The sequence below is a fragment of the Raphanus sativus genome, chromosome 2 (genome assembly GCF_000801105.2).
Source record: "Raphanus sativus cultivar WK10039 chromosome 2, ASM80110v3, whole genome shotgun sequence".
Lineage (NCBI taxonomy): Eukaryota > Viridiplantae > Streptophyta > Magnoliopsida > Brassicales > Brassicaceae > Raphanus > Raphanus sativus.
In genome coordinates this window covers 33,324,011-33,847,675 of record NC_079512.1, presented here as the reverse complement: position 1 = coordinate 33,847,675, position 523,665 = coordinate 33,324,011, and the positions used below count along the sequence as shown (strand labels likewise).

At 36.3% G+C, this 523,665-nt stretch overlaps 114 protein-coding genes, 8 long non-coding RNA genes, 3 other non-coding genes and 2 pseudogenes across 172 annotated transcripts; 62 read left to right on the top strand and 65 right to left on the bottom strand.

Moving 5' to 3' along the window:
* Nucleotides 1-8,219: 8,219 nt before the first annotated feature.
* On the top strand, nt 8,220-10,121 carry LOC108826846 (adhesin AWP1-like). Its single transcript, XM_018600198.2, has 2 exons — nt 8,220-8,510; nt 8,658-10,121. The coding sequence occupies exons 1-2, from the start codon at nt 8,415-8,417 to the stop codon at nt 9,933-9,935; spliced, it is 1,374 nt and encodes a 457-aa protein (XP_018455700.1). The 5' UTR covers nt 8,220-8,414; the 3' UTR covers nt 9,936-10,121.
* A 35-nt stretch (nt 10,122-10,156) lies between these two features.
* On the bottom strand, nt 10,157-13,987 carry LOC108842916 (uncharacterized). The gene is made up of 10 exons (XM_018615969.2): nt 13,768-13,987; nt 13,311-13,465; nt 13,001-13,128; nt 12,850-12,894; nt 12,704-12,757; nt 12,139-12,243; nt 11,827-12,030; nt 11,617-11,702; nt 10,669-11,501; nt 10,157-10,582 (listed from the first exon to the last, which is right to left on the bottom strand). Exons 2-10 carry the CDS (start codon nt 13,453-13,455, stop codon nt 10,401-10,403), a joined length of 1,782 nt encoding a protein of 593 aa, XP_018471471.2. The 5' UTR covers nt 13,456-13,465; nt 13,768-13,987; the 3' UTR covers nt 10,157-10,400.
* Nucleotides 13,988-15,288: 1,301 nt separating this feature from the next.
* On the bottom strand, nt 15,289-17,171 carry LOC108840927 (probable prolyl 4-hydroxylase 12). Its single transcript, XM_018613728.2, has 7 exons — nt 17,098-17,171; nt 16,729-16,836; nt 16,507-16,564; nt 16,373-16,426; nt 16,108-16,165; nt 15,778-15,950; nt 15,289-15,686 (listed from the first exon to the last, which is right to left on the bottom strand). Exons 1-7 carry the CDS (start codon nt 17,169-17,171, stop codon nt 15,342-15,344), a joined length of 870 nt encoding a protein of 289 aa, XP_018469230.2. The 3' UTR covers nt 15,289-15,341.
* Nucleotides 17,172-17,528: 357 nt separating this feature from the next.
* On the top strand, nt 17,529-19,001 carry LOC108840563 (actin-depolymerizing factor). The gene is made up of 3 exons (XM_018613401.2): nt 17,529-17,667; nt 18,024-18,280; nt 18,708-19,001. The coding sequence occupies exons 1-3, from the start codon at nt 17,665-17,667 to the stop codon at nt 18,856-18,858; spliced, it is 411 nt and encodes a 136-aa protein (XP_018468903.1). The 5' UTR covers nt 17,529-17,664; the 3' UTR covers nt 18,859-19,001.
* A 1,398-nt stretch (nt 19,002-20,399) lies between these two features.
* On the top strand, nt 20,400-20,481 carry TRNAS-UGA (transfer RNA serine (anticodon UGA)). Its single transcript has one exon. It is a non-coding gene; the product is annotated as a tRNA-Ser (tRNA).
* Nucleotides 20,482-20,921: 440 nt separating this feature from the next.
* On the bottom strand, nt 20,922-22,023 carry LOC108834863 (transcription factor LAF1-like). The gene is made up of 3 exons (XM_018608181.2): nt 21,862-22,023; nt 21,636-21,765; nt 20,922-21,553 (listed from the first exon to the last, which is right to left on the bottom strand). The coding sequence occupies exons 1-3, from the start codon at nt 22,016-22,018 to the stop codon at nt 21,001-21,003; spliced, it is 840 nt and encodes a 279-aa protein (XP_018463683.2). The 5' UTR covers nt 22,019-22,023; the 3' UTR covers nt 20,922-21,000.
* Nucleotides 22,024-23,374: 1,351 nt separating this feature from the next.
* On the bottom strand, nt 23,375-25,577 carry LOC108834861 (pre-mRNA cleavage factor Im 25 kDa subunit 2). Its single transcript, XM_018608179.2, has 7 exons — nt 25,320-25,577; nt 24,875-24,920; nt 24,609-24,702; nt 24,447-24,520; nt 24,069-24,155; nt 23,859-23,969; nt 23,375-23,768 (listed from the first exon to the last, which is right to left on the bottom strand). Exons 1-7 carry the CDS (start codon nt 25,436-25,438, stop codon nt 23,697-23,699), a joined length of 603 nt encoding a protein of 200 aa, XP_018463681.1. The 5' UTR covers nt 25,439-25,577; the 3' UTR covers nt 23,375-23,696.
* A 1,439-nt stretch (nt 25,578-27,016) lies between these two features.
* On the top strand, nt 27,017-27,089 carry TRNAK-CUU (transfer RNA lysine (anticodon CUU)). Its single transcript has one exon. It is a non-coding gene; the product is annotated as a tRNA-Lys (tRNA).
* Nucleotides 27,090-27,629: 540 nt separating this feature from the next.
* Nucleotides 27,630-41,142, top strand: LOC108829206 (nudix hydrolase 10). 4 transcript variants are annotated; one of them, XM_018602872.2, is made up of 9 exons: nt 27,630-27,935; nt 28,034-28,099; nt 28,230-28,367; nt 39,850-39,927; nt 40,013-40,063; nt 40,139-40,173; nt 40,291-40,399; nt 40,480-40,625; nt 40,785-41,142. In XM_018602872.2, the coding sequence occupies exons 1-9, from the start codon at nt 27,759-27,761 to the stop codon at nt 40,852-40,854; spliced, it is 870 nt and encodes a 289-aa protein (XP_018458374.2). In that variant the 5' UTR covers nt 27,630-27,758; the 3' UTR covers nt 40,855-41,142. The 4 variants fall into 4 exon arrangements, with proteins under 4 accessions (XP_018458374.2, XP_056859182.1, XP_018458386.2 ...); XM_057003202.1 differs by having other exon boundaries at nt 27,636-27,935; nt 39,865-39,927; XM_018602884.2 differs by having other exon boundaries at nt 27,636-27,935; nt 39,865-39,927; nt 40,480-41,142.
* A 6,256-nt stretch (nt 41,143-47,398) lies between these two features.
* Nucleotides 47,399-47,997, top strand: LOC108839493 (uncharacterized). Its single transcript, XM_018612249.2, has one exon. The coding sequence runs from the start codon at nt 47,519-47,521 to the stop codon at nt 47,861-47,863; it is 345 nt and encodes a 114-aa protein (XP_018467751.2). The 5' UTR covers nt 47,399-47,518; the 3' UTR covers nt 47,864-47,997.
* A 2,142-nt stretch (nt 47,998-50,139) lies between these two features.
* LOC108838146 (MADS-box protein AGL71-like) lies at nt 50,140-53,183 on the top strand. Of its 2 annotated transcripts, XM_056993560.1 has the most exons (8): nt 50,140-50,454; nt 50,557-50,610; nt 50,707-50,892; nt 52,087-52,233; nt 52,330-52,429; nt 52,596-52,637; nt 52,714-52,764; nt 52,900-53,183. In XM_056993560.1, exons 3-8 carry the CDS (start codon nt 50,711-50,713, stop codon nt 53,035-53,037), a joined length of 660 nt encoding a protein of 219 aa, XP_056849540.1. In that variant the 5' UTR covers nt 50,140-50,454; nt 50,557-50,610; nt 50,707-50,710; the 3' UTR covers nt 53,038-53,183. The 2 variants fall into 2 exon arrangements, with proteins under 2 accessions (XP_056849540.1, XP_056849541.1); XM_056993561.1 differs by having other exon boundaries at nt 50,140-50,610.
* Nucleotides 53,184-54,932: 1,749 nt separating this feature from the next.
* On the bottom strand, nt 54,933-56,996 carry LOC108839494 (diaminopimelate epimerase, chloroplastic-like). Its single transcript, XM_057004341.1, has 5 exons — nt 56,934-56,996; nt 56,594-56,827; nt 55,356-55,484; nt 55,145-55,243; nt 54,933-55,061 (listed from the first exon to the last, which is right to left on the bottom strand). Exons 1-5 carry the CDS (start codon nt 56,994-56,996, stop codon nt 54,933-54,935), a joined length of 654 nt encoding a protein of 217 aa, XP_056860321.1.
* A 9,663-nt stretch (nt 56,997-66,659) lies between these two features.
* LOC108841768 (gibberellin 20 oxidase 1) lies at nt 66,660-68,295 on the top strand. The gene is made up of 3 exons (XM_018614530.2): nt 66,660-67,293; nt 67,518-67,839; nt 67,919-68,295. The coding sequence occupies exons 1-3, from the start codon at nt 66,743-66,745 to the stop codon at nt 68,186-68,188; spliced, it is 1,143 nt and encodes a 380-aa protein (XP_018470032.2). The 5' UTR covers nt 66,660-66,742; the 3' UTR covers nt 68,189-68,295.
* An 8,150-nt stretch (nt 68,296-76,445) lies between these two features.
* Nucleotides 76,446-78,260, bottom strand: LOC108840576 (transcription factor bHLH126). Its single transcript, XM_018613413.2, is given in 5 exon segments — nt 76,446-76,805; nt 77,222-77,328; nt 77,397-77,512; nt 77,515-77,755; nt 77,890-78,260. Coding segments are annotated over 4 exon segments (627 nt in total). The 5' UTR covers nt 78,091-78,260; the 3' UTR covers nt 76,446-76,805; nt 77,222-77,259.
* Nucleotides 78,261-83,719: 5,459 nt separating this feature from the next.
* On the bottom strand, nt 83,720-86,061 carry LOC108840251 (uncharacterized). The gene is made up of 3 exons (XR_001947845.2): nt 85,411-86,061; nt 84,725-85,129; nt 83,720-84,315 (listed from the first exon to the last, which is right to left on the bottom strand). It is a non-coding gene; the product is annotated as an uncharacterized LOC108840251 (long non-coding RNA).
* Nucleotides 86,062-89,255: 3,194 nt separating this feature from the next.
* LOC108843379 (protein trichome birefringence-like 18) lies at nt 89,256-92,372 on the bottom strand. Its single transcript, XM_018616570.2, has 4 exons — nt 92,214-92,372; nt 91,264-92,001; nt 90,466-90,740; nt 89,256-90,322 (listed from the first exon to the last, which is right to left on the bottom strand). Exons 2-4 carry the CDS (start codon nt 91,784-91,786, stop codon nt 89,510-89,512), a joined length of 1,611 nt encoding a protein of 536 aa, XP_018472072.2. The 5' UTR covers nt 91,787-92,001; nt 92,214-92,372; the 3' UTR covers nt 89,256-89,509.
* Nucleotides 92,373-97,188: 4,816 nt separating this feature from the next.
* On the top strand, nt 97,189-100,105 carry LOC108838019 (peptidyl-prolyl cis-trans isomerase FKBP53). Its single transcript, XM_057003201.1, has 11 exons — nt 97,189-97,313; nt 97,383-97,456; nt 97,538-97,788; nt 97,883-98,037; nt 98,252-98,507; nt 98,613-98,714; nt 98,835-99,057; nt 99,369-99,456; nt 99,556-99,597; nt 99,687-99,735; nt 99,829-100,105. The coding sequence occupies exons 1-11, from the start codon at nt 97,301-97,303 to the stop codon at nt 99,908-99,910; spliced, it is 1,335 nt and encodes a 444-aa protein (XP_056859181.1). The 5' UTR covers nt 97,189-97,300; the 3' UTR covers nt 99,911-100,105.
* Nucleotides 100,106-100,546: 441 nt separating this feature from the next.
* LOC108819689 (AT-hook motif nuclear-localized protein 3) lies at nt 100,547-102,721 on the bottom strand. Its single transcript, XM_018592742.2, has 5 exons — nt 101,924-102,721; nt 101,696-101,790; nt 101,472-101,603; nt 101,200-101,361; nt 100,547-101,130 (listed from the first exon to the last, which is right to left on the bottom strand). The coding sequence occupies exons 1-5, from the start codon at nt 102,345-102,347 to the stop codon at nt 100,735-100,737; spliced, it is 1,209 nt and encodes a 402-aa protein (XP_018448244.2). The 5' UTR covers nt 102,348-102,721; the 3' UTR covers nt 100,547-100,734.
* Nucleotides 102,722-103,610: 889 nt separating this feature from the next.
* On the top strand, nt 103,611-105,018 carry LOC108826133 (uncharacterized protein C227.17c). 2 transcript variants are annotated; one of them, XM_018599510.2, is made up of 4 exons: nt 103,614-103,770; nt 104,051-104,101; nt 104,329-104,447; nt 104,774-105,018. In XM_018599510.2, exons 1-4 carry the CDS (start codon nt 103,686-103,688, stop codon nt 104,894-104,896), a joined length of 378 nt encoding a protein of 125 aa, XP_018455012.1. In that variant the 5' UTR covers nt 103,614-103,685; the 3' UTR covers nt 104,897-105,018. The 2 variants fall into 2 exon arrangements, with proteins under 2 accessions (XP_018455020.1, XP_018455012.1); XM_018599518.2 differs by lacking the exon at nt 104,051-104,101 and having other exon boundaries at nt 103,611-103,770.
* Nucleotides 105,019-105,162: 144 nt separating this feature from the next.
* Nucleotides 105,163-106,788, bottom strand: LOC108826123 (protein SRG1). The gene is made up of 4 exons (XM_018599502.2): nt 106,503-106,788; nt 106,186-106,433; nt 105,680-106,007; nt 105,163-105,596 (listed from the first exon to the last, which is right to left on the bottom strand). The coding sequence occupies exons 1-4, from the start codon at nt 106,749-106,751 to the stop codon at nt 105,354-105,356; spliced, it is 1,068 nt and encodes a 355-aa protein (XP_018455004.1). The 5' UTR covers nt 106,752-106,788; the 3' UTR covers nt 105,163-105,353.
* A 1,158-nt stretch (nt 106,789-107,946) lies between these two features.
* On the top strand, nt 107,947-109,971 carry LOC108840135 (probable UMP-CMP kinase 2). Of its 2 annotated transcripts, none has more exons than XM_018612961.2 (9): nt 107,947-108,198; nt 108,284-108,337; nt 108,440-108,497; nt 108,739-108,856; nt 108,962-109,118; nt 109,187-109,267; nt 109,345-109,452; nt 109,580-109,648; nt 109,750-109,971. In XM_018612961.2, exons 1-9 carry the CDS (start codon nt 108,130-108,132, stop codon nt 109,807-109,809), a joined length of 774 nt encoding a protein of 257 aa, XP_018468463.1. In that variant the 5' UTR covers nt 107,947-108,129; the 3' UTR covers nt 109,810-109,971. The 2 variants fall into 2 exon arrangements, with proteins under 2 accessions (XP_018468463.1, XP_056859180.1); XM_057003200.1 differs by having other exon boundaries at nt 107,960-108,198; nt 108,272-108,337.
* A 19-nt stretch (nt 109,972-109,990) lies between these two features.
* LOC108843655 (pentatricopeptide repeat-containing protein At4g25270, chloroplastic) lies at nt 109,991-112,372 on the top strand. The gene is made up of 2 exons (XM_018616896.2): nt 109,991-111,596; nt 112,234-112,372. The coding sequence occupies exon 1, from the start codon at nt 110,007-110,009 to the stop codon at nt 111,582-111,584; it is 1,578 nt and encodes a 525-aa protein (XP_018472398.2). The 5' UTR covers nt 109,991-110,006; the 3' UTR covers nt 111,585-111,596; nt 112,234-112,372.
* On the top strand, nt 111,609-112,997 carry LOC108830187 (pectinesterase inhibitor 7). Its single transcript, XM_018603791.2, has one exon. It carries the CDS (start codon nt 112,176-112,178, stop codon nt 112,779-112,781), a length of 606 nt encoding a protein of 201 aa, XP_018459293.1. The 5' UTR covers nt 111,609-112,175; the 3' UTR covers nt 112,782-112,997.
* A 1,049-nt stretch (nt 112,998-114,046) lies between these two features.
* On the bottom strand, nt 114,047-114,727 carry LOC108841334 (pectinesterase inhibitor 4-like). The gene has a single exon (XM_018614101.2). The coding sequence runs from the start codon at nt 114,703-114,705 to the stop codon at nt 114,130-114,132; it is 576 nt and encodes a 191-aa protein (XP_018469603.2). The 5' UTR covers nt 114,706-114,727; the 3' UTR covers nt 114,047-114,129.
* Nucleotides 114,728-120,577: 5,850 nt separating this feature from the next.
* On the bottom strand, nt 120,578-121,352 carry LOC108841514 (pectinesterase inhibitor 4-like). The gene has a single exon (XM_018614275.2). It carries the CDS (start codon nt 121,295-121,297, stop codon nt 120,698-120,700), a length of 600 nt encoding a protein of 199 aa, XP_018469777.2. The 5' UTR covers nt 121,298-121,352; the 3' UTR covers nt 120,578-120,697.
* A 1,451-nt stretch (nt 121,353-122,803) lies between these two features.
* Nucleotides 122,804-126,013, bottom strand: LOC108817934 (monocopper oxidase-like protein SKS1). The gene is made up of 9 exons (XM_018590764.2): nt 125,712-126,013; nt 125,291-125,400; nt 124,913-125,183; nt 124,691-124,826; nt 124,229-124,595; nt 123,782-124,147; nt 123,625-123,703; nt 123,332-123,531; nt 122,804-123,229 (listed from the first exon to the last, which is right to left on the bottom strand). Exons 1-9 carry the CDS (start codon nt 125,868-125,870, stop codon nt 123,133-123,135), a joined length of 1,785 nt encoding a protein of 594 aa, XP_018446266.2. The 5' UTR covers nt 125,871-126,013; the 3' UTR covers nt 122,804-123,132.
* A 2,522-nt stretch (nt 126,014-128,535) lies between these two features.
* LOC108840987 (uncharacterized) lies at nt 128,536-129,106 on the top strand. Its single transcript, XM_018613780.2, has one exon. It carries the CDS (start codon nt 128,638-128,640, stop codon nt 128,812-128,814), a length of 177 nt encoding a protein of 58 aa, XP_018469282.2. The 5' UTR covers nt 128,536-128,637; the 3' UTR covers nt 128,815-129,106.
* Nucleotides 129,081-130,844, bottom strand: LOC108840893 (putative glycerol-3-phosphate transporter 2). Its single transcript, XM_018613700.2, has 2 exons — nt 129,883-130,844; nt 129,081-129,695 (listed from the first exon to the last, which is right to left on the bottom strand). The coding sequence occupies exons 1-2, from the start codon at nt 130,814-130,816 to the stop codon at nt 129,112-129,114; spliced, it is 1,518 nt and encodes a 505-aa protein (XP_018469202.2). The 5' UTR covers nt 130,817-130,844; the 3' UTR covers nt 129,081-129,111.
* Nucleotides 130,845-131,807: 963 nt separating this feature from the next.
* LOC108843259 (GLABROUS1 enhancer-binding protein-like) lies at nt 131,808-133,942 on the bottom strand. The gene is made up of 2 exons (XM_018616408.2): nt 132,673-133,942; nt 131,808-132,098 (listed from the first exon to the last, which is right to left on the bottom strand). Exon 1 carries the CDS (start codon nt 133,806-133,808, stop codon nt 132,675-132,677), a length of 1,134 nt encoding a protein of 377 aa, XP_018471910.2. The 5' UTR covers nt 133,809-133,942; the 3' UTR covers nt 131,808-132,098; nt 132,673-132,674.
* Nucleotides 133,943-135,537: 1,595 nt separating this feature from the next.
* Nucleotides 135,538-136,526, bottom strand: LOC108839712 (23.6 kDa heat shock protein, mitochondrial). The gene is made up of 2 exons (XM_018612489.2): nt 136,193-136,526; nt 135,538-136,095 (listed from the first exon to the last, which is right to left on the bottom strand). Exons 1-2 carry the CDS (start codon nt 136,395-136,397, stop codon nt 135,656-135,658), a joined length of 645 nt encoding a protein of 214 aa, XP_018467991.1. The 5' UTR covers nt 136,398-136,526; the 3' UTR covers nt 135,538-135,655.
* Nucleotides 136,527-136,726: 200 nt separating this feature from the next.
* Nucleotides 136,727-140,554, top strand: LOC108839491 (QWRF motif-containing protein 7). Its single transcript, XM_018612245.2, has 5 exons — nt 136,727-139,694; nt 139,784-140,020; nt 140,090-140,179; nt 140,281-140,388; nt 140,480-140,554. The coding sequence occupies exons 1-5, from the start codon at nt 139,041-139,043 to the stop codon at nt 140,552-140,554; spliced, it is 1,164 nt and encodes a 387-aa protein (XP_018467747.1). The 5' UTR covers nt 136,727-139,040.
* Nucleotides 140,555-141,502: 948 nt separating this feature from the next.
* On the top strand, nt 141,503-143,957 carry LOC108829174 (uncharacterized). The gene is made up of 9 exons (XM_018602846.2): nt 141,503-141,661; nt 141,788-141,849; nt 141,949-142,012; nt 142,451-142,484; nt 142,651-142,883; nt 142,998-143,058; nt 143,143-143,237; nt 143,316-143,519; nt 143,602-143,957. Exons 1-9 carry the CDS (start codon nt 141,626-141,628, stop codon nt 143,761-143,763), a joined length of 951 nt encoding a protein of 316 aa, XP_018458348.1. The 5' UTR covers nt 141,503-141,625; the 3' UTR covers nt 143,764-143,957.
* A 2,950-nt stretch (nt 143,958-146,907) lies between these two features.
* Nucleotides 146,908-148,643, top strand: LOC108816746 (GATA transcription factor 5). Its single transcript, XM_018589317.2, has 3 exons — nt 146,908-147,065; nt 147,223-147,546; nt 147,651-148,643. Exons 2-3 carry the CDS (start codon nt 147,226-147,228, stop codon nt 148,347-148,349), a joined length of 1,020 nt encoding a protein of 339 aa, XP_018444819.1. The 5' UTR covers nt 146,908-147,065; nt 147,223-147,225; the 3' UTR covers nt 148,350-148,643.
* A 3,279-nt stretch (nt 148,644-151,922) lies between these two features.
* Nucleotides 151,923-154,359, bottom strand: LOC108827634 (uncharacterized). Its single transcript, XM_018601074.2, has 4 exons — nt 153,667-154,359; nt 152,934-153,177; nt 152,483-152,588; nt 151,923-152,403 (listed from the first exon to the last, which is right to left on the bottom strand). Exons 1-4 carry the CDS (start codon nt 154,092-154,094, stop codon nt 152,123-152,125), a joined length of 1,059 nt encoding a protein of 352 aa, XP_018456576.1. The 5' UTR covers nt 154,095-154,359; the 3' UTR covers nt 151,923-152,122.
* A 6,362-nt stretch (nt 154,360-160,721) lies between these two features.
* Nucleotides 160,722-162,964, top strand: LOC108829856 (uncharacterized). 2 transcript variants are annotated; one of them, XR_008942721.1, is made up of 7 exons: nt 160,722-160,952; nt 161,118-161,326; nt 161,427-161,539; nt 161,766-161,842; nt 162,014-162,079; nt 162,171-162,230; nt 162,318-162,964. It is a non-coding gene; the product is annotated as an uncharacterized LOC108829856 (long non-coding RNA). The 2 variants fall into 2 exon arrangements; XR_008942720.1 differs by having other exon boundaries at nt 160,722-161,326.
* Nucleotides 162,965-166,061: 3,097 nt separating this feature from the next.
* On the top strand, nt 166,062-170,555 carry LOC108840988 (U-box domain-containing protein 35). The gene is made up of 9 exons (XM_018613781.2): nt 166,062-166,268; nt 166,659-166,891; nt 166,987-167,230; nt 167,304-167,482; nt 167,709-168,127; nt 168,221-168,322; nt 168,410-168,838; nt 169,370-170,128; nt 170,239-170,555. Exons 2-9 carry the CDS (start codon nt 166,687-166,689, stop codon nt 170,419-170,421), a joined length of 2,520 nt encoding a protein of 839 aa, XP_018469283.1. The 5' UTR covers nt 166,062-166,268; nt 166,659-166,686; the 3' UTR covers nt 170,422-170,555.
* Nucleotides 170,556-170,654: 99 nt separating this feature from the next.
* Nucleotides 170,655-172,280, top strand: LOC108841458 (acid phosphatase 1). The gene is made up of 3 exons (XM_018614213.2): nt 170,655-171,392; nt 171,609-171,818; nt 171,964-172,280. The coding sequence occupies exons 1-3, from the start codon at nt 170,971-170,973 to the stop codon at nt 172,139-172,141; spliced, it is 810 nt and encodes a 269-aa protein (XP_018469715.1). The 5' UTR covers nt 170,655-170,970; the 3' UTR covers nt 172,142-172,280.
* Nucleotides 172,281-172,539: 259 nt separating this feature from the next.
* On the bottom strand, nt 172,540-173,734 carry LOC108841200 (oleosin Bn-III). The gene is made up of 2 exons (XM_018613978.2): nt 173,254-173,734; nt 172,540-172,995 (listed from the first exon to the last, which is right to left on the bottom strand). Exons 1-2 carry the CDS (start codon nt 173,655-173,657, stop codon nt 172,803-172,805), a joined length of 597 nt encoding a protein of 198 aa, XP_018469480.1. The 5' UTR covers nt 173,658-173,734; the 3' UTR covers nt 172,540-172,802.
* A 298-nt stretch (nt 173,735-174,032) lies between these two features.
* LOC108843308 (peptide methionine sulfoxide reductase) lies at nt 174,033-175,272 on the top strand. Its single transcript, XM_018616476.1, has 2 exons — nt 174,033-174,575; nt 174,845-175,272. Exons 1-2 carry the CDS (start codon nt 174,057-174,059, stop codon nt 175,094-175,096), a joined length of 771 nt encoding a protein of 256 aa, XP_018471978.1. The 5' UTR covers nt 174,033-174,056; the 3' UTR covers nt 175,097-175,272.
* Nucleotides 175,273-175,434: 162 nt separating this feature from the next.
* On the top strand, nt 175,435-178,141 carry LOC108843333 (metacaspase-2). The gene is made up of 5 exons (XM_018616512.2): nt 175,435-176,242; nt 176,775-177,105; nt 177,231-177,351; nt 177,486-177,740; nt 177,872-178,141. The coding sequence occupies exons 1-5, from the start codon at nt 175,669-175,671 to the stop codon at nt 177,929-177,931; spliced, it is 1,341 nt and encodes a 446-aa protein (XP_018472014.1). The 5' UTR covers nt 175,435-175,668; the 3' UTR covers nt 177,932-178,141.
* Nucleotides 178,142-178,410: 269 nt separating this feature from the next.
* Nucleotides 178,411-180,527, top strand: LOC108843599 (superoxide dismutase [Fe] 1, chloroplastic). 2 transcript variants are annotated; one of them, XM_018616827.2, is made up of 8 exons: nt 178,411-178,532; nt 178,774-178,852; nt 179,257-179,445; nt 179,514-179,685; nt 179,794-179,861; nt 179,953-179,979; nt 180,092-180,115; nt 180,202-180,527. In XM_018616827.2, the coding sequence occupies exons 2-8, from the start codon at nt 178,793-178,795 to the stop codon at nt 180,298-180,300; spliced, it is 639 nt and encodes a 212-aa protein (XP_018472329.1). In that variant the 5' UTR covers nt 178,411-178,532; nt 178,774-178,792; the 3' UTR covers nt 180,301-180,527. The 2 variants fall into 2 exon arrangements, with proteins under 2 accessions (XP_018472329.1, XP_018472330.1); XM_018616828.2 differs by lacking the exon at nt 178,411-178,532 and adding an exon at nt 178,556-178,604.
* A 2,350-nt stretch (nt 180,528-182,877) lies between these two features.
* LOC108842438 (chromophore lyase CRL, chloroplastic) lies at nt 182,878-184,854 on the top strand. Its single transcript, XM_018615351.2, has 9 exons — nt 182,878-183,233; nt 183,334-183,383; nt 183,543-183,603; nt 183,674-183,709; nt 183,803-183,853; nt 183,980-184,072; nt 184,195-184,299; nt 184,411-184,503; nt 184,592-184,854. The coding sequence occupies exons 1-9, from the start codon at nt 183,054-183,056 to the stop codon at nt 184,736-184,738; spliced, it is 816 nt and encodes a 271-aa protein (XP_018470853.1). The 5' UTR covers nt 182,878-183,053; the 3' UTR covers nt 184,739-184,854.
* A 60-nt stretch (nt 184,855-184,914) lies between these two features.
* On the bottom strand, nt 184,915-186,190 carry LOC108842437 (magnesium protoporphyrin IX methyltransferase, chloroplastic). The gene is made up of 2 exons (XM_018615350.2): nt 185,559-186,190; nt 184,915-185,479 (listed from the first exon to the last, which is right to left on the bottom strand). Exons 1-2 carry the CDS (start codon nt 186,114-186,116, stop codon nt 185,096-185,098), a joined length of 942 nt encoding a protein of 313 aa, XP_018470852.1. The 5' UTR covers nt 186,117-186,190; the 3' UTR covers nt 184,915-185,095.
* Nucleotides 186,191-186,264: 74 nt separating this feature from the next.
* Nucleotides 186,265-187,992, top strand: LOC130508038 (uncharacterized). Of its 2 annotated transcripts, XR_008942719.1 has the most exons (3): nt 186,353-186,717; nt 187,142-187,457; nt 187,787-187,992. It is a non-coding gene; the product is annotated as an uncharacterized LOC130508038 (long non-coding RNA). The 2 variants fall into 2 exon arrangements; XR_008942718.1 differs by lacking the exon at nt 187,787-187,992 and having other exon boundaries at nt 186,265-186,717; nt 187,142-187,630.
* On the bottom strand, nt 187,874-191,594 carry LOC108842436 (coiled-coil domain-containing protein SCD2). The gene is made up of 16 exons (XM_018615349.2): nt 190,719-191,594; nt 190,532-190,610; nt 190,406-190,447; nt 190,255-190,317; nt 190,130-190,179; nt 190,026-190,053; nt 189,840-189,914; nt 189,585-189,695; nt 189,433-189,493; nt 189,126-189,239; nt 188,942-189,060; nt 188,795-188,864; nt 188,676-188,717; nt 188,461-188,501; nt 188,252-188,378; nt 187,874-188,172 (listed from the first exon to the last, which is right to left on the bottom strand). Exons 1-16 carry the CDS (start codon nt 191,489-191,491, stop codon nt 188,045-188,047), a joined length of 1,923 nt encoding a protein of 640 aa, XP_018470851.2. The 5' UTR covers nt 191,492-191,594; the 3' UTR covers nt 187,874-188,044.
* A 1,073-nt stretch (nt 191,595-192,667) lies between these two features.
* On the bottom strand, nt 192,668-193,747 carry LOC108842435 (acyl carrier protein 4, chloroplastic). Its single transcript, XM_018615348.2, has 4 exons — nt 193,542-193,747; nt 193,332-193,418; nt 193,092-193,214; nt 192,668-193,010 (listed from the first exon to the last, which is right to left on the bottom strand). The coding sequence occupies exons 1-4, from the start codon at nt 193,608-193,610 to the stop codon at nt 192,879-192,881; spliced, it is 411 nt and encodes a 136-aa protein (XP_018470850.1). The 5' UTR covers nt 193,611-193,747; the 3' UTR covers nt 192,668-192,878.
* A 544-nt stretch (nt 193,748-194,291) lies between these two features.
* LOC108841544 (CASP-like protein 1F1) lies at nt 194,292-195,353 on the bottom strand. The gene is made up of 3 exons (XM_018614298.1): nt 195,175-195,353; nt 194,598-194,712; nt 194,292-194,507 (listed from the first exon to the last, which is right to left on the bottom strand). The coding sequence occupies exons 1-3, from the start codon at nt 195,351-195,353 to the stop codon at nt 194,292-194,294; spliced, it is 510 nt and encodes a 169-aa protein (XP_018469800.1).
* Nucleotides 195,354-203,157: 7,804 nt separating this feature from the next.
* Nucleotides 203,158-204,127, bottom strand: LOC108839614 (uncharacterized). Its single transcript, XM_018612367.2, has 2 exons — nt 204,035-204,127; nt 203,158-203,880 (listed from the first exon to the last, which is right to left on the bottom strand). Exon 2 carries the CDS (start codon nt 203,860-203,862, stop codon nt 203,311-203,313), a length of 552 nt encoding a protein of 183 aa, XP_018467869.1. The 5' UTR covers nt 203,863-203,880; nt 204,035-204,127; the 3' UTR covers nt 203,158-203,310.
* Nucleotides 204,128-205,256: 1,129 nt separating this feature from the next.
* On the bottom strand, nt 205,257-205,830 carry LOC130504912 (uncharacterized). Its single transcript, XR_008941481.1, has 2 exons — nt 205,725-205,830; nt 205,257-205,627 (listed from the first exon to the last, which is right to left on the bottom strand). It is a non-coding gene; the product is annotated as an uncharacterized LOC130504912 (long non-coding RNA).
* Nucleotides 205,831-207,973: 2,143 nt separating this feature from the next.
* LOC130500032 (uncharacterized) lies at nt 207,974-208,610 on the bottom strand. Its single transcript, XR_008938855.1, has 2 exons — nt 208,505-208,610; nt 207,974-208,407 (listed from the first exon to the last, which is right to left on the bottom strand). It is a non-coding gene; the product is annotated as an uncharacterized LOC130500032 (long non-coding RNA).
* Nucleotides 208,611-210,753: 2,143 nt separating this feature from the next.
* On the bottom strand, nt 210,754-212,900 carry LOC108840569 (uncharacterized). Of its 2 annotated transcripts, none has more exons than XR_008938261.1 (2): nt 212,462-212,900; nt 210,754-211,187 (listed from the first exon to the last, which is right to left on the bottom strand). It is a non-coding gene; the product is annotated as an uncharacterized LOC108840569 (long non-coding RNA). The 2 variants fall into 2 exon arrangements; XR_001947910.2 differs by lacking the exon at nt 212,462-212,900 and adding an exon at nt 211,285-211,390.
* Nucleotides 212,901-213,598: 698 nt separating this feature from the next.
* On the bottom strand, nt 213,599-215,623 carry LOC108839203 (uncharacterized). Its single transcript, XM_057003199.1, has 4 exons — nt 215,399-215,623; nt 214,905-215,045; nt 214,540-214,806; nt 213,599-214,387 (listed from the first exon to the last, which is right to left on the bottom strand). The coding sequence occupies exons 2-4, from the start codon at nt 215,022-215,024 to the stop codon at nt 213,818-213,820; spliced, it is 957 nt and encodes a 318-aa protein (XP_056859179.1). The 5' UTR covers nt 215,025-215,045; nt 215,399-215,623; the 3' UTR covers nt 213,599-213,817.
* Nucleotides 215,624-216,255: 632 nt separating this feature from the next.
* On the top strand, nt 216,256-216,716 carry LOC108840931 (mitochondrial import inner membrane translocase subunit TIM8-like). Its single transcript, XM_018613733.2, has 2 exons — nt 216,256-216,343; nt 216,435-216,716. The coding sequence occupies exons 1-2, from the start codon at nt 216,296-216,298 to the stop codon at nt 216,624-216,626; spliced, it is 240 nt and encodes a 79-aa protein (XP_018469235.2). The 5' UTR covers nt 216,256-216,295; the 3' UTR covers nt 216,627-216,716.
* Nucleotides 216,717-220,731: 4,015 nt separating this feature from the next.
* On the top strand, nt 220,732-223,740 carry LOC108840398 (bidirectional sugar transporter SWEET14). Its single transcript, XM_018613228.2, has 6 exons — nt 220,732-220,899; nt 221,128-221,164; nt 221,267-221,480; nt 221,570-221,731; nt 221,874-221,993; nt 223,268-223,740. Exons 1-6 carry the CDS (start codon nt 220,860-220,862, stop codon nt 223,514-223,516), a joined length of 822 nt encoding a protein of 273 aa, XP_018468730.2. The 5' UTR covers nt 220,732-220,859; the 3' UTR covers nt 223,517-223,740.
* A 684-nt stretch (nt 223,741-224,424) lies between these two features.
* On the top strand, nt 224,425-225,147 carry LOC130508698 (alpha-amylase 1). Its single transcript, XM_057004340.1, is given in 6 exon segments — nt 224,425-224,616; nt 224,618-224,656; nt 224,659-224,836; nt 224,889-224,938; nt 224,940-225,047; nt 225,130-225,147. Coding segments are annotated over 6 exon segments (585 nt in total).
* Nucleotides 225,148-225,480: 333 nt separating this feature from the next.
* Nucleotides 225,481-227,008, top strand: LOC108827812 (fructose-1,6-bisphosphatase, chloroplastic-like; annotated as a pseudogene).
* Nucleotides 227,009-229,274: 2,266 nt separating this feature from the next.
* On the top strand, nt 229,275-230,985 carry LOC108843524 (membrane-anchored ubiquitin-fold protein 3). Of its 2 annotated transcripts, none has more exons than XM_018616743.2 (4): nt 229,275-229,440; nt 229,560-229,779; nt 230,022-230,195; nt 230,705-230,985. In XM_018616743.2, exons 2-4 carry the CDS (start codon nt 229,650-229,652, stop codon nt 230,758-230,760), a joined length of 360 nt encoding a protein of 119 aa, XP_018472245.1. In that variant the 5' UTR covers nt 229,275-229,440; nt 229,560-229,649; the 3' UTR covers nt 230,761-230,985. The 2 variants fall into 2 exon arrangements, with proteins under 2 accessions (XP_018472245.1, XP_018472244.1); XM_018616742.2 differs by having other exon boundaries at nt 229,275-229,445.
* Nucleotides 230,986-232,698: 1,713 nt separating this feature from the next.
* Nucleotides 232,699-234,594, bottom strand: LOC108843523 (protein TAPETUM DETERMINANT 1). Of its 2 annotated transcripts, none has more exons than XM_057003198.1 (4): nt 234,454-234,594; nt 234,074-234,246; nt 233,872-233,967; nt 232,699-233,241 (listed from the first exon to the last, which is right to left on the bottom strand). In XM_057003198.1, the coding sequence occupies exons 2-4, from the start codon at nt 234,156-234,158 to the stop codon at nt 232,901-232,903; spliced, it is 522 nt and encodes a 173-aa protein (XP_056859178.1). In that variant the 5' UTR covers nt 234,159-234,246; nt 234,454-234,594; the 3' UTR covers nt 232,699-232,900. The 2 variants fall into 2 exon arrangements, with proteins under 2 accessions (XP_056859178.1, XP_018472243.2); XM_018616741.2 differs by having other exon boundaries at nt 232,699-233,238.
* A 2,075-nt stretch (nt 234,595-236,669) lies between these two features.
* On the bottom strand, nt 236,670-241,588 carry LOC108842642 (protein MICRORCHIDIA 7). Its single transcript, XM_018615621.2, has 19 exons — nt 240,985-241,588; nt 240,820-240,894; nt 240,703-240,737; nt 240,524-240,602; nt 240,342-240,434; nt 240,172-240,256; nt 239,945-240,020; nt 239,465-239,593; nt 239,138-239,236; nt 238,944-239,045; nt 238,567-238,728; nt 238,376-238,471; nt 238,258-238,309; nt 238,059-238,170; nt 237,907-237,971; nt 237,689-237,822; nt 237,533-237,589; nt 237,346-237,468; nt 236,670-237,071 (listed from the first exon to the last, which is right to left on the bottom strand). Exons 1-19 carry the CDS (start codon nt 241,430-241,432, stop codon nt 236,991-236,993), a joined length of 2,103 nt encoding a protein of 700 aa, XP_018471123.2. The 5' UTR covers nt 241,433-241,588; the 3' UTR covers nt 236,670-236,990.
* Nucleotides 241,589-242,988: 1,400 nt separating this feature from the next.
* Nucleotides 242,989-244,310, bottom strand: LOC108842644 (HVA22-like protein d). The gene is made up of 4 exons (XM_018615623.2): nt 244,055-244,310; nt 243,906-243,932; nt 243,508-243,826; nt 242,989-243,272 (listed from the first exon to the last, which is right to left on the bottom strand). Exons 1-4 carry the CDS (start codon nt 244,099-244,101, stop codon nt 243,246-243,248), a joined length of 420 nt encoding a protein of 139 aa, XP_018471125.2. The 5' UTR covers nt 244,102-244,310; the 3' UTR covers nt 242,989-243,245.
* Nucleotides 244,311-244,668: 358 nt separating this feature from the next.
* LOC108842643 (60S ribosomal protein L7a-2) lies at nt 244,669-246,691 on the bottom strand. Its single transcript, XM_018615622.2, has 7 exons — nt 246,574-246,691; nt 246,065-246,106; nt 245,763-245,964; nt 245,493-245,662; nt 245,272-245,400; nt 245,085-245,177; nt 244,669-244,990 (listed from the first exon to the last, which is right to left on the bottom strand). Exons 1-7 carry the CDS (start codon nt 246,574-246,576, stop codon nt 244,859-244,861), a joined length of 771 nt encoding a protein of 256 aa, XP_018471124.1. The 5' UTR covers nt 246,577-246,691; the 3' UTR covers nt 244,669-244,858.
* Nucleotides 246,692-246,805: 114 nt separating this feature from the next.
* LOC108839489 (protein SINE4) lies at nt 246,806-247,364 on the bottom strand. Its single transcript, XM_018612243.2, has one exon. The coding sequence runs from the start codon at nt 247,337-247,339 to the stop codon at nt 246,872-246,874; it is 468 nt and encodes a 155-aa protein (XP_018467745.1). The 5' UTR covers nt 247,340-247,364; the 3' UTR covers nt 246,806-246,871.
* Nucleotides 247,365-247,479: 115 nt separating this feature from the next.
* Nucleotides 247,480-250,069, bottom strand: LOC108822518 (SUMO-activating enzyme subunit 1A). 2 transcript variants are annotated; one of them, XM_018595624.2, is made up of 11 exons: nt 249,997-250,069; nt 249,816-249,911; nt 249,242-249,293; nt 248,961-249,156; nt 248,786-248,865; nt 248,573-248,689; nt 248,442-248,492; nt 248,281-248,347; nt 248,058-248,161; nt 247,872-247,976; nt 247,480-247,766 (listed from the first exon to the last, which is right to left on the bottom strand). In XM_018595624.2, exons 2-11 carry the CDS (start codon nt 249,896-249,898, stop codon nt 247,653-247,655), a joined length of 969 nt encoding a protein of 322 aa, XP_018451126.1. In that variant the 5' UTR covers nt 249,899-249,911; nt 249,997-250,069; the 3' UTR covers nt 247,480-247,652. The 2 variants fall into 2 exon arrangements, with proteins under 2 accessions (XP_018451126.1, XP_056859177.1); XM_057003197.1 differs by having other exon boundaries at nt 249,816-250,036.
* A 1,277-nt stretch (nt 250,070-251,346) lies between these two features.
* On the top strand, nt 251,347-252,487 carry LOC108840785 (thylakoid lumenal 17.9 kDa protein, chloroplastic). Its single transcript, XM_018613603.2, has 4 exons — nt 251,347-251,689; nt 251,766-251,880; nt 251,948-252,017; nt 252,105-252,487. Exons 1-4 carry the CDS (start codon nt 251,403-251,405, stop codon nt 252,362-252,364), a joined length of 732 nt encoding a protein of 243 aa, XP_018469105.2. The 5' UTR covers nt 251,347-251,402; the 3' UTR covers nt 252,365-252,487.
* Nucleotides 252,488-259,351: 6,864 nt separating this feature from the next.
* On the top strand, nt 259,352-260,412 carry LOC108841900 (protein transport protein Sec61 subunit gamma-1). The gene is made up of 3 exons (XM_018614684.2): nt 259,352-259,512; nt 259,740-259,858; nt 260,272-260,412. Exons 1-2 carry the CDS (start codon nt 259,419-259,421, stop codon nt 259,853-259,855), a joined length of 210 nt encoding a protein of 69 aa, XP_018470186.1. The 5' UTR covers nt 259,352-259,418; the 3' UTR covers nt 259,856-259,858; nt 260,272-260,412.
* A 655-nt stretch (nt 260,413-261,067) lies between these two features.
* On the top strand, nt 261,068-262,189 carry LOC108821823 (probable methyltransferase At1g27930). Its single transcript, XM_018594819.2, has one exon. It carries the CDS (start codon nt 261,191-261,193, stop codon nt 262,118-262,120), a length of 930 nt encoding a protein of 309 aa, XP_018450321.2. The 5' UTR covers nt 261,068-261,190; the 3' UTR covers nt 262,121-262,189.
* Nucleotides 262,190-262,405: 216 nt separating this feature from the next.
* On the bottom strand, nt 262,406-264,424 carry LOC108821812 (TITAN-like protein). The gene is made up of 5 exons (XM_018594809.2): nt 264,114-264,424; nt 263,811-263,937; nt 263,444-263,702; nt 262,872-263,356; nt 262,406-262,638 (listed from the first exon to the last, which is right to left on the bottom strand). Exons 1-5 carry the CDS (start codon nt 264,377-264,379, stop codon nt 262,615-262,617), a joined length of 1,161 nt encoding a protein of 386 aa, XP_018450311.2. The 5' UTR covers nt 264,380-264,424; the 3' UTR covers nt 262,406-262,614.
* Nucleotides 264,425-267,648: 3,224 nt separating this feature from the next.
* LOC108824626 (probable inactive purple acid phosphatase 24) lies at nt 267,649-270,679 on the top strand. The gene is made up of 11 exons (XM_018598044.2): nt 267,649-267,855; nt 268,060-268,151; nt 268,224-268,296; nt 268,394-268,513; nt 268,604-268,696; nt 268,805-268,934; nt 269,031-269,112; nt 269,190-269,322; nt 269,417-269,622; nt 269,699-270,134; nt 270,222-270,679. Exons 1-11 carry the CDS (start codon nt 267,676-267,678, stop codon nt 270,525-270,527), a joined length of 1,851 nt encoding a protein of 616 aa, XP_018453546.1. The 5' UTR covers nt 267,649-267,675; the 3' UTR covers nt 270,528-270,679.
* A 488-nt stretch (nt 270,680-271,167) lies between these two features.
* LOC108841902 (uncharacterized) lies at nt 271,168-278,544 on the top strand. Its single transcript, XM_018614687.2, has 27 exons — nt 271,168-271,333; nt 271,425-271,749; nt 271,822-271,943; nt 272,040-272,291; nt 272,382-272,642; nt 272,710-272,879; nt 272,962-273,083; nt 273,168-273,256; nt 273,392-273,509; nt 273,598-273,640; nt 273,912-274,063; nt 274,148-274,218; nt 274,303-274,461; nt 275,240-275,344; nt 275,561-275,659; nt 275,755-275,841; nt 276,089-276,164; nt 276,250-276,343; nt 276,422-276,491; nt 276,598-276,774; nt 276,992-277,114; nt 277,200-277,283; nt 277,368-277,552; nt 277,655-277,793; nt 277,883-277,942; nt 278,017-278,121; nt 278,217-278,544. The coding sequence occupies exons 1-27, from the start codon at nt 271,223-271,225 to the stop codon at nt 278,331-278,333; spliced, it is 3,516 nt and encodes a 1,171-aa protein (XP_018470189.1). The 5' UTR covers nt 271,168-271,222; the 3' UTR covers nt 278,334-278,544.
* A 133-nt stretch (nt 278,545-278,677) lies between these two features.
* Nucleotides 278,678-283,098, top strand: LOC108843146 (conserved oligomeric Golgi complex subunit 2). The gene is made up of 12 exons (XM_018616254.2): nt 278,678-279,186; nt 279,317-279,517; nt 279,931-280,267; nt 280,536-280,697; nt 280,868-280,967; nt 281,054-281,269; nt 281,355-281,460; nt 281,729-281,929; nt 282,114-282,218; nt 282,302-282,427; nt 282,558-282,692; nt 282,780-283,098. Exons 1-12 carry the CDS (start codon nt 278,713-278,715, stop codon nt 282,891-282,893), a joined length of 2,277 nt encoding a protein of 758 aa, XP_018471756.1. The 5' UTR covers nt 278,678-278,712; the 3' UTR covers nt 282,894-283,098.
* A 242-nt stretch (nt 283,099-283,340) lies between these two features.
* Nucleotides 283,341-286,428, top strand: LOC108843402 (argininosuccinate synthase, chloroplastic). The gene is made up of 10 exons (XM_018616595.2): nt 283,341-283,531; nt 283,679-283,737; nt 283,824-283,905; nt 284,043-284,193; nt 284,352-284,400; nt 284,516-284,698; nt 284,801-284,875; nt 285,263-285,448; nt 285,535-285,623; nt 285,718-286,428. Exons 1-10 carry the CDS (start codon nt 283,459-283,461, stop codon nt 286,268-286,270), a joined length of 1,500 nt encoding a protein of 499 aa, XP_018472097.2. The 5' UTR covers nt 283,341-283,458; the 3' UTR covers nt 286,271-286,428.
* A 187-nt stretch (nt 286,429-286,615) lies between these two features.
* LOC108843717 (26S proteasome non-ATPase regulatory subunit 6 homolog) lies at nt 286,616-289,248 on the top strand. The gene is made up of 8 exons (XM_018616977.2): nt 286,616-286,891; nt 287,001-287,115; nt 287,488-287,578; nt 287,665-287,810; nt 287,923-288,142; nt 288,310-288,418; nt 288,534-288,702; nt 288,843-289,248. Exons 1-8 carry the CDS (start codon nt 286,753-286,755, stop codon nt 289,015-289,017), a joined length of 1,164 nt encoding a protein of 387 aa, XP_018472479.1. The 5' UTR covers nt 286,616-286,752; the 3' UTR covers nt 289,018-289,248.
* An 810-nt stretch (nt 289,249-290,058) lies between these two features.
* On the bottom strand, nt 290,059-291,038 carry LOC108842387 (uncharacterized). The gene has a single exon (XM_018615285.2). The coding sequence runs from the start codon at nt 290,998-291,000 to the stop codon at nt 290,269-290,271; it is 732 nt and encodes a 243-aa protein (XP_018470787.1). The 5' UTR covers nt 291,001-291,038; the 3' UTR covers nt 290,059-290,268.
* An 89-nt stretch (nt 291,039-291,127) lies between these two features.
* On the bottom strand, nt 291,128-294,011 carry LOC108842386 (MA3 DOMAIN-CONTAINING TRANSLATION REGULATORY FACTOR 3). Its single transcript, XM_018615284.1, has 4 exons — nt 293,809-294,011; nt 293,383-293,613; nt 293,215-293,309; nt 291,128-293,098 (listed from the first exon to the last, which is right to left on the bottom strand). Exons 2-4 carry the CDS (start codon nt 293,597-293,599, stop codon nt 291,290-291,292), a joined length of 2,121 nt encoding a protein of 706 aa, XP_018470786.1. The 5' UTR covers nt 293,600-293,613; nt 293,809-294,011; the 3' UTR covers nt 291,128-291,289.
* Nucleotides 294,012-294,259: 248 nt separating this feature from the next.
* LOC108842741 (protein STICHEL-like 2) lies at nt 294,260-298,338 on the bottom strand. Of its 3 annotated transcripts, none has more exons than XM_018615751.2 (8): nt 297,898-298,338; nt 296,270-297,616; nt 295,980-296,199; nt 295,780-295,902; nt 295,448-295,642; nt 294,904-295,363; nt 294,778-294,826; nt 294,260-294,657 (listed from the first exon to the last, which is right to left on the bottom strand). In XM_018615751.2, exons 2-8 carry the CDS (start codon nt 297,521-297,523, stop codon nt 294,580-294,582), a joined length of 2,379 nt encoding a protein of 792 aa, XP_018471253.1. In that variant the 5' UTR covers nt 297,524-297,616; nt 297,898-298,338; the 3' UTR covers nt 294,260-294,579. The 3 variants fall into 3 exon arrangements, with proteins under 3 accessions (XP_018471253.1, XP_018471251.1, XP_018471249.1); XM_018615749.2 differs by having other exon boundaries at nt 295,717-295,902; nt 296,270-297,586; nt 297,898-298,335; XM_018615747.2 differs by having other exon boundaries at nt 295,717-295,902; nt 297,898-298,334.
* A 4,370-nt stretch (nt 298,339-302,708) lies between these two features.
* On the top strand, nt 302,709-304,672 carry LOC108842742 (probable pectate lyase 18). Its single transcript, XM_018615752.2, is given in 4 exon segments — nt 302,709-302,930; nt 303,152-303,818; nt 303,821-303,909; nt 304,004-304,672. Coding segments are annotated over 4 exon segments (1,227 nt in total). The 5' UTR covers nt 302,709-302,820; the 3' UTR covers nt 304,365-304,672.
* A 1,867-nt stretch (nt 304,673-306,539) lies between these two features.
* LOC108823496 (31 kDa ribonucleoprotein, chloroplastic) lies at nt 306,540-308,638 on the top strand. Its single transcript, XM_018596720.2, has 4 exons — nt 306,540-307,146; nt 307,618-307,719; nt 308,046-308,327; nt 308,426-308,638. Exons 1-4 carry the CDS (start codon nt 306,670-306,672, stop codon nt 308,483-308,485), a joined length of 921 nt encoding a protein of 306 aa, XP_018452222.1. The 5' UTR covers nt 306,540-306,669; the 3' UTR covers nt 308,486-308,638.
* A 4,509-nt stretch (nt 308,639-313,147) lies between these two features.
* On the top strand, nt 313,148-315,364 carry LOC108839676 (uncharacterized). The gene is made up of 5 exons (XM_018612442.2): nt 313,148-313,647; nt 314,177-314,213; nt 314,296-314,532; nt 314,624-314,671; nt 314,756-315,364. The coding sequence occupies exons 1-5, from the start codon at nt 313,346-313,348 to the stop codon at nt 315,230-315,232; spliced, it is 1,101 nt and encodes a 366-aa protein (XP_018467944.1). The 5' UTR covers nt 313,148-313,345; the 3' UTR covers nt 315,233-315,364.
* A 287-nt stretch (nt 315,365-315,651) lies between these two features.
* LOC108839678 (rhodanese-like domain-containing protein 11, chloroplastic) lies at nt 315,652-318,334 on the top strand. Its single transcript, XM_018612447.2, has 10 exons — nt 315,652-315,982; nt 316,117-316,212; nt 316,305-316,412; nt 316,722-316,818; nt 317,005-317,044; nt 317,122-317,196; nt 317,513-317,600; nt 317,700-317,767; nt 317,901-317,973; nt 318,071-318,334. Exons 1-10 carry the CDS (start codon nt 315,824-315,826, stop codon nt 318,152-318,154), a joined length of 888 nt encoding a protein of 295 aa, XP_018467949.1. The 5' UTR covers nt 315,652-315,823; the 3' UTR covers nt 318,155-318,334.
* Nucleotides 318,335-318,627: 293 nt separating this feature from the next.
* LOC108839674 (serine/threonine-protein kinase AFC2) lies at nt 318,628-321,736 on the top strand. 3 transcript variants are annotated; one of them, XM_018612439.2, is made up of 12 exons: nt 318,628-318,849; nt 319,238-319,424; nt 319,654-319,680; nt 319,764-319,917; nt 320,046-320,094; nt 320,198-320,312; nt 320,471-320,562; nt 320,647-320,797; nt 320,883-320,947; nt 321,024-321,121; nt 321,221-321,323; nt 321,421-321,736. In XM_018612439.2, the coding sequence occupies exons 1-12, from the start codon at nt 318,748-318,750 to the stop codon at nt 321,556-321,558; spliced, it is 1,281 nt and encodes a 426-aa protein (XP_018467941.1). In that variant the 5' UTR covers nt 318,628-318,747; the 3' UTR covers nt 321,559-321,736. The 3 variants fall into 3 exon arrangements, with proteins under 3 accessions (XP_018467941.1, XP_018467942.1, XP_056859176.1); XM_018612440.2 differs by lacking the exon at nt 319,238-319,424 and having other exon boundaries at nt 318,709-318,849; XM_057003196.1 differs by lacking the exons at nt 318,628-318,849; nt 319,238-319,424; nt 319,654-319,680; nt 320,046-320,094; nt 320,198-320,312.
* A 329-nt stretch (nt 321,737-322,065) lies between these two features.
* Nucleotides 322,066-323,549, top strand: LOC108839677 (manganese-dependent ADP-ribose/CDP-alcohol diphosphatase). 2 transcript variants are annotated; one of them, XM_018612446.2, is made up of 2 exons: nt 322,066-322,238; nt 322,500-323,549. In XM_018612446.2, exon 2 carries the CDS (start codon nt 322,511-322,513, stop codon nt 323,453-323,455), a length of 945 nt encoding a protein of 314 aa, XP_018467948.1. In that variant the 5' UTR covers nt 322,066-322,238; nt 322,500-322,510; the 3' UTR covers nt 323,456-323,549. The 2 variants fall into 2 exon arrangements, with proteins under 2 accessions (XP_018467948.1, XP_018467947.1); XM_018612445.2 differs by having other exon boundaries at nt 322,066-322,351.
* Nucleotides 323,550-324,208: 659 nt separating this feature from the next.
* LOC108839679 (high-affinity nitrate transporter 3.2) lies at nt 324,209-325,492 on the top strand. The gene is made up of 2 exons (XM_018612448.2): nt 324,209-324,442; nt 324,819-325,492. The coding sequence occupies exons 1-2, from the start codon at nt 324,301-324,303 to the stop codon at nt 325,301-325,303; spliced, it is 627 nt and encodes a 208-aa protein (XP_018467950.1). The 5' UTR covers nt 324,209-324,300; the 3' UTR covers nt 325,304-325,492.
* Nucleotides 325,493-326,721: 1,229 nt separating this feature from the next.
* On the top strand, nt 326,722-329,974 carry LOC108839673 (pachytene checkpoint protein 2 homolog). Its single transcript, XM_018612438.2, has 14 exons — nt 326,722-327,007; nt 327,103-327,166; nt 327,247-327,353; nt 327,453-327,520; nt 327,586-327,689; nt 327,788-327,892; nt 328,086-328,175; nt 328,276-328,351; nt 328,751-328,820; nt 328,902-328,972; nt 329,070-329,160; nt 329,308-329,435; nt 329,519-329,647; nt 329,742-329,974. The coding sequence occupies exons 1-14, from the start codon at nt 326,791-326,793 to the stop codon at nt 329,880-329,882; spliced, it is 1,461 nt and encodes a 486-aa protein (XP_018467940.1). The 5' UTR covers nt 326,722-326,790; the 3' UTR covers nt 329,883-329,974.
* A 204-nt stretch (nt 329,975-330,178) lies between these two features.
* LOC108839680 (uncharacterized) lies at nt 330,179-330,717 on the top strand. The gene has a single exon (XM_018612449.2). It carries the CDS (start codon nt 330,227-330,229, stop codon nt 330,638-330,640), a length of 414 nt encoding a protein of 137 aa, XP_018467951.2. The 5' UTR covers nt 330,179-330,226; the 3' UTR covers nt 330,641-330,717.
* A 286-nt stretch (nt 330,718-331,003) lies between these two features.
* LOC108839672 (protein NBR1 homolog) lies at nt 331,004-334,388 on the bottom strand. Its single transcript, XM_018612437.2, has 7 exons — nt 334,192-334,388; nt 332,920-333,803; nt 332,714-332,837; nt 332,378-332,632; nt 332,039-332,188; nt 331,371-331,940; nt 331,004-331,298 (listed from the first exon to the last, which is right to left on the bottom strand). The coding sequence occupies exons 1-7, from the start codon at nt 334,219-334,221 to the stop codon at nt 331,191-331,193; spliced, it is 2,121 nt and encodes a 706-aa protein (XP_018467939.2). The 5' UTR covers nt 334,222-334,388; the 3' UTR covers nt 331,004-331,190.
* Nucleotides 334,389-335,175: 787 nt separating this feature from the next.
* Nucleotides 335,176-341,668, bottom strand: LOC108839671 (protein MODIFIER OF SNC1 1). 7 transcript variants are annotated; one of them, XM_018612428.2, is made up of 10 exons: nt 341,406-341,668; nt 340,974-341,023; nt 340,573-340,656; nt 340,435-340,479; nt 339,988-340,336; nt 339,718-339,820; nt 339,335-339,382; nt 338,068-339,136; nt 337,757-337,994; nt 335,176-337,657 (listed from the first exon to the last, which is right to left on the bottom strand). In XM_018612428.2, the coding sequence occupies exons 2-10, from the start codon at nt 341,000-341,002 to the stop codon at nt 335,495-335,497; spliced, it is 4,128 nt and encodes a 1,375-aa protein (XP_018467930.2). In that variant the 5' UTR covers nt 341,003-341,023; nt 341,406-341,668; the 3' UTR covers nt 335,176-335,494. The 7 variants fall into 7 exon arrangements, with proteins under 7 accessions (XP_018467930.2, XP_018467934.2, XP_018467933.2 ...); XM_018612432.2 differs by having other exon boundaries at nt 337,757-337,985; XM_018612431.2 differs by having other exon boundaries at nt 340,573-340,653.
* Nucleotides 341,669-344,103: 2,435 nt separating this feature from the next.
* On the top strand, nt 344,104-347,598 carry LOC108841769 (tryptophan aminotransferase-related protein 2). 3 transcript variants are annotated; one of them, XM_057003195.1, is made up of 7 exons: nt 344,104-344,287; nt 344,372-344,536; nt 344,668-344,961; nt 346,160-346,466; nt 346,550-346,830; nt 346,912-347,204; nt 347,298-347,598. In XM_057003195.1, exons 3-7 carry the CDS (start codon nt 344,681-344,683, stop codon nt 347,492-347,494), a joined length of 1,359 nt encoding a protein of 452 aa, XP_056859175.1. In that variant the 5' UTR covers nt 344,104-344,287; nt 344,372-344,536; nt 344,668-344,680; the 3' UTR covers nt 347,495-347,598. The 3 variants fall into 3 exon arrangements, with proteins under 3 accessions (XP_056859175.1, XP_056859174.1, XP_056859173.1); XM_057003194.1 differs by having other exon boundaries at nt 344,613-344,961; XM_057003193.1 differs by having other exon boundaries at nt 344,105-344,287; nt 344,655-344,961.
* Nucleotides 347,599-351,354: 3,756 nt separating this feature from the next.
* LOC108841697 (zinc-finger homeodomain protein 2) lies at nt 351,355-352,422 on the top strand. The gene has a single exon (XM_018614458.2). It carries the CDS (start codon nt 351,616-351,618, stop codon nt 352,291-352,293), a length of 678 nt encoding a protein of 225 aa, XP_018469960.2. The 5' UTR covers nt 351,355-351,615; the 3' UTR covers nt 352,294-352,422.
* Nucleotides 352,423-360,478: 8,056 nt separating this feature from the next.
* Nucleotides 360,479-361,801, bottom strand: LOC108840686 (uncharacterized). The gene is made up of 2 exons (XM_018613512.2): nt 361,535-361,801; nt 360,479-361,069 (listed from the first exon to the last, which is right to left on the bottom strand). Exons 1-2 carry the CDS (start codon nt 361,718-361,720, stop codon nt 360,692-360,694), a joined length of 564 nt encoding a protein of 187 aa, XP_018469014.1. The 5' UTR covers nt 361,721-361,801; the 3' UTR covers nt 360,479-360,691.
* Nucleotides 361,802-362,371: 570 nt separating this feature from the next.
* LOC108818025 (protein S-acyltransferase 8) lies at nt 362,372-365,027 on the bottom strand. Its single transcript, XM_018590878.2, has 5 exons — nt 364,703-365,027; nt 364,196-364,381; nt 363,544-363,843; nt 363,184-363,417; nt 362,372-363,091 (listed from the first exon to the last, which is right to left on the bottom strand). Exons 1-5 carry the CDS (start codon nt 364,739-364,741, stop codon nt 362,588-362,590), a joined length of 1,263 nt encoding a protein of 420 aa, XP_018446380.2. The 5' UTR covers nt 364,742-365,027; the 3' UTR covers nt 362,372-362,587.
* A 1,888-nt stretch (nt 365,028-366,915) lies between these two features.
* Nucleotides 366,916-370,707, top strand: LOC108843444 (glucose-6-phosphate isomerase 1, chloroplastic). 2 transcript variants are annotated; one of them, XM_018616642.2, is made up of 14 exons: nt 366,916-367,523; nt 367,614-367,736; nt 368,074-368,172; nt 368,260-368,343; nt 368,495-368,638; nt 368,707-368,772; nt 368,887-368,955; nt 369,039-369,146; nt 369,404-369,456; nt 369,541-369,679; nt 369,768-369,924; nt 370,037-370,115; nt 370,197-370,263; nt 370,357-370,497. In XM_018616642.2, exons 1-14 carry the CDS (start codon nt 367,005-367,007, stop codon nt 370,393-370,395), a joined length of 1,746 nt encoding a protein of 581 aa, XP_018472144.2. In that variant the 5' UTR covers nt 366,916-367,004; the 3' UTR covers nt 370,396-370,497. The 2 variants fall into 2 exon arrangements, with proteins under 2 accessions (XP_018472144.2, XP_018472143.2); XM_018616641.2 differs by having other exon boundaries at nt 366,917-367,523; nt 370,405-370,707.
* A 784-nt stretch (nt 370,708-371,491) lies between these two features.
* On the top strand, nt 371,492-378,538 carry LOC108843154 (uncharacterized). The gene is made up of 21 exons (XM_018616268.2): nt 371,492-372,191; nt 372,364-372,536; nt 372,626-372,697; nt 372,839-372,973; nt 373,059-373,177; nt 373,265-373,567; nt 373,714-373,801; nt 373,904-374,009; nt 374,081-374,194; nt 374,458-374,621; nt 374,714-374,834; nt 375,156-375,380; nt 375,461-375,651; nt 376,173-376,340; nt 376,413-376,518; nt 376,829-376,966; nt 377,150-377,311; nt 377,405-377,605; nt 377,673-377,867; nt 377,948-378,019; nt 378,109-378,538. Exons 1-21 carry the CDS (start codon nt 371,754-371,756, stop codon nt 378,259-378,261), a joined length of 3,444 nt encoding a protein of 1,147 aa, XP_018471770.1. The 5' UTR covers nt 371,492-371,753; the 3' UTR covers nt 378,262-378,538.
* Nucleotides 378,539-378,714: 176 nt separating this feature from the next.
* Nucleotides 378,715-380,277, bottom strand: LOC108833590 (uncharacterized). The gene is made up of 6 exons (XM_018606996.2): nt 379,879-380,277; nt 379,710-379,800; nt 379,470-379,633; nt 379,359-379,386; nt 379,101-379,209; nt 378,715-378,983 (listed from the first exon to the last, which is right to left on the bottom strand). The coding sequence occupies exons 1-6, from the start codon at nt 380,113-380,115 to the stop codon at nt 378,902-378,904; spliced, it is 711 nt and encodes a 236-aa protein (XP_018462498.2). The 5' UTR covers nt 380,116-380,277; the 3' UTR covers nt 378,715-378,901.
* A 5,198-nt stretch (nt 380,278-385,475) lies between these two features.
* On the top strand, nt 385,476-391,994 carry LOC108842849 (rho GTPase-activating protein REN1). 4 transcript variants are annotated; one of them, XM_018615889.2, is made up of 23 exons: nt 385,479-385,824; nt 385,913-385,975; nt 386,196-386,232; nt 386,355-386,431; nt 386,888-386,958; nt 387,058-387,136; nt 387,454-387,598; nt 387,893-388,009; nt 388,089-388,166; nt 388,265-388,320; nt 388,400-388,469; nt 388,655-388,739; nt 388,930-389,173; nt 389,269-389,523; nt 389,633-389,929; nt 390,039-390,103; nt 390,285-390,345; nt 390,462-390,545; nt 390,651-390,764; nt 390,854-391,023; nt 391,137-391,200; nt 391,312-391,446; nt 391,539-391,994. In XM_018615889.2, exons 1-23 carry the CDS (start codon nt 385,708-385,710, stop codon nt 391,866-391,868), a joined length of 2,814 nt encoding a protein of 937 aa, XP_018471391.2. In that variant the 5' UTR covers nt 385,479-385,707; the 3' UTR covers nt 391,869-391,994. The 4 variants fall into 4 exon arrangements, with proteins under 4 accessions (XP_056859172.1, XP_018471391.2, XP_018471390.2 ...); XM_018615888.2 differs by having other exon boundaries at nt 391,294-391,446; XM_057003192.1 differs by lacking the exons at nt 391,137-391,200; nt 391,312-391,446; nt 391,539-391,994 and having other exon boundaries at nt 385,476-385,824; nt 390,840-391,023.
* A 97-nt stretch (nt 391,995-392,091) lies between these two features.
* On the bottom strand, nt 392,092-393,418 carry LOC108842850 (mitochondrial uncoupling protein 4). The gene has a single exon (XM_018615890.2). It carries the CDS (start codon nt 393,193-393,195, stop codon nt 392,242-392,244), a length of 954 nt encoding a protein of 317 aa, XP_018471392.1. The 5' UTR covers nt 393,196-393,418; the 3' UTR covers nt 392,092-392,241.
* Nucleotides 393,419-393,611: 193 nt separating this feature from the next.
* On the bottom strand, nt 393,612-393,693 carry TRNAS-GCU (transfer RNA serine (anticodon GCU)). The gene has a single exon. It is a non-coding gene; the product is annotated as a tRNA-Ser (tRNA).
* A 1,725-nt stretch (nt 393,694-395,418) lies between these two features.
* On the top strand, nt 395,419-400,499 carry LOC108842295 (ubiquitin carboxyl-terminal hydrolase 16). Its single transcript, XM_018615161.2, has 11 exons — nt 395,419-396,092; nt 396,166-397,471; nt 397,579-397,664; nt 397,738-397,823; nt 397,939-398,101; nt 398,201-398,324; nt 398,426-398,583; nt 398,905-398,989; nt 399,086-399,298; nt 399,572-399,633; nt 399,720-400,499. The coding sequence occupies exons 1-11, from the start codon at nt 395,803-395,805 to the stop codon at nt 400,219-400,221; spliced, it is 3,075 nt and encodes a 1,024-aa protein (XP_018470663.1). The 5' UTR covers nt 395,419-395,802; the 3' UTR covers nt 400,222-400,499.
* A 54-nt stretch (nt 400,500-400,553) lies between these two features.
* LOC108842297 (AP-4 complex subunit mu) lies at nt 400,554-403,600 on the bottom strand. 2 transcript variants are annotated; one of them, XM_018615162.2, is made up of 13 exons: nt 403,404-403,600; nt 403,052-403,146; nt 402,705-402,908; nt 402,495-402,611; nt 402,297-402,425; nt 402,063-402,189; nt 401,783-401,883; nt 401,608-401,712; nt 401,408-401,502; nt 401,204-401,291; nt 401,059-401,119; nt 400,905-400,978; nt 400,554-400,819 (listed from the first exon to the last, which is right to left on the bottom strand). In XM_018615162.2, exons 1-13 carry the CDS (start codon nt 403,462-403,464, stop codon nt 400,718-400,720), a joined length of 1,359 nt encoding a protein of 452 aa, XP_018470664.1. In that variant the 5' UTR covers nt 403,465-403,600; the 3' UTR covers nt 400,554-400,717. The 2 variants fall into 2 exon arrangements, with proteins under 2 accessions (XP_018470664.1, XP_018470665.1); XM_018615163.2 differs by having other exon boundaries at nt 400,554-400,816.
* A 1,049-nt stretch (nt 403,601-404,649) lies between these two features.
* On the top strand, nt 404,650-408,049 carry LOC108823877 (MADS-box protein AGL24). Of its 4 annotated transcripts, none has more exons than XM_018597183.2 (9): nt 404,650-404,845; nt 405,073-405,280; nt 406,126-406,207; nt 406,409-406,473; nt 407,048-407,147; nt 407,263-407,304; nt 407,393-407,434; nt 407,517-407,653; nt 407,756-408,049. In XM_018597183.2, exons 2-9 carry the CDS (start codon nt 405,099-405,101, stop codon nt 407,772-407,774), a joined length of 669 nt encoding a protein of 222 aa, XP_018452685.1. In that variant the 5' UTR covers nt 404,650-404,845; nt 405,073-405,098; the 3' UTR covers nt 407,775-408,049. The 4 variants fall into 4 exon arrangements, with proteins under 4 accessions (XP_018452685.1, XP_018452676.1, XP_018452695.1 ...); XM_018597174.2 differs by having other exon boundaries at nt 404,651-404,845; nt 405,066-405,280; XM_018597193.2 differs by having other exon boundaries at nt 404,651-404,845; nt 405,061-405,280.
* Nucleotides 408,050-408,298: 249 nt separating this feature from the next.
* Nucleotides 408,299-410,945, top strand: LOC108820996 (O-fucosyltransferase 31). Of its 2 annotated transcripts, none has more exons than XM_018594044.2 (8): nt 408,299-408,754; nt 408,856-408,918; nt 409,031-409,112; nt 409,201-409,271; nt 409,368-409,456; nt 409,536-409,739; nt 409,828-410,098; nt 410,178-410,945. In XM_018594044.2, exons 1-8 carry the CDS (start codon nt 408,617-408,619, stop codon nt 410,814-410,816), a joined length of 1,557 nt encoding a protein of 518 aa, XP_018449546.2. In that variant the 5' UTR covers nt 408,299-408,616; the 3' UTR covers nt 410,817-410,945. The 2 variants fall into 2 exon arrangements, with proteins under 2 accessions (XP_018449546.2, XP_018449552.2); XM_018594050.2 differs by having other exon boundaries at nt 408,615-408,754; nt 408,856-408,898.
* Nucleotides 410,946-411,396: 451 nt separating this feature from the next.
* LOC108843579 (NADPH--cytochrome P450 reductase 1) lies at nt 411,397-415,695 on the top strand. Its single transcript, XM_018616808.2, has 17 exons — nt 411,397-411,911; nt 412,066-412,125; nt 412,216-412,292; nt 412,367-412,424; nt 412,557-412,634; nt 412,719-412,755; nt 412,922-412,991; nt 413,121-413,312; nt 413,403-413,495; nt 413,685-413,910; nt 414,014-414,097; nt 414,184-414,335; nt 414,437-414,533; nt 414,634-414,861; nt 414,947-415,069; nt 415,164-415,277; nt 415,362-415,695. The coding sequence occupies exons 1-17, from the start codon at nt 411,597-411,599 to the stop codon at nt 415,440-415,442; spliced, it is 2,085 nt and encodes a 694-aa protein (XP_018472310.1). The 5' UTR covers nt 411,397-411,596; the 3' UTR covers nt 415,443-415,695.
* A 296-nt stretch (nt 415,696-415,991) lies between these two features.
* On the bottom strand, nt 415,992-420,053 carry LOC108825868 (NADPH--cytochrome P450 reductase 1). Of its 3 annotated transcripts, XM_018599227.2 has the most exons (18): nt 419,621-420,048; nt 419,420-419,479; nt 419,245-419,321; nt 419,098-419,155; nt 418,880-418,963; nt 418,755-418,791; nt 418,561-418,580; nt 418,372-418,412; nt 418,221-418,295; nt 418,039-418,131; nt 417,703-417,928; nt 417,512-417,595; nt 417,283-417,434; nt 417,097-417,193; nt 416,795-417,022; nt 416,584-416,706; nt 416,401-416,514; nt 415,992-416,279 (listed from the first exon to the last, which is right to left on the bottom strand). In XM_018599227.2, the coding sequence occupies exons 1-18, from the start codon at nt 419,924-419,926 to the stop codon at nt 416,199-416,201; spliced, it is 1,956 nt and encodes a 651-aa protein (XP_018454729.1). In that variant the 5' UTR covers nt 419,927-420,048; the 3' UTR covers nt 415,992-416,198. The 3 variants fall into 3 exon arrangements, 2 of the variants coding, with proteins under 2 accessions (XP_018454729.1, XP_018454736.1); XM_018599234.2 differs by having other exon boundaries at nt 418,221-418,413; nt 418,512-418,580; XR_008942717.1 differs by lacking the exons at nt 415,992-416,279; nt 416,401-416,514 and having other exon boundaries at nt 416,795-417,015; nt 418,221-418,413; nt 418,512-418,580; nt 419,621-420,053.
* Nucleotides 420,006-425,858, bottom strand: LOC130508697 (uncharacterized). Its single transcript, XM_057004339.1, has 2 exons — nt 424,314-425,858; nt 420,006-424,204 (listed from the first exon to the last, which is right to left on the bottom strand). Exons 1-2 carry the CDS (start codon nt 425,856-425,858, stop codon nt 420,122-420,124), a joined length of 5,628 nt encoding a protein of 1,875 aa, XP_056860319.1. The 3' UTR covers nt 420,006-420,121.
* A 179-nt stretch (nt 425,859-426,037) lies between these two features.
* Nucleotides 426,038-428,845, bottom strand: LOC108843577 (protein ECERIFERUM 2). The gene is made up of 2 exons (XM_057003190.1): nt 428,219-428,845; nt 426,038-427,003 (listed from the first exon to the last, which is right to left on the bottom strand). Exons 1-2 carry the CDS (start codon nt 428,657-428,659, stop codon nt 426,185-426,187), a joined length of 1,260 nt encoding a protein of 419 aa, XP_056859170.1. The 5' UTR covers nt 428,660-428,845; the 3' UTR covers nt 426,038-426,184.
* A 140-nt stretch (nt 428,846-428,985) lies between these two features.
* Nucleotides 428,986-431,188, bottom strand: LOC108843578 (protein SICKLE). The gene is made up of 3 exons (XM_018616807.2): nt 431,065-431,188; nt 430,575-430,899; nt 428,986-430,020 (listed from the first exon to the last, which is right to left on the bottom strand). The coding sequence occupies exons 2-3, from the start codon at nt 430,879-430,881 to the stop codon at nt 429,338-429,340; spliced, it is 990 nt and encodes a 329-aa protein (XP_018472309.2). The 5' UTR covers nt 430,882-430,899; nt 431,065-431,188; the 3' UTR covers nt 428,986-429,337.
* A 183-nt stretch (nt 431,189-431,371) lies between these two features.
* Nucleotides 431,372-434,814, top strand: LOC108841657 (geranylgeranyl transferase type-2 subunit alpha 1). The gene is made up of 9 exons (XM_018614419.2): nt 431,372-431,468; nt 431,583-431,735; nt 431,837-431,999; nt 432,342-432,502; nt 432,597-432,701; nt 432,842-433,576; nt 433,651-433,828; nt 434,004-434,175; nt 434,260-434,814. The coding sequence occupies exons 2-9, from the start codon at nt 431,620-431,622 to the stop codon at nt 434,643-434,645; spliced, it is 2,016 nt and encodes a 671-aa protein (XP_018469921.1). The 5' UTR covers nt 431,372-431,468; nt 431,583-431,619; the 3' UTR covers nt 434,646-434,814.
* Nucleotides 434,684-439,459, bottom strand: LOC108841656 (serine/threonine-protein kinase CTR1). Of its 2 annotated transcripts, none has more exons than XM_018614416.2 (13): nt 438,387-439,459; nt 438,004-438,302; nt 437,768-437,912; nt 437,499-437,614; nt 436,534-437,197; nt 436,360-436,428; nt 436,189-436,289; nt 436,015-436,099; nt 435,818-435,916; nt 435,660-435,728; nt 435,432-435,563; nt 435,152-435,346; nt 434,684-434,821 (listed from the first exon to the last, which is right to left on the bottom strand). In XM_018614416.2, exons 1-13 carry the CDS (start codon nt 439,260-439,262, stop codon nt 434,684-434,686), a joined length of 2,988 nt encoding a protein of 995 aa, XP_018469918.1. In that variant the 5' UTR covers nt 439,263-439,459. The 2 variants fall into 2 exon arrangements, with proteins under 2 accessions (XP_018469918.1, XP_018469919.1); XM_018614417.2 differs by lacking the exon at nt 434,684-434,821 and adding an exon at nt 434,889-435,074.
* A 1,481-nt stretch (nt 439,460-440,940) lies between these two features.
* On the bottom strand, nt 440,941-443,356 carry LOC108841659 (GATA transcription factor 25). 2 transcript variants are annotated; one of them, XM_018614422.2, is made up of 8 exons: nt 443,216-443,356; nt 442,774-443,091; nt 442,596-442,682; nt 442,371-442,507; nt 441,657-441,764; nt 441,456-441,561; nt 441,296-441,355; nt 440,941-441,212 (listed from the first exon to the last, which is right to left on the bottom strand). In XM_018614422.2, the coding sequence occupies exons 2-8, from the start codon at nt 443,083-443,085 to the stop codon at nt 441,099-441,101; spliced, it is 924 nt and encodes a 307-aa protein (XP_018469924.1). In that variant the 5' UTR covers nt 443,086-443,091; nt 443,216-443,356; the 3' UTR covers nt 440,941-441,098. The 2 variants fall into 2 exon arrangements, with proteins under 2 accessions (XP_018469924.1, XP_018469923.1); XM_018614421.2 differs by having other exon boundaries at nt 443,177-443,331.
* Nucleotides 443,357-443,750: 394 nt separating this feature from the next.
* On the bottom strand, nt 443,751-446,480 carry LOC108841658 (protein CLT2, chloroplastic). Its single transcript, XM_018614420.2, has 10 exons — nt 446,028-446,480; nt 445,797-445,942; nt 445,685-445,722; nt 445,465-445,580; nt 445,058-445,157; nt 444,916-444,951; nt 444,748-444,798; nt 444,403-444,526; nt 444,183-444,308; nt 443,751-444,090 (listed from the first exon to the last, which is right to left on the bottom strand). Exons 1-10 carry the CDS (start codon nt 446,426-446,428, stop codon nt 443,930-443,932), a joined length of 1,299 nt encoding a protein of 432 aa, XP_018469922.1. The 5' UTR covers nt 446,429-446,480; the 3' UTR covers nt 443,751-443,929.
* Nucleotides 446,481-446,585: 105 nt separating this feature from the next.
* LOC130508037 (uncharacterized) lies at nt 446,586-447,880 on the top strand. The gene is made up of 3 exons (XR_008942716.1): nt 446,586-447,069; nt 447,199-447,636; nt 447,739-447,880. It is a non-coding gene; the product is annotated as an uncharacterized LOC130508037 (long non-coding RNA).
* LOC108841655 (alpha-glucan water dikinase 2) lies at nt 447,108-454,269 on the bottom strand. Its single transcript, XM_018614415.2, has 32 exons — nt 454,069-454,269; nt 453,838-453,896; nt 453,657-453,766; nt 453,519-453,582; nt 453,349-453,440; nt 453,111-453,261; nt 452,685-452,999; nt 452,481-452,591; nt 452,305-452,403; nt 452,095-452,229; nt 451,906-451,994; nt 451,704-451,838; nt 451,452-451,614; nt 451,251-451,340; nt 450,926-451,111; nt 450,651-450,710; nt 450,513-450,557; nt 450,353-450,412; nt 450,109-450,261; nt 449,934-450,017; nt 449,665-449,841; nt 449,468-449,574; nt 449,155-449,368; nt 448,953-449,056; nt 448,748-448,877; nt 448,522-448,647; nt 448,318-448,428; nt 448,132-448,224; nt 447,874-448,047; nt 447,702-447,794; nt 447,503-447,618; nt 447,108-447,430 (listed from the first exon to the last, which is right to left on the bottom strand). The coding sequence occupies exons 2-32, from the start codon at nt 453,889-453,891 to the stop codon at nt 447,226-447,228; spliced, it is 3,846 nt and encodes a 1,281-aa protein (XP_018469917.1). The 5' UTR covers nt 453,892-453,896; nt 454,069-454,269; the 3' UTR covers nt 447,108-447,225.
* A 329-nt stretch (nt 454,270-454,598) lies between these two features.
* On the bottom strand, nt 454,599-456,223 carry LOC108841653 (transcription initiation factor IIA subunit 2). 3 transcript variants are annotated; one of them, XM_018614414.2, is made up of 4 exons: nt 456,074-456,223; nt 455,795-455,929; nt 455,648-455,698; nt 454,599-454,947 (listed from the first exon to the last, which is right to left on the bottom strand). In XM_018614414.2, exons 2-4 carry the CDS (start codon nt 455,921-455,923, stop codon nt 454,807-454,809), a joined length of 321 nt encoding a protein of 106 aa, XP_018469916.1. In that variant the 5' UTR covers nt 455,924-455,929; nt 456,074-456,223; the 3' UTR covers nt 454,599-454,806. The 3 variants fall into 3 exon arrangements, with proteins under 3 accessions (XP_018469916.1, XP_056859169.1, XP_056859168.1); XM_057003189.1 differs by having other exon boundaries at nt 455,795-455,955; nt 456,074-456,183; XM_057003188.1 differs by having other exon boundaries at nt 456,029-456,171.
* Nucleotides 456,224-456,783: 560 nt separating this feature from the next.
* LOC108843609 (uncharacterized) lies at nt 456,784-462,954 on the bottom strand. The gene is made up of 15 exons (XM_057003187.1): nt 462,684-462,954; nt 462,493-462,540; nt 459,895-461,523; nt 459,696-459,817; nt 459,552-459,611; nt 459,349-459,468; nt 459,119-459,238; nt 458,728-459,040; nt 458,478-458,636; nt 458,291-458,397; nt 458,122-458,212; nt 457,890-458,031; nt 457,629-457,785; nt 457,354-457,470; nt 456,784-457,250 (listed from the first exon to the last, which is right to left on the bottom strand). The coding sequence occupies exons 3-15, from the start codon at nt 460,066-460,068 to the stop codon at nt 456,866-456,868; spliced, it is 2,067 nt and encodes a 688-aa protein (XP_056859167.1). The 5' UTR covers nt 460,069-461,523; nt 462,493-462,540; nt 462,684-462,954; the 3' UTR covers nt 456,784-456,865.
* An 8,353-nt stretch (nt 462,955-471,307) lies between these two features.
* LOC108833121 (CBL-interacting serine/threonine-protein kinase 8) lies at nt 471,308-474,311 on the bottom strand. Its single transcript, XM_018606558.2, has 14 exons — nt 473,976-474,311; nt 473,832-473,894; nt 473,666-473,737; nt 473,479-473,586; nt 473,322-473,396; nt 473,180-473,233; nt 472,966-473,091; nt 472,670-472,759; nt 472,459-472,581; nt 472,248-472,364; nt 472,020-472,136; nt 471,869-471,925; nt 471,686-471,760; nt 471,308-471,582 (listed from the first exon to the last, which is right to left on the bottom strand). Exons 1-14 carry the CDS (start codon nt 474,132-474,134, stop codon nt 471,481-471,483), a joined length of 1,338 nt encoding a protein of 445 aa, XP_018462060.1. The 5' UTR covers nt 474,135-474,311; the 3' UTR covers nt 471,308-471,480.
* A 647-nt stretch (nt 474,312-474,958) lies between these two features.
* On the bottom strand, nt 474,959-477,357 carry LOC108833122 (uncharacterized). Of its 6 annotated transcripts, none has more exons than XR_001946645.2 (7): nt 476,794-477,356; nt 476,257-476,720; nt 476,086-476,165; nt 475,874-475,978; nt 475,624-475,743; nt 475,456-475,534; nt 474,959-475,353 (listed from the first exon to the last, which is right to left on the bottom strand). It is a non-coding gene; the product is annotated as an uncharacterized LOC108833122 (long non-coding RNA). The 6 variants fall into 6 exon arrangements; XR_001946643.2 differs by having other exon boundaries at nt 475,874-475,972; nt 476,794-477,354; XR_008942715.1 differs by having other exon boundaries at nt 476,086-476,151; nt 476,384-476,720; nt 476,794-477,354.
* Nucleotides 477,358-480,535: 3,178 nt separating this feature from the next.
* LOC108842735 (F-box protein FBX14) lies at nt 480,536-483,441 on the top strand. The gene is made up of 3 exons (XM_018615739.2): nt 480,536-481,317; nt 481,386-481,890; nt 482,464-483,441. Exons 1-3 carry the CDS (start codon nt 480,731-480,733, stop codon nt 483,235-483,237), a joined length of 1,866 nt encoding a protein of 621 aa, XP_018471241.2. The 5' UTR covers nt 480,536-480,730; the 3' UTR covers nt 483,238-483,441.
* Nucleotides 483,312-484,657, bottom strand: LOC108842736 (uncharacterized). Of its 2 annotated transcripts, none has more exons than XM_018615740.2 (5): nt 484,325-484,657; nt 484,097-484,195; nt 483,939-483,980; nt 483,731-483,860; nt 483,312-483,647 (listed from the first exon to the last, which is right to left on the bottom strand). In XM_018615740.2, exons 1-5 carry the CDS (start codon nt 484,547-484,549, stop codon nt 483,439-483,441), a joined length of 705 nt encoding a protein of 234 aa, XP_018471242.1. In that variant the 5' UTR covers nt 484,550-484,657; the 3' UTR covers nt 483,312-483,438. The 2 variants fall into 2 exon arrangements, with proteins under 2 accessions (XP_018471242.1, XP_018471244.1); XM_018615742.2 differs by having other exon boundaries at nt 483,485-483,661.
* A 311-nt stretch (nt 484,658-484,968) lies between these two features.
* On the top strand, nt 484,969-485,699 carry LOC108839885 (uncharacterized). Its single transcript, XM_018612666.2, has one exon. The coding sequence runs from the start codon at nt 485,026-485,028 to the stop codon at nt 485,551-485,553; it is 528 nt and encodes a 175-aa protein (XP_018468168.1). The 5' UTR covers nt 484,969-485,025; the 3' UTR covers nt 485,554-485,699.
* Nucleotides 485,700-485,831: 132 nt separating this feature from the next.
* Nucleotides 485,832-487,913, bottom strand: LOC108843720 (bark storage protein A). Its single transcript, XM_018616981.2, has 6 exons — nt 487,623-487,913; nt 487,368-487,435; nt 486,761-486,916; nt 486,464-486,676; nt 486,195-486,374; nt 485,832-486,090 (listed from the first exon to the last, which is right to left on the bottom strand). Exons 1-6 carry the CDS (start codon nt 487,897-487,899, stop codon nt 485,908-485,910), a joined length of 1,077 nt encoding a protein of 358 aa, XP_018472483.2. The 5' UTR covers nt 487,900-487,913; the 3' UTR covers nt 485,832-485,907.
* Nucleotides 487,914-488,531: 618 nt separating this feature from the next.
* On the bottom strand, nt 488,532-495,281 carry LOC108843721 (bark storage protein A). The gene is given in 8 exon segments (XM_057003185.1): nt 488,532-488,849; nt 488,933-489,112; nt 489,222-489,385; nt 489,388-489,436; nt 489,536-489,615; nt 489,618-489,690; nt 494,817-494,884; nt 495,018-495,281. Coding segments are annotated over 8 exon segments (1,026 nt in total). The 5' UTR covers nt 495,253-495,281; the 3' UTR covers nt 488,532-488,672.
* Nucleotides 495,282-499,919: 4,638 nt separating this feature from the next.
* LOC108817023 (uncharacterized protein At5g49945) lies at nt 499,920-502,677 on the top strand. The gene is made up of 4 exons (XM_018589611.2): nt 499,920-499,936; nt 500,247-501,281; nt 501,974-502,177; nt 502,262-502,677. Exons 2-4 carry the CDS (start codon nt 500,295-500,297, stop codon nt 502,490-502,492), a joined length of 1,422 nt encoding a protein of 473 aa, XP_018445113.2. The 5' UTR covers nt 499,920-499,936; nt 500,247-500,294; the 3' UTR covers nt 502,493-502,677.
* Nucleotides 502,678-502,795: 118 nt separating this feature from the next.
* LOC108828874 (protein WHAT'S THIS FACTOR 9, mitochondrial) lies at nt 502,796-504,422 on the top strand. Its single transcript, XM_018602546.2, has one exon. The coding sequence runs from the start codon at nt 502,845-502,847 to the stop codon at nt 503,985-503,987; it is 1,143 nt and encodes a 380-aa protein (XP_018458048.2). The 5' UTR covers nt 502,796-502,844; the 3' UTR covers nt 503,988-504,422.
* Nucleotides 504,423-504,438: 16 nt separating this feature from the next.
* LOC108828884 (protein DMP3) lies at nt 504,439-505,319 on the bottom strand. The gene has a single exon (XM_018602553.2). It carries the CDS (start codon nt 505,248-505,250, stop codon nt 504,588-504,590), a length of 663 nt encoding a protein of 220 aa, XP_018458055.2. The 5' UTR covers nt 505,251-505,319; the 3' UTR covers nt 504,439-504,587.
* Nucleotides 505,320-506,977: 1,658 nt separating this feature from the next.
* Nucleotides 506,978-509,898, bottom strand: LOC108843526 (MACPF domain-containing protein At4g24290). The gene is made up of 8 exons (XM_018616744.2): nt 509,726-509,898; nt 509,166-509,418; nt 508,836-509,074; nt 508,542-508,746; nt 508,366-508,434; nt 508,099-508,285; nt 507,845-508,011; nt 506,978-507,756 (listed from the first exon to the last, which is right to left on the bottom strand). Exons 2-8 carry the CDS (start codon nt 509,415-509,417, stop codon nt 507,055-507,057), a joined length of 1,821 nt encoding a protein of 606 aa, XP_018472246.2. The 5' UTR covers nt 509,418; nt 509,726-509,898; the 3' UTR covers nt 506,978-507,054.
* A 1,393-nt stretch (nt 509,899-511,291) lies between these two features.
* Nucleotides 511,292-513,420, bottom strand: LOC108840952 (heat shock 70 kDa protein 6, chloroplastic-like; annotated as a pseudogene).
* Nucleotides 513,421-514,550: 1,130 nt separating this feature from the next.
* Nucleotides 514,551-517,628, bottom strand: LOC108839487 (heat shock 70 kDa protein 6, chloroplastic-like). The gene is made up of 8 exons (XM_018612241.2): nt 516,868-517,628; nt 516,502-516,754; nt 516,316-516,395; nt 516,067-516,209; nt 515,898-515,984; nt 515,567-515,756; nt 515,083-515,481; nt 514,551-514,826 (listed from the first exon to the last, which is right to left on the bottom strand). The coding sequence occupies exons 1-8, from the start codon at nt 517,429-517,431 to the stop codon at nt 514,590-514,592; spliced, it is 1,953 nt and encodes a 650-aa protein (XP_018467743.2). The 5' UTR covers nt 517,432-517,628; the 3' UTR covers nt 514,551-514,589.
* A 139-nt stretch (nt 517,629-517,767) lies between these two features.
* On the bottom strand, nt 517,768-520,943 carry LOC108843358 (heat shock 70 kDa protein 6, chloroplastic). Its single transcript, XM_018616539.2, has 8 exons — nt 520,206-520,943; nt 519,839-520,091; nt 519,667-519,746; nt 519,417-519,559; nt 519,223-519,321; nt 518,920-519,109; nt 518,435-518,833; nt 517,768-518,313 (listed from the first exon to the last, which is right to left on the bottom strand). Exons 1-8 carry the CDS (start codon nt 520,779-520,781, stop codon nt 517,912-517,914), a joined length of 2,142 nt encoding a protein of 713 aa, XP_018472041.1. The 5' UTR covers nt 520,782-520,943; the 3' UTR covers nt 517,768-517,911.
* Nucleotides 520,944-523,665: the final 2,722 nt, after the last annotated feature.

Sequence of the window (523,665 nt, the reverse complement as noted above, 5' to 3'; positions counted from 1 at the left end):
GAATTAATTTGACTAAGCCATATTCAATACGTCGCTATTTCAGCTAACGACACGATTAAACGGGGTTAACTTCCGTTTACTGTTCCTGTTAAACCTAAGCTACATCGTTTTGAAATTAGAAAAATCCCTAAATTTCTATCTTCTCAAAATTGCAATCCCTAATTTCCCAAATCAAAAACCCAATTACTTCCGAGTTTCTGTTCAAGAGACCTTGCTTCACAATCAGCTGCTCTTGTTTCACGAGCCTCTGTCCACTTCTGTCACTCATTGATTCAGTATCTTTCTTCTTTCTTCGTCGATAAGGTAATTTATCCCTTGGGATCCCTTTGTCTCTCATCATTCTCGCCGAATTTGAATCAAGAGTTTGTATTTTTTATTGGGTTTTTGATTTGGGAAACTAGGGATTGCGATTTTGAGAAGATAGAAATTTAGGGGTTTTTCTAATTTCAAAACGACGTAGTTTAGGTTTAACGGGAACAGTAAACGGAAGTTACCCCGTTTAATCGTGTCGTTAGCCGAGATAACGACGTATTGAATATGGCTGAGTAAAATTAATTCGAGGTTTTAAACGGTTTGTTAAAATAAGTCTGTGTCTTAAATGGTCCAAGCAATAGTTCAGACTTTTTTTGAACCAAATTTAAAAGTTCAGAATTTAAAAGACAATTTTCCCATTTCATTTCATAATGGAATTTACTCCATAAATGAAGTAATTTATTTATTGTTTGTTCATTACTCTATTATTCTATTATGGAGTAAAATATAATTGAGTTGAAGTATATTTATTCCATTTTCTCCTTTATTTTGAAAAAAAATTGAATTTTATATTGGAAATGATCTAAGGCTAGCAAAAAAACTAAATTGAGCTAGAACGAAGAGCAATAAACAATGGGACAACTAAAATAACTAAACGAACAGTAAACAAGATATGTATAAATTATAATAAGAGACGAAAGGAAGCATGAAGCAAAGAGTTTCGATGAAGAAAACATCTAATAGATTTAAAAGGCTATGATATAATGAAAATTTCAACAAAATCGTCAACCGTTATTTCTTACAGACGTGAATTAGCATGTTAATATGCTTTACAGTTATATAACACATTATTTTAGGTTGTGGTTTTTATTTATTTAGATAACTTTTATGGAAACATGAATTGAATATCCAAATGCACATATTAGACGTACAATTGAAGTGTGGCACACACGTGTGTCTAAAAGTTTATCAAATCAGATCATATCATATACCAAGAGATTATGTTATCATCATAAGCATCTACACTACAATCAAGGCCTAAAAAGATAAAAACACAACAAAAGTGTTATATATCGTTGATTAAAACTTTAAAAGATGAAAAGTGCATTTTAGCAGGGAAGAAAAGATAAATCAAAGTGCTACTATTATAGTAATCATCATGGTTTCTCTCTCTGACACGGTAACCGAGGAAAATCGCCTTCTCAACCTCTGAAGCTCAGCTCCACCGCCCCCCGCCGTCCCGCCTCCGCTCTGCCGTACAGTCGTCCGCCGGAAATTCTTCGATATGAAATTTTCTTCCAGATCCTGCATCCCCGACTCCAATCAAAGCATCTGATGGATTTGAAAATACTTTTTACCAAGCCATTTGGAGTAGATCTATCCGAGTTTGCATCTGGAAAAATTGAAATTTATTTCAAATCAGTTAGAATCGAAGAAGCTCCTCTCCTCTAGTAGCTCTCTCTCTTCGCGTTGAACTTCCATCAATTTACCTCTGATTGAGGACTCAAGTGGTTCCAGCGCTCAAGATCCTTGTTAACGGAAATGGCGAATCGTTTCTCAAGGTCTGAAAAAGGAAAATGGGTTGAGGGATCCTCGAGGGCTCCTCAACGGTCTGATAACTCTGTAAGAAGATCCCCTGCTATTAGGGCGAATGCTCCTGCAAGAAGAGCTCCTATTCAAATCCCTCCAAATAACAATGCGGAGCTCATCGAAGACAACCAGCTCACTCTCTTAGGTCGGCTTACAAACCCTTCTGTCCAGAAACCCCAATGGGTACTGGATTGGCTCATCCAATTCTGGAACTCCGACTCAGCTATCACGGGGCGAATCCAAGGACCTGACCTCATTCAGGTGAGGTTTGAATCAGAAGAGGCGCTCCAATCTGTGTTGCGAAGGGCCCCTTTCCACTACAAGCGTTGGATGATAATCCTTCAGAAATGGGAGCCAATAGTCTCCACCTCCTTCCCCAAGCGGACCCCCTTTTGGATCAAAATCCATGGACTACCTCTCCACTACTGGACTGAGGAAACTCTCTATACCATAGGCAAGGCGCTAGGGCCAAGACTTGATGATGATATTCCCCACGGTAAAATCAGAATCAATATAGACTGCCTCAGTAACCTGGAGATGCAACTTCCTATCCAGTTACCATCAGGAGAAGAACTCAACGTGGACTTGGAGTACGAAAAGCTTGAAAAGCATTGTTTCTACTGCTTCTCCCTCTTCCATGAGGAAGATAATTGCCCAACTAAACCTGTCTCCCAGCGAGAACAAACGCAGGCCAGGGGGATAAGTCAACAAAACACTCTGAGAAGCCTTGAGGAACATCGACGTCGCCATGATCATCGCCGGCCAGCTTCTAACCTGTCTAGGTCCTCTGATTCCCTCTCAAGAGGATATCAAGCCCATGCTCAAAGGTCCACATCGATGAGACCATCCTCCCCTCTCAGGCGATCTAACCAAGCTCCTCCAAGAAATCAACAAAACTATGATCAGAGTTACTTAAGAAGAGAGAATGACAGCTACCAAAGACAGTCCTCTCAGCGTTCTTTCTCAGGTAACAGAAGTGACTACAGAGACCGCTCACCTCATCGGTACTCAAGAGATTCTCGTCCTTCCTATGACAGAGCTCCTAACTCTCAGTCATCTAGGACCCCACCACCGAATCCTCCCAGAGAGCACATGAACTTACCGGACATTCCGGAACGTGGTGAAGTAACTAGCAGATCTTTAGAACGAAGATCAGCTCTAGAGAGGATTGAAGTCCCTCTGCAGGAACCCCAACGCTCGGGAGGCCTCTCTAACTCTCTGTTGGCAAGACTTCAGGATGTTGAGGTTGTCTATGATCAAGATGACCTCCGTAACAAGCTAAATGAAGGAGGCTCAGGTAGTAAATCAGCTTCTACTCCTCAGGGAGATTCTGCTGGATCGGGGCAGAGGATCCATGCTTCCCTTCGTATAGGGTCTACATCGGGGTCCAAGTCTAAAGCAAAGAAGAAGCAAGCAACTACTTCCAGCAAAAAACCGGTGGCCAAAAAGGCTACTACCAAGGCTTCTGCAAAACGAAAGGAAACACCTGCAGCTGCGATGATGCCAGCCAAACGAGCTGCAAGGGCGAAAGTTAACAGAAGCCCACGTCAAAGTACGAGACTCTCTAAACAGATGACAGCACGAGCCACCGTACCAGCCCGCAAAAGGCTATGTGTAGAGAGGGAAGCGAATGAAGATTTACCTGGCTCTCAGGATCAGAATCCACCGGTTATGGTGCCTATTCCAGCTACGAGAAAGGGTCGAGCGGATTTTCGGGGTCTGCGAAACCCGATTCCTTAGCGCTCATAAGTTGGAACTGTCAAGGTTTGGGAGGTGACTTGACAGTTCCAAGGATCCGGGAGATGAAGAAAACAATCAACCCGGACATTCTTTTTCTTAGTGAAACGAAGAACCAAGATGATTTTGTGCTCTCAGAACTGCGATCTCTTGGTTATGCTCATCATCACACAGTACCACCTCTCGGCCTCAGTGGAGGCTTAGCTCTATTATGGAATGCAGAGACCTCGCTGGACATCCTGGAATCATCGCCTCACCTCATTGACGTCAAGATAAAGGTAAAATCTAAAGATTTCCATATCTCTTTTATTTATGGGATGCCACAGCAGGAGCATCGAGCAGCATTTTGGGACAAGATTTCTGTACTGGGTCAAGACAGGGATTCAGCTTGGCTATTATCAGGAGACTTCAATGAAATTCTGGATAACAGTGAAAAAATAGGCGGACCAGAACGGTGGGAAGGGTCCTTCATTCCGTTCAGAAGTTTCGTCTCCCAAAATGGATTATGGGATGTGAAGCATACTGGAAATTCTCTTTCTTGGAGAGGGCAAAGAGGAACCCACTACATCAGATCTAGACTGGATCGTTCTTTGGCAAACAGTGCATGGACTGACATGTTTCCCTCGGGAAGGTGCGACTACCTCCGGTTTGAAGGCTCTGATCACAGGCCGATAGTCACCTACCTGGATGCATCAAGAGTAAAGAGACGACGCCTATTCCGCTACGATAGATGTCTCAATGAAGACCCTGAAGCAAGGAAAGTTATTGAAGAGGCGTGGAGGAAGGATACCACAGAAAATGTGGACAGTAAAATCAAACGCTGCCGTAATGATTTGATCAAATGGTCAAAAGCCAAGAGGGAGAACAGTGCAAAGGCAATTTTGGAGCTACAAAAGAAGTTGGAGGCTAACCTTTCAGCTGATGTACCTTCATTAGAGATCATCCAGGAAATCTCAGTAGCACTGGCTAAAGCATATAAAGCGGAAGAGCTGTTTTGGAGACAGAGAAGTAGAATCATGTGGCTCCAAGGGGGGGATCGAAATAGCGCCTACTTCCATGCTGTTACAAAGGGCAGGAGATCTTTCAATCGGTTAACCACCATTGAAAATGAAGAAGGGAAATCAGTCCATGAAGAGGCAGAGATAGGTAAAGTCTTTGCAGACTACTACTCTAAACTCTTCTCCTCAAATGGAAATCAGGATATGCGGGTGGTTGAGGAAGCCATTAAGACACTGATCACCCCAGAAATGAACACTAGCCTGTCATCCATCCCCGAGAATCCAGAGATTTATGCTGCTGTTAGAAATATCCATCCAGACAAAGCCCCTGGACCGGATGGCTTCTCAGCAGGATTTTACCACTCCTTTTGGGATGTTATTGGTGAGGACATTTGCCGGGATATCCGAAATTTCTTTATTTCCGGGAAGATGGACACCGGAATAAATGAAACACATATTTGCCTTCTCCCGAAGATCACAGGTCCTAAGAGCCCCTCGGAATTTCGCCCCATAGCCCTTTGCAATGTCAGGTACAAGATAATTGCAAAGATTCTTACCCTCCGTTTGCAACGACTCCTGGAACACATTGTATCTCTCTCTCAGTCAGCGTTCATCCCGGGTCGAGCGATAACGGATAACATCCTTATAACTCATGAAACCCTCCACTATCTGAAAATCTCCGAAGCCACAACGAGATGCTCGATGGTAGTGAAAACGGATATGAGTAAGGCGTATGACAGGATCGAATGGGCATTTCTAGAGGAAGTTCTCCGCAAGCTGGGATTTGGGGATGTTTGGATAAACTGGGTGATGGAGTGCGTCACCACAGTATCTTATTCATACCTAATCAACGGAGCACCACATGGAAGCGTTCACCCGAACCGGGGCCTGAGACAAGGAGACCCCCTGTCCCCATACCTATTTATTTTGTGTACAGAAGTCCTCACTGGTCTGTGCATGGCGGAGCAATCCAAGGGACGTTTCAGAGGACTGCGAGTAGCTAGGAAGAGTCCTCTCATCAACCATTTGCTATTCGCTGATGATACCGTTTTCTTCAGTGATACAAGTGTAAGAAACTGTACCTCCCTGATGAGGATTCTAAAGAGATATGAAGACTGCTCAGGCCAATGCATCAACCTAGCAAAGTCTACGGTTATGTTCTCTGCAAAAACCCCGGAGATAATAAAAGACAGAGTAAAGGCAATCATTGGAATAGAGGAGGCTGGAGGTATGGGTAAGTACCTTGGTATCCCAGAAACCTTTGGCCGAAAGAAGACAGATGTGTTTACGGGCTTGGTTGACAAAATAAGGCAACGATCACATTCTTGGCCAACTAAGTTCCTCTCGGGTGCAGGAAAGCATGTTCTTCTCCAAACGGTGCTAGCAGCTCTCCCCAATTACTCTATGTCCAGCTTCAAGATCCCAAAATCTCTTTGTAAGCGAATACAGTCAATTCTGACTAGATTTTGGTGGGACAGTGCCCCCGATCAAAGGAAGATGGCTTGGGTATCATGGGACAGGATGGCAAGACCTAAGTGTGTTGGGGGTTTGGGTTTTAAAGAGCTAGAATCCTTCAATGATGCCCTGCTAGCCAAGTTGGGATGGAGGATCTTAAACAATCCTAATGCTCTCCTATCTCGAGTTCTGAAAGGAAAATATTTTTGGGAATGCTCCTTCCTAGAAAGTACTCCAAAGCAAGCATCTTCACATGGGTGGCATGGGATTATGGCAGGCAAGGAAGTCTTATTAAAAGGTTTGGGCTATCTGGTTGGTGATGGCGCTAGCATTAGCATCTGGTCGGATCCTTGGCTCTCTGCCTCTTCTCCGCTGAGCCCTTATGGACCACCCACCCTTGAAAACCAGTCTCTTAAGGTGCAAGATTTACTACAACCAGATACCAACGACTGGAATCTGGACATGGTGAGAGCCCATTTACCTCATTATGAGGAGTTGATACGTCAGATTATTCCTAGTTCCCTGAAGCCGCAAGATCGACTGGTTTGGTTGGGAGAACCCAATGGAACTTACTCAACTAAAACAGGGTACAAGATGATGAATCCCCACACTGCAGTACCAAATCCTCATGGTTTTGATTGGATGAAACATGTCTGGAAGCTGGATACCTCAAAGAAAATCCAACATTTCCTATGGAGAGCTCTTAATGATGCCCTCCCTGTAGCTGATTTGCTCTTGCATAGAGGAATGGAGGTTGAACCTGCGTGTAAAGTATGTGGTGAATTGGAGACGATCAACCATGTACTCTTCTCCTGCACATTTGCGAGATCAGTTTGGGAGTTAGCACCCATCCACCCTGTTATGCATCTAACGACTCCGCCAGCGTCGCTCCAGCTCCTTCTAACTATGGTGCCGAGAATCCTCAATCTGCCCCCTTCGGGTCTCACTTGTTCTCCCCTGTCCCCGTGGATCTTTTGGAACCTTTGGACAGCACGGAACATACGGTTGTTTGAGGATAAGTTATATACAGCAGAGGAGACAATCTCGAAAGCGGTGCGAGACGCAAAGGAGTGGGAAGCAGCCAAGATAAAGCCAATCTTGAAAGAAAAGAATAGATCGCTCCCTTTAGGACTTGTTGAGTCCTCTGTTCCGACTATTTCGGCTGATGGTGCTTGGAATTCTGTGTCTAAATATGCAGGTTATGGCTGGTTCTTACAAGATAAACAAGCAAAGGTGGAACTCCAAGGCGCGGCTTCTCGTCGTCACGTTGGCTCAGCACTGGCGGCAGAAGCGCTGGCTATTCGAGAGGCGCTCAAAGTTGCTTCAAGTGCAGGATACCCAAGTATCAAGATCTTATCGGACTCAAGTGTCCTAGTGTCTGCCCTGCGATCAGGGTCGGTAGTGAATGAGATAGCGGGGCTTCTTCATGAAATTAGTCACCTCATTTCTCTCTTCTCTTCCATATCTTTTGTTGTTGTTCCTAGATTATCAAACTCTAAAGCTGATGGTCTAGCCAAGAACGCTCTATCTCTTTTGACTTCTCTTGATGCTGTGTAATATGTTTGAAGTTTATTAATCAATCGCCTTTGACCAAAAAAAAAAAGTGCTACTATTATACTACAGAAAGCAAACAAAATAAAACTGCCTATTTATAGCAAAATAACCCATTGAATATATCATTCCATACAAGAACGTAGCAACTACTCGGAATTTTATGTAATTTGTGTAAGTCACGAGAATCTCGCAAACTGACAGAAGAACTCAGAGAGCGGCGCATTTATCTTAAAAAGACTCAAATAAGCTCACGAGTTTCTTGACGTCCACCATAACTAAGAGTAACCACCATCGGTGGTATTCCCCTGTAATTACTCTATTTAGTATTATGGTTACATATTAGCAAAAAAATAACCGAAAAGAAAGCCATTTGTCTGCATCACTATTTATGCGTTACTCTCCTTTCTAAAAGTATATTTTCCTCTTTATTTCCCAATTATTTATAGCAATGATTTAACTACTAAACATTACAATAATTGCGAATATTTTTTAAAAATATAAAGAAAAATAAATGGAAGCGCGTGGGTCCGGACCGTCAATTCTGCTGACGTGGCAATATCTCGTGGGAAATTGAATGCAAACTGTAAAAGATAACGACCAGTGAGAGAGAGAGAATGCTCATCCTCCATGTAATAAAAAGTTTTGCTTATTTATTCCCGTTCTTTGTCCGTTCGATTTCACATTTTAATTTCCAGATTTTTTTTTTGTTTCGTTTGATTTTCACCGGGAAAATCTCTAAACTCCTCTTTCCATTGCTGAGATCGAAAGTGGTGTTGAAGAGTTCGCAAAAAATCTTTATGTTCTTGTTTGCTTAATTCCACAACAAGTATGAGAAACGTGAATAACACCGTCGAGACGGTGAACGCTGCCGCTTCTGCCATCGTCTCCGCCGAGTCTCGAGTCCAACCTTCTTCAGCAGTACAGGTAACAACAGCACTACGATCTCTCCCCTCTTTCTTTCTGGTTAAGTGTAAAGTCTGTTCCTTTGGATCAAATATTGATGAAGTTATAACCTTTAGATTATGTTTTGTAGCTCTGATCAACAATCTTTTTTTTTCTTTTAATATACAGAAGAAAAAATGGGGAAGCTGGTGGAGTTTGTACTGGTGTTTCGGATCCCAAAAGAACAACAAACGGATCGGTCACGCGGTTCTCGTACCCGAACCTGTCGCATCCGGATCAGCTCCGGTGGCTCCAGTCCAAACCTCATCGAGCAACTCAGCATCAATATTCCTTCCTTTTATAACTCCTCCTTCCTCTCCAGCATCGTTTCTACAGTCAGGTCCTTCCTCTGTCTCCCACACTCCTCATAATAGTACCGGTCTACTTTCCTTTACCGGTCGCAACGAACCGGCTTCAGCCTTTGCTATTGGGCCTTACGCTAACGAAACTCAGCCCGTGACTCCACCCGTCGACTCCGCCGTCGCGACTGCGCCGTACACGCCGCCTCCGGAGTCAGGTCAGGTGTCTTCTTGCGCGACGCCTTCTTCCCCTGAGGTTCCTTTCGCTCAGTTGCTCACCTCTTCGCTGGAGCGAGCTAGGAGGAACGGCGGCGGTGGAGTGAGTCGGAAGTTTTCGGCCGGGCACTACGAGTTTCGGTCGCATCAAGTGTATCCAGGGAGTCCTGGCGGTGGTAATCTGATCTCTCCTGGCTCGGTGGTTTCGAACTCTGGTGCTTCTTCTCCTTACCTTCCTGGTAAGTGCTCCATCGTCGAGTTTCGTGTCGGGGAGCCTCCGAAGTTTCTGGGGTTTGAGCACTTCACGGCGCGAAAATGGGGGTCGAGGTTCGGTTCCGGGTCGATCACGCCTGCTGGTGGTCAAGGTTCGAGGTTGGGTTCGGGTGCTTTGACTCCTGACGGTGGTGGAAGTGGGGGAGGACTTGGGTCGAAGCTAGCTTCTGGTGCTGTGACGCCAAATGGTGGAGAGATGGTGGTGGTGGTGGGCAGTCTTTTGGATAGTCAGATCTCTGAGGTTGCGTCTTTAGCCAATTCTGATGATGACGTGTCGTCAGGTGGCGCCGTTGCTCATAGAGTGTCGTTTGAGTTGACTGGTGAAGACGTTGCGCGTTGCTTTGCAAGCAAGCTATACGGAGTGGGGTTAGATGATGGTTTATTGCATGAGAAAGGGAGTGAGGATACTAACAAATGGAGTGACTCTGTTTCTGGTAACGAACTGAGTCAGAAGTTAAAAACGTTTTCGTTAGGGTCGAGCAAAGAGTTCAAGTTTGATAACACGAAAGAAGAGATGATAGAGAAGACAGCTGAGTGGTGGGTGAATGAGAAGGTTGCAGGAAAAGGTGATAACAGTTGGAGTTTCTTTCCTGTGTTACGGTCTGGAGGATTCAGTTGACTAACTGAGTCTGGAGGATTAGCAGAAGGAAACAAACCAATCACCACTAACATTGGTAAGCAGGTCAGGTCAGTGATCTGGTAAAGATATTGGGTTCTAACAACAACCATACGTCTATATGTAGTTTTGCATTGTGGGAATCTATGTTGTACTGATATGATATATATAATAATATTCTTTGGATCATTTAACAAGCTTTGTTTTACTTTATTACATGAAAATCTGAGAACCTATTTCATTTCAAAATCTTAAATTTCAAGTTTAAATCCTCAGAATGGAATAAGGTCAACAAAATAACAAATCAATGTCTTTCTATCAAGAATGAGGACTCTCGAAATCAAGAAAAAATCTCACTAGAAGCAAGAAAAAAAAATGATCTCTCTCTCTCTCTCTCTCACTAATACTGCACTTTTGGTATTACCTAAAAAGAATGATACTCTCTGGTCCAGAATCAAGTTCGATTTTTCAAGGAATCTTCTGTTTTGGAACATACTTCACCTTCGTGCCCTTTTCTGGTTTCATCCTCTGCTTTGGTCTTGCGGCGGTTATAACACCATTTGTGGATTCGTGACTGTTGTTTCCTGGCATGTCTGTTTCCTGAGACAGAACCAACGTCACGTGTTCTGCAGAGATTGCCTCTTTCCATCCTGACAAGCCATATTCATTTGAGTAAACATCTTAACAACTATTGAAATTAACTGAAAAAGAAAAGAGAAGTTAAAAGAAGTTTTACTCTTCGCAAGAAACGCCTTTGCTTCTTGGTTGTTGAACTGCAAGCCTATGTGATGAGCGTTCTTAACTTCAGGTGCAGTTGAGCTTGAGTGCTTATTTTTCTCGTCTGTGTTTCCATTGGCTGTTGGCACTTTCCTTCCCTGACTGCTCACTGGTCTCGATACCTCTACAGTTGATTCCTCAGATGTGTGTTTCGCCTCAACAGCCTTTGTTCTTCCCTCCTCTTCGCTACATTTTGCTTGGTTATGTTCTCCGCCTAGACAGCTGTTCTGGATTGTTACACTTACCGATCCAATCAGAACTTCACTGTTCTTAGTTTGTTCCTGTTCAGCTACTACTCCGTCTGGTGATGCCGATTTGGGGTTATCAGTTTTCCGGCTCCAAACTTTAGTAGTATTGGCTCTTGCGTCTCTGTTAGTTCCATTCTTTCGCATGCCTCCAAGTTTTGGCGCACGATTACCGTGGAACCCATTCGCCATTCCATACTGCGATCTTTCCATTTCCCTACGGCCACTTCGCCTTTCGATGTTTTGGCCATTACCAACACCATGATCGTCAACCATTGGCGCTTGAGATTCACCGTTTCTCTCATTATCAGTTTCCAAAACTTGAGGTTCCTCGAGGGATGAAGAGTCCTCAGTTGGTATGGAGTCTGACCTCTGTGCATCGGAATCTGAAGCTACAGATAACGCGCTTGATGACTCAGCTGGAGATTGTTGTTGTTCTTCTGATGTGGTACTCTCGTCTTCCTTAACATCTTTTGTCTGGTCTTTTACTCTCTGTTCTTTCTGTCTTAGCTTCTTCCTCTTCTTCCTCTCCAACAGCTCAGCTTGTCTGCTCCAGACATAACACCAGTGAATAAGATATAACACTTGGGAACCAATTCTGAATTGGGAAACTTGATTTTAGTAATGCTATATGACTGGCATTGCAATTAATAACCACGCACCTTCTTTGAGCAGCTTCTTCCTCTTCAACCAGTAAGTTTTGGCATCTCAGGGCTTCCGCATCTTTGTCAGCAAGCCAAGCTTTAATCTGTAAATTAAGAAAACAAAAATAAACCACATGTAACGGATACGTGCAAAGAAGTGTTCTTGTAATAGACACTTTGCTTCGCCAACTAGAGAGGAACGGTGAAACATTGAGGGGAAAACGTTACCAATTGCTGTTCCAAAAGAAAGCTTGCGCAAGCAACGACATTTTTTGCCTCCAGTACATTTTTTCCATTTTCCCCGTCAAAAATGTACTTTTGCATTGATGCAGCCTCGTTACTCATGAAAGTTTTTTCGCTTGCATCATCGAGAATGCTAAAAAGTTGATTTGAAGAAATTGGAAACCTAAGTGGTCTACCCTGGATAATATCCTGGAGAGACATTAACATATGTATCAGCCATAAGGTTGAACATGGAGAAATTTTATCTAGAAAGATTAAAAAAAAAAGAAATCGTCAAGAGAGAGATGAACTTCATACCAAGAGGTTAGAACCAGCTCTTAGATAATATTGCGGGAGCGCAGTATATCCTGGGTTTTCAATCAGAGAAATTAGTCCTGACTCAACTGATTCTCCACGAACATTCTACACAAGAATCAAAACAAAGCATTTTAAGTTAGAGAAACTAGTCTCAAGTATGCAAAGCATTTTAATTAGTCACACAGATCCATGATGGAGAAATACAATGCTAGAGCATGTGAAACAAGAAATGAACATCATGATAAAAGTATGCATACTCAACAGCCCTGTGAGACTGTGCATACGAATTAGGTATGGTATATTCTCTATTTCTAACTAAAACGTATTAATTTGGAAACAAATCCCATTATGGTTTTCACCCTTGCAATAATGAAGTAAATAAGCAATACGCAATTCATAAGGAGCCAGAACCCTTGTAACCGATGAGACAAACAACAAGCAATTGGGAGACTGGGGAACATGAAATACTACACTCACAACAGATGCTCACTATACACCTAAAATGAGTGAAGATAACAATTTTTTTTGAGAAAAGAAGGGAAAGCATCAACGGGGATCATATTACCTCCAGCATCATGCTCTTTAATGAGAGAATCTCCTTTGCATCAACCACAGAGAGCTGAAATAATAAGAGAGAATGAACATGGTCACTACCTTAAGGGGAAAAAAATAAAAATAAAATAAGAGAAGACGTCTAGAAGGAAAACAAACCTTATCCCAAAAGGCCCCCAGCGCATCCCTCTCTTTGCCAGAATACTGGAAGTACCATTGCAAAAAAAAAAAAAACAAAGCAAACCTTTTCAGATGACTCCAGGAATGAAGGACTGAGAAGTTCAAATGACAAAAGAAAAAAAAAGGAAACCTTGTCAGGGGTTGTGGAACGGCGATGCATACGTTTATGCCTTCTAAAGTTGACAGGAGAGCAAAACTCCCTGTCGCACTTTTCACACTTGTGCAGTTGTATCTTCAAAGGAGTGAGCAACGGCCATCCTGTGAACGAAAAATACAACACCAAATTGATCTAATCTACTATTCCCCAAAGCCACACATGCTATCTATCTCAACTCAACCATCACTCTGATCTAGAAAACTCAACGGGCTAACATCCTAGAGAAGCCACTTGGAACAGAGACAATGTCAGATCCAATCACATAAGAGGGAGGCAATCTCACCTGGACGTTCTAAGGAATGGAGAAGTTGAAAGAGCTGGACAGGACTGTTTTCAGGTCTGTGGAAAGTTAGAAACGGATCTTTTCCAACAGCTCTTCTGATCAGCATATCCAGAGAATCATTCCCATCTTGTTTCACCACCTCCATCGATTTCGAACTGTACAATAAAGGATGCCATTAACAAACACACACACAAAGTTCCTATAATCACACCTATATACATCAATCGTTCATGCAAAGTTGAAACAGTGTTCTATTCGATTCAATTTATCACAACCACTGAGGCAGATGCCACCAAGCAAAATCGAAATCATAATCCAAAGACGGCGGAGAGAACTAAGACTTTTCGCTGTTTTGAAATCTCATCAATACACAGTTACGAATACAAGGAGCTGAATGAATTTTCAAAATCGATTTTGAGTGTCTATGAAAAGGTGAATGTAAGTCCCGATCACGTACCAGTAACACTGTGACAACAGATCGAAAGGAAGAAGAGGAGAAAAAAAAATCGAGAGCGATCCTGAGGGGATTCAAAAAGCTAGAGAACGGAGCGAAAACAGCTTTGGCACGGAAGGAAGAAAGTCGCCGAGAAAATCCGAGAAAGTGATGGGAACGCTAAAGAAAAATGAGAGAAAATTTTGGAATGTGGAGAGAGGCAAAGATGTGGGAGGAAATTATAAAAGGCGAGTACAACAATGGGGGTCCAATTCGTGAAATCCAGCAAATATTGATGGTTAAACACACAAAATTAAAAGAAATAACATGTTAATTAGGAACAATATCATTTTTTCCCCTATACTGTAATTTTTTTTTTGGTCCAGATTTTTATTTTTATTTTTTGAAAAAAAAAGGCTTAAGGTCCAATTTTTTTAAAAGACTATTTGAAATTTTCATTTACATTTGCTCAAATCTCATTGGTCCAGTGATGTGAGCAAACACCATTTCTTCTTTTATTATTAATCACTGAAGTTAAAATATTGCTTCTCCAAAAAAGTCTCTAATATTGATGAACAAAGCAAAAAAAAAAAAGGAATTTCCCTGCATACTAACTCAACTAGTTAATTTTGAGCTCTTTGAAAAAAAAAAAAAAATTTTTGAGCTCAATTGCTAACTTTCATAGTCTAATATTGATGAACAAATGTCCAACGGCTTGTCTCAAGCCACATATGTTATGCTTCTCTTGCATCAGATTTGGAATCCGTCATCTATAGTCCACGTTTAATTTTTTTTTTTTACGGAATATTGATTTGTATTTTAATCTGTTTGATAGACAGTATTTCAAATATACACCTGCTAATTAATTTGAAATTATTGAAATCATATACGGTAGAACCTCTATAAATTAATAATATTGGGACTTTAGAATTTTATTAATTTATAGAGATATTAATTTATAAAAATTTCATTTTTTAGATTTTTTTTCTTTCTATTTTTCTATTTTTTTATAAAATAGGAAAATATTTGATTTTACCATATATACATTATTTAAATTTTAGAAATTTTACTTTCATATGGTTTTATTGTATTATTTGGTGTATATTTTTATGTTTTATAGAACTGTTATGTGATTTTTTGATATATTTACTAAATACTATCAAAATATATTAAAATATTAAGAAAATAGATTTATTTTCATTATAACCAACAATATAATGTTTATTTTGTACTTATATAAAAAATATATATTGATAGATTATTAATTTATGATTTAATGGGATTATATATTAACATAGGAGTTTTAAAAAATTTATTATCTTATTATTTTATCGATTTGTATCATATTTTACACTAGCCCAAGTTGAGACTGACGAAATTTGTTATTTTATAGAGATTATTAATTTATTGAGTATTAATTTATAGAGGTTCTACTGTATATATTTCAAGATTAAACGTGGGAAAAATGTGTGTGTTTGAATGGAATATATATTTGAGACTTGAGAGCTTGACAACATTCAGTCTGTTAGAAATTGAAAAAAAAATGTTTCAACTAATGGCCCCATTATTTTTCAATATGATCAGAATGATATCAAGAATCAACAAGCGTTACAACTCTTTCTGCAGGTACCAAAGTAATCAGGAGAGCCAATCATATAAACAGGGTTCTTCTTGCATTCTCCAAGCTCAGCCCATTGCCCACAGTTCTCATCTTCATCACTGCATTCACCGCTCTCCTCATCATTTATTGCTTGTTTCTTGGCGTATATCAGTTTTGTCGCCACCAACAGTTCCCCTTTCAGCACAGGACATCTAAAATGAGTGCTTGTTGGATCCAAAGATACATTCAAGTGGCTTGTGAAGAACAGAACTGCGTTTCCTTTTACTGGTCTTAAAATGTTACCGGTCTGTGAGCAGTCTGACCAACTCTGTGTGCTTTTCACCTGGAGGGTAAAAAATGGATATATGGTTTTTGGATATTCGTTGTGTTGTGCCAAAAAGACTAGACAATCTACATTATTTGTTATTACCGACCTCTGAATATGGGAAGAGAAGCTCTCCACCTTGAGTTGTATTTGAGACGTAGAGAATGATAGTTGCCAACAGAGATTCATGCCATACTGAGCTAGAATCTTCTCCAAAATAATCCAACTTCTTGCCTGTCTTTTCCGACGTGTAACTTCTTACCTTGATCGGACTACTGTTTTCTGAAAGATATGCATCAAAAGAGACACATAAGCCGGCAGTTTTGGGCCAAGAAGAAGGCGATTACAAACATAACTCAAGAAAAGAGGCCTTTCCAAGAGCAATCAAAAGGTTTCCATAGATTGAAAACTAAGACAAGTAAAGGTTTGTACTTGGTACCTCTTGGTAGGAAAGTCCATGCAGAAATCTTTTCTTCAATTCCAGCAACTACTGAATCCTAGTTTACCCAAAAGTGTACCAATTTAATGACTTTGATGTTATATAACACCTGCGCTTTCTAAGTTGCTTGTCACACAAAACTACAATCATGTTTATCTTATAGTCTACATGAATAAAAGTGTACCAATATAGCATCTTTACCACATAGTGTATCAAGAAATAAACTAAGAACTGACCGGCACATCTAAAACGTACTAGAACTTACAAGTTGCGTCTTCCCATCAGCATCCCCTGACTTAACCTCTGAACTCTCCTTTCTCTACAGAAAAAGAAACAACCGTTAGAAAAGAACAAATGTATCAAATATATCTCAACAAACCGAAGGAAAGAAGAATTCACCAGAGATATCAGATGATCACACTCTTCCTCTGACAAGAATCTGCGGTAAAGAAAGACCCTGTGCATACCAAATAGTAGTAGAACACACATTAGTATCTCCTGAAGACTAACTTTCAGGCTACCTAAAAACTTCGACAAACAACAGCTAGAAACTTTTCCTATATGCAAAGATTGTGTATAACTTGATCTATGAAGCAGATATCCATGAAAAAAGTACCTCACCTTGGTTGCCATGAGAGTTGAAGAACACGTCTCGGGTCCACAGATTTAGATCCAACAACATAACTCGACTGTGTATAACTCTCATCTTTATCTCGGAGTTCCTTCCGACTACATAATTTTTTTTTTTGACTCAAACTACATAATTTTTTTAAAAAAGGGAAAAAAAGGAATCATAATATAAGGAACAAAGAGAAAACTTTGAGAGATACACGAACAGTATTAAAGCTAACCAAACTGAAATGTGATTAACGTTCTCGCAAGCCCCATTATTGCAAAGATCTATCTACATTCGGGTTCAGAGTGAAATGCAAGGATCTTTTTAAAAATCAAACAAGAGAAACCGACTCAATGAGGGATTTAGACACGTACCTTCCACCGAAGCAGAAAGGAGAAGAAGAAGACATGATCATCAGAATAAGGAAGATTTGGCTAAGGGAAGCCATTGCTCCAGTGGTACTGATAACATAGCATAAATGAATGGTCTGTTCATATAGGCATTAGATATATGCATTGTAAAAAGGTAGAGAAAAAATACAAAAGATAGAAATGAGCAAAAATGATGCAACATAGCGAATAAATTAGATAATGGATCTATATACGCATGCATGCGTATGAACGTATGCGCGGTGTATACAAATAGGTGCTAATAATAGAGTGTGCAGTGCTTTAAAAGAGGGGATGGTTAAGCTAATTTTCAGGTTTGAAAAAGGAAAACAATGTGCGCCCTTATCACAAATAAACAGATTAGCGACTAATATTAATGATAACAAATAAGAGCAGTTGTCCGAGTTTGTCTCGACCCTCCCTTCACAAGCCAATTAAGCATTATCCTCTTCTTTAGTTCTCCTACCAAGTTACATTCCCAGAGGACAATCAATATTCATACAAAACAAGTTCCTCTTCCTCAAGCTTTACCATAAAAACTAAACAAAAGCAATGGTTTGTCTCCTCTCTTCTCTTATTTTTGTAATAATTTTGTAGGATTATTGTTACTATACAATGGTATGTAGCAGGTAACAGATGTGATAGAACATCTGATTCTGAAAATATAGATGTCTATGTAGACCTTTAAAACCTCGAGTTTGGGTGCAATGATTGTCTAATCATTTTAGATGTCGATTTCTCCATGTTATTGACGTGTTTCTCATTATTTTGTATAAGATAAATTACACAAGCTTCCACATAAAAATGAAAAAAGAAACTAGCTAACTTCAGCATAAAAGAAAATACTTTTGTATTTGACCTGTGGAGATATAATATGGTTATGGATGTTAATGACATGATTGAATGAAAAGGCCAACGCGGCATCGGGGATGGCAGTGGAGGACAACTGCAAGCTGAAGTTTTTGGAGCTAAAGAAAAGAACCTATCGGTTCATAATATTCAGGATAGACGGGCAGCAAGTGGTGGTGGAAAAGTTAGGAAACCCCCAAGAGACTTACGATGATTTCACCGCTTCCCTCCCTGCCGACGAGTGCCGCTATGCGGTTTTCGATTTCGACTTTACCACCAATGAAAATTGCCAGAAGAGCAAAATCTTTTTCATCGCCTGGTACAACATTCTCTACTTTTCCTTAGTTGATGTTTTCATTCAATTTTACTATATATCATAAAGCCTTGATGAGTTAAAACGTTAGAACATATACATCAAGTAAGCCTTATTAAACGTTAGATATTTTCAACGTCATGTCATGTTAGTACTAACAATGACCGGATCTGAGATTAAGAGGACCATAAACAATTTAAAGTTAATCTTGATAAAAAATAGACAATTTGAAATTCATGATCTATATATATTAGCTTTATAAAATTTGGGAGTCAAAGCAAGTGTTTCATCCCACTTAGAGCCTGATAAGTGATAACAACCCTAAACCCTTTCTTATACTTAATATTCCCACGTACCAGACTTGATCTTGATTCAGTAGTTTTGAATGAAGTGTACTTATCTGTGTTTGGCTTTGTTGAATGATGCATGGTAGGTCACCGGATTCATCTAGAGTGAGGATGAAGATGGTGTACGCAAGCTCTAAGGATAGGTTCAAGAGAGAATTGGATGGGATTCAGGTGGAGTTGCAAGCCACTGATCCTAGCGAGATGAGTTTCGACATTATCAAAAGCCGAGCTCTCTAGATCTTTTCGTTGATTTGTCATCAAAGCATCTAATATATTCATCTTTCGTATTTCTGATATTCCCAAAAAAAAAAGTTGAAAGATTTTTCAGTGTTATGTAATTTCCTTGGTTTAAGAACTGATTTGTTCATCGTCGTTTTCCATTCATATCTATCTTATTAAAGTAGAAGTACTTTAAGCTTTTGTTTGGTAATAGGGATATAAATCCTTAAAAAATTAAATTTTGTCTGGTAACAAAGATAGTAGAGAATTTTGTCTTTTCCTTATTTAAATGATAGATTTAAGTATTTAATGTCTTTTCCTAATTTAAATAATAAATTTCTTTAATAGAATGAATCTTAACCAAAATAAATTTCTTTATAGATTTTTTGTTAACATTTAATATTTTTCAATATTTATTAGTAAAAATAATAAAATAAAAATCACACATCCAAATCAATTTATATATCATATAAATAAAATATAAAATATTTTATTTATAAATTGTTAGTATAACACTTTTATAATATAAGTCCAATTAGTTATAAATATTATATTTTTATATTATACACTGTAATATAATAGATGATTAAAATCACATAATATAATTATTTAAAGTAATAAATAAAAATTTTGTTTTAAAATGTTATACTAATGGTGGAAGCCCATTGGTCCAGTGGTTTGATCAATGGTTCAATTGTTTCTACATCCGGAGGTCTCGGATTCAAACCCCAGAAAATACCAAATTATGCAGATTATGGAGAAACAAGTTACAGAAGATTTTCAGCTTGGTGCATGGCGTACCATCGAACATGGATCTCATATGACGGCTCAGAGTGGTGCAGTCAGGCGTGTATTCTCACATGGTGGTAGGATTGTCGGCTGTAAAATCGTCTTTGTAATATTCGCATCGTTGTAATAGCATAATTAATCGATAATAATCGACTCAGACGTTAAAAAAAAATGTTATACTAACAATTATGTAATACATATTAATTTACACACACACACATATATATATATATATAGATATTATATCATTAGGATAAAAAAAAATTGAAGTGAAAGCAAATATTTATACGGCCACGGGTCAAACTATAGAAATAAACAACAATGGCGTAAGATTTTTTTTTAACAAATTTATTTTAATTTCAAATATGTTTATATATTTTATGTATTTATAAATTATTTTATTTGTTATTAAGAATGCTGAGATTTTGGAATTGGAAAAAATTATGACCCATCTCTATATTATTTTAATTAGAAATTTAAAATTTATATCAAAATATTTTTTAAACTTTTAATTTTTATTATAACTATAAATATTAATTTTCAATCTAAATTTATGTTTAGATATTACAAATATATCATTTATAAATAAAAACTAAAAACATAAAATAAATACCCGCCCGGTTGGGCGGGTCAAGATCTAGTGTTCACTTATCTTTGTAAATAATGTAATTACTCCATGTTGGGAGAAGTTGAACCCATGTCGTTGAGCATGTTTGTGTAACATCTCAAATAAAATTCCTAATAATGCTCTATATTCATTATTACGGTATGTCGATATGTCCGAGTGGTTAAGGAGACAGACTTGAAATCTGTTGGGCTTCTCCCGCGCAGGTTCGAACCCTGCTGTCGACGTTTTACTATCTCGTATAGTCGATGTATCTTCTTGTTTAAGAAGTTAGTTGTTCAACATAACGGTTCGGGCTTAACCCTTTTCTAAACGAGTTAGGCCTGAAACAAGATCCATTGTGCTACCTATAATCGCGGTTCTACTGTACGAGACCTACTTGTTAGTTGTAGAAGAAGAGACACGAAAAGCGGCGGGGGTTGGTTGCAGCTACTACAACACCCCCACGTGGCAAAATATAGTTTGTTTATCCAGTTTCAATAGCCTACCACCACGAGAGTACACCTCTTCCATTGATGATGCTGATAACTACACATTTCTACATTCCACGCGCGTATCTGTATTGCCATTCTTAGATCATAACTATATGAGCTACTAATTGTAGCTACAAACTTTGTGTTGTGGTTTCACTGATGATCTGATCAATAAAGTTCATGAATCTTGTAAATCTTTGAACATCTCACCATCAATTTTTTTTTTTCATTTACAAATTCGATTTACATTGGTTTAGACGTAACATAGTTACGTCATTCTTGATGAAAAAAGAAGAAACCAAAAGAGTTACAATCTGAGTCCTCTTTATTAATTTTTTGTTCCTGCTTCTTGCACTTAGAGCTAAAAACGACGTCGTCAAGAGTCCAGTTGCTGTTGTTCATCATCATTTCGTTGTAATGGAACTGATCAACATCACCTGGTTCCTGGTAATCTGAGATAGTTCCTTCAATACTTGGAGCTTGATTGTGTTTAGAGTCTGTCACATCAGAGGAAGAAAACCACTCGGAGAAGAAAAGCCTTGGAATCTCCTCAGGACCAGAAGAACATAGATAGTTGTTGTTGCTTTCTTGTGATGGAGATGAAGATGTCTTATCTGGAAGTCCCTGGAAGGAGATGACGTGATTTGGGACTAATGTTTGTGTGTTTCTTTCTCCACAAGAAACGCGTGATCCAGAAGAAGAGGAAATAGATGGTGCGTGTTGAGAGCTATGAGTCGTGAGCCATCTCTTTTTCAAATGAGAGTGCCAATAGTTCTTTATCTCGTTGTCTGTTCTTCCAGGTAAGTATTGCGCAATCTTTGACCACCTATTCCCACCCAAAAACTGTTATCTTTGGCATCTACTGGAACAATAGGGTTAGGGTTTCAGTTAGGGTTATGCTTACTTACTTGTTACCCAGGGAAGAGTGAAACGTCAAGATAATTTCTTCTTCTTCTGCACTAATCATATCCCTCTTTAACCCTGGTCTTAGGTAATTAATCCATCTTAGTCTGCAGCTCTTCCCATTCCTTTGTAACCCTTTTCGTATTAAATCCCATCAAAAATGCCTAAAGTAATTAAGGACTCGATCCCAAGAAGAACTAAGTATTAAAGAAGAAGATTAAAAAGAAATACCAGCTTTGATGGGAACAGTGGTCCAGCAAGAATGGCCATGAGAGAGGATGAATCTGCTTAGCTTCTCGTCTTCTTCAGGTGACCAGAACCCTTTCCTTTGTCTCTGCTTTAGCCTCTCTCCAGATTTCATTTTCGCCATTTCTCTGTTCTGAAACATGTGTGTGAATATTCTGATTTAGAGACCATATATATATCACCAAAACTCCACACATAAAGTCTACATAGTTTTAAGAAATGACCCCATGGGGCTGCTTTAGAATAAAAGACACGACCTGTATTATAGTTCCATAATTAATGACTTTTGTCCTCACTCCTTACTTATACAAATGCATTCAAAACGAAAACATGCTATATAATACGAAAGTCACACATATATATTCGAAACTTTATATGCATGTTTTTGTATTGTATGCATTTGTATAAGGAAAAGGAGGAGTGAGGACAAAAGTCATTGTATGTGAAGATGGTTAGGTGTAGCCAAAGTCTACTTAGATGAAACTAAACTATTGATACAGTGTTAATATTTATAGTTTTCAACTCAGAAAACAAATTAGCATATGTACCGTCGTATTTTGAAAATATTATTTGCTGAAGGAAGGAACAAAGTATTACGAATATACAGTAACATATTCATAGCCAAAAAGTCTACATACATATCAGCAATAATTCGAGAGAATATGACAGGCTTCTCCAGTTTGAATTACGTAAGGATTACTCAATGAAATTTTCTGTTAGAAACTTAATACGGATGAATTATCTATCTGATTCAATTCAATGATTGTGAAATAATGAAACAATGATTGTAGAGAATCTGTTTAGAGAAATGTCTTATAGGAAAGTATCAATAGCAAGTAGACAGATTGTATTTGCGAGACCAAGAACTTAGAAAGAATATTAAAGTTTATCTGCCAGAATATGTGTTTCTTTGTCTTCTCTTATATATTTTGAATATTAAGATGGCTAGATATTTTATTTTCGTAAATGTTTTTAGTAGAGTCAACATATCTCTTAGCAGAAGAAGAAAAAACATATTACATGTATACCGACAAGTGGAAGAGTAATAAGATTTAATTGAGGCATATTGTTACTCTTTAACATTTTTAATTCCTTATGTCCCGATCTAATTGAGCTGTCGTTAATTTTTAAAATAATCTGATTTTGTTTTCTAATTGTTGGCTCCATCGAGCTTGTGATTCTGTGAAAAATGCCTATTGGAAAACGATGAACAGAGAGTTTGAAAGGGAAACAAAAAAACAAAAGTGTATTCTTGTCTTGATTGACCACAATATAATTTGCCGTCAAACTAATCGCCAGTGACCACATGATCCACATCTAACGTCATCGTCATCAGAATCTAATGTTAAGCCACTCAATAAATTATTTATGAACGGTCTTAATTTTAGTTAGAGTAATCACTTAAGTTCGTTTATCTACAAAGCTTCGACCACCGAGGCCTTCTGGTATGGTAATAAGAACGAAATTTCGTTTATATATATTTTTCTTAAAATAGATATTTGATCCAATAAAAAAAGTTTCTTTTAACATGGCCTTATTTCTGTCATAGATACCAGAAGGGAAATATCATTTAACAATGAGTGAATACATGTTCCACGGTTAGACAAGACCACCGTTAGTCATATGATAGATAACGAATGCTTTTCGATAGAAACGAGATCCAATAATCTGTTTGTGCTGAAGAAACTTGAATGAACCGGGTTCTTCATAAACCGATCAAGTCTATAATGTAAAAAACCCAAACGCATCATCTCTGAAACCTGCCTTAGTAACGTATCACCAAACATGTTTCTTGTTCTTGAACACCAAGTAAAGTAGAATCACGAACTAATCATGTTGAAATGGAATCTGGATAGCTGTTGAGGAATGGTCGATATAACTGGTCCATATCTCTGTACCAGGAAGAGAATAATGCGGTTAAAAGACCCATTGTTAAAAGGTTGAATGGTGGTATCTGGAAATATATAAAACAAAAACAAGACCTGAACATTGTCATAGAGTTCAAACAAAGGGACGGCCAAGAGCTTCAAGTTTTTGGGCACTGCAAAGTACTCTTTCTCAGACAAGTGGACAACGAAGAGTCTCTTGCATTCCTGCCATTCCACCAAAAAAAGGAGATGTAAGCAAAAAAACACACTTAGGAGAAGAGTAAAAGAAGCTGCATTGCCTTTTTTTTGTTTACTAATAATAACCTTTGGTTTCGTGATGTGAGGAGGGCAGTAAGGGTACATCATGGTTTCAAAGTTTGGACGCCACCATGTCGCAACACATTCTCCTACCTGTTAAAAGGGCAAAAAGCCAGAGCCTACGGATCAGAGCGATAACATGTGTGGAGTCATTGTCGCAAAGTCTTGTTTTTTCATGTAATAAGCATGAAGGTTTGAAATTGCTTCTCGTTTCCTTCTATGAATCCCTCATTACTAGAACGCCAAAATGTAACAACCAATAGGTTTGAAATTGCTTCTCGTTTGCATATTAAGTGCGAGCACATGCCACACTGACCTACTTCATTCAAGGCATCTACATGTACATATCAAGTCAAAGAAATAGAGAGGAAACCAGGATAGTACCTTCCAGTCAGGTACAAGACCAGCGGAATTGCCTCCAAGCTTACTGGTCAGCTTTCTTTTCAAGCCTTCAACTTCTGCAAGACATAACATAATTTCACCCAAGCAAGAAAGAAAATCACAGCAGTGTACAAAGTAGAAATAAAGAGGTGGATGGCTGCATACCATTTTCTCCAGGCTTGAGGCGTCCACCTGGAAGTTTGCAGAAGGTGTTACCAATTTGCAGGAGAAGTATGTGAGGATGGTTGTGTTCTTGTACCTGAAAGGTTGAAAAGGTATCAATGAAAATTCCTAAGGTTGGAAGATATATAATAAATCTCAAAATCACATTCATGCCACCATATAAAAAAAAAAGTTGGATAACAAATATAGTAAACCGAAAACTGCAAAACATAAAGCTCACAACTCGAGAAGGAACAGATATCACATACCAGTAGAATGGCGTCAACGCTAGTCCTCATGCCCTCTTTCATATAGCTACAACAACACACCATCAATCAAACAAGAAAAGAGACATACTTCAGTCATCAGACAGCACAAAATGTCTTTGAGTGAAAAACACATAATAATCTGTCCTGGAGAGAAAAGCATGAGACTTTGGACAAAAACAAGTGTTTTTCTACAACATGTAGATTAACTATACCTCCCAGTTCTTCCACCAATACATTTTATCAAAGTAATAGTTTTTAGAAACCGATTACTTGAGAAAAAAAAACGGCCACATGAGTCAGTCATAACGCTATTCATCAGGAGATAAAATCGAAAGGATCCCCAAGGAAAATTCTCTGATTTTGGTTTCCCTCTAAAACAATTTTTCTTCTTTCACCAGTAGCTAAGGAAACAGAAGACAAGAGAGGAAAGAGAAAGAATTGTTACTTGATTTTCATACGAGCGAGTCGGTCGGCGACGGAGGTGTCCTTTTCCAGCTTCGGTTCTTTAGTACCGAAGCTGTAGTTCGAAAGCGGGTACGTGTTCACTATCTGTGACATAGCCATCTTTTATGTTTCTGTTCTGTCTCTCTCCCGGATCCGCTCAACCAAATAATGTCTGTATCGATCTAATTGATCAGCAGCGGCGGCGACGGCGATAGAGGATTTTAATCTCGACGGAGGATTTAATACGACGACACCGTCATGTGTCTCTGTGCTCGAAACCATATCTGGCCCTATAAGTATTCGGGCCTCGTTTGAACGGGCCCATTTAAAGCCTGGCCCAGAAGAGCCTCCCGAAAACGCTTCTACTGCTTTTCAAATGACACACTACGCTTGCATGCAGAAGAGGAATATTGCCAGATTATTAGTGGATCTAATACTGATTTTAATTTCCATAGAATGGAGATTAGCAAGCATAAGCTTATTCTTTTATAACATCTCTTACATATTGTTGAATCCTAAATGACATTAGTTCATTCCCTTTTGGTTTCTCAGGTTGGTTACTTTCTCAGCTTCATTCGTCAAGCGGGGCACGTTCTTGATAGTGTTTTCACTCGGATAGGTGCGTCAGACAGTTTTCGCAGAATCTATCCCCTCAATGATCATAGTGTAAATGTTAATTATTAGTCTCTAGGAGGGTTTCACATTTCATAGCCATGACCTGCTCTATAGTTTTCACTTTTCAGCTGTCGCGGTAGACTTTCTTGTGATTTTCCCTTTTGATAATAGATAAGCCAGCTTCTCTTTCTTTCATGTTGCAAAGATATATAAGGTCATAAATAAAAATAGAAAAATGTTTTCTTTGTTGTATTTTTTGTGCATTAAACTTTATATTAAACAAAATGTCCAACGGGTTTAAACGGTTACTGCCGGAGGTAAATTTGATGGCTAAAAACGAATTCTGTCGTAGTGTTTCAAAGTAATGATAAGTTCTTCCCGGTGTAAAAAAAATAAGAATAATCTTCAAAAAAAAAAAAGAATAGAAGAATAAGGATAAGTGATATAAAAAATATGAAGGAAAAAGAAATACGAAATAATTAAAAATGAAAATATGTTGTAGAAGAAAAAAAAAAGAAATATATAAGCAAAATTTATCCTCTCTTTGGGTTCAAAATGTATATATGTAACTAATGAGTTTTCAGCGGCTAATTGGATTCAGGGCGTGCTAGCTCTATGTGGTGTGCATGATGCACAAGCCAAGCCGGTATTGTTATGCTCCTCCAACGACAATTCCTTGCACCTCTATGACTTGCCATCGTAAGTCCTTCCCTTGATGTTTATTTCATGAATCATGAGTATATTTGTGTTCTGTCTTCAAAACTTAGTTGTTTGTTCTTATGCAAAGGTTTACCGAAAGAGGAAAAATCTTAGCGAAGCAAGAGATACTGTCGATCCAGATAAGTCCCGGGGGCTTATTCTGATCCTGAGTGTATTTTTTTATTCATTTTTGTAACATCTGCTGAGAATCTGTGTTAGTAGCATTGTTAAAATGCTTATGAGTTATGAATACAAGAGTTGCTTGAGAGTTGGTTGTAAATGTTTGTCAAATAATCGTTGATGTTGAGATGAATCATTGGTTTCTTCTATAAATAAATACAAGAATGAAGAAAATATAGTATAAATGTTCTACACAAACATCAAGCCCGTCTAGCTCAGTTGGTAGAGCGCAAGGCTCTTAACCTTGTGGTCGTGGGTTCGAGCCCCACGGTGGGCGTATTTATTTAATTTTTTGTGACCAACTATCGCTTTTCTGTTCACGGTGGTGCGAATCCAAGTCGCACTGCCCACATGTTCATGTCAATATCTTATTAACTGCTAATTTTTTTGTACGAAACTTATGTTATATAATACTTTTTCCTCACTGCCCACAGGTTCATGTCAGGAACATTTTAGCGTAGTCCCTCTGCACTCTACAAGGTTGGATTTATTTCACTAATCAGCTAATAAGTTGAAACACGTCGCATGCATGATGCCAATCAGCACTCTCTTAGTTACTTACTTCATTGCAATACAAATGTATTTTTGGTAACACCTCCTAATTAGTAATTACTAGCTAGTATTTCTAATCAGGGTGTGTTACGTGTGCTTATATTATTCTGTCGTCGGAGGTGACGTCTGGGACTGCGTCACTCCACCGAAGGGTCGAGTCAACTTAATGCGTGCGCCATTATGAAATTTATGACTATGATATATGACCGAACTCACCCCACTACGTGATATTTATATAAGTAGTGTCCTTATTTTGAAATCATTTGCCCCGTTGAAACCACACTCTCCTTTAATTGGTTTTTCTTCTCTTTGTTCTTCGTCTCCATTGCTTGACTACTTGAAGCAAAATCTTCGACGACTTGTAAATCCCAAAAGCTTTTACCGAATTTAGAGCATGTCTGACCTAGAGACTCCTATGGTTAATGGAGTAGTAGAACACAAGATCGGTGAGGAGGTACTTCCGTTTGTGGAGGATGAGTACGGGGGAGTGATCGTGGAGATGAAAACTCCTATGGATCCCAAGTGCTTCGTTGCAACGCTTAGATATTCGTTCACGCAGTGGCGGTCACAGGTTTGTGCTAGTGCGATCAGTCACACGCATCTCCCTCTACTAGAGTGATGATATGTTGGTTTTGATTAGGGAAAATTTAATTACTACAATTTTTTCAGGGTAAAAAAGGAGTCTGGTTAAATTTGCCTCTCTCACAAGTTAACCTCGTGGAACCTGCGGTTAAGGTGATGCCTATAAAACCTAATGCTGAGTCAGCTTGTTCAACACATATATTCATTTGCTAAACTAAGTTTGCGATGAAACTCTGTACGTCCTGAGATAACGTGTGGTATGTAATAATAATCCACCATGCAGGAAGGTTTCCGGTACCATCACGCTGAGCCAACTTACCTGATGCTAGTTTACTGGATTCCTGATTCTGAGAGTACTATTCCTTTGAATGCTTCTCATCGTGTTCGTGTTGGTGCTGTCGTCTTAAACCATAACAAAGAGGTACTTACTGGTTACTACTTACTAAGTTGTTCCAAAACCTAGGTGTTTTGCTATCACCCTAAGGTCGAATATCTAACCCATTTCATTTATAGTAAGTACTTGGTCAAGATTAGTTAGCATTAACATTTAGCTAGCTTTTGATCCGCGCGCCCGCGCGGTTATATATTTTTCATAGAATTTATAGTATATATATATATATATATTAAATAATATATTTATATTACATATTTGCATTGTTTTGAAAACTGTACCGAACCGGTCCGTCGAACCGGTCAGACCGTGACTTGCTCCTCAAACCGATTTTGAGTTATGTTAAAAATTGGACTTAAGTTAAATCGATAAATTTATGCGTCCGTTCTGATGTTTCTTTATTATTCATACCATATTTTTTAATTACAGTGTGATATATTTGTTAATTGGATGTGTATTGCATCAGTTAGATAGTAATATTTTTTATAAAAAAATCTAACTATGTATTAATATAAACTGTAAATATAATATGTTTTAAAAGAGATTGTATCAACTTAAAATTGTATATATTTTCTATATCAGTTAGATATTTTTTTTTATTGGATGTGTGTTGCATCAGTTAAATATATTTTTTTTATTTGGTGTGTGTTGCATCAAGTAGATAAGAAAAAAATGAGCCCAAAACAGAATCAATGCATTTCTTAAACCGTATGATTTAAATATATAATCAATATATGCATATGGACTAAGAGGTGTTTAATATTATAAAATACATGTTCGATAGTGTCATCCTTCAAGTAATTTTAAACTATACAAGTTTTTAATTTATTTTAAATTATATGATATAATCGACTTGTATTTCAAATTAATTATACTTGATTATAGGGAAAAAATTAAAAACATTAGTTTAGGAGTAGATCACGTTTTATTACAACAAACCCCTAAGATTTGATTGATAGAGCGTATATATGGAAATATTTTAAAAAATCAGTTATAATAAATGTTTAATAACCATTAATCATTGAAATTAATTATTAATTATTTATTTTAATTACAGTGGCATGAAATGGTAATTTTTGTGAAAGTGTTATGGATAAGTACTATTTGTAATTCAGCCTTAATGGTTTAGATTAGCTACCAGGCTAATAATATTTTAGGAATATGATACATTTGAAGTGACATTGGATCGTAATGACTAAGGGCCGTGCCACAGTATGGAAAAAGAAAAAGAAACCTTCGCTTATGGCAGCAAAATATTTTTTAAAAATTGAGGACATCATCTATTGCTTATCAAAAGCATAATTTTCTGAGAATTTGAATTACACGAAGAAAGCAATGTAGTAATTAGGATTTTGAAAGATGGGCTTATAATATATGAATTTAAGTGTGAAGCCCATTTAACTTAATATGGTATTAGAGCCCGATCCACGTAGTCTAACCCGATCCACATCGATTTGGCCCAAAATTGTCCCATCGATCTTTGTACGAGTATTCCAAAATTGACGTTCAGAGAGCCATCATTTCGAGGGGACATATTAGACACAAAGTGTCTCACATAAGAGATCTTTAATAATATATAAAGTGGATGTATCACTCCACTAATCACCAATTGGTTTTAAGTGAAGCTCATCTAGTTTAACATAGTATCAGAGCTCGATCCACGCAAGTCCAACCCGATCCATTATCGATCCAGCCAAAAATCGGTCTATTGATCCTTGCCTAAACATTCCGAGATTGACGCTCAAAGAGCTATCATTTCGAGGGGGCGTATTAAGGACAAAGGTCCATATCGAGTATTGGAAGAGATCCTCAGTAATATATAAGATAGATGAACCACTCCATTTATCACCAATTGATTTTAAGTGTGAAGTCCATCTAACTTCACAGAATTATCGTTATGAATGCTTTTTGAAATATTGAAAAATAAAGTTGATAAGAATGTATCTTTGTTAGATTATGGTATAAAACATTGAGTAGTTTAACTAACTTATCTTAAAATTTAGTTATAAATTTTAATAATAAATATTTGATTAATATTAAAAGAGAATCTTGCTGTATAATTAATATTTTATTTGTTAGTTTAGTTCTTTATAGTTTCTTCTCTTTTATAGTGTATATTATTATTTTTACTATATAAATTTTTCTTATTCGCTTAGGGCAACCAATAATGCTCGCATGGCTCTGTTAACTCATTCCAAATGATTTTGGGTTTTGAACACATGAAACTTAACCTGGTATTTCAAACGCGAACGAAATCAATCCAACTTGCATGATCTAACCGAAATTAATTGTATATGCAATTACTTTGATAGGGTTTTTTAGGAATATTACATATCAACAATGTTTAAATTTTGAGTAACATAAAAGAAATGTTTTTGAGAAAGGGTAAGATATAAGAATTAATTTTAACTAGATTTTCGATCCGCACACCCGTGCGGGTATATATTTTTATAGAATATGTTGTTTTCATGTCAATATTAGAGTTGGGCAAAAATTATGAATCTACAAAATCAAACTGATCTAAAAAGAAGTAAAAAACCCAAACCGAAATTGATTAAATATCAAAATTTTGATATTTAGAGAACTGAAACCGAATCCGATCCGAACCGAAGTATTTCAGATACCTGAATATATTCTAAATAGATATATATATATATATATATATATATATTACTTTTTTAGATTTAATATATATAAAAACATCAAAAGTATATATGGTACTTATAAGTTGGTTTAAGTAATTGAAAATATATATAAATAGTCAAATGTAAATATCTAAAATAGTTAAAGTGTACTCAAATCATCAAAAATACTTAACATAATTATTGATCTATATCCAAATACTTAAATCAAACCAATTTATATGTTAAGTTCAGGTATTCTGATATATGTTATTCAAATTTATAAATCAAACCTGAACAAACCCGCAAAGATCTGAATCGAATCCGGACCAAAATTTAGAAATATCCGAATGAGACTGAAATCTTTGACTCCGAAAATCCGAAACCCAAAAAAACTAAACCGAACCCAAATGGGTACCCAAACGCTCACCCCTAATTCACAATCTATTTTTTCCTTTAAAAACACATGAAACATATAATTACTATTTTATATGTACTATCATATAATTAATCACATATATTATATTTTCAATAATCACATATATTGAAAACATTTTAATAATGGTTATTGGAAAATATTTTAGTAAAATTAGTTTTAATAGATATAATATTTTCTCACGTATATTTTAAAGTTGACACAAATAAATAGTTTCTCATATTATAATAGATTTCCAATTTTTTTAATGACATAAATTTAGTTTATTTTTAACTAGATATTTTTAATGATAGTAATTTTTCTTCTAATATTGTTACATGTGTTAAAATATATAATGATTGAAAATATATATGCTTAGATGATAAAAAATAATTTTGAACAAAAACATATTTTAAAAATTATTTAATAGCAAAAATATGATTTTGAAATTTTTATTTTTCAAAATCCTAAAAAAGACTTGAAAAATAATTAATTTAATAATAATTTTCTTTTTCAAAAATCTCAATGAATATATAATTTTAAATACTATATTGAACTTGGTTCTTGAAAGTTATTAATTAACATGATAATTATATATTTAAAATTGTGATATCTATTAAACTATCTCATAATCAAAAATATATGTACAACGATAATAATAAAGGTTAAAAATAATTAGAAATAATATTTAATAGTAATTTTCCATTTTTAAAACCTTAAACAGAATATAATTGTAAAAGATTATTTTTTAGTAATATGTCATGATTAAAAATTAATATACTAAGAAAATAAAAAACGAATTTTAAAATAATATTTTAAAATTATTTAATAGTAAAATTAATATTTAAAATTATTTAGTATTTATTTTTCTGGACAACTTTTTTTTAAAAAGTACTATATAAAAAAGATTTATATTAATTTCCTTTTCTAAAATCCTAAAGAAAATATATTGTAAAAAATTATGTGATAGTAATTTCCCTCTTAAAAGTTTGACATGTGATAAAATATCTCATGATTAACAAAATATATAATAAAAATATTAAAAATTAATAAAATTATCAATATTATTTCTCTCTTTATTTTTAGAATTTTAAACAAAAAAATGTTTGTCAAATAATTTATTTAATACTAATTTTCCTTTTGTAAATTTCTAAGGAAAATATAATTGTAAAAAAACATTTGATAGTAATTATCTTTTCTAAAATCTTAAACATAAGAAAATTGTAAAAGAGTGTTTAATAGTAGTTTTCCTTTCTTCTAATCCTAATCAAAAATTTTGTAAAATAAATCTTTCTAGATATGGACCCATGCGTTGCACGGGATTTATTTGATGTTTTAATTTCACGAACACATAAAAAGATTGGAAATATTTTTCTCACGTTAGTTCTTGGATTTTCAGTATATATTGGTGACATTTTAATAACAATAATCTGTTTTCTTACATAAATTTTGATTGATATCCTATTTCAGTAATAATGGTGTTTTAAATAGTACATTGATATTTTTATTTTTTAATAAATACTTCACTTTATATTGTTTTTCAAAATAATATTGGCTATAGTTAATTGAAACATATAGAACTGTTAACTCTCTATATTGTTTATATTGTGTAAGACAAATTAAAAACGACACAATTAAAAATATAAATAGTACATAACATCAGTCAATATGTTTTATCGATAGTCAGCTAAATATCAAATATATTTCTAGATAAAACATCAAATTTATTTACTTCAGCATTCATGGTGTGACTTTAACATCTTTTTTCTACATACAATATTTTGTAAAACACTATTGTCCCTATGTTTTAAAAGTTTGAAGTTCTTCAGTTGTAGTGACTCTTGATAGTGCGACATATAATTGTAAGACTTGACTTGACAAATAGACCAACCTTTTAAGTTTTGATCTTAACTCTTGTTGATAGTCATTTCATAGAACACTCTTATAGGAAATTGAAGTCTTTTCAGTTTAGGTCATCTTGCATATGTTGGTATGAGACTTATTCTAGGAATAAAAATCCGTTTTTCCACATAGCTTCCGGTTAGGATTTTGGCTTCAATATTCATGTTGTATAGGCGAGTTATTAGTAACATTATTCTATTGGAAAGTCTTTCTTTTTGATTAAAATTCCTTAATAGCACGACTTATAACAATCCATTGCAAAGTCGTTCTCTTTAATTTAAATTTCATAGTAGCATGATCTACAATAACATAACCATTTTTTATATGTTGATAAGAATAAACACACATAATCATAATCACACATAAGCATAATAGTCGCATTAACTTAGTCACAGTAGCATAACATCTGGACAAAATATCCGTAAATATTGATTTTATCTGTTTTCGATTTGAACCAAAATTCCAAATATCTGTAACTCTACGAAGCAAAAAAATAATTATATGCAATATCTGTAAGAAACGAAGCAAATCACAAAAATACTAATATTATTAAGAATGAATATCTGATCTGATCCGTTATATGAATACATATACATATATGTGAAGACGTATATATATATATATATATAATTTATATAAATATTATATTGTATATAAGTTTTATAGTAGTTTTTAATAAATTTATTAAGTTATTTATTAAATTTTAAAAAGTAATAAATTTTTATTTTTGTAATAAAATGTTATATTATTTTATCTTATTTTTGGAATTTATGATTTATTACTAATTTTAATTTATTTTTACGGATCGAATTGGATATCTGGTCGAAAATCAAAAATTATCTGAATATCCAGAACACCGAATATCCGTGTCGCTACATATCGAATTGGATCAAATAATTGATTATTCTGACAAAAGGGATCATATCAAAATATCTCCAAAAACCCGGATATCCGATTCATGTCCATTCCTACATCTATATGTACAAACGCCTAAGTATAATTGTAACAATAACTAATGTATAACAGCATGACAATTATATTATTTTTTAAAAAATCAACATTAGGTTAATGTGAAGATCATGATATCTAGTTATTTCCTCAACATGTGACACACAAAAAAAAACACGCGAAGATGTGAAAGATCATGCAGGAAAACTCACCAGGTATTTTTCTTGTGTGTCTTGACAATATATGAGAGAGCTTAATCACATATATAGATTTAATCACATATATAGATGTGTATAATTATAATTTTTTTCGGTTTATGAATTTTAAAAAGAAAATTATAGAGTTGAACCACATTATAGATATGTATAGTTCTTTTTGGTTTATGATTTTTAAATAGGAAATTAATTAGTCATAATAAATACTTAAAATAATTATTCTACAAATATTTCTTATTAGGATTTGAAGAAAACAATTACTATTAAACATTCTCTTGTTTAAAATTTTAGAAAAGTACAATTACTATCAAATTATTTTACAATATATTTTATTTAGAAATTTAGAAAACGAAAATAGTATTAATAATTATTTGACAAATGTTTTTTGTTTATTTTTTTTGTAAATAAAAAAGTGCAGAAAAATACCAATAAATAATTCTGAAATTACTTTAAAAAAAAAAAATTAAAAGGAAAACTAATATCAAACTAGGTGATTTTCCCGTGCTCATGCACAGGTATATATATTTATAAAGTAAATATATTGTAATAATTTATTAATAGTTTAATTTTAGTTTCGATTTTTCTATAATTTATATAAATCATATCATATTGTTTTACTTAGATGTGTGATTTTGGATATGTAATATATTATTAGTTTGATTATAATTTTAGTGTATTAGATATCATCAAATTCTTCAAATTCAACTATGGTATTTTTTGTTCAAAATATATTAAAATTATGAATAATTTGTGATTTAATTTGGATTGATTTTTCCCTTAGATATGTATATATATTTTAGTAATAATATAATATGTATTGAAAATCAAATAAAAAACTTAAGTGTTGGTCTATTCAGAATACATAAATAAATATAACAATAATATTTTGAAATCTCATATATATATGTATTAGTTAGTAATTTATTTTTATTTATTGGTATGGTTTGAAGCATCCATTAATATATATGTATAAAATAAATAAACATTACTATAAAATAATATGTTAATTACTCATTTTGTGGATAAGGTGACATATATTCTTTTATATTAAAGTATAACTATTTTTATTTTTATTCATCCAATTAGATTGTTTATCGCATCAATTCATTTTTTCATCTTAAATGTGTAAATATATTTTTGTAATATTTATAAAAATTTGTTATTTTTTATTTTCTTAAAATACTTTTAAAATAAATAAATAATCAGTAGAAAGTTCCATAAAAGAAAATAACGGATAAAAATTTTAATCTCATAAACGCATATTGGTATTTATAATAATTAAAATATTTTGTAAGTTCTACGTAATATTATAACTTAGATTTATAAAAGTAAACTGAAAATTATTTTCAATAATCTTAAATATATTCTTGAATATAATAATTCAGATTTTCTTATGTACTTTTATTATAGGTATATTGGATTGTACAAATATAAGGGAAAAAGGAAAAAAAAGCAAACTATATATTAAGTAAAACATAAATTTTTAATTGTGGAAAATATAATATTTTAGGTTATTAAAAATTTTAGGATTATATTATTTAATTTTTTTTTTGTAATTTCTTGTTCAAAATATGCTTGTGATAAAATTAGTTGTCATAAAAATATCAATTAACGTTTAAAAAATAAATATCAGTTCTTATAAATTTTTATTGAGAAATTATTTTACATAAGTAAGAAAAAATTTATAGACATTTTTAGGTTTTAATTATAAAATATTAATATTCAATAAATATTATAATAATGAATAAACCATTTCAATAATACTAATTAAAATATTATTATTTAACTATAGGTATATTGGTTTATCTAATCAATTTCTTATGTAATTATTTGAGAAAATATATAGACATAAGGAAATATTTTTATTACTTTGGAAATATTTTATATTGGTTAAGGTTATGTTTTAAAAGAAATATCTGTTTTACTAAATATCAAAATTATTTTTGTTAACTTTCCTTTTTTTTATGAAATCACATTATATATAAATATATTCTCTTATTTTAAATTAATTTTTTAATTTTAAGATGTTTTAACTATATATGTTAACTAAAAAGGAAATTTCTAATTAACAGGAATTATTTAAAAAAAGAAAAATCGATTTTAATATAGTAATTATATCTAATATTTTTAATTCATTAAGGGTGTGATTGTAATCAACCATCGCGATAGTTAACGTGAGCGCGACACCTAGGAAACTGACATCTCAAATAATATTATAGAGATAATCTTTTTGGATTTTGGAAAAAGAAAATTAGTATTAAATAAGTTATTTTACAAACTTCTCTTCTTTAGGATTTGTAAAAAGGAAATTTTCTAAAAATTACTATTGAATACTTTTTAAAATTAAATTTTACTATTAAATATTTACGGAATTAGTTTTTCAAAATTATTTTATAAATTTTATTAGTATATATATTTTTAATCATGAGATATTCTAACACAACTTCAAAATATTAAAAGGAAAATTACTGTCAAATAATATTTCTAAAATAATATTATTAAGTAATTTTTAAAATTTCTTCTTTACTATTAAATAAATTTAAAAATTAATTTATTCCAAAATTCGTTTTTTTGTTTTTATTGTCTTAGTATATAGTGTTTTAATCATGAGATATTCTAAAACATGTCACATTATTAAAAAAAGAAATTACTTTTAAATAATATTTTGAAATTATATTTTGTTTGAGATTTTAAAAATGGAAATTTACTATATAATTAATTTCACCAATTTTTTTTATCATCTTATATATTTATTTTAAATTATGAAGTAGTTTAACAAATATCACAATTTTTAATATATAAATATCATGTGTAACAATCATGTTAATTAACAACTTTGAAGAACCAAGTTTACTATTAAGTAATTTTAATTAAGTATTTTAAAAATTTTCCTTTTTACTATTAAATCAATTTCAAAATTAATTTATTTCAAATTAATTTTTGTTATCTTAGTATATATATTTTATATCATTATAAATTTTAACCTCTTTAAAAATACTAAAAGGAAATTTACTATCAAATAATCATTTGCAACTATGTTTTGTTTAGGATTTTAAAATAGAAAATTACTATTAGAAATACTTACAATTACTTTTTAACAAAATTTGTTTTTATTATTATCTTAATATATATTTTAATTATAATATAGATTAACACATGTCGTAATCTTATTAATTTTATTGACACGGGTCGCGATCATGTTAATTAGTAACTTTGAAGAATCAAACTTTATATAATAAGATAAGATATTTTAACAAATGTCAAAATTTTAAAGGAAAATTAATATCAAATAATCTTTTAAAATTATCTTTTTTTGGATTTTGGAAAAGGAAAATTAGTATTAAATAAGTTATTTTACAAACTTCTCTTCTTTAAGATTTGTCAAAAAGTAATTTTCTAAATATTACTATTAAATAATTTTTAAAATTAAATTTTACAATTAAATATTTTTAAATTAAATTTTACTACTAAATTTACGAAAATTATTTCTTCAATTTCTTTTTAATTTTATTAGTATATACATTTCTAATCATGAGATATTCTAACACAACTTCAAAATATTAAAAGAAAAATTACTATCAAATAATATTTCTAAAAGAATATTATCAAGTAATTTTTAAATTTTCTTTTTTACTATTAAATAATTTCAAAATTCGTTTTTGTTTTTATTTTCTTAGTATATGTTGTTTTAATCATGATACAGTATATTCTAAAACATGTCGCATTATTAAAAGAAAAAAAAATTACTATTAAATTATATTTTGTTTAAGATTTTTAAAATGGAAATTTACTATATAATTAATTTCACCAAAAATCATTTTTATTATCTTATATATTTATTTTAAATTATGAAGTAGTTTAACACATATCACAATTTTAAATATATATAACTGTCATGTGTCAGAATCATGTTAATTAACAATTTTGAAGAACCAAGTTTCCTATTAAGTAATTTTATAATATTATTAAGTATTTTTAAAAATTTCCTTTTTACTATTAAATCAATTTTAAAATTAATTTATTTCAAAATTCGTTTTTGTTATTTTAGTTATATATTTTATATCATTATAAATTTTAACCTCTTTAAAAATATTAAAAGGAAAACTACTATCAAATCATTATTTGCAACTATCTTTTGTTTAGGATTTTAAAATAAAAAATTACTATTAGATATACTTACAATTACTTTTTAACAAATTTTGTTTTTGTTATTATCTTAATATATATTTTTAATTATAATATAGATTAACACATGTTACAATCTTAAAAAAATTTAATGATACGTGTCGCGATTATGTTAATTAGTAACTTTGAAGAACCAAGCTTTATATAATAAGATATAATACTATCTATGTTTCCAAACAATATTATATCTTTTTATACTGCTATTCATGTTTCCAAAAAAACCTCTTTTTAAATTAATATTCATGTTTCCAAACAAACTTATTTTTTTAAAGTGCTATCCAAGTTTTCAAAAGAATATTTTTTAAAAATTATTATTTATGTTTCCAAACAAACCTAATTTGTAATTGTTTCCAAGCATCTCAAATGTGTACTTCAACTTTAATAATATAGATATAGTTTTCGTGTTTTACAATATTTAAAAACATAATATGATGATTGTGTCAGTTAATTAATATCATTTAATTTATTAAGACTGCGTAGAAATAAGAAAAAAATTCATAATGTTATTTTGTTTTCGAAAAGGAATATTTAGTTATATATTTTCCAGTTAATTGTTATTGCGTATAAGTAGGAATCGTTTTTGGAAAATTTAGTTTCAACTTTGGATGTATTAAATCTTCTGATTATTTTTTATTTTGTACTCGGATTAAATTTTCTGATGTCGTTATCATTACTTAGAAACCTAATAATTTTAAACAAATCATAAATTGAGTATGTTTTAAAATCGCTAAACCGTACTCGGTTTGCATTAATATACATAATGTAGATTTTCATATTCAACTAACAAACAAATGCTAAGAAATGGTCTATGTGAAAATACATTATCTCATATATATTAAATTTTATGTTTTCTCAAACTTATGATTTGACCTTTTTGTTTGTAATGGTTGTATGTTGGTCAATTGGTCACATGTTACGTGAATTTGATGTTGAATAAAGTTGTGATGATCTGGGTCCATAACATTTTATTTGATTCCAAACCAGACCACTTAGTTATTGGGCTAAGTAACTTAAATTATGGTTAGATTATAAAGCGGAGTAATCGTTATGCGATGCGTTAAGCCTTTAGAGTTAAATCCAGTGGCATATCTATGTAATTATTGTGGAAAATTTAAAATTAATTCTTTTTTATACTTTAGTTTTAATAGATTATTGTACTTCAGTTTTAATAGATTGGATTATAAGCCTGAAACCTAACAAACATCTTAAATTAAGACGATGGGCAGATTCTTGTAGTGCAGGAAAAATATGGTCTGTTACGCGGATCAGGTGTATGGAAGATCCCAACAGGTGTAGTTGACGAGGTGCGTTTCAACTTATTTGTCTCAATAATTTTTCAATCGTATTTAGATGTTTGTTGGAGATGTCACCTTTCTCATTCGCGTATAGGGAGAGGATATTTTTGCAGCAGCTACTAGAGAAGTAAAAGAAGAAACAGGCGTAAGCTAGATCCCATTTATCTAAATGTAAATGTGTAAGTCATATTAACTAAAGTTTCAATTTATTTATCCTCAGATCGACACAGAGTTCTTGGAGGTTCTAGCTTTCTGGTACTAACATCCTCTTTTTTTTTTGTTCACCTATTCACTTTGATTGGTACTTACATCCTCTGCTTCGGTATTTTGATGCTTATATATCCTCTAATCCTTTTAGCCTTCTGCTTGCAGTCAAACCCACGAGTCATTTTTTGTCAAATCAGATTTATTCTTCATTTGTCTGTTGCGACCTACCTCCTTTGATATCCAAAAGCAGGACTTAGAGATTGAAGCAGCTCAAGTAAAATAGCCTCTACTTCTGATTCTGAATCTGAAACATTTTTCTAACAATTTTTTCTCAAGTTTTTCTTGATTGTGCAGTGGATGCCATTCGAGGACTCTGCCTCCCAACCTATCACAGACAAGAACGAACTCTTCAAAGTGCTTCATCGCATTTGCTCATTGAAAATGGAGAAGAGCTACCTCGGGTTTTCTAAAAAGCCCATTACAACTTTCTTCGACGACAAGTTAGGTTATCTCTACTTGAATATACAAGATAAGAACAATCCTATTACCTAAAGTTCTTACTAGAACATAGAAGTTCAACAGTCATTAAGGTCACATAGATAATATCGTCCAAGCCTAAAACATATTCATCGATCTGAACACAAATTGAAATGAATCAGGTTCATTTTTCTTTTCCAAAAGACATGTCAAATTGAGTACCTTTTATGCAAGCATGATATATTTATATAACAAGAGATGGGAGATGTGTTCAACAAAAAAAAAAGAGATGGGAGCTCATGAGGAGGAAATAAGAAGAGATGGTATATTGTTTGTATATGATGATCTAAAGAGCTCAAGACAGTTGCAGACCTATTGACATATAATCATAACAACATTATATAGAGTCAACTAAACAAATAAAAATTTAATACTTCCTCTATTTCATAATAAATGTCATTCTACCTTTTTTTCTTGTTACACAAAATTGTCATTTTACAATTTCAATGTAAATTATATTTACTTTCATCTGAAAATTAATCGTAAATTACATTAATTTTATAAATAATTTTATTTATCTCAAATATTATTAATCAAAAATGTGTAATTAATAACAACTTACATATATTCACGTCAAGTTCTTAATATGTGTGAAAAATATCAAAATAACGGGAGTATGGTTTAACTCAAATCAATCATGATCTTCATGACTCCATCCATTTTTCTTTGACAGTGCATTCTCTCACCTCTTTGAATATTAATGTATATACAGAGAATATATCACATTTGAACAACTAGAAATTTGAGGTTCATGTACCTGATTTTCTAGTTTTGAACTAATTGTATTTTAGAAAGAAATATCTCTTATATAGTATTTAGGATTCTTTCTACTTTAGGTGGGACTTTGTCTATAATATATATTGTTTTAAAAATATTGCGATCAATACTCATATGTTGTAAGGTAGTTTAGGGCAAATATCATGTATAATTTTGTAAATTTATTAATGGTCTGCTTTTCCTTCAGCAGGGCCTCCCCAAAGGATAAGTCATCCAACCCATGGATTAGGGCATCCAAATTAACTGAGCATATTTTTTGAAAAAAATCTTATTAGTATATATAAATGAATAAATTTTTGTAGAGAAATCTTCAAAATCGATTATCTAAATAAATCATGAATCAAGTTCTATTTCTCTTGAATCCAGATTTGAATAATTCTAAAGATATGAAAAAAAAATTGGATTTTTTTCTTTTAAAAAGGTAACAAATGCAAATGATGATACATTGATGTTATTATGCTTGAATTTAGAACTTTTTTTAAGGAGTGGTACACATTCAGACATAGCTGTGATGTTTTTTTATGGAAGTAAAAATTCTTCGAAAATCAATACCCAAAAAAATTCGAAAGCCTTTTGAAGTATTCAATTTTTTGAGAAAAAAGAGGATTGTTTTCAAAATATAGAATTTTTTAATGCATATTGTTTAATATTCCGGTAACGATTACAACAGCTGAATGTTGGTTATGATATCAATTGAAACGAAAATGGTTGAAATACTTGATTACACAAGTCTAATGGATAATTTTGTAAGAAAAATGTAAGAAAATCTATATTTCGACGATAAGTGTTGTTAGTATCACTATTTTTTATAAATAGACTATGGACTTTAATTTTTTTAAGTAAAAGTTTAAGTTGTTTTTCAATACTGTTTTGTGATTTTGATAAAATTTGTATAAAGACATAACTTTAAATTTTGAATTGGAGCATTATAAAATGTTAGTCCGGCACTGCCTGCGGTGTTACATTCAAGTGACACCAAAAGTATGCTAACTCATTTTCAATTAGTCAAGGTCTCCACCAACATTCCTTTTGTCTCAAACATAGTTTTCATTCAACCATATTTGAATCCCAAAATATATTCCATTGTCATGTCAAGATCAATGTTCATCTCAAAGTTGTTCATAGTTCTACTTTTAAGCTTTTGATAAATCCATTGCTTCAAACAGACATCTTTCAAATGTACATCATTAACAACACAGTTAGCTGTTTTTTTCGTCGCTAATTTGCAAAATAAATTATAACTATTTAATTAAAATTTAGCGATAAACTGTTACTATACCTTTTCATATCATTATAGATAATTATTCTATCAAATATTAGTGGTCTGTTTTTCTGTATTTTCTTATTTTTTATTGCATATAATATTCTATTTTGCCGACGTTGTATGTCGGCCGACCCATTTAGGGAATAATAATAGAACTTCATAATAAATTAATAATATCTCTTACTAATATTTTCTTGTTTCCTTTCTTTCCAATCAAATACGAAGGAAACTTCCAGATGTCACAAGCGCAACACCTTACGAAACTATATGGCGCTAGTTACACGAGAGGGACTGACTCTGTCCCACATGGTACGTGTATTTGTCTCTTTTCATATTATTGTGATCTACTAGAATTGAGATATAAATAAACCGAAAGTTTTTAGCAAACAAAAAGAAGAGGAAATATAACCGAAAGTAATCCACAATACCGACTTCTATGTTTATATTGTATTCTGATGATATCTGAGATGATGCAAAGTTGGTAGATATTCTTTATATTAAATTAAAAGAAAACTAAAAGAAAATTCTCAAAATGTATTTAAAATTCTGACTTCGAGTATTGTTTTCTTTGCAAAATTCAGATTCTGAAAATCTTGATATCATGATTCATTTTGTAAGTTTGCAGTCTAGTCTTTTAAAAGAATTGCAGAAAATACAATAATAGATGCATAGAGCCAAGAAACAAATTATATTCAAGACTATGGTGTAACACAATCATTTCGAAAGCGAGACTGTCGAGATGCAAACAGCCGACTCTACATTAATCACCTACTGTCTGTAGTTAAAATATGACTATACTGTACAAAGGAACCCAGATTAAGCCTATCAAAGACTCGACTTGTTGGTAAACCAATAAACGAAAGTCTACGCGGAATTCTTGAATGAAGGGTCACATTTTGCTTTAGAATTTATATTTATTCTGGTTCTGTAAAAAAAAGACTGATGAGTGATGAACTTTTCTACCGTGGAGTAATGAGTTTTAGATTCTTCTCTTCACTTAAATCGGATGGTGCCATTCTTTGCATATGCCAACTGTATGTATATCTATTACTATAAAACATGGTGTATCTCTCCTGAATCGCCATGTCGGATGACATGTCACAAATTCAGAGTTTGATATAGCGACACGTGTCTAGAGAATGAAACTCTGAGTTTCATTTATTCAGGATTGTAATTCGTTTGGGCTTTTATGCATATTCGGTATCTTTTGAAGTTTTATGAAGCCCATTAAAGAGTAAATCAATATGCTGGAAACGCGTCGTTTTGTTTTGTAATATCATATGGGTTCAATCCGTTTCTTTCTCCGCCGCCGCGATATGGGGTTACACCTAAGGTTTCGAATCAGTTGCTTCATCTTCTTCTCACCATCCCAGAAATTCATAAGTTACAGATTCATCTTATTAAATTCCTTAAACCATCATTAACGATCTACCTTCAATGCGGACTTTGCTCTTGAAAGACGGAGGAACTTCAAGTATAAAAAGGTTAGCATTCTACTCTCTAAATCATCCTATCAATCTATTGAAACAACGAATCTGAACAGAGACTTCAGGTTTGTTAAAAATCAATCTCTCTGTTACACAAAAAAAGTTTTGACATTTTTGTTGTGTCTGTGTGCAGAAGTTGAATAGGTGAAAGAGAGGATGGCGAAGCTACTGCTTGGTGAAGACATGTCAGGTTCTGGTGAAGGAGTTTGTCCTGCCATCTCTAACGCTATTACCAATCTCTACGGTAATTAGCTTTAGTTTTGAATGTTTATATGATATTAAGGAGATAAATGATGACATTCTCTGCCATGTGTGATGGCTTTCTCTGCCATGTGTGCCATCTGATGGATTCTCTGAGCAGTCCAAGAAGAAGGTAGACCACACTTATGATTTCACTAACCAAATCTTGAAAGCGTGTATGTCAATCAACCGCATTGTGCTAACTGAAATGGAAGTTCCAAAAGCATACCTTGAAGCTCTTCCAAAGGTTTAATAAAAACTTTAAATCTCATATTTAGTTTCTGAAGTTGTGTTTGAATCACATTGATGCAAGACCCTCTTGGGGGATGATGAATCAAACGGTAACACTTTTGATTGGAGAGAGAGAGAGAGAGAGAGAGAGAGAGAGAGAGAGAGAGAGAGAGAGAGAGAGCTACTAAAGGAAAGTACCTTTTTGATTTTTGGTTTTCTTTAACATTGGGAGCTACTAAAGGAAAGTATTTATCGATGTGGGTAGTGGAAAAGGAAGTATTGGAACATGATGCTTTGTTAACAATTACCCAACAAGGAATCTAAAGTTTGAGATGTACGAATTGAAACGGTGAACGGTGAGATGAGTCTCGACCCTGAAAATATGGGGATGAAGGAGTGGCTGAAAGAGAATATAAAGGAGGAGGAATATGTGGTGATAAAGGCAGAGGTTGAGGTAATGGAGAAGATGATGAGAACAAGACGATAAAATGGTGGATAATGTTTGCTTGGAATGCAAGCCAACAAGTACTAGGGCTAAGGGGAAGGAACATGTAGAGGGACGTGATAAAATTTGTTTTACGCATTTTATGATCATTCATGTATTGTTGTGTTCTTAATTAATTATGTTAAGTAATTCTTCGCTGAAGATTGTTTTATTTTCTCCTAGAACAAATGAATTCCATAAATCTTTGTTACAAGAAAGAAAAACATAAAGTCTGAGGATAAATTCAGAAAACTATCTATAAGAATCAACAGTACAATTGAAATTGCATAAAACCCAAATGAAAATTCAAAAAGATGTGCACCTTTATATCCTTCCAGCTCTAAAAATAATAATTTAGGCAACCGCTTACACTATTTTTATATGATATGCGAAGTTACGATACATATGACAACCTAACATTTTAACAACCAATTGTTACAAAGAGACAGATGTTCATTGGAATATGAGTCTTCGAACCTATGATAGAACAATAAATATATATATTTCACTAAATAGCCACTAAGTTTTAGCAGAATATAAACCACAAGTTGATCATTTACGACGCACAACTGATTTATATACTTGTCTTCTAGATCCTAGCATAACACAATTGCAATAAAAAATATAATAATACAAACATATCATAAATGAAGCATATCCCACGCGCTATTATTATGAGAATCAAATTTTATATAAAACAAAATATATCAAGTAAATAACAGAAAATTAAGAATAGCAGTTGATGATAAGTGTTCATGTGTCAAAACGTAGATTTTATGTTATGATGTTGAAATCTTGTAAGAGATTATATTCCAATTTATTTGGTTGTATATATTTTCTTAACCTATATAATACGCTATAAATAGATTTAAAATCTCTGCAAACCATGTAACAGTTTTAATATTTTGGTAATGAAAACACAAATAGTATCCATTTCTATCAATGGGTCCTCCAAATATTGACAACAAAAACAACTTGGTAGCTGATTTCAAATGAAACGTAGAAACAATTATGAATTTTTTTTTTCCAGGATTTTATATCTTTTGCTTAACAGTTAAGACCAAACAAGAAATAGTCGAGAGATGCTCATATTTTTCGTAAGAAATAATAGAGTTTATTTTACTAAAAATGAGTACCACTCAACAATAAACTTAATAAATGAGATCGATGAACACCAGGAACAACATTCCCAACAGGAACACCATTTCCAACTCAACTGAATTGGCTAATGTTTTCATTGCCAATTTCTCAACAAAGTTGAGATTTTTTTTTGGAAAATTATGCAAAGGTTTTATAGCTGGTGAAAACCTCAAAAAGAGTCATATACATTAATTATTAGATGCAATTTATCTAACTGAGAATCACATGACAACTCAATCATTGTGATGTCATAGAGGCTAAACTTCAAAACAAAAATTATTTACAAACAAACTAACGAACACTTTAAATCAATAAAATAACATATTTCATACACATCTCTGAAAAATGCAAATCTAAAACAGAAACTAAAAAATATATATAAAAATAATAACATAGATCACAAGTAAAGTATATCTCGCTTGTAGGACGGACCGACCCTAGTAAATATATACATCATGACTAAATTGTTAAATCCAAGGGTCTATAGAAATAACACGAGATAAATCCAAAAGTATTTTAGATAAATCCAAAAGTACACGAGATAAATCCAAAAGTATTTTAGATAAATCCAAAAGTTATCCCATCATGGATTTCATGGCCATAACGTTTTTATCAATTTCTAAGTTTAATTATGATTGCAAGTAGAGTACTTATTTTTTATTTTTAGTGACTTCTGCGTGATTAATTAACCAACAATGGGAAATTAATTTAATCAAGTAATTTTATCAATTTCTAATTAATTTATCAATTTCTAATTAATTTTTATCAATTTCTAAGTTTAATTATGATTGCAAGTAGAGTACTTATTTTTTATTTTTAGTGACATCTGCGTGATTAATTAACCAACAACGGGAAATTAATTTAATCAATGATGCCTATAGTGATTGCTTATTACTACACCACACATAGTTAATACTTAATAATCATTTTTAGTCAGAATACAATATTAAAAATAAAATTAAAATTTAGACCAGGGGCACTTTTCTGTGTTCACTAAACTAGGAAGATTTTAATCAAAATAATTAAATTAATTAAGAAAAAATGAGTAGAAGACACGTGATCCTATACCGCATAATGTTCTTCCGCCCCTATATATATGTGATAACTGTAATATGGCCATGTGGGTATAAACAAAGTTACAAACACATCTCACGCCTGAGAAAGAACAAAACACATTTGTTTCTAACATCACAAATTCTCCCTCCCTCTCGGTGTCCTGTTAGAACCATAGTCATGATGTCGAGGTCAAACACAGTCATGTGTTACTCTCTGGCCGCACTGCTGGTCCTAACACTGGCGGGCTCGGTCAGAAACGGTCAGCTCCTCGGAGGAGGTGGTGAAGATAATCTTCCGGCGACGAAGACGAAGGGAAGAAGCTGTGAGGTTTGGAGAGGGAAGCAAATGATGGAGAGGCCTTGTGAGGAGATATATATGGTTGGGGAAGGGGAGACGCTTCATAGCATCAGCGACAAGTGCGGCGACCCCTTTATCGTGGAGCGTAACCCGCATATCCATGACCCAGATGATGTCTTCCCGGGTCTCCTCATCAGAATTCATATCAACCTTCCTACTTCATAACAGTTTAAAATATGATGTCGTTTTCTGTACAATTATGCTTGCATATTTTCTCGCTTAATTTTTTTTTGTTTGCTTATTGTTTATTATTTACGTTTTGATTTTTCAATGAATAACTTTTTTGTTGTGTACGCTGATTTTTTCGCTCTATTATATGATTGGCCCAAACAAAAACTGATACGTTCCTAATTGGACAACTATTTTATATTCTTATATTCTTGGTCAAACTCTTAATTTTATCTTTGTTTCATTTGTTATGGTGCCCCTTGAAAATGATGGAAAGTACTCCAATATGGTTGTATGATAATGTGAAAAAATAAAAGGGATAGCAATTTTGGTGTGAGAACGTATTCCAAGGCTTGGAACTAACCATGTAATTAATGCAAGATTGACACAAAATCTGAGAACTTTAAAATTATTCCGTCGCTGAGGCGACCATGTGGTATTTTGACATAAGGTTGTCGTCTGAACAAAATTGTACTATTCTTACAATTCTGTTTTATAATAATCCTTCTATTTTAAAAAGATGCATATCCTAATTTTTTACATATATTAAAAAAACACATTAAATTTTTTTTATGTATTGTTTTTTGTGAATAACAATTTTACATAATTTTTAACCAATAGAAATCTAATAAACACTATTACTTTTTTAAAGTTAACAATTTTTATTAAATACATTGAAAAGGTAAAAAATATATCTTTTGAAACAATTTTTTTTCTTAGAATATAGATTTTTATGAAACGGAAGGAATATATTTTATATTTATACAAAAATTAAATCTTAACTACTTAAAGGCAACCGTAAAATATATTTACAATAAATTTACCACTCCCATGTAATGAATAATGATCTGGCAAATATGTGCCATGTTTGTCAACCAATCTTGTTGCTAAGAGAAGATTACGAGAGATTGGTGTTAAGAAACCACAAAATAGTAACACGACAATTTTTAGTTAAACGGATGGAGAATTAGGCGGTATGATTTGAAGTCAGCTAACTGAAAATAGAAATACAAGGATGAAAAGGTAGAAGAAGGAAAAACTGAGAAGAAAGAATTTGTTTTAAAACTGGATAGAAAACTGAACCGGAAACACTCGTAGAATCATGGTTTAGTGTGGTCTAAATAGATTCAATCTAGTTTAATAATTTTATTAAAAGTAATATCATAATTATTTATGAATAGAATATTTGAGACATAAATATATAATTCAATAGAAAATACCAACCAAGATATCTCATAATTTTAAAGTTCATAGCGTGAGACATTTGAATTTTTCCTATTGTGTAAAAACAATACAAAAAATTAATAAATCAAGAATATATGAAACGATAAGCAAAATTATCTCTGCTAAAAATCAATTAGAATTACAAAATAAAATGGAAAATATTAAGTAAGTTATACTTTAGATTTGGATTTGTCTGACCTATAACTGTAACTTATAGAAATTTTATAAAATGATTAAATTCTTAAACAAATATAATGATGGAAGTAAAAATCTTCGAAAATTCTTTTGAAAGCTATATATATATAAAAGATAGTACCTATTTTTTTTATCGAACAATAATTTATGAACTAATTTGAAATTCAAAATTTTACATTTAATATTAGAACTTGGTTCGAAACTGGTACAATGTTTGTCTTATTTTTCCGGTTTATGCGGTTTTTGTCCGGTTTGATTTTGATTTCTCTTAGGTTTTACCATTAATCTAATCGGTTACATTTCTGGTTTACAGTTGAACTTCATTTGACCATCGGTTCAGTATGATTCAATTTCAAAAACACTGCAAGACACAAAAAAAGACATTGTTGTTCCATCTATCACACCATGATTTTTGGACACACATATGTGTATTATCCTCACGATCTTGTGGGGATGGAACGTAGAGGCACAATTGTGTTTATGAAAACTGAAAAGAGAACGGTTGATATTGAAGGAATAACAATTACCTAAATATATATATGTATCTTTTCTTGTATATATAACGTGAAATTCTCTACGATTTAATAGTCTTGAGCCTTTATAATTGGATTTAATATAAATTTTAATCAATATCAAGGCCCATCAAAGTTGCTAATTGGGTAACTTGCTCAAAGTAAGTAACTACATTATTTTTGGATTTACTTTTATCTCTATATACTTCTATGGGCATTTTTTAAATTAATCTTTTTCAACGATTCATTTCTATGGGCAGTTCTTTATCAGAAAGCTTAACAAATATAGTGATATACCTATTTTTTTTTTAAGTTTGCGTCTGGCAACTTGGATAATCGAAGTCCATCCGCAAAAATAACAAGTAAGAAAAATCCGAGCCTTATTACATCAGAGAGCAAAAGCAAGACTTGTTGACTTAGGGTTTGAGCCCCTGCGTAAGGAGTACTAGAGAGGTAAACGAAAGAGAGACTTTACGACTTTTCCATTCATTTCTCTTCTCACCAATTTTATTGCCATTTCCACTTATACATCTCTCTTTTTCTTTTCTTGTAAAAAAAATATTCCTTGTTCATATCCCAGATTTTCTTGGTCGGCTTGTTTAGGTCTACACAGATTTCTGTTCTTTTGAAGCCAATCTTGTCAAATTAGTAAAAAGGGTATTTGTGAGGTTTCTTTATTTTTTTCAGATTTTGCAACTTTTTTTCTTCTTCAAGAAGTTTTCACTTTGACTTTTGGGTTACAACTGATCTACTCTTTAGATATCTCCCTCTTGTTTCCAAGAAACCTTTTTTTGGTTTGGGATTCAGATCCAAGTAAGTTCCCCCTTTGTAAGATACTGATTTTTTTCCTTTCTCAGTTAACAATCGTTCAGATTTTAGGGTTTCTTAAGGATTCATTAATCTTGGCAGGAAGATGGTGAGAGGGAAGATCGAGATCAAAAGAATCGAGAACTTGACGAGTAGACAAGTCACGTTCTCCAAGCGTAGGAAAGGTCTCTTCAAGAAGGCCCATGAGCTTTCTGTTCTATGCGATGCTCAAGTCGCCGCCATTGTCTTTTCTAAGAACGGAAAATTATATGATTTCGCCAGCTCCAAGTAAGTATCTATCATTTGTGAAATGTGATCCAACGCTCAATAACTTGTGATGTTTAGTTATTGCTTACTTCGGTAATGTTTGTTTCTGTAGTCAGTCTATTTTCAGTAATCGTACTAGGGATTTCTAGATTTGCAGCTCTTGGGTTTGATTTTCCCCAAAGCATGCTCTTTGAAAGTGCTTTGATTTTCTTTAGATACAATTTTTTTAAAGTACCACGAAAATTTATTTAAAAAATTAAAACAAAACCGAATTAATTGACTAAATGTGTTTGTTAACTTATATCAAGTTCTTCTTCAAGCACGAGCAAGTGATTTAGGGCTTTCCCAAAAATACGTTCTTGAACTTTGAACCTAGTATACATTGGAACTTATGCTGAAACCACTTGAGACGTTATTATAGTAATAAAAAAACTCAGTGATCCACTTATAATGCCATAGAATAAATACCCTAAAAGTACAATTAGACCGTTTTAAGAACAGGAAACTGTATGATGTATGAAATAACTCGTATACATGGTCTCAAACTTTAGTCCTATATAGTTTTCAGGATTCTTGAGTGTGGGTGGTGCAACAATGGCCAAGCGTACAATTAACGATTATCAAACCACACCATTGATCATTTTGCCAGACCATATATTATACTGTAGCCTTTTGGTTAACTGTTCTACTACCAACGATCATAATCTCTTTTGTTAGCAATTGGCAATAACTGATGCGAGCTTAAATAAGCAAGCAAAAAATCTATAATACAAAAGTTCATTTCGTTAATTTAAAGCTTAATTGATTTAGCCATTTGAAGCAAAATAAATCTGTTAATAAAAAAGGCTATGCATAAATATTGTTGGTGACTAAGTAGATAATATATGAACCAAGTTCCACCAATTAAAAGATGCATATTTACACACTGGTGTCTCAAATGTTTAGCATTTTCGCCCGGTTAGGTCGAAAACATAATGAAAATGTTAAGATGTATATTATCTCCGCTTGGGAGATCTTTCGTAGTTTTTCATTATACTAATCATGAGACTTGTCAAGTGTGACTAGAACGTGTATTTAAATACTAGGACAGCTGACTTGAAGCTGGACTAACATTTTCAATTTAGAACAATGTCTACAAACACATGAATTTTGCAAATTTACTTTGTATATGCTAATAATAGTTAATTGTGAAGAGTTTCTTGGAAATTTATACAGCATGCAGAAGATGATAGAGAGATGTGAGATACAAAGGAACGAGTATACTGGGGCAGAAAATCTCCAAAAACAGCAATATGTGCAAGAGCTCAAGAATGAAATGGTTATAATGATGGACAAGATTGAACTTCTTCAACTTCATAGCCGGTAAGTTTCTGATTTTTCAGTATGTACATAAACTGCTTATCTATTGTTTCTCGATATGATTATATGATTGTATCTATACTCCGACAACATCTTAAGGAAGCTGATGGGACAAGATCTGGATTCTTGTTCGGTGGAGGAACTCAACGAGATAAGTACCAAAATTGAGAAAAGCCTTACTAATGTCAGATCAAGAAAGGTAGTCTATATATGCAATGAGTACTAATGAAAACACAAATAAATAAAATTACTTTTATTCTCATCATTACAATCTTAGTATTATGTTGTCATAATAATGTGTTCAACTGAGAGTCGTCAAAATTGAAATGATGAGCTCATGATTCCGGATTGGACGAATTTTGCAGGCTAAGTTAAATGAATATAAGATAGAGAAACTAAAAGCAGAGGTACTATTACTATTTTTTTTAAGTGATTTTATTTCTAGTATTCTCCTTGTGAAATGTGGTGGCTTTACTCCATTAGATTGCCAAAGAGAAAGAGGTCTTCAACGAGGGAAGTGGGCTGCGGCAAATGGTACACACGCATATACATAATCCAAGGACATGTATTAGAATAAATTTTAAACACGGACCTTAACTTTTTCCCTTTCTCACTCTTGAGTTTTCTTCTTTCATGGATTTGATGGAGAATACTGTGTTATGATTACAGTTTGAAGCGCAGTCCTTGTGGATGCAGTCGAGGAGTATGAAGAGTGAGAAGAGCGCACCTTCGTGTGGCTGTGGTAACATGAACATATCGGATGTCGAAACTGACTTGTCCATCGGATTGCCTGAAAATCGAGTGTAACTATATATATTCATATATCTATCAACTGGTTCTTGTTTTCGTATGATCAGGACATGTATAGTTTTATGTCTGGATGTCTGAATCGATTCTCTCTGTTCATAAATCAAGAATAAGGCATATAAGAATTATCTGACACTATAATTTGTTTTTTTTTCTCCCTTTAGTAGAGCTGATCTTTGTTTTTTTTTCCTTACTTTGTGGAAAAGTTGATTTTTATATTATAGACATATATAATATATGGAGTATATACTTATTTTCGTGTTAATTTCTGTACCAATAAAAATATTAATAGCTGTAAAAATAATAATAATGGTATTGTGGGGGAAGTCCTATATATTACTACAACTACTAGGTGATGATCGTAGGTGATGATCGCGCCTTGCACGGGGTGAATAGACTAAAGTAGATTATAATTTTTTGGTTTATATGTATTGTAAAGATAAAAATGCAGTGACATATTTGAAATGTTATACAATGACAGATTAAACTAATTTGACTATGTTTATATAAGATTAATTACAATTTTTTTTTAAAAAAAAAATTTGTGTTATTGGTCATGAGTAAATACACAATCAAATGGAAGATAGATAAAACGAAACATAGAAAATATAATACTAAAATATGAAAGACATAACTTATGAGAAAAATTCTTTAAGAAAATTAAAAGAAAAACAACAACTGATATGAAAATATCTTCATAACTTTCCATTTACAATCCTATAAAGAGCAATATGCAATGTACCATTGGGCATCTATTTGCAGTACTATAAAGAGCAATATGCAATGTACCATTGGGCGAGGAAAAAAAAAAGTAATGTACCATTGGGCTACTAAATCCAAATGTTTAATTGTTTTGACCGCAAATTTATTGGCCAAAAGGCCCACAGCTACAAACAAATATATGACAAGTTTTTATTAGAGCATGATTATCAGTGAGACATTTTTTTGCTTCTTAGCATATTTTAATCTTTTTTTAAGTTTAAGGACAAAGCTAAGGACTTTCCATAATTTCTTGATTATTGGTAGGACATTTTATGTAAGATAACAAACATGATTCATGTGCTAAGAATCTGAATAAGAAGAAGAAGAATCAAAGTCAGTGTCTTTCTCTCCATATAAAACCTGAAGAAGAATCAAAGTCAGTGTCAAAATCAAAATCTGAACAAGAAGAAGAACACAAAAACCTCACAGCCAGTAGCGTCGTAAAAGCTATTGATACGAATGAGAGGAGTATTCCAATGGCATCTACGATCCCCTTTCTCTCCTTCTCCTTCTTCTTTTTCTTCTTCTTCTTCTTCTTCTTCTGCTTCTTAGAGGCACTTGCTTCACCTGATTGCCTAACAGCTCCCACCAAATCATTAGACAAGCAGCTGAAACAATTATAACAAATCTGTAAGTAGTTCCCTTGTTATTACATACTTGTTCTAATCATTCAATTGCAAGTGTACAGAGCAGAACAAACACCATCCAATGTGTTCTAACTGAAAAATAAGAACACTAAAAACATACTGAATATCTCATTTCTTAATTCCTTTCCGACATTGGAACACTTTTTTTTGAACACATTGGAACACATATATCACTATCGGACAAAAGTTAAAATACCACTCTTTACACGATTTAGCAAACGGCACAAGCGAAAGAGTAATCTGCAAAGTTGTCATCAGTCCAATTAATAACACCATACAAATCACAGTTGAAGCAAATTTTCGCAATGCAATCACAATCAAAAGAAGAAGCATCACGACTACAACATTCTCCTATTAACAGCAGGATACAAATCACAACTGAAGAAAATCTTCACAATCAAAAGAAGAAGCACCGAGACTAATACACAATACTCTCCTACAAATCTGTAAGTAGTTCGCTTGTTATTACATACTTGTTCTAATCATTCAATTGCAAGTGTACAGAGCAGAACAAACACCATCCAGTGCCGCAACAATAGACTCACCTTTGTTCCCTTGCAACCTCGTAGGCACATCCTCTGCTCTTAGGATCGGTTCCCCCATATCAACCTTAACCTATATCAATACCAGTCCAGTTAAAACAGAGAAAACAAAAGCTGTATTAGGAAATCAATCGAAAGGTTAGTAACTTTTTTAACTTGCCCATTATCTCTGATTACAATATACCTATGCTTTCCCTGTAGATTCTCAATCTCAGCAATGAACTTTGCAAAGCATCTAACTCCATTGCCACACATCTAACCCAAAAAAAGAGAGTCTTTTACAGCTTTCAAATCCAAAAACAGAGCCTTTTATAAACAAAAACAGAGTCTGTCAATAACAAAAACAGAGCCAAAGGGCTGTTTGTACCTCAGGTTCACTACCATCTGAGTTGAATATCCTCATAGTGTAATCAGCGCCATTAATCCCATGCATCACAAAGATGACTCCGTCAGCACCAACGCCGAAGTTTTGATCACAGAGCTTCACAGCCTGCTCCTACAAGCCAATCTCGCCGCTGCAGATTTCTCCTTCCAGGGAGAATTCTCGTCGACAACAAATCTAAAATTACAAACCGATTCAAAACTCTTGTTCCCAAACAAGCAACCATAAGCGATACAATTTCAATAGCAGCAGGCTACACAATCCTAACAAGATCGAAAATCACGAGATTTGTGAAACAAGATCGACAATCTCACGCCCACTCTCCTCACGCCCATTCTCCTCACGCCACGTCTCTCCCAAGGACGCTTGATTTTACTTCTTAGCTAAGAAGCGTCCCACTAATTTTTCTATTTATTGTATTTATTTTTAATGACATTTATACTAAGGACTTCGCTTAGATATACCGTTAATGTTGGTCTTAGTATTTACTTACACAAATGATATGATATTTGGTTTATGTAATAGGTTTAGATTATATAGCATATGTGATATGTAATAAGTTTATAATATTAACATAATTATGTACTATGGACTTTGTTCATGACATTTAATCGGACAACCCACTATATAGTAAAATATTAACATAATTATGTAGAATGCAAGGAGTTTTTTATCAGACATCACGCAATTAGTCGTGGAAATTCGGATGATGATTACAAACACATAATAGCAATAACGCGATATGCAAAACGCACACTGTTTAATGTTCATGATTTATCGTTTTCTCTCTAGTTAGTCGTTAAGAATAAAACGCAGACGCTGTTTTATTTTATGAATGAACAAACGCAGACGCTGTCAACCCTTCTCTGCTTGTTTCCCTTATATTGGGTATTGAATGAAGAGAGAGCTTTGACACATTGATAGGTCTAAGCGGCTGTTCATTACCGCTTCTGAGATTCTCCTTTGAATCTTTTGAAACGGTCAACTTCGTTGTAGGTTGGTGAGAGATCTTATCTTGTTTGAACACAAATGTGTTCTCTTTCTGTGAAAACCTGCTTTTCACTTTCCTATGTTCATACAGGTGTTCTGCTTCTCCTGCGCTTCTCTTCTCAAGCAAGTTTGTTATATCCATACCATGTCTTCTAGTGATGACCCTCTCCTTGTGTTTGGGACTCGAACTTTCCTCATCTTTCAATCTCCAACGTCTAACTCTTCATGATTACTCTCTCTCTGTCTAGCTGAAGAGAGAGGCGGGCATCAATCTCCGAGCCGTTATCAGAGACTCTATGTCCTCTTACACTATTCTTTGAGGATCTACTAAGGTCTAAGTCATCAGGACGAAGATCAAGACCCATGAGTCTAGCCACCAAGTTTGGTTTCTTAGCGCTAGGTGAGTTGCAGTAATCAGAGTATGTGTGGAAAAGAATAGCTCTAAGACTTGATCTTTTCCCGCTCAGCTGTATTTGAATTATAACCTGTCTCCAGCTGTTAACTCTTCAAAGGTAATATAAACCGTTAGTGTTGAGTATTGTTGCATTTGTGTGTCTTAAATCTCTATTGTACCAGTAAAATGCCCAGCACTCGTGGGTCGTTATCAAGGTTGACACTTGTTATCAAGGTTGACATCTGGGGGTGCGGGGGCCTGCGGCCCCGCGGTACGGTATGCCTTTTCGGTTTAGGAAAGTTACTATTTCTATATATTGGGAAAAGGAAATCGGGTTTTTTGAGGCTGTATAAATATGGATCTAAGGGTTTGTAAATTATTATCACATCATTAATAAGAAACCCTAAACGGGTATTTGCCTCAATACGTTTTCTTCTCTATTCTTCTTCTAACCTAAACGACAGCTGTTCACAACAAGTATTGACTTACAGAGATGTTGAAGCTATCTTGATCCGTGTACTTTATTGTTAGTGGAGACTCCTCTCATCCTCTGTTATCTCCAAGCTGTTTCTTGGCGCACCCAAGCCTGCAAGTTTCAGTAACACAATCACTCATCTATGTTAATATGGTATGAACACACAAATGCTTACCAAACAGCAGAAACGTCTATATATTGAGAGAAGGCTCGAACCTTTTGGATATCTTGAGGCAGAATCAAAAGTTGGTGGGTAGTGATGGTAACGTGAAGGAAAGTAAAAATGGTGGAAACGGAAAAGGTGGTAAAGAGCAGTGATGCAGCCATTAGCTTCAGTGGGTTTGCTCTTGCTTTTAGTGGAGAAAATGGATTTGCCTCCGTTGTACCATTCTCTTCCCATTTTTCTTAGGTAGTTTTGTAACTTTGTTTGTTATCACCTCTAAAGTATATACCAAGTGGCAGGTGAAAATGGACTGACATAAGAAGAAGAACAACAAGATTCTTAGCACGAGCATATATATATATATATATATCTTCCGTTTTGGTTCCTGCGCCTCTTTTTTTTTTACGTGAGAGAGTTTTGTAACTTTCTCTCTGTATTGCATTGGTAATAGAGAACAGGATATTTAAAAATGTGACAGCAATAATTTAGAAATAAACATACTAGTAAACTAATTAATGCAAGGTGAAGTGAGATGATGATATTAGCCCCGCATCATCTCTTTGTAAACAGACAGCTTGAATATTATAATTTGATTCCAACCACACTTCATGTTTCCCTACTCTGCATTTTCTCTGAGGTTTTCAAGTTTTGAAACTTTGTAGTAACCATTTTTCAGAAAAAAAATCTTTACTGGTAGTTACAAACATGGCCACATGTTCGAAACGTTTATGGATGTGTGAAGTATTGCAGAGCTTCAGTGTCTTAGCATTTACTGGGAGTTGTCTGTCCAATTTCATGTTTTTCAACCCATTTTTCAGTTCATTGACTTCTGACAGTTTCCCTTTACGTATTTACTTGCAATACAATGCATTTCATACATGTATATTTTTTCTTTATAATCAAGGAAGGAATCTCAATGCAAAATCTCATACTAACCCCCGTAATATAATGACGTATGGAACAAACAATGGTCTAGATAGACCCATAAAATAACTCATTAGGATACACCATTTATATTGTAACTAGTTTTTCATCTTTTTGTATATGTAAAATTTGAATCTTTGCAAGAACAAAAAAAGTTCTGCTTTGAACATCTTAGAGAATTAGTTTACAGAAAAAAAAGAGTTAGTTACAAAAAGAAACGTCTTAGGGAATTTAAGTTGATAGTAATTGGGCCCTGCTCTTTCGTCGTCTACCTGTCTGACGCAAACTGTTTACAGAAGTAAGTGCTTTTAACAACGAAACAGAACGAGAGTACGTACTTAACTTACTTCTCGTACGTGCTCTCAGAATCCGCTTCTCTCCCATTCGTCGGCTTTATTACCATTTCCCCTGTACTATGAAACGCTAATGGCCAGTGCTGTTCATCGCCTCATCGGTCTGCAGCTTTATTTGAATGAAATTTCCTTTCTTCTTTCTTTTTTTTTTCACAAAACAGAACAAATGAAAGTAAATACTCTAGATAGTAGACCTTCTGACCCTTGGGGAGGGTTCTCATTCACAAGTCAGGAGAGAAGCCCTCACGGCCTCGCGTGTAGCTCCACGAGTTTCGTTTAATTAAGCAAGGCCACCAGTTTAAATTTGTAGTTAACCGGAGTTCAGTTATCCTCGGTTTAAACTCGAATTAAGTTCATCATCTCTTTTTTTTTGCAAAAATGTATATATTTTTCATGTATCAATCTACTCTTCATTAACTCAGATAGATATAAGATATCAAACGTAACACTAGGGAAGTATCAAACTTGGCCAAGTGAAACTACACATCAATCTGTGGAGTCACTTTTCTAGACCAAGTTAGAGAAACAGAGGAAATCTATGAAACGTCAAAATGCTAGGAGAAAAATTGCCTACTTATTGAACATAAGTGGTTGAACTTGATTGGATTTTAGTGCTTCTAGGTTTATTTTTAAATTTCTCAAGTCCATAGTAATGTATATTACTGCTCTTTTACACCTGGAATTACAAAAGATACTCCATAGTGACTGATGTCCATCTTTAAAAGCAATTCCCTTTAATATAAATGAATTATTTCTCTGTTTGCTGTTTCAGAACTTATATTGTCCGTACCAAAGCATGAAGAGACTTCACATGATGAAACTCAACTATTCCTAGTAGACGTTACTTTGTTGATGAAAAGAAAACCAAAATGTTATACCAAAGAAATGAACGGTTGTTGTTGCAATCATAGAGGGTCGAAAGCATTCTTTTACGTAGAACATGTGACGTTATACCAGAAAGTATACATACAAACATGCATTAATATTTTTCTTCTGCTTGTTATTGGAGGCCACAAGAGATCGATCAACTTTGTCTATATTACTGGTGATTGGTGTATGAATTTTCCTTTCCTCGTACGAGACCAAGTGAATATTGAGATGCATACAGTACGAACGAGCTTTCGTTGGATCTTTTGACTGACCAGTTTCCATGATAGGAACCATCTCCCAATAGAATTTTAGAGACCATTCCGTATGGTACAAGTAAGAAATCCATTATAAGTTTATAACCCCACACCCATTCATTCCCATTGTATTTTTCTTCCAGGGAACTACAGTGAAAAAGAGGAGAAAAAAGTAACCTAGAAGTCTCCCATTTCAAGGTTTTTTTTGATAACGATCAAGGTTATATTATTGTTTTTCTTGATTTCATTAAGCATTAATTAGGATACTTAACCATGGAAAAATAAGCTTCAAACAAGCTCATCACCAAGCCATGCTATTATCATTGTTCTAGAAGCTATTTTATCCTCTCAAGCAAACTACTTTACTGAATTTCCATGAAGAGTAATTCCAAACCCTAAAGTGGCAATGTATTTTCTAACACACTTAAAAAGCATTTTGTTGATATGCATTTCGGTATGACAAAACGATCTCTATACGAAAAACGGAGGCGATATAATATGCTTCAAATTGGAATTTGCACATTTGAATGTCTTTGTAATCTAAAAAGCATTGTCGAACCAAGTGATAGAACGACTGTAATAGACCTAACTTGCAGAAGTTTTTTCGTTAGGTTGAATATATAGTAAATTTTACGTTGACATTATATAAAAATAGAAATAGCATTGGGAGATAAAATTTCTGTTGAGTTTGTGAATTTTAAAAGTTGATGGGTTATTAAATTTATGTGGATTAAGAAAATATATATATACATTGACTTACAAAATTTGATCATGACTTTTGTAAATTGATACTTCATGAGTTTATGTTATTTACTTTCTATCATTCATTTTGTATATTTAATATACAGTTAAGAAATTCTATAATTTAAAATAAATTTCAAAAATAAATAAGTAAATACTTAAAATTTTAAAATAAAAATTCTAAAAATAGTTTCAAAAGTAATTTGTAAAAATTGAAAAAAAGAAAAAAAAAATAATTTCAAAAATATTAAAAGTTTGAATTCAAAAACATATAATTCTAAATATATATATATATATATATTATTTAATGATAAAACAATAAAATATAATTATACATCCAAAAGTAATTATATACAATGAATTATAATTTGGTTGAAAGTGAAAAAGATATTTGGCAAGAATGAATATTTTGTTTTCTAGACTTTTTATCACATAAATTTTATAAATCTCATAGATACACATGATATTTTGAAAGTTATGTTTTATAAGTAAAAATGGAGAGAATCATGTTTCAATAACAATTGACATATTTAGAATTAGAGAGTCAATAATAACTATCTTTTTGAATAACAATATATTTTAATAGATTTTTAAAGTTCTTAAACTAATAACAAGAAATTTTACAAAGATCGTTAAAATCAATAAACCAATAACAATAAAATTTCAAAATTTCCAAAATTGATGAGAATTGATTTGCGGATAATCTCCTAAAAGTCAATTTGAAATTGAAATGGATTTTAATCTAATACTTTCTGAAGTGGAAAACTACTATACATGCAATTTCCCACAAAACCATCACCTAATTTTTGCTTCTTTTCTTAACAACTTTAATTCGCGTCACATGCTATCGTATGTTATTAGATTGTCACATATATCAAATCAAGTATTCATATACACACACAGACCTTATAGAATGAGTGGAAATCTTATGATTGGAGATTTGAAACTCCTAAGTTCTTTATTAAGCCATGATGCACTACGAAATAGTTTTACAACTTTGAAATCCTTTATTAAACACTAGTATCTGTGAATAAGAAAAAAAAACATTTCCTTCGTTTACTTTAATTTTCAGGTAACAGTTTAAATTTTGCATGATTGAGTTGACTTGAGGAACTGCACATGTGTTGCTCCTCTCTGTTTTGAAATCTCTAGAACTTTCAGCATCTTTTAGTGCATTAATTTCTATTCAGAACACTGTTTGTATTATATTTTTTCTCAAACTGTAGTAGTCCACTGGTTAAAAGAACAACGCTTAACCGAGACAGAAAAAAAACGTTATGTTCGTTGAGATTATGACGGATCCAGTTACCTCCAATCCGTTTCCATGTTCACAATAGATATTTTATGTGGTGACAAAATAATTATTTGCGTAGACTTCATATTAAGCTATTACCATCTCCAGCTGAGACGCAAAAATAGATAGGTAATGTATAAGATTGGTTGCTATAAATGAGCCTGCCTGAGCTTTTGTGGCATATATTACATGATTCTTGGCGACTATTAAAGACTTTTCCTCGTGCTCTTTTTTGTCCCTTTGTCATAATAATATTTAATGGCATAAACCCCATACTTAAATAGTGAGGACATGCATTCAACTGTCATTAAATGGGGATGGAGTAATGTCCTTTTCTAAGAAAAATCAAGAGAGAAAAACAGATCTATTTGAGATCATGTATGCCCCCCAGTTTCTAGTGTTGATTATGTAAGAGAACAATCTATCTTTCCTCATCCACCTAATAATGCCAGAGACAGGAAATGAAAAGCATGAACAGGTTATAGTGCATCAATAAGAGGATTTTTTTTAAAGAGGATTTAAATTGGAACTACTATTTGCGACAACAACCCATGTCTAATGGTTGTCCTTTGTAATCCAGCATTGTTGGGTCCTCAGTATCCTACTCACCTCTCTCTCTCTCTCTAATTTTTTTTTGAAAAAGATAACACTTACGCACATTAAAACACACACACACATTTGGTCGTTCCCACCTTCTTTGTAGCAGCACATTAAAACACACACATTTGGGCATCTCCATCCCCACTCCATATTTTACTCCATTTATAGAGTAAATGAAGTGAAAAATAAAGTAGTGAACAAAAAATAAAAGCTTTACTCCATTTATAGAGTAATGTTTTTATTTTTTGTTCATTACTCCATTTCTCACTCCATTTACTCTATAAATGGAGTAAAATATGGAGTGGGGATGGAGATGGTTAGCTCAAATGTGTTATAATATCTGGCTCTAGTTTATCAAAGGGAAATGGGAATGGACCCTGGCATTTTCTCCTTGAGTTAAGCCGATCATGTTCTTGTCTCCTCTCTAATTGATCAGTCTCTTCTCTTCCCACTCGATTAGCGGGCTCCTTCACTTAGCCATGAAGATCCAAACTCAGAGTGTTGAACTAGATTTCTGGTAATTGAAACATGCGCTTAATTACTATTAATATGAATCTAAAAGGAAATGAGTGCTTATTTTCTTTTAAAAATGAGTCCTTATTTGCAAAATCTTACCTCGTGTGATAATAATAGGAAAAACTGTGGGGTTTGACAGAGCGATTGTCATATCTGAAGCATGATTCTCATTATTTTATAAGAAGACAGGCTTTAAAGAAGAGCTTTGTCTGGAGCATCTTAACAATTATCTCAACAATGTATAAAAGTACAAATTGACAAGAGCGAGAAAGAGTTCTCATATAATAATAATTCATGATAATACTAATACCCCTATTTAATTTCATACTATATATTAAATTTTAAGTATATAGTTATGTTATATTAAAATAAAAGATTAGGTTCATTTAGTTATGCTTTTCTGTATAGTATTTTTTTATTTACGATATTGCTATTTGATATAGACATTGAATTTATATTTTACGTCATAGCAAAATTAATTTTAAATTCTTTTACCAAAAAAATGAAATTGAAATACAAAAATATAACCTTCATTTCTAAACATATATATATTACTTTCAAAAGTCATGTGATTTTAAATAGTTATATATGAAAATTCTATAAGGTGTTATTCTTAATTTACCCCTAGCTTTTTGTCATTATGTGTAAATAATCTTTACAAAATCACTTAGATAGATAAAGTTTTTTTTTGTTTAGGTGTAAATAATTTTTCAGAATCAGAAGAATGATCCGCATTTGTAAGTTATTTGAAAAACATCAAAAAATTTTAAAAAAAGTTTTAACCATTCAGAAATCATTCATATACTCAAAATGCATAATTCAAAGATATATAGTCTTCCATGTTGTGCCAGAAAACAACATATTTGATAATATGAATGCAGAGTTATCAGTTTGAATAATGAATCTGTTTATGTTAATAAAAATAGAGAGTTTTTTTCTGTTTGCTTTGTTACAGAGGAAAGTAAAAGTAAATGTTGCCCTACTGTTTTTTTATTCTATGAAACTTTCTTATCTTTGACTCTCCCCTTTTTCTTACTTTCCCATCATTTCTTTTACACATTGATTTTCCTATTTGTATATTACAACTTATAAAAAGAAAGTTGGATTCTAATAATAGAATATGTATAGCCAATCCACCACAAAAGATTGAAACAGTGATAGCGAATAGCTTTTGCATTACATCCCTACTGTCAGTTTTGAGCATACATGTCACTGCTGATTTGATTGGCCAGCAACTGTGAGAACAAAAAGTTATGTTGTTTAATTAGTTTATTTTAGTATATTTTAAGAATCATGTATGTTGCAACCCTTTGTTTTAGACGGTTGTTTATGCCACTAAAATATTGTTAAAGTATATTTTAGTGAAATCTAACTAATATAAGTATGTTGTTCGACCTTGATAAACTTGCCACGACTATCTTTAGAAATCGTCTCTCCCTGTCTTATGCGCATCCAAGTCATCGTCCAATCCCTATGCATGTAACTGGGTTTTGTTTAACGCATGTGATTAATTTTTGCAACAGCCATGTGCTAATGGCTTCGTGAAGTTTCTTCACTAAAATAGTTTGGCTACGAATGCAGAGGCTAAAGCAGATTCAATTGTAGCTGGTGCACTATGAGTTACGTATATATATATATATATATATGTTTTTTTTTAAAACTCATTATGAGTTACATATTGATCCATAGTAACTGAGACATGATCGATATCATCTTCAAAAGTGGTAATTTAGCATATTCCAGTAAATATATTTTATTTATTAATAATAATTTAGAACTTTTTATTTAGCGCATATAAATTTGTGTATTCCATAGATGTAAAAAATGAAAATTTCATAAATTTCATTACTAGCAAACATATTATATACCATTCAAACTGTTATATTATTAATAAACCAACCAATGCCTAAATAATTGTCTCTATGCTATTCTGTAAAATGTTATCTGTGAATTAATAGGAGGACAATTAATCTTTATAAAACCAACACTATATTTTTCAAACAAACAATTTTCTAAAGAATATATTGAAGCAAATGTGACATTTTAGGGGGAAAAAACTGTTACGTAATTAAACTCTAATACGTGGTCAATCTGACTATATGGTTTTCTTGGGATAAAATTTTTATAAGGTTTTTTCTCAAAAAAAAGAAAAAAAAATTATAAGGTTCAGCATAAATAAGATAGAGTAAATATATAAAAGAAAGAAAATAATTGGAAGAACGCCAATTCTTAAGAAAAAAAGAAACGTTAAGGAAAAACTCCACAGAGCGAGGCAGAAACAGAACCAACACTTCCCATATGCAGCCAAAGAGCTTAACATTGGGAAGCTCTTTTGTCCTAACAACTATAATAAAAACAGACCCCCACCTAAAGGATCCCCAGTTTCTTATTACAAATATTATCTTCGTTATTTTATCACTCAAAATCTCCAATTCCCGATGGACAGATTAGACAATATTGAATTTGTCTGAACCCCGATTTTGTCGTTTTATTTGCCTAAGTTGTAAGAAGACTAGAGGTTTAAACAGTTATCAAGGCCCGCTTTGATCTACCATTTTTCCTTTTTCACATAGAAAGTTTTGAACCTTTGGTTTATAATTTCCTTTGGACATAAAGTTTTTTTTTGTCAATCTTTGGACATAAAGTTAATCTTTGAAAATCAAGTTTAAAGATTAATATTTATATCAAAAGAAATGTGAATTTTGTATAGACTCCCTCAGATTTAACGTTTTAATATGTAAAATAGTTTAGGAGTTAATTGTTTCACTACATAAAATATTTACTCTGTTTCAAAATAACTAGTTTTTAAGACTTTTGCATGCAGATTTAAAAATTAGTAATTTTATTCGGTCTAATTTCATTTGGGTAAAAAACAACAATAATTTCAACCAATAAAAATAATATTGCAAAATATAAATGGTCATAAATATCAAGTTACATTTACTTTTGTATATAAACTTTAAAAGGAGTATTTTAACATATCTATGCAAAAATTGTATAACCAAATTATATTTGTACTGCTCTTTTATAATTAGATAAATTATTTTAAAATTGTATTTTAATTAATCTATATTATAAAAAGTAAACCACATATTTGATAATCTCCAGTAACACTTTATATATATATATATATTACCAATGACACTTTCTAGAAAACAAAACATTTAATGTGTGTGTATTAAGGCAAAACTTATTTTTATAAGATGTCTTAGACGAACGCACAAATTTATTTATAAAACCATATTCATCAGAAAAAAATCTAACTAATAAAAACATTGGAGAATATTAAAAATTATATATATATATATATATATATATATATATATATATATGTATATATTACCAATGACACTTTCTAAAAAACAAAACATTTAATGTGTGTGTATTAAGGTAAAACTTATTTTTATAAGATGTCTTAGACGAACGCACAAATTTATTTATAAAACCATCATTCATCAGAAAAAAATCTAACTAATAAAAACATTGGAGAATATTAAAATAAAATACAAATGTAAATTAATGTGTGTAGGAAAATTTGAAGAAATTAATTAAAAGTCTAGATATTTAATCTTTGGCTATTAACTTTTATTTTAGAATATCACATCTGGTAGAAAGTCTTTAATTGAAAAAAACGTATTATATAAAATAAAAATTAAAACAGTGGACAAAACTAGACAGCTTAAATGCTATATAAAGACTAAACCGACCCTTCTTGGCTCCCGTATCCCCTCGCAGTACTCAACATATACTAACAACAACATAATAACAGGAAGAAGAGAAAAGAGTTAAACATCATAAATGGCGGCGAGTTGCGTAATAACATCCCCTGAGGAAGAACACACACCAAAACTAGACCTTGGAAACATACAGACGCCACTTGTCTTCAACCCTTCAATGCTTAACCTCCAAGCCACTATCCCAAGCCAGTTCATTTGGCCTGACGATGAGAAACCTTGCCTCGAAGCTCCCGAGCTTGACGTTCCCCTCATCGATCTCCAAAACTTCCTCTGTGATAGTCACTCCACTTTAGATGCTTCCAGGCTCATCTCCGAGGCCTGTAACAAGCACGGCTTCTTCCTCGTGGTCAATCACGGCATCAGCGAGCAGCTTATATCTGACGCTCATGAATACATGTCCCGCTTTTTCGACATGCCTCTCTCTGAGAAACAGAGGATTCAGAGAAAAGCAGGCGAGAGCTGTGGCTACGCAAGCAGTTTCACTGGCCGCTTCTCCACCAAGCTTCCATGGAAGGAAACCCTTTCTTTCCAGTTTCGCGACGACAAGAGCCGCCCCAAAAACGTTCAAGATTACTTCTGCGATGCGTTGGGACATGAATTTGAGCCATTTGGGTAAACGTTAAAACGGAGCAATAAAATAAAAGAGAGAAAAAATCAAATCTTTAACATGTCTTTTGTCCTTTCCTCCTCTTGCTTTTTGTCCTTTAAAAGAAAGTTAAAAGGAAAGAAAAAAAGAAAAAACAGAGCATGAACCGGTTTTCTCTATACCGGACTGGTAAAACCACTGTACCGTATAACATTAGAAGACTTATGTTACTTTTGGTTTGTTGTTGCAGGAAAGTGTATCAAGAGTACTGTGAGGCAATGAGTTCTCTGTCACTGAAGATCATGGAGCTTCTGGGGATAAGTTTAGGCGTATCCGGAGAATACTTCAAATCATTTTTCGAAGAAAATGATTCCATAATGAGATTAAATTACTACCCTCCATGTCAAAAACCAGATCTTACTTTTGGAACAGGACCTCATTGTGATCCAACTTCTCTTACCATCCTTCACCAAGACCATGTTCATGGCCTTCAAGTCTTTGTCGATAATCAGTGGCGCTCCATTAGTCCCAACCCGAAGGCCTTTGTGGTCAATATCGGTGATACTTTCATGGTAAACATGTAAAGAAAATTCCCTTTTCTTGGTTAGAACTTAGAAATATACTAAACCGGGGTTAATCTGGTTTTTGTAGGCTCTATCAAACAATAGATACAAAAGCTGCTTGCACCGGGCGGTGGTGAACAGTAAGAGCGAGAGGAAATCACTTGCCTTCTTCTTGTGTCCGAAGAAGGACAGAGTAGTGAAGCCACCAAGAGAGCTTTTGGACAGCAACATAGCAAGGAGATACCCTGACTTCACTTGGTCCATGTTTCTTGAGTTTACTCAGAAACACTATAGAGCAGACATGAACACTCTCCAGGCTTTCACAGATTGGCTCACCAACAAACGCAACATCCAATAAATAAAACCAATATATATATATATATATGTCTTTGTCTTGTTAGTTACTATGTTCTTTATATTTCATGTATATGGTAAGAGATCAATAACACCCTTAGTGTTTCATTTCGAAACCGTTAAAGTACGTTATTGATTACATACAACTATTTAGAAAATCAAGAAGTTAGAATCTCGAGTATAGGAGAATTAATACAAAAATAGTGAACAGATCAAATGTCTACGACAAACAAATACAAATTAAGGTTAAAGAGAAACTACGTGCATCATACATCATCTTAGAGCTTCATCAGAGAAAACAAAACATATGGGCCACCATAACCTAACTAAAAATACTTTCTTTCACACAACCATAATTAAGACTTCGAAGTGATAGATGGATTTGCGTTCTCTAATCTGTAGTTTAAAGTAATCGCATTTCATTACTTTCGTCTATTTAATAAATAGTACACACAGAAAAACACTAAATACTCTAATTTACAGTGATTAAACTCCAGTACGTATATATGTAAGCTTGTTTTTGTGGTTGGGTCCATAAGAAATAAACACTATTCATCGAGTAGCATGTTGTATATTTATGGTCGCCTCAAGAAATTTTTGACCAGCTTTTCATGTGTTTATAACAATTTTGGATAGATCCACATGTACTTATAGCCTTTTAGGAAATTACATGCATTAGCTTCATACTTTTCAATAAATTCCTCTTAGTCCAGTGATCATTTGAAGCAAATAAAAAAAATGAGGGTACGAAAACAACGCGAAAAAGAGATTAAGACGTGGATAGACATAACTTTTGATTTCAATCTCGAAAATAGGAAATCTCGACAATGATTTCAATCTTCTCACCATCTGATCTTTTAAAAAGTTGTTGGAAATATTTCTAAGAGATGTAACTCTCGTATGAATTTAAAATTAGGTCCATTAGATGATCACTCTAGAAGATATCAAAATTTGACAAACTTGCTTGCCGGACCGATATTTTAACCAGACTGGCCTGAACATGTTACATGGTAAACTTTGGTATTTACAGACTTGTCTTAAATCTTGGATGCTTGGGTTTTGTAAAGAAACATAATACAAGTTCTTTTGAACATGTTACATCAATGTGTTAAGTTAACCTATACAAACTCCAAAGATTTAAGAAGGACGTAACGCTACTCAGTAGAACTGTAGAAGTTTCGCCATAACAAAAAATTGAGAAGAACAAAATAAAGGCAAAAGCAGACAATAAAAAAAACAAAAAAATGGAAAGAAGCAAAAGGCAATACCATTTCAATGATTCAAAGTAAGGCGGATCCATGTTGCTCTATCTATTCAAATCCATTCACTTAATGGATTAGCTTTCCTCTGCTTTGTCTTCTTCTCCAGCTCACCCCATTCTTTTAAGAGAAACAAAACAAATTTTTGTATATAAAAAATGTTTGATTCAAATGGATGCATGATCCATATTGGATTCTTATGACACATATATTTTAGTTTCGAATATTATGAATCTTGTATTATATGAGTATGCTAATATTAGTAGACTAGGATTTGTTAGCGTTAACCGTTAGCTTGCTAGCTGGCGAATGAAACACATGCATGTATAGACAAAAGTGTAATCCTACAGTTAAGTATAATTAGAAGATCAGTTTTACACAAGGACTTGGTCTTCTTCTCTTTCTTCAGGTCCTCTCTTACTAGTCAAAGTAGTTAAAATCTTGATATATAATCAGAAACATGTAAAGAAAATTACAGCAGTATATATAACCAGATCACAGGAACGAACACAGAAATAGTATGATTCAATTTAATTGTTGGGTATATATGTTGTTACAATTAAACTTGTTTATGACCCTTAAGAATCCACCATATACACATGATGACTGATCTGCCAAAATCATTGATCAGGAAGGTGACGGACTATTTTTAGATGATAATCTATTAACAACTGAAACACTGAGAAAACCGGATAATTAACTGGTGTCGGAATCTCTAAAACATTGCAAGTGTATAGAATATAAACACACGAGGGAATGATATCAGTACACACTGGGAGTAAATTTTACTTTATTTTAAAGGAAAAAATAAAAGGTTGGTTAAAGTAGATTTTATTTTATTATAGATAGCATACAAAAGCAGAAATGGCATAGAATTGAAAATATTCTAAAACACTGAAGAATATATATGATTGGCCCATAGAAACTGTGAGCCCAACCTCGATCAATTTTAGTAATTCGAACAAGAAAACATTGAAAGGTATATGACCTCTGCGTGGCTAATTCTAAGTTACTAATTGATAACTAGTGGTTAATTTGGCTCAATTCTATAGATATTGTAGCAGATTAACCAGCTGTGACCAACTATGGGTCTGACTGGTGTAACCGCAGCGGTTGCGGTTGCGGTTGCGGGAGTTTGCGGGTGCGGATAGTTGCGGTTTTAAGCGTTTTCTAGAGATTTGTACGACTGGTACAGCTGTTAGAAATTGTTGCGTTTGCGGGATTCTTATGACTGGTAAACTACCAAACACAACATCTATTAAATAATAATTTAACAATATTTACATTTTAGGTAATTATAAAAATATTAAAAATCATAATAATATGATAAATATAAAATTTATATTTATAAAATCATATTATTCAATTTTAAAAATTTATAGAAAATATTTTAGTTTTGAATTTTTATAATATAAATTGAAATATAATATGAATATATTTTACAATTTCTATTATTTCAATTGAAAATTTTTATTGAATATTTTTAGTATTATTTTATTTATTCTGTTTTTAAAGAAAAAAAATTTACCCTCCCGCAACCGCCCGCAACCGCAAACGCTAGCTGAAACCAGCTTTTGATTTTAAGAGGTTCGGAGCGGTTTGAAGCGATTTGTAGCGTTTTCTGTGATTGTTTCGAAACGTCAACAACGGCTATGAACCGCAAAAGCTGCGTTTGCGGGTGGTAGCGGGAAAACCAGTCAGCTCCTATATTAAAATGAACGCGCTGCAGATTAATCAACTGATTATATTGCCACTATTTCCAATAAATACTAAAAATCCTTGGACTACAAAATTATATTGACTTGATAATTCGTTGGGTCCGTTAATGACATACAACCTTTTGGTGTGGACGTGGATGTTTAATATTGGGCTTCTGCTAATGGGCCAAATTACTTTTGCTGCAGCCCAGTCACCTGTTTTAGATTTGAACCTATCAGTAAGTCACGTTTGCTTTTGGATATCATGCGATCACATGTAGCTATTTTGGAACACTAGGAGTCTAGGAGAATATCTTATAGTATTTGATTTTAAGATAATAACTAAATAACATAATTGTATAGAAATTAACACAAAACAATAGATGGAATATAATCCTAGTTAAGCATGTGTATGTTTATTTGTACGTGTTTAATAAAACCTTTTAAAATCATATGTGCCTATATAACAAACTTTCATCCAAAACACATCGATTGAGCAGGTAAAGAGATCGTTCTATTAATCATCAACTAGGTGTTGTGTCCGCTCAAGCGGGCCTAATCATTTTATAATTACCAACTAAATATCATGATAAGTTATTGGTTATGATCTTTAAGTTTTTAATAGAATATCAAATTATTTATATATGAAATTTATGTATTAAAATACATATATTCATTATTTCGTTAATTTCTTGAAAGCTTTCATATATATAGTAGAAATATTTTCACTATATATTTTTGCAACTAATTTTATTTATGATTGAAAGATATTCTTTTAGATGATATATATATAGAAATCATTTTTTAATCTTTACTAAAAATATTCTTGGATAATAACAAAATATGTATATGAATTAACTTTTTTATTTTAATAATATTTTTATTATATCAGTTTTAATGAGTTATCTGATTTCATAAAGATTAAATTCATTTTTATGTTTGGGTTTTATTATATTAAATCATAATTACTAAATATTTTATAGTTACTCATTAATATATGCGTTACTAACTAAAAGACTATGATAATAAATTATTATTTTATTTCATTTGAAAATTATTACACTTTAATTATATTTTTTGAAATTTCTTTGTACACATATTTATTATATAGAAATAAATTTTGAAAGTCACTTAATATTCTCTTTTCAAATATATAAAATTAAAAAATTATTTGATTAATATTTAGTTATATAATTTATGTTTTCAACTTTATATTTTATAAAAAATTCAGATAACAACACAACATACATATAGGAATTATATTTATATTTTAATATATTTTTAGATTTTGGATAAATCTTACTATTATTAATTTTAATCAATTATCTAATTAAATAAATTAATTTTCGTTTTTATTTTTAGATTAGTTATATATTTTATTCATTAAGGGTAGTATCGATATTAACCACTCTAACTTTTAACGTGGGAGCTTCGTTGCGAAAAATTACTTCGCAAATAATAGTATAGATAGATAGATCTGTTAAAACTAAAACTAAATTACAATTTAGAATTAATCCTCATTTTTATTTAATATTTACCAAAAAAAACTTGTGTTATTAAATGATCATAACTAAATCAGTTTAATTAAATTGATATATTAGACCAAAGATAACGATTTTAAAAACTAATTACATCTCGGTTTATTTTGTTTTCAGAACAAAATCCAACAATACACTATCAAGCAAATATATATAATGATTATTCAGTTGTGTACATATCAAGGCATTGTTTCTCATATTTCATGTTTTGGTTCATTTTCTCTAAGAGCATCATTATTAGTCATCTCTTAAGGCATTCCTTAGAGAGAGGACCACAAAACACTAGGACCAAAGAAGAAGAAAGGAGAAAAAACTCATAATTAAGAGATGGCCCTTGTATCAATATGACCAAAAAAAAAGAAAAAGAAAACAAAGTTAAGGAACTTCCACTCAAATCCCACCAATACTGATGCTCTTTACCATTGTATATTTATCGTTTTTTTCAAAAAAAAAAATACAAATCATATTTGATGAACAATTGTATGGTTTATTTAAAGGGCTAAAATGCAAAATATATTTAAAATACTTAATTTGGTTAACTATTATCAAAAGCTATTTTTCCCATAAAATAAAAATAATAATTCTGTATTCTTCTAAAATCAATAACATTCCAAGTTTTTTTTTCCTATTCTTAATATTTTCAAGTTTTACTACTATTTTAATAATAGCTATCTATTTAAACAAACAACCTAAGGAAAAAAAGAATGAAATAATTTGCATATATATTAGGCGTGATTCACTCATATATTACTTTCCTTTCTGTAAAATTTTAAGAAAAGTTTTAAATTAATAATACTTTTAGTAATACAATTATCCCTGCGAATTCAGATAATTCGGTTTAGGTATTTTTGGTTTTGGTTTATTCGGTCCGGGCATAATTCTACAGAAGTGAACCAAAAAATTGGTTCAGTTCGATTTTCGATTATTTTGGTTTTAAATTTAATTTCCGAATTAATCGTTGTTTTCTTTTGGATAGATTTTGGTATAATTTTCTACAAAATTAGGATATTTTAGGCTAAATTCGGTTGTTTTTAGTTAAATTCGGTTATTTCGAGTAATTTGGTTCGTATTTTTTGTTTTATTTCAGGTATTTACGGATATTTTTGGTTTTTCATATTTTCAAAAAAAAAAATCAAAAACCAAACCGAACCAAAAACCAAAAACTAAATTAATTTTTAAAACCATTCCGAACCAAACCGTAATCAAGATCATAACGGAACCGAAAACTGAAAATTTCGGTTCGGTTTAAAACCACAAGGCTAAATACAATATAATACGAAAGAAACGTTAAATATATATGATTTGAATGTTATATAAATACCTAAATCAATTTTTTTTTGAAAAATTACATAACACGATACAATATCGTAATACTTGGTTTCAACAATAAACTAAAGTAGTGCAAATACAACCATTAAATTATTATGTTTAAAATGTTTATATATTTAACGTAAAACTAGATTTTGACCCGCGCTTTTGAAGCCCGGGATATTTTACGATGAAAAATTTCACTAATAATTTAATAAATATTTTGGTTATTTTTAAAGAGTGTGTATTTAAAATATTTTTGCATTTAAATCAGCATTGTTAAATTCAACCCGATTGTGATTATACCGGTTAATCCGGAGATTTGACAATTCAATTTATGTTTTTAAAATATTCATATTAAAAAATCACTAAAACCCGAGACTAACCGATTGAACTGATGGATGACCGATATGTAATCTAATAATCGAAATTTTATAAAGTTCACTATTTTGCAATTTATGAAATTATGACGTTTCTACAAAATTTTAAAGAGAAAATAATAGATATAAAATAATTAAGATTAATTATTGTATTATTTGGAAACATTGATAGTAGTATAAAAAATATATTGTTTGGAAACATTGATAGTAGTATAAAGAAATAAGTATATTGTTTGGAAACATGGATAGTAGTATAAAGAAAGGAACATTAGTGACTTAATGTATATTTAACTATAAAGTATAAAGGTGTATTTAATTTAAAAACTTACAAAATAAATGTTAGGTCCAACAGAATGTTTATGTTTTAATAAGATAGATAGATACCCGCATGGATGTGTAGATCAAGTTCTAGTAATTATTAATTATTGAATCACAAAAAACCCGGATCATTCCATATCTTAATCTCTTGGATCTGACACAAGCTGATGGAGAAGTACTTCAAGGATATCTTTGCTACAAACTGATATCACAATATGAGGCTAAATTAAACCCCACACGGACACGCAAATTAATAAATCATGGTCAACACTTACGTTATTAAGCTAAAGAACATCTTACAGATATAAGCTAAGCTGTCTCAGATCTTGCTCTTATAGCTCATCATTAGATCCGTGTACAAAAATAGTTCTTGATCAAATTAGTTAGCCATTTATAAACATATTATTCTTTTGTATGAAATACTATAAACAATAGTGTGATTGGAAATTCAAAATTACTTGATAAATGCCATCAAAGCTGTGATCGAGCCATGTAATTTGTATTCTTCAATGGTTTTTATTGGTTTGTCAGGATATCAGGATACTAATATATGGTTTTTAAAATTTTCTATTACGAATCTTAATCTGTTGAAAATTTCACAAATTAAACGTCTGAGACAATCTTTATTGGAACACAATCTGATTTGAATTTGATGACCATGAGTTTGTTGGGCGGCATCTCAAAGTTGATTAATAATTCATTCAGTTGCCAATGATTAATGATATAGCTAAAGATACCAAACGAATATCAGGGAGATCTCAACAACTCATAATGCGCATCTCTTAAGTGCATAAAACATTTGAACTGCTGTCATCTTGGCTTAAGTTCGTCAGACATATATAATTTAAGTGGATATTAATTATATCTAAAACTATTATACTTGTATGTGATTCTATTTATATGCTTTTGGGTATGCGTAGGAAAAGGGGAGGCAAAAGAAACCAAGATTTGGGGATATGTGTCATGTATAATAATATTGTGTCGTATCTTGAATTACAAAAGAAAGCAAGATTTTGTGATTGTATATTAGATAAGCTTTTATAGTTTCTTAAATTATAATAATATTTTAAATCCTTGAATAACAAACTAATATGAAAGTTCATAAACAGAAAGGTGGTTCTATATATGCATTGAATTTAGGCGGTTTCTTTATGTCAATATGCTTTTTCCTTATTGGAACAATCATCGTGTGATTATCATAATTTCATAAGTGTTTAACAATTTGTTTATATCAATGTATAAGTGAGCAATATTACAGTGGATTCTCCTATTTATGCTTGCAAGTAAATGTCATGACTCATGAAATTCTTGGGCTCCTTAATATGATACTATGTTTCTAGGTATATCTTATCTTCAAGTTTTTTTGGTCAACGTTATATTCGAGTTACCGGATTTCACTGAATATATGAACGTGTATAGGACCGATCAATGATTGAAGAGAAGTCATGTGATTCTAGATGTACATTTGTGATGTCATTTACGTTGTCAGTTGATGGTGTTATGGGGTTTACACGTATCCTGACACTTACTGACTTACGTATACGGTCATATGAAATTTGGTAATACCGATGTCATTTCTTTTGTACAATTTTGTGTATGTATGATGACATACGTTCACTTATCTGAACTTTTATTTACCACTTTTGAGTTGCTCAAACTATTGGGTTTCCCGATAAGGTTTTGTACTACTCCATAGTTTGATAACTCAATATGTCACAGAAATAGCGGTTCCTTCTCAATTATATATTTATATTATATAAAACCTTATATTCATACTAAAAACCCACATGAAAACATAACAATGAAATGATACAAAAGATGCTAGTAATGAAAGGGAAACCTGATAACTGAAATTTGGAGTTGATAAATAGAAGCAAAATGTAAAGCAAACACACTAAAACCTTATTGTGAGAAAATGATGTATTGCAAACATCTCAACTTAGTCTTTACAGTGTCTGCGTAGAATGATGGTGAACTTTATGACCTACAAATGCATAAAATCCTTTTGAAACTAACTTCAATACGCACTTGAACTTGTTTAAACCCAAGCTAAGCCTCCATCCAAGAATATATTTCAAGGCCTGCTCCCAAGATGAAGTTTCATGAAAGCTTTAGATATTTCTGCATTTAGCATACCATGAAGTTAGTTAGAACATCAACTGTATCTCTGTTGTAAGGTGCATGAATATATATATATATATATATATATAAATATATATATATCGGCCTGTCGAACTTAACATATATTTGTGTTCCATTGATGCACTATAAATATTTCATATTAGTTAATTATATACGTAGAGCTAGAGAATAACCTATTGCAGCAACGAACTAATGGTATCTACAAAACACTTTTCCTATATCCACTTAACAAGCTTCAATACCAAAACTATACAAATAAAATAAATTTGGAAATGAGTTCATATTTAGTTAAAAATTCAAACCAACAAATAAAGAAAAAAAGTAAGAGTTTTTGGAAGAGAGATCATACGATGAAGAAGTCTTTAGGACTACAGATGCTATAACATTTAGCATACCATGAAGTTAATTACGATTCTCAAGTATTAGTACCCGTCTAAAGTATCAACTCCTCAACTAGCTTCTGCTGCAACCAAGCTAAGTCCAAGCATCCAAAACTATTAACCTGTGTTGAATATAGTTTAATATAGTAAAAACCCTAGAATAATTGCAATTTACATGGCATGACAATACCTCGACTTGAATAGTGTGCATGAGCCTCTCATTGATTCTTGTGGTGAGGCAGCTGATGACTTCAAGTCCTAGCTCCTGAAGTGTCTCAAGCACTCTTGAGAGTGGCAAAGCTTCGGGCCTGACGAGTTGCTGCTCACAGCCACTTCGAAACCGCTCACGCATGGTTGCACCATCACACTCGCCGGATACGACTTGCCTAACTCGGATCCAGTTCTTGCTGGATCCGGACTCGATTTATATGTCTGACATGTTTCTCTGCTTAGCTCATCTCTTCTTGCACTGAGTTCTTTGATCCGTGTTTCCGTGTCCTTAATGAAATTCACCGCTCCGTTTACATGATCTGAAACAGCTCTCTTCCCCTAAAAATTCAATGAAATAGAAAAAAACATATTCATAACCCTAAAAGCCAAATCCCACCAAATCTTAGTTTATTGTACGAAACTAGTATACGGAAAATAAGAAATTTGAGAAAAAAGTGAGTAAGAATAAGAACCTTAATGTATTGGAGAGGTAGGTGAGTACGAAGCGAGGCAAAGAGTGTAGCCATCTCCTGTCTTCTCTGGCGTTCGATGTCACGGTGGAGAAGCTTCTTTTTCTTCTTATTGTCATCCATTTCACGGGGCATATCGGAGCCGCCGCTGCTGCCACCTTCGCCGGCTGAGCCAAATGGTCTCTGTCTCTGGTATGGATCCATAGTTTGACACTTTGAGCTTTAACAATGCCAAATCTCCTAGGATTTTGTGGTTATATATGTCCAATAATAGTTTAATTTCTTGTATTGTTTACTGGTTATCTTTTTTGTAATGTGAAGGATGGTGCCTTAAAGAAACAAATGGTTCTGTCTGTCTCCTTAGGTGAGAGGGAGGACCATTCTTTTTAATATATAAATACTAATTAGGAAGACCAAATAATGCAGCTTCCAGAATTGCTTTTTAACACAAGTTTTTCTACGAAATTTGGTTTTTAGCTATAACTTCTTTTTGGGGATGAGCCTAGCTAGGCCTTGAATCCTTGGCTCTTCGTAAAAACATCTTATATTGGTATTATTGGTAAAGAGTTTTACCTCTTTAAAAAAATTAGGTATCAATGGTGTTTAAACACTCATTCATTCTGAAAGGAACTGACTTTTTTTTTGTCAAACACTATGTAATATACAAAAGTGAATTTGGATTGTCATACAATAGCAGTACAAACCATTATGCTATATATGTATTGCTACAAAGTAATTTTTTTAAAAACAAAACAACCTTATTTTTATAGATAAATTATTTTCTTAAAACTAATACTTACCGTATAAACTACTGTATTGAAATTGTAAAAGACAGCTATAAGGAAATAAATTAAATGAACCAACTAATTTGTATTTTATTTTACTAAAAACTAATTAAAAAATATTAAACGGAATAAAAAGTTTTTTTATAAATTCATATTACCAAATGTCAAATTATTGTTTTGTATAGTTTTTATATTAGTTTTGGCCAGGTCATCATACTCTTGAGGGAAAAAAAATATATGCTACGCAAATTCTTTTTACCATCAAATATCAGGGTTAAAAGAGCCAAAAAAAATATATATCAGGGTTAAAAAGAGAGGAAGAGATATAAATGTCAAACCGACCAGAAAACATATAGAAAGGGTGACTAAAACACAAACTATTATTACAAAAGAAATGAAAAATGTTTCCCTAGCCACGTTTGCCTTTATGATTTTTACAACTTTTGAACTGGAGGATGCATCTATTTGACATCTGTGGACGTGGAAGCTCAACCAACCGTGTACTAAGACTAAGATTCGAATGCATGAAAGATAGATGATCAAATCTCATCCACTGATCTGGTCATGGTCGCATGTGGGCTCTCTGCTTTTGATGTGCACCTGCTCACCCTGCAACTACTCTTCTTATTCACAATACTTATTAGTATTATTGAAAGCCCATATCCATTGCGTATCAGATATATAATGTATATTAGTTGTTCTTAAGAAGATACTATACAATATTATATGCGTTGGATAAAATAAACGGTGATATCCTTCCATACTCCATAGTTCCATTCTTTTTTGCTTCTCTATTTTAAAAAGAAGCCTTTAGTAAAGGTTATCCTTCCAAGGACAAAGCACCCCTGTGACCTTTTAATATATGGGTCCACTGTATTCATATATTTATTTGGATTTTGGAGCTTTTTACGTTTTTTGGGATGTTTGACCAATCTTATTACATTTATTGTGTTTTACAATAATAGAAGTAAAAAAATGAGAACTACTAGGAAGATTGATCATAGCGTTTCTCATCTTTGCTTTCTGGTGCCCGAGCACTCGAAGCGCATTGTTAGAAAGCGAGAAACTTTAGCCGAAACCATACCTTGTTTCTGTTTTTGTCAACTAAGCAGGATACATCCATCGTCGAAGTGTTTTGAACTACTTGTCGCTAGCTTGTACAGCGGCCTGCTCAACCTAGCCCATGGCGGCCTAGGCATGCTAGGCCTTTCACATTTTATAGTCATTACACTAGAGCCTTTTTGGAATGTTGTCTTGTTATCATAATTAAGTGGATCGATCATCCATCTATTTTCTAAGGAGCGTCTCACTTGCTCTAGTCTTTTCTTTTTTAACGAAAATATTTATTTTTATTAACTTATCCGAAATTGGAAATTCAAATGTTGATTACAAACTGGGGGATTATTAATTAATCTAATTTTATTAATCTTGAGATTATAGAAAATACCATTTTAAAATTAATAGAGATATACCAAAAGCTGGTCGATTGGTAGTGTTAGAGCATGTTTATAGATATATATTTTAGTCCATATCTTAACATTAAATAACATTAAAAATTAAAAGAAAGGAAGAAATTGTTGCTTAATTAAGATAAAAAAATCATGTATCTTAGTGTACGTGTTATGAAGGCATTGGTTAGAAGAAAAGTGGAGAGATGAGGGGTTGTCTCATTCTCTTTCTCTTATTTCTCTTTCTCTCGTTAAGGCCCACACAAAATACAATTAAAGTATCTGCCTATAAACATGTTTTTAGTATCTGATGCATCCACCAGTTCATGTCCTATAAAATTAAAAATTTGACGCACGTTTTTATGTACGACCAAATGGCTCACGTCAAATCGATGGTTGTCAAGAAAACTAGATTATGCAAAGTTCCTGATACCACAGAAGTGGAGGAGGAGCATAAGACTAAAATAAACAAAAGACATCTCTTCGCACTTTTTTAATCGGACGGTTGCAGACAAGAGCCGCAACAACTACAGTAACCACAAAATTATTTATAATTTTACTTTTTTTTTATGTTTGTCAAACGAATTAAAATATGGTGTTCGAATGTTAAGTACAAGTACCTTAATACTTCTGTAAAATACAACTTTACATTGATCTTTAATATAATGTTGTGTTTTTAGTAGTCAATCTCTAATAGAATGTTGACAAACAAAGAATTTAATCTTCGTACACTGATAAATACTAAAGACATTGCAAATTTTTTATTTTAGGGGTGATATGAAATCTATTAAAATTTAAGAACTAATCCAAACAAACTCATTACTGTATCTCTGAAATCTAAAATTTGGAACATAAAAACATTATTCCTTTTGTCCAAAAAAAAAAAAACATTATTCCTATGGTGTTGACAAAATGTATAAGTTTCTTAAATATGTTAAGTAATCATTTCTGGCCTTGTCTTTGTCGGTTAAGGAATGTAGCAACGCTAGTGAACTTCAGGAAAAAAACTTTAAAAATATTAATTGACTTTTATTAGATGTAGTTACCCTAATTTTGAATCACGATCATGTTTTTTAATCAACTTGTTCCATCTGAATACTGACCTAACAACAATACAAATGGAAACTGTTAGATTATATTTAGCAAAAAAAAAAAAACTGTTAGATTATACTTTTTAGTCAGTCGTCAAGTAACCCTATACAAGGACTTTTCAAAATACAAGTAGAAACACCCAGAATCACAATGACTTGGGCGCCATGTGTTGCAAAATTTAATAATAAACCCTGCTTTATCTAATTCGCCCCGGACCCCAAGGTTAGGCCTGTCAAAACTAAACAAATATAGCTGATTATTCATTTAGCTGAAATTGTTTACCAAAGTCTAGAAGAAAAATCGAAATTATAGATAGATGTTTTTCAACTTAGCGGCATATTTTACAGTTTTGTTACTTTTATGTTCACTCGCTTGTTTTTTTTCTCCACTTAAGTAAGTGTAGCTTCTTTTTGTTTAGTGAATCTCATTCGACATACACACAGAAACGTTTAGGTTTAACTGCATATTTTCTTTTAGGGTTTTTAGTAACTAAACCTCTCTCAACTAAAGATGAATAGTAAGAAAAATCCTTAACTAAAAATTTTAAGAAATACACTTTAAATTTTGATTTCGTTAATTTATATTATCCTCTGTCTAAAATAGAGTGGATAAAAATGACGTTAACTGTTTACAAGTTAGAGGTTTATAATGTTAAAAAAAACAATAGAAAGATTTTTTTCTGATTCAAAAATAGTTGAAAGGTTTTATCACTTAAAATCATTAAATGTTTTAAATGCTTTATTACATTTATGCATTGGTTAAAACTGATTTATAAGCTTTTAAAACAAAATTATAAATATTTATACATTAATTTATTAATTTTATAACCAACTTATAAAGCTTCATAAGTTTTACAAATGTTTGATTAAGCTTCACAGTGAATTTATAAGCTTCTAAAATTTCCGTTAACTGCTATGATAAAATAATATAAAATTATTCGTCGTACTTGATAAATTGAATGATAGTGCTCGTCATCTTGCACTTACAATTATCACCCAAATGTATTTGATAAATTGAATGATATATAGTGCTCGTGACTAGCGGCAACAAAACATAAGGACCAGCCACTAGCTCAACTGGTCTAGCAAATCTGGGAGTCATGGCTCACACTGAACTTCATGAGAAAAATAGTTTAGAAACATGTTTTCTTCATATACCATATTTTATGCTACTTAAAGATGTGCAGTTCAGAAAAAAAAACTTATAAACAAGGAACTATATATTCATATGGAATGGAGGCTCCACAGTCCACACGTTGAGAGGAAGTGGTTTTGAACTTTAATTACAAGAGATAAGGGTGGGAGAGAAAATGAGGTGTATTATCAACTACAGTCTCAGTTTGCAGATACCTTCACGTGTCAACAATAAGATTGTATAATGATAGAGCCATAGAGGATGATCTATCTGTATTAATTGGACCATATAATTGAAGCGAATGGCCAATAAAATGGTCCACAACAATGGTAAACTAATGGATAGGGAATGATCTGTCTTGTATATGTTATGTTGGGCAATACTCCCTCTGTTTTTTAAAGATCCATGTTCTAGGAAAAAAAATTGTTTTAAAAAGATACATTTTTTACCTTTTCAATGTATTATTTAATGAAAATCTGTTAACTTCAAGAAAATTAATTGTGTTTATTGGATTTTTATTGGTTAAAAATTATGGAAAATTGTTATTCACAAAAATCAATGCATTTTAAATGTGATTTCTTAATATATGTGAAAAGTCTAGAATATGTATCTTTAAAAAACAGAGGGAGTATATCTGAAGTTAATGGCGAAAAAGTGATTTATAAAATTGAGTATATGTTTAGGAGTTTCAACGTGGAATAAGTTAAATAACCCGTTTCATTTAACATGTCTTGCATAAAGCGGGGTATAAAATTGAGTTTATGTTAAACGGAACGAGTTCTTATATAAAAGGTTCTTATATAAAGCAAACTAGACATTGATCCGCTCGATCGGACGGATATTTATTTTCTGTTTTCAATTTTTAATTTATATTAATGATGAATTTATAATATTTACACATAAATCCAGATTTAGAATTAGTTTTTACAATTATAATAAAAATTAAAAATAAAAGTTTAATAAAATATTTTGATATAAAATTTAAAATTTTTAATTAAAATAATATATAAGTGGATCATAATTGTTTCCAATTTCAAAATCTTAGCATCCCAAATAAAATAAATTTATAAATACATAAAATATATAAACATATTGGAAGCTATAATTTCTATTAAAATAAATTTGTTATAAAATAATTTAGCGCTGTTATTGTTTATTTCTAAAGTTTTATCTGTGACTGTATAAATATTTTCTTTCATTTTAAATTTTTTCTTTGTATATATATATATATATTAGTCCACGATTTTTATATTAGTATACAACTGAAAAAGACAAACATTAAAATAGATAATTTAATTTATATTAGGACAACACATTAATTAAACTGAAAAAAACATTAAAATATGAAATTTAATTTAATTTTCAGTAGCATAGGAATGTAAATAACTACAAAATTTAGGGATATTTTCTAAATGTATTTCTATTTTAATAATAGAGATTGGGTCTATAAAAACATGACAATTTTTTAAAAATATGTCCTCTTAAATTTTTAATTGATCTCAGATATTTACCCCCCAAAACAGAAATACTATGCCGGGATGTCTTTATGATTTAGTCTTGAAAAGGCTTGTAATAACTTAGATTTTTTGTTAACTAATATCTTAAATTTTGAAGTACATTCTGATCCGTCTCAGACTCTTTCTCGAAAAATCCTAGATTAAAATACTGAAATATGCTGATCCCAATAAATCTTTTTTCAACAATTAGTACATTAGGATAAGAGCATCTCCATCCCCACTCCATAATTTATTCCATTTATAGAGTAAATGGAGTGGAAAATGAAGTAATGAACAAAAAATAAAGGCATTACTCCATTTATAGAGTAATGCATTTATTTTTTATGCACTACTCCATTTCTCACTCTATTTACTCTATAAACGGAGTAAATTATGGAGTGGGCATGAAGATGCTCTAAGCATCATAAGTGTATCTTTGAGGTCTGCGAGGTCAATTAAATCCAGATATCTGACCTGCAAAATTAAAGCAAATCAACTTTATATATTAACTTAAACATATTCATCACTTTAATCAGATTAATCCTGTCAAAGAGGATATTAAGTCGCTATAAGATTTCTATTCTACAAATGCATTTGGTATGTACGCTGACAAGATTCACGCATAAACTGAGAGACTTCTAAGTCATTTGTCATCTTTTTATTGATAGAATTCAATTTTTACCATTATATTTAATTATATAATTAAATTATTTTAGAATATCAATATATTATTATTGAGATAGCCATTTTAAAAAACCCAAAAATGTTGATGGTCTGAGTAGTCTGGAAACGAATGTTAATATATATACACATGGGAACCGTTTCACATTTACTTGGTGGATTTTTGGATTGCTATAAATTTAGCAATCACAAGAAAGTGTACCTCAGCCTGTAAAGTGTGAATGAGTATATCATTCACATTGGAGGAGATGCAGCCAAGAACATAAAGACCATGTTCACAGAGAACTCGCAGCACGCTTTACAACGGCGTTTGTAGAACGCTAAAGACGACCTCTACGCCGATCCGGAGTTGCTACCTCTACTGAAAAGGCACTATGCACTAACGGTTGAGATACCAAGTCGAGTCTCAACAGCTTCGGGGGAAGATTTAACAACCGACTCTTATCCAATGGCCCAAACAGATTATGGAATTCGGTCCTGAACTTCTTCCAATAAAAAAAACCGGACGAATCAGGACATAATTCGATATTCATTCCTACCTTGTGCATTTCTACTTCCAAAGCTTGTCCAGACAATAACATAAGGTCATCTCTCTTGGAACTATGTCCTGGATGTTCCAAAAGAAAACAAGAGACTAATTTTAGCTTTATCTTTAGGACATTTGGAGTGTCACAATTCTAGTGAATCCTTAGACAAAACAACAGCGCAAACTAAGACGAGATAAAGCATGCGATAACAGATTCTAACTTTTTTTTTTTTGACAAAATAAAAACAGATTATCTACTTGTAGATCTACAGATTATCTACTTGTCAGATTCTAACTTGTAGATCTGTAGAAGTGAAGAAGCAAAAGAAAGATTATCTACTTAGGGTTTTTGAAAGAGAGACCTGGATGAACTCGAGAGGGAGAAGAGAGCGAAGAGACGTGTAAAAAGAAGCCATTTCTTGTCTCTTTTTTCGACTTCTTTGTGAATTATCTTCTCCATGTTTTCTTCACTACTAACTCTGAGCTCTTTACGTACGCTTTCTTCTCTTTTCCGGAATATCATTCATCTTAAACACGTGGTTTGTCTCTACGTTTAATTATTTAATTTGTACTTTTAGTTTCTTATTGCAGTGGTGATGATATTGATGAATAATTTTTATGATGATGATGAGTCAGCAGGATCTGATCTTGTCTGATTTTGTGCTCGGTGATTGTCTGAATCTCAGTCAGTGATTTGTTGTAAAGTTGGAAAAAAATCAATTAGTTAGAGCCGGAACAAAGAAAGTGTGTTTGGTGTTGCTCAAAAAAAAAAAAAAAAAAGAAAGTGTGTTTGGTATAAAATTAGTATAAAGTTAAGAAAAAGGTTACGTTGTTGGTAGACGTAGTGGACAAGGATGGAGAGAGAGGCTTGTTTAGGGTAAGCAGTGACGTCTTTCTGCTCAATCCCTTACTTCTTCTCTCTTTGATTAATGTAGACTTTGATCCAAGCGCCCCTGTGATTATATAATTTTTTTCAAGAATATGCTGTAATTTGTTTTTCATGTAAGTCACTATTTAAGATTATAGGATTGCACAGAAAACCAGAATCCGAAAAATCAAACTGATCATAATCCGAAAAAAAGTATCAAATCTAAATCAAAATTTATTTAATATCCAAATAATATAAAATTTTAGTAAATTTATTTAATATCCAAATAATACAAACTTTTAGTATTTAAAAAACTGAAATCTAATATGATCTGAAGCGAAATATTTCGGGTATCCGAATGTATCTGAAATAGATTTATATACTTATATATAAATATATAAATCTATTTCAGATACTTTATATATTAGTTAACTTAAGATTTAATATATATATATATATATATATATATAAACATCCATAATATATATGACACTTTTAGATTCGTTTAAATACCACAAAATAAATACAAATAGTCAAAAATAAATATTTAAAATAGTTAAAGTATACTGAAAACACCAAATAAATACAAATAGTCAAAAGTAAATATTTAAAATAGTTAACAGGTGCATCAGCTATAAGTGAAGAAGAACATATATACTTTTAAATGGGTTACTATCAAAAGAAAGCTGGAGGTTATAGTTAATTAATGACATAATATTACCGATTTATTTTCATTATTGCTGTTTTTGTTGGTTAAATTAGAATTTAAAAAGTATTTATTAATCAAAAAGACAACATTAAGCTTATTTATAATTTGAATGACATTCTAGTGTAAATAACCTGTAAAATTGAGGAATAATTAAAATTGGTATTCTTCTTTCAAAGTCTGGATGCGATCTGATTCTCAAATGCTCGTTGGAGCAATCAGTTCGAAAACCTCCAATGGAGCTCTTCGGGGGTTCTAATGGATGCCGAGCTTTCTATCCCTTAGCTTTAATTTCATCTGCTTTTCTTTTATTCCAAGAGTCCAAAACTGTGTTGATGATTCACTAGCAAAATCGGCACTCTGTAACGGCTCATCTGCTATGTTGTACTAAACCGTTTCTTTTTAATCTAAGTTTGGTGTTCAGAAAAAAAAAGATAAGTTCATTTCCACATTCCATTTTATACATCTATCAGTTTCATTTGCTTTTGAGTATATAGTACAATATCATCTATTCTATTAAAACACAATCATGTCTAACTGATAAATGTATGGTCCAATTATATATTTTATTTATTTAATAGATTATTATATCTCTTCTATTAATATTAAACATAAATATAATTAAAAAATCTAAATATAAAAATTAAAATTTTCAGAAAAATTTAAACAAAAAATATTTCTGTTTTTTTCAAAGTGCGGGTCATGAGGTGGTATACATTTTAATATAATATCTGCTGCATCTCTTAGGGCCAAGGCTAGATGCTGGACCATATTCTCAAAATTATCTGAATATCACTTTATTTTTGTAATAGAATTTCTTTGATTTTATAGAATTATTTTACATAAAACGTATATGTCCTATTTGATAAGAATTAAATACTGCTTCTCTCTGTTCTGGCGATGCTAAAAAAATGATCTAGCTCATTTTATTTCAAACATTTTTCTTTTGTAATTATTTTGAGTTGTCACTTGGGTATAGTGGTATATGTATTTTGACAAGTTCCCATTTGAAAGTTTTTGGCTCAAAAATTTTTATTATTATTGAAAAAACATTTGAAAAAATAATAAAATTTCGTGCTATTTTAGATTAGTAAATAATAATTATGTTGAATGATACTAATGCAAAATTTCAAAAACAATTTGCAGAATGCTATAAAGTTTTTTTTTTCTTTTTTTAACACATTCGAAAAATACAGGTAAAACATAAACAATCATCTGAAACGGAAATGATTTTTTTTGTATATATAACATTTTACATTTAGTTCGAAAATATTCTTGACACATATTTAAAATATACTCCTCAGTCATAAAAGTATCACTAGGACACTTGTTTTTGTTACACAAAATTGTCGTATTATGATTCTAATTTAGGTTATACTTATTCTTTAATATTATTTTTAAACTACATTGATTTTATAAATAATTTTATCCTAAATGCTATTGGTTAATCAGTGTGAAAATGTGTGAAAATATGTGAGGAAAACAATACTATAAAAAATTAATCAGTACATGCATGTAAAAATTTTACTAATCAAATTCTAAAGTGATTCATGTATAAAACATATGTCAAACATCTAATACTGATGAGTCAAGCTGGCTTAAGTTATGTAACAACCAAATTACGTTAAAATATGTATAAAGGTCGAATAAATTGGAACAATTTTACCAACGAATGGTTGGTCTAGAGGTAAAAAGAATGTCTATTAGGCACTCTGCCATTTGAATTCAATTTTTGTTTGGCAAGTGAAACCACTTTTTATATAAAAAAAGCCTGGAACAAAATTAACTAGGCAGACAAAAAAAAATTGGAACAAAACTACAGTGGTGAGCAAAGATTGAAGATGGCTCAGTGCTCAGTATACGGCCCATAATTACAAAGATGGCTCCTCAACGTGACTCGGTTTAATATGAGACCTACTCAATCAGAGAGGTTTTAGGCCCATATGGTTTGTAAACTGATAAGTCGAAGCATTATTATTGGGATTTCCTCAAGTTAAATCTCTTTTTGTGAAAGTGTTGGTTTGTCTTGAACCAGGAGTTGCCTTTGCTACCATTTACAGTTACATAAGCTTCGCTGATTTGAAATAACCTCATCACTATTGACTTTGTTTCTTGAAGCTCGAATCTACATCTTCATTGATCTGCACCAAACCGAACTTTACAGATTTTGCAACTTCTTTGGCTTTATCTTCGTTGGACCCAAGTTTCTCCAAAATCTGGCAGTCTGCTGAATCCTTTTGAGACCAAGTCACCAAGAGCAAGTAGGCCGTGGTTAGTTCCACATCCACACCTGTAACCAAACAGTTTATAACGGAATGGGAAACAAACACAACGGATTGAGAAATATTAAGATGGTGTTGTTTATGCAAACCAGATTTCTTCTTCTCATCAACGGCCCAGTCAATGGCCTTTAGAGCCGGTTCAGTTAGAGGAGGATGCTCCGGGCTGAAAAAGTATTGTACATGTCTGGTTAGTTAACACACATAACCCGAAACGATTTTTCATCAGTACCTTTTGAATAGTACAAAAAAACATCCACAGCTACTCAATGTCTTGTGTTTGCACATCAACCTCTAAATCTCTTCATACATTTCATTTTTAAGTACATAATTTTTTTTGTAACACAAGTCACATACTTGTTTAAAATTAATTTTTATTCCATATTAATGTACCACCTCTCAACTCATAATAGCTCGGAAATAGCCAAAAGTAAAATCAAATAGAGGAAAATAGCTTTAAATCTCAAAGACACAAGCGAACGTGGAAGAAATACGATCAAAACAATCCTAATTCTACCTGACCGTGGTTGACAAAAACTCTACAAGTGAGAGTTTATCTTTGGTTTTATCATCGATCAAGAATCATATTAATAGTATATGTTAACTCATCAGCTATTCCTTTTACTGCCTTCCACGTTTCTCCTTATGAGCTCCAACACCATTTCGTTCCATGTATCAACCGGTCCCGGCATGCACCAGTGCAAGCAGTCTTGAGGTGGAGGTCGTCCATCCGGTCCCCTTTTAGTGATCTTCTTTGGGTCAGGACTCCTGTACGGACCAGGATGACCATCATGTCGATATCCGAAAGCCTCTGTAATATCCATCAGCTTTAACTTAAGTTTCGAGCTTTCCGCCACTCCCTCCAAAGCTCTGTTAAACCCCGTTGCTTGCTTCTCGTGCATTATCTCCGTGAACCCGTTTTTCACTAGCTTCCCTGGAAGGATGGGTTCTTCTTTCCCGGTGCATGAACCTCCTGTGTTCCAAGCCCCACCCTCGTAGTGATCAGGCGACCATGTTCTCACTATGGTTAAACCGGTGTAGTTAGGGTGTGTAGCCAGGGACTTTAGAATTGTTTCAACTGATATTCCGAATGCTTCCACGTTATTTACTTTCATGGGTTTTGATTTGTCCGGCCACCATAATTGGCCTCCGACGATCTCGTCATTGAGTACGTAGACAGATTGCTTTGCAAACCAGTGCCCTGAAGACAGGACAACCACGTCGAATTTGGGAAGAGCTTCTATAATGCGCTCATCAGGAAGGTCCAGCTTTAGTTTGGTGACACCTTCAGGAGCATAATCGAATTTTTCGTTGAACTGATGTACGAGCCAGGATGACCATATACGAGCAATCATTACTGATGATGACTTAAATAACCATCTCTGCATCTTCCGGCTCCCACGGTTGACCGGTGTTTCAACCTGAAAAGAAAGCAATCTACGTTACTATAATACATACAATTTCTTTAAGATTAAAGCGACATATAAAAATCCTGTATACAGGTTTTCACGATTAACTGAATCTTTTGAGACTCGGCATAACATTTTGAAGAAGAATAACTTGCCTGCCAAAGAAGGCACATCATGGACTCCATCTGGTTACGAGCAACCGAATCACCTATGAAGGCTAATGTCTTGCCTCTCATTAGCTCTAGAAATTTCCTGGCATCAAACCGAGGAAGGTCACACTGAGAAGGTTTCCATCTCCAGTTCTCGTATCCCTTGTCAGGTCGTCCATTGCCCTGGCAGTTCTGCATCTGCGTCAGGACGGGGCAAGAGTTGTTCGTGTACACAGGTCCCTCCGGATCATAAAACCAGCTACCTTGATACAAATCACACTCTACAAAGCAATCAAAGATTGGAGTAAGTGAGCAACAAACTAATAACAGGATTAGCAAACATGGAGCATCCAGAGAAGCAAGTAACTAAAGTTTAACTATCGAGTAAACTTGATAGAAATGCAACAGACAGCTACGAAAATACTTTTCTCATACCAATTAACCAAACCAGAGAGAACTCTCAACTCTCAAGCAAATGACCAAACAAAGCTTAGTAAATCCACCTCCCAAAACTATATATGCCAATACATTGTTTACAAGTCCAGACCTCACTAACTGCTCTCTCTCTCTCACCAACTCATAACAACTCTAATCTTCTACATTCAATCGTAAGGTTAGATGCAGTAGACCTCTTCTTCAAAACTTATCCGAAAACTAAGTGATTTTGTCATAGAAGCGCACAACTCAATGTACAACATTCCCGTAATAGTTTACTCTTGATTATACAAAACTACGCTACAACAAATCAAATTTCCAAACAAGAAGACAAAAAGCTACGTGGCATCTTTAAAAAAGACCCATTACCTGGTTCTGCTGAAGCAGTTTTAGAGTCATCATCATGTGGAGAAGAAGAAGATGATACTACTACACTTGGAGTGTCTCCATCCTTGGTTTCAACTTCACCTGATCCAACAACATCAGTCTTCTTCTCAGCTGTATCCTCCTCTTTCCCATCCACTAAAGGCCTCTCATCACTACCAAAACCCGGCGGTGGTGGTGGTATGTTTTCGCTAACAACAGCATCCGCTGAGCCAGAGCTAGAGTCAGAAGAAGTCAGATTCTGCTCCGAAACACTAACGTCACTACCCGTGTAAAGCCCCTTCACGGTATGGTTGGTGAGAGACAAAGGGACTTGTTCAACTTGTTCAGGAGCCGCGTTCCCATAAAACACACCACTCACTGATGATGAACCGATAGGGTAAGAAAGACGGAGCAACAATCCGAAAACAAAGAAGGATGTTAATCCTCCGATAGCGATTGCAATGGTGGACACCTTCCGAGGAAAAGCAGCACCAAATATAGAAACCTTAGGAGATCCCAAAGCCATGCCTTTTCCTCAAATAAATAAAAAAACACTAAAACGCCAATGAAGAAGAAGAATAGAGCTTATAGGTGGTGATGATGATGATGATAAGTCACTATCAACATTGCAGTTCCAAGCAAAATAATGATTTTGATTGCAATCTTCCACTCAACTATTAGCGACTTTGTTTGCTCGATTAAATCGAAATCACGGTTAAGATGCTCCTCCAAGATCTGAATCTGGAAGAAAAACGCTATGAGCAGGCACGATCTCAAAAAAAAAAGAGTAAATTAACAATCTAAACGCACAACCAACAAGATCATGTGAATCCAACTCAGATTCAGCGTATAGCATATACTAATTCAGCATCAGATGTATAATTTTTTCACGAGACAGATCCAACATGCAAAAATAACGAACCAAAAAAAAGTAACAAAGAGAATCTATTTACCTTAGGAGGAAATTTGCCAGTGATGAGGAATCATATGATGCTTGTCGTGTCGTCGTCTTAAGCTCAGGGAGAATCACAAGAGAAGCTTAATAAACAACAGACAAAAATTGTGAAAATCGATTTAACAGATTTAGTTATTTTAGTTTTAATTAAAACGAATTTTAATCATTTGTTTTCTTCTGCCCGTGCTATGAATGCCGTCTGCGATCAATCGAGACGGCGCGTAGTTGGCCACGCGATGATTTAAGTTACGAAACTACCCTTTTCGGGAACGAAGGTCAACGCCGCACGCATAGACTTCGCAATTGATCGTGATATCTATTTAAGCCCTGTTCGTTTGGTTGCCGCAGGTTTCAGCGTTGGCGTCAGCATCGGCGTCGGCGTCAGCGGCTGCGTCAAACTCGTTTATCTGATGTTCATTTCATAGACGCTGACGCCGACGCTGACGCCGACGCCGACGCAGATTGTTGTTCATTTCGAAGACGCAGGAAGTTGACGCCGACGCTGACGCCGACGCAGGAAGCAGAATTAAATACCGTTCGTTTGACAGACGCTGCGGCTATTATCATTTTATTCATATTTTATTTTTAAAAATTTGTAACATTGTCTTTTAAATAAATAAAATGTATTTTAAATATATTTACATCCACAAAAATATTATGTTTACTTGGTAATATTTTTTTGGTCAAATATACAAATATAACAATATTTTTGTCATAAAACTAAATCATACATTTAATTTTCGAAATTAGCACCTCAAACAAATAAGGCAAATATATGTTACAGATATAAGAAACATGTAGTTTAAATTTGTAAAATTATATTTTAAATAAATAAAATATAGTTTAAATATATTTACATCTATCCAAATATTATAATTTATTGGTAATAAATTTTTAGTCAAATTTACAAATTTAACAACTCATTTTTATCATAAATTTTTAGTCAAATTTACAAATTTATCACAAATAAAAAGCTAAATAATACATATAGTCTATAAATATAACAACATTTTTTTTTCATAAATCATAAGCTAAATTAAAACAATATAATATATCAAAATATTTATCATAAGCATATATGTTCAAGTGCATTACAATTAACAAGCAAATACTGATCATCTTTTGGTCTACCTATTGAGGATCAAATTGATGTAAAAGAGCTATTAAGAGTGTTTGTAAAACTAGCAATTTCATCATAATGTAAATTAATATCTTTGTGATGTATGTATGTGCACTTTCATGTGGCAACAAAAGTTTAAAGCTTTTCGTTTGGTCATTGAGAACCGAATACATGTGATAAAAAGATTGAACAGTGTACTTTACACACAAGCCTTTATGTAAAAAACAACATGAGGACTTAGCATATTTCATTTGAGAATGGAATGAGTTAAAGACAGAGAGAATCTGAATGTAAGGAAAACAGGGGAAAATCATTGCATGTATTTAGCTATGTTTCTTGCCAGTAACACCAGCAATAACCTGCAAAAAAACACTTGAACCATGCGCTTTCTGAGATGTCAACAAGGAAGGATGCGTGAAGGCCAGACCAAACATCTCCTTCATGGTTTTGCTTTGTTCAGTAAACTTCACAAGCTTGGATACAAAATCTGAACTTTCCACAACCTGAGTCATGCCCAAAGCACGTTTAAAATCGGTTTAAAGCAAAACCCATGATAATCTCAAGCTTAGAAAAGCAAAGGAGGTGGAAACAAAAACAGATACGATGATGATGACAAGGAGGTGACATGAATGTCGTATGAAACCAGTCACATGAATCTCAATACAGTAAAGAGCATGAGAATGAAAGTAGATTGCCTTTAACAGCACAATGCATGACCACTCTGTAGCAAACACAAATCAAGTCTCAGACTACATATTCAAGTGAATCAAATGATAAATGAAGGCAGGCACTTTGAGAACATGATATGGTTTCACTATAAGATGCTAATGACTTTCAAAAATCCCAACTCATTTTGCTAAAAGTCTCGCAAGCTTGGTCTCTTTCACAATGGAACCAAAGATACATCACACAGAGACTCACTAGGGAGCATCAAACAATCATCAGAGATTAAAATAATCAGAATGTGGAAACTCTATTTCATTAACACGTTCTATATCCTAAATGTTTTAGAACAGAGACCATCACTATCAGCTTCTTCTTGTCTTAGTTATGAAATAAAGCACCATTCCCATCAGAACAAATTCTCTTATGTTGAATCCAAAATCCATTCTCAGAAACTCATATGAAACACAAAAACAGAGACAATTACCTCAATGATGCTTGAAACCCAAATCGGAGGGGAAGAGAGAACTCGAGTCTTGGAGTTGAGAGAGCTCGTGGCTGCGTGAGATGGAGAAGCGAGAGCTCGAGGCCTGGAGATGAGAGAGCTCGTGGCTGCGTGAGATAGAGATGAGAGAGCTCAAGGTCTTTGTCGGAGTTGAAGATGAGAGAGCTCGAGGTCTTCGTCGGAGATGGAAATGAGAGAGCTCAAGCCGTGGAGATGGGAGAGCTCGTGGCTGCGTGAGATGGAGATGGGAGAGCTCGAGGTCTGCCTGAGATGGAGATGAGAGAGCTCGAGGTTGCGTCAGGGATGAGAGAGAGAGATGCGTCTTGCGTCAATTAGGTTAAGGTTTTTATGTAAATACTTAAATGTTTTAAGGACAAAATGGTAAATTATGTAGATAGACGCAGAATTTAAGTTTCAGCCGCTGATTTTATCGGCGTCCAGATTTTATTAACGCATTGAAGCAGCGTCTAGACGCAGCCGCAGCCGCAGGTATCTGCGTCAATCAAACGAACAAACTCTGTGAAAAAATAGCCGCTGTCGCAGCCGCTGCCGCCCTGCGTCAACCAAACGAACAGCACTTTATTCATTTGTTTACGCTTCCTTTCCTTTGACCCAGAGCCGTGCACACAGTATAGAAATTAAGGCATTTGCCCCTGGCCCATGATATTGTAAAAAATTTGGGGCCCCCATTTCTTATAAGTTTCATTGGTATACTAATAGAAAATGTGTTTTTGGTGTTATTTTCCAAATTTATAATTTTATTTCCATAAGATTAACACAAAAATATCAGCAATCTCTAATCATTTATAAACTATTATTCAACTATAACTTGAATTTCTGTTTTATTTAACATTTTGGTTATATCTAAAATTGTGTAATTAATTTTTTTCTTTTTTTTTTTTTTTTTTTTGAACTTTTTTTTTTCTTTTATTTACTTTAGGCTTTTTGGAGGCTAGGCACGGCACTGCTTCGACCACCGACATGTACATCTTTGACCTTACCATAAGATAAGTTAAACAAAAACACAAACAACATATGGTATTTTGTCCAACGATGTCGATTCTCCGACGAATGTACAACTTGTAATTAAGATTTTGAGTATGTTTACGCGCTTAAAGGTTTGGAGGCAACCATTGATTAACAAAAAACCAAATCGTCTACGTTGTCTGCGTCTACAGTCACAAGTGGGTAAACATGTCTATAGATATAATACGCACACTGAAATGTGGCATAAGTTTTTTTTTACAAATTTATGGATTTATCTCTATATAATTTTTTCAAAATTTTAGGAATTTGAAAATAAATGTTTCAAAGCTTTTGCCAAAACTTGTATGCTAGACCAATTTCAATCTATCTCTATTTTTACTTTTATATTTTGTTTTAAAATAGAGAAATTCTATTAGAGATTAGATTTGTTCCAAAGTATATACTTTAATATAATAGAGTTCTTTTTTTTGTCGGGTTTATTATGCTATTAGAAACAACGAGAAACATTACATAAACGATATTACAGTTGACCGCTCTACCTGACTTATGAGAATTCATGTATGACTGCATTACCCTGAGTCGCCCTATGAGATCCATTCCTGACGGTATTTCTTGCGTCATGCTGAAGATCCCTTGTAAGACTTGTCTCCAATATTCTGCATAATTCGCATTCTCCGGAAATTGAAACCCAGACCTCTTGATGTAGAAATTACGTCGCATGGGATTCGAACCCCAGACTTAGGTGTAGAAGCCTTTAAACCTTGACCACTAGACCACGGTGCTTCCACATATAATAGAGTTCTTCATAGGAAAAAAATATTGAAAATTATTATTTTATCTCTAAATATAGAAACAAAAATAAGATTTTTCTAAAAAAAAATTCTAAAATAGAGAAAATTTATTATATAATTATTTATTAAAATAAATTCGTCTTTATAATATATAGATCTCTATTTTAGACGAAGATATAATAACATACATTAAAGATGTTTTTAATGATTAAAAAATCAAGGGTTCTAAACGGATTGCAACGCTGACATGCTTTTTAGTTGACCCATGATTAAACTATCATGATATTATACCACAAACATAAAATATTAAGAAGTTTTAAAATAAAAACAATCTAGTGGTAATGGTGATGGTGATGATGAAGTTTAATTGTAACACTTCTAAGAGATCTAAAGATCAGTCAAAACCCAAAAGTCAAACAATTGAAAATTTCCAACAAAAATAATTGACACCTCTAATCGTCACATCACTCTAAATGTGTAAATTACACAAATTACAAATATAAACAATATAATATTTTTGACTAATTTAAAAGTAATTATATAAATTACACAAATTACAAATATAAACAATATAGTATTTTTGACTAATTTAAAAGTAATTATAATGGTAAATGGTTACTTTCTTCTAAAATTTAAATTTAGATATATAAATAAATTATATTAAAATGATACATTATTTTTTAAAAGATATTTTTTGAGTTTCTTACCAATGGAGTTGGTAAAATCTTTTTAAAATAGTTATTTATGTAATTAAGGCATCTTTGTTGTTGCCGTTGTATTCAAATAAAACCATTCTGTAGTATTAAACCGGACTGAGTGCACATTTAAGGCCTCGCTAAAAGTCACTAAAGCCCAAATTAACAAGAAGAACGGTTCGGTTCGGCTCAAATTGGAAATTTCTGGAAACCGAAAAAAAACTCGAGAACCGCTCATCTTATAAAACGTCTGCAAAACCCCAAGTACTAGGGTTTTAAACCTTCTTTTCAATTCCAAGCAAGTCTATCGCCGTCCAGCCAAAAATGGGGTTCTGGGGTAAGTTTCTCTGCGCCCTAGTCTCTCGGTTTCTCTGATTCTTGGTTCTGATTTGTGTTACTTCTGCAGGACTCGAAGTGAAACCTGGGAAACCTCAAGTTTACAATCCCAGAAACGAACAAGGGAAGCTTCACCTCACTCAGGTATGTAATAGCTCGTTTGAGACTATTTTTGGGAGCTGCTGAGTGTTGATGTTGTGTTGTCTTGCTTTTGCTACCGTTCAGGCAACTCTAGGCTCGGGTTCGGGCAAAGAGAAGAGTGTGATCCAGTGTTCCGTAGAAGGAAACACACCCATCTACTTGTGTTCACTGTTACCCAACAAAACCGAGTGCTGCCCTCTGAATCTCGAGTTTGAGGATGAAGACGAGACCGTTGAGTTCTCGGTGACTGGTGACAGAAGCATCCACCTTTCTGGATTCATGGAGGATTACGACGAGGGGGAGGAGGAGGAGTATGAGCTGGACGAAGATGATTCGTATCCTTTTACTTGTTACTAGCTGATGCTTTCTTGTTTTTTTTTTTTTTGTTTTTTAATAATCTTAAGAAGTTTTTCATTGCGACATTATTAGAGATGGTATGGATGTTGCTGAAATGGGGTCAGAAGAGTCTTCTGACTATGATGATAGTGAAGATGAGATGGATGAGGATCAGATGGATCAGTTTGAGGACTTTCTTGATCGCAATCTCGAAATGTATCGCCAAGCCACCGTCCCAAACAGCGGAGGTACTTTTTGTTTTAACACCACAGAGCTTAATCCATTTACAATAGCATTTTAGTGCAAGTGTGGTTGCTTTATAAGAATGTTTGAAACGTGAATTTATGTGCAAGTGTGGCTCCTTGGTGCATTTGTGGTTATAATATATATAAGTGCTGCTTGGTTTTGTTATATTTCCTTTGTAATGTTAAAACAATGTGAATGGTTTTTTTTTTTTGCTAGTTGTGATTGAGGAGATAGAAGATGAAGAGAAGCCTGCCGAAGATAAAAAGACTAAACGATTAAAGAAGAAGAGTCAAGCTACCAAAGACGAGAACGCAGATAAACAGATTGTTGTCAAAGAGAGTGCACCAGATGTTCCAGTTCTTGAGAGCGAAGATGAAGATGGTCTTCCTATTCCCAAAGAGAATAAGTCTGGTGAAGGTAGCAACAAGAAGCGGAAGGCCAAGGCTTCTGAGCAAGATGGTGTACAAGAAAGGTATGTTTCTCTTTGACCTTTTTTTTTTAACTGACGCTGAGGACATAGTAAACATATCATATGTTGAGAAATATGAAATTGTTTCTATATTTTTTTTTGTTTCAGTGCAAACAAGAATAAAAAGAAGAACAATCAGAAGGAGAAGAAGGAAACCACCCAAACTTCTTCAAACCAGAAAGATCAAAATGGAACTGTAAAGAGTGCCATGTGAGAACTCTTATCTCTTGATTTAAGGACTCCTTTTTTAAGAAGGCTTTGTACAAAGATTCTTCCAGACCTTTTCTCATCTAACAATTCCCTGGGCCTTTTTTAAAAATGAAATTGAAGGATTGGAAGCTCTAAGACCCCAGATAAATCTTCTGACAAGAAAAATAAGAAGCAGAAGAACTCAAATGAAGAAGCTACAGTGGAGAAACCAAGGCCAGCTTCAGTAGAGCGCAATCAAGTGAAATCTAAGGCTCCTCAAGAACAAACATACCCAAGCGGGCTTGTTGTTGAAGAGTTGAAATTGGGCAAACCCAACGGCAAGCAAGCTACTCCTGGAAAGCAGGTATACTGATATAGTTTGCATATATGATATCATATGGTTACTGCATGCATTACACGTAAGGCTATTAAACAAGATGGTAGTGTTAGTGTAATAAAATGTGGGTGTTGAAAGAAACAACATCAGATGGGAAGTGAACCAACCAATGTCTTATAAGACCTAAGCGCACCCAGACCCTTAAGTAGTGGTGAACTCTAGCAAATGGTCTTTTTCGGCTTGGTTTTGGGAACAATTATTTAGAATGCATCATCAAACGTATGTGTTAGCCCTTTATAGAGCTATTTAGAGCTCATTCTATTTTTTTCTGAGTGCAGGTTATTGTCCGTTACATCGGCAAGCTTCAGAAGAATGGGAAGATCTTCGATTCCAACATCGGAAAAGCACCTTTCAAGTTCAAGCTAGGTTGGTATTTTTTTAACTAGATGCAAAAGAAATTAGTTGAGAATTACAAACACTCTTGTGTATGGAACGTGATACTTGTTCGCTTTTTGTAACGTGCAGGTCGTGGAGAAGTCATTAAGGGATGGGATGCTGGAGTCAATGGTAAACTAAATTGTCTTAGTGGCTCTAATCACTTTGTTCAAAATGTGCATCATGTTGTTTTGATGTCAATTTTTGTTAAAATTCCACAGGAATGCGTGTTGGTGATAAAAGAAAGCTTACAATTCCTCCATCAATGGGGTAAATCATCATGCTGTTCCTTGCTCAGTTTCTTTTCTTGATTGTTGGTGAAGTTTTTGGTTTGTAAACTTTTGATGGGATGTGATTCCACAGGTACGGTGCTCGCGGTGCCGGTGGCCAGATTCCTCCTAACGCATGGCTGTCGTTTGAAGTGGAACTGATTGATGTTAAGTAAAAACCGCTCCGAGTTTATAGAATCTATGATTAGGAGTTATCAGTTTCGTTGGTTGCAAGGAATGTAAGGTGTGATTTGTACCTGTGTCAATGATCGATCCTTAACCTCTTGTACCTTTTGAGAATGCTTTTGTTTTTTAAGTTGTCATGTATGAGTTACTCATATTTTTATGTTAACTAGTTATTCCTTTTCCTATTGCTTGAAAAATTAAAATCCTATGAATAATTATTGTAACTATATACCAAACTGATTTCCTCTAGACATGGCATTAAAGCCATTTAACCATACTTTTGGATACTACCTGAGTATTAAGAAAAAGACCATCCTAAGCCCCTATGCAGGTTCAAGCAAACAATTTTGATATTTAGGTGGCATACTGAATGATTAAGGATCGTAATTCCTTTTCGTTATGAATTACGAAAACCAGCTCCTTGTGCTAAAATGTTTAGTTAGTTTAGATTTTACGGAAAAAAAAATGTTTAGTTTAGCTTTCAGTTTTGGTGGTGATTAATAGTGTTTCAGTAGAACTGAAATTATGGTTTTCTGAAAGAAATATTACTTGTATACAAATAATATACAGAAGAACATAGTAACTATTTAAAGATAAAAGCCATATATATATTTGAAACATTTAAATTTGGAAAAGAAAAAAAGTTTTTCTTGAATGAGAGAGTTTTGCAAGAGTAAGTTTGTTTTCTAACATGGATACTACAACAATCACAAGAGGAGAGAAACCTAATGATAGCAGCTTCTAACCACTCTGTGTTAAAACCATATCAACCAAAACCTGAAACCCCATAAAAATAAACACAGCAAATAAATCATCAGCTAGGAATCTCGTTGTCAGATTGGCTATCACCTCCAAATTCTTCATCTTCACCTTCTAACTCATCATCATCATCTCCTTCATCCTCCTCGCCCTCCCCTTCTCCACCTCCTCCTCCTCCTCCTTGGATGGAAGAGAAAGGATCCTTGACGTGGTTAACAGAGTTCGTGTAGTAACTGTGAACCGCGTTCGCTGTGCTATCATGCGGATACGAAGGAGTTGGTGCAGGTACAGTAGTAACAGAGTTGTTAAGCCTCTCGAATCTCGCCTTTCTTTCTTCTGCGGTGATGTTAAAGGAGATAGAAGGTGGTTGAGCTCCGAATCTTTGCCGTCTTTCTTTTGCTAGCTGCAGGTGTGACTGCTCCTGAGCCGCTACAAATGTCGCTACCATTACCTGTGTAATATAAGTCGATGTCAAAGATTCTCTCAAGGCACAAAGATATTGAATTTTTTTTGAACCAACCTGAACAGGAGCAGCAGCAAGAAAGAGACCAGCGAGTCCTCCACCAAAGACACGACCGTCTGGTCCTGCAAGACAAACACTCATACCACCAGCTCTACTTCGAGTTCCTCCAGAGTCGTTTTGCATAAACAAACCCGTCAAAGAGAGAATCTCAAAACGACCCTGATTGATGATCAAAATTTAAAAAAAAAAAAAACATTTGAATCAAAACCAAATAAATACAAAGGTGAGTTCTTTATATATGACAAGACAGAAGAAGAGAGTATCTAGACCTCGTAAGTTAGAGTACCCCCGGATGTAGTAGTTTGACGCAGCGTAACATTAGAGATGAGACCGTTTGCTGAAAGAATGCAGATAGCACGAGATCCTTGTTGAGAAAATGTCATTATCTTCATCATCACATCCTGCACAACAAATCCATGTGTCAAGAGATGTTAGATAAGAATAAGATATCCCCAGTGATCATATATCATCATAAAATGATAAAAAGTCATACTTCTCCGGCGTTAACTGTGAGCATATGAGGTGTAAAGTTAGCGCCGACAAAATCTGCACCATTTCCTCCTCCTACACCTGCAAAACTAGTTTCAACTGAATCCAGACATGTCAGAAACCAAAGCTGACACACACAACAAACACATAGACTTACTTAAAAGTCAAAAACCAAAACTGCTACATTGATCAGACACAACATCAAAAGGTTCCAAAGAGTTTTAATAAATACCAGGACTTGTGTCGAATTGAAACATGTCAGACTTGTTAAGCCATTGACTACTGGACTTGCCACGCCCTCTACCTCGCTTCCTAGGAGGCAACCCCGAAGTCAACGGAACGGAGGAGGAGATTGGCATCGGGGAAAGAGTCACAGCGAGAGTCCCGTCAGGATTATACTTTCTCGGCCTCCCTCTCTTCTTCTTCTTCTGCTGCTGCTGCTGCTGCTCGGAGGAAGCCGTCTCCGTCGTCGGCATTGTTAAGCTGAACTGAGGGGCAGCCGTATTCTCTACAGAAGAAGAAGAAGTGATGGGTGGGGCCGAAAACGGGTTCGGGTTATCGGGTCGTGGTGGGTCCATCGGGTACACTGCGTCAGAGGCAGCAGATTGGTTCAAGCTGGTGGTGGTGTTGTTGTTGGTTCCTTCTCTCTCCTCCATCTGGACATAAAGATTGAGTGATTCCGACAAAATGAGTAGAGACCAATCAAAGATGAGTGATTCCGACAAAATGAGTAGAGACCAAATCCTTCCGAATCTTTGTGATCACGAAAGGTTGAAGCTTTTGGTTTTACTAACTAACAAGCTCAAGATTCAGAGAATGAGAGCTAAAACACGAAAGATCAAGTTTTTAAGGGGAAAGAGATCAGTTAAAGAGACAAAAGAAACAGAGCTAATATTGAAGAAATCAATCATTGATTTTCAGAAGATTCAATCTCAAACATCGATAATTGTAAGCAAAGATGAAAGATCTAAAAAAAAATATTTTCAATGGGGGTGGTTTAAGTTTGGGAAGAAATGTGAAATTAGGGCTTTGGTTTTCCAAAGAGAAAATATAAACAACTTAAAAAAATTAGAATCAATAAAAAAAGAAAAGAGATAAGAATAAAGGAAATGAAACTGTAGATTTTGATAATATAAATAGAATAATATATAAATGAATCACGACTTAATTTGAATAATTAATTATTTAATTAAGTAATTTGATACTGAAATTAAATTTTCTAATTTGGTTACGGACCAAACAACTCATTTGGTTTTTATCTTTCTTTTGTAAACTAACTAGATTTTGATCCATTTTTCGAAAATGCGGATATATTCTTCGTTTTTAATTTTTTCTAAATTTTTTTTTTATATTTGATTTAATTTTATATATCATAATTATGTTTAATATTAATTAATTTAATAATATAATTTTTTAATGAATAAAATACATATTTTTGTCAACGAATAAAATACGTTATTGGATATAGCTTATACTTTGTTTTAATAGAATAGCTAGTTTGTATTAAAAAGAAATTCATTTGGGATATTAAAATAAGGAAGGAAAAAAAGGCTGTAAAGCAAAGGAGAAAACGTAACGTTTGAGCCATGCTATAATGCTTTTTGGCCTACAATAAACATTAGGAATTAGGATAAGGACATAACTCTTTTTAGTATAAATCTCGTTGACTAAAAAACTTTGACTAAAGATTCCTCCTTAACTCCCACACACAAGCGGTCACTGGTCATTACACTCAAACCAACGGACTGGGCCTTGTCAGACTCCATTTTCACATGTCATGATGATGATGATACACATCATCGCACGGTTGACTAACTCCAGAGGGAATTGTAATGTCACACAGATGATGTTGTATCATCTTCTTTGTTTGGGCTCTTCTTATTGGGCTTTTTCTATTACTAAAAAAGTGGGAAAAAACTCTAAATCCAAAACCCGAATCACACCACCTGACCCGTTTTCAGATCCATTTCCTGCACCTGAGAGTAGTAAACACGATGAGCACGGAGATGGACGACTCTTCAGATGTGCGGCGGCGCGTGTCATGCACTAAATACTTCGACGCTCTCTGGTTCTGCTACTGTATGTCTTGTCTCACTCTTTTTGTCTGATCGCATTCTTCGATTCGGTTTTTTTTTCATTGGACAAACAAAATTTGAACTTGATTGATATAGTCTTCTCTTAGCTCTGTAAACAACTTTATTTGTGTAATATTCAGTGTTTGTTTTGTCTGTTTTACAATTAAAAAGAAACATAGCTCAAGGTTTAGAAATGTTTTAGTTTTACACCCAAATGATAAGGAATTTTGGTATTTGAAAAAAGATGTCTGAAACCATTTCCGCAATGTATGTTTTTGTTGAAGGGATGTCTAGATGCTCCATCAAAACCACCAATGGCGATGAGACATTACAAGGTGGAAAGTCCGATGAAGTTTCATCTTTTATGAAAGAACATGATTTTTTTTTCTTTTTAGGTGTATGTTTTGTATTTGTGTCTCTGTTTGCTCGAAGGCTCTCTTCTTGCATTCTGTTAAGCTATGTTTTTCTGCTCTCTATGATGATGAGTTCATTTCACCTGTAAAGTTTTGTCTTGGCTCTGTTGACTAAGGATAATTAACTGAAGAAACCATATTATTTGCAGCACCATATTACCAAATGCAGCAGTACTACCGGGTTGGGAAACTTGATGATTGTACTAAGAAGTTCTCTGCTCTCTTTGATTGTCTTTCATTAAAGACCAAATCTGCTTCTGAAGCCCAGGTTTGTTGATTCTTTAATCTCACAATTTTACTTTTGTCTACTTGATCAAACACTAGCATCATTTATCGGATATCACTTACACTGGATAGAATATTAACTATGACTTGGGACTTATGTGAATCACACTTCTTTTCAATTATTATGGTTCAAGCTTTTAACTGTTTACTTTCAGAATCAATTCTGTTATTCTTACGGAAACAGTATAAAAATTGGAAACATTTGTTCTCGTGCACAATATCGAAAACATTGGTTGAGGTTCAACTGTCTATGTATATGAGAGAGTATCTGCTATGTTCCATAATATTTTGAGGTTTGACAAAATGCAGAAAATTCTGGAAGAGCAAGAGAAAGCAGATGCAGCAAATCATATCTGGATTATGCGGACAGAGGAAGAAGCTTCAAGACATTGGAACGAGACCTTCGGCCATTTGGATGATCCGAATTATTAGAAGTACAGTTTTACTTTCCCTACTGGATTCTTGATTTGACATTTTTTACTTCCAAGAAACTCGATTTCTGCTAGAGATCTGCAGATTTTTCTGCCGGATAGGAAAAAAAAAAGTTTTTGTCATTAGGTTACCATCAATATTTTGAGCTAAGTTATGTCTCAATCCCCAAAGAAGCCACCAAAAAAAAAGATGGAGGGATGTTCAGAGATCATTTGTTGGACTGTGGAATGTGTTTGGTTGATTGGTAACAACAGAAAAAATACATGTTAACAGAAATGTAAAGTTCATTATTTTAGACATACACCAACGTTTATTTCTCCTTAAAAGGTCTTCTATTACAAAGTTTAGCAATTTTTTATGTGATCCGTGGTACCACAAGGCGTCTAGGCCTAGAAGTATAAATACGACAGTACTACAACGAGAACGGTCGGAGAAGACAGAGTTTATTTGGATTCCTTTAGATTCTCCAAACATCAAGGAAAGCTTTTCCATCGAGCTCACGTGTGGCCAAGCCCTTGAAATACTCTTCAGCGGTCACGGTCCTGAAACATGCACCCTTTTGCCTTTCCACGAGACTTCTCAACGGACCAATCTCTTTACGCGTTCCCGTATGGTGAAACGCCGCCATAGAAAGCCTCTCTCTTTCCGAGTTCACTACCCCACGATGCTCTATACTTTTGTATGTCCCATTCGTTATCATCTACATTGATAACCAATACCCTTAATAACCAACCATTCACAATTGATATACCATTGTCTTTCTCTCTAGTCCATTTGACTTACCTCTAATATGTCTCCAATATTGACTACGAAAGCATTTGGGAGTGGTTTGACTGAAACCCAGCTGCCATTTTTCTTGATCTGGAGACCTTCCACTTCATTCACCTGCAAGAGGATGGTGAGTCCTGTAGCGTCAGAATGCGGAGTTAGACCAATAACCTGGTCCGGCTCAGGACAAGGAGGGTAGTAATTCATCCTCAGTTTCTGTCCTAAGTCGTCACTAAACAAGTACTCCATTTCCTCGGGTTTGATCTCCAGGGCTCTTGCCATGCTCGCTAATAAGATCTTAGTTATGCTTTTCACTTCATCGGAGTACTTCTCTAGTGTCTCTCTGGAGAAACAGAACATAAACAAGTATTTGACAGAGAACACTTGTTAGACAAGTGAAACATTGACATGGACCTCCAAATGTTTTAAAGTTATATACATAGACGTCTAATTTCTTCTATAAAAATATTTTATCAAAGTTTTAGTAAATTTTTATATTTCCCAAAATCTCAGATGCAAACCTGAAGGGAGGAGGTAACTTGCGGTACAAGTGAGGCTTGCGTAAATCAACAGGTTGCATTGTTATGAAGAACATGTCTCCCCAGTCGAGTTTCTGCTCCTCTGAAACAACAAAAGCTTGTCCAAACCCTTCGATCTCACCTGGTCGTTGCCAGAGGTTCTTTTTCTCTGTCATGGGAAGCTTGAAGAAGTCTTGAATCTCTGACTTAATCTTGTCCAAGAAACTTGAGTCTACTCCATGGTTTACAAGCTAGATAGATAATCATAAAGACAGGTCAACAATGATGTACGTTCTTAAAGAATGAGTTTCTAGACTTGCCTGGAAAAATCCCCACTCTTTGCATGCAAAGTCGAGCTTGTCAATCTCTGAGTCCATGGAGGTTGAAGAACACAAAAGGTTCATGTCGATGATGGGGATCTCGGTTGTTAAATCACTGTCGATCTCAGCTTTGTCTAGATCAGACCGTACATACCTCGGAGGAACCCTGGTGATCAGCTTCTCCTCCACCATCTCTTGAACAGAAGGAACTATAATGGAGCTCCACTGGATACCTCTCTTGGCTTCCATGGTGACTTCTTCTTGAATGCTAAAAAATGTAGCTAATGCCAAATTTAATGAGTGCTATATTTTGGTAACAGTCAAATTACAAACTTAAAAAAAATTACAACACTTTTGTTGAATTGTTTTTGACATTTTTGTTACAAGTGTGAAAGCACTGACCAAAAAGAAAAGTGATAATTGTCCAATTACTACATCATTATTCGATTTTTTTTTTGACTTTTCGTGAACCGGTCCTAAAATTTTAAAGACTATAGACATATTTTTCATGCAAATGACTCTTTTGAAAATTTCATTTAACTTTTTAAGCAAATTTAAGGCTTAAAATTTTTTTTGGCAGTTTTCGTCTCTGAAATTTTAGAAATTTAAAGCCAATTTTTTTTTTTTTTGACGAAACAATTTACAGCCAATGTTTCATTAGGTTTTAAGCATTAATAACAAAACAAAATGAAATTTGAATTAACGTGACGACCATGACAATGACATGGAGAATAACTATAGAGATATGTATTATTACTTATTAGATATAAGAGAAAAATGAAAAAACAGTAGAATTCTGTAATCATTGACAAACAAGTGCACACTTACGAGTGCGTTTACGTAAGAAAAAGATGTACATCTAGAAGTTCAGATGATGTCATCAAAGAATACGGTTTGGTTTGTAGAACGTAGTCCAAGAAGATATGGCTACTTTTCAACGTTTTCTACAGAGCCTGAGCCTGTCCTACCAATAATTGGACTGGAAGCAGACTTAGAAAATATGACCTATTTTCTTAATAAAAAAAAAATTTAAAGAAATGTAAGTAGGATACGTCGTCGAATTCCACACCTCCTCTCCATTAGATCTCAAATTTACCACTATAATTATTGAATCACTAATATAATTATGTGGCCGGTATAACAGTAAAAAAAAAATCTCTGGAGTCTAGACTTAGCACTTGGGCTTAATATTTGTTTATGTATAAGATGTTTACAAGGCTTTGGTAAGCCTTAGTTTCTGGTATATAATAAAGTACTGTAGCCCAAATTTAAACTTTCGTTTATTTGAAAGTATACGTGCTGTTTCGGAAGGCAAGAAAACGACACAGCGTTCCCTTTCTACAGAAAAAATGGAAAACTGCACGGTAGGCTTTAACTTGCGTGCCATGTTCAGTTTCTGACCTATTCCTTTTTAAATGTTCGCAGGTCGCTTAAAAGCTGAAACACACCAAAAAATCCCACTTAAAACGGTGTCGCGGGAACGTTGAATAATTATTTTTTTGGACGCACTGCTCTTCATTATTTTTTTATTATTCTCCTTCGATCCGTTTGCTGGAATCTGAACATCGAAAATCCAAAAAATTGAAATCGCAGACACCTGAAGGAAGTAGAAGAAGAAGACGACAAGATGTGGAGACGCGTGGCATCACTTTCTTCGACGATTTCTTCATCTTCCCGATCCCTTTCGCGTAACCAGGTGCGACGTTTTCCGCTTTGTTTTTCAATCCCAATCGCTCGAATCTTGTGGAATTTAAAGCACAGTTCATTAGGTATTTTTCCAGGCAGCTTTTGGGCTCAGCATTCGAGAATCATATGCAACGGAGATTAGCAAACCGGTAATATATACTACATAACATTATATTGGTTATATATGCTCGTTTGATTGTGAGTTTGGTATTGTACATGGAACTTGTTTTGTATTTTGTATTATGTGACAGGGAGAAGAAGGTGTTTTACGGCCGAAAGAGAAAGCTCCGTTCATTACATTTGTACTTGGTGAGTTTTTCTATTCTGCTGTTTTAATAATGTGTTGGATCTATTCAGAGTTTCATCTGGAATTTTTGATAATATGACCACTGGGACAAAACTAATATTAGACGTTTTGGTTCTGGGAAATAAAATAATGTGTTCTTCAATCAATGGCACACCATCTGTTGTTCCATTCTTGTGAAGTGAATCAAAAAATATTGGTTTGAGTTTTAGTATGACGGATTGTATAAATATAATCAATTCTCAGGAGGACCTGGAAGTGGGAAAGGAACGCAATGTGAAAAGATTGTTGAGACCTTTGGATTGACACATCTCAGTGCTGGTGATTTGCTTAGGAGAGAAATCGCTATGCACACTCAAAACGGGTACACAGACTGTTTTCAGTTTTTCTTTTTCTCTCCTCTGTGTGTATTGTTACTAAGAAAGCGTTGTAAGTTGCTCATGATGAGGAGGAAATCTCAATGTTGCAGGGCTATGATTCTAAACTTGATTAAAGATGGCAAAATTGTTCCCTCTGAAGTTACAGTCAAACTATTACAGAAGGAGCTGGAGTCGAGTAACAGTTCCAAGTTTCTCATTGATGGCTTTCCACGAACCGAGGAGAATCGTGTTGCTTTTGAGCGCATTGTCAGTTGTCTTCTTCCTCTTTACTAAGAAATGCTCTCGAAACTAAAGCTCCTTGAAACTCCTTGCAGGTAGGAGCCGACCCGGATGTAGTGCTGTTCTTCGATTGCCCCGAGGAAGAGATGGTGAAACGAGTCTTGAATCGTAACCAGGTGCGTATTTCCACTGTCAAAGTTTTCAGTTAATAACACAGTACCATGAAAACACCGAATCCTTGATGACGTTGCAGGGCAGAGTTGATGATAACATAACTACAATGAAGAAGCGTCTGAAAATCTTTGAGGCCTTAAATCGTCCTGTTATCGACTACTACAAAAACAAAGGAAAACTCTACACTGTGAGTAGTAGTACTTCATTGCAAAACAAAAAACATTTATGCCTTCATCTCGGAGAAGCTTGCTTGTTAATATAGTTTGATTCGAATGTTTCGTAGCTGATATATACTGATTCATCCTTTTGTGCAGATTAATGCAATAGGAACAGTAGATGACATATTCAAACAAGTTCTACCTATTTTCACTCCATTTGAGGAGGTATACACTAACTTCTTTCTGCATTTCAATTCAAAATGTCTTTCTTGTTTGCATTATTCATTCACCTGTGTATAACTAAACTATAATTTGTGTATGTGCAGCAATTGAAGCAGAGTCGCCATGTAAATCCAAAGTCTCCTTTGGTAGAAAACTCTTCTTAACAAAAAGTTAAATCAGTCTCTGAAATTTATTCATTACTTATTGAATTTTGATACGCTTTGCATCCTTTTGTTTGTATTATCTTATCATAACTCAAAAAGGAAAAAAAAAAACAATGTAACTTTTAATATTTATTACTAATATTTCACATTAAGCTTTGCTTCTTCTCTCCATTTATCATATTGAGAACACAGAGAAGATGGTGAGTATCGTATACACACCAAGCTTTTATTATCCATCTATATCTTCTTCTTCGATGAAAAAGAAGCCCAGACATTACGAACAGTTGAAGCAAAGACAAAACCTCGACAACAACAGTGGTTTCACTTCCCTCTCTTTCTCCAAACCATCTCCCACTCCAATCTTGGTCGGAAACCAATCCATTCAACGGACCAAACTCGATGCCTTAGACTCCGTCATCACAGAACTCGAAACCTCCGCCAGAAAAGGCATCACGATCACCGAACCAGAGATCTTCGCGTCTCTCCTCGAGACATGCTACACCTTGAGAGCCATCCACCACGGCGTCAGAGTTCACCGCCTCATACCCGCGTACCTCTCACGCAACAACCTGGGAGTATCGTCGAAGCTCGTCAGATTGTACGCCTCTTGCGGCTACGCGGAGGTTGCGCACGAGGTGTTCGATCAAATGTCTAAGAGAAAGTCATCTGCTTTTGCTTGGAACTCTCTCATCTCGGGATACGCGGAGTCTGGTCAGTACGAAGACGCCATGGCTATCTACTTCCAGATGGCTGAAGATGGCGTTAAACCAGACCGGTTTACTTTCCCACGAGTGTTGAAAGCCTGTGGAGGAATCGGTTCCATTCAGATTGGAGAAGCAGTTCACCGTGATCTGGTTAAAGAAGGTTTCGGACGCGATGTCTATGTCCTCAACGCTCTTGTTGATATGTATGCTAAATGCGGCGACATTGTTAAAGCAAGGAATGTTTTCGACGTGATTCCTCAGAAAGACTATGTTTCTTGGAACTCAATGTTGACTAGTTACCTTCACCATGGCTTGTTACACGAGGCTACGGACATTTTTCGTCTTATGGTTCGAGATGGGGTTGAGCCTGATAAGGTTGCTGTATCCAGTGTTCTAGCTCGTGTTTTGTCTTTGAAACATGGACGTCAGTTACATGGATGGGCGATTAGGCGAGGAATGGAGTCTGAGTTATCCGTTGCGAATGCTTTGATTGTTCTCTACTCCAAAACGGGACAGTTAGGTCAAGCCTGCTACTTATTCGATCGGATGCTCGAGAGAGATGTTGTATCTTGGAATGCTATTATCTCTGCTCACTCTAAAGATTCTAACGGTCTGAAGTATTTTGAGGAGATGCAGCGTGCTGACGTTAGGCCTGATGTTATCACGTTTGTATCGGTGCTATCTCTCTGTGCTAATACAGGAATGGTGGAAGATGGAGAGAGACTATTCTCTTTGATGTCGAGAGAATACGGGATAAACCCGAGGATGGAACACTATGCGTGTATGGTGAATCTCTACGGAAGAGCAGGGATGTTGCAGGAGGCTTACTCAATGATTGTTCAAGAGATGGGGTTTGAGGCCGGTCCAACTGTCTGGGGAGCTTTGTTATACGCTTGTTACATCCACGGGAATGCAGATATAGGAGAGGTTGCTGCTCAACGTCTTTTTGAGTTGGAACCTGATAACGAACACAATTTCGAGCTGTTAATGAGGATTTATAGCAAGGTAAAGAGAACAGAAGATGTTGAGAGAGTAAGACAGATGATGGTAGATCGAGGATTGGAAGCATAGGTCTCCTCGAAGGTACACTGTAATCCTTACACACACACACAAGTGGCTTGTTTGTTCATAGGGAAAAGGATCACGTGACATGTGTGAACGCGTCTCTGATTGGTTAGCTGTTAGAAGTGATTTCTTTTATGTCTATAGATTCTCGAGGGATGTCTTCTGCTAGATTTGACTTAAAAACTAGCGTCTTCACTAATATTGTACTTTTTTCCACTGCATCATTCAATTGAAAAGCAATATTTCTCGTGACCAGTGCTTTCATATGGGTTAGTAACATGGGTTTAGTCATTGGTCACGTGCACTAGGACCTACCACTTGCATATTTAGAAAGCTAGGATCCAAAATATGCTGTCTAGAAGTAGCATTGTCAAGTAATAAAACACTGTAGATGAAGACAAGCAGTTCCAGCTTATCCTCTTTAATTGATACCCTCATTGCTTCACATTTATGAACGTTTCAACTAACTCCAGACTCCATTTTTTGCTAAAAAATAAATAGTGCTTTGTGTGTAGCGCAAAGTATCAGCCTCTATATAAATCCCTGAACCCCTTTTAGTTGTTTATATCAAAAACCCATTTGTGTTTGGAACGCAAAATGGTGAAAAGTTTAGCTCTTTCTCTGATTCTCTTTGTTCTGTATGCGTCCACCGCAGCTATAGCCACGGCCAGAAACCTTGGAGAGGAATCTAGTGATGATACAGAGTTCGTGAAAGCCTCTTGTGAGACAACAACTTACCCGGAACTATGCTTTCAGTCTCTGTCTTCGTATGCAAGCGAGATCAAGAAGCGCCCTCGTCAGCTCGCTGAGACAGCGCTTGCTGTTAGCTTGGCTCGAGCAAAGTCAGCCAAAACTTATGTCTCGGACATGACTGACTATAAAGGAATCACAGAGAGGCAGCACGAGGCTGTCTCGGACTGTGTAGAAGAGATGGGAGATACTGTTGACAGGTTGAGAAGTTCGCTCAAGGAACTGAAGCATCTGGAGGAAGGCGAAAGCGGAGAAGACTTCTGGTTATGTCTGGACAATGTCAGGACGTGGACAAGTGCGGCTCTGACAGATGAGAGCACGTGTCTTGATGGGTTTGGAGGGAAAGCCATGGATGGAGAGCTTAAAAGCTTAATCAGAGAACACATTCTGCGTGTGGCACAAGATACGAGCAATGCATTGGCTTTGATCAATGTATTTGCTTCCAAGCATTGAAGATATTGCAAAGGTTTGGTCCTGGGGGACTGGTGTTTTACTCTTGGATTTCTCTTCTTTTGTGTGTGTTTTGGTTTGGTTCCGAGTCATCAGTTTTCGCTTACTACATTGTTATATGACAAATCACCTACGGGCTCACATAGTTGATTTTAAATTGGTAAAATTATATAGATCTGTAAGCCATGTAGAGGATGTTGCAATAATATCTTTTAAATCTTTCTCAGGTCATCTTTGATGCCATTCATCTGTGGACTGTGTTAGTGATACAGAACTCATAGAAGTAAAGCTGAATCTGCAATAGGCCTGAAAGACTTTCGAGTTTGGCCCAATAATATCCTCAAAAATCCGTAACCAAACTCTATTTCGAAACCAACTTGGAAACAATTAATGATTTTTGAAATAACTTTTAATTCATTAAAAAAGTTTGTGGACAAAGATTTATAAAAATGTATTACGGGCATGTTTTGTCCGGATTTTGAGACGTACAGCTCCAAGTTGATCAAAATGTCAGTCTTCTATCGAGTGATCATTTTTTTTCTTTCTACGATCTATTGACCAAGAGATGTCAAATCGGATGGCCAGCGTCTAAATGTCCCGATTCGCAGCGGTTATCAAATTCATTGGCCGTCGCGGGCTGCGGACAAGAACTTGTGTCCAATCCCGCCCTGTTTGTGTGTTTGAGCTTTTATGTTTCTTTAATTTCTTTCAGTTTAAATGTTAAGACAAAGTTTTTGGCTGGTAAGACTATATTAATGTTTGTTGATATCAGGAAAATATTAATGTTTGTTGATATCAGGAAAATCTAACGAAATCCTCCTAAGGAAAAAAATCCCTAAGGTCAACGGCAAATGGTACAACTGGAACCGTTCATCATGGGATATGATGAAATACGAATCTTTCTAACATGTTGAGCCATATGTACTCAAGCCTCGCGGTACAAATATTATTTGGAAAAAATATATGCCTCTTTCTCGTTTCTTATTCTGAAGGCATTGTCCAAATGAAAGTCGACCGACCATATATCGTTCTGTTACCTTTAGTATTTATGATTACCGTAACGATGTCTACGGTTTGAGTGTGAACACATGAATGAAGTACGAAAAAAATCCAAAACATATACAGAACTTATTAATATTCTTGGAAAGTATGGTACTTCAACTTCAAATGCACATTGTGGTTGTCAAGTAATTCTGAAACGTTATACACTTGTGGAAACTTGGAATTTATTAATTATGACATAAAGAAAAGAAAACGTACAATTTTAACAAACAAACAAACAAACAAACAAGCATACAAAAAACGTACACATGCACATGCAAAGAAATGAGATGAATATATAATGATTAATTCAAAAACGTAGGTACCTGGTGATAAGGGCCAAAGTATTGGTTGTAGTCATTGAAAGCTCAGATACAGCCTGCTTCAGCTTCTTTATCTCCGCATTCAGTTTCACTTCCTTGAACTTGTCCATACACGTGGACCCTGCCGAGCTTGCCCACGTATCCAACATCCTTTTCATCTCCGCTTTTGTATTTTTACTGTTCATGATTCCGGCGATCACGTGCTTGAGCCCCTCGGCGGTATCCTTCATCTGCTTCAGGCAGTCCTTGAATTTATTCGGAACGTCATGGGTGGAGGCTACCTTTTTGAGAAGGCTAGAGGCGATGGACGAGACAGTTTTGGCGGATTTGAGGTTGGCGCTGAGCGATGTTAAGCAGAGTTTGATGGGGTCGGATTTGATGGTTGAAGAGTAGGGGGACAATGTCTTGTAGCACATTGTAGGGTATGGTGTTGAGTCACATGCGGTTTGAACGAACGTTTTGTCGTTTGGGGCTATGCCTGGTGGGGTTGCTGTTGTTCTCGGGATGTTTGATGAGTTGATGAGAGCAATGAGAGCTAGGGAGAGTATCACGAAACGCAACATGTTTTGTTAATTAGGGATTTCTTTTTTTTTCTTAACCTGGTTTGAGAGAGAATAGAAATGCAAACTATTTGGCGAATTGTGAAATTATGGAGTATGTGTATGTATATATATATATATATATTAATCTCGTACACAACACATGGTTGAGTATTAGTTGTATCTCAATTGTTAAGGGGATCTACACTTTTATTCTGAATATGTAAAAGAAAAAATTACCAAATTATTGTGCTTTTTTCAATTTTTTTTTGTCAATTATGATGTTACGAACTACGAAAAACATTATATAGACGATATTACATCCGACACTTTTACCTGTTTTATGAAAATTCATGTTTACCGATATTTTTTTGTGTTATGCCTAAGATCTTTGATAAGCATTTTTCTAATATTCTGTATAATTCTTCTTTGCTGGAAATTAGAATTCAGATTTTTTTTTATGTAAAAGTATTAATAAATATTTAGTTAAATCATTGGATCAATGAAGTTTTCGTAAAGTATATTTAAAATAATTTTGTTAAACATTTAATAAAATCCTTTTAGAAATAACCATACAATAGCAAGTATACATATTTTCATCTTTGGAAAAAAGGGTAGAACTCAAATTATATATATTTAAAATAATTTTATTAAAATATGTATATAATGTCAAAATATCATCTAACATGAAACACGGAAAGATTATGAGATATCCAAAGTACATTTAAAGCATGCGACATCTTATTCTGCAATGTTTGCATTTCTTCCGGATTAGTAGCCACTTGTATATGTTAGTATCATCTCCAATCAAATCATTATGTTGTTAAGTGTAAACAATCATTAGAAACTGTCATAACAGCATAACTTTTTGTAAGCTCATAACAGCATAACTTGTAAAACGTATATCATATATACATATATGGCTGCATAACTGTGTTCATAAACCTTAGCATCTCAAACTATACAAAACAATCAAGAAGCTTTTCTCTTGATGTCAAAATAAAATTAGAAAATGAATACAAACTTCATCCCGTAGTTTAAGCAAGGTGGCACGTGATGTTTGACATAGTATTAATCATCACTTATTTTGTTTGTTTGACATAGTATTAATCATCTCTTAAATCGGACCAGATCTCTTAACTCGGAGAAACATCACTTATTTTGTTTTGTTTATTTTGTTTGTTTGACATTGTATTTAGAGAAATTCTTGTGTAATTATTAAGAAAGACAGATCAACGTATCATGTACATATGTATATTATAGCCTATATGGATTTGATATTGAAATTGATCTCCCCTGCATATAACTTATATATAAGTGTTTATTTGCTGAAATTTGCACGTAGTTTATATATATATATATATATATATATATATATATATATATATATATAGCATTTCAATATATAAACTAACAAAAACAACAACTTAGAAGCAATTTTGGGTCAAGGCAAAGAGAGGATATAACCTAATTCAGAAGGCCTATCGAAGTGATGGGAACTTTTTTAGGGTTTTAACCAATTACATTACTACTTACCAACTATTTTTTGACCATTTCAATATATAACGGGTTTGGTCTTCGGGGACTGAGTGTTTTACTCTTGGTCTTGGATTTGGATTTGGATTTTTTCTGTTTTCAAGAAATGTGTGTTTGGTTTGGTTCTGAGTCATATCAATTTAGCTTGCCACATTGTTATATCATCTACGAGCTTGCAAAGTTTTAAGCTGTTGATTTTTATTAATGAAATTTATAGCATTGTAAGCCATGCAGAGTGTTTTTCAATCTTGTGTGTTTAATCCTTTTTCATGCCATTTTTGATAGTGTAAAATTAGATGGACTTTCAATTTAAAACTAACTACATATTGATCCGCCCTTTCGAGGGCGGGTATATGTTTTGTTTTATTTTTTTAATATAATTTTTATATTTGTGTGTATTTTAATTTTTACGGGTATATCTTTTATTATAATTTTATATTTTTTAAATAACCTATTTACATATATATATATATATATATATTTAACAGAATATTAAATTTTATTTTATAACATTTTTTCAAAAATTTATTCGGTTTTTAGTGTAAGTTGGATTTGATATTGGTCTCGATTATTTGTATATTTGTATGGGCCTTAAAATTTCCTTTGAAACCAGAACAGTTTAAATTCACTTGGCTCTTGTCAAGATCTCAGTTAATCTATTGACCAAATGATAAGTCTGAAGTTATGCTGTAAAATTTTCATTAAGAATCAAATATGTATGGATTTGTATTGAAAAACAATTATGATTATATATCATCCAGTGGTCTAATCATATTAGGAAACAAATAATAATTTGATTGTTGAAATGTTGATTATTAGGATTTTTGATGGAGTTACAAAAGTGGGTGATGATTGTTAAGCAGTTATATTATGCAATATTATTAATTGTTGCAGTTATATTAAAGATTATTAGGCAATAGAGAATGGTGGATTTTTTATGCAGTTACAAAAAGTGGACGATGATTATTAAGCAGTTATATTAGTCAATTACATTAATTATTGCAGTTATATTAAAAAGGTATCATGATTATGTATTGTTGAAATTTTGAGTTGGACACAACTAAATATCAATAGGTCATGCTGCAAAATTAATAGTATTGATTGGTGATAAGAATAGTGGTTAATATATCTTATATATTGCTTCGATCCATTCCAACTACCGATGTGAAATACTTTGTGTCTAATACACCTCCTCGAGACAATGATTTTTTGAACGTCAATTTCAAAATGTTTAGACAATAATCGATGGGCTAAATTTCAGCAAGATCGGTGTGAATCGGTCTGGATTATGTAGATTGGACTCTCATACTATGTTAAATTAGATGAGTTTCCAAATCAGACTCAATGCATCCATTTAATGCATTTTTCGATATTGTACCCATAGAGCGGTAGACTGAACACCACAAAAATCTCGATTCAAGAAAAAGTACATGCAAGTAAACCTGTGAACTCAGATAGTCTTGTGGTATGGTAGGGGGACCCAATCCAATTGGTGATAAAAATCGCGACTCATCTATCATATTGTTTAGGATCCTTTTCAACTATCGATGTGAAGACATTTTGTTTCTAATGGATGGCACATTCGAGTTAGTGATAGAACTCATATAAGTAGGGCTGAATCTCTGATAGGCCTGAAAGGCTCGTGGGTTTAACCCAACAATATCCTCAACAATCCTTAAACAACCTTTTCTTTAACCAGGAATTACTGAAATTTGATACTATATTTTGATTATTTTATAGAAGTTTAAGGACAAAGATTTATGAAAAAGTTTAAGGGATATGAAGAGCGCATGTTTTGTCGCGATTATGAGACGGACAGCTCCAAGTTGATCAAGATGTCACACACAGTTATTCTAGATAGGGTTTCTAGTTTTTCTTTGTCTGTAATTTCTTTCATTTTAAATAGTTTAGTTTTGGCCCCTAAGTTTAAATTCATGTTTGTTGATAAGAAAATGGCCCAACTGGAACCGTTACGAATCCTTCTGACATGTTGATCGATCCATATATATTTGCCTAAATAATAACATGGGATATGAAATACAAAGCCATTACCAAGTTCATCGAAAATGGCCCAACTGGAACCATTACGTTCCCCGAGCATTATTATTACCAAATTCATCGACAAGCAGCTAAGAAACCGAATCAGTTCACTGCGTGGAAGAGGAGGAACAGTTTTCAACAACACAATGGCGGTTTGGTTTTCGACTAGAGATTAGGCGAGCTTAACCACTGTTTTTGGGTTAAAAGATATCACTCTTGTTTAAACTAAAGATGCACTAGTTGTACAAAAACCTTTTTTATTGGGGAATTGGATTGTACAACCATCAAATAAATGTTAATTCACCTCATAGCTAAAATCTCTAAATCATCTATATACCAGTTCCATAATATAAAAAATAGCCATATTACACCTTAGTGGTGACATGTGTAACCTGCTAAGAAATATATATTAAAATAAATATTAAATAAACAATATGATAAATTGTGGCTATTATTGATACACATCTCTTTTCTTCTTCTTCTTTTTTTTCACCAAATCTTTGTTTCTTCTTGGTACGTACAAACACACACCACTTTATTTCAAAGCAAGTAAAAAACAAAGATTCATGACTTATGACATTGAATTTGGAGGAGAAGATGGCACCGTAGAGAATGAGGTGACATCATACTTTTTACTCTGTTTTTGTTTTTGCCTATACTCTGTTTCTGTTTTTATTTTTATATTGTGTTTATGTTTCTGTTTTTATTCTCTGTTACAGTTACTGTTTCTGTTTTTACTCTGTTTTTGTTTTTGTTTTAGTGTTCCAATAGTGAAAAATAACGACGACGGACCGGTAGAAGAATCGTTGTGTTGGAAAAAAAAGAAATGAGACAAAGATGATATTTACATGGTGGTGAAAAATAACGATGGTGAACAAAGTGGAGGTGTATCAGCACGTTTGAAAAAAGAAGAATTAAAGAAGATGAACTCGTCGTCTATACTATATTCAGTCAACGAAATAGTATACTATATATTCTTTAGTATAGTTATTTATGCAAGGGTACCATATTATTCGTGACATATTTCTATACTATTTCATAAACATGTAATAATCTGGTTACTGTCAATATTACTCAGCAGAGGGAAATTGTTTATATTTTGGATGTGGATTGACATTTTCGGGTTAGGGTATAGTTTTATCATCTAAGTTGAGTTTCACTTACTCATCCTGAATTATTGAACGAGCCCGTACACTTTAAAAATATTATACTATATGCACCATGTAGTATAGTATGAACCTGGTGAATGTCATTATTTGAAAACGGGGAAAACTATTTATATCTCAGGTTTATGTTGACATTTCCAAGTTAGGGTTTAGTGTTATCATCTGGGTGAGGGTTTTACTAACTCACCCTCATTACTCTATTACTTGTATTAGTGATATGAACTCATCTATGTCGTAATGTCAGTTTATTCTATTCAATAATATATTAGTACAACATCCATATAACCTTGCTACTAAAGTCCTCTGAATTATTGAATGAGAACTAAAGTTTAGTTCCTCGTACCTCTAAAAGTAGTATACTATATTTACTATGTAGTATAGTATTATGAACCTGGTGAATGTCATTATTTGAAAACGGAGAAAACTGTTTATATCTCGGATGTGTGTTGATATTTCCAGGTTAGGGTTTAGTGTTATCATCTGGGTGGGGGTTTCACTAACTCACTCTTATATACTATTTTGTTTATATGGAATAAAACATTCTGGTTTGACTGTGTGAAGTATGAATAGTGTACAATAAATATTGGGCACATTTTATTTTGTTAACATCATAAGTATGTGTTTAATTTACCATATATTATTTTACTACATCATCTCCAATAACACAAAGGAGTTTAAGCAAAAAAAAAAAGAAATAAAAGAAAAAAATGGATTGACTTCATAAACCATCGTATCATCTTTTTCTTCTTTTGGTACTGGCAACTTGCACATGCAGAAAGTATAACCGGATAATATGAAACACAAATGATAGTTTTTTAATTATGTCAACATCAATGTCATTCACTTAATTTCCATTATGATTTTGATTATTAAGCAAATAAGCTCTTTTTTATTTGAATAAATTTAACATTCTTTCAAAAAAAAAAAATACAAAGCCATTACCTAAAAAGCCCACCGTGTATTTGTTCATTATTTGTTCGGTTACATGCTATTATTTTATGTTATGATTGTCAGTCATTCATAACGAATTAACAACATCTACGGTTTGAGATTACCATGTGAACACACGCATGAAGTATAAGTTCGAATGCACATTTTGACTGTCGAAGTAATTATAAAACGTTGGGCAGTGTGAAAACTTGGAATTCATATGAACACTAATCATGACATAAAGAAAACAAAACGAAACGTTCACCTTTAACAAGCAAACAAAAAAAGAAAAGAAAACGTAAACATGCACATGCAAAGATAAGAGGTGAATGTAATGGTTAATTTCAGTAACCTAGGTAATTAGTCATCAGGGCCAAAGTATTGCTTGTAGTCCATGAAAGCTCAGAAACAGTCTTCTTCACCTTCTTCTTCGTGTCCGCATTCACTTCTCCTTCCTCTAACTCATCCGTGCACGTGCTCTCGTCTGTCAACGCCGAACTCACCCACGTTTTCACGTTCCTTAGATGCTCCTCCTTTGAGATTCCTCCTCCGCTGAGGTTCTTCATCTCGGCTGTCGCTTGCTTGAGCTCGTCGACAGTGTCCTTCATCTCCTCCAAGCAGTCCTTGAGGATTGGAACCTCAGGGCTGGAAGTGGATTTGGCCTTTTTGAGAAGGCTAGAGACGACGGACGAGGCTTTTTTGGCGGATTTGAGGTTGATGTTGAGCGATGTTATGCAGAGTTTGATTGGGTCGGATTTGATGGTTGAAGAGTAGGAGGACAATGAGCTGTAGCACATTGTAGGGTATGTTGTTGAGTTGCATGCTGTTTTTACATATGTTTTGTAGTTTTGGTATTTGGCTGGTGGGGTAGCTGTTGTACATGGGATGTTTGATGAGTTAATGAGAGCAATGAGAGTTAGAGAGAGTATGACTAGACGCAACATGTTTGTTACTTTAAGGGTTATGTTCTTCTTAACTTGGGGTTTGAGAGAGAACAGAGATGCAAACTTTTTGGCGAATTGTGAAACTATGCAGTTTGTGTGTATATATATATGTTGATCTAATACACAAGATATACTATATTATTAATTTCATCTCATCAATTATTAAGGGAATGATTGGATCTAGACTTCTAGTTTAAATGTAATAAAGTTATTTTAATCAACCATACAATAGTATATGTAGAATTTTTCAAATTTGAAAAAAGAAAAACAACGGTAGAGCTATATATTTCGGTTTTGAACGGTAAACATACTAGTATAAGACAATATAATAGTATGACATAAATACATGTAAACCATGTGACATCTCATTCTGTTTGTTCCATTTCTTCCGAATCATTAACCACTTATGTAAGTTAGTAGCGTTTTCAGTCAATGATATACACTGCTGTAAAGTGTAAACGATCGTAAGAAGCTATCGTAACTTCAAAAGATGGCTGTGTTCAAATAACATGACCGTCAACCACCTACTGCTGTCTCCTCTCTGTTCCAAGTGTATCTCTCCCTTCTCCCCTCCGGTTTGTGACTCCATTGTTCTCTTCCTCTTGCTCTGTATTCTTTGTAATCTCTCTGTGTTGTCTCTTGTAATAAGTGGTTTACCACAAATCTTGTAAAACAGAAAAGCTTTGGTATATATTTTAACATTTGCAACAAAAAAAAAAAAAAAAAACATGACCGTCTCTACCTATCTGTTTATAATAATTTGCACAAACTTTTTTTTTTGTAAACTGGCTTTCAAATTTTGCACAACCTTGGTGCCTCAAATTATACCAAACAATCAAGGAGCTTTTCTCTTGGTCTCAAAATAAAATTAGAACATGAATACAAACTTCATTCCGGTGTTTAAGCAAGGTGGCACGTGATGTAGCATGATGTCCATGTAATATGAACATGGACCAGATCTCTTTATTCGGAGAAACATCATTTTATTTTGTTTTTTAATCATGATATAGTACTAATAATGTCTCCTCCGTAATTATTAAGAAAGACAGATCAACGTATCATGGTATGTACATTATAGGGAACTTATATTCAAATTAATCTCCCATGCATAACTACTTATACACAGGTGTTTATTTGCTGGATTTTCAGCTTACCTTAAAAAAATGAAGCAAAATGCTTTAATTTTCTTTTAAAGATTTTTTGTGTATTAGTTAAACTAAAGTTCTATTTGGGCTCCTGTCATTAGTTTTTTTAACATACTTTCGTAGTTCGAGAGATGTTTTTTTACTTTATCAATTTTCTTAATTTCTAATTTATCATGTCAAAAGAAAATTTAAATGGTTTAGTAATATTAGCAATCGATATAGCTACGGTTTAAGTTTAAGGACTAGAGCATGTAATCAAACAAATCATACAGGATACCAAAAGACAGCCAAATGTCACACATATATCCGTTAGTATCGACAAACGAGTGTACTTGTCATCTGATTCAAAATTCAAAAGTACACAAACAACAAGTCGGAGCTTTTACTAAATAAAGTTTTGGAAGCATTCCACAACGCTGACTGAATAACAAATCAAGAGACATGAAGGATGTGGATGGTTTAGAAGACGACAACAACAACAAAGAAAACCACAACTTTTTTCATTACAATTTAGAGAGTGGTGTGACAAAGACCAAGACATAACATAATCCATGGAAAGGCAAATCTATGGAATATGATGATAAATTAATCTGAAAATCACTAAAATAATCCAATGTTTAACATCTACTACGATCTACAGCCGAGCTAGTAACAAAGATCGGAGAACTTCCCTCCAAAGATGTAAAAGGCTCAACAAAAGATGAAAACCAATGCCATTAGCATGCTAAACATTAGCTTCAAGTGTCCATTTAATATAATAGATGTTGCAGCTGAATGGTGTTGCTTCCTGCAACAATCATTCCATGAAGGAGAGTGTTTTAAGATTCTATATCATACTGTAGAGAAAAAGAGTGAGAGAAAGAAGGATAGCAAAGTTTCAGATGCTTACTTCTGCATGTTCCCAAGAGCACCACAGTAAAGGACATTGTCAGGGGGATCCATCTCTGTCTGGCCATTCTCTTCAGGGTTTATGATCCGCATGTAAGTTTCTTCACCAAGATACCATCTGTCAAGATTCTCTACTCTGATGTTCCACACTCCCACATTATCAAGGGAGATAAGTCCAGCCGTCCATCCCCCTGGGTAAACCTAAGTTACAAGTAAAACAAAAAAAAACAACAATGATTATGAGAACTTGCAGATTAGAGTGATGTAATGTGAGTGATGCTGCCATGTATGAACCTCTATTGTGCTTCTTGAGATGGCATCGTAGTTGTTATATGAACCCTTTTTGTCTTCAGACCAAACACCAAAATCCATCCTGGATAATAACATGGTACATCAACACCAAAGTAGAAAAAAAAAGAATATATGACAAAGGTGTCATGGTTTCTCTTACCCAACGACGAAAAATGTATAGCCATCAACATGGAAGCTCTGCATCTTGGTGTCATTGTTCTGGAAAACAACTTGTATAAAGCCCTTGTACGTTGCGTTGATCAAAGATGTGTCCAAACGAGGAGGTCTATCAAAAGGCCTGTCAGGAAAATCCAGCTTATAAGCTCCTTTCACTTTATAGTGATCCGCAAGCCTCACTGGAGTTCTTGGATTCACAAACGAAATCCCGTTAAGCGTAGCACGAAGTGACCCGTTGATCGTTGTTGGAGGCAAACTTCTCAAGATGTATGTGTTGGTGATGTTTATTTGACCGTAGTGAAATGATCCCTGAGGATTCGGACGAGCTCCACTAGCAGATGTGTTTTGCCTGCATATGAAAAAAGAGTCAAGACTCGTTGGACCAAAAATCAAGATGTAGAAATAACCAAGGGAACATATTTAAATGCACCTAATGGCCCTTGGCTGGGTCATTGCTGACCACGGAGCAGAAACATCTGTTTTTGGAACAGGTAGAGGACCAGAAGCAGGGCCATTGGAGTTAGAGTAATGGAGAATGGCGACACCAGTGACTCTTTGCCACACGGTTTCATTCACAAATCTAGCACTTGCCACAATGTAGTAGTCACTTGTGGCGTTTTGGTCCATGGTCACCAAGAACGAATACGACTGTCCTACGTGAATATCGAAATCGGTGAAGTTTGTCTGTGAGGTGTAGTGACCGTCGGTTTCCACCAGAAGCAAGTTGTGGTTCTGAATCCTGAAGTTCAGGCTTGTAGAGATCCCAACATTGTGAACACGGATTCTGTATGTCTTCCCTGCAAAAATACAACACAAACCATTGAGAACACAACGCAGGCAAAGGGAAAGAGTCATATGTGTGATGAGAGTCGTCAACATCCCAACGTAGTACCTGGTTCAACATGAGCGGTCAAGTAATCAATTCCATCAGGCACACTACTGTTGTACTTGTAAGGACCCTTCCCATTGATGAGGACTCCATCCGGCATCCCAAGTTCTTTCCCAGAGTCAAGTATTCTCCTTAGTGCCTGAAGAAAAGGCAAAGGTATATATAAAGATTAAATAAACAAAGACAAAAAGACCAAAGTGATGATGATGATTTGGTTACACATACTTTATGGTCCTGAGTGTACCAATCGCCAATCATGAAGATGATCTCGCCGTCAGGCTGAGGGAAAGGGATAGGAATAATGTTCCTGTTATTAACCACAACAGGACCAAAACCACCAGAGGCTCTCTGAAAGTTGAGGGAGGGAGAGTAGAAGAAGCTCCCAATTTGATCCTTGACTTGAAACTGGTAAGTAAAGTTCCATCCCGCAGGGATTGGGCAGTTTGTGCCAAGAACACCGTCTTGCCACGAGTTACGCCGCATTTGGATGCCAGACCTATTCCAACAAGAAGAAACACAAGGAAGCAGCATATATTAGTAGTGATGTGATGATAAGTTGGTAAGAAAAAAAAAAGAGAAAGGAAAGCAGTTTGGACGACTAACCAAGTCAAGAGAAGAGACTCATCCAAATTATTGAAGACTCTAACAACAACATTGTAGTTGGTGGTAGCATTAAGCAGAGGCCCTGGAAACTGCCCATTGACAGCTATCACCTGAAGAAACTCATGTAGTATATACGAAGTTAGCACCAAACTAAAGTTGCAAACTTTATATATATCTCCTACAGTAACCATTTAACTGAAAAACACCTAAACCCATGTAAAGTCACAATCTTTGAGATTCTATGGTAAAAGTTTAGCCTTTTAGATCAACTAAAAGCGACTTCCTTTAACAAAACCCATCACTCGCTAAAAGACACTGAAGATCTCTCTCTCTCGATTGACAGCGAGAACGTTATTAAGACACCGAATCCGAGATTTCCGGGGGGGGGGAGAAAGTAAAGTGCAGAAGTCTCAAGCCAAACCTGTTGAGGAACGCCGAGAGGGGAAGCTGTGAGGTAGGAGACTTTGAAGTCGTAGGAGACGAAAGGGTCCGCCGCGAAAGACACGCCGGAGAGAAGCACGAAGCAGAGGAGAGAAGGAGAGAAGAAGAAGAAGAAGAAGTGGAGAGAGACCGTCGCCATTGATTTGATTTTAGGTTTTTTTTCTTCTCGGAATCGCGCAAAGCTGCTTACTACGGTTTTGACATTAATAATAAAGGGTGGAAACTGAAACGAAACGAGAGAGAGGAAACGGTAGAGAGAAGGCGAAGAAAAGGTGTGAAAGTGTTGTGTGTCAGTAGTGTAGAGGTTTTTTTGAATTTTCCTTACATGAGTGTAGAAAAATACAAACACGTTCCTGTTTTTTCTTTTCCTCAATTATTTTCGTCATTATTCTCAAATTAGTTATTTCAGACACACAAAAATATGTTATGTATTTAAATTTAAATTATCTTGTCTTGTATTTAAATAATCATTTATATAATCATTTATATAATCAATTTGTGTTAGGTGTTAAAAATTAGAACGGTTCTGTGTGTGAGATTGGCTTTTAACTAAAAACATCAAATAAATTAAGAATGTAAAATGCTCTGATGTAGTGTGAAAAACTTCATAGTAACGTATAAAGTTGGGATCATTGAAAACTATATTATTGCAATTTAAAAACAAAACATTAAGATTGTAGATAGTTTTTTATCATTTATTATCTTTATCACATCTGAAGTTTTTTCCAAGAACATGTAATATGGGGGATTGGATTTTACCCAAATAGTGAAGAATTTAGAGAATTGGCAACCACTAGGCTATGGTTATGATTGGGACTAGACTTTTGAAGCTTCAAAGGGAATTAAAGTTTTAAGAGTTTATCAATCAGACTTTTAATTTCCTAATTTCCCTTTCAAAGTTTCTAAGTCTGATTATTGTTTTGTCCATATTTCCTTATTTGTTTTAAGAGTTAGAAAAATTTAGAAATTTATATTTTAAAGTCATAGCGACAAAAGTGACAGGCAAATATTTCTTTATTTTATTTAGTCAAAGATTTCATGATTTTATTTCTTTGTTTGCTAATCCACCGTGTGATAGGATGTAATATCACATATTCTAATATTTTTGGTTGAGGGAGAAACTATTTTGCGCTAAAACTAACAACTAAGGTCGATTTCAGTTCTGAAAGTTTAGTTGGTGACTTAGTTCAGCCTTCTTAATCTAGAGGACAAGTCAAACCATATCAGAGTAAGCAGATATACACCAAACGTTCAGAAAAAGAAACATGAAAACTTGGTAAAGTAAAACAGATTCAATTTGAAAGTCAAGAGTGGAGAAGACCGTTTGAAACGCAAAGATTGAGGAAACATGCGCAGAAGAATGTGGGAACAAATCACCACCTTTTCCGCTATTTTACTATTATTATGGCACCAATTTGCTCCCCCTTGTTGGTCGGGACGATTAAACTTAAACATAATAAATAAACACTTGACTGTTAATTTCTTCAAATTGTCGATAAAATTAGTGATGATTCTCATTGAGTCGTTATGATACGTTGAGCTGATCCATAAGCCATAATGTCTCTCTCTCTTTTTTTATTAGTGGGAAATTCAATGAACGTATATTTCGAGCTAACTAGAGTCGTATTAAAATAGAAACAACTGTTTTATCTTTTGCCAAAGTGCAGTTTACGCTCTGCATGGACAAGAAGAAAGTTGCTTCTTTTAAAAGAAACAAATCCGTTCACAATCTTTTTAGTTTGGCTTTACCTACATGCTACTTCTTTATTTGATCATATGTAATCGAAATTGTAAATGTCTAGTAGTTATAACTTACAGGTATTTATTTAATTAGGATTTTCAAAACTCTTTCTTCACGGCAACAATTAAGTGATTACTTTATCAGATGTTTCTTATCAAATGGAGTCACAAACCTATACTATGCATTTGTATAAACACAAAAAAGGCTGTATGTTAAACATTCATATAATATCATATATATACAAAGAGCTTTTATTTAGATTTTGAAAATAAAGCTAATTATGTATCATCAGTATTCGGACCGCTTTTTAGATAACTAGTAACTACTCTATTTTTTAGTCTACTTTAATTTATGTTGATTACGTGATGTTGGTAAAGAAAATCATAATTCCTCCAACCAAGGCTCTGCATATATTATAAATTTATTACATTTGTCGAGACTCCTTTCCCTGAAAGCATTCAGGTATAGTTTATTGATTTAATTTGTTTAAAATCAGATTTGGACTAATCCTTAAAGTAACCAGAGTTCACAGAACAACTCATGTTCCATTTCATGCTAGCGACAAGATCCAATATGCAAATGAAATGGAAGAACGTGAGGGCATTAACAAGTAATACGAGACATAAATTAAAGTAGACTAAAAAATAGTAATAGGCTGAGCTCATGGGTCACAAGCCCTGGCCTTTGAGATCAAGATTTTCAAACAACATGGATGTTGTTTTCTTCTTTACTGGCTTTTAGAGAACCCATCTTTGAGCTTAGAACGAGGCACAAGCCCCATACATCTGATCTTTACTGGCTTTCTAAACAGGCAAACTAAAGGAACTAGAAACCAAGAAACCTCAAAGCATGCCCGTATAACTTAATACTTATCAAAGCTAGTCTATTGAGGAATGATGGCATTTTTACATTCGTAGACAAAAAAGGAAAATCTGATTCTTTCAGGAAGTTTAAACTATGTTTGGGCCAAGTATATCCATCAGGCCCATTAGTTGATCTTACAGTCGGTTCTTCGACTTTCCAGAATTGTCAAAATCTCTTCTTCTTTTTTAATCAAATCTCTCGCCAATTCAATTCAATTCAATCTTTTACCCCGATTTAGCTTCACGCCGGAGAGACGGAGAAACCGTTTCACTCTCGCCTAGTTATCTGGAGAAGAAGAAGGATGGGGATAGTAAGGAGCAGCTTCTCATTCCTCACGGGAACAGTGTGTGGGATCTACATCGCTCAGAACTACAACGTTCCTAACATCAACACCCTTGCCCACTACGCCCTCTCTAAGGCTAAGGAACTTGAAAAGAAATATCGCAAACCCAAAAGCACAGACGACGACCACCTTTGACACACCTCCTCCACTTGCATGCTTCCTCCCTCCAGCCACATCATTCCTTAAAGTTTTTCTTTTTTCTTTTTTTTTTTTTTTCTCTTTTTTTTTAAGGATAGTATATCCATTGTTGGTTAGAGAGCGAAGTTAACTTTATTCTCATTCAAAAGGTTCAAACTTTAGACACTGACAAACGAAAAAACAGCAAAAAGTCTCTCACTTGTTGTAATGAAAATTTTCAAAGAAACAGACAACAAAAAGTCTCTCACTTGTAATGAAAGAAACAGAGCAAAATCAAGAGAGAGAAAAAGAAACTTAGAGGAGGACATCAATGGGAGCTCTAGTTGCTGGCGACGATGATGTAGCCGCTTCACCTTCCTCCTCAGATGATCCATACACCATAGCTTTCACTTCGGTTACAATAAGCTTAGTGAGCAGCAAACCAGACACAAAAGCTGCAGTCATCAGCATGTAAAAGACGGCGTCCCAGCTAATCGCGGAGATGTAACCGGTCAAAACCGGTCCGATCGCTGCCCCCACGGATCCCGTACCGTCTATGATAGCTGTGACCGTAGCCAAGGCCCTTGCATTGCCTTTGAGAGACTTGTGTGTCCCGAGATCAGCTGAGACAGCTGTCGTGATGAGAGCAAATGGCCCGTTCACAAAGACTCCTGAGGTGAACATGAGGATGATATTGATCGTCAACGAAATGTGTCCGTAGATTCTGTATAGGAAGAGAGCTGGTATCGCTAGGTAGATGAATCCTGCTGCTGTGATGGCTCTGCCGTCCAGCTGGTCAGAGATGTATCCTGCTAACACTCCTCCCACCACGCCTCCTACGTCGAAGAGTGTCGACAAGTTTCCTGATGTCTCCTCCGACAAGTACTCTCCTCCAATCACTGCATCAACACAGTCACATATATATATATATTTTTTTTTTGAATTATACAGAGGTATTCTGGCCCCACTGGTCCAGAATAGTCATGTGTTGCCACATTTCACATATTATTATAAGGCATGAACAAAAAAATGTGTTCATGCAATAAAAATACTAGTTGTTGAGAGATGATGAGAAAGAAACATTACTGTTGTGGCTAACATAGAAAGGAAGCCAGTAGAGGAAAGTGTAAGAGACCAACTTGGTGAAGAAGAGGCAGAAGGCGAAAGGAGCAACACCAGGGATCTTCCAAGCAGCCATGAACCCTATTGCTTTTCTATCGAAGCCAGTGCTCATTCTAGACCCCAAGAAGCTCTCTGTAATGGTATCCCCAAGCCTCATTGTGGAGTCAACTTCAGTGCCATCTCTCTCAGCACCAACGGTTGGAGGGTTCACCGGCAAGAAGAAGTATACAACGAGACCGAGGAACGTTATGAGCAGAGCTGGTCCGAGAAACGACCAGCCCCACCCAAACCTAAGCAGCCCTGATGCGAGCAGAGAGCCTGTGATGTTACCTAGCGAAGTGTGGGCACTCCAGACACCCATGATCATCCCTCTTCTCTTCTTGTCAAACCAGTTCCCGAGCACGGCCACGACACAAGGCCAACCTATGGACTGAAACCACCCTGCCAAAACCTGAACCGCCAAGAAATAGTAGAAGCTGTGGAAGTTGGCCCAGAAGGCGACTCCAAAGAGAGCTGTGAAGAGGCCGGTGCCTATCATACCGATAGTCAGGAACGTCCTGAGATCCAGACGGTCTCCCAAGTGACCGGCTACGAACATCCCAACTGCGTAGACAGAGAGGAAGGCCAAGTCGATTTGTCCGAGCAAGGCTGTTCCATCTGGTCCATCAAAGGGAGACCAACCGCCTCTGACTGTTGACGCGGAGAGGGTGCCTTTGACGATGCTGTTAGGCTTTCTAGCAGCGTGGAAGGCGATGTAAGCGACGAAGGTCAGGGTGAAGACTAGGGCTTGGTATTGCTTGAAGGAGAGTCTTCCTGAACGCTTGAAACGTTCCAGGAACTGGATGCCGCATGGTTTGGTTTCTTCATACAGGAATTGGGATGATGTCCATGACGCCATCTCTTTAGTAACTCCTCCTCGCAGCGTCCAAACCTGAAAAGCAGAACAAGATAGCAGTTTAACGTCTCTTCATAATATTTTTATTACTTGTAGATCAAGAAACCTCAATATATATAAAATCAAGCAGAGTAACATACAGAAAACTATTAGAGAACGTAGAAAGGATCTCTCTCACTCTCTCCGTTCTCTGCCACTTCAATGGATGGAGAAGCTGTGAGGAGGAAAAGCACTACTTAAAGAAGGTGAAACCAGCTCATTTTCAATACCTCGTTTTGCCCCTTTGCTGTGTATTTTCTTCTTTTTTTTTTCATTTTTTGACTAAGCCTTTTGCTTCACTGGCCTCTAATTTTCTAGATTAAATTTCACCAAATGTACGCAAAGTAAACCATAGTACATAGAGAAGACGATATCATACACTGATATCACACACAAATGTGGAATTATCTAACAATAGTTTATGTGAATTAGTAAGCGGCATTCCGAGCTGTCGTTTGTGCCCGCACGTAAGAACATCAAATTCAACTCACTAATTATTTAATATATCTACATAAACTATTAAGTAATGGTAGTAACATTCTTTGGAATAGTGCTTCATTTCAGTGTCCAAATTCAATTTTTCTCTAGCTCGTATAGGAAGATGACAGAGGTTGCCTGTCTACAAATTAAGCATATTATAATGCTTGTTTTTTTTTCTTAATTAATAAATAATTTGATTATACTAAATGACTATTTGCAAGAATGAACTTATAACAACGATATTCATCTTGGAGATTATTCTGAGAGAAACTCTGATCTAAGGTAGAAGAAGGCTATGGACTTTCTTAGTTTCTCTGGTAACATCATTGCATATCTGATTGTTTGAATTTCTATTACATGTATATTGTTTCAGGCATTACTTATTTCCCTACACCGGTTGCATTGCAATATTTCCACTACAATTGGCATGATTTCAATTGGTGATTTCAATTGTTAGGACTAGGAGTTCGATTAATTGTGTAAAGCAGAATTTAAATTGACAATGTTTACGCTAGAGAATGGCTGACTGTTTAACATGAGTTTTACGTTTACACATTGAATCTAAATATGTTTCTTGTAAATTTGTAATATTCGGCAATAGGCAGTTGGGCGTCTGAATGTTCCCTGTCAAAGCTGAATAAGAGTTGAGGGAGTGTGAACGTTTCCACCAAAGCTTAAGGCATCAGAGACTTCTTCAGCCCCCTTGTGGGTTGTGAGGGATAAGGTGCAAATATATGTTATTTCGTTGCAGGTATCGTTGTACATACTGCAAAATCATATGTGATAATAATGAGTTTTGCCTCTGAGAGAAGGCAGCATAGTAAGTCTATATAAATGGATAGAAAGTCTAAAAGGATTTGTGCCCATTTTTGCAAAGGGTGCTAAACATGTTAACTTACACAAAAGTTTATGAAAATGGATAGAAAGTCTCAAGTTTTTCCCCAAAAGGAAACGGAATTGAAATTCGAAGATGAGTTTCTGGCATAGTATCGATCAAAATAGTTGGTTTCCAAAACAAGCAAAGAAAAGACTTTCTATCCATTTTACGAAACTACCAGAAAAGAAGTGGCACGGCATCCTAATAACCCAATGTGTCAAAATGTTAAAAACTAGAGGTAAGAATCTGACACTGCATTGCTTAGAAAAAGAAACTATTAGCACAAAAGCATAAAACAAAGGGAATAAATATTCATTCCACATAAGGGAAATTATACCCAAACCAAGCATCCAACAACATAAAGGGCTTTAAAATAAAAATATCGACTAAGACTTAACGATAGCATTAGTTCCACAAGCTATGCATACTAAAAAAAAAAGAGTAAGAAAAAAAAAGAACAAACCATCAATATGAGGACGACGCATTGTCTTTGAATATCATATTTGCAGTAGTGTCCAACAATGCAGTTCTCTGCAAACACAGCTCCACCTGCATAGCCTTAAGCTTCTTCAGCTTCTCCTCCATCTCCCTCTTCTTCGGCCCATCCTCAACCATACCCCAAACCGCACTCACCGTCGACTCGTCCAAACCAAAAACACTCACATTCTCCGCCTTGAAGAACAACGCCACCTCTCTACTCTCCGAGAGCTGAGCATCATCCACAACAACAATCCCCTTCTGCTTCTCCATTTTCTTAGGCGTGTGCGAAGGCGAAGGAGGAGACTTCACATCCTCTTTCGAAGACATCTTCCTCGGTTTGGCAGGAAGAACACCGCTAGCTCCCCAAATCTTCCTCGACAAGTCGAAAGCTTTCTGGTCAAGATCCTTGGAACACGTGACCTTATCCTCAGTCTTTCCTTTCTTAAGCGCGTTCTTGACTATATTGACGAACTTCTTCTTACACCTCTGTAGCTTGGTGACAATCTGAGCTTTTGAAGCGTTGAAATCGATCAAGTTCTTGACGTAATCGCAGAAGGCGTCCATGTTCTCGTAAGGGTCGCCTCTGGTGGATGTGAAGTCGAGAAAGCCTCGAAGCATCGCGATTTCGTCTGTCTCGCTGAACAGTCTCTGGAACATCTTCTTCGCGTCTTCTCCGGAGATCTTCTTAACCTCTTCATCCTTCTTCTTCTTCACATTCTCTGTTGTTGTCTTCGCCTTCTTCTTAGGCTCTTCTTCGTCTGCTTGCTTTAGGGAGCGTTTGGCTGTAGTAGAGCTCTTGGGGAGAGACGCGGAAGCAGATCCGGATGTCTCTGGCTTTGGTCTGGAGGCGACGGTGTTGAGAGGCTTGGTTTTGGTGGGAGGTTCGGAATCGGAATCGGATTCGGATTCGTCTTCTTCGGAGTCGGATTCGGGAGTCTTCTTTGTAGCAGGAGGAGGAGGTTTCTGAGTGAGCTTGGACTGGACGTCGCCAGCTTCGTCGTCGGAAGATCCGGATTCTTCTTCTTCTCCGGATGAGCCGGACTCTTCTTCTTCTTCTTCTTCGCTGGAAGAGGCAGCCGGAGGAGGGTTCTCGATCTTGTCCGACTGCTTCGGTGCCATGACAAAAGATCTGAGTTTCTCTCTTCTCCTCCTGTCGCCGTCGTCCACTAGGTTTTGCTTTTAGGTTTTTGTGAGTTTAGGTTTCTTTGCTTCGATGTAAGGGGAGCTATTCCTTCTAGATTGAAAAATAATACTTCCGTTTTACGCATAGCCTACGAAACAAACAGTGAAAGTACAAATGCTATGTTTGTTGGATCTTGTGGGCTTCACCAAGGCCCATATTACCATGGACTAACAAACGGGTCCGAGAGCATTTCATTTTCATCTTCTTATTCATTACAAAAATAGATTTAGCCTGATATTCTCTCTTTTTCTTTTCTTTTGTTATGGTAATATTTTCGACAGCAGTAAAACTACATAAACCGGATTACAGCTAATTATGCATGTGATTACACTTTGGATTCTTTTACGGAGAACAGAAATTATGGATTCCTTTAACTTCTGAACATGTGATGTTTTAGATGTTATTCATTTGAGTGGATATGTGTCACGAGTCTTGCAATATTCGGACGATGTGAATAAAATTCTGTAACCATAAGTTTCTTGAATTTGCCCTCGAGTTCTATGAGTTCTACATAGTATTGAACTTGTAACACTTTTCATATTCTCTAACGCCAAATATCACTAAAAGAGTACTAGTTAACTTAAATTAAAATCCCCAATGTATTAAGATGATAATTTTAATTTGAATATGATCCAATGTAAAACAGCTTTTTGTTTGAATTTAATTGAACATTCTTTCAAAAAAAAAATTTGAATATGACTAAATGTACAAATAATGATAAATTTTATAAAAGAGAAAATGTTCTGATAAGTAGGATTTTTCAACCCAAAACTTTAAGGCAATAGGTGAATTGACTCATGTATATTATATAGTATTTAAATAACTTTGTTATAAGCAATGTAGGACTTTAACACACTAATATCACCTCTTAATGTTCAGGTATGATTATCTGATGCGTGGAATTTCTGTGGTACTACATCTACGGGATGCTCCCACGATCGAAATACGCTCTAATACCATGATGTTGCCAAGAAGATCATTATCTTTGTCAAACTTAACTATGTCACGTAGTATAACATCATCTGTGGCATTTTTTAGTTTTTGTCAAACTTAACTATGTCACGTAGTATAACATCATCTGCGGCATTTTTTAGTTCTGCTTTAGTTGCAACATACATGCGCAGGTCCACACATTTGATCGTTGCTGAAATTTTTGAAAGCATCTCAAGGTTGATGTGTTCAGTCGTTCTTGCAAAAATGGCTTTGATGTGGACCGGTCCCATGTAATTATGTTCTCGGAAACCCTGCACGATACGGTTATACAACAGCGCCGGCTCAAGATCGGAAGAGATGTCACAATTTTCCAAATCTAACCAAACACATTTTCCAAATCTAACCAAACACGGTTTGGATGAGGGTTATTTGAACACTTTGCTTCGCTGACTACTCCATTCATCAAGAAACATTCCTGCGCACAATTCGTTTTTGTGCAGATTCACAGCTTTAAGGCAATAAGTGAATTAGCCCATGTATATTATATAGTATTTAATAAGTATGTTATAAACGTTGTGAGACTTTAACACACTTTAACATGTTTTAATTTGTGTTGCACAAATTTGATGAAAATCTAAAACAACTTCGTTGGGAAAATATGTAGCTAAATTTTTTCTATTGATCACCATTCCAGCAACTGCGTATTTGACTCAAGATATAAACGCACACAGCTTCAATAAACACAAGAGCTTCCCTTAGCTTTAGAGTACATGACTCGCATCGACAAGTACAACAAACTTCTTATTCAAGACATAACCGAAACAGCAACATAACGAAAAGTGACGACGTCTCATTTGACCTCGATCTGGCGAACATCGTTTCTCTCCTCTTCTTTCATCTTCGGAACCACAACTCTCAAAACACCGTTCTTCATCTCCGCCTTAATCTCATCGGTCTTGTATACCTTCTCCGGCAACCCAATCCGACTTGTGAACCTCCTACTATTACCAGTCTCTCCACCTTCCTCGCCACCATCCTCCACATCTTTCCCTTCTCCTCTTATAACCAGAGTGTCGTTCTCCAAAGCCAGCTTTACATCCTCTCTGCTCAGCCCAGGCATGTCGATCCTCAGGTAGAGAGCATCGTCTTTCTCTTTGATGTCCCAACCACGCCGAGTTCCAGATGCTCCCATGCCACGGCTGGCTGATAACAGAGGATTCTCCATGAACTGATCCATAAGGTTCAGCACCTGGCTAATACTCCTCGTCGGCGAAAAAGGGTCGAACACGTCTACAAGAAAAAATCAAGAAAACCATGTCAACGACACCGATCAGAGACAGATCTTGAGGAAGAGTGAGATAGTTCAAAAATGACGTATTGGAGTTACCTGTGAAGAAATCATCACCACGGCGAGAAACAGAGCGATCAGAGCGTCGGTGTACATCAACACCGCGTTCATTTTCGCCTCCGTCGTAGCTCCTGACCGCGTTAGTGTTTAGGAGGCGAGAGGCAGCTTGTGGACGAAGAAAGCTGCGGGAAGCAGGAGCCACGGTGGAAGCGAGAAGTCTCCTGAGAGCGAGGGATGACGCCATGTGTACTGGAAACAGTAAAGTTTGTCTTAGGAACTTTAGCTGAGAGTGTAGTTATTATGATATTATCTGAGTTAGTAGTGTGCAGCGAAAATGGAGACAGGTGGCCTCATATATAAGAGGAAAGCGGTGAAACTGGATATGTTGGGGTGCGAGGATGTTCTAGAGACTTGAGGACGGAACATGTTTCGGGATAGTTCTAGAGCTGCGTGACTCCCGAGTTTAGATCAACATGTACGTACTAACATGTCCATTAACGGCCCATCGTATTTGGCCCGAGTTTATTATATTTATAGATTTAACCGGTCAACATAAGATAAAGATTACCTCGAGGCAATGACCAAAGAAAACACTTTATTTAAGAGAGAAAAAAAACCAGAGCTGAGAAACCCTAACGCCGCCGTAAAGAGAGAAAAAAGCGATTTCTGATTTCACCTTCTCCAGTGTCCGGCGAGCCTCGTCGGTGCTGTGAGAAGGTCTTTAGTCTATTTCTCTGTTCTGTTTAGGCTGAGATGAGGCTTTCTAGTGTCAGAGAAGTCTTGGATTGGGAATTGATTTCGATTTCATCCTATGTTTTGCCTGGGTTTTTTCTCTAGATCCGTAGCTTTTTCTGGTGCGCGGTGCAGGTTATGCCGGCTCTGATGTGGGTGGGTACTTCTTCCATCGGATCAGGTGAGGGAGAGCTCAGGTTCTTCGGGTGGTCGTTCGTTCTTCCTCTGTTCCTTGTCTTCGTTTTGCTGCTCTGAAGGTTCTCAGTCTCTCTTAGTTGTTAGCTGTTGTTGTCTTAATCAAGCTCTATGTCCTTTGCCTCTCGATATAAGTTCGGTTCTGCGTTTAGGTCGTCATTTAAAGGCTCTCTTGTGGGCTTCAGAATGAGGTTTCTTCGTGGAGGCAACTTGAGAGAGTGTTGCGGTGTTAGAGTGAGAGGTTCTTTTCGTTTTTCTGGGAAGGAGGTTCAGTTGTTATCGGAGTTGTGGAGTTTGTTTGGTCTAATGGTTCTGTTGGGAGATATCATTCTCTATATTCCAGGTAGAGTTTCTCTGCTTTGGAATTTGGTTGTGCTATGTCTTCGACGAGGCGTTTGTTTCTTAATTGTTTTGATCCTGGTAAGGCCTCGCTGTTAGTCCTCGGGTCGTTATTTTGCTCTCTTCAAATGGTGAAGTTCCGGGGCGGGGAAGTTGTGCTGTTCCTTGGTTTGTAACCAACGGGGTTATCCGGATTATTTGGTAAGGAGCTGTGGAGCTTTAGCTCAATTGCGTGCAGTCTTTGAGTAGTTAATTGCCAACCGTCGTCTTCTTTGGCTGTTCGGGTTGAAGATCGTATCTCCTGTGGCTTCTTGTGTTGAAGCAGTGTTGTGTTTGGTTCTTGAACATGTTTCACCAGTGGAACTGTTCTAGGAGGTCTTCTTCGAACTCAAATAATTAGTCTTGCATCGCTTTCTCACTCACCTCTGCTTCCGGCTCCGTTCAGCTTTTGCATTCTTGAAGTGCTTCGTTTAGCTCCCTATACTCTCATTTAACTGTCTTCTTCCTTTTGTCTAGTTTATGTCTCAGTTTCTGTATCAATCCTTGTATCCGGATGGTGTATTTCACCTTGCCGGCTTATGACTCCAGATAGGTTACAGACCTTTGCTGGCTTTGTGTACTACTCTGTTTGTTTCAAGTTAATATTAATCTTCTAGATGACAAAAAAAAAAAAAAAGAGAGAAAAACAATGGTACTTTTTTCTCCAACGTTGATTTTATTTTATCCAATTGTTACGTTTTTTGTAGCATGTTTTTTTCCTCCAACATTGATTTTATTTTATCGAATTGTTACGTTTTTTTGTAGCATGTTTTTTTTATCCGTTAAATTCTAATTTATTAAATAAATTATGTATATAAAACTATTCATGTTTTCAAATGTTGTAGAAAACTTGATGTTTTCTTATTATATTTTTCTATGTGACTGTCCACATTGAGGCGTTTTAAATGGGATATTTGTATTTTGATTTATTCAACCACCATGGCACTTAATCAAAATACAATAATCGAGTTTATCCGAAAAATACAATAATCAAGATTCCCAACCTCTTTTTTTACAAAAAAAAAATATTTTCAACCTCACTCTGTGTTATTTGACTGCAAAACAAATAGAGCTACAAAGATAATCAGAAGACGTGTCTTTTTTTGTAACTTAAAGGGTTAAACCCGGATCATTATGACACAAGTCTAATCCCCGAATGGAGATACAGTCCACGGATAGACCATCTTCTGGGCATTCAAATGAGTCGAAAGCAATAACTCATATCCGTGTGGCCGGCGGGATTTGAACACGGGTATGCTGACCTGACCTTGGTATGCTTCATTGCTTTGACATTTTAGCATATTATATAATATAGTTTCTTTGTATACACTCAGTCAAATATTAAATTGTATAGATAGGCTTACATGCAGAAGTGTTCATACCTGCCTCTACGTGCTGTCGACTCCTACAAACCTCCAAGCGTTATTAAACATGTTTGATTTGTATAAACCCTAACAATACATTATAATAAATCATAAGCTTATACAGTCCGATGTACATTATCCGGCTTTAATATAAATCTTAACATGATCAATCAACTTTAAGATATCAAAGAACTTTATCAAAAATAATAACAAAGAGAATGGTAACGACCATCACCACCACCACTAGTCGCAGAGTTCGGCCTCCGTCACCGGATATTGACCGAAGCCGGAGTATAACCTCCTACTTGTCTTCTTGTTCATCCTCTTCTTCCTCTTCTCCTTCCAATTTAAGCAAACACGTGATGATAAGCAGATCACAATCCACAACAAGATCTTCCAGACCCACCAACCCGAAATCCAGCGACATGATCCCAGCTAGAAACAGCGCGTCAAGATCTCACGAGGTGAATAACGGTAGAACCAGCAGAGAGGCGTTTGCTCGGTACTTGGAGCAACGTGAGCGTGGCAGTCCTCGTAGTAACACTTCATCTAAAGATACAAAACCGGGAGCTAGCTCACGTCCATCAGCGTGGGCATTGTCCCCGGGGAGAGTTTCTTCATCAAGCTCAGCTCAGGCGGCTTCAACGTGTCACACGCCGCCTGAGTCACCGGTAAGCAAGGCCAAGATGAGAAGCGGTGGCGGTGGAGCCGTGGCAGGAGTTTTGAAGTACTTTAAGTCACAGAAGAAAGTATCTCGGGTACAAGAGGAAGAGTATCACCGGTTTAGGATGTTACACAACAGATTAATTCAACTAAGGTTTATTAACGCAAGAACAGAAGCCACTATGGCTAACCTTAAGGTTAACGTTGAGGTACAAAACTTGTTACTTTCATTTGTGCAAAAGCGTATTAAAATGTTTACATCGAATATATATCAATATATCTGTGTGATTTATTTCAGGACCAATTGTTTTGGGTTTGGCTTAGGATATACAAAACGAGGAAGTACGTAGTGGAAAATTTAATCGAAGTTCAAAAGCTACGTCAAGAAATTAAACTACTTCAAGTTCTGAGCCTCCAACTGCCTTTACTCAATGAGTGGACAAAACTGGATGCGAAAAACTGTGAAGCGTTGAGCAAGCTAACTCGAAAACTGCACGCTTTGTCTGTTCGTTTACCCCTCCAACATGGTGCAACGGTAAGGCAATTTTGTTTACTTTGATTACGGTTTGTGAAGAGAAGGAAAATAATAGTGTGGAAGGTACAGGTAGATGTGGTATCCATACATGAAGAAATGGTCAGAGCTATAGAAGTCATGGATGAGATCGAAGACATTTTCATCAAGTTTCTCCCACGAGTAATTCCACTTTGTTTATTAAGATGTATTTTTATAGCTTTTTTTCATTCATATGAAGAATGTATTAATTTAAGAATGTTTGTGTGATTAAATATCAGCAGGTTGAAATAATCCTTTACGAGATGACAGAATTGCTGAGCATGTTCAAACAAGAATTGTTATATTTTGAAGAGTTGGAGAAGAGCCTTTTCCTTGGTCCTGTATTTGCGGTAAATCCTTCCAAAGTGCTTTGATTGCTTTATATTTTTTCAGTTAGAACTTTAAAGATCAGCTAAAGTGGTGAACTTTCGTTTTCAACAGGCGAAGGAGAGTAGCTTAAAGGTTCATTTAATCCAGAAGACTGACGAACAGAGAGAACATTTGAAACATTGCTGATAGCGTTTTTCTGCTAACTCAAAAGTTGGGATGTGTAACTAAAAGTTAATTACATTATAGAAAACGAAAGTTCTTTTGGGAAACGCAGGGCGTCAGCGGTAACCATACGAAACGAAAGTGGTGAACTTTAAACATTGCTGATAACGTTTTCCTTGTTCTTTTAGGAAACGCAGCGCGTCAGCGGTAACCATACGAAAATATAAAAGAATTAAAGTAACAGGTCAGCAGTGAATTAAAACAGAGAGTCGAAAGATAACAATAAGGAGACGCAAGCAACAAATCAGTTGATGCAAGCGGACGTATGGAGACGCTGCTTTTTACGGCGTCGAAAGAAACACGGAAAAGATGAACTGCGACAGTCGCCGGCGGGAAGTCTTTAACGACGCAGCACTTACATTTCTCTTTTTTGTTTGTTAAATTTTTGACGTTAGCCGCTGCGTCAGCGTTCATCAAAAGAACAAGGCTTAACTGTGTCATTCTCTGAGGTTAAACTATCTAATCCCAAGCTAAAACAAGTGTACGTAAAGAGTGAGTAATAAACTCCTATAACAATATACGAAATTTATAGTTCAAGCGATGATTAATCAATGATCGGCATCCATCATAAATTCATATAGTATCTCAAAACAAAGAGGCTAAACTGTAAGGTGGAATGAGACAACAGACAATGTTAAAGGAAAGAGGCAAGAAAGTAAAAGCTGTTCCATAAATGTAGCAATGCAAAATGCCATATTTTGTCTCTTCACATCTATTATCATTTTCTAACTAATCAACTTAACCCCAATTGCTTTGGTTTAAGACATAAATCTAGTAGTTGGTTCGAATAACACTGTTATTATCTTGGTTCACCCAATTAATTAAATATAATTAAAGATCAGAAACTAACCCAAGGAAAAAAGAACAGGAACATATACTTTATATACCTAACACTAATCAACATCAGTAAAAGCGCTACTAGGTCACTTGGAAATTCCTTATTTCAGATTTTCCGAGGTCCCGAGTTCGAACATCCTTAAAACCAAATCCCTAATTTTTTTTCTCCCGTTTCCGTTTCCCTCGCCGGCGACAGCCATGGATTCAGGCTCTCAGGTTCCCGTTAAGTCCAAGGTAAACACTGATTCCCATCTCCTCATTCAATTCTGTAATTTTCAGCTCAAATCTCACCGAAAACTCACTCCGCCGCGAAATTGAGTTCTCACTGAAATTGTCTCTCCCTCTTCTCCTTCTCGTCAGAGGAGGTTTCAACCCAGAGCTCCCACGCCTTCTCCCCGACCGATCCCTCCAATATCCAAAACGTAATTTTCCTCAAGATCCTTGCTTATTTTTTACACACACATGAATTATTACATGCTTTAAAAAAATTGTATATGTTTTTTGTCTGAACACAAACACAGTGAAGCTGATGCGGCTGAGGAAGAGAATAAAAAAGCAGCACGACAGATCGCTAAACGTATCGGCGTATGTCTTCTCAACCTTTGCTGCTTTCCTATTTTTATTAACAAGATTTTTTTTTTTTTTTTTTTGATCAAATTAACAAGATTTAAATTAACAGTTAAATCTAACCGTACTAGTTTCCTTAATTTTAAAATAGTTTACATCTTACACCTTTTAGATTATTTATGTTCGCATAATACCAAAACGGTGTGTTTTCTTCCTATTTTTATCAACGATATGCAGCAAATGATACAAGTAAGATGATAAATAAATCTATCAAATATGAGTAGTTAAAAAAAACAAATATCAAATATGCACCAAATGGTTTAAGGATGGCTCTTAGAGCTTTCTATCATGAAATGAGTTGGTCCATGACGGCGTAACATGTGTTGATTATACTTGATTGTACCCTTTAGCCGCTTAGATGTTATCATCCATCTTCTCTTGTTGTTGTTGTTGCAGATTGGCCGGAGGAGACCTAAAACCGAAACAAAAGGTGATTAATAACCACCGTCTCTATGTTTTTTTTTTGCAATTCTTCATTGATGTATAATGTGAAGTTCTGTAAATGGGTTATCTGAAAATCATGAGTGAAGAAGGTTCTGGTATGTATTGTAGCAACGATGGTTCTTGAAATGTTTTTTTTTTTTGAAATCGTGCAGCATCTCCGGTTGAAGTTGCATTCCAACCAAACTTCTCGTCACATGCAATAAAGTCGTATGGGGTTCCTAAAGAAGATGATAAACACGACTCTGATGTGAAACCCTCTTCTTCTTCTGCTACTCTTCCCTCTGCTGCTATTGTTCCTGTTATTTCTAGTGATACTGCCCTGAAAGATGTAGAAGAGGTTCATAATCGTGTTACGAGAATTGAGCAGGACTACTTTGAACCTTGGGTAACTAGAGACACTCAAGATTTAAAAAAAAAATCTTGATTTTCCCTCTCCAGTTTCTCTCTCTCTTGTGTTAGTTTATGTGACATAAGGTTGGTTCTCATTTTCATGTTCCAGGATATAAACTCCTACTATCCTACTGTTCTTCCTTTGAGAAAGCCCAACTCTGGTGATCCAGGTATGCTCTGATGTGAATCTCAAAGTTCAGCTTTGTGAATGTGCTTGATTTCTGCTTTTGATCACCTCTTTGTTGTGTTGTTAGAACTTCTTGACCAGGAGGAATTTGGGAACGTGGCTAAACACCTTCATTATGATGAGAACAACATCAACTCAGCAGAAGAACTCGGTCTGACAATGGTAATGAGCTTGTAAACATGTTGGTAATTGACATAGATGTGAACTCTTCACTGATTGTATCTTCTGAGCTGCCTGCAGGGACAACACTGCAAAAAACAGATGCTTCTCTTTAAGATTCCTGACTGTCTCCCTGTAACGAAGCAACCGACTGGAGCAATCGCCAAGAGATCATTATCTGAGAGAAGCAGCCCTTTTGAAGGTTTACCGGAGGGGTTCATGGGCAAAATGCTAGTTTACAAGAGCGGTACTGTCAAGTTGAAGCTTGGAGATGTCCTCTATGATGTAAGTTATTCTGTTAAATCCAACTCTGCTTTGTAGCTCTTCATCATCTCTCTAAACTCTTTAGTCCTAAACACAAATGCAGGTGTCGCCAGGTCCAAATACAATATTTCATAATGATGTGGCGGCTATCGACAGCAAAGAGAGGAACTGCTGTCGCATTGGTTCTTCAGCGAAGTTTGCGACTGTTACTCCAGATGTTGAGTCTCTTCTGAACTCTGAACCAGACATGCAGAAACACAAGTGAAGGTTGTTCTACTCGCAGTGGGTCTTGTTCATAAAATATTGTGAAGAGCGTAGTAAGTAGTATTGTCCACTTAGATTATTTTAACTAGAGACCTGTCATGATCGTAGAAACTCTTCTTTTATGTCTTCTTGTGTTGTAAAAGATCCAATGGTATTGGGGAGTAAAAGCAAACTCTTAGCAATTTGAAACGTTCAGACTTGTTTGTGATAGTAAACGCAACTGAGTGAATCGTCTACTCTACAGTGTCAACAATTGAGTGCCAAAACCAGAGTACAAATGACTTGGTTTAGACAAGCTGTGTCCAAGAGACAGAATACAAAATGCATTGACAAAATTTGAAACGATCAAGACTTGTTGCATGCTCAGGACGTCATAACAACCACAATGGAGATCAAGACATAAGACTTCAGAACTTTATCGTGTTTTTCATAGTTCGGTGCACCAGTAAAAGCTACATTATTTAAGACCGACTTGGTCGATAAAGCTTGACTAATGCCATTCTTGTACTACTCAATCTCTCTCTCTCACCACCGCATTGATATTACCATGCTCCGTACAAAATGTTAAAAGCCATTCATGTGCCCTTTGTGATGGCATAACGAATTAACCAGCCAGGATTTATGTTCTTTCCAACAAATTACAAGAATCAAGAGTTACTGAATGTCTCGTTAAACAAGAAAGCATGTTTTGAAATTCATAAGAAACAACGACAATTATAAATAGGCCTGGGCACGGATCGGATATTCGGGTTTTTGAAGGTATTTGTGATTTGCTTCGAATGTTACGGATATCTGATTTTTCGATTTGCTTTGCTTCGGAAAAATACGGATATTCGGAAAAACGGATATCCGGAAAATAAATAGATATTTGCGGATATTCGCGGATACTTACGGATCTCTCATTTGTTTTGATTAATACAAATAATCTTAAAAATTTGATACAAATTTGTTTTGTAAAATATATTTTTTGCATGATATAAAAGATAAAAATTAAAAAAAGCAATGAATCTTCATATTTTGTAAATTTTTAAACTTAGTTAAAATTATAATAACACAAAACTTAAAAAAAAATTATAATTATCGTAAATATTTTCTCTTCCTTTTATGTAATACTTTTATATAAGTAATAATATGAATAGAATCTATCAAATAATATATTAGAATAATAATTATATAATTTTATACATTTAAAACTTTAAATATAATCAAAATATACATGTATTTATATATTGACGGATCGGATCGGATATTCGCTTCCCAAAATTTTAATATTTGTGATTTGCTTCGATTTTGACGGATATTGAATTTTAGTATTTGCTTTGCTTCGAAAGCTTACGGATATTCGGAATTTTCGAATCGAATAGCAACGGATAACGAATCGAATCAAATTTAACGGATAAAATGCCCAGCCCTAATTATAAAGTTGAACTAGCAACGTCAAATTGTCTAAAATGTATTCTTAATTCTCACATGCAATACAGCTTGATTTACCTAAATTGGCAGTAATCGTTTTTATTTTATTTTTTTAATTTGGTGTGTGTGGCAGATTGTTTTAAATATAAGAAAAAGTTTGTAAGGTGAAAGGTACTAGAAGCCACGGGCATGAGCAGTCAATATGTGACAAAATTGAATGATTTCCCGCTCCAACTACCCATTTTGTGGGCCGCTCCAAGTTTTCAAATTCGATATTTTTTCAAAAAAATCTCCCGAGTGGATAATACAACCAAACTATCTACTTATGATGATGATGAAAAATTAACAAACCCGCAACCATATTATATATCATCTTTTTGGGGTTGAAGCTGTTAAAATTATTTTGAATGGTCCATACAAAACTGAAGACTGACTGAAACGTCTTAACTGGTTTGGAAAATTCAAAAGTGGCGAACGACTCTCGTGGGACGTATAGTCTTCTCTCTTCATTCTCTGTCACATTCCCCACTACGTTTCTTCCTTCCTTCTTTTTTTTTTTTTTCAAACATGTTAACAATATAAACAGTTGCTTCGCAAAACAAAAACAAAATAACATAAAAGGGACTATAAGCACACTCTGCCGACATGCAAGTCGAAGATAATTTAATCGTTTAGTTTAAAATATTTCTCGAACTCATTCACGTTTGTATGTCATTCGCGTTTGTAAGACATACAGAAAAATCATGAGTCCCTAAATGTAAGAATATATTACACATATTATGTATTCCAAGCAGAAGTTAGGGAAAAAAACTCCATGATTTGTTTTTCATTTTCTTCTAAATAATTATGGAAAAGTCAGTATGGAAACAATGTATTAAGAAATCTGATTGGTTCGACCACGTCAAATGCGTGGGACATAACTAAACAGAGCACGACACATCATCAGATTTCTTTCTTTCTTTTACCAACAAAATTAAATTTCCCAAGATTTTTTTATTATTATCTTTTCGAGATTATATATATATACCAACAAAATTAAATTTCCCAAGATTTTTTTATTATTATCTTTTCAAGATTATATATATATATACACACTACTCTATGATCTATAATCCTTAAATTCGAAAATCAAATTCCTTCATTAGGTTGGAAAAACGGTACCAATTTTTTCAAAAATGATTTAACCCTTTAACCAAACAACCACTTAAACCTGATTAAAAACAATTAAACACTCATTTTTTTGATTTTTCCAACTTAGAAGATACTAATATAAAAAAAAAATCTATAATATAGAGATAAAATAGTAACTACGGAGAGAATCTAAACTAATTTAGTACAGAGAAAAAAGTTGGAATCTCACAGATACTTTTCCTTTTATTTGTCTTAATAGAATGTATATTAGATGAAGAATAATATTTTTATTTGTTGGTTTAGTCTGAAGGATAATGAGAGCGAAAAAAAAAGGAGGAATAATTTTCTCGTGGTAAGGACAAAAGCTGGCCCGCCATTTGTCTGCATCATTTCAGTTCTCTCACTTAACCTTTACTCCGAAGACATGCTTTTTTCTTCATTATTGCTTTTTAAGGTTATTATCGTCTTTTGCATTCATTATTAATTTAATAATGGACACATTTAACTTTTTTTTTGTATTTTTTTAATTTATGTTAACAAATTAGTGCAAAATCAAAACCACTGAAGCGGGAGGGAAAGTTATTCCCGAGATGAGCGCAAATAAGAAACAAAAACTGTCATTTTTTATTTAACCTAAAAAAGGTTTAATAAAAACTGAGTAAATGTTATATTTCTTTCTCTCTTTTATTATCCTTCTTCATCCTCTCTCCACACCGCTCATTCGTCTCTCGTCTTCTCAGAACTCTCTCTCTGTCTTAGGTATTTTTAATATCTCTCTAATTTTAAGGAATATAGAAGAAGTTGTTAAGACTTTCCATCTCGTTACTGAATATCTATTTGATTTTTTTTTTCGTTTGCCTTGAGAATGAAAGTAACGTTCTTTTGTGTACGTTTTCGTCTTTTTTTTTCCTTACAGGAAATGGAACGCATGGAAGCTGGGTTGAAGAGCAGTATCAGACAAGAGATGGCTTTGAAAACGACTCCTCCTCCTCCGGTTTACGAAGAGTTTCTCGCCGTCACGACCGCTCAAAATGACTTTTCCTCCGAAGATTTCTCCGTAGACGACTTACTTGACTTGTCAAACGACGACGTTTTCGCGGAGGAAGAAGCGGCCGAAGTTCCCAAGGCTCAACAAGAGGTTGTGCTCTGTGTCTCCTCCGAGCAACCAAACGACGTCGAAGAAGTACTTGGCCGAACCAACGATTTTGGTTCTCTCCCTTCAAACCAACTCCCCGTACCGGTAACTTTTAAAAAAAAATTCCTTAAACCAAAATTAGAGAGATGTTTTGCTTTAATTTATATCACTAAAATGTTTTCTTTTAAATTTTTTTTTGTTGTCATTAGATGGATGAATTAGCGGACCTTGAGTGGTTATCTCATTTCGTCGACGATTCCTTCACGGAATATTCGGCTCCCAATCTAACCGGAACACCGGTTGAAAAACCTGCGTGGTTAACCGGTAACCGGAAACACCCAGTGACTCCAGCCTCTGAAGAGTCTTGTTTCAAGTCCCCTTTCCCAGCCAAAGCCCGTAGCAGACGGAACCGGAACGGAGTCAAACCCTGGTCGCTTGGCTCCTCGGGTCCTTCCTCGTCGAGCTCCACCTCCTCATCCTCCTCCTCTTCGGGTCTTTCGAGCCCGTGGTTCTCCGGCGCTGAGCTGCTCGAGCATGACTTCACGTCCGAGAAGCCTCCCGCTCCCAAGAAGCACAAGAAAAGGTCGGCAGAGTCTGTTTTCAGCGGCAAGTTTCAGCAGCAGCAGCCGCAGCGACGGTGCAGTCACTGTGGCGTTCAGAAAACTCCGCAGTGGAGAGCAGGACCCAAGGGAGCCAAGACGCTTTGCAATGCGTGTGGTGTTCGGTATAAGTCGGGTCGGTTACTACCAGAGTACAGACCCGCTTGTAGCCCCACATTTTCGAGCGAGCTTCACTCCAACCACCACCGCAAAGTCATAGAGATGCGGCGGAAGAAAGAGCCGACCGATGACAGCTCAACCGGTTTAAACCAGCCTGTTAAGACCCCACAGGCTGTACCAAGTTTTTGAAGAAATAGAGCCTTGAAATTAGAACAGAGATGTAGGACCTGATTCAGTCTCAGTTTTAGTCCAATTTAGTTTCTCATTAACTGTTATGTTGTATATTACTTTCATTTTTTCTGTAGCACTTTACTTTTTAATTATCTTAGTTTTATTTTTCATGTTAGGAGTAAGAGTCTCAGTCAGTTCTTAGAAAACTGACTATGTCAAAATGTCAAATTATTGTGCCTGTAGGCTGTATGAGTTACTTTCATCTCCCTTTTCAATGTTTTTCTTTGGTATCAAAAAGTTTCTTTACATGAATTTTTATGAAGTTACATTTCAAATGTTATGAAAAAGTGAAGTTAATGTATAGGTTCGAATTGGTCTACAACTTTAATTACTATGCCCATTAATGAATAGACCAAACCAGAACTGACACCATTATGTCTATCATGCTCATGCTCATGCTCTGCTCAATTGCTCATGCTCATGCCAGTCTCATTCTTTTTCTTTTCTTGAGCTAAAGCCTAAAATGTTTTCTTTTTGTTACTTATAAACCATGTGTTTCTCTTTTGTTGCTTAGCGACTTTTTTTGTCTCTAGCCTTTTTTTTATGTATCTCTCTATGTTTATGCTAGAAAACGTATAAGTTTATTACTCTATACATATAGGGAAAAGAATCGTTAAAAATTGGTCATTTATTAGTAATTGCTTATCGACTAGCTACATATGGTCAGTTTTTGATATTCATAGTTCTACTAAATTTTAGTCGTCGTTTTGTTAAAATTTTAAACTTGGAAACTAATGAGGGAGAACCCTTGTTTAACGCCCAAAATGGTTGACTACAACTTAATCTCGACTTGGTAACATCAATTACGTAAATGAGTTTTCAGTTTTCACGAATTGTTGTAAATTAATCAACCATTTCTCTTGATTAACAACATGTCACGTGATGGGTCAACGTGGTATCCTCAATTCTTTTATTATATCTGAAAGTCTAATAGTCAATTTAATAATTTTCTTAAATTTTAACATAAGTCATGTTAATGTCTTGTATAGACTTCACCGCAATCTTTATTACGTTCAACAACCGGTATCGTTCAATCGATAATCTGTTGAGAAACCACCGACGGTGAAATATAATAACTGCAATGACATGTTAAAACTAAATTATTATTAACTGACCAAGCTTTAATGAGTGTATTAATCAGATATTTAAAGCGTAGAGGGAAACCTTCTTCTGTTAAAGATAAAGTCTGTCCCCAAAGTGAAAATATTATTGAGATTGTACTCAATTTAAAATTGGAGATGATTTGATAAAATGATTTTATATGATTAGAGAGTTTATTATAAATTTTGTTAAACTACTATTAAATCTTACCAAAAACTACAAAATTTATTTTTATTTTTACAAAAATACTTCATCCAAACATTCTAAAATCATTTAAAAATTTCAAAACACTACAGTTTAAAATATTTTTAAAATAAGTGAAAAATAAAAATAGTGAATCTAAGATTATTCTATAAAATATCAAATTCAATAATAATGAGTCTTAAATACTTTTACAAATTATATTTGGATAATAATAAATTTGTTATTTTAATAGAAATCACCCAAATTTTCATTTAAATATATTCTCTATATATATAATCCAAACGACATTCTTGAATAGCTCATTTAACTTTCTAAAATCATCTACCGTAATTTTTTGAATAACCACTTTTAGCCAAAAAAAATTTTGTATAACCACTTATCTTCTAATATCTCATCCATTCCAGTACCGATAACATGTTATATGAATGAATAAATAGATTAGGGCTGGCCAATAACGGTATTAGTTATAATCAATTTGTCTGGGGCTTATATGTGACCGACATTTTGTCTCTAGTATATGTGACCCACCGTTTTTATGTGAGAGTAAACAACGATAACAATAAAAAGGGTCATCAAAACAGAAACATATCAAGTTAGAAAGAAAAAACAAACATATCTGTAAAATTTTAAAAGAACAGTAACTGATCATGGTATCAACTTCATATGCGAATAGGTTCATGTAGTGTAATAATTAAGACATTGTATGCATAATTCTTTTTTTTCTGACAACGGAATCAATAGTGTTAAAAATGAATAGCACGTTCATCTTTTGAGTATTAGCCTGTTTGAGCTTTGACTTTTTCATACATGGAGACAAATGAAGTAGAAACAATCGAGTGTACCGACTTCGCCTAACTTGTTTGACTTATTAAGGCGATAATAATCGCGTGTTAGCTTCTTCGTGGCACTTATAAGGGCGTAGCAAAAGCCCATCAATGATATAGAGCAAACAATACCAAGAGGGAATTTCATGGGCCGAATGAGTTATATGGACCCAAAGCAATATTCCGCCAACAATCTTCGGAGACCTCTACCGAATCAGCAGCATACGATGACATCGGGCAATATTCCGCCAACAATCTTCGGAGACCTCTACCGAATCAGCAGCATACGATGACATCGGGAAAACAGCTTATTCATACCCGAACTATGAGTTTTTAAGAAAAACATATCTATACTTTTTTCTTGTGCGAATACATGCCCGAACTATACAAACTTTGAATTACATACCTGAATTTATAAAATCCACGCTAATTCATACATCGATATTAACACGGTTTAATTGTAGTTAATAGCACTGACTAGGATGATTATATGGCTGATTAGTCATCTGCACATACAAATATGACGTATAAAAGAACATAATATAGAGGGCTAAATTTTAAATTTTATGGATCGAATATGATAATTATTATCGGTAAAATATTAAATTGTTTGGGCCATTGTAAAATGGCGTCGTTTTTAAAACTGATTTTTATCTTCCTCTTACGAAATCGACGAGACAGAGAAAAAAATAAGGTTACACGATTAAGGAAAAAGAATATTTAGCTTAGCAAATTCAAGCTCGTTGTCGGTTTCTGGTATTATGTTAAGTGATGTAAAAAAAAGACATATTAGACTTAAAAAGTGAAGTAGTTGGATTTGCTAAGCTAGATATTCTTCTTCCCTGATTGTGTAACTCTATTTTTTCTCTTTCTGTCGATTTCACAAGAGGAAGATAAATATCAGTTTTCAAAACGATGCCGTATAACAATGGCCCGAACAATTTAAAATTTTACCCATAATAATTATCATATTCGGCCCATAAGATTTAAAATTTAACCCATTATATTTTGTTCTTTCACACGACCTCAGCCACATAATCATCACAGTCAGAACCATTAACTACAATTAAACAGTGTTAATGTCGATGTACGAATTAACGTGGACTTTATAAGTTCGAGTATGTAACTCAAATTTTGTATATTTCGGATATGTATTCGCACAAAAGAAAAGAAAAGTATAGGTATGTTTTTCCCAAAAACTCATAGTTCGGGCATGAATAAGCCGTTTTCCCCGATGACATCAAATGCAAAAGATCCAACGTATTGATGAGAGAGAAGTAAATACGTCGATTAGGAACACGATTCATTACATACGTATACTGCGTCTTTTGCATTATGATCTTATCGTGTCCTGATTCAACATGTTCAACTTACTGTCTTCTTGAAGATCCAAACGTTCTGGTGGTATAAAAGCAAACTCTGATATTCAGAGTTACTTATGATAGAAAAACACAACTGAGTACATCGTCTACAACGCCAACAAATGGAATGCAAAACCAGAGATCACCAAAACAAACCACAACATGACTTGAAAGAAAAGCTTAAACAAACAGTGTCCAAGACACAAAGACTGAAATGTATTGTCGACAAATTTTGAAACGATCAAGACTTGTTGCAGGCACGGGAGACCATAACGACCAGCATGACCACGATGGAGAGCAAGACCGAAGTCTTAAGCTTTTCTTCGAGCCAATTGTTGAATTTGGCGTCTTTCCCCTTCTTGTTAACACCGTCATCATTGTGACTATTCAAGAGCTCTATCACGAGCCTTGTTATTTTCTTAAACACTTCATTGGCCTTAACCATTGTGTTGTCAAATACCCATTTTATGAAATCCACTGCTGCGTTATTCTCCCCGGGAGTGTCATCTGAACTCTCCTCATCTGTTATTAGGAATACATAATGACCGATGAGCGTCGTGAGAACAGGCTTAAAACTAATCAAAAAACGTTTTACTTATACCTTGACTTATGCCATTGTTGTACATCTCCTTAATCTCACGCACCACCTCATTGTTCATCACTGCATCCCACACTGCTTTGTCAGATGACAATGATATTACCATTCTCTGCACCATAATGTTAAAAAATCCTTAATTCATGATACAACGAAAAGACCAGTGTAACATTAAACTAGTTGATTCTAGAGTGACTTAAATCTCAATTATTCATTTCAATTAAATCTCTAGTGGATTGTAAATTATTCATTCACATAACCTCTTTTTGTCTTATTCGTGTTTTTGCCTTTTTTTGGCGTTTGTCCACAACCAAACTTAGAAAAAAGTTTACTTTCGACAATAGTCAAAGAAAAACTAGTCTTCTTTGGCATATTTTGTAGGATTCAAGAATACTTAAACATAGCAAGATAGAACTTTGAGCTTAGTGAATCAAGAAATGAAAAAAAAAAGGATCACCTGGACGGATGGTTCGGTTCGCAGAAGGTCAAAAGCATTGTAAACCTGATCATAAGCATGAGGCTGTAAGACTCTTGAATGGCATAGCTGCACAGAAGGTTCCATCCAGTCAGAACCCGAGCCAAACGAAGGAGCTTGATGAACCATTCCTGTCGCTATAGGGCTTTGGTAACCACCACCATTTTCAGGATAGCTCTCATATTTGTCTCTAACCAGCTGAGAAAACGAGCTTCCATCGAAAACCCTAAAAGGAAACAAGAATCAACAGTTTACTCACGTTCCAATTAAACAAGAGAGCATGTTCTAGAAATTCATAAGAAACAAACAACTTGAGAAAAAAATTTCAAGGTTAGGTACAAACAACTGTGTGGGGGTTATAAATGACACGAGGGCAGTAATCCCAGAAGCAAACAAAACGAAAGTTAGTTACTAGAACTTCCATCTTCTTAAGTTCATAAAATCAAGACAATTCAATCACACTCAGAAGAAAAGTTAACTTTCAGACAATCAATCAAAGCCAAGACACGAGACTTGTCTCTCTCTCTCTCTCTATATTACCTTTTTCGTACTATAATGACGTGACCACACAACTAACTAGCAGTTAAAGCTCATTCACATGTATGAGGATTAATAGTCAATTCTAATCATTGATAGAAGTTTCGAAGTTCAAAGAGAATCTCACCCAAACCAATCACAAAAACACAAATAAGAAAGAAAAAAAAAAGATGATTACTGCTGGAGAGCAGAGACAGCATCATGGACTTCATCAACAGAAGGAACATAGCCAAAAACAGAGTCCTCCTCCTCCTCTGTTCCTTCCTCCGAAACCCACTCAAAGTCTTCGTAAGCGCCGGAGTTGATAAACGAAAAAGCTCCGCCGCTCCATCCGCCGGTTGCAGCCACCGGTAGATTCAACAGCGACCCTGACGCCGCCGAAAGCGACAGATTGATCGACCCAGAAGAAGAAGAAGATCCGAGTTTATTATGATCACCATGGCCAACAGATGCTTTTCCAGCCGGAGTCGTCGACGAAGACGCCGGAGACGAAGCGAAGGGATCTTGAATACCACCGTTGGTCACACCGGTTCTCGTCATGGCACGTCCGGCGGCGCGTAGCATCCCTCCGCCGCCGCCCATGGGTCCTCTTCCTCCACCAAACATGAAGACAATAGAGAGAAAAGTTTTTACTCCGACAGGTTTTTCGTACGTTAAACTCCGGTGATCAGTTTTGTCTTTTAGGTCTAGTGAAGAAGCGGATCTATGAATGTGTCTGTTTTAAAAGTTTTGCTGTTTCGAAGGTTTCGTACAACAGTTTGAAGATTTCGAGGAGACGGGATAAGATTTAAATGTTTTTAAATAAACAAATGTTTCTTTAAGGATTTTCTCGGAATATATTTACTTTCTTTGCTTTGCTTGGTCCTTCTTCTCCACGACACGCTTATCCATTCCTCTGTTTTCTTTTGCATTAAAATACGATATATATACTTCTATAGTTGTAACAGTATTTTTTCAATAATGGATACTATTCCCAAATTTATATGGTTATATTTGAGTTCCCAAATACGAAACCTAACACATAACTAAAATGAATACTTAAGGTTTGATTTTTTCATAATGGATACACTATTCCCATATTACACTCAATAGGACTCCAAAACCAATTTGAAAATTTAGAAGACCTTTCGTACGGAAAAGGAGTATAACACTAATTTTGAAAAATAACATGAACATGTACTAAGCCCTTTTTAGAAAAAACATGAACATATACTACAATTCAGCTTTCTTATTATTATAAATCATAAGTCCAAAAGATATATCAGTGTGTTTTTCATGATAGAATATGCGTGCATTTGATGAACATCTGGTGTGGTGATAAAGAAGAGATAGTATTCACCTATGTCATTATCAAATATACTATATTAACAGTTACATGATATATTAATATGCAAAACTATGGTATATATTTATACATGAAAAATAAAATGGCACTGTGTTAACAAAAATGGCATTTAGAGCATTACTAAACCATTGTTATTTTAACCATCTTTATTCTTTTCTGTAATAAAGATTTCTATTTTTTCTCGGTTAATAGAATAAGAAATAACATTTCTCTTTTACACTTATATTTAGAAATTATTATTTCAGAGAAATACATTAGAATATATGTCATCTCTATTAAAGAGTTCTTCTAAAAGTGAAAATAGTAAAATACATTGGAAATAGTCTTATATGTTTTTCAAAAAAAAACTTAGAAAGTAATAATAATTATGAAAGTTTTTAATTTGTTAAAGTGAAGAATATCAAGTAAACTGTAGTAAAAAAATGATAACCGGAAGTAGGAATAGATATTTATTTTTATCTTAGTTTTAGTAAATTAAGTTTGTTTGGTTTTCCTAGAAAATTAAACTTATTTTATAAATTATTGTAACCATAGTTGTAAAAATTAAGAGAATTGGTATCTCTCTATTTTATCCTCCATAAAATTCTCTATTATTTTCATTATTGTGTAACTTTTTAATCATTTTTCATCAAGTCAATCTCATAGCCTTACATAATTCTAGTATATCATCTAGTGTGATTTAATTTAGACGAATTTTATACCGGAATCTAATTTATTTTGTAGAAACTTTAGTGAACACTGATAAAAAATACTTTAGTGAGCCAACATGTGCCACTTAGCCTTAATCTCTACTATAAAAGTAACTCAAAATTAACGATTTTCTTACTTCAGTGGTAGCAGGTTATCGTATATATCTGTGATACCGCTTTTTATATTGGAAAGTAAAGATAAGAACATTGAACTTGAAAAGGCTACTCAAACTCTCTACTCTATGTTCCAAGTTTGAGTGCTTCTGTATTCGCAAACTATTAATGTGTAGAAATATGACGAGTGTCGATAGTACGTTGATGATCTGATCTCGTATTAGCTGCTATTAATTAACATGGTTGATTCCTCTTGAGAAATTGGATTAACTAATGAATAGCCTATTTACTATCACAAGCAGGGGCGGACGTAGCCTTACGGTTATGGGACACGTGCTCTCTACTCTTTTTTATTTGTTCTTAAGAAATTTAAACTAATGTTTTTATTTGTTTTTAGTACCATGTCCTCAACTATAAATGATTTTAGATCCACCACTGATCACAATTAGAATCAAATAACTAACTTAACCAAACATATAAGATATGTCGTTATAATCCGTAACATAAACATTTCAATCGGAATACATCTTATGAATGTGATTCATACGTAAACACTCTTTTTGTAACTAAGTGTTTTTATTTAAACAATATACAAAATTGAATGTTATCTATAAGTATTCTTTTGTCTTTGATTTAATGTTTTTAGTTAGAAATGTTAGTTTTAAATTGAACATTTCTTTAAAAATCTGTAAATATTAGGAGAATATATAAGTTCTACATTTTTTAAAAAGGTACCCACATATATTTAGAAGTGTGATTCGAGTTTTTAGTATATTGGCTTTCTTTCGAGGAAATGTTTTATTTTTAATTATCTTTTATCAGAAATGAAATGATAGGATGATTTGTTGTTTTACTTCTTTTTAATAATTGATTTAGAAAAGAGTTGATACCAGTTCAAAAAAAAGTTGCTTGATAAAGTGGGTCATTTTTTTTTCTTTGATAAAGTGGGTCATTGTTAACGAAACAAAGAAAAAGAGCGATAGCGTGTGGGCCTCCTCCACTCAATTTTCGGGTTAACTAGGTCTGGGCATTTTACCCGGACCCGAAGACCCGACCGAAACCGACCCGAAAAAACCCGGTCCGGGTAAGAACCGACCCGATCAAATTACCCTATCGGGTCTTGTTGTAGAGGACCCGCGGGTCTTGGACCCGACCCGACCCGAACCCGAAATCCGGCGGGTACCCGAATTAATAATATAAATTAAATAAAATGAATCAATGGGGAGTCGAAGACAGGTTATTTGTTTACATAGCAAAGGGGTCAGCCACTAGGAGACAACCAACTATTGTTCTATCTCGCATAGTTTAGTATATATACATATTTTAATATAATAAAAACACGAATTTTAAATAAAATGTCAAATATTTTTGGATATATTAATATTTTGAGATTTTTTTTTGTATTTTTAGGTATTTTTTAGGTTGAACCCGAACCGAACCCGACCCGAACCCGATCCAGAACCGAACCGATAAATTTTAGTTACCCGAATGGGTCCAACTATATAAGACCCGACCCGATCCGGACCCGGTACGACCCAAACCGACCCGGAACCGAAAATTTGAAATTACCCTATCGGGTCCTAAACTCCTAGACCCGAAAGACCCGGATCCGAAAAGACCCGGCCCGAACCCGACCCGACGACCCGAATGCCCAGGCCTAGGGTTAACACTGCTTACGTTATAATTACGATGACGAATGTTTGCATGACTGTCACTTTCTTGCGCCTTAACCTACTAAACTAGATTTTGACCCGCGCTTTCAAAGCGCGGGGTTATATTTGGTGAAAATTTTATATAATCACATTTATATAATTCGTCTTGTATATGCATTTATATAACCCGTCTCATATATGTGTTTTATATCCGGGTTTATGTTCGGTTAAAACTATATTGTACATGTATTTTTAGGTTTTTAATTTTGAATTAGATATTTAAAATATAAATCAATATAACAGTTCTATAGTTTTTATCGGTGTTTTGAAACCCGACTCGGACCTGCAGTTGAACGAATTACCGGTTTGTAACCCGGTATTTTTAATATTGTGATTTTTTCTAATGATAAGACAAATTCGGTGATCATAAGTTGGAAATTTGTTTAAAATATATTTATATTTTTCAAAATCGTTCTAAATGATAATGACTGTTGTCAAAATTAATAATTTTAGAATTAGAAAACCGGTGGTTAATAACAGTATCAAACATGGAAATAATCGATGCAGTATCAAACAAAGAAATAATCGCAGGCCGAAATTAAATTAGGAAACCGGTGATTAATGACAAATCAAAAAATAATTAAGAAGAAATTGGCGCAGAATGTCCAGAATACCCTTAATGAATACAAAGAAAATGTTCTTCGGTAGGAGTAAAAAGAGTAAAAATCCAAAACATGCTTGTACTTTAATAGTATAGATACCTTAGAAACTTCGTGTCAGTATTCCCAGCAAAACTTATGCATGTATCCATTCTAGGTTATGCATTTATCCAAAAAATAGTTTGAATGGTTAGTTGCTTTCGTTCAAGCAAACATTTTCAATTAACCGGCCATAGAAAGATGTAACAAAGACCAATGTTTAATAAACTCATCGTGCAAAATAAAATTTCAAACACAAATCTTGGTTCAGTGGGTAAACAATTAGATCGAATTCAAAGTCTTGGATTTTCTTTTGAAAAGAAGATTGAGAGGCCATAAACTTTGGTTGTTTTTTTTGTTAAGAATGTAAATATCATTTCACTAAATAAATTGAGGTTACAAAATGAAAATTGAGGTTTTAAAATGTAAATTTTTATTTGTACCGTCAATTTTTTTTTAAAAAAATTATAAGCAAATTATCTGCATTCTAACCGTTTTGTTTGATAGCGAACATGACAAAATACGGATACAAACTTGAAAGATTTGGAAGAGAAATCAAAGACATACGCTAAAAAAATATTGAAGTCACGTGTACGAAAAAGGTGAAGCAGTGACAGAACTAGCGTTGTAGGAGGATGGTAAGTGACCCACATGAATCTCTGTTCTAAAAAAAATATTTGTACTTTTGTAAAGAAAATCTGATGAAATTAGTTAGTGATCCCTTTAAACATCATGCCGTATTGTCTCTTTTTGGAGCTAAACGAACCGGCAACACTGTAAAACGAGAATTCTCATTTCCCTGAAGCAGGTAAGACTTGCAATCAAACTTTGGCCGTCTAGGACTAACATTTCTTACCAAAAGCGAATTCTTTGATAATAAACTGATCTCGGCTTAGACCAAACACAAAGGAAAATTCTGAATACATTTGACTATATGCAAGATATATACTGTCTCATCATGAGAGCAGAAACTACCAGTCTACCACCTCATATATTTATTTTGTTCGTATTAAACAAAATAATACAAAATTGATTTTTTTTTATGGAAACAAAAGACGGTTAAAAGTTAAAACAGCCTACGATGAACCCAAGCACCATGCAGTCAGTATAAATATAATAAAATATATATCTATGAACGAAATGTCAAAATTAATATTTTTTGTTAGGAAAGGTCGACAGCCAAAACCATGTCTTGTATATTGGAAATGGTCCATGGTTGTCTATATAAGTTCCCGTTGCTGATATGTTTCCTAGGAAGATGCTTACTTTGTGATCTCTTTTAGCTATTGCAAAGTGTTTACTTGCAAACGTGCACTAAGTTACTAGGTTTTGCAAAGCCTAGTTATCTATAACCAGTCTAGTTTTATTTTTAAATAATACTATTCTGTTACTAATAGATAAATAAATCTCGTTCGGCAAATTTGTGCAACTCACGCTTTTCTAAGATAAATAATTTAAGACATATTATACTTATTTTTTATTAAACTGGGATATCTCATACCCATGGAAAAACCCAGTTACTAAAGGAAAGTACAGCCCACAAGAAATATAGCTCACGGAAAGATTTTCTCTTCGGATATTCAAATAAGTCGTAAAACATAGGTTTATATCCGTGTAAAATGAGCAAAATAATTATAATTTAATTTTATACAACAAGTGAATCGAACCTAAAATGTGTTAGCGTCTCAGTCTCGTTTCCTTACCACTCGACCACAATCATTCGGTCAAAGACGTATTATACTTCCAACTATAATTCTCTTTAAGACCGTATATTATTCTTTTAAATTACTTGTCTTTACATGTAAAGTGATTTTGAACGCAGCAATCATTCTATATGTTCTATGTTGCTTCTCTCTTTTATTAATCCTGGAGACATATTTGTATGTTTCTACTGATGATTTTTTCACATTTAAAGAGTAAAGACAAATAAGACAATACTACATTTTTATTTTTTTCAGAGAAATAAAATAACAAAAGTAAAACATTTATGTGTTTAGAGTCTAAGTGGTAATATGCAGAACAACTACAATATAGTTATAATAGTAACAAAAACATATAAATACATATGTATATATAAAAAAAAACTGATACTAAAAAAAAAAAAAACTGATACTATTAATCTGCGGTGATATTTGGTGGTTACCATTCGGAAAGCCTTAGTCTAAGCAGAGAGATCAATATTTTGTACTTTCTTTTCTTCATCTCGTGGCCAAGATCTTTAACAGTTAGAGAACTCGTTTTCTTTATTTATATGGTTTGTCACAAGACTCACGACCCTTTATAATCGTTTGACCTCTTTCTTCATTCAAAAACCACATTATGTGGTCCGATAATTTCGAAATTATATTTAAACTCTCGGTCTAATTAATGTCCAGATTTCAGTCTCTCTGATCCCAAACCGATGGATGAGTATATACATTTTTGATAACCAATATATGCACCTTCCATGAAAACAGAGAACAACATGTAGGTGAGCTTATTGTCTTATATGAGATGATGAAACTTTGTTTTGAATGGTGACAAGTTAGACAAGATATCCGTTGCTCATACCCAACAAACGTATGTGTATCTTTATTACAATCTATTTATATAAAGTACAGTTAAATCTCTCCTTAGAGAGACACCTAGGATGCCACATAGGAAATTCATCTCATGGTGTAGCAACACGTGTCCAGGAAGAAAACGTAGTGTTTCATTAAAACATTAATACAATTCATTTAGGTTTTATTGTATCTGGGCTTCATGTTTTAGGTATAAACCCACATATGTTTCTCCCGTCTGCTTTCATACGACGCCATCGCCGTGTCGATCCAAGTACAGGCCACCGCCTCTTACCAGAAGAGGTGTAACGGTCTACACTTTCATTCAATCTCCATCGTTTACGTTCTTATTCACTCCATAAACTTGCATTCAATAGCACCTTCACTCTTCCCAGATGGTTACAAAACTTATCCTATAAAAAGGAGGTAAGCTTTGCCAAAATTCACCAAACATCACCTCTCACCCTCAATCATCATAATACTTTGCTTCAGTATTGTGATCTCTTCATAGAAATTCTGATATAGCTATAGAGTTTCGAGATGTTGATTCGTTTTGTGAATCTTCCATCCCGTTTTATCTTTCAACAAAAGCTTATCGGGAGAACTATTCAAGACAAATCGCGATGAATCTGATGATTGATCCCTCGATCGAGAAATCTTGGTTTCGTTTCAACGTGTCTTGGGCCGTGTCTCGGTTTGTCCAGATTCAACGCTTATACGAATTTCCTACCTCCAACAAGAACGACGCTCTCATTCAGTGAATATCCCGTCAGAGGCCGTGATTCTCAATTTATAAATAGGTAAGATTTCCACCTTTGAAGATATCTCATTTTGTGATATTCCCTAAAACTTATTTGCATTTATATGGCCAATCCATATGTTCTTCTTCGTGATTTAAAGGGGGCCACTGTTCTTCCATCGTCGAAGTGAGGCTTCTAAGATTTTGGGAAGCTGGAAAGCTCAAACGCGGTGGGGGAGTTGATAGGCTGGATATACTTCTCCTTGATGCCAAGGTTTTCTGATCTTAAATCTCTATTTTTTATTTGAAGTTTTATTTTTCCCGGTCTTAAATCTCAAGTTTTTTTAAGTTCCACCCTGACATTCATAAACTTTGAACTGTTGTATACGCAGGTTTTGCGATTTATATCTCATGTTCATTGTTTTTAAAAGTTTTTCGGCCTCCACATTTATAAATTTCAAACTCTTGCTTAAATAAAGAAAAAAATATGATATACACAGGTTTTGCGATCTTTGACGATTTCAGTTTCAGTACATCCTCCTTTCCTTTAAGTCCGTGCATCTGCAGCTATATATAGGTGAGTTTCCATCCGTCAAATCATCATTTTCTTACTCACAATCATATCAAACAAATAAACTTTTGAAGAGTAGAATGGTTAACTCCTTTCTTCTCCTTGCTAACTTCAAAACCGGTTGCTGTAGAACCACAATTGAAGTTCGTTTGCTTATAGATGTTTGTCTGTTGGCAGGCTAAATTTCAGAAACATGGGGCAGAGCAGAGGGAAGAGCAACTGGAAAGTCTCAATCATCATAGGGTAGGAGTCCTTAGCGAAGGAAAAATATTTTTACCATTGCTGCATTAAGCAAATTATTTTTAACTTGGGAATTTTGCTATATCTCTCTCAGTTTGAATTTGAAAGGTTCAGCCTTATGTAAGAGCGGATAGTCAATAGGGAGAAGTTAGAAGTAAGTTAAATACTTACCCTTAGATTTTTCTTTTATTGAAACAAAAAAAAAATGGGCACTTGACGTTTTACTGCTATATATTTGCAGCGAGAGTTGGCTATTTCCTCTCATGAGATACTTGCTGCCGGAAGGGTTCACGGTGCACGTTTATAACTGGTCAGTGATCCATTTCTCCTCTCCGAGTTTTGTCGGACCCAGCGACAACGTCAATAAAAGGTTATCGAGATGGTAATATATCCGGCAGTGAAGCAATTCAGAGATCAGATGATATCACCATCAAGTTGATGGCATCAACAGCACATCCTCTGTTAAGCGTCAGCCAAAGGTCCCATTGTTGTGAGGAAAGCTTAGTTGTTCTCTTCTCGAATCATCTCTTGAAGAACACACAACTTCCTCTGTGTGTTTTCCTCTTCCAAAGGTTTTATTAGTCATAAAAAGGAGGGCAACGATAGAAAGCGGATGTGGAAAAATAAAAGAAAGGTCTTTTTATACCAAGGTGAAATCAATTCCCTTAATTCACAACCTCAAGGATCAGAGATTCAGACAGTTGCAGTGTAAAAACGCCTTCATACCGTAAAACATTGCAGTATCACATTCACTGTTTATCATTTTTTTATTGTTCCTCTTTAAGTGTTTTTCTAGACGGAAGATATCAACACTGAAGTGCTATAAAATTATAGTAAACTTTAAGGATGCTTCTAAATTTTCATGTTATTTACTTTTTATTCTCGAGAGTTTTGCCTTTATTATCTAATATTTATATGCTACAGTGTACATACAAGATATATAAAGAAAACCAAAAATTAAACAAAAACACGGGCGTAAAGAAAAATATAAAATTAAACAAAAAGTCCAGCCTAAGATAACAATATAAGTTTTTCTCCTCACTCAAGTTACAAAATGGGAATTATAAAACAGAATTAGTAGCAAATTAAGCAAGAGATTGCTAAAGTTAGAAGAAGTGTCTTCTTAAATTTTTATAAAAAAATATTCTATTAGCTAGAAAACAATGCTCAAATCAGCTTTTACAGTTAGCATCTGATTTAACACCAGAAGGTTTCAAAATTGATTTTAGACTAGATGTATTAGAAAACCATTAATTCGACCTTATTATATATACAACAATAATTATATTTAAGTGAGAGCACTATAACTGTAACTTAATATCAAATTTGAATTTTATTTTGAGAACAAAAGGTTAATTTAAAATTATTCAACATAGTTCTAAAAATAATGTCAAAACATAATAATTGAGTGAATATACATAATATAGTTCCTTAATATAAAAATTCCAATAGTAAATAGAAAACTTTTGTAAAGAAAACAAAAAGGAGGAAAGTCTATTTATGATATTGCTTTTTTTGTTTCATCAAGTTATTTTTCCACAAGAAAATGATTGAATACCACAAACACAAATTGACACATAATAAAAAACAATTTCAGAAAAAGTAGTGGGAAAACAAAAATAATCTGATCTAATAAATGGAAAAATAACTAAAACACACAAAGGAAATTATTATATTTTAAATAAAAATGATTCCTTACTGATCCAATATAAATATTTAAACAGAAATTTAATACTGATATAATAACAATAAAAATATATTTTTAGAGTATAAACACTTTTCATAAAATAAAACAATAAAATTAAGGTTGTATAGTATAAACAGTTTTAAAAATATTTATATTTGTACAGTATAAATAGAGACTCAGTATAAAACAATTTGACCAAAAAAGTATAAATAAAATAGAAAACTTAACCTAAAATATATATTTAAAAAAACTAATCCATCAAAATAAAAAATAACATAACCATATTAAACTATTTTTGTATTAAAAATTAAATTGATTGAACGAAACTAAGGTTGAATATTTTACAAGGACACAAAATACTCAGGCGGATCGACTAGCACGTAGTGCCAAGAATCATCCATCGTTTGTCGTTTACATGGATGCGGAGTTACCTATGTGGTTCACAGAGCCATTTACAGTTTGTTCTTTAAATAGATAGACAAAAAAAATTGAATATTTTACCATCAGAAACTTCAACTGAAAGAGGTCATAAAAATTAAATAAGAGCAATTGTCCAATAATGATTCTCATATTATATAAAAAAATTATTAAAAGATTAAAAGATTAAAAAAATAAAACTACAGAAGCACAACTGAAAATAGTTGAATGTGTAGAAATGAAACCATATCTAATACTAGAACTTATATTATAATCAATTAGACTTTCAAATCAAACACTGTGCTACATAATTAATCGACATGTCACGGGTAGTGCATAAAACCCACTAGAAACATAAATATTTTGTGATTATATATTAATTTCATTATAGTCCATTTTTAAATTATATACTATCTATAAAGAAATAATGTTAAAATCATATTCTAAAAAATAATTAGACAATATTTTAGCTAATCTACAAATATAGTAGCATATAAAAGAATCAATAATGTATATTTTTATCATAGTAATTTGACTATTTTCACATTTTCTAAATAAGCAGCTATAAAAGATAAAATATAGGTAAATTCAATAAAAAGTACAATTACATATTTACATACATCAAACATAAATTATATCCCGCCCGTAGGGCGGGCAGACCCTAGTCTTAGATAAATTAAAGAAATTCAAATGATTCATTACCAAGTCAGCATACAAAGTACCTATGCTCCAACTTCATAAGAACGCGTTCGGATTTGCACTCCCATTACAGCAGGAAAGATAAATGAACTAATTTTTTATTTTGATATTTAAGAACTTTTGAGCCGGAGGCTGAACATTAAGCATCTCGTTAATCTTAGCTTGAAAGTTCGAGCTCTAAACTAAAAACTCTTAACCACTCTACAAACATATTCACAAACCACCAAGTAAAATAATCCGATATAATTATGTTTTGTCTCACTAGATTTGTTTGTCTACAAAGTCCAAACAAAGAAGATGGAGTTTATAACTTTGATAAAGATTTGTTCATAACACATATTTTCAGTAGAAAAGAACGACCAGTTAAAATAAAGTTGACAATTTAGAACATATAGTACATTTATTTATGTATTATGGTACCAGTACCACTATTGCCACACCACAGCCATGGCCCATGAGCCACACTGAACACAATTTCTTAAGCTGCAACTAATAATAATTTTTATGGAATTCAATAATGTTGAATGGTATATTCTATTAATTTCAAATAAATAAACCATTTACTTTAAACGATATAAAAATGCTATTTAATCAATTCCAAAACATACAAATTCCAAAATATATATTTTTTAATTTTTAACGAAGATTAATAGAATTTATTTTATATATTTTATTAATTTTATTCTGTTCCTTTATATTCTATTTATTATTTCTCATGTTTATCATTCACACTTTTATTTTCTAATAAGTTTTATAAAAAAGAATCAACACTCAAAATTGTAAATCTTCAATCTAAATATAATAATATGGATAAATAAATTTATTTAGAAAGGGGAGACAAAAAGACGTGAGGGAGGTGTAGATCATGCCTGCAACTAAGGACATACATGAGTTTTTTATAATAGCGTTGAGGAATGTAACTATTTGATTAGTACATCAAATAAAGCATGAATTAGGAGATAAATATGATTGGTTGCCCCGAAAAAAACATGAATAAAATAATAACAATGGAGAAAACTTCATTATTTCAATACACACTCCCTCTGTCACTATGATAATGAAGAAAAATTCTGTCGAGAACCAAAAGAGTATATACCAGGAGTGATCCTTTGACGATAGACATGACCAACTTGTCTCATTTTCTTATTATTTTCACTAATTGTTTTAAAATCTCCATAAGATTCTGTGATTATAAGAAGCCATTGATCGTATCTGAGATTAGCAGCAAGAACGTGGGTCTTCTTCTTCTTCGTCTGCTCTTTTGTTTTCTTTCTGCCATTAGTTTCCACATATTAGAGGTGCTCAGTGCCAAACTAATAAGAAGCATCGTTTCATCTTCTCCCCAGTTCTGTCTTGGGTTTGACTAAAGTTACAACCCTTATCTATCAGGTAGATTCAAATTCTGAGTTTCTTGTTTTAAACTTAACTCACGGCTACGGTTTCTATACCCTGAAGATTGACTTGATTAATGTTGCATAGTCTTGCCAAGTCTCAAGAGTTGACTTTTCTTATTGGAAAGTTGAGCTATTTAGCTTTTATGGTCATTGTGTGTTGCTTTTTATGATCCTTGCGCATAACTCTTTTAAATCAGTCTCTCAGACATTTGACTACTTGATGGGTATGCCTGGTTTGAGTTGAAGACCTTGTCTAATTGTTCATGTTTTATCTCTACTGTTAGGAAGAAGTTTCTCATTTTTTTTTTTTGTAAAAAGGCTTGTAGAAGAAGTTTCTCTTTTAAGGCGATTGTTTTGCAGTGTCTGAAATGGTTTGAATGTGCAGGTAAAAGCAGAAAAAAAAAAGATAGACGATGAGTAGATCACCAGAAACTCTTGCCCTTCCTCCTCCTCCTTCACCTTTTCCTCCTCCATCTCATACCGTCTTCGTGGCTCTTAGTGAGAGCAGGAAAAACAAAAATGTAGTTACATGGTCCCTTGAAAAATTTGCTCCTGAAGGAAATATTGGCTTTAAGCTACTTCACATCCATCCAAGGATTACTTCTGTACCTACACCAAGTAACCCTCCAACTAAGACTCATGTTTCTGTTTATTTGTTGAAGCGTAAGACTTTATTGTAACTGACAAAACTCTGATTGTTGCTTCTTCTAAAGTGGGGAATACAATCCCTATATCCGAGGTACGAGATGATGTAGTAGCTGCATATAGACAGGAAGTGCTGTGGCAGGCTGAAGAAGTTCTTAAACCTTATAAGAAAATGTTCGAGCGGAGAAAAGTTGCAGTAGAAGTTCATGTGATCGAGTCAGATAATGTGGCAGCAGCTATAGCTGAAGAAGTTACACGAAATTCGATAGAGAGAATTGTAATTGGAGGCTCATCCCGTAGCTTTTTCTCAAGGTACACACCACACCAACGTTCTGCTAGCTTTGAACCTTTTCTTGTACCAATGAATCTGCTTTGAGATGTGCAGGAGAGCTGATATGTGCTCGGCGATATCGGCTTTGGTGCCGAACTTTTGTACAGTCTATGTTGTTTCAAAAGGAAAATTGTCATGCATCCGACCATCAGACTCAGACGGAAATGCAACTATAAGAGATGATGGTAGTGAAAGAACCAACTCCTCCAGCGGTTCTTCCGGTCCCAACTCAGGTACATGAACTCATCAATTTATTTTGGCATTTTGCACTATTCTAAAAATCGGTTTAGGACGCGGACTAGTTGCTGAATGAAGCGATTTTATAAAAAAATCGATCTAAGTGTTCAAAAAATAAGACTAGGCACCGTCTAGCCGGTTTCATGAACATTGATATTTTGTATGAATACGTTACCATACATAATGTGTAGATCTAACTTTTATGCCCCGTTTCTCTTCTAGAATCAACAGATGGAGTTTCAAGCACACTGGACTCTCAATCTCGTGCTCTGTCCCTTCCGGTCAGGAGATTACAGCATGTCCCGGGAGTTGCTAGACAAGCATCAGTTCCAATGGACACAAGTTCTGTTGGCTCGGATGAAACCAGGCGCATGTCTTTGGATGGGGAGGAAGCTAAAGATGTTTCGAGTATCAATAGAAGCAGCACGGATACTACATCACGTTGGACTCCACGTCTTAGAGATTATGAGGAGAGGAAAGACGGTATGAGTTCTTCATCTAGCAACCGTGAATATGGGAATGCCGGTAATAGGTTTAGTTGGACTGGCATGGTGGTTGATACTCCTCGCTCTAGGGCTTCTCAACAAGCTTCCAACATGTCTGATAATATAAGTGAAGAACATTCTTATACAGATAACCAGGTATTAAAAATGGAGTTTCAAAAATGATTTGCCTTGTAAAATGAATCATAATAATAGTAATAATAATAATAATATAAGTTTTTTTTGGTTCAGGTAAACCTAAGCTTTGAGGTTGAGAAGTTGAGAGCTGAGCTTAGACATGTTCAAGAAATGTATGTTGTTGCCCAAACCGAAACCTTTGATGCTTCTCGAAAGGTGAAGGCTGCATAGTCTCATATAACCTCCCATTTGATGAGAAACCTATGGATTAGTTTGTTCTCAATGCATCTTACATTGTTTCAGCTTGGTGAGCTTAACCAACGTCGTTTAGAAGAAGCCATAAAGCTTGAAGAGCTAAAGCTAAAGGAGTACGAAGCTCGAGAGTTAGCAGAAAAGGAAAAGCAGAACTTCGAAAAGGCGAGGAGAGATGCAGAGAGCATGAGAGAAAGAGCTGAGAGAGAGATTGCTCAGAGAAGAGAAGCTGAGAGGAAAGCCGCTCGTGATGCTAAAGAGAAAGAGAAGCTTGAAGACGCTCTTGGCTCTCCGCGGGTACAATATCAGCACTTCACTTGGGAAGAAATTGTAGCTGCCACTTCATCGTTCTCAGAAGAGTTAAAGATTGGAATGGGAGCTCATGGATCTGTTTACAAGTGTAACATGCATCATACAACCGCAGCTGTCAAAGTTCTGCATACCGCTGAAAGTGGTCTGTCCAAACAGTTCCAACAGGAGGTACTGTTGTTGACCTGTAACTAGGCTTGAATTTTCGGTTTGGTTTTGGTTATGGCTGGGATTTTGAATCAAACCGAACCCGCCGTACCAAACAAAACTTTTGGTTAGTTCGGTTAGGAGTTCGGTTCCATTCGGTAGGTTTTTGAAAAAGAAAATTGGTTTTTGATTCGGTTTTGATTTGACTCGATTCCGCAATCAGGTATCTCAGTTAATTCGGTTTTTTTAATAATAGTAATAACCAGACTGAAATAACCAAATTTCAAATTGAATAAACCAAAATAATCAAATTAACCAAAACTAACCAAATTTATCTAAAACTTTAGCAAAATCAAACCAAATTTTTTGGTGGAATTTTCAAAGATAGAACTAACCGAATACCAAACCAAACTTTATTTCTGGTTAATTTGGTAAGATTTAAGTTAAACCAAACTAACCGAACTATCTGAGTCCGCATGTCTAGTTTTGGTCTCTAAAGACTTCGCTTTTCTAAGAAGTTGCATTTTTCTCTGCTCTGGTCTCTCTGTTTTGCAGCTTGAAATCTTGAGCAAGATTCGACACCCACACTTGGTACTCCTTCTAGGAGCATGCCCTGAGCAAGGAGCTTTAGTTTATGAGTACATGGAAAACGGTAGCTTGGAGGACAGACTGTTCCAGGTCAACAACAGTCCACCGCTCCCATGGTTTGAGCGGGTTAGGATCGCATGGGAAGTAGCAGCAGCTCTTGTCTTCCTCCACAAATCAAAACCTAAACCAATCATTCACCGTGATCTAAAACCGGCAAACATCTTACTTGACCACAACTTTGTCAGCAAAGTCGGAGACGTTGGACTCTCAACAATGGTTCAAGTCGACCCTTTGTCAACTAAATTCACTATATACAAACAAACAAGCCCTGTGGGAACGTTAAGTTACATGGATCCAGAGTATCAACGCACGGGAATGATATCATCTAAATCAGATGTGTATTCATTTGGAATGATAGTTCTTCAGCTCCTCACAGCAAAACCGCCTATGGCATTGACACACCTCGTTGAGAGCGCTATGGATAGTAACGATGAGTTTCTCAAGATTTTAGATCAGAAAGCTGGTAACTGGCCTGTTGAAGAAACTAGAGAGTTGACTTCATTGGCTCTGTGTTGCACAGAGTTGCGTGGGAAAGATAGGCCTGACTTGAGAGATCAGATTCTTCCGGCGCTCGAGGGCCTAAAGAAAGTAGCTGAGAAGGCAAGGAATTCGATTTCCGGTGTGCCTACTCAACCTCCGTTTCATTTCCTCTGCCCCTTACTTAAGGTAAACTCTTAAATAAACAGTCTTCTTTTATGTCATTGGTTACTTGCAAGTCAAGAAACTGGTTAGAAGAGAATGCTAATATGTGAGAGAGCTTTGTTTATTCAATGCAGGACGTGATGAACGAGCCATGCGTTGCGGCTGATGGATACACATATGATCGTCGTGCGATAGAGGAGTGGTTTGAGGAGCACAACACGTCGCCGATGACTGACACACCGTTACATAGCAAGAACCTTTTGCCCAACTATACTCTTTACACAGCCATCATGGAGTGGAGGTCTAGACTAAAGTAAAACCAAAAACTGTGTAGCGTTTTTTTCTGGTGTATAAACGGCAAGACGTTCTCCCGTGTATCTTTCTGTTCTGTTCTTTCAAAGCGAACTTTTTTTTCCTGTGATTCTAAAGATAACCCGAACTTATAATTAATTGTCACAGATTAAAAACCGAAACCACACGCCTTCATTTACTTTTGTTATATCTCCCATTTATTTATGGCCATTACATTACAGAACAAGGATGTTGTCTTCATCATTACCCAAAAAGAAACAGTAGCTTTCTGTCTCAGATTCCTCCACCCATTGACAAAAAGAAAAAAAAAAAAAAAAAAACAGGACTTGAGGGAAAAGTTTGCTGTTTCTAGGGTTTCTTTATTCCATTCTATCTTCTTGATTGGAAAAAATGAAACTCTTCTTCTCTCCATTTTTCTTCTGATTTCGCTTTTGTCCAGATTCCTTTTCGCCGTCGTATAACATAGAATCCGTGAAGCTTTATCAGATTCTTGAAGACCCATTTGATCAAATTCACATCTTTTCTCGATTTCATTCTGGTTCCGGCATTACACGATGCGGATGTTTGTGAGTCTCCTTGTCTTGTCCTTGTTCTCTCTCGCGTTTTCAAACGAAAACGCCAGCTCGTACATCCTTCCGCGACCGTTGATCTTCGAGACCCACGAGCTCAAGAGCGCCGCCGCCGTCGACGTCGACGGCGACGATAGCGTCAATGCGAATTGCACGAGCTGGAGATTCGCGGCGGAGACGAACAATCTCGCGCCTTGGAAGACGATTCCGGCGGAATGCGCCGGTTACGTGAAAGACTACCTGATGGGTAAAGGCTACGTCGTCGATTTGGAGAGAGTCTCGGAAGAGGCTAAGGTGTACGCGAGCAGCTTCGGGTTCGGCGGTGACGATGGGAAGGATACTTGGATCTTCGATATTGACGAGACTCTCTTGTCCAATCTTCCTTATTACTTGGAACACGGTTGTGGGTAAAATGTTTTGTCTGAAAAATCTTCTTCTTTTACAATATTACCTCTTTAAAAAATGTTTCTTTTTTTGGGATATATGTTTTGTCTTATCGGATTTGAGATAGGTTTCGCTGTGTCATTGACTTTGCTTGTTTGTCTGAAGACTTGACATGATCTTTGATATAGTATTTATTTCAGATATGAATCTGTTTGTGTCTGTTTCGGTATTTGTTGCAGGTTGGAAGTTTTTGATCATACGAAGTTTGATAAGTGGGTGGAGAAAGGAGTTGCACCTGCAATAGCACCAAGCTTGAAGCTTTATGAAAAGGTTAAAGATTTGGGGTACAAAGTTATCCTGCTTACAGGGCGAAGAGAGAACCACAGGGTTATCACTATCGAAAACCTGATCAATGCCGGTTTCAATAACTGGGACGCCCTTATTCTGAGGTAAAAAAATTTCAGCTTTCTTGGGAGCAATGTGTTTGTCCAATACAATGTGGCTCACAAGTTTGTATTGAATCCTTGATGGTCATCATCATGTTTGATGGATTTGGATATATCAAGCTTATTGTTTGGTGCTTTATGCAATCAGATCGTTGGATGATGACCACAAAACGGCGACCATATTCAAGTCGGAGAAGAGAGATGAGATGGTGAAAGAAGGGTATAGGATCAGAGGCAATTCAGGTGATCAGTGGAGTGATTTGTTGGGGTTTGCCATGTCTGAACGCTCCTTCAAACTTCCGAATCCCATGTATTACATCCCCTGAAAAGTGGAGAAAACAAAACCTAACTCTATAAATCCGAGGCAATTCAGGGTGGCCTACTATTTTTGAAGTTTGGGCTGCCATTGTGATTCCTTGCTATATATTTTATAATATGTACCAATGACTGCATCAGTTTTATCTATATTAAGAGCTTAATGCCAACAACAATATATACAAAAGAATAACTGAGACTATGAGATCCATTTGTTCTCGGTCAGTTCCTTCCGAGTGTAGACACGATATGTTCGACCATATTAGAGACGTCCACATCTGACCAGCTGTTCAGTTCAGCCCGGATGCTAGTCTGGTTTACCAAAACATATCTACGAAAGTTCATTTACTCAACATTTAATTTACTAGAGATGAACAGTCTTTTTATCTGAAACAGAGAAAAAAAGGAAAGACCAAACATAAAAGTTTTTTCCAGATAGACGCCACCACTTAAGAAAGGGAAAGAAAGTACAACGTAAGGTTTACAAAACTACAACAAAACAAAATATGTTACCATTAGACAATAAAAACACACACATTACTTATAACAAACAAAGACGAAACAAAAAAGACACGCGATATCGTCTTCCCTTACACATTGATCAAATTCTAAACATTGCTTGGACTCTCGACGTCGGCCTTATTGGACTATGAAACTTAGTCATGGCGTAATTTAGGTAGTGTGCTGGGTTCCACGGGTACGGTCACGGTCGTGTTCACCACCTGTGTGTTGTTGTCCATAGCCACCTGTGTGTTGTTGTCCATAGTACTGAGATCTATCCTTCATATCCTGAGCTTTGCTTCCCAGCTTCATCCTTGCACTGTCCAGCTTATCTGAACCCTGTGGGTGCTCTCCCGTTGCATACCTATTAACAGACACACACACATTCATGCATCAAACTAGTCTTAGCCCAAATGATACTGTAAGACAGTTAATTTAATGTAAATCTTATAATCCACTGGTCGTTTATGTATAATTTTATAGTTCTTCGTTTATCTTTTCCTCTGAAGGCATGTCACTATGTTAAAACTATTATGTTTTATTCAATAAAATTTCCGCTTTTGTATGCACATAGGAGGAACATATTGTACAAACTGAGATATATTTAAAAATGTCTACTTACTTGTAGATCCAAGAGAAGGCTGTTAGTGCTGCAATGCCAAAGCCACCAGAGGAGAGAAAGCCGGTGATGAGCATTGCTACGGTAATGAGAGCGGGGACGAGGATTGGGCTAAAGATAACAAGCAGAGGCGTAGCAACAACCAAAGCAATGACCGTTCCAACAAGGGTGAGACTGGAGAGGACAAGAAGGGACCCACCAGCGGTGACTGCAGTAACAGCTTTAGCAATCTGTCTAGACTTGGAGTAGTCTTGGCTAGACATATTGTACTGGTCTCTGTCTCGGCCCATCAAAGAATACTGGTCTCGGTCTCGGCCAATCATCGGATACTGGTCTCGGTCTCGGCCAATATTCGGATACTGGTCTCGACTTGTGATATCGTGATGGGTTCTAGCTGTATCCGTCATTTTTGCTGTCTTGTTGGAAAGATATCAAAGAGAAGATGTGTAAATAGTTTGGGAATAGCTATGAGTGTTGAATTGATTAGATATACGAAGAGATATATGAAGAGAAGTGAAGAGAGTCAGGTGTCAACGGCGTCATCATGCATCTTGCTCCACGTGTTAGTGGCGTCACCATGCAGCCATTGCAGGTGTAAACTCCAGGGGTTCACTTGAGGACACGTTCGTTTTTTTTTGGTTCCTATGGCGTTGGCACTGAAAAAACCGAACGTTAACACACACGGCCCATTTGTCTTGTCTTGTTTGATAAAAGTTTAAGCCCATTGGGCTTTTTATTATTAGTTCGGTATAATAAATAGCCTAACTCTTAACGGTTTCTTATTTCTCCACGTCACTCTTTCGATAATGCTCTCTCTCGTCGCCTCTCCTCCGGTAATCTCCGCCGCTTCTCTCTCTAAACCTCTCCGTTCTCTCTCCAAATCCGCGCTCCCTCTCTCCAGAAGAGCCAGACCCATTCTCCCTTTCCCCAAAACCGCTCGATCCATCACCATCTACAAACCTCCGATGAACAACCTCTTCAACAGACTCGGATTCGGGTCTCGTCCCCAACCCGACCCGGCTTCCGCCGCAATCGCGCAAGGACCCGACGACGATGTCCCGTCTCCGGGTCAGCAGTTCGCGCAATTCGGCGCCGGCTGCTTCTGGGGAGCGGAGCTGGCTTACCAGAGGGTCCCCGGCGTGACGAAGACGGAGGTCGGGTATAGCCAGGGGTTCGTCGACGGTCCGAGCTACGATGACGTCTGCTCGGAGACGACGGGGCATAACGAGATTGTTCGGGTTCAGTTCGATCCGAAAGAGGTCAGCTTTGAGAGCTTGCTCGATGTCTTTTGGAAGCGTCATGATCCGACCACGTTGAATCGCCAGGTAATTGATTTATATCCTGAAAGATCTGGACTTTCTATAAGCCCACGTGTTGGTTTGGTTCCAGATTCATTTTCGAACAATATGCTCTGTTGTTTTTGCTGTTTGGTTTTTTATTAGATTTTGAGAATAACGAGTCTGGTGCGGTTGTTTTTTTTTTTTTTTTGACTAATTTTTGAGTCTGGTGCTGTTGTTGTTATGGTCATTTACATACCGTACTGGGTTTTTTTTGTGTGTGTGTGAGTTTAACCTCTCTTTTTTTGATGGAGTAGGGGAATGATGTGGGGACGAGGTACAGATCAGGCATATACGTCTACACAGACGAGCAAGAGAAGTTAGCTCGTGAATCTATGGAGAATCAGCAGAAGGTCTTGAACAGGAAGATTGTGACTGAGATACTTCCCGCCACGAAATTCTACAGAGCGGAAAGTTACCACCAGCAGTACCTGGCAAAAGGTGGTCGCATGGGTCTCAGACAATCTGCTGAGAAAGGTTGCAACGATCCTATCCGATGCTATGGCTAAAAATCTAGTCAGTCTCTCGGTCATGTGGTACTTGTAATAAAGAGTAATGATGATGCATTATATGGAGTGTAAAATACGTCACCACCGCAACAGTCTTGTGAATTTCATTCTGTAATTCTCAGTTTACAATAAACCATTATTTGTTATCTTTATATATCAAAATTTTATATTCAAAACATGTTTGATAAAAAAAATTAGATGGAACGAGTACATATGACTCGGAAAAGTTTGAATAGTATACGAATGTTATATTCTTAAGGAGATTAGAATATTCAAGGTTGATGAGCGCATGTTTTGTATTATTATGGGTCAATGAAAACATATTAATTTCCCAACTTGTCAATTTAATTTGTGCTAGTAAGTAAGTATTGTTTGTCTGAGTCGTCTCTTTGTCGACTCCATAAGCCTAAAGTCGTCTCTTTATCCTCAGCCAATTTCTCATCATCTTCTTCTTCTGATGCGTCCTTGTAACTTGTAATACCTCCTCCGCCATTGATCATTCACGATTAGCCACCGCTTCAGAAGGATCTAATCTGCAACTTTGAGGAGTACTACGGTGGAAATTTCGGAAAATGATGTTGCTTGTGGACTGCTCTAGCTGTCGTACGCCGCTTCACCTCCCTCCCGGAGCCACCAGGATTCGCTGCGCTATTTGCCACGCCTTCACTCTCGTCGCTCCGGATCCCCACCACCACCATTCTCACGCTCCGGCCAGCCCTCGTCTTTTTTCCAACTCATTCAATGTTCCACCATCGTCCTCTTCCCTATACCCGCCGGCGGTGCCTTCTCCGTCTGTCTACCCGCCGCCAACGTTAAGTCACTCATTATCGGCACCGTCTGCTTTTAGTCACGCGCCGTCAGCTCCGTCTCCGTTCAATCATTTTCCGCCGGCACAAGCTCCTTTAAGCCACTCATTATCGGCACCGTCTGCTTTTAGTCACGCGCCGCCGGCACCGTCTCCGTACAATCACGCGCCGCCGGGTCCTCCACCGCCGGTACATGGACAGAAGAGAGCGGTGATCGTCGGGGTTACTTATAAGAATACGAATGACGAATTGAAAGGATGCATCAATGACGCTAAGTGCATGAAGTTCATGTTGATGAAGCGTTTCAAATTCCCTGAATCTTGCATTCTTATGCTCACTGGTATTAACTATTCTAATTTTATCTACATCTTTCATGTCGCTTTTGTCTTCATGGGCTTAGTTAGTACATGATATGCTCACATTATCACTGAAGATTACAGTCATATATTTTCACTTACCTCGCTCTGTTTGGTAGACGAAATTTCTTGATTTGAAAACTTCAAAATCATCGTTCATGGTGTATGTTATGTGATTTGGTTCAATTTTGGATTTGTTCGTCTATAAAAATCAAATTATACTACAAATACTAATTTTTTTTTTTTTTTACTATGGTTCGTTTTGCCTATTAATGAGTTATGAACGATAAGATTAAGAAAATTATATGGTCGGGTACGGTTTAAGTAGCTAGGTCATGCATATCCTACAATTGATCAGTTAGTTCGGTTTGGATATTTTGTAAAGCCGATTAGTATGTGTTTGTCCTAAAGTGGACATCGATATTTTAGATATTTAACAGAAGCAAATTATTTATTTTCCATGGGAGTAAAATCAAAAACCATATGCTGAAAGTAAAATTCTTGTAAAATTTGTAGAAGAAGAAGCGGATCCATTAAGATGGCCAACGAAGAACAATATAACAATGGCAATGCACTGGCTAGTTTTAGGCTGCAAACCGGGAGATTCCTTAGTCTTCCACTTCTCCGGTCATGGCAACAACCAAACGGACTACGACGGAGACGAGGTGGATGGTTTCGACGAGACTCTTCTTCCTGTGGACCACGCGACCTCAGGTGTCATTCTAGACGACGAGATCAATGCTACAATCGTACGGCCTCTCCCTTATGGAGTCAAGCTCCATGCCATCGTTGACGCTTGCCATAGTGGTACCGTCATGGACTTGCCCTATCTTTGTAGAATGGACAGGTAACGATTGATTGTGTATTTCGTGGTTGCGTTTTAAAATTTACATAACTTTAAGCAGAAAAAAACGTCAGGGGTTGTAGTTATCAACTTTACTATTTGGTCCTGATCCTTGTTTGATTTAATAGACTCGGAAAATACAATTGGGAAGACCATAGGCCACCATCAGGGATGTGGAAAGGTACGAGTGGCGGTGAAGTCTTCTCCTTCACAGGCTGCGACGATGACCAGACCTCCGTTGACACTCCGGTATATTTCTGATTTAATTGGCTCGTATTTTCTGTCTGTATCCGAAACAACTTTTTGTTGTAGTTACTCTATGTATAAATGTAAGAGCCATTCCTTCAAGTTCTCACAATGAAACGAACGTGTGTGCGATGCAGCAATTGTCAGGGAGTGCATGGACGGGGGCAATGACGTATGCATTCATTCAAGCCATAGAACGTGGACACGGAACTACTTATGGGAGCTTATTGAGTGCGATGCGATTAACAGTTCATGAGATCTTTGACAAAAACAAAGGTAGAGAGCTTGTTGAAATAGACAGCGATGTTCTCACTACTCTTCTTGGTTTGCTCATCTTAGGCGCTGCTCCTTCTAAGGATGAGGGAGTAAACCAAGCCCCACAAAAAACTCAGGTTATACATTCATCTTTATTCTTCTTCCGGTTATTACTTACCTTACTAAAGTAAAAGTATAATTCTCGTAGCAAAGATTATGTTGGTTCACGTTGATGATAAGATATGTTGTATGTGGAATTCTACCGCAGGAACCACAATTGAGCGCTAACGATCTGTTTGATGTCTACGAGAAGCCCTTCGCTTTATGATATAGCCTCAAGAGAACATACCCAAAAGGAAAAAGAGAGGATGGAGTTTCAAGAGATGTAAATTAATATACTTCATTGAATTTTTTTAAAAAAAAATTTTAACGCTGATTCATTATCATATTATAATTATGATATGAGAAAAATATGTGACACATGTCAATATGTTTTTATATCGCCTTTTTCATTAAATGAAAAGAATTATTTTGATAATTTTTTTATTAACTGGTGAAAAATAAAAACTAAAAAGACATTATTTTTTAAACAGAAATTAAATATTTTGTTTCGGAAAAATCTCGATCTCTTCACTATTTTCATCTATATAGTTTTTTCTATAGTTTTAGTTTTTTTTATATGATTGCGTTAATAAACACAAAAAGATGAAAATAGTTTTAAAAAACAAATGACCATAATTTTTAATACAATTATGAGGACACAATGCGAAAAAACTGTACTGCAAAGAGATAATGATAGTACAAATGATACGTACTGCAAGTCTGCCACATGTACGATGCAAAACCATATCAAAAGGCATCCTCAAACATAAAACTCAAACCACAGATATCACTGGCGTGTGCTCTCCTCACTTGCCTTGAAACTAGAGGTTCTGTCTGATTTCCCTATCTCTGATCCACTTAGTTGCTTCCTGATCAAGTTTTGCTGATCTCTTACTCTTGTACCTAGAACTTTCATTTTAGTTTGCTTTTGTATATATCCTTTTTTTAAAGAAAACTTTTGCTGCTCTGTTACGTTACTTTTGTATATATCGATCTATGTTTCTGTGTTTTGTAAGGATATTGACTAATTTCTGGACATCTCGATGTTATGTTGTCTGAAATGTGCAGCTTCAATCCCAAAAAAAAGATGGCTGCTTCAGCTGCTGTAACCGCAAACTACGTCCTCAAGCCACCTCCATACCCTCTGGTATGATTTCGTTTATTTGTTTCTTCAGATCACTTGGACTTGTCATGTGGAAGTGTCATTTTGTTTTGGTTGGATTATATAATTAGGTGATAATAGTATAACGTGCTATTTATCCCCACTTTAGTCATCAAATTACATTTATATCCTGGTCAAAGGCGTTACAAATGAACTCATCAATTAAATGAATGACATAGTCAAACATATAAGTGTTTTAGAAAATTCTTGTGGTATTAGTTCAAATATGACAGTGGATATTATAAGAATTTGTGACCAATAAAATTGTTCCTTGGTCTGATTTTAGTGTTTTTCCCTTAGTGGACCTATTGGAAAATGTTGGAGTGTTAAATGTTCGAGTGAGAGTAAAATTGATGAAACGTTGTTTGGTATAATATTGGAAAACAAAGGATGCTTTGGAGCCGCATATGAGCAAGCAAACTCTAGAATTTCACTGGGGAAAACACCACAGGGCTTACGTGGACAACCTCAAGAAACAGGTTCTTGGATCCGAGCTTGAAGGCAAGCCCTTAGAGCATATCATCCAAAACAGTTACAACAATGGCGACCTCCTCCCTCCTTTCAACAACGCTGCTCAGGTAATAAATTTGAATTTGAGCTTTTAAAAGGGTGTGTGATTTTTTAGCTGATCCAATGATGTATACAGGCGTGGAACCACGAGTTTTTCTGGGAATCAATGAAACCAGGGGGTGGAGGAAAGCCATCAGGAGAGCTTCTTGCTCTGCTTGAAAGAGATTTCACTTCTTATGAGAAGTTTTATGATGAGTTCAATGCTGCTGCTGCCACTCAGTTTGGAGCTGGCTGGGCCTGGCTTGCTTGTAAGTTGACTGATTCAGTTTTTATTCCCCTTCAAGTTTTTCAAATTGAAGAGCTTCACATAACTATTCTAGTTTCCATCCTTACTCTTCTTATCTCTTTGCTTTCAGACGCAGATAACAAACTCAAAGTGGTGAAAACTCCAAATGCTGTGAACCCCCTTGTGCTCGGCTCTTTCGTAAGTTGTTAGCCAAGAACTTGGATACAAAGTTTGCTTGGTTAAAGATTACAAATCCTTAAAATTAATCTTGGTGGTTTATCTCTTGCAGCCATTGCTCACCATTGATGTCTGGGAGGTAAAATTAACACTTTTATAGCTCATAAACTTAACAGTTTTTGCCTTAGCACCTATAGTTTTATCTACAGACTAATTGATCTATTCTTTTCTTCTTTTGATACATCAAACAGCATGCATACTATCTAGACTTCCAGGTAATAATATTAAAACGTTTATTCTTTTCTTTGTTTGTCACTCTCGTTGTTTTGTTGATTGTTGTAATATTTTTGTATATGAGCAGAACCGGAGACCCGATTACATAAAGACATTCATGAACAATCTTGTGTCTTGGGAGGCTGTTAGTTCCAGACTTGAGGCTGCCAAGGCTGCTTCTGCTTAAGCAGAGTCATCAGACATACTCGGACCAAAACTCTGACTTCAGTTATGTGCGTTATGCATTACTGAAGTTTCTTAATAAAATTTGGTCGTGGTTATAAGGACACTGCTCTCTTGTTGTATGGTCCTCATCGAGTCTTTCATCTTATTTCTTGTTTACTGAGATTTGAATCATCGTGTAATAAAGAACTACCATGTTTTCTTCTTTGTGTGATTTGTTTTTTATCTATTTATCTTGTGTGTAAGGCCTACCCATATGTTATCTATCAGTCGCAGACACACTCCCATAGATATAAGGATTATGGCACGTTAGAATAGCTTTCCTGGAGAAAATGCTTAAAACATGATACACCTACCTACCCACCTTACCATACACAAGCCACGAGTACTGTTTCGATGGCGTGAAGTAGAAAGGCCTATCACAGACCTTACAATGTTACAGTCCGTTCGTATAGCCATAATGGGCCGAATAATACCGCGTAACTAATATCTGAGGGTAGAAGATAATGTTTGACTTTTTAAAAATGTTTGAAAAGTAGAACTGATTCTCCAACCAATCACAATTTTTGTTTGATGAGCTTCATTCTGTTTCTTGTTTTAAAATATTTTTTTCTGGTTCATAAAATGTTGTATCCATTCTGTTATTTAATCGAATATCGTTACAGAAATAGTAAAAAATAATAAAAATAAAAAGAAGACTAAGTATTTGTGTTTGACCAAAACAAAAGACTAAGTATATAAAAACTATATTTTCGTAAGACTAATTCTGTTATATTAACAAGTATATCGTTGACTTGAAATGCGAGAAAGAAACACAACAATCATGTTTTTGTAGACATTCCCAAAAAAAAATCATCAAATTTCCAGGTTAACTGTCTTGTCCAAAAGGAGCGTCAAATTTTCAGGCAGAGTGTGATATGGAGAGACCAGTGAGCTTTGACGTGACCGACTATAACCCGGAGGGAGATGACTGGAGCAGCGACTTAATACCCCACAGCGATTCGATGAGCGGACCATCGTCGCCGAGGATACACCAAAATCCGGAGATGAAAAGCCCTGAGGACGCAACGGATTACGTGGAGATCACGCTAGACATTATGGGGGACGTCGTGTACGTATCCAACATGAAGTCGGTTTATGATGGCGGATTAAGCGTGGAGGAGAATGCGGAACCGATGGTGGGCAGCGGGAAGAAGAAGTCTGCTGTGAAGCGTCCTGGTCTCTATCAACCATCAAGATTGAAGTATGAGTCGTCAGAAGCTTTTCAAGGTCTTGAAATGTTCATCAGTATGACCGATGGTGGTTGGATCGCCGTGGAGAGACGGTTTGATAAGATGACTGCCAAAACTGATGGTCTGCTGGATCCGTCAGATTTTGGTGAATGCCTACGTAAATTAAATTTGCACAACTGTATAGGATATATACTTACATTATTAAAAAAAATAGAACCATATAAATCTAAAAAAAAAGAATATTGACATGGCAGGAATAAACTCAAAGGAATTTGCCTTGGAATTGTTCTGCACATTGGCAAGACAAAGGGATATATCATTTGAGGGGGTTAGTAAGTGCGAACTATTGGAATTATGGTGTCACATAAATGATCAAGGCTTTGACTCCAGGCTTAAGATGTTCTTTGGCATGTAAGGGTGTTTTGTTTAACTAGGGATTTCATTTTATTTCTACAAGTACTAAGGGAGTGATAAAAAATTGAGTATAAAGTTGATCCAATATGGTTTGCGAAATGCAGAGCGGATAAAGATGGTGACTGTAGACTATCAGTAGAAGAAGTTAAAGAGGTAAGAAATTGAAAAAAAAAATGATCGGTACGTAGGAGATTTGGTTAAATGTGTAATGTTTATTTTTTTTTACTGTTCTTGACACAGTTTATAAGACTTACTGCATCCGCCAAAAATCAATCCACCACACAGAAAATGGTTGATAAATATGCAGCAATGATCATGAAAGAGCTTGATCCAGATGATTTTGGACACATCATGGTAAACTAATATTTGATAAGCTCAATTTTACTTTTACAGCTTCATATTATAACTTTGTGGTAGTGACTGTTTGGAAAAAAACAGATGGAAAGTCTTGAGGTACTGCTGCTGGATGTGGAAACACACACTGAATATAAAATAACAAGTACTGATCAGGGAACAAAAAAGCCTACAACAAAGAGATGGTACAAAGTTATTCGAGATATCTCACCTTCCTCTTTGATTCCTTGCTTGAAGAAAGGAGCATCATCTACGAAGAAAACATGATTCGTCAATTCTCAAGCGTACATCACATGAACAGAAATGGATTACTACAAGACACGTAAACAGTCCAAAACGCAAAACCAATATGAATTCCAACCTCATAATCGTTTTTTTTCTTGTTTTTTTTCAATATTGCAAGATTATATATACTTTGATTACATTTGAAGTAAATCGTGAAACTCATGTACTTTTTTTCTTCCTAGTTGGACTGATTAAAGTTGATTTATGTTACTAGTAATGCACCTATATTGAGTTGGATGTTATGAGAAAAAAATGTTTTTTTTTTGTTTCTTGGCTAAAATGATGACGTGGCTAATAACCTCACCACTAGTTCCCAAACTCTCGAGTGGTCGAAGCCCAAAAACGCCGATTGTCGTCACCTTCTCCTCATCCATCTTTGAGCTTTGATTCGACTAAAGCTAAGGCCTTCGATCTTGAGAGATGCTAACGTTACAAGGATTGGACTAAGAAGAGAAGAAAGGAGGCTTGTTTTATGGGTAACGGGTCAGGTTCGGATCCGGAGTCGAGTTCGTCTGGGTGGAGCAGGGCTCCTGGTCTGGTAGTGAAGACGCTGTTTCTAATCGGCGGCGCCGTTCTCCTGAAGCGTCTCACGAAATCCACCACTCGCTGGGACCACTCTCACGTCGTCTCTCGCTCTCTCAGCGGCGAGAAGGTTTCTCTCTTGAATTTCATAATTTTTACCCAAAAAAAAAGATGAAAACTTTGTGCTGATTCAAGGTTTTGTTTTTGTTTTTTTTACTGGGTTTTCAAAGTTTTCTAAGGAGCAAGCATCAAGGGATCCTGATAATTACTTCAACATAAGGTTTGTATAAACTGTATGTGCTTTTTTTGGTTTTAACTTTTAAGCTTTGACGTTGTTATATATGTGACATGTTTCACGCATTGAAAAGACTTTCCATATGGTTATATTGGTAAGTAACTTCTAAATGTGGTTATAAGCTTTTTGAAATGCTTTGTGCAGAATGATGAGCTGCCCAGCAGCTGAGATGGTGGATGGTTCGCAGGTTTTGTATCTTGAACAGGTCAGTAGTTTCAACTTCACTTTGTGCATAACCTTTTATTGTATATGTAATGTTAATCTTTTGTCCTCAGGCATTTTGGAGAACTCCTCAAAAACCCTTTCGGCAAGTATGTTTTCTGCACCTTATGATGGTTTCTTCATGTCTGAATGAATACTTGTGGACCGGTTCTCTGATAATTATATTTCTGTTTGGATTGCAGAGATTGTATATGGTTAAGCCTTGCCCAAAGGAACTGAAATGTGATGTAGAGGTGAGGATATGATTTATACATGTCTTCCTCAACACAAAAGCTATAATCTTTTTTTTTTTTTTATAGTGGATTTGTCAAGAGATTAGTTCTAAACAGTGTTTTCTCTTATTTTTTTTAATTCCACAGGTGAGCTCATATGCAATCAGAGATGCTGAGGAGTACAAAAATTTCTGTGACCGCCCAAAAGACCAACGCCCACTTCCCGAAGAAGTAATTGGTGTAAGTCACCCATATAATTTTTGTTAGTCCTTTGAAAGTTGCTTCATTAGCGCAGCTGCTACAAAAGTTCATATTTATTTTTTATTTTTGGTTTTACAAATTCATGATTGTATCAATTACAGGACATAGGAGAGCATTTAACAACCATACAACTTAGCTGTTGCGACCGCGGAAAGCGTTGCTTGTATGAAGGATCAGCTCCACCTGGTGGTTTCCCAAATTCGTGGGTATGTTTCTTCTGAGACATCAAAACTCTACACTTGACATGATTCAAATGTACACTTTATATTTACGTTACCAACGTTTGTTTCTTCTTTCTATGCATCTTGAATGAAAAGAATGGTGCAAGCTATTGTACATCTGATCTTACAGTCCTGAAAAACAATGAGATACATCTCTGGGATCGCGGGTTCGATGATGATGGAAACCAGGTTCAATCCAATTAATTTTCTCCTCAGTTTTTCTTTGGTATGTACAACTTTCATTTGATTTGGGGGTTTCTTCTTGTTCATCTTTCAGGTGTGGGGACCAAAGGAAGGCCCGTACGAGTTCAAACCAGCGCCATCATCGTCAAGCATTAACAACGATGTGTTCTCTCCTTTGAATATATTTCCTCAATCTACACTTGATAAACCAATCAAAGGTTCCTTCATTTTGCAAGAGTAGGTAAAGGCAAACATATTATTACCTCTTTTTTGTTTTGTTTTGTTTTCTCTCTTTGTAATTCTCCACTGTAAACTCACTTATGTAGTATCATCAACATATACAATTTTTACATGCTATATTGTTCACTTAGATAAAGGTGTATATGTTAGCTAAACTTTGTTTTAAGGCCCTCAATATGATTGTAGCAAAATCTTCAGAGCATATCCTCAAGTTACATATTACATTTGATTACATTAAACAGTGAAAGTGCTATAGAACTATAGACCAAGTCCTGAAGAAGTGCATGTTTGTTCATATTCATTGCTAAAGAATAAATCAACAGATGAAATGTCTTTTTTTTTCTTCTTCAAAACTGGTCTACATTGGAACTGCTTCGATAAGCCTAGAGAAGTAGAACTGGGTGGTAATGAGTCCTCTCTTGCTGATTCTCCACCCGACCTTACGCAATGCGTTTTCAACATCCGCCTCTGAGTGTAGATACGCCCTTGTAGCCTTTGAAGGACCTGGGAAAAGCTCTCCGATCCTCTTCAAGATATCGTAATAGAACGTCTTCGGTGCGAAGCTCAGAATCACTCTCTTCTCAGCTAACGAAGCGAGGTGTGCGATCATCCCGTCAGCTTTGTTCTGAGGGTAATGTATGAGCACGTCTAGGCAGACAACAGTGTTATACTTCCCACTCAGGCTCTCTAAATCATTCACTTCAAATCTCGGTAGATTCTCTGATGATAACTGCTGCTTTGCCTATTTTCATATTACAATAAAGAGTCAAATTATATAAACAATCAGAATGATTTTTACATTCAAGAAAACAAAGGTTCACCTTCATCTCAGCTTCGGCGACCATAGCTGCAGAGATATCGCTAGCGGAGACGATCGCACCTTCCTTAGCGAGCGGAATCGAGAGCAGACCTGTTCCGCAACCAGCGTCGCAGACCGTTACGCCGGCTAACGAACCTTCTTCCGTCAGCATGAGCATCGTCTTCTCGACGGTTTTGGCGTGGCCGATCCGTATATCCTTCTGGACGCGGTTCACTTCGTCGGTCTCGCCGTAGATCTTCCTCCACCGCTCGAACCCCGTGCTGTTGAAGTACTCCCTCACCACCTCCTTGTCTCCTCCTCCGACTTCCTCCGCCTGCAGCTTCCGCCTCCTCTCCGGATCCGTTAGGGAGACGATCGTCGCCAGAGCTGCGACTGATCCTCCTCCCAGCACGGCGATGGTCGTGCTGTCCACGCTGGATAGGTCGGTGACGGATGCTGCCACGACGGTGACGGCTCTGCTACGTGAAGCGGGTGCATTGAACCTGGCGGAGTTTGGGAGTCTAGGGAGGAGCTGAGAGACTGAGGAAGAGGATGACAACAAGGAAGGAGAAATCGGCATTTCGTTTCCAGAGGAAGTGTTGTTTGCCTTTGCCTATCTCCGTTTGGCGCCTTTGCAGTGAGCAAGTGTTATCGTTATCCTGTGGATAGGATAAGAGGATGATGATCTGCCTTTCGATTTCCATGGGGCCCACCATAATGCGGGTGAGTGAGGAGTGAGGAGGCACAGGCCGGTTTCTTTATCGTTGGCTTGTTCTAAACCGAACCAAACCATATTTTATTAGTTTTTAGCTGTGTTCAAAAACGCGGCCGAGTTGCCGAGTAATCGGCCGAGTAGGCGCTAGGCGTCACCTTAGCGTGGAGAAAACACTCAATTCGGCTAGTCTAGGCGGTCAACGAGTTATTCCCGCGTTTGACCGAACAATTAAAAAATCACCGTATAATTGTGTAATCCGAGTAGACCCAATTGGCCAATTCTCCATATTTATCTATAACAAAACACGAAGTCCATACTTTTTTTTCCTATTTCCAAGTGCTCTGATCTTTTCTTTAATTATACTAAGTTGAGTTTGAGATTTTATTTGTGGAAGAAACCCTAATATCACGATCTCTGAGTTTCAACCCAAGAGCAAATCGAGTGTTCAAATCTAAGACCAAATCAGGTACTGAATATCTATTTTCACTTGATTTCCTTCTTTATTTCTTTGTTTTTACTTGACTTCAATTAGTTTCTGGGTTCTTGTTTTATTTTTGGCTTTTGTTTCATCTTGTTTCATCATGGTTAATATACTCATATTTTGGCTTTTGTTAATTTTGTGAAGTTTCTCATATGTGTTCATTATGTCTGAGTTTACTACTAGTATAAAATAAATGTCGTATTTCTCTTGAAGATAAAGGTCTCTGCTCTTCTTCATTGTTACTAAAAGACTTGATTTTGGTTCAACTAGTTAACTGTGTTTCTAGATTGTGTATGATTTTTCTGGCTAAAGAGTAAAGAGTTATATGTTTTCAGTTGACTTTTTTCCTCATGTTCTGTTAATAATTATTTAGGATATTACTCATGGTTTGTTTCATTATGTCACTTAGGAATCAATGGATGATCCACCGACAGATAGGCCTCCACCTCTTAAGCGTAACTCAAATGATGTAGGATGGCAGTATGGAGTCTTGTGTGATTCAAGAAGTCTAGACAAAGTTAAGTGTAAATTGTGTGGAAAAGAGTTTTCTGGTGGTGTGTTTAGAATGAAAGAACAGAGATAAATGAGGAACGTGATGTTTTGTTTTCAAGTCATGTTTTTGTTTTTGTTTGTTTTTGCTTTCAAAGTCAAGCTGACATCGTTTTCTTTTTGTTTGCAGGTGTAATGTACAAGATATAACTTCTAACACATCTCTCTACTACACGGTGATAACTTGATCTTTGAAGATTAGAACTTACTTTTTGTATATTCTTAAGATCAAGACAATCTTTTTTTGGTGTATCTCGTGTATAGAAATTAGCTTTTGTATTTTGAACTAGATGTGTATTAGAAGAAATTTCAATATATTTTGGAGTATAAGCTTTGTGTTATAAATTTATAATATATCTTATGAATTAAAATATATCAATTATTTGATGAAAATATATATATATATATATATATATATATATATATATATATATATATATATATAACTAAAAATTACTCCCCGAGTACTCCCCGTTTAATCGCCGCTTTTTTGATAACTCGCTAGGCCCGACATCACCGCCCGACTCGCGCCTATCGCAATTTTGAACATGGGTTTTTAGGTAAGGAATGATAATGAAGAGTGTGATACAAGTAACAACATGAAGTCCACGGTAACCCCAGCAAAAAGGAAAAATGTCTGAAAGCAAAGCATATACACCTTGTAACAGCGATGTGATGTTAATGGTGACGATAATCTTTTTTTTTTGTGTATATGTGTGTTTGTGTGTGTTACAATTTGCAGAGAGGTGATTAGAACTGGTCGTCACTCGTCACAGTAGTCAGAAACGGAAAGAGAAGGAAGAAAAGTCGAGTCAGTGAGTTGTGCACGAGAGGCTTCCCACAATTGTTGTTCTATTCCAAGTTTCCTTAGCTCCCTCATACCTCTTTCGACTGAAAATACAACAAAGAAAAGAATCAGAGTCTTATATGCACTTAGATCACAGTATATGAACTAGCTAAGAAACCTCACCATCAACTGCATCATGTGATGTTGGCTGTTCTGCAATACGGCTGATCCAGAACTTAAGACGGTCTTCCGCGATATCACTCTCCACGCTGTGAATTTTAGCTCTTTTCCAGTAGTACATCAGCCATGCCTACAACATTAAACATGTGTGTTTTGAGTCAATGAATATGATCCTGTTAAGTAAAAAAGCCTTTGCTGATTTTAACTGTTACCTCTTTAAACAGAATATCCTGTTTCTCATCGTGACTCAACTCTGCATTCAAAATTCAGAGGAACTGTTTTATCAGTAAGCCCCCAAGATTCAAATACAATATTAGCTGAAGCATCACAAGGACAGGTTTTTGTTCAGAGGCTTATTTGCTTATATGATGAATGATGATCACTCTGTGTAGATAGTCAAACAAACAGTTTAAAGAACTGGACTCACCAAATGCTTCAGCAAACTTAGGTTCCCCTTGCACCCTGGGATCTGGATATTGAAACCACATGAGTTTCACTTTTTTATCATTCACATATGTATGCCCATTTATTATTTAGATATTTTACCAGTGTCGGATTGTCGGACCACATGTTTTTGTCTGAACCCGGCAAATACAAGCATTATAGCATCCTCGACCTATGAGGCACAGGATATCGAAATAGCTTTTTCAATTTAAAACATCAAATTAAGATTATAATATGAGCATGTTTTACCTTCAAGGATGCTATCTCACGCAAACCCGTTTCAACAGCAAGCATACTCTCTATGTTTCCGTCTCCATTTGCATCGCTGAATTTACTAACGACTTTGCTCCAAGTGCGATCGCTACCATCTGCCAGATATGCGATGTTATCAGTTGTCTGCGTGAGAAAGTTGGTGAGAAATCGAGAACCAAACCTGTCTGCCAGGCGTCTTCAGGCTTTTGGGCCGCGGAAATGACAACTTCAGAAGGAAGAGGAGCTAAAGCTGACCAATGTTCATGTCTTGATGGAGCTATATCCTTATATATTCCTAAGAGTGAACCAATGATGTGCATTAGTAAATATCTTCAAATGAGGGTGGCAAGTAATATTGCTGATCAACTCCCTCTAATAAATCTACCGTAAGATAACTTATCAGCTAGTCCATTTCAGTATACAAATGTAGTGACTAGGTTACTTCTTCCTACAAATCATAGCATTGCAGGAGAGAGGAATTTTCCTACCGTGTTGAACAGCTAGTTCCCAGTAGCGAGCAAGCCAGCATCTCTTTAGAACAACTTCCTCCTACAAGATGTCAATCATATAGTTAAATCAACCAAAGAAGGTGGTGTTAAACGGTCAATGCGCAAAATTCTAGTTTGGTTTGTGAGCAAACCATTTCTTCATGAGTCAAAATCGTTCTATGTATCATTGTCCGAAGAGACTTTGTTTCAGCTTGAGCGTTCTGGAGCTGTTCCACGGCCTTCTCTGTTTCCTCTTTCAAGCTCTGACCATAACACAACACAGAAGATATGATCGTTTCCTTGTCAAGTTGAAAGGTTTAAATCATAAAGTCTATAGCACACTTTAATGTACCTGAAGTGTGCTATAGACTTTAATCATAAAGTCTATAACACCAAAGCTACTGTACCTGAAGTTCTGCACAAAAGGCATCAGTTTCCTTGTCTCTTCCATCTCTTTTCTGTTCAGCAGCCCTTAATGCTGCCTGCAATATATTAGTTACTCCCTTTTAAACGCCAACACAAGCTCGCAGAAGAAAAACAAAGGACATGCATATTGCATAGAACAAGCGAAACAATATGAATGCAAGACGGACCTCTCTATGACGCAATGCTGCTTCTTTCCTGAAGGGAACAGCGCAAACTTTGTGAAAAAAAAAATCGTGAATGAAGATTATCGTAAAGACAAAGATAACCAAACCTCTTTAAGAGCTTGACGTCAAAATTTGCACCTTCACCCAGAGACCCAATCTGTTGCAAGTCATACCAAGCTTAAGAGTAAACACATGTGTACAAAACTGTATTGGATATATATCAAAGACACACCTGTTTCTCTAGCTCCCTAGCCCTTGCTTCTGCTGCTTCGCGTCTTTCTTCAGCGCAATGAAGCTGCGTATGTAAGTAACACAAGACAATACACATCAAGTACAAAAAGGCAGCAACACACAAGCAAATTTAGATAGAAAGAGAGAGAGACCTTATGGAGTATATTATCATTTTCTTCTTGAAGCATATCAAGCTGCAATAATAATGAAGTTGGTGATCAATTATTTTAAACAAAAAAAAAAAAAGAGGTGTTCCTGTAGTTTAGAGAAGCAGGTACTTCATCACGCAAGGCCGAGGCTTCTCGATCATCTTCCTCCTGATTCGGTGCTAAAATATCTGCAGGGCGAAACCTGAAACTACTCGTTTCGTCCCGCGTAGTTTCGTCAAAACAATATAAAGAGAATCAAACGAAGCCGAGACTTTAGCGTAATAATCTGTATTTATAAACTTTTTTTTTCTAATACCTTTTCTTATACTTTAACTGAGCCTCGGATTGTTTCGTCGGCACGTCAAAGTGAACATTGACTTTCCCGTCTCCGTTGTGCTCAGAATCCTCCATCGGATTCCGACGCGAATACGCCGGAACTCTAACCCTGAGCGCAGGACTAGCGTTGTTCTTTCGAGGAATCTCTACTTGATCGGCCTGGAACACACTGGTTGTGATCTCCTCTCCGTCGAGTTCATCGTCAAACTTAGGCGGAGGTAACGCGATCGGCTTCACCTCCGGAGCTTCTTTCTGACTACTAGCATTATTAACTGGATTCCACGGCGAATCGGCTGCGATTTCGTCCCCGTCGGATTCATCGTCAAACTTAGGCGGGAGTAGGGCGGGTTTAACCGCCGGAACTCTAACGTTCTTCTCAGGAATCTTCACCGGTTCATCATCACCGTCGGATTCATCGTCAAACCTAGCTGGGACTAAAACCGGTCTCGCCGCCGGAGCCGGTTTACCTCTGACGGTTCCCTTGCCGATCCGCTTATCATCTCGTCTTCGCCCCTGAGAGAGAGGCGGAAGATGCACCTGGTACAGATCTTCGTCATCGTTGTCGTCGTAATCACAATCACGCTTCTCCATGACTTTGGCGAGTAGCTCGGCGGCGTTTTGCTTCCGGAGAGTGCTTCTTCCAGAGATTCCTCCTCCTCCTCCGGTGTTGTTCATACGATGAGATGGAGACATTGCAGGTGAAGAATTAGCGGAGCCGACACTATCGGACGCCTCCCACCGCCTCCGAGCCATCTTTTTTTAAGATCAGAGAGGGAGTCAACAAGGACGAAGATGAATATCGGAGAATATGTAAACGCTGATAGGCGTGGACCGACTGGTGGCGGGAGGGGAAGTTGAGAGATCGTGGGACCCATTTTCTATTTGTTTTTTCTTTCCCTCTCTCTCAGCAAATCCAACTTGTTTTAATATTCAAATAATCAGTTTTTAATAACTTTTCAATACATTTTAGCTTATGATAATACTTTTTCCACTAATCAATAGAAAAAGTCCAAAATGAGAATGACGAATGATGGAGTAGGTTTTTTTTTTTTTTTTTTTTTTGGTCGGCTCCCAACTTCTTAGATCAAGTGGTAGTCGGTCTTGAGGCGTTCCTAAGAGACGCTCTGTCCGGTTGAGTCTGATCTATATGGGAAAAAAGAACACCGCTGTTTCTCGCCTCCTTGGCGAGAGAGTCTGCACGCACATTCCTAGCCCTGGGTATATGGGCGATGCTGAAATCCTGGAAGCCGGCGCGTAGAAGACGGAAGGAGGCTAACTCGGAGGCAAAGGCCGGCCAATCAGTCGGATTGGCAATTATATCCACCAGGTCGGAGCAGTCCGTCTCCATATGGATCCCAGTACATTGTACTTCTCGTAGACAAAATAAGGCCCATATGAGTCCTTCCATCTCTGCATGGAGAGCTGATAAGCTCTTCCGGCATCCTTGTAAACCAAATCTTTCGACTTCCATTTGATCCTTATAGAACCACCCTAGCCTACTAACCGTGCCATTATCATGACCAATGATGGAGTAGGTTTAGTGGCAATGTTTTTACATATCCAACACAAACTTTACTTTGAGTAAGCTATTGTTTTACATACTGTTTAATATATCTCATAGTTTCTTTTTTCTTAAATGGTCAAAAGAGGTCTTGGATCCTTGAAACTATTAAAATTCAAACTTTTGCAATTTAATTTGTTGTTGGAGATTAGATTCCTTCCAATCAAATTTGAATCTGACTTGTAAAATCTCTATTAGATAATTTAAGAATTTTAATCACTAAACCAATTCGTCTTTGGCCATAGCTCCTATACTACCATAGTAGTTCATTACCAGAAATCAACTCCCCTTGTTCAATCTCCGAAGGAAAGTTTAACTACAACTAACAAAGCCATGTCATATTGAATAGAAAAGCTAAATTCATGTGGTAGTAGCGACACAGATCACGTTTATATATTCGTCATCAAAGACCAATCAAATCAATCTCAACGTACCAACAAAAGTTTTCTCATAGTCAACATCCAATGATCTTAACTTCCAGAAGAAGAAAAATAAAATGACATACGGTCTAATTAAATGCTCCGAAACCAAGAAAGGTCTAAAGGAAAAGAAAGCCGGTTTGCGTTAAACCGGGGGAGTTTAGGCCGCAGGTTTCTTCTGAACAAGATCCTCAATCAAATCAGCCGCCTCTTGAATCGTCGTAATGTTCTGAGCATCAGCTTCCTCCACACTTATGTTAAACTTTTCCTCCAATGCCATCACTATCTCCACCTGCATCCATTTTCACCCGACCTTACTAATGAGTAAATAACAACACAACATCACATTAACAGAGAGAGTATTATAACATACTGTGTCAAGAGAATCGGCGCCAAGAGCAGAGAACTTGGACTCAGCAGTGAGCGCAGTGTCAGCAGACAAAGCCAACTGTTCCTTTACAATGTCACTCACTTTCTGCACTGTCTCTGGTTTTGCCTGTATGTATCCATCAATCATCCTCACATGTTACATGTCGACATTTTATCACAGAATTCAACTTTTAGCACTGCAGAAATCTTTTTTTTTTTTTTACTGCAGAAATCTTTTACTTACAGCGCAACTGATTTGAAGACGAAGGCTCTTTGAAGACTGGAAACGACCAAATGAGATAGACTGAAAACTCGAGGGTTTCCTCAACACCTGATGGTTAACAGTATTCGATGCGGTCAACTAACTATATTATTAAGTGGAAATGACAAACAATAGATGTGTGTATGTATAACTTATATATCGAGTCTTCAAGAAAAGAAGATGTAAAGACACCTGGTAGATTCTGGTCGATTGTATGGAGGGAGCTTTGAAGCTTAGAGAAGTTGCTGACAAAGAAGCCATTGGAGGAGATGAAGCTCAGTATACAGGTCAGGGGCAGAAAAAAATGGCTTCTCCTATTGCAAACTCGAGTTAGATAAGGTGTAATCTCTTAAGAAGAGAAAATCTTTTTTTCTTTTTGGATGCAGAGTTATACGCCGTCGTGTTACGAGACGCCAGCACAATTCTTTTTGTTTTGTGGCCTAGGTTTGTTCTTGGGGATTGAGGCCTATCTTCGGCACATGTTGCTATGGGTCCCACATCTGTCAAGTGAATTCTGTCACATGTTTGCAATTAGGACAGGCCCAAACCAAAATACAAGTTACCTCAACGGGCCCTTATTGGTTCTTGGTTGGATATTGTTTAAATTTTCTTTGGAGAGATGCATTGTATTTTTTTTTTGTCAACAAGGAGATATCCAGTGATGATGATATTTTTCTGGGAGTAGTAGTATCTTTTGTTTTCTCCATTTTTTTTGTATGGGGAGTATCATAGTAAAGTAAAATAAAATACTAACAAATAACTCACTGATAAATAATACACCGATCCAATCATAGAATTTCTTTTTGTAATAATCCGTCTTATAAAATCTAAGCAAATAAGAAAGATTGAAGAATCTTAAAGAGTATTAGAAATTGTATAATATTTTTATTTTTATTTTTGTAACTTAGAAATTGTATAATATAAGATGTAAACAAAATAATCTCAGTGATGACGAGCAGCGGAGGCACTTAGGACAGTAAGGATGAACAAGAGGAGAAAAGAGGCAAAGGAAAAAGCGAGTGAGAGAGTCCCACGATTGCAGTAACCATGTACATATCCGCAGATCGGAAGCCAACCGGCGTGTGTGTTACCGTACTTTCCAATGTAACCCTCCGACGTGGCAGCAGAGAAAGCTGACATGGCCGTCAACGTCGCCAGCTGTACAACATTTCCAAACCCATCTCAAAACGTTCATATTTCTAATATCCATATCAAATATCAGATTGGAAAATGGATTATAGTAGTTACCAAATCAAAGAAGAAGAGTGCAAAAACAAGCCCTCCTCTACGGACAGCTAAACATGCCCAAACGAGCGTGAACAATGTCACGGCGGAGATAGCTATATCCGCGTACACCAAATACCTGCGAAACGTAACAAATGTTACATATATACTTTCATTGCATGCATGCATGTCCTCATTACTCGATCTCTTACTTTATTGTAACAATCAGTGTTGTGTTTACAAATGGTAATGGTTTTGCCGTTTTGGCTACACGGATTGAGGTTTCCGTTTTGGCTAGTATTAATCACGAGGCAAAACAAGGGTTTAAAGATAAGCGACATGTGGAAGAATGAGACATGAAAAATTTAAGAATGAATTTATTATTTACATACATTCCTACGTCTTAGTAGAGAAATATTTCTCTTTTTCAATTTTTTTTGCATTTTTTCCTACGAAAATCTGTGAATTATTTCTCCAACATACTTTTAATGTAAACTAGTGAAATTTCATGACGCAGATTGATGTTGCTTAATTTCACCATCTTTTATTTCACTAATTAGATCAGTATGTGCACCTTGATGAAATGAGCAATAGAGAATACCTAAAGGCTGATGAGTCGCTGTATTTAGCCTCAAAAGCAATGCCATAAACAGAGGCAACTTCACGGTTAGTAATCATGAGCCCCATTGAGGCCAATGCTGTGCCAATGGCTAACACTCTCATCGACAATTGAACCGCAAGATTCATTGACGGCGTTCTTTTCCCTCCATTGTCTCCCATTATTATTCAGATTCAAGTTTTTTTTTTTTGTAACTTAGATTCAAGCTTTTACTTTCCTTATTAATTGTTACAAAGATCAAAACCAAAAGGACAAATAAGACATATATAGCTGGCGGTGTTGTTATTTGCTGTGGTGTAAGATCCCCAAAATTCAACGAAGACAGGAGAAGGAGAAGAGTAGATGGGTTGGAAAAGAAGAGATGGACAGAGGCAGAGAATTTAAAGGAAAATAGCATGTGGGTGAGATTGCGAAACAAGACATTTGAGGCCGTTGGATGATCGAATCCTCTGTCTAAACAGATGGGCACTTTCTGTTTGAATACATTAAATTTGGTAACACATCTTTGTTTACAGACGTGATTTTTAATAGTAGTTGGTATTATGGAAAAACTATTAGATAATTAGCAACAATTAAGATCAGATTTGGTTAAAAAACAACGAAGATCACAATTCTTCTTAGAAACTAAAAATAAAATCCTTGGGCAATCCAAATGAACCAAATAAGGACATAATTTATATTTTTAACCTATTTGTTGATATTTCATAAAATGTAACAGATTTTATTATTTATAACAAATTTGACTAGTAATAACTGATCTTTGTAAATAATAATTCATTTACATCAAATTGTGTAATATGTTTTTTTGGTAAATTTTTTTTTTTATTATTCTTCATCAGTTTGATTTTTATCAGATGATTTTAAACATCTTAAACTTAATATGTGAGAAAAAAATCAATATGTGACGTTGACAGGAAAAAACAGTTTTTAAAACTAACCTATAATTTTTTTTTCTGAACTAAACATTCATTTATAGAGGAAAGCACAACATGCAGAGGTGGTGTTTTACAGATTGCTCTTGAAAGGATAATAAAATCTTCTCAGGAAAATGTTGGTATAACACTTTAGAATGGTTTGATGGAGACAAAAATGTTCGGGCGAGTCTCTCCTTTCTTCACTCGGAGGTGGAGGCGCTATTTTAAGCGATAGAGTGTATGAAGAATTTACATCAGCTTCGGATCACGTTTATAACAGATTGTTCTCAATTGGTGAAAATGGTTTCAGAATTAGAAGAATGCCCTACTTTTGTAAGTTATTTGGAAGATATCAATACCCTACAAAAAAGTTTCCTCAGTTCAGATCATTCATATATCACGAACGCAGAATTTGAGGATGGATAATCTAGCACGAAGTGTTAGGAATCAACCGTCTTTCATCTTTATATGGATGCGAAATTACTAGTGTGGTTTACAGAGTCAGTATGAAACTGTTTTTTTAAAGTTAATGACAAAAAACATTCATTTATAGAGTTAAAAATAGTTATTCATTAAATATTTTGCTTTGTTTTTTGTGTTTCTGGGTAGATCTTTCCTTCTGTCTTCTTTTCACTCATCGGGGAGAATTTCTGGATCTCAACCGAGATTCTGTCATATCAGAGTGATGGAGGAGGGGTTTGATCTTCATGTGTTCTAATCGCTTCTTTGTGCATGCATAATCTAGTCGGATTTGATTGAGCAATATTTTTATGTAACAGTTCTAGTTTTTTGAAGTAATATTTTATTTACTGGTCTACAAATAAAATATGTATTTAATATATGATATAGAATCCGTTAATAAATATATATATACATATAATATATAAACATAGATTTTCTTTTAGATTAACTGAAATAGAAGTTTTATAAAACTACATATTTAATTAAAATTAACTCCAAAGTTTTGTTGAATATCAAAATAACGCGTGGTAGTCACTTTATAAAAACAATAGTGTCAATATACAACAGAATTGCAATGTCGCTGAAATGGTGACATTATTTTAAGATTCATCCTTCTTTTGATCAGAGAAGTTTAAACTTATCATGCATTTTCAGTTATTTTACATATACGAATTTAATTATTGTTTTATTCTTGCTTTCCTTAAGCATATATGAATTTCTTGAATACAATTCCATACAATCATAAATAAAAAGAAAACAAATTGAGCTCTCCAAAAAATACCAAAATCTTTTAGCAAACAATACTAGTTGTCTCCGCAGAAGATTTTCTATATTATTTAAAATTAGAATTATATAATTATGAAAGCATCTGAAATATAATTATAAAGATTTTCTTCTCGAAAATTCAAAGACGGCGTTTCGGTTTACAAATCGCATCACATTCCACTTTGCTGCCTAGACACCTTTTCGGAGTGGAGTTGCAGCACCAGTCAGAGTTTAATGCTCTAGTGCATGTTAGTGCCGCTGCATCAACTTGGTTAACATCTGTATAAAATTTTCAAATTAAAACATTTAATTTAGAATAAAATATAATAAATTATTATAATTTTGATAATGATGATAAAGCGAAAGTAATCTATTTACAACATACAGTCATGAAAAGTAACAAGAAAAACCAAGACGATACAAAAGAAAGCAAATTTAGATGTTGACATTGTCATTTTTCCTTGCAAATAAATGTTTTGTTAGTTTGTGTTGTAGAAATCTTACATGTGAACATTTATATAAGTTTTTGAAAACTTTTTGTGCAATGATCCATAAAAAAACTGTAATTAAATTGACTATTTAATTTCATTTTTTTTCTATCCTAAAATATTTATGTCAAAAATATATTCCAAAAATTCATTTTAGTTTTAGATACAATATATCACTTTCTAAAAATATCAATTAATCACAACCATATATGATATATGTAACGTTGAGACATTCAATTTGTAAGGATTGGCATGCAAGTTACTAATTTTGTTATTTACTAATTTTTTAACATACAAAAAATTAATATTTGATTTTATAATAGATTAATCTATAGATGTTATGAAAATAATGCTTGAGCCAACAGGAGTGAAATATCTTATAGATTGTATTTTGTATAACAAGTTCTAAATTGTTTGAAGTAATATTTTATTGACTGGTATATAAATTAAATATGTATTTATTTTTTGAAGAAATATATAAAATTAACAAAAAAAATTATTGGGTATCAAAATAACGCGTGACAGTCAATAAAAATAATAATGTCAATATACAACAAAATTGCAATGTCATTTAAATGGTAACCATTATTGGGAGATTCATCTTTTCTTTTTGTTAAGAGAAGCTTTCACTTATCATGCATTTTCAGTTATTTTAAATTAAAATTTTGTAAATTTATAATGGGAAATATAACTTTTATTAACTATTAACTTATAAAAACCATTTCTTTTTCTTTTCTTTTTTTTGTTCAATTTTTCATTTCTTTTAAAATTCATTAAATTATGTATAAATTAAGAAAAATAAAATTTATTATTTTTTCCTCAAACATTTATAAATCTTTTTTTTGCATAAAACATTTATAAACTTCTCAAATACAATGGCCCAAACAAGAGGAGAAACATCTATACATATATCAAACTCTTCAAATAAGAAACCAAAAGCTTCTAGCTGCTCCCTTAATTAGAAACAGGACTTGCTACTTCAAGTAACAGGGGATTCGATTTTATAACCGCACCCTCCATCTAATTTATCTGGTCTTGAGCTACCAACTTAAGAACCAAAAAATCGTAAAATTGAAGAACAATTCGCATACAATTGAAATGTCTATATAAAAAATATACACAGAAAGTGATGTGGCCATTAGTCAAGACACTCGTGGCTTTCCTGTTTTCTTCCCCAAACATATTTTTTCACTGATCACATACTTGGCTTCTCACTTACATTATGTTTTTTTCTAAAGAAAAAAAAAATTCCATATCATATGATATGACTAATGAAATTTGTTTTAGACGTAAATTATAAGATAATAATAATAATAATAATATGTTTTATAGTGTCAAAAAGTTATAATTTGACTTCACTGTGATTAAAACAAATATTTCAATGTTTTACTTACATTTATATAAACGTTTGTATATTAATTGTTAATTTATAATTTAATATGACTATATTAAGATTTTTAAAAATAATAATTAATATCTTATCAAACAGTTTAATTTTTTTTGAATCAATCTACCTCGAACCGGTAAAATTCGTTAATTTTGTAGTTATTAATCTATTAAATATTAATTTATAGAGTTTCTATTGTATTTCCAAGTTATATATTTTTTTATTCAATCAGCCGAGTCTTTATATCATTTAATAAACACTTAATTATGATTTTATTCTTTTTATCTAAAACATATATAGATTTATTAAATACACTTTCAGAAAGTAAGACAGAAACCAAAAAAAAAATTGAGCAATTCAAATAAATATATAAAAGTCTTTTAGCAGACAACACTAGTTGTTCCTGTATAGCAGGATTTGCTATTTATTACTTAATTAGAATAATAGAAGTACAGAATTATTTGAAATATATAATTAGAGAATTTTTCTTCTGGAAATTTTAAAGACGGCGTTTGGGTTTACAAATCGCGTCACAATCCACTTTGATGCTTCGGCACTGTTTTGGTTTTGCGGTACAGCACCATCTAGAATCATTTTCTCTATAGCAATATGGTCCCCGCGCATCAACTTTTAAGTTAGCATCTGTATAAATTAAAATTTTAAGAAAATGATTATGTTTTAATGGTATGATGATAACGTATTGGATGAAAAGTTTACTATATATAACATACCTTCATGAAAACTACCAAGTAAAACCAGGACAATACAAAATAAAGTAAATCTAGATGTTGACATTGTATTTGTTCTTTGCAAATAATTTTTTTGTTACTTTGTGAGATAAAAAAGTCTTATATGTGAACATATATATATATATATATATATATATACGTATTTGAATTTTTTTTGTATGATGATCCATAAAAAGCTAAAAATAAATTGACTGATATTTTGAATTTTTTTTTTTTGTAAAATATATCATCCCCTAAAATATCAATTAACCACAGCCATATATGTAATTTGAAACATTCAATATGTAGCTAAAATAAATTTAACCATGCATGGATAAACTACCAATTTGTTATTTACTAATGTCTAATAAAAAATCTATAAAATCTAATAGATTAATTTCTAGCTATTATGTGAATAGGGCTTGAGTTAATTGGAATGAAACATTTTAATATTTCTTATTTTATATAACATTTCTAATATTTTTAGATGTAAATTTTATAGATTAGTATATGAATGAAACATGTTCTTGAACATATGAAAATATAAAATTCGTTTGTACATATATAATTTAAGACATAGTTTTTTTTATATATAATTATCACGATAGTATAGACTATTATTGGATACAATGTTAGATAAATTACATATTTAACTAAAAATAATACCAATTTTTTACTCGATGTCAAAATGACATATTTTACGTGACAGTCATTTGCTCTCTCTATTTCATTTTAATTGTCTTTATAAAGTAAACATCGTTTTAAAATTTTAATGTGAAAATTATTAACTTTATATGTTAATATATTTTTTATTATCTTATTTATTTTTCTATTAGTTGAAATATAGTTATGTGTATAGGTAAAGATTTTTCATTTTAAAAATATTTAAAATTAATTATATTTTATGTGTGTACACAAATCTAAAATGGCCATTAAAATTAAACGAAAAAGTAACAAAAATGATAGTGCCGATATACAACATAATTTCAATGTGAGATTGTAACCATTATTAATTTATAGAAATATCATTTTTTCTTTAATTTCTTATAGAATGTGTATAAACCCAGAAAAATAACACTTATTCTTACCTTATTCAAACATTTATTAACTTCTCAAATACAATGGCCCAACAAAGAAGAGAAATAACTATACATATATCAAGCTAGTCGAAGAAGAAACCAAAAGCTTTTAGCAGACAACACTAGCTGCTCACGTAGAAACAGGACTTGCTACTTCAAGCAGCATGGGATTCCATTTCATCACCACTTTATCACCGCACCTTCCATCTACTTTATCAGGTTCTGTCAGCGTGAGTTTCTTCTGAGCTACCGACTTAAGCCTATACCTCTCTGCTCTTGACCCAATCACCTGTCCCATAACAGACGCTGCTATGGTAAAAACCATCGCCATCTTAGGCATCAACACTGACTTCCTCAGTATTCCTATGGAAGGAACCGCTGCGTGTAGAGCTACAAACCAAGATGCCGAGAACTTTTCAGTGTGCTCTCTCCAAACACCTAGGGGCACGTTCAGGGCCATCCCCAGCATACCGATGATTAGTTTTATGTTATTTATATTCTAAAACATTTATTTTAAAAAGATATTCCAAAATTTCATTTTTGTTTTTATAAAATATATCATCACCTAAAAATATCAATTAACCACAACCATATATGTAATTTGAAACATTCAAGGCTTTCCTGTTTTCTTTCCCAAAGTTTTTTTTATTGATCACGTTCGTGGCTTCTCACTTACATATGTTTGTTAAAAAGAAAAATGATATGATATGACTAACTAAATATGTTTTAGATGTAAATGTTAAAATAATAATATGTTTTATAGTGTCAAGAAAAAATTATATTTTGACTTAATTGTGATTAAATCACTTATATTTGCATAAGATTTTTTAAAAAATTAATTAATATCTTATCAAATAGTTTTTTTTGAATCGAACTACCTCGAGCCTGTAAAATTTGTTAATATTTGTAGTTATTAATCTATTAAATATTAATATATAGAGTTTCTACTCTATTTCCAAGTTATATCTTTTTTTTATTTAGTCAGCCGAGTCTTTACATCATTTAATAAACACTTAATTATGGTTTTATTTTATTTTATCTAAAACATATATAGATTTATTAAATACACTTGCAAAAAGTAAGACAGAAACCAAAAAATAAATTGAGCGATTTGAAAAAATATATAAAAATCTTTTGGCAGACAACACTAGTTGTTCCTGTAGAACAGGATTTGCTATTTATTATTTAATTAGAATAATATAAGTACAGAAATATTTGAAATATATAATGATAAAAAAATTCTGAAAACTTTAAAGACGACGTTTTGGTTTATAAATCGCGTCACATTCCACTTTGATGCTTCATCACTGTTTTGGTTTTGAGTTACAGCACCATTTAGAATCGTGTTATCTATAGCAATATGATCCCGAGCATCAACTTTTAAGTAACCACCTGTATAATTAAAGAAAAAAAATTAAATAAAATGATCATTTTTAATGATGTGATGATAACATATTGGATGAAAAGGTAACTATATATGACATACCTTCACGAAAACTACCAAAAAAACAGAATGATACAAAATAAAGCAAATCTAGATGTTGAAATTGTATTTTTTCTTTGCAAATAAATTATATATATATATATAAGTATTTGAAACGTTTTTTGTATGATGATCCGTAAAAAGATAAAAATAAATTGACTGATTAGTTTTATTTTATTTATATTCTAAAACATTTATTTTAAAAAGATATTTCAAATTTTCATTTTTGTTTTTATAAAATATATCATCACCTAAAAATATCAATTAACCACAACCATATATGTAATTTGAAACATTCAATATGTAGCTAATCAATTTAGCCATGGCTAAGCTACCAAATTTGTTATTTACTAATGTCTAATAGATAAAAAAAAGTAATCTGTAAAATTTAATAGATTAATTTATAGCTATTATGAGAATAGGGCTTGAGTCAATTGGAATGAAACATTTTAATAGTTATTATTTTATATAACATTTTTAGTGTTTTTAGATGTAAAATTTTTAGATTAATATATGAATAAAATATGCTCTTCAATATGTAAAAGTTTTGGATTAATATATGAATAAAATATGTTATTCAACAAATGACAAATATAAAATTTGTTATACATATATAATCGAAGACGTAGATTTTTCTTTCATTTCTTATAGAATGTGTATAAAAGAAGAAAAAATAACACTTATTCTTACCTTATTCAAACATTTATAAACTTTCTCAAATACAATGGCCGAAACAAGAATAGAAACAACTATACATATATCCAGCTCGTCGAAGAAGAAACCAAAAGCTTTTAGCAGACCACACTAGCTGCTCACGTAGAAACAGGACTTGCTATCTCAAGCAGCATGGGATTCCATTTCATCACACCGCACCTTCCATCTACTTTATCAGGTCCTGTCAACGTGAGTTTCTTCTGAGCTACCGACTTAAGCCTATACCTCTCTGCTCTTGACCCAATCACTTGTCCCATAACAGACGCTGCTATGGTAAAAACCATCGCCATTTTAGGCATCAACACAGACTTCCTCAGTATTCCTATGAAAGGAACCGCTGCGTGAAGAGCTATAAACCAAGATGCCGAGAACTTTTCAGTGTGCTCTCTCCAAACACCTAGGGGCACGTTCAGGGCCATCCCCAGCATCCCGATGACTAGTACTTTGGATGATAAAGGTTGTGGCCGGAGGTTCTTGGCGAAAGCGGTTTTTGATATGGCTGCTCGAGCTGCTACTATTGCTTTAGGACACTTGTACTGCATTCCGGGAGGGGGTTGCAGGATCTTTGCTACGAGCGGTGCCACACCACTTACAGCTCGGTAGGATTTAGCGATTGGGCAGTTCCCTGTTTGAAGCCAGTCATCACTCATAGACTCGTGGTTTCCTCCCTGAAAGAGCAACAACAAGTAAGCGATGTTATCTCATAAGCCAAAGACATTGCACGTTTCAACGTTCTTGAGTTTTGATTCTAATGTTCTTCAACTGATAAATAATGGACATTAGATTTGAGAAGAAACAGGTAGAGCAAGAACAAAGCTTTACCTTAGAGGAAGAATCTTTCTTTTGGAGGAGTCTGACTTTCTCTTTTGGTTCTTAAATATGTTGGCGAACACAACTAATCCAAATGGCCCTCCATGCCCAAAGGATGAGAGACTACCTGTGGCAGCCTTTGCAGCAAGTGGATGGAATGCAGGAGAGGAAAGCATAGACTTCTCCACTCCAGCACGGAGGCCTGTCCGAGAGCGGGACAACTCAATCTTGACCATGGAAAAGCCTAAATGTAGTGTCAAAATTGGGTCCATCCTCAAAAATCGGTCATGTGAGTTTGGTTTGAGTTTCCAGGACAATTAGCCATTCCACACACCGAGAAGAATCTGAACAACAAGAAACCAAGAAAGCATAAGAAATGCGTCCTCGCAACCGCAAACTACAACGACAATGTCAGAGTGAAGACTAAAAATGTAATATCCTGAGTATAATATATGGAAATACTTAAGAGAATTGATTTGGTTACCTATGTCACCAAAATTGACTTATTTTTCGGTCACATATCCGTTTAGAACTTTAGAGTTAAGCGTGTTTGGGCTTGAGTAGTGAAAGTATCGGTCATCTATCAGGAAGAGATTTGCGATACCGTGCGAGTGAGTCAAAATACGGGGAAAGGTCATGTGGTGATTTCAGGGTCAGTAAACAATGATTTCGAGCATTTGGAAAAATTAACAGACCAACAGTCGGATGAGATGGAGTCCACAGACCAAGAAAGTGGACATAGATGGCCCATTAACCATAGACGGTCAAGGCGTTATAAAAACCGAAATCCAAACAATGAAAAATAAAAACTAAATTTTGACTTTCATCTCGTTCATATTAAATAGTTTGGTGTATATATAAAAGATATTTACTATCTACTGTAAACGTGTTTTAGATGTAGTATGACAAAATAATATTAATATGTTTTATAGTGTTAATAAAAACTTTGAAATGTCATTTGTAATTTAAAACAAATGTTTTATTTATATAAACTTTGATATACTAATTATTAATTTATAATTTTAACGTGACTATATATTTGCACAATATTTTCAAAAAAATACCTTATATAATTTTTATTTTTATTTTTGAATTGGTCCAACTTGAACTGGCTAAATTTATTATTTTTTAGTTATTAAATAATTAAATATTAATTTATAAAGTTTTAATGTACTTTTAAATTAATTTTTATTTTATTCAATCATCTGAGTCTTTACATCATTAAACTAAAATAAAAATAAACATTCAATAATTGTTTTATTCTTGTTTTCCCGAAACATATATGAATTTCTTGAATCCAATTGTAAAAGGTCATAAATAGAAAAGAAAAAAACTTGAGCTCTTCCACGAGATACCAACGTCTTTTAGCAGACAATACTAGTTGTTTCCGTAGAGAACTTTCTATGTATTATTTAGATTAGAATAAAACTGAAATATATAATATAGAAATTTGTTTTTGAAAAATTCAAAGACGGCGTCTCGGTTTACAAATTGCGTCACATTCCACTTTGCTACCTAGGCACCGTTTTGGTTTCAAGCTGCAGCACCAGTCAGAATTTAGTGCTCTAGTGCATGTTGGTGCTGCTGCATCGGCTTGATTGACATCTGTATAAAATTTTCAAATTAAAACAGTTAGAATAAAAGATAATAGTTTTGATAATAATGATAAAGCATCATAAAAAATAAGTTATTTACTACATACATTCATGAAAAGTAGCAAAAAAAACCAAAACGATACAAAAGAAAGCAAATTTAGATGTTGACATTTTAATTCTTCTTTGCAAAGAAATTCTTTGTTAGTTTGTGTTGTAGAAATCTTGCATGTGAACATATATATAAGTTTTTGAAAACTTTTTGTGTGATGATCCAGAAAAACTGTAATTAGATTGACTAGTTAATTTTTATTTTCTATCCTAATATTTTTATTTTAAAAGAATATTTTCCAAATTTTCATTTTATTTTTAATATAATATATCACCATCTAAAAATATCAGTTAACAACAGCCATATATGTAACGTTGAAACATTCTATTTTTAGCTCAAATCGATTGGCATGGATTAGCTACCAATTTTATTATTTACTAATTTCTCATAGACGGAAAATTAATATTGATTTTTTAATAGATTAACCTATATTAACCTATAGTTGTTATCACAACAAGGCTTGAACCAAAATAAATGAAATATTCTAATAGATTGTATTTTATAAAAAGTTTTAATTTTTCTGAAGTAATATTTTATTGACTGGTCTATAAATAAAATGAGTTTGTGTTATATATGATATAGAATCCATTAATAATAATAATGAAAATATCTTATATAAAATTATCATATTTAATAAAAATTAACACCAAAATTTTATTAGATATAAAAATGACCCGTTTTAGGTTACAGTCCCTTAATAAAAATAACAGTGTCAATATACAACATAATTGGTATGTCATTGAATGGTAATAATTATTGGAAGATTCATATTTTTCTTGTTAAGAGAAGCTTAAACATATCATGCACTTTTAGTTATTTTACATTATTTTTTTATAAATTTATAATGGGGAAATATAGCTTTTATTAACTTACTATTAACTTATAAAAAATATTTTTCATTTCTTTTAGAATTCATTAAATTATGTATAAATAAGAAAATGACATTTATTCTTGTTTTCCTCAAACATTTATAAACCATTTTTTTGCTAATAAACATTTATAAAACTTCTCAAAGACAATCTGAAACTAACAACTACAAACAAACAAAGGAAGCACAAGGAACGAGTCTTTACAACCAAAAAAAAACTACAACGACAACACTAAAACTAAATCGAGATCATGGAAAGTAAGTTAAAATAAACAATCATCGATAGACACAAGTATACAAAAACTTACTTCCAGATTATACATAACTGAAACGTCGTAAAGTTGAAGAACAATTCGCATACAATTGAAACGTCTAAATAAAAAGATGATACACCGAAAGTGATGCGGCCATTAGTCGAGACTCGCACCTCGTGGCTTTCCTGTTTTCTTTCCCAAAGCTTTTTTTTACTGATCACGTTCGTGGCTTCTCATTTACATATGTTTGTTAAAAAGAAAAATGATATGATATTCCATTCCACACATCGAGAAGAATCTGAACAACAAAAAACCAAGAAAGCATAAGAAATGCGTCCACGCAACCACAAACTACAACGAAAATGTCAGAGTGAAGACTAAAAATGTAATATTCTGAGTCTAATATATGGAAAGGCTTAAGAGAATTGATTTGGTTACCTATGTCACCAAAGTTGACTTATTTTTCGGTCACATATCCGTTTAAAACTTTAGAGTTAAGCGTGCTTGGGCTTGAGTAGTGAAAGTTTGGGTCATCTATCAGGAAGTGATTTGCGATACCGTGCGAGTGAGTCAAAATACGGGGAAATGTCATGTGGTGATTTCAGGGTCAGTAAACAATGATTTCGAGCCTTTGGAAAAATTAACAGACCAACAGTCGGATGAGATGGAGTCCACAGACCAAGAAAGCGGACATAGATGGCCCATTAACCATAGACGGTCAAGGTGTTATAAAAACCGAAATCCAAACAATGAAAAATAAAAACTAAATTTTGACTTTCATCTCGTTCATATTAAATAGTTTGGTGTATATATAAAAGATATTTACTATCTACTGTAAACGTGTTTTAGATGTAGTATGACAAAATAATATTAATATGTTTTATAGTGTTAATAAAAACTTTGAAATGTCATTTGTAGTTTAAAACAAATGTTTTATTTATATAAACTTTGATATACTAATTATTAATTTATAATTTTAACGTGACTATATATTTGCACAATATTTTCAAAAAATACCTTATATAATTTTTATTATTATTTTTGAATTGGTCCAACTTGAACTGGCTAAATTTATTATTTTTTAGTTATTAAATAATTAAATATTAATTTATAAAGTTTCTAATGTACTTTTAAATTAATTTTTATTTTATTCAATCATCTGAGTCTTTACATCATTAAACTAAAATAAAAATAAACATTCAATAATTGTTTTATTCTTGTTTTCCCGAAACATATATGAATTTCTTGAATCCAATTGTAAAAGGTCATAAATAGAAAAGAAAAAAACTTGAGCTCTTCCACGAGATACCAACGTCTTTTAGCAGACAATACTAGTTGTTTCCGTAGAGAACTTTCTATGTATTATTTAGATTAGAATAAAACTGAAATATATAATGTAGAAATTTGTTTTTGAAAAATTCAAAGACGGCGTCTCGGTTTACAAATTGCGTCACATTCCACTTTGCTACCTAGGCACCGTTTTGGTTTCAAGCTGCAGCACCAGTCAGAATTTAGTGCTCTAGTGCATGTTGGTGCTGCTGCATCGGCTTGATTGACATCTGTATAAAATTTTCAAATTAAAACAGTTAGAATAAAAGATAATAGTTTTGATAATAATGATAAAGCATCATAAAAAATAAGTTATTTACTACATACATTCATGAAAAGTAGCAAGAAAAACCAAAACGATACAAAAGAAAGCAAATTTAGATGTTGACATTTTAATTCTTCTTTGCAAAGAAATGCTTTGTTAGTTTGTGTTGTAGAAATCTTGCATGTGAACATATATATAAGTTTTTGAAAACTTTTTGTGTGATGATCCAGAAAAACTGTAATTAGATTGACTAGTTAATTTTTATTTTCTATCCTAATATTTTTATTTTAAAAGAATATTTTCCAAATTTTCATTTTATTTTTAATATAATATATCACCATCTAAAAATATCAGTTAACAACAGCCATATATGTAACGTTGAAACATTCTATTTTTAGCTCAAATCGATTGGCATGGATTAGCTACCAATTTTATTATTTACTAATTTCTCATAGACGGAAAATTAATATTGATTTTTTAATAGATTAACCTATATTAACCTATAGTTGTTATCACAACAAGGCTTGAACCAAAATAAATGAAATATTCTAATAGATTGTATTTTATAAAAAGTTTTAATTTTTCTGAAGTAATATTTTATTGACTGGTCTATAAATAAAATGAGTTTGTGTTATATATGATATAGAATCCATTAATAATAATAATGAAAATATCTTATATAAAATTATCATATTTAATAAAAATTAACACCAAAATTTTATTAGATATAAAAATGACCCGTTTTAGGTTACAGTCCCTTAATAAAAATAACAGTGTCAATATACAACATAATTGGTATGTCATTGAATGGTAATAATTATTGGAAGATTCATCTTTTTCTTGTTAAGAGAAGCTTAAACATATCATGCACTTTTAGTTATTTTACATTATTTTTTTATAAATTTATAATGGGGAAATATAGCTTTTATTAACTTACTATTAACTTATAAAAAATATTTTTCATTTCTTTTAGAATTCATTAAATTATGTATAAATAAGAAAATGACATTTATTCTTGTTTTCCTCAAACATTTATAAACCATTTTTTTGCTAATAAACATTTATAAAACTTCTCAAAGACAATCTGAAACTAACAACTACAAACAAACAAAGGAAGCACAAGGAACGAGTCTTTACAACCAAAAAAAAAACTACAACGACAACACTAAAACTAAATCGAGATCATGGAAAGTAAGTTAAATAAACAATCATCGATAGACACAAGTATACAAAAACTTACTTCCAGATTATACAGAACTGAAACGTCGTAAAGTTGAAGAACAATTCGCATACAATTGAAACATCTAAATAAAAAGATGATACACCGAAAGTGATGCGGCCATTAGTCGAGACTCGCACCTCGTGGCTTTCCTGTTTTCTTTCCCAAAGCTTTTTTTTACTGATCACGTTCGTGGCTTCTCATTTACATATGTTTGTTAAAAAGAAAAATGATATGATATTCCATTCCACACACCGAGAAGAATCTGAACAACAAAAAACCAAGAAAGCATAAGAAATGCGTCCACGCAACCACAAACTACAACGAAAATGTCAGAGTGAAGACTAAAAATGTAATATTCTGAGTCTAATATATGGAAAGGCTTAAGAGAATTGATTTGGTTACCTATGTCACCAAAGTTGACTTATTTTTCGGTCACATATCCGTTTAAAACTTTAGAGTTAAGCGTGCTTGGGCTTGAGTAGTGAAAGTTTGGGTCATCTATCAGGAAGTGATTTGCGATACCGTGCGAGTGAGTCAAAATACGGGGAAAGGTCATGTGGTGATTTCAGGGTCAGTAAACAATGATTTCGAGCCTTTGGAAAAATTAACAGACCAACAGTCGGATGAGATGGAGTCCACAGACCAAGAAAGCGGACATAGATGGCCCATTAACCATAGACGGTCAAGGTGTTATAAAAACCGAAATCCAAACAATGAAAAATAAAAACTAAATTTTGACTTTCATCTCGTTCATATTAAATAGTTTGGTGTATATATAAAAGATATTTACTATCTACTGTAAACGTGTTTTAGATGTAGTATGACAAAATAATATTAATATGTTTTATAGTGTTAATAAAAATTTTGAAATGTCATTTGTAATTTAAAACAAATGTTTTATTTATATAAACTTTGATATACTAATTATTAATTTATAATTTTAACGTGACTATATATTTGCACAATATTTTCAAAAAGTACCTTATATAATTTTTATTATTATTTTTGAATTGGTCCAACTTGAACTGGCTAAATTTATTATTTTTTAGTTATTAAATAATTAAATATTAATTTATAAAGTTTCTAATGTACTTTTAAATTAATTTTTATTTTATTCAATCATCTGAGTCTTTACATCATTAAACTAAAATAAAAATAAACATTCAATAATTGTTTTATTCTTGTTTTCCCGAAACATATATGAATTTCTTGAATCCAATTGTAAAAGGTCATAAATAGAAAAGAAAAAAACTTGAGCTCTTCCACGAGATACCAACGTCTTTTAGCAGACAATACTAGTTGTTTCCGTAGAGAACTTTCTATGTATTATTTAGATTAGAATAAAACTGAAATATATAATATAGAAATTTGTTTTTGAAAAATTCAAAGACGGCGTCTCGGTTTACAAATTGCGTCACATTCCACTTTGCTACCTAGGCACCGTTTTGGTTTCAAGCTGCAGCACCAGTCAGAATTTAGTGCTCTAGTGCATGTTGGTGCTGCTGCATCGGCTTGATTGACATCTGTATAAAATTTTCAAATTAAAACAGTTAGAATAAAAGATAATAGTTTTGATAATAATGATAAAGCATCATAAAAAATAAGTTATTTACTACATACATTCATGAAAAGTAGCAAAAAAAACCAAAACGATACAAAAGAAAGCAAATTTAGATGTTGACATTTTAATTCTTCTTTGCAAAGAAATGCTTTGTTAGTTTGTGTTGTAGAAATCTTGCATGTGAACATATATATAAGTTTTTGAAAACTTTTTGTGTGATGATCCAGAAAAACTGTAATTAGATTGACTAGTTAATTTTTATTTTCTATCCTAATATTTTTATTTTAAAAGAATATTTTCCAAATTTTCATTTTATTTTTAATATAATATATCACCATCTAAAAATATCAGTTAACAACAGCCATATATGTAACGTTGAAACATTCTATTTTTAGCTCAAATCGATTGGCATGGATTAGCTACCAATTTTATTATTTACTAATTTCTCATAGACGGAAAATTAATATTGATTTTTTAATAGATGAACCTATATTAACCTATAGTTGTTATCACAACAAGGCTTGAACCAAAATAAATGAAATATTCTAATAGATTGTATTTTATAAAAAGTTTTAATTTTTCTGAAGTAATATTTTATTGACTGGTCTATAAATAAAATGAGTTTCTGTTATATATGATATAGAATCCATTAATAATAATAATGAAAATATCTTATATAAAATTATCATATTTAATAAAAATTAACACCAAAATTTTATTAGATATAAAAATGACCCGTTTTAGGTTACAGTCCCTTAATAAAAATAACAGTGTCAATATACAACATAATTGGTATGTCATTGAATGGTAATAATTATTGGAAGATTCATCTTTTTCTTGTTAAGAGAAGCTTAAACATATCATGCACTTTTAGTTATTTTACATTATTTTTTTATAAATTTATAATGGGGAAATATAGCTTTTATTAACTTACTATTAACTTATAAAAAATATTTTTCATTTCTTTTAGAATTCATTAAATTATGTATAAATAAGAAAATGACATTTATTCTTGTTTTCCTCAAACATTTATAAACCATTTTTTTGCTAATAAACATTTATAAAACTTCTCAAAGACAATCTGAAACTAACAACTACAAACAAACAAAGGAAGCACAAGGAACGAGTCTTTACAACCAAAAAAAAACTACAACGACAACACTAAAACTAAATCGAGATCATGGAAAGTAAGTTAAATAAACAATCATCGATAGACACAAGTATACAAAAACTTACTTCCAGATTATACAGAACTGAAACGTCGTAAAGTTGAAGAACAATTCGCATACAATTGAAACGTCTAAATAAAAAGATGATACACCGAAAGTGATGCGGCCATTAGTCGAGACTCGCACCTCGTGGCTTTCCTGTTTTCTTTCCCAAAGCTTTTTTTTACTGATCACGTTCGTGGCTTCTCATTTACATATATTTGTTAAAAAGAAAAATGATATGATATTCCATTCCACACACCGAGAAGAATCTGAACAACAAAAAAACAAGAAAGCATAAGAAATGCGTCCACGCAACCACAAACTACAACGGCAATTTCAGAGTGAAGACTAAAAATGTAATATCCTGAATATAATATATGGAAAGGCTTAAGAGAATTGATTTGGTTACCTATGTCACCAAAGTTGACTTATTTTTCGGTCACATATCCGTTTAGAACTTTAGAGTTAAGCGTGCTTGGGCTTGAGTAGTGAAAGTTTGGGTCATCTATAAGGAAGTGATTTGCGATACCGTGCGAATGAGTCAAAATACGGGGAAAGGTCATGTGGTGATTTCAGAGTCAGTAAATAATGATTTCGAGCCTTTGGAAAAATTAACAGACCAACAGTCGGATGAGATGGAGTCCACAGTCCAACAGTCGGATGATTTCAGGGTCAGTATTTGAAACGTTTTTTGTACGATGATCCGTAAAAAGATAAAAATAAATTGACTGATTAGTTTTATTTTATTTATATTCTAAAATATTTATTTTAAAAAGATATTTCAAATTTTCATTTTTGTTTTTATAAAATATATCATCACCTAAAAATATCAATTAACCACAGCCATATATGTAATTTGAAACATTCAATATGTAGCTAATCAATTTAGCCATGGTTAAGCTACCAAATTTGTTATTTACTAATGTCTAATAGATAAAAAAAAAGTAATCTGTAAAATTTAATAGATTAATTTATAGCTATTATGAGAATAGGGCTTGAGTCAATTGGAATGAAACATTTTAATAGTTATTATTTTATATAACATTTTTAGTGTTTTTAGATGTAAATTTTTTAGATTAATATATGAATAAAATATGCTCTTCAATATGTAAAAGTTTTGGATTAATATATGAATAAAATATGTTATTCAACAAATGACAAATATAAAATTTGTTATACATATATAATCGAAGACGTAGATTTTTCTTTCATTTCTTATAGAATGTGTATAAAAGAAGAAAAAATAACACTTATTCTTACCTTATTCAACATTTATAAACTTTCTCAAATACAATGGCCGAAACAAGAATAGAAACAACTATACATATATCAAGCTCGTCGAAGAAGAAACCAAAAGCTTTTAGCAGACCACACTAGCTGCTCACGTAGAAACAGGACTTGCTACTTCAAGCAGCATGGGATTCCATTTCATCACACCGCACCTTCCATCTACTTTATCAGGTCCTGTCAACGTGAGTTTCTTCTGAGCTACCGACTTAAGCCTATACCTCTCTGCTCTTGACCCAATCACTTGTCCCATAACAGACGCTGCTATGGTAAAAACCATCGCCATTTTAGGCATCAACACAGACTTCCTCAGTATTCCTATGAAAGGAACCGCTGCGTGAAGAGCTATAAACCAAGATGCCGAGAACTTTTCAGTGTGCTCTCTCCAAACACCTAGGGGCACGTTCAGGGCCATCCCCAGCATCCCGATGACTAGTACTTTGGATGATAAAGGTTGTGGCCGGAGGTTCTTGGCGAAAGCGGTTTTTGATATGGCTGCTCGAGCTGCTACTATTGCTTTAGGACACTTGTACTGCATTCCGGGAGGGGGTTGCAGGATCTTTGCTACGAGCGGTGCCACACCACTTACAGCTCGGTAGGATTTAGCGATTGGGCAGTTCCCTGTTTGAAGCCAGTCATCACTCATAGACTCGTGGTTTCCTCCCTGAAAGAGCAACAACAACGAGATTTATCTCATAAACCAAAGACATTGCACGTTTCAACGTTCTTGAGTTTTGATTCTCATGTTCTTCAACTAATAAATAATGCACATTAGATTTGAGAAGAAACAGGTTGAGCAAGAACAAAGCTTTTTACCTTAGAGGAAGAATCTTTCTTTTTGGAAGAGTCTGACTTTCTCTTTTGGTTCTTAAACATGTCGGAAAACGCATCAAATCCAAAAGGCCCTCCATGTCCAAAGGAGGAGAGACTGATAGTGGCCGCCTTAGCAGCAAGTGGATTGAATGCAGGAGAGGAAAGCTTAGGCTTCTCCGCTCCAGAGAGAGGGACAAGACCATCTTGACCATGGAAAAGCCTGAATGCAGTGTCAAAATTGGGTCCATCCTCAAAAATTGGTCCTCGCACCTGAAAAGGAGTTATTGAGTCAGTAAAAAAGCATCGGATGGATAAAAGACAAAAAAAAAATTAAAGAAACAATTTTTTTTTTAAAGTGGTAGGATTACAGGCAAGGAGGATGAAGAGAAGGAGAGGTTAGTGGGGTCATTGATGTTCCTCAAAAATGGGCAACGGAGAATGTCCAAGTGAGAAGAAGCCATGTTCGAGTCTCCAGGACAATTAGTCATTCTTGTTGCGCTGAGAAGAATCTGAAACAAAGAGACTAGTTAGATCAGATGCCTTTCAGATTCTTATTTCCAGATTCTATAGAGAACCGAAAAGTCGTTAAACTGAAGAAGAATTAACATATATAAGTGAAACATGTGAATCAAAAAGAGACCACCTTTGAGTCCATTTACCACCACACAGAAAGCTTAGCAATAATCAAAATCAGTAAAGCTATGAGTCTAAGAGCATTACCAGCTCGTGAAATTGTAGTGAACAGAGAGGTCGAGGAAGCTCTATAAACGACTAAAAAGGCTAAATCAGATCTACCACGTACATGATCAATGCGGAATCACCAAATCAGGGTAAGTACAGAGAGAAGACACAGAAAACTTACGAATTAAAGAGAGGGAAGCCTAGCCGACCACTGATTAGAGAGAGGGAGAGGGAGAGGCGCGTGTGAGGAACTATCTAAATCCCTCTTGAAATGGAAAGAGAGAAAAAGCCTCTTCAAATGTTGGAGGATGAGAGGTTAGTTGGTGGGGGGGTTGGAGAAGACAGGAGTGGGGTTTGGTTTGGTTTGATTTTTAACGAGAGAGCTCAAAACAAACTTTCTTTCTACTCCCCGTCCTCGTGCTGACCACGCGCTCTCTCAGCCCCTCTCGTTTGACAAATTCGCATGCATAAATAATGCAATTTGCATGCCTTTCTTTGAATATGAATTTAATAATGATAAGTCCCAAGTCGTAACCAACTACTATTTTGTCATTGTTTTGCCCACATTTTACTTATTGTCTTTGTTTTTTTCTTTCTTCTACACAAGTTACGGGCCACCAACTCCATCTGTCTTGTTCCGTCGTGTTTTTTCCTCCTTTGACCTTCAAAGATTCCGTTTTCTTGTAGAGGAAAACAATATAGTTAGGACTCCTTGAGATTTTGGTATATGATTTTAATTTTAATCTGTGGATGGGGAGACAAGGTTTTACAACTCTTTTTTGTTTATTAACATCTAAAGAATGTTTGACATAATTTTTTTAATGGATGGAATGATAATTGTGATGAGTGAGTGTGGATATTAAATGGATAATGGAATAGCAGATATACACTCACTTAATTAGTTGATGGGCAATTACGGAACCACTTCGGTAATATAAACACGCTTAATTAGTTTTCTGTTATATCAATTGGACCTTTAAGCCCAATGGGCTTTTTCTATATCTATTTTCGTAGAGAGACCGACCTCTCTTTGTGCGAGAAAAGAATTAGATTTCAAACAGAGACGCTCCGTCAAATTATGGATGCCTCCGCCGCCAACAATCCTGAATTGCTTCGCTTCCTTAATGTAAGTTTCCGATTTTCTTTTCTGTTTCGATGATCTAGGCTAGTGAGATACAAAGCTATAAACTCTTTGGTTGGTTGAAACAACTGAACAGGAAGAAGAGCAAAGGGTGATGATGAACGAGGCGGTGGCCAAGCTGACAAGCGTGTGTTGGGACAAATGCCTGACAAGCGCACCGGGAAGCAAGTTCAGCCCAAGTGAACATTCTTGTCTCACACACTGTGCTAAGCGTTACGCTGACATGAGTATGCTCATCATCAGAAGAAGCGCTCAGTTCAAGAACTGACCTTTACTCCCTTAACCTCCTCTTAACTTGTTGCAGCACAAAACTTGTGCTGTTTCATTCATATGGAATAATAGTTTTTTTAGATAACTATTTAGATTGGTTTTGAAAACAGTGATTTGTAGTTATGATTACTAAGGTTTTGTAGAAACTTTGTCATTGGATAATACCTTTTATTATGAACATAGGAAACTTAACATATTTTAAGAAAACTTGATTCTTCAAACTTCTATCAGTTATGAACTTATGATGATTGCAGCCTTTTTTCATTCTCATATTGCATACTATCGGAAGCATAGGACCTATACAGACAACAACTACACTTGAGTCCTCAAAGATCTCTTAGTTATCTAAGCATATAATTAAAGCATAGTGATCTTTCTTAGAAGTATCTCTCAGTTTTGTAGTATCAACAAGTTCGTTGTCAATTATTTAGAATTTTGCCCATTTTTGTTCTTGGAGTCGTCATAATTTATTCTCAGAACTTCATTCTTCAGTACATACTAGATGGAGTAATCTCCTCTAGAATCAAACATTCCTTCTACGATCTGCCATAAGATGGTAAGAACTCACACGTTTGTTCACCCAAATTCGTACTTTTACAGATAATGGGTAAGCTCTCCATGAGACGGTAAAGATTTAAATTAAATTGTCTTGAGCAATGGTATATAATATGGAATAAAAAAAAGAATGCTCCTTCCTTATATTTATGTCATCATTGACATGTTAAATTCTGGAATATTATTGAGATGGTGTGAAGTGTAGTGACTTGAAGAGAACATGTAATCAGTCAAACTTTTAAGCTCCACCGAAACTTGACTTCAGAGGTGAAGACATGACTAAAAGCTTATTTGAATGACTATCTACTAAAGGGTACGCACTTCAAGTGGACGATGAATTTTGGGGTAACATATTACACACAAATGTCTCACTTCAACGAGTTTGCAGCACTAAGCCTTGAATTTATTTTCCCATTTTATTAGTGTACATATTACGGCCCATCAATATACGGGAAAGCTTTGTTTTCCTTTTGTGTATTGTTGGCGTTGGCCATTTTTTTTTTATTAATAGGTATTTGTCTTTGTATATGTGTTCACTTATTAGTTCATCCATTGCCTTGTGTTTGTAATGCTTGTAATTGAACCTTTTATATATATATACTACAATCAGGTAGATGAAAAACAGGGCTTAGTTGTTCTTTTATTTGGTTTAGCCATACTTGTGGTTTCAGTTGAACTGGTAAAATAACCACAACGTATTCTGTAACTATGTTTGGTAAAATATACCAAAGTATGTCACTCACTAAAGATCTACTCGTCGAGCTATATATTATTGGTAATTCATAGGGCATACTCTAGTATCCCTAATAACTTTGTATATGTCCCTGATTTGATCATTTACATATTGCAATAACATTCTTAAGATTTGTATAATATTCTGTAAATACCTTATTTTAATCTGATATGTCGGAATGTTGATTGATTCTGATGTACTGCTTGTGTATGGAACATTGATGTAGGTGCTCTTCTCCTACAATACCCTCTATTTAGCTGGCATCTTTTAGATTCTCAGTTAAATATATTTAAATTCGAATGTATGAAGAAAAAGATAGTGAAGAAAGTGAGGACGAGGAGGAATGGTTGGGAACAAATGTTAACCATCTAATAAGGAATCTGTATGGTGGATGGAACTACTGGCTTTGACCGTAGAAGAACCACAGAGACTCCATAAAGTAAAAGGTTTCATTGCTAATTTTAAATGTAGAAAAGTATATATTTAATCAATCAAGTAGTCTCTGATTTAGTGAGTGAGACCAAAAACGAAAGGTGTGAATAATAATCAAGATGCAAATGGGTTTTGATAGTCAATCCTTTTCATACGCTTTTTGTCCCAACCATACGTTTTCTGTTTCTCTTTTGATAGGTTATTTGTTATATGTAACTTTTCTCAAAGTTAATAATTACACTAAAAATGAATTGATACAACATATAAGCTTGTAAACTGAGCACTACACTTTACCACAAAATAAAGATAATTCATTTCACTGTCAGATGGAGTTAATTATTGAAATGTTGATGTTAGATGATTCTAAGTATAGCAATTGTTAGAAATAAGAACTTTCACAAGAAACATGTTAATTTTCAACATACTTAGCAATGGTGACATGGTCCATGTGGTCTCGATCAGTACATGTGGAATACTATACCATGCCAATGATATTCAAATCTGCATTTACTACAAGTCTGTCTTTGAATGGCAAAGGAAGACAAAGTAAAATCGTGATTTTAGCTCAATTTTACTAATTGAATGGTACTGATTTGATAATGTTTTAGGATAGAAAAAACATAGATTATCTCACAATCAATTGAACATTGTTATGGATACGATAATATTGTGTAGATAATTAGATTAACACGAAAGTAGCCAAGTGGAACATCAAAAAGCATGATAGTGAATCTTACCTATACGGTTTACACACGGGACAGTCGCGTCTAGTTAAGATAACGCACTATTCTTTGTTTTATACATTTAGTGTTTGCTTTCCTTCTCGAGTGGTTTCTATACATTATCACAGTGAACGCATAATATTATCATTTGTTGTTATGAAAGCTAATTAAATAAAATTAGTTACGGACCTAATTTTGGCGGCCAAATCATGAAGTTCAAGAGTGCTTAAAGACAACATAAAATATGCCACACGTGGCGCGCACCTAAACGTTCATTTTTACTGGTACGAGGAACAAAAGGAGCGAACATGGGTTGTGTTTGTATGATTGTATCTCAATGGATCGTCAATAGTTATAACTTGCAATCATTTCTTTTTGCCCTGGCGTGGATTAATCTCTCGCATGTTTAATTGAACAAAAACAATAATAATTGTCCATGCAAATATCTACCGTAGATACTAGATAGTTGATTGTCCTGTCCTCAGAACCATTGTCATGTACGGATAGTCAAATCCAACTTATCTAGGGCAACCTTAGACTGTCTAAATTTCTAAGAAAAAAAGAAAATACTTTAATAATTTTTTTTTCTTTCTTTAAATAATAAAGCTGATAAATAATTGATAGATATAAGATCCAGTTTCTAAAAATTTTGGTGCAGAGAACTCATGTTTGTCTTCTCACATGCTTTTTATTATTATTTTTTTAATTGAAGATACTCCCTATAAATATTCCCGTTGGACTTTCTCATAGAACCATTGTAAAATTATGTGATGAGAACTATAATTGTTCATTTGTATCACGATCTTATGCAGAGTTTTATGGTATACAGACAAGACGATGGGCCGTTGGGCTTAATGTACAGAACAACACAAAAATTTATTGGTGGAATATAAAAATCTAAAATATTCTATTAATCGTTTTTGAAATTTTGAATTTTTTAAAAAATTTGCGACTAAATACTAATATATTTAGAGGATTCATGACTAAAATAAATATTCTTCTCTAAGTGTATCGTTGTGCTCAGTCTTGGATTCAACGAGGCCAAAATTCTTGCATGACGCCAGTTAATTGGAGTTTTTATGGTTTATATATTTTAGTAATTTTACCATGCAGACTTTTGAATGGTAATTCTCAAATCATAAGGCATACACGTTATAGCTATGTGTACGTAAAACAAAGATCCAAACTAGTTGGCTAGTTTAAGTCTTGGTAGAATACTGGAAAAATTAGATGATTGTATAAATATCTTTAATCGATATTTATTTGAATTGGTTGGCTAGAAAGCTAACAGCCGATCGATGGTTTATTTTATTGGTCATGCCAGAAGGACAAATCACCAATAAGTTAAGCACAATTATTTATATCTTATTTGGTTTAAAGAGAAAAAGAAAGCTCACATAAATAACTACGATAATAATATAAAACCAAGGTTTGGCATAAAAGTTTGACACTAATATAATACACGCCAAGAGTGCATACCACATAAACTATGGAATATTTTCCATTTTTAAAAAACTTTAGAAATATCTGAGACCATCAATATGCAATGTTCTTCTCTCTCTTATACCATGAAAACGACGACGTCCTCAACATTTAACCATTGCACCCTTACACATGTAACCCTCTCTCTATATATAGTTCCATTGGCCTCGTAGTTAAATTCATATCGAAGAAAACTCAGTTAGAGCTAACAAGAGTTAGACATCTCCTCTTGTTTCCTTCTTCATTTATTCGATAATCACATCCAAAAGTAGAAAAATAATCGAGAACTCATTTACAAAACAATCAAATGGCTCTCAACGTACTGGCTTTTACATTTGGAATCATGGGTAAGTATCCAAGCTTTCATCAACAACATCAAATAATTAATACAAGAATGTATATTATACACTATATGTACGTGTTTATTTTCACTCATGTTTTCCTTTTTTTGCTTAGATGTTTTTTTTTTGCTTAAATATTTTCACTCATGTTATACTTGCTATATATTTCACTCATCTTATAATTGATATATGTATTTTTCACTCATGTTGCCTTTGTTATATGTATTTTTGCAGGGAACATCATATCGTTCATCGTTTTCTTGGCACCAGTGTAAGCATCATCAATCTCAAACACTCACTTTCTTATTTGTTTTCTCTTTAACGTATAATTTTTAAAAAAATGTTTTTGATATTATTTTTCATGTACGCGAAGTCCAACTTTCGTCAGGATCTACAAGAAAAAATCGATAGAAGGTTTTCAATCACTTCCCTATGTCTCAGCGCTCTTTAGCGCAACGCTATGGATTTACTATGCTATGCAGAAAGATGGATCAGGCTTACTTCTGATTACCATAAACGCCGTGGGATGCTTCATCGAAACCATCTACATCATACTCTTTATTACCTATGCTAACAAGAAAGCTAGAGTACGCTATACAATATCGTTTATTTTGGTATATTAGATAATGCAATATAAAGATCCGTTAGCTGATGATATAAAAAAAAAACCATGTAGATTTCAACTTTGAAGGTTCTTGGGCTCTTGAACTTCTTGGGTTTTGCCGCTATTATCCTTGTCTGTGAGCTCTTGACCAAAGCATCGAACCGTGAGAAGGTCCTTGGAGGGATTTGCGTCGGGTTTTCCGTTTGCGTTTTTGCAGCTCCTTTAAGCATCATGGTACGTTCCTACTTGCTTGAAGGAGCCATGCTAATTCCTATTAATATCTCTAGCCTCTTGTCTTTCCTTTTCTAGTAGTAGCATTTCTTTATGTTTACGTATATTATATAGTTTAACAAGTGAAAAGATAAATTTGATGCAGAGAGTGGTGATACGAACAAGAAGTGTGGAGTTTATGCCGTTCTCTCTATCATTGTTTCTTACACTCAGCGCCATAACGTGGCTCTTCTATGGTCTTGCTATCAAAGACTTCTACGTTGCAGTGAGTCTTTTTCTTATGATATTAAATCTTTTATAAGCATATAATAATGAACAGCGCAACATAGTATACTATATTATTAGGACAAGACTTAGGTTCACCCCCTATGGTGAACCTTTAAATTCACCACCTCCCTAATAACCAATTAAATTGCCAACTAGATTAATGATAAAATAATTTAAAAAATAAATAATATCATATTTAATAATACTAATGTCACTATTTAATCCCTAAATTCAAATTATATACCTTAAATCCAAATTCTAAACCCTAAATTTTAACTTATAAACCCAAACTCTATATCCTAAACCCAAATCTTAAACCCTAAACCCAAACCATAAATCAAAAACCAAAAAATCTAAACCCAAAACCCAAAACTATACCCTAAACTCAAACCATAAACCCTAAACCCAAATCTTATACTCTAAACCCAAACCATAAACCCTAAACCCAAACTGTAGACCTTAAACCCAAACCCTAAACCCAAACTGTAGACCTTAAACCTAAACCCTAGACCGTAACCCAAACCATGAACTCTAAATCCAAACTTTAATTCTTAACCTTAAATTTCAAAAGAACAACATCAATATTAATCTAAATATTTAGGGTATAGGGTTTGGGTTTTGTATTTACCTTTTGGGTTCTAGGATTTGGGTTTAGGATATAGGTTTGGGTATAGAGTTCATGTTTTTAGGTTTATGATTTATGGTTTGGGTTTAAGGTTTAAGATTTGGGTTTAGGGTATAGAATTTGGATTTATAATTTAGAATTTAGGGTTTAGAATTTGGATTTAGGGTATAGAGTTTGAGTTTATGGATTAGATAGTGACATTAGCATTACTAAAATTGACACTATTTATTTTTTTAATTATTTTGATTGTTGAAAAAATATTTAATATTTTTTAATCATTAATCTAGTTGGCATTTTGGTTGGTTATTAGGGAGGTGGTGAATTTAAAAATTCACCATAGGGGGTGAACCCAAGTCTTGTCCATATTATTATGGTTGGTTCATGTTTAAAAGGGAAAAGAGTTTCCACCACCGTTTATTTAGTCTCTTTCCCCGTAATTCCTTCTATATAAAGAAGGCGAATATATGATTTGAGCCGTACGCTACTTTTGTTTTATGCATACAATCATATATTATATGATTGCGTCAGAGAAACCGAGACAATTATTACATTATATTTTCTCTTATTTGTCGGAAGTTAATGGACTTAGTATTGTTCTCAACAAACGATTAATGGGATTATTGATGCGGTTACTCTTTTGATTATAGCTTCCAAACATTATGGGTGCGTTTCTCGGAGCAGTTCAAATGATTCTCTACGTCATATACAAGTACTACAAAGCTCCAAAAACTGACGACACGGAGAAACCCAAAACGGTGCAGGATCACTCAATCGATATGGTCAAGCTTGCAACAACTCCAGTTTCGGGTGAGATGATAGTTCATCCTCAAACTCATGGTGGTGGTGATTTGGAGGGTCAGATGGAAACGAAAGTGTCAAACCAAATCCAAACCTAAGCAGCTTTTTCATATTAGTGATTTTATCAATGCTGTACTGTTGAGTCGTGTTTCACTAGATTGTACTTTGTTGCTTTTCTTTGTCTTTTCTCCCATCGTATTTATTTCGAATTATATCGAAATTTGTGTTATCCTTCAAAAGTATGTACGCATGTTTTAGTTCTTGTAAAATAGTTCTGATGTTAAATACTTGAATCGATCCTGGTTTGGCTAATGAGGAAAGGAAATTAAAAAAAAAAGGAAATTGAACTACTTGATCATTCACAAGTGAAACTTTATTAGGAAAATGTCACTTCACTTTTGATGTACTGTAGAGAATGAAGTAGATTTTATTAGCCAATAAAAGAGGAAGTTTATGAATGAAGTAACTTGAGTAATGAACTTAAGCCTTTGGGTTTTATTATATATTTGCTAAGAAAGGGGGTATCCTAACGACCCAAGTCGTGTTTAATAGCCCAATCCCCATGTTTATGCAGTATGTAATGGTTTTCCTAGAAGAATCTCCACCGTCTCAACGTGACAACGACCTTGCGGAGGTTAACATCCTGTCCCGTGGATTTCTAAATAAGTTATTAGTGCGTTTGGCGTTGTTGTTCGAATCCAAAACGTCAACATTGTAAGATAAATTGTCACCAATTGAACTGCAAGTTCCATCACCAAATTAGTTAAGGTCAGCCTTTAAAATCTCTTATATTTAGAGCTCTTATTACATAAACTAGGCTTCTACTTAAGAGCTCTTTAACATTGTTTAGTACCAATTCAAATCTCACATCGACGCAGTCTAAAAATTTTCTTATTATGAGGTTTTTGGAATGAGTTAAAAAAAATCATTCATTTGGGTTTTTATCAGGCAAGTCCAAAGTATAAATATTATACTTGTGGATAGAGTTGGCTTGAACCGTTGCATTATGGCAATTTCATGTTTTGTTTGTGGATACACAGAATACTTACCTGAATTTGCGGTTGGTGAGAAATGGGACGATATCAAGGTAGGAGGAGATGGGTAACTGGACCCTGATCAGGAGGAGCATCGGTCAGCTCTCAAACAGTAGATCGAGGAAAGTGGTGGCGGTGTCTTGTCAGCTTTTGATTTCACGACCAACCAAACGTATCTTACAAACTGCAGTTGGAGGTGAGATTTTTGGAGACCGAAGGACTCCCAGGGAAAGCCGCCTGGTCTCGGAATTATGCCTGGAAACGCAGTGACATTCGTTGAAAACCACGACACTATCAGAATAGACCCGTGGCCTTTTCCTTCGGATAAAGTCTTGCTTGGTTACGTTTATATTCTTACTCCTCCAGGCACTCCTTGCATTGTAAGTCTACTACTACTAATACTAGATGCACTAAAACTTCAAACTTGCATTGTAAGTAATGTGATGTTTATTGTTTGGCATATCCAAGCTGGTGGCGATTAGGAATAAAAAATGGCATTGGTAGCTAAAGCTCTGTCATGATAAAAGCGGCAGAGCCGGATCTTTACTTGGCAATGGTTGATGAGAAGGTGATCATGAAGATTGGGCCAAAACTGGTTCCTTCTGGTTTTGCTTTGATAAGAAACACACAAAAAAGAAAAAAAGTAATTGAATGTATCTCTTCCTTTCTTGTAAAAGTATCATGGTGATATTTAATCTTTTTTTTTTTGGTGAACATGTTAAATGTGATATTTAATCTTAACAAAAAATGATAAGTCTATATATATAAAAAAATGTTCTCTCCCTCCTGGTTGAGACACGTCATTAATTCATTAAACAAGAGGATGACACGTATCAAATGATACGATGCGTTCTGTTAGGTTATCAAATGGGCTTTTACAGGTTTGTTTTGTTATGGGCTTTGAATAACGGTCTTTGAGTTGAGACCAAAACTATAGCTTCGCCGTCGCCTTCGACTTCTTCAGGAGTGATGACCTTTGGTATCTAGGGTTCTTCGTATTGATCAAGCACCAGTTAGGTCAATCGACCATGGATGTTCTAAAATATTGTGTGAGAAGCATCTTCGTGAGGATTCTTTGGCTTGAGATCCGTTTGCGTCGTTCCGTCTGCGATTTCTCTCCTCTGAACTGTTACATGAAGCATTGATTCAACGGCATTGACGACCTTTTTAACTCCTTAGACCCATTCCAATCAGGATTACACATTCAATGCATATTACATCTCTTCAAGGCGGTGGATCTACAGCTATAAAAGGGTAAGCTTTCACCCTGTAAAACTCATCCTCTGTACTCCTAAAAAAACAATAGAAATTTTCTTTTCACTAGAATGGCAAACTCACAGAGTGCTTTTTTATACAGAATCCCGTAAGCCTTTATATGTATAGATTTTGATTTTGAGAGAGTGCATTTGTTGTATTGTCGAAATCTGGGAATCATCTAATACTAATTGATATAATGCTTTTCTATAGGAATGAAGATATGAGTAAATCCATTTTCAAGCTCGCTGATTTCTTGATCCTATTCTTTTTGATTGCTCATGTTAAACTATATATTGCTCAGTCAACTACGTCGTTGTCTTCGTTTCTCTCGGCGGTTACTCCAACATCGACGCTGCAGTTTCCACCGGTTCCATCTTCGGTATCTAGAGCCCCAATGACGAGTGTATCATTGACTTAATCTCCTGTGTAATTAACTACTCTCCCTTTCACCTTCCACATGGCCACTCCGAAAAGATACACAATGTACATAATGTTGTTGATGTTTGCCTGTTTGTTTCTTTCAGCTAGAGTCAGAAGAACAAAGTTGTATAGTTAACGTGTGTCATCTACGCTAGGCAAAGTTGTCTTCGCCTTCACCATGGACTCAATGTACTGCGAGTTCGTCATCATGCAAGAGAACATTGAGATCCCCAAAGCCGAGAAAATATGCTCTTTCAAGTTTCAGCGAAGTGAACTACCAGCGGTGGGACTAGGATCTGAAGAGTAGTACATAGGTGATCTCAAGGATCCAGGTCGAATTGGGAAACCTTACTCGGCAAGGTACATTGGAATTTTGATCGGAGACTTTTTATATGACTTTGTTGTACGGTGGGATTTACGTGTACCCACGTGACGTCATGAGCAAAAAATGAAAAGCTTAGCCTTTTGAATTAGTATGCACAGATGAGTTTCATTGTTGAAAAATCTGGAGGAAAAGGATCATATAGCCACCGGAGAGCACTAGATATCCCACTGGCCAAGGTACCTCTTAAAAGCATTTCATCTTTATTTTATTATATTAGTTTATATCCAAAGTTTGTGTCATCAGACAAAAAAAAAATGGGATACATGACAGATATATTAGAAGGTTATACTTTACATCGGAAGCAAAGAAGAAATGAAGAAGCTGGATGATGAATTTGAAAGATTCATGCGTTTTAGTTTTGTTGATTCCAAGATTGCATAGCGGTTTTATTCTGATCACATTATGTAATGATGATAATTGTTTATCAAAAATTTATAACACATCCTGTGAAACTCTTGGTTAACTTCAATAGCAGCTACTTATTTTATGTTACATTCACATTATCTTGCTCACCTCTTCAATATCATGTTTAACCTATCATAAATCGTTATGAAATGTGATCCTCTAAAGTCCAAACCACAAACTCATTTTTCATAACCCAAAATATAGGAAATCACATTTAACCAAGGTTTTGAAAACCGGACCGGACCGGCCGGTCGGACCGGTTGAACCATGACTCCTTCATTTGGCCGAGTCCGGGTTAGTTCAAAAACCGGATTTTAGTTGAACCGGTAAAACCGCCCAAAACCCGTAAGAACCGGTGAACCGGTTTAGTTGAAAAACCCGGTTTATATATTTAAATCTAATTAGACCATTGTTTTTCATTGATTTGTAAAATTGAAGATAGTTATTCTATTAGTTTGCTTTGAGTTAGCTAAATGGTTAGTAGATTTGGTATAACGAATGAATAAAAGAGTATTTGTGTGCACGAAAAGAAAAAAATATAGATGAACTTTTTTACAGAAATTTGAACTCACGTAGTGATGGAGAAGAAGATGAAGAAATATGGAAAAAAAAGATATTTGAGAATTAAAAAGTGAGACTGCAATTATGGTAGATAAAAAGTCAATGGATCATTAATATTTATTTTAATACAATATCAGCAAAATAGAAAGTAAATCTACTGTGTATATGGTGATGTTATTATATAGAAATGCACATACATACTGTACAACCTACTAATACTGAAACCCGATTAAACCGGTCAGACCGGATTGAACCATGACTCATAAATTTTACCGGTTCATTGTCCGGTCCGGTTTTCAAAACCTTGCATTTAACCAACCAGTTGTGAATCTAGAATTATAAAAAACATACAATCAAAAGGCCACGTAACATCATCCAACCTTATATAATATTCTATACGCTGCAACTTTTTAATATAGACATAAAATAACCATCAAAATCAAACATAATTTTTTTAAGATATATAATTCCTCGCTGCCCAAACATTCTTACAGACCATAAATATTATTTGCAAATTCTAACATAAACACACACACAATAAACATATAAAATAATATAAATATATATATAACACGTTGAAAAGAAAATAAAAGAAAACAATTTTAAGAATAATCTACTGTAAAAAGGTAAATTTAGTAAGGAAATAAGATAATCCACTAAAGTATATAAAACTAAACAACAATATGTTAATTTATTTACAGGTTTATTTCTTTTCTACTAGCAAAAATATTTTTTTTTAAAGAATCTCACGGTTTTTTATGGTTCATCCAACTCCAGAAAATCATAAGAAATGATGTAATGCTACATTCAATTTTTAATATATATATAATTAAAACATAGATTATTTAACAAAAGAAAATCATTTAAATATTTTAGCAAAAAGAAAAAAATCATATTTTAATAAATAACAAGTAATATCTATTTTAAAAATTCATAACTATTTTCTGATAATATATATGGTTTATTTAGTCAACATATAAAAATTTAACTTATATGTATATTTAAAAATAATAACAATTTATGTTAAATATTTAATCTAACTATTTAAATTATTTGTTAATTTGTATCCCGCCCGTAGGGCGGGTCGGTCCTAGTTTAATAAAAAACAGAGTTCGTATATTAAAGATTGCACTATGCTAATGTCTTACCAACGGAGTCAAATTTGAGTTTCGTGTGTTAGGAATGCCGTTTGTGTAAATAAATAAACAATGCGACAGAGAAAAGAAGATAATCTGATAATTTACACACTTCAAATTGGTCTTAATTTTTAATGTGAAACTCTTAAAACATGGACTTATTTTTCTGTACTGCAATTTTCCTCCTACTATCACACTTGTCAAAGATAAGAAACTTATATAAACATATACTCCCTCCGTTTCATATTATATGTCGTTCTAACCTTATGCACACATATTAAGAAAACATTTAATTTTACATATTTCCAAAATAAAAACACTATTACCAATACACCTAACCATATATTAACCAATAGAAAAATAGAAAAGGGAATATTGTCAATAAATTTTGTATTGAAAACCGAAAACGACACTTATTTTGAAACAAAAAATTTTCTCTAGAACGACATATAATTTGAAACGGAGGGAATAAATGATTAAAATATAAATTTCATGTCAAATAACAGCCCATTTGACAATCATTTTATCAATAAGAAAAAAATGGTGGGAACATTTTAACTGTCATCAAGAAGGTGGGAACAGTTTCCAACTCGATTACCGTTTCACCACGATTAATTGAAAAGTATAAACGACGTCGGTTGATGGAGAAGTAGACGAAAAGAGAAGCAAAAGAAAAAAAGGTGAAAAACCGTTGGGGGCTTGAGATTCGATTCGGTGGACTCCGACTCTTGAGCAATTGTCAAAAGCTTTTCTCCTTCCTTCCTTCAACTTTTTCAACGATCCCAAAGTCGAAATCGAAAGAAAGAGACAGAGAGAGAGCTAATGTTCTGTATTTTGATTCCCTCCCCTTCCCCTCTCCCCTTGATTGTCTTTTAATTAATGTTTCTCTGTCCTTGTCGAAGCAACAACCTCTGATTCTACTTTTTGATTGGAACTGTTTCAGATCTGAAGACAGTTGTGTTGAAGTCTGGTTTTTTTTTTGGAGAATCGGGATTGCGTTTTTTGGAGGTCGTCTGAGAGAAGTTCAAAGGAGATGCCGGAGGAGGAGTCGATAGATATCAAGTTCAGGCTCTACGATGGCTCCGACATCGGACCCTTTCGTTATTCAGCTGCCTCTACTGTTGATTTTTTGAAGCAAAGGGTCGTCTCTGATTGGCCCAAAGGTTTCTTATACCTTCTCAAGTTTCGATTTTTCTGTTTAAAAAAAAATCGAATTCGTGTTGAGTCTCCCTGAATTTTGCTATTTGTCGGTAGAAAGAGCTGTAGAATGGTTATTACTTCACTTGAATGAAGTTACAATCATGAACTGATGATTAGTAAGAAGAAAAAAACAAAGTCTTTGTGAATTATGGCGTGGTGATCAATTTCGTTTAAATGCTCCTTTTTGTGTGTGTGTGTTTTGTAGGCAAAACAGTTGTTCCAAAGGGGATAAACGAAGTAAAGCTGATCAGCTCGGGTAAGATCTTGGAGAACAACAAGACTGTTGGCCAGTGTAAGACTCCTTTTGGAGAGACTGCAGGTGGTGGAGTTACTGTGATGCATGTTGTTGTACAGCCTTCTCCAGCTAAAACTAAATCAGGTCAAAGTGTTCTCTCTCTTTTCTTTTTTTCTTCTTCATGGAGATCTTTGTTTGCTTAGAGCTTCCAGCACATTTTATATCAGACTTCTTGTGTTATTTTATCTTGTCACTTGTACTGTTGATTCTTATATCCGTTTTCTGTCTCTAGTCATTTACATTAAGACTGATAAGAAGTCTACATCAGAGCGAGTTAGTCGGTGACTAGGGTCGGTATAAATAGTAAAATGCATACATGTTTAGTAGTATTGAGTATACTTAGTTTGTTTGGCCTCAGAGAGTAGGGGAGGCCACGAGGGAAAGAATATCATGGATTCATTGTTGGTCAGTATGATGTTTGTTTATTAAAACCTTCTAGAGAGTGGCTCCAAAGTGTTTGCAACCCTAAACAATTGTATTAGTGATTTACTTTACGCAAGCTTGATGGAATGATTGAAACTAAGGCTTTGATTCCTGAACTAATGTTGACGAAAATCCTAACTAACAGTTAAAAAACATGTTTGACTGAACAGAGAAGAAGGTCGATAAAGCACCAAAGTCGGTTATATGCACATGCACCATTTTGTAAAGGGAGCAAGACATGTATCATACAGACCATCCTCAACTCTTCAGGTACAGAAGAAAACAACAACCACCAAAAAAAAAGGAAAGAAAAGTAAAGTAAAGCTTCCCTCTAAGCTGTGGAGTATCATAACACCTGGAAATGCAAGCTCTGAATGTGTAGAAAATGATTAGATTCTTTTGAATCTGTTGTCCCTTATTTGTTTTTGTTCATACAATCTGGTATACTTCACTCGCGTCCAAGTAGGGGTGTCAAAATGGGTCAAATGGGTCAACCCAACCCATAACCCAAATGGATTGATTATTAATGGGTCATGGGTCAATCCAATCCATTTATTAAATATGTTGGGTTGATCCATGACCCACTAAATTAAATGGGTCAGATGGATTAATGGTTGATCCATGAACCCAACATCTTTATAATGAACCATTTTTAAATTAAGATCAAGTTAATCGAATTGAGACATAAATTAAATTAAGACCAAGTTGATCGAATTGAAAATTTTATTTTTCCGGTTTTTGCGAAAAATTGCGTTTTCCGGTTTCGGCAGAAAATTACGTTTTTCGATTTTGGCAAAAATTAGGTTTTTCGGTTTTGGCGGGAAATGGTATTTTTCCGGTTTTGGCGGGAAATTGCGTTTTCCGATTTTGATGGGAAATTGCGTTTTTCGGGTTTGGCTGGAAATTGCGTTTTGCCGGTTTGGCGGGAAATTGCGTTTTTCCGATTTTGATGGGAAATTCCGTTTTCCGGTTTTGGCGGGAAATTGCGTTTTTCTGGTTTTGCCGGAAAATTCCGTTTTCCGGTTTTGGCGGGAAATTGCGTTTTTCCGGTTTTGCCGGGAAATTGCGTTTTCCGGTTTTGGCGAGAAATTGCGTTTTTCCGGTTTTGCCGGGAAATTGCGTTTTCCGGTTTTGGCGAGAAATTGCATTTTTCCGGTTTTGGCGAGAAATTGCATTATTCCAATTTTGGTGGGAAATTGCGTTTTTCCGGTTTTGACGGAAAATTGCGTTTTCCGATTTTGACGGGAAATTGTGTTTTTCGGTTTTGGCGGGAAATTGCGTTTTCGGCGAAAATTTTGTTTTTTCCATTTTTGCGGAAATTTACGTTTTCCTGTTTTGGCGGGAAATTGCGTTTTCCGGTTTTACCGGGAAATTGTTTTTTTTTTACGATTTTGGTGGGAAATTGCATTTTCGGTTTTGGCGAGAAATTATGTTTTTCCGGTTTTTGTGGGAAAATGTGTTTTTGTGATTTTGACCATTTTTTAGTTAAAAACTAAATGGGTTAGAATTGACCCAATCCAATAGACCTATTTAACTTGTTAACCCATTAACTTGTTAACCCATTAACCTGTTAACCCATTAACTTGTTAACCCATTAATCTGTTAACCCATTAACTTGTTAACCCATCAATCCATTGGATCAAAAATAAACAATTCATTTGGGTTAATGGGTCAGTTTGGGTTGGGTCAAACCCATGGATCATGACCCATTTTGACACCCCTACGTCCAAGCTTTTACTGTAATAAACGGAATATGTATAGGTTATTAGCTCTAAATGATTGATTACGTGTGATGAAGATAATTTAATATGTATCTATGAAAGATAAGATCGTTGTGCTTTTATTCGTATTCATAATTCCTTCCGCACCACTACATATTAATACAGAGTCCATTTTGAGAACAATCGAAGTAGAATTGAATGATCTTCAAGGGAAAAATAAAGTTCATACCAGGCGACAGAAAAAACATTTTGAATTTTATGTGTTTTGTACAATTTTGTAGTTCATTAGGTGTTTTGAAAAGTTAGGTGTTATGCAATTAGGTGCTTCCAGTGAAAGGAGTGAGAAACTTGTAGCAAGTCACAGAATGTGAGAATCATAAACCCTGAGGATTTTTTACACTTTCCAGCTACTAGTATCAACCATAGTTATCGAGCAAAGCATAGAGAGGGGGGAAAAAGTTGATAGATTCTTTTATATATTTATATATATCACTGTTGCTCAAAAACATATAACATCCTAAGAGAAGAGGATGAGTGTGGTATGAATGTGATTAATAACAATCATACTTCCTGTATCTTAAGTTTTTCCCGCCGTGTTTCTACTATCATCTTATCCTATATGAGAAAGAAAAAGATCAGGAGGACTCAGGAGCAGGTAACGAACGAGACAGCGAGACGGTAAGGGAAAGTGTTGGCGTAGTGGAAGGAGAGCGTGGATCCAAAAGGCAGAGGTTTCCCGTTGTTGACGAGACAGTCGTCGTAGTGAATCCGCTTGAAAACTCTCGGGTTAACCAACTTGACGGAGCTGAACCAACCGCAGCTGACGTGGATCCTCGAGATGTTGCATCCAGACATGCATTGGTTCGTGATCTCTACAGTGTAACCGGGTATTCCGTTGGGCATAGGTTCGGTCGCTGCTTGGTTCACCACAATGTCAGACTTCTTGCACTTCTCTCCGATCCTATCCGGCTCTGCTCTCGTCTCTGCTTGTTAAAGAGAAAACACACAGATGAATTTAAGCTAATATTCCACAAATTTTGAATATTTTTCAAATTTTAGAAATGCTAAAGTAAAAAAAAAAAGGTAAATCAATAGACAGCTGGATTCTACAGTTGTACGCCGTCTACGGTCTCATCAGTCAAACAAGAAGGTAGAATCAGCTAGAACCAATTCCCAAAAAAAAAAAAAAATTGTTTTAAACTAATTCAAATAAAAAAATTCAAAGGACGATTTTTATGTATATTTTTGATATCATCCAATTGCATGAAAAAATGTCCGACAATTGAAAAAAAAATCTCTTTAAGATAATGTTTATATGTTTTCAGTTATAGACAAGTCATGAGGCTCATAAAATGGGCCCACCCAAGAAAAAAGCATAACGAACAAAGAAACAAAAAGGGAGCAAGAAAACACAGACGTGCAAAAACACTGACGACACTGTGAATATTAACAAAAAAAAAACAGAAAGGACGACGATGAGCGCATCAGGAAAGGTGTGTGTGTATTTTCACAGGGGACTTATCACAAACACAGTAAAAGGAAAAAAAATCAACGCATAGGACGTACTAATCACCGATTTGGTATGAGTTTTTTATTTTTTGGATTTTACCACTTACCATGAGAGAGATGGAGCATCTTCCGATGCGTAGTAGAGGTGGTTAACGTCGTCGTTTTGGTCAAATCCACGTTATCTCTACTAACCTCCTCCACGCCTGATAGATACATCATCAACCATTAATAATAATCAGCAAATTATAAAAAGTGATAAATAGAAAAACGAATCAATCGACATTTTGTTTTAGGGTTTTCTGTACTTACCGGAGGCTACGACGGAGACGAGAGCCATTCCGTGAAGCAAATACGAGAGTAGCGTCGCCGATAACAGAAGTCGCCGTCGGCTCATGAGCACAGACGTTCGGGAAAACTGAAGCTGTGATGAAGAAATCTCACTCTCGTCTTCTCTGTGAATCGCTCTGACTAACACTGAAAATCTGTATTTAAAAAAGAAAAAACAAAATCAGAGGAAGAACTTTTTGAGTATCAAATCAGACGACGCGACTTGTACTAGTTATCAAATCACGTCGATGAACAGTGAGCTAGACAGAAAATCGATGTTCACGCGGCTCCGAGTATCACTCGCTTTTTGTTTAATCTGATTTGAAATATGAGAGAGAATCGATTTACAAAAAGCTACTCACCTTTTTTGATGTTATCTTTCGACTTCTTCTCTCTGCGAGTGACTGGTGGTGTCGCTGAGGGGTAGAGAGAGAGAGAGAGAGGAGTGTATGGGAGAGAAGAGAATGAGAGATGATTCTCGTCTCTTGTGTTACCATTACACACCACCAGAGACGTATTTATAGTCCAACATTTTTTGGACTGTTACTTTTATTTATTTATTTATTTATAATATCTCACTACCTTTAACTAAATATACTAATTTTTGCTAAAATGACAATAAACCAATATTTGTATTTGATTCGTTACAGGCTTACAGCAGTTATATAATTATGCACTAATAAAATAAATTGACATCACGTTACCTCTTGTATTCTTTTCGTTATTTTGATTACTTCGATTTTATCATTAGGATGTAGAAAAGGGAGAGAGATTGCACACCACCATTGACGTGTTTATAGTTCGTTATCTAGCTTTGCTTTAACTAACTATATTAGTACTAATTTTGGTTAAAAGATTGCCGTATCAGTATTTTCTTATTGTATTCGAATAATGAACTAAAGTATATGAATATCTCCTTTGTACTATAAAATTAACAGCACGTTAGTTTTTGTATTTATCTCATAAATTTGATACTTCAGTTTATTATATGATCTTGAATGTAAATGCAAAAAGAATGCATGATACTCATTTACTTCATATGTAAGAAAATAAGAAATTATGTACTTTTTTGTTTATATGGAATATTTGTTTCTGGTTTATATGGAGTATTTTTAGGTTGGGAAATTATGTGTTCTATTTAAATTTAATTGGTTTGTTGTTCCATGAAAAATAAATGGTCCACCACATAGAGTGGTATCAATCCTTGAACAATTGATTGAAACCCATAAATGAAAAAACCGTTATCAACTATGGGAATGGTTATTGTGTGATATCACTCGTGTCCAAACCAAAAATGGACTAGTACGTTCATTGAAAGCAGTTGTGTCGAAAAATGCCAAACAAAATCGCAATAGAGACCAAAACATTATAAGGATGGAAACGTAATTTAACAGATATTAACTTTGGATCGACCCCGTGTGCGGGTGTGAAGGGAATAATGATTGGTTTGTATTGTTTATCAGATTAAGAAGATTGGGTAATTATTTATGTAATTATTGAATCGTCACATTCTCACGTGGGGAGTATCAGAAGCACACGAGTCTCTTTTACACGGGTCTTTAATGGCACTTATGATGGCGATGATGATATGTTTTTTTGTACACATTTTTGCAGTAGACGGCGTACCATCTGTAGAGCAAGAGAGCAATAGGGTTAAAGTTTATATTCTCCTCTATTACCACGGTCCACTTGTTCTTACTATTTGCTTTTGAAAGTCCCATTTGAAGCTGGGAATGAAATCGAGGTCTTTTCTAATGAACCATCGTAAACTCGCACTGGAATATTTCATAACATATATTTGAATGGTTTACATTTATTTACTACCTCGAAAATAGGTTAGTTAAGTTTTGGAAAAGAATATAGAGACCTTTTTAAATAAAGATTGACCAACTTAACTTTAATCTTTGAGACAGGAAAAAAAGAAGAAAATGAAATTTTGATTCTATAAACGAGAGTAAGGCCAAACAAAAGCCAAACCAACGGACAGAAGTAAGCCGATAAAAACGTAAACAGAGAGTGAGTTTTACTTTTATTTGACTGGCAGAGAAGGTTACAATATGACAAATTGACCTTTTTTTGTTTAAACATTTGCTCTCAGTATCAGTTCAAAAAAAAAAAAAAACATTTGCTCTCAGTAGTTTTCTAACAAAATATGAATTATTATTGCATATTCTTTTGATCTAAGTTCAAAAAGAATGTGAACTTGTACAATTTTTTTTTGAAAAAGATTGAAGAGTATATAATTTTTTTTTGAAAAAGATTGAAGAGTATATACTATATAGTATACTTTGTCTGCGAATGGACAATAAATACACTACATATAAGGCAATTTTTTTGCTTTGACAGACAACACAAGGGTGTGTCATTGATACAACAGGATTTTGCAGAGCTTTGGTCTGCTTCATAACATATATAACCTTCCCATGCCCATCTCTTCTTCATTTCATTTTTTTTTTTTTTTCAATTTTGTTTTGAATGATTCCCACTTCTTTAGTTGACCTTATTAATCACACACGCTTCTCTCCTTTCAATAATAGAGAAAAGAACAACTGTAGCTTTGAAACATCCTGGCATCAAATCAAACAAACATAAATTCTTATACAGTAATGGTATGGAAATAAATATATCATCGTGGATTCTAGCAAGTCAGCACAAATTATTACTCATTCTGGTTGTTTTTTTACATGGAAATCACTAATGTTACAGACATGACAACTGGCTTATGCTACAGCTAGAAATTCGCCAGTTTGTAAAAATGAAAAGAAAAAAATCGAAGGCCAAACACTTACACTAATCTACAACATGCATTCAACCCCCTAATGCAGGTCGAGCCATTAATCAAATAGAGATACATTTTTTTTGATAATTTGTAACTTCCAGTAATATAAAAGTTCAATGCCTAACGTCTCCAGCTCGGGCCTTTAGATCCCTCCAGCATTTTAATCTTATTCAACAACTCTTCGATTGTGTTTGATGCCTCCTGCAAGTTTTATTTAAAAGGTGAGCGTACAGATTATAAGAGCATCTCCAATGTACACTTCTATTTTTTTCTATTATTTAGAGATTGAAATAGCATATCTCTATATTTTCCTCTATAAATAGAGAAACTCTATTATAGAGGCATACATTGGAGCAAATCCTCCTCTATAATAAAGTTTCTCTATTTTAGAAGAAAATATAGAGATTAAAATAGAGGTGGGTTGGAGATGGTCTAAGGTAGAAAGGTTTATTAAGTGAATGAGGAGGGGAGGAACCTCTAGCTTATTTCTCAGACTTTCCTCCTCTACATCACGTCTGTCTCTTTCCTCTGTGAATATTTCGATTAGATTCTCTCGCTCTTTGCTCATTTCTTCTATTTTTTGCCTTGCTAATTCAACCTATATCAACCACAGAAGGTTTTCATCATGAGTGAAAAAAATACCAGAGAGTAGGAAACCATACCTCAGCTTCAAGTGTCTTGCTGCGCTCTCTCTCACGTCGCAGCTCCTCTTGCAGATACTGAGAGCACCAAGGAGAAAAAAAAATGAAATATCTATTACAATGGAAAGCCCTTTGAGGATTTTCACTTTCTTTTTTTTGGATTTAGGGAGTATTTACCATTGAACTATCTTTCCCTGACACACCATTGTCCCCTCTATGATTCTGATATGAACTTGAGTAGAACTTGTCAGAAGCTCGAGACTTGATGCCCGATGGAGCATATCCTTCAGGATCATTTTCGGGTGATCTGTCTACAATCCGATCAAAACTTTTTTTAAAAAATGATTGTTCAAATTAGTATAAACGTTTAAAACTAATAAAAAGGACACTTTTACCTCTGTGACCATGCTCGTTTTTGTTTCGCCTTGGAGCATAGCCAATTTTGTGACAGTTGGTGTTCCTGATCAAAGTAAGATGGAAACAATATAAGCCCTGCAACATCAAAGTCAAGCGTTTGGTTTTGAACAAGATGAGAAAAGAACCAGACCAATATATTTTCTGCATCTGAATTAGCCGTGTTTCGAGCCTAGAGAGAACTGTTGTACGCTCAAACCCTTGCTTATCATGTGCAGGCTCAACAAAATTAGCTTCCAGGACACCTATTAGCAGAAGAAACCAACATTATTTATCTTCACGTAGAGTAAAGCCAATAACATTATTATTAACTTCCAGATTAAAACTCATACCTATGACTCCACGACCATCACTCCCTGTTGCATTCCATATCCTCCAAAATGGCTGTTAAAAAACAAGTTAGAAAGCAATACATGTAAATATGAAGTCCAGATTTAAACAGAAGGAAACCTTGATGAGCCGATTTTTGTGGTAGACGTTAAAGCCTTGGACATCAACATGATGCTTTGCGTCCTTCACGAATCCGAGAACTACTACGGCAGACATCTGATAAAAGAAGTAACCAGCTTCAAAATTATAGCTAGAAGATCCTGGGGCTTGCAATAAAAATAGAATGATTTAAGTTGTTTACTAAAGCATACGTTTGAATCCGTAACATATGAATCGGCACCATACTGAGGTCGATACGTGATCTGCTCAGTCTGCATCATATCATTCACTACGTTGTGGTGCTCAACATCACTTCCTCGTAGGATGATACGAAAACTAGGTGGGATTCTTAGGTAGAGGATTGATGCATAACTCTGGGACCACGCCAAAAACAAAAACAAAAAAAAAGTGAGAAATGATTTGTAGAATATAAGTACATCAATGAAAGAATCTCAATCATATTCTTAGTCAAGTTTTCAACTTCCCCACACCAACACATCAATGCATGAAACATTCGAAAACATTTATAGTGGCTATTTATTTGGATATCAAAAGAAATATAGTGAGAAAGAAAATGTGTATACTATACCCTTAGTGAGTGTTTGTAGGTTAGAAAGTGTCTAGAATTAGGAAACTGAGCAGCCATTTTGATGTTTTTCTCATCTCGATTGACACCTCTAAGTTGGATATCCTGCAGATGAATAATATGTTATGCCATAAAAAGAAGGTCTCCAACAATCTCATACAATAATCCACTATACAGTGAGAAATAAAAACACATACATGTGGATCGGCATCAAAATCAAGCTCTAACATCCCTTGGTCATCTTCCCACAGGTTATATATGATTATCCGTGTGCCATGATCGTTCATTAGAGCAAACTACAACAAAGTAAACAACACTTAGGGAGAACATTTGCTCAGAGACAGTAGTGGGGGTAGTAATATAAGAAAACCTTATCAAAAGAATGATAGAGGATAAGTATTAGCTTAAATTCAACTACAAAATGACGCTCCATTGAGCTTAATTCACTTTGTTTTGGCTCTCCTCGGTGATAAAAGCTCAGCATAGAAATTTCTTTGGTATGTAACAAAAGGGAAATTTTGTACCTGACGAAGAAGATCTTCTTCACTAGAGAATGGAGACCATTGAATGATTGTTTTCACATTCTTATCCCAATCACTAAGGGAAGACCGAACTATTTTGTTCCATTCAGTGTCTCTTCTTTCGTAGTCAAGCTGAGATCACATCACAAAAGAGTGTAAAGATAAAGTGGATCATTATTCATCTAAATCTAAAAATAAGTCTCGTGGACATAAAACATATTCTACAGCAGCAGATATGTGTGGACAGTTAAACAAAGCTAAAGTCCTAGTGATGAACTAGCAGTAGTGAAACATTTACACATTCATACACAAACTAAGGTTCATAGAAAGGGAACCTAACTAATCTGTGCAACTGAATCACATGCCAAGGAAATATCTAAAGAAATATATCAGCATGCAATTTAGGAACGAGAAACCAAGTGGGAGACCATGGAGTTGTTCTGTAACAGTGCTACACACAATAAAAAAAAAAAGAGAGATTACCATAGGTACAACGATGTCCTCCTTTCCTGTGCTCCTCAGAAACGTATATGATAGGAGCCCTATGCTCTGCGTAGAGCTAAAACCAACATCAAGTAAAATAGACTATTAAAGAGAATCATAAGTAAAGCTATTGATCATAATCTTAAGTAGTGAAAATACAATCCACACCAAAAGGATTTAAGGCATGCTAGCAGAAAGGGTAACAGATTGGGTAATAAACAACTAACCTCTTTCCATTTTTTCCAGGGCAGCGGGAGAAGACAATGACATCAGCTCCAAGTCTCATGGTACTAGTCTTAAAACCATTGCCATCTACAAGCAGTAAATTAGTTAAAGTGTCATCCTCCAAAACATAATGATAAAACCATCACAGGGGTTGTTGACAAAGAAGGGTTACATTGTCCAATGGTGTTTGCAAGTTTGCTTTTGGCAGAGTATCCTAGAGACATGCATTGTCTCATTTTCTCAGGATCCATCCCACCTCCATTATCTGCACATTTCAACGATAAAAAGGACGGTTGTACATGAGCAGCGGACAAAAGTGGATCCCTTTAGGCAAGGAAAGAGATTTCTCAATACCTTCAATTAATAACATTCTATTTCCTTCTGTCTTGTCCTCGAGCATGTCTACGTTAACATAAGTAGCTCCACTAGCAACCTGTTACCAATGAGAAAACCATTACCACAAAAGCAGAAGCTAATATGCGCTTAGATAGGTCTATGTCATATGATAATGAAAATATAGAAATTTCAAACACCTCATCCAAAGCATTGTCCAAAAGCTCTGCAAATGCTGTACAAGAAAACATATATAAAAAAACTTAGAGGCAAGCATCACTGTAAAACAATGTAGGTCAATGATAATAGGAATATACCTCCAAGAGCCCATTTGTGACTGGTAGCATTAGAATGTAAGAACTTGGGATGGACTCTTACATGATCAAAACCACCTGTGAGTCACAAAATACACAGTTGGAACATGAACCAATCCATATCAAACCACAGTCAGAGAGTAAGTTAGGATTCTGCTATGTCCTTACCTGAAGAAAGATCCCAATTACCACCAGGCGCTCCTTCATAGTCTCCAGCTTTCCAAAACTGCTTACAACTGCCAACTCTACCGGACGACGACGGCGGCGGTGGAGGAGGCTGCATAGAGGAGGTGAAGGGATCCGCCGGAATAGTATGCGTCACACCATGTGGCGGAGGGGTTGACTGGCCGAGTACGACTTTTAGCTCATCATCAACTATTGGCTTCTTCTTCATCACATCATCATCGTTCATGTCTGAACCTCCAGATGTTGTATCTCGTGGTCTCTTGGCGGGGTTACCAGAATTGTTATACCTTCGTTCCACATCTTGCTCCAAGTCGGAGTCGTCGCTGCTGCATAGATCCACTAGAGTTACGGTTTCTTCTCCCGGAATGCCAGCTGGAGGAGGAGGAGGAGTAGGAGTTTGTAGATTCTCTTGCTTCACATCGTTATCCATTTAATAGGATGATGAAATAGAGAGAGCTGAGATGTAGAAGAAGAAAAACGAAGACGAGTGAGGAGAAGCTCGTTTTGCGAGTCCCCGGCGATAGGGCGACGGGGGAGGGTGAGTGAGAGCAATTAAACGCGGCAAGCCGAGAGTGGAGTTTATGAAGAAACGGCGGACTTATCTTTACTGTAAGAAAAAAAGGGTTTTTAACCTTCACGTGTCTTCTTATGTTTTTTTAACTTTTGGTTTCTTCTTTTGTCGGTTTTTTAACAGTGTACACTGAGAAAAATACAAATACGTTTCGATACAATTTTTTTTGTTGGTATAAGTATCGATACAATTTTTGTTAGAGGATTAATACAAAACTAGATCTTGACCCGTGCGACTGCACGGGTATTAATTTTCTGTTTTATTTTTATATTTATTTATACTAAATGATGTATTTGTAATTTGATTATTTAAAATTAACTACGTTAGGGATGTGTATTTAGATACTCACTGATTCGGTTAAAAATCTATTTGGATTTGAGATTTCCGAATTTGATTCGGGTCTTTACGGGTTCGGTTCAGATACGGATAACCCGTTTGATTTTTTTTTTAATTTTTAAAATTTATATATACTTTAAAATTCTCAAAACATATAAATTTAAGTAATGCAAGCCAAAATACATAAACTAAAAAAAAAAACTTGTTGAATTTCAATATTTAAATGGAGAATAAATATATATTTTAAATATTTTTGGTGTTTTGATTATTGTTTATCTACTTTATATGTTTATTTTGACTATTTTTTATATTTTCAAATAGTTTAGACAATTTTATATTGACAAAAAAAACTTTAAAATAGCATTAATTGTTAAAATAAAAAACAAAATACATTAATCTAACTGAAAAATATAAACATTAAAATAGGAAATAAAAAAACATATTAATTTAACTGAAAAAGACAAACATTAAAATAGGAAAGAAACAAAACAACATTAATTTAACTGAAAAAGACAAAGATTAAAATAGGAAATTCAATTTAATTCTCAATGGCATGCCATTGTAAATAACTTCAAAAACTTTGGGGTATTTTAAAAGAGTACTTCTCTTTTAATAATATAGAAGCTTCCATTTGAATAGCTAAGTCTCCATTAATAGAGATTTTATACAAAACGTCAATTTAATCTTCCCAGTTACAGATAAAAAGACAGACATAAATGTGCACATTCGATGATGAAACAGAAGCTCAATGTGGGTCTCAAGGTAAAAGCCCCAATCCAAATAAAGAATTCAAGCAAAAATGTTCACAAGCCCAATGTTTATGACTTTGGGCCAGTGGTATAAAATGGTCTAGGCGCCTAGGAGTCAGACTAAGCATCTACGCAGACATTCATAAATCGATCTTGTAAAAACGCCTAACGATAGCCTAACAATTTTTTTTTTTTGTAACATTTACTTTTTGGTGATCAAGAATTTTGGTTATGAATTGATAAACAAAAGCACCCCAGTACATCAAACATGATTTTAATTCTTTTAAACATAAAAGACTAAATATTCTCATGTCTAGCAATAGAAAGCGATTGAGACAATAGCGTTAGCACTTGTGTTTCCAAATGGAAAATACGCGTCGTGGAAGCTAAGCAATACAACAATAACAAGAAGCCATTTCTAATTTAAGACGATCACACACCTCCTCAGTCATTATCACATTTCTCAAATTATTAAATTAAAGACTTAAATTAAAGACTAAAGCAAAAGTAAGATTAGACTTGAAGACAAGAAGGGCCACCACCAACTCCCATTACAATGCTATTCGAGCTTCTCCTCAGCCTTGGAGTCAGTGAGAGTGAGCCTCGTGTCCCTCCTATACATATATGTTTTAAATTCAAATTAACCGAAAGGATATAACTCACTGAAATTATTAAAAAAACTCGTTACGCTAGAGTTCTTGTTACGTGTCCTAGGATTAAGTTAACAAATATAATTAAATGCATAATCTAGAAAAAAAACTTTATTATCTCCTTTGACCAAATCTAGAGTTCCTTTTTGACGTTTCTTTTGGTTATTCCAAGAAAAGAGAGAGAGAATGTTATGATTACCCGGTGGAAAATGGAGTGTATGATGTTGGGTTTGGAGGAGTGCTTGGTGTGAGACGAGGAGGAGGAGGAGCCGAAGACGCCGTGTTTCTTGAACTGTTCTCTCACCACACGGTTGTAAATGAAGGCTGCGCCATGGAACTGAGGCAGGACCAACCAAGCTACGAACACCAGTTTCACAGAATACCAAATCGGGATCCACTCGAGAAGCGATTGCAGAATCAGCTCCGTGAGGGTGAGGAAGGAGTAAATGATCCAGTACGCAAGCCACTGCTCGTCGTCTACTTTCGTTGTGCTCTCCATTGCCACCACCGATGCGTACCTTCAATTTAATTTTCACCTAAATTCATGATTTATTTTTTAAAAAAGAAGAAAAATAAATCGAATTAGGTGAAACTTACAATGGATACACCAACATCACCAGTGGACTGCATATACATACCATACCATGTTAGAGAGATCTAAAGCCTAGAGCTTATAACAGCATATATACAAAAGAAAACGTAAACTTTGAAATGAAATGTTTTAAGATGGGGAAGAAATGAAATACCCAGCGCCTGAGTGGAGAGCAGTGAGGAAAGTCCAGAACTTGCTCATTTTTTTTTCTTAGTGAAATTTTTCAGAAGCTACTAAAATCTGAAAGAGAGAGGGGGAGACAAGTCTGTGAATTTTTTCGAGGCTCTTTTAATTTTTTTTTTATCTCTGCAAGAAGACGACAACAGATACGAAAGGAAGAGCCTAAATTTATAGGAAAAAAATATCTTTGGAGACATTGTACGAGTTTGCGCTACAGTTGGTTCACACTCTTCTCATTGGCTCTGCTGATGTCGGTCGGTTTATCAACTACTCCGGTCTGTTTTTATCGGTTTACTTCTTGTATCGGTTCAGCTCATTTACAGGATTGGTGACACGTGGTGATAGAACAGTGGAAAATAGTATTCTAACCTGAGCGCATCCACATGGCACCGACCTGAAAAGAACAGAAGGTCGGTCAGTGAGTGCATTCGTCAATGTCATTGCTTTACTTTAAAAAAAAAAAGAAGATTTCATAGATGCTTATCGTTTTGATCATCATGAAAACTCGTGTCATATGCAGGATAGAGATTCTTCCCCTAACGACTAGCTTCACAAGTTCAGAGAAATGCTTTTCCTTTTTCTTCTTACTTATCATCAAATACGCGAATTTTATTCTTATCAAAAAAAGTAACTCTGTGAAGCTCATGTAAGAAATATAAAGTATTCAGGTAAGAACTGGTACATCTGGAGAGATCACAGGAGCTAAAACAAAAGATTTTCATTCAAGTTTAAAAACTAGAATCCTCAAAAAAAAGGAAGGTGAAATCAGGACAAGTCTCTAATTCATCCTCTGAGCAGCTTCCTTGGCTAGAACTCTCTCCTTGGCCTTAGTCTTGGCCTGAGATTTTGATCCCATAATTCCACCTCCCCACTTCTTCCTGTACTCTTCATACTTGTCGTTGAAGTTCGCCTATAATCAATTATAATTATGGTAACAGTTACGTATTCATTATACAGAAACTAAACATGCGCTCAGTATATTACAATGAACAAGCATCTCTCACCTTAATGGCCTCAAGGATTTTGCTAAACTCCATCTTGTCCTCGTTCTTCACTGTCGTCAAACACAAGCAAGCTGCTGTTTTCTGGTTAACAATCTGCAACAACAAGCCATCAACAAATGGAATGAGAAGACGGAACACATATATGATTCTTCTGAGAGAACAGAGTTAAACAATAATATATCATTACCGTTCCTAATCGTGATTTCCCCTTGACAATGCAGTAAGGAACTTCCATTTTCCTGCATAGTGCAGGCAACCAGACGACCAACTCAATCGGGTCCACATCATGAGCTATCACCACCAATTGCGCCTTGTTCTGCGATCAAACAAAGCAGATAAGATTCTTTTAGAAAGTCTATCAATTACTAGAAGGTAACAATTGAGTTAGTTATGAAAAAAGAAAGGGACCTGCTCAATGAGGTAGGTCACATGGTTGAGACCATACTTCACGACAATTGGCTTCTTCGATTCAACAGTCTTTCCTTCAGCCTCAGCCTGAGCCTTCTTGAGAAGACGCTCCTTCTTGGCTGCCTTGTCCTCAGGCCTGTACTTGAGCAGAATCTTGAACAGAGAAGTCGCTGCGAAATTATACAGACAAGTGGTTAGAGAGTAGAACTAAACAGATAACATTCATAGTAGTGCATTATGTAGAAACAAAAAGGGAAAGAGATGGAAGACCTAAGTTCTTGTCAAGGGTCTTAGTGAACTGGTTGAGTGCCGGTGGAACCTTCAACCTCTGCTTCAGAATACGCTTCTGCCTCTGGAGACGAATAGACTTTGGCCATTTGATGTATCTGGTGAGATCCTTTTTCGGTGGCAATGCTCCTCCGATCCCAAACTGCTTGGGACGCCTCTCAAAGAGAGGGTTTGTCACTTTCTCCTGAAACCAATAACAATATTTACAACCAAGTATACACACACAAAAAAAAAGCAAACACTTTTTACAGAGGAGAGAGAGAGGGGAAAACAAAATCACATACCGATTTTTTCTTGGTAACCGCTTTAACTCCTTTCTTTGGGGCCTAAAACAAATTGAAAAAAAAAATTGTAGCTTTGAGCATAACACAAGTCGAGGGAGACATGTAGGAGGATTAGTAAACAAAACGGTGACTACAACGAGTAGCTAGTGATTGGTGATTTAAGTTACAAAGCTTCTCTACCAAGCATAATACGCTAACAAAATAAACTACGGACCAATCAATTCATATTATTACAAAGCTACACTGAAACACAGAAGTAGGGCTAGTTTCAATTACGGATCCTTACTTAAGAACTCTGCTTATGCTATTTATTACTACGGTTTGACTCTTGAAGAATACGAACAGAAGCTCAAAGCATCTATCAACGCAGCTAATTCACTACATAGATGGAGATAAAAATAAAAAAATCACTTTTTGGGATTGGTGAAACCAAAACTAAAATAGACAACCTAAGAAGAAACAAGTAGAGTGAGAACAATGGATCTCGAGGTCGGAGCAGAGAGTTGTACCATTTTCAGAATTTTTCCACAGCAGCTGTCTCGGAAGAGAGAAGAAACTGAAACTATAGAGAGGCTAACGAAAGAGATGAGAGTCGAGCACTTAGGTAGGGTTTCTCGTATAGTTGTGTATATGGGCCTTGGGCCTTATAACAGGCTTTCATATAAATATAGTGACATCTATTTTTTGGTTTGCAAAAAAACAGAACTTTTTTACTAATGTAGTTTTCTACAAGCAGTAAAATGAAGAGAATAACCTTTTACTTTATTGAGTTTGATGAGCATCTCAAACAAAACGAACAAAAAAATATCAAGTAGGAACCAAAGTATTAATCTGCCTATGATCAAAACCATCCATCATCACTACAGCCAAAAAGATGAACATTAACAAAAAAACAACCATACTAATAACACAGACGATCATTCCTCTTTTATTCTTCTTCTTCTCCTTCTTGTTATTAGTATCTCCCGCTCTCATAACATTAGAAGACCAACAAGTCGAATGAGACAACGGTGTCATGTTTGTCTCGTCATCATTATCATCAGAGTCGTGAAAGAGTTTTCTCCTACAGGGTGATCTCACCTCTGCCTCTGGACAAGCCTGGTCGTGTTGGAGAGAGAGCATCAGCTTTCTCGGAGAGTTTTCCACAAACTCCAAGGCTTCTTCAATGGTACTGCTGCACGAAACTGCAGATGAGCCTTTGCCTGTCTTCATGGCCGCCCATTCCTTCTCAAGCTCACTGAACTGCTTATACAATCGCTCCTGTCTTTCTTCCATTTTTTTCTTTCCTTGAGAAAATCTTACTTGCCAAAGAGTTAAAGAGTAGAGAATGAAAACTAGACTTGGTTTTAAAAAAGGTCCAGTCTCACTAATTACTACTTTCTTTGGAAATTTTTATTAGTTAATTGAATTATAAAAATTCGAAACTTGAAAGTTGAAACTGACAATTCAAAATATCCGTTGCTCAACAAATTATTCTACAAACAAGGAAATATTATCATAACCGAAACATTTAGAATAATTCAAAAGACACGATTGAGATATAATAAGCAGTCTCTGATGATAACATATGGTACTAGCTCTCGCTGGTTTAAGAGGTAAAAGAGTTGGAAATGTCTTCCATCACACCTTTGCCATCTTGAGCATCATAGTAGAAGAAGTTCTTTAACGGCTCTCCTTTCCCTGATACAGCTTTTATCACTTCCTGCAACCCATCAAAAAACATCCCCTCTCTTTTGTCAGAACTACAAGTCTCTAGTTAGAAGATTCCATTGCGGAAAGAGAGAGAGTAAGTGACAGAGAAGATAACCTGTGCTAGTATTCCTCCTACGATGGCACAAGCTGGTGGGAATTCGATAGTACCGGTGATAAGTCTCTCCAAGAGACTATCTGGTACATGGCTCTCGCTCACAGACTGTCGCCAATACTCAAATTTTTAAGTGACATTTATAAAGAACCGAGAACAGATAATTAGAAAAACAAAAGAAGTACTCACGTTGGCCTCACAGAGCTTCTTTTTGATTTCCAAGACTGTGGGAAGATCAAGCAGCGAGCATTCTCCATGTTTACGCCCTTCATTCTCCTCAAACACTTCTATTACTGTACATTTTTACATGACACACCCAAATATTCAGTGAAGTGTCTTTGCCGTTGGGATCTATTGTTTATGGAAATTAACCAAGAAAAATCATTTATTAGCTGTAGTAACTAGTAAGCACCTCTCATGGCAAAGTAGAGCTTTGCTGTTCTCCTAGGAATCGGTTTCCAAGGTACTGATACCGCTTCCTATGACAACAAACCCAAAAAAAAGAAGACATTACCTCTTATACATATGTGTAAGGCCTATTCAAACCAGAGAAAGTTAGTGAATAGATTGTACCTGGAAACTTGGAAAGTTTAGTTCACATTCCACCTTCTCTTCAAGCTTTTTCTGTTCAAGAAGTGCCCACCAGAGAAGTCAGAATAGACATACAAAAATGCAAAATCATCAACTCATGCATGCACGGTTACCTTTGTGTATTTGTAATCTTGAAGGTCCACGAAGATTTCACCACATGAGTCTCTACAATCCACTGTGTAGAATGCCACTCGTTTCGATAGCTTCCTACATTTTTCGTTAACAGCTTTCTGCAGCAAAAATAGAAACAGAGTGATACATGACATGAAGCAACCAAAGATGAAGGCTAGTGGACTGGGAACTATAGATAAAGTTGTTGATCATACTTTGGTAGCAAGAGAACCGTAGCCTATAACCACTACATCGAACTTCTCAAAAAACTCAGTGCTGCGTGCCGACAAATCACCTGAAAGATTTGAGAGAAAAAAAAATGATTGATCAGACAGTAGTGGTGCGTTGTTAAAAACAATTTAAGGAGACGGTGTTATTCAGAGGGGAAACCTTTCTCAACAGAAACAAGGACCATAGGGTTAAAGTCCTTGAGTGAATCACAACAAATCTCAGCCACCGTTTTTCCTTTGTAAGCATTTTCATCAGGTGGAATCAAGAAGTTGGCGTTCAAGGACTCCTCGGTCACTAAGCTATCATCCATTAAAGTCACACTACCGACTCCTGCCAGCACAATGTTCTTGCAAAACTACCCACCAAATGAAACCAAAAGCCAAGTAATGTAGTGAGATACCATCAGATTAGATAATAAAAAAAAAAGCACAAGAGTTTACCTCAGCAACAGTCCCCTTGATTCCAGAGACCAAGATATGAGATTTGGTCAATCTGCAAGCAAACATAGTAATTACATGATACAGTTTCAATAAAGTAAAGCTTCAGCAAGGTGAATGAACGAAACGAGTATCAAGTCAACTCTAGTACTCTACTAGAACTTCAAGTAAATACTATGATACTGTCTCATCTCAGAAGCCAGAACAACCTAAACGAAACACAGAAGGTACCAACCAGTTCACTAGTCTAGAACCAGAGTTCAAACTCTTTATAACTTTTTTTTTTGATCAAAAAACTCTTTATAACTCAGAATGCGAATTGTAAAGAAAAAAAAAAGAAATCAACTTTAAGAGTTTAGTACTCAAACAAAAGCATAACTGGGATCAGACAGGCTGAAAGGAACAAACTTTGAAGTTAATACTATGATACTGTCTCATCTCAGAACAACCTAAACGAACTAAAACTAAAAGCATAACTGCGAGTCTGCGATCATACAGAGGGTGAAAGGAACAGACTTTGAAAACAGAAAAGCTAGATTGAGTGTTGAGTAAGAGTAATCTGAAGAGAGGAAGTAACCTTCGCTGAGCATTAGCCCCCCAAACCCTAATCTGACGGTCGTACAAGGCAGTCTCCTGCTCGGTGAGCTCTTCTCCGTCCATTCTCAAATTCAATCTATCAATTCAAAACAAAAGTTCTGCTTTCAGAAATTGAGGATTCGGTTATGAATAATCATGAAAAGAATGGAGCTTGCGCAAACCCTAGTATTGTATTTGTAACTGGTTCGACTTTTTTTGGTCTCTCCGAGTGTGCTAGCCATTTAAGTCAACGAGGTGTCTTTTTATAAAGGAAACCAATTTCAATTATTTATTTGCTTATATTACTCTTCTGGTTAATTCTAGTGTTAGTAACTTTTTAGTAACTTTTTCAAAACATATTGTCTATGACTACTAAAGAAAATAAAATAACTTTGGAAAAAAAAAATCACTACATAATAAAATTTACTGATTAGAAAAATATCACTTTAAATCTTTTCACAGCATCAATAACAATTTTGTAACATAAATACTCTTTTATAAAATAGTAATAAATAAAGCAGATAGTTTTAAGTTTGCTACAGAAAAAAATGAAAATATTAAAATTCACAATTATTTTTCAATTTTAAAAGAAATTTAAAAACGAAAACATATCTACACTTTTAAATCACGAATCAAAATCTAATCGTTAACTTATTTCTACAACTTTAAGAGGAGATTAGTGAGTTACAAACCTCATCGTCTGGGCATTTCTTATGTGCACCAAATAATGTTTAATTGTCATTTGTAACCTGTACCTTTGTGTTAGTAAGTCTTTAATCCGGTTTTAAACAGATCAATCTTTCACAGAATCCTAACAGGCCATAATTAAAAATACACCTACACGATATGTAGATTTAGTTGATCCTAGTAGAGTTTTATAGTTCTTTTACAGTGTAAGACATATAACAAATCTGCTAGAAATATCTATAAATGTAACATTCTCATCTATATAAACTTAACTAAGAATTTACAAGAGTTTATCTCTTTTGTTTTCATTTTCATCTTTATAAAAAAAAACGTGATAGTATTTAAAAGTATGTAAAGATAGTGCAAACGAAAACAATCATACCTGCGAAATCGTGAAATTAGAACTTCCTTGTCCAGTGAGTTCTTTTTCATTCTCTGTAAAATTCTGTAAATGTTCAAACAGTGCGTATGGAAAATATCGTGGTACAAGAGTGAACTCTTACTTAAATACATTCAAGAGTCAAGACATTTGAACGTCTTTTTATCTCTCTCTTGCATTTTGATTCGTTGGTAGTTTTTCAAGTGGCATTAGTGAGGAGTCAATAGTTATCGAAGTCACTTTTGATTTTTAGTGAAACATTGAATGATTTGTATCAATGGAATACATGTATGGGGGTTAGTTACACTGAATTTGTATTTTCATAAAATTCTGGAAATGGTTGATGAAAATAAAAATGTGAGAAACTGTAATTAAGATAAAATCCCATAATAATTACTAGAAAGTTGAAGACCACTCGGATGATGAGGATACAGAAGAAAATAACAAAAATTAAAATAAATACAATCTGCAAATTGGAATATAATAGAATTTGGAGCAGCAGAGAGTAACAACCATACAAACATGACTTTGGTCGCCAATTTGCAACTCAACATTCTTCCGCAACGGCCGAGAAGCAGCTGCACCACCAAGCTCGTGTGTTCATTGAAAAACTCAACAACAACACAACAACCCTCATCATCCTCTTCTACAATCTCTCTATTACCAAAGCTAATATCTTTCGCTCTTGCCCTCTCTCTAAACTCCTCATCTGCCCCTGCTGCCTTGGCCATTCCTTCTCTCTCCTCTTCTCAGCCTCTCACCACTCCTTTCACCCAATCCAAGTTCAACCAGACCGGTCTTCTCAATGGGTTTGTTTGTTCTCTCTCATTTGTTTTTCACTCGCTGTGTGTTATGTCCTGATTGATTTGTATGTCACATGTACAGAAAAATCAGACCTTGCCCTTCCACAAACCCAGGATGTGTATCGACGAACCCCACCTCTTCTTCCTTCACATTTCCATTGACGATCCCAGAAACTGATACACAGGATCCAATCCAGGTCCTTTTTTATCTCAAAAATTCAATATTTTCTCAATTGGTTGTTTCTGATTCTTGGTTTAGCACAGAAACTGAAGGACGCAATAGCCAAAACCCAGAAGAATCCCAAGTTTGTAGTTATTGAGGATAAACCAGAAGGTAAGCAAAAGCATCGTATAAAATAAATGTTTGGTTTTGAGTAAAGATGATAACTTAATAAATAAGGATAAATACAAAAAATGGTAGGGAGATATTTGGAGGCGGAGGTAGAAGGAGGAGGATTTAACCAGAGCAGAGATGTGATGGAGTTTCTGGTGAAGGGAGATGTGGTTGCTTACAGGTGTATGGCTACTAAGGTTACGTTTGTGTACCCATTCACCACTGCTTTTGGAGACTCCAAGGGACAAGAGGAGAGGATGAAGAAGGTCGTTGATGAGCTTGGTTGGTTTGCTCCTACCTTTGACATGGAGGAGTCTTCTCTTAATGCCTTCCCTTATAACAATTAGCTGCTTCATTTTTTTTTTTTAATTTATCACTTTACAAGTCAGATACTGAGAGAGACAGTATGAATTTATTTTGAGGATCAAAGAAAAGCTATATATGAATAAGAGCCTTTACAATTTGATGAGCTATAGAGTAGATGATGTTTGTTACACAACTTCTAGCTGTTGTTTTTTTTTAGCATTGAGAAAGAATGTGGTACAGTTTTCTCAAAAAAAAAAAAAATGTGGTACAGTTCTCAACTCTGATGTCTCTGTAACCTCTTCTTATTGATATCTCTGTGAAGAAACTATCAGCTAAAGGTGTTTCCTTTAGTCTTCCTGTTGCAACACACACTCACCAAGACTCAACCTTTACTCGCTTGAATGAAGAAACAGAGTTTATGAAGCAGAGTTCGAGAAACAGAGTAATGAAAAACAGAGTGAAGAAGAAAGAACAGAGCAAGACTCAGCGATTGTTAACCCAGTTACACCCGTTAACGAGGGTGTTAGTCTGGGCCGGGAACTGTCTCCCGGAATCCACTAGATCAGAGTTTACAAGTGTATTTGAATCTCAAGGTCTTTGCAGTACCTATCTTGATTCTAACGTAGCTTACAAACTCAAAGAACACTCACAAGTTTACACTTTGAAAAATGCTCTCTTTTCTGCTCTCATCTATCTCTCTCAACTAAGACACATATATATACTCACTCACACTTGACCTAATGCTCTTCGGATGATCCAGCTGGCCACGCTCCATCCGTACGACCCATTAAAGACGCATAACGTTAACTCCCTGCAGAGAAGCCGACAAAATATGCTTTAATAGACTGAGCCTCAACAGCTAGTCTTGTGGTCCTTCAATCCCAATAAGTCACGTGAGTTGTGCCTCGTCATCAGTTGCTTCCTCTCCACGCCTAGCTTAGTTTTGAACTTGTCTTGATCTTCTTTGCTAATTCCTTAACAAATCTCCACCTAGTAAAGATAGATCAACAACACTGAGACTGACGCTTATACCCGAGAGTTTGAGATAGATCCTTAGTATCTAGTTTCTTGGATTCCAGTTCCCGGAGCCTGAGTTCGATTACTCAGTTCTGACCCTCAGCAAATCCATTGCAGCTTTGAACTTACTGACTGGTACAATCTTCGTAAAGATATCTGCAGGGTTGATCAATGTAGATATCTTCGTCACCTTCAAGAGACCCTTCTCAATGATCTCTCTGATCTTGTGATACTTGGTGTCAACGTGTTTCGTTCTTTCATGATACACGTTATTTTTGGATAAGGCAATCGCACTCTGAGAGTCACAGAAGATCTCCACACACTTCTGTTCATATCCAAAATCCATTAGCAGACCTTTGAGCCATAGCGCTTCTTTTCCTGCATCATTCATCGCCAAGTATTCTGCTTCAGTAGTGGAGAGTGTCACCACTTTCTGTAGCCTTGATCTCCAGCTTATGGTGTTTCCACCAAGAGTAAATACTACTCCACTGATTGACCTTCTCTTATCACGATCAGCCGCATAGTCTGAGTCGCAGTAACCTTTCAACACGAAGTCAGACCCTTTCCTGTAGCAGAGCTTTATCTTCATAGAGCCTCTGATGTACCGCAAGATCCATTTAACTCCTAACCAATGATCCTTGATAGGATTTCCCATGAACCTACTGATGATACCCACAGGTTATGCTAAATCTGGTCTTGTACAGATCATGGAGTACATCAAGCTTCCAACTGCATTTGCATATGGAACTGTTCTCATGTACTCTTCATCCTTCTTCAGCTGTTCCTTTGTAGCAGAGCGAAACTTCATATGAGCACCCAGAGGTGTTACAACATCTTTGGATTGCTCCATCTTGTAGGTCTCTAGGACTTTCTCCATGTAACCCTCCTGTGACAACCATAGCTTCCCATTTGCTCTATCTCTCTTAATCTCAATCCCAAGAATTTTCTTAGCCGGACCGAGATCCTTCATTTCAAACTTCATACTGAGTTGCTTCTTCAACTCCAGAACTAACTTCTTGTCCTTTGCAGCCACCAACATGTCGTCGACGTAGATCAAAAGATAGACTTTCGCGCCATCTTCACACGTCTTGACATACACACAGCTGTCTCTGTAACTTCTTACAAAGTTAAGCTCAGCCATGAACCCATCAAACTTCTGATTCCATCTTCTTGGTGCCTGTTTTAAGCCGTATAAGCCCTTTCTCAGTAAGCAGACTTGACCTTTCTTGAACTGACCTTCATAACCTTCAGGTATCTCCATGTAGATCTTTTCATCTAGCTCTCCGTGAAGGAAAGCTGTTTTTACATCAAGCTGCTCTAGCTCTAGATCTTCCTCAACAACAATAGTAAGAAGAATCCTTATAGATACGTGTCTTACTACTGGTGAGAAGATCTCTGTGTAGTCTATTCCCTCTCTCTGAGCATAACCTTTTGCAACAAGGCGTGATTTGTGTCTTGGTCTTTCAACTCCAGGGATACCACTCTTCCTTTTGTACACCCACTTACAGCCAATCACGCGTTGTCCTTTCGGTCTGTTAACTACATCCCATGTGTGGTTTGTTTTGTGAGATTCCATCTCTTCATCCATACCTCCACTCCAGAACTCCCAGTCTTTATCCTCTCTAGCTTCTTTGTAACTCGTTGGTTCTTTGAAGTCACCATCTACTGTGGTGATCAGTGACTCAGCATCAAAACAGTCTTCTTCATCATCAGTGTCTTCACTGTAATAACCCTCAATATCAAACCTCCTAGTGGCTCTGACTGTTCTGCGTTCTCTGTCTCTGACTAGGTGATAGCTCTCAGGTGAGTCGCTGGTCTCATCTACCTGATCATGATCATGTTCTGAGTCGTGATCATATTCTGCATTCTGTTCATCATTTTCTTGATTCTCAACATCCTGCTGACCCTGTTCTGCAACTTCAGTATCGCTCTGTATATCTCCACCTGAACTGATATCACCTGCTTCTCCAAGATCTATGTCAAACGTAGGTTCAGCAGATTCATAATGTTTCCCTTCCTTTTGTTTCCCCTTCTTAATGACATCTTTATAGACAGCATTTTCTTGGAAGATTACGTTTCTGCTTATCTGACACTTCTTCTCTTCCAGTAGCCAAACTTTGTAGCCCTTAACTCCTGGAGGATATCCAAGTAGCACTGCCTTCTTGGCCCTTGGGCTGAGTTTCCCATCACTTGTATGAATGAAACAGACACACCCGAACCTTCTCAAGTAGCTGTATACTGGTGCTCTTCCAGTCCACTTCTTGTCTGGAATTTCAAACTTGATTGCAGACGAGGGTGTCTTGTTGATCAGTGTAACTGCAGTCTGTGTAGCTTCTGCCCAAAACGTTCTAGGTAAGGCTGAATCACTTAGCATGCTTCTGACTTTCTCTAGTATAGTGCGGTTCATCCTTTCAGCTACTCCGTTTTGTTGGGGAGTGTAAGCACAAGTCCTGTGTCTTACAATGCCTTTCTCCTTGCAGAAGTTATCAAATCTTGTGTTGCAAAACTCAAGACCGTTGTCGGTTCTTAGAACTTTTACCTTCTTATCCGCTTGGTTCTCAATCATGTTGCACCACTCTACAAAAGTGCTGAATGCTTCATCCTTATGTTTCAAGAAATAAACCCATGTCTTCCTCGTGAAGTCATCTATAAACGAGATGCAGTACTGGCACTTCCCAAGAGAGAATGGAACACTCGGTGCTCCCCACAAGTCTGAGTGGACATAATCAAGCTTATCTTTAGTATCATGAGTTGCAACTGAGAAACTGATCCTTTTAGCCTTCCCATACACGCAGTCTTCACACATATCAAACACTGAAACCTTCTTCATATCCAGTAGTCGCTTCTTTACCAATAAACTGAGATTTTTCTGGCTCATGTGTCCTAACCTCCGATGCCACAAGATTGTGTCATCAGCCTTCTTCTCAGTAGCATAGGACTGACCAACTTCAGGTTTTCCTTGTAGTAGATACAATTTGTCATGTCTCTTTCCCTTTAAGACAATCTTGTTATCTTTATGGATACTCAAGATGCCTTCTTTTGATTCAAAACTGTATCCAAGCTCCTCCATTGTTCCCACTGAGAGCAGATTTCGATCCATCTCTAGAATGTATCTGACTCCAGTTAACAGAAACACTGACCCGTCTTTATTTTTGATCCTTACAGTTCCTATACCTCTGACCTTTGAAGTTGTCTTGTTCCCCATGCGTACTGACCCTCCACTGACGTCCCTTAGAGTTTCAAACCACTCCTTCTTGTACGTCATATGATAACTGCAGCCTGTGTCCAACACCCATTCATTCTCGAGATTTATATCCGTTGAATAAAGAGCTTCCAGAACATATAAACCTGCAGCTTCGTTCTTGTTATCTTTTACCATTGCAGCCTCTCCTCTGTTGCTGCTCCCTTGGTGTTTTGGTTTGTTTTGAGATTTGCCTTTGTTTGGACAAGATCCCTTGAAGTGTCCTTCTTCACCACACGACCAGCATACCTTTCTTCCTCGTGACTTTGAGCGTGACTTAGACCTTGAGTTCCTGTCTCGATTATCTGACCTCCCACGCTGTTCCCCTTTCTCTCTAGCATATAAACTTTCTGCTTCACCTTTAGACCCCTTTGAGTTTGAACCATTTTCAAGTTCCTTTGCGTATATTGCAGCAACAACTTCATCCAGAGTGAGAGTTGTTCTTCCTGTGCCGTATCTCAGCGTGTCTCTCAGTTGGTCAAACTGTCTTGGTAGAGACATGAGTAGCAATATAGCTTGGTCTTCATCGGGTACTTGAACATCAATGTTCTCCAGATCTGTTATAAGATGTAGGAACTCATCGATGTTGCTCTCAATGGACAGACTGTCAGACATCTTGAACCCATAGAGCTTCTGCTTAAGATAGAAACAATTTGGGAGAGCTTTGGCGAGATACAACATGTCTAACGCCTTAAGCATCCCTGCAGCGGTTTCTTCCTTTCGTATCTTCCTCAGAACTCTGTTTGTGACGCTCAGGATGATGGTACTTCTGGCCTTTTTGATTTTCTCAGCTAAAGCTTCTTCCTTTTCTTCAGCTACCTTCTTCTCTTCCGGTGTTTCATCCGGATCTCGAACCTTCTCCTTGACTTTATCAGACTCTTCTAAAGCTTTGCTCAGCCCTTGAAGATCCATCTGTGCCAAGAGTTTGTCTTTCCATAACATGTAATCTCCATGGCCATCGAACTTCTCGATCTCGATTCTTGGTGACGACATGATCTCGTACAGAGACCAAAGCTCAGAACCTGAGCTCTGATACCAATATGTGAAGAAACTATCACCTAAAGGTGTCTCCTTTAGCCTTCCTGTTGCAACACACACTCACCAAGACTCAACCTTGACTCGCTTGAATGAAGAAACAGAGTTTATGAAGCAGAGTTTGAGAAACAGAGTAATGAAAAACAGAGTGAAGAAGAAAGAACAGAGCAAGACTCAGCGATTGTTAACCCAGTTACACCCGTTAACGAGGGTGTTAGTCTGGGCCGGGAACTGTCTCCCGGAATCCACTAGATCAGAGTTTACAAGTGTATTTGAATCTCAAGGTCTTTGAAGTACCTATCTTGATTCTAACGTAGCTTACAAACTCAAAGAACACTCACAAGTTTACACTTTGAAAAATGCTCTCTTTTCTGCTCTCATCTATCTCTCTCAACTAAGACACATATATATACTCACTCACACTTGACCTAATGCTCTTCGGATGATCCAGCTGGCCACGCTCCATCCGTACGACCCATTAAAGACGCATAACGTTAACTCCCTGCAGAGAAGCCGACAAAATATGCTTTAACAGACTGAGCCTCAACAGCTAGTCTTGTGGTCCTTCAATCCCAATAAGTCACGTGAGTTGTGCCTCGTCATCAGTTGCTTCCTCTCCACGCTTAGCTTAGTTTTGAACTTGTCTTGATCTTCTTTGCTAATTCCTTAACAATCCCAAGCAGCAATTACAAGATCGACGACAAGCTGATAAATAGTGAATTTCAAATCAGGATCTCATTGGCGACCTCAACGTGAATATTCAATCAGGATCTCATGTAGGGCTGGGCGTTCGGGTACCCATTCGGGTTTCGGTTCAGTCCATTCGGGTTTCGGGTTTTCGGGGTCAAAGATTTCAGCCCCATTCGGATAATTCTAAATTTCGGTTCGGGTTCGGTTCGGATCTTTGCGGGTTCGGTTCGGGTTCGGATAACCCATTTAAAATGTTTTTAAATTTTCAAAATTCATTATATACTTTAAATTTTCAAAATCTATAAAAAATAATATATTACATATAAATTTTCATAACATATATGTCAAAATACCTTAATTTAACATATAAATTGGTTTTCTTTGAATATTTGGATAAAGAATCAATAGATATTTAACTATTTTGGTGTTTTCAGTATACTTTAGCTATTTTAAACATTTACTTTTGACTATTTGCATATATTTTCCGAGTATTTTGGAAAACTTAAAGGTATCTTATATATTTTTAATATTTTAAATATACATTATATATAAAAATAATGTATATATTTAAGTATATACATTTATTTCGGATACATTCGGGTACCCAAAATATTTCGGTTCGGATTGGGTTCGGTTTCGGTTCTTTAAATACCGAAATTTTGAACCCGTTCGGATATTTAATCAATTTCGGTTCGGGTTCGGTGCTACTTTTTCGGATCGGGTTCGGTTCGGTTTTTCGGGTTTGGATTTTTTGCCCAACCCTAATCTCATGTTTGATCATGACGAAAAAATTTGACAACATCAGCATGCTGAGTCAAAGTACATAGGATTGTTTTTCTTTGCCAAGCCATAAGATTGTTTTTCATACGTTGGGCCACAATTCTATTCGTGGGCTTAGGCCCAGGGGCTATGTACAGTTTAAACTTTGCTGACATGGCTGACCTTCATCGTCGTCTCGGCCTGTGATTGGCTCTTCAATATCAATGTGACGTTATTTGTCTCTCTCTTGACTTCAGCCTTCGATATATCATCAACTTGTTTCTCTTCGTACCAATCGAGAAAAAGAAAAACACAAATTAGAAAAGAAAAAAAAGAGAGTCAAAGAAATAGCCATGGATGCCATCGATTCAGTCGTAGATCCTCTAAGAGACTTTGCCAAGGACAGCATCCGTCTCGTTAAGCGTTGTCACAAACCAGATCGCAAAGGTAACTTGAACGACGAGCTCGGTCAAACGCTATTTCCGTGTCTTTTTTAGATAGTTATGTTATGCACGAGCGATCTGTCTGTGTGTGTGTTTTAATCATATGATCTATCGTTTGAATTGCGGATTGGAAGAAGATCTGTATGTTGAATGAGAGAGATCCGTGTTCTTCTTGTCCATTATGAAACAGAAGATTCTGTCTGATTTCTGTTGTTTCTTTTTGGTCGGTAGAATTCACGAAAGTGGCGGTCCGTACAGCTATTGGTTTTGTAGTGATGGGATTTGTCGGTTTCTTTGTGAAGCTCATCTTTATTCCCATCAACAACATCATCGTCGGTGCTACTTAAAAGGTGAATCCTCTACACCATTTTCTTCTTTCTTTTTGTTTTTGATTCAAAGGACAACACATGCATGAATTTAAAATTATATAAAAACATATATACAACATAGATGTGTATGAAATCGACATAGGCGTTTATGCATGGTTCAAGTATTGATGATATAGTCTTTAAAATTTTGTTTTCATTTTCATCGGCCAATCAAGTAAATTTAAAATACTGATAGACACTTCGTGATTTAATCTTGAATATTGTATTTAGCATGCCAAGGGAAGGGAATATGAGTAACCGAAGATATTTGGATGGTATCGAACTGTTGTTTAGATAAAATGGGAAATTTCCAAGTAGATAGTGGATTAGAGATTACATTGTCCTGTAATTTTTGGGGTTCTACTCTTATAATGTTTGGTCTGATGTGTTTGCAGATAACCAGGGACGATGGAGAAGGGTAGTAGTTACAGCTTTTGTTGTTTCAAGACACTTTTTCTTTTTGATGCTCGAGAGAGTAAAACTTTTGTTACAAATTGCAGAATTCTATTTAATATATGTCACTGTTTTTATTTTCACTTCGCGGGTTGAAAATTGCATGGTTTTTGTGAATGTGGGAGAGACATGGCTAACAACTTACTTATGGTGACAGAAACTTGGACATTAAAATCTTGAACGACCTATACTTCAACACTTCTAAGAGTTTTACAGAAATAAAATTCACCACAAACATGTATACATTATTTCTTTTGACCAATATTTTTGCTACCACTCTCCCATTAGATAGGCCCCAAACTAACAAGCAAACGACATGACAGCATTGAAAGAAAAACTAATGGTTCATTTGAAAATTGTTATTCACTCAGTCGATGACAAATACATCCTAAGATGATGCCTCCACAACTTTTATGAGGGAGGGCGTCAAATATGGGCTTTTATGTTCGAATTCAACGTCCACGCTCTTGTCACTCTCAACAAACTTCTCCAAAGAGTTTCATGGAGTCGGCTAGCATATTCACCAAACTTGTTCCACCCTATGTCAATCACATCCATACTTGATACACGTTTATTTCTTTTGACCAAAACACCTTTACCACTCCCACGATATGACAAATAAACAATCATAAGATAATAATGATTATTAGGTAAACCCAAACTAACAGCAAATGACATGATAACAAAGAAAAAGAAAGAACAATGAGAGAATCTTGGAATAGAAGCAAGACCGACCTTTCCTTGTTATTCACTCGAAGTTGACACATTGTTGATCATTTTAAAGCCACGAAGACTGAAAATTCTATTAACAAAGAAAACTATTTTGACAACCTGATTGGTGATATTGAGTAAAACGTGAGAATGCCTCCACAACTTCACCAATCTCCACTTCCTATTCTCAACCCTCTACTCAGATTCTCACCTCCTTCCTCCCCTGACAATCCCAAACACCAGAAAGAATCAAAGTTCACAATGCCAAAGCTCACTGTGCGCAAGCTAATACCTCTTCTTATCTTCATTCTTTCAAGCCTCTCTGTTCTTCGACTCCTCCGTATCTCATTGAAGTCTTCATCTCCTGCGTCTAGGCCCTTCTCTTCAACCACATTTCGTTTGAGTCCCACTGAGTCCAGTCAGGAGGATAACGCGAGCCAGACCGCTCTCACGGAAAAGGAACTCAAGCTCTTATCAGACACCATTGCTCTTAGATCCCCTTGCAACGTTCTTGTTTTCGGGTTTGCACCTCAATACCTCATGCTATCCTCGTTAAACACAAGAGGCATCACCGTCATTCTAGAAGATGAACCTTCAAAGATAATGGCACCAAACAACACAAGAGTCTATAGCTTGAAATACCATCAGACCGAAGTCAAAAACACTTACAAGCTGCTTCGACATGCCCGGTCTAATCCCGCATGCTCACTACATATGAATCATCTACACCAAGGCTCATCAGACTGCAAGTTGAAGCTGAGGGATTTGCCAGAGGAAGTACACAGCATCAAATGGGATGTGATCGTTGTCGATGGGCCACGTGGGGATGAATTAGAGGCCCCAGGTAGGATGGGGAGTATATACACTGCAGCTGTGTTGGCAAGAAGCGGAAGAAGTAACTCAACAACAGATGTTTTAGTGCATGATGTGCAAAGGACTGCTGAGAAGTGGTTCTCCTGGGAGTTCTTGTGCCAAGAGAATCAGGTTTCAGCTAAAGGAAACCTCTGGAAGTTTCGGATCAAGGGTCAATCAAATACATCTAGGTTTTGCTCACCAGAAACATCCCTGGTCCGATACTAGCAAAAATAATAGTATTATATCTAGTTTAAGATTAAGCTTGCTGCTCCCTCAGTTTGACAACACTGCTGCGTCTTTGTCTCATAATAGTGTAGAAAAACACAGAGTTTTGTACAAATGCCATTCCAGCTACAGTATGTGTCCAAGTAGTAAATGGATAAGCTTATGTAATGGACCAAACACAATACGAGTTATTTCAGTTTTATCTCCCGTAGAACAAGAAACACCACATTGGAAGATACATTTTTCTTAAACGAATAACCCAAATGAAGATTAGATAGTAGCAAAAAGGCGTTCTATATGATAATATTATTATTACTGCATAAGATTCCAGCACACAAAACAAAAACTGAATCTATTTTCTTACACTAATTCAAAGGAGTATCCAGGATCACATGCCTCTAGAATTCTTTCAAAGCTCGACATGAAAATATGGTTATAAAATTTCAACATGAATGATCCGTACTCGTTTCCATTTTGAATGTCAGCCGCAACCATCACTCACCACTCTTCTCTCTTCGCTGCAGTCACAATATATATACGCACGTAAGGTCACTTAGATGAAAGTTCTCGAAGTAAAAATTTAAGACAGTAACCAACATAGCAATAATAATCTATCTACTTTTGAGTAAATGAGGATTTTACTGTGACTTAAAGAGATATCATTCAGAACAAACACGTATAAGATTGGAGATAGCATGAACAACATCAAAACCAGTCATCGATAATTTAGTAATATAAAGGGAAAACATACCGCCCGTTTGCTAACGTATGGTTGTATTTGGACTGGTTCTTCTGATTCCATGGAGACGCTTTCTGTTTTGACTAACTTCCGTTCTTCTGATTCCGTAGACCTGCTAACGGTTTTGACAACTAACTTGCGTTTTTCCTTCTCAAATTCTTTTCTGGAATCTTTACGAGTGCCTGATTGCCAGACTCGACCAAAGTTGGGAAGCCAGTCTGCATCAGTGTTGCTGCTACTCGATGCTAGTCCTCTCTTCTCCATCTCCATCTCAATCTTTCTCCTTTCAGCCCACGCAGCGCCAACCCTATGAGGGTTCAGCTTGCTAGTCTTTGCAGGCATATTTTCCTGAACTCCGGTCATGTCTGTTTGGTTTAGTTGACCACTGTAGGAACTCCCAGCATTTGGATTAAGCCACGGAGGAGGAGCTCCAGAGTGAACGTTCCCGATAGAATCGCTGGAATGTGAGGAAGAACTACTAGTCATTCCAATCACACCTGACAAGGAAACAAACATATAAAGAGCCAAAAAAGCCTAGATGATGAAGCAGTTTCACTACTATGAAAATCAAGCAGAGACCCTACCTGGAGGGAGATGAGAAGCATCCACGTTCAGATGTGAACCATAATGTGTAACTCCTGAATGTGATATCTGATACTCATTCGTATTATTATACAGTAAAGGCTTAACATCATTTAAATCATTTGGATTAATATAGTTTGTTTGAACTTGTTCAGTTCTTTCGAACTCAAGATTATTGAGGATATCACTAGATGTCCCTGAAAGCTGTCCTTTACAAGAAGATGCGTCTCTGTTTCCCAACGCCGTGCATTTTCTCACCCACTGCATTCACACCATAAACAGAGTTTCTTCATCACACAACTCAACGAATAAAATCTTCCAGGCACAACAAAGAAACAACACATAAGAGTATGATCTTCAAGTACTTACTTTAGCTAAATCAGCATCTGAAATTTTGAAATCGTCAACGCAATCCATCGATGGGCCATGTTTCCAGAGAAACTGTTTGACGTTCTTATGATGTTCGGAGCTTGCGAAGTGATTTATTGCCTTAGAACTGATACAAACAAAAACATTATATGTGCAGACAAAACATTAAGGCTTTTGTTTCTGTTTCTCTTATATCAAAATATTATATGTTCAGACAAACTCTGATTCCACATTCAACTCAGAGGTGCCCAAATCGAACGAAACATACTCAAATCAAAAGGGAAAGAGACGGGAATGTTATACCATGCGAAGGAGCTGCCGAGCTCGACGATGTCCTCATCGCAGAAGACACACCAAACACGGTTCTGAGACTCCTCTTGCGGCCGTAGAAAGCTAGGGTTTTTGAGGAAGAATCTGACGTCGGCTATTTTGGACCGGAATCGATTGAGGAAAGCGGAGAGGAGTTCTTTGTGGCGGGGGAAGTACTTGTGACGCGGGCCATGGTCGTGATGGAATCGGCACACTTTGCAGAACTCGAATTCGTTCTTCTTCTTCTTCTTCTCTTCCATTGGATTCTTCGTTTAACACAGAAGCAGGAAAAAAAAAATATTATTTTGCCACTATTAGGACAATAGAATTAAACTGTTCGGTTCGGTTATAAACAAACCGGAATTTTTATTCACCCGGGTAAAATTCCACGGTTAAAAAAAAACTGTACTATTCCCGGTTAAATCAACAACTTACTTGGACAGAGGATCAAATGATATATTCTCTCATTGAATGTCTTTGTAATGCTCTACTATAGTATCTTGTATATAACTATCCTATGTACATTCTATGCAATATACAATTAATTCTACTCTTACATGTGCATTCCACTGCACCATCTTGATATATGAACAATAGAGTTCACAGTTGCGTCTCCATTCCGCAACGAGTAGTTGGAAAGATCAGGTATTTGTTAAAGTTCAAGAACTCACAATGGTTTGGTGCAGCCGCTGTGGAATGCAGCTGCAAGTTTAGAAGAATGGATTCATGCCCTTTTGCTCCGGTCTTCATGTTTTGTCTCTAATCCACTCTAATATCTCCTGATTCACCAAATAGACACTTAAACATCTGATATAGATAAATGTAAACTTAGCAATATCTAAATGCAAATCCAAATTATCAAAAGGCTAAAATGATCAGTATATTGTATCTTTCTTCCTGCATGTGAAAATTTTTGATAGAAACCAAAAGCACAATACTAAAATTTATCACAAGGAACTGATGCTAATGGTTTGATTGGTAGAGCATTATCATAAGAATTATGCTTGTTATTAGACTAAATTTTAGAAAATCAAATTTAAATTATCATTTTATTTTATGATACCATTCATAACTATTTTTGTTGTTGTTTTCTAGTAAATATATATGCTAAATATTCCGCTATGCATATCAAACGCCGACCAATATCCTAACGGAGCATATTTAAATGATGATAAATTTATTGAAGTATTCTATACGGATAATTTCATCAACATTCTATTTTTTATTCAAATTTTTATTTTGTATAAAAATCTACTCTAATTTTATTTAATTTTAACTTCAAAATGGTATAAAATGAGTTTGATCTAATTATTTTTCATTTTATTTTCACTTCAAAATAAAATAAAATGAAATAAAATTCAATTCAGTTTTGAAGTTATTCCATCACGAAGAGAAACACGAAATAACACAACTGAAGATGTTCTAGCTATCCATATAGCTGAGTTGTCTATATGGATATGAGTTTATAAATATGATATGGAGGCTTTTTTAGGTAATTGAATTAATCACCCTTATTTTCTCTCTCACGCTTTCTCTAGATATTTAACATATTCTCTAAATTTTTCATTAAAATCTTTCCAATATTATTTATCAAATTTCTTTCTCACGCTTTCTCTTCCTTTTCTACCTCTTATATGTCAGTATAATTTTATCTGTAATGATGAAAACGTCCAATTATGGTTTGAAAGAAGTAAATAAAGTCATATCCATATAGCGTTTAGATTTTTGGGATGAAGTTTTGGGTATGAGATTTTAGAATTTTAAATTTTAAAACAATAATTTTAAACATATATCCAAAAATAAAATCTGGATTACGAAATAAAATTTCAAAAGAGTTTAAAAAGGAATTTCAAAAAAAGTTTTGGATACCAAATAAAGTTCTTCGAATTCTTTTATTAGTATTTATTTAAATATTTATTTACTTATAGGATAATGGTATAATTGTCATTTATCTTTTAAATGAAACATTATTTTTCTTTTAGTGTATTTTTTGGTCAAAAACATATTTTAAGTTCTTTTAAGAGATGTTTCTATGATAAAATGTATTGTGCTAATATATAATTGATTTTATCTTTTAAAATTAAAAAAAACAATCTATATTATATGCTATTTAGTTTTGTGGTCAATATTTACATGCATTTTTCTTTTTTTTTTCCAAGATTTTTCGGTAGAAAATATATTTATATAACTCCGTATTGGTCGACAAAATAAAATATGTTGACACAAAGAAGAATTTTACAGTGTTGACATTGTTATCTATGAATAATTCTTAGAAGATTCTCAAATACTTTTAACTATAAATATATATATCTCATGGTTTTCTTGCTGATTCTCAAAAACTTCTTATTTGTTATATAAACAAATGTTGCATAGTTGTTTATTAAGGACGGAACTCTTTTTGAGAGTGATGATGGACTAATCAATTTGGCTAAGAAAAAACTCAAGCAACATTCCCAGTAAAAATCCACAACCGACTTGGCTTGAAAATATATTCGAAGTTCACATGGAATTTTATATTTAAAAATAAACTCAGTTTTAGATAAGAATATATACCAGTTGCTTAAATAGATTATAGGTAAATTATAGATGTGGTAATAATTATTTATTTTCAACGTAACTTTCAATTTAAAAATAAAAATTAGTGTGCTAATAATATATAGTTGATTTTTTATTTAAAAAGGAAATTAATAAAATTCTTATTAAGAAAACATCTTAGGTTTTGCATATTTTGGTGATTAGCTATTCTCCACAATTTTCAACTAGTCGAAAATTCAGAAAAATAAAATTTATATTTTTGAAGTTAACAATTTTTTATTATTACATGCATTGAAAATGTTAAAATTATACAGTAAAAACTTTATAAATTAATAATGTCGTGATTATGATATCTTATTCATTCATAGATTTATTAATTTACAGAACTTTTCTTATCTGATTTTCTATTTTAAATATATGATTTCTAAAATAATAAAAATATTTGATTTTTGTGTACATACATTAATTAAAATTTTGAAATTAGATATTCATACTGTTCTTACTATATTATGTAGTGTATATAAATATGTTTCTTAGAGTTTAAATGTGGTTTAATATATAACTTTTAATTTCATAAAAATATATTACATCTTTTTTTAAATGTAAAAATAATTCTGTAGTGGATATAAAAAACAATATAATAGTTTGTTAGTACATGTATTAAATTTATATACTTATAAATTATTAATTTAGAATTTTAATGAGATCATATATTTACATATAAATTTTTGAAAAAACTATTATCTTATTATCCTATCGATTTATTTATATTTTGAACTGGTTGTAACAAAAAAAATTATAATATTTACATATCTATTTCTTTCTCTTTAGATTTTTCTGTTGGGTACAAAATATATTAAGATAACTCAAAATAGTTGACAAAATATAATCGGTTGACCAAAAAAGGAAAAGATAACTACACAGTGTTGACATAGTTAGAATAATCCTAAAAAGATTCCTAAACACTTATTATTATAAATATCTCCTAGTAGTTTCACTTCTGATTCACAACAGATCAACGATGCCTAAAGTTCTATTTCTGCTTCTCTGTTTCATCGGAGTGCTGAGTTCGAGATGTTCGGGTCACGACAGCAATGGACGAGGAGATCAGCCTTTAGCTCAGATTAATATCTATAAAACAAGTCTTGCTTTGGACACTTCTGTCAACATTCATGCTTCTCCCCAAGTCCTTGGTTTAAAGGTTCTGTTTTATTTCTTGATCTTGTCTGATTCTAGTTTATATTCTTAAGAGATGAAGAAACTGTTTTGATGATATATGATAATCTGAGATTAGCCGTTTTAAAATGAGAGAATATTGTGTTCTTGATCTCAACAAAGTGTGCAAAGAACCAAACTTGCTAAATAGATTGGTTTTTTGATGATACTCTTGGTTTTTGATCTACAGGGTGAAGATACTGAGTGGGTGGACGTTGCTATCTCCAACCACAAGTTCACTTCAAACGATTGGATTGGAGTTTTCTCTCCAGCAAAATTCGAGTAATTTTCTCTTATATTGAGTGTTATTTATGTGATTTTATGAATTGTTATTAACTTGTCTTTTGTTGCTAGCTCATCTACCTGTTGGCCACCCAAATATCCAAATAAGGATAGATCTCCTTTCCTTTGCTCATCTCCCATCAAGGTTTGTGTTTTTTTCTATTACTTATTGACCTGTGGTTTCTAGATCTGATCTCAGGATTAACATTCTGTTTTTTTTTTTTTGTATTTGTATTTGTCAGTACACGTATATGAGGAATTATCCGGAGTATACAAAGTCTGGGAACGTGATTCTGAAGTTGCAGATTATAAACCAGAGAGCTGATGTCTCCTTTGCACTGTTTTCTGGAAGTCTTGACCAGGTAAAGTTGTACTATGTAGTTTCCTCACCTTAGTATATTTTATCTGCATTGTCAAATGGATTTATTGATCTTTTTTTTTCAATTATACAGCCAGTACTTCTCGGTGTTTCGAATCCTGTAGCTTTTGTTAATCCTAAAGCACCTGTCTACCCACGTCTTGCTTTAGGGAAGAGTTGGGATGAAGTAAGTTTTTTTTTTCCCCTTGGGGCTAGATAAAGATTTGAAATGGGTAGCAGCTTTATTTGGTATCTTTTCGCTAAAAACAGGCTTGTTTTTGTGATCTTTTGATAGATGACTGTTACATGGACGAGTGGGTACAACATAAATGAGGCTGTTCCGTTCATTGAATGGAGTTCTATGGGACTTCCAGCTAGAAGATCACCAGCTGGAACCATTACTTTCAACAGAAACAGCATGTGTGGTATGTTTTTGTTTGGTTACAGTTTTTTTCTTTTCTTCTTTATCTTGAACTCTTTCTAGAGATTTGATCTGTGGATGCATGTGATATTTTACATAGGTGATCCTGCTCGTAGTATGGGTTGGCGTGATCCTGGTTTCTTCCATACATCTTTCCTGAAAGAACTTTGGCCAAACCGCGAGTACGTCATCTGTAATCTCCCTCTCTTTTTCATCTAAACCAAGAGTACTTTGTAACATCCCTTCCTTTGGTTTTCAGATACACATACAGGCTAGGCCATGACTTGGTCAATGGTTCCACAATTTGGAGCAAGAATTACACTTTTGTTTCATCTCCTTTTCCTGGACAAGACTCTTTACAACGTGTCATAATATTTGGCGACATGGGGAAGGTAACCTTTCTTGCTTAGGCCGCCATTGCGATAGTACTAGGGACTCTTATCTCAAAAGATCACTTTGCTTACATTGAGAAATATTATGTTTCAGGGAGAGCGAGATGGCTCGAACGAATATAATGATTACCAGCCTGGTTCCCTCAACACAACTGACCAGCTCATCAAGGACTTGAAGAACATTGACATTGTTTTCCATATTGGAGATATCACTTACTCAAATGGGTATATCTCCCAGTGGGATCAGTTCACAGCTCAAGTTGAGCCTGTGGCTTCCAAGGTTCCGTACATGATTGCGAGGTTAGTCGATAAAAAAAAGCTTCATCGTTTCTCTGCTCCTGCAGTTGGTTATAAGTTAATTCTGTTTCACTTTCAGTGGCAACCACGAGCGTGATTGGCCAGACACGGGATCTTTCTACGCAGGTCAAGACTCTGGAGGAGAGTGTGGTGTTCCTGCAGAGACCATGTTCTACTTTCCTGCTGAGAACCGAGCTAAGTTCTGGTACAAAGCAGACTATGGAATGTTCCGCTTCTGTGTAGCAGACAGTGAACATGACTGGAGAGAAGGCACAGAGCAATACAAATTCATAGAGCATTGCCTTGCCACCGTCGACAGAAAGACTCAGCCTTGGCTCATCTTTATCGCTCATCGTGTCCTCGGTTATTCCTCCAATGATTGGTATGGCAAAGAAGGAACCTTTGAAGAGCCTATGGGAAGAGAGAGCCTGCAGAAACTGTGGCAAAAGTACAAAGTAGACATTGCTTTCTACGGACATGTCCACAACTATGAACGAACTTGCCCCATTTACCAGGTTTTTGATCCCATCATCAGTTATTTAATACTCTCTCCATCTTATTATCAATGTACCTCGTCTCTGAGTTGTTTTTTTCTGTTGCAGAGCCAATGTGTGAACGGTGAAAAGGATCACTACTCAGGGACCTTCCAAGGAACCATTCACGTAGTTGTTGGTGGTGCAGGAAGTCACTTGTCTCCGTTTAGCTCGCTGACTCCTAAATGGAGTTTGGTCCAAGATTATGACTATGGGTTTGTGAAGTTGACTGCTTCGGATCACTCAAACCTTCTGTTTGAGTACAAGAAGAGCAGCAATGGCCAAGTTCATGACTCCTTCAAGATCTCTAGAGACTACAGAGATGTTCTTGCTTGCACTCACGATAGCTGCGAGCCCACCACATCAGCTTCATGATGTTTCTTTTTTTTTTTTACATAGGATCGTTTTGGTTTTTGTTTTTATCTTTCTAGGGTGGGTTTACACAATTATCTAGGACCTTTTATTTCTTAAATTGCAGAGATTTGTTTTCTTAGACAAGGCAATATAAAGTACTGGATTTCATCATATTTTCATGGAATCAATGATAAACCACCATAGCCGAGAAATGAAGAAATGGGTAAGACTCACTAAACGAGGATTAACTAGTAAATTCCTCATGTGCAAGGCTAAGATGTGCCTCAAACTCTATAGACTAGTTCTTCCCACTCCCACATTAATCGTGGATAATCAAATTGAACCGGTTCGGTTATTACTCTCTAAACCGGTTAACCTCTCTGATTTTAGTTTTATTTCGATTTTCCCACCGAGAAAAGGCTTACATATAGATACACAACACTCTCTAAACGAGGATTAATTAGTAATTTACCACTTCTTCATGTGGAAAGGCTATAATGGATGAACGAACCATAGCCACCGGTTAATACTCTCAGACCGGTTAGTCTCCCAAATTGAACCGGTTTATTTATTTCGATTTTCCCACCGAGAAAGGCAAAACTCTTTCGTTTATTTGTTTCTTTCTTCAACTTTCTCCCGCATTGATTCTTTAGAAATCGGAAACACTAGTAACCGAAGAATCGGAGCGACATAGAATCAGCGAAGAAAGAAGAGTCATGGCCTCATCGCTAGGGAGCGGAGACCCCCCGGGGAGCAATACCACCACCACGGACGAGAGATCTCCATCTTCTCCCGAAGATGAACATTCATCACCCACGCACCAAAAGGTTTTCTAATCATACACTTCTTCTTCTTCTCACTCAAAGCCCCTTCCCGTGCCATTTCGAGAGGTTCTAGTTTCAATTGTGGCGATTTCAGTTGGAAGACGGCGGCGCAAGTGTCGAGAAGCCAGCGGCTGCAGGTAGATATCAGAACGTCAAGGAGGCGCTGTTTCTAATCTCCGTAGAATCCAAGTTTGCGTCCTTGGCGGAGAAACCACCTGTTCCACAAGGTCTGTCAATTTGTTCTTCTTGGGCTGGATCATGTCAACGCCAAGATCTCCGCAGCTGGAGTGATGGATCAGACGTCGCATTCTTTGTAAAGAAAGAAATCGAAATCTGTATTCGAAAGAGCATGTTCTTCGAAGAAGCCGCAACTTATCTTGAGGAGAATCACCAGATTGATCGCAATTTCACCAAAATAGGTAAGTCCATACACTATCGCTACATTCGAAACAAGTTGATCACTTGTTTGATTCTATCTTTTATCTTGTTAGTTTGGGAGCAGCTTCATAAAGAGAACCTACATAACTTCAGTGATTACTACTCAAGATGCAAACCGGCTGCTGAAGCTCGTGGCAGTTTAACTTGGTGTGAACTTCTATCACAGTCTGCACAGGTTGATTTTTTAACCTCCATGGTCTCTGAGCTTTTATCTGTCTTTGTCATATAATACTTCTAGGAAGACTTGACCTGAGTTACTTTTGGGTTTCAGTTTCCAAACCTTAGCATTTATACACAAAGCTTCACTATTGGGTTTGGTGCAACCTGCGACTTCATATTGAGAGACTGGATAGCAAATGAGATGATGTGCAAGATCTCAAAGCACAATGGGTTAGCTGTTCTAGAGGTCATAGGAAACTCGGGACCTGTGCTGCTTAACGGATCATTTGTCGAGATGAATTTCGAATGTTTGCTACAGTCTGGTGACGAACTAGGTTTTGGTTCACAAGAAAGCTGTAGTTTCGTATCCTCATGTCATCCAACGTCTTTTTTTTCACTTGTTAGTATATCTTCATCTGGATACACACAAGTTTTCCCCTTAATTTCTGTCCAGATATTTCGGAACATGTATGACATTGCAGTAAAAGGTGGAGGGCATCAGATGCCGTCAGCTGTAACGGGTGCTTCAATTTTGGCATCTCTTCAAAGCTTTAGGAAGGACTTATCTCCTTTGAATTCATCAAGCCAAGCATCCAGTAAGAGCCACGAAGCTCCTATGGTCCAAGATGGTGTTGTTGACGGCATGGAAGTGAATTCTTCTGTTAATAATCAAAGTGAATCGATCAGCAGCCAGAGCCAAGATTCCAAAATGGCGGTAGTTGCTCTATGTTTCACTTTGCATCAATAACATTTGAGCATTATGTTAACAGAGCTGGTATCAGATCTTAGATGAGAAAGGCGAGTTGGTGAAAACATCACAACAAGCTTCAACATCAGGGTCAGGGTCAGGCATTATTCAGCCATCTTCTATATTCAGAGAATATATTCAAACTGGTATTGTCGAGGGCAAAAGCTTGGATGTTTCATTCGAAAGTTTTCCCTATTATTTGAGGTATATGACCAAGTCATATTAATTTTATTCGTCTATTATGCAATGTGTAATGTTTTAGTAGTATTTCTTTTTATTTTTGCAGTGAGAATACAAAGGCTATCTTAATAGCTGCTTCACATATACATCTGACGCAAAAAGAATTTCCCAAGTATGCCTACGACTTTACCAATTTGAGTCCAAGGATATTGCTGTCTGGTCCGGCAGGTTTGTGCTATCTTTCACGTGTGAATACTGTAGTTCTTCTAGGCGGCAACATCAGTTTTCCTTTTTTGGCTCAAACTGTTTCAGGGTCTGAAATATACCAAGAGATGTTATCTAAAGCATTAGCCAAATACTTCAAGGCGAAACTGCTTATATTTGACAGCCATACTTTGGGGGTAAGAGATAACGTGATTCCTCAAATATAAGCTGTTTTGTGTCGAGTAAATGTTGGTTAGTTTATTTTTAATTTTTTTTAATTGAATGTTGGTTAGTTTACAAGATGTTAATTTCCTTTCTGCAACTTCCTATAGGCTCTGACTGCTAAGGAAATTGAGTCACTCGATGATGGACTTACTTCCGACAAATCATGTACTTTACCTCGTCCATATGGAGCCTCAGTGAGTCTGATGACTCGTACTCTGACGAAAGGCATGTCTTTTTTAATTGTTTGCAACAAAAGATTTTTCTTTATCAATATTCTTTTTCAATATTCTTGGATTCTGGTTAATGATTGCAGGTGATAGGGTAAGATTCTACTGTCATGGGCCATCTACCCCAAGGTTTGCTTCTTATATTATTTCTTCTTGATGCAGCTGATATTGGCTTCTATATCGTAAGAATTTGAATATCCTTTTTGGCTCTGTTGAAGAATGTTTCTCGTAATATTAGAAATCCTAAGTTTATTGAAATTACTATATTTACATCCAAGAAGTCTGTTTCCTCTCATTATCTTTTAGAGCTAGGCTTAATGATAATCTTCTAAACTTTTTCTCGTCTTTTTGTATTCCATCCATATTTGAATTATCCACTTTTGTACTTAATTTTATTCAGGGCACCTTCTTCTGGGGCTAAAGGGAAAGTTGTTTTAGTATTTGGTGATGATCCTTCATCTAAAAAAGTGGGTGTCAGATTTGATAAGCCCATACCTGATGGAGTAGATCTTGGCGATCTGTGTGAGAAGGGACATGGATTCTTCTGCGATGGTACTTCTTGTTCGCTAGTGCATTGCTTACTGGTTCTCAGCAGCTCATGGCTCACATACTGTTTCTTCTGTTTCGTTTCTATAGCTACTGATCTTCGGTTTGAAAGCTCTGCTTCTGAAGATCTAGATGTGTTACTTAACAACACATTATTTGAGGTACTTGTTCTATCAGTTCCAAAGTAATAAGTTTGTTCTTTGTCTTATATTTGTCCAGGTGCTTATATCTTCATCTGTTTCTAGGTTGTTCATGCTGAAAGCAGAGTTTCTCCGTTTATTCTATTTCTGAAAAATATTGAGAAGATTGATGTTGGGAATGCGTTTAAAAGCAGCCTTGAACATCTCCCAAAAAACGTTATTGTGATTGGTTCACAGACACAGTATGATAATCGCAAGAAGAAGGTATTTACTGCTCAACACTTCTGCCCCAGTTGCATGCATTGAGCTCATTTAGTTAAATAGAAACTGGTCCTAGGCAAAGAAGTGCGATTGCTTTTTTTTTGGAACTCATTTTTTTGGAACCAACGTGTGATTGCTTTTTATTTATGCGTTTCACAGGCATTTAAATCAGTGCCAATATTTCTAGTGACCATTCTAGCTGCTGCATTTTAAGTAGGTTCAGAGGTTGGAGTAGACTTTGAATATTATGTATTCCCTATATTACTACTTTCTTCGTCCTGATACATCCTCTTAACCATTCAAATATTTATGATCGTAAGTGACAAGCACTATGAGATTTATATAGGGTAGTCGGTAATATGAGCACTTTGCAATGTGACAAATAAAAATTGGCTATCTTTGAAATGTGAGCACATTTTACATGAATTTAGTTTCTAATCCATTTCACCCATTTTGCAGTCTCATCCTGGAGGTCTGTTTTTTACCATGTTTGGCAGCAGTCATTTTCTTTGTTTATTTCATAAGTAGGAAAATATAGCATAGCAGGATTAGTATTAGTCATTTTTGAGGCAAATGTCACCTTATTTTACCATTTAATGCGTGTTTTCCTGGTTCTTTTGCTGTTTTTCATTATTACCTTTATGTTTTGAGTTTGTTTTCCTGCCCACATTAGTTGTCACCTGTTCTTTGAAATAAGCCTCTAGCATATATGATCCAGCTATACTTATTTCAGCTGGCTAGTGTGAAGCCGTATAGTGACCTTTTTGCTTAATGTTCCCAGGATATTGGACAACTACCTGGGTTTGACAAGGAAATCCTTGAACTTGCGGAAATGAAACTTCTGACGAATCCCTTTGGGAATAAAGTTGCTATTGACATGCCACAGGTTTGTAACTATGTTTTACTATAGACATAACATAAGCATAGTCTACTGGCTGTCAAAGAAATCTTTGACTTAATGGAGCTAATTAACCGTAGGATGAGGATCTTCTTACATATATGATCCCGCTATACCTATTTCAGCTGGCTAGTGTGAATCCGTAGAGTATTTCCTTCTCTTATTCGGTGGGACTAATGTGACCTTTTTGCTTAACGTTCCCAGGATATTGGACAACAACTTGGGCTTGGCAAGAATGTCCCAGAGGCAAGGATACTTCTGACGCATCTCTTTGGGAACAAAGTTACAATTGACATGCCCCAGGTTTGTAACTATGTTTTACTATAGACATAACATAAGCATTCTCGTCTACTGGCTTTCAAAGAAATCTTTGACTTAATGGAGCTAATTAACCGTAGGATGAAGATCTTCTTACATTCTGGAATCAGTTGGATCGTGATGCCGAGTATCTGAAAAGGAAGGCTAATGTCAGTCACTTACGCATGGTACGTCTTTCCTATGCTATATGATATGGGACTTTATTTTAGCTCTCTTCTTGGATATAGTATGTAATTAGAAAAGGTCATGTCAGCATATTTGTCTGGACACATATTACGTTTCACATACCATATTGAATTCATAAGTACGAGTTACATTATCTGTCTTTTTCTTAAGGCACCACTCCATTCCTGTTTTAAGGCAGGGGTTTGACAGAAGTTTTAAGAATGAATCCATAATTGCATCTTCATTCAGGTGATGAGACAATCTGGTCTGGACTGTGATGGAATTGAGACGCTGTGCATGAAGGATCTGACACTTCAGAGCGACAGTATGTATTCCCATTGTTGGGCATAATGACCAGAATTGACAATGGTATGCTTTTCTAAAAATTTGATTTTGACTTTCTGCTTCAGGTGCAGAAAAGATCATTGGATGGGCTCTTAGTGACCATATAAGACTAAATGGTGTTGCTGATCCATATACTAGGGTTAATTTGTCTCTTGATAGGTAATTGGCAGCTTGTCCCTGTGCATTACTGCTCTAATATCTGTTTCAGTATTGAGTGCCAACTTTGGATCCTCGCAGTATAAAATTTGGAATTAAAGTTCTACAGGCTTCTCCAAATGAATCTACGAGCTCAAAGAACTCTCCCAAGGTTGGCACATTTTCGTGGAATAAGCTGAGTTGTTTGTTTACCGACTAGCATTGTGGAAACGGCTCCTGTCATGTAACAACGGTTTAATTTTCTCTGTTGCTTTCAGGACATTGAGACAGTAAATGAGTTAGAGAGGTTTTCAAGTGATGCTATTTCGTACAGTGACATTGGTGTTTCATTTAAAGACATTGGGGCACTTGAGGATGTCAAAGACACCTTAATGGATTTGGTAGTGGTTCCTTTAAAACGGCCTGAACTCTTTCGCAAGGGGCAATTAATAAAGGTGGTTTTCTTCTCTGCTTAGATTTCAGACTGATTCTATTTTTTTACTAGGTCCTGCCTTGAATTTATCAAAGATGTATTATGGGCTCACTTTTTATTTGAGTGTGCATGTGTACATGTACATTATTTTTGTGGAGTAGTGATGATATTAGTTATACTAGCTGATGATCTGAATTGGTGGCTTCCTAATCAGTCCGCTCTTGTTCTTCTCTATGCAGCCTTGTAAAGGAATTCTCCTATTTGGACCTCCTGGAACCGGAAAGACTATGCTTGCAAAGGCAGTGGCAACAGAAGCTGGTGCTAACTTCATCAACATCTCACCGTCAAGCATAGTATCTGAGGTATCAGAGTACCTGAAAAGCTGGAGTCCACTGATATATACCGGGACTCTCCTATTCAATCTTGAGTTCTTCTCAAAAACTGCAGTTCTATGGTGGCACTGTAAAGAATGTCAGAGCTGTCTTTTCATTAGCCAGTAAAAAATCACCTAGCATTATCTTTGTGGACGAGGTAATTTTTGCATGGTCAACTCGTGAGTGAATATTGCTTGTAAACAAAGCACTGACACTCGTAGAATATTTTACTGTCTTGTAGGCGGACAGCATACTAGGCCAAAGAGGAAGTCCAGGGGAACAAGAGGCCACGCGGAGGATGAGAAACGAGTTCATGATGAACTGGGACGGTCTGCTGACAAGGGAGACGGAACGTGTTATGGTCCTTGCAGCCACAAATCGGCCTTTTGACCTTGACGAGGCTGTCATTAGACGGTTGCCTCATAGGTAAATTTATAAATGACTATCAAGTCTATAAGTTCTGTGTTTGGTCAAAGTGAAATGACTGTTTATAGGCTGTGGAACGTTTGTGGTATTCACTTGGTGCAGGTTGATGGTGGGATTGCCAGATGCTCAGAATAGAGCAAAGATACTAAGGGCTATACTTGCAAAAGAAGACCTGTCGGATGATGTTGATCTTGATGAAGTTGCTAGAATGGCTGATGGATATTCTGGAAGCGATCTTAAGGTAAATCCCTTGTAGCAATTCATTTTATCCTTAGTTCTGATTTGCCAAAATGATAAAATTATACTATATATTCCTTGTTATGCACGCAGAATCTCTGTCTTACTGCTGCACGCCGTCCAGTGAAGGAGATATTGGAGAAGGAGAAAACAGTGAGTCAATGAGCCTCTTATTATTAGCGTTAGCTTATTTATTCTGTAAAATAAAAATATGCTTATGATGGTAGGAGAGAGTTGCTGCTATGGCGGAAGGTAAAGATCGTCCAGCTCAATATGGAAGTTCTGATATCCGAGCTATAAACATGCAGGATTTCACGTACGCACAGAAGAAGGTCGGATTTTACTTAATGCTGTTTTTTTTAAATTGTTTTCATAGCAGAGTCAAGTATCAGAGAAATGTATTTGTTTGTTTTTGGTGTCGAATTAGATGTGCGCGAGCGTCTCGGCAGGGTCGGGGAGAATGGAAGAGCTTGAAGAATGGAACAATCGCTACGGGGAAGGTGGATCTAGAAAGAAGACAACACCACTTAGCTACTTCATGTAGGATTGAAATCTACTCGTCTCGAAAAGAGCTCTCCTCCGTTGTATGTAGTTAGGCATATATAGATAAAACAACACGTGAACCAATGTAGAGTGATATGTTTTGTTGTTTTCAGACCTTTTGGTGTTTGTATAGCTACCTTAATGTAGTGAGATTCATGGTGTGTTCACTACGTATCTTGATAGTTAATTACAAAGGGTTTTCTCTTTACACTTCCGATCAAATCTTCTATAGTCGTATTATCTTTGGTTTTTTTTTAGCTTACCCGAAATCATAACCGGTTTAGTTGGTTTAGTAGAGTACAAAGACCGTTCTACCCTTGAACCGGACAATCTTCATCAAACTTTCAATTCCCACACCTCCATCTCTCAGGGAATCAAAAATGTCAGATCTGGTAGCGACGTTGCCATCACCGTCATCAGCGCCGAGATCCGCCTCAGACTTCTTCTCCGATCCTTACGACTCACATCCTCTATGGTTCAAGCCTTCCCTCTTCCTCTCCCCTGTCTTCGACTCCGAGTCCTACATCTCAGAGCTCCGTACATTCGTTCCCTTCGACACTCTCCGATCCGAGCTCCGGTCACACCTTGCATCCCTCAACCGCGAACTCGTCGATCTCATCAATCGAGACTATGCTGATTTCGTGAGTTTAAGCACCAAGCTCGTCGATATCGATGAGGCTGTAGTCCGCATGCGCGCTCCGCTCCTTGGTCTCCGTGAGAAGATCACTGCGTTTCGTGGATCCGTGGAGGCCGCACTTTTGGCGCTGAGGAGTGGATTGCAGCAACGTTCCGATGCTGCTGCTGCCAGGGAGGTTCTGGAATTGTTGCTCGATACCTTTCATGTGGTATCAAAGGTACTTTGGTTTTGGTTTCTCAATCTTAATCCTTCCACTGAGCAAATGCTTTTCCGCTTTAAGGATCTTCATCTGCTTCTGCTCATCATTGGTTCCTTAATAGATTCTATTCATTGATAAATAAATGTAGGTTGAAAAGCTTATAAAAGTTTTACCAAGTGCGCCTTCTGATTGGCAAAAAGAGGAGGATGGTGTTTCCCTAAGGAGCTCTATGAATGTTGATAATTCCACGCAGCAAGATGGCACAACCATGAGAGAAACCCAGAGCATGCTTTTGGAAAGAATAGCTAGTGAAATGAATCGACTCAAGTTCTATATGGCTCATGCTCAGGTCTCCATCATTCAATTTTACATCGCAATATTCATAGATTACATTATGAATGCGCCCCTTCCTTTTACTCTCCAAAGTGTGAACATCTGAACAAATTTTCCAAGGAATATTTTGAGACAATTGATGGTAGGAAATTTTGCTTTTCAGTCCTAGCTGACTCTCAGAGAATAGCAAGAAACTGGGTCTCTTATAGGACAATTATTAAAGAGGGTTGAGTATACTGCGTTATTGTATTATCGTTGAGATTTAAACTATTATGCGTGTGGGGCTTGAGAAATGTCTGGGCTGCTAGGATAATGCATTGGCTTTGATAAGATTTCTGTCAAAATAAAAAAATTAAAAAATAGATTACATGAAGACAATAGGAAGTATTACGGCTGATGCGCACTACTTTTTCTGCTATGCCTGTACAGAACCTGCCTTTCGTTGAGAACATGGAGAAGAGGATTCAGAGCGCTAATGTGTTATTAGACGCTAGCCTGGGTCATTCATTCGTTGACGGGCTAAACAACAGTGACACAAGCGTTCTTTACAACTGCCTCCGTGCATATGCTGCCATTGATAACACCAGGAACGCAGAAGAAATCTTTCGTACAACGATTGTGGCTCCATTTATACATAAAATTATTGCACTTGAAACATCAACAGATGCTGCTGGATCATCGGGAGATGAGCTTGAAAATGATTACAAGCAGATCAAGCATTTTATTGCCAAAGACTGTAAAATGCTGCTAGGAATATCTTCAACCGGTAATTCGCTCAGTTCTCTGTAATCATATTAGTTGTAGATCTCCGATTGTCTTATTAACAGTTATGTTCAAGAATTTTATTCATAAACATCTAAGAAGAATTTTACGCAACTTACACAGTACCTAGACTTCATGACATGTTATCTTCATATTGTTATGTAATAGCAATCTTGTTCGTTAATAACAGTTGGACACTGTTTCCTTCTTAGTGTTGTCATTTTATATTTCACTCATTGTACTTTTTGCTTGGTATCTTGTTGCTAAAACAGACAAATCGGGTTTGCACGTCTTCGACTTCTTGGCAAATTCAATTCTGAAAGAAGTTCTTTCGGCAATCCAGAAAGTCAAACCAGGAGCATTTTCTCCCGGAAGGCCTACTGAGTTCTTGAAGAACTACAAAGCAAGCTTGGAATTCTTGGCATATCTTGAAGGTAGGATAGCTGATTTATATATTTCTCTGAGCTTAACCTCATGTCTTATCAGATGCATTGTGAACTAATCTTCATGTGTCTCACATAAGCAAATAGTTTAATTTAATACCAGGAAATGACATATTTGGATATTTTTGGTCGAGTCATACCTTATTATACTTTTTATGAAGGTTATTGTCCGTCAAGGTCTGCTGTCACTAAGTTTCGAACTGGAGCGGTATATATCGAATTCATGAAGCAATGGAATGTGGGAGTATACTTTTCACTGAGGTATTTGAGACATCGTTAATGGAAGTTGCTTACTGTTAGATTAGTCGCTTTTCAGCTTCTCTAAAATCTAAAATGCATAATTTCAGGTTTCAAGAGATAGCTGGAGCCTTGGATTCTGCTCTTACTTCTCCTTCTCTAGTCTTCATTCAGGATTCTGATTTAGATAAACGGAGTTCTCCCAACTTAATGCTCAGACAGAGCGCTACTCTTTTGGAGAGTTTGCGTTCATGCTGGAAAGAAGATGTTCTCGTTTTCTCCGCGGCTGATAAATTTCTTCGATTGACCTTGCAGCTTCTTTCGAGGTTTGTGAAAATTTTAGCCTCTAAAATTATCCATGCTTAGTTTTTATTTCAGTTATCATTATGACAATGTGTTAATAACATGTAGATATTGCATTTGGGTGTCATCTTCGCTGCATACCAGAAGGGGTAATGCCAGCCCGAGTCCTGGATGTGATTGGGCAGTTTCAGCCACTACAGAAGATTTTGTATATGTAAGTCACTTTTCATCTGGACTGTTTCTCAGCTCTACTTATTTTCAAAACTCTGCAGTTTCGTGTTTATTGAATCAGCTGTAGCTATGTTAAATGTATCCTCTTTCTGTGGTCTTAATTTTAGAATTAAAATGATAAAAACTGCTGTGGAAAACAGGTGAACTGGAAATATGTGCTGTTCACCTTAATACATGAAAGATGGTAATATAGACCATATGGTTGATCGCTTGATTTTATTGGAATATTTACAGTTTACACATCCTTGCAGGTTATACATGATGTAAATCATCTGGTCTCTGAAGTTTGTGGGGATTACCTTGGACATATATCACACCATCTATCTCCATGCTCCACTGAAGTTCTTGATGTGGTGAGGACGAGCATGTTACAAGGTGGAGATAAGTTAAAGGAGGTCCTACCTTTACTTACCAACGCAGTTATTGAAATAATTGTTGATAAATCTGTGGAGGTAAAGCCCTGAAGAAACATTAGGTCCATTGTCTAATTTATGCACTTCAAGATTTGTTTGACGGTCTTTCTGTTCACCTACAAGAACAAAGTTGATTATGATTCGATTTATAGCTAAATAGGTTAGTGTTGTTCTCCAAATAGCATACATTGTCAATACTTTCATCTCCTATTCTCCTTTATAGGACCTAAGGCAAGTCAGAGCAATAACAACAACATATAGGATGACTAATAAACCACCGCCGGTTAGACACTCGCCATATGTTGTTGGCATATTGCGTCATGTAAAGGTATTCATTCAGCTTTGGACGTTTGTAGTTACTTGATGGATGGATTCTGAAGAGTTGGTTATTGCACCTTTGTCTATTAACAGGCCTTTTTGGAGGGAGATAAGGCTACACATTATTTGACGCAGGAAACAAGGGAGGAGATACTGCTTCGCACTGTCACAGATATTACAAGGCGGTATTACGAATCAGCTGATGAAGTTGTTAGCTTGGTAAGTATTTTGTCTTAAAGACTTTATAAGTTTATTAATTAGTACAAATGACGAGGGAGCTTTTAGACTTGGATCTATCAGTAAAATCAGGAGTAGAGAGATACTGATTGTAGGGAAAATGTTTTAACAGGCAAGAAGAACAGAGTCATCGCTTCAGCAATTCCGTAGAAAGGCACAGAAAAGAGCAGGTGCAGCATCAGGTGCCTCTGACGACAATGTATCTGAAACAGACAAGATGTGTATGCAGTTATTCCTTGATGCTCAGGTAAACGCTTCATTGTGTCAAATAATATCTGAAAATAGTAGATTTAGAAAGAAGGTAACATCACCGCGTTAATCTCTCTCTCATTAGGAGTATGGCCGAAACATCGCTGCTTTGGGGTTAAAACCAGCGGATATCCCGGTTTATTGTTCTCTATGGCAATGCGTTGCACCTGCGGATAGGCAAAAGACGATCACTGTTTGAGGACTCGCAAACTTCATTTTCATACAACGCTGCTGCGGTATCATATATAACCTTATAATAATAGGAAATCGTTTCTTTGGTTTTTTTGTTTCTTTTTCTTTTTGCGTTTGTGTTTGTTTGGATACCATGAAGAGAACAAGAAGAGAGTTTTGTTACATTATGATTTGAGAGATCTATGGATTAGTGTCAGCTTTTGGCCATTCAATCTTATTTTCATCTTCAGTATATAATAAACACACTTGCCAAATGCTAAAATGAGTTATTTTTTATATTTTTTTAGTGATTTAGGGTATTAATTGTATATCAAATTAAAAAGAGGTGGTAAACATAATAGAAATGAAAACAGATTATAACTGAAAAATGTAAAACATAGAAAATTAAATTGTAAATGAAAGAAGGGAATGATAAGAGCAAAATAAAATATTCAAAACCCTAGAGGAGGTGGACCCTCTGTTGAAATATCTTACACAACGCAGACATCTGTCTTACAAGAGCCTCTCCCAAACATCCATCGTCGAACGCGACGCAGACAGTAAGCAAAGAAACCCAGAAACAATCTTCTCACATGGCTGAAATCTCGGCGACTTCGTTTCCTTCTGCTTCGTCATCTGCTCTTGCGCTTCGCAGCACACCCAATGGTTATCCTTCTCTCTCTCTCTCTGTCCTCCATTTCCTTTATCGGGCTTGGTCATCTTCTACTTCAAAACTGCAAATGGATCTCTGAGTTATTATCCAACAGTATAATCGAAAATGCAATTGATATATATCTCAATATGTTCCCGCAGCTAGCTTAAGATGTCAGAATGTAGCTTGTCCAAGAACCACTTCCTCCTCCTTTCAAGAGGTATATATATATATATATATTCCAAATGTTTATTCATGTCCCGGTATCGTATCTAAAGACACGACCTCTTTCTCACTGTGTTACAGTTGTCTGTGAGACGAAGCCAGCTTGTTGGCAATGCTATTGCTACTAGTCATGTTCCCGCAACCCGCGTCTGGAAGAATCAAGGTGAACTTAGCGTTACACTGAACCTGCCCCCATTTCCTTAAAAGTCACATTCTTTTATACCCTCCCGTGAATCATCCTGTAATGCTATTTTCGTTATTGCGTTTTTTAAACACTTGGGAGTCTTGAATGTTACGCAGCTATTCGAGCTGTTATGTCTGGTGGTGATGGACAGACTGTCGTGGCTGCTGATTCAAAGGGTGCCGAAGCAGGGCTTCGTGGCAAACTGAAGAAAGTCGTTCTTGCTTACAGTGGAGGCTTAGACACCTCTGTCATCGTCCCATGGCTTAAGTATGCTGTTTCCCTTTTCTCTCGACTTCTCATTTCTGACCTCTCTAGCAAAGAATAACTTCAACCTATAGTTTTGAAGCAATATCAGCTTTGATGCTAGTTGTTTCATTAACGTTTCTTTTATTCATTCATCTTACATGAAACTGTTTGTTCCGCAGAGAAAACTATGGCTGTGAAGTTGTGTGTTTCACCGCTGATGTTGGTCAGGTACACTACTAGTTAAGACCCAACTGCTGACTATTTGTAGTTGAGAATTGAAAGTTTTGTGTAGCATTTTCGACTTATTGTCTTCTCAATCTCTAAATGCTTTTGATATATGAAGGGAATAAAAGAGTTGGATGGTTTGGAACAAAAGGCTAAGGCTAGTGGTGCTTCCCAGTTGGTTGTTAAGGATCTCACCGAGGAGTTTGTTAAAGATTACATATTCCCTTGTCTCAGAGCTGGTGCCATCTACGAACGAAAATACTTGCTTGGTACCTCCATGGCTCGACCTGTCATTGCTAAGGTAACCTTTCACGAGAGTTTTTATATGATTATGTTGTGTGTAATATGTGAATACGTCTTTGAATTTCATTCATGATCTCTAATAAAACTTCTAAATGATTAGGCCATGGTAGATGTAGCTGCTGAGGTTGGAGCTGATGCTGTTGCACATGGGTGTACTGGTAAAGGAAATGACCAGGTAAGTACTTGGAATGTCTTGCTATTTATAGAAATGTCACATTGAAAAATTACACTTATCGATTTTTTTTTTTGAATGAATGTAAAATTTATTCAATCAAAACATACTTACATCAGATGCTTCTATTGTTATCTTTAAGAAAAAAATTAAAGACAAAAGACATTTTCTTCAAACAAAATTATAAGATACTTCAGTCATCTAAATCTTGAATTCTTGAGCCAAACCATGAGCACAAGCTCTCTTCAAGATACTTCTTTCCCTTCCCCTTTACCGCCAGAAGCTTCAATCTAATTGTTCTGTCAACACACTTGATCAGTAACTTCTCATCCTTAGGAGCCTCACTTATCGATTATTACATTATCTTTCGAACTGGATTGATTGGACCAGGTTCGGTTTGAGCTCACCTTCTTTTCGTTAAACCCTGAACTTAAAGTTGTGGCACCATGGAGAGAATGGGAGATCCAAGGCAGAGAAGACGCTATCGAGTATGCGAAGAAGCATGACGTTCCTGTTCCCGTGACAAAGAAATCCATTTACAGCCGAGATAGGAACCTCTGGCACCTTAGTCATGAGGTAAAACAAAACTCAACTCGTTGATCGTATGTCCTAATACTATGTTGTCCTGATCTCTGAAACCGTACATCCTTTTCTTTTGAAAGGGTGATATATTGGAAGATCCAGCTAACGAGCCCAAGAAAGATATGTACATGATGAGTGTAGACCCCGAAGATGCTCCTGATCAGCCTGAGTAAGTTGCTTTTCTCTAAACCTTTGTTTGAGTCTAGTGCAAGAGCATTGTAGTATGTTAACAACTCAGCAACTGGTGTTTGTACTTTTAACAGATACATTGAGATCGGGATAGAATCCGGACTTCCAGTGGCACTAAACGGGAAGGCTCTCTCTCCAGCAACCCTTCTCTCTGAGCTAAACACAATAGGAGGGAAACACGGCATCGGCCGGATCGACATGGTGGAGAACCGTCTGGTTGGGATGAAGTCACGCGGTGTCTACGAAACCCCGGGAGGCACCATCCTCTTTGCAGCCGTGCAGGAGCTAGAATCGCTCACTCTAGACAGGGAGAGCATTCAGGTGAAAGACTCGTTAGCTCTGAAATACGCAGAGATGGTCTACGCGGGAAGATGGTTTGATCCGCTTAAGGAGTCCATGGACGCATTCATGGAGAAGTTAACCGAGAAAACCACTGGATCAGTTACGCTGAAGCTGTACAAAGGATCCGTGTCGGTGACGGGGCGTAAGAGTCCGAACAGTCTGTACAGGCAAGACATATCTTCGTTTGAAGGGAGTGAGATTTACAACCAAGCGGATGCAGCAGGGTTTATTCGTCTCTATGGGCTTCCTATGAGAGTTAGAGCGATGCTTGAGAAAGGTATCTAGAGAGGAAGGGTTTCACCAACATTGTCTTCTTGTTGGAGTTGAGAGTTTATTTGCATGACAGTAAAGATCTCTTGTTGTGTTCAAACATTTGATGGCGTTTAGCTTCCGGAATAATTGTTGTTATTTTTTCTATAAATTGAATAATGTGTTACTGTGAATGATGTAACTTAGGTTGCATTAACAATTTAATCACAGTTTTATCACAAATTAAATTAGTCTATTTTAGATCATAGTTCGATGATAAAGAAATTATAAATATGAACATTTGTTTAAGAATATACTAATAATTAATTTCATAACTATTGTCAATTTAGTGGAAAATGAAGGTTAGTGCTAACAAAGAAAGACACTGGTTGAGAAAGAGGGTTCGCTCTTCCTCCTTACTCAAGAAAACACAATATTTTCATTTATTCGTCTCTCATCCTCAGATCCGCCACCTCAAGGTTTTATTTTCGTTTGATTAAAGTGTGTAGCAATTAGCCATGGACGGTGGAGCGGAAGGATCTCAGCAGCCTCACCTTATTCTAGCTCACAAGCTCTTCCTCCTCACTCATCCCGATGTCCAGGACATCGAGAAAGTCCAGCTCAAGTCTGACGTCTTGGATTCCATCAAATCCGATGGTCAATTTTTAGCTTCCTTTTTTTTCTCTCTCTCTCTAATCAATGAGAGATGAATCTGAAATGAATCGAGATGTTTTTGCTTCTGTTCCTGATGTTGTTGTTTTTGTAGGTATGGCTCCATTGTACGAAACCCTAACGGCGTCTTCAGTGCTGGAATTGGATCAGAGCTTGTTAGATTCTATGCGTGCTACCAACGAGGCAGAGCTTAAAAAGCTCGACGACAAGTTAGTTTCCCTTGTTATTAATTAGTCTATGTTTGTTTTAGACTCATGTAGGGGAACACTGTAACATTATGATCAATTTTTGGTTCTTGAAATTGGATTTTACTTGTATGCAATTTTAAAAAAACGAGGCAGATTGGGTGGAGTTAGGTCTTGAATTAGATGTTACTTGTGTAGCTTATGTAACGATTCATAGCATTGGATTGGAGATAACGTTGTCTTACTTTGTGCTCTATCTGAGGCTTTATATTATACAAAATATTGTTTTATACCTTTTCGGCCTTTGTTATGGTGTTAAAACTCCATCTTATCTTTCATATATATGTAGTGTTGATGTTCTCTTACTTATTTATTTCGTTCTCCTTTTTTTTGTAGGATTGCAGATGCTGAAGAAAATTTGGGCGAAAGTGAAGTCCGTGAAGCTCATCTTGCTAAGGCTCTATATTTCGTCAGGATTAGTGATAAGGTAAGTGAGCATGTCAAAGTTAGTCACTATGGCACTTCGTAGGACTTACTTCCTTGGCAACTAAATCTTTACTTTGTGAATTTTAGGAGAAAGCTTTGGAGCAACTGAAACTCACTGAAGGAAAAACCGTCGCTGTTGGCCAAAAAATGGACCTTGTGTTCTACACCTTGCAGCTTGCCTTTTTCTACATGGATTTCGACCTTGTGTCCAAAAGCATTGACAAAGCTAAAAAGTGACTTGTTGATTAGGCTCTTTGGCTGCATTTTCTTTTATTAAAACTCTACTTCATGGATGTTTGCAATTGATATCTTTGGTCTAAAACTTTCTTTGTTTTCACATGCAAGGTTGTTTGAAGAGGGTGGTGACTGGGAGAGGAAGAACAGGCTAAAGGTCTATGAAGGCTTGTATTGCATGTCCACCAGAAATTTTAACAAGGCTGCCAGCTTATTTTTGGATTCTATCTCAACCTTCACGACTTATGAGATTTTTCCTTACGAGACCTTCATTTTCTACACCGTCCTGACAAGCATCATAACTCTCGACAGAGTTTCGCTTAAGCAGAAGGTATTTTGTTCATGTCTCAGTCCTCTGCTTTGAGTGTTCTAAACTCAGTTAAGGATAACATTCAGTTCTTCGAGTTAGTATTGAAGTGATGTGAATCTTCGTTCTAGTTCCTCTGTAAGTATGTGAATCTTTTTGAATAAAATGCTAAAGTGCTACTAATTGGACAGGTTGTTGACGCACCTGAGATCTTAACCGTGCTTGGGAAGATACCATTCCTTTCTGAGTTCCTCAACTCCTTGTACGAGTGCCAATACAAGGCGTTTTTCTCAGCATTCGGTGAGTTCAATACAGTGACCTGATTAGCTTACCGAACTGTCTTATTTGTGTATGTGATTTGCTTTTGCTTTGTCTCTGTGGTAATAATAGCTTCGTTGTTGGTGTATTTTCACAGCTGGAATGGCGGAGCAGATAAAGTTCGACCGCTATTTGAACCCACATTTCCGGTTCTATATGAGGGAAGTGAGAACGGTGGTGTACTCTCAGTTTTTGGAGTCTTACAAGAGCGTAACGGTGGATGCGATGGCAAATGCCTTTGGTGTTTCCGTGGATTTCATCGATCAGTAAGCACACCAACAAACGCTCATTTACATTCTTCAGTATCTTTTAGTTTACCAGCTCGCTCTTTAAAAGCGGTAACAATACATATATGATCATACAAAGTAAGAACTTGACATGTTTCCTTCTTCTTTTTTAAATCCAGGGAGCTGTCACGCTTCATTGCAGCTGGGAAGCTTCACTGCAAGATAGACAAGGTTGCAGGTGTTTTGGAGACTAACCGTCCAGATGCAAAGAATGCACTTTACCAGGCAACAATCAAGCAAGGGGACTTCTTACTTAACCGGATCCAGAAGCTGTCACGAGTCATCGATCTGTGAGCGTGTCTCACATGTTTCTGTTTAGCACTTTTCTTCAAAACTGCAACGACTTGCAAAACTCAAATGGGTAGAATCTTAAGGTGTGAGAAACGATGTTTGAGATCAACACCCGCCTGTTCTTTCTTATGACTCTAGTTCTTATCTCTTTTGAATCTAGTTGATTTGTTTCAGTGGTGAACTTCCCACGAGCAAATAGCAAGTTTTATCCTAAAGTTGGAATTTTTGTTTTCACTTTTACACCAAGTAAACTAGCTGGCCACAAATAGGCTATATGGTAACAAACCTTTCAGGTAGAAAGTAGAAGCGTTGGTATAGTTCTCTGAGACGGTTATGAAGAGACACAGAGAACAGAGCAGTTACTCTTAAGTCTCTACCTCCCGTATGGTCTCCAAGTATCTACCGATATATGTGTCGGTGTAGCGGTCACCATTCTGAGACTAAGTTAGTATTCTCCATAACTGCTTCCCGTTATGGTATGTTGATCTTATGCCAATCTCTTTGTTCCTCCACCAAAATTTTGGCTTAACAGTAACCATGTTCTAAAGCTCAGTTTCCAGATTACTATTCAATTTTTGAAATAGTTTACTATTAAATTAAAGGAAAGGAAAAGAAAAACAAGTGACCCAGCCCAGGCAGTGTTCAAGAGATGTAGCCCATTACACAATTTGATACGTTAAGCCTACCAAAGTAAAAGAATACAAAGATTAAACAATGCAACCAAATATGATATGATGATATTCCAGCTTTTACTTTTTCCATTTTGAGACTTGAACCAGGACTACCACGAATTTATTCTTTGAGAAAAAAGAGTGTTGGCCTTGGAAACACCTTTTCCACCTTAACTCTGAATCCAAATCACATATTTCGGTTTCTTTCGGCTTCCCCTTATCTTCTTTACCAAAAGTGATGTTTGATGTTGATAGACTCACTTTATGTCACGATGCTTCATTATAGTGGGCAAATATATATTCCATTTGCACCACTTACAGCTTGGCACAAGAATAGAATATTAATAGAACAGTAAGTCAATACTATCATCAATCCTAAGAAAGAAATCTATACTTTATTAATGTCGGCAAACAGTAGTAAAAACATTTTAAGTAAAATAGTAAAAAATGAATGGTAAGAAAAAATGAACAATACATCCAAAAGAGGAAAATAAACAGCTTTAACAACGAATCTATAGTATCAAATGAATCAAAATTACAACTTATAACTTTAATCTTTGTTTCGTTCAAAAAAAAAAAAACTTTAATCTTTGTTCTTTCTAAAAACAATCTCCGTGTCAAGCCCAAACCCATCGATCTCCCTCACCTCCACCACCTCCGATCTCTTGAACAGCTTCACCAACGGTTTCACACTGTACAGATCATTCGCCGAGTACTTATCCGTCTTCCCGTGAAGCGACACGTGTATCACGCAAACACCTCCCGGCTTCAACGTCCGTTCGATCTCCCCAACGAACTTCTCCGGGTAAAGCGCGTGATCGAACACGTTAGAGAACTCGAAATCGAACGTCTCCGCGTCGAACGGCTGCGCGTGGAAGTCGCCTCTCACCACCAGAGGCGGACGCGGCACCAGATCTAACCCGATGGAGTCCTCAACGCCGATCAGCCTCAGCGCCGCGACCTCCTGGCCTACACGAGCTCCGATCGAGAGCGCTTTCGATCCGTTCGAGAGGAGGCCGCGATCGCTGAGGCGCTGGAAGAAGGTGGAGAACACGCGCACCTTCCTGTCCCAGTCTCGCGTCGTCCACACCTTCCGTAGCTTCGGGTTCTGAGTTTTGTTGAGCTGGTGCTGGATGTAAGCCTCGTAGGAGGTGTATCCATGACGGATCCGTATCTCTTCGTCGGCGACGGTGACGGAGGAGGGGATGGGACGGCGGAGGGAAGTTAAGGGGAAGGCGAAGAGGAAGACGAGGAGGAGAGAGAGTGAGAAGAAGAGAGAAAGAGCGAAGGGTAGTTTCGGAATTACAAATTTCATTTTCAGATTTATTCTCTTTTCTTTCCCTCTTTGGCTTGCAAGTAGTTAGCATATATTGATGCCCACTTCAAGTATAATTAAAAGATTATTTAAAACAAGATCCAATATTTTCGCTTTGCTAACAAAATAGCCCCAAAAGTTCTTTATTTTTAAAAACTGGTCCCTGAAGAAACAAACGTTTTTAATCATCCGTGAAAAGATTATAGCTCTCTCCCTTGTAGAATTCTCAAAGCATAAAAGTGCAAAGAAACAACAAAAGGGATGATGCTCAACAAACTTGTACATTGGTTTAGGCTAGCTTAGCATCTTCGGTAAGTGAAGTTACAAACGAGGAGGAGACCCAACCACTCTTCTTTGCATGCTCCACATACTCACTGAACTTCTCCTTTGCGTTTGGGATGTCCAAGGCAAGATCTTCAAGCCCGTCTTTGACTCTAGTAAACCCTTTGGTCATCTGGTTTGTGGTTATGAGCCCTTCACCGAAACTCTCCTGGAGAAGCTCAAGCACAATCTTGTCCTTCTTCTTCTCCATGGCCATGACCAGCGCCTTTTTCACCACCTCGTGGTTGAAGAAAGGCATGCCTAGCTCACGGATGCATTTGCAAGCTTCTGATACGAGCCCTGAGCTTTCATATTCCTCTAGAAGATTCAAGATCTTGTCTTTAGCGTCTTCCACTGCCCATCCTGTTCCACCTCCCCAGCAACGCAGAAGCCTCTCCCCTGCGTGGCGTGCAAAGATAAGTGACCTAGCCATCTTCACGGTTTCAGTCCCGCTTGAGTTTGGTGGCAGTCTGCTAGAGATCTCCTCGAGGCTAAAAGGTGATAAAACATCATCGATCACAGCTCTAGCTAGGAAGAGAGCAAGTTCGTTGGAAGCATCCAGGATGTCAAGAGCTGTGTCTTCTGCAGACTCTAGGAGCATGACGAAACCATCTGCGACATCTTCAGTGGTGAACAGCTCAATGTGAAGTGAAGAGAGAAGAGTAGATGCCATCTCTTTCTCACGATTCTTCCTGTCTAGAGCAAGTGTTACCAGCTTCTTTAGAAAGATTGGGTTGTACTCAGGTGCTCCCAAGTCCTCAAGACTGCGTATGAGCTCAGGTATGTCATCGGAATTGAAATACTCATGAATGATGGTCACAACCTCTTCCTTGAACCGCTTGAGTTTCTCATTCTCCATCTCCTGTCGTCCACTTTCACCAGAGGGATCACTAAACGAAGCATCAAGCCAACCGCCAGAGACAGCCTTTGGCACAATCGAATCAAATTTGGTTTTAGCTGAAGGAATGTCAAGAGCAAGATCATCGAGGCTTTCCCTTAACCTGTAGAACCCTTTCACCATTTGACTAGAGCTTATCAGGTTCTCCGAAGCTGCTTCCTTAAGCAGATTCAACGCAAGTGGCTCTGCTGTGTCACTCTCCATGCCAGTGATCAAAGCCCTCTTCACAACCTCGTGATGAAAGAAAGACACGCCCAGCTCCCTGATGCAACGACACGCCTCATAAGCGTCTCCGGTCTCCATGTATTCCTTCAAAATGTCAGCAATCTTCTTCTTCACTTCCTCAACAGAGGTCCGAGTCATCCCACCCCATCTTCTCTCAACTAGCTCGGCGTGGTGTGCAGCTGATAGATAGCTCTTCTCTGCAGTTTGTACTACCTGGTATCCTTTGGAAGATACTGGAAGCGCCTTGCTTACTCTAGGGAGAAAAACTGGAGGAAGTATGTCATCAACAACAGCACGTGCGAGGAACAAGGCAAGAACATTGACAGCATCAGGTATATCCACCACAAAGTCATCAGCGGACTCCAGGAGCAGGACAAATCCGTCTCTTATATGGTTCGGGTTGATGACATCAGTATACAAAGAGGAAAGCAACACAGAAGCCATCTCCTTCTCTTTGTCATGTCTGTCCATTGATACAGAAACAAGCCGCTTGATGAAGTAAGGGTGATATTCACCTGAACCAAGTTCAATGAGATCAGCTGCTGCCACATCAACATCGCCAGTGCTAAAGTATTCGTCGATGATGGAAGCCACAGCTTTCTTGTAATCATCTAACGGATCTGAAACAGTCGCACCAACAAGCTCGAACGGTTCCTAACATATATAACAATAAAACAAACACAATGAGAACTGATCTTATTGACACACACACACAACACAAAGATGATAAAGTTTCTATCTTGTAAGGAAAGAGAGGGTATAGAAACTACCTCTCCACTGTCATAGTTTGGATCATTCCGGTCAATATGATAGTCTGCATCAATGTCAATAAGTTTCCCCCAATTTCCTTTCCCACCACACCCATCTGAAAACAATAATAACAAGTGAGTTGAACTAAATGGCAAATATATATGTGCAATAAAGAGCACCAAGCTCACCTTTCTTGGCACGGACAGACTTGCCAGCATGAGACCTTCTATGTTTCACAGCATTGGAGCCACCACCATAAGCTTTCCCACCAGCAGCAGCAGATGGTTTGGAGAGATACTCAGAGAGCAAAGACGAGTGAGGCTTTTGCGAGGTTGAATGATTCTCGGTCGCAACTTTCATCATCTCCCTCTGCTCATCTGTTAAAAACCCTTCATTTGACGCCATCTTTCTGCAATACCCTAATAATACAGTAACAAACAACGTTAAAACCAGTAAAGAGAACAACTTTTTGAGCTATAGCAAACCCTAGAGCCAATGCCAACGACGTAAAATGGAGGAGATCTAAGCAAACCCAGCCATAACCCATAAAGATAGAAACTTTCAAGTACCACCAGTAAAAATGTGATTTCAAACCCTAAACCTTGTCACCTCACCTCGTAGTAGTCGACGAGCTTAGATCTAAATAGCAGAGAACCCGAGTCTCAAGCTGGGGTGAAGAAACTTTCCTGGAAAATAGTGGATTGTGTTTTTAGAGGAATGTGCAGAAGAAAGAAGAAGAAGAAGATTGGATTTGGATTTGGATTGGGAAAAATGAAAAGCTTTTCTACGAATATGGAGGCTGCTGCTACGGCTACGGTCTCTCATCAAAGGTCTTTAATCACGAAGACTGTCGCCACGTGTTTCTCTTTCAACGGTCGCGATTTGATCCTGACATGTGTCCCCTTGCCAAAGGCAGCGGACTAGGGTTTTTGTGGATAAGTATCCTTTTTTCTTTTTTTTTCTTCTTAGGAAAATAAAAGTGAAAGTAATCATATGAAAACATTTCTCTTTTTTTATGATCAACATGAAAACATTTCTTTTTGTTTATAAATATAATTAGACAGCTTGAGCTAACATGATAATTGATATAACAAATCAAGGTTTTAAACAAAGAGAGACCAAACCATATAACTAGCTAGCATATAAGACGCTTGAGTTGATCAAGAACACTAGAATGATCGACTAAAAGCGTTTCATGGCATAAGGAAAGTGTTATACTACTCTATAAATACTCACATTAAGAGTTACATTATCGATAGTATATGCTAATCTATATATTATATGTTCTTGAAACACATTATGCAACTGTACATTTTGTCCCCATAACAAGTCTCAATGACTAAACCAAACGATTCCACAAAATGGGAATGTCATCAAGCTTCATCTTAACCAGCTGCAGTGCAGGGAAGAACACGACCAATAATAAGCCGTGAGCTCTTGTTGTTCTGTCTCTCTCCCTGACCCTATCAAGACAGTTGATGAACCATATAATATTCTTAGATTCTTGTTCAGACCTTTACGATAGAAAGAAAAAAACGAACCAAACCATACAAAGTTCTTAGGACTAGTAAAATATCTTTTACCTTGCCTAGGGGAGTCCTCCAACACAACACATCAGCGTCATCTTCTGGTCTGCGGCGCAAAGGCAGAGAATACTTCAGTAAGAAGCTTATCCAAATCACACAAATCATTTAAATAAATCTGTGTACCTATCTTTTTGCATTTTGCCACCTGGAGAAGGCATGTGTGAAGTCGTACACAGAACAGAAGTTGCATCGCCCTGATCACTCGCACTGCTCATCCTTGACGATGATGCATTGGCTGAAGAACGTACACTTGGAGCCCTCAATAGATTTCCCTGGCAACTTCTCAGAGAATTATTTGTAACTAGGTGCTCCTCAGATGCGTAATCATTAGTAGTGGTAAGATAAGACTTGTGTAGCATTCTGCGAGAACAACTGAAGAAGAGTCCAAAGAAAAGACTCGCTGCTGCTGCTTTAGCACTACTCTTTGGTGGAGAAAAAGCAGAGGTAACAAGATTCATTCGGATCTCAACGTTGCATCCTAACACGGATTGGAACGAGTCTGCAATCATTTTCCATGATTTCTCGGCTCTTGTTACATGTTTACGTGTGTAGAACTCCAGTTCAGCACTTGCCACACCTGAAACTGAAAAAAAATAAAAATAAACACTTGTCAAGAAACCAAACTTAAAACTTTGAAATTTTTTTAGGAAAAGAAACAAAAAGTTACCTTTGTCAATGATAAGAGAAGTTAACTTCCCTCGTTTGGACAAAAACCTCTTTAGTGAATCTGAACAACACATCTCTATGACTCTTTTCCACACTGTTTCAACTGTTTCTATACAGTTTTTCTCTTGACACTCTTCGGTTTCTGAATTAACTTCATCACAAGGACAATCCGATGATGTGCTGGAGAGGTCTACATCTACACATAGTACCACGGTCAGTTATATATCTAGCAACCAGAAACACACAGAAAGAAATATATGAGTTAAGAACCTTTGCTTCTTTGGCTTTTTAAACACGTTTCATTTTCATTAGTGGCCAAAGAAGATGAGTCACCGTTGCTAAGTTGCAGAAGTGCCACGGTGAGCCAGGTTGTCTGGTTTTTCGATGCTCTCAACTGTTTCTCAGCATCAGACAGTATCTTCAATGCGTTACTCAATTTCTCCATTTCCTCTTCAGCTGTAAAAAAAAAAAAATGAGAATAGGTCAGATTCATTAACGCTAATATTTGAAATTAATCACATTAGGGTGCTTACAGGTATGTCTTGAAAGAAACCGAAGTCTGGTTGCTGAACTAGTTTCTTGACATTTTCCAGCAATAATGTCCATAACAACATTAGCTAGCTGTGAAATAAGCTGCATTGGATCTATCTTAGATCTCATAAGCTCCCTCGCCCTTATAACCGTGTTTGAAGTATCACAAGACAGTGCAAGATCAAGCAGATCAAGCAGTTCATCATCAGATACAACACCAATCTGTAAAACGTGACTTTTATCCTCAGCTATTAAATAAAAAAACATGAAAGAAAAAGATGTGTTCACTTACAAGCTTGTAGGCCAAAGACGTTGTTACTCTTCTACCGAGCAAACTCAACTGATCAAGCATTATCTCAGCATCACGAAGCGAACCATCAGATCTAGAGGCAATGAAATCAACCGCACCCTGATCAAATTCAATACCTTCTTCCTCACAGATCTTCGCCAGCTTATTCGATATCTCCACGTCGCATACTTTAGAGAAACGATACTTTTGAGACCGTGACACAACGTCACGCAGCAGCTTCTCCAGCTCTGACGTGACCAGGATAAAAACAGAACGCGGAGAGACGTTCTCCAGGCCGTTCAAGAGAGTTCCCCAAGTCTCTTGGCATAGAAGCTGACACTCGTCGATGACGAAAACCTTGAATCTAGACGATGAAACATGAGGAGGAAGAGATGCGGTTTTGATGAGAGACCTGAGGTAGCTAGGCCTCCGGTTTAGTTTAGCCGAGTCTATCTCCGAGTAGGAAGTGGTGCATTCACTGCACAGTCCACATGGTCTTCTCCTATGAGAAAGACAGTTTAACGCAGCAGCGAATATCTTAGAAGCTGATGTTTTACCCGTCCCGCGAGGACCGTGGAAAAGGTAAACAGAAGAAGTGATCCTCCCTCTCAGAATGGTGGTCAACAAACATTTCACCACGACTTCTTGTCCAACTAACTCGTCGAAAGACTTTGGTCTGAATTTCTGACTCAGACTTTCTTGACTTGGTGTCACAGCATTGCTCTCATTATTATTACTGGATAGTAGAGGGTGATGCTCTTCCACGTCAGAGGACTGGTTTGATCCTCCGTACCTCCTGGGTGTTCTTGACCAGCAAGAGGCTATTCCACAGCCACTCGCAAAATCAACAACATCTTCATCATTATAACTATTATTTGTTGAGGTCATTGGACTACTACCTGTGACATGGCTACCATAATATTCACCAACCGAGCTAGCTGGCTTTGTGGAAGACCAACGGGTTCTATATCTTTCACTCGAGGGCGATTCGTCTCCTTCTTCAGCATTGATCAGTACCCTTTTGCTCAGCTTGTGAAGATCACAGCCTTTCTCTAGCTCCTCCATTAACGAGTATGATTCAAAAGGACCATTATCATCACCTTTAGAAGCATCATCATCGTTGACAAACTGAAGCAAGGAAGCAAACTTGCTCATTGAATTGGTGCATGGATCTCTAAGTGACCGAACTCTTCTTAGAGCCACAAGCGTTCTTGTGATGGGAATATCTACAGAATGCCTCCTACTAGTCTCCCCCATTTTTTTTTTTCAAACAGTGGTAAAACTCAGAAAACAAACTCACTCTCACACTCTCTCCTGAAACTTTAAGATTACAAAACCATCATCTCTTGCCTGACAATCAATGACAGTAAGATGCAAACAACCGTTTTAGTAAGGGGACAAAAAAAAGAAGTCAAGTATGAACTTAGCTAAATGCAAATGTGGTAACACGAAAACAGATGGAGCATTAAAATATTAAATATTAACCAGTCACAGAGCTCAAACACACACATAAAACAGAGTCCCAGATAAACTATGGGAAGAAAAAGAAAAAAACTTGGAACGATTTAAATATGGCTATCAAATAGAGAAACGACAAACCGAAAACACCAAACGTCAAGATTCGAGAATACCAAGGAGTATTGAACGGAGTGGCGCAGAATGTGGAGAATCCAAAACCACTTGGAAGATGAGGAAGAAGATAGTTGTTGGCAGAGTGGTAATAAGTAAGACTGTAAGAGTGTGATAGATGGATGAGAGGTGATAATAATAGAAAAGGGATCGTTGCATTTGTATATGTGGAGAGAGAAGGGAGAGACATATGTTTGGGTAATAAACAGAGGTTTTTGCAGAGAAAGGGTGGTGTCTTGGGACAGAGAGCCAGCCATTGAGAGATGGAGAGAGAGAACAGAGTTTAATCTTCATTTAAGATTCGTTTCGGCCGTTTCAGTTTAAGTCTCTTTTGGCTTGCGTGGCGAAATCAACAGAACACACACTTCTACAATCTACATGGTGTGGTCCGCTTCTCTGCCACGTTCTTTGACTCTTTGCAACCTCTACTCACGTGTTCCTGCATTTAATTTCAGTCTCTGAAGACAAACCAATAATTTATTCTACAGTTTTATTTATTTGTCAGGACAATTTATTTTTTACACAAGACTTGAATGTAACTATCGATCGGTTGAAGGTAAACCATCTGTTTATATAAAATAATGTCTTGGAACATAAGATGCTAACTGTTTAGATTGAGAAACAACCAAACAGCTTTTCTCTCTTTGTATCTTTTTCGTTCAGCTCAGCTAACATACTTTTGTATATTACTTCTTTTTTTCTCTGACAACTTGTGTAAGGGTAAGATCGATCCTACTTTTTTGTACGTTTAATTTGATCATATAAACGCATTTATGATCAGGTATTTGGTAAGTTATAGCCCACTAATGTCGAAACCAAATATTTTGGCGTGTATTTCACTGCATGCGTGGATGATGGATCTTTGTGTCGGTTACAACATATGGATTCAAACAAAGTATCTTTAATTGCATCAAACAAAAACGTCCTATGCGTTCACATTCCACGTTTTGGCTTTCTTTGTACCGAAGCCAACTCGTATAGTTTTTTTTTTCCTTTTCCCGTTGTTGTATGAAATGATATCAGTTGATAACCGTCCGCCTAAAACAAGTGAGAAAATTAAGCGTTGAGTTCTCGATTGTGGACGTGGATATTTTTGTACACTTAGTTTTGAAACAGAGAGGTTAAGTAGAGCTCAAAGACAGTTAAGAGAGGAAGCCAAGCTCTGAAAGCAAGAAAAATAAATGAAATGATGTTGAAGATGTCTCATGTATTGGTCTTTCCTATAGGGACTAAAGGTGAGAGCGAAGCGTGATAATAATTAAAGGGGACCGATAAACATCTTAATACCACTCTATTTTACTGTCTAAAAATAAGACGAGTTTTGATGAATTTTTTCGTTTCGATTTTGTCACTTTTGTCAACTACTGGGCTTTAATTTTAGATACAACCAGATTGTGAGCCTATGTATCAATTTGCCCAGAGGTCCAGAGGGTCTTAAGACGTTTCTTTACTTGCTTACCTAATTCTTATGACTTAACTACTGAATTTAATAGTGCTATTCATATATTTGCTTGTGCAGATGCCTTTTTCTGTTTCGTTTTCTTTTAAGGGTATGAAAGACCATTACCTTGACCGTTTGTCTCCCAATGATTTGCTCTCGAGAGTCGAGACTTATGATTCTGTTCCTGGTTTAAGTTTGGATTCTGATAAAGAAGATTGTTGGAAAAAGGTGTATTTTAAGAGTAATGTTTTCATGTGATGCCAGTCATGTATCCAAACAGAACTCAACAACAACAACATGTCGAAGAAGCATGTTAAAAATTATCATGGTGCTATATCTACTTCTCTAGCACATGAGAAGCTATAAGGCTTTGGATAGCAATAGGTTCTACATTTTTTTGTGCTAAAGCAAATTTTCTGTTTTTTGATTTCAGGGTTTGAGCCTATATAGGTTTAACCATTAATTGTACGCTAAATGAATGCAAAAACAAATTTCCGTGAACCCATTTGAAAAGAAGACGTAAACATTTTGCTTTCTTTCATCGTTTCTCACTGGAGTCCTTCTAAGCTGTACGTCACCAAGACTTGGATTGAATCAAGATACCGTTAAACACAAGTGATCGTTTAGGTCCACAACGAAGAAAAAAGAAAGAAACCAGAGATGATAGCATGAATGCGACACGTATTATATTTATGAGTGGATGCCACAAGATGATGCTTATGTTCAAATTCTCGGCGAACTTTACGGACAATAAACAAAAGGGAAAAGGATATGTCGCATGTAAGAGTTGTCTGCTTTGCCCTTAAAACAATAATAAGAATTGGAGGCATGTGCTGTGATTTACTCAAATCTTCTTTGTCGTTGTCAAAATTATCTTTTCTATCAAATCTTGTTGGTTGAGTGAGTGTAAAGTCTTGTTGAACGGGCCTCTCTTCTTGATCGATTCCCACCATGCGATCAAACTTGCTGCATTTTGGAATATATTTCTTTCGAAGGAAGCCTTTTAGTAGCTGCTTCAAGAGTTTTTGGACATTTGACTAATTTTTCATCAGTGATCAAGGTCTTTTTAACATTGACACTCACCTCAACATGTAATTTGCATTTAAAAAAAATATTGCATTTAAAAAGGATGTTAATATTTTACACCGAAAAAAGGATGTTAATATTGATTGAAATAATACTTCATATCTTTTTAAGATGAAGACTTAAGTGTCAGTCCAATTGATATCTCTCTATATATCTTGATTAACTAAATATCATGGTCTAATGTTATTAATTTATAAAATTTTATTATATACTTATTTTACTGTTTTCTAGTGTAAACAAGTGACCTTACTGTTATTTTATTCTTTTTATAGTACTCATTTTCTCTTCTTTCTTTAACTAACCGTATCGTTCCATCACGTTGTCCAAAGACTAGCATGCTTAAACTGTCAAAAATAACCAACCTAACAATTGAAAAGGAATCCCGTAAAACCTGCAAATCACGAGGCGTTACATGTCCCACTTATAGTTTCTCTACATCTCTCCAACGCTTTTTCACATTAACCTATCATTACCATTGCCTATTAACCAAGGACTTTAAGAGCATAGATTCGTATCTAATTCCCCTGCCGTAATTGGTGCATTAAGAAGTGGAAAGCACTATGGTGAAAGGGAAACGAATTGTTACTGTTTTCACGTCATTTTCACCAACATCAACCATTAAGAAAATAGCTGAAAATAATCTCTTCTACATTTTATTATTTAAAAATAAAAATTAGTCAGTAGGTAGATAGGAAGAAGAAAACTCTTCATAAGCAAATGTGCTCGAATCTGAGAGAGAGAAAAACATATATTAAAAACGAAATATATAACTCTTAAACTACAGACTATACACTTAGCGGAATCATTAGCAGAAACTAATATCATTTTTGTTACATCTTATTTCGTTGTTGTTGTTTGCCATTTATGTTTTCCGATACTCAATTACATTCTGTTGGTTTGTATTTGCTTTTCGTTGATATCTTTACCTAACATGTTGCTATAGTATATGGTTGGAGAGTTAGTTCTCAGAATAATAAAAGCCTTGTTCAGGATCAACGGTTCTGATATGGACACTTTCTAATGTATTTTAGTTTTTGCTGTATAAGCAACTGATTCTTTACTGGACGACGTGTACATCTATAACCCACGATGTAAAGTCCAATGAAATAGAAGGCCCTTTCTCAAACAAAAAAAAAGTCTAATGAAATGCAAAAAAAGTAAAGCATGAGAAAGAAAAAGAAGTCCTAATTATATGTATAGACAATTAATATTCTTTTTTATACGCATTGCTATAGCATCTTCAACGGTTCCTCCTTTACCAAAAAAAAAAAAATTCTTCAACAGTTCCTTAAAACCCTCAAATTTTAAGGGTATAAATAGTAAAATTTCAAGTTTAAATTCTATTATTTAGATCTTTAAAATACCATTTATTTTTCATTTTAGTTTTCTTAGTTTTATAACTTACATGTAATTATACTAATATTAATATATTTTTACATACATTTTATTTATAATACATATAATGTTAAAATTCAAATCATATTATTTTTTTGATAAAAATTTTAGATTATTTAAAAAACAAATATTATGTATATATAGTTTAATAATTTTTTAACTCTTTTCTATATTTAATGCAATTTTAAAAGTTTTATACTTTTGGGCGAAACTAAAATAGCTACATATGAATTATTAATATCATGTATTGCATTTTTGTTATGTATTTATTATTTATTTATAAAAATTTGGTGCTTAAAATCAATTATTATGAAGATTGAAAATTAAAATGTAAACTATAAAAAATATTAAAGACATATTTGAATAATTTTGTTAGAGCAATCTACATTTAAACTCTCATTTCAAAGATCATCCACCTTCAAATGAGGTTCTTTGCTAGAGATGTTCTTATAATAAATTACAACTTATGATTTACATAACATCTAAAACTTTTGTTAATTCCAGTGAAACTGCTATAAACAGATACTTTTTTGTTGTTTGACATTCGATAAACAAAGTATTCTTTTTTCTGTTTGTTGTAAGCTAAAATGGTAAATAAGTTTGGATCCTTATAATGAACCAACTTCATACTGTTTTATCCAGCTAAACAGAGCAAGCGGAGTTTATTTGAAAAGTAAAACATTTCGGCTTAATTAGACTGGACGCTTTTGTTTTAATGTCAACAATTAGCTAATCAAAGATTTAATGGTGGCGTGTGTAAGCAATCTATTGGATTATCTCTAGGATTATTATATAAGAAGAAACAAAAGAGTGGGACCTAAACGGAAAATTCCAAAAACAAATAGTGTATGGAGGTCCTTTACATCTTTTATATAAACCCCCAAAGTTTCAGCTTCTCACTTATTCCCACTCAAAACTTCTTACTTCCATATTCTTTTCCCTCTTCTCTCACTTAAATCCAAGAGAGATAGAGTGAGTTAGTTACTCTGTACTGATAGCAAAAATGCAGACGAAGAAGCTCTTCATCTCAGTAGTCACTTTCCTTCTCTATGCTCCATTGATGTTCTCTTCACCAGTTCCAGACCCAGAAACTGTTGTCGAAGAAGTTCACAAGTACGTATCTTCTGTCTTCCTTCATACCCACATTTTACTTAAAACCTAACTTCTCACTTTTGTCTGATCACAAGCACTAAAAGAAACCTAAGTCTTAGCTTACTGTTTATAAAAGACTCGTCTTTTTGCCAAATGGGACCATAAAAAAGCAAACTTTATAAAATATAACTCTGTTTTTTTTTGTAATAGTCTCTAATCTCGTTGGTTGTGCACTGTTGCAGGAGCATTAACGCGTCGGTTGCAGCAAGAAGGAAGCTAGGCTACCTCTCATGCACCACCGGCAACCCTATCGACGACTGCTGGCGATGCGACCCACACTGGGAGAAAAACCGTCAGCGTCTCGCCGACTGCGCCATCGGGTTCGGCAAGAACGCCATCGGCGGCCGTGACGGACGTATCTACGTGGTCACCGACTCAGGAAACGACGACCCGGTGACCCCCAAGCCCGGAACGCTGAGACACGCCGTGGTTCAAGACGAGCCGCTCTGGATCATCTTCCAACGAGACATGACGATACATCTCAAAGAAGAACTCATCATGAACTCTTTCAAGACCATAGACGGTCGCGGCGCGTCCGTGCACATCGCTGGTGGGCCTTGCATCACGATCCAGTACGTGACCAACATTATCATCCATGGGATTCATATACACGACTGCAAGCCGGGTGGGAACGCTATGGTGCGAAGCTCCCCACGGCATTACGGGTGGAGAACGATGTCGGACGGTGACGGTGTGTCTATCTTCGGAGGGAGTCATGTTTGGGTTGACCACTGTTCGTTGTCTAACTGTGACGACGGGCTTATTGATGCTATAATGGGCTCGACGGCGATTACTCTGTCTAACAATTACATGACGCATCATGATAAAGTCATGTTGCTTGGTCATAGACTCATAGTGATACTTACACTCGTGACAAGAATATGCAAATCACTATTGCTTTTAATCATTTCGGTGAAGGACTTGTTCAGAGAATGCCAAGGTAAAAAATAACATATTTGATTATTTTGGGTAGATAAATAAATGTGATTGTGATGTGTGACTAAAATTTTAGGACCAATGTTTGATGTTTATAGGTGTAGACATGGGTACTTCCATGTGGTGAACAATGACTACACACATTGGGAGATGTATGCGATTGGAGGAAGTGCTAATCCTACTATCAATAGTCAAGGGAACAGATTTGTGGCCCCTAATATTAGATTCAGCAAAGAAGTGACTAAGCACGAGGACGCGCCGGAGAGCGAGTGGAAGAGCTGGAACTGGAGATCATCTGGTGACTTGTTGCTAAACGGTGCGTTTTTTACTCCTTCTGGTGGTGCTGCCTCGTCTAGCTATGCTAAGGCTTCTAGTCTTGGGGCTCGACCTTCTTCTCTCGTTGGACCTTTGACGGTGGGTTCTGGTGCACTGAATTGCCGTAAAGGTTCACGTTGCTGATTGTGGTGGCCTTCAGTGTTGGCCAATTAAGTTTTTCTTTTAGCTGATTAAAAAATTATATAGTAAAGGCAATTAAAGCACCAATTAAGGGGGTTAAGTTATAATAACTTTCTTTACTCCTTAATTTACTCTCTTTTGATTTTTCTTCTTTTTGGAGGTAAAATTAAGGAGAATACAACCTCTGGCTTGCTTCTTTTAGGACCCTTGTAAGGATTCTCTGTTTTAAGGGATCTTTTATTAGGTTAAAATTGTAGGAACAAGAGCAGATGTGTTGATCTTGATATCAATATAAATATAATTTGTGTCTTCTCTTTTATTCTCCTATAATATGTTTTGAGTAGTGACCCATCGCCAAAATGAATACGATATAAGTTAAATGTGCGTACTCATGATGGAGGAGACTGCTGGTTACACATTTAACTGCATATGCTGTGGTTTTCATTGGCATTCAGAAGCTTGGAATGTTCTGTAAAATGGGTAACTTTTATGGGTCAAAGCTGTTCGAGCCTGTCAATCTTTGACGAAAAGCCACGATCTTTTTCACTCTGGTCGATGCAACATCGATTGTGGTTAAATAAAAGAATACCCTTAGAAATAGGAAAAATCATGCATGTGACCAGTCATGTGGCTCAGCAGCCCTACTTTTGATGGAGTGGTCTCATATTCGTGTTGACTATTGTCCACTGATTGTGGAGATTTTTCAAATTTTGAAATTTGTAACAACTAAAATAACTAACTATTTGTTTTTCTCCGTATAACTAACCAATATAATACACCTTTTCCTTGGCCATGTCATGTCACATGTGCAACACAATAGTTCATTTGGAAAAGAAAAAAATAAGAAATAAAAAGATCACGTGGTTACTGGTCGCGACTAACAATGTGTTGTAGTTGGTGTAATTATTGCGTGGCAGGTTCGAATCGCCAAGTCATTGATTGATAAAAGTATTCATCTAACCAGTTAGAAATGTTCACATTGTTTTTTTGTTTTGAGAAAGAAAATGTTCACATTGTTGTTTTCTTTGTTGATTCTAAACACATGAAGGTATAGCTAGGTAGTAGGTCTGCTATCGAGCCAGAAGGTTTCAGAAATGGCCATGTGTGTCAGTTGAGCTTGTGCGGTCCACGTGGGCTCGGTTAATTCAGTTGTAATTGTCAGGTGTTTAACTACCCACTATCCAGGGCACTTGAGGCTTCAACTTTTTATATTCTAGAGAGATCATAATGTATCTCAAACCTTGGCTTTAAAACGCAGCAAATACTTATTGGAGCTCAGAGTGCAACTTGGTCGATTCTGAAGGAGAAAATGGAATCAGCTTCAAACTAGTTTGCTGTCGAGAAAAAAAATGTGACGTTGTATTGTGGAGAAGAAAATTTATATTCAAATGATAGTACACATGTGTTATGTTGACGGGCTACCTCCAAAACGAAGCAAGGTGAATCAAAGAAAAGAAGAAAAGTATACCAACTACGAAGGAAGAGATTGAAACATTCTAGCAATGAATTATGGAGCTAACTGGGAGAAAGGGAAACTGATCGAGGTAGTTGATATATATATTACAGGGAAATAACTTATGGCTTTAGCAAGACTGACAATTAATTTGTTATCTACCTAAAACTTGTTTCTGACATGAGAAGTTTGAATTCTTTAAGATTCTCTGAAGATCTGACTAGTGCTTAATTAACCTGAGAACTAGTTAAAAAAAAAAACATTTCTCGTGATGAACTTAGTTTGCAAATTGCGTATGATATATTTTGGCTTCCCACGAGTTATGCATCAGTGGCAATGCAATATCCTCGGAAGATGCTAACTAAAAATCCCTTTACATTCCCATGTTCAACTATGAACATCGATCACTGAATGGCCTAACTACAATCAAGGATAAAGGCAAGTGATCAAGTCCAATACTTCCTCCTATAACCACGAGGAACAATGAATGTGTAATGTAGGCCGCCACTCAAGATAGAAAGAAGCTGTACATTGCATTCGTAGAGTTCAGACTAAAAAAAAAAAAGTAACAACAAATTGTTGAGAAGAAGACAACGAATGGCGGATAATGTAAATAGCAAATCGCATAAACCGGTGTAGCAGCTCATTGCAAATAAAATGTAAACCGTAGACTGAACCAACCACTGAATTATATTTAACCTTCCTCGAAAATATTTATATTTTATTATTTCGATTTGGTCTCGAAATTTCTAGTCTCATGCTCTCAAGTCCCTTCCTTATCCCTATCTAGCATAGCCCACCGTTGTAAAACCCTTCCCTTCCTCTCCTCTTTCTCCTATCCATCACAGTTCTGCAATGGCTTCTTCTTCGATACTGACATCAACCTTGAAGCCTCTAGCCATGGCGGATTCTTCCTCTTCTACCTTTCTCTCCCATCCTTCACTCTCCACTATCATCAACTCTTCCAAAACTCGCTGCTTCTCTACTCTTTCTCTCCTCACCAAACGCACTAACCCACCCTTCTCCTTCTCCCACCTTTCCCTCTCTCTCAACTCCAAAACCCACCTCAAAAAATCCCCCTTTCTCTCCTCCCTCGCCCAGACTTCGGATTGGGCTCAGCCAGACGGGGAGGAAACCGGAGATTCGAGCGCTTCGGTCGCCGTTGAGGAGAACGACCCTGAAGCCACCTTCTCGGAAGAGGAAGGAGGAGGTGGCGATTTCCCGGAGCCACCGGAAGAAGCGAAGCTCTTCGTCGGTAACTTGGCTTACGACGTTGATAGCCAAGCCTTGGCTATGCTCTTTGAGCAAGCTGGTACCGTTGAAATCGCCGAGGTGACGCTGTGATTTTTTTGCTTGATCCCTTCCTTCCTCTGTTGTTGATGCGTTCTTTTTCATTATGCGTTGCAATTTGAATCAAATGTGAGTCGAAATGGATGGGATACAGTGAAGTTCTTGGCTTTTTTTTTTTTGTGTTTGGAGCCTATCTGGTTCGAGAGATTGAGTTCGTATAAGCCTCAACCTATTCGTTTTTGTTCATTATGCATTGCTTTTTAAGGTCATGTATGTTCTGTGCATTGCTATTTGCATCAAATGCAGCCTCAAAATGGATGAGAGAAAGTAAAGTTCTTGGCTTTAAGTGTTTGGAGCATATCTGGTTCGAGAGAACTGTTGTCGTAGTGATGAGAATTATGTGGATTGAGTTCGTATCTGTTGGCATTAGATGATGTGGAATGCTTTTTGGTTTTGAGTGTATATGTTTAGTTGAATGTCATTCTAACGTTTGATTGATTATTCTGGTTGTAGGTTATTTACAATAGGGAAACCGATCAGAGTCGTGGATTTGGATTTGTGACGATGAGTACGGTGGAAGAAGCTGAGACTGCTGTTGAGAAATTCAACCGTTATGTAAGTTTCTATGTTATCGAAGCATTTCTCAAGTAGTAGCATGTGCTGTCGTGGCTCATAATTGGCGTTATTTGCTCTTAATCCAACCAAAGTTTCCGTCTTTCTGCTCCTTGAAAAGCAGTTAGTTTGTCAATCTCATATGGACGCTTCCGCATTTGATCTCAGTTGTTCACTACCTATCCTCATTTGTTGCATCTCTATTGAAAGTTTTTTGCCTGAGACGTTCTGGCAACTGAGTGGAGTTGGGGACTGTGTAATTTCTAATTGTGTGTTGTGAGAACATTACTGAGCATCTGTGTTGGTTTGGTCTTTTCATGTTTTTTCAGGATCTGAACGGACGGGCTTTGACAGTAAACAAGGCAGCTCCAAGAGGCTCACGCCCAGAACGCCAACCTCGGGTATACGAGCCTGCATTCAGAGTCTACGTGGGAAACCTTCCGTGGGATGTTGACAATGGGCGTCTAGAACAAGTATTCAGTGAGCATGGCAAAGTAGTGGAAGCTCGTGTGGTTTATGACCGTGAGACAGGTCGTTCACGTGGGTTCGGGTTTGTCACAATGTCTAACGAGACTGAACTCAACGACGCTATCGCTGCTCTTGATGGACAGGTGATTACCTTTCTCCTTTCCTCATATGGACACAGGTTTCATGATTTTTTGTGATCATCTCTCATCCATTCGATCTTTCTTTGTGTTTGTATTTACAGAACATGGAGGGTAGAGCTATCAGAGTAAATGTAGCGGAGGAGCGCCCGAGGCGATTTTAAGATCTCTTTGTACCCTTAACTCTCTTCACACCTCTTGTGGTTTGTTTAGACGAGATTCTTACACTCTTTTGGCGATTTTTTTTTGTTTGTTTGAAGTTTGAACTCTGAGTGCGAAGCTTCTTCTAAAGTAATTTATATGTGATGGTTAAGCAATATGGTAATAATCAAAGGTGACGGTGCAATGTTCTTGTCCAGTATATGATGAGCCTAAAATGTGTGCCTCCTAATTGGAGGGGTCTTAATCCGGCTGCTAACTTTCATCATTTCAAAAGTTCTTAATAGATCACACCTGCATGCCTATGTGATATAAAATTAGCGGAGTCTTAATTAGAGATTTTGAGGTATCTAACAGTCTAAACTAATTAGACACTAATACACTATGAGATAGCTAAACTAAGTTAGTTTATCAATACATTCTGCGACCAGAGTTCATCCTTCTCTTCCTCATATGCTTATCCTTTATCAATTTAAGTGATTGTTCGATTTTTTTTTTACTTTAGAATAAAGCTCCAAAACAAGACAATGAGGGGAGAAAAGATGGGATGTGTGACCATCACAACTCTTCTGTATTCGCACGCTGCTGATATAGGTCAGATGTACGGGCTCTTGTCGTAATTATAGCATGAAATCTCAAAAGCAAATAAACAGCTAGAACCATGTACACAGCGGGAGAGATGACAAACAGAGCGGTAGAATGGGAACCATGTACATAGCAGGAGCGGATTATGTGAAGTCAGGCATAGAGGATGAGTCTAGTCTTATTAGCCAAGACCATACTTCACATAATTAGCTTCTGCTATGTACATGGTTGCCCTCTTGTCACTTTGTTTGGAACTCTCACGACAATTTTTGCAGTCTCTTTTAACTTCACTGATCAGAAATCTACAAACCTTACTCATTCTCTCCTCTCTGTTTTCGGTGTTGTTTATCTCTTCCTATGTGGTCTGGGGGTAGTGACAATGCTGTTTCTTATAGGCAAAGAGCAATAAAAGCATCTCACAAGAAGACAAATTAGGTCCGAATTTAGGAGAATCTTCCTTATGTTGTACAACTTCAATGTTAGCATATTTGAGGGAATCAAAAGCAAATAATGCATGGAGTCATTCAATTCATTGATATCCACGATCAGTGGTGTGGTATGGCCACTACTCAAAAGGCAAAGCCAAAATAACTATTTCAGTCACAAACCAATTATTTAAGCTTTTGTAGTTACACAAACAATGAATCTAGTTTATATGTGAGCAAAGTGTCTGCGGTGTCTTGTAAGAATTGTAGTTTGTACCCGAAGGCCCAAAGACAAAAAAAAAGAAGCATAATTAGAAATAGCTCCAATCCCACACTCTTGTTTTAGCTTTGAATAAGTATTAAACAGAGAGGACAACAAATAATGTGAGTTAGCTGAAAGTGTTGTAATGGCTTGTAACTTTGTTATCCTTAAAATACGGAACCTCTCATAATATTCATTTCTATGTCAAACTTTAAATAAATGCATATACTTTAACGTTTACTTGAATTACGTTACAACTGCGACACTCTCTCTAAGTCGATGTAAAATAACATAGGATAAACTCAAACGATAATAGATTTTAATTAGTCTCGTTCTTGTAGGCTGGAATGATAACAACCAACAAACACGTACACTAGCTTTCCATATATTGTTCAACATTCCTCCTAGCTAGGAACACAAGCACAATTCTTGGCATAAATAACTTGTGAAGGAAACAATAGAGCATTAGTAAACTATTTTTTTTTGAATGAATTATAGTAAACTAATTAACTAGATGGTCGCTAGTGTTTCTTCACCAGTAAATGGTGGCTCGTAATCCTAATCACTTCATGTTAACTCACTAGCTATTTTCTGAACAATATTTTTATAAGCTTAAGCTGACAAGGATTATTTACCCCATTCATACCATTAGGTCATGTCGAAGTCAGATTTGTTCCCATGATGCTTGGAGGAGAAGAAATGCATTTAATCCACCGACTTATAACACCCGTAGGTTAGATATTGTTCGCTATCACTGTATCACACTTGCGGTATTGGATGATGGTTAAGCAATAAGGTAATCAGAGATGAAGGTGCATCTTGTCTACTATGTGATGAGCCTAAAATTTTTGTTATCATATTTGGAGGGTCTTAAATTTTACTCCCTCAGTTTTTATAATAGACGTTTTGGAACAATTGTTTTGTGTCAAAAAATAATGCAAAATTATTGACAAAAGACTATACTTACCCTTATATTCATTCTATCAATGTGCTTTACGGGATATAATAATCAGTTAATGGAGGATATAAAAGGTATTCTATTCAATGCTTTAATTTATGTGGTAATCTCTGAAACTTCAAATAAAGAAAAACAGAGGGAGCATCATTAATAGATCATACATGCATGTATTGTCTCCTGTGTCACATCGTGGTGTATTTAAAAACTGATCTAACAAAGATAACTAAAGACTAATTCCGGACATGGGGAAGATTATGGGTTAAATCCCGAACATCTTTTAACAAAAAAAAAAGAAGAAGAAGAGATAACTAGATAAGCTAACCCTAGAGCTCAGACTATTATAAAATGAGCGGAGTCTTAATGAGAGAATGTGAGATATATCTAAACTAAGTTAGGAGATAGCTAAACTGAGATATCTAAGCTAAACTAACAAAAATAAATAAACAATAAGCAAAAAGAAAACAAAGTCTCAATCGTGCTCGTTAAGTCGCTTTACCAGAATATGGAAATGCAACATTTGTCGGGATACAAAAGAATGAATGGTCCATATATTCATGCATGAGCCTAACATTATAACAAAAAATAGACGCAAACAAAAGACAATTAAAGAGAGAGATAGAGAACAAAGTGTATGAGAATAGAGCGACATTGATGATTCATTTCTCGGCCAGATCTTGTCTTGGAACTTTCTTCCAACCTCGCTCTTATCCCAACCTTAGCCCTTAGTTTCTCGACCAGTCATCTCCGTTAGTTTTCACGCTTGTCTCTTTGCCTTACTCTATTAATTAATTTTGGATCCATCGCCAACGTTTTATAACTACAGCAATACTATTGAATTATTTTATTAGGTTACGAATTTCCTCGAGATCACGGCAAAATGAAACTACCTTTGAATTGTTCCTTCTGAATAAAACTAGTTCTAAGAAAAAAAAATGCTATTGGCACCTGGAGACCATTTAGTTCTCCTTACTGAACTATGCAACATTAGGAACGAGGTATGTGTGAGGACCGGTTCTCATGACCTAGACATAACCAGATGAAACATTTGTATTGACCTTGAATTTTTTTGTTTTTTGTTCACGACCTTGAAATTCTTAAAAGCTACTATTTATAGACTGAATGATTCCCAAACTATCAATATTTAAACAAATAAAAATTAACTTAAAAATGTTTAGGACCCTATAAATTTTAGGTCCAACTCGTGTGTCCTAGGTAGAAAGACTGATCCGAACTAAGGAACATTATGAACCAAAGATCTTGAATTTCTTGAATACAAAAAAAAAAAGAATAAATGCTATTCGTTTTACTCTTTAGATCCTACTAAACCATCTTTGTTCCAAGTAAGAAAGGATGGTCGAATCTTTACTAATGCCATAAATAAAAGCAAACAAAGTGGTGTAGCCAACTTGCCTATGAGATCTTCGGCGACGTTGATCGTTTTAAATTTAAGAAAGCTACAAAAGAGTTATAGTTGACAAAGAAAACATAGAGGGATGTATATATAAAACTTTGAGGGCAAAAAAAAGGGTTGGAGGAATGGATGATTGGTCCCCATCCTCCTAACCCATGATGCTGCCAGTAAATTCTTTCAAGGGCAACCAACCATCCACGTGTACCCTCAAACCCTACAACCTGTAAAAATTCATTTAATACATGTATCTTAAAAATTCGAATAGTAGTCCCCAAAAGTTCTTTTCTTTCATATTAAAAACACAATCTTGAAGCATATTGCAGAAAACAAATTTAGCTACACCAAACTTGTGACCAAGAATCTTTTCTTTTTTACTTGTAATGGACTCTATGATGTTTATCCATGTGAATCACACATGGTCTCATGAGTTACTTATTAAGGCTAAGCACTAGGATAGCTCCTCAATACATTGATATAAAAATGTCAATAGAAAGTCATACAAATATACAAATATCTATATAGAAACAAAATTCTTTCTCAATACATATAACTGTTATAATTATGAATAGTGAAATGAACTAATGATTTTTTTTTCTTTCAGTTTGTTAATTTATATGTTGAAAGTGTAACTTTTTGTAATTAAAAAGAAATATTCCGGAACAAGGGTTCGGTGTTTAGAGTCTCAATACAGACAAGATCTCCATTTTGGTTATCGATAATAAAAGTTATTTTTTAAAGATAGATGTTTTAGAAAAATAAATTGTTTCACAAAGATGTAATTTTTATGTTTTATATACAAAAATTGCAAATTTCAATAAAATTGATTGAATTTATTGAAAGACTATTGGTTAAAATGCATTGGAATTCATAATTTTTAAAAATGATGTATAGTTAATGTGTTTTCTTAATATGTGTGAAAACATCAAAACATACATCTTAAAAAAACAGAGGGAGTAAAATTTTTAAAAAAAAAGATTAACGTTGAAAACAAGAATAATATGAAGGTTCAAATCGGTCACCGGTCATCTCTGCCCCGTCCGTCTCTCTCTAAAAAAGAAAGAGAAGGAATGTTTCGCAGCAATCATCACCATCAGCTTCGTCTTCTTCTCTGAAACAACAACAAACTCCAGCGAGACTTCTTCACTTATTATTATTATTATTATTATATACACTTTACAGACTCTCTCTCAGAGAGAAAGGTACTAACTTTAACTTGGGAGAGATATGGGAGGCGTGACATCATCAATGGCGGCGAAGCTAGCCTTCTTTCCGCCGAATCCGCCGTCTTACAAGATCACCAGAGACGAGGCAACGGAGCTTCTGCTGATGGACCCTTTCCCACATCGAGAAAACGTCGACGTTCTGCGTCTCCCGACGCGAAGAGGCACGGAGATCGTGGCCATGTACATCAGGTACCCTATGGCGGCAACGACTCTTCTGTATTCACACGGGAATGCTGCTGATATAGGTCAGATGTACGAGCTCTTCATCGAGCTCAGTATTCACCTCCGCGTCAATTTGATGGGGTTAGTTTCTTTCTTTCTTCCTTCCTTGCTTCCCCTTTTTGAATTTCAAAGCACAGATCTTTCTCTGAGAAAGTTTTGATTTTTATTTTTTAATAATTGCTCTGTTTTCAAGTAGATTTGAAGCTTCTAGATGCCAAAAAAATCCAGCATAGTTGTGTTCTCTCAGTGTGTAGAAGCTGATAGTCTTCTGAAAGTTTAGGTTTTGCAGAATAAAGTCTAGAATTTTTTTGCTTTTATGATTTGTTCTTAATAGAGATCTACAATACTCCTTTAATCAAGGAGACAAAAGTGGTTTTGCGGTAGGGCTTGAGTTAAACTCAATGAGTTTGATGTTTTTGGTTTTGTGCCAACATTTCTATTCCTAAACATTCCAGATCTGTTGTTTTGTATTTGTTAAAGGCAAAATGTAGCTCTTTGAGATGGAACAGCTCATCATAGATTAGTGTCTCCCTTTCTTCTGTCTAATCTCATAATGAACCGGACTATAGTAGGATTTACTCGTGTAAACATGTTGTGGTTGTGTTCACAGGTACGACTATTCAGGGTATGGCCAATCATCAGGGAAGGTGAGTAAACTACATATCCTCCTAAGGCTGGCTCTCTTTAGTTCCGTGGCGAACATTATTGATCTTTTTGGTTTTGTTGCAGCCCAGCGAGCAAAATACTTATGCTGATATTGAGGCTGCTTACAAATGTCTGGAAGAGAACTATGGAGCAAAGCAGGAAAACATTATTCTGTATGGTCAATCTGTAGGGAGTGGTCCGACCGTTGACCTCGCTGCACGTTTGCCTCGTCTAAGAGCTTCCATTCTCCATAGTCCAATTCTTTCTGGGCTTAGAGTCATGTATTCCGTCAAGCGAACTTATTGGTTTGACATATACAAGGTAAGCAAGCATCATATACACCCTTTTTGCTTTCTGTACATCCTTGTCAGCATTTTATTTTGATCTTCTTCTTCTTCTTCTTCTTCTACAGAACGTTGACAAGATTTCTCTGGTGAGGTGTCCTGTCCTCGTGATCCATGTAAGTTTGTGGTATGGACCCTTTCTCTGTTCAATCATCTTCAGTATAAGTATTTATTGGTGAAAGCTTCTCTGAGTTTTGCAGGGAACAGCGGATGATGTGGTTGACTTCTCGCATGGGAAGCAGCTGTGGGAACTCTGCCAAGAGAAATACGAACCGTTATGGCTCAAAGGCGGGAACCATTGCGATCTCGAGCTCTTCCCCGAGTACATTGGCCATCTCAAGAAGTTCGTGTGCGCCGTGGAGAAATCAGCATCGAAAAGGAACAGTTCTTTCTCGAGAAGAAGCATGGAAGGAGGAGACCCTCCTCCTCGGCATAGCGTAGATGCACCGAAGAAGAGCAAGGACGGAAGAGAAAAACAACCGAGGAAAAGCGTGGACAGGCTCAAGTTTCAAGGATACAAGCTGAGCCACATTGAGAGACCTGAGAAGCTGAAGATTCCGTTTGAGGAAATGGAGAGGTCGAGGAGGAGTGTGGACATATACAGAGATAAGTCTCAGACGATGGAGAGAGCACGTAAGAGCGTGGATTGGTTGGACAGAAACCGAATTAACGAGTGAGGGGTTTGATGTTTAAAGATTCGTATTTGAGTTTCGGTTTTAATTTATTGGGATGTGTTTTGTATTCTAGTTTTTGTTTCCGTGTCAGACTAAGGAATCAACAGATAATAGATTTTAACCAATTCGCCAACTTCTCCGACTGTTCCTACAAAACACTTTTGACTGGTTTTTTTAGTATTGTTGACTGTCCCTTCTTGTTCTTGTTGGCAATGTGGAAGTTGTTTTTGGAGGAAGTATGCACAAAGATTATGTGGATGGGCTTCTCTTGGCCCATACATATCGATCCACTCGTCCTAGGCTTCCGAAATCTACAATAACTAAATTATCCAAACTCTAAACAAAAACAAGTACAGTACTTGCGGTCGTGTCGCGGACATAGCTTTTGAGTCGGGTTCTGAAAGAATGTTTCGATGAAGCCGAAACTAATCATCGGTCCAATAGCCCGAAACTGAATATCTCTTTTTTTTTTCTCAGAGTTTTATCCTTTTAGAATTTTTTTTTTTACTACTCCAAGTTGAGATTTCCTGGATAATCAAAAGTTTCATCCTTTCTCTGTTCTACTCGCTGAGAAAGCTCATAACCGCTTAACTCATGGAGTCTATATCCCTTCCCATTCTAAATCCTCTGTTAGCGTCGTCTGGTTCTAATCTTTGCAGAAAACAGAGGTCGAGGATGATGATGACTTCATCAATGGCATCTTCACTTAACTTGGCCGTCGGAACCACGTCCTTTTCCACTGTTCGTCCCTCTGTAAGTTGTTCGGATTCTCAATATCTTTTTGTGGGCATTATTAACCGTTTCAGTAACGTTTCACCATTTGATTTGGTTGATGAGAAAGTGAAAACTTGACTCTCTTTATTGTTTGTTTGTGTGAATGGTTATAGAGAGTAGGTGTTGTTAAGATGCAAGCTGTTGATGAAGATGTTGATCTGAAGCAAATGAGAGACATGGCTGCTGCTAAAAAACGCTGGGATGGTTTGGTAGGATCCTCTTTTTGCAGATTTGTTTGTCCAGCTATATAACATTCTTAATAATTGAGCATAAATAAAATGAATTCATATTTTGCGCATAGTTAAGGGAAGGAAAGGTAAAGCTTCTAACACCAAGAGAAGCAGGCTATGCCATTCAGCTTTCAAACAAACCTCTACTTGATGTCCGTCCCTCTAGCGAGCGTAACAAGGTTACATTCTCGTGTGTTTTCGATTATTACTATGCTGTTTGGAACTCTTATCCATAGAATGTCTCTACCTTCACCATTAAAAAGTCATGTAACTGCATAGAAAAAAATGATTAACATCTCTTAACCTTAGCATGGAATGTTTTTTTTAAGGTTAGTTTGAGGTCTGTGGGCATTGTCACTATTCCTCAGTTTGATGCCCTCTTATTGAGCAATGTTTAGTCAGATATCATAATACTCTTGGACCATTGTGTTTCATTAATGTATTCTTCCCTCGTTTTCTTTTTTTTTTTGTTCTGTTTTTCTCAAAAGGCATGGGTCAAAGGCTCAGACTGGGTTCCTATCTTCGATAATGAAGACAACCTTGACGCTGGAACTCTTTCCAAAAAGGTCACCAGTTTTGCTATGGGTACTTCTTCTTCTTCTGCTTCACCATTATGATATATATGATATGTTCCTCTTATCTATATGTTGTGCACTATATATCATCTTCTAATCCCATCTAAAATATAGATTAAAGCTTGTTTACACTGATTAAATTATATTGCTCTAGGTTCTAGACACTCTGACATAACCATGTTTCCACTTCTTACAGGTGGATGGTGGAGTGGTGCACCTACTTTATCTTTCAATAAGTATGTCTCTGATAGTACACATTGTATGCCTTTTCACAGTACTTATTTTCTTTCTTACTTTTCTACTTCGTTTCCAGGCTCTTCTTGCCAAAGGTTGAGGAGAAATTCCCAAAAGAAACAGAGCTGATCGTTGCTTGCCAAAAAGGATTGAGGTATTCATTAATGCCTAATGGATTAGCCTACTTCTAACCAAGTAGAATAGTAATAAGTAGTAACTAATGGTGAGATTTGTACATTAAAATGGATAGTTTCTATGGTTTTTATAGTATTAACATTCTCGGTGACAAAGTGATCCCAAGCAACACTCTGATCAAATTTTCAGTGGAGAGTTTTTTTTTTGTCAAATGAAAGTTAAGTCTTACTCAAAGTTAGTATGTTGGTATTACAACTGTGAATCACATTGGTTCATCTTATTGTTGGATGATATCCTCAAATCTATTACTTCATTCAACCATTATTTATCTTCAGATCCTTAGCTGCTTGCGAGCTACTATATAATGCTGGGTATCAGAATATTTTCTGGGTGCAAGGAGGTTTAGAGTCCGCTGAAGTAGAGGTTATATCACAATTGTTTTCAACTTTCTGTTTTTGTACTTTAGTCTTTTTTAAGTTTCATTTCATAAATCACTGATTTATGTAAAACATTCCGAAGTAGGATCTAGCCACAGAAGGTTCTCAGCCATTGAAGCTTGCTGGGATTGGGGGATTTTCAGAGTTCCTCGGGTAATGAATTCTCTCTTCTCATTGCTTTAAAAGTAAAGGTCTCAAAGATAATGCGGAGAAAAATTGTCGTGTGTTTAAACGACCATCATATGCAACATCTGGCATTATGCTTATAGATCCTTTTTGGTTGTAGTTGGACAGACCAGCAAAGAGCTCAAGCTGCGAAAGAAGGTTGGGGTTACCGTTTAGTATTTACTGCTCGTCTGGTGAGTTTCTTTGAAATCCAAAATCTCTCTTGTTGCTTTTTTGTCAGTTAGTATTCCTCTCTTGAGAGAGTGGTGGTCTCATGTCATGTGTTTGTAGTTTGGAGTTATTCTGGCAGCGGATGCCTTGTTCCTTGGGGCTCAGCAACTTGGTCATTACATTCAGGAGTTAAGAGGCCACTAGGATCTCTCTCTCTCTATCTATCTATCCAAGCTCCAAGTGGTTATGCTGCTTCTCTTCACAAACACAAAAAAAAACTGTAAATGTATGTTGAAGAATGTAGTTTTTGAGGTAAAGTAGTTGAACTTGAGATAGTGGAAAAACATGTTTAAATTTTGAAAAAGCATCGATTTCTGTTAACTATTTTTTTTCTAAAAAGTTCAAAGAGAGTTTCGGAATATTCGGCTCAGGAATTAAAAAAAAATATTTATTCCATCTAAACTGGGTGTCGTTTTAAGACAAACCTAAAACACTTCTCGTTGTTTATTCGTTTTAGCATATTCCCCAATCAATTATTGCGCCAACCAAACTCTAGTTAATTCCAGCGCGCAAGTTCTAACTAACCCTGGTTACACTACGCTCTTACACGTGGACGGTCGAGATCGTTCCCGACTGCTTCTCTTTCGCCTCTGGTTTAAAACTAGGGTTAGGCTGCGATTCTGTTTACCCCAAAAGCTTATCTCCATCATCGCCGTTTGGCTCTCTGAAAAAACCATCCCGTATTAGATCCTCTCTGTTTTTTTTTTCTTTGCTCGTATCCGTTCGAATCTGTGATTATGGAGATGGAGCGTGTTCATGAGTTTCCTCATACTCACATGGATCGCCGTCCTCGAAAGAGAGCGCGTCTCGGCTGGGACGTGTTGCCTCCAGCGCCTAAGGTATAGATCTGCTCATCTCCGTATCATCCATGAATCATAACTTTATATATTTTGTTTAATTCCTTCAGATCTCCGATTTTTTTTCTTCAAATTTTACGTTCGATCTATATATATGTGTGTGTGTTGATTCTTCCGGATCTGCGATTTTTAATATATTTTAAATCAATTAAGCTCTTGAAAATACCAATTCTTATGTAATTATGTGTTGTATCGGTTTCAATCAGATCTATCATTGCCCAAACAATATATAAATCGGGTTTCAATTCTAGATGATTGTGTTAAGGTGTTAAGATAGAATAATATTAAGACAAAACGTGGTAGGAAGTAGAAGAAGGATAGTGGGGGAGGTGTATTCATCTGTATGTTATGGTACATGAATATTGTGTAGGCTCAGGTAGGAATGTTTTGTGGACAAGAGATTGGGAATATGTCAAGCTTTGGAGCTCCTTCGGAGATTAGTAGCTCTACTTCTCTTTCTGTTAAGACTGTTGCTCGTAATGATTCTCCTCCCTGGCGTGAAGATGACAAGGACGGACATTACATGTTTGAACTGGGAGATGACTTAACTCCACGCTGTAATACACACTTTTCCATTACCAAACAAAAAAAAAAACTGTTTTTTTTTTTTTGATAATCCTAGAGTTACCTTTTAAATATTTGTTAGATTTATCTTTCAGTGTCTTTGAACAGACTCTAGGTGGCGTGTTGGTTATATAGTATCCAGTATATCTGGTGCTTTGAAAAAAAATAATTGATTTGTTTTGATTCCATTGTTCTGATTTCTCGGTGCTCTCTTTTTTGCAGATAAAATATATAGCAAGATGGGCGAAGGTATGAATATATGTTTGTTGTATTACTTTCTTATGGTTTAATACTTGTGTCTTGTTTAATTATTTTCTAAATCGTCCTTGTAGGAACATTTGGTCAAGTGTTGGAATGTTGGGATAGGGAGAGGAAGGAAATGGTGGCTGTGAAAATTGTTCGTGGAGTGAAGAAATACCGTGAGGCGGCTATGATTGAAATTGAGATGCTTCAACAGCTTGGTAAACATGACAAAGGTGGCAATCGGTGAGTATTTGTCTGTTGACTTTTTTTTTATCATGCAACCATGCATTAACAAATCTGATTGGGTGAGACTGTTTCCCAAGATTTTTTGTTTTTGTTTTGCAAAGGTTAAATCATTTTATTCTTTGCAGTTGTGTACAAATTCGGAACTGGTTTGACTATCGTAACCATATATGTATCGTAAGTGTTTTAGTCAATTTTGAGATGCCTATGATTTTTCCCCAGCTTGGGAAACGTTTTGGGGTTAAATTTTTTTGTGGATGGATTTAAATGGATGAAACAGGTATTTGAGAAGCTTGGATCAAGTTTATACGATTTTCTTCGGAAAAACAATTATCGCTCCTTTCCCATTGATCTTGTCCGTGAGATTGGCTGGCAACTCTTGGAATGTGTAGCATGTGTGTAGTCTTTGCAGTCTTTTTTCATTCTACTTGCGCTTGCATTTTCATCTTTGTTTTGCTTGTCGTTGAGATGGTTACATTAAAGTAATTGAGATTATACTCCTCCCGTTTTTTAAATGTGTTTGTTCTCTCTTTTTGTTTGTCTAATTTTGCAGTTATGCATGACTTGCGCATGATTCATACGGACCTGAAACCAGAAAACATTCTGTTAGTCTCCTCGGACTATGTGAAAATTCCTGAGTACAAGGTATATCTCGAATGCTTCTGTATGTGACTTGGTGTGGCCAACTTGTAATGTGCTAATGAAATTTGGTTGTGTTTTCTGCTACAGGGTTCCCGATTACAGAGGGATGTTTCCTATAAACGAGTGCCTAAATCAAGTGCAATAAAGGTTATTGATTTTGGTAGCACAACTTATGAGCGACAGGAGCAAAGCTACATTGTGTCAACTAGACATTACAGGGCACCAGAAGTCATTTTAGGTGAGTAGCTTTTGTTGTTAAACATGTCATGTAATTCTAGCTTCGGATAATACAGACTAATGTAAACATTTGGTTTGTGCCGTAGGACTTGGCTGGAGTTATCCTTGTGATGTTTGGAGCATTGGATGTATCATAGTGGAGCTGTGCACGGTATGTGTCTGAAGTTGTTGAATATTAACGAAGGTCCCCTTTTTTTGTTTCTAATTGAAAGATTTGAAATTTGTAGGGAGAGGCATTGTTCCAAACACATGAAAACCTGGAGCATCTAGCGATGATGGAGCGTGTTCTTGGTCCGTTTCCTCAACAAATGCTTAAGAAAGTGGAGTGAGTCAAAAAAAAAATGCTCTGAAGTCATCATAACCGCAGCCATCTATATGGGCGGGTGTTTAACTGTAGTTTTGTCTTTTTGGTTATGTGATAAAGCCGACACGCTGAGAAATATGTGAGAAGAGGCCGTTTGGATTGGCCTGATGGGGCAACCTCAAGAGACAGCCTGAAAGCAGTATTGAAACTTCCTCGGCTTCAGGTTCGTCAAGTGTTAGATTTAATGAAGTTTTTTTTACGAACGTTTACTCTCATTTGTGTTGCTGACAATGTTCATGTGTGTGCGTGTGTTGTTGCAGAATCTGATAATGCAACATGTGGACCATTCGGCGGGAGAGTTGATAAACATGGTGCAAGGGCTACTTAGGTATGATCCGGCGGAAAGACTAACCGCTCGTGAAGCACTGAGACATCCTTTTTTCACAAGGAGAAGATGACGTGACCTTGAAATTTGACGGATGTATATAGTGAGATGTGTGTTTGTAGTAGTAATAACTAGTAAAACCTTTACGAAATTGTGTTACGTGACAACCCACTACGAATTCTGATATCTATTTTGTTAAAACAAATGCTTTGAATCACTCTTTTTAGTAGTGAAGAGCGATTATTTGTCTATCTTGTATGGTAAAGTCTTTGTCCGTGTACGTCCGGATTCAAAATCTAATGTTTACAAGACGATAATGGATGATTTTCATTGAAATTATTATAAGCTGCAGCTTAAATGGAGTACGCGTATTCGCATTGAATGTAGCAAAGAAAAGTAACATCTTTGGAAACTGCGAAAGAAAATTTTCAAAATGAGCCAGTCAAATGAATAAATAAACTATAGTTTACTATAATCAACCCAACTTTTGTTTAATTTATTAAAACAGTGACAGGCCCCCATATTATGCGTTACGCAAAGAAATTACTACTTTAATCAACGGGACGAGAGACATCATGTAGTTTTTTTTCATCAGCAGAGAGAGGAAAACTACACGATTTGCAAATAAGAAACAGAATACCTTCCGTTATATCCTCCCCCTCCCCTGACCTCTCCGATCCCGGCTGACCTCTGCTGGTAGCTCTGACCGATCCTAACAGAAGACAAATCTCGCAAAGCTATATTGTTGTAATTGTAAGTCCTTCGTCTACCATAATGTTGTTTGTTAATGTTCTTCGGCACTCAACGACTTCCGTCTCCTATCCACGATCTTGCGCGAGAGATCTCAAGCATTGACTCCGTCCACGGTTTTGTCTTTACATCACAATTAGATGTCTTAATGATTCTTATTCCGAAAATAACTTACAATTGCAGCGTTCTCCATCCAGCGTTTGTTTTCTGATTTACATTCTCTACCAACTGTTGAATAACTTTTATTCTTTTGTGGATGTTCAGAGGTGGAGTTCATGATGGGTTCTGTAACCACACAACCTCTCTTCTCATTCGGTGTCATCGCCGATGTTCAATACGCCGACATTCCAGACGGCCGCTCTTTCTTAGGCACTCCCAGGTACTACAGAAACAGCATCCTCGTCCTACAGAAAGCAGTCCAAGCTTGGAACCAACACGGAAACCTCAAATTCGTCATCAACATGGGTGACATCGTCGACGGCTTCTGTCCCAAGGACCAATCTCTATCCGCCACCAAGAAACTCGTCCACGAATTCCAAAAATTCCAAGGCCCCGTCTATCACATGATCGGCAACCACTGCCTCTACAACCTCCCGCGCCGAGAGCTGCTTCCTCTGCTAAACATCCCTCGCCGTGACGGTGACGACAATGCTTACTACGATTTCTCGCCTACCCCTGAGTATAGAGTCGTGGTGTTAGACGGGTACGACATCAGCGCTGTTGGTTGGCCCGAGGATCATCCCAAGACGCTCGCTGCGTTGAAGATACTCGAGGAGAGGAACCCGAACTCGGAGAAGAACAGCCCCGAGGGGCTTGTGGATGTTGAGAGGAGGTTCGTTAAGTATAACGGTGGCGTGGGGGAGAAGCAGCTGGAGTGGCTGGACGGTGTGCTTCGGGGTGCGAAGGAGTTGAATCAGAGAGTTATCGTGTGCGGGCATGTCCCTATGAGTCCTGGCGTGGCGTCTAAAGCTGCGTTGATGTGGAATTTTGATGAAGTGATGAGTGTTATACACAAGTATGATGTTGTTAAGGTTTGTTTGTCGGGGCATGATCATAAAGGTGGATACTTTGTTGATTCTCATGGGGTTCATCATAGGTCATTGGAAGCTGCCTTGGAGTGCCCGCCAGGTACGTATTCGTTTGGGTATGTTGATGTGTATGAGAACAAGTTGTCTCTTGTTGGTACTGATCGGATGCAGAGCACTGACTTTGAGATCTAGAGGAATTGATAAATATGATTTGTCTTGAATGCAGATATTGTAAAACATCATTCGATTGTTATATGATGAAATTATATTCTTATTGTGATTGTAATATCATACGGCTGCATGTACCTATGTGTTTTTTATGCTTTGGGAATAAGGTGGATGAAATAAACATTAGTTTTGGACGAGTAAAATCATTATCATATAATCTGTTTTGGATTTGGTTATGTGTTACATGAGTACCACCGGTAGTGTCTAGCTGTAATTTACAGGTGGTACTCATGTAACACATGCTTACCAGTTATGCTTCTTTAATACATTCAGTCCAGATAACAAAAGAGGTACAGATAATGTTTTGGTTAATTTTATTTTAGGATCTGTTAGTGTTAACCATTTCAAACATTTCTCTATAAAATAGCATTTCTCTATTTATATATACATACATTAGACTGATTAGAGCAAACACACATTTTTTATTACAGAGCTCATCTGTTTTTGAAAGAAAAAAAGTAGAGATTTTTTTTTTTGAGTCGAATCCTTAGAAAAAATGTAGAATAAAGTACAATCCTAAAATGTAAGAGAACTCAAAACTGATTTTTCATCTCTTTATCATAACTGCAGTCATTGCAATTCAAACAATAAAGACTGATGAGACCAAAAACTCGCATTTCTAAGAAATGTTGAAATTTCTAAGGATAAAATTTTTTCTCTAACAAAATACATCTCAAACGATTTATAGACTTTTCGTATGATGGTGACGATAACACTAGACTCTTAAAATGCTCATGATCACACGATAACTGCAGTCTCAAGTCTTCATTAAAACATATATTTCTCTTTCTAGAAATTCAGATCCAAAGATGGCTATCCAAAATTTCCTCTTTGCTTCACTTCTTATCTTCTCATCGATAGAGTCGAACCATGGAGCTACCGAAGTTAGTCTCTTCTCCAACCTTGAAAACTCACTCGAGGTCACGGCAAAACCCATGAAAGATGGTGTAGGTTTGTAAATTTTCGTTGTCCCTTTGCCTTATAAATAAGTTTTGGTCCATATATAATCTTGCAAATCCACTACCAAATCTATTCATGCTTAGTGAACGTGCCTTTTTGTATGCTACAAGTAATAGAGTAGACTGCACTTTGAATATGTTATCTTCAAACTTAGGAATGATAATATGATTTTTCTTATTTTTGCATAGGAATAGAATTCTTCCATGAGTATATTAGATCCAGGATAAAATAGTGGAACTACACATAATATTTTATAAATCTAATTGATTTAGAAACTCTTTATTTCCAATTATACATATGTATGTATTTGGTCAACTAAACATCTCATACTCTCTATTCCTTAATTTCTACATACTATTCTCGTTAGTTTTGGAAGCTGGAAAAGATATGGTGAGAATTACTTGGATGCTGAAGTCAACGGCCAAGGTCGATGGCGATGCTGCTTTCAGAACCGTCGAGGTCAAGCTTTGTTATGCACCAATCAGCCAAGTTGATAGACCGTGGCGCAAGACACATAACGAGATCTCTAAGGACAAAAGCTGTCTTCACAAGATTGTGTCCAAACCCTATGATAAGATCCCTCAATCACTCAACTGGACCATTGAACGCGATATCTCCACTGGAACCTACTTCGTACGTGCCTACGGGATTGGTGTAAATGGACAGGAAGTAGCATACGGACAGAGCACGGACGCGGAAAAGACGACCAATCTCTTCGGCGTTGAGGGCATTAGTGGTCGTCACACGTCGCTTGACGTAGCATCCATATGCTTCAGTGTATTCTCGTTTGGTTCTCTGTTAGTCTTTCTTGTCAAGGAGAAGAGGAAGGTCAAGTTACAGCAGCGGAAGTGAGTTTTGTTAATTTTGGGGTCTTTGTTAAAGAGTCGAACAAGAAAGTGTTGCACTATATGAACGATCGTTGTGTTAAGAAAGATGTTTTTACTTTCTCGTTGTGATCACCTCTTTGATGTATGTACCAAATGTTTGAAAAATGTTGAAACATGCATTTCATATCCCAAATCTATCTTATTAAAACAGAAACATTCTGTTGGACCTAACATTTATTTTGTAAGTTTTTAAATTAAATACACTTTTATAATTTATAATTAAATCTATATTAAATTATTAATGTTTCTTTCTTTATACTATTATCCATGTTTTCAAACAATATACTTATTTCTTTATACTACTATCAATGTTTCCAAACAATATATTTTTTATACTACTATCAATGTTTCCAAACAATACAATAATTAATCTTAGTTATTTTATATCTATCATTTCTCTTTAAAATTTTGTACAAACGTCATAATTTTATAAATTGCAAAATAATAAACTTTAAAATTTGGATTATAAGATTACAAATTATGAAATTATTATAATTTAAATCAAATTAGATTACATATCGGTCATCCAACAGTTCAATCGGTTAGTCTCGGATTTTAATGATTTTTTTAATATGAACATTTTAAAAAATTAAATTAAATGGTTAGATCTCCGGATTAACCGGTATAATCACAATCGGGTTGAATTAAAAAACACTGATTTAAATGCAAAAATATTCTAAACACACTCTTTGAAATTACCAAAATATTTGTTATATTATTAGTGAAATTTTTCATCGTAAAATATTCCGCGCTTCCAAGCGCGGGTCAAAATCTAGTTAACTATTTAATGGTAAACCTGGGATGTTGATTTTTGGCACCAAGAAGTTAAACATTTTGTCCATAACCCATCCAAGCTGAAGATTTGGCTAACATGAGCTGAAATGATTATCGGTCTTTTCTAATATTGATACTCCCTGTTTCATATTAAAGTATTGTTATAAAAAAAATAAGTGTAGTTTTAGCATTTAATATATAATTTATTAATTTTATTTTTAATAGTTAAAATATGAGTAGGTATATTAATAATAATGTTTTATATAAAAAATATGCAAAATTAAATGATTTTTTAATCTGTGTGTACAAATTTAATTTTGATACTTATTATGAAACAAAGGAATATTAAATACTTTATAAATTTGATTAATTAACAAATATAACTATAGAATTTAATTTAAGATAATTATGGAGAGTTAGCAAATACTAAGCTAAAAATGTATGTCATATGATAACTAAAAATGTATGTCATACGATTTAAATTTGTTTTTTCATATTATTCTGCTAATGTACTTTTTAATAATATCTCTCTAAATTTTAAGTGCATTGCGAAACAAAAAAAAAAAAGGTCGAGTAGAAAAACAAAATAAAAAGAAATAAAAAGGTACAGTGGGAGTCCCGCCTATAATCCCAAATCTGAAAATTGAAAACCTCCTTTCTCTCCAGAACACACACGCCATGAGCACTCCCATGGAGATTGCCGAGCAAAACCCTATGCTCGACGACGTTACGATTCATCCTCCTCACGATGCCTCCATGGAGCTCTCTCACCACAATTGCACTCCACCAACGATTATCCCCGACCAATTACGCGTCGCAGAGCCACTCGCTTCAACCGATCCCCCTCCTTCTCCTGCTCCTGCTCCCCTCAACGAGAACAAGTTCCTCGTATCTGGTACACACTATTATTCTCCTTCCTTGGCGTTTTTAGCTGCTCGATGATTCGATCGATTCCCATGACTTTCCTTCCTCTTTGTGTGTGTTTCTTAGTGGAGGTCTGCTTAAAGCCATCAAGCACTGCTCGTCTCGAGGACGTTCAAAGAGCTGTTGAACGGTTTGTTAATATACATTACTAGCTCGTTTGCCTTTACCGTGTTTCCGTTTTTTGAGAGAATGGTTGTAATTTGCAATTAGGATGCTGGAAAATAGGAGCATGAGCTATGTAGATGGCCTTGTTCTCATACCTCCACACGACTTGTTCCTTGTTGAAAATGTCCAACGCATATGCATTTGTGATACAGGTACTACTTCGTCACTTTAGTAGATTCCAATCACCAATACAGAAATTTGCAATGTTACTGATGTGTTTTTTTTTTCCAACTCTCTGTATCTATCTATAGAGGAGTGGGTGAAAAATAATGATGTTCTCTTGTTCTGGCAAGTTAAGCCTGTTGTCCACGCCTTTCAGGTATATGCAAACCTCATTTGAGTTAAATATCTCTTCTATCTAACTTGTTTATACTTTACATCCAGTTAACTGAGGAAGGACCATGTGAGGAACTGGGCCCTGATGGACAACCTTCCAGCTTTAATGAATGGATTCTACCTGCTAAGGAGTTTGATGGCTTATGGGAAAGGTGTGTTTGCGAGTATGGTCTTGACTTGGTTATAAGACAGTAATGCCTCTCAGGCAGTTTATTCAGTGGTGTCTGGATATTTTGTTTGTTTTGTGTAGCTTGATATATGAATCTGGACTTAAGCAACGGTTACTCCGTTACGCCGCAAGTGCTTTGCTGTTCACGCAGAAGGGTGTTAATCCAAATCTCGTTTCATGGAACAGGTGAGAGACATCTGTATGGTTTTTTCACTACATGTTATATCTGCTTTTATTTTCTACACTAGCTGAGTTGCTTAGCAAGCTCAGTTTATTTTTATCCCGTTTTGTTTGTTCTTTTGTATCTTGATCTGATGCTTTATCTCGCTGGTCCCTGTTCAACACTGAAGTATTAATGATTCGTTGAAAATTTCTGCAGGATTGTTCTTTTGCACGGACCACCAGGGACTGGCAAAACATCTCTTTGCAAAGCATTGGCTCAAAAGCTTTCAATTCGCTGCAACTCTAGGTCCTCTTCTAGACTAAATGGTTCCCTATCAGAATCTATATTGACTGTATTATTTCTATTATCTTTCTGTTTTGACTTTGATTTATGCTTCCTTTGTCAGATATCCTCATTGCCAATTGATTGAAGTCAATGCTCACTCTCTATTTAGTAAATGGTTCTCTGAAAGTGGCAAGCTGGTATGACACTGAATTGATCTTTCTTTAACTCTAGTCTTAGTTTTCCCTTTAGCATGGATTTTAGACAGTAGGTGGGTTCAGTAAGCTTGCTTTGTACCTCTTGAATATTGGACTTCAACCAGATTTGTGGCCACCTTGTAGTTAGTTCAACTCAACTTAATTAAGTAACCACTTACAGCTGCCTAGCTCTTCCGAGGAAATTTTTTTAATCTGCTCTACTCATGGATCACGTACAGTGAACTTCAATACTCAATCTGCTTTATCTACTGATCATAGCAAGTGGAATTCTGCCATGTCATGATTGTCTGGCTTGGAAATTATTTATGTAAAGTGATCACATGTATCTTAGATGACAAAGTTTATTAGAAATCTCGCTATGTTTACTAATTCGCAATATAGGTTGCCAAGCTTTTCCAAAAGATACAAGAGATGGTGGAGGAAGATAACAATCTAGTATTTGTTTTGATCGGTGAGTTAATGATTTTGTTATAGTTTTTTTAATATAGTAGGCTTGTTTCTCCTGTTAGGCCTGATTTTGTTCTGCCTGCAGATGAAGTTGAAAGTCTTGCTGCTGCACGGAAAGCTGCACTGTCTGGTTCAGAACCTTCAGATTCTATCCGGGTATTCCAACTAGCTTTTGCATTTCATAGACACCTAGAATCTGGGAAGGAACCAATTCTTAATCCTCAAAGACCAAATCACACTGTGTTTGTAACAGGTTGTGAATGCACTACTTACACAAATGGACAAACTGAAATCAGCACCTAATGTGATAATCCTTACAACATCAAATATAACTACTGCTATTGGTAAGCTGGTGGTTCTAATTTGATCATATCCCTTAGCCCCATGACTTCTTTTTTTCGCTACCATATATCCTTATTCCTCTGCATGATAATCAGCATTGAGTTCCCATTCAAGTATTGTGAGATTTCACACATAAATACTTGTTACAGATGTTGCTTTCGTGGATCGAGCTGACATTAAAGCTTATGTTGGCCCTCCAACTCTTCATGTTCGTTATGAAATATTAAGGTCGTGTGTTGAGGAATTGATAAGCAAAGGGATCATATCAAGTTTCCAGGTACAATACAAGCTCGCCCATACTTTTTTATATTAACTACACTGAAGGATGAGCAATTATATCTTACAAAATACTTGGTATAGGGCTGTGATGGACTCTCTATTCCAAGCTTTTCAAGTTTGAAAGAAAAGGTGAATGCAAATGAGCTCCATGATACAGATACAGTTCCCTGGTTCTGTAAACAGTTGATAGAAGCTGCAAAATCGTGTGAGGTCAGACTTTAAGAATACTTTTGTACTGATTGTAGAGAATAAAGCTGAGAGAAAAAAGGATATAAATGAAACTGGATCTGACTTCGTGATGCAGGGTTTAAGTGGGAGATCACTGAGGAAGCTTCCGTTTCTAGCACACGCAGCACTTGCAGATCCACACAGTCATGATCCCAGTAATTTCTTGTGTGCAATGATAGAGACAGCAAAGAGAGAGAAGTCTGAACAGCCTGAATGACCCATTCTTGTGTGAGGTCATAAACAAATATAACAATGGAGGATGTTGTAACAATAATTGTTGGTTCTATATTTTTGTTTCTTTTGTCCCAACGCTTCTCATAGTTAAAGATAATGTAGTAGTGTTTGTCAAAGTCATCTGAAAATTTAAGGCTAGGAAAAAAACAAGGCATTTGAAAAAAAAAAAATAAAGAAAAAAATATATAGAAAAGATGAGACAGACAGAAGCTATAGTAGATTCGGACAAGAAACTAAAGGCTGACATTTAAAGCTGACACAATATTGGGTCCATAATAATAGCTTGGTGCCCCAAAAGTCCCCTCCCCCAAATGGAGAAGAAAACAGATGAAGAAGAAACGAGAGGTTAAAGATGATAACGAAGAAAAAGAGGAGAAGAAGGTAGTAGAGCTGATGAAAGCAGCAGCACAGGCTTGGCTCAGCCACTCCCAAACCTCTAAAAGCACCGTTCTGGAGTTCGAGGCACGAAGAAAGCATGCTTTTGTCAAAGGTAAACCTTCACGTTTCAAAATGGAGGCCTTATCCACTACAAAGAAGCATCATCATCCTTCGTTTTTGGATTGGGAGTATGGACAGTCCTTGTGGGATTCTTACGAGATTCTTTCCGTCTCTAAGAAATTGGAACGAGCACTCACCTTAGAAGAGCATACTTTCTCTGCGGATAAGGCCATCAAGAAGAAGAATAGGGACAGCCGAAACAGCCTTAGGAGTTTGTTTAGTCGTTCCTCGAAGAGATTTTAAAGTAACCCATGATGCTACTATTACTTCTTCAAACTTGTAAACGTTATCTAAAAAAAAAAGAAAAACTTGTAAACGAACTTAACATTTTACCAAAAAAATAAAAAATAAAAACTTGGAAACGTAGAAAGTGAATTCAATACGGAGTGTCTTCAATTGTTCATTTGGTTGCCAGCTGTTTTTTTAATTAAACATACAGGCTTGCAGGTGAATGAATCACTACGTTCAAAAGGTATGTAAATTGCATGCAAGATTCAAAAACAAAAATGTTACCAACTGGACATGGAGGAGAGGGCCATCAAGTGATGAAATCGATAAAATAGACTTGGTTGCATTCAAAATAGATCAAAATAAAGAAGAAATAAATAAAGCGCAAAGTCTTAATACTTTATTTAGAATAGTAGGAACATCATCATCCATCCAACACAAAGAAAGAGTAAAGGAACAGACCAAGTACGGAACCACACTACATAAACATCAGGTTTTATTATTTATAAAACATAACTTCATCCTGATAAGATAAAGACTTCTTCTCCCAGAATCGAACGGCACACTAAGCCTCCTTCTCCTTCTCACCAGTGAGGAGATCCATCACCACGCCTTTGATGCTTCCATTGTTCTTCTTCAGTAGCCTCTTGTTCGTCACATCATCACAGAAGCCCTGCAGTAAGTTCACACATTGTCAACATCCCTCTCTCAAATCTGGTTTTCAAATCTTTTAATTCACACTTACCATTTCCTGAAGCTCCTCTAAGATAGGATCCCACTCGCTAACTCCACAAAGAGCATCAACAGACTGCTCCAAGTTGTACTCATTATCCCTCAGGATTTCCTTGTTCAGATCAATCTCTTTGAAACCCATCTCCTCGAGCTCCTTGAGCATGGTTATCTCCACGTCGTTCTTCTCAATATCCTCTTGAAGAGGAACTGGGATGTTCTTTGTAGATGAGGAACCACCACCCAAGGCCTCAACAGTAGTAGTCATATTTGGGAACTCGATTATGTTGAATGATGAAGAAGATGAAGATGAAGATGAAGATGGAGTAAGAGTGTTAGGAACAGCAGGCTCAACTTCACCAACCACCAGGTCATCTTTTATCAGATTGTTTGATCCCGAAGAAGCTTCTGGTTCAAGATCAGCACCTTTCACTGTCCCAGGGTTAACACTGGGGCTGCCAGACTGAGCTGGAACATGATTCACATTGATCCCTGAAAACTCTCTTGCAAAATTTTCCTCAGGGTAGGCATTCAAGTTAAGTCCATGAAACTCGTTCACAACAGAGCCCTTCAAAGATGCATCAACCTGACCACGCAAGCAGAAAAAAATAAGATGTATCAGATGATAAGAGAGAGAGAGAGAAAAAAATTCCAGGAAAATGGCAGCAAAGATCTAGTAAGTACATGTATCAACACCCAAACACGTTGCCCGAACTTAGCACCATTAGAGGAAGCCATCCTCCAATAAGAAATGTATCGACCAGGTGACTCTGGTGCAACAAATTCAACTTTAACGTCAAGCTCACTGTTGATAGGCACACCCTCGACTGGAATCTGCAATGATGTTCACACCAATAAACAATTAGTGTAACATATATGAAGACAGTATTGCCACTTCTGTTTGAGGAGAAGCTAATTCAAGCCACTAAGAGTAATTTCAAACAACATAATTGGTCTGTAAGTGGAACTTCAGGGCAGGTCTCAAGCAAAAGAACTGGCAAAACTAAGGATATAGTTTCTGACCTGTAAATCAACTGACAAAGAGCTGCTGAATCTGTCCCCACCGATCCAAACGATTTGCGTGCCATGCGGCCACACCAGCGAACCATTGTTCCTCATTTTCCAGATCTTGGTGAATGGAGCAGATGGAGCAACAACTGTTCCATCAAGTACATTGACATCAAGGACAAAGCGACTGTCTAGTTTAGGCCGAGTACACCTGAAATGTAAACCTCCATGGTTTGGTCGCGGCACATGTCCCAACCAAGGGTTTGAAAACTATATGAAAGAAAGAAAAAAAGGTAAGATTTCTATATATAGATATAGAAAGAGACGGTATAGAAAGAAAAAGAGTATTACTGGGGTAGGTAGTCCTCTAAAGGGATGTAGATGTTGAGCTGAGACAGGCTTATCCATTCTTGTGTAATCCCCTTCATTACCCATCACCGAAAAACATATGGTGCAAAGATCATAGTCTTCTTTGCTGCAAAATATTCACCAGAGAAACAAGTAAGTATACTAATAAATTCGAAGATGTCTGTAGTTACTAGACTTGATCTCCTTACACTTTAGACTTGAATCTAGGCCCAGTAATTGGAAGAACTCCACATCCATCACAACGGATGCCCTTATGGAAGACACCCAGTGAGGCCCAGTAATCACCATTGCTGGTCTTCTTGGAGTGACATACACGACGGGCATGCTTGTTGAAATTCGTTGGATTCGGACTGGAATCAATCACGCGACTGCCACTGAAGGGACACTCGTTGAAACTAGCACCCAGTCCAGAGGAGGTTGAATCAGCAACAGGTTCATTCAAATTAGCAGGTTTTTTTCCAGCTTGGGTCTTCTTAGATACATCCTTCTTTTCACCAGCGGAAGGAACCTCCCTGCTCAAAGAAGGACCTGACGAGCCAGGCCTAGTAACAGGAGAGCAAGGACTACTTTCCTGAGGGCTTGAGAGCTTTCCTAGCTTGTTGATGCAGTCAAACAGCTCACCAACCACAGGGCTAGAAGATGCCGCTTTAGATGTAAGGTCAATATACACCTTCGATATGGTATCACGCATGGGGTTAGGCACAGACATCATAACATCATTGAAACCCTTCTGGATCTTAGAAACCGGGTTCTGGATATCCGCCATAGCCGAGGCTGATGAACTCCCACTGCTCTCTGGAGCAACAGAGTTAGCAGACATACCAGCGTTGGACTGCACATTAATCTTCAGGAACTTGAGGCGCTGATTGGTGACATCAAAGAGGTCATTGTCATCAACAAGGGCCACCACATCACCATCTTCATCAGAGTAAGTCAGAGAAAAGTCAGCAGCATCCAGAGAGAGGTTAAACAAAGCAGCGATCTTTCCCCTAAGAGAAGCCATGTCAAGATCAAGCTGTCCATTTGCTTTGAAAGGAACCCTGAAGCGCCTAAGCACACCTCCATAACTCACCTGAAATGGACACAAAAGCTCACTTGAATAAATCAAACAAACAAATTTAACGAACAAAACAAGCACCAAAATACTATTTTCAGAACAAACTTATGATTTTGGAAAAATATAAAATTCATTATTTTTTCAATATTTATTAGGGTTAGTGCTTCTAGAACATGTCATGAAAAATCCGAATCTAAGCATCAATTTTCCGACAGATAAGATAGTCACCGATCCATGGCGAAAGGATCGATTACAAGCAACAATAAATCTGGTAAACCTAGAACACAAAGAAAAAAGACAACATAGACATGCGAGAATCGGACACGATCGGCCGACAAAAACCTAGAATAACCGACAGCTACAACCTCTACAATTCACAAATAAATAAAAAAAGGATTCAAACCTTAACGACGAGTGCAGTAGTAGAATCCATCGTTCACGGATTAGGAAAGCGTAGAAAAAAACCCTAATCGACGGTTGAGTATCGATCGATCGAGAGGATGAGGAATCGGGAGAAGTTGATGGATTTATGGATCCTTTTTCTAAGAGAGAAGCGTACCCGTAATCCGCTTAATATTGTGAACTACCCAGAAATATAGACGGTCGCCTTTTTATTTATATCCGTCGTATTGCTTTATTTATTTTAATTAATTAATTACTGGTTTTGACTTATCCAACAAGATATTGACTTTTCTGCTTATTGGCTTTTTCACCAAGCCAACCCAAAACCAACACGGCTAAGTAAAGCCCACGAAAGTATTTATGAGAATAAAAGTGACATTAACAAGAATTTATGGATTTCTAACTAGATAATGTTGTATTTAATGATTTCATATTTGTCACATTTAAAATAGACTTTGCCCCAATAACATTGCGATATTTAATAAATTTTCATTATGACCTCCGTATTCGGAAAATGATGTTTAAAACTGTTCACACATATTAAATAGTTAAATATTTATTTTCATGTACTACTTATTCTGTTTAAAAATAATTAATTTAAAAAAATTATACAATACACCAATCAAATATTTACAATATTTTTCAATTTATCTCATTTTTCAAAAATAAATAACTATAGATGCTAATTTTGTCCATAAAAAGCTATTATATTGCATAATATAAATCATCATATAATTAAATAAAAGTAACTTCTAGTTTTTTATTTAAACTAAACTAAAATTTTATTTGAAATTTGGTGAAGCTCAACTACTAATATTTGAATTTATATTTAGATTTAATTAAAAATAAAATTTAGAAAAAATATTTTAGTACTTGGGTTTTGTTGTTTACAAGAGTTTAACTGAGATTATATATCCTAGACAATAATCTCAAACAAGTTGGGATGGCAGATTTTATGATACATAGTTCTGTTTCAGCTTCTAAGTAAAAAGAAAAAGTTCATGTTAGATAAGATGATTCCCACACTCCGAAAACAAAGAAAAAAACAAGCAACAGAGCAAAGGCTTAACAGAACAGGTAAAGTCTAACCTGCCACCAAATGTAATACAAAATGCTAAAGTTAAGATCCATGATCAAATAATTCACTGAAATACATAAAAACCCTTCCAGAGTAAAGACTTCGTTGCCAAATACGTCCTCATCAGATGCTACTCCTTTGGCAAAGCCTCGCCAACACAGCTCAGCTACCTAATCACAAACAGGACAATCTCAGTTTCTGTTATCGACCGGTGTTTCTCCCAGCACTAACCCCTTTGCTGTTGGTACGACTTTTGTCCATCATGCCTCTGGTTTCCCTGCCCCTTCTCCCTGTATCTTGGACCTTCTGAACTCTCTTTCAATTGTTCTCGACTATGTTCTCCTTCATAAGCATGTGACCCAACAGGCTTGTACTCGTAATGCAGATTTGGCTTCTGTCTACCTCTGTTTGAAAGTGGCCTCTGATGGTGATGGTGCATGTTCTCTTGCATCGACGAACCCCAACCTCCGTGTGGCTCCTGTCCTCTTCCAAACCGTCGATTCTGGCCTGTGTTCGTTTGGAACATACTATTCGGATTATGCCCACCCTGGACCTCCTGACTGGCAGATCGGTTTTGAGAATGGTTTGGTGTATCAGCTGAGTTCATTTTCTGTTCTGGAGTAAACCCCTGCTGCTCGTATCCACCATCCCTTTTCTGAGATGCATAAGTTCTGTCCCTCGAATATTGACGACCACCACCAGACTGACCACGAATTTCATTCGAACCAACATGCAGATCTTGTTGACCTGACTCATGGCCAGACTGCTGCATATGAGCTTTACTGGAATCTCTTGTATTCGCCTTTTTAGAGTCACCATAGTTACTTCTGTAACCCTGCTGCTTACCGTGATCTTTTCCAACAGTGTTGGTTCGAGGAGCACTTGCTTCCATTTCCTCAGCAGCAGCAGCAGCAGCAGCAGCAGCAGCAGAGTGATGCGTTTCAGGAGTCATATACCAGCCATCGTTCCATCCAACAGCATTGGATGCGGTTCGATCCTTAGAAGAGTCTACAGCAGTTTCTCCAGTTTGATTACTTGAATGATAGTTCACTGTTTCTCGAATGGGCTGGTTTGAAGTTCCAAATTGTCCATCCTCCAAAGCTTTAGTCGATACTGCAGAACCTCGCTGGTTCCATGATCCATGATCTCTACCATGCTTGCCCTGCTTACCATTCCCATGTCTTGACTTTAAAGGAGACCCAGATTTACCCGCAGTTGAACCAGGAGGTTGGAGAATTCCTGCACCTTCACCTCCAAAATTTTCTTTGTGCAAAACATTCTCTGCCATTTTTGGAGCAGCGGTTATTGGTTCTTGACTGACCATTTTCTCAGCTATTTCCTTTACTATGGGCTTTGCTACATATCTCTCCAGCTCCACTCTTTTGCTTCTAGAACTAGTCTGCCCTTGATGCAGACTCTTCGAAGAGGTGCTAGACTCAGGAACAGTACTCTGACTCCCTACACCTGTGGAGATATCAGGCTTCTGCTGTGGATGTACCGGAGCCCAAATAACAGTACTGTTACCATGAAATTTATCTGCAGGCTTATTTACCAGTGAGTTTCTTGGAGTCTTGCGAAACTGTTGAGATTTCGAGTTGGTTTTTGCTCTGCTTTGGGACTCTTCGTTCGTGGAGGAACTGATTTGGTCAGACGAATTACCAGACACTTTAATATCCACTGGAAAAGACCCAAACTTAATTTCCGCTGCCCTGACTCTACCAATCTCAATTGACTCATCTCCCGATTTTGTTTCTTTTCCAACGGCAGCTCTTGTCGTGTTTATTAATTTGGTCTCCTCAACCTTGTGCTTTTTCTTACCGTTCCTGTTATTCTTTCTTTTCGTGAAAGCTTGCTCAGTTGAAACGCTTGACGTTGCTGGCATGTCTGAGTTTTGACTTATTACACCTTGGTTTGACGCCTCAGGAGATGGAACAACATCGAACACCTCTGTAGTAGCTTCAGAGAGAGTATTCCCTGCCATTTTTTTCTCAAATACGATATGTTGCTTCTGCTTATAACCCAAGCGCTTCTGTTTTGAGCCATCACGGTGGCGTGGAAGATTATCCTGCTGTTTAGGGTCCACATAATCTGCATCTTCTGTTGAAGTCATCAAGTTTTGCATTGAGGGTTTTCCTGATTCTTCAGTAGATTCGGTAGACTTTGCAGCCATACGTGCAGGTGAAAGAGACCGAGGAACTTCTGGTATGCCCGGGATGGAAGCATCAGATGCAGCTTCCAAGTTCTTGGAACCCTCCTCAGCTACTTGGGAACGTCTATTCAACTCTTCCAGTTTTGCAAGAGCCTTAGCCCGCTGATCTCTTGCTCTTTCTTCCTCCTCTTTCTGCCTCTGTTGTGCACGCTGCCTGGCTAACTCTCTCATCGTAGTACGCTTTAAAGAACATGTCAAACACTCAGTAAAACCAAGATAGGATGACAACAAACAACAAAAAGAAGTACAAGAATGACAATCACATGAACAAGTTTGTACCTGGTTGTCGTTTTGGTCTACAGATATTGCAGACACAGGCTTCCCAACGGAACCAGTATCCACAAAGTCACCTACATTTACCTCAGCAAAGCTTTCTGAGTTTGAAGACAAAGTTGCAGGGGAGGAACCTGAGATAACAGTCGTCTTCCGCCAACCATCATTGCTTTCATTGTTCACTCTTTGTTGGGGCTGATGATCTGCTCTGCCTTGAGTCTGTTGAGTAGATCTCCTGCAGCAACTAACATCAAAATTTTCCTGAACATATAGGATACCATAAGTGGCAGAAACGCTATTGACAAATTATAACTGACCTGGATATAGAAGTTCCACTAATAGCTATCAGCTCAGCGTTTTTGTTGGTGGCAGGATCACCTTGTTTATAGTGTAAAGAGTTCGTACTATCACTTGCATGACCAGTTCGAGGCATTCTTGCTGGAACTTTATTTACATAATCCCCAGAATTGAGTGTACGAGTTTTGCTTTCCTGCTGATCTCTATTGACGACAGATGAAGCATTTTGCCAACCATCATTACTTCTAGTTTTTGAATTCAAGCCCTCTATTTTCTGAATCAAACTGGGATCTTCAGGGGCAGCATTCTCTGCCTTAATAGGTTGTACCTGGTCACTTGCCTCATTTCTGTTTTCTCTCCTGTTGATTTTGGAAGTTTGCATCTGTTGGGCTACATTCTCTGCATTCGGGAGCCTATTTCCTAGTAATCCTTCCCGCTTTGCTTCATCTTCCCCATACCTACCATCTTGGGGCCTTAAGAGAACCTTGTATTGCCTTTGTCTTTCGGGAGGATGTGATGGCTCATTCTGTTCCAAAGCCACTGAACTTCCAGACTTATCATATCCACCTTGACCAGAATGCTGGCTATAAGCATGAGGACCCGCAGGCCTACCCCCAAAAGGTAGATCTCTGTTTCCGTACCCCATGGGAGGACCATAGTAGCTTTCATGTGGCACTGGACCAAGATAAAACCCAGGCCTAGTCTGCATCCTTGGGTGGACATAAGAATCAAGTAGTGGAGGCCTGAACATTTGTCCATTAGCAGGGTGATTACCCCTAGGACCAGCCTCGTGCCCAGGAATAGGGGGAACTTGCGGAGGATAAAATGGAAAAGGATCTACAGGAAAACCCCCAGGACCCATTGGGGCACCGTATGGGTGGTTCCCTCTGTACCAGCCACCACCATGATGATTATTTACTGGAGGACCACGCCAACCATCATACTGATGAGGAAAATTAGCATTAGGATAAGATTGTGAACAACGGGAGTCCAGTTGCCCTTCCACTCTACAATGTCCAGGTGCGTCTTCACTGTAGGGTTGATTATCTCTTCTCCAGGCATTGTCATCTCCAATCCGTACATTAGCTTCTGAATACACGAGACAAGATATAGTAAGAAATAGTGTCTAAGAGAACATCCACTAAAGATATGAAGGGGAATAAAGGAGTAAGACGAATTCACATGAAAGCCTCTGAGGGTAACAATGCCCTAATAAACATAAGTAACTTTTGAATGAAACGCCAAAATATGTTATTAACATAGAAAATAGGTTTGAACAATCCACACCTCGTTCTTCTACAGATCTTCCCGACGAAGAAGCAGGACGAGCGGCATCTGTAAAATCGTAACTTCTAAGAGCAGTTTCTACGTATCCACTTCATAAAATAATATTACATTATATCCTATAAGTGTTCAACCAAGAGCTAGCCAGAAAAGCCTGAAAGTTTTGACTAAATACTTTCTCAACGTTCTCAACAGAATCGCATTTATAAGTACAAATTTGCAAAATGAACATGTCTTTGCTAACGTCACTCTTTAGAAGGCAGGGGCGGTGAGTATAAGATAGGATTCAGTACAAACTGAAACATTTATTTTGCCCTTCTTTACATAGGGACTGCTGTTTGTATTTTTTTAGAATGACAATATTGTTTACTGTTTAGAGATGATACCTTGTGGCATAGTGCTCTTCTCAGAACTTTCTTTTTCAGCACCAAGGGAAGGAAAATCTCCAGAAGTCAAAGAAAACCCATCCTTTTTCGTTGGAACATCTCCCTGTACATACGAACTTACTGTGCGTTTATTGCAGCTAATCAAAAGTGAAGTAAAAGAAGAGTAACATTGCGCTCAACAGATGTAAGGATATAAAAAAAAAAGGATAAAGCTGATGCTTAGCAGATTCAGATAGATAATAAACACTATTTTAGAGGGAAGAACCATACATGCTGACCCCATGTTGCAGAAGTCTCTGACACGGGTTCAGCAAATCGGGACAAGTGCGAGCTTCCAGGTCTTGTGTCTGCACTGTGTGGACGTTGTAGTCCAACTGATGCCTGATTAGCTGGGAACACCCCGGATGCTGATGAAGGCCGGGAGTTCGAATCCCAAGCAATAGAAGAAGAATCATGCGCTTTGTCACTATCAGCAGTTGAAGGTCGAGTGACACTTCCACCAGTAGAAGGGCGATTGCTGAGGTGGCTTGGCGAACCAGGACCACTTTCAGTTCGTGGTGACAACGATGATGTCCCCCACGCATTCAGAGACGATTTACTTCCCCAGCTAAGGGTTCCTCTGCAATAAATGAGCAGAAGAAGATTTTGAACTATCTAAAATAAATCTGACGCCGAATAAGAGAATGAGAAGTAGCATCTGAAAGAGGTAACACTTACTTTGGAACGATTTCGACATTAGGGTCAAGGCCTTGATTCTCTAACCTTGAATTCAGAAGAGAAGTGTTCAGGAAGGAACAAGAGTATATCTACTATATAATATAAGAAAAAAATATGATCATGCAGCTCATCAAATACCTTTGACTTGGTAAGTTAATGGGTTTTGGAACAGCAACCTTTCCCAATATAGTCATGCCACTTCTTCTTGTAGTACCCCATCTACTAATTTATCCAGAAAAATGTAATTTGTTATCAACGCAGTGAAACGAGAGGAGAAGCTAAGGTCTCTAAAAGAAAGAAAGCAAAACACAGAGTTCCCTTCTATACCCAAGGAACGTCTAGAGATTTTATTTAACAGCAGTTGGAATATTATAGAGAAAATTGTGAAACAGTGGTTCGTATTAAGAAAAAAACACATCAAAGTGAAACCATTTTAGGCATCACAAAGAGGCCAAAAGATTTTTACAAAAAACTCAAAAAAAAAAAAAAAATAGGAAAGTTGGATGAGAGAGACAAGTTATAAAGAAAAGAAAAGAAACCTTCGATCTCCTGTCGTGTTAGAGGTCATAACTAAGAATCAACCAACCACCTGTAAGGCAAAGTGCACAATTAGGCTCACAAATGAAATCAAACCATACTTAACTCTAAAACAATTGATATGATAAAGAAATCAACTTGACCAGTTAGCATCCATATCTCTAGTGTAAAACTACAAGGAACGGGAAAAGCAAAACAAATTCATTACAATCAAATGTCAGAAACAGACAATCAAATTGCTACAGAAAAACAATAACGTGTTCCCAGTAAACACACAATGTCAATCAGACAGACTCTCGACGAAAGGACCCAACTTTTAGTCGATGGTAATAATAATTCTATAAAACCCGACACTCGCCGCATTCAATAGGGCAGGAGATTGCTATCGAAGATTTAAAGCTCGAGAACATAGAAATAACTGACAAACAGAATACCTCGGGGCTCCTTGGAAACCCTAGATATGGTGAGAATCTAAAATCTAACAGGAGGGGAGGGGCAGATCGGATGTTGTGGTGGGTGATGGATGGAATCGAAGAAGGAGCAGAAAGAAATAACTAAAGGATCTGTCCTGAGAAACGAATTCAAGTGATGGATGGATATGAAGAAGCTCGGATTGGTTCGAAGAGGAGAAAGCGTCGAAGTTCTGGGCTGCACGGTTTCCTCCAGCTTTTTTATTTTTATTTTTATTTTTATTTTTAATTTCTCTTTTTTCTAATAGAGAAAACTTTGGATTAAAAAATAATAATAAGGAAGCTAGTTAATTCCTCGGAATAATAAATATTTTACTAAAATCTCCCAAAAAGACTATAGTTTAGTTCAGATCCGGTGGTTTCTTTGTTTCCGGCCAACGGTGAGGGCTTTTACAGCCATTGTCGGTCCGGCGTAATCCCGTTCCAGTCTTGTGTCGTTCCTTTTTGGTTTCCGAGCTTGTGTAAAGTTGTTTCTTCTGCGTTCGGCGTTGCATCCCTCGCGCGGTGGGCATTCGACTTCGGCCTTCGCCGTGGCACTTTTCCGTCAAGGGTGAACGGTCGGATTAAATCTCCGTGTCTTCTAGTTTGTTCATAGAAGGCAACGGTTCGGTTAGGGTTAATAGTTAGATGTTCTCATTCGTTGTAGTTCTGTTTTGTTGTTGGTGGGGTTTCGTTTATGGTTGCGCTTATGGTCGCGTGAAGACATCTCTTGAAGGAAGAGAGAGTGAAGAAGATGAAGTTGGTGGTTTCGATGGCGGTAGTTGAGATCTTGGGTGTGTCCCGAAGAAGCTCTCTGTTAACCAAGCCAAGCAAAGATTACGAGTGGCGGTGCAGGTGCTTGTGCGTGGCGTGACCGGTGAGGCGTTGTTCCTGCAACGGTGTAGCCATCCCGACGGTGGCTTTCCCGGCGGTGACGTTTCAGGGCGGTCGCAGGACCCATGGCGAGATCTGGTTTAGGGTGTCGGTGGGATCCCTATTATGGGCTTGGGCCCTTTCTTTGTTTGTTTTTGTTATTCTCTTGGGCTCTAGTGTGGATCTTAAGGGTTTGTATGTTTGAGTTTTGACCTCGTTCTAATATATTTCAATTTGTGAAAAGAAAAAACTATAGTTTAGTTGAATATGTTATTTTGGCAAACAACTCATTCATCTCAACTTTAAAATACAACCAGAATCTTCTATACCCACATATATTGTTGATGATTGGTTCGACTGTGCCTGTAAAAATTTAGCTATAAAAATTTAGTTGTAGGTAAATTGGTTGGATCTGTAAAATTGTTAATGTAGATTTTTCTGCAGAAATTTTTGATGTAGTCAAATTTGTTATAGCTGTAATTTATGTTGTGAATATTTCAAAATAAAATATGTGATGTATATATAAAATAATTATTTTATCAACTAAATTAATTTATATTATTGATTTTTTATAAATTATCAAAGTATATTGTTATTTAAGATGTGATATGTAAATAATATTTATGTTATTTAAAATATTTCAATAACTTTTAAAACACACAAAATTAAATTAAAATATTTATAGATGTTTTTACTATGATTATTCAATTTATTTGATATTATAGATGATTTTTTCATTTTACAGTTTCTACAACATATAAAATAAAGATGTAGAGTTTTTGTCTAAAATACATAAGAAAAAAAATTGCTTTAGTTTTTTTGTTGTAGTTTTAAAAGTAAAGCTAAAGAATTATTGGTAAAAATTAATAGAAATTTGTTGTAGCTTTTAATTTTTAAAAATAAAAGTACAACATGATTGGTAAAATTTAGTGTTTTAGAAATAAATAAAGTTAAAGTAGAGAGATACAACTCAACCAATCGCTCATATTTTTTTTAAAACAATGATATTATATTTTGACAAAAGTTCCATATTTTCTGATATATAATTATTTTAGATAATACATAGTCGTGAGTTCCTATAAAAAATTGAACATATATAATTTTAATAAATAATATTTTTGTTATTTTGTATACAAATATTATATATTTTAAAAAAATTAATCCATTTTAACAGTGGATGATATTTTATTTATAGTTTAAATGAAAAAAAATATTTTTGAAGATAAAAATGGGTTTAGCTACTAATTGAATATAATTTTCCATATTTAATTTTATATAATAATTTTATTCTAATAAATATACACTATACCTATCAAGTTTATATAAGTTGCATATATTTTTTATGACAAAATCTTAGTAATTAATAATATATAATATTATTATCTTACTAATTATGTAATGATTAATTTTGTTTTATTAAAAATTTGAAATAATTGGTGACTTGTTGTATTTTTTATAACTATAAATAAAATTCAAATTTGTTGTTAAAGTTTAATTGTTATTAACATCCTTAATAAATAACTGAAAATTCAAAAAATAATCTAGTGGCTTACGTTGTAACTAACACATTAATAAGACCAATTTAAAAGTATGTTCTAATTCAAACAAAAAAACACATTAAAAAGTTGTATGATTTAGTTTTAATAAGAGAGATGTCTGTCTGTATGCAGAAGAAATTCAAAAATACTGTGCAAATTATTAATTAACCAGATATATGTGTTATATATTGAAGACTGAAAATAAAATATTTAAGTCGGTGCACGAACGCGTCTAATCTAATTACATGTGAGAATTTAGAAGTGACGTAAACCTAGAAAGTTGTATTACATAACCATTCACCAGTCTTGTAGTAAACAGAGATCCTGACTCAGTTCAGTGTGTTCATGTACTGTCGTTTCCAAGGTCTACAGGCAAAACAGAGCTAAGACTCTTCACGCAACCACTTTCTTCTCATTGGGAAGAAAGAGCTCGACCTAAAAAGCTTCTTCGCAGTGGTAAAAATTTTAGTTTGTTCTTCTGATTCTATGTTATGAAATTTTGCCAGATACTTTTATGTTTGTTTTTTAATGTTTTGGCAGATAGTCTTCGGTTTTAGAATATGTCTGCCAAGACATAAAGCTTTTTGCCATTACCTTGTGAAGAAAGCTTGGAGCAACTTTATCTCTTGAGATTCTTCAAGGGTTGTTTTTTTAATCTCTTTCACATTCATAACTTCAGCCAAAAAGTTCAGTCTCGCTGGACAGGTACAAAAGCCACTTGTGTTCCTTCTCTTTTTTGCGGTCTTAATTTAAAATATATAAAAAGAGGTCTTCTTTCCAGCTACAAAACCCACTCTGTTTCTTGGTTCTCTTCTTCCTTAAGACTTTGGTTTTAGTTTGGAGAGGAAAATGGGAAAGGTTCCGAGGATTCTGTCTTGGAGGAATATGTTGGTCCTCTCATTGGCTGTCAACTTCAGCTTGGTTCTAAGGATTTTGAATGGTACTGACGGTAGAAACTCCTCGTATGTTAGTATATGGCCTGTGGTATCCACCTCCTTGGATAGAACGGTGTATGATAACAAATGGCCTGTGATATCCACCACGGCCTCGGAATCATCTTCCTTGTCTTCAGCATCTTGCAACTATAACGAGACTCAAGAAGATGATGACAGAATTGTCAATCTCAAACTGTAAGTTTCTAATGTTTTTATTTCTTGATTTTTCATAATTATATCACTTATCATAATAGGAAAAATAGAATATACCCTAGTCTAGTCTAGTCTCTTGGGCAAAATATGTTCCTCTATGCATCCATAACACGACTTCCAGATAGTTTCTCTTTCAACACTCTTAAGTGTTCTTGATTGCAAAATTTTTTTAAGGAACAGTTCTTATCCTCTAACTATGGTAGAATTGAATTGCTTGATTATTCTTTCTTGGTATTGTCAGATTAATAAATGTGTATTAATGGCGTATCATATCAAATCTACAGACAAATTTAATTTCTCCCTTATCCCATACTTGATTGCTTTGAAAGTCACTAGCTATTATAGCAAACGAATCTGGGATTATCCTCTTAAATGCAAACTTCAAAACAGAGCAACATTGGCACTCTAAAGATTGTGATGATCATCTTCATTAACTCGCCTATGTATATTGCAAGTTACTGTGGATTATGTCCTAGTTCTGTGTATGGTTCTGTTCCTTAACGTACGCCGCTAGTTTGAAAATTTGGTTCTGTTATTTACATTTTTATGACTCGTCAAACCAATCCTGAAAAGTATGCAAAAAATAAAAAAAAATCTTTGCATGTTGATCGATCTTGGTGGTCCATATGGGATTTTGTATGTATTGGTCATAAATGTAAAATGGAAATGGGTCATTATTATTTGTTTTTTGTTTTTTGTCATCGGGTCACTGTTAAATGTTAATGGACGTAAAGAAGAGAGTTTTTTTTTTAATGTGGATTTGGTATGTGGAATGTTGTGGGAGGGAGCAAGATACTGAGTGATGTTCCTTTTTGGATGCTCGCAATTAAATTAGTTAGTGATAAACAACATGTTGAAACAATCGAAAAATTAATTGAAATGACTGGGACACGCTCTTTTGAATTCTAGGCAAAAAGAGAAGAAAGTTAAGAGGGCCCTCATTTTTGGTGGACATGATTCTGCATACATGCATAGAAAAATATATATGTCTTATTAAGAGAATCTAAAGGACTACTTTAGGGATCTGCTTGACCATGTTCTTTGCTGTTTCAGAAACAGGAACGTGTTGTTTTCTGCTCTCCATTAAGAAAAAAAAGGACCCACCATTTCTTTTTTACCCAACTATTCTTGTCGCATTATACAATAATTAGTGTACTTTGATGCATGTGGTTATACGCAGTGGCGATCCAACGGTGTATGAGAGATACTGGCGAGAAATGGGTCATATGACAACAATGGTGATACCTGGATGGCAATCTCTCAGCTATTTTTCAGATAACAACAACGATATTTGTTGGTTTCTTGAACCAGAGCTTGCCAAAGAGATTGTGAGGGTGCATAAAGTTGTTGGGAACGCTGTAACAAAGGACCGTTATATTGTTGTCGGTACTGGCTCAACACAGTTGTATCAGGCTGCTCTCTATGCTCTCTCCCCACATGATGACTCTGGTCCCATTAATGTCATCTCAGCTTCGCCTTATTATTGTGTGAGTTATATTCAGATCTGTAGCTTTCTTGATTTCCTTAAGCTTACAAATCACTCTAACGTGGATAACTGTTTTGGTTGCAGTCATACCCGTTGATTACAGATTGTCTTAAATCGGGTTTATATAGATGGGGAGGAGATGCAAAGACATACAAGGAAGAAGGTCCATACATTGAACTTGTTACATCACCAAACAACCCTGATGGGTTCTTGAGAGAACCAGTGGTGAACCGTAGTGAAGGTATACTGATCCATGATTTGGCGTACTACTGGCCGCAATATACGCCTATAACATCGATAGCTGATCACGATGTAATGCTCTTCACTGCTTCAAAGAGCACTGGCCATGCAGGGATGCGCATTGGGTACATTCTTGTTACAATTTGCTTAACTTATGGGAACAAAAAATAATAGGAAATGTCTCTTAAACGTTATATTTTCCGCAGATGGGCTTTGGTGAAAGACAAAGAGACGGCCAAGAAAATGACAGAGTACATAGAACTCAACACGATTGGGGTTTCAAAGATCTCGCAGCTTCGAGTAGCCAAGGTCCTGAAGGCAGTGTCAGACAGTTGTGGCAATGAAACGTCTAAGTCCTTCTTTGAGCACAGTTATGATGCCATGTCTGAGAGGTGGAAGCTATTGAAACAAGCATCAAAGACTAGTAAAGGTTTCACTGTTCCTGACTTTGCCTCAGAACGATGTAATTTCCTTGGCAAAGTCTTTAGGCCACAACCAGGTACTTTAAAAGAAAAACTAAACAGATGATTAGTATCAAACTATAGTTTTTTTTTCTTTAACTGATCATGTTGTTTTGATGTATGTTGTGCAGCTTTTGCATGGTTAAAGTGTGAAGAAGGGATTGTGGATTGTGAAAAGTTTCTGAGAGAGAGGAAAAATATTCTAACGAAAAGCGGAAAGTATTTTGGAGATGATCTGAGCTATGTGAGGGTAAGCATGTTAGATACAGATTCTACATTTAATATTTTCCTTCACAGGATTTCATCTTCCTTCAATTCAACTTTGTAAGTCCGCACGTGCATGTGATGACAATATATGTGTCTAACATTGTAACAAGTGTTTGTTCCATATTATGGAAATTTGAATAATGCCACGATCGAGACCTTCAACTACCAAGTTAGATGAATGAACGTGGGTTCATTGACTACCGAGTGTTTGTGTCTTATCATCAATGTTCACTAACGTTCCTCCAACATTAGTCGAATGTTTTAAGTTTGAATAGTAGCATGACCCAGTTCTTTGTTTTTCACAATTACAAATTTTTTTTTTTTTTGAAACTAACAATTACAAATTATATTCCCTTGCATATATCAAAATTAATAATTTGTCCGCAGGCCAAACCTTATAAGTGCAATGCAGCCAGTTACTGTGATATGTAGACTAAGGTCGATCAAGCACGAATGTTATCAAGTTTCTTGCTTGTTTGAATAAATTGTATTCAGTCATTAAAGAAGGCTAATCATGGAAATGCTTCTGCCTAATCTTGCAGATATCAAAAGTTTACTCTACCGTTGTTATAGTTGCGTTTAAGTTAGTGGTGGTATAGGCTATTCTGGTTATAGAATGGCGCTCATTAAACTGTGTAACCGTGCTATGGTTCAGTAGATGTTACTTAATGCTACTTAATGAACATAATGACATTACTTAATGGACTATAACAAACATGTTCAGTGAATATTATAATTGGCAAAAAATACGATAAACGAACAGAATTCCCTTGTAGCTTAATACACATGAAAAGAATGCAGGTCAGGTCCGTATTAACATAGACAAAGAAACTAATCGTGTAGAGACTAGAGAATCGCGATTTTACGCAACACCTTTAATTGTATGCTGAGACATTTAAAAAAAAACTAGATTTTGACTCGCCCTTAAAAGGGCGGGTATTTTTTTGTTTTAAATTTAATTTTGATATTTGTTTTTTCTTTCTGTTTATATTTGTATTTTTTAATAATATTTGTGTATAAGTTTTAATCAAAATATATTTTATTAAATAATAGCAATTTAAAAATTGATCTGGTATACGCACGATTAAGGTTGGATTATGGGTCGAATTCGCCTCACTGACCCGCCAATCTGCTGGTTTTCAATTTTGTTTTGGTTAAAAAATATGACCGCACAACCCGCAGACAAATAATTTTATACATGCACCCGCTCCGTTTAATTTTGTGGTTATCCGCGGGTTATATATATATTTTAAAATTTATTATTTAATTTAATTATTATAAATATATATATTTATATAAAAAAATTACACATGATTTAAATTTTCAGTTATTATTTTTAAATTCCTATATTTTTAAAGAAATATTTAATTTTTTAATACCTTGCGGGTCGACGGGTAGCCGCGATCCAAAATCAACCAACCCACATTCACCCGCATAAAATACTCATAACCCGAACCCCCAAATCGATTTTTCAAATAATTAGATCAAACTTATAATCAGTCCTTAAAAAGACGGATATATTTTTTGTTTTATATTTTTAAGAAATATAATTTATATAAAATCCAGGTTATAATCAACAACAAACAACAAATTATCGTCTATTGAATAAATTACCGCATGTCAGTTCGGACTCTTTTGAAAAAGGTTGTATAACTGTTTATTTGTGTGTTTTAGTTATGTTTGTGTTTTTTATTGTATAGTATTTTCTTAAATTATTAATAATTATTTTTAATATTTGTATTAAAATAGTGGAACCAAGCCTATATCAATTGATCATGTTTATATTTTAGTAGTATTGATGTTGGTATCATTGTTATATGTATGATTGTGTATCAATAGATGAGTTTTTAATCTGTCTATTTTAGTTTTAGACATTCACGTTAAAAACATACTCTTGTGGTTTCGTTTCTTTGTTGAACATCCAAAAATCAATAACGCAATATATTTTATGCGCCTGTAGTTCTGTTGATCTTTTATATGCATGAAGAAAAATATGATTTGTTTTGAATGGAACTGAATTTGACGGTTTATAACGTAAAAGCAGGGAACAAAACAGACAATTTGAGTTTTGGTAGTTGTGGAACGTGAAGTAGTTATTATATTTTATTTTATGCAGTTATATTTTAGATGCATTGTATTTTAAATTGGACATAACTAACTATCAATTGGATATGTTGAATAATTAATAGAATAGATGTTTTAGCTTGGAGTAGTATGATATTTTTTAAAAAAAATCAAGCCGGCAGCATGTAACAAAAGATGTCTATCTAAAAGCAACTTAAGTATGCTAATTTGGATTCTCACTAATAAATAAATAAATAATATTTTAATATATTCATTAAATCTTTAAAGTTTATTTTTTTAGAATATGGTGATGAGTAACAAGAGGAAATGTGGTAATCCAGTAACTCAACAAGTTTCTGTAGGGTCTTCTTTGAGAATTTGATATGCTTCTTTTTCGTTTTTTTCTTTATTTATGATTTTTTATATGATAAGAAATTCACCAAAAACTACTAATTAAGAAGCTCTAACAAATATTAAAATGTAAAAACTTCTAGAAACAGACATTAATATTATGTACATCTACAATATATATGGATGAGGAGAAGAGATGGGGAGGGAGACAGAACCACACAAACGTTCACGTGATATTTCAGCAAAATTCATCATCAACTTTCTCCTGACTACGCCACATCACATCTTTTTGTGGAACTATTCCGTCGTCAAACCCGGCCGTTGTGTATTTTGTCTTTTTCCACAATCAGATCTTCCCCTTCTTTATCAACTTGATCGTCTACATAATGACTCTTCTTGTCCTTTTCCTTCTTCGCAAATTAATCCTTGTTTTGAGAAAATTCTAATTATTATTTTTGATACCAAATTCCTCAGAGGATATGAGGTTGAGTCTCAATTTCACCTAGTCGTGAATCTTGAGCGTTTTGTATTTGTTTCCAAGCCTGTTCATCCTTAATTAGTCAATCAATCACAAAAGAACGGTTAGAGGCTATGCATACTTAACCCTTAACATCATCGAACAATTTTGGAATGTTGAATAACTTTTTTTTTTTTTTGAGAATTGGCGTATTGAATAACTTTTTATATCAAAAAAGTATACATTGTAGTGATATGTTCTATCAAAATAGATAAAACAAGACCTGCTGCTACCCAAAACTATATTCAGACTGCATATGTTACTGGACACCAGTTTAAGAATACCCGACGAATACGGTGCACACACATGGACATAACACGGTCATTTCAGATATATAGGAAAATAATTGATAAACTTTATTTTACAAAAACTGATTGGTAGATGCATTTGGGGGTAAGTTTTACCCAGGTTCGATACTTTAAATTTGAACTTAAAAGGGTTGCACAAATCATAATGTAACATTGCGTCTTAAGCGATGTAGAAACTTTTTTTTTAAACACATTTTTTTGAAACACAAGCTATGTAGAAACTAAAAACATAAATTAGACCATAATATAATAACATGAAAACAACTATATATTGTTTTACGTTTTCTTGTTTGTTTCTATTGAACACACACACAAAAAAAATTAAGGCCGGACCTATCATTTTGACACGTTATCTCTACTTCTCATACTCTTGCCATCCCAAAGACACTTTTGCTTAGACCACAGTTCTATACATCGATCCTTTTTAGCATTAAAGTCCCCAGAGTCACACGTACCATGAACAAAACCCTAAGCGCCCTTTTAATCACTTTCAAACCCACCACTTAAATATAGTTAAACTAATCTAACAACTGAACAAACTTTTTTATTTATAATATAAACTGTACTTTCAGTAAACCCTGGAAACGTTGTGTTTCATTATTTTATTTATTTTATGAAACTATATATATATACACATGACAAATATGCTAAAACAAATAAATACTTATAAAATTGAGGCTTATTTTTACCAAAGCGGCAGGCTTGCGAATTGTTGACCACACTCTCATCATCTCTCTCTTATCTTCATAGTTTCATCTTTTCACATTGATAAAATTATATAATAGAACTATGTACTTTCATTATTTGTACTATTAACCCTCATGAATTATTGGTCTGGAATAGTTTTTAAGTTTACAATTTAACTGTACAGATGTCTCTTATGACGTTGAAGGATTAAAAAGAAAAATAAAAGAGGGAGGGACAGAGAGAGATAGAAGAAAAATGAACTTTGAGGAGCAAGAAGAAGAAATGGAGATGTCAGGTGTTAACCCCACCGGAGGTTACGACTCTCTGAGCGGCGAGGGAGCAACCTCAAGCGGAGGTGGTGGCGGAGGAGGAGGTATAAAAAGCGTCGGAGGGTCGAAGATAAGGTACAGAGAGTGCTTAAAGAATCATGCCGTTAACATCGGCGGCCACGCCGTTGACGGCTGCTGCGAGTTCATGCCTTCCGGTGAAGATGGTTCACTCGACGCTCTCAAGTGTGCAGCTTGTGGCTGCCACCGCAACTTCCACCGGAAGGAAACCGAAGTCATGAGCGGCAGGTCCCACAGGGTTCCAACGTACTACAACCGTCCTCCTCAGCTGCCGCCGCCAGGATACCTTCACATAACGTCTCCGGCGGCGGTAGGGCAGCCTTACAGGCCTCCTGTAGCCTCCGGGGACGAGGAGGATACGTCGAATCCGAGCAGCAGTGGGGGGACCAGGGCTAAGAGGTTTAGAACGAAGTTCACGGCGGAGCAGAAGGAGAAGATGCTAGCCTTCGCGGAGAGGTTGGGGTGGAGGATTCAGAAGCATGATGACGCGGCGGTTGAGCAGTTCTGTGCGGAGACAGGTGTTCGGAGACAAGTGCTTAAAATCTGGATGCATAACAACAAGAACTCTCTTGGTAAGAAACCCTAAATTTTCTTATATGATTTAAGCACAAGAGATCATCATTGCTTCTTTTTTTTTCTTTTTGTTGGCATGACTCTTTTGTAAGTACTTGTACTTTCGGACATGATTTCTTCTTTTAGTTGATTAATTACTCTACTACTTTGGGAAGGTTTAGGACGCATTGTGATATCTTCAACTTTGGTTCGAATGGTTAGATCTGATTAATTTACTAATGATGCAAGTGCAACTGAATAGTTAATGGACCAAATGATCGCACAATCAATATAAGATGTTTCTAGTCTAAGTTGCTAGTTACAGACCAAGTAACTTCACCCTCTGCTGTCTTACGGCTCTTTTATTTGGCTGTTTGAGTCTTTGTAAACCAAACACAATTTTCATTTCTATATCTACCAAAAGTTTCTACAAGAAACTATATATATCTAATTATGTGAATATAATTGAGTTTTTCAACCAAATCAAGTGTCCCTAAAGATGAAACTAATTTAAGGTTTTCAACCAGATCAAATGACCCTAAAGCTGAAACTAGTTAAACTATAAAATCTCTTGATACATTTAAATTAGATTCTAGTACTTTTATTCTTGTAACTAGGTTAAAATAAAAAGGAAATCTAAAATGAATACATAGTTCAGCAACATAGTTCGAAAATAAATCCCAAAAGGAATATGCTAAAAATTAAACCAATGATTTTGGATGGACATGATGGAATCCATCTTGATGCAGAAAATGACGAGAGAGAGAGGCATGAATTCACATTTGTCACATTCTAATCGCTATCTTACCAAAACTCACCGCTTATAACATTAATTCGTCTTCTCTTTTTCCTTTTATGTTCACTTTTTTCTGTTGAGCTTTGCTTCGAAACCTCTCACTCTTTTGTCTCTTTCACATCACGACACAACCCCTATTAATAGGTAGACCTCATTTAATCGCTGTAACGGTTTGATATAAACATATCTAATTACTCTTGGTCTTTTGGGGTTCTTTTTCTCCATAATATTTTGGAGTTGGTAAACATTTTCAGGAATTTTTTTGGTCTTTTGGGGTTCTTTATCTCCATAATATTTTGGAGTTAATAAACATTTGAGAAAATTGGAAAATAAAGACACTTTTCTTGGAGATTTGTCACAATAGGATTTGTTGAAGATTGTTTAGGTAAGTAGGATTTATTTTTCATTTAATACCAAATTGCCCTTAGATTTATATAATTAACATATAATTTCCGATTTTCTACTTTTTTACTGAGGTAAAAAATAAAAATAAATCAAAGGTCAGTTAAAACAGAAAGTTAAAAAAAAAAGGGAAAACAATTAAAAAAAAAGAAGTCGATTTAACAGAAATTAAAACAAAAAGAGAAAACAATAAAAAAAAAGAAAAGAGAAGTTGATTAGGGTAAATCGACTTTTAATATCCTCATCTTCTCCGCCGAAAGACCCAAGCTTCTCCCATGGCGATTCCGATGGCGATTTCGGGTAAGATGAAAGCATACACCAGATTTTGACATCCATACACCAGATTTTACATAGATTAGAACCATCTTGTGTTGGTTGATAGAAGAGATGTTTGTCGATGAAGATGAGAAAGGAACGAGAGAGATAGAGATCGTGTGAAGAGAGGAGAAAATCGTGGGGAGAATATACTTAGAGATATTTAGGATAGATTTAGAAAACATATGACCACGAAATTTGGAAGTTTCCATTTTTACTATATTTGGCTAGAATAGACATCCTACCTAAGGCAGAAAGGTGTAGAGAGAGTGGAAACTACATTATGCCGTAGGCTATTATAAAGTAAAAGGCATAACAAGGTATGACGTGAAAAAAATAAAAGGTATTTCACTGAGTCTTGGGTAGAACTTGTAAAAAAGCCGTATGTAGACTGAAGATATCTAGCTAGAATAATACGACACAAAATCTATCTTGGGTAGATTATTGAAGAAACAGTAGTTTATATTTTCTATCCAAGGTAAACCTATGTATAATACTTTGTATTCGATTTGTACACTACGTAGATGGCTAGAACAAGTATTCTATCCTAGCTTTGACATTAAATAAAACATAGTTCCATATTTAAAAAAAAAATATTTAAACAGAAAAGTATGTATACTTTGGTTTCTAATGATTTCTATATTTTTTTATATTTTTTAACTTTAGTTTACTATTTTTTTCACAATACAAGGGCAAAAACTGTCCAAAATGACCAAAAGTTTCAAAAGTCTTATTTGGACAAACAAACAAGAAAAGTGTCTTCTTTTTCCAATTCTCCCTAAACATTTTAAGGAATTTTTTATCGAAAAACTAGATGAGCTTCATGGATCCCTTTATGGGCACATGGTTGGATTACAATTTCACAATTATTTGATACTTTCTCAAAGAGAAAAAACTAGACGAGGACGCTATCTAAAACCCACAATTTTTATATATGATCAAATACTGCTATTTTGTATTTAGTGAATAGTTTATATTTCAGATTATCAATTTACTGTAAAGGATATACTCTTTAGTTTTAGAAAGATCTATATTCTTGAGAAAAAAATTGTTTCTAAAAAATACATTTTTTGCTTATTTCAATGTATTACTTAATGAAAATTGTAAACTTAAAAAAATTTAATGATGTTTATCAGATTTTTATTGGCTAAAAGTTATAGAAATTTATTATTCACAAAACAACATATCTACGATTAAATTTTAATGTTTTTTTATTATATGTGAAAAATCTAAAATATGTATTTTTTTGAAATGGGAAAGTATAATTTTGTTACCAACTAAAATATAAAATTAAGATGATTCAAAATAACGATTTTCGTATTATGTTTTTATCCACAAGCTAGCTAGTGATTCTTTTGATTTAGCCGTTTGAGCTCAGTTGTACGCAAGGCATGACTCATTGCATCAGTTTAATAATACGAATTGAGTTCATCCGTTGGATCTTGCAAATAAATTTATATAGATGCTAAAAGAGAAAACAAAATTATTTTTAAACAAATATGCGCTAACGTGAATATTCACCAAGGTATAGTAGTGAACTGATCACATTATTTCAAAATTGATATGTATAGTGTATCTGGGACTTTGAACATTCCAAAAGCCATACTATATCTTCTTAAAGGCGTTTTTTTATTAGTTATCTTTTGTTCGGTTTTGTACACCAAATTTATATTTAGTGTATCTGGGACTTTGAACATTCCAAAAGCGATACTATATCTTCTTAAAGGCGTTTTTTTATTAGTTATCTTTTGTTCGGTTTTGTACACCTTAATTCTCTCCGTTTCTAGCCGTGGTTACCATGTATTTAGAAACGGTAATTGCTTCAGACCCCGATTTTACAAAAGTTTAAGGCCCCGATGATACGAAGTGAACTGTATCGTAACAGTTTTCATTTTGATTATCAAAATCCATTATTATTAACCCACGTTCGAATAATTCAATTCATTCTTGTTTTTTTATTTTTTTGGTTGAATTCATTCTTTTATGAAAAACAATCATATTTTAAATAGAAAATAAATTACAAACAGAAAAAATATATGAATCCAAAATAAATAAAAAATAATCAGTTTAATCTTTTGGATTTAAAAACAATTTTTCTGGGAAGATTTTTTGAAAGACTACAAATAAAAACTTAAACAATTTAAATATGTTTTCACTGAACTATTCGCTTAATGACCATATTATCGTTGTTTAGTTTTCGTTCAGAATCATTATTCTTTTTTACACAATTATATTTCTTTTTATTTCTTTCATTGTTGGTAATAGTATAAAATCTATAAGTTATGCTTTTGTTTTCATTAAAAGTATATTAAATATGTAATAACATTTCTATTGAAAGACCTCAATTTTAAAATCTATCTTATTAAAACTCAAGTGCAAAATTGGAGTGTTTGGAGACTTGAATAAAATGATTATAAAAATTTAGTATGTTTGGAAATTTGAATAGTTATATTACCTTAATAATAATTTACATCATTAATATATTACCATAATAATTAATGCATATTTTATTTATTAGTTAATCAATATTAACTTTGTGCCAACTATAAATAAAAAATGTTAAATATTTAGGTTTTACATATAATTAAAACGTTTGGTTTAGTTTTTTTTTAAAAATATTTTTGTTTTAGTTTTAATCGGTGGAAAATTACGTACCCCAAACATAGTTCAAAGGATATATTTTTGTGAATAAAGTAATAACTTAAATAAAAATAAATAACATGTGCTACATTTATTGCCACTTAATTTTTCACTCCATATAATTATTTTACTTGATAAAAGAACTATTTCTATTTCACTTAGTTTAGCCAAACACATATAAAGATTTTTTTATTAATTTATAAAATCAGTTAGACATGAACATTATATTTCCATTTAGGTACATGTTGTTCATTTCGGGTATCATTTTTTTTTGTTTTGAAACAAAGTCCTGCTTAAATATCTATCTTATTAAAGTAGAAGTACTTTAAGCTTTTGTTTGGAAACAAGGACAGAAATTTAAAATACATTTTTGATTGGAAACATGGATAGCATACTAATTGATATTATATCTACTCTATTAAAATAGAGTCATAAATTTATCTACCATTAATGTTGTCATTTAACTTTTGGACTATTTCACATTTGTTAGCATGTTACTAAATTTATGGAACATTTCAAATTAGTTACAATATGATTATATTACACATTACTATTACAATATAACCGGACAACTTAAAATAAACCAACAATTAATTTGTCATAAGTAAACCAATCTTGGAATTAAATACTAGACCGAGGGTACTACTAGATTAGCAATACATTGTTTGGACGTGACATTCTTATAATTAATGTATAAAAATATTGGTATAGTGTTTCTGTATAATATTTATTCTTTTATAGTTTTTGTATAGTGTTATGACTACAATTGTAGTACTATGTTTCGTAATTATTTTTGTATGGTGTTGTTTCGCTAATTTGGTATATTTTTAGTAGTTATATATTGTATTAAAATTCAGAAACCCATATATAGATATGTTAATTTCTAATAGTATTATAAGAGATACAAAAAAATGGGAAATCGTAATATATATTTGGTAGCTGATATCTATAAAATTTCAGAATTTGATAATACTTGATACCCTTGTGACCAAATTACTCAATCATTACGAAATGATTAGTTGCAGCACCCATAAATGTATACAACATATGTTACGATTCTGATATTATATCCCATTATTTTAATATTTACTTAGTAATTTTGTTTTTCAGTTATACTATATTGTATTAGAGGTAAAAATAATTCACCTATACAAACAACTCTATATGTAAATCAAAACCATTCGTTTGGTTAGTATAATTTCATAATTTTCTAATTTAAACAAATACGTTCATATATTTTGTATTTTAAAATTATTAAACATTTATATTCTAATAATGATCTTCCCAAAATCAAATCTAATCTATTAATTCAGGATCCTATATTTTATGTTAGAAAGTTGTTATTTAAATTTGAAATGGTCCTACAAAATATGTAACAGTATTTAAAACATCAATACTAATAAAATTAGATAATTCCTATTTATTAATCTTACTCCATTGTTAGTATATTACATAATTTGCCAACAGATCTTTCTAACAGAAATTTATTTCTCAGGTATTTTCTTCCAACTTAGTTTGGTTCTGTTTCATAATTATGTCCTACTCATTTAGTTCTATCCCTAACGCATAACTATCAGTTTACGAGCTGATACTTGCGAGATCCACTGATATTAATGGACATAATATGTTTGTCATATACAAAAACGTAACCCTTTAGGCTCCATTCGATGTTTATAGATTACCATTATTTATCAAACATTATAATACAAGTTATAATTCCTATTACAATAACATGAGATCTGAGACATGAAAAACATATCATCTTCAAATATTATTTCTAACCAGCATGGAAAAAACTATTGTTTCTATGAAGGTTTCCAAAATCATGACTACGAAAATCTTTTTTCTTGCAGGCATTTTAGCAGCTTCATAATCAAATTTTATTAGACGTTAATATATATTTTATTAAAACTGAAACATTGTGTTGAACCTAATATTTATTTTGTAAACTTTTTAATTAAATTTATTTTTCTATTTCATAGTTATAGTTAGGCCTATACTAAATCATAATATTCATTTCTTTATAGTATTATTCATGTTTCCAAACAATATACTCTTTTCTTTATAATACTATTCATGTTTCAAAAAAACACTATAACTAATCTTATTTATTTTATATCTACAATTTCCTCAATCAAAATTTTGTAAAAATATCATAATTTCATAAATTGCAAAACATTGAACTTTAAAATTTGGAATAAAAGGTGACAAATTATTTACTATAAAAATTTAGATCAAATTAGATTATAAACCGGTCATCCATCTCGGTCATCCATCTTGGTCATCCATGTGTTTAATCGGTCAGTCTGGGGTTTTCGTGATTTTTTTAAAATATGGATATTTAAAAAAAAATCGAATAATCGGATCGCCGTATTAACCAGTATAATCACGGATTCGGGTCGAATTTAAAAGTATTGATTTAAATGCAAAAAGAATAATATACAAACTCTTTTAAATTAACAAAATATTTATTAAATTAGTAATAAAAATTTTCGTCATAAAATATTCCGCGCTTGCAAAAGCGCGGGTCAATATCTAGTTATAACCTTATGTCTAGATTTTGAGTTGGGTTATTCTGGATCTGGATGAATTCGGTTCTGATGTATAGGAACCTAAAAATATCTAAATAACCAATATATCTAAAACGGGTTCTTGTAACAAAAAATAGTCATATAACCTGATTCGATTCAGGTCTTTTGAATATCGTTAGTTATATTATGATACATCTAAAATATAAAACACTAATTATGAAAAATAAATATCGATGTATAAAAAAAAACTCTTTCTGGATCTGGATATATATCGATGTATACAAAGACACTAATTATAAAAAATAAATATCGATGTATAAAAAAACTCTTTCTGGATCTGGATATATATCGATGTATAAAAAGACTCTTTTTCGATCTAAATAAATATCGATGTATAAAATAACACCTAGAATGTCTATGGTAAAAATATCTAAATAACCGATATACCTACAAATTCTGGATCTGGATAAATTCGGTTATGATCTGGATGAATTCGGTTGAAAGTGTGGGTATTATTTTTCACTTTTATAAAATATATTATTCAATAATTACAAACAAATAATATATTTTATAAAAATAAAAAATAATACTCGCGTTTTCGGATCAAAATCTAGTTTGTCTTAGATCTCCAGAAACCTTTGCACGGACACTGGGTGTAACAGAAGCTAGGTATATCACAAACAAAGATAAAGTCTACACCGATATCATCATCATTATAAATATCATAGATTGGATCTCTAAAAGTTTCTCTGAATTCTTCAAACAAATTTTCAGTGGAAACAAATGGATATATACCCATGACATAGCGCGTACCTTCAAGAAATAGGTTGTATGGAAACAGAATCTGATCCAGTGAGATATTCCAAATATTATCTGCATAGAATCAAATTTTGATTAAGATATTAAAGTTTTCAATTTGATATCAAATAAATAATGTAGCGGAAGCTATATAAGTGGCAAGTAACTATTAATTTTTAGAATGCCTAGAAAATGGTATAGATTTTTAAATTGTTTAGAGTCTAGTTCTATCCAAAAACAAGGTAAAAAATAATTCTTTCCATATATTTTATAAATTTATCAAAAGTGACATACACAAGCAAAACTTTAAATAAGAAAGCTAGTGAAAACCCTAATCTAAACAAAACCACACGCTTAATAACTAAACAACAATTAGTAAAGCTCATAATAATATCACCCCAAATATGTAAGCTCTAACTCCAACATGACGGCAGTGGATTGGCAAGATGCGCTGCATCAGAGCTTCAACTGCCGATCAATAGGCTTAGGCGAGATTCATCATATCTCTTAACTCCAAAGTCTTAACTTGGCCAACGATCAGTTTTCTATTTCAATTCCGTGTTTTATAAGACCTTTTTCCTTTTCTTTTCTCCAAAACTCAGCATGTTATCTTAACATTTTACCAAAAAAAAAAAAAACTCAGCATGTTTATTTTTGTAAAGTTTACAAAAGTCGATATGTTTGTAACCAGACATGATTTCTTGTTAATATTTGTCGCACCTGGGGTTTCAAACAAAGAATAAAAAAATATATTTATATTTAGTTTTGTAAAAAAGATCATACAGCAAACTTTTTATATATGCCAAAAATTGACATCAGTCTGCAAATATTTTAAGAACTTAATTACTAGTTTATCACACCACATTTTGTGTGTGTGTATATGTATTCATTTATTTATTATATTTTGTAGTGTGAACACAAAAAAACGAAACCGGATCACTGCTTTAAAATCATTCGCGACGGTGGATGTTCTCATCATCATCGTCCACAGCATCGGCGGCACTAGCTGCAAGATCAAGTAGCTTCTCCATCTGCACGGTCATTTCCTTGAGAGTGGTTGAAGCCTGGTCATTGTTTTTCGCAACTAATCCCTCCACGCGCTTCATCTGGTCGGTCGAAGACCTAACGTCGTAGTGAGCCGTGTCAGGGGATTGCTTGAGCTTCAGGTTTGCGCTCTTGAGATCAGCCACCACTGCTAGATAGGCCTTGTGGTACTCGGCATACGCAGCCTGCACCGCTGGATCTTTCTTCGCCGCCTCGTCCAGGAAAGCCGCTGTCTTCTCGGCGTGGGCTATGGTGAGCTCCATCACGGCCTCGGCGAGTGGGTTCTTTTCAAGAAATAATAAATAAATTTTTATTAGTATAAATAGTAACGGTCATTCGGTCTTTCACACGTAAAGCATATAATGCAGTTGACATTCGAAACAATAGAAACATATTAAGTAAACATGATATATTCTCTTTTTGGTTTATAGTGCTTGCGACGAACTAATCCGGTCAGCTTATGTAGAAACACACTAGATGCTACAGTGTGGAAAAATGTATCACATTGTCGGATTGCCTGTACTAAATAAACGGAATGAACCAAAATTCTAACACAGATTTTTCATATAACTATGATTATGTTTTCAAATGAAGCTCAGACCCCAGAAAAAGTGTTTTAACACATTCTCAGGTCTAGCCTACCACTTGTCAGCATCAGCCATGTGGACTAGTAAATATGGTATTAGCTTTTATATGTAAAAAATAAAAAAAAAACGCAAACAAAGAGACAGTGGTTTAGAGATGAGTACCAGGCCAATGGGAGCAGCCGTAGGGGGGTTGGTAGTCAATGTTTTAACGCAGTAATCTTGGTCGTGGGAGCGATCGCAGATAGCATCAATGTATTTCATTTGAGGAGAGGCTGAAGCTGGAACTAGGAGTAGTTGCAAGGTAATTGCCGCCGCGGCGAAAGTGGACAGAGCGGAGAACGTTGCCATTTTTTATGCGTCGGAAGTTTTATTTTATTTTTCTCCTCTTTTTTTTCCGGTTGTTATTCAGTTTTAAATATGTTGATTTGCTTTTAGATTGAAGTGGGTATATATATACAAGTATACTTTAGGGCTCTTCTGATCAGGGACGCCGGTTAATTTTAGAAAGTACTATATTAAGGTTGGTATCAAATAGTTTTTTACTAAAAGTTTGCTAACATCTGCTAAATTTAGAGAACCTATGTTAATAATTTGTACAAACTTAGTCAATGACAAATAAATTCTATGATCTTCTTTCTTTGTTTAGAAAATTGAGCTATGTCGTGACAAGTGTTGAGGTCCTTGAGGATCATAGAAAAGTAGTAATCAAATCCAATATGTTTAGCGAAATATTAACACTATATCTCTGAATATTTATTTGACATGCATAATATATACATATGATAGAAAAACAGAGGTTATTTTCAGTTTTTACTGGGGTTCTGAATTTCTTTTACTAACACATTATGCAACTAAGACTTAGTAATCAATCATACATCCGAGGATATAAAACCACATCATTTGCGTGCTGTATGTAAGAGAAACGGATAGAACTGGATTTTGGTTGACCTAGACAAAGCATGACAGTTTATAGGTAGAGAGTTGTATCATCAACGCATATATAATGATAACCCCACATAATATCAACAAAACAACACAATACATTTTTAAGGAAACGAAAGGAAGATAATAAAGGGAATAATATACTCAAAGATTACATGAACTGATTGGCAAATCCCCAAAACCAAATCAGATCTTCCCACTTCTGTCCTAAAAGAGGCTCCCCCAAGTTTTGGATTAATTAAAAACAAAAGCAATTAGCTACTACAAAAGCAATCATCCTCTTTCTTCCTTTGCTGTTGCATAGTTTTGGCTCTCCCGGACATTAGAATTAGCTACATCTGCTGCTATATCCCAGCTCCCACTTCTTCTTCCCCAGCTCCCATGCCTTGTTTCTGTCCTTATCGTCGCTGCTCTCTCAGCAAACCCAAGAGCCGATTGGTCAATGTCCAAAGTCTGATGAGGTTGGTCGTTGCTGGCCTCTGCTGGATTACACCGCTGTGATAAGTTCATAAGATCATCCCCAATGTCTAAATCATCTTCCACTTTCTGTCTCCGGCTCCCAACTTCATCCTCTGCTTCGGCTGTTTCCTTGGTGGTGGTGGTGATGACTGTTGGTAGAGTAATAACTCTTGGAGGTTCTTCTTCGACGAAGGCTCTAAAGTTGTTCCTTGAGGGCTTAACCTTCGTGCAAAACACCTCCATGAAATTGTTTGCACACCCACGGTTATAGGCCACGGTTCTGCTGTTCGGTCTGTACCGGAAATTCTCATAGGTTGTCTGCAAAACTTGCACCAGTACTGCTATCAGTTTGACTCATAGTTTGCATAAGATACCAGAAGATGTTAGCAATGATTGCAAGTGAAACTGACCTGGTTTGTACTGATTAGGTACGAGTGAAACCCTGTGAGGCCTGCAACAAACCAGAGGGCAATAAAGCAATATATCATCAGCGCAACCGACCAAGGTGATTCTCTCATTGCCATCCATACGGTTCCGCGTTGATGTTCCATTATAATCTTGATGTATAAAGCCGAGATGGCGAATACATAGATGCAGAGAAGAGTTGCAGAAGAAACAAACATAAAGAAGTACCTATAGTTTCTCTGCCAAAGGATAAGATTATTCAAAGTCAGAGTCTACTCACATAACAAGACAACATGGCATAGAACAGACTAGGCAATCAGCAGATAAATAAGATAATCTAGTATGCCTTTGAATGAGAGCTTTACCAGTCCAATGCATTGGCCCACCCAGGGGCAATGATGATCAAAGCGCTCGATACAGTTGTTGCAAATGGAACAATGAGAGCAACGAGGAGGCCTGTAAAGCATGCATGTATCGCAGTATTTCACTCTGACGGTGATGCCATTAACCATGACTTCTTTCGTCCTAGGAATTTGAACACTAGGTGTTTGTCTTCCATCTGCTGATACTGTTGTCTCGTAGCGTAGATCTTCCTCTGGTGGATGCGAGTTTCTTGGAACAATACCAGGATCTCTTGCAGATGTGAAAGATAGGAGGATCAATACCTATAAAAAAACAAGTACGAGACTCAGCAAAGCAAAAAGGTTAAAAAAAATTGAAAGCCACAAACAAGTGAAAGATCACTGAGACAGGGTTTAAAGTTAAAACTTCTAAGCCAAAGTTACGAAAACATCTTATGCTACATGAGTAACATGACCGCAATGTATATAGTCAAGTCATTTTTTTTCAAACCAGATATATTTTAAAACAAATCAAACAAAGATCTGATGCTTTTAAAAAGATTGTGCTAAAATGCATAATAAATGCTGATGATAGCCCGAATGTAAAACAAGACATCAAAATGATATAACTAACAATAAAAGATATATGTATGAGCACCAATAGAAGAAGAGTTACATAGATAGTGAAGAGAATGGGGACGACCAAGATAGCATATCCAGCATTGTAGGGAGAGAACTCATGGAGAAGATGCCTAGCTACAAATACACAGAATAAAACAACTGGAACTAGGATAAGTAGCACGGTAAAAGGCACTGATCTAGCATCTGGACCAAATATCAATCTCCCACCAAAGATGAACTTCTGCAAAAAAAAAAAAAAAGAGCAAATCAAAAAGACCATAGTAGAAGTGATAAGATTGTGTGCTGAAATTGCAGTCCCAACAAACCACTAATTCTCCAAAATGACACTCAAAAGATTAGACTTTGCAAAGTGACTTGCGTTACTAAGACTAATAACCCACCTACCCGTAGATAAACTTAGCAAAAATCAACTAATAACACAAGCAATTTTCAGAGCAAAAAAAAAAAAGTATCGATTTTGGAGAATACCCATCAGAGAAAAACACTAAAAAAAATAAATAAAGAGTCGAATCGTTGGATGATAAAAAAGAGAGAGGCTTACATTGCTTCCTTTCCAGGCTTGGTAGACCCGTTGTGTCATTTGGAAAAGTTTATCCCAAAACCTCCGGCGCTTTCTCCGGATTGAAAAGAAAACGCCAGACGAAGAAGAAAATCGATTTTCTGAAAACCTAAAACAGTGACCAGAGAGAATCGCTATGGCAAAACGGAATTTTGATTTTACAGAATAGTAAAAAGGCTAGCGAGCGAGCGAGCGAGCCCTTGTCTCTTCCGATGAACGATAGCTTTTATAAAAAAATAAAATTTATTAGGTTGTTGTCTCTTTTCGTTTTCCTTTTCCTCTTTTTTTTTCTCTCTTCTTATTTTTGCTTATTTGAATGACGTCAGCATGTTTAACCTCTTTAAGCCACGATTAGTATATGCCCCTCGCCCCACCCTCGTTTTTCCTGCGCATTTTCGTGTCAGGTCCATTCCTCGTGGTGCAACACTGTACTATACGGATGTAAATGGTAACATTGAAATACAATTCAAGGAATAAATCTGGATGTGATAAGAGATGGATAGGTTTGGTTTAAAAGGGAATATATTCATTCCTTTTATTCCGATTCAAAATTGTATTAATATTTTTTAAATAATTTTTTTCTCTAATTACTTTGGAATTGATAAAATTATTATTTCATTCTATTTAAAATTAAATACTAAAACTACATAATTAATGGAATAAAATAAGTCATTCTTATCATTGCATTCTGAAAAAGTAACAATCCAATTGCAGATCTTATGACAAATCATGAAGTACTAAAATACTGTACATTCTTTATTTCCGAATCTAACATTTTTTCATACTTAAATAAGAAAATCTGAGTATGAAAAACATTTTTTTTTCATACTTAAACAAGAAAATTTGAGTTGTTAAAAATAAAATAAAACAAGAAAATTTGAAACCAAATGTTAGATGTACAGCTCAGCTTTAAACTTGTACAGGTCATTCATACTTGTATATGAAAATTTTGGAAACTCTTAAAATGGTACTCTAACCGACCAACTTTCTTGTGTCATTTTTTCTATCTTTGACCTTGTTAGTGCAACGTGTCATTAACCATTGTTTTTTTTATTGAGAAAGGGCCTTCTATTAAAATAAAGAGAATGAAAAAAGGTTCAGCCCAAAAGGGCAGTTACAAGACAGTTTTTAGGCTGATAATTTGAGTGGGTTTAAGCCCAGTTTAGAACCAAAAGTAGGAAAACATTGTGAACGCAGAAGATAGTTAACCATTGTTGGTAAATCAGAATACATCTTTCAGTTCGTTACACTTTTTCTTTTAATTCAATAAGTTTTGAGCCGGAGTTTATAATTTTTTTGGACTATAGACAAGAGATATGGTCGTTAAATTTCCTTTTTGTAGCTGATGAGCTCGAACCACCGCAGTTTGTTACACTATTATGTGTGCTTCGGTCCAGTTAAATCATTTTGGCTTCGTTTCCACCATTTGACTAGTAAGTTATTAAGCTACAAGAAAATAATCAACAAATGTATGTTTCTCTAGGCTTAATCTTAATACCTCCCAGAGTTGTTTGTTTAGCAAAAAAATAATAATACCTCCCAGAACACTTACGTCTTTTACGAGACATCGAAGTGAATGTTTTAAACAAAAGATTTGTAGCTACGTACCGTTAGGTTGAACGCCCAAAACATGGTTATTGAAATACTCTAATGTTATTCTACTACTACATATGTTGCATAATGCATGATGTTATAACCCACAAACATTATGAAAATTAAAATAACTCATATGTTCACGCTTGTTTAACTATTATAATAGATCTTTGAGCAGACGGTCCTATGGATAAATCTAGCTATCGTGGTTAGAGGAGACTGGGGTTTACCATACTAGATTTTTCCGGCAAAAATTGAGCTACAATAAACTCACATTCTCCTAAATATATTATTATCACATACCTAATAGAAACCACAAATCATTTGGTCTACCACTTCCACATTCTTTTATGTGGAATCCAAGCGTTAGTTATAGAAATGGCTGGGCCACTTGCAAAATAGAATATGATGCCAAGGTTCAGAGATAGATATTGAAGCATTGGTATAGTCGTATAGCTCATGAATCGTAATCTAAGCAGAACCGTTCACTTCCACCAAAGGACAAAACTCTGTTCTCAGACACATCTCTCTTCACTGGTTTGGTTCCTTTAAATATCTAAACCGGAAAACACATAAAAAGATACCCCGAATAAACCAAATATACTCTCTCTCTCTCTCTCTCTCTCTCTCTCTCTCTCTCTCTCTCTCTCTCTCTCTGCTTCTCTCGTAAACATCGCTGTCTCCGAGCGAGATGGCCTCTCTCTCAACCCTCTACTCTTCTTCTCCTTCTCTCAAACAATCCGTTAAACCACTCACGGCACCGACGACCAGAGGAGGAGACTCTTTCTCTTTCCCACACACCTCCAAACCAACCCACCTTCCACCGTTGACTCTCTCCGCGTCACGCTCCTCCGACACTTCGCACTTAGATGTCGCCGCCAAGAAGGAGCTGATCAAAGACCCCGATGCGCTCTGGAAGCGGTACCTCGACTGGCTATACCAGCAGAAAGACCTCGGGCTGTATCTCGATGTCAGTCGCGTCGGGTTCACAGACGAGTTCGTGGCCGATATGGAGGGTAGATTCAAAGGCGCGTTTAAGGCTATGGAGGATCTTGAAAAGGGTTCTATAGCGAATCCAGACGAAGGAAGGATGGTTGGTCATTACTGGCTTAGGAACTCTAGTCTCGCTCCTAGGCCGGCTTTAAGGACATTGATCGAGAACACGCTTGATTCCATCTGTAGTTTCGCTGATGACGTAGTCTCTGGAAAGGTTTATTATTACTACTCGATCTCACACCTTTGCAATGCAGAGTGTTTTTGCTTTAGCTCACTGTTTGAAAATCTTGTTTGGTTGTGACAGATAAAGCCACCGTCTTCTCCTGCGGGTCGTTTTACTCAGATACTCTCTGTTGGCATTGGTGGCTCTGCTCTCGGACCTCAGTTTGTAGCCGAGGCTTTGGCTCCTGATAATCCTCCGTTGAAGGTATCTGAAGCTGTTCTAATTGTAGTCAGTATTGTAGTCAAATAAACAATATAATAAAAGCAAGATGTTAAGGAAAAAACGATTGAAAGACGAAATGAAACCGAACCGGAAAACGTTTTCATAAACGATCATGGAGTCGAGATATGATATCTCTTTCGTTAACATCTCGCTTTTTATTATATCCTTGTTGTTAAGATTCTTGGCTAAGTCCCTTTGGTCTTTTAACTTTGCTACATTGTCTTGGCTTTGTCTGATTCGATGAGTCTAATTTGTTGAGTACCTTATTGAAAGTCTCAATTTTTTTTGTTTTGCTTTACTCGGGTTTGACTGTTGATAGATAAGGTTCATCGACAACACCGACCCTGCTGGAATAGATCATCAGATCGCACAACTTGGGCCAGAGCTTGCCTCAACTTTAGTAATTGTCATTTCAAAGGTGTGCGGACTTTATTCATTTGTGTAAACAGACTGTTTATATGATACTACTTGGTCCTGATATCGGCAACCATGGCTTTTCTCCTAGAGTGGAGGTACTCCTGAAACTAGAAATGGACTATTGGAAGTACAGAAAGCATTCCGTGACGCTGGTCTGAACTTCGCAAAACAGGTTTTGACCTCAGGTTTTTCTTTCTGCTTTTCGTACTGCAGACAAGTTTATCTTGTCTGATTATAAGAACTGCTTTACCATGGATCATTAGACACCTTCAGATTTATTTTGTATTTAGTTTAGCTTCAACTACCTGTATGCTTATGCGCAGGGTGTTGCAATAACGCAAGAAAACTCGTTGCTGGATAACACGGCGAGAATTGAAGGCTGGTTAGCTAGATTTCCCATGTACGACTGGGTGGGTGGAAGAACATCAGTAATGTCTGCCGTTGGTCTGCTTCCAGCAGCACTACAGGTAACTGATGATACATTCGCTTAAACTTACTACTACTTTATGTATGTTAATGAACTGTCATCGTATAGGGGATTGATATTAGAGAGATGCTTGCTGGTGCTGCTATAATGGATGAGGCTACTAGGACAACTTCTGTAAGTCTTAGTTGTTGTAGCTTGTGTATGATGAACTCCTTCACTGAAAATATGAATTTATGAACCGTAATCACATGGTTGGGTTTTCCTGACTCGCCTGTTAATTTCTTTCAGCTCAAGAATAACCCTGCAGCGCTCTTAGCAATGTGCTGGTACTGGGCTTCTGATGGCGTTGGTTCCAAGGTAGTTTCCCTCAACTTTTTTCATGAGTGTCTAAAGGCTAGCAAGAGATTGAGTTTTTACTCATTTTTTCATTTCTTCTACAGGATATGGTTATCCTTCCTTACAAGGATAGCTTATTACTATTTAGCCGGTATTTGCAGCAGCTGGTCATGGAATCACTAGGAAAGGAGTTTGATCTTGACGGTAACACTGTAAGGCATACTCTTTCTTCAATTTTCACTACAGTTCCCTTAATGAAAAAGTTCATGAGCATATGAGAAGTATATACAAATTGGTCTTGCAATTAATGCCCGCTATTAATAATATCTTGGTAACTTACTTAGTTACTTGTGTGTATGCATGATTGAGTTGAATTTGTTACCCCTCTGTCATGGAAGAGTTGAAACAATGTGTACTGTTTTCTCCAACCTTGTTATTGCAAGTGTGATCGGGTCATTTGAATTTGCAGGTTAACCAAGGGTTAACTGTATATGGAAACAAAGGGAGCACAGATCAGCACGCGTGAGTTTCCCTTATTCATATATATATTTTCTACAAGGGAGCTCTTGATACAACAGTATTTATTAATTTGTTGAATTTCATTAGCTACATTCAACAGCTGAGAGAGGGTGTCCACAATTTCTTTGCAACCTTCATAGAAGTACTACGTGACAGACCCCCAGGTCATGATTGGGATCTTGAGCCAGGTGTCACTTGTGGAGACTACCTCTTTGGGATGCTACAGGTCTGGTTTCACGAATCTCTTTTCCTACGACTTAGGGGGAGATAGTTAGTTATATGGACAACTGATGAACTGTTTTGAATTTGTGCAGGGAACTAGATCTGCTTTATATGCAAACGGCAGAGAGTCCATTAGTGTTACCATTGAGGAAGTGACACCAAGATCTGTTGGTGCTCTTATAGCTCTTTACGAAAGAGCTGTCGGTTTATATGCCTCACTTGTCAACATTAATGCTTACCACCAACCCGGTACAGATATTCCGACCAAACTTTTAAACTTAATGTTCTACCAAATTTGATAACTTATGTTCTGCTATTTGCACAACTGAAATTTGTTAACTTAATCTGACAATGACATCAGGTGTGGAAGCTGGTAAAAAGGCAGCAGCAGAAGTTCTGGCCCTGCAAAAGCGTGTATTGTCAGTTCTTAATGAAGCCAGGTACGAATGCGTCTCTTCCTAACCTTGTCAGAAGAGGCCACTTATATCGTATTTTGTAATCCGCTCTTTTACTACCTGCAGTTGTAAAGACCCAGTAGAGCCATTGACACTGGACGAAATAGCTGATCGTTGCCATGCTCCCGAGGAAGTAACGTCCAAATCCTTGAGAGGAAAAAAAAACTTTTCATTAGTAACTTTTTGAGTGGACATATCAAGAAGTTTTGTCTTTTAAATTTTGCAGATTGAGATGATATACAAGATCATAGCGCACATGTTTTAAATTTTGCAGATTGAGATGATATACAAGATCATAGCGCACATGTCTGCAAACGACAGAGTTCTAATAGCTGAAGGAAGCTGCGGATCGCCAAGGAGTGTCAAAGTGTTCCTGGGCGAGTGTAATGTGGATGACATGTACGCATAGTATTACTCATCACTATGATCGAAACTCAAAAGAGAGACCTCATTCTCTGTTTTTTCTTTATTTATTTCTGCCATGACTATGATTTCGAAAAGGGAAAAAAAAATAAAGATTCCAATAAAGAGCAGGAAACGGTTGTGCACTTGTTTGAAATAAAGTTTCTTTCAGAAAGTGGAAAGTGTTTATTGGTATTGAAAACTTTGGAGGATTTCATCAACCAATGTGGTTAGATGTTCTTTTGTTGCATCTCTGTAAATAAATTTTTAAAAAAGGCATCAGCAACTTCACATGTGAGTTAGATAAGTATGCTCATGGATGCTCAACAAACCTCCTCCATTATAACAACTCAAGCATGTGATGTGAATGGTTTTTTTTCACTTAGGGCATCTCCAACCTAACTCCATATTTTTTTCCAAAATAGAGTAAAAGTGAAAATGGAGTAAGAAATGCTCCAATCCAACTCCATTTCCCACTCCATAATGAAATTTACTCCATAAATGGAGTAATCTAATTTTTGTTTGTTCATTACTCCATTATGGAGTGGAAAATGGGGTATGGTTAAAGCATTTTTACTCCATATTCACTTTTACTCTATTTTGGAATAAAATATGGAGTTTTACATTGGAGATGCTTTTACAACTTTAAAAATTCGAATTGGTACATGTTGACAAAAATTTGTTTATCTACCGTAAGAAAACAAACAAAGACATCTCGATTTGTCCCCACCACCACCTGTTTTGTAGCTAAACATATAATAACGTTACACTTCAGAACAATTTATTTAATGGGTAAATAGATATTTCTTAATAATCGCTTTCCCACGTCACCACTACCCGTTATGCTCCCATCAACAACAAAGCTCATGGGCCACAACGACGCCGTTTTTGCAGTGTCTTACCAACTGGTCTGCCTTTCTTCTCAACCCTCTTTCCAAATTTTGAATTCCCTAATTTTTTGGAATATTAAAAAGTAACAAAAGATTTCAAAAAACAAAATAAAAACACAAAAATCAATTTGAAATTCACAGATTTGGATCCTCTCTCTCTCTCTCCCCAGCTCCTCCTCCTCCTGAAAGCTTCCTGATTAAGCTTTCTTCATCTTCTCCTCCGCTGCAAAACCTACCCTCGATCTGTAAACTCCCACACGAATCCCGTACTTCATTTTTAGCAACTTCCTTCCTTCCTTCCTTCGCCTTAATCAAGCTAGAAGACTACACCATGATCTCCACTGAACGATTGAAATCCCCACCCGCTCCCAAAGTCCTTAACAGCAACGTATCGGCCTCAGCTCCTGTACCTGACGCCACTGCTTCCGAAGACGATATGAGTGTGAACTCCGACGACGTTTCCCTCGATTCGTCTCCCGAGAACAGTAGAGTCTCCAGTGGCGGCGTCGGTCGTAGCTACGGAAGAGACTCGTCTTGTTATACTTACTCCGAGGTGAGCTCCTCCAGAGACACTCTCGTCGTGGCTGCAGCACGCGGACCGACGGAGCAGCCTAGATATGATACTGATACGGAGGAGGATGAATCCACGGATTCAGCTTCTAGCTCGCGGTTTTCTCCTCCGCCGCCGCCGGCTGGGAGGAATGTCGGCGGTGTGTCTAGGGCTGAAACTCACTTACCGATTACGGACGGTGGAGCTGCCGTTGAGAAGGTTGAATCTCCGATCCTAGAGTATTATTGATGGATCCAATACGGTGTCGTATGATGATTGAGTTTTCTTTGTTCGTATAGCTATGATGACTAATAAGATGATTAGATATGGAACAACAAGAATGTGATTTGTTTGTTTATTGATCTTCTCATAATGTTGTTTCATATTGCAGGAGCTTGATGACAAGTTTTCTTCTGAAGAAGTAAGCGATATTCCTAGTGCTCCTCCATTTTCAGGGGCAGCAGAGGAATCTGAAGAAATTAAACCAGTGACTTCAAGCGTTCAAGCTTCAGAAGCCATAACAGAAGATTGTGTAGAAAGTAAAAAGACTGGCCATTTTACTAGGTATGCTCGTTTATTTCGCTCTTTTATTTAAAATGAGTTCTGGATTTCGCTAAACAATTGTAACGTTTTGGTCATGTTCCTTCCTAAAGAACTAGTGCTGCTTCTGAGTCATTTGGGCCATCTGATCAACATCCAGCTCGGCTGCCAACTTTTCATGCGAGGTAATTCGATCTGGTTGGCTTGTTTACTGCTTCAGAAAGTTAATATAAACATAGAAACCCCAGTGTTATCTTTCAATCAGTTTTTAGTAAACAAGTTGGATTATTTTTTAACACTGCCGCATATTTTTGTGTACCCTGCAGTGCTCGTGGTCCATGGCATGCTGTGGTTTCCTATGATGCATGTGTACGCCTTTGTCTTAATGCCTGGGCAAAGGGCTGCATGGAAGCTCCCATGTTTTTGGAAAATGAGTGTGCTCTTTTACGAGAAGCATTCGGGTGAGTATATCAAACTGAATTCGAAATCCACATGCCTCACAAGTAATTATTGAATGACATTTTTATGGTTTAAACTGAATTACAGGTTGAAGCAACTTCTTTTGCAATCGGAGGAGGAAATGCTGGTGAAGCAATCTTCACAAGCTACGCACGAGGGAGTAGCACCAAAACCCAAGAAAAACATTGGCAAAATGAGGGTGCAAGGTAAACTTTAATTTCCATGTTCCACCTGCTTCTTTGGCTACCATCCTGTAACCAATAGGCGTAAATAGACTTTGTCTACTTCTGCAGTACGACGTGTTAAAACAAGCGTGGATGCTCCAACGGGTTGTAGTATATCATCTTTAAAGCCATCACTAATAAAGTTTGAGAAAATCCGGGTTCAATTTTCCAATATCTCAACACGTATATCTTCTGGATGGCGGGCTCTAAGGAAGATCCATGTTCGTGTGCCAGCAAATGGTTCTTCTCTTTCACGTCAAAGCCTGGGATATGTACATGCCAGTACACAGTACTTAAAACAAGTTTCTGGTCTCCTGAAAGTTGGTGTCACAAGTCTACGTAATAGTTCAACGTCTTATGATCTTGTTCAAGGTATGTGAAAGCTATTAACTACTTGCCTATTGGGACTTTGCATATTTCACGCATATACAGTTCCATGTTTCCCCAGTTCACTGATTTCTGTTTTTGTGCGGTAACTTACATATATATCGATTAATCTGTTTGGTTCTGTCATTCAGAAACATACTCGTGTAGGTTAAGACTGAAAAGCTTAAGTGAAGATGACGCCATTATGATGCAGCCCGGATCCGGTGAAGGCCATGTTTTGTATGTACTTATATTTCTGACTCTTCTTTCTCTTCTCCCAAATCCACTTTTGGTAACTTTCCATATCTGTGGTGTCTGACAAAGTACATGAAATTTCTACAGCTTTCCTGATAGTCACGGAGATGATCTGATTGTTGAAATACTTGATTCAAACGGGAAGGAATTTGGGCGTGTGCTTGTCCAGCTAGCTTATTTTTCTGAAGATTCGGTTAGTCCTTTTTTCATACCTTTATTATTTTGAGTATGTTTCAAATGCTTCTAACGAAGAAATGCGTACAGGCTGAGAAACTTCGTTGGTGGTCTGTTTTTCGTGAGCCAGAACATCAACTTGTGGGAAAACTCCAGCTCTATATTAACTATTCAGCAAGTTTTGATGATAACAGCCATTTGAAGGTGTGTGAGCAACTTATCTTTCATTATATTTGGTATTGTTGATGAGAGACACTTAGTAGTCGATTTCCTTGAGCACTTTTTATCTTGTTGATAGTACCTAGATGATTTTAGCCATGAAGATTTAATTTTATAATTGTTATTGATTTTAGACTTTTCACTGCAATTTCATTAAAAGATGGGCGCTTTATGGTTGTCTAAGAGCTCATGCACGTACATTCAGATCCTCTCTATGTTAACTAATTGAAAATCCTATCTTTCTTTAGTGTGGTTCTGTTGCCGAAACAGTGGCATATGACCTAGTCCTGGAAGTTGCCTTGAAAATGCAGCGGTTTCAGCAAAGAAACTTGTTGTTATATGGCTCATGGAAGTGGCTTTTAGAAGAATTTGCCTCCTACTATGGGATTTCAGATGTCTACACCAAACTTAGGTATACCACACTCACTTTATTTTTATTTCTTGTCATTTGAAGTGTATGCTTTGATGTCATTTTCTCTATCTTACTTGTTTTGTTGGTTTAAGATACTTGTCGTATGTGATGGATGTCGCTACCCCCACTTCTGACTGTCTCCATTTGGTGCATGACCTTCTAACACCTGTCATCATGAAAGGAAATGGCAAGAGCGCCTTGAGTCATCAAGAGGTAGATCGGCAATCATCTATTATTTTTTCTTTTAAGTTTTCTGTTTTTGTGTCAATCTTGTCTCAGTTTAGCCATGAATAGGATTCAGATCTAAAGATTGTATTCATAGGTGTGCACGCAATGGTGAATGAACGAGTTAGACTTCACGTAGTTGCTCATGTAGCAATTTTAAGCATCAAGCAATACGTCATACTAGTATTACTAAAGTATTCCCATTTGCTGTTGATTTTTTGTTCTTCTGGAAGCATAATAGTCTTATCATACACCTGGGCTTTCTGCTTCTGAATCTCCATTTTTTTTTTTGGTTTTTGCTTTCAACAGAATCGGATCCTAAATGAAATCAAGGACCAAATTGAGCAGATTCTAAAGCTGGTCTTCGAGAACTACAAATCTCTTGACGAGTCCTCATTTTCTGGAATGAATGATGTAGTCAGTTCTGCAACAGGAGTTCCAGCGCCAGCACTCACTCCTGCTGTTAAATTGTACATGCTTCTGCATGATATATTGTCTCCCGAGGATCAGACTAATCTTTGTCATTACTTCCAGGTATAGCATAAAACCTCTCAATTTCCCTACCTTATACTCTTGGTTGTTGTTTCTCATCTATTCATCAATACTTTTTATAGGCAGCAGCAAAGAAGAGGTCTAGAAGGCATATGGGTGATACTGATGAGTTTGTTTCCAACAACAGTGATCCCAATATTTGGGACCCTTCTGCAATGTCGGCTGCTTACCAGAAAATGACTACGGTGTGCAAGAATGTTAAGAATGAGATTTTTACTGATATGGAGATCCAAAATCAAGATATACTTCCCAGGTTATTATGCAACTGAAAACAAATGATGTTCAGCTAGTCTTCTATTCAACTATTACGAATATTTGCTAGTATAAAAGAAAATTGAACGATACTGTTTCCAAAATATTCTTTGCTAACCAACCCTTGTAAACTGTAGTAAATACGGTTACTGCCTAGTCAACTGTAGTAAATACTGTTACTTGCTACTTGTTCACAAGCTCTTCAGTTTCGAAGTGCCAAACTGGCAATTTTTTCATCGTACAGTAGACAGACTTGTCAATATATTAACTATGGGTCAAGCTTTTCTAGAGATTTGATTGAAGGTTGTTTTCCTCCCCTTAGATTCTTTATCAGTCTGAGGTTAAACCTAGCTGGCATCATCAATACTATTGCCTTCATGTGTTATTTTTCATACTTGAGCCACTGTTGTACCCCCTATAGTATAAAGGTTTATGTGATTGACATGTTTAGATGTGTACTGCACCTAAGGGCCTCATAGCATCTTCCTGATTGCCCAATATTTGTTATATTGTTTTATGCAGCTTTCTTGACCTTCCCAACCTGTCAGCCTCCATATATAGTACTGATCTTTGTAGCAGACTTCGAGCATTTCTTGTTGCATGTCCTCCATCTGGTCCTTCACCAGCAGTTGCAGAGCTTGTGATTGCAACTGCAGACTTTCAACGTGATCTTTCCAGCTGGAACATAAGGTATGTCCTTTAGATTATTTGATTTTTTTTGTTATCAATTGTTATTGACTGGTATCATGTTTCATTTTACAGTCCTATCCAAGGCGGTGTTGATGCAAAAGAGTTGTTCCACCTATATATTATGATTTGGATTCAAGATAGACGTCTTTCATTGCTTGAGTCATGCAAACTTGATAAGGTATAAATGGATTCTCTGTGTGGTTTCTTTTATTCTAAATTAAAATGTGGAGATGCAAAGTCTTTTTTTCCTAGATATGCGATCACATTAATAAGTACAAAAATCTGAGGCTTGACACAAAACTACAGTAGGAAAAGACACAAATAGATATATATTTATGTGAATAGTTGGATGTGGGTGTTGTTCTGGATTCTTATATAATATAAGTGGATCCATACTTTTATCTACTTTCATTCTTTTCAGCTTATGACATACAGTATTGTTAAGAAACTGACTTTTATGTTTCGTTACAAATCCGTCAATCAATCAGGTAAAATGGTCTGGAGTCAGGACACAACATTCAACGACCCCATTTGTTGATGAAATGTACACCAGGCTGAACGAGACCATTCAAGACTATCAAGTCATCATTTCTAGATGGCCGGAATATATCTTCGTTTTGGAGAGTGTAAGTTTAGCTGTTCCTTGATTTGCAACGGTGGAAATATTTTCTTGTGTATTCCATTGCATGTTACAATATTGGTGCGAGTTTGGACTTACGGGATTTTCGGAATCAGGGATTGGCAATTATGTTTTCTATCTTTAGAAATAGGAGGAGTCAATAGAATGACATAAACTGTGTTTCTTTTAGGCCATTGCTGATGTTGAAAAAGCAATTGTGGAAGCTCTGGAGAAGCAGTATGCAGATGTATTATCACCTCTCAAAGAAAACTTGGCTCCAAAAAAGTTAAGCTTCAAGTATGTTCAGAAGCTGACCAAAAGAAATGTGATTGCATATACGGTCCCGGATGAGGTGAGCATAACGTTCCTACACTTTTTTTTTTCTATTAAGTATTATCAAAGGAAGATTTGTTTTGCTGAGAAGTTTCGTTATCTGCTGGTGCAGCTGGGCATTCTACTAAACTCTATGAAGAGAATGCTTGATGTCATAAGGCCTAAGATAGAGGCTCAGTTTAAAGCATGGTCTTCATGCATTCCTGATGTTGGGAACGCAGCTCCTGGCGATCGTCTTTCTGAGGTGACAGTGATGCTCAGAGCCAAGTTTCGAAATTACCTTCAGGCTGTGGTCGAAAAACTCGTAGAAAATGTAAGTCCATGTTTTGTACTAAATGCATAAATGCATGTGGTATAATCGGTTATTTTATTTTTTTTAGAGCAAGCTACAAAAGGCGACAATGTTGAAGAAGATTCTTCAGGACTCTAAAGAAAGTGTTGGAGAATCGGACATCAGAAGCAAAATGCAAAACCTGAAGGAGCAGCTCACCAACACAGTGAATCATCTTCATTCAGTTTGTGAAACGAATGTCTTCATCGCATTGTCTCGAGGATATTGGGATCGTATGGGACAGGTAATTATTCCAACAGTCTCGAATGAGTTTTGTTTTGTTTTGCGGTGTTAGAGATCTGATTCTGCTTTTGGGCATGGCAGATTGTTTTAAGCTTTTTGGAGAACAGGAAAGAGAACAGAGCTTGGTACAAGGGTTCTAGAGTTGCCGTCTCTGTAAGACACATTATATCACCTGCAATTACTTTTGATTATAATGAATCTTAGACTTTTGACCTCATCTTGTGCATTATTGGTGGCTGCAGATATTAGACGATACATTTGCAGCACAGATGCAACAGCTACTAGGCAATTCGTTGAGAGAGCAAGACCTGGAGCCTCCGAGATCCATTGTGGAAGTTCGCTCTATTCTTTGCAAGGACAATGCAGTTAATAAATCAAAGTCATTTTACTACTGAAAATGCTGGAAGAAGAAGGATCAGATCTCATTTGCCCTTCTGCTTGAAGCTGCAAGTATTTTGCTTGGTGGAGCAAATCGTCAAAACCTTCAAATAGCTTTGGGTGAATAATAAAATACGTTGGTTTTAGGCTACCACGTTTTTCCTTTAGTAGTAAAGTTAAAATGTCTATATATTACAAGACTGGTACGAGTTGTGATAAACACGATGAGGTGAAATACAAAACTCTCTTTACTATAAAGTTGACTAAATTCAAGTTGGGAATACATTTGATTAATCTCTGGCAAAGCTGATAAACAAGGCTTAAGAAGAAGCAAGTAAACAACACCAAACTAAGCGTGAAGATGATCGAGATGGTTTATTTTGAATTGTTTATGGGGATGATTAGTGAACATGAAGGCGCCATTTCGGTGTAATTATAATTCTTTTCAGGATATTTAATTTCGCTAAGACTTGAGAAACAAGCACATTGAATATTGAGATCAAACTAATCTTTTAACATTGCATGCTACTGAGAATAACATCACAGAAAAGGAAGGATGAAACAAATGGCATATGTACAGATATAAATTAAATTGATATAAAACATAGTTGTTGTAACTTTTATGAGCACCATGTGAGTGAGAATGTGTCTTTCAAGTCAGACAAGCTTTGATATGGCCTTGCAAGAGACCCAGAAGGCTTTGGATGCAATACTCAGGATCATCGGGTTTTGATATATGCTGTTGCCAAACCAAAAAAAAAAAGGAATCAGAAAGAAAAATTAGATTTGTGAGAACTAGATAGAAGCATTCATACAAAGTAATGAATGAAAAAGAGAGTGGTGATGTAGTAAGTACCCTATGGCAGTAGCGCTCCAAGAAGCAACGTTGTAAATAACTTTACTTCCTTCCCATGCTTTACGAAGCTTCCCCTTTCGCTTCTTCACTGAAAACATCGTGCTAAGTGCTACAATCGCAGTTCATAAGCAAACACTCTCACTTAGTGACAAGGAGAGACAAAAGAAGAGAGTCACACTCACTAGCATCTTATCAAAGATATTTACGGTTCTCTATAACAAATTCCTTGATTCTGATTGTGAAGTTAAAAGATTTTACCTTTCTGAAGCTGATCAGGTGATATATCCTATACACAAAGACAAGAAACACACTCAGATGAAAAAGTTGGAAACGAACAAGACACCTTTTTATGCATACCATACGACGTACCTTAGTCTGCTTAAGGGAAGATAAATAAGTAGCCATGAAACAAGCGATACCGTCAGCTATATCCTCTTCCCTAACAAGAACATAATCATCATCTTCCGTTTGACCCAAACTCCCCTCACCCCATAAATCATCTTTACTAACTACATCCCAACAGCTACCTTCTTCTGCAACAAATTCAATAAACTTTTAAAAAAGTCATCTCTAACATGATCTGTAAAATGAACATCTTTATTTTTATACCAGCAAGATCTTGGAGAAGCGAAACTTGAGCTAGCTCAATCTTCTCCCGAAAGCCATGACATTCAACTCTGGACTTGATGAGATCATAGAACTGCAATATAACGATCATGGATCAAGTCACGAGCTCTAGAAAAGAGTTAAAAGGTATATATAGAGAAAGCATAAATACTTTATCGGCTTCGGGATCTCCTGAATCGGAAGAAGGAAGCTCCTCCTCCCTCTCCGACGATGAGCCAACGGTTTCGGTTTTATCTCCGCCGGCGGGAGAAGCAGTATCGGCGAGATTGAGCAGCTCGAGAGCTCTCTGGCAATCGTCGAGCAGATTCTGCAACGTCTTCCGCTTTACACGAATGCTATCCAAATCGACGGTATCGTGAGTCCTCGAGCTCGAGACCTCGATTTCCATTAGGTATAATCGAGACGAAGAAGAAGATTGATTGATTGCTCTTCTTCAACTTTTTTCCTTTTTTTTTGGTTTGATTTCAACCGACGGGAATAGGAAAAAAAAGAAAAGGTAGAAGAGAGTCGTGAGTAGTAAGACAACAAGCAACTCTACAACAATTGTTTGAGAATAGTAGAATCTATCGAATCTTAATGAAAAATTAGCTATTCGAAATTTAATAATGTAGATTTTAATGCTATTTATGTTCAATCATGATTTAAACCAGCATTAAATCATGACCAAATTTACAGCAATCCCGGAATTAACCCACACAAAAGTTAACACTAAATTCAACAAAAAAAATAAAATCAAAGTAGTTAAAGAAGAAAAATCTCGATTGATGTTTACGTAAGGTAGCACAATTTTAATTTTTTTTTTTTTAAATTTAAACTTTTTATTTGTTTAATACTTTAATTCAGTCGAACCAGAAATTGGATATGGTTTACAGAGCCAATATCGGATAAAAGGCCAGGTTTAATCGGGTATTAAATTGACGAACCGAAGATGATGCCGGGACCGAACCAGCTAACCGATAAGTCCCAACCACTGGATAGTTTTTTATGCATGGAAAAATACATCAAACGCTTTAGTCGCTGACAAGCACAATGATGCTTTTTATGACAAGACGTACAAAACATCATCTGTATTACTGTATACCACTTCCAAATCGTATATCACAATTCTACATATACGATATACAACAGCGCATATACTCTATATTTTAATGTTTTTTGTTTGTTGCGTTTTCTTTTAGTTTCACTGTTGATTTTGTCGTAATTTGCAAGTTTACAACATACACCTTTTTCCTTTCACACACGACGCGTGCAACGCATTATAGTTTGCCTTCTCCTTCTTCTATTGCATTTGAAGATAACAAAAAGCGCGACACTAACCGGGACGAATTAGTCTGGTGGTGTACTGCTTGCGGCTGCAAGTACGGTCCCGGGTTTGATTCGCACTAGCCACTGGGGAATTTACATGCGGATTTTCTCTGGCGCCTGAGACCGAAGACCGTTACCTAGTCATAACCCATCCTCAGGTGTGCATCCGCACTGCCGATTTGGTTTCTAATCTGGACCACCACGGTAGAGTCATGACACTCGATTAAAAAAAAAGTGCGACACCGAGCATGTTATTTTGTTTGCAATAAGGCCTGATCTGTATCTTGGTTGAACAAGCCCTGATATCTCCATGACCATGTGCAATCTCATACATACCTAACGAATAGTTTATAAACGATCATTCCATAAGCAATTCTTATTCTGATCACCATGAATTACTGTGTATTTTCATCCAAATACCACAAACACGCATTGCATCAAGCCCTTTGCTCTGCGTTCGGGAGGTTATATAGGTGCAAGTTCGTTTGATAAACTATGCCAAGCACATCAATTTAAATGTTGGAAGAAATTGTTTTCAAAACTGTCCAGAGATAGTTAAAGAGAGTAAAGACCCGTACATTTTGCCTATCGTATGTTATATAATGTGAAAACCTGGTCATGAAACCTTTGAGCAAGGCATTATCATGACTCGTTGTTTTCATTTTCACAACCAATTAGTACCTACAATGAACTAACAGGATTTCTGCCTAAGGTTTCCGCCACAAATTAATATAGTACCATATAGGAGCCAATTATATCTTTCCGTCCATGTATTTCACTATTTTGCTTGGGGTTAAAGCAAATATAATGTATATTAGAATTACATTCTCAGTATCCATAACAGTCCCCATATGGATATTGGAAAAGCGTCCACGTATTAGATATTCACGTCGTATGCTCACATGTGGAGTTAATAACTTCATACTAGTCCTGTTCGTTTGGTTGCCGCCGGTTTCAGCGTCAGCGTCGGCGTCGGCGTCGGCGTCAGCGGCTGCGTCAAACTCGTTTATCTGATGTTCGTTTCATAGACGCCGACGCTGACGCCGACACCGACGCCAATACTGATTGTTGTTCGTTTCGAAGACGCAGGAAATTGACGCAGCCGCAGGACGCAGACGCATGACGCTGTTTTGGCTTGTTCGTTTGATTGACGCTGCGACTATTTTTATTTATTCATATTTTATTTATAAAAATTTGTAAAATTGTATTTTAAATAAATAAAATGTAGTTTAAATATATTTACATCCATAAGAATATTATTTTTAATTGGTAATAAATTTTTGGTCAAATATAAAAATATAAAAATATTTGATGTCACAAATCATAAGCTAAATAAAAATAAAAATAATACATAAAAATATTTTATAATCATAATCAATCATATTTAAAAAAATTATATTGAAGTAAATATGATAAAATTATATATTTTATTTTCATAAATATAAGATATTTATGGTTATATGACAGAACTGTTAAACATTATGAGATTATATAAATAAAATAAAATATTTATGCTTAAAATATAATATAATGACAGAACGGTTTAACATTAACAGACTATATAAATGTTAGTTGGTTGTTATGATGATATTTATGCTTAAAATAAAATATGCTTAGACCATCTCTACCATATTCACTTGTGATGTTTCACACAAAGCTTAGATGATGTATTAAAATTGCTACAACATGGTCAACATAAGATATATTGTCAACATCATTTTAGCAAATATGAAACAAGAAGACAGAGCCTCACCTATTAAAACCATAACAAAAGTAGAGAAAGCAGAGAGAGGGGTTTGACTTCAAAGTTACTTTTCATATACAGACTAAGAAAATGTAAGAGAGCGTTGATTAAAAAAAAAAACGTAAGAGAGCGATGTACAAAAACGAGCTCTGGCTCAATCAAAATGAAAACTACTTCCAACGATCATGTTCATGTGACTGAAGCTATGATTCTTAGCCGAACAGGCTCTTGACTCTGTTCTTAGCAAGTGCCTCCTCGTCCAGTTCCAAATCTTCAGGAACAGCACTTCCCCATGCGTCTATTTTCTTCTCTTCAACCTTCTTTGGGCTCTCTGTTCACAAAGACACCATTCATTGTTTTGTTAGCACAAGCATACAAACGACATTACAAAAAGATATGCAGAAATGTATATGAGCTTGAGACGAGAGAGCCTGCAAAAAACAAATGCAATGAGGTCAGTATTAGTACATGTCTGAAGAACAAACATAAACAAACGAGAACAAACAGAAATAAGCAAAGCCAAAGGCTGTGAAACGTATAAACATCAGACTGATTGGCTATAAGCAACCTTAACATAACCTCTAATGTGCAAAAATACTGCATCAGTCTAAACCTCAAACAGTTGCAGATACTCAACGAAACTATAGACCATAGTAATCACAAGAAACATATTAACATGAGTGAAAGATCAGAAACAATAAGCAAGCTTAACATGAGTGGAAGAACAAGGACATACAGACACATGATGCATGAGAGAAACCATTAAGCTCAAGAACATGATCATAAATACAGAACCAAACGCATGAACCTAGAGCAAAGACAACACAAGACAAAGCAATTAAAAAGTGAAAAGCTGAAACTGAAGCTACGATCCTATATTAAAACTGAAGCTGAAATTGAAGCTACTATGAACAGAGAACTCAAGAGATAACCAAGGATATAAATTCAAGAGATTAATAACAATGCTTAGAACTACGACAGAAGAGGAAAATTACGGGAGATTGAGAGAGGATTACAAAACGATTCAAAACGATTACAACCAATGCTTTAGAACAGAGACAGATACCTCAAAGAGAGAGAGCTCGAGATGGTTTGCGTCGGAGAAGAGAGAGAGCTCGCGTCCGAGATCGAGAGAGAGAGTTCGGGAGATGGGTTTTCGTCGGGAGATCGAGAGAGAGAACTGCGCCGGAGAAGAGATAGAGAGCACTGAGAAAGAGGGAGCTGGGTTCGAGATCGAGAGAGAGTTGGAGAAGAAAGCTGTGTCTGCGTCAATGGAGGTGAGTCTGCGTCAATAGGTTTAGGTATTTTTGTAATTAGGAAATCAGGTTAGGGGTAAAACGGTAAATAGGTAAAGTAGACGCAGAAAAAGTGACGCGGCCGCTGGTTTTTTCGGCGTCTTGACGCTGGACGCTGCGTCTAGACGCAGACGCCGACACCGGTACCTGCGTCGATGAAACGAACAAGCTTTGTTCGAAAATCATTGCCGCAGACGCAGACGCCGGACCTGCGGCAACCAAACGAACAGCACTACTATAAAAAATCGATCTATCTCTGACTTAGACCAACACGACAATTCTTCATCCAATATAAATTACTAGACCACCAACGAGTAGTTAATCCCATCAATATTATTTGACTATTGTTAGTTTTGCAAATTATAATTTTGTTATCTTCAAGATCATATATTATATATTTTTGGATGATGCTGACTTGAATTGTCTCAATGTTGTATATGTGCATTTTAACTCAGAATTTTGTGAAATCTGTTTTTTTCTTTAGATCATTATAGATACTTTATTTCAAGTCTGAATCGGCAATGCTATTTATTTAGAACGGTGTGCTTACCCATGTCGTACTATCTAACATAATTGGTAAGAATGTTCGCTAGGATCTGATTTTAGACACGGCCTTTGGTTGGTCTCTAAAATATTAGTTTTGGTCTCTAAATATTTCTGGGCTTATACGCATAACAGCCCAAGTGCAGAGTGGAGACTAACCACAATTTCTACTATTTCAAGTTGCAAATAAGCTATCCGCTTCCGAAAGAGCTTTTCCCAGACATCCCACATTAAACAAAGAAAATTCGATTTTGTAAACATCATGATCCTAGATTGTATAAGTTATAGTATATGCATTACATAACTGAATTATACTAAATTAACACCCATCAAAAGAAATCAAATTAATGGGAAAATGAGACGAATGAATTGAGTCCCCCATGCACGCAACAGCGATATCCAAAAGATAACTAGTTTAAACTATTCGAACGAGATAAGAATAGGTTAATCAAAACAAAGTTGCACATTAAAACACAAAAAAAAAAGAGTGGTGATGGATGATCGTGGTCGGCACGATTTAGTAGAGTGTGGTCACAAGGTCAACCAATGCAAGGGTGTCAGAAATCAAATAATTTTCTTTTATCTTCTAGTATTATTTTAGGGAACTAGAGACATACACAAATATCAAGAGAAGATGATGTAAAGAAGGTTTTATCCATGTATCAAAACTATAGATTAGAGAGTAATTATCAGACTGGAATGTGTACATTTATTCAAATTTATGTTTTTTATTTTGTTGAGAAATGGGAGAAGAGAGAAGAGGTGAAAAGAGGGAAAGTTTCCCTCCAAGAAGGAGGAGAGGGGATGATGACGTGTACAAGTGCCGAATAAATACAAAACGCTTCCTTCCTTCCTCTCTTCACGCCCATGATTTTCGCTTAACGTCTTCTCTCTCTCAAAAAAAAAAAAACCATCGTTGAACACATCAATCAAATCAAATCTCTCCCTAACAAATCAATTACAAAATTATCCATCGTCGAGATCATAATCAAGTGGTCTCTCGAATTCACGCTTCTTATGATCTGAGATCGGGCATTGTTCTCTCTTTTGGATTCAGCGCCGCAGTTCAATGGCGTGAAACGTCAAAGTCATCATGGCTCCTACCAAAAACTCAGAATCTTCTCCACAGGTGCAGCCACCACCAAAACAACAACAGAATCAACAGCAGCAGAATAACTATCCTCTTCATGAACAAGACCTGGAGACTCTTGTGCGTCTCTCTCTCTCTTCTCATCATTTCACAAATGTTTGTTTATCCGTCAGAATATCAATTGTGTTTTTCTTCTTTCGGATAATAGGGTGACACCTGCAGCATTCCACAGCCTGGAAGCGCAGACTCGCGTTCCCATGGTGGCAACACGGTAAAACTACTGTGCCTAGATTACTCTCTAATGACACATTTAGCCTTCATATAATCAATCATCAGGCTCTCATAATTACTACTAAGATGTCTGCGGTTTCGTTTTAGTGTAAACGTAAACTATAAGAAACAATCTCTTGTTGAGTTACTATATCTCTGAATCTCGGTCAGTTTTTGTTTATGTATTTTGTAGACTTCATTTACTTTTCTACTTTTTTTAGGTATTCAAGACTGGACCGCTTTCTATTTCATCCAAAGGTGTTTTTTTGCGAGCCTTCCTTCTGTTTCAGTTTGAAACCTTTTCTACTTTGATTGTTTTACAGAAGCCGGAGTTTTTAAAATTTACAAAAGCTAAGTTCCACAAGTTTTTCTTAACACAGGGCTTGGGTGGACATCTTGGAAGAAAAGATGGTTTATCTTGACGCGTACTTCTCTTGTTTTCTTTCGGAGTGATCCGGTAAGCCTTTCTGATATAGTGTGCTGCGTCAATGTTACTTTCTTTTGTGTTTTTCTAGAGCTAGTAGAGGACTAACCGTCTTTATAGTTATTATTACCAATTCCCAAGATGCTCCGACTGTTTCTCTGTTTTTTATGAGAGTGACCATCCACCAATTCTTTTTTAGCTTTCTTGAACTCGACTCACATAGGAAGAAGGCTATAAGAGCAAAAGTTTTTGCTGGATAACGGAGGGACTTACTAGCTTAACTGCTTTCTGTCCGCTTCTAGTCATTTGATTTCTAGCTTTTACTTTTCAATTCTGCGAGAAAGAACTATATGCATTTAAACGAACAAACACTTTTTTTTCTTGAACAAATTAGGGGGAAATATTATATCATATATAGTCTTTTTTCAAGGAACGAAACTGTTATTACATAAGATGCGTATCTCATATTTATTCTGGTTTACTTTACAGAGCGCAGTCCAACAGAGGGGCGGTGAGGTTAATTTAACCCTTGGGGGAATTGATCTCAACAATTCAGGCAGGTTGGCTTATTGTTTGAATTCATTTTTGTTTTTCTATTATGCTAATACATCTGGTTCGGTTTTGATAACCTCATATAGTTTCGGACTATTTTTTTTTAGTGTGGTTGTGAAGGCAGATAAAAAGCTGTTGACTGTTCTCTTCCCTGATGGTCGTGATGGACGCGCCTTTACACTCAAGGTTTCTTTACAACTTTTCTTTTCTTTATCCTGGATCTTTTTATTATTATCAGTTGCATCCATCTCATTTCTGCATCTTATCTTACCTTCTGATATTTTATAGTCTTCTTTTCATTTCATAACCGTTACGCTCCGCTGAATTTTCTATTCTAGTCTGCTCTCATCTTTATCATCTCTATTGCATAGCAAAGAATAGGTTGAAACGTAAGTTTAAATATGAATTCGATGATTATTTGTGGCCTAATTATAGATCATGTAAGGACCGAGGTTCAGTGATGGATCAACTTTGCATTCTGATTCGATACTTTTTTTTGGCAGGCCGACACTATGGAGGATCTACAGGAGTGGAAAGTTGCTTTAGAAAGCGCTTTGACTCAAGCACCTAATGCTTCTCATGTTATGGGTCAAAATGGTATCTTCACAAATGATCATGCAGATGCCCCTGTCAGTGTTGAAGAACAGAGTATGTTTGTCCACTTTTCTATTGATCTAGTCTTTAAAAGTTCATGCATTACAACAAGATCAGTTTTGAGTGTTTTGAGAATGTCAAAGTTTTGTTCTCTCTAGAAAACCTAGTGACTTGGGAATATGTTACCATGTAAACATATATTCACTTCGTCTGGAGCTCAAGGCTGACCAGTTAGTATTGAAAGGCTCACAAGAATGTGGACACAGTTTAGGCAATCAGTGACATCCAAAGATTAGGTTATCTTTCAATTCATTTGGCCAATGATGCATTTTTCCCACTTTTTTACAGAAGTTGAAACACCAACAAGATCAACTGTCATCGGAAGACCAGTTTTACTTGCGCTAGAAGATGTTGATGGATCCCCATCTTTCTTGGAAAAGGCCCTTAGATTTGTTGAAGATCATGGTATTATTTTCAGGCTTTCAGCTTGATTTGCTGCTTATTTTAGCCCATATTGAGCATACAATACAACTTTATCTGCCAGGAATCAATGTAGAAGGAATCTTGAGACAAGCTGCTGATGTTGATGATGTTGAACATCGGATTCGTGAATATGAGCAAGGTTTTTGAATCTCTGCATATACACTATTAGGCTATCTATTTCTATCTTCTTGTTTTTCTGCATTGCGAATGTATATTAAAACTAGTCACTTGGTTCAGGGAAAAATGAGTTCACTCCCACGGAGGATGCTCATGTTATTGCTGATTGTCTTAAGGTACCTGACACTTGTCACTACTAATGCTGAGTTAGTCTTTCCCTCTTAAGCCTCTCAAATTGTATCCATGAATGTGCAGTATGTTCTCAGAGAGTTGCCTTCCTCTCCGGTGCCTGCATCTTGTTGCAACGCCCTTCTGGAAGCTTGCCGTAAGTTTATCATTCTCTTCTGTTTTTTTTTCTCTGTGTCTGCGGCAGGTCCCTTGTGTGGTATTCCATCCAAGCTAAATAAACTAAGCGATGATCTTCCTAGGGGCTTACTGTGACGATTATATTATGAGTTGTGGTGCTTTCAACATATCTTTCCCCAGATTTCTAACGCGTAACGTTATCAGGCACTGACCGTGGCAATAGAGTCAATGCTATGCGGGAAGCAATTTGTGAATCATTCCCTGAACCAAATCGACGCCTTTTGCAAAGGTAGTGTCTTATCTGTTTTCACGCTTAGTTAACGAAAATTTAGAGATGAACCGTGTTTATGCATAAAACCACCAGTCATTGAACTCCATGATCTTATAGAGCCTTACACCTCTCCAATTAACCGGGCACGTTTAGGGAGTTAGTTCACTTTTTATGAGTAATTAATTGTGTTTGTTTTTCCTCTTACAAGAATCCTGACGATGATGCAAGTAGTGGCCTCTAACAAAAATGTGAACCGGATGAACACGAATGCTGTTGCAGCGTGTATGGCACCTTTACTTCTTCGACCTCTTCTCGCTGGCGACTGTGAAATTGAAAATGATTTTGATGTCGGCGGTGATGGTTCTATGCAACTCCTGCAAGCAGCGGCCGCAGCGAATCATGCCCAGGCTATAGTGATAACACTGTTAGAAGAATATGCCAGCATATTTGGAGTAAGATTTTACTTTGGTGCAGTAGGATAGTGAAACCTTCATTATGTGTTTTTTCCAGTCACTAACGTCTTGTTAAATAAATGGTCTGGCTGCAGGAAGGTTCCTTATCGCCTGGCTTGTACTCTGACTCAGAAGAGAGTGGTAGTGGAACGGATGAGGGAACAGATGATGAAGAGTATGACGATGACGACGATGAATATGATGGCACACAGGGATCTGATGACTACACAGATGAGGAAGAGGACCTTAAAAATGAATCAAACGGATTATACAGTGAGAGTGCCGCCTCGGAGGACAATCATGTGGATGACATTGATCATGATGACCATAAGGCACGGTCATATACTAAGGTTCAATAACTAAACCATTTCTATAATTCTATTTTTAAGTTTACATTGATGATTCAAGTTCCTTGTCTTCGTTCCATTTTATTTGACATTTGCATTGTTGATTTTGCAGATAAATGATAATTTAAGCTCTGAATCCAAAACCCCAAAAGGAACTACGGAGCGCCAACTTACTAAGAAGCTATCATCTGGCTCTAACCGATCTTCACTACCAAGGCATGATGATGCAAAAAAGGATGAAAGTATCCTGGTTAAAGGTGCTGATAATGCAGAGGTAAAGGCTGTTGTAGAGGACTCAACAACTGAAGATAAAAGCTTATCAACATCAGATTTGGCATCTGCCATTAAGAAACCTTCTACATTATCCAGTCCACCAGGTGGAAGTAATAAGCGCTGGGGCCGTACCCCTGTAAGTTTCTTGTTTCGTTTCCATCCCGAGGACGTAGTTCTTGATGTGTTTTTCCTAGCTCTTAAGGGATCTAAACGTTTAGTAACAGTTTGGTCTTTTATGTGCCCAGGGGAAGAAAAACCTTCCGATGGAGTCTATTGATTTTGCAGCGGAGGTGGAGGTGGACGAGGACGAGTAAGTAACATCATCTCTACAAGTGATTTACATTTTATGTTTCTTCCTTGTTTGGCTTTCATTGTTTAGATCAAAACTCAAAAGGAACTTGTCAAAACTCTATCTAAAGTAGATCCTGTAAATCAACGTGGCCTACTACGCCAAAATGAGTACTTCATCCGACATTTTTTCTATTCTGCAGTGCTGACATTGAAAGACTTGAGTCAACCAAATCGGAGCTACAAAACAGTATTTCAGAGGAGGTCAGAAATAAGTCCTTCTAAGTTTGTTTTTGTTTTTGCTAACATCGTTCGCTATACAACTAGTGGCTTTTAACGAGTATGTGACCTGTAACAACCCTCATTTTTTCCTAGAACAGGTTAAAAACAATGCAGCTCTACAGGCTAGTTTGGAGCGACGGAAGAAAGCTTTATACGTGCGGCGTGAAGCACTAGAAAAAGATGTAAAGGCTTAAAAACAAAATCATAGCCTAGCTATGTGCTGTTTGTTCTTATCGAGTATTTACAAGGCTTTTAGTTTATATATGTGCTTTACCTTCTTCCTCTAGGTGGGAAGACTACAAGAACAGTTGCAGCAAGAGAGAAATAAGAAATCTGCTTTAGAAGCAGGACTGAAGATGTCAAAAGGGAATCAACCTATTCTAGAAATAACAGATGAAAAGGTTGGTCTTTTGTTCGTCTTGTCTAGCAACTTTTCTTATTTTTGTTTCGGCTAAAATACATATCCAACTTGAAAGACATGTTTTCACAGTTGAAGAAAGATCTGCAAGACGTAGCTCAGGCGGAGGCTGATATTGCCAACTTGGAACACAAGGTTGATGATCTTGAAAATAGACTTAGTCAACAGGACGTAAAAGCCTCTGGTTCAACTCATGGTGCTAGCAAAGAATCTCGGAAAACTCCAGAGCACAATACAAAAATGTAAGGTTTCATCAACAGATTCATATTTTACCTCATACTCATAGCCTATGCTTTTCTGAATCATATTAACGCAAACCAGTAACCACTACTCTTCTTTCAACTTTGTCTCACAGAAAGGAGAAACAAAAGGATACTGAAGCAGCTTCTACTCACGTATCCGAAAGGTCATCGCTCAAGGTAACACGTTTAAAACCTCTGATATATTATATACTGTATATATATATATCTTAGCAAGTATGTTTCTTCTTCCTCTGTAATAATGCACTACAGATCCGTAACATTTTGCAGGTTGAACAAGGGTCTGCAAGAGAAAATGAGATAGAGAAGCAAAAAGATCCACGGAGCAAAAGCTCGCAACAAGAAACGTCACGTGGCAGCTCAAAGCTTGCGGGCATGTCAAAGAGGTCTGGCAGAAAGGGAGAGGTAATAGAAAAAAACACAAAACATAACACCAATTATATTGCAATCAAATATCGTTCAAAAAATAGGAGCTAAATGAGTACACAAACAAACAGGGAAACACAACAACTTCTGCACTTTCCAAATTGTCAATTCGACTCAACTTCCTAAAGGAGAGACGAAGTCAGATCGCGAGCGAGCTCTCAAACATGGACAATGGAAAAAGCACAGGGCAACCCAGTCCGTCCTCGGTGCAAAACCAAAGTTTGCAGGAAACTGAAAGAGAAACAGGATCAAACCAGAACCAGAGCCAGGAGTGGCAGAGCAGCAAACTCCATAGCCAGCATGTTCTTGACAGAGGAAGATCTGAGAACGGAGGAGAGAGAGGCAGAGGAGGATCTGGAGGAAACCAACCCAGCACAACACCAAGGACCTTCTCCAGATAATCTCTTTAGCTGCATATTAACCTCAACTTCCACAAATGTACAGCCACCATATACAACTCCAGGTCCATTTATATGCTTATTCTTCAACCCAAAACAACAAATAACATATTCATTCTTTTTAGTCTCTTTTTCTTGCTTCAAAAACCAAAACCTACACCCCTTCTTCTGTGTTTTAAGTTTTAACTGTGCGTTTGATATGTTATTTTGGTAGAGACATTCACAATAGTATAGAAACAAAAACTGATTTGTATCTAACAACAATGATTGAACGAAAATATAATGAAAAATGAAATAAATCAATACAAAAATTCCTATCAATGCTACTAGTATTCGTCATCATCATCATCATCTCCAGACAATAAAACAAATGATATCAAAAATCACGAAGCAGCTTCTTGACTTGCTCCAAGGTAACAAAGAGCACAACAGTGAAAGGACCTTGCCTACAAACCGTAGGAACAAACCCTTTATAAAGAGCCATCGGTCCTTCCGCTCTAACCGTCTTCACCGCGCAATCCCACGCGCCTTTATACCTCGCCTCCCCACCACTCGCATCCACCTTCATATTCATCACCCTCGTCTTTATCACGTCCACCGGATTCGACGCCACAGCCGCCACGATCCCCGCCGCGAAACTCGCCACCACGTGAGTCCCCAGCCCGTCCCTCATCACCCCGCTCTCCACCATCCCTTCCTTGAACTGATCGTACGACGCGAGCTGCGCCGCCGTCACTATCATCGCCCTGTTGATCGTCAGCGCCGAGCCTCGCCACAGGCTCGCCACTCCTTCCTGCCTCGCCATCCTCCTGATCGCGTCTCCCACTCCCGCGTAGCCGCGGCGCTCCGAGACGGGAAGCCTCCCGTCGGCTTGCATACGAACCATCGCCACGTCGGCCGGGTTTCCCACGGCGGCTCCGATCCCGCCGCCGACTAGCCCCGCGGCGATTTTACGGGTGAGACTCAGTTTACCGGACTCGGGATCGGTCCACTTCTCCTTGAGGACCTCGTAGAGACCCATCCTGGTGGTGGAGTAGAGAGTCTGACGGAGGAGCGTGGCGGAGACGCCGGAGAATAGCGCGGCGGCGCCTTCGGTTTTGACGAGGTTGATTCCGAGGGAGATGGGTCCTACTCTAGGAACTGACTGAGTCGTCGTCGTCTCCAGGAAAGCTGGAGGAGAGTTGTGGAAAGCGAGAGCTGGACGGAGGAGAGCGACGGTGGAAGCTTCGCCGTGGAGCTGAAGGCGAACCTTGATGAGATCGAGAGGGTGAGTGGAGCAACCCGCGACTACAGAGGCTATCCCACCTTCCACGAAACTTTTCACTCCCATTGCTATAAAAATTTGGAGTTTTTAAAAAAAATTTATTGAAGTGTTAAGACTAAAAAGCCGAAGGAGAAGAGAGAAGCTGAGAGATGTCTGAAGAAGAAGAGCACTGAGAGATGAAGTATTTATAGCGAGTTTTATGACACGGTTTTGTTGTTTGTGGAGTAAGAGCAGAGCTGTTTAATGTTGACGAATGCTTTTTTTTCTGTTTCCGGCTTCTTCGCAGTAGGAGCTGAGAGTGTTCTAATCATTAAAGGAAAACCCTAAATACTGTTAGGATTCAAGTCAGGTCAGACTCGCCGGTTTTAGAACTAGTCAAAGTTAATAAAAAAACGTGTGTATGCGAGGCGGCCCATTGTTTATTTCTGGGCTTTAAGTCAAGATTAATTGGGCCTTCTGAAAAGGTTTAACAAAAAAAGTTACGTCGCCTGAGAGATTCGAACTCTCGCGGGGAAACCCCATGTACTTAGCAGGCACACGCCTTAACCACTCGGCCAAAGCGACTTGTTATTTTAATTTAGCAAAATCACATGATTGCATGCCAAGTAACAAGCTGACCTATGCCCTATCTGTTGAATTTGTATTTTTGGCTCACCACTTGGGGGAAAAACAAACTCTAAAGAATCCAAAAATTTGAAAAATTGACCCCATCCCTTTAGCATTTCACAGACGTGTGCATTTATATTCTAAGAAGCATGATTGATTGTTAAAAATAAACGACTTTGTTTCACAGGGCTAAGCCTAGCTGCCACTTAAGAATGGAGAGGTTGAGGTTGCACTTGGCGTCATTCCATTACTCTTTCATGTTTATTACTAATCGACTTCTCCATAATCTCAAGAGCTCTAAAATCGTTTTTACCCTTCCACAGATCTGAAAGGAACCAAGAGAATAGAATACCATATATTCAAAAAGCCATATTATCGTTGAACAATTTACCTTTTCAAATACGAAATTAAAAAGGACCACCTGAAAATATTGGTTTTTTTTTTTTTTCAAACTTGTTACCTGTGAACGAACCAGATTAAAAAAGCATCTTATCCTCTCGTCCGATAAACTAGCTTCTCCTCCGTTCAACTTTGCGATCTCCACCGGCCGGCGCGTGGTGGCTCTGTTAGCGCCACCGTCGGTCGGGTTTGTTTCTTTTGCTTAGTATTTTGTAGATCTGGTGTTTATTCCGTTTGTGTTATGCTTTTTTAGTTCCTGTGTGGTTTGGGATGTGGCTTGTCTTCCTTTGAAGGTTAGTGGTGGATGAAGTGCTTTCTCAACGGGTTAGGATATGGGGAGGCTATATGTTCCGGACTTGGTGTCTTTATACCGCTCCTCCTTCTTGGTCGTAGCTTTTGGATCAGGTGTGCTCCTGCTTCTCCTCGTTCTCGTGAGCCATTGGTAATCTGTGTTTGTCAAGGTCTCTTTTGTTGGGTTCGTCTCTTGGATGGTAATCTGTTGTGTAGGCATCTACTTGCTTCTTCTCTATGGTGTGAGGTATCAAGACGAAGCAATGGGTTCGATCTTCGGCTCTTCTCTTGCGAGGACGTGACCACTCTCTTGCTTTGTAGATGGTTGAGTTTGGGTACACGAGGGTCCGCGTGCAAGAGCTGCTGATCCTTTTAGACGTTTTCCCCGCTTGGAGTTTCAAGGTTCGACCTTGTGCCTTTCCTCTCTTGGGTTGCCTGTGGTCTTAGTGCAGACGCGGTAGTGGTTGTTATTGGCTCTGTTTGCGCCTCGGTTTTTGATCGTTCCTGCCGATTTGTTTCTTGTGAGGTTGTGGTTGTGACCTGATGGATTGTGGTCTTCTCAAGTCTCTGTTTCTGAGTTCAACTCGTGCGTCTTCAGGTTCTTGGTTATGATTAGCGACCTGGTGCTGTTATGGAGTTTGGTTTGAGTTCCTTGATCTTTTAAGTATTTCAAGTCATTTTCTCTTTGTGTTAAATCTCTAGAGTAAGATTTCTTTTATGTTTTTAATTTGGGTCTCTGGGATGTTCGATATGTGAAATCGCCAGCCATGGTCTTCGGAAGAGTTGCGACTCTTGCCGACCTTTGTCATGTAATGATGGTACTTCCGTTTAAGTTGAATGATAATTCATAGATGACAAAAAAAAAGAAAATATTGGTTTTAAATAAAAAGACTTCCTTGTATACGACAAAAAGAAAGAAGAGTAAAATAAAACAACCGAGGCAAAAAAGTACAGAAAAGAAAAGAAAATTCGTGGTTGAGGAAACGTCTTCGTTTTGGAAAAAAAAGTAAATATGCTTGCTAATTTCTTCCTCCTTGTACCGAAGAATCTCTCTCTTCTCATCTTCCTCTTTTCCAAACCCTAAATTACAAAGACCACATTTTTAACATTTTCCAGAGAGAACATAAACAATCAACTTGGGCTCTTGTTTATTCGTGTGTTCTTCGATTTGGGTCCGTCATCATTTTGGAAGCTTACCCACCAGCGAATCCAACTCTGACGATTTCTAAGCTCTCTCTCTCTCTGCATGCCAAATCTTCGTTATTGATCCTCAAAGTAACCTCCTTTCCGGCCAAAACGCCGGCGAGATCTATGGTTGGTGGTCAGATTTGGAGTCCAGTCTCATATCTAATAGCTTGTGCATCTGGTGGAGGATAAATGCTCCTCGTCTTGGATCTAGGGCTTACTAGTCTAGTCCTTGTGATCTCTCTCCTCCTTCTACCTCTCACCGGCTTCGTTGTTGTTCGACGCAAATGGAGGCTCGCGGCTCTAAGAAGGGAGGAGATCCGGAGACTTCTTATTCACGCTTCCGAGGAAGCTGCTAGGGTAGAGCTAGAGGCCTCTGTTGAGTTCTCTTTTGTCCCCGTCACTACTAATAGCTTCTATTGCCCTGTTTGCTTTTCTCCTGCCTTGACTCGGTGCTCTCGTTGCAAAGCCGTTCGTTATTGGTATGCAAATAACATATAGTGTTTGTCTCGGTTTTGTTCGTCACATCTAATTTTTATTTATTTTTCTGTTCAGTTCCGGGAAATGTCAAATCATTCACTGGCGGCAAGGTCACAAAGATGAGTGTCAGCCTGCGTCCATCGTATATAATACGGACGATGAGAAGAGTGACTCTGATTTGAAATTTGGAGAAGGAAACGAAGGTTTGACTGTTGATGAAACTTTGTTGCTGCATTCGGAAGTAGAGACTGTACCAATCAGGGAAGGGATACTTTCTAGTACTTCCAGATCTTCTGAAGATGTGAATGGAGAAAGTGTAGATAACAGAGATGATGTTATAGATAAGGAAGAAGCTGTTTCTGTTGCTGAAACATCTGGATCCTCCTTCTCTAGCTTTTCCTCCTCACCCCGTAATGACTCTAGTGATGATACTTCTCTTGGTGAGTGCCTTAGTTCGTCTGATTCCGAGAGATCGGAGCAGCCCTTGCTGGATGCTCATGTTTCTGTAGCGTCAGAGGAGACATGTTTCAGCATTATCGACGATGTTCCATCCAAGCCGCTGTCTCCTAAATTTGTGCATTTGGTTGAGTCCGTAGATAACCTCGCTAACTTGCCTAAACTGAATCTTGTTAAGCCTGGGGGTGATGCTGGGCAGAACCAGAGACAATCAAGTAGCTTACCCTCATTAGTTCCGGATAGACATCCAGGATCAGCTCAACCAAAATCAGCTGACCCGTCTCTTCTGAAGTCGTCTGATTTTTGGGGTACGGCTCTTGCATCAGCAGAATGTGTAAGTGAAAGTTCTAAATCTGGTGAACCTGGTAAATCCTCTCTGCATGTATCCTTTGGCCCTTCTAGAGACACCTCAGCTGCAAAATTCTCTGAGCTTAGAAAATTCATTTCAGAAGAAACTCACAGGGCTGCATCAGGGACTCCAAATTTTTATGATGAATTGAATAGAAAAGAAAGAAATGCTAAAAGATCTGATGAGGCTGAAATTTCACTAACAAGTTCGTCTTCTATCAAGGCGCCACGCCCTTTGAATCCTACTGGTTTGTCCACTGTGACCCTTCGTAAGTCAAAGAGCACCAGTACTGGAAGTGGCGTAGTGTTGGCCCCTCTGAAGGTTGCGGAAGTCCAACTTTTGGCATCCAAGGCCTCGAAGGCGAGGGAGAGTCCTGATGTTGCGAAACAATCTGCTGTAGGTGCAAAATCTGGAACAGTTCTTGACCATCAGAAACAAAATGGTGTTGCCGATCACCGTATAACTTCTCTAAATGGGAAAAATGGTTTGAAGGCATCAGTACTGAAAGTTGTAGACCAGTGGACTAAACCGAAGTCATTAGCTGAGAATGAGATGGAAGGAAGACATGGTCATAAGGTAATCACTGGGTTCTAGCATGCTATCATCATTTTTCAACACTCATTACCTACATCAACAAATAAGCTCAGCTATTTTATTCTTATCAATTTGTTTGTGACATGCAGGGGCTCTTTTCATATGAATTATTTTTAAAGATGTATACCATTAAAACTGAGCTCCAGCCTTGTGGCCTCATCAATTCCGGCAATAAGTAACCCCAATTACTTTATCTTAGGAATTATACTTTCTGAAGAAAAGCACTAAGAAAATTCTCCTTTTTTCAGCTGTTTTGCTAATGTTGTCTTTCAATGCCTGATGTTCACTCCTCCTTTGACCACATACTTTCTCCAGCAACATCATTCTAGAGCATGTGCGTCTCTGGACTCTCTTTTTTTCTTTCTTGTGTAATATGTGGTAGTTGTTCTGGGATGCTATGTTTTGTTATCATTGTTATCAACCACTAAATAGGTCATTTTAACTATTAGGTCCAAACAAAGAACAATGCTTCACCTGTGGGTTTGAGAATCTGGTCTTAAAGGCAACAGAAGGAAAGTCTCCACTGTCTCCCAATGGGTTGCTGTCACAGCTGCATAATATCGGAATCTCTCTTGGGAATGGCAAGCAAGAAGATGCACATGAATTCCTTAGGTGAACTAACATTCTGCAATCGAACAAACGCTGATGCATATATGTATATTGCAACTGGAACAGTCTTGTTTTGATTTCATTTTCCTTTCCCTTTTGCAGGTTTGTTGTCGATACAATGCAGTCAGTGTGTATCAAGGCGTCTGAATACGATATGCCAAAGACTAGGAAACTAGAAGATACAACTCTAATTGGTTTGACTTTCGGCGGATACCTCCGTTCAAAGGTATTCTTACCTATAATATTTATATATGACTCAATACTCAGTACGTTGTTTTGGAGGGAGTAGTAATGCTGATCGTTTGAGACAATTATGATGTCTGCCAGATTAAATGCATGAACTGTCAAGAAAAATCTGAGCGGCGTGAGAAAATGATGGATCTAACGGTTGAGATTGATGGGGATATTAGCACCTTGGAGGATGCTTTGCGTCGATTTACAAGGACTGAAATATTGGATGGAGAAAACAAATACAAATGTGGCAGGTTGGTCAGCATTTTCTTTCCACGTGTTTAAAAGCTACTGTGGTCGTTCGATACTTCCAATTCTCTTTTCATTGTTTTATGGATGATAAGAGTCTTACATGAGCTATTTATATAGCCTTTCATCTAATTTAGTTGCAAGACATAGACTCCATGGTGAACTGAAATAAAGTTCCATGGGGCCTACCAAGCCAACTATATAGAGTACTGTCATTGTCTTTATTTGCTTAGTTCTAGCCAATCAACTGAAACCTCTCATTCGATTCTGGCAATGAGGTTTACAATCGATGGTTGACGAGTGCCAACTTTTTCTCCGGTGAGCAGGTGTAAATCCTACGAGAGAGCCAAAAAGAAACTGAAAATTACAGAGCCTCCGAATGTGCTTACGATTGCACTAAAACGATTCCAGGTAACTTCTCTCTTCAGTGGATACACAGTTTGTTTCTGTCGACTCCATCTGTGTTCTCTTGTTAGCTAAAAATTTCGGGACACTTAATTTTTGCAGTCAGGGAAATTTGGGAAGATCAATAAGTTGGTTAGGTTTCCAGAATCGCTGGATTTGGCTCCATATGTCAGCGGTGGAAGTGAAAAATCACATGACTACAAACTCTATGGAGTGATTGTTCACTTGGATATAATGAATGCAGCATTTTCTGGCCACTATGTCTGCTATGTTAGAAACAGTCAAAACAAGTGGTACAAGGCTGATGATAACACGGTAAGTTGCTCATATATTTAACAATGCAAAAGCTGTTTGCCAATTAGTTTACAAACAAGTTACATTTTTTTTTAAAAAAAGTTGGAAGTCACTAGGAATTTCCTACTTACAAAATTGTAGTCTGCTACAATTACAAAATTGTAGTCTGCTACAATTTTCATTTTGTGGAGAGAAAAACCGTTGGCTTCCAACTCATTTTCTGGTCTCTTCTCGTAATCATTTGTGGAAGTTTCGATGTCTAATTCTTTTGTTGTGCATATTGATTATTTTCAGGTGGTAACTTCTGATGTTGAAAGGGTCTTGACAAAGGGAGCTTATATGCTGTTCTACGCAAGGTTAATACATACTACAATGCATACTCTTTTACAATTGTGGATTATGCTCGATCTGGTTATTTATGCTATAAATGAACTGACTACAGGTGTTCTCCAATTCCTCCAAAATTAGTAGTATGTAATAAAACAGAAGCATCCACCAATAAAAAACGCAGTGTGCCACCGCTGGTACCTAAGACTAGTGTGTCACGGTCTGTGTCTACCGCAAATCCTGTGTGTTCTTCCAACACTCCCGGTGGTGACCGATCTGGCAATATACAATCATTTTATTCCAGCTTCCAGAGGCTGCAGAGAATTTTAGAAGAGGACTCGTCGAGTGACAGTTCTTCTCTCTTTGACAGCAACTCAGATGAATGCTCTTGCAGCACAGACAGTACAAGCATGGACGACTTCGCTGACTTCATTTTTGGTGATCATCAAGGACGGGCTCCCGGACAGTCTGAGACTCCCTCTCCAACATCATCATCCTCTTCCTCGCCTTCTCCTCCCTTCACAAGGCATTCGCGGCTACGTGACTCAAGTCTTAATTCTCCAGAAACTTGCCGTGCCTCCAGACATCGTCACTTGCCAGTGGGAGGAGAAAAGTAAGTGAAACGATGGTTTTTTTTTTGTCGACTGGCTCAGCTAAGTTAAAATAGTAGAGAACAAAGTAGATTTACACAGGTAGAAGGGGTTGGTTTTATTAACAAACCTTTTAGGCTTGGTGAAATGTTGTAACTGAGAAGTGGTATATATAGTAGTGTATAGTGGGGAAGAGAGACTTGTCCCATGAAATTGTGCTGTAACGGAACGGAATTTACGTTTGTTAATAAGGTGTCTTTGATTTTTATATTAAGAAATAAAGCTAATCTAATCGTCTACACAAAGGTGTATTAAATTACTATTAAGGTGTATGCTTTTATTTCGTTGCAATTTCCATAAATTGGAATATGTTTCATTCAGACTCATGTTTCCAGCGTAGAGAACAAACCAAGAAAATCCAAATAGCAGAGACAACAAACATTCAGCACGTACTGTGAAGGATCCTCTTAGAATTTAAGAACAAGTATGATCTGAAAATGAACAAACATTATCCGAAAGTAGGTCATATCCGAGCCACGTACGAATTGGCCTGTGTCACATATCTCACCCAACGATATGGATTGTAACTACTTGATTTCTTTGCTATCTGCAAGTACTTGACCTGCTTTACACAATCAATTACAAACAAGTCGAGAGGACGGTACGGTTAATGGAAATACAAGAAGGGTGACCATTTGTAGTTTACTCACCTGGAGTTTAGAAACATTGTACATCGGTATGGTGAAGGTCATGCTAACCGGCCCTGCTTCCTTTGTGAGATTACCTAAAAAGAAATCAAAAATGTTACCAGTGGTGCTTTATCTGAGAGGACAAATAAGGAAAACTTATAAGAGGATGGGTCACCATGAAACTCCTGTGAAAATGTCAGCTTTGCACGCAGTGTATGCTCAGCTCCACCAACAATCTGGAACACCACAGTTAGCTTATGGAGTCACCAATACTATATTTCTATATACCTAAAACTAGCAAAAGATTCAACAACACTTGCCTTTTTCAAACTCCATTCAAGCATTTTGCTGGTTTCCTTGAAATCTGTCTTCTGTCCAGTTGCACCGGGTTCTAACTCAAAACTAGCCCTGTCACAACAAACATGACCCGTTGAATCCATCTCTTGTTTGATTCAAAATTTTACCATGACTTACATTTATGAACGAAAAACGCATTTTAACGTACCAACCAAAAAGTTATTTACCTGGAAGTGTAATTTGGTAAAGGCATCTGGACCGCAATCGTGTTTGCAATTATGTCTGAAGGGAACTCAGCGCGTATTTTAATAATCACTTCAGCCTAATTTTAAACAAGCAGAGAGATATGTGAATTAAGCACTGAGAAAGCAAATTATATATACCAATTGAAACACTTATATAGTTCAAAAGATAGATGTGATTGTACCTTGAGGCGTCCGGCCTCTTCAATCAAGGTATTAACATGAAAAGGAGGCTTGAACTCCTGGGTCATACGGTAATTCATAACAGGAAATTCACCATCTGGTGGAACCTGAAAAGGAAACCCAAGTTAAAGAGCAAAACAACAAGTTGTGACATGTGGTAATTTTACTGAAACTCACCAGGGACAAAGTCCTATCCGAATCGAAGCTATCAAGACGAACAGACTCATGAAAGTTACAATCATCAAGTATCACCCCTGAACCTGAAGAACTCCTATAGTCTGCAACAAAAGAATCAAGTTATACTTCAATTGCATATAGTCTAAGGTGGTAGCTATATATTAAAGAATCGGATATGAAGGAAGCTTATAGGTGGAATCATGCAGCTTAGTTCACATTTTAAGCATTCTCAACTTCCAAATGTAATATTTGATTTAAAAGGGGTGAAACAAGCAAATACCATATACTGATCTCCCTCCTCTTCCTATGTTTAGGTCTTCATTAAGAGCTATACGAATTTCTGGATTACCAGAAAGATAACTCTTCATTTGAATGGTGCCATCAATCTCAGAAGTCAGTATATAACCCTGTTCAAAAATTGGAAAATAACATAAAGATGCAACTGCATATATTAGGACAAAATGCATAGAGCCTTGCCAAGACTTCCGTACTGGACAGAAAGTTAATTACTCACGCTTGAACTAAAAGTGACACTGATTTTCTCAATGATGTCCACAAAAATTTCCTCTCTTCTCCGACCACTAGGATCATTAGCTACAACCGACTTTGTAACTGCTGTTCCAGGCATCCTTTTGGCTCCTTGCTGCATAACATTAACTCAAGGCGTCAGAGTCACATCTACAATAAGGAGGAAAAATAAAATCAATCTTACATTGAAGATGGCAGCAGGATCGATAGGTTGAAGGCGTGCAGGAGCAATCAAAATTGGCTCGTTGAATACATAGGATTTCAAAACCTCCGTTGATGTAGTTTGCACGTAGCCAAAATCCTAATAAAAAAAGAGCATATGGTCATATTTTTGCAAATTTCGCTACTAACATAATTGCTAAATGAAGATAAAACGAATGTGGACATGACTTACAATAACTTCATCAAGCAACTCATACACGAGCACAAAATTTTTCCTGAATGAATCTTCGTTCAAAACACCGAGGTAATCCTTGATAACCCGAGCGATCCTTTGTAGAAGCTCCAAGACAAGAGACGGCGAAACATTAACCCTCGTTGTCGCAACAAAATATAGACCAACAACCTTGACATGGAAGTAGTTCACACCATCTACATTCTATAAAAACACAACACAAAAAAAAGAGTTCAGATAAAACCATTAGAGCTCAGAACCAAACAGAAAGAATGAATCATTAAACAGATTATAGTTTTGTCACATTTGAATAATTGATAATCTCTAATGAGTACGAGGGTACCTACAAAGATAGGTGGTGCCTCGGCATTACCATCCTCCTTCCAGAACTTGACTTTACGGAAGAATGTCTCTGTACTTCCTTTTGGTACCTCAGTTCGATCTATATAGCAATAGAAAGTTACACATCTTCAAAAAAAAAATTCTAGTGGATTCCACAAGATCTGATCGGATACAGTTTATATAGAATCGTATAATCTGAATTGTAAATTCGGGTAAACGTATAGGTGATAAGATAAGAAATGCTGGTAGATCAAACAGATCAACGAGCTTAGAGCAGCTTCAAGGGAACACTTCACACGAAACAGTAACAATTAAGATCCGGAGATAGAGAGCGAGAGAGAGAATTAGAGAGGTTACAGTCGCGGAAGACGATGTTATCTCCACGCTGAGATAAGACGAAGAACTGAGAGATCATCATCTTTTTACTTAGCGGATGATTTCCGATTTCTCGCCGGTGGATTTGGTTTCAGACAGCTGATCGCCGATCGGTCTTGTGTCTGGCTGTGTGTCTGGTCTGGTGGTTCACGTTTTTTTTATTAACCAACTGCCGTCGTTATCGTAAAGCTTCTCCTTGTTATGGGGTCTTTTTGAGATTATGGATCCGTTTGTTCACTGATGGGCCCGTTTTAGGACATTAATATGGCCCAGATCCTTTCTCTTTTTTTTTCTTTGGAATTTTAAAGCATGGCAAGATAAAATGTTGAATTTCTAAGTAATATTAAATGTATCAAATCAAATTAACTCAAATATTTATTACATAAATTAACTCAAATATTTATTCGTATAGTATTTCTAACAACAACTTCACAAATATTCGAGTATTTATAACCAGCAACATCACCTTCCATTACCTTTTGCTACCGACGACTGATTTTGTGCCAACGAAATCACGAATATCCCATAGCGATTGCCCACATATTTTTCAGCTTTACTTTTATTTTTCAGTAGTACAAGAAAACAGAAGACTTGACTAATTGTCCACCATATTATTCTAGTCTAACAGGAGATCAACTTTAGTTAGGGTTAAAACTTAATAATGTTATAAATGGCTGACGTATACAGAAATGACAATTAATGATGGTGGATACGATAGATCTTATCAGGTGTCGCATCTGGTATGGATGAACAATAGAAAAATTGGATGGAATATTTAATAGAAATCATTTATGAAAAAATATAACCAAAAGGTAGATATATACTGTAGTATATAGTCTACTAATAACGAATTACAGATTAATATACTCATCGAGTGAAAAGAACCATGAGCTATAAAATACGATAAGGATCGAGACCATTTTAGATGACAACACACAGCGAAAAGCCACTCAGTTAAGTTTGGCTTAAAATTTCGGTCGTTATTAAAATCACAACTGGGAGCACCGGAGCAGTCTCTTACCCGCCAGCTCTATGAGACAGAACACCAAGTAAGTTTACGTGTGTTAGATATTTTAATGATTTTTAATCTAGGAAACTGATGGAAAGCAAAACGTATGGTCCATTAATAAGTGAACCACTGTTTAGCTAAAAAAAGCAGACTCATCTTTCCAATCGTATGGTCCATTAATAAGTGAACCACTGTTTAGCTAAAAAAAGCAGACTCATCTTTCCAATCTTGAACACACAACACACAGTCGCCATCTCTCTCTTTATCTCACTTCTCACACCCATAAATTTAGGGAATCAAAAGAATATTAACAAAAGAAAGAAAAAAAAAACTTTTTATCTTCAAGAATTAAGAAAGTGTGTGCTGGGTTGCAAAACGCCAAAACCTAATTCAAGATCCTCTCACTCAAAGAAAGGTAACAGTTATGAATCTGTTTCTTTTTCCGTAAGCAGATCCCTGGATGCATTCATCTAGTCTTGTTATTTCTTTTCTCTGAGTAATTTCTGGATCTGATCTTTCTCTCTCTTCTATCCATCTAGGGTTTCTTGAGAATATTATTTAAACCCTCTTTAGCTAATAGTCCGCTTCGTTTTATTTCTTTGTTCTTGGTCTAAATGTTGTTATGGGTAGGAAAGATTCAAGATCAGTAGCGAAGGAGATCAGGTACAATGGCGAGAGAGAAGATAAGAATTAAGAAGATAGATAACCTAACAGCGAGACAAGTTACTTTCTCTAAGAGAAGAAGGGGAATCATCAAGAAAGCCGGTGAACTTTCGATTCTTTGCGATGCTGATGTTGCTCTCATCATCTTCTCTGCCACTGGAAAGCTCTTCGAGTTCTCTAGCTCAAGGTATGTGTAATCATTTTTGTAAAATTTCTATCATTTTCTTTTTCAGTCTTTGCTTGTGTTATATATAGAAAACATGGTTGGAAAAATGATCATTATGTTAAGATATGTAAATATATGAGATTTTTAGTTATATTTTTTTTACTTTTTGAAATAATTTATTTCTTGGGCTCGGAGAAATCATGTACGGAATTAGCTCCGTGTCACGGCGTAATTTGATGATAAATATTGAAGCAGGAGAATTAAAGATTCTGACGACCTAACATGATTGTACTTGCTCTTATCCCTTTTCTCTAGTAAGAATATAAGAATTATGTTTACTTACCTTACTCATCTTGTAATTACCGTTAATATGACATAATGAAACATAACTACATAAGTATAGGATAGATTATTTACTTTTTGTAAACCATATTTATTCAGACAAATGATAACTTTTCTATAATCTAAAAGAGAGAGAGTATAATATTTCTTTTTTGTAATTGTGCTAATTTATGCAAGCATGTGTAAATATAGATACATGGTACTTACCACAATTGGAATGATCTTCTTTTTCTCTTTCTCTTACTTTATTTCATGTATTACAAAAGTCTTTGACAGTCACTTTGGGTTTGATTGGGGATTAAGTCTTAACCACTCGTTTATTTATTGTGATAAGCATATATTACCATAACTGTAGTGGAGCCATCTAATAAAAATATCATCTGCACATTTTTTTGACTTGATGTCTACTTTTGATTTCTTCTTCTTTATAGTACCTAAAACTTTAGATAATTAATTTAATAAATTGCATATATGGACGAAGGAAAGCTTCTTCTGAAGGATGTATTGTTTGTTGATACGTGTAGTATGAGAGACATATTGGGAAGGTATAATCTTCATGCAAGTAACATCAACAAAATGATGGGTCCACCTTCTCCATATCACCAGGTGTTCTCATTATCACTCACTCTCTTCTATTGGTTTGTTTCTCTTATCTCTATATTATGCGAGTTTTTAATTGTTTGTTGTAAGTCCACATATAGAGACATCAAGTGACATGGCATAATCAGCATCATTAGTCTTGAAGAATCTTATTACTTGGTTCTACATATCAGTAATAGAACCTGAAAATCTTGACTTTGCATCTAGCAGCTAGAGAATTGTAACCTCTCCCGACTAAGTAAGGAAGTGGAAGACAAAACCAAGCAGCTAAGGTATGGCTTCATCTATATGCTAAACAAATCTTTCATATAACTGAAAGAGATAAATTATTTCATGTGTGGTTTTTATGTTCTGAAGACGAATATCTATGAATGTTGCTTATACAATCTATTCATCTAAGAAAACAAAGTTATTTTATTTCATGGGTAGGTTCTTCGATGTCTTAATTATCAGGTTGTAAAAACTATTTCTAAAGCTTACAAGAGTTTAGTAGTTTTCAAATATGACCCATAATTCTCACCCCGAACTTTTTATCGCTATAACATCTAGTATTAGTTTACATAGCTGGTATTGAGTGAGTTCAATACAAATCTTCAAAGCTACGTACCTTACTAGTCGAGGCGATTTTTTTTCAAAGCTACGTTTCTTGGTATTGAGTGAGTTCAATACAAATCTTCAAAGCTACGTTTCTTCTTATTCTATGTGAGATTTTTTTCAATGTATAGCTAGAGATTATTAGTATCGTATGCGTATTCATGTATGCAATGTGGGTTTAAAAGCTTCGTTATAAAGTTGAAAATGTATATATAAAAGCGATTTTGGTGCGGTACTCTAATGTAATACTAGACAATTGAGAGGAGATGATCTTGAAGGATTGAACTTAGAAGAGTTGCAGCGGCTGGAGAAATCGCTTGAATCCGGACTCAGCCGTGTGTCTGAAAAGAAGGTTTATTACTAAACATAGACTAATAACAAGTCCATTTTTGTAACGTGACATATAGTAGCAACAAGCTGTCTAAAATATATAAGAGTGTGACATTGTTGATGTTGTTGTTAACCAGGGCGAATGTGTGATGAGCCAGATATCTTCACTTGAGAAACGGGTTAGAACATAAAAATACGTGTCAAGGATGACATTATGATTAAGTCTATATGTAAGTATGTATATTAATAAGTGGTTAACACATGCAGGGATCGGAGCTGGTGGATGAGAATAGGAGACTGAGGGAGCAAGTATGGCTATATACCCAATATAGAATTCATTCCTTATTCATAGTACTGGTATTCTGAATCATCATACTAATACAAATATTAGCTAGTGACGTTGGAGATGGCTAAAACGATGGCGTTAAAGGAGGCTGTGGAGACAGAGTCGGCGACAACAAATGTGTCAAGCTATGACAGTGGAGCTCCTCTTGAAGATGACTTCTCAGATACTTCCCTTAAGCTTGGGTAATATAACTAACTAATCCAGTGAAGATATATATATTCAGCGTGTGGAAGTGGAATATGTGGATGTTATACTTATTATGTTGGTTTCTTTTATTTTGTTAGGCTTCCCTCCTGGGAATGAAATTGGAGAAAGAAGGGTGCAACAGAGTTGACATTGATGAGAATGAAACAAACTGATTCATGTCTCCCTTTTGTCACTGTCTTTCCTTATTTAATAAATGTTGAAAACAATTGAAATGGCCGGAAGCTCGAATTATCATTGCGTTTTGTGGAGACTGTGAGCAATAAGCTTCTCACATCGTGTTATTGTTTCTCTTTGTTTTCTAAAACTATTTTGCAACAAAGAAAAATCAATGGACCTGCTGCTATTCTCTTTAATTGATTTTAACACCCATCTATTTTGCTCGATTAGTAATTCATCAACCAACATGTCTTGTTAGTGTGTTCCCTAGTTCGATGTTTTACATTTCATGATCTGCTTCTAGGAATGAGTTTTTTTTTTTTCTTAATCTAATGCCCATGCTAATTCGGGCACACGAGATAAAATAGTCTCCTATGTGGGTGGGTCCCTAATTGAGTAATTTCGATTTATTTATTCAACTTCTTTTTTTTTTTTGCTTTGGAATTGTATTTTAGTGTCCTTTTTTTTTTGTTCTTCCGGAAGAGACTCAACTACAGAGATCGAACACTTGCCGTGTCTACCTCCGCCTACAAGTATATCAACTCTGTCTTCAATGTCCTGAGAATTGAATCGCTCGCTCTTCGTAGAAATTTTTTTCTCCAGTAGTATTATTATCACCACCTCTCCCCGAACTTTCGGATCGTAAAGTAAGCTCTCTGGATGAAGAAGACAAGACACACTGAAAAGTTCGGTCCTTTATTAGATCGTAGCTGAAGAGTTTCCGACATAACTGCTGCCACCATCACCGTTCGTTCTCTGTTGCTGATTTCGATTCTCACAAAATGAAGCAACTTCAGCCACTGCAGAGCCTTAGCCAGTCGCAGAGGATAGCTCTCGCTGGCCTTCTCGTCCTCCTCTTCCCGATCTTATCTCCCAATCTCTTCCACCCTCTTGGTCGCGCCTCTCCTTCTCTCTTCTCCGTCAGTCTTCTCTCCGACGATTCAATCAAGTATCTTTTTTTTTTTTAACGTGTCTTCGATTTCATAAATTAAGAGACTTTGGAATTGCCTTTTTTGGGCAGGAATGGAATGCTCCAAGGCCAAGACATTTGCGCTTACTCGAAGGTGCTCTTCATCGTCACATTGTTAGTGGCTTTGCTCTCAAAGTTTTGTTTTTATTATTAAATCAAAGGTTTGTCTTTGCTTTGTTCCCTTTTGGCTGAACCTCTCTCCCTTGAACAACCAATGTGTGTGTAGTCGATCAGACAACAGGTGGAGTTATGGTCTCCCTTGCCAGATCAATCTTGGAAGCCTTGCACTCAATCTTTTACAGGATCTCGTAAGCTTTCTTCTTGTTGATGTTACCCTAAAAGCTAGATTATAAATTAAAAACTTTGTATTTGATGGATTTGTCACTCTTTTTACAGCATTGCCTGACAAGTCTCAAGGGTTTCTTCAGGTGTTCCTTGACGGTGGACTTAATCAACAAAGAATGGGCGTGAGTAATCTCCTTTGGTACTATGATACAAAGAGATTATATCTACTCTCTCACTCACTTATATAGACTTCTCTTTCGATTTGTTTACTGCATCAGATATGCGATGCGGTTGCTGTTGCTAAGATAATGAACGTCACGCTTGTGATTCCACGCCTTGAAGTTAATCCTGTTTGGCAAGATTCAAGGTATCTCTTCTTTTTGTTAAAAAAATCAACTTAAGTTGCTGGTTCCTAAGTGATTCGTGCTGTGACAATTTCTTTGCAGTTCGTTCGCAGATATATTCGATGTGGATCACTTTACAAGTGTCCTTAAAGACGAGGTTCGGATTGTTAGAGAGCTTCCTCCACAATACGCTTGGAGCACGCGTGATTACTACGCCACAGGTATTCGAGCTACTAGGATTAAGACTGCGCCTACTCACGCCTCGGCAGAGTGGTATGTGGAGAATGTATTGCCTGTTATCCAGAGGTTTGTATGGCTTCTTAACTCAACTGAATCTTTTCACCTGAATCACTGCATTGTGACTAGTATGAATCATGTGTACTCTTTTCTGCAGCTATGGCATTGCTGCTGTTGCCCCGTTCTCTCACCGTTTGGGGTTTGACAATGTTCCTGAAAGTATACAGCGGTTACGCTGTAAAGTGAACTTTGAAGCATTAGACTTTGTTCCTCGCATTCGTGAGCTAGGGGATGCTCTTGTGCATCGACTCAGAAATCCTCCTTCCAGCTCTGAAACATCAGGAGCTATGGATCCAACAGAGAGAGTAAACACCATTGCAAAATCCGGAGCTGGGAAGTTCGTCGTGCTTCATCTTCGTTTCGATAAAGTCAGTTTGATCAACGTGCCACCGTTTTCTTGATAGTAACTTCTGGTTGTGACATAGCTTTTATCTTTTTCTTTCACAGGATATGGCAGCGCATTCAGGATGTGACTTTGGAGGTGGCAAGGCGGAAAGACTAGCGCTGGCGAAATACCGCCAAGTGATATGGCAAGGAAGGGTCTTAAACTCACAGTTCACAGACGAAGAGCTAAGAAACAAAGGGCGTTGTCCGTTGACACCCGAAGAGATTGGTCTACTGCTTTCAGCGTTGGGTTTCACTAACAACACCCGTCTCTACCTAGCTTCACACCAGGTCTACGGAGGAGAAGCAAGAATCTCAACCCTGCGTAAACTCTTCCCGGTGCTTGAAAACAAGAAGAGCCTAGCCTCTGCGGAGGAACTAGCTGAGGTAGAAGGGAAAGCTTCACTGATGGCTGCGGTGGATTACTACGTGAGCATGAAGAGTGATATCTTCATCTCTGCATCTCCAGGGAATATGCACAATGCATTGCTTGCGCATAGAGCTTACTTGAACTTGAAGACCATAAACCCAAACATGATACTGTTGGGACAGGTTTTGGTGAACAAGAGCTTAGGGTGGTCTGAGTTTGAAGGAGGTGTTGTGAATGGGCACAAGAACAGGCAAGGTCAGCTTCGTCTACGGAAGCAGAAACAGTCTATTTACACTTATCCAGCTCCTGATTGTATGTGCAAAGCAGCTTAAGCTGTTATTTTTTTTTTCTGTTGCATACAATCTTTATCAATCTTCAGGAAATCTTACGGTAACTAAGGCTTTGTAGAATACTAGCAACTAAGCAAATTGTTTAAGTCTAAATTATTGTCTATTGTTACATATTTTATATTAATATTTAATTTTTGAGTTTATTATAAAAAATTTTCGATGAATTATCACAATTAAACATATAAAACAAAACAAAAAATTAGATAAATATATAAATTTATACTAACGTTATTATTTAGTTTAACAGATTTAAACTATTTCGTTTATGCTGATTTTAACCAATTAAAACAATTAAACTGATTTAAAAATGGTGTAAATAGATTTGAATTGTATAAAATAGATTCTAAAAAATTGTTTGGCCTAAGATCGATTTGCCGTCACTTAAACCGATGTTATTATACACATTCAACTTTATAACAAAGATGGTCCTTTTATGGAAAAATATCTCTTTTCAAATCATAAATATCGAATCGATGTGAATAAAAGTCTTTTTTGGATTTTACTTTCTTTGACAATGTAATAAAGAAGAAGAAATAACAAAACAAAACTAAAGTGGGAGATTCAAAGTCATAATAAAAAATAAAAAAAAGACAAGGACCCACTCAGATTCAACTCTCCACCGGTAAACCAGATTATCTGTCCGTCTCTTACCGTCTTCCTCTTCGATCTCTCCCGAGTCTTCCGTCCTTGGAGAGAGAGAAGAGAAAGAGAAGATCCAATCTGTCTCAAAGTCAGAAGAAGAAGAAGAAGAAGAAGAAGAAGATGAGTTCTACTTTGTATGCGTCCGGTGTGTTTAAGGAGGTGAAGTCAATCTTGGGAGCCTATCTAGGCGACTCGGTGTCTGACGACGTTGTTCTTGTGATTGCAACCACGTCTTTGGCACTTGTAGTTGGGTTCGTGGTATTGGTATGGAAGAAAACGACGTCGGATCAGAGCCAGGAGCTGAAGCCTTTGGTGATCCCCAAGTCTCTTATGGCTAAGGAAGAGGATGAGGATGATGTGGATTTGGGATCTGGGAAGAGCAGAGTCTCTATCTTCTTTGGTACTCAAACTGGAACCGCTGAAGGGTTTGCTAAGGTAAGTGTCTTTTGTCATTTTTATGGTTATGTTGTTGACTCGGTAGCTCTAGATGTTGGATGTGGCTTTCTTTCTGCTATTTGATCCATCATTGTGATTCAAAGAATTGGTCTTTATGAGAAACATTTTCATTTTTTTTTTAATTTTATCATAGGCATTAGCAGAAGAAATCAAAGCGAGATATGAAAAATCTGCAGTCAAAGTCATTGACTTAGTATGGTTTTACTTACACTATGATTCTTTTCACATTCTGCTAGTTTTAATCACTTGATTTGATTTGATTGGTTATGATGGTTTTGATCAGGATGACTATGCTGCCGATGACGACCAATATGAAGAGAAGTTGAAGAAGGAAACTTTGGCCTTCTTTTGTGTTGCTACGTAAGACTTATTCAATCTGTTAGTGATTTCTCTTCAAGGGTTTGCTGGATTCATTTATTTGATAACTTGTTTAGTTATGGAGATGGAGAGCCCACTGACAATGCTGCTAGATTTTATAAATGGTTTACGGAGGTTTGTAGCCTTTAAATGCAACAAATCAATTCAAAGTATTATTATTTTCTGATTTGATAGGCTTTATGTAGCCTTCTTTACAGAGGTTTGTCCCCTCAACAAATTAGCCACTCTTGTGTTTCACGTCTCCAGGGAACTGAAATAGGGCTTCAAAAACTAGCATATGGTGTGTTTGCTCTTGGTAATCGCCAATATGAACATTTTAATAAGGTACTCCTGTAAAAAATGGTGTCTGCTTCAGCTTATGTATTTTCTCCCGGCCTTACTAATGGTATTTTAATTTCTTGGAAACAGATCGGGATAGTTCTTGATGAAGAGCTCTCTAAGAAAGGTACATGAGTATTTTTTTATAACTCTTTTATCTAGTGCTAGATATTGAAAAGACACCGTAGGACATATTGCTGTGATGTTGCCTATGATAATAATGAGAATGGATGTTTTCTTTTCTCATTGGTGCTTGGGGGAAAACGTAATTATTATTGCCACATTCATTGCAGGTGCAAAGCGTCTTATTGAAGTTGGTCTAGGAGATGATGATCAGAGCATTGAGGATGATTTTAATGCCTGGTTTGTTTCTTATTCTCTGTCTTTCGTTTGCTACTGCTTCAGAGTTGGCTTCATTATTAATGTGTTTCAGTGAGAGATTATTTGACCTCTACTCTCTATAATTCATTCTTTTTCTTTTTTTTTTTGCAGGAAAGAATCACTATGGCCTGAGCTAGACAAGCTCCTCAGAGGTGAGGATGATACAGGTGTGGCAACTCCATATACAGCTGCTATTCCTGAATACCGGCTGGTGATTCATGATCCTAGTTTTACACCTGAGAAATCAATGGACTCGAGTGTTGCCAATGGAAGTACTGCTATTGACATTCATCATCCCCGCAGGTATATGAAACTCCCTGTAGTATATACAGCAACACAGTGTTAGATTTTTTTTTGTCGCATTCTAAACTTTGTTTTTCTTATTGGAAACAGAGCTGATGTTGCTGTGCAGAGGGAGCTTCACACCCCAGAATCTGATCGGTCTTGCATTCATCTCGAGTTCGATATATCTGGCAGTGGTATTACGTAAGTATCCAACTCTGAGTTGTAGTTATTACGTAACCACATTTATCTCGACTTGCATGGACCTTTTGCTTCCACGTATGATTATTGATGTGACCTGGGATTATGCTATAAAATCGATATTTTGACTCTTGTGTCAACAGCATAATGTCCACCGTGTATAGTTAAAATTTGATGGTTATCTATGTGCAGATATGAGACAGGAGACCATGTAGGAGTTTATGTCGAGAATCATGCTGAAATAGTTGAAGAAGTTGGAAAATTGCTTGGGCACTCTCTAGATTTAGTGTTTTCCATACATGCTGATAAGGAAGATGGCTCACCACTGGGAAGCTCGTTGCTGCCTCCCTTCCCTGGTCCATGTACACTTGGTACTGCTTTGGCAAAATACGCAGACCTTTTGAACCCTCCTCGAAAGGTTAACTTCTGTTCGCTTTGAGATCAGCATCACATAGATCCTTTTTCTGGTGGTTTTGGTTTTGGCTTGTTCCCAATAACTAAATTTATTATTTGGGTTTCAGTCTGCGTTAGTTGCCTTGGCGGCCTATGCCACAGAACCAAGCGAAGCCAAGAAGCTTAAACATCTGACATCACCTAATGGAAAGGTCTGAATCACTCATGTATCTTATTGTTTTCTATTGATTTTAAGTTGTCATGAGTTAAGTTTTGGAGGTTTTTGTTTTGGCTCTAGGATGAATACTCACAATGGATTGCTGCAAGCCAGAGAAGTCTTTTAGAGGTGATGGCTGCATTTCCATCTGCAAAACCTCCACTAGGTGTGTTCTTTGCTGCAATAGCCCCTCGTCTACAGCCTCGTTACTACTCCATCTCATCCTCCCCGAGGTGATTATTTATTTTTGAGATACAAGTTGTCAGAAGGAAAACTAGTAGTCTTGATGAGCTTCTCTGACATCCAGAATCTCGCTTTATTCTTTCTAATTCAGGTTGGCGGCAAGTAGAGTTCATGTTACATGCGCACTAGTATACGGTCCAACTCCTACTGGTAGAATCCACAAGGGGTTGTGTTCGACGTGGATGAAGGTTAACTCTCTCCTTCATTTTTTATCACTTTCTTTTAGTTCGCTTTTGTGTTTTTTTTTTTGTTTTGCTTTTTGTTTTTAATAGCTTTTGAAAAACTCAGAATGCAGTTCCTGCGGAGAAAAGTCTTGAATGTAGTGGAGCACCAATCTTTATTCGTGCATCTAATTTCAAGTTGCCGTCCAACCCTTCAACTCCAATCGTTATGGTGGGACCTGGGACTGGCCTTGCTCCTTTTAGAGGATTTCTTCAAGAGAGGATAGCACTTAAAGAAGATGGACTAGAACTAGGTTCATCCTTGCTCTTCTTTGGGTGTAGAAATAGGCGAATGGTGAGACTTGATACAATCGATGCACCTTATTCATTTGCAGTGTCATCAGGATGTTGACCTGTTTTTTATATTGTATGACTTGCAGGACTTTATTTACGAGGATGAACTCAACAACTTTGTTGATCAAGGCGTAATCTCTGAGCTCATTGTGGCGTTCTCTCGTGAGGGAGCACAGAAGGAGTATGTTCAACATAAAATAATAGAGAAGGTAAGCATATCCTGGGATGCATCAGCATCAGGCTTTGGGAAAAGAGGAATGTTAAATAATCTCATTTCTCGTTTACATTTCATTTTGTGTTCAGGCAGCACAAGTTTGGAATCTAATAAAGGAAGAAGGATACCTCTATGTATGCGGTGATGCTAAGGGCATGGCTAGAGATGTCCACCGGACTCTACATACCATTGTTCAGGAGCAGGTAATGAATGAGCGTGCAAGTAGTAGATTTTTGGTTGAATCCCTTGGAAGACTGATACCAACTATATTTTTATAAATTTTCCAGGAAGGCGTGAGTTCGTCAGAGGCAGAGGCTATAGTTAAGAAACTTCAAACTGAAGGAAGATACCTCAGAGATGTCTGGTGATTGATGATGTTTCGTTTTTGGGGATGCTCTGCCTTTTTTCCAAAAGATTTCTTGATAGGAAGGCTGCTTTTACCATTTAGATATTTTATTTGTTTATTTTCCTTCCTCTTGTCTCATTTTCTTACTTACTATAGTCAAAGATTCAAAGATTTGTCAAAAGTGTCTCTTTGTATGGAACAAAAGTATTGAAGGGACGAAAGACTTACAGTCCAATAAATCTGGGGAATGAAAAACTCCATGAGATTTTAGTATCCTCTTGAGTCTTGACGTTGTTCGGCTGCTTTAAGCTTTAAGATGGTGCAATCTTCTCCCACTAATGCATGCATGCCTTGCGCGAGCACATTTATTCAAAAAAGTTGTATCAACACATTGGTGATAGATGACCAACAACTTTTTTATATGGGCGCGAAAACTGATCATTTCGTTACCACTTAGCACTGACACAATCTTTATCAATTGTCTATTGCGAACACTATAGCTTCAAGAATTTTGGAGTCTTCAAGCACTCCTCTTTATATTATTTATGTAAAAAGAATATGTTTTGTTGGATATTGCTAAAAATGCCTCACTAAAAAATAATATACACCTTACACAAAAAAAGAATAATAAAAAAATACACCAATAAGCTGATCAATCAAAATCAATGTCTCAGGAATGAACTGATTTTTGAAAATTTCATATCTAAATGGTGAAAACAGCCTTCCTACCAAGAAAGGTAAAAATTTAAGTGGAGAATCCAGATTAAAACATCATCAATCACCAGACATCTCTGAGGTATCTTCCTTCAGTTTGAAGTTTCTTAACTATAGCCTCTGCCTCTGACGAACTCACGCCTTCCTGGAAAATTTGTAAGATAACATTATACATTAGTTGGTATTAGTCTTCCAAGGGGTTCAACCAAAACAAACCAAACATGAAACGCAAATTCTACTACTTGGTTTACAATGCTCATTCATACCTGCTCCTGAACAATGGTATTTAGAGTCCTGTGGACATCTCTCGCCATGCCCTTAGCATCACCACATACATAGAGATATCCTTCTTCTTTTATTAGACTCCAAACTTGTGCTGCCTGAACACAAAATTAAATGCAGATGAATGAGAATACTTTACATGCTGATAGATCCACGGATATGCTTACCTTCTCTATCATCTTATGTTGAACATACTCCTTCTGTGCTCCCTCACGAGAGAATGCCACTATGAGCTCAGAGATTACGCCTTGATCAACAAAGTTATTGAGTTCATCCTCGTAAATTAAGTCCTGCAATTCATACATGAGGCAGCAGGTCAACATGCTGATGTCACTGCCGTGCCGATGAAAAAGGTGAATCGATTGTAACAAATCTCACCATTCGCCTATTTCTACACCCAAAGAAGAGCAAAGATGGACCTAGTTCTACTCCATCTTCTTTTAGTGCCATCCTCTCTTGAAGAAATCCTCTAAAAGGAGCAAGGCCAGTCCCAGGTCCCAGCATAACGATTGGAGTTGAAGGGTTGGACGGTAACTTGAAATTAGATGCTCGAATAAAGATTGGTGCTCCACTACATTCAAGACTTTTCTCCGCAGAAACTGCATTCTGAGTTTTTCAAAAGGTATTACAAAAACAAAAAGCGAGCTAAAAGATAGTGAAAAAATGAAGGTGAGAATCACCTTCATCCACGTCGAACACAACCCCTTGTGGATTCTACCAGTAGGAGTCGGACCGTATACTAGTGCGCATGTAACATGAACTCTATTTGGCGCCAACCTGTATTACAAAAATAAAGCGAGATTTTGGATGACAGAGAATCTCTTTTCCTTCTGCTAACAACTGGTACCTCAAAAATTAACAGTCACCTTGGCGAGGATGAGATGGAGTAGTAACGAGGTTGTAGGCGAGGAGCTACTGCAGCAAAAAACGCACCTAGTGGAGGTTTTGCAGATGGAAATTCAGACATCACCTCTAAAAGACTTCTCTGGCTTGCAGCAATCCATTTTGAGTATTCACCCTAGAGCCAGAAAGATGTTAACTCATGAAAACTTAAATCAAGAGGAAAAACAATTAGATATACCAGTGGTTCAGAACCTTTCCATCAGGTGATGTCAGATGTTTAAGCTTCTTTGCTTCGCTTGGTTCAGTGGTATAGGCTGCCAACGCAACTAACGCAGACTGAAACCCGAAAGAAAACAAGTTCACTGATTAAAACAAGCAAAATCCAAAACCACCAGAAAAAAAAGATCTGTGTGATGCTGATCTCACAATGAACATAAGTTAACCTTTCGAGGAGGGCTCAAAAGGTCTGCGTATTTTGCCAAAGCAGTACCAAGATTGCATGGACCAGGGAAGGGGGGCGGCAACGAGCATCCCAATGGTGAGCCATCTTCCTTATCAGCATGTATGGAAAATACTAAATCTAGTGAGTGACCAAGCAATTTTCCGGCTAGTTCAACTATTTCTGTATGATTCTCAGCATATACTCCTACATGGTCTCCTGTTTCATATCTGCACAGAGAAGATGCCATTAGTTTTTGCTATACACAGGTGGAATTTCATAGGTTCTTTACATGACAACCTGCTGTTGACTAAAACATTGGTCAGAGTTGGATACTTACGTAATATGAGTGCCAGATATGTCAAACTCCAGATGAATACACGACCGATCAGATTCTGGTGTGTGAAGCTCCCTCTGCACAGCAACATCAGCTCTGTTTCCAATAAGAAACAAATTTTAGAATGCAACAAAAAAAAAATCTAACAGTGTGTTCCAGTATATATTACAGGGATCTTCATATACCTGCGGTGATGATGAATGTCAATAGCAGCATTTCCGTTGGCAACATTCGAGTTCATTGATTTCTCAGATATAAAACTAGGATCATGAATCACCAGCCGGTATTTAGGAATGGAAGCTGTATATGGAGTAACAGCACTTGTATCATCCTCACCTCTGAGGAGCTTGTCTAGCTCTGGCCATAGCGATTCTTTCCTGCAAAACAAGGAATACAGAGTAGAGGTCAAATAATCAAGCTTCCCTTTCTACACTAATGGGGTGTCAATGAAAGACAGAGAGAATAAGAAACAAAGCAGGCATTAAAATCATCCTCAATGCTCTGATCATCATCTCCTAGACCAACCTCAATAAGACGCTTTGCACCTGCATTATTTGTGACCATAACAGTTAAATTTTCCCTCAAGCACCAAAGATACTATGAAAATGGACATCTAAGTGACCAGACAGGATTTGAGAAAACATTCTATGTCCTTCATCCTTCAGTTTCTTTCCAATATCTAGCATTAGATCAAAGTTGCAAACTATGTAAACATATACCTTTCTTAGAAAGTTCTTCATCAAGAACAATCCCGATCTGTTTCCAAGAAATTAAAATGTCCATAAGTTAAGGCTGGAATAAAATCCATAAGCTAGAAGAAGCCACTTTTTTTTTACAAGAGTACCTTATTAAAATGTTCATACTGGCGATTACCAAGAGCAAACACACCATCTGTTAGTTGTTGAAGCCTTATGTCTCCTTCATTCCCCTAGAAACATGAAACACAGAGTAGTTGGTCTTTTGAGGGGGACAAACCTCTGTAAAAAAGACTACATAGACTTTTTCAAATCAGAAAATAATAAAATTTCGATTTGATGAGTTGCAGTGAGGCTACTGACTGACCTCTGTAAACCATTTGTAAAATCTAGCAGCATTGTCAGTGGGCTCTCCATCTCCATAACTAAACAAGTTATCAAAATAAATAAATCCAGCAAACTCTTGAAGGGCATATAGCAAAAGAAGTCAAAGTGAGATTGAAATATGTCTTACGTAGCAACACAAAAGAAGGCCAAAGTTTCCTTCTTCAGCTTCACTTCATATTGGTCGTCATCGGCAGCATAGTCATCCTAATTAAAACCATCATGACCAGCAAAAGGAAGCAAATCAATCCAAGTGATAGGGTCTCACAGGAAGTGAATAGAATCATAGTGTAAGTAAACCATACCAAGTCAATGACTTTGACTGCAGCTTTTTCATATCTAGCTTTGATTTCTTCTGCTAATGCCTATGGAAAAAAAAATGAAAATGACCCAACTCATAAAGACCAAAACTTTGAATCACAATATCAACTTCAACAATGTAACGTCTGATTCTTAGTCACCAGAATCATAAAAATCACAGCTTTTTTAGTCACACACACACTTACCTTAGCAAACCCCTCAGCGGTTCCAGTCTGAGTACCAAAGAAGATAGAGACTCTACACTTCCCGGATCCCAAATCCACATTATCCTCATCCTCCTCCTCCTTAGCCATCAAAGGCTTCAGCTCCTCCTGGCTCTGATCCGACGTAGTTTTTCTCCATAACAACACGGCGAACCCAACAGCCAGGGCCAAAGACGTGGTTGCAATCAGAAGGACGGCGTCGTCAGACACGGGAGTGTCGAGGGACATCCCCAAAACGGACTTGAGCTGCTTAGCTAAATCAGAAGAAGCATCGAAAGTAGATGTCATGTTTTTCGGTTATTGATCTTCCCACTCACTCTTGTCTCCTCCAGTGTTGGAGAGAGCAGAGAGAGAGAGACGCCTTCTGTTCTTTTCTCTCAAAAGGCTTTTATTGAATCTCCAAAACTCTCTTTTCTTTTTTTTTTTTTGGTGAATACAAGGGAGTAAAAACTCCCAAGTTTAATTTATTTCAACATAAACGTACTACTCGACCACATGCCTCGACTTAGGCGGGCCTGAAACATCCTCAATCAACAAAAGATTAACTTCTACTGGAACAACATCAAAAAAATGAAATCCTAATGCTAGAGAAAAAGCATAAGTAGCCAAGCCATCCGCAAAACCATTTGCTTCTCTGAAGACGTGTTTAAAACGGACTATCCAGTCCCTAGAAATAAAGCCATAGCACAGTCGTACTAGGAAGGACAAAGGATGCGTCTCCGCGATCCCTGTCTGAAAGAAACCCACCACCACAGCCGAATCCACTTCTATTTCCACACACCGAACTCTTTTCTGCCAAGCAATCAACAGGCCATAGTAGACACCCCACAGCTCAGCCAAAGGTGCAGAACAAAGCCCTATATTTAGGCTAAAACCACAGATCCAACTACCATTCTCATCTCTCAACACACCACCAGCCGTAGCAAGCCCCGGATTTCCACGCGAAGCCCCGTCCGTATTCACCTTAAACCATTGTAATGGTGGCTTTTCCCATTTAATCCACCTCTCTACTCTCACTGCCTTCACCAATTCTTTCTTTTTACTCCATGTACTAATATCTTTAGCCTGTTCTTTAACAAACTTCACTCGGTCCCTCCACAGCCGCTTCTCCCCAAAGACGTTCCCACACCGCCACTTCCAAGCCCACCACACTGCTACTGCGAAAAGAACAACCCAAGGACCCGTCTCCGTTCGAACCTCCGAGCTCGAGAGATTATCATAGGTCCATTCAAGCAGAGACTGCTGAAAGAACTTTTGCCTCTTAACCGGTGGTATAATCCGGTTCCATATACCTTGCATAGCTGGACAGTCCCTGAGAACATGTATTATTGACTCCACACCCCCTCTGCACACTTGACAAACATTAGAAACCCCAATATGCCTTCGAAATCTTTCCTCATTTGTCATGATGACTTGCTGAGAGACCAACCACAAGAAGACGCGTATCCTTTCCGGTACCTTCAACCTCCATATACAATTATAAAACTGCTCCATATCCTGTGTAAGGACATTCTCTCGTGTTACCAGTGCATAAGCTGACGCAACTGAGAAACTTCCATCTCGAGTTTCTCCCCAAGCCAACCTGTCTTTAGCCCCTGTAACGGTGTCTAGGACAACTGATCGAAGCTCCAATCTCTTATCCTCATCCATGTACTGCCCAATAACCTCAAGCTTCCATCCCCCATCCGCCTGCCACAACTCCTTTGCCCTCATATTCACAAGCTCGTCTGGTAAAAATCCACGCACAGAGTCTATCAAAGCTTCATTACCCAACCATTTATCAGTCCAAAAACGAATAGTTGCTCCATCCCCCACAACCCAAGCATACCCTTTAACGATCACCTCTAAGATTCCAATCCCCACACTCCTCATAGTCGAAGACCATGAACCAGTAGATGCGAGCCAAGCTAAATTTTGGACGTCACCAATGTTATACTTACTCCGCAGCACCCGAGCCCAAAGACTAGTGGTATCATTCAACAATCTCCAACCCAACTTTGCTAGTAACGCCATATTCATCTCCTTAGCATGCCTAATGCCCAGACCACCCTCCTGTTTTGGTTTACATACTCGATCCCATGCAACCAGATGTTGCTTTCGTTGTTCACTCGTACTTCCCCATATAAAATCCCTTGATAACTTATCCAAAGCATTAAGAGTAGCAACGGGTAGCTGAATACTACTCATAGTGTGGACTGGAGTAGAAGACAACACAGCTTTGGTTAAAGTAATCCTACCAGCTCGACTCAACATCTTCCCTTTCCACCCTGCTAACCGCGATGAGACTCTGCCAATAACTTCACTAAACGTTTCTTTATTGATCCGCTTATGGAGAATCGGCATTCCCAAATACTTCCCAAGATCATATGTGGATTGAATACCACTCTCATAGGTGATGCGATTACTCAACTCCACCGCCACATTCTTAGAAAAGAAGATCTTGGACTTCTCTAAGCTCACCTTTTGGCCTGAGGCATTACAGAACCTCTCAAGGACTCCCCGAATCACCCTGATCTGCGCTACAGATGCCTCCGCAAACAATATCAAGTCGTCGGCAAAGCAAATATGAGAAAGTTTAGGACCTCCACAGGAGAGCTGAACCGGTTTCCATATCTTTGCCCCAACCGCATCCTCAATAAGATGACATAGACGCTCCATACACAACACAAACAAATATGGGGATAAGGGATCCCCTTGTCTTAGGCCTCTCGCTGGTCTAAACGGCTCCGTTTTCTCGCCATTCCAGAGCAAGCACATAGATGGTCCTGTAACACACTCCATGATCCATCTTACCCATCTGTCTGACAGACCCACGGCTTGCAAAGTATCCTCCAGATAGTCCCATCTAATCCGATCATAAGCCTTTTCAAGATCCAATTTTAAAATCATCCATCCTTTTTTCCCTTGCTTCTGCCGCATTGAGTGAATCGCCTCTTGCACAATCACTATATTATCATTGCTCAGCCGTCCTGGAATAAAACTCGACTGAGCCGGTCCAATTAGCTTCACCATCACTTGTTTCAGTTTTCTAACCATAGCTTTTGTAATTGTCTTAAAGAGAACATTACAAAGGCTAATTGGTCGAAACTGAGTGATCCTTTCTGGACTTGCTACCTTGGGAATGAGAACTAGCAACGCATCATTAGTCTCCTGCGGTAACTGCCCCGACTCAAAGAAATCCAAAGCAAACCTTATCACTGATTCCCCCACTACCTCCCAGCTCTTTTGATAAAAAATAGGTTGATAACCATCCGGTCCCGGAGCTTTAAAGCTCCCCATACTCCGCACTGCTTGTTCTATATCCATCCCTGAGAACGGTCTACTTAGTTCCACCTTATCATCTCGCGAAAGACTAGGGAAACCTTCCTGCGGAAGCTTCTCAACAACAAGATCAACATCTTCCAATGAGTAGAGGCGAGTAAAATACTGTACCGCCATGCTCTCTAACTCCACTGTATCAGAAACCCACTTATTCTCATTATTCTGCAGAGATTCAATACGATTCCTTCGCCGTCGAATCACCGTGGACATGTGAAAGAACTTAGTGTTCCTATCCCCAAGAGTCACCCATTTCTCTCTAGATTTCTGAAACCACACCATTTCCTCCTGTTCAAGAATAACATCAAACTCCTTTAATAACGACTCCTCCCTGTTCAAGAGCTCGTCCGTCTGATTCCTATCAATTTCCTCCTGCACTTCTTTGATCTCTTTCATTACTTTCTCCTTCCGAACTTGGATTTCTCCAAATACCTCCTTGTTCCATTTACGCAGAACAAGTTGAAGATTCTGCAGAGCAGCCTTCGTGTTAATGTTCCTGTTCCACGAGTTCTCCAACAAATCTTTAAAACTCGGGTGTTGTAACCAGGCAGCCTCGAACCGGAAAGGTCGTCTACTCGCATCCATTCTCACCGGAGGTTCAAGTCGGAGAAGCAATGGTGCATGGTCTGAAGCAAGGAACGGTAAATGGGAGACTAACGCACCTTGCCACTTCAAGCGGGTCTGAGCACAACACAGCACCCTATCCAGACGCTTAGCTACAAAGGAACTCCCTTCTTTCCCTCGTTTCCACGTAAATTGATTTCCAGTAAAGCCCATATCAATAAGAGATAAATCATTTATCCACTCCCCAAAGACTAAGGAGTCATCTGAGAGTTGCCCATTACCTCCTGTTCTCTCATCCAAACGAACTATTGTATTGAAGTCTCCTCCGATCACTAAAGGTCCTTCGATACCTCCAATAACATCTTTTAGCTGGCCCCACAGTGAACTTCTCCTGCTTACTGATGGCGCCGCATACACCACAATGAGGTTAAGAGTTTCCTCTCCATTCAACACCGTAGCATAAATAAACTGGTTCGACGAGAGCACAACTTTAACCTCGCCAATCCCTGATCTCCATAACAACCATAATCCCCCACTCTGCCCTTCAGCATCAACTCTGAAAGAATTCTCAAACCCAAGGTTCTGACAAATACTCCTCGCTTTCTCACCTCCAGCATGCGTCTCAAAAATTGCTAAAATATCTGTTTTGAACTTCTTCAAGATATACCTTATCGATCTTCGAAACTTTGGTTTGTTTGCCCCCCGGCAATTCCAAAAAATGCAATCCATTAAATAATTAAACTAATCCGGATGAAATAACCGGGGAAACCTGCTAGTCGAGGTTCTCCCTCACCTCCATCTCCATCTCAGAGTTCCCTGATTTCTCAGTGCCCTCTGTATGCTCGACAACCGCCATCGGAACCAGAGATGTCTCCATGCCCTCCGCCTGCTCATGTTGACCCTCCTTTCCTGATCCTTGGTTCTCATTCACAAATCGCCCTCCTGAGCGACCCACGTTTCCCGGTTCAACCCTCATTCTCTTCCCCGTCAACGAAAGTTCTGAGTCCTGATGTTGTGGGCCAAAAATCAGCCCTCTAACCGGTTTCACTTTCGCTTGGGCCTTAAATCGATTAATGGTTTTCATCGGCCCATTCTTCCTCCCCTTGTCATTGTTTTTGCTTCCCGCAATGGGCCTTAACGGGCCTGCCTCAAACACCATAGGCCCTGTTTGCGGAACACGTTTCACATTCACATCTTGGTTCTCTTTGTTCCCCTCACCACGCGACGTATCTTTACGCGTATCTTCACGTGGATCTTCAAACTCCAAATCTTCCCTTAACCGATCAAAACTGTTGGAAACAGTGATATTTTCCATATTCTTCTCCAACCGTGAATCACGCCTACCAAGATTCGCATTTCCTTTTTGGCCCCTAGCAGCAGCTGCCACATCCGTCGACCCCGACGCCTTCCGACCCGATCGCTTCACCTGCGTGTATCCATCTTCTGCGTGACCAGGAGGCATCTCAGTCCCAGTGCGCTGAGCTCGAGGAGCACTCATCTCCTCTCTTGCTCGAACCGACGACGGACATGTATGAATCATATGACCATAAAGACCACATCCCGAGCATACATTAGATAGTCCCTCATATGAAACATAGAATCTTGCACCATTAACCATAATTGAACCCTTCAATGGTTTCTTAAGGTTAACCTCCACACAAACCCGTGCAAACCTTGCTCTCTCCAAATTCGACGTGGTTGCATCCACCTTGATAGGCTTCCCCACTCCTCTCGCAATACCAAAAAGGATTGCCTTGTGATAGAAGTTAACCGGTAAATCAGAGATACGCACCCAAACTGGCGTTGTAGTTATGTCATCCTTGACTGGATCAAACTCCGGGTTCCAAGCCTGAACCATAAGATAGCTTCCAAACGCTCTCCACGGTCCTCCTGTTAAAGCGTTTATGTAATCTTCCTCTTCTCCAAAGCGAATCATGAAGTACTGACGGGGTAGATCCATAACAACCATCGCCCCTTTAGGTTTCCATAATTCTTTTAGTCTCCGGTGTAACGCCATAAGCGGTACGTTCCGTCCAAGGACTTTGACAATCATACACTGCTTCCATAAATCGTTCATCGCCTCCAGCACATCCGATCCTATGGTTATCACTGGTTCCCCATCCACCCCATCAGGGAACTCAAGGGTAACCCTTTCTGCCACAAACTTCTCATCCAAAACATCCTCTGGCCTGCGCATCCCACCACCATTACTCCCTACCAACTTCCCTACCCATGAGTCGGGGGGATCACCCGGAGGCCTCCCCTGCCCTCCAGATTCATTCATCATTGCATCTTGATTCGCCGCCCCCAAAACCCTAGTGTCGCTCGCCGTCGCCATGATCCGCACGTTTTTTTTTTTAAGTTTTTTTTTTTGTTGTTGACATTTTTTGTTTTTGGCATTTTTCAAAATAAAACAACAAAAATAGTTTTAACTGATAAAACAATAAATTATTGTTAAATAAAAAAGCTACTAGATGGTGCCAGTGCAAAAGAATTAAAGTGACATGAAAAGCAAAGTGAATCAAAAGACAAAAACATTTTATTGATAACCAAATCACTAGTAGAAGAAAGAGGACAAATATAATCCAAATATGCGAATGAAAACTAAAGTTGCACCACACAGAACAACTACAAGACAACAAAAGATAATTACAAAAAAAAAAGTTACATAATCATATTCTTCACTTCAACCTTCAGCTTCGCAAGCTCTTCTTCAGACATCACCACACTTACAACCCTCGCAAAATCTCCCTTAGGAAACACCAACACAACTCCTTTGTCCCCAACACCATGGATCGTGTAGTTCACAAAATCAGGCTTCTCTCCTTTGATCTCAAGTTCCTCACACTTGTCAAGATTCACAAACGTTAAGTTTGCACCGTACGTGATAAAATCCGAAGAGCCTCTATCTTTGTCTATCATCCCCTTGATCACACCGTTCTCTTCTCTTCTCTTGCTAGCAACCAGCCCCGCTAGTTCGGACACCTCAGTCATCTCGTCTTTTCTTTCCACTACGCTTATTACCAAGTCATCGTTCCAACATGCTGAAGACGTTTTACGGTCACAAATTGTTATGACATTTGTGTCGTTTTCGCCACGGATGTTAAGCATGGACCTCCATATCAATGCATACAGAATACTAATCTCCGAGAAAGATCGGTCGTACTTGGCCATCAGACGGTCAATTTGCTCGAGACTAAAGTTAAAGTTATATCTCCCTATCTTGCATTTATTGTTGCTAAGCAACCAATACTTCCCAACTGATTCAACCTTCTTAATGGAAATGGCATGACCATTGTCACCATCTTGACCATTAGCATGAGCGGCCAGTTCGGGCTTTTTCGGGTAAACGGGTTTGGATGGGCCATGATTTGACATTAGTTGTCCCATTCTTTTCATGAAAGTTGATGCTGAAACTACATCTCCTAGTACATGGGCCCAACTTAGCCCTATTGATAACCCACCACATTTGAACTGTGTTATCTGAAAATAGATTTCAACAAACAAAATTATATTTACTATATATAATCTTATATCTATGCGGACCTAAACCTTATTAGACAACCTAACTAAGACAAATCATTTAGCTGGTGGTGCAGAGTGCAGACAACTTATATAAAGGTTCTTGATTATATATTTAGAAACAAATCGTTGTGGAGACTGTCTAAGCAAATATGAATCTAGTCTATTCTCTTTTTTTTTACAAGAAAATCTAATCTAATTTCTCTACTGGAATAAAATAAGTCCAAAATATATTCCCAGTTTTATTAAACTGACTAGTTTAAACGCAATGGCTACGGTGCATAAGTTTGCAGATGCAGATGTTTGCGGTTTCAAATGTTATTTAACATTTTATACGACTCGCACAATAATTGAAAATTGTTGCATTTGCATGATATTTGTGAGTAGTTGATTATGAGATATTGCAGCGGTTTAATAATAAATATCAATCTAAATATATTATAATATTGTAAAAATATAAAAACATACTATTATGATAAAATAAATAATTATTAATATAATATGATTAATAATAATATTTTGTTTATTTATTTAATTTTTAATTATTTGAAAGTTATAATTTTAATATTTTTTTTGAAGATCTATATAAATTTTTTTAAAAGAATGTTTTATTTCGTTTTATATATGCGTATATCTTTATATATGTATGTATATTTTTTTTTTTAAATTCTAATGAATAACTAGTTTAAAGTTTTTATAAAATAAATTATGATATTGTTTGTGAATTTAAATTAAAATATAAATGTGTATATATTTTTATTTATAATATTTCTAATCTTTAATTTTTAATTTTTAATTTAAAATTTTAAAATCTTTTTCAAAAGTTAATTATATATATATTTATTTACCCGTAACTATCCGCAACAACACACGCTAGATGAACCATCCACAAACGCTAGATGAAACCATTTTTTATTTTAAAAGGTTCGAAGCAGTTTGAATTGATTTATAATGGTTTGTATGATTATTTTGAAGTGTTTTCAACCGGTACCAACCGAAAAAGGCTGCGGTTTTCGAGTGGTAGCGGAATTCTTAGTGAAGATAAAATTAGGTATAATCTTGAAATGAATATTTGATAGCAACTACCACAACAGAAACGTTTGAATTTAATTATGTTGGTTTTTAGCCTGAGACCATAAATAGTACCACTAAAACTCGTATGTATGTTGTAGTTACCTGGAGGTAAACGAGTGGAGAGAAGAAAAGGTCAGGACCAAGAACTTGATCGTAGACAAGGAACCGGTGGTCGATGGAACGGTCGTCCAAGTCGAGCCACTCCTGGACCGTGAACCCTTCGACTTTAGCTTCAACTATGCGCATGCCACTGTCGTTGCAGCGAATGTAAGGTATGGCTTGAGCTGAAGGGTCGTCGTTGTCGAGGTTCCGGATCCGACCCGTCACATGGTCATAACACTGGAGGTCGAGCAGAGGAAACGTGATGTTCTTCAAGTCGACGATGGTAAAGTCACGTGCACCCTTGAAGAAGTAAACAGCTCGGACGTAGTGGAGCTTCACGGCCAAGTCCATGGCCGTCAGATGCCGTGGCTTGTTCTCGCCTGTCATAGAAGCAGGCACAACCGACGAGATCTTCAAATCTGTCACTGGGCTTGCCTCCATTTCGAGAGAGAGGAGAAAAATAACTGATGTGTAGTAGTCTAAAGCCTAAATGGAACGTGTTATAAGCATCTAGTTGCATGCAATGTGATGTCGGACAGTTGAGACAACCTTTTCGGTGACATTAAATGTACATTTTAATAGACAAAGGTCTCTAACTTTATATATAATAAACAAAATTGATCAAAGTCATTGCAATCATCAGATCTAACAACTAACACTCTTTATTACATCCATGATCCATGTCTGTTGGTTTCAACTAATAAGTGCACCTCTCTTAAGACCAACCCTCTTCCATCCAAATCCAAATTGAAATAACCGAACAGAACTGCACATCAAAATCTTAATATGATTTGAGGTAGATTCATGTTTTCTAAACCAAGCCAAACAAGAAAAACAAACTATCCAAAATTTAAAATTTTCTTTCAACATAAATTTGGTTAAGAAACCAAACCCAAAGCGTACAAACTGATCACAAACTTGAACTTAAACTCAATCGGAACCCTGATTGAACACCACGTTTGCCAACCATTCTACTCTGTTCCTAAAGATGACCATCATTCTCTGTTGCGTCTTGTTACAAGCCATGTAAACAATACCTGTTCCACAGAGTCATCAGTGATGACGGTACTCCAGACGCTTGGATATGGTGTTTTTCCCATTTGCTCAAATTCTCTTTGATCAATTGCTTGGGTCATCGCACGTAGCCTCATCTAGAGAAGCAGCAAGGTACTCAGCAAGGCTCTGTTGATTATTGCTAGGTTTGTGGGAAGCTTCTGATATCATAGGTTTCTTTGGTGCTATAGAATTGGGACGCCAGGCTTGATCTGTTGGGTAGCTGCTTGAAGCATCTGAGAAGCTCTTCCATAAGACTGGCTTAAGATGCTTCCATGGATCTTCAGCCATGGAGTTGGAGTAAAATCGTTCTGCACCTTGTTCCATAGGTCCTCTTCCTCCACCTCGCCCAAAGTTTGTGTTCATACCGCGTCCTCCCCCGCCTCTTCCTCTTCCTCTTCCTGAATTAGGATATGTGTTTCCAGCCCAGTTAGAATTTTGTCGTCCGTAATGGGGAAATTGTGGAGGGGTATTGTTATAGCCGCCTCCTCGAGGACCTCGACCACCATATCTGTTATTCCCCATATCATGGTTTCCCTGAGAGAATGGATAAGGGCGAGGTACCCATTGAGGTGGACCTAAATGGTTAACTGGTGGTGGAGGCCTAAAGTTGTTATTCCAAGGGGCGGGTGGACCTCTGTACGAGGGTGCCATCCCTCTTGGTTGGGTATGCTGATTATCACCACCGTAATGAGCTTCTTGAAAACCGCCATGATTGGGATGTGCCTGATAGTCATTCCCCACAGATCCTGTTCACAATTATAGTCCAAGGATCAGAACTGGATTACTATTGTTCGTCCCAAAACAGAGAACAAGAAGACAAATGAGTTCTGATGTGAAGTAATTATACTACGGTCGATTCCTAGAAAGTGAAACATAAAAGGGATATATCAAAATTAAGCTAGATGAAGTTGATAGGTTCCGAACCTGTTTCTTTATGAAAAAAGTGACAATTATTTTACTTCATTGATTTTGAACGGCCGATTACAATCAAGAATACATGACTAAACCATACAAAGAACAAAAAAATCCTATCGATTTGTTGAAGGGATCACGTAACTCTCCAATATACTACAGACAGACTGTTCCTATATCTGTTGAATCAAATACTTATACACGCCAAGGACCAAGTAACATGCTAACACATAGTTAGTTAAGCTGATTTGGAACTAAGCAATCTTCTTTATGACTACCTTATTTGCCCTCACAGGAATATAAGACAAAATGAAAACTAAGACAGAAGCACTGACTATCAAGAGTACCACAAGCAGAAACAATCTGACAATATAAAAAAAGCAAGCACCTGGAACAGACGGTGGAAACTGCGGTACAGGAGGGCTCATTTGATGACTAGGAGATGAGATGTATTGTTGCTTAGGGCTCTTGTTCCTCTTGAAACTAGAATAAGCGGCCATCGGGTCGGTGTAATAATCAAACCTTGGCTTATCATACGATTCCTGCTGGTGAAAGGATGCATCAGCCAAGGGATTTGAGAGGTGACTTGTGTTCATAGAGGTTTCAGCCTCTGTAGAACCATCATTATGTTCAGCCGTAGCAGCTTCCATCCGCATTGCTTTTAACATTTCTTTTCTTTTCTCTGCATCTTCCATTGCTGCTCAACTTCAGAGCTAATCAATTACAAAATACAAACTTTTTTAGAAATCATCCATCAAATCGAACTAAACGAGCTAAGATGTACACGCGAGAACAATCTAACCCTAAATCCCCAAATCATGGCAAACTTTGTACGGATACACTCAAATTGGGAAGACGAAATTGAGAGTGATGCGAACCTTTTCAGAGGAGAGTTTACTCAACTTCTTCACTTCCTGGGAGATCGCCGGAGGTAGAGGATGAATGAAAAGTGAAAACCCAGAACACGATGATGACCATGACGAAGCAGCCTCCGCAAATATAAACGAGGCTTCCAAAACCCGGTTCGTTCTCGACCGTGTCTTTTCCAATTAAAACCGGTTTACGGCGATTAGAATCATAAACCAAAACACGATGACTTCCAAAACCCGGTTCGTATTCGACCGTACTTTTTTTCAATTAAACCCGGTTTATGCAGGTTGAAAAATCATGAACCAGACTCCGATATAAACCGCTGCTTTCTCAATTGCACGAAGCAACCTCTCTTCTCTCTCTCTCTCACAGTTCGTCGTTTCTCGAATCTCGTCGCTACGTGACCTCGCAGGTGATCTCTTCTCCTTTTCTGCATCTCTATTGATCTCTAGAGTTTGATCACGCTGTTCTCTGGATCGAATCCTTGTCTAAGCTTCTTAGTTGTGTATTCTGAATCTCTGATCAGATCAAAATCTGAATCCCACTCTCATCATCGGAGAAACATGCACGGCCGTCCAAGGAAGGTTTACAAGCCAGAAGAGGAAGCAGCCTCCGCTGCTAAAGCCGCCAAGCTCCGGGCTCTCCAGTCTCAGTTCATGTCCTATCACCATAACAAAATGTACAAACTTTCTCTTTTAAAGTTTTCTCACCGAATCGTTTCAATGTACTAATCAATCTGTTGTTGTTTGCTGGATGCTATTTTTTTTTTGGTTTTCTAAGTTATACAAAGGAAGCTGTTGACTTGAGCACGAAGCTCTTAGAGATCAATCCGGAGGCGTACACCGCGTGGAACTACCGGAAGCTCGCCGTGGAGGATAAGCTTTCTCGAATCGAGTCTGATCCTGACTTGGTCAAGACTATTCTCGATGAAGAACTTAGTGTGGTGAGTTCTCCTTCTCACAAATACAAAAAAAAAAATATTTTAGTAATGGACATGATCCACTTCCCAAGTTGTACACTTTTTGTGTATTAAACACACAGCTATTGATCTTAGATTGGCTTCTTTAGCTTGTATAATCATTTCAGTATGATAAGAATACATATGTATATGTGATTTCAAATTCATTATTGATAGCTCTTTTGTACTATACATTCCGAGATGACTCTTGTTCGGAACTGTTACATTAGTTGCTGCGCTTTGAGAAATTGGTATCCATATATGTAAGATTTGCTCTTTATGGAAGTAGTTGCACTTTGTTTACTGTGAGTTCTGTTGTAAATTCAGGTAGAAAGTGCTTTGAAGCAGAACTTCAAGTCGTATGGTGCTTGGCATCATCGGAAGTGGGTTTTGAGTAAAGGCCATTCCTCCATAGGGAATGAATTGCGGCTTTTGGATAAATTTCAGAAGCTGGATACCAGGAACTTTCATGCTTGGAACTATCGCAGGTGATGAACATTAGGGAGTTGCAAACATTCTTTGTAAGGCACGCTGCGTATGTCCATCAAACTTTGCATATTCATGTGTTGTTTCCTTTGCCAGGTTTGTTGTGGAGCTTACCAATAGGTCAGAACAGGATGAGTTGCAATATACAGACGTTATGATCGGTTCCGATTTCAGCAACTATTCCGCATGGCATAATCGTAGGTATGCATATTATTTAGTGCTGAGGTTTTACGCTATAGTTCATCGATTCAATAAACATCACAAAGGAGTTTCTCTGCACATCAAGCATAATTTGTATGTCTAGTTAACGTATGTTTTTTTTATTGTTTGATATTCTGCAGTGTACTTCTTTCAAGTTTGCTTGCAAGAAAGGTTGACGGGTTCTTGCCAAATAAAAAGATTCCTGATGAATATAACCTTGTACATGATGCTATTTTCACGGACGAAGATGACCAAAGTGGGTGGTTTTATCATCTCTGGCTACTTGATCAAACTGTTAATGTGGAGACTCCTCTCCTCACTTCCTCCTGGCCTTCACACGGTTCCTGTATCAATCTATCTGCTGGGTGCTTAAATGACTCTTTTTCTGAGCCGGGTTCTTTTCCACTAATTATTTACTTTAACCAAGCTGTTGGTGGAGTGAGCTCGTCTACTGTTACGGTTGATACTGAACTGAAAGGAAATGAAGACCTTGTTTGGGAACCAGTTTCAAAGAAAAACTCTCAGGTGTCTTGTGTATGGGTTGCTCGTCTTAAATATATGAGTTCAGAACCATGCTTTCGCAAGGAATACAAAGTGAAGGTCAGAATTGGGGACTCTCCAGGAATTGTTTCTTCCAGAGGATGTAACTTCAGCGCTCCTTATGAGTTCATCTTTACAGCGCATGTTCATGACACCCTTGAAGAGTCGCAAGGAGGCATTGTTTCATGGACGGACGGTTTTGACATCTGGGATGCGGAGTCAAAGGATTTGAACTCTCTTGTTAACTTGGATCAATCAAATGCTCAGTTGGATTCTAAATGGCGTCAGGAAGCTATAGCGGAAGAAATTGACTTGTTCCGTGAATTGCCTGACAGGTATCCTGTTTACTTTCTCGCTTTGATAAAAAAGAGAGATTTGAGTCTTGAACTGTGTTCATTTTTCTCTTTAGCAAAATTGGAAAGCTCACTCTGGCAAGGCTTTTGATGGCTAAAGCTATGATATCGGATGCTGCTGTTAAGGGTGTTCACTATAACGAAATCCTCGACCTGTATAAAGATCTAATGGTGCTGGATTCTTCGCACTATCAGTATTACAAGGATGAGCACAGCGTAGCTTTGCTCCGCAAGGTACTTAAACTTCTTTTTAGCTGTGAATCACAAGCTGAGATTCTTCTCTTATGAGTACCTGTATAAAACTTTTCCCCATTCTCATACACAGTATATGGTCCGATTGCTTGTTTTAGATTTAGATCTGTTTCATCAATCATCGTACATACTTCTCATAAAATGAATGTTCGTGCAGGTGACTTCAAGCACTGAAGATTTGTCAGGACGCCTCTTTCGATACAGGAATATGAACAACTCTGTATGTCTACGGTTAAATAACTTATCGTTATCTCGGATAGCCTCTGTCGAGAAGTTGCTGTTTGTCCAAATGTTAGACCTTAGTCACAATGAGCTTCATTCAACTGAAGGTACGTTACTCAAAGTGTCCTGTGTTATTCATACTTGTGTCCTCGATTTCAGTTGTGATTAAATGGTGTGTATGTGCGTCACAGGATTGGAGGCAATGCAACTTCTCTCTTGCCTAAATCTGAGTCACAACAGAATCCGGAGTTTTTCAGCTCTGGACTCACTGAGACATTTGAATCAGCTGAGAGTGTTGAATGTTTCACACAACCACATCGGTGAGCACTCAGTGGACACAACACGGTACCTTTGTTCTTCACCGCTCTCTAATTCTGAGTGCACTCGGGATGAAGTTGGTAGACAGATGCCTAGTTTGGTCACTAAATACTGGGATGCGTATTTCGTCTTAAGAGATCTGAATCTCAAACAGTTAGATATAACAGGCAACGCAATCGCAGGGGACGAGTTCAGGTCTTTTGTCCTACAGGTTGTGCCAAAGCTTGTATGGATCGATGGCAAGAAACTTGAGAGTTAGATCATAGGCCAAGGTTTTTTTGCTTTATTTATGGCTCATCAAACTTGGGATGATGCTTGTTGTTGTGATTTATTTCTTAACAATCTTGTTAAATGACCTTCTATAATGACTCTGCACCCTTTGTTTAACACATTTAAAGGACCTATGTGTAGGGATGCTCTTTTCTCTGCTTCCACCTGTTACCAATCAATTTTTAAAAAATTCAACCGATGCAAGCCTCATGCCCCCATCTCCAACCGCAAGAAACCAAATCTCATAATCTTATTCATTGTCTCGCATGTTATGCTCAAAGTCAAAAGTACTTAAAACTATACAAGCCAAAAAAAAAACAAATTAAGTAGCCTTCCATTCTTCCAGGCAAGGCCTTGTCTCATTGATTTTTTTTCTATCTTAAAATCAAATTCAGGAGCTAATCAACGCATCTCGCACCTAACTGTTTATGTTAGTACCTTAAAAGTTTTAACATATTTAAGCTATAGAATGGGAAGTGATTAAGTTGAATTTACCCCTTTGTCTCCACCCATTTGGATCAGCTGCACTGGAGACTTTAGTAGCTTCTTCAGTGTGTCCACAATGCCACCAAATGCTGGCCGCTGAGCCGGCTCATCTGCCCAGCAAGCTTCCATTAGAGACACCAAAACAGGAGATGTATTGGGAGGGATTACAAGCCTCCTGTTCTGGAATGCTACAGCTCCAACCACCTGATCACCACAACAATAACACTCAAGACTCTCTACTGTAGTGTGAACAACAACTTTGAAGAGGGGGAGAGAGAGTGTTGGTTACCTGAGCAGGACTGAGCCCATTCCAAGGCTGCTGCAGAGTAATCAACTCCCATAGGACAACTCCAAAACTGTAAACATCTGATTTTTCATTTGTCGGCTCCCCTCTAAGAAACTCCGGAGCCATCCACTCAGGCTGTTAAAACAACACCAGAGAGAAGTAAGTTTCAGAGACATTTTATTTTCCCACCTTCACATACTGCAGTAACTATATCTTTAAAAGAGAGCTTACTGTTCCTGCAACAGATTTTGATGGTATGAAAGTGTTTGCCTTGAATCTTGACAGTCCAAAATCGCAAACCTGAAAACAACGGTTGAGTTTGATTATGTTATAGAAACAAACGAAGGTATATATGCCTCATATCAATCAATAATGAACATTATTATTACCTTAACTGTCCAGTTCTTATCAACCAGTAGATTTGGTGATTTCAGGTCCCAATGCACTACAGGAGGATTAAGACAGTGTAGGTAGTTGAGCCCTTTTGCCTGTTTCAGTAATTAAACACACAGATTCAGTTTCACGTCTAACACATAAAAGACATATTAGAAGATCAAATCATAAACTGAAAAAAAAAAACACAAACCACATCCAACGCCATACGTAGCCTCCTCCTATGATCTAGCAACTCTCCAGATGCTGGCCTATGAATGAGCCTAAAAAGACTGCCCCTATCTCAAAGAAAAAGATTTAAAAAAAAACATAAGCTACTCGGTAATTAAGATGGAAAACATCAATGACAAAAGCTAATAGGTTTTACCTTGGCAAATACTCTGTTACTATCGACAAACGGGTTCGATCTGTGACAGCACCCATGAATAGAACAACATTTGGGTGACGCACACGTTTCATTATTGCAACCTTCACAAGGATTTGAGAGTTTCAGAGATTGTGTTTCAAAGTTATTCAAAAGAGATGCTTATTTACCTACCTCTCTTAGAAACTCTCTGAACTGGTCATCATGGAAGTCTTGAATAGATAAAATTTTGACAGCGACATCCTTTAAACAAAAGAAAACAGAACTTAATTAGCATCTTTTGAAGCAAAAATATTATTTCAAATGAAGTGAGAGAGTGAGACATTTAAAATAGTGGAAAAAACCTACTGATCCATGCCACTCAGCGCGATGAACAGTTCCAAATGAACCAGCACCCACACGCTCTTTGATATGCAACTCATCCCACGAGATCTCAAGCCAGTCTGATGCCAAAGAAGGCTCAATACTCAAGAATGGCGAGATAGCATCAACAGGTAACCTTCCTTTTTTATCTTTTCGAGTCGTCTCAGCTTCAGCTGGTATCTCTGTCTCAACTGGTAAATCTCCATTCCCCTGCTTGATGACACTGTTCTCAACTGGATCTTCTGACAGAGTTGTCTCCTCTTTGCGAGTTTCTTGCGAGGCAATCTTGTCTTCACCGAGTTTTGGTATATCAAGAGCGGGTAGAGCAGCTCGAACAATAGATTCCGTCGAGACCACTGAAGACGCTTTAGCGAAGCAAACTTGTTCAACATGAGCACAACATATTGTCTCTGCAATGTCGGGCAACTCAATGTCTTTGTGTACATAGCCTTGAATGCTTTCAGAAAGAGCGCATGAAGGTTTTGAGTCAGTGTAACAAGGAGACGTGCTACGCATGCAAGGGCTTGAAACTTCTGTAAGGTGACTCATCCGAAGAGGTGAAGAAAACTGACAATGTGTTCCACCGTTGATAGAAGAGTCTGGATCGTGGACATTTCCTGGTTTCCCGATGAGGTCAACAACATATTCCCTGTAAAGAAAACGATATTAAAACTACGCTCAAAATATGTACACACAAACTCAAAAAAAAAAAAGTAACTAAACTCCAAATCTAGCAACTATCTGTAAGCACAGAATCAAGGACATACACAAGCAGACCCCTGGAGAGCAGAGACCATATCTTGTTAGTAAAACATTAAGGGCTCATAAGCGCTTTAAGTAGAAGCAGGCTAACAACTTCCTAAACCCAAAACTAAAAGTAGGTATCACAAAGTGTTCTGCTAACAGCCAAGCCAGTGAGAGTGTTAAAAGCTTTTGAGTACTATTCAAACCTTGAAAGCTTCCTGTCATCGTCGATCTTGACAAGGCAACAAGACTGGTGGTTCTCTTTACAGTACCTGCAACCTCTAGCTATCCGACATGGTAAACCAATGTAATCAGCCAGTTTCTGCATATTCAAGATTGAGCAAATCAGCATCCATTACCATATATTCATGTAACTAGTAACTACTAAAAGGATCTTATTCCCTAAAAAAATTGCATTTCAGTTGCATCCAAATACACTTTTTGCTTAATCAAGTGTAGCAAGTCTATGTCTCACCTTAAATAGGATGGCACGGTGCCGACACAGCCCCATGGTTAGACTACCAATAGGAAGAATAATACATTTCCGAAACTCCTTGAGTCTATTGCTAACCAGTTTCCATCTCTTCTGTAGATCACCTTGCTCCATCTGGAAGTTCCCTCTACAAAAAAACCTCCACGGCCTCAGCACACACACACACATAATATATATCATGGAGATAGAAGATAGCAAACGAGAAGAGAAAGTGTTACCCCATGTAAACAGCAACGAGTCTGCCAAGCTGCTCCACGAGTACTAACATGTTTTCAGAAGCACAGTAGAGCTCATGTGCCTTGTCCTCCATTTCTTTAAGACGAGAATCTTCACGTCTGTCTATCAAAACCACTTCCATTGATGTATCGCTAGGCTCAGTCTCCTTGAGTAGCACAAGAGATGGTAGTTTTTTTCCTTCTTCAGAATCGTTACACATTAACCAAAGATACGGATCCATCCCTAGTATGCTGTAAAACCCATCTGATATCTTGTCACTGTATGATAAACAACCACTCACCTGAAAAAAATTAAAAATAATAATCACAATTTGCGCTAATTAAATCTCATTAAATGTTAAAAAAGAGAAATGTTTTTTTTTTACCCAGAAACGGTAAGAGATAGTCTCTGTGCTCTGTATCTGAACAGAGTCACCACCAAGATTAGCTTGAGAGCTTAGCCTCCTCGCAAGCGTGACCTGCAAGTAATAGCCTTCCTTTGACTTCTGCGCTAGGGTTTGCTCTTTGCTCTCATGATCTCTATTAACCTCACCTTCTCGTTCCTCCTCCTTTGTCACGGACACACGTGCAGTCGTCGAGGTTTCCCTCGCTTCTGTCGGACTCGAGAAACTCGAGAAGTTCCCGTCCACCGTCGTCCCGGAGAAGAAACTCCCGGCGAAGCTACTCTCGCTCGACATTCTCGGAAGCGAAACCTCCCTGTCGAAGCTCCGGTCAATGCTCCTTTCGTTAATGTTCACCGCCCTTGCAGAAGTAGCAGAAGACGCCGCCGCCGCGACGATCGAATCAGGCGAATCAGCAGCCGAGGAGGACGACGAAGGAAGCAGATGCTCTCTCTCCTCATCACCTTCGCTTGACATAGACACACGCGTGGGCCTCACGTGTCCTCCCGCTGCGGTGGTGGCGTTGGCAGAGGAGCGAGAGAGTTTAGCCTTCTTCTCCGCGAGCCACTCGTAGAACGCCGCGAGATGCTGCTGCTGCTGCTTCTTCTCCGAGATGCGATCATCGGAGAGACCGTTCAAGAGATCCGAGACGGCAGAGCTTTTGGAAAACGTAGAGGAAGAGAACAGATCCTCCTCTTCCTCCTTCTTCTTCTCCTTGTTAGGTTTATTACTCTCGAAACCAAAACTCTCCACGGAGGATGGTGAAGACTTCTTGTCGTGATCATCGGTCTTGTGAGAAAAGGGATCGAAACCACGATCCGGAAACTGCCGGGGGAAGAAGTAAGTCGTGCGGTGAGGCATCTGAGAAACTTTTCAGATCAAACCAAAGAAGATTATTGTAGAAGACACAAGGAAAGTTTACATATCCTTTGTTATCTTTATTAAAACCACGACGGTTCCGGTGTGGAGACGAAGGAGATGTGTTTTGTCGGATCAAGAAGAGTCGAGGTGTTCTGAGATAGGAAGGGGGGGGGGGAGAGAAGAAGAAAAGGGAGCAAGCAAGCAAATGGAGAATAAAATATTTGAATATTTATGTCTAGAAATGAAAAATGGACAAGTAGAAAAATCTTTAGAAAGTGTTTGACAGGGAGTGGGAAACTTTATGTGACGAGTTTACACGTATACTTTTCATGCAATAGGATGGTGCCACGTGGATTAGTGGTCCCACTCATGCATTGCTTGCTTTTTCATGAACGCAGTTTTTATTAGGTATGGATGACTTTCTTGATTTTGTTACACATAGAAAAATATCAACCATAAGAAATAAAAGGAAATGTATCTGTGATTGTAATATAAGAACCTTGTGATTTCACTTCCTTTTGTCTCCATAAAATCTTTGTTTTTTCTCACTAGTATTTGAGCGCTTTAAATTTCTTAAAAAAATTAAAAAGTTTATATCATCCCATTCGAATATGCACAGAAATGTGTAATTGTATTTGTCAACGTCAAAACAAAAACATGACATCAGACACAATTTGCAAATATATCATTTTTTACAATTAAAGCCAGGAATTAATTAACTTGTAAAGCGCTAGCAGACAACTAAAATAATCATACAATAGTAATTAGAGATAGGGCTGAAATTTTCACAAGATTGTGTCTATCTGTTTCTCTACCTTTAGCCTTTAGGTTTGGTGAAGACTTCAGAATTAACTCGTGACTCATACACTAGTTTCAGTTGAACCAATTGTATCTGGACCATTTATTTAACACATATAGTAGGATTATATAATACATGCATGTACCTCTTTCATACTGCAATGGATATAAACCATTGATTTTTATTCGACTAAGATAATTTAAAATTGTTTGAACAAAACCAAAAGAAAGAAACTAAAGGGCAACAATATGTCACATGTATCGGGGAGTCACTTAAAGCGACACCTTCTCGAATAATCTCATCAATAAACTATTGAATAAAAAACAATATTATAAGTGAAAATTTGTTGGAAGTAGAAAAAAAAATACTAAAGAAATGTTCTCTTTCTTTGATACATTTTTGTATGCATTAATTATATTTGTTATGTCCACATTATTGTTGTTAGTAGATAATCTAATTAATGATCCAAAGCCGGATTGTGTAACCCACGTGGGTTTGGTATATGGTGAAGTTCATGCATACGCACACATGTTCTCTAATAGGGGTTCAGATCGAACATACATCGTCCGTCCCATGCTGCTCCTAAGAGCCGTGCTGGCGTGTGCGCTCCATGTGAGAAAGTGTTTGGAACCTTGCCACTAACCCATATTATTTTACAGACATTATCATGATGGACAAGTAAGTACTTGTTTGTAACCCAATTACCCTCAAGCCACTAAGGAAAACGCCCATGACAACCATAATCGATCGTTGGTATCTGCGTTTTCTATCTTCTTGGTTAATGATTTATTACTAGTTCAAAAGTTGTTAGCATCGGCACACTTTGCCAAAATCTTGGACATGGTTACATACCAACATACAGTGCAACACAATTCCAAATATCAAACTTTTGAAACCATAGATATCTGATATGGTAATTCGATCTGGTGTTCGGTTATGGTTTCTATTATACATGTGATGGTGAGGAGATAAAATCACACAGAAGAACAACTGATACTACAAGGATCTCATCTATCTTCTGATTCTTATCACAGTGTTTAGTGATTACCTAACATACTAGATTGATCCCCATTAGCAAAGGCAGCGTGTCCTTCGACAGTTGCAGGTTCACAGTTCGAGTTGTTAGCATCAGCACCACTCCCACCTTCGACCTACGATTTTTTTTAAGCAATCAATGAAGCTTTTACCTTTCTGCAAACAAAACCAGAGAGACGCACAGGGATAAAATGCTTACAGGTGGTCTTATTGCCATCTGATTCTCTTCTGTTCTCTTTGAGAGATCCCTCAATGTACCCTATACAAGAATTAAACAATATACAACGTCAAACAAATTGACCAAATATATGTGGAAACAGAATGAGTATCTATATCACTTTATGGAGATTCATACGCACCCTGTTAGTCCAAAAGAGTCCACAGGCATTGCAGAGAGTTCTGGGGCCTGAGGGGCCACGTCGCATCATTGGTGTACAACTGGAACTAATGCCGCAATGAGTACACCTACGTGTAAGACACGCTCACATTTTAAAGTCAGAGCAAGAAAACTTTTGAAACAAGAAAATGCAAAAGCAGTTAAGTGGCAGAGGCAAACGCACAATATTTCTGGACGGCTATCATCTTGTGCAGAATCTTGATCTGTGCCCGAGTTATAAGCCCCGTCGTTCATTTTTGCAGAGGTGAATTGACCTTTATTACGTGCCATTCTGGTAAAGATTTTAAAAAGATCAGCGCTATAGAAAAGCTATCTATTGATGATGAAATAGACATGTCAGGTTGTTCCCGGTTAAAGCTAATGATCACAATAACCACAGCTCAGTTATAGTTTATCCTGCTCAATCAGCTAAAACATATTCTTATATATAATAGCGAGTTATGGACACTGAAACCTGAGCCAGTATATAAGCCCCTACATGGTCACAAACCTTTTTTAACAAAAAAAAAAAGAGTAAATCTGTTTGAAATAGGAACAGCTTTTCTTTTAACCCTAGCACACAACAAGTACGTGGAAGTATTTAACCAACCAGATCACAACGGAAAAAGATACTATCCAACTTAGCTATAGAAGGATCAATAAATGTGAAACACATATGTAACCATCATATAATCCCTTTCCTAACAGACAAATGTGACATTAATAGATACTACTCAAGCTTTCAAGGTCTTAGGCTCTTAGCTAATGCTCCACTTGCAAGTCGCTACCTTAATACTAAGGATGCTCCTAGGCCTAAGAACTTGGCAAACTCAAAGAGTGATCCACACCTCAATCTTAAAATAACGACAACTAAGATAAGCTCAATAAACCTCCTGACCTTAAAGCCACTTCCTGGCGAACACCATATCGTACTTTCTTCTCGAAACATCTAGCATTCCTCTTCTTCCGAAACCTATCCAAGGACTGTGCCCGTTGGGGATGGCTATAGCGGTTCTGGTATTCTACAACAGCAGGCTAAAAAGAAGGGACCAAAAAGAAAAAAACATAGAATAAGGTCACTATTTTGCAGGATTCGAACACACAAAACAAACTAAAGTGTTACCATATGATTCTGTTGAGCTAGTTCCATCCCCTGCTGCACAGAAGAGAGCTCAGTAGAACCACCCAATAGCGACAACACCGCATCAACCTAACGAAAATCAAATTCACAATAAAGACTAAGCTCAAAGCACAAGAGTGCACAGTACTATTATGCAACCTAAAGGGATTAAAGCATTCACCTTTTCAGGACCAACAGCATCGAAAACGTAAACTTGGCCACGGAACGAGATCGTTAGCTGATTAGCTCCCTCCATCGGCCGAGAACCTAGCAATTCAGAGCCCTCGGATCGGTGAGGAACCAAGTGAGAGCCATCCGGGATCAAATCGGAGGCAGCGTAGATGGAATCGGGATGAGGGATATCTTCCATATCTTCGTAAGGAATGTGACCAGCGGAGGTCGCGGAGGCGGAGACGTGGTCTTCGCCAACGGCGGCGGAGCTGCTGCCGATCTGATTAGGGTTGATCTCCGGTTGGGTGTGGTGACCAAACATCGCGAGCTGCCAAAAAAAAAAGAGAAGAGCTTCTTTTCACATTGACTGGAAGAGAGCAAGAGATGGGGAGTGGAGAAGCAAAAACCCTAACCCTAATTGCGAGAGAGAAAGAGGAGAGAGTTTGCAATACAGAGAGAGATGGTGATCGGCGCGTGTGGAGGAGAGAGACTGGCCGTGGTGGAATTCACCGATGGTAAAACGGTAATAAAACTTCTGAGACGACGACACGATGATGACTCCACTCTCTGGACCTTTTTTACTAATTGCCTTTTGGGCCGTTCGATTATGTTTCCACTTTATACTCCCAAGCCCCATTAAGGCTCATTATTATTTTATTTTTTCTGAAGGATTTCTCAAACCTGTGATTTTTTTTTTTAAAAAAATGGTTTCTGAATTTAATATGTTTACATTTCTAATTGCATTAATATGAAGGTTTTTTAGATTTTTTAAATAGTAGTTTTAATAGATAAGATAATGTTATATGTTTTAAAGTTAAAGATTTAGAGATGTGAATAGTGGAACATTTATTTGAATTTGTATAAAAATTCAAAAGTGTATTGCATTCGAAAAAGAAACATTGATCTTTTATTCACAAATCTTAAGATTAATATTTAAAAAAAAAAACAGAACCGTTCAAAACTTTGCAAGTTTTTGTCGTCATAAAATGAATCGTTCAAAACTTCACTGTTTTAATATGACCAGTCAGTGGAATTTCGAATATATACCAAGTCTACACTTGCAAAACATACACCCAAATAATTCTATGATCTTTGGGAAACAATTATATTGGTATCAGTTTTCCAAGAGATTAAACCAAAGTAGAGAGAGTGTGTGTGTGTGTGAGCTAGGAGGTCTTAGTGTCTTGCTTAGTTGGAGTGGTGGGAATGTTGTATAGAAGAAGACCAAGAACCAGAACTATACTCCCCACCATGAAATTTGAGCTCAAGCTTGTCCCCCCAGGAAGATACGGCAATGGTTTTGACATTATGTACACCGATAATGGCACTGCAACACCAAAACTATCTCATAAACTCACCGTGGCTTTAAGATATCAGATGACACTGAATAGACTTTCCATTCAAGGGAAAAAAATGAACCTGAGAGCACCACAGCGAGAGAGGAAACGATTGCTGAAGATATTTTCACCAGATGGAGCACTGAGATGTTGAAAGCGAGATTGGTGGCTATATACAGCAGTGGGAGTATAGGGGCACCATCACAGCCTGAAATGATCATTCCTCAACATAGAATTACAAACAGATTGAGCAGCTAATTAAAAAATAACCCAGCTTTAGAGTGGAAAGAACGGTGTCTAACCAGCAATCTTAGCTCCAGTGTTGAAGAAGCAGCCGGCACCATCTTTTATATACGAAAGGAGGCTGCCAAATGGAATACCTTTCAAGTTCGAGAGTAAAGGCAACAACAGAAACACAAAAAGAGCCTGCACAACCACATCTTCAGTTATCCTTAGACCAAATAACAAAAAGCTGTTTTCAAGGAGGAGAGATAAAGCATAATTGAATGATAGAGGGAAGGTGTAACAAGAAGCTTTCAAATGTTCTGCACAGACTCTTCAGGTAGAACTCTACTATATGCATTGTTTTGGCTGGAAAGAATACATTAGCATAATGATATTTTTAGCTGCCATATTGTAGGAGATACCTGAAATCCAGATCCAAATGAGTTTACCACAAATATATCCAGTGACTTCCCCTGCATTGTTTTGCGTTATGCTTAGATTTGAGAAAGGTGTCGAAAGATAAACATTCTATTTTGATGCAGGGGATACTCTTTCAGAAGGATAGATGAATACGAATATGTTTAAGATACCTCAAGACGCTTTGCAGCATCATTGAAAACAAATTCCTGTTAACAGACAAAAACACTTAACAACTTGGGTGCAAAAGAATAAACAAAAAGAAAATGTTCATAGCTCATAAGAGTCATAAGAGAGAGAGAGCACAGCCTTTACCTTTATGATAGATGCACCAGCTTGAAAAGCAGAAGATACTATCATTACAGCAGGCCATAGCAAACCGATTCCAGATAGCGTTTGATCTGCACCAGATCCACTGCAGATGAGTTAGAGTCAGCATTCAGAATTGATAGTTACAGTATCACATGCCACGCAGGCTTCTCTAGAATAAGGGCATTCTTATTGCTATGTGGATGACGAATACTAAAACGTGCAACCTTCTTTGGAAATCTAACCATTCATTTAGCATAGTGAATTTAATAGAGGTGATTCTGGTTTACTACTATTGACATTTTTAGCGATGTTACGAGCAGAAAGCACTCTCTTTACATACACACATTTCACTACACCAAGATGAATAATTTAGAAGAAGAAAAAAGTAAGCCTGGAAGATCAGTATGTACCTTGAAACAGCCACCACAACGCCCACAGCCACAAGCAAGCAACCAAAAACCTGCTTAAGCAAAAACCTCCTGCCTAAAATAAAAATAGCAAAAAGCAGCTGCCACACCAGAAATGACTGCAAAAAACATAGCGGAGTTAAGATTGTATGGATATAAAGTAATAACATACACTGAAATTAAACCGTAACACCCCCAATGAGAACTAAACCAAAAAGAACACCTGATTCAAAACCGGTATAACTGGTCCAGGGAGCATGGCTGCAACAGAGAATCCAATCATAACCTTTACAAAAATGTCAAACAGCAACTAGGCTTTAAAAAGACACTCCTACCTGCTGCAGCCATGCCAGTGGCAACTCCAAGAGCTTCAAGAAAACCAATGATAGCAAATCTCCATTTGGGTACACTCAACATCTCGTCTGTCACAATGCCTAGACGGCGCCTCGAGTACAGGATCGTGAAGTAAATCAAGACGTAACTGCCAAAAAAAAAGAAATCATTTCAGTGATTATTATAGAATCAAATGCATCCAATGACAAATATTGGTTAAGTGAAGAAGTTACCCGAAAGTCATGAGCTGAGATAGTAAGAAAGGGTACTGCTTCATCGGAACCAATGCGAGTTTGTAGAGCACGCGATTCGCTACAGCTAAGGCTACGATTACGACGGAGTTAACCACTATTAGTTTCCGATTGGAAGGAACAATTGAATTATTCTCCGTCGAAGCTCTGACGGAGAACAAGCCACGTCTCGTCGGAGAAGTGGTTTTTCGAGTAAGGGGGAAGCGGGACCGTCTCACGCGCGTGTTCATAGTCGCCGATCTGAAGGAAAGCAAACGTGAGCGTCTGAAAGAGAGCTGGTGTATCGCCAGCGAACGGAATGCGGTGGGAACGGCGGAGGACGACGTCGTCGTCGCGTGGAGGCATCTGAGTCGTGTAGTAGTAGCCATGAGATGCGTATCCATTCGCGCGACTTTCTTAGCCTAACTGAATGAATGAATACCAACGCAGCGTTTCGTGTCCTCCCTCATACGATGTCGTATTAGACCAAGTTTTAGTACGACAGCGTTTCGTCACTCCATCTACATTATGAAACAGAGTATTTTTTTTTTTAAACAGAGTGATTTTTGCATTTGTGGTTTGAATTAGTTTGGCTAGATAGCCCAGGACATTTTTTTGGTTTAGCTTATCTTCAGGTTCTTGTGAAGGATTTAAAGTAAGAATTGCTCATCTTGCTTATAAGCAATAGTCAGCTGCAGCTCTACGATATATTTGGTTACAGTCCAAATGCTCTCTTCCTTCTATGTTTGTTGGAGTTATTGTTTGGAGACCCTCTTATCTCTCTAATGGTGCTTGTTTTAAATTTCTATGGAGCTTGATAAACTCCTTTCCAATTATAATTTAGATTCACTTTTCACCTCTTCTCAAACTTCAAACTGTTGTGGCACCTCCATTTTTATCCTTCTGCACTATCTTAACAGAGGTCTATTGATCAGGACCAGTCCATTCAACTTTTTCAACTTTGCGGTAATCATAAGCCTTCCTTTGCGATGTCTTTTTGTGGGATCAATCATAAAATACTACCGCGAATAAACCGTTGTTTTAGGTAAATTACTTACTTGACTTGCAAGTTTAGATCCTTAGTTTTTCTGGTTTCATTCGCAGTATAATGCAGCTTGATATTATTTTGATTACAAACTTAACTTTCATATGGTGCACGTTTCATATATATAAGGTGCAAGTCTTAGCGGTAGAGAGAAGCTTAGAGTTGAGGTCTAGCTTGGACGACGTAAATAATGCCACCTTTGACGACGCCTTCAATGTCCTGAGGACAACCATAGAGTGTCTCAATGACATTCCCAGCTTCTGAAATGGCTGAGAAGAGACGCACTTGAAATGCTTTGTCCACTACTAACTGCTCCCTTGAGTAATCCACCACTACTTCCTCCGCTTCATCCATTATCACACTGCACTTCCAATAACCGTTTTTGGAGCTTATTGCTTTAAAAAGACAAACAGAGAGGAACACACAATCGAACCTGTCATAAAGTCCAGCGCCTGCGTATCCCTCAAGATCTTCGTTGTTTGAATCTGATCGGAATATGACTGATGGTTTAGAATACAGACCTATCCTCTTACTTGGGTAAGTGATCACCTGCACGGCCAAGAAAAGGTATATATATCAGTTCTATATAAATGGAGTTGACTGGCAAATATTATATGTTTCTTGTTTCTCACGGTTGGTGACTTGAGGTTTGTTTTCTTGGTGATGAAGCTCATTGCTCGTCCTGGATATCCTCCAACTAACGTTTCTCCCAAACCCTTCACAATCTGAGAGACGCAAGTTCTTGATTATTGGATATTTACTCAAGACCAGCACATAAAACGAAGCAAGGTCTCTCAGTTTTACCTCTGTGTATATTTCTGAAGGATCACCAGTGACAGGATTGTTTGTGTGAATGACGAAAGCATAGTCACCACATATGACTTCTTGAACAAGGACTGCCATGCAGACGGCATCATGATCAACTCTGGTTTTCTTGCAACTGACATAAGCTCTTTCGTTCCACTTTGAGGCCCAGACCTATATGTTGGTGTTCACAAGATCAGGGAAGTGCTTGGTTATTTTCATAACACACAACAAACCCCTTCAAAATAGATTATTAACCTTCTTGATTGCCATCCACGATCTGTTCCAGCTTGATTCATCTCCATGATACGACATTCTTTCACTTCTCAGTTTGTGAATCAGTTCATTTCTCTACCAAAGCGTTCATAAACCCCAATATGTGATGCATATAGAAAGCATGAACAGAGGATGACAAGAAAAACAATTATATATGCTTAGATTTACCAGAGCCATTGGTGCACTCATTTGTAAAACAGCTTCTTGAATCGCTTTGAGCTTTGACATGTCTCCCCTGTTAAGAGAAACTTTAAGGGCAGAGATCTTGTATGCTACATCCTGAAAAGCGATGGATCCACCAAAAAATATATATAAGAAACTCAAAGAGGATGAGTTGTATCTTTGATCACATACTACGTTTTTTAACTATACCTTATTGGTATCATCTGAAAGTGCACACTCAAATGTTCCAAACGGAAGTGCGACTGAGGTAGGTATCTTGATCCATGATGGAACTCTTTCTCGTAGAAATTTGATGTTGCATGATTTTGAACCAACCTAAGAATCTCAGTGAAATGAAAACTCAAATAGTACTATCTATTTTAGAAAAACAAAAACTCTCAAAAATGATATCTTCATTAACCTGATCTTGACTTACCATTTCGGAAGTGAACTCCTTAGATGAAATTACATAGTTGCTACAGAACTTCCTCCTCTTTGAGATCACTCCCCGTGAAACAGAAGAGATATAGATATGACGAACATGACCATCGGAGTTGTTGCCACCACTGCAAGTGATTATATAACTTCCGAGGTATAATAAAACCATTGTCTTAACATAAAGAACAGTGACAACATATTACCTGATAACTAAACCAGTAGAATTTATATGAATAGATATTTCTCTCCCTTCTTTCGACTTCAGATTCCTGAGAACATTCTGATCGAAGCATGTAGCAAAGCATATCTGCATCAGACAAACACTTAGTTTGATATCTCCAATAAAATGTAGGTTTATAATTTGTCTTGATGATATATATATTGTAAGCAGACAATAGTACGTGCCTTGCTGTTTCTTGCTCTGATAGATACATGAGACAAGACATCAATCATACTAGGAGTCAGTACAGCAACAACACCATCAGGGATCTCCTCGTCTCCTGTGACTTTACTTGCAATAACTACAGTTGGCTTTGAGTACACTTTACTCTGAACTGAGATTAACTCATTCACACACACCAAAAATCCATATGCATCAGCCGAGCTGATAACCTGCCAACTGCTCAACCAGTAGAGCAAAAAAGAAAACAATAAATGTTTCAGTAATCTATCTATAATCTGATGTTTTAGCTCAAATTCACAGTAAAACATATCTTACCAGCCTAAGTTTGCGATTTTCCTGAGACAAGGATCAAATCTGTTAACAACAGTTGATAGAACAGCTCCTGGACCTGCTCTTATAACCTCTTCAGTGAAAACATCAATCTGAAAGAGAGAAAGAAACCAAAATCAATAAAACCTTCAAGTTTCAAACTTGTTTCACAAACAAGAAGCACGTGTTTAGTTTCAAAATACCCCATGCTTGTCAACTCGTAGCATCTGACCAAGATAATTTGCACTAGGCTGTATTAATCTAAAATAATGCTGGCATCTATCAGCAAGTACTAATTGTAAACGGTCAAGTACTGCTTTTGTTTGCAATGCCCACTCAATATCATGAGCTTTGTAAGTCTCACTGACACGGTACCAATCCTGAAACGCGAAAGAGAAGCACGAAAAATATGCATATAAGTATACCGACAATCAAAGAAGTGAGGCGAAAGTACAGAAACACAACAACATGCCTTTGTACAGCAGATAACCTCTTCATTGTTGAATGTAGATAAGCACAGATTCTCAAGCATTACGCAGATAACAAATAAAACTTCCTGTTCTCAGGCAGTGAGAAAAGCATATCAATTCATGTCCCCACTCTTCGATGTAAAGACTAAGATTTTCAAACTACAGAGAGAAAGATACCGGCGGGCTACTGAAGTTTAAAGAGATGAGTCTCTTTTCCATTGCTGTTCTAAAACATGACTCCAATGCAATGTCCAAAAATAGTAAATCTTTTGCTCGTGTACGAGGTGCTCTTAATGCAGGGTGAAGCTCAATGCGAGCATCAACTAACTTCTGCAGAATTAAGTTTTTTTTTTGTTTAAAATCAAGCATAAACATATATGGTCCAACACTAAGCTATAGAAAGAAGATGTGCTACTCCAACCTCTATAAGGAGCGCAGCATTCTCTTCGCGAACAAGCCTCTTAACTGAACTCAGTAGATCCTACCAAACAATACAAATGTCATTTAACAAGTCTTCAGTGTGATTAAAACAGTGAAAATATCTGTATTGAAATGATAATAGGGCTATGAAGAAAGTGTGCCTGCAACTTCGGTGATAAACCATTGAGAGCAAAGACATTTTGACCCTGGAAGAGAAAATGAAAGAATGAGCTCTTGAAAAAGCGACGATACATGTCCCAGGACATTAAAGTGAAGGTTTCAAAACATGAAATGATTACCTTGGATGGAGAAAGGAACGTATCAATAGCAGACTCAAGGTCTGCACCTGAATGAACTGCCTACAATGGCAGGTACAAATATTTTGTTTAGTTGAGAATATAAATTTCAAAGCAATCATAATCTAATAGAGACTCATATATCCATAACAGTATTGGGTTTATCTATCGCTAGTTATACGTTACAGTGTTCTCCTGAAGCTTCTTCTATGTATCAGGAAAAGAAAGAAGACTGCCAGCTGTAGCAGAAAATAAAGATGAGATTTTGGTATATATACCTTGAGTGTTTTCAAGTACATTGTAAGGTCACGGATGAGTCCTTCTTTAGCATCACTTTTGAAACGAGGCTCTGATACAATGGGGCGGTCATAACTTGCAAGCCTTTCTTTAGTGATACCGTTGGCCTTTAGCGTTTTCCAGTAGGAATCGATCCTAAAGTCAGATCTCACATAGTTTAAGAGAGCCTATGGCAGAAGAATACAACAAACCATCAGAAACTCCTCCAGGTATATAATCTAAAAGAGGCTGATATCTACAACAGAAACAAACTAAACTTCTTGAACTTTACCAATCTTTGATGCAAGTATAGATAGTTATGTGTACCTCGCAAATGATCACATCATCTGCACTACTGTTGTTGTGCAACTTTTGGTGCCACTCTTCCATCATGCCGGATTTGCAGTGATTATTTCTCTAACAAAAGATAATCAATAGAAGAAAGGGTTAACTCGAAGTGAGTACAAATAATATACCATAACAGGATAAGGAGAAAGGTTTAGCTCCATAAAATTTTGAACCATGTACCTGAACCACAAGGATTTCATCACGGATTCTCTGACCAACATCACCTTGACCTCCACGACCCACAAGTGCCATAGTTAGTCTCACAATTTCTCTCTGATACGGTTGCTGCAGATATATTTTCTCCATCAAATTGGTGAATTTTTCTAGTGCTTCACTAATTTCCCTGCGGAAAAAAAGAGGTAAGGCACAAAAAAAACTAATCAAAAGATGAAAGAAAAAGGAGTCAAATAAAAGTAGCAAATGAAACTCTACCGAGGTTTCACGTTGTAGTTCTTGTTCCAGGTGAGATGCCTAGTGGCCATGAATTTCATCCATACCATTATACCAATACATCCACCTTCTCCTTCATCTTTACAACGCTCAGTCAACTCTGTTGCGATGTTGAACCTGCCAAGCTATGCTTATAAGTAACTTCACTGACATTGAACTACTCCATTAAGATACCCTGACTCACCTGTGCATCAATGATCTCTCCGCCTCTTTCTCTCGCTCCGCTATTTCATCAAGTAACCATTTGAGAATATATTTTCCATCCACGCCAAGCTGAGGAGGATAATCATGTTTAAAATTGAAATATTTTGACAAAGAGCATCCCAACACTATCATTCCACTGATGGTAAGATAAACACAACACTAAACTGACCTTGCCACTGTTACTGTATAATGATTTCAGGTTTACTGCGAAGTTAGCTCCATTATTGTTTACCCAGTAGCTTCCAGACCATATCACAAATTGGATACCAACAAAGCCGCTTCGTTTGAAATTAATATCAATAAGCTTTTACAATGCAAAGAAAGATGAAAGGTGTTAGTAGATAAAGATATCTTAGGATAGAAATACATAAGCTTTCACCTGATACGTGTGTTCTCTACTCGACATATCGATAAAATATGTTTGGCATGCTCCGTGAACAATTTTTGACTTCTCAGGCAACACATCAGGTGGTGGAGTCTGTATAGAGTTGTAAAATGAGTCTTACTGAGAAGATTGTGATTAAGGAAATTTATAAAGATGCAAGAACATCTTACCAACCACTCTCCTGGAGAAGACTTTGCGACTCCCCAGTGAAGTACTGTTGGACCTGCCATGTTTGTGGCAACATATAAGCGACAATCACCGTTAACATTTTTCTGGAGGACCTAATAAACAAAAACACATCCCATGAATAATCTAGAAGTTACAGAAAACAATCAGTAATGAAAAAGACTGTATGAAATAGTTGTATTCCGAACCGCAATTTCGTAATTTCTGACATGGAAGCTTTTCTGTAAAACTACATCTTCTTCGCCTACAGATTTCTTCAAGAGATCTGCAAGGGCTGAACTATTCACTTTTGCATTTTTAGTGATTGGTTCCGCATACTTCTGTAACCATTTTTGAACATCATGCTTCCGGCGATGTGATGGTTGATGCAAGTTCATTGTTTGTTTTGGCTCACTGATAACTGCTTTCTCAACTGGTATTGAAGAGTTAGCCTGAAGATTGTCTATAGATATTCCTCTAGCCAGGTCGGCTTGAAGCTCTCTTAGGGCATTTTCATAGTCCATCTAAAAAACACATGCAAGAAAAGAGAGACAGCACTGTTTGTCATAACTCAAAGAACACAAAGATAAGTAATAAGCAGATCAGTAATGGATACTAGATGGGACTAGTTTCACCTGTTGTTCACGTGCAGAGTTTTGAGGCCGGCCTTTCCGGTCCCATATCGTATATGCTCTTCTTTCTATCAGATGCTTCGGTATTCGATGATGAGCATGCAGTTCGTTCCACGGAATCTCAACACGGAAGTTTCCAGTATGCTGCTTCAACCTGAAAATACCATTAGCAGTCGGTCAGGTTCTATGTTCATACCCTCACAAGCATAACTCAGATAAAGGAAAGAAACAAAACACGTACCATCTGTTACGGTTGCCATCTTTTAAAACAAATTCAACTGCACGTACTTTTGGATCACGCAGCTCAAGGATCACTACATAATCGTTCCCACTCTGCAATTGTGTAGTAAACACTTTTCAGAAAAGCTTAAAATCTTATTGATAAAAAGGAAACAAAAAGGTTATGCAGACCTTCACGAAGGGAGTCTGCAATGCACCTTGCTTCGTGGAATGTTCTGATGGGACAAACCAGTTGCTACAGATAAACAAAAGTCAAAAACATGGAGATATTTGAAGTATTATGTCTTTATCTTAAAGATCATCACTCACTTATTTCCTTGGTAAATACAACCCCAATGAAGAATCCATGTGCGAGTGCAGTTCTTGAGGTGAAACTCAGCTCTTACACTGTTCCCATTTGGCAATCCAGTGACAGTGGTCTGAATGAACAAGAAGGTTAAGTCCAAAATATGATATTGTAAATTCCATGAGGACAGAGGAAAGAACAGACCTGAAGCTCCATTCCCTCGATTAGCTGGAAACTATTGGACTTAGAGGTCGCCATGGCAGCTATTCATTAAAAAAAGGTAACAAGTGAACCTCAACGACATGGAAAACTTATGAATAATCTTAGATAGCAATGAAAATTGAAGTTCAAATTAATCCACTATCGATCGTGATGTTATCTTGAAGCAGCATAAAAGTAAAACTAACAATCCAGCCAGTTTTTTAATGTGTGTACCTTTTGTTAACGTTGGCCTCTCTTCACGAAGTTGAGCTGTTTTTACGCGTTAAAAGTAACAAATCTCCAGAGCTCCTTAAGAAATACACAAACTAGTATCAGTACAGTATTTTGTAAACAGTATCAGCAACACAGATGGCACCATAAGGGAGAGTTTGAGAGAAGCAATGTTCCCTTTATAAACCGAAGGATCCAATTCACTTGGCACTAACACGACCACACAAAGATGCCAAAAATGCCGTGTGGCTTTAAAACAAAGGAGACAAAAAAAGTGACATTAACCGCTATGCTTCAAAGTCGTGGAATCACTGGAAGAAATTTACAGGAATCATATTCTCTTCTGCTTTGGTGAAAACACATCTGTAAAGGTATAAATGACAACTCACATTCCCAAACACAGAAAAAAAAAGCGGAGAGTGAACAAGAAGCGAGAGTAACCAATGACTTTGACACCAGTCAATCCATTAAGACACAGTTTTGTACAAATCTACTATATCAGTATGTTGAAATTCGGAAGTCCAGAGCTGATATATCAAATAAACGAAATCTCAAGATCTTAAGAACTGTCTCATAGCAACATTGTCCCCATATGTCTTTGGGCCGAGAATTTACATAAAGGCTAAATTGATGGCTGCAAATGGAGCTCAACATATAACAAGTGCCGAGTTTAAGTGAAGTAACAAAACTCAAAATCTATTACAAAGGGAGTGAGCATATTATCTGCTGAGAATTTACATCTCACTGTGTGAGTAGCTTAGAGTCACATGCCACTATCTTCACTCGACTCACATTCTCTTGACGGTCGTCATTCTTGAACATCGCGTCCTGTAATATGAAGGTCCAGACGTTGTCACAGAACCTGTAAGTGTGCAGGTGCCCCTGTACAGGAAATCAAATAAAGAAGAAACGAGATTAAATATCTGGTTGTTTCATCTGCCAAAGCTTTATCTTATCTTGAGTGCAGCATTTAGCATTTGGCTATGAAAATAGTGTTAGCAGATAGTATGACGAAAGAAAATTAATGTCAAGCATTAGAGACACTAGCACAAAAACTTGTGATTAATCTGTATAAATTGACACAAATCTAAAGTCTTGTAGTAACAGAAGTAAGCTCCTGCTTATAAGCCAGATAACTGAATCCACACAGCTTAATCTCAAGTTGAACTTTTTAGCTCTGAGAAATCACACATGTGCTAGCTTCAACCTAATTATTGATATATGACATCTAAAAAAACTCTAATCTTGATAGAAATTGATGACAATTTCAGTATTTCCTGAGATAACCAATGTATGTAAGGCTGTAAGCACCTAATTATCAGGCAGGTAACTGAACCCATACATACAGCTTAAAACAAGTTGCCACTGAAAGAAACTTAACAGTTGACATAATGTATGACACTTTTAGAGGTATCAGAAACTAACTGAACCCGAATGTTAAAGACACCCTAAAATTTCTACTCTAAAACATTGTTCCATGATATATAAAAATTGCATAGGGTCCAAAGCAAGATTAGTTAAAAACTAAAGATTCAATATTTCACAAAAAAAGGATTAAAATTGCAACAACACAGAAGCTCACCTTAATCGACACCTTGGTCTTCACTTGGCTCTCAAGAGCTTCAGTCATGGACTACAACGACACATTATAAATATCAGAAAAATCCAAAGAAGCAAACCAAAATGCTCCAAGATCATCAGTCAAACACAAGTTAAAAAAAAACAAAACCTTGTCAAACTGAACAAGGACTTGGATAGCAAGCTCAGGGCTCAGCGTACCGCTCTGAACCATCTCGTCCAAAGTCTCCGTCAAACACATCCCGATCGTCGATCTCCTGTACAGCTCAAACGTCGCCATAACGATCTGAAAATTCGAGCAATCACTCAACTCTTCAAAAAATCAAGCAAATCGAGAATCTGAGAAACAGTTTTCGACGAAATAAAAGAGTTTGACGAATCTAACACTTCAAGAGGGGAGAGGGAAGTGATAGAGAGGGAGATGGTTTACCGATCTCCGGAGACAAAAGGAGATAAGATTGAACGGTGAATGCAGGAGCTACTACCGTTTGGTCGATTGCGAAGGAGTTTTGTCTCTTTGAGTGGAGAAATGATTTGGGGCTTTTATACCCTAGCTTTTGCAGGCGACTGTATATATAGGCAGCGATGGATCAGACACGATATTTGACGGTTTTACCCTTAAGTTTGTAATAAAGTAAAATATGAAGGAGTATTATATGGCCCAACAGGCCAATACAGAGCACATTAGTGCTTTTTATTCGGGTCGATCTGCATATGGGTTCAATTTTTTAGACTTTTGGATCTTTAGGATTTTGGGTTCTAGATCAGTTCAAATATTTTATCAAAAAAAAAATCACATAATCACATAAAAGTAAAGGTTTTAATAAACATAATATATACTTGATAATGTATATCCGGATAAAAAAATAACATAACTAAATATTTGAATTACTTATTTAAAATTTTTGTTTTTTATTCTATATATTAAATTAAATGTATTTATCCAGTTTGGTTTTTGGATTTTACCTATTTAATTCAGGCCACATTCGGATAAAACATGGTATTCAAACTACCATGCTACTAATGTATTTTTATAAAATTGGGTTGAATTTGGACTCAAATTTTCGTGTCAGATTTGGTTTAGATATTGAATTTAGTTATAAACACCCATGCTTAAATAAACCCATTAGACATTACCTATGAGTGTTTCAAACAAAAAAAGACGTTACTTATGAAATCCATTACAAACACCCATGCTTAAATAAACACACAAAAGCACAATTTAGTGAAAGTTCGAAGCTAAACAAGGCTCTTCAAGGCGGATATAGTCATACATGAGACCATTAAAAGCTCCAATGGTGGTCATGGCTTGTGTCAAGAACAAAGTGTTGTCTCCTTCTACAAGCTTCTCACTTGGTACATCCACATTATAAAGTCTATAGAGTCCATGTATCCCATGCCTTGCGATCGTGTTGTCGTGTCCTATTACGCCAGTTGTGAAAATCAAACTCTTTTCACTCTCATCCTCGTTCATCCTCAGCTGTAATTCCGCTACATTTGCGGTTGCTAGTGCGATCCTAAGTTTGTATGTGCTGTTTTCCTGCACCTTCTCGAGCTTGAATTTGATTTGCCATGTCGTTTTTTCATATGTGTCATCTCCTGTTTTCCTGTAAGATATTACAACAAAAAATATATGTTAAGTATATTTTCCTCTTTGTTTTTACTCATTTAAAGAATATATATGTGAAATGGTTCAAAATGTACCATTACCTAGTAACGTGTGCAAAGAACCAATCTTTTTTGTAATCACTGACGCCAATGGTGAACACCAAGTCTTCCTTAGGATATAGTTCTGTGTATCTTTCCCATAGCCCGTATTGCCTAAACCTTCATAAGTGTAAAAAGTTCGGTTTCTACTTTTTGTTAGTGCTTGTTTTGTACATTGCATGCATTTTTTTTTTGTAAAATGAACCTGTAAGCTTTACTATGTTAATTAGTATTTTAATCAAGCCACCAAAGTTGTGACATCTTTGATCATGTTTTACCTGTCAGGATGACCAATATATAGTTTATTGATGTATTTGGGATTTGGGTCTGGAACAAAGAACTCAGCTGCAGACCGGTCAGGGATTCCTATCTCCCAAACAGTTGGCCCATCTCGGGGCGGTTCATACACGATACTGCTTACGTCAATGTTGCATCCTGGTTTTAAGTGCAGAGTGTGACTATTGTCTCAATTCTTGACACAGAGTACTATATATGATCTTGATTACAATGTTATTTTAAGAAGAAGAAAAAAAGTTAACCTGCAGTAATGGTAACCAGTTGTTCGTATTGATAGTCTCCAATCCATCCTGTCACATAAGCATTGAGATTGTATTCACCTTCTAGGATATTATTTATGGTGAAATAACCATCTGCATCTGCTTCTGTCCAGAACTGATATCCCTATATATAAGAAAAATTGATTTAACCATAAGTTCATAGCTTGAATAGATATTATACTTAGATGGTGCAAAATACTATTTCCAGGCTCACCTTAGATTCTGTTTGCCAAGATCCAACCTCTCCTGGTGGAGCCAAACCTATGAAAGCTCCATTTGCTGGTAAAAGTTCATCACTAAGCAACCTGAAGGAAATTAAAACACATAAGTAGAGTGATTATGGAGAGAAAATGATGTGGTGATTATGGAATGTGAGTGCTTACTTGTCTCGTACTAGTAATCTACCGCTGATGCAACCACGCTTGTCAGGCAATGCAAAGTCTTCTGAAGCAGGGAAGCTGTAAGGCCAGCTTTGGACTTCAATTAACATCTAATTAAACACCATTTCCTTTAAGGTTAGGTTTCATCTCTTCATATAAGTTTTATATGCACCAAAGTTGATGAATAGACCTGGTTTTTAGCGTCTTGCCATAGCGATAGAGGATCAGATGTTTGGTCAGGCAAACAATTGAGGTAAGTAAAAACAGGACCAAACACTTTCTTCCATGACTCCCCTGCTTTTACCTTCATCACCATGTCCTCACCCGCATAGTGAGCACTTATAAACATCTGTGTATGAACAATAATCATTTGTGTTTCAAATGGCTAAGTAAGAACCCATTGGTTCCAACATTTTTTTTCAGGAGGAAGAAAGACATACAGCGAGACTGATTGGACCAACGTGAGAAGTAAGGTTCTGTTTCAACAAGCCACCTGATCTAAACTCATTGCTAGGAATGATCTGCCAGCAACCCAAATCAAGGTTATGGGAGATCCATCCATGCACTTTAAGATCTTGGTTCTCACATGAATACTCATACTTGTCATCAACCTCTCCTTTGAACTCTTCCTCAACAGGATGAACAAGAAGAACAGCTTCAGGATAAGCCAAAGGTCTTCCTCTCTTACCCAATCTATCTTCTGGAAGAGGCATTCTCCTCTGCCTGTTATCAGCAACTGCCATATATCGAAACCTGACATGTAACAATACTTATAAGTTCACTAATATCACCTTCAAGTTGATTTTTTGAAACATTAGTTACTTTACTTACTTGTCTTTACGAAGCTTGTAAACAATCCTTGTCTGAGGCAAGTTAAAAGCTGGCCATTCAGCTAGATGCTCGAATATTCCGTATGAGTAGAATCCACTTATATCTTTACGCATTATGAACCTAAGTATACAAATCCAAATCAATTCTCTATTACTGTCGTTACAAAAAAAAAAAAAATACATATATCACTATCACACATATATTTATCTCTATGTGTATATATGAGATACCTCTTGTCGACATTAATGGGAGCAATATGGTCTTGGAGAGAAGAATCCCATTTCCTTGTGAAGGAAATCTCTACCAGTTCCTCATTTTCCACTACTACTTCAAAACTTGTGCCTTTGATCCTGCCTCGACCACATTTATGACAATGCATGTAAATAAACATTTATATATAGAACTACTGTATGCTTGGTCGATGCATACATACCGCTCGGAGTTCCCTGTGGTTCCAGGCGTTCCATACTCGCTCCAAACAAGGTCCCAGTACCTGAGTTTGGTCAAAACATACCATATGACTAGTAATAAAATTCATCCATGTATATATATAGTGTATCTACAGTTTCTACGATACCCTCGGTCATAGTCTTCATTGTGACTTTCTAGTAGATTGTTGACACCATGGTAAGAGATTCCAGTGACAAAACCATCTGGTTTTGATATGGTCACTTCGACTATACCATTTTTCAGCACCACCTGCATTTGCAATATTCATATACAGTATTGACAAAATATATGAAGCTATGTATGTAAGGAGGGTTAGGGATAAATACATGGTTGTCTTTGATATCCAACTGAACAGAAGCTGGTTCCGACATCACTTTCTCTCGTTGTCTTTCTTTCGTATGTGTTGTGGGATATATGAGGTCGAGGCTTATGTAAATAGATAATCTGTGGATCGGATAGCTTTGATTTATCTTCAACTTGTAAAAGATGCTTTGATTCATCTTCAAGATTAGACAAGTGTTATCTTTAAGTTTCGAGCTTCTTTTAGTTTTGCTTTTGTGGGAAGTACTTGCATATCTACATATTATTGCACTTCATTGATGGGTTGGTGGAATCTTCACACGCATTACATCCGTATACCCAAAGTACACGTCTATTGAGAACATGGTTTTCATGAATGATATGTTAGTGGAAACAATGGCCCCACTGACTGTCACATCACTTAATAATACCTGTTTAATGCTAATACAATCCATTTTTCAAAAAGTAATTATATTCATATTTTCCGTTTGCTGATCGTAGTTAGATACATACTTTCATTTGTAAATAGAATCTACCGAGTACTAGTACGTATGAATTTACAAGCAATCTCTAAATACTTGGCGTTACGTCATGTAAACACACCCATTCCCTTTGGTCTTTTCTGTCGCGGCATGAAATGGATGAAGGAGAGAAAATTAGTGACATCTAGCCAAAAAGGTAAACTTTCGTTCACTCTCCTCCTTCATCGATTAACGCACTTTTGATTTTTTATCCGTTTTCTAATTTCATTAGTTCTAGCAAGAAAATCATTGATATTGCTTCTGCGTTTGAATTATGGCATGATGTTACACTCAACCTGAGAAAAAAAAAGCTCACACAACTATACTCGGAAGTATCACATGTGTTTCATTAGAGCAGATCACTGGTCCAAAATCTAACAATACAATAGTTTCACAAGCCGAAAATATTCTAACCTTTTTAGGAAATACCATTGTGGTGTGGATGCTTCCTACAAAATCACCATTTCTCTTCACCTCCAGGAGAGTCACCTCGCACATCTAGACCATCGAATGAGAAGGGAATAATACAACACCTCCCCCCCCTCTCCCCCACTTCCCAAATTATTATCAAGTAAACTAGTGTAGCTAAGTAGTGCAAGATATAAATTCTTAGTTAATATTGATAACTCTATAACTCTAGACATAAGTTTGGCATCCAAAGTGTAAATGATTTTATCTGGTTAGGAGGAAATATTAATGAACATGTTATGTATGCACTCTGTCTACTTACTTATGTACGTAAATCTTCAAGGATCAGATTTTGATGGAAGAAGTAACAGACTTTAATCTAGAGGTGGACGCGGCTCTAATGGCTGTGACCTACAGATTAGCCTCTAGACGACTAGACCTTTCATTTTGGATGGTTTTAGGGAGATGGTCACCTGGTTTCTTAACGTTTTGGTGAACAAAAAAAAGCATCTAAAATATAAGACTGTTTTTTCTCAAGTGAGAATAATACTTATTGCATATCTTAGAGAAAGGCGGGGGTGAATGGTGCAAACAAAAATCCCTTCTCACAAATGGTCTAGACATGAGAGACAACTCGAGCGAACCTGACAGTCTCCAGTTTAGTTAACCACGGCATCCCCGTAGTAAAACCGTCATCAGAACTTATCTCGACTCACCAGTTTACCACTGCACAAAGGCAGATGAACAGATTTAAATTTTCATATTACAAAGATATGCGGATATAAACCTGAATTATGCACAAAAATAGATTGCTTGTCTCCAGTCAATAGAGTTCTTAGTTTATTTTCAGTTGTAACAAGCTCCATTCCCTTTTTAATCTAAGCATCCACCTTATAAACCCAATGGAGTTTCTACTCAAGCCACTGATTTCTCAAAGAAAGTTAAAATTTATTTTTGGACATTTAGAGGCTTATGAACACAGATGAAACTATCATTGCTTTCTAAAAGAGGTTCCCAAGGTGTTTTCAACTATTACCCTTGAGCTTTTTGGATCGATTTGGCCTATTATTGAGAGACATCAACGTTTATTGACAAGGAACACAAAGATCAAGCCTTAATTCTAAAAGTAGCTTACAAATAGAAACATAGTGAGAGTTCAACTTAATACAGACCATGTTAAAGCAAAAAAAAAAGAAAAAAAAAACCATTATATGATGAAGTGTTAATTTGCAAAAAGAAGGGGAAAATTAAACAAAGATGTGTTCGTACTTCGTACATATGATGTAATTTTGGGTACAGACACCTTAAAGTGGGAATCTAATGAAGCTTTCAAACTCCATTTAGGTTTAAATAACTAAAGACGATGCGAGAAAATGAAATCAAGAACCACAAAGAGTCAATTTATTTTCTCTGTGTTTTAATTTTGACCAATTTCGCTGGTCAAGAGACAAACAATTTTCTTTTATTGTATGCTCATAATTAACTACTGTTAAGCTGTTCATTAGTGAAAGGAACATAGACATTAAGTAATTAGACAAGGGACCTTGCATTATTATGTTCTTTTTATTTTACACAGTACGCATCTTAACAGAAGTAACAAAAGAAAAAACAACAGAAGTACGATCAAGGGTGAGACATTTTATATAACACACACTATGCGTCAAACAGAAAAAAAATGGAGATGAGAAACCAAACCTGAGAAGGCGAGACACATCCTTAAGACTCTCATCCATGAGCATCAATCTGCACATGCAAACAATCTGACTTCTCAAACTATATATATGGAGAGATCTCACAAACAATACTTAACCATTCAACAAAACATGTGTCATATCTGTAAACTACAATTGCAAGTTAATAAACTAGATAAACGGAATCAGACTGACCATAATTTCAGAAAATGGCGATTCATCGAAACCCCAGCAAAAAATCAATAGAAAAAGCCATTAATTCTGAGGATGCACTGATGTGAAGCGGATTGAGAAAAAAAGAAGAAGAAAACAAGTTAGCTAGGGCAAAAGATAGAGAGTGATATGAGCGAGAGCTAAGAAGAGGAGAAAGTGGAGAATGAATACTAAAGAGGAGGCGAGAGAGGGTTTTATATAATAATGCAACGAAGAATGAGCTTAATTTTTAACTTAACTAGTATTGATTAGTGCGTTAATCAGGTTTCAATTATATAATTGAATTGAAGGATCCTGAATTGAGTGAGACATGTAGGGCTTTGATTCTGGCATAAAGCTGTAGCTTAGGCGGCTTCATCTATATATATTAAGAAGAAAAAAAGACAAATCATCGCTAGGTTTCTTCGGCTCTAGTTATTTACACTTGGACTTTGGTTCAGTGGCTAATCTCGGCTCCGTTATCCTTTGAAATACTAATTGGAAAAAATATATTATAAACTAAGAAATATATATTTTCCTAATCATTTTTTAATAATGTTAAAACTGAAATTAATATACCTTAACTTAGCTATTTTCGATAATTGTTTCAGCTAATCTATTCAGTGAAAATGTAAAATGTATAATTATAGTTTTATATTTCCTTTTACTTATTAACATTTTAAAAAGTAGTATAATTTTGAATATCAACAATAAAAACTCTTAAGTTGTATCACCATGATAACTTAAAGTTACAAGTAAATCAAGATCGAAATTTTCAAATAGACATCTAGCAGTAACACCCTAAATTAATTTAAAGAGAAAGTTTAGTAAAAGTTTACCTGAAATATATGTGTATATATAAAATTGTTAGGGTGTGTCGGCCAAGCCTACTTGAGGCAAGACAGCTGACAGTGAATTTTAAATTTTTTAAGTGATTGTGAACCTAAAAAGCTTAAACAGAAAAGAAAAAGAAGAAACGAGAAGCAAGAAGAAAAAGAGGAATCGACACATGTACAGCTCCAAGTTGACCATATAGACCCAAAAACACACAGTTTAAAGCTTTTGTCACGTTTCTTAGTTGTCTCCTTTAATGAATACAAAATTGGTCACGTTTCTTTTCTAGCTCTTTCCGGATCTGTCAGCCTCCTATTTTTTTTACTCTTTACTTTATTTTTCTCTCGTGTGTACCATATTCTATTTTTTTCAAAAGAAAAATTATGTATTCTATAAACTAATACAGATTTGCTGGTTTGTCTTCTTTGTTGGACCACATATCCATTCTAGAAACTTAATAATACTTTCTTTTGGCCGAATTTTAAATTTGAAATCATCATTTCAGAAATCTGAAAATTTGATCTAAATCTAAGAAAAAGCAGGAAAAGGTTATACAATATACATATATAAGAGTGCATATATATCATGATGTTTTGCAGTACTTGAGTTTATAATATATCTAGCTTGATTTTCCTTAGACGAAAAACTTGAGTCGGAAATCTCACTTCAACAAGCTATCTTTGTCATCAAGAGCATTCCATGTGGATGACCAATTTTCTTGTTTTGGAGTCATTGTTGCTGCATACCATCCACTTTCATCGAATACTTAGCAACTATCCCGTTCCAACGAGACACATATTAGATGTGATTGTGAACGATAAAAGTTTTGTACAGAGACCATACTTGAAAGAGTTTATGAGTGTGTTTCATGACTCATGAGCATATATTTGAAGAAACATGTATAGATATTAGATATATATATAGTTTTAGGTCTAATTAACTAACTAGTCTTTTTATGGAGAACGACCTTTGTTGTTGTCGAAATCTCAAACTTGAATTTATTAGTCCCTGAAATCACCCATTATCAACAAAGAGATGAACAGTGAGGACTGATCTAAATTATGTAATGTTTAGCTATTTTTACGTTTTCGATGTGAATTTTTTCTCCAAAATAATGTTTTGGTTCATTCCAGACTTCCAGTTCCCTGCTATTTCAACGAAAGTTTTGACCCTGTTTGTTTCTGCATCTTCTAAAATTATTTAACTGGATCTCGCATCGACACCTTTTCCACAAAGATCTTTAGTATGCAACATTGAAGTTTACTCTCGTGCAACATGATAATTAATATACTCCTTTTTCCACAAAGGTCATTGGAGTATATGACCTTCTTTTTATGAACTACAATAGTAAGACCGATGATTTACAATCAACTATATTCCAAAATTAATGCAATGGTCGTTTGTGATTTTTCTTCATGATGATTGATTCGCTTTTGAGGTGAATGTGTTATTCAACATTCATCGCAATATACTACATATACAATCGAGAACCAGTCCGATAAAGAAATCGATGTAATCACTTATACTCTTAGATATATGAGTCATATGAGTACATATCCGTCAAACCTGATACGTGTTATCATATGTTATATAAAAGAACAATACTTAGGTTCACCCTGAGGTGAACTTATGAATTCACCTCTTTCCTTATTTCAATCATATTACCATAAATATTAATGTCACATAAATAAATAAATTATAAATTACAAAAGAATAAACTTTAAATCATAAATTATAAATTCGAACCCTAAACCCAAATCTTAGATCTTAAATTTTAAACCAAACCCTAAACCCTAAACCCAAACCTATACCCTAAACCCAAACTATATACCATAAATCTTAAATCTAAATTTAAATTCTAGATCCTAAACTCAAACCATAAACCCTAAATCCAAACTCTAAACCCTAAACCCAAACCCTAAACCCAAACTCTAAACCCTAAATCATAAACCTTAAACCCAAACTGTAAACTATAAACCCAAAATTTTCAAATACCTTTGGGTTAATGATCATCAAATGTATTTTCAAATACATTTTAGGGTATAGAGTCCGGGTTTATGGTTTACAGTTTGGGTTGAAGGTTTAGGATTTAGGGTTTAGAATTTGGATTTAGGGTTTAGAGTTTGGATTTTGGGTTTAGAGTTTATGGTTTGAGTTTAAGGTCTAGGATTTAAATTTAGATTTAGGATTTAGGGTATATAGTTTGGGTTTAGGGTATAGGTTTGGAGTTAGGGTTTAGGGTTTAAAATTTAAGATCTAAGATTTGGTTTTAGGGTTCGAATTTAGAGTTTATGATTTAAAGTTTATTTTATTTGTAATTTATAATTTATTTATTTATGTGATATTAATATTTATGGTAATATGATTGAAATAAGGAAAGAGGTGAATTCATAAGTTCACCTCAGGGGTGAACCTAAGTATTGTTCTATATAAAATATTTCAATTGTTAGCCAGGTTTTGTTATTTGAAGTTTGTTAGATATTTTACTCGTCTTTTGAGATATTGATCCAGATATTGAGAATAACCTAAGGAGGTGTTATTGGTTTGTACATTTTAATGGATTTGAAAATCCAAATTAAATCTAGTGTTATTGGTTATATGATTTTGAATATATATTCAAATCAGGTGTTATTAGTTCTGTGATTTTAAAATAAATTTTAAAATCAAGTGTTATTCAATAGTAGGGATTTCTTTAAATATTTGATTTAGATTTGGATTTGGTTAGATTTATAAGTGACTTTAAGAGTAAAATACAAAGGGGCAAATATCATGTTATACCTTGTCATTTTGAGTGGATTTGTTTTATTGGTTTTCTCCGAGTCTTTCTATTTTTTATTTTATTTTTTGTTTTATAGACGTGGATTGACACTTTGCCGGTGTACTAGATCAAATGGTTACTAATGCAACATAATAATATAACTAGGATCTAAATAGCTAGTTATTGCAAGAAAATTCCAGACTATAATAACTAGCTAGTCATTCCAGTTCGAAGCATTTGTCGTCCTCCTCAATATCTCAAACCAGAGATAGACGTATTTAACAAATTTCTAAATAAACTATAAGCTCTTCTTTATATTATAAAATAATATATGATATGTGAAATGGGAAAACATATGTTTTGGCTTTTTATATTTTTATTTTATTATAAGGCTAAACTTATCACAAATCCACTTGTTTTGATTTTTAAATCTATATCACTTTGATTTTAGAATATATATCATTGATTCTGAAATATACTTTTTTGATTTTAAAATCAATGAATTTATTGAAAATTTCTAAATTCTCCATGGATTTCTAAATCTATTAAAATACTAGAACCAATAACCCCAACTAAGTTACTTTGTTTTGTTTAAAGTTTTTAGTGGATCTCCTAATAAAATTTCGCTAATATAACTGATTTTAGTCTTGTTTCTATTCGTGACAAAAAAAAATCTTGTTTCTATATATATTCTTTTTATATATGGATTATCCTTGTAGTGAATTCAGTATAATAACAAAGTTATGTGCATAATGGTTTATAATTTTATATGGTGCTTTCTTAAACAACTGCGTATGCGGGATTTATTATTAAACCAAGTGTCTCACAAGTAGGCCATACAAGAGGCAACTTGCCACATGAATTTGCAAAGAACCACACATATATATAGTTTAGTCGACAGAATATATAATTTTAATAATTTCTTAAATATTATATTAATTAAATCTGCAAAGCATAATGGAAACTTTAGTTCGAATCATAGAAAGATGTGATGTAACTTGCACTACTTAATGAAAAATAGTTCCAAATTGTTACTAATGTCGACTTCTTCGTCGTTATAGTCAACATAAACAAAAAAAAAATTGTATAAATATTTATATAGATATATAATTCGCCTGATAATACGAAGCATGAAGTACCAAGTTGCATTAGCTACTTGGTTGTATACTTATATGTTTATGGTGTTATATATGGACCAACTTGTACAGTACAAGTTATACTGGTCTTTCCCCAACCCTAAGTCTTAAAACAATTTTTGATTTGTGAAGCTGGAAGAGCCACGACCACCTTAGGTTGCCACAAACTAATATAATAAACGTAACGACGACAATGAGTGGAGACAATAAGGGTTATGTTAGTTTACAGTTTGAAAGTATCATATCAATACTGTTAACCATTATGTGACATTTTGTGTGACAATTTTTCAAAATTAATATTGTTCCGTTTGTTTCATAGTAAGTTTCACATTAGATTTAGACTTGTATATATATATATATTAAGATATCATTTAATTTTTTAGATTTAGACTTGTATATTAAGATATCATTTAATTTTGCATATTTTCTATATAAAAATATGATTACTAATATATCTATTCATATTTCAACTAATAAAAAATAAATCAGAGAATAAAGTTAATAAATTTTGCATTTAAATGCTAAAACGATACTTATTTTACAATAAAATTTGTTTTTTTACAATAATATTTAATATAAAACGGAGAGGGTAATATATAACCGCTCTAGTTAAGAATAGATCCACACCATATACGTAACATTTTAGATCAAGAAACTTATGCTAAGCTTTGAAAACCTCAAATTCATTAATGGTCATGGCTGCAAGAATTTCTTAGACGTTGAGTTAGGTTTTATACTTTGGTATTTTAGTTGGTGTTCTACTTGGCAAGATAAGCCAAATGGTGGATGTCTAATGATGGTAGTAATAGAAAAATTGCGATAATAAATTCGTGGATTTAATTTCTGGAAAAACTAAGTTTTCATTTGTTTGTACAAATATGAGATCATGTTACGGGTTTCATTTAAAAAACATAGAATTGATTACTCGTCAGTATCAATTTGTTGGAAGATTATTTGTCAATCCAAACACCCAAAATTATTTTTTTAAAAGTTCTTTTTATAATACACATTAATACATAAGATAATATACCAGTGTTTTTTAGCATAGTGGTCTTCAAACCACTTTTTCCTTCTTGGGAGTTCGAAAGTAGTCGTACTAGGTCGAATAACATATTAAGGATCCATTAAGCTAGGTCTAAAAACATTATATATCAAGGATTTTAAATTTCCAACAAAACAATAATAGAAAGTACTCCCACTTCTTTGGTTGACATCTGATGGGCACCTGCAAAAACTCGGTGAGTTATTTAGTGAAAGATTTGATTCGAATGTCAAAACAATTTTGCTAAAGTTAATTATTCTCACTTCAAAGGAATACCAAAATGTCAAACCCAACAATCACTTTTAATTTTATATCAGGGTTACCGAATAAAATGATTCAAGTCTAATTGAATACATGCAAAATATTATTCTCACATTAAGGAACAATAAAATGTCAAATCCAATAGCATTTTAATTTAAATCTTACTAGATTTTGACCCGCGCTTTGGAAGCGCGGAATATTTTACGATGAAAAATTTCACTAATAATTTAACAAATATTTTGGTAATTTTTAAAGAGTGTGTATTTAAAATATTTTTGCATTTAAATCAGTCTTTTTAAATTCAACCCGATTGTGATTATACCGGTTAATCCGGAGATCTAACAATTTAATTTAGGTTTTTAAAATATACATATTAAAAAAATTATTAAAACCCGAGACTAACCGATTGAACTGATGGATGACCGATATGTAATCTAATTAGATTTAAATTGTAATAGTTTCATAATTTGTAATCTTATAATCCAAATTTTAAAGTTTATTATTTTGCAGTTTATGAAATTATAACGTTTCTACAAAATTTTAAAGAGAAAATGATATATATAAAATAACTAAGATTAATTATTGTATTGTTTGGAAACATTGATAGTAGTATAAAAATATATTGTTTGGAAACATTGATAGTAGTATAAAAAATAAGTATATTGTTTGGAAACATGGATAGTAGTATAAAGAAAGGAACATTAGTGATTTAATGTAGGTCTAACTATAAAGTATAAATGTGTATTTAATTTAAAAACTTACAAAATAAATGTTAGGTCCAACAAAATGTTTATGTTTAAATAAGATAGATGTTTGGAAACATGGATAGTAGTATAAAGAAAAGAACATTAGTGATTTAATGTAGGTCTAACTATAAAGTATAAAGATGTATTTAATTTAAAAACTTACAAAATAAATGTTAGGTCTAACAAAATGTTTCTGTTTTAATAAGATAGATATCATGGTCGACGAATATCGTTATTCACGCCAAAGTTAATATATAGTTCATCAATTAATGGAACGACTTTTATGAAATATGTGGGATGGTTGATTCGTGATTGTGGTTTTTAAAGGATTCTCGAGTTGGAGAAGACCCACATTTTTCGTATTTTGATAGTTGAAAATAGTATTAGTAGCTTTTGAAATGGGCTGGTTCAGGGAAAAAACAAGCAAAATATTTGTCCAAAACCTTTTAAATATATATAGTTTCTAATTGGTTTTTAACATTGATTTATTATTCTATTACAAATGAGAAATATAATATAACCAATGCGATTTCAGTCGACTGTTTTGAATGGGATTTCAAAAATGTGATTTTAATTAGTGTTAATGTGTTGCATCTGGTCTTTCATGTGATTTTAATTAGTGTTAATGTGAGTACCTGCATAGCATGTTTCCCATTTCAGTCGACTGTTCTGCTTATATTATACTGAAAACTTCTTGTTAATTTTGTGTATTAATCTATGTTAATAAATCATCTTACTTTTTTGACAATTAAAGGATCGATACTGACTAGTAGACCAATTTTGGATCTTACATGATCAAACAAATGACAACTTAGTTTCTGACATGAAACGAACTCAGGGTTTGTAGAATCTAATAAACTTTTAGTATAACCATTGAATCAAAGAAGTATTCAAATTATTTAAAATCTTTTTTATTGAAGTATTTGTTATATAGTTTCGAGCCTTTAGAATCTTAGGGCCAACTCTCTTTTAAGGTAGTCATCGAGCCATAATTATGTGGAGAAGCGAGTGTACATGTAGGCGTTGAGAATTCATTTGTCATTGATATATTGTGGTCTGTGTGCGTGCATATGTTATCATTTCATCGCCATGGTATAACATCGATCTAACAATTTGAGGCCTTGAGGGTTTGAAGCCTAACAGAAAAGAAAAAGATTACTAATTTAATGGGATTTCAAAAATGCAATTTTAATTCATCTTTTTCTCAAAAAGCAAAATCATGACATTACTTTCTCTGCAAAAAAAAGAGAGGTAAATTGAGAGTGATAAAACAGAGGTATTGTACTGGTGAAGATAACAAAGATTGAGATTTAGGGTTTAACAAAAGGTGAAATATTCTCTCGTTTCTATATAATGTCGGTTTAATTTGCAGCCGCCTAGAAAAAATACATAAATAAATGGTTAGTAGAGAGATACATGAGCAGTTCACTATAACACGGTAATGTTTCACTATAACACAAGAACAGTTTGCTATAACAGAAAAACAGCTTGGAGACGCTGCAACATCTTTCTCGGTTTCAGTATCATCCGCCACATTTTCCGGAGTAAAAAAAGATAAAGACACAGTGCACAATGACTTGTATATGGAGCTGGAGTAGTTAGCTAAAACACAGTAACATTTCATCATAACAGTGATAGTTCACTACAGCTTTACACAATAGTGGTTGTGGAATGGATACAACAACCTCTAAGAAATTATTAAATTTGCGATTAACTTGCCTTTTAGCTGAGTTTCTCGAGCGTTTTTCCTCAAAAGTGTATTGAACAAGTAGAACAAGAAGTAAATAAACGGCGCATGCCTTTCACTTACCTACTTAGATATTTGCATAGTTTTGTAAGTAAATAAGAAGGAGAGCCAAGAAGCTTACATAAATCAGGAGAAACTGTCCGAAGCTTTGTCAAACAATGTACACTAAATGTCTTTTATAGATTAAAAACCCAAATCAACAAGCTTGTACATATTCATATAGACTAAAAAGCAGTTAAGAACACAGAGAGCCCTGCTTTAAATAAAACATGGATTTCAACGTCTTTTACTCTTAGTCTTGGTGACTCGATTTCTCACGGATGCATCTGGCGGTTTCCAGATGATGTCATCCAGCTTGCCACAAAACGTCTTGTAGAACTGCAAAACATAACCAGAAACTTGTTTTTTTTTACTATTCTGAAATGAGTCACACAAAAGCTCAAAGGTGACCCTAATGGTTTTCATTTCTACTGCTACTAACCTTGAGGTATTCTTCTGCATCTCCTGCTGCATTTTGGATGTCTACCATGAGAAATGTTGGTGCAACTTTGAAGACCTTCAAGGTTTCAAAATGGTTAGTCAGACATGCAGAGACCAAAGTAAAGAAAAACAAAGATTGGTTTTGAGTGACGCAAGAGTAGGTAAGTAGTGTTGAGAAGTTTACTTCTAGAATGACGGAGAAATGAGACGACTTATTTGCGGATAGTCCTTCTACTCTCATCTGAAAAAAGTGAAATGAGGTTAACATCATTTGTCTGCTTGATGAAGAATCACCATAAGCAATGAACAGATGAGAATGCCTAACAGACTCTTACTTTGTAATTGCGAATGTGCGTCTTAAATCCCATGGACTGCGACACAACTTCCATGCTTGAAAGAACCACGTTTGCTGGCTTGTGCGAGATGAACCTTGTCTGATGCTTCATGGAGTCCTATCAATACACTTGAAAGATTTTCATTGTGTAACATAGTGAAATGGTAAAGAATATCTGAACAAGGAAGAGGAATGCACTGTCAGCGGGTCAATGCCCCAACATTGTTACCTTTCCACGGTCAAAAAGAGTTGCAAGGTTCAAGCCTTGAGATAGAATAATTAGGTCAAATGCATTTAGAGCAAGTGGACCCGTGTCTCCTGTTCCATCACGCGCATCTTTTTGTTCCTGAAACGTATTATGTCACATAGAACATTGAACACATGCTTTGCAACCAGCAATCAAATGGGTGGGACAAAGAATAGTGGCGAGAAAATCAAACCTCAGGGTCATCAAAAGCAGCATATACATCATCCAGGTTTACATGTTCGTAATCAATAACTTGCACAGGAGTGTAATCTCTTACGAACCACTCATCTTTCCTTATTTCAGCAATTGTAATTCGCTGCAAATAGAAGAGAGAGCAAGGCTACATTTGTCAGAATTTTCACCTTAAGATGAAAAGGTAAACCGTGAACAACCAAAAAACTTACAGTTTCAGGATTTGGATCCAAAATTCTACGGATCAAGGCCTTTGCTCCCAAGGAAAAATATGAGGGGCAAGTGAACTCAGCATTGTCAATCTGCAAAACGTTGAAGAACAAGGAAGAAAAAGGAACCCTAATCAGAAAGATAGTACCAGAGGTCACTTACAAGCACACACAGCACGTAAGATTTACAGAGAAAGATTCTTCTGATAAGGTTTGACACAGTGAACAAAAAAACAATTTGATCAATGACAAGACGAAGCATTAATATTCACAAAGCAAGAATGGTATAGAGCCCATGCCTTACTGTATAAAGTTGGGAGATCCATTTCATCAAACGGAAGATATCCTGCCATAAGAACATAAAGGATGACCCCACAGGACCATACATCTGCCACAGCACCATTATAACCCTTATGACTCAGAACCTACATCATCATAACAGGGAAGATCATATGAGCTAAGATACAAAAAAAACATAACTATGATTCAAAAACGTTATGATATTTGATTTACCTCAGGAGCAACGTAGTTTGGAGTCCCACACGTTGTCTTTAGGATGGTAACTCCCTTCAGAACAAAGTAAGATAATTAGTTTGACAATAATTCAATTTGAAAGCAAAAAAAAAAAACAAGAAACTGAGAACACCCCCATTACTTGCTCAGGTAATGCACTAAGCCCAAAATCAGATATCTTGAGATTTCCTTGAGAATCCAGTAGAAGATTCTCCGGCTGCAAGAGAGTAAAACCAGAAACAATCAAAAATCAGATTTCATTAACAGGGTTTGAAAAGATTGTTGACAAAAGAAGTGACCTTTAGATCTCTGTGGTAGACGCCTTTACTATGGCAGTAATCAACTCCATCGATAAGCTGGTGAAAGTACTTCCTAGCTTCAGCTTCACTAAGACGTCCGTTACGAACCTGCAAGCATAAAAACAACAAGTGGTAAAACAAAGAGATCACACCTGAAGTGAGTGACTAGAGGTTGAGAGAGTCTCACAATCTTATCAAACAGTTCACCACCAGTAATATACTCCAAGATGATGTAAATCTTAGTACGGCTTGCTAGAACCTTAAAACCAAACCAATAGCAAAAGAATCAAAACTTCCATAAAATGAAGAAAAGTAAAAAAAAAAAGAATACAAACTTTAGAGGGAACTTTAACCTCGTAGAGACGAACAACGCAAGGATGACGAACGAGTTTCATGATCGAGATCTCCCTCTTAATCTGATTATAATAACAACTTCTTATTTTTAAACAAAACTCAGACATAAATCAAATCTCAGACAGAAGAGAGAGAGAGAGAACCTGATCAACCATCTTGCGTTTGAGGATGGTGCTACGATCCACGATCTTCATGGCGACGCTCTCGCCGGTCTCAGTGTTCTGAGCGAACTTGACTTTAGCGAAGGTGCCTTCGCCGATTGTTCTACCTAGCTCATACTTTCCTACTTTTCTTACCACCATATCTCTGCTTTACCAAAAACTTCAGAATCGATTTCACTGCATTTCTCAACTTGTAAAGAGAGAGAGAGAGAGAGGAAAGTAGTGTTTTTTAGATGATTCCTTTTTGAATTTTTAGAATTAAATTATGACGACAAATACACAAGAGAGTAGATAGATAGAGAAGAACATGAAAATTAATAAATTAAGAAGCTTTTATTCAAGGGAATGTCTTTTACTTTGAGAAAAAGAAGAGACTTTCTAATTATTATTTTTTTATAACGAGAATTGGGGGGGGGGTGGAATGGCTGAAGCGTGCTTTGTTGCAAGTTCGTGGGTGATCGTGTGTGTATACGACCGAACGAACCACGCCGGCCACAGCACCTAACTAATCTCCCAATAATGGCTAAAGGAGAAGTCAGAAAGAGAAGGACTTTTTTGACCATGAGAAGAGACGTGTCTGGCGACTACTTCTTTTTATTGGTTTCCACCTCATCCTTATTTTTACTAGGTGCATAGCCCCCGCGCAAGCGCGGAGCCGAATACATTGTAAATACATTGTGTAGTTTGTTTACGGGAATTTGTTGCTTGTGTGTTTTTGAATTTTTTTTTTTATGTTGTCTATAACGTGATGGATGGAACTTTGGAAGTCACACAGGTTGATGAGGTCGATATATGAATGACCGGCAAATTCATACGAACGGCAGATTCATGTGTTGATATTTTCATATTTTTCTTCGTAATGATTTGATCGGAGATTAGCATTATTAGTTATTTCTGTTCAAAAGTTGAGGGTGATGAGACTTGTTAGTGTTTATTAGGTAGTTGTTTGTATATAAAATAAATAGTGTATGAAAAAAGATAATAAATTTAGATTTAAAAACTTAACAGTTTAAACAAACAATAAAATGAATTATTTCTCTTATTTTACAATTTTTTGAAAAAAACATAGAATTCTGATATTTTTTAAGAAGATTTAGGATATTCTCTTATTTTACCAATTGTTTTTTTTTAAAAGACAGAGAATTGTAATATGTTTTTTTTTCTCTCGTGTTCCTGTGGGTTCCACTTTTTGCTCAGGTTAGACCAAAGAGGCAGCCTGGATAGACTGCGGCTCCTTTCTCCGAAGTATTCCCTTGATCAACCTCCCACAAACATCTGTCTTCTGATTCTGTCTTGAAGTTTAGGAGCTTGCAGAAAGATTAGCTTATATCTGCTACTGTTCCGCTTGTAATGGAGAGTTCTGAAATGCCGTAAAAAAAACATATTGGCAAATGACTAATGATTCTTCTACAACTTAGAAAAGAAATCAAGGCTTTTTGTTCTGCAGGAGCTAAAAGCTTACAACAGGGAGCATGATCTTTTTCTTCCCGGAATCCATAGTCAATGCAATACCTGGGAGAGAGAGCTATCCATGACAGAGACTAAAGTTGTGTAGATGGAAAAATAGATAAGAAACACAGTGGGTCTTTTAAGAATAAGGAAAATATGGGATAAGCTGTTGACTGATTACCAATTTCAGTTGCTGGTAAGTCCTTTCCACTTGAATTTGCCTGATTGTAATCGTGCTTGGAGCTGCTGACGTCTGATGAAACCGTACGGGTACACCTTTTGAATTTTCTTTTTCCACATACTATTAAGAAAAGTAAAAAAAAAACTAAAAAACGGACACAAATGGTTGTTCACCACAAGAAGGCAGCACATATGAGTGAAATGGTGGACTACAATGACTGTTCACTACAAAAACAAAGTCAGATACACACCTTTTTCTTCTCAGAGTTTCGTTTCGAAGGTCTCGAACTTGGCTTGTTTGCAGAGACTGCTCTGGCTCTTCTGCCTCCTCTTCGACCATCTAATAAACCCTGTTGCTTGAACAGAAACCAGAGATAAACAATAGATATTCAATTTCGGAACATATAAAACAACAAAGATATCAGTCAAAGGAAAGCTCTGATTTTTTACTGAGTATCCGTACCTGGGATCCAATCACAGTAGCACGTTTTTTACGTATGAATTCCGTAAGAGAAGTAACAATAGGAGCCTATTTTGAAGCATCTAAAAAGTGAATTTTGTTAGTAAGTCCAATTAATTCATTTGAGGATAACCACAGAACATCAAAGCGATTGCAAAGGTACCAACTACGTACTGAGCAGTTATTCCAAGGCGAAGAGAGTTGAAAGTGGAGTGGGCGACGACGGCATTAGCAACGGGAGTTACAGAGGTAAACGTAGAAAAAAGTGTAGGAAGAAAATTATGAGGCAATCAAAGCTCACCTCCGTCGCCCTCTATATAAAGGAGCCTGAAAAACGCGTTATACGAAGACAAATCGTTTAATCGGCAGTCGAAGAGATGGAGTTACATGAATGAAGTCGTCGGAATAGAAAGCGCCGTTTTGTGGAAGAACAATTGAAAGGACAGAAACCTTACACATCGTCAACAATCAAGAGGTAACGGGCCAAACCATTTAAAAATTTGATACACAACTTGAGACCATTAAAAAAATTAAAATAAAAACTTATGGTTCGAGTAAGAGGCGGACAACAACTCTGCTTGTGGCTGCGTTGTTTTGGAGATCCGACCCCTAAACAGAGTGGATCTGACCCACGACATCTGACACAAGAAAACTACTTTAGCCAAAGAGTTCAATGGAGAAAATAAAATTGTAATGAGGAACAAAACTAACCTGGAAGCTCAAAGTTTGTGTTCGCCAACACTTGTAGGTGGTCGATACGGCGCACCATAAATTTGTCGGCTTTGAAACGCAGCTCGTCTTTTCAGATGAAAAAGTAAATAAAAAAACTGCAGAAGGCAGCATCGCCGACCGGAGGAGCGACTCGACTCCGTAGTAAAGAGCTTAATTGAGTAGTTCCTGCTTGGAGAAGACGCCGGAGGAGTTAGCTGGGAGGCGTCCAATTCGAAGGAGGTTGAGAGTGACGGAAAAGATCTCCGGGTTGCGATCGGTGAAGACGGGATTGGATCCATAGGTGGTTGCGGTGGAGAGAGCAGCGAGGAGAGAGTATGTGCAAGTTGATTGAATGGTCGATGTGGTGGTTTCGGAGATTTCTCCGCCGACGTTGAGCTTCATGCACTCGCTTCTATTATGGTTAATTAGTGAGGTGACTGGAGGGATGTGGGAGAAAGGAAGAAGAAACGGTTGAGCGTTGCAGAGTTTGTGACATCATCATATTAGTGTTTATTGGGCGAACTAATGTGTTTTCAAGAATTTGTGTTTTGCAAGCCCATTCGCAGAAAAAATGGACACGTGTCCCTTTGGCAGGAGTGATACTCCCTCATTATATTATAGATTGGGTCAAACATTTTTATCATATTTTCACACTAATACGACTCTCTTAGATTTTGAAATAATTAATACTCTACTACTACACCTGTTTATATAGTCTTCTATGATTTGATTTTTAATCTTATGGTGGAAAATATCCTCCTATTTTTATAGCAATGTCATTAGGGAAAAGGGAGTTTTGGAAGTTTATTTGAAAAGATCCATATTTCAACAACTGCCTTTTGAAAAAAAAATTAAGAAGACAACTGCCTTTTGAAAATTTTAAGAATCATACTTGAAATTTATCAATTTTATGAAAATTGGCCTTCTGGGATTTTTTAGAAGCATATCTTCAACCCCATGTAACCGAGATCAACAACTTTTCTTTTTCAACCGAGATCAACAACTAAAAACCAAATTTACATTTGATCTTGGATTCTTTTGCTTCTTGTTATTATGGGCCGTACTATGACATATAACAGGCCCAATCACAAAGCCAGAACCCTTTTTTTAACTTTTACTACCTTTGTCCAAACCCATTGCTGAATTATCTCCAAAATGAAGTTGGACTCTCCATCTCATACAATTGCAAAGGTTGAATGAACATAAAATCAAAAGATCATTTAGTAAGTTTCAGTAGAATCTTATTTCTAGCAACTTATCCTTTACTATTATACTTTGAACAATACTTAGGTTCACCCATGAGGTGAACTTATGAATTCACCTCTTTCCTTATTTCAATCATATTACCATAAATATTAATGTCACATAAATAAATAAATTATAAATTACAAATAAAATAAACTTTAAATCATAAACTCTAAATTCGAACCCTAAAACCAAATCTTAGATCTTAAATTTTAAACCCTAAACCCTAAAACCAAACCTATACCATAAACCCAAACTATATACTCTAAATCCTAAATCTAAATTTAAATCCTAGACTTTAAACTCAAACCATAAACTCTAAACCCTAAACCCAAACTCTAAACCCTATCCTAAACCTTCAACCCAAACTGTAAACCATAAACCCGAACTTTATACCCTAAAATGTATTTGAAAATACATTTGATGATCATTAACCCAAAGGTATTTGAAAATTTTGGGTTTATAGTTTACAGTTTGGGTTTAAGGTTCAGGATTTAGGGTTTAGAGTTTGGGTTTAGGGTTTGGGTTTAGGATTTAGAGTTTGGATTTAGGATTTATGGTTTGAGTTTAGATCTAGAATTTAAATTTAGATTTAAGATTTATGGTATATAGTTTGGGTTTAGGGTATAGGTTTGGGTTTAGGGTTTAGGGTTTGGTTTAAAATTTAAGATCTAAGATTTGAGTTTAGGATTCGAATTTAGAATTTATGATTTAAAGTTTATTCTTTTGTAATTTATAATTTATTTATTTATATGACATTAATATTTATGGCAATATGATTGAAATAAGGAAAGAGGTGAATTCATAAGTTCACCTCAGGGGTGAACCTAAGTATTGTTCTTATACTTTCTCACAGGCAATCACACCTCGCTCACCCACCTAAGTTTAAACAATAAATTAGATGTATCAAGTTATTTTTGGTTGTTTAGATTAATCATTAATGAAACATATATTCAAACCAATGAAAATTTACAACATTCAAAATATCTTTCAAAAATAAAATAAAAAAACTTGAAAATTCCATATTAAATGCATCAGCATTAGCAATCATACCTCTTAACTAGATCATGACCCGCTCGACCGAGCGGGAGTCAATTTTTTTTTATCTTCGTTTTTACTAAATGTTATATATGATTGCAATGTGTATTAATATAAAATTTTGATTAATAACAATGTGTATTAATGTGTTTAAATAAGCAATGTGTTTAATTACTAAATCTGTATTTTTAAATTTTATGATAACGTAAAGTAGATTTTTTTATATTATTTAAAATATATAGTGCTATATATTTTGTATTTTCAACATTTATTATACAAAACTTACATTGGGGTATTATTTATATGAAAATATGTGTAACATAATATATTTATATATTATATAAACATATGCACACCCGCACGGGTTTTTTTTTAAATGTATTCTATATTGTTTAGTTTTATGTAGTATCGAGTTTGTATAATTCAATTTTGTGTTTAAAGAACAATATCAAAACTGTCTTTCGTATGTAAAAATAACACTTTGCAAGCGCGAATTGTGTTTTTTATTATAACACAAAATTTTATATAAAACTTATGTTTTTTGTACATTACGAAATTTAATTTTTTAAAATAATTATTACGTAATTTCAAAGTGAATTTTATCTCTAAAGTCTAATATATTTTGTGTGTAATGGTTCAAAGCATTTTCGATATATATTATATTTCAGTTTGGTTTGTTTTTAGTATTATTGTATAAGTATAATACTATACAATATTATTATTTTCTATACAATATATGAAGCTATGTGTTATTTGTTTTAGAAAGTAGATTAGGTCCAACGTAGTTATAAGAATAGTCATATATTTATGTATGTGTCTATGACTTATCTACCTAATGTTATTCGTACTAATAAAATTAATATGGCCAATGAAAGTATACTGATCAATTTAAAATGAATTGTATAGGGTAATTATAGAACGATTAATATTTTTAGTATTCTTAGTATATATCTTATCTAAATCGATATGTAATAAATGTAAAAATCATATACGGAATATAGACAAAAAGAAAAACTGTATTTAAGGAAATACATCAATGCAAAGTTAGACTATGGTATGTATTATATATAAAGAATGAGATATTTAATTTAAATATATGAGGTCCACTTTTAAAAATCTACCTAGAAAAAGTTGTAATGTTCCTGTTTTAATAAGATAGATTATTTCAACTAAAAGACATTTAACAATCATGCCTAGAAAAGGAAGGAAAAAAAAGCCTGTAAATGTAAATAATGTTATTAGGCGAATGAAATCCTAGAAAAAAAACAGTAAAATTATTCTAATTATGTTCAGACACAAATTTACATGTCACGTCTTAAAAGAAAAGGACGCATCTCTAAAAGTAGAATATATTTACCATTGTCGAGCCTACTGATATCAACTAGGGTTGGTAAAATTTAAAAAGTAAGCTACAAAATGTATTTAGTTACTAAAGTTTTGTTTTTTTCCTTTAATGGGGAGGAGGGGTAGAGAAATAGTCTCTCACAAATAATGGAGGTGAAGTGGAGAAAGAAAGAAAGAGACCAAACTCCAAGACAAAGCTTCTTTTTACCTTCCTGTCTTCTCTTTTGTCTGAATCCGAGTTCTGGATCAGGGAAGAGAGAAACAAGAAACTGATAATCCTTGTCTTTTTTTTCTATCATCTTACTTCAAAATGGCAGAAGAAGATCTCTCGGAGATGGCCAAGGATGTTGAGCTACATCTCAAGCTCGATCCACCTTTATCTGCAAACAACAAGCCGTCCCGGAGCTTCAAAACCTCCTCCTCTTCTTCTCCACCGCCGTGTGACACATCCCACGTCCTCGAGAACGTTCTCGAAAACGTGCTCAAGTTCCTCGAATCAAGACGCGATCGCAACGCCGTCTCTCTGGTCTGCAGATCGTGGTACCGCGTCGAGGCTCAGACCCGATCCGAGGTCTTCATCGGCAACTGCTACTCCCTCTCTCCCGCGCGTCTCGCTCGCCGGTTCACGCGCGTCAGGTCGCTGTTCCTCAAAGGGAAGCCCCGGTTCGCCGATTTCAACCTCATGCCTCCTGACTGGGGAGCTCGGTTCGCGCCTTGGGTTGCCGTGACGGCGAAGGCTTACCCTTGGCTCGAGAAGGTTACTTTGAAACGGATGTTTGTGACGGACGATGACTTGGCGCTTCTCGCTGCGTCGTTCCCTGGGTTCAAGGAGCTTGTCTTGCTCTGCTGTGAAGGGTTTGGGACTAGTGGTGTCGCTGTCGTGGCCAACAAGTGCAGGTAACTCTCTAGATCTGTGTACACACTCTTAGATTGAAAAGTTTTCATGAACTTAAATTTGTTTTCAGACAGCTAAAAGTACTTGATCTGATCGAGTCTGAAGTGACCGACGACGAGGTGGACTGGATCTCTTGTTTCCCCGAGGGCGAAACCCACCTAGAGTCTTTATCTTTCGACTGCGTAGAGTCCCCTATCAATTTCAAGGCCTTGGAAAGGCTCGTGGTTAGGTCACCCTTCTTGAAAAAGCTTAGAACCAACAGGTTTGTTTCCCTCGAAGAGCTGCATCGGCTAATGGTTCGAGCGCCTCAGTTAACGAGTCTCGGGACGGGCTCGTTCAGTAGTAGTACAGAGAATGCGGGTCAGGGTGAACAAGAACCGGATTATGCATCTGCGTTTCGTGCTTGTAGATCACTGGTTTGTCTCTCGGGGTTCAGGGAGTTGGCTGCGGAGTACCTTCCAGCTATCTCTCCAGTTTGTGCTAATCTCACCTCTATTAACTTCAGTTATGCTAATATATCTCCTGACGTGTTCAGGCCCATCATACGCAACTGTCACAATGTCAGAGTCTTCTGGGTATGTAGCCTTCTTGATCTATCTATACTGCTGCATTTAGAGCTGGGATTTCGAACCGAACCTGCCAGAACCGAACCAAACTGAAATTTTCGGTTAGTTCGGTTAGGAGTTTGGTATTCGGTAGTTTTAATTAAAAAAATTGATTTTTGGTTCTGTTCGTAATCGGTTACTTTGGTTTTCTTAAGAAAACAAAAAAGAATATTATAACCAAACCATACTAAAAACCCAAACCGAATTAATCAAACTAACCAAATTTCAAACTGCACAAACTCAAATAACCAAATTAAAAATTAATTAAAATATAAGCCGAAATGAAAAGCTTCGGTAGAATTTTCAAAAACTGAACTAACCGAATAACAATTCAAACTTTATTTTGGATTAATTTGGTACGAGTTGTGTTGAACCAAACCAACCGAAAACCAAACTACCCAAACCGAATTATTCGAACTACCTGAACCAGCAGGACTAACAGCATTGGTTTCTGTAACATGTGTTGTAGTTAGGCTCATTATATAATTTAGTCTGATATCTAAAGAAGCAAGGAATTTGAGTTTTAAAACCTTTATCATGCAGGCTCTTGACTCTATATGCGATGAAGGATTACAGGCAGTGGCCGCAACATGCAAGGAGCTACGTGAGCTTAGGATTTTCCCTTTTGATCCTAGTGAAGACAGCGAAGGTCCTGTCTCGGGTTTAGGCCTCCAAGCAATTTCAGAAGGTTGTAGAAAACTAGAGTCTATCCTGTACTTTTGCCAGCGGATGACTAATGTAGCTGTGACAGCCATGTCTGAGAACTGTCCCCAGCTTACCGTGTTTAGGCTTTGCATAATGGGTCGCCATAGGCCCGACCACGTTACAGGGAAGCCAATGGACGATGGATTTGGCGCCATTGTCAAAAACTGCAAGAAGCTAACCAGGCTTGCAGTATCTGGGTTACTAACAGACAAAGCTTTTAGCCTTATAGGAGAGTATGGGAAGTTGATCCGTACGTTATCTGTAGCTTTTGCAGGGGACAGTGACATGGGTCTGAGATATATACTCGAGGGGTGTCCTAAGCTAGAGAAGCTTGAAATCAGGGACAGTCCTTTTGGGGATGCTGGACTGCGCTCTGGTATGCATAGGTATAATGATATGAGGTTTGTTTGGATGTCGTCATGTAGGTTGTCCAGGGGAAGCTGCAGTGATATTGCTCGCGCTCTGCCTAGTGTGGTGGTGGAAGTATTTGGGTCAGATGATGATGATGTCGATGTCGATGAGGACAATGCAGATTATGTGGAGATACTGTACATGTATCGGTCCCTTGATGGCCCAAGAAAGGATGCTCCAAAGTTTGTAACAATTTTATGAAGACAAACTTAGAGAATGTTGTGTTTGTACCAAGAAAGAGTGACGAGTCAAGGAAGAAAATGTTGTTGTGATAATTAAAGAATGAAACGTTTATTATTTGTCTTGTGTAGTAAAAGGCAAAAGAGTGTGTAATGAAGAATTTGATTTTACAGCCATTTCACAATTATTTGTCTTATACATTACCACTATAAGGTGGTTGTTCTATTCTGGCTTATTAGTAGTGGCTTCTTCACCAATCTTGAGTTCCTCCATTAGCAGATGCTCAATGGTGTCGATGAATGCAGTAACTTTCTCTAAGCTCTTCTCATCAAGTCTTGGGACTGTATGGCCTTTAGGATGATTAACTACCACCGGATTCTTGAACAAGTCTATCAGTTCAGTTCCGTAAGGTTTCAAGAAATCAGTCTCTCCTGCAAAGAATAGACTGATTCTATTTTTTCACATTTGAGAATAGCAAACCAGATATACACTAAACAGTAGAGCATTAAATTACCTAGAAAGTGGAGGGAGGGAATGTCCATGGTAGATGAATACGCATCCTTGGCGACCTTGGTGGACTTGAACATAGCTCCTCCAATAATGATGATGAACTTGATCTTTGGTACTTTCTGGAGTGCAATTCCCTGCTCAAAACAAATTCGAATAATATTAATGATCAAATAATGCATTTCCCAACACAAAAGCAAATACTATTAACGTACCCTTGCTTGCAGTCCTGGTAATCCTCCAGACAAAATTGCACCCTGCAAATTTTTACATAGAGAAATATAATCAAAACTTGAGTTTTTTTTTCTCAGAGTAGGAAATAAAAAACCGACTGTTAATGAGAAATGAAGCAATTGTATATAACATAGAGTACCTGAGAAAAGCCAATGAGACCATCAAAAGGGCCAAGCTTGATCACACTATCCTCTATATACTCCAAACATTTCTCGAAATTCGTATACTCATTAAATTCCTGAAATAAAAAAATTTCCAACTCTCAATTACACGAATTTTAAAAAGCCCTTTCTCAAAAAGTTGAATAAAAATTTACACGAATCTTCTTCATCGTGAATAAAGACACAAGTAAAAAAACAAAGGAGACCTTGTTAAACTGGAACCACTCGTAATAAGGAGGATCGAAGATGCCCTCGACATCAGATTTGCCTTGACAAGGAAAAGGCGCGTCGAGGAACACGAGATCGAGTCGGTCAATAACAGATTTAGGCCACTTGTGAAGCTGTATCTTCATTATCTCTCCGCTCGTACGGAATCCATGTAGACACAGAAACCTTGGCTTCCTCACAATCGTCGTCCCTTCGCTTCCCATTTCTTTTTCAATTAAAAAAATAAATAAATTCACAGTTTGTGTTTTGTTTGGTTTCTCTGTCTTCTCTTTATAAAGCTGTGCGTGTGTGTCTCTCTCGTTCGTGGTTCACATTTGACCAATATATACAAACATTTTTATAATTTAACGCACATGGAAAGAACCAAAAATGTCGGTGGGGTTGAGGGAAAAAAAATCAGGTTGCTTACCTGATTAGTTGGCAATTGTTGGTTAAAATCGACGGCTACAGAGCAATACTCCCTACCTGAATTTTCTAACGAACGGTCGAGATTGAGTCTCATTTCACGGAAATTTGGAAATCTTAAACCTACCGCGTGGGGAACGACATCTTGTGCCCCCGCACGTCAGGCCGTGTCGGTTAGTGAAATCGAACCGGTTCTTAAACCGGAAATTCACTCTAACAATCTATCTACATCATGTAACAAAAAAAGAAAAACAATTTGATCGAAGAAGAAAAGATGAGGAGAGGCAGCAAGGATGAAGACGATGAAGTTGAACAGTTGCTTCAAGCCGCTCAAGACGAGATGATTCTCAAGCTCTCTGTAAATTCTCATACCTCTCGCTCCAAACCTGATTACCTCGATCCGGATCTTCACTCTAGATTCCTCGCCCTCAGATCTAAACCTTCGCATCAGCAGCAGAAGAAGAAGAAGAAGGAGACGAAGGATCAGAAACGGCGGTCGATTTCTCCGCCGAAATCGAAGGGTGTTGAAGAAACACCCGACGATCTCATGCTCAGATTCGCCGCTCTGAAGACTACTCTTCCCTCCTCTTCCTCCTCTGTTCCGCCGTCAGTTCTTCGTCCGAGTGGAATCGGAGATGAGGCTGGTGAATTAGGAGAAGATGATGAAGTGGAGAAGCTGATACAGTGGGCTATAGACGCTGCTCGTCTCGATCCTTCTCCTCCCTCTGACGATGATGATGATGATGGCCGGAGTTCTGATAACGATGATGACAATGGTTCAAAGAGAAATGTCAAGCCCTAATTGTAACAACTTTTGCTCTTCCTTGTAACTTATTATATACCTCCGTTTAGTCACACTGTTATCGAGATTGAATTTAAGTGTGTATCAATCACATTCACTCTAATCCTTTCGGTTTGCAATCAAGTTAATTCAATTTTTTTCATCTGATCAAGACTTTTGAGGCATTGGATTGAGATTGACACCCTAGAAGTTGAGAATTTACTAACTGAGAGATATGTGATTCTAGTGGGAGTCTTTTAAAGCCTGAGATTAACTAGTGTTGCATGTAATAAGCTGAATAGTGGATAAGTATATGAGCTCTAATTATATTTGATAAAAGAAAATTACAGATTAAATCACTCATGATAATAGGGGCTACACATAGGATTCAAAGTTGTAGTTTGGTGGTAGCTTCTTGATGAACTCTAGAACAGCTTTTGCAGTGTTAGCGGCAGCCAAAGATCCAAACTTTCGAATAGCATTAGTTCCTCTTTGCGCTCCAGCTAAATCTGATAATCCCCTTATAACAATTACAGGATACCCATTCGACACGCAAGTCTGGTAAATTCCAAAGCACAAAAAAATAAAACAAAATGAGAAACTATATATTACTTCAAAATAAATGATTCCAGAAGTATATATGTAAACGCTGAATGCCTTACCATAGCCACTGCAGAACTCTCCATGTCGGAGGAGGAAACCTCAAAAGTATCGTATAAGAAGTCTCTGTAGACTGCATTATCCACAAATATGTTAGCAGTGGCTGCCTTTAATCCAACAACCAGTTTTGGTTTCTCTGGAAGACACAAAGTTGAATTCACGCACTGCAACAGCTCTATCTTCTGCACGCATAAAATATTACAAGGAACTGAGATTAACACTGGAACCGTTCTTATTTTCTAATCAATCTGACATTCTTAAAAAAACAGACCTCTAGATCAGCTGCAAGATGAAGCCACTCTTTAGTTGTATTGATCCAAAACACGTTCTGAGGTGAATTGATGTGACCAGTGACTGAATACAGTTGCTCGTAACCATATCTAAAACTCCCTAACATATTGTTGTTGCCTTCTCTTTGTGGAACATTGTACTTCCTGATATCTAAGTACGCTTCATCGTCACCTCCCTCTGCTTTGTCGGGATTCTGTTTTTACTCGAACGATACAGTGTGAAAATATATATGTGAAGAAGCAATTGATCAATAGTAAATTATTATATATATATTTACCAGCCAATCCCACAAGCCAGCATTGGTGATTTGATTAGGAATGGTCACGTCTCCTATGGACATTGAGTTGTTTATATTTCCTGCAATCCCAAAATGAACAATCCCTTTCACTTTGAACACGTCTATCATTTGTTGCGTTGCTGCTGCGGCGTTCACCTGCACTTTTTTTTTTTCATTAGGAATGGTCACGTCTCCTATGGACATTGAGTTGTTTATATTTTTTTAACCCTATATGTATATTAGATGGATAGATTGTTATTTTATTTTAATTGGTCATACACTCCAATTCCACCTTGTGTCTGGAATTATTTTTATTTTATGATTATTAATTAAATCCAAAATAAAATTAAAAAAGGAAGCCAAAACCATTTTTTTTTTTTGACAACATCATAAAACTAACTATGACATATTCCAAGGGCGCATAACTCAGTGGCGGACAAGCTAGCACGCGGTGCCAGATGTTCCCCTTCTGCTATGTTTTATGTTCCGCGTGCTAGCCAAAACCATTTTAAAAATAGAAACAATCAAATGCTTCCTCTTTTATAAAGAAAAAAATGTTGAATAACCAAAGAAACTTTAAAACTGTACTAGACTAATAGTGACTCACCATTCCTCTCCCACATCTGACATACATAACCTTCTTTCCCTGAATTTTTCCTATCCGAAAACGTCTACCTGCAATCATTTCATTTGTCTCACAAAAGTCAGAAACTTATTCACATTTACATCTCAATGGGACTTGCTTCCATTAACTCGAAACAAAAGAATCTCTCAACCACAGAAAGCATGAAAAAGAAACCAGTTCTCGTTGGTCAAAAAGAAACCAGTTCAAGTAGGGGCAAACATTAAGCTAAGTAGATACCGGAGAGATCAATGAACGGGTGAGTAGGATCGGGTCTGAATTTGACACTAGCTAGGAAAGCATTTTCTTCTGTCTCAATGACCGTCACGAGACCTACGTAAGGTCCTTTGCGGTTTACTTTACGGATGGTAGTGGCGGTTTTTAGTTTGTCTGAAGATTTGGCTGAAGCTGGCAAAACTTGTAAGGAAGAGATGATGATGATGATGAAGAGCAGAGGAAGAAGACGAAGAATGTGGTCCAGGGATGCCATTTGATTAGTGGCTTTGTTATCCCACATATTAAACCATCTCATGAGTAAGTTGCTATATAAATGTATTAATGGTCAAAAAAAAAGTTGCTTGATATTAGTGGTCAAATTGTTCTCCGGAATCGAAGATTGGATTTAAAACCCCCTCATGAATTTTCATATCCATATAATGAAATTTTGGGTTTAAAATATATTATTAAATTTTATAAACAAAATATTCTTGTTCATATATATTTGTGATCTTTTTATATTAACACACACACATGCTTCAATATATTAGCTTACATTTTTAAAGAATGTAACATCATAACAGTTTGGTTCTTTAAGTTATATACATCAAAATTCTTTTATTAGCTTTTTAAGAATTTATCAAAATGAATATTTTAGTGTGAGCACAAATTATATTCATGTTTATTTAATGAATTTTTCAAGGTTTTGAAATACATATAAATATAAATATATATTATGAAAGACTACTCTAGTTGAAAAATTCCTAATGCTGATGGCAGGCTAGGTATGGCCTCAACACCGACATAAGTCTGTATCACTCCCAATCCCTGTAGTTTGCAATCACATTTTTTATTGATGTTATCAAGATTGAAGCATTGAATCTGACCCTCTAGAAGGTGATCAGTTGGTTGATATTATTGACTAGAGACATGTACCAATAGTGACAGTCTTTGATAAATAAAAATGTTTTTGCAATGCTGAGATTCAGTGTGTTCGACTTAAGAAAAGCTGAATAGTGAACACTTATTTTATAGAAGAAAATTAAAGATTAAATCACCCATTATGATAAATACTTAGGAACTAAGGTTGTAGTTTGGTGGCAGCTTCTTGATGAACTCTAGAACAGCTCTAGCAGTATTAGTGGCAGCCAAAGATCCAAACTTACGAACAGCATTGTCTCCTGTTTGTGCTCCAGCTAGATCTGATAGTCCCCTTATTACAATTACAGGATACCCATTTGATACGCATGTCTGTTGAAAAACAAAACAGAAAAAGAAACAAAATGAGAAACCGAATGATTCAAAAGTGTATGTATAAACATTGAATAAACTACCATAGCCACTGCAGAACTCTCCATATCTGCGGAGGAAACACCAAAAGTATCGTATAAGAAATCTCTGTAGGCTGCATTATCCACAAATGTATTAGCAGTGGCTGCCTTTAATCCAACAACCAGTTTTGGTTTCTCTGGAAGACACAAAGTTGCATTCACACACTGCAATAGCTCTATCTTCTGCACCCATAAAATGAATAACAACCTGGGATTAGCTCTGGTATATACAATTATTTTGCTTTAATCAATATATATATATATATATATATATATATATCATTATTACAACCTCTAGACCAGCTGCAAGTTGAAGCCACTCTTGAGTTGTATTGATCCAAAACACTTTCTTAGGTGAATTCTTATGACCAATACTGACTGAGTATAGTTCCTCGTAGCTGTATCCAATACTCCCTAACACACTGTCGCTGCCATCCCCTTGTGGAACAGTATACTTCCAAAATCTAAGTATGCTGCATAGTCACCTCCCTCTGCTTTGTCTGGATTCTATTTTACTCAGAACCAAATCATGAGTTAATATATATACGAAGAGAGGCAATTAATTATATATCATCAATATAAAACTACTATGACTTTAATATTTACCAGCCAATCCCACAAGCCAGCATTGGTGATTTGCTTAGGAATGCTCACGTCTCCTATGGACATTGAGTTGTTTATATTCCTGCAATCCCAAAATGCACAATCCCTTTCATATTGAACACATCTATCATTTGTTGTGTTGCTGCTGCTGCGTTTACCTGCGCATATTTTTTGTTAACATAACTATCTATGTTTCATAAAAGAGTGCAGTTTTAATAATTCACATGAACTAAAAAGAAATAAATAGACTAATATGCCTCTATGAATAATATATTACTAAATACTAGAGGTAAAATTATTAGCCGGAATCTAATCTGCTCCAAATATTTAAATATCCGGATAGTAAATTTTTATATAGGTATTTATAAACGACTGATTTTTAATAAACAAAACTTTATATTTGAATTTTTATATCAAAATTCTATTTTGATTATTTTATTTTTAACAATATTGTACGAATTGTTTTTTCTTATTCTTAGGGATATGGTAATATATATGCTTAATATCTATATATTTGCTTATTTTTCCAAATAACCGAAAGCCACAAGTTTGGATATGTTTTTATAAACCTGGATCCAAGTATGTGATATTCCATGATATCCTACCTTTTCTCACCCCTTTTAAATATATTATCACTGATTAAATTTAATATTTATTAGTTGTACCTACATTGACAACTGTTAGTAAAAAAAATATATTTTTCAAAAATAATTATTGGAGTAGTTAAAAGTATAATAGTTTCTGTTATAGAAATATCATACTATTGCGTATAGCCAGAGCTTATTCACTCTGTTTTGTAACAACAAAAAATGTAAGAAAACAACAAAAGAACCTTTTCTAATTGTAAACGGCCGATTAGTACCTGAACTAGGTCTATATTGCCTAATCAATACCCAGACTTTTTGACTGTGCGTATTTGTACCTAAACTAACAAATATTTGAAATTGATACCTCAACTTATAAAAAACGTTTTTTACGTACCTATGACCGACACTGTATCAGGTAATCGGTAAACTAATCGGTCATTATGCTGATGTGGAATAATTTTTAGAATAATCAAGTTAGTTTAAGAAAACGACATCGTTTAGGAAATGAAAAAAATATAAAACATAACATAGGATCGAACCCGGAATGGATACAAATAGAATGCCTTTACTAACCACTTGCACCGCAGAAGATACATTGTTTACTTCTACAACCAGGAATATATAACGTTTGATAAACGCTTATTAGATACTTAAACATAAAACTCTCCACACTCCCGACATTTCTCTCCCACTTATCCCTTTTCCAATTCGATGAAACCTAGAAAAATTCAGGAAAGAGATCGTGAAGAGTTGCTTGGTTAGCAGGAAGAGAGTGATCAGAGCGAGTTTAATACATCAAAATCAACACTATAGGCGTTCTAATCCTTCGGAAATGAGGTAAAATTTTTTTTTTGAGTTTCCAAAAAAGTTTGAAAAATCTTAATCTTTATGCATGTATTTCTATTCTAATATGACTATATGATAGTTAGAACCACCGAGAGAGGCTTCTAAAGGTCGGAATAAGAATCCAGAAAAGAGAAAGAAGGGGATAAATGAAGAACTAAAAAAAGGGAAGAAGGTCACCAACCATGGGCGAAAAATGCAGTGCTACAGATGTGGTTTGATGGGACATAACTCACTGAAATGCATCAATGGAGGTGTTCCATACAAGCCTAGGAAGCCAAAGAAGGCTAAGACTAAAACCACAAGTGGCATGGACAGTGAAGAAGGACCAAGCCAACAAAGCCAACCAAGTTAAACTTCTGATTTTAGTTCCTTATTTCTAGGTTGTTTTAAAATGTCGCTAGGATGGTTTGGAGTGTTATTGCTATCGGATTGGGTAGGTTTTGGCTCTATTACTGCTATATAATGACGTCTATGGTACTTGATGATACTTTTGGACTAGAATGAATGTAGTGATGCTTATTGCTAATTAAAATATTGTTAAGATTTCTTCATGTAATGAGTTCAATGCTGTTTAAATGTCTAAAATCATAGTTAAACATGTCTCTAAAACTAAATTCAGAAACACATAATATAATAAAATATTTTATCTAATACGTGTTTATCAAAGATTATATAGTTATGGTTGTAGAAGCTAACAATATATCTTCCGCGGCACAAGTGGTTAGTAAAGACACTATATGTGCATCTAACCTGGGTTCGATTCTAAGTTCTGTTTTATTTTTTTTTTCATTTTTTAAACGACGTCGTTTTCTTAAACTAACTTGATTATTCTAAAAATAATTCCGCATCAGCATAATGACCGATTAGTTTACCGATTACCTGACACATTGTCGGTCGTAGGTACGTAAAAGACGTTTTTATAAGTTGAGGTATCAATTTCAAATATTTGTTAGTTTAGGCACAAATACGCACAGTCAAAAAGTCTGGGTATTGATTAGGCAATATAGACCTAGTTCAGGTACTAATCGGCCGTTTTCCCTACTATCTATATATATAAAGAGAGTTGAATCTCTCCTGCTGACACATCAGCGTCCACGTCAGAAATTAGAAGTCTCACGAGTTGACACATCAGATATACACCGTATCACTTAAACTTTGTTCTCTCGAAATGGGCTTCGCAATGGGCTTCGTCCAGCGCAAATGAAATGCTCTTCGGCACTAGGCCCATCGACACTGTTCTACGAAATCCCTAAACATATGTTCTCTTTCGTGTTCTTCGTCTGTTTTCATTTGGCGTTGAGATTTTCTAGATTCTGTAACGGTGTTTGTGGTTTAATCTTAAATCGTCTTTATTCTCCATCCCACTACGAATCAATCTATTGCGCTCTTCGTCTGCTAGATCTTTATATATATAAACCTTCGATGTGTCGTTTCCGGCAAAATCTATAATCTTCCGGAGATCGCGATCTCTTCATCTCTCTGAAAAAGGCAGCGTCTTGTGGGGTTAGCAAGCTATTCGTCGGCGAGCAGGTGAGGCCAGCGACCATTGGCATTACCCGGAGCAACCACAACTTCAAGCTTTCTGACTATACAATGTCCATACGCTTATGGGTATTCTCAAACCTTGGATATATTATCAAATATATAAGATACTCCAATTTTTCTTTTTCTTTTCCAGCTTTAAAATACTCCAAATTTTGTGAGGCTCATAATCCGTTCGTGGAATATAATTATTTATTTTATGGTTATAGTTTAACTTGCAAATGTATGATTATAAATACAAACAAAAGTAATTTAAAAATATATATTATATTTTAACTATGTTTTCACAAATGAAATTTCTATAAGTTCTATATGTATTAATGCTTTTAAAAATATTAATAAACTTTAATATAAATATAAATCACTGTTATAGAATAACTTACAAAATCCAATCAAATGACATAGAAGATTAATTTTATTTCTTCTAAGAATAGGAATAGATGAAGTAGAATAAAAAAACTTATATGATGTATAAATCTTTATAATTACACATTGTGAATGATATAGATGATATCAAAGGGAAAAACATTGACAATACAAGTTAGATCAAATATAAATAAACAAATAAAACATATTTATTCTCATTTCTAAAATAAAACTATACTGTATAGGAAAATTGGTCGATTGTAATAAAATTATGTTTTCATCAAACTAAAAACCCACAACAAAAAATATAAATAATAATTATAATAGTATGGTCTCACAACATATACATCAAATAAAAATTAGAACACATCACATTAAAATAAGTATATATTAAATGTTAAACAAAATAAAAATAGACATTTTAAACTAAATATTTATAGTATACATATCCCCTAGACTATATTTGAGAAGTGATTTTGCCACATGTCTTCTCTACAATCATTCTCACAAAAATAATATGACATGGCTACTAAAATTGATGACATGTCTTATAGACTAATATGACATGGACAATTTTTGCCATATGTCTTCTCTACAATCATTCTCACAAAAATAATATGACATGACTAATAAAATTGATAACATATCTTATAGGTTAATATGACATGGAAAATTATACTTAATGTTAATTTATATTTTTAGTAAACTTTTTAAAATATGGTAATAACTCATATATTACATTTATTTTCGATTTATATTTTTGGACTTTTTAAAAATATGGTAATAACTCATAAATCATCATTAAAATAAATATATTCAATTATGACATTTCAAATTTCAAAAATATCATTAAAATTAAAAATATTTCAAAATATATACATATTTTTAGAAAATTACAAAAATTAAATCACAAATCAAATTAAATCGTAAAATCATTAGTTTCTTATATATATCTACAGGTTTTATAAATATTTTTTAATTTTAATTTTTGACAATTATGAAATTTTCATCCCCTAGATTATATTTGAGAAGTGATTTTACCACATGTCTTCTACAATCATTTTCACAAAAGTAATATGGCATGACTACTAAAATTGATATGTCTTATAGATTAATATGACATGGAAAATTATATTTAATGTTAATTTATATTTTTGGTAAACTTTTTAAATATGGTAATAACTCATGTATTATATTTATTGTCGATTTATATTTTTGGACTTTTTAAAAATATGGTAATAACTCATAAATCATCATTAAAATAAATATATTCAATTATGACATTTAAAAGTTTGAAATTTCATTTAAATTAAAAATATTTCAAAAATATATACATACTTTTAGAAAATTATAAAAATTAAATCATAAAATCAAATTAAATCGTAAAATCATTAGTTTCTTATATATATATATCTACAGATTTTATAAATATAGTTTAATTTTAATTTTGACAATTATGGAATTTTACATATTTATGTAATATATTTAATTAAAATAAATAGATAGAAAAATCTACCTAAGATTATAATTTTAAATATATACATGCACATTCTTAAATATATTTCAAAATAAACAAAATTGTTTTTATTTTAATTTTAATGTTCAGTTAAATCAAATTTATATTAAAATATTAATAAGAAAAATAAAATTTATAATATTAATAAAAAAATAAATATAATTTATGTTTATCTGTTAGAGAATATTTTAAAATATTTTAAAAATTTTTTACTGCACATGGTGCAGGAAAACACCTAGTATAGATATAATTATGTTTAAATATTTTTAAAAAATATAACTGGTCCGGATCCGGATATACATGCCTAAAATTTCAGTATCCAGATCTTAATGTTTTTAATTTGTATATTAGCCGTTGAAATTATTTTATAGTTCACATCCCGCCCGTAGAGCGGGCCGACCCTAGTAGACTATATTTGGTTACTCACCATTCCTATCCCACATCTGACATACACAACCTTCTTTCCATGAATCTTCCCAATCCGAAAACGTCTTCCTGCATTCATGTTCTCACGAAGTCAGAAACCTTATTTACATCTCAAAGTAACTTGCTTGCAGTGACCGGTAACAAAAGACTCTAAATAAAGATATCGATTAAGGAAGTGGCAGTTATTAAGTTTAGTATATACCAGAGAGATCCAAGAACGGATGAGCAGGATCCGGTCTGAAATCTACACTTCCCAGGAAAGCATTTTCTTCAGTCTCAAAGACCGTCACGAGACCGATGTAAGGTCCTCTGTGGTTGACGTCTCGGATGGTAATGGCGTTTTTTAGTTTGTGTGGTGTGGCTGAAGCAAGCAGAACGTGTAAGGAAGAGATGAAGAGAAGAGGAAGAAGACAGAGAATGTGGTCCAGAGAAGCCATTTGATTGGTTGTAGGTTTTGAGATCCAAAATCCCCAGCTCATGTTGTATGCATATATTGCATCCAAGTCAAACCATCTACAAGGCTCACGGGAAAAGTGCCTATTTCAACATGAATTTTACGCGTCGTGCATATTCATTCACGAACTTTGTAGCAGTGCGTATTCCACACTGAACTAAACAAATTTTTTAAAATACTATATGAACTTTATGCGTCGTGTCTATTCCTTCACGAACTTTATAGTAGTGCGTATTTCACATTGAACTAACAAAAAATAAAAAAATACTGCATAGACTCTCAAAATAATGCTTATTTCAATATTGAGCGTTAAATGTGTTAGTCATCCGTTAATTTATCAAAACAACGTCATTTTGAATAAATTTTGTGAATTAAAAATCAAAATAAAATATAGATTCTTAAAATTGTGCTTATATATATTGACTGTCAAATGTAATAGTCATCCTTTAATTTACCAAAAACCTCTCAAAATTGTACTTATATATTGACTGTCAAAGGTGTTAGTCATGTTTTAATTTATCAAAAGATTTTATTTTGGATAAATTCTATGAAATTATCCGTCAATTTATAATTTTTTATTTTTTATAAAATCTATCAAAAATGATGTTATTTTGATAAATTAACGTATGACTAACACTTTTGATTTCTTAAACAGAAAAATACTAACACTTTTGACGGTTAATGTACATATATATATGACTACACCTTTGATTTGCTGATAAAAAAAGACGAACACCTTTGACGCTCAAAATCGTGATTATATATATACACCGTCAAAGATGTTAGTCTTTTTTTGTCAGTAAGTGAAAGGTGTTAGTCAAGTCATACATTAATTTATTAAAACAACGTCATTTTGGATAATTTTTTTGTAAAATGAAAAAATTAAAAAATGACGGACAATTTCATAGAATTTATCCAAAATAATATTTTGATAAAATCAATGATGAGTATTACTTTTGACATATATAAGCACAATTTTGAGAGTGTATTTTATTTTTAATTTTTAATTTTTAATTTCACAGATTTATACAAAATGACGTTGTTTTGATACATTAACGGATGACTAACATATTTAACACTCAATATTGAAATAAGCACGATTTTGAGAGTCTATGTAATATTTTTTGATTTTGGTTTTGTTCAATGTGAAATACGCACTATTATAAAGTTCGTGAAGGAATAGACACGACGTATAAAGTTCATATAGTATTTTAAAAAATTTGTTTAGTTCAGTGTGAAATACGCACTACTACAAAGTTCGTGAATGAATAAGCACGACACGTAAAGTTCATATTGAAATAGGCATTTTTTCCCAAGGCTCACATGGGCAGAAACTAGTATAATATATTTTCTTCTTCTTCCTTGTGATTCTCGTTTCGTGTCAATAAACTAGTCGTAACCTTTACACTTTAAATATATAAACGTCGACGGCTACACGTTTTTTTAAATATCAATAATTAAGATACAAATTGTCAAAAATATCTTCTATTTGTTTTGTTTTAAACAAAATTAACAATGAAAAGGGGTCCAGTCTCTTGAAAAATGGCCACTAAAAGTGTTTCATTTTATTCCTCATGCAATTAGTCTTTTGTCTGAACATTCAATCAGTATTCTTCAACTGCCTAAACTATTGCAAAACATGAACGCACACAACCGTGTAGCTCCTAAGCCGCGTTTGAAAAGTTCTTTTTTTTTGCGTTTGAAAACTTTGTTTGTTAACCCATATTAATATACGATTTATACATGTGCTGCTTAAAAAGTTCACATTCAATAAATTAATGATTGGTATATTTTTGCTATATACCGATTGTGATCAGTGTTTGGTTGTGATTGCAATTACTACTTTTGCTACGCTTAAACGTTGAATTTGTTTTTACTATAGAATTATAGATCCTTAATTAGTTTTTAATTTGATCAAAATTAGTAAGTTATCAATTAATTTCTTTGGGCCAAGAAAGTATAGTGAGAAAATATACATTTAACACATGATTTGAATGGAATCTGAAATCCAACGTCAATAATTTCTCTTTTACAAATCTTCTCGTTACGTTGCATAAGAACTAAGATCATAACGTATTTTAATCGTGATTCGTGAGTGAGTGAGGCTAGGCAATAGGCATCAACTTTTTGATAAAAAATAGCCTCATATAATAGACCATCATTAAGTAGTGGCTTAAACTGGGGATCAATCCAAACTAGTTATTTATCATCTCTTTTCTTGAACCTTAGAAAAATGTTTCGTCAAAAAAAAAGTTTGGAAAAATGTTAAAACAGGAAGGAAATCCATATGTCATATGAACTGGAAGTACAGTTGTTGTGAATATGCAGATTAGGAATTTAATGGCTGATCAATTCAGAGGTACACGTTAAACCGGAATAACAAAAGGCTAGATTGATTAGAGCAATGAGATGAATGATTTAATTGTATTACTCTCATAAATAAATAACATACTTTTTTTTTTTTTTTTTAAATATATTTATATTATTTATCTACCCGAAAACCGGGAATTAAAGCATCGAGTACAAACGTGATTTGAACAAAATGGTCTAATGTTAAACGTTTCGTCCCTAGCTTCGCTCAACCACCTCTAAACCGACGCATTCCGCTAGTTAGATCCATCAACATCAGACTGTCAATCCCCGTTCTCGACCAGTGATGGTAAGCATTCGAGGGTGGCGTTCACCTCATTTCTGAAGTTGCCGGTTCATCTTATGCCATCACCAACGTAGCTAGTTCATGACGATCTCCTCACATTCGCAATCTCTACTTCCAATTAAGTGCGGAGATGGATAAACATAACCTGAAAGCTTCATACCTGAAACCGCCAGATTGATCGCCATGGCGAGTTCATCCATCGAGAACAAAGGCCGGTTGAGCTGTGACCACTCTGTCTTGTGGAAGGGTACCTGCAAAAGAAGGAGGACATCCTACTGAAGCTTGAAAAGCCAAACTCCAGTATCGGGATAGACGCCAATCCAGCACGCCGCCACGGACAATGAGTTACGTTCCGTAGACTCTCGGACCATAACAAACGCCCACGCACTCCATCTCTTAGAACAAGAGGAAGGTTCTTAAAGCTTTAACATGTAGCCAAACGGTGGCTAACGAGACTACTAACAATAAAGAACAAAACCCAAAGACTTCTCCACCAAAATGTGCACTTCTGGAGGTAGAAGAACCACGGAACAGAGCCATGATGAGACTAGGCAAGACCGAAGCAGAGATCCGGAGAGACGACGCCAAAGCGTAGACAACTCCACGCGTCACCTCGTCGGGGCTTCACACGCGCCGCCGGAGAGCTTCAAATGACACCGCCAGAAGAAGCCAACCCACGCACGCCTTGAGGAGAGAACACCATCGAAGTCCAGACTAGATGGAGTAGAAGGCTCCTCCTACACCGAGACACCAAGGCGGAGGAACAAGAGCCGACACCACCACCCCACACCGACACAGATCCGAGAAGATCCAGGACAGGAGAGCCTAATCGGAGCACCACGCGCCACGAACTCCGGCGAAACCAGATCGAACAAAAGGAAAATGTCGACCCAGATCCAGCCACCGAAAAAGCCGACCTCGCCACATCCTAACCACCTTAGCCTCGTCGCCACTCCGGAACAAGCACGTCCACCAAACAGAATCGTCGTCGGCGTCCCGTGACCGAAGCTCTGTTGACGGAACGGCTCTCTAGAGTCTTGACATGTCGAAAAAGGGGCTGAGGAGCTTAAGAGGCAAAGAGAAAAAGAGAGATTAAGGAAGAGGAGCCACCGGCAGCAGCTCGGAGCCGCTACCGGAGAAGAACGAGACTATGGCGGAGGTTTTCTGCAGAGAGGATAAGAGAGAGAGAGAGGTTCGTGATGTTGATGTATTTAGCTACGATGTTAGTTCATAAATAACATAACATACTTGTAACATAAAGATACGCATACATAGAGAAGATATTCACAACGATTATGTATTGGACTGGAAGTGTTCGAAAATACTTCAATGATCTCTGATAGAGTGATCTTGAACCCGGTTCTAAAACCCAAAGGCAGAGCATAGTGATCCTAGGTTCTAACCTTGTTTTTGCTTAGGCTACGAAGTGCTTGTTCCTTATATCTCTTGTGCTATGTTTTGTGTGGTTACTTGCTTATATATGTTTATTGTGTTGTCTTATGCTTGGGTATTAAAAGTACATGAAAAGAAACGTAGATGGTTTAGTGTTAGCTTAGGTCGAGTTACCAACTTCTAGTATGCAAATGAAATAGCTAGTCTTTGTGTCACTTAAAAAAGACAAGAACTGTTGGTCTGTATGGGATGGACAACTTCTATACTACTTAGAAAATTCTTACTCTGCATTCGTGGAACAGTGTTTATGCACTAAAAGAAAAAAAAAACTGATCCAACTAAAACCTTTTAATAAGAGTCTTTGTAAGAGGATCATTTCACATTTATAGAGATAAAAACATTTCCATTATGGTGGAGAGTGGAGACTCGAGAGGTTCCATTGTACTTGGTGAGTAGATCTTTCACTCAAAGTTGTTGTACTAAACTCATGGATGGATTGACGATTCTATACGCTGACTGACGACATTGTGTGAAGCCTTAGTCGCACTTTAGTTTTATTGATTGCATTTTTTTTTTGCTAAATTTATTGATTGCATGTTTACAATCCATGATCTAACTTGTATATCTTTTCTAATTCCTTGATTGTTATTTGTTTGTTATTTGCTAACTTGACGATTCTTATTTGTTTGTTTTAATTTTTTTATTGATAATAAATCCTACTATTTTTTATTTCTTTCTATGCTATAAAACTTATTTAACCTCTTTCTATGCTATGAGATATATATATTTCTCAACTTTTATGTTTAATTTTTCATTTTTTCTTAATTCTTAGATAATATCTTTAATTGTATTTTTTTCTGGAAAAAAAAATAAAAGATCTAGTGCAGAAGCAGGCAAGCACGACTCTTAAACTCTTTTTTTTTTCTCAGCTATTAGTTTGTCTTCTCGGAGTTGAGTTTCTCTCTACGGATCCCAAAATGAATCTCTCCCTCTCCTTCTTCTCCATCGCTCTCATCGCCTTCCTCTTCCTCCACCATCACCCCGTCCTCGCATCTTCTCACTTCGAAGGCTTCGACGCCGAAGAAGGCGACGACGAGTTCTCCGATGACTCCACTGAGCTTCACCACTCTCTCCGTCCTCCCCTCGTAACCCAGTCTCAGTCCACACCCCCGGATCCAGAACCATCCGATTCCAAATCGGACCCTCCTCCGACTCAGACACCACCTCCCAAGAAGCCCTCGTCAACCTCCTTCGATTTCTGGGACGAAGACGAGTTCGAAGGCTTGCCGTCGGAAACGAACGAATCTCCGGTCATCGCATCTCCCGCCGATCAAACCACTCCAGATCCGGAGCCTGCTTCAGAAAGTCCAGACCTTGACACCGTTCCCACGGAGAAGAAGAAGCTGTCGTCTTACACGGTGGAGATCGTCTCCGTATCGATCTTGATAGCTTACTTGATCAACTACTTCACCGGCCGACGCGAGAACGAGAACCTCGCCTTATCCTGGGCCTCCAAGTTCGGTCTCAAAGACACAATCTTCGAGAAAAACTTCAGCTTGCTCGGTGTGGGCGAAGGTGAGGACTCTCCCTTGCTGCTCAAAGAAGCCACGAACGTGTTCAAGTTCTACGCGAGCGGGCGCAGGTTTTGCCACGGGGTGTTGGCGACCTTGGAGCTTAAGAGCAGACACGATCTGATCTCCAGGGTTTATAACTGCGTGGTGCCTTGTAAAGATGAGATCAGTTTCGAGGTGTATATGAATGAGGAAAGTATGGATCAGGTTGTGTTTGCGGTGGCGAGGAAGAAGATGGCGAAGATGATGCATAAGGAGCTGAGGGATCTGCAGAGGTTTGGAGGGGTGGTGCCGGTTCCTGGCGGGAGGAAGTGGGTGTCGGAGGAGTTGTCTGTGATCTCTGAGTCTAAGGAGGTGGCTGGGGATATGATCACTGACGTTGTACTTGATCAGGTTAGATGCTTAATCTCTTTGTGTGATCATGAAAGCACTTTTTGTTTAGTTTAGTTTCTTATTGGAGTTGAGCCTTATAGATTAATGGATGAACATGAACTTCATAGGAACGTTGCTCTGGCCTTATTGGTAACTTTGGTGTGAATGGAATCAAGTTTGTCTCTCTCTGTCCAGTTATACATAGATACAGGGTCTAGACTTGTGATGTACAGAAAAATCTCTTTAATTTCCTCTGTTAGGATATATATTTAGGACTGATGGTAGTGTGATATGTTGAAGGCAGATCGCTACCTGAGTCCGGAATGTTATAAGAATGAAGTAGTTTTAGTGTATATGATGTTCCTCTCTCTTACATCAAGAAATTCAGTAGGCAGTTGATACTGTGTTTATCTCTTATCTTTGATCACTAATCAAAGAGTAGCAAGCATGCATGCATGACAGTTAGCCGATTGCGTTGATGCGGTATGGCTAATGTTCCATTGTTGTGTATTTAGGATATATATTTTAAATTATTTATGTATGATGATTATAAATTTATTGTCAACCGCTGGAGCTATCTATGTCCTCTTCTGTTTATTTCCAATGGATCTCACTTCTATTGGACTTAGATCGTTATTGTCTGGCTTCTATATCTCCTCAAACTATCTGTTATATTAATCAAAAAATTTGGATGATGCAATTGTGCTCTGTAGGTTTTTGGTGACAAGTCGTTCGAAAAGTTCGGAAAGTATTTCATTTCAATGCATTTTTCGGACCAACTTCCTGGCAAACACAGGAAGATGCTGCTTTTCAAGTTCGCCCTACCTGATGCTAAACACATGGATGATATGGTTCGCTTGGTAGCTCTAATTCCGTATTACATTGACTTAATTGGGCGCTACAAGCTCAGCTCCCAGGTATAGTGGCAAAACTTATTACAACTTGCCATTTTATCGGTTATGCATGACAGGTTGAATAAGAAATAAACTCCTGAAATGCAGGCACGTAACAAAACGGATGGTGCAAGGCAAAAGGCAGCTCAGGAAGCGTACAAGGAACTTGAGAATGTGAGGCAAGAGGCATTACAGAGAAAGAAAGCCGAGAAGAAGAAACTACTGGAAGAAGCAGAGGCAAAGCTTAGCGCCGAGGCTCTAAGGAAGAAAGAGGCTAAAGAACGCGCACGCCAGATGAAGAAGTCAATGCCAAAAGTTAAGATGAGCCGTGGTCACTAAGACACACTCAAGCATAGGAGACATCTCTCTCTAAGGTCACAATCTCATGTCTGCCATTGGAATAGCTATTTTTATTCCTTTCGATTAGATCTTTTTTTTTCCTTACTTTCATAAACCTCTACTTGTCTGTTAAATTCGATTACGACTTCCCTTATAGTGGCACCGAGACTGTGCTTACGATAATTCTTCGAGATCTTTCACCGAAAGTAACATCCTTTATTCTCAATTAGCCATTGCAATAAACAAGAAAAAAAAAGTGTTACAAAGTCCTCTCTTGGGTTACAAGTCGCAAGGCCAATCAAAAGAATCCACCTTCTCAACGCTAAAGGTGAAAACTTTTAGAGAACTTCTAATGGCAGCGGCAGCTACAGGCACCAAGCTAGGGAGATGTCTACAACAAAGACGCACCTTCATCAACGCCAGAGTCAAATGGGTCTGCGACCCATACCTCGACGAAGCAGTCCAGCGAGAGAAAAACCTCAAACAGCTCCTCTCCCTAAAAGATCGAATCGTATCATCTCCCTCGAAATCACTCCCTCTCTCTTCCCTCTCCCCCCTCAAACCTCTCGTCAACCTCCACGTAACCGCCGCCGCCTTTCTCCAGAAACACCCTTCCGTCTTCACAACGTTCCAGCCTTCGCGCTCTCTCCCTCTCCACGTCCGCCTCACTCCGCAAGCTCTCGACCTCCACAAGGAAGAAGAAGAGACCATCCACCTCGCGCCAACTCACCGTAACGCCGCAGTTCAACGCCTCGCGAAGCTCTTGATGCTGACGGGAGCCGGGAGTCTCCCTCTCTACGTCGTCGATCGTTTCGGGTTCGATCTAGGTCTCCCTCACGATTACGTTACTTCGTTGATATGCGATTACCCGGATTACTTTGAAGTAATCGAGGTTAACGATCGTTTAAACGGCGGAAAGACGCTCGCTTTGTCGCTTACTTCGCCGCGGGAGAGCCTCGCCGTGTCGGAAATGGAGAGAAGAGAAGCTTACGTTAATGGGTCTCGTGTGAAAAAGGGGTTGCGCATAAGGTATTCGATGAATTTCCCCAAAGGGTACGAGCTGGAGAAGAGAGTTAAGAACTGGGTTGACCAATGGCAAGACCTTCCGTACCTCTCTCCTTACGAGAACGCGTTTCATTTGGGGTCGTGCAGCGATCAGGCTGAGAAGTGGGCTGTCGCGGTACTTCACGAGCTTCTCTACCTTTTGGTATCGAAGAAGACCGAGACGGAGAACGTGGTTTGTTTAGGGGAGTATTTAGGGTTTGGGACGAGATTTAAGAAGGCCTTGGTGCACCATCCGGGTATCTTTTACATGTCGCATAAGATTCGGACGCAGACTGTTGTGTTAAGGGAAGGTTATCATAAAGCTTTCTTGATTGAGAAGCATCCGTTGATGGGGATGAGGCATAGGTATCTTTATCTTATGAGCAGATCAGGGAGAGTAAAGAAACGAGACTATGTCCCTGGAATTAAAGAGAAGCATTCGAAGCTTTGATGCACATAACAAACAACTGCTAATGTAGAATGAGTGAGTTGCTATGATTGTTCAAGTAAAGACAGCTAAACTGACGACTGGTCCTAAGAACATCTTGAGAAGTGTAGTATGGAAAACAATTTATTGCTGATATGGGGGTGGTATCATTGTTCAAAACTTCGTCTCTGGGTTCTGAATCAGCTTTCATGCAAGAGGTTTTGTTATTGAAAATATCAGCTCTAGCAGCTGTCTCTAATGTGACGCATGGTGATTAAGTTGAGAGCATCACGAGACACGAAGCAGAGGAAGAGCTGAAACTCAAGATCGACCGGGTCATAGTCAACATGGGTTAGTGTCCGTCTTCATGAGTCAATAATGTTATTCAATTAATCAATTGTATTTTTGTTTATGTCACGCCGTCAGACTTTTTATTAAGGTGGTTGCATGCGTTATTAATTTCCACTCGACCAACTTTTGAAACCAAAACTCATAATCAATTACAGGAAGTAGATGAGAAGGAACACAGATAGATACAAACACGAAATGATTACGTACACAAAAGAATAAGTCAACCACCTTTGCACATGAAATTGTTTATACATTCTTGGAAATTAAAAGAATCTAACGGCGACCTCCGTTTCCGGTGACCGGATATCCGATACCGTGTCTTCTCGCCGGGAAAACCAAGAACAACAAACCGCAAATAACACCAACACCCATCGGAACAATATCCAAAACCTTCTTGGTTCCTTGCTCAGGCGCCGGGTAAAAACAGCTCACAGCATTCTTCTCCCTCAAAGCCACCGCACCGAACACAAGCACAGACAAAACTGCGTGTATCCAGTCGACGATCCGGATCCTGTATTTACTTAGGTCGGGCAAACCCGAACCGGACGGGTCGGGGTAGTCGAAAACCCACATACCTTTACGAGTGGCAAACCCGTAGTACACGTGACCGTCTTCGGCCTTGACGCTGTCCGTGAACGAGCTGAGGAAGCAGGAGATGGAGAGGAGCGTCAAGAGCACTGCGGTTAGAACGCGCGTGGAGTGCTCGCACGAGCCGTTTGATGTGAAGACGGGGATGAGGAACTGGAAAGCCAGTAGCGTTCCTGTCGGGAGAAGGTTGGCTAAGTTTGCGACTGACGTCAGCGTCTGTGACATGGCATGTTGAGATATCGAAGGTTGTCTCCTTAGCTGTGGAGGAGGAGGAGGAGGAGGAGTCTCTGATGGTTCTTGCGAAATAGTTGGGTTTCTCTGCGTCAGCGAAGAAGAAGAAGATGACATGTTTTTTTTTTCTCTCTTTCGTTGTTTTGTTGTTGTTCTCTTGTTTGCGTGGAGAATTAATAGATGGTTATGATCATATTATATACAGACTAGGTTTAAGACAACATGAGGTTATTATAGTGTTGAAAAATGGTTTGTTGACGTGATCAATGTGGGTTGAGAAGTCAAGAGAGGCGAGAGGTGATGGTCGCATTCTTATTCTCCGCCGTCGTCTACCATAATTAGAAACTTTCAAACGCGTTTCAAAGTTGATTATTATAATTTACAACAAGTCTCTTTCTTCTTACTTCTCTCCAAATTTTTTACAACGTTAAACTTCTTTACGTGCAAGTAGTTTTAACTTTACTTTGGTAACTCGCGCAAGAGATGTACTAAGGGCCTGACTCGTGTAACCGTAGCGGTTGCGGTTGCGGTTGCGGGAGTTTGTGGGTGCGGGTGGTTGCGGTTTTAAACGTTTTTTAGAGATTTGTACGACTGGTACAACTGTTAGAATTATTGCGTTTGCGGGACTCTTATGATTAGTAAACTACCAAACGAAACATCTGTTAAATAATAATTTAACAATATTTACATTTTATATAACTATAAAAATATTAAAAATTATAATAATATAATAAATATAAAATGTATATTTATAAAATCATATTATTAAATTTTAAAAATTTATAGAAAATATTTTGGTTTTAAATTTTTATAATATAAATTGAAATATAATATGTATACATTTTACAATTTCTATTATTTCAATTTAAAATTTTATTGGATATTTTTAGTATTATTTTTATTTATTCTGTTTTTAAAGAAAAAAATTACACCCTCCTGCAACCGCCCGCAACCGCAAACGATAGCTGGATCTAGCTTTTGATTTTAAGAGGTTCAGAACGGTTTGAAGCGATTTGTAGCGTTTTCTGTGATTGTTTCGAAACGCTAACAACCGCTACGAACCGCAAAAGCTGCGTTTGCGGGTGATAGCGGGAAAACCAGTCAGCCTCTAAAGAGTGAACTAAACGTTAACTTTACTTTAGTTTCATATTACTTGAAAATGTTACAAAAATAATAATAAAAATTGTTGAAAAATATTTAAAGATAAAATATAAAAAACTGAATACAACAAAACATAGTTTTGGATATTCATATTTTAAGTTGGGTATAAATATGTTCATTTCGAGTTAGATTGGTTCTTTTTGGATCCAAATTTATTCGGATCGGTTCTTTTATGTTCTGGTTCTTTCGATTCGAAATATTTTGGTTTCCAATAGATACTTATAAATTTTCAGATCGATTCAGATTCAAATATTTTTGGGTCGTTCCGATTCGAATTTTCCGATCCAGATTAAAATATTCAGACCTCATTTAAATAGTTAAAATAATTGAATAATTATCGAAAAAATTATACATAATATCAAGTAACTTGTAAATAGTTCACATGAAATAAATAGTAAAATGAAACGGTAACTTGCAAGTAGTCATTTTAGTAAATATTTAATATTGCAAATACTCTGTTTTAAAAAAATCAAATACACATTCAAATTTCCATTATTCGAACAAGTCCAAACCAAATACAAATATATCAAAAATGGCAAGTACTTGACTGTACTTACCCAATGAACATGACTTCTCGTGTATACTAGATTTTAAGTGGAGGAGAATCATTAGCCATGCTCGCATATTATGGTGTGTACTATGATTCTTGAAGACAGGAAATGTCCATGACATGGAAGCCTGTCTCTCTCGCTCTCCCACACACACACACAGTTACATTACAAATTACTAATTTACACACACACACACACACACAACCACCTCAACCTTCATATGTTTCCTCTACTGCTTCATCTTCCATTATCGCAGTCAATAAGGAGTACTTCACCTTCAACGAGATCTTCCCCTTCTCCACCAGCAACCTCGCACCAGACACAACCCAATACCCCGGCGACTCCTGCGGCCCTCTCGTCATCTCACTCGTATCCACAAACTTCAAAAGCTTAGGAGCCTGCACCGGCACCGGCGGTCCACCGGGGTAAACAGCAGAGTTTATATTCACATCCGCAGGACGCGGCTGCGGCTGCTGCTGTTTCTGCGGCGCGGTGAAGTGATGGCTTATCAGCGTCGAGATGAGCCCCGACTTGGGAGCAAACCCCACCGCTTCGTCCCACTCGTAGTTCTTGGCCAGCATCGTTCCCACGACTCTGGAGAAACCAAGGCGCAGGAAGAGCACGTTCTTGAACCCGTGGCTCTCCACGAGGAACTGCGCGCCTGTTACAACCGCGAGGTCGTCTTCTGACTCGACGGGTGATGTGCAGACGTGTGAGTAGTTCTTCCAGTTCACTCTCTCGTAGTATCGACGGTCGTGGGAGTCGTGCCGCATGGTTGTGTTCGGAGCGTCTTCGAGCTGGAATATTTTGGGAAGAGAGGAGAGGTGTTGCAGATGGATCGCTAAACGGTTGCTTCTTCGTCCTTCTAGGTAGAGACGCATGCCGGTGATTGGCCTCTTCCCGACATCAACCTGAAACCAGATAAACAAGAAACTGAACCTGAATGGCTGCAGAACTGTACATGTTATATATGATTAGGGGTGAAAGATAACTCAATACCGGAGTGGTGTTGACGAATAGCTTAGGCCCGAAGAAACTGAACTGAAGAGACGCACAACTTTGTTGCTTCCTTTGAGGACCAAGAGGAAGTTCACTAAACACTGGAGCCCACTGCCTTGGTAGCTGAAACTCTAAGAACTGATGTAGCTCTGAGATCGGTGGCTTATCTACAAAAAAACAAATACCATAATAACGTATCAACCTATCTAATAAACTGGTTCTTACGGTTCTTGCTTATAATATGTAAGGCTTACATCTTAAATAGAGATTAATGGCGTGGCTCAAGAAACCACTTCCTGGACATCCATTAAGCAAAGAAGTTATTGGAATCAAAGACATGGAGATAGCATCAGGCTCCGTCTGAACTGTTTGTAGCCATTCGTTATGCGTTAGGTTCCTATTATCGTTTCCACCTCTCCTTTTGCACATGAAGACAATATCCTACAAAAAGACACATATGTAAATTCATGAGAAAACAAAAGAAGCAATTACACATGAGAAAAAACATGTCTGCTAATCACCTCTTTATTTGCATAAGAGCCCAGTGAATTGGTATCTGCAAATCTCAGGCGTTGCTCCTTTGCTTCCACCTGTAACAGAAGGTTTGTTTGATTGCAACACTAAACTGTTAGTAGAGTGATTCTTCAAGATGTCAAATAAGAAAAGTTTTGATGATGATGATAACTGCTACACAGACCTTACTAGTTGGATGTATTCTATCCGAAGCTGTGTTCTGGACTCGGCTAGCAGCTTCTACAAACCTCTTATCAGCCACCTCTTTCAACCTTTTCTGGAGATCATCAGGTTGAAGTTTAGAAGAGTGTTGCTGTTTTGCATAAATCACATCTTTCCCTCCCATCTTAACACCCACAATTATATGCGTCCCATAAGTATCTATAAACCTGGTGTTAACAAAACCATCTGACTAAACGTTAGTCACAAATCCAAAACATTAGTGTTACAATAAGATTTCAATAAACGGGGACATCACCTAGCCAATGCAGCGGGGTCCCATGTTGAAGGGACAGCCTGCTTAACATGCTCACGGAGCAAAATTTGAGATTTGTCCAAAGCAACCGTGTAAAAGGAGATGAAGATCCCATCAAAGGCAAGGTTCTTGGTAAAGGCTGCGTCTTTCTGCCAGCAGCCAGAGAATTCAAACATGGCGTTGAAGAGACCTGATGGGATTTTACCAGCCAAAGACAGTTCTTGGTTAAACTGCTCTGTCATCTACAAAACCACACAAGAAAAAATAAAATAAAATAAAATTCAAATGCTCTTAACTAACTCAAAAAAAAGTAGGAGACTTTTATAGTAGTACCTGTTGGAAAGAAAGAACATCAGACCTAAACCTCATGCGCTCTCCTTTATCGCATTTGATAGACTTTGAGACATTAGGGATAGTGATACCACCAGGTAAAGCAATCTCGCGAGTGTCTTCACCGTCTTGAATGTCAAGCAAACGTGATTCTTTACAATACTTCAAACGTACATCGATAGCTAAATCATAACCGCAGCCAATTGAACCAATCGCAAATTCAGCTGCTTTAGAAGCTGGTAGACGAAGTGCCATCCTTTTAGACCAACAAACAAAAAAAGTAAAGAAAGATGATTAAGCTAAGAATCAACAGATGCAAAAAAAAAGCAATCAGAAGCCACTTTGGTCTTCTGAATTTCTGAGACATGTTGACACAGTACAGATTCTATTTATGGTCAGAACAGAGACTTTGTCAAAATCTGACCAAATAAAAAAAGATGTAATAATTGCCAAGAATAGACCAAATCGCAGTCCAAATGTCTCGACAAATCAGTTTAATTGTATTTACTTTGAAATCATTAGAAGAGCTTTCAAAGAAAGAAGAAGAAGGGAAAGGTGTGTACTTTGAAGAGAAGAAGTATATATGTCTTGGATATGATATGAGCTCAGAAACACGATCTAAACGAAGCTGACAAGATTCCTAGAGGTTGGTGTAAAGATGGATGATTGAGAGAGATTTGAGGGAGGAAGGTGATGAAGAAAACCCTCTTGCGGTAAAATTAATTAGGCCTGGTTAAATCTTATATGTGACAAGGTACCAGCTTAGTCAGATTAAAAACAAAAGTGTTTAAAAGTTTTGGTTTTAAGACAAAGAAAAGTCGAAAAGTCAATGGAGAATTGTATGTGTGGTCTTTGATCTTTCTCTCTCTTTATTAGTACTTTTTAGCTGCAACTATTTTATCTCATAAATACTAAAAATTTAAATAAGTTTTTAGTTTTTATTAAATCAATAATAGAGAATATAAAAAGAACTATTAGTAATTAATTTTTTGAATTTTTAGTATTTTTTTAATTATTAAAATAGTTAATCGCAAAAATAAATATATATATATTCAAAATTTTAATGTCTGAAAGGTAAAACTATATTATTTGAAAACAAACAAAACATCTTTTAATATTAGTTTAACAGCCTGTTATATGATTCGCTGGGAAGTGGGAACTTTTTTCTGTTCATAAAGAAATTTTAGTAAAACAGCACTCATAACTATGAAAATGTTTTCACATGTTAGAAACTTTTCATATCTCAAAGAGAGATCTGCTCAAAGGTAAAGATCATTCTACCTGGGAAGTGGGGAAACCTTAAACTACTTAGCAGTTTCATTAGTTTGATTACCATTTATTTACATACAAATAATTTTTTTTTACCACTTTTGATAAAGATTTTCTCGAATAGCTCAAGATTTTGTTTAGATTACCAAGTTTTCTTCAACCATCTAGTTTTGATTTTTGAATAATCTCAAAGGTGTGATTTGATTTGATAGAATTAGTAGCAGTCAGTGGTTTGTAGTTATCATTAGGGGTAGTAAGTAAACTTTGTTGAACTGATAAATATAAATATATTGTGACGATTTTTAATGTTGGATTATGTACAAAATTAGGTGATCTATGCGTTATGAGCGGATTTATAGTTATTATAGACTGATGGACCAACCCTTAAGGCTAGAAAGTAGAAAGAAGAAGAAGAAGCGCTTTGATTTCAACTCAAACGTTTGAACATTGGTACATAGTTGCTCCTTGTACTGAGTTCCAAAAAAAAAAAAAAAAAAAGTTGCTCCTTGCACACATCTCATCCTTGTGAAATGCACCGGAACCAGTGATGGTGATCTTTTTGTTTATTTCCCCTGCCTTTGTCAACGGCTCTTGACAGAGATAGTCCCAATTGGCATCAATCCCAAAATGTGACTTCCATTTTTTTTAGAATTCCACTTGGTGCTGGTGGGCACATCGTTGATTGATACGTGACTGTCCGTTAGAACATGTGGTAAAGACTTTTGATTTTTAAAGTAGGCAGAGTGGTGTTGTTTCTTGGAATACATCTTAGTCTGTTACACCACCAAGGGAAAGTGGTGTCACATCTACAAGCATAATGTCACTCACATCTCCATCCAAAAACACCAAATCAAACGAATATCTCACTACTTGATGAGAACTCATTGTTACTGCAACATCAAATTATTATATATTGGTAGAAAATATTCTCTGTAAATAACATTGCTTCATTCTAAGCCCAAAGTAAATTATCATATCACAAGCATTGCTCAAATAACCCGATTGTACTTGTACATAGACAGACGATCTGCATCACTTCTTGGTTTACAGCAGCAATGGCATCTTTGATTTCTTGTGTTGATCCACTTCCGATCTTGTCTTTAAGCTCTTGTAGCTTGTCTTTAAGCTCTTGTAGCTTAGCCTCTATCTCCTCTTTCACTTCACCTGGAATTTTCTCTTCAAATATTCTGAGCTGCTTCTCTGTCTTGTTAACAACAGAATCCGCCTGGTTCTTTGTGCAATTGCATCCCTCTTCTCTTTGTCATCCTTTGCAAACCTTTCTGCCTCTTTAACCATTTTCTCTACCTGTAACACGTTCACACACACTAACTTTTGTTAGCATAAACATCAAAATATTAGCTAAAACGAAAAGAAAAAAAAATACGTTTTTTTAAAAACAAAAAGGCTACTAGATCATGGACATAGTAGCCAGCCACTCCCACATTAATCATTGCAGCAACGATAAGCAGATAATGCTTTACATGCAGTTAACGTAGCAATTTAGTAAACCTCGATAATTGACCTATAAGTAAACCAAAGTTGGTAAAAAAAAAAACAAGCAATGTAGTTTGATGTTGTACCTCGTTCTTGGGCAATGTAGTGGCACAGGTAATGGTAAACTCTTGTTTATGTCCGGAGGCTCTCTCAGTAGCAGTGACGGAGAGGATTCCATTTGCATCAATGTTAAATTTGACGTCGATATTTGGAACTCCACGTGGTCCTGGTGGAATACCATCTAGAATCCAACTGCCGAGAGACTTGTTATCTTTAACAAACTCCCTCTCACCCTGCAGCACATGGAATCTAAAACTTGTCTGCCCATCAGACACAGTCGTATAGACCTTTGATTTACAAGTAGGAATTGTAGAGTTCCTTGGAATGATCTTAGACACAACATCTCCAATAACATCCGTTCCAAGCGAAAGCGGTGTCACGTCAAGAAGGACAATGTTACTCACATCCCCAGCCATAACACCAGCCTGGACTGCAGCACCTAGAGCCACAACCTCATCAGGATTCACAGTGACATTAGGTTCTTTCCCAGTCATCTCCCTGACGACTTCCTGAACAGCAGGAATACTTGTTGATCCACCAACGAGGATCACTTCATCAATATCTTTGAACCTCATCCTTGCATCCCTCAGTGAATTCTCAACGGGAGTCCTACACCTACAATAAAAAATAATAAAAAATTTAATCAAAGGAAAATGTAATAATAGGTCATAAGAGCTGCTGTCAATAAATTACCTTCGAGTAAATCTGAGCACAACTCTTCAAACTTGGCACGTGTGAGAGTAGTTTCTATGTGTTTCGGTCCATCATCAGCTGTGGTCGTGATAAATGGCAAGCTGGACACATAAAAATGCTTGTGAGATTACAAAAAGAAAAAAAAGAGACTGGGCAAGAAAATTAAGTGTACCTAATATTTGTTTGGGTCAGGGAGGAGAGCTCAATCTTAGCTTTTTCTGCTGCCTCTGTTAACCTCTGAAGTGTTTGCTTGTCTTGCAAAAGATTAATGCCTTCATTTTTCTTGAAGTTTGAGGCAAGCCACCACGGAAGGAGTCGTCCTCTGACCTTCACCGTTGGTCACAAATCGTGGGCTTCCCTCCTTCCATGACAGCTACAGCTGAGTTAGTCGTATCCAAATCGATTCCCACAACCTTCTCGTTGAACACTCGCCGCACCGGTCTGCTATTCATTCTCAGGAAAGCAGCAGAGGATGGGGTAGTGAAAGGACCGTTACTAGTACTGCCGAAAAAGGGCATGAAACTGACTTTTCCATTGAGATTCCTCTTGGAAGATGAACAAGCAGCGATTCCAATTCCACCGAGAATGTTAATCTGAGCGGCGGACGAAGACATTTTCCTAGTTTCTTTAGTAGATAATAATAATAGAAATGATTTCTTGTTGATCTCTTTGTCTTTTTTCATTGTGTTACAAAAGCTCGAGAATATATACAGAGAGGAGAGAGATAAGTATGAAACTTGGTTACCAAGTTTCACAAGATATTTATAAAAGATACTATTTATTGTACCAAGGCCCAAAATAACCTAACTACAAAAGCTAATCACCTTGAGAAAAAGAGAGAAAAGAGAACGCCACCATGAGAAGCTTTTCTGGCCGACGGAGTGAGTTCCTTTAGCAACCGTCGGTCCGGTTTCCTCTCTCTGTTTATTTTCTAGATCTCCTTTCTTTTCGTTTCGTTTTTAATTTCGGGTTTAATTTTTTGCGTCCGTCGTCGCATCTCTCTGTAGGTGGATGATCGGCTTTGGTCCGCCGCTATGGCTCCTTTCCGTCAAAGGAGAATAGTCAGCTTTAGTTAGAGAAAGTGGAGGAGGCTTGGTTATGTCCCTCGGTGTAGATGAATTTGTGGTTCGCAACGGTGCGGGATGAGAGCGCGGGTGTAGCTTGATGTCGTTCTAGCGAGTTGAAGGTTGGTGGCCGGTGAAACTTTCCGACGAGTAGACGAAGGTTCTCGAATCACGTGTCTAGGGTTTCAAGCGGTTCAAAGGCGGAGGAAGTTTCGAGGTTCGATGAACACTCCGCCGTGAAGACAGATCGGTGGAGAACGGTGATGGATTCGTTAGGAGGCTGGTTGGTCTCTAAGCTCCGACGAACGAGGTCTCTTGGGTGTGGCTCCGGCGGTGTAGCGTCGGAGGCGTTTCGAGTCGAATTGCGGTGGTGGTGGCTGAGTTGATGCGGTGACGACGCGTGCAGCAGGAAAGGTGCAGATCCTTCCACGTGTCGAGTCTGCGTCTCACCAGGCTTTCCGCTTCTCAATGTGTCGGTGGTGGTTTTGGGCTGTGGCCCATTAACCTTTCTTTTTTTTATGCCTGTTGTATCGTTTGGGCTTTAGTTGTGTCTGTATGTGTTTTGGGCTTCGACCCAGTATTAGATGGGCTTTGGACCTTTAATATATATTCAATTTGGGAAAAAAAAACCTAACTACCTAATACTCTTCTTCTTCTGTTATTAACAAAAATAATTCACTTAAATTTGTCACAATGATAAAAACTTAAATTTGTCACAATGATAAAAGCATTAAGGCAGAGGTGTATTCAACTGAGTATTTTAGCTGATTTGTATTAAAATTAAAAATCCACTTTTATTCAAATATGTTGAAATTAATGTTATTACATTTCATAAAAAAACTAAAATTCACTTTTTTGAAAATATTTTAAGTTTTAAAGTTTTCAGGTTCAGTGAAACTGTTTGGCCTTGTTTGACATCTATCACATAATCACCACCTTTGTTTGACGAAGGACCTTCACGTCCAGGAGTCGAAGGACCTGCAGCTCCAAGTTGCTTCTTTTTCTTCATCTTTGTCTCAATTGCATCCCTCTTCTTTTTGTCATGTTTGGCAAACCTTTCTGCCTCTTTGACCATTTTCTCTACCTGTAACATGTTCATTCACACCCAGCTTTTGTTAAACCATAAACATCAATAAAATTTGCTAAAACGAAATAATAAAATGTTTTTTTTAACAAAGGCTACTAGATCATGGACATAGTAGCCACTCCCACAATAATCATTGCAACAACCGATAAGTTAAGTTACAAATTTAGTTACCATCTCATAAAAAAAGACCAAAACCAAGTTGGTAAAACTCAAGGCAACGTTGTTTGATTTATATATAAAACTGTAAACGCACCTCATCCTTGGGCAATGTAGTGGCACCAGTAATGGTAATCTCTTGTTTATTACCGGTGGCTCTGTCAGTAGCAGTAGCAGTGAGGATTCCATTTGCATCAATGTCCAATTTGACGTCAATTTTTGCAACTCCGCGTGGTGCTGGTGGAATACCATCTAGAACGAAACTGCCTAGACACTTGTTATCCTTGACAAACTCCCTCTCACCCTGCAGCACATAAAACGTAATACTTGTCTGTCCATCAGAACCAGTCGTATAGACCTGTGATTTAGAAGTAGGCAGTGCAGAGTTCCTTGGAATAAACGTATTCATAACACCTCCAAAGGTTTTCAAACCGATCGAAAGCGGTGTCACATCAAGAAGAACTATGTCACTCACATCTCCAGCAAGAACACCAGCCTAGAGTCAAGTAAAGATAAGGCCCACTTAAATAAAAAATCTCGCCACTAAATAGGGTGAAAGTTCAAAGTTTACGAGAACACACCTGGACAGCAGCACCTAGAGCTACAACCTCGTCAGGGTTCACTGTGATATTAGGTTCTTTACCAGTCAGCTTCCTGACTACCTCCCGAACAGCAGGAATACGTGTGGATCCACCAACAAGGATCACCTCATCAATATCTTTGAACTTGAGTTCTGCATCCTTAAGTGAATTCTCAACTGGAGTCTTACAACTACAAGATAGACACACACGGGTAAGAATTTTAAGCCTCCATGATTTTTATCAAAGGCTACGGAATGAGTACGTATAAGCAACATATCGACTATAGAATGAGCACGTAGCAACTTGTCATAAGAAGTGTAACTAAAATTACCGGTCGAGTAAATCTGAGCACAATTCTTCGAACTTGGCACGTGTGAGGGTGGTTTCTATGTGTCTCGGTCCATAGATAAATGGCAAACTGGGGCCACAGAAGAATCAAATATTTATCAGAATCCAAATAGTCAAAACTTTGTGCAAGAAAAATTTAATTAATTTTGTACCTCGTATTTGTTTGAGTCAAAGAGGAAAGCTCAATCTTTGCTTTTTCTGCTGCCTCTGTCAACCTCTGAAGTGCTTGCTTGTCTTTCAAAAGATCAATGCCTTCATTTTTCTTGAAGTTTGAAGCCAGCCAATCAACAACTCTCTGCATTGCAATTTGTTGCAAAACTTAAGAAAGTGTAGACAGATTCAAAGCACTTATTGATTAAGAGGCCTTTAAGATCAGTGTTGTGCATTTTAGCTAATAAAACCTTGTCGAAGTCATCGCCTCCCAAATGTTTGTCACCAGAAGTAGAAAGCACCTGAAACACACCTTCACCGACTTCAACAACTGCACAATAATAAACATAACAAAATACAGATATGTTAATACAACGAGACTCGGCAGAAACCAAAAAAGAAAAAGTATAGAGCAAGAGTTTTAGTGTCTTAAGTACCAGAGACATCAAAGGTACCACCGCCAAGATCAAAGACAAGAATTGTCTCGTTGCTTTTCCTTTCAAAAGCATAAGCCAAAGAAGCAGCAGTGGGCTCATTGATAATACGAAGAACATCAAGCCCAGCGATGCGACCAGCTTTTTTAGTAGCTGTCCTCTGTGAGTCATTAAAGTAAGAAGGCACAGTGAGGACAGCCTTGGTCACTTTTTCGTTCAAAAGTCTCGAAGCGTCATCCACAAGTTTCCTCAAAACCTACAACACACACACATAAAGCAAGAAACCAAACACATAAAAAAAAACTCGGTAAATTAAGGACACTTTCAACAAACTAAACGGCAGTAAAAGAGTGAAAAAAATTTGAATACCTGAGCTGAGATTTCCTCAGAGGCAAACTGTTTACCAATGGCGGGACATTCAAGCTTGACGTTCCCGTTCTTATCTTCAACAACTCTATAAGAAACCTGCTCGTCAGCTACCTCGTTCATCCTCTTACCTATAAACCTCTTCACCGAGGAAAAAGTGTTCTCAGGATTAACCACAGCTTGCCTCTTCGCACTCTGTCCAACAAGCCTGTCACCGCCGCTCTTAGTGTAAGCCACCACGGACGGAGTCGTCCTCTGACCTTCAGCGTTCGTCACAATCACGGGCTTGCCTCCTTCCATGACAGCTACAGCTGAGTTAGTCGTACCCAAATCGATTCCCACGACCTTCTCGTTGAACACTCGTCGCACCGGACCTACTGAGCCGTTTCTGATACTCATTCTAAGGAAAGCAGAAGTGAAAGGACCGTTTCTAGCGCCGAAGAAGAAGGCGCTTCTTGGCATGTTGTAACTTCCTTTCACATCATTTAGATTCCTCTTGGAAGATGATGAACAAGTAGCGATTCCAGTTACGCCGAGAACGTTAATCTGAGCGGAGGAAGAATACATTTTTCGAGTTTTGTTGTTGATAGTAATAGAAGAGATTTCTTATCGATCTCTTTCTCTTCTCTCATATATACACAAGTATGGAACTTGGTCACCAAGTTTCACAAGATATTTATTAACGATATTGTCTGAACGAATGCCCAAGAATTACCTAATTAGTACTTTTTTCTCAAGATTTGGAAGGCTCAACTTACCATCTTCAATTTACTCCTCTATTTTTTTTTTTTTCTACTTCTAAAATATAGTAATTCTAAAATAAAGATGTGTTATGTATATAGTAACTCAAAATTTTTGGAATTCCACTTGGTGCTGGTGGGCACATTGTAGTGTAACTTGGAATTCTAACGACAAATAATCGTTTTATCACAAGAACTGCTTAATCCATGCGTGTCTCAACCCAACCCAACCAACCAACCAACAAAATCATGCGTTTTTACACCAACGGTTACATATGAACTCAAAACCATCCTAACTCTGTTTTCCTCATTGGCTGTCAGTGAAGTCAGCGTCGATCACATCATCTCCATCTTTATTTTTTGATGAATCTGCTGGTGAAGCGTCTTCACCACCAGGGGAAGGACCTGCTCCTGCTCCTGCTCCAGGCTGGTTGTACATAGACTGACCGATCTGCATCACTTCTTGGTTGAGAGCAGCCATGGTGTCCTTGATCTCTTGGGTCGTTCCACTTGCAATCTTGTCTTTAAGCTCTTGTAGCTTGGCCTCCACCTTCCCTTTCACTTCACCTGGAATTTTCTCTCCGAGTTCTTTAAGTTGCTTCTCTGTCTGGTACACCACCGAATCTGCTTGGTTCTTTGTGTCAATTGCGTCTCTCTTCTCCTTGTCATCCTTTGCAAACCTTTCTGCTTCCTGAACCATCTGGTCTACCTGTAACCATTCATTCACACCCAATTTGTAACCATGGATATAAATATTAGAAAAAAATCACAGCTCTTAAAAGGTTCTATGATCACCATGGAGATAACAAGTCAGTATTAAGTGAACGCACCTCATCCTTGGGCAATGTACTGGCACCAGTAATGGTAATGTCTTGTTTCTTTCCGGTGCCTTTGTCACTAGCACTAACGGAGAGGATTCCATTGGCATCAATGTCAAATTTAACTTCGATTTGTGGAACTCCACGTGGTGCTGGTGGAATACCATCTAGACGGAAACTGCCGAGAGACTTGTTATCCTTAACAAACTCCCTCTCGCCCTGCAGCACATTAATCTCAACGCTTGTCTGACCATCAGCAGCAGTTGAAAAGACTTCTGATTTAGAAGTAGGCAGTGTAGTGTTCCTTGGAATGATCTTGGTCATGACACCTCCAAGGGTTTCCAAACCAATCGAAAGTGGCGTCACGTCAAGAAGCACAATGTCACTCACATCTCCAGCAAGAACACCAGCCTAGAGTCGAGAAAAAAAGATGGCACTTAGTGAGAGAACTCATCGAAGCAAAAAAGAGTGAAAACTACAAGTTAACGAGAACACACCTGGACCGCAGCACCTAGAGCTACAACCTCATCAGGGTTCACTGTGACATTTGGTTCTTTCCCAGTCAACTTCCTCACGACTTCCTGGACAGCAGGGATACGTGTGGATCCACCAACAAGGATTACTTCGTCAATATCACTGAAGCTGAGCTTTGCATCTCTCAGGGAGTTCTCAACGGGAGTCTTACACCTATAAGATAGAGACAAGGAGAAGAATCTTAAGCCTCCATTATTAATCAAAGGCTACAGAATGAGCACATAGCAAACATGTTGACTTGTCATAGGAACTGAAAGTAAAATTACCTGTCAAGTAAATCTGAGCACAACTCTTCGAACTTGGCACGTGTGAGGGTAGTTTCTATGTGTTTAGGTCCATCAGCTGTGGCCGTGATAAATGGCAAGCTGTGGCACAGAAATCATAATTCAGAATCCACATGACCAGTGAAAGTACTACAAACTAGTAAGTCATAAATTTTGGGCAAGACAATTAGTGGTACCTCATGTTTGTCTGTGTAAGCGAGGAAAGCTCAATCTTAGCTTTTTCTGCTGCTTCTGTCAACCTCTGAAGTGCTTGCTTGTCTTTCAGAAGATCAATGCCTTCATCTTTCTTGAAGTTTGAAGCAAGCCAATCTACAACTCTCTGCATTGTAAACCTCAAATCCCTCAAGTAAAGCACGGAAGAGAGAGTAGACAAATCCCAAGCACTATGACTAAGGACTTAAAGATCATTGCATGCATTTGACTAACCTTGTCAAAGTCATCGCCACCCAAATGAGTGTCACCAGAAGTGGAGAGCACTTCAAACACACCATCTCCAACCTCAAGCACTGCACACAAATGAACATATCAAGATGCATATCAGACTATACTGATAAAAAAAAGACAGTACGAGATGCGGAGAGCAACTTAGCTCAAGTACCTGAGACATCAAAGGTACCACCGCCAAGATCAAAGACAAGAATCGTCTCATTGCTTTTCCTCTCAAAACCATAAGCCAGAGAAGCAGCAGTGGGCTCATTGATAATACGAAGAACATCCAGCCCAGCAATGCGACCAGCATCTTTAGTAGCTGTCCTCTGTGAGTCATTAAAATAAGCAGGCACAGTGATAACAGCCTTGGTGACTTTATCGTTCAAGAACCTTGACGCATCATCAACAAGTTTCCTCAAAACCTACAATACATATAAACCCCATAAGAAACCAACCACACACAGCAAATATAAAGGAACAGAAGTCACAAGGGAAAGCTGATGCATTTGTAATAAAAAGGCATAAACTTTGAATACCTGAGCTGAGATTTCCTCAGCAGCAAACTGTTTACCAATAGCAGGACACTCAAGCTTAACGTTCCCGTTCTCATCCTTAACAACTCTATAAGAAACCTGCTTAGACTCCTCAGCAACCTCGTTCATCCTCCTACCGATAAACCTCTTCACCGAGAAGAAAGTGTTCTCCGGATTAACCACAGCTTGCCTCTTCGCAATCTGCCCCACAAGCCGATCACCGCTCTTCGTGTAAGCCACCACGGACGGAGTCGTCCTCTGACCTTCAGCGTTGGTCACAATCGTTGGCTTGCCTCCTTCCATCGCAGCTACGGCTGAGTTAGTCGTACCCAAATCGATACCGACGACTTTCTCGTTAACCACTCGCACCGGACCTACCGCGTACCTAGAGGCGCCGCCGTTGTTTCTGCTTCTCAATCTCAGGAAGGCGGAGGTAGGGGTAGAGAAAGGACTGTTTCTAGCGCCGAAGAAGGCGCTTCTTGGTATGAAACTGCTTTTACCAGTGAGATTCCTCTTTGAAGAAGAAGTAGTTAATCCAATTCCACCGAGGACGTGAATCTGAGCGGCGGACGAAGACATGTTTCGAGCTTAGAGAGAGTATAACAAGAGAATAGGAGATGAACGGAAATGAACACAGAGAGAGAGAGAGAGTTGTGAGACAAAAGGACTTGACGATAAACCCTATGGGGACGAAGGAGGTGAAGATAAAGAGAGGAAGGTGGAGACGAGTGACAAGTTAAAGTTTCCAGAAGTAGAGACTGATCGTGTTTAATGATATTTGGATGGGCTTTTGTAGGCCGTTGGATTCCATCCTAGAAACATCCAGACATTTCACAAAGCCCACACAATTCTCCTCCTATTATATGTTCTCAAATGCGACGCGTCACTTCAAAACCACATGAACATCGAGACTGAAAGTTAACAGTGTATTGAGAGAAAGGTGAGTCTTTTGCTCTGTTATTGCTTTCTTAATGTTTCATTACAACTTGGCAATTGCTTATATAGATAGAGATAACTAGGACTTTCAATATTGGTCTTCATTGTCTTGGAGTGCTGCAAATCGATTATGGTTAGAGACAGGCTGTTCTTGTCCAGCTGTAGACTGCTTTTGCTTTTGCTTTTGCCTCTCTGTGTGAGTACTAACCATTTTGTCTTGTTTGCAGGTTGGAGAAGAAGACCGTTGAGAGTTATTTGGCTCTTTCTGACTTGTGGGCTTTGAGTTGGGCTTGTTAGGTGTTGGGCTTGAGCCAGACATACTGATAGGCCCCCTCAAACTAGGTGTGGCGATTGAAGCGACACCGAGTTTGCCACGCAGAGTCGAGAAAGCTTCAAACGGTAGAGATTTGGTGAAGATGTCTGCGATCTGCTCAGTGTTCGGAATGTGCTTCACTTCCAGAGCTCCCAAGGCAACTCTCTCCCGAACGTAATGATAATCGAGAGCAAAGTGCTTGGTGCGAGAGTGAAATGAAGGATTTGCAGAGAGCAGAACTGCAGAGAGATTATCACACAGCAGCAACGGAGTTGTAAGAAGCAGAATTCCCAATTCGCGGAAGATCGAGCACAACCAGGTAATCTCAGAAGCTGTCTCAGAAAGTGTACGATACTCAGCTTCAGTTGAACTCTTAGATACTGTAGGTTGTTTGCGAGATGACCAAGAGATTAGATTTTTCCCTAGGAATGTGCTGAACCCACCAGTAGATCTTCTAGTAATGTTGCATCCAGCCCAATCACTGTCGCTATAGGCAGTGAGAGTGAAGTCAGTGTCTCTGTGAAGAGAGATGCCCATAGTAAGAGTGCCTTTAACATATCTGAGAATTCGTTTCAGGAGAGTGAAGTCAGAGACCGTTGGAGCATGCATCTTCTGACACACGAAGTTGACTGCGAACTGGATGTCAGGACGCGTCAAGGTAAGGTATTGCAGCTTTCCTGCCAAGCTTCTGAAGTAGGTGGGGTTGGAGAATGGTTCATCCTGATGCTGAACTTTGTTAAGTTGTAGGGGAAGAGGGGTCGGCATGGGCGAGCAATCCGACATCGAAGCAACAGCAAGTAAGTCTTCTGCATACTTCTGTTGACACAGAAACAGGCCTTTCTCATGACTCTGAATCTGAATGCCTAGAAAGTAGTGTATTTTCCCCATGTCTTTCATACGAAACTCCTTGTGAAGTTGCTGAAGCAGTGTAGATAGAGCATCAGAACTGTTTCCTGTCACCACCATGTCGTCTACATACAACATTAAAATGATGATGTCTTTGTTTGTTGTGTAGACGAACAAAGAAGGATCTAACTTGGAGCAGCGGAATCCAAAGTCAATAAGGAAGTTGCTGAACTTGTCATACCAGGCCCGAGGGGCCTGCTTCAACCCGTAGATGGCTTTGTTGAGACGCCAAACGTGATGAGGCTTCTCTTTGTCAATGAACCCGGGAGGTTGACGCATGAAGACTTCCTCATGAAGATCTCCATGTAAGAATGCGTTTTTCACATCCATTTGTTTGATTTCCCAATTCCACACGGTAGCCATATGAAGAATTGCTCTAACTGATGCCATTCTGACCACTGGACTGTAGGTCTCGAGATAGTCAACACCTTCTTCCTGCTCATTGCCTCTTGCAACCACACGCGACTTGAGCTTATTTAAAGATCCATCAGCATTAAGCTTGACGCGATTCACCCAGCCACAGCCAAGAACATGCATATCAGGAGTTCTAGGCACCAGCGTGAACGTGTTTGTCTCCTTACAGGTAACATACTCTTCTGTCATTGCATTGTTCCAACCTGGATGCCTTAGAGCCTCAGCTACAGAACGTGGCTCTGGGATAGCCACTTTTTGAGTTAGAAGCGCATTGCGCGGATTTGGTTTTGTTATCCCAGCTCGTGCTCTAGTGATCATAGGATGTCCTGGTTGTGATACATGAACAGTCGGTGAGGAAGGAGCTGAGCTAGAAGAGGTTGAAACTGATGCAGGACTCACTGACGCTGTTGTCACTGACGCTGACGAAGCACTGGCAGATAGAGGCGGAAAATCAGCAGCTGTGAACAGACTAGAAGCCGACTGAAGAACCACTCATTCAGCAGCAGGAACCGGAGTAGGGACCTTTGATGATGATTCTGGAGGTAAGAAACTCTTCTGCCAAGCTTTGAGTAGTGGAGTTAAGACTGAGGGGTGACTTTGTTTGTAGGCATTAGCAAATGGGAAGTCTTCCTCGTCAAACAAAGCATTGCGTGTGATGTAGACCCGGCCAGTAGGAGGATACAGACAGTGATAGCCTTTATAGCGATCGTTGTAGCCGAGAAACACACATTTCAGAGACCTTGGATCGAACTTGTTGTGAGCATAATCACGCAGGGATGGATAGCAAGCACATCCAAAGGTACGAAGGAATGTGTAGTCTGTATGCTTCCCGAACAGTTTCTGATGAGGCGTTTGATGGTTTGGCAGGGTAGATGTAGGAAGCAGGTTCGACAG

Excerpts from the sequence above, each read along its gene's own strand:
- LOC108826846 (XM_018600198.2), top strand. The coding sequence starts at position 8,415 with ATGAGAAACGTGAATAACACCGTCGAGACGGTGAACGCTGCCGCTTCT. Across the intron at positions 8,511-8,657 it reads AACCTTCTTCAGCAGTACAG|AAGAAAAAATGGGGAAGCTG; the intron begins GTAACAACAGCA and ends TTTAATATACAG.
- LOC108842916 (XM_018615969.2), bottom strand. The coding sequence starts at position 13,455 with ATGGAGGTGGTGAAACAAGATGGGAATGATTCTCTGGATATGCTGATC. Across the intron at positions 12,895-13,000 it reads GTTCCACAACCCCTGACAAG|TATTCTGGCAAAGAGAGGGA; the intron begins GTTTCCTTTTTT and ends TGGTACTTCCAG. Across the intron at positions 11,502-11,616 it reads GAAGAAGCTGCTCAAAGAAG|ACAAGCTGAGCTGTTGGAGA; the intron begins GTGCGTGGTTAT and ends TGTCTGGAGCAG.
- LOC108840927 (XM_018613728.2), bottom strand. The coding sequence starts at position 17,171 with ATGGCTTCCCTTAGCCAAATCTTCCTTATTCTGATGATCATGTCTTCT. Across the intron at positions 16,837-17,097 it reads CCTTTCTGCTTCGGTGGAAG|TCGGAAGGAACTCCGAGATA; the intron begins GTACGTGTCTAA and ends AAAATTATGTAG. Across the intron at positions 16,565-16,728 it reads CAACTCTCATGGCAACCAAG|GGTCTTTCTTTACCGCAGAT; the intron begins GTGAGGTACTTT and ends TGGTATGCACAG.
- LOC108840563 (XM_018613401.2), top strand. Across the intron at positions 18,281-18,707 it reads AAAATCTTTTTCATCGCCTG|GTCACCGGATTCATCTAGAG; the intron begins GTACAACATTCT and ends GATGCATGGTAG.
- LOC108834863 (XM_018608181.2), bottom strand. The coding sequence starts at position 22,018 with ATGTTTCAGAACAGAGAAATGGCGAAAATGAAATCTGGAGAGAGGCTA. Across the intron at positions 21,766-21,861 it reads CACTGTTCCCATCAAAGCTG|GGTTACAAAGGAATGGGAAG; the intron begins GTATTTCTTTTT and ends TAATACGAAAAG. Across the intron at positions 21,554-21,635 it reads CACTCTTCCCTGGGTAACAA|GTGGTCAAAGATTGCGCAAT; the intron begins GTAAGTAAGCAT and ends GGGTGGGAATAG.
- LOC108834861 (XM_018608179.2), bottom strand. The coding sequence starts at position 25,438 with ATGGCTATGTCACAGATAGTGAACACGTACCCGCTTTCGAACTACAGC. Across the intron at positions 24,921-25,319 it reads CTCGCTCGTATGAAAATCAA|CTATATGAAAGAGGGCATGA; the intron begins GTAACAATTCTT and ends GTGTTGTTGTAG. Across the intron at positions 23,769-23,858 it reads AACTCTATGACAATGTTCAG|AGATATGGACCAGTTATATC; the intron begins GTCTTGTTTTTG and ends TTCCTGGTACAG.
- LOC108829206 (XM_018602872.2), top strand. The coding sequence starts at position 27,759 with ATGTCTGACCTAGAGACTCCTATGGTTAATGGAGTAGTAGAACACAAG. Across the intron at positions 28,368-39,849 it reads TCTTAAACCATAACAAAGAG|ATTCTTGTAGTGCAGGAAAA; the intron begins GTACTTACTGGT and ends GACGATGGGCAG. Across the intron at positions 40,626-40,784 it reads ACAACTTTCTTCGACGACAA|GTTCATTTTTCTTTTCCAAA; the intron begins GTTAGGTTATCT and ends GAAATGAATCAG.
- LOC108839493 (XM_018612249.2), top strand. The coding sequence starts at position 47,519 with ATGATGTCGAGGTCAAACACAGTCATGTGTTACTCTCTGGCCGCACTG.
- LOC108838146 (XM_056993560.1), top strand. The coding sequence starts at position 50,711 with ATGGTGAGAGGGAAGATCGAGATCAAAAGAATCGAGAACTTGACGAGT. Across the intron at positions 50,893-52,086 it reads TATGATTTCGCCAGCTCCAA|CATGCAGAAGATGATAGAGA; the intron begins GTAAGTATCTAT and ends AAATTTATACAG. Across the intron at positions 52,430-52,595 it reads CTAATGTCAGATCAAGAAAG|GCTAAGTTAAATGAATATAA; the intron begins GTAGTCTATATA and ends CGAATTTTGCAG.
- LOC108839494 (XM_057004341.1), bottom strand. The coding sequence starts at position 56,996 with ATGTCAACCTTGATAACAAGTGTCAACCTTGATAACGACCCACGAGTG. Across the intron at positions 55,244-55,355 it reads CAGATGGTAGTGAACCTGAG|ATGTGTGGCAATGGAGTTAG; the intron begins GTACAAACAGCC and ends TTTTTGGGTTAG. Across the intron at positions 55,062-55,144 it reads TAATCAGAGATAATGGGCAA|GTTAAGGTTGATATGGGGGA; the intron begins GTTAAAAAAGTT and ends GTATTGATATAG.
- LOC108841768 (XM_018614530.2), top strand. The coding sequence starts at position 66,743 with ATGGCGGCGAGTTGCGTAATAACATCCCCTGAGGAAGAACACACACCA. Across the intron at positions 67,294-67,517 it reads CATGAATTTGAGCCATTTGG|GAAAGTGTATCAAGAGTACT; the intron begins GTAAACGTTAAA and ends TTGTTGTTGCAG. Across the intron at positions 67,840-67,918 it reads ATATCGGTGATACTTTCATG|GCTCTATCAAACAATAGATA; the intron begins GTAAACATGTAA and ends TGGTTTTTGTAG.
- LOC108843379 (XM_018616570.2), bottom strand. The coding sequence starts at position 91,786 with ATGGCTTTGGGATCTCCTAAGGTTTCTATATTTGGTGCTGCTTTTCCT. Across the intron at positions 90,741-91,263 it reads AACTGCTTCAGCAGAACCAG|AGTGTGATTTGTATCAAGGT; the intron begins GTAATGGGTCTT and ends ATTGCTTTGTAG. Across the intron at positions 90,323-90,465 it reads TGATGTGCCTTCTTTGGCAG|GTTGAAACACCGGTCAACCG; the intron begins GCAAGTTATTCT and ends CTTTCTTTTCAG.
- LOC108838019 (XM_057003201.1), top strand. Across the intron at positions 98,508-98,612 it reads CAAGATGGTGTACAAGAAAG|TGCAAACAAGAATAAAAAGA; the intron begins GTATGTTTCTCT and ends TTTTTGTTTCAG. Across the intron at positions 98,715-98,834 it reads GGAACTGTAAAGAGTGCCAT|GATTGGAAGCTCTAAGACCC; the intron begins GTGAGAACTCTT and ends ATGAAATTGAAG.
- LOC108819689 (XM_018592742.2), bottom strand. The coding sequence starts at position 102,347 with ATGGAGGAGAGAGAAGGAACCAACAACAACACCACCACCAGCTTGAAC. Across the intron at positions 101,791-101,923 it reads TCAATTCGACACAAGTCCTG|TTGAAACTAGTTTTGCAGGT; the intron begins GTATTTATTAAA and ends GTCTGGATTCAG. Across the intron at positions 101,604-101,695 it reads TCACAGTTAACGCCGGAGAA|GATGTGATGATGAAGATAAT; the intron begins GTATGACTTTTT and ends TTTGTTGTGCAG.
- LOC108826133 (XM_018599510.2), top strand. The coding sequence starts at position 103,686 with ATGAGCACGGAGATGGACGACTCTTCAGATGTGCGGCGGCGCGTGTCA. Across the intron at positions 103,771-104,050 it reads CGCTCTCTGGTTCTGCTACT|GGATGTCTAGATGCTCCATC; the intron begins GTATGTCTTGTC and ends TTTTTGTTGAAG. Across the intron at positions 104,102-104,328 it reads TGGCGATGAGACATTACAAG|CACCATATTACCAAATGCAG; the intron begins GTGGAAAGTCCG and ends TATTATTTGCAG.
- LOC108826123 (XM_018599502.2), bottom strand. The coding sequence starts at position 106,751 with ATGGAAGCCAAGAGAGGTATCCAGTGGAGCTCCATTATAGTTCCTTCT. Across the intron at positions 106,008-106,185 it reads AAGTTACCTCCTCCCTTCAG|AGAGACACTAGAGAAGTACT; the intron begins GTTTGCATCTGA and ends CTGTTTCTCCAG. Across the intron at positions 105,597-105,679 it reads ATATTGGAGACATATTAGAG|ATGATAACGAATGGGACATA; the intron begins GTAAGTCAAATG and ends TTATCAATGTAG.
- LOC108840135 (XM_057003200.1), top strand. The coding sequence starts at position 108,130 with ATGTGGAGACGCGTGGCATCACTTTCTTCGACGATTTCTTCATCTTCC. Across the intron at positions 108,498-108,738 it reads GTTCATTACATTTGTACTTG|GAGGACCTGGAAGTGGGAAA; the intron begins GTGAGTTTTTCT and ends ATCAATTCTCAG. Across the intron at positions 109,453-109,579 it reads ACAAAGGAAAACTCTACACT|ATTAATGCAATAGGAACAGT; the intron begins GTGAGTAGTAGT and ends CCTTTTGTGCAG.
- LOC108843655 (XM_018616896.2), top strand. The coding sequence starts at position 110,007 with ATGGTGAGTATCGTATACACACCAAGCTTTTATTATCCATCTATATCT.
- LOC108830187 (XM_018603791.2), top strand. The coding sequence starts at position 112,176 with ATGGTGAAAAGTTTAGCTCTTTCTCTGATTCTCTTTGTTCTGTATGCG.
- LOC108841334 (XM_018614101.2), bottom strand. The coding sequence starts at position 114,705 with ATGTTGCGTTTCGTGATACTCTCCCTAGCTCTCATTGCTCTCATCAAC.
- LOC108841514 (XM_018614275.2), bottom strand. The coding sequence starts at position 121,297 with ATGTTGCGTCTAGTCATACTCTCTCTAACTCTCATTGCTCTCATTAAC.
- LOC108817934 (XM_018590764.2), bottom strand. The coding sequence starts at position 125,870 with ATGGCGACGGTCTCTCTCCACTTCTTCTTCTTCTTCTTCTCTCCTTCT. Across the intron at positions 124,827-124,912 it reads GGTACACTCAGGACCATAAA|GCACTAAGGAGAATACTTGA; the intron begins GTATGTGTAACC and ends CCTTTTCTTCAG. Across the intron at positions 124,148-124,228 it reads ACCCAGCCAAGGGCCATTAG|GCAAAACACATCTGCTAGTG; the intron begins GTGCATTTAAAT and ends TTTCATATGCAG.
- LOC108840987 (XM_018613780.2), top strand. The coding sequence starts at position 128,638 with ATGGGGATAGTAAGGAGCAGCTTCTCATTCCTCACGGGAACAGTGTGT.
- LOC108840893 (XM_018613700.2), bottom strand. The coding sequence starts at position 130,816 with ATGGCGTCATGGACATCATCCCAATTCCTGTATGAAGAAACCAAACCA. Across the intron at positions 129,696-129,882 it reads TTTCTATGTTAGCCACAACA|TGATTGGAGGAGAGTACTTG; the intron begins GTAATGTTTCTT and ends GTGTTGATGCAG.
- LOC108843259 (XM_018616408.2), bottom strand. The coding sequence starts at position 133,808 with ATGGCACCGAAGCAGTCGGACAAGATCGAGAACCCTCCTCCGGCTGCC.
- LOC108839712 (XM_018612489.2), bottom strand. The coding sequence starts at position 136,397 with ATGGCGTCATCCCTCGCTCTCAGGAGACTTCTCGCTTCCACCGTGGCT. Across the intron at positions 136,096-136,192 it reads TGGTGATGATTTCTTCACAG|ACGTGTTCGACCCTTTTTCG; the intron begins GTAACTCCAATA and ends TTTTTCTTGTAG.
- LOC108839491 (XM_018612245.2), top strand. The coding sequence starts at position 139,041 with ATGGTAACGACCATCACCACCACCACTAGTCGCAGAGTTCGGCCTCCG. Across the intron at positions 139,695-139,783 it reads ACCTTAAGGTTAACGTTGAG|GACCAATTGTTTTGGGTTTG; the intron begins GTACAAAACTTG and ends GATTTATTTCAG. Across the intron at positions 140,389-140,479 it reads TCCTTGGTCCTGTATTTGCG|GCGAAGGAGAGTAGCTTAAA; the intron begins GTAAATCCTTCC and ends CGTTTTCAACAG.
- LOC108829174 (XM_018602846.2), top strand. The coding sequence starts at position 141,626 with ATGGATTCAGGCTCTCAGGTTCCCGTTAAGTCCAAG. Across the intron at positions 141,850-141,948 it reads ATCCCTCCAATATCCAAAAC|TGAAGCTGATGCGGCTGAGG; the intron begins GTAATTTTCCTC and ends ACACAAACACAG. Across the intron at positions 143,059-143,142 it reads GCCCAACTCTGGTGATCCAG|AACTTCTTGACCAGGAGGAA; the intron begins GTATGCTCTGAT and ends TTGTGTTGTTAG.
- LOC108816746 (XM_018589317.2), top strand. The coding sequence starts at position 147,226 with ATGGAACGCATGGAAGCTGGGTTGAAGAGCAGTATCAGACAAGAGATG. Across the intron at positions 147,547-147,650 it reads CAAACCAACTCCCCGTACCG|ATGGATGAATTAGCGGACCT; the intron begins GTAACTTTTAAA and ends TGTTGTCATTAG.
- LOC108827634 (XM_018601074.2), bottom strand. The coding sequence starts at position 154,094 with ATGTTTGGTGGAGGAAGAGGACCCATGGGCGGCGGCGGAGGGATGCTA. Across the intron at positions 153,178-153,666 it reads GCTGTCTCTGCTCTCCAGCA|GGTTTTCGATGGAAGCTCGT; the intron begins GTAATCATCTTT and ends GTTTCCTTTTAG. Across the intron at positions 152,404-152,482 it reads CAACAATGGCATAAGTCAAG|ATGAGGAGAGTTCAGATGAC; the intron begins GTATAAGTAAAA and ends TCCTAATAACAG.
- LOC108840988 (XM_018613781.2), top strand. The coding sequence starts at position 166,687 with ATGAGTAGATCACCAGAAACTCTTGCCCTTCCTCCTCCTCCTTCACCT. Across the intron at positions 166,892-166,986 it reads TACTTCTGTACCTACACCAA|TGGGGAATACAATCCCTATA; the intron begins GTAACCCTCCAA and ends CTTCTTCTAAAG. Across the intron at positions 168,128-168,220 it reads ATTCTTATACAGATAACCAG|GTAAACCTAAGCTTTGAGGT; the intron begins GTATTAAAAATG and ends TTTTTGGTTCAG.
- LOC108841458 (XM_018614213.2), top strand. The coding sequence starts at position 170,971 with ATGCGGATGTTTGTGAGTCTCCTTGTCTTGTCCTTGTTCTCTCTCGCG. Across the intron at positions 171,393-171,608 it reads TACTTGGAACACGGTTGTGG|GTTGGAAGTTTTTGATCATA; the intron begins GTAAAATGTTTT and ends TATTTGTTGCAG. Across the intron at positions 171,819-171,963 it reads TGGGACGCCCTTATTCTGAG|ATCGTTGGATGATGACCACA; the intron begins GTAAAAAAATTT and ends TTATGCAATCAG.
- LOC108841200 (XM_018613978.2), bottom strand. The coding sequence starts at position 173,657 with ATGACGGATACAGCTAGAACCCATCACGATATCACAAGTCGAGACCAG. Across the intron at positions 172,996-173,253 it reads GCCTTCTCTTGGATCTACAA|GTATGCAACGGGAGAGCACC; the intron begins GTAAGTAGACAT and ends GTCTGTTAATAG.
- LOC108843308 (XM_018616476.1), top strand. The coding sequence starts at position 174,057 with ATGCTCTCTCTCGTCGCCTCTCCTCCGGTAATCTCCGCCGCTTCTCTC. Across the intron at positions 174,576-174,844 it reads CGACCACGTTGAATCGCCAG|GGGAATGATGTGGGGACGAG; the intron begins GTAATTGATTTA and ends TTGATGGAGTAG.
- LOC108843333 (XM_018616512.2), top strand. The coding sequence starts at position 175,669 with ATGATGTTGCTTGTGGACTGCTCTAGCTGTCGTACGCCGCTTCACCTC. Across the intron at positions 176,243-176,774 it reads TTGCATTCTTATGCTCACTG|AAGAAGAAGCGGATCCATTA; the intron begins GTATTAACTATT and ends TAAAATTTGTAG. Across the intron at positions 177,352-177,485 it reads AGACCTCCGTTGACACTCCG|CAATTGTCAGGGAGTGCATG; the intron begins GTATATTTCTGA and ends TGTGCGATGCAG.
- LOC108843599 (XM_018616827.2), top strand. The coding sequence starts at position 178,793 with ATGGCTGCTTCAGCTGCTGTAACCGCAAACTACGTCCTCAAGCCACCT. Across the intron at positions 179,446-179,513 it reads CTTTCAACAACGCTGCTCAG|GCGTGGAACCACGAGTTTTT; the intron begins GTAATAAATTTG and ends TGATGTATACAG. Across the intron at positions 179,862-179,952 it reads CCCTTGTGCTCGGCTCTTTC|CCATTGCTCACCATTGATGT; the intron begins GTAAGTTGTTAG and ends TATCTCTTGCAG.
- LOC108842438 (XM_018615351.2), top strand. The coding sequence starts at position 183,054 with ATGGGTAACGGGTCAGGTTCGGATCCGGAGTCGAGTTCGTCTGGGTGG. Across the intron at positions 184,073-184,194 it reads TTCCCGAAGAAGTAATTGGT|GACATAGGAGAGCATTTAAC; the intron begins GTAAGTCACCCA and ends TATCAATTACAG. Across the intron at positions 184,300-184,410 it reads GTGGTTTCCCAAATTCGTGG|AATGGTGCAAGCTATTGTAC; the intron begins GTATGTTTCTTC and ends TTGAATGAAAAG.
- LOC108842437 (XM_018615350.2), bottom strand. The coding sequence starts at position 186,116 with ATGCCGATTTCTCCTTCCTTGTTGTCATCCTCTTCCTCAGTCTCTCAG. Across the intron at positions 185,480-185,558 it reads TCGCCGAAGCTGAGATGAAG|GCAAAGCAGCAGTTATCATC; the intron begins GTGAACCTTTGT and ends ATATGAAAATAG.
- LOC108842436 (XM_018615349.2), bottom strand. The coding sequence starts at position 191,491 with ATGGCTCGGAGGCGGTGGGAGGCGTCCGATAGTGTCGGCTCCGCTAAT. Across the intron at positions 189,696-189,839 it reads CCTTTTGTGCAGAACTTCAG|AGCTTGAAAGAGGAAACAGA; the intron begins GTACAGTAGCTT and ends TGTTATGGTCAG. Across the intron at positions 188,865-188,941 it reads GTGAGATAGCATCCTTGAAG|GTCGAGGATGCTATAATGCT; the intron begins GTAAAACATGCT and ends TGTGCCTCATAG.
- LOC108842435 (XM_018615348.2), bottom strand. The coding sequence starts at position 193,610 with ATGGCTTCTTTGTCAGCAACTTCTCTAAGCTTCAAAGCTCCCTCCATA. Across the intron at positions 193,215-193,331 it reads GTCTTCAAATCAGTTGCGCT|GCAAAACCAGAGACAGTGCA; the intron begins GTAAGTAAAAGA and ends GGATACATACAG. Across the intron at positions 193,011-193,091 it reads GCGCCGATTCTCTTGACACA|GTGGAGATAGTGATGGCATT; the intron begins GTATGTTATAAT and ends AAATGGATGCAG.
- LOC108841544 (XM_018614298.1), bottom strand. The coding sequence starts at position 195,353 with ATGGGAGACAATGGAGGGAAAAGAACGCCGTCAATGAATCTTGCGGTT. Across the intron at positions 194,713-195,174 it reads AGCGACTCATCAGCCTTTAG|GTATTTGGTGTACGCGGATA; the intron begins GTATTCTCTATT and ends TACGTTTCGCAG. Across the intron at positions 194,508-194,597 it reads CACTCTTCTTCTTTGATTTG|CTGGCGACGTTGACGGCCAT; the intron begins GTAACTACTATA and ends AATGTTGTACAG.
- LOC108839614 (XM_018612367.2), bottom strand. The coding sequence starts at position 203,862 with ATGAGTGATGACTGGCTTCAAACAGGGAACTGCCCAATCGCTAAATCC.
- LOC108839203 (XM_057003199.1), bottom strand. The coding sequence starts at position 215,024 with ATGACTAATTGTCCTGGAGACTCGAACATGGCTTCTTCTCACTTGGAC. Across the intron at positions 214,807-214,904 it reads TCTCTTCATCCTCCTTGCCT|GTGCGAGGACCAATTTTTGA; the intron begins GTAATCCTACCA and ends ACTCCTTTTCAG. Across the intron at positions 214,388-214,539 it reads AGAAAGATTCTTCCTCTAAG|GGAGGAAACCACGAGTCTAT; the intron begins GTAAAAAGCTTT and ends TTGCTCTTTCAG.
- LOC108840931 (XM_018613733.2), top strand. The coding sequence starts at position 216,296 with ATGGATGCCTCCGCCGCCAACAATCCTGAATTGCTTCGCTTCCTTAAT. Across the intron at positions 216,344-216,434 it reads AATTGCTTCGCTTCCTTAAT|GAAGAAGAGCAAAGGGTGAT; the intron begins GTAAGTTTCCGA and ends ACAACTGAACAG.
- LOC108840398 (XM_018613228.2), top strand. The coding sequence starts at position 220,860 with ATGGCTCTCAACGTACTGGCTTTTACATTTGGAATCATGG. Across the intron at positions 221,732-221,873 it reads CAGCTCCTTTAAGCATCATG|AGAGTGGTGATACGAACAAG; the intron begins GTACGTTCCTAC and ends AATTTGATGCAG. Across the intron at positions 221,994-223,267 it reads TCAAAGACTTCTACGTTGCA|CTTCCAAACATTATGGGTGC; the intron begins GTGAGTCTTTTT and ends TTTTGATTATAG.
- LOC108843524 (XM_018616743.2), top strand. The coding sequence starts at position 229,650 with ATGCCGGAGGAGGAGTCGATAGATATCAAGTTCAGGCTCTACGATGGC. Across the intron at positions 229,780-230,021 it reads CGTCTCTGATTGGCCCAAAG|GCAAAACAGTTGTTCCAAAG; the intron begins GTTTCTTATACC and ends TGTGTTTTGTAG. Across the intron at positions 230,196-230,704 it reads TCCAGCTAAAACTAAATCAG|AGAAGAAGGTCGATAAAGCA; the intron begins GTCAAAGTGTTC and ends TTGACTGAACAG.
- LOC108843523 (XM_057003198.1), bottom strand. The coding sequence starts at position 234,158 with ATGAGCCGACGGCGACTTCTGTTATCGGCGACGCTACTCTCGTATTTG. Across the intron at positions 233,968-234,073 it reads CGTCTCCGTCGTAGCCTCCG|GCGTGGAGGAGGTTAGTAGA; the intron begins GTAAGTACAGAA and ends TGTATCTATCAG. Across the intron at positions 233,242-233,871 it reads GATGCTCCATCTCTCTCATG|CAGAGACGAGAGCAGAGCCG; the intron begins GTAAGTGGTAAA and ends CTCTTTAACAAG.
- LOC108842642 (XM_018615621.2), bottom strand. The coding sequence starts at position 241,432 with ATGGATAACGATGTGAAGCAAGAGAATCTACAAACTCCTACTCCTCCT. Across the intron at positions 237,823-237,906 it reads AAACGAGCATGGTCACAGAG|ACAGATCACCCGAAAATGAT; the intron begins GTAAAAGTGTCC and ends ATCGGATTGTAG. Across the intron at positions 237,469-237,532 it reads GCAAGACACTTGAAGCTGAG|GTTGAATTAGCAAGGCAAAA; the intron begins GTATGGTTTCCT and ends TGGTTGATATAG.
- LOC108842644 (XM_018615623.2), bottom strand. The coding sequence starts at position 244,101 with ATGAGCAAGTTCTGGACTTTCCTCACTGCTCTCCACTCAGGCGCTGG. Across the intron at positions 243,827-243,905 it reads GTGATGTTGGTGTATCCATT|GTACGCATCGGTGGTGGCAA; the intron begins GTAAGTTTCACC and ends ATTAAATTGAAG. Across the intron at positions 243,273-243,507 it reads TACACTCCATTTTCCACCGG|GAGGGACACGAGGCTCACTC; the intron begins GTAATCATAACA and ends ATATATGTATAG.
- LOC108842643 (XM_018615622.2), bottom strand. Across the intron at positions 245,178-245,271 it reads GGAAATCACGATTAGGAACG|ATTGTTAACCAGAAAACAGC; the intron begins GTAATGATATAT and ends TTGTTGTTGCAG. Across the intron at positions 244,991-245,084 it reads AAATCCTTGAGGCCATTAAG|GCGAACTTCAACGACAAGTA; the intron begins GTGAGAGATGCT and ends AATTGATTATAG.
- LOC108839489 (XM_018612243.2), bottom strand. The coding sequence starts at position 247,339 with ATGGAAGAAAGACAGGAGCGATTGTATAAGCAGTTCAGTGAGCTTGAG.
- LOC108822518 (XM_018595624.2), bottom strand. The coding sequence starts at position 249,898 with ATGGACGGAGAAGAGCTCACCGAGCAGGAGACTGCCTTGTACGACCGT. Across the intron at positions 249,294-249,815 it reads GGGGCTAATGCTCAGCGAAG|ATTGACCAAATCTCATATCT; the intron begins GTTACTTCCTCT and ends GTTTGCTTGCAG. Across the intron at positions 247,767-247,871 it reads TAGGAGGAATACTAGCACAG|GAAGTGATAAAAGCTGTATC; the intron begins GTTATCTTCTCT and ends GATGGGTTGCAG.
- LOC108840785 (XM_018613603.2), top strand. The coding sequence starts at position 251,403 with ATGACTTTGGTCGCCAATTTGCAACTCAACATTCTTCCGCAACGGCCG. Across the intron at positions 251,690-251,765 it reads CAGACCGGTCTTCTCAATGG|AAAAATCAGACCTTGCCCTT; the intron begins GTTTGTTTGTTC and ends TCACATGTACAG. Across the intron at positions 251,881-251,947 it reads ATACACAGGATCCAATCCAG|AAACTGAAGGACGCAATAGC; the intron begins GTCCTTTTTTAT and ends GGTTTAGCACAG.
- LOC108841900 (XM_018614684.2), top strand. The coding sequence starts at position 259,419 with ATGGATGCCATCGATTCAGTCGTAGATCCTCTAAGAGACTTTGCCAAG. Across the intron at positions 259,513-259,739 it reads TCACAAACCAGATCGCAAAG|AATTCACGAAAGTGGCGGTC; the intron begins GTAACTTGAACG and ends TTTGGTCGGTAG.
- LOC108821823 (XM_018594819.2), top strand. The coding sequence starts at position 261,191 with ATGCCTCCACAACTTCACCAATCTCCACTTCCTATTCTCAACCCTCTA.
- LOC108821812 (XM_018594809.2), bottom strand. The coding sequence starts at position 264,379 with ATGGAAGAGAAGAAGAAGAAGAAGAACGAATTCGAGTTCTGCAAAGTG. Across the intron at positions 263,357-263,443 it reads TGCTTCTCATCTCCCTCCAG|GTGTGATTGGAATGACTAGT; the intron begins GTAGGGTCTCTG and ends TTTCCTTGTCAG. Across the intron at positions 262,639-262,871 it reads CATACGTTAGCAAACGGGCG|CGAAGAGAGAAGAGTGGTGA; the intron begins GTATGTTTTCCC and ends TTGTGACTGCAG.
- LOC108824626 (XM_018598044.2), top strand. The coding sequence starts at position 267,676 with ATGCCTAAAGTTCTATTTCTGCTTCTCTGTTTCATCGGAGTGCTGAGT. Across the intron at positions 268,297-268,393 it reads TTTGCTCATCTCCCATCAAG|TACACGTATATGAGGAATTA; the intron begins GTTTGTGTTTTT and ends TGTATTTGTCAG. Across the intron at positions 268,514-268,603 it reads TTTCTGGAAGTCTTGACCAG|CCAGTACTTCTCGGTGTTTC; the intron begins GTAAAGTTGTAC and ends TCAATTATACAG.
- LOC108841902 (XM_018614687.2), top strand. The coding sequence starts at position 271,223 with ATGGCCTCATCGCTAGGGAGCGGAGACCCCCCGGGGAGCAATACCACC. Across the intron at positions 271,750-271,821 it reads TCGCAATTTCACCAAAATAG|TTTGGGAGCAGCTTCATAAA; the intron begins GTAAGTCCATAC and ends TTATCTTGTTAG. Across the intron at positions 276,344-276,421 it reads GTTAATTTGTCTCTTGATAG|TATAAAATTTGGAATTAAAG; the intron begins GTAATTGGCAGC and ends GGATCCTCGCAG.
- LOC108843146 (XM_018616254.2), top strand. The coding sequence starts at position 278,713 with ATGTCAGATCTGGTAGCGACGTTGCCATCACCGTCATCAGCGCCGAGA. Across the intron at positions 279,187-279,316 it reads CCTTTCATGTGGTATCAAAG|GTTGAAAAGCTTATAAAAGT; the intron begins GTACTTTGGTTT and ends AAATAAATGTAG. Across the intron at positions 281,461-281,728 it reads CTACAGAAGATTTTGTATAT|GTTATACATGATGTAAATCA; the intron begins GTAAGTCACTTT and ends ACATCCTTGCAG.
- LOC108843402 (XM_018616595.2), top strand. The coding sequence starts at position 283,459 with ATGGCTGAAATCTCGGCGACTTCGTTTCCTTCTGCTTCGTCATCTGCT. Across the intron at positions 283,738-283,823 it reads CTTCCTCCTCCTTTCAAGAG|TTGTCTGTGAGACGAAGCCA; the intron begins GTATATATATAT and ends ACTGTGTTACAG. Across the intron at positions 283,906-284,042 it reads CCGCGTCTGGAAGAATCAAG|CTATTCGAGCTGTTATGTCT; the intron begins GTGAACTTAGCG and ends AATGTTACGCAG.
- LOC108843717 (XM_018616977.2), top strand. The coding sequence starts at position 286,753 with ATGGACGGTGGAGCGGAAGGATCTCAGCAGCCTCACCTTATTCTAGCT. Across the intron at positions 287,579-287,664 it reads TCGTCAGGATTAGTGATAAG|GAGAAAGCTTTGGAGCAACT; the intron begins GTAAGTGAGCAT and ends TGTGAATTTTAG. Across the intron at positions 288,143-288,309 it reads GAGTTTCGCTTAAGCAGAAG|GTTGTTGACGCACCTGAGAT; the intron begins GTATTTTGTTCA and ends CTAATTGGACAG.
- LOC108842387 (XM_018615285.2), bottom strand. The coding sequence starts at position 291,000 with ATGAAATTTGTAATTCCGAAACTACCCTTCGCTCTTTCTCTCTTCTTC.
- LOC108842386 (XM_018615284.1), bottom strand. The coding sequence starts at position 293,599 with ATGGCGTCAAATGAAGGGTTTTTAACAGATGAGCAGAGGGAGATGATG. Across the intron at positions 293,310-293,382 it reads GTCTGTCCGTGCCAAGAAAG|ATGGGTGTGGTGGGAAAGGA; the intron begins GTGAGCTTGGTG and ends TATTGTTTTCAG. Across the intron at positions 293,099-293,214 it reads CAAACTATGACAGTGGAGAG|GAACCGTTCGAGCTTGTTGG; the intron begins GTAGTTTCTATA and ends TATATATGTTAG.
- LOC108842741 (XM_018615749.2), bottom strand. The coding sequence starts at position 297,523 with ATGGGGGAGACTAGTAGGAGGCATTCTGTAGATATTCCCATCACAAGA. Across the intron at positions 296,200-296,269 it reads CGTCTTTGGCCTACAAGCTT|ATTGGTGTTGTATCTGATGA; the intron begins GTAAGTGAACAC and ends CACGTTTTACAG. Across the intron at positions 295,364-295,447 it reads TTCTCTTATCATTGACAAAG|TTTCAGGTGTGGCAAGTGCT; the intron begins GTAACTTTTTGT and ends ATTTTTTTTCAG.
- LOC108823496 (XM_018596720.2), top strand. The coding sequence starts at position 306,670 with ATGGCTTCTTCTTCGATACTGACATCAACCTTGAAGCCTCTAGCCATG. Across the intron at positions 307,147-307,617 it reads GTACCGTTGAAATCGCCGAG|GTTATTTACAATAGGGAAAC; the intron begins GTGACGCTGTGA and ends TTCTGGTTGTAG. Across the intron at positions 307,720-308,045 it reads TTGAGAAATTCAACCGTTAT|GATCTGAACGGACGGGCTTT; the intron begins GTAAGTTTCTAT and ends ATGTTTTTTCAG.
- LOC108839676 (XM_018612442.2), top strand. The coding sequence starts at position 313,346 with ATGGGAGGCGTGACATCATCAATGGCGGCGAAGCTAGCCTTCTTTCCG. Across the intron at positions 313,648-314,176 it reads CTCCGCGTCAATTTGATGGG|GTACGACTATTCAGGGTATG; the intron begins GTTAGTTTCTTT and ends TTGTGTTCACAG. Across the intron at positions 314,214-314,295 it reads ATGGCCAATCATCAGGGAAG|CCCAGCGAGCAAAATACTTA; the intron begins GTGAGTAAACTA and ends GTTTTGTTGCAG.
- LOC108839678 (XM_018612447.2), top strand. The coding sequence starts at position 315,824 with ATGGAGTCTATATCCCTTCCCATTCTAAATCCTCTGTTAGCGTCGTCT. Across the intron at positions 317,768-317,900 it reads GGATTTTCAGAGTTCCTCGG|TTGGACAGACCAGCAAAGAG; the intron begins GTAATGAATTCT and ends TTTTGGTTGTAG. Across the intron at positions 317,974-318,070 it reads TAGTATTTACTGCTCGTCTG|TTTGGAGTTATTCTGGCAGC; the intron begins GTGAGTTTCTTT and ends ATGTGTTTGTAG.
- LOC108839674 (XM_018612439.2), top strand. The coding sequence starts at position 318,748 with ATGGAGATGGAGCGTGTTCATGAGTTTCCTCATACTCACATGGATCGC. Across the intron at positions 319,918-320,045 it reads CATGACAAAGGTGGCAATCG|TTGTGTACAAATTCGGAACT; the intron begins GTGAGTATTTGT and ends TATTCTTTGCAG. Across the intron at positions 320,095-320,197 it reads ATCGTAACCATATATGTATC|GTATTTGAGAAGCTTGGATC; the intron begins GTAAGTGTTTTA and ends TGGATGAAACAG.
- LOC108839677 (XM_018612445.2), top strand. The coding sequence starts at position 322,273 with ATGTTCTTCGGCACTCAACGACTTCCGTCTCCTATCCACGATCTTGCG. Across the intron at positions 322,352-322,499 it reads AAGCATTGACTCCGTCCACG|AGGTGGAGTTCATGATGGGT; the intron begins GTTTTGTCTTTA and ends GTGGATGTTCAG.
- LOC108839679 (XM_018612448.2), top strand. The coding sequence starts at position 324,301 with ATGGCTATCCAAAATTTCCTCTTTGCTTCACTTCTTATCTTCTCATCG. Across the intron at positions 324,443-324,818 it reads ACCCATGAAAGATGGTGTAG|TTTTGGAAGCTGGAAAAGAT; the intron begins GTTTGTAAATTT and ends TATTCTCGTTAG.
- LOC108839673 (XM_018612438.2), top strand. The coding sequence starts at position 326,791 with ATGAGCACTCCCATGGAGATTGCCGAGCAAAACCCTATGCTCGACGAC. Across the intron at positions 328,973-329,069 it reads AACCTTCAGATTCTATCCGG|GTTGTGAATGCACTACTTAC; the intron begins GTATTCCAACTA and ends TGTTTGTAACAG. Across the intron at positions 329,436-329,518 it reads GGATCATATCAAGTTTCCAG|GGCTGTGATGGACTCTCTAT; the intron begins GTACAATACAAG and ends TACTTGGTATAG.
- LOC108839680 (XM_018612449.2), top strand. The coding sequence starts at position 330,227 with ATGAAGAAGAAACGAGAGGTTAAAGATGATAACGAAGAAAAAGAGGAG.
- LOC108839672 (XM_018612437.2), bottom strand. The coding sequence starts at position 334,221 with ATGGATTCTACTACTGCACTCGTCGTTAAG. Across the intron at positions 332,189-332,377 it reads CTTTGTCAGTTGATTTACAG|ATTCCAGTCGAGGGTGTGCC; the intron begins GTCAGAAACTAT and ends ACATCATTGCAG. Across the intron at positions 331,299-331,370 it reads TAGAGGAGCTTCAGGAAATG|GGCTTCTGTGATGATGTGAC; the intron begins GTAAGTGTGAAT and ends AACTTACTGCAG.
- LOC108839671 (XM_018612428.2), bottom strand. The coding sequence starts at position 341,002 with ATGACCTCTAACACGACAGGAGATCGAAG. Across the intron at positions 339,383-339,717 it reads GAAGAGCACTATGCCACAAG|ATGCCGCTCGTCCTGCTTCT; the intron begins GTATCATCTCTA and ends ACGATTTTACAG. Across the intron at positions 339,137-339,334 it reads AAGATCTGTAGAAGAACGAG|AAGCTAATGTACGGATTGGA; the intron begins GTGTGGATTGTT and ends TCGTGTATTCAG.
- LOC108841769 (XM_057003195.1), top strand. The coding sequence starts at position 344,681 with ATGGGAAAGGTTCCGAGGATTCTGTCTTGGAGGAATATGTTGGTCCTC. Across the intron at positions 346,831-346,911 it reads CATGCAGGGATGCGCATTGG|ATGGGCTTTGGTGAAAGACA; the intron begins GTACATTCTTGT and ends TATTTTCCGCAG. Across the intron at positions 347,205-347,297 it reads AGTCTTTAGGCCACAACCAG|CTTTTGCATGGTTAAAGTGT; the intron begins GTACTTTAAAAG and ends TATGTTGTGCAG.
- LOC108841697 (XM_018614458.2), top strand. The coding sequence starts at position 351,616 with ATGAACTTTGAGGAGCAAGAAGAAGAAATGGAGATGTCAGGTGTTAAC.
- LOC108840686 (XM_018613512.2), bottom strand. The coding sequence starts at position 361,720 with ATGGCAACGTTCTCCGCTCTGTCCACTTTCGCCGCGGCGGCAATTACC. Across the intron at positions 361,070-361,534 it reads CGGCTGCTCCCATTGGCCTG|AACCCACTCGCCGAGGCCGT; the intron begins GTACTCATCTCT and ends TTTCTTGAAAAG.
- LOC108818025 (XM_018590878.2), bottom strand. The coding sequence starts at position 364,741 with ATGACACAACGGGTCTACCAAGCCTGGAAAGGAAGCAAT. Across the intron at positions 364,382-364,702 it reads AAGCCTGGAAAGGAAGCAAT|AAGTTCATCTTTGGTGGGAG; the intron begins GTAAGCCTCTCT and ends TTTTTTTTGCAG. Across the intron at positions 363,418-363,543 it reads TGGGCCAATGCATTGGACTG|AGAAACTATAGGTACTTCTT; the intron begins GTAAAGCTCTCA and ends ATCCTTTGGCAG.
- LOC108843444 (XM_018616641.2), top strand. The coding sequence starts at position 367,005 with ATGGCCTCTCTCTCAACCCTCTACTCTTCTTCTCCTTCTCTCAAACAA. Across the intron at positions 368,173-368,259 it reads TAGTAATTGTCATTTCAAAG|AGTGGAGGTACTCCTGAAAC; the intron begins GTGTGCGGACTT and ends CTTTTCTCCTAG. Across the intron at positions 370,116-370,196 it reads TCAGTTCTTAATGAAGCCAG|TTGTAAAGACCCAGTAGAGC; the intron begins GTACGAATGCGT and ends TACTACCTGCAG.
- LOC108843154 (XM_018616268.2), top strand. The coding sequence starts at position 371,754 with ATGATCTCCACTGAACGATTGAAATCCCCACCCGCTCCCAAAGTCCTT. Across the intron at positions 374,835-375,155 it reads GCGCCTTGAGTCATCAAGAG|AATCGGATCCTAAATGAAAT; the intron begins GTAGATCGGCAA and ends TGCTTTCAACAG. Across the intron at positions 375,652-376,172 it reads AATCAAGATATACTTCCCAG|CTTTCTTGACCTTCCCAACC; the intron begins GTTATTATGCAA and ends TGTTTTATGCAG.
- LOC108833590 (XM_018606996.2), bottom strand. The coding sequence starts at position 380,115 with ATGGAAATCGAGGTCTCGAGCTCGAGGACTCACGATACCGTCGATTTG. Across the intron at positions 379,210-379,358 it reads ACCTGATCAGCTTCAGAAAG|CACTTAGCACGATGTTTTCA; the intron begins GTAAAATCTTTT and ends CTGCGATTGTAG. Across the intron at positions 378,984-379,100 it reads TGGAGCGCTACTGCCATAGG|CATATATCAAAACCCGATGA; the intron begins GTACTTACTACA and ends GTTTGGCAACAG.
- LOC108842849 (XM_018615888.2), top strand. The coding sequence starts at position 385,708 with ATGGCTCCTACCAAAAACTCAGAATCTTCTCCACAGGTGCAGCCACCA. Across the intron at positions 386,233-386,354 it reads GCTTTCTATTTCATCCAAAG|GGCTTGGGTGGACATCTTGG; the intron begins GTGTTTTTTTGC and ends TTCTTAACACAG. Across the intron at positions 390,546-390,650 it reads GTGAAGCACTAGAAAAAGAT|GTGGGAAGACTACAAGAACA; the intron begins GTAAAGGCTTAA and ends TTCTTCCTCTAG.
- LOC108842850 (XM_018615890.2), bottom strand. The coding sequence starts at position 393,195 with ATGGGAGTGAAAAGTTTCGTGGAAGGTGGGATAGCCTCTGTAGTCGCG.
- LOC108842295 (XM_018615161.2), top strand. The coding sequence starts at position 395,803 with ATGCTCCTCGTCTTGGATCTAGGGCTTACTAGTCTAGTCCTTGTGATC. Across the intron at positions 396,093-396,165 it reads TGCAAAGCCGTTCGTTATTG|TTCCGGGAAATGTCAAATCA; the intron begins GTATGCAAATAA and ends TTTTCTGTTCAG. Across the intron at positions 397,824-397,938 it reads GCAACATCATTCTAGAGCAT|GTCCAAACAAAGAACAATGC; the intron begins GTGCGTCTCTGG and ends TTTAACTATTAG.
- LOC108842297 (XM_018615162.2), bottom strand. The coding sequence starts at position 403,464 with ATGATGATCTCTCAGTTCTTCGTCTTATCTCAGCGTGGAGATAACATC. Across the intron at positions 403,147-403,403 it reads TAACATCGTCTTCCGCGACT|ATCGAACTGAGGTACCAAAA; the intron begins GTAACCTCTCTA and ends ATTGCTATATAG. Across the intron at positions 402,426-402,494 it reads ATCCTGCTGCCATCTTCAAT|CAAGGAGCCAAAAGGATGCC; the intron begins GTAAGATTGATT and ends AATGTTATGCAG.
- LOC108823877 (XM_018597183.2), top strand. The coding sequence starts at position 405,099 with ATGGCGAGAGAGAAGATAAGAATTAAGAAGATAGATAACCTAACAGCG. Across the intron at positions 405,281-406,125 it reads TTCGAGTTCTCTAGCTCAAG|TATGAGAGACATATTGGGAA; the intron begins GTATGTGTAATC and ends TGATACGTGTAG. Across the intron at positions 407,435-407,516 it reads ATAGGAGACTGAGGGAGCAA|CTAGTGACGTTGGAGATGGC; the intron begins GTATGGCTATAT and ends TACAAATATTAG.
- LOC108820996 (XM_018594044.2), top strand. The coding sequence starts at position 408,617 with ATGAAGCAACTTCAGCCACTGCAGAGCCTTAGCCAGTCGCAGAGGATA. Across the intron at positions 409,457-409,535 it reads CCTGTTTGGCAAGATTCAAG|TTCGTTCGCAGATATATTCG; the intron begins GTATCTCTTCTT and ends ATTTCTTTGCAG. Across the intron at positions 409,740-409,827 it reads GTATTGCCTGTTATCCAGAG|CTATGGCATTGCTGCTGTTG; the intron begins GTTTGTATGGCT and ends TCTTTTCTGCAG.
- LOC108843579 (XM_018616808.2), top strand. The coding sequence starts at position 411,597 with ATGAGTTCTACTTTGTATGCGTCCGGTGTGTTTAAGGAGGTGAAGTCA. Across the intron at positions 412,126-412,215 it reads CAGTCAAAGTCATTGACTTA|GATGACTATGCTGCCGATGA; the intron begins GTATGGTTTTAC and ends GGTTTTGATCAG. Across the intron at positions 414,336-414,436 it reads TCCATCTCATCCTCCCCGAG|GTTGGCGGCAAGTAGAGTTC; the intron begins GTGATTATTTAT and ends TTTCTAATTCAG.
- LOC108825868 (XM_018599234.2), bottom strand. The coding sequence starts at position 419,926 with ATGACATCTACTTTCGATGCTTCTTCTGATTTAGCTAAGCAGCTCAAG. Across the intron at positions 418,792-418,879 it reads AGTATGAACATTTTAATAAG|ATCGGGATTGTTCTTGATGA; the intron begins GTACTCTTGTAA and ends TCTTGGAAACAG. Across the intron at positions 417,435-417,511 it reads TGACATCACCTGATGGAAAG|GGTGAATACTCAAAATGGAT; the intron begins GTTCTGAACCAC and ends TTCTGGCTCTAG.
- LOC130508697 (XM_057004339.1), bottom strand. The coding sequence starts at position 425,858 with ATGGCGACGGCGAGCGACACTAGGGTTTTGGGGGCGGCGAATCAAGAT. Across the intron at positions 424,205-424,313 it reads ACTCTGAGATGGAGATGGAG|TTTCGAAGATCGATAAGGTA; the intron begins GTGAGGGAGAAC and ends AACAAACCAAAG.
- LOC108843577 (XM_057003190.1), bottom strand. The coding sequence starts at position 428,659 with ATGGAGGCAAGCCCAGTGACAGATTTGAAGATCTCGTCGGTTGTGCCT. Across the intron at positions 427,004-428,218 it reads CTCCACTCGTTTACCTCCAG|ATAACACAGTTCAAATGTGG; the intron begins GTAACTACAACA and ends ATCTATTTTCAG.
- LOC108843578 (XM_018616807.2), bottom strand. The coding sequence starts at position 430,881 with ATGGAAGATGCAGAGAAAAGAAAAGAAATGTTAAAAGCAATGCGGATG. Across the intron at positions 430,021-430,574 it reads GTTTCCACCGTCTGTTCCAG|GATCTGTGGGGAATGACTAT; the intron begins GTGCTTGCTTTT and ends AATTGTGAACAG.
- LOC108841657 (XM_018614419.2), top strand. The coding sequence starts at position 431,620 with ATGCACGGCCGTCCAAGGAAGGTTTACAAGCCAGAAGAGGAAGCAGCC. Across the intron at positions 433,829-434,003 it reads GCGTAGCTTTGCTCCGCAAG|GTGACTTCAAGCACTGAAGA; the intron begins GTACTTAAACTT and ends ATGTTCGTGCAG. Across the intron at positions 434,176-434,259 it reads TGAGCTTCATTCAACTGAAG|GATTGGAGGCAATGCAACTT; the intron begins GTACGTTACTCA and ends TGTGCGTCACAG.
- LOC108841656 (XM_018614416.2), bottom strand. The coding sequence starts at position 439,262 with ATGCCTCACCGCACGACTTACTTCTTCCCCCGGCAGTTTCCGGATCGT. Across the intron at positions 436,290-436,359 it reads TCAGAGAGTTTCTAAGAGAG|GTTGCAATAATGAAACGTGT; the intron begins GTAGGTAAATAA and ends ATCCTTGTGAAG. Across the intron at positions 436,100-436,188 it reads GTAACAGAGTATTTGCCAAG|GGGCAGTCTTTTTAGGCTCA; the intron begins GTAAAACCTATT and ends TCTTTGAGATAG.
- LOC108841659 (XM_018614422.2), bottom strand. The coding sequence starts at position 443,085 with ATGTTTGGTCACCACACCCAACCGGAGATCAACCCTAATCAGATCGGC. Across the intron at positions 442,508-442,595 it reads TAGCTCAACAGAATCATATG|CCTGCTGTTGTAGAATACCA; the intron begins GTAACACTTTAG and ends CCTTCTTTTTAG. Across the intron at positions 441,356-441,455 it reads GACTCTTTTGGACTAACAGG|GGTACATTGAGGGATCTCTC; the intron begins GTGCGTATGAAT and ends ATTCTTGTATAG.
- LOC108841658 (XM_018614420.2), bottom strand. The coding sequence starts at position 446,428 with ATGGATACGCATCTCATGGCTACTACTACACGACTCAGATGCCTCCAC. Across the intron at positions 444,527-444,747 it reads CATTTGGATCTGGATTTCAG|GCTCTTTTTGTGTTTCTGTT; the intron begins GTATCTCCTACA and ends GTGGTTGTGCAG. Across the intron at positions 444,091-444,182 it reads TCTCGCTGTGGTGCTCTCAG|TGCCATTATCGGTGTACATA; the intron begins GTTCATTTTTTT and ends TTGGTGTTGCAG.
- LOC108841655 (XM_018614415.2), bottom strand. The coding sequence starts at position 453,891 with ATGGCGACCTCTAAGTCCAATAGTTTCCAGCTAATCGAGGGAATGGAG. Across the intron at positions 450,018-450,108 it reads TAAACTTCAGTAGCCCGCCG|GAAGTTTTATTTGTTATCTG; the intron begins GTATCTTTCTCT and ends GCCTGAGAACAG. Across the intron at positions 447,795-447,873 it reads CTTCAGAAATATACACAGAG|ATTGTGAAGGGTTTGGGAGA; the intron begins GTAAAACTGAGA and ends TGCGTCTCTCAG.
- LOC108841653 (XM_018614414.2), bottom strand. The coding sequence starts at position 455,923 with ATGGCGACGTTTGAGCTGTACAGGAGATCGACGATCGGGATGTGTTTG. Across the intron at positions 455,699-455,794 it reads TCCTTGTTCAGTTTGACAAG|TCCATGACTGAAGCTCTTGA; the intron begins GTTTTGTTTTTT and ends GTGTCGTTGTAG. Across the intron at positions 454,948-455,647 it reads AGACCAAGGTGTCGATTAAG|GGGCACCTGCACACTTACAG; the intron begins GTGAGCTTCTGT and ends TTTCCTGTACAG.
- LOC108843609 (XM_057003187.1), bottom strand. The coding sequence starts at position 460,068 with ATGAATCAAAGCATCTTTTACAAGTTGAAGATAAATCAAAGCTATCCG. Across the intron at positions 459,239-459,348 it reads CCCATTAATGTCGACAAGAG|GTTCATAATGCGTAAAGATA; the intron begins GTATCTCATATA and ends TTGTATACTTAG. Across the intron at positions 458,213-458,290 it reads AGATTACTAGTACGAGACAA|GTTGCTTAGTGATGAACTTT; the intron begins GTAAGCACTCAC and ends AATTTCCTTCAG.
- LOC108833121 (XM_018606558.2), bottom strand. The coding sequence starts at position 474,134 with ATGGTGGTAAGAAAAGTAGGAAAGTATGAGCTAGGTAGAACAATCGGC. Across the intron at positions 473,738-473,831 it reads GCGTTGTTCGTCTCTACGAG|GTTCTAGCAAGCCGTACTAA; the intron begins GTTAAAGTTCCC and ends TTTGGTTTTAAG. Across the intron at positions 472,760-472,965 it reads TCCCAACTTTATACAGTAAG|ATTGACAATGCTGAGTTCAC; the intron begins GCATGGGCTCTA and ends AACGTTTTGCAG.
- LOC108842735 (XM_018615739.2), top strand. The coding sequence starts at position 480,731 with ATGGCAGAAGAAGATCTCTCGGAGATGGCCAAGGATGTTGAGCTACAT. Across the intron at positions 481,318-481,385 it reads GTCGTGGCCAACAAGTGCAG|ACAGCTAAAAGTACTTGATC; the intron begins GTAACTCTCTAG and ends ATTTGTTTTCAG. Across the intron at positions 481,891-482,463 it reads ACAATGTCAGAGTCTTCTGG|GCTCTTGACTCTATATGCGA; the intron begins GTATGTAGCCTT and ends TTTATCATGCAG.
- LOC108842736 (XM_018615740.2), bottom strand. The coding sequence starts at position 484,549 with ATGGGAAGCGAAGGGACGACGATTGTGAGGAAGCCAAGGTTTCTGTGT. Across the intron at positions 484,196-484,324 it reads AGTGGTTCCAGTTTAACAAG|GAATTTAATGAGTATACGAA; the intron begins GTCTCCTTTGTT and ends TTTTTATTTCAG. Across the intron at positions 483,861-483,938 it reads TACCAGGACTGCAAGCAAGG|GGAATTGCACTCCAGAAAGT; the intron begins GTACGTTAATAG and ends TGTTTTGAGCAG.
- LOC108839885 (XM_018612666.2), top strand. The coding sequence starts at position 485,026 with ATGAGGAGAGGCAGCAAGGATGAAGACGATGAAGTTGAACAGTTGCTT.
- LOC108843720 (XM_018616981.2), bottom strand. The coding sequence starts at position 487,899 with ATGTGGGATAACAAAGCCACTAATCAAATGGCATCCCTGGACCACATT. Across the intron at positions 486,917-487,367 it reads TCAGATGTGGGAGAGGAATG|GTGAACGCCGCAGCAGCAAC; the intron begins GTGAGTCACTAT and ends AAAAAAGTGCAG. Across the intron at positions 486,375-486,463 it reads ATCTTGCAGCTGATCTAGAG|AAGATAGAGCTGTTGCAGTG; the intron begins GTCTGTTTTTTT and ends TTATGCGTGCAG.
- LOC108817023 (XM_018589611.2), top strand. The coding sequence starts at position 500,295 with ATGAATCTCTCCCTCTCCTTCTTCTCCATCGCTCTCATCGCCTTCCTC. Across the intron at positions 501,282-501,973 it reads CTGACGTTGTACTTGATCAG|GTTTTTGGTGACAAGTCGTT; the intron begins GTTAGATGCTTA and ends TGTGCTCTGTAG. Across the intron at positions 502,178-502,261 it reads GCTACAAGCTCAGCTCCCAG|GCACGTAACAAAACGGATGG; the intron begins GTATAGTGGCAA and ends CCTGAAATGCAG.
- LOC108828874 (XM_018602546.2), top strand. The coding sequence starts at position 502,845 with ATGGCAGCGGCAGCTACAGGCACCAAGCTAGGGAGATGTCTACAACAA.
- LOC108828884 (XM_018602553.2), bottom strand. The coding sequence starts at position 505,250 with ATGTCATCTTCTTCTTCTTCGCTGACGCAGAGAAACCCAACTATTTCG.
- LOC108843526 (XM_018616744.2), bottom strand. The coding sequence starts at position 509,417 with ATGGCACTTCGTCTACCAGCTTCTAAAGCAGCTGAATTTGCGATTGGT. Across the intron at positions 508,747-508,835 it reads GACCCCGCTGCATTGGCTAG|GTTTATAGATACTTATGGGA; the intron begins GTGATGTCCCCG and ends TGTTAACACCAG. Across the intron at positions 507,757-507,844 it reads TATTCGTCAACACCACTCCG|GTTGATGTCGGGAAGAGGCC; the intron begins GTATTGAGTTAT and ends ATCTGGTTTCAG.
- LOC108839487 (XM_018612241.2), bottom strand. The coding sequence starts at position 517,431 with ATGTATTCTTCCTCCGCTCAGATTAACGTTCTCGGCGTAACTGGAATC. Across the intron at positions 516,396-516,501 it reads TGGTACCTTTGATGTCTCTG|TTGTTGAAGTCGGTGAAGGT; the intron begins GTACTTAAGACA and ends ATTATTGTGCAG. Across the intron at positions 516,210-516,315 it reads GAGGCGATGACTTCGACAAG|AGAGTTGTTGATTGGCTGGC; the intron begins GTTTTATTAGCT and ends ATTGCAATGCAG.
- LOC108843358 (XM_018616539.2), bottom strand. The coding sequence starts at position 520,781 with ATGTCTTCGTCCGCCGCTCAGATTCACGTCCTCGGTGGAATTGGATTA. Across the intron at positions 519,747-519,838 it reads TGGTACCTTTGATGTCTCAG|TGCTTGAGGTTGGAGATGGT; the intron begins GTACTTGAGCTA and ends ATTTGTGTGCAG. Across the intron at positions 519,560-519,666 it reads GTGGCGATGACTTTGACAAG|AGAGTTGTAGATTGGCTTGC; the intron begins GTTAGTCAAATG and ends TTTACAATGCAG.